This window comes from Phyllopteryx taeniolatus, chromosome 3 (genome assembly GCF_024500385.1).
Source record: "Phyllopteryx taeniolatus isolate TA_2022b chromosome 3, UOR_Ptae_1.2, whole genome shotgun sequence".
NCBI lineage: Eukaryota > Metazoa > Chordata > Actinopteri > Syngnathiformes > Syngnathidae > Phyllopteryx > Phyllopteryx taeniolatus.
In genome coordinates, this window is record NC_084504.1 from 7,840,540 (window position 1) to 8,411,810 (window position 571,271).

Consider the following 571,271-nt stretch of genomic DNA (forward strand, 5'->3'; position numbering starts at 1 on the left):
CATTTACATTCCATGAACCAAAAGTTATGCTTGACATATTATTGATAAGTGCACAATTGTTATATATGAATGTGGGACGATCTGTGTGAGTGTATTGTCTATACGTGTGTGGGAAAGATAGATAACTCTCAGAAATATTATCTTTTTATTATTATTTTTATTATCTAATTATCTAATTATTATTATCTAATTATTATTATTTTTATTATCTAATTGGAACTTTTGTTGATGGGAACAATTGTAGAATATGCTTATGTGGAAGTTAAGCAGTGGTTGCAATTTAAATATATATCTTTTGTTATTATTGGTTTTCTTGAAGTTATTTTACAGGATTTTCTAATAAAATATTTATTTATTTTATTCAATTGTAGTACATTCCTATGTTTAAAGTCACTTCATGTAACCCATTGGTTAATAATAAATAGGTCAGTTTTTCTCTTGTTTTTTTGTTTTTTTTTGTCCTGTTCGGCTGTTAGGTCAATCTGTATCCCTTTCATGCCGGAACAGTTTTACTGTGTCACAGAGGAGTATTTAAACTTCCGCTGTGGTACTATAATTGAGGTTAATGGAGAATCAGACTTGATCAGTCGACGAGAACAAAGTTTCTAGAAGGGAGAGAGAAACAAAGACAAAAGACAAAGCACTAATTGTAAAGAGAATGAGAGAAGTAAATCGTTACATTATCTACAACAATGAAACATTAAATATGAGTGTTGCATGGGGCTGTAGTGCTACACCCTGTGAGGGAGGGACAGGACAAGATAGAACACGACAAGGACAGGAGATGAAGCATGCAGGACAAGGGTCGTGAACTCAACTGTACAACTGAAGTGTGGTGGCATTAATTATGTGAATTATAAAAGTCTACAGGACGAGAGTATAAGTGAGAGGATACACACGCGATTTGCATATTCATGAGTTATTTGTCGCAGTAAGTGCGTGACCCCACACCCAGTTAAAGAGTCCTAGGGGTGTGTGTCTGCGGATACATGCAAGTGAATTGATAGCGTTTTACATACACAAAGACTGACAGAAGTGTCCTGTAATTGCTATGGCCGCACTGCGGCGGCTGAGGAGCCCACCCAATCAATCGAGGGGCGGGATCGGGCCCAGGGGTCCACCCTAGAGTAGCCCGGCGGACGGGACACGTCCCACACCGAGGGACCCAGGGCGGTCTGCCAGCCCCACCGAGGTGCCCCGACAACTGGCCACCCGGTGGGGGCCGCAGAGACCCAATACCGACCCCCCAGCCAACCCCCCCCCCCCCCCCTCTCAAATACAGGGACAAGAGGAGAAGATCCCCACAGCATGCATGTCTTTTCACCATGCAACCCGATCGAAAATGTGTGAAAATAAAAGAGAAAAATGAAAAAGAAATGAATAGAATAATAATAAAACAACAACAACCCCCTTGACAACAAAGAATATAGAATTCCATTGTTTACTTTCACACTTGTGAAAATAGTCTTCCATCCATCCATCCATTTTCTGAGCCGCTTCTCCTCACTAGGGTCGCGGGCGTGCTGGAGCCTATCCCAGCTGTCATCGGGCAGGAGGTGGGGTACACCCTGAGGCGGGGTACACCCTGAACTGGTTGCCAGCCAATCGCAGTGAAAATAGTCTTGGTATTGTCAAATGTCAGATGGCACCCTACTCAAGCAAAGGAATCAAGAGTCTAGATTTAGCATGTTGAGGAAAGGTGACCAGCTATCTACGTACATGTGTAATAGATTTTTTTCGTTCTACTGATATTTTTTCTAACGCTATATATTCTATGATGAGATTTAGCCACTGATTGATGTTAATAGCTTGTTTGTTTTTCCAGTTTAATAGAATTGCTTTCTTCGCGGTAGCTAACGCGACAAGTATTGATTGTGAATATTTATTAGGGAGGTCAATTATGCCTAAGTCGCCAAGTATACACAATCTTGGGGAAAGTGGAATCCTGCAGTTTAAAATAGTTTTTGGAGAGAAGCCCATTTTATGCATAGTGTACTGAGTGAAGTGTGTTCTATGGAGCACCTTATATTGTATAAGCTGTAGATTTGTGTTTTTTGTCATTCTAAACGTATTGTTACAAATCTGTATGCAGTAGCTGCGGTCAGCAGACATGGAAAGCTCTTCTTCCCATTTGGTGATTGGTAAGTGCATTGATTTAGTACATGAAATTAATGTATAAAGTTTTGAGAGATTTCTTTTACTTTGTGGGAGTAAAGTAGTTTTTCTCTTACCTACTGTTGCTGATTATTGTTCTCTGAGTAATATCACTTGATCAAGCTTTTTCCACTTCGACTGTTGCTGCTATTCTATTCTATTCTATCTATTCTACACACTGCCCTGTGTACAATTGAGCTACAACTGAGAATTCACTCTTTATTGAAACTTTGAAATTATTGAAAGTGTGCACAATTGCCATTTGCTTTGCTTTTTAAAACGATTTCTTTGGAGAGGAAAAATTACAATAGCAATGCATATTTTCTCTCCTTCATGTCCATCCATCCATGCATTTTCTACCGCTTATCCGGGTCGGGTCGCGGGGGCAGTAGTTTCAGCAGGGAGGCCCAGACTTCCCTCTCCCCAGCCACTTCATCCAGCTCTTCCGGGGGGATCCCGAGGCGTTCCGCGGCCAGCCGAAGGATGTAGTCTCTCCAGCGTGTCCTGGGTCGTCCCCGGGGTCTCCTCCCGGTGGGACATGCCCGGAACACCTCACCAGGGAGGCGTCCGGGAGGCATCCGAATCAGATGCCCCAGCCACCTCATCTGGCTCCTCTCAATGCGGAGGAGCAGCGGCTCTACTCTGAGATCCTCCCGGATGACCGAGCTTCTCACCCTATCTCTAAGGGAGAGCCCGGACACCCTGCGGAGGAAACTCATTTCGGCCGCTTGTATCCGGGATCTTGTTCTTTCGGTCACGACCCCCAGCTCATGACCATAGGTGAGGGTAGGAACGAAGATCGAACGGAGAGAGGAGAGCAATGCATATTTTCTCTCCTTCATGTCCTACCGTCAAACATTTTGGTGAAAGGGTCAATGCAGCGTCCAAATTCAATACAACAATGATAATTGCTGTGAAGCACACACAACACTAAAATCTGTGAAATTATGAAAGATTGATGTTTAACAAAAGCAATCTGTTGATGATGAGTGTTTCCAAATAAATTCCAAGCAATATGGTTTGGAACAGACTCCCATTGATTTAATGAAGGTACTGTAGTGTGCTGCTCCCTCGTTAAAATGCTGCTCGGTAGAGATGCATGCAATTACTAAGTATAAAACACCCAAGACTCCCCTTTATTATTACTACCCCTTGTGAATAATCACAGCCTACTGGAATTAATGGAGCAACGCTTCAGCAGAAACACTGAGAGAACTACAGTTTCCCCTGATAACTTCTTCTAATTTAGCAGGTTTCATTATCCCCATTTAGCCTGTTTAATTAGACTTATGAAATGTGGCTGACCTTCTGATGCCACAGAAGCAGACCATGATCGCCAGTCTTTGCTGGTTATATCTAGAGGAAAATGGAATCGACCTTTTCAACAAATTCTTCATAATTTCCCTCAAATCAGAATTTAAATCACATATGGAATGATCACATAGTTGTCTGATGGAGCGGCGTCCAATATATTTTCTATATACGGTGTGTGTGTGTATATATATATCCATCCATCCATCCATTTTCTGAGCCGCTTCTCCTCACTAGAGTCGCGGGCATGCTGGAGCCTATCCCAGCTATCATCAGGCAGGAGGCAGGGTACACCCTGAACTGGTTGCCAGCCAATCGCAGGGCACATACAAACAAACAACCATTCACACTCACATTCACACCTACGGGCAATTTATGTGTATATATATATATATATATATATATATATATATATATGGGATACAGAAGATGAGGACTTTGATGGATTTGTGGATGTGGATTGATGAAAAAAAAAAAATAACGTGAGTACATTGTTAAATACTTCAATAAAGTACAACCGAACTGCAAGCTCTGTCTACTTGCGGCTCGAATGCTGACTATCTTTGGTAGCACAATCTAGCTGGTAGCTGGACTGCCCAGCATGCCTAGGGGAAATTTATAAATAGCTGAGAATTACGTGTTTATCGTTAATGTTAGTTGTTTTTTTATTATTCCCTGTAGTAGTGGTCTTCGTTGTGTGTTTTAACTACCTGTTAGGTGTTGTGCTGTCATTTTGTTCCTACCATGACTTAGGTTCGTGTTCAAATGTACCTCAAGCTCTACATGAAATCCCTGTTGCAAAACTGTTTGCTCAATAACATATCCCCTACCTCAAATATGCTGAAGTGTCTCTAACCAATACCTATTATTGCATCATCATACCTCATTAATGGACATCTGTGGTCTATCGTGAAAACCACCACAACACAGAATCTTACCCGACATATAAATAAACATATTGCCAAGAAAAGATACCAAGTATCCAGTACTGACAGAAAGTAGAAGTGCCAAGTAGCATTTTGATTTGATTTCATTATTCTAACTTTTACTGCAAAGCACAATTTTTCTTAACATTTTCAGTTTATTTCCAGCATTTTACTATTTGGAATTTGTATAATTTTTGCAGATTTTTTTTTTTTTTTAAGATCACGTCTTGTTTTAGTCTGTTCAATAATGTTTACCCACTTTGGCCTTCGACCTAAAGTGTGCATTGAGATTTGGGCCCCTGTACAATTAATATGACACTCCAGGTTTAAGGGAATTGTGGATGTGTTGCGTACAACAAGTCATTTTATAACAATTTGGTGCAATTTAAAACTTTTAGGACACTTCATGAAGTAGGACTAACATAGACCATAGCCTCAAGTGGGATTCATCAATGAAAGCATCAATTTACTGCTTTCATATCTCATTACAGTTTCTCACACCAGAAGTGTCCTATCAATTTTTAAGGCTTGCCAAACTGCAATAAAAATGAAGAAAAAAAATGTGGTGATAGTATTGAATCAAAGTTGGAAGGGTGGAAGATAGAGGTTGCTGATATGGCACCCCTTAAGCTAAGACTGATTGACAAGCACTAGACTCCTGGCAGCACAATCCAAAATGTATTATTCTCTGCGCTTACCACATATTGGACCCTCAGTGTCCTGCAACTGCAGAAAGCCTTATTGCATTGTATAATTTAGACCCCGCAAGAACCGAAGGAATGGACATTGAAGAAATTAATCACATAACTAAAAACAACTGGGTAAACTCAAGTCAATAAAAAATTACTTAAGATTTTTTGTAGTATCACTTTCACTAAGAATCTAATTTTTTATCTTTATCTTACCTGATACTCAACTGTTGGTCTCAATCACTATCGTGCCTTCACACTCAAGATGGAATTGTGAAAAGAAAGGATAGAATGGAAGCGTTGATTGTGCATGATTAATTGAACTATACTGAACCCACAACTGGTTTTCTCCGGGTATTCCGGTTTCCTCCCACATCCCCAAAACATGCATGGTAGGTTGATTGAAGACACAAAATTTCCCTTAGGTGTGAATGTGTGCGTGAATGGTTGGTTGTTTTTTTTTATATGTGCCCTGCAATTGGCTGGTGACCAGTTCAGGGTGTACCCCGCCTCTTGCCCAAAGATTGCTGCGGTAGGCTCCAACACGCCCGCGACCCTAGTGAGGATAAGCGGAATGGAAGATGAATGAATGAATGAACCCACAACTGATAACAGCAAAATTGAAGGGTGGTAGGTGCAACAGGCTATATGCGAGACCGAGTGGCATTGCAAAAAAAAAATGTGGAACACCAACCACTTCGGCAGGTGTTAAGATTCCATTTCGCCTGATCCTCCACTGCAGAATTTGCTTCCCGACGAAAGATTTGAAAGAATAGCTTGGATGTCTGATGATTGGATGTTGCCGTGCGAATATGTTACATGAGCACAACAAAGTGTACCGGGAGATAATGTTTAACATAATCCACTCAACTCTCAAAGAGGAGGAAAGATCTGTCTGTCAAGCTATAGTTCTAAGCAGTGAGTTCATGAACACAAGCCATGTCTGTAAAATATCTGAATATGACCTCTTTGTATTTAAACGCCTCTAGGCAAGTGCTTCTCAAACGTTTTACCCAAATACCAAGTGAAAAAATACTTGGCCCTTTAAGTACCACCATAATGACCAGCATTAAAATACAGTAGCGTAAAATGAGGCAAAGGTTTTATCCCTATAAAGTATATTTAATGTTGTACATCACTGTAACATTATCCACAGTTGGAACATAAACACTCTGCTTAAATATAGAAGATAAAAAAACTGTACTTAGTAATTCAATTCATATGTATTTCACATAAAAATTAAATAAAAATTGTACCTAAATGTTTGAAAACATTTCTAAATGATTAAATGCAAATGTATTGGACTGAATTTAAAGGGCAGGGGGGGGGGGGGGGGGGGCGGGGCGGGGGTGAAGTCACTTTAACATCAAGAAGAGTTTGAACATTTAATTCAGTGTTTCTGTCAACAACCACTAGAACACAAGTGTGAAACTCAAGGCCCGCGGGAGAAATCCAGCCCGGCGCACCGTCAAACTCAAGGCCCGGGGGACATATCCGGCCCGCCGCCCAGTGTTTACATCTTTCTTACTAAATGGATTTGTTCTTTCATTGCATTTTTTTTTTCACTTTTAACATTGAATTTTTTTTTCCAACAAATCCCTTCTTAACAAAGTGAACAATTGTTGAATACTTAATATTTGTGTGCCGCACTTTTCCATGACTTCTGACTTCAAATTAATTTTGGTGTTAACGATATATGTAACAGTCAATTTCTGGAGCAACTGAGTATATGAAATAATATGTTGAAGTGACTTTACATTTATATGGTTTTCATAGTCATAAAGGCCTTCATCATTGTCCCTACATTCAAAGTCTCCACATTCAGTTCTAGGCTCTGTGCTTTCCTCTTTTCTTTCTGTCTAAGAACCCGCTTTTCACCTCACCTTCGTCTTCGACCCACAGTAGCTGAATTTTCACTGGTGCCCTCTAGGTTAACGGCGCCGGTGACGGACGTTATTAACCCGGGCCACGACTGATCCAGTATGGAATTCTTTGGATGATTTGGATAAGTTTTAAGCAGGATGCCCTTCCTGACGCAACTCTCTTTTTCTGGGCTTGGGACCGGTCTACAATTTGTACCGGCTTGTGCCCCCCGTAGGGTTGCATTATATGGCGTGTGATTTATGTTTATCTTCCTCACCGTTGATTTAAGTCACTACAGTTCCCGACAGAACAGCTCTGTTGACTTTCAGCTTTCATAATTTCTCTGATCTAACATTGTTCAAGTAAATTGATTGTTTAAACAAAGCAGATAATATTCATCTAGAGGGAGCAAGTTGATGGACAGCTTTGTTAGATGTTGAGGCAGGCAGGCAGGTGTTTTATCTCCTCACAACAGCAATAGTACAATGTACATACAGCATGGGGACTGCGGTCAGGGGAGGCAGAGCTTCACCTGCATCATGAAGAGTGAAAAATAAATTAATAATGATTAAATTATTATAGTTTTCTGGTGTTTGCTTTTTACACATTTTTGATTTATGTACACGAATGGTCATGATATTTTTTGTTCAAAAATACTTCTTTTACATATTCCTGAGACACAAAGTGCGGCAGCGGGCATTCGATCTAACCTCACCTGAAACTGCGGAATGCCTTACCAACTGGGTTAAGGAAGCATTCACTGTACTTGGCAAGCACGACTTTCTGTCTCTCTTTACATGTCCAGTATAATTTTTTCAGGCACTTTTAACATGCACTTTAATTTTCCATTTCAGGCTATCGTATTTAATGTTTGTGTCTAGTTTTGTTGACCCCATAAACAGAAGATGTAGACTTGATTCAGGAAGAGGATGCTTAAAATGTCAGGTCAGAAAATACCAGTTTACCAGTCTTTAATGTCAGGCTGCTAATTTTGTGGAAAATTCACCACTCTGCTTTGCTCATAAATATGTAAATATGGCTCTAATGTCAGTGCCTCACCAGCCATGAACCTCACTGCATGCCACTGATTTAGCACATGCTTTGTGTGTTCACTCAATATCCAAAATATTTTCAGACTGCTGATTTATTCCTCAGAGGGGAGTAAATATCCTAATTGTGTTTTTATTGGCTGCTTGCTCGTAGATGTCTGGTGCTCCAGGTGACACAGTAGTAAATATTGTTATCAGTCAAAAGTATTGTACAAACCCAATTCCAATGAAGTTGGGACATTGTGTTAAACAAATAAAAACAGAATACAATGATTTGCAAATCATGTTCAACCTATATTTAATTGAATACACTACAAAGACAAGATATTTAATGTTCAAACTGATAAACTTCATTGTTTTTAGCAAATAATAATTAACTTAGAATTATATGGCTGCTACACGTTCCAAAAAAGCTGGGACAGGTGGCAAAAAAGACTGAGAAAGTTGAGGAATGCTCATCAAACACCTGTTTGAAGCATCCCACAGGTGAACAGGCTGATTGGGAACAGGTGGGTGCCATGATTGGGTATAAAAGGAGCTTCCCTGAATTGATCAGACATTCACAAGCAAAGATGGGGCGAGGTTCACTAATTGTGAACAAGTGCATGAGAAAATAGTCGAACAGTTTAACGACAACGTTCCTCAACGTACAATTGCAAAGAATTTAGGGATTTAATCATCTACGGTCCATAATTTCATGAAAAGGTTCAGAGAATCTGGAGAAATCACTGCATCTAAGCGGCAAGGCCGCAAACAGACATTGAATGCATGTGACCTTCGATCCCTCAAGCGGCACTGCATCAACAACCGACATCAATGTGTAAAGGATATCACCACATGGGCTCAGGAACACTTCAGAAAACCAATGTGAGTAAATACAGTTCGGGGCTACCTCCATAAGTGCAACTTGAAACTCTATTTTGCAAAGCAAAAGCCATTTATCAACAACACCCAGAAACGCCGCCAGCTTCTCTGGGCCCGAGCTAATCTAAGATGGACTGATGCAAAGTGGAAAAGTGTTCTGTGGTCTGACGAGTCCACATTTCAAATTGTTTTTGGAAATTGTGTTCGTCATGTCCTCCGGGCCGAAGGGGAAAGGAACCATTAGGACTCTTATGGACGCAAAGTTCAAAAGCCAGCATCTGTGATGGTATGGGGCTGTGTTAGTGCCAATGGCATGGGCAACTTACACATCTGTGAAAGCACCATTAATGCTGAAAGGTACTTACAGGTTTTGAAGAAACATATGCTGCCATCCAAGCTATGTCTTTTTCACGGACACCCCTGCTTATTTCAGCAAGACAATGCCAAACCACATTCTGCACGTGTTACAACAGCGTGGCTTCATAGTAAAAGAGTCCAGGTACTAGACTGCCTGCAGGCCAGACCTGTTTCCCATTTAAAGTTTATCAGTTTGCACATTAAATATTAAATATATCTTTGTAGTGTATGAATTAAATATAGGTCAAATATGATTTGCAAATCATTGTATTCTGTGTTTATTTATGTTTAACACAACATCCCAACTTCATTGGAATTGGGGTTGTAATTAAACATACAAACATACCTTTATCTTTCTTTCGCTTGTCCTGTTTTCCACACCAGAGGGATAAGTCCTCTTTTGGGACATAGTCACTGCATTCTCGTCATACAAATGAACTTGATGTGATGTCTGTAGGCATGAGTTTATGAAAAGACAGTAAAACACAGCAGTCGTAGAGAGATTATTGTGTGGTCATAAAAATCTGATTTATCTTGACTTTTGTACATGTCATAATATTTTCATATTGATAAGCAGCTGGTTATTTCGTTTATGCCTTTGGCCTGACCCTGCTTGAAAGACCCGGTGACCCCAGGTACATCATTGAAGATGTGTCCCAGCACATCCGTAGCATGTATCTTGCAACTAGAATAGTGATTGTGATTACAATTGTAAAAAATGAATAAATAAACAATTCATTATGCTACTGATTCCTATTTACAATATATTCACTTGAAAATCAACCAAAATGAACCATTTTTTTGTCTGTGTACACCATACTGAATGCATGTCACAAAAATCACATTTTAGCTCTGCAGTGCTGTTGCAGTCCATGTTTCATTTGCATCATAATTATACATGATTGTCCACCAATAATATTTTTAAAAAGTCATATTGCAGATGGAGAAATGATCAGACAGTGCGACATAAGTTGTTCAAACCAAGGATCTAAACAATATGCTTGCCTTATAGGCAAACCATATTGTTTGCTTTTGTTACATTTCAATTTTAAAGCAGCATCGGGTGTCAGTGGGAGGTCAGGCATGCTTTTTGATGCTGCACAAAACAGCCACACAGAGATCAGTGGCCCTCCTGATGAGGTAGCAGCAACAAATAAGAAATGAGCCACCAGAGTTCTGATTAACTTTGCTTGGAACCTGTAGCGGTGCCATAAAACCACTTTGTATTATTTTTTTATTTGAACATTTTACCTTTCATGATACATTTGTTTAACTGCATCCACTCATGTAGTATCCCCAAACCATTTTAGGCAAGATAGAATTTTTTTAGGCGCGCTCAGTAATTGCCACATCATACCCGATTAAGCAAACCCCCTTTTGGAGGGTTCATTTTAACTGCCTGGGCATCACAATCTTTATGTTGTTTTAATTATGCTAACTGCATCTTCATTAAGCCTTGAATAAAGCTTTTATTGGTCTGTGCCTTCTCTGACTGATGCATTTCTGGCGGACAACAGATCAACAAATGTTTGTTTTGAAATTTAAATAGTGTAGAAACGTCTCATGGACAACAATGCATAGTCTCTGTGAAGTATCATGTATTTCCAGTGAGGTAAAGGGAGTTAACTTTATACTGGCTGACCAAATTGTTCAGATATTCTTCAAACCGGCGGCACGGTGGCCGACTGGTTAGAGCGTCAGCCTCACAGTTCTGAGGACCCGGGTTCAATCCCCGGCCCCTCCTGTGTGGAGTTTGCATGTTCTCCCCGTGCCTGCGTAGGTTTTCTCCGGGCACTCCGGTTTCCTCCCACATCCCAAAAACATGCACGGTAGGTTAATTGATGACTCTAAATTGCCCGTATGTGTGAACGTGAGTGCAAATGGTTGTTTGTTTGTGCCCTGCGATTGGCTGGCAACCAGTTCAGGGTGTACCCCGCCTCCTGCCCGATGATAGCTGGGATAGGCTCCAGCATACCATTGTGAGGAGAAGCGGCTCAGAAAATGGATGGATGGATGGATGGATGGATATTCTTCAAACCCATGATAGTCTTTATTTGATGTAAAACAAAACCTGCTAAAAGTTTGAAAGATGACCAACTGACATAATGAGAAGAAAGCTGCTCTAGGTAGACATCAGCACACATCTGGTCATGATGAACTCCATCATTCCTTATAGGATGCCAGCAGGAAGGCAGAATCAGTGGTTTCTTCAGTTCTTCTGTGCCCAAGTTCTACAAAAACAACTTCACAAGCATCTCCCCTGGTATCATATACTGTACATAATATACTATATATCATGAAGAGTACAACATTGAGGGACATGCAGATGCATGGATTATTTTTCTTTTTTGTTTTTTAGAGTGCTGTGGAAACTAGCAATAAATACAGTAAAATATGTATTCAAGCCATATTTTTTTAATAACTACAATTATAGAGGAATGGTTCTGTTGTGAAACTGAACAGTATGCGGAATTATTTTTATCCTACTACGTAACATAGAGCAATAACTGTTCCATGGTAATATTCTAATTTTAAAAAGGAAGTTCAGACAAATTGTTCTGGAAGGGAATTTCTATAGGTTGGCAGCTCTGCAGTCGTAGCCATAAATGCAATTTTACTAATTATTAGCATACTTTTATAATCAACAGTTGGCCGATTTATTTATTTATTGTATTTAATGGAAAGCACTTTGTGTTGCATTTTATTTTATTTTTTTCTATGAAAATCGCTTACAAATTCAGTTTGATTACTCGCCTTCGGTGTTTCGGTTCTAGGCCTTGGGCTCCCCAGTTTCAGATTTCGGTTTCGGTCAAGAATTTTCATTTCATTGTATCACTAGTGTACAGTAAGTAGCAATATAAGAGCTCTTAATTAGGAAGGCTGTTATTTGTCTTTATGTGTCCTATAAAAAAATTACATTTATTATAATGTTGTTAAAACCTTTCTTACAGACAACAATTTGACACATTGGGGGGAATGAGGCCATTGTATTTTTGCGAACTTATTTTTGATCTAAATCTCATCTTTTCAACACGCCTGCATTCAGGGCAACTTTGTGGCGTGAACTTCATTGTCATCGTGCAAATCATTGTTTACCACAAAAAGCATTTCCTATTTTGACTTGACCAGACCTGGGAGAAAACAAGCTGCACATAAACAGTATTAAATACATATGCATACTGTATATTAAACATGTATTGGATTTGTGTTGCGAGAAAAGCTGTTGGGCAAAGCAAAAACAAAATCTTTAATATATTTTTCCAAATGTATATAGGGGGATATTTTCAGGCCAGTAATGATAGAAATTCATAGGATATAATACAATATACTATATATTTATGCACAATATTCTCATCAAGTTTATAAGACACTTGTCTTCCTAGTCTCGTGCATCTTCTATGTGTGCTTCATTTTACATCCTCATAACTGCATTATTGCGTTTTGGCAAGCAGAACATTAATGGGCTAGGTTTTTTTAGCCATCATAGCTTAAGATAAAACCATTTTAATTAGGATGTTTGTGAAAAGATTTGATTAGCCAGACCTGGTTTATTAAAGTCCTGGTTATTTCAAGCAGCAAATTCAATTTAATTCAATGTCCTTCAATGAAAGGTGGCATATAGATGAAAACCAATAACAACTGGCTTTAATTATGAAGTTATTTCTTTACTTCATTCTAATTACATTTGACAATTTAAACACATACAATAACATTATTGAAATGTGGGCTGAAAAAATCGACTGCAGTTTATTTCTATTGGAACTGTAACTCTGACAACAATATAAGCCCCAGTAGAATGTCGTCTTATGTCGCTACCTAACCAAATACTACTACTGTGGGTTACACCAGAATACTCAATGACCAAAAAAAACTACCATTTTATTATTTGTATTACACCCATGGGCAATTTTGAGTCTTCAATTAACCTACCAGCCATGTTTTTGGAAAGCTGGGATGAAACCGGAGTACCTGGAGAAAACCCAAGCAGGCACAGGGAGAACATGCAGGCGAGGCCGGATTTGAACCCGGGTCCTCAGAACTGTGAAGTAGACGCGCTAATCAGTCAGCCAACGTGCTGCCCCTTTACTTTTGTTTGAGTCATATTATTCTGAAGTAACAGTGCTCTTACTACTAGAGTACAATATTTGGCAACTACCCACCTCTGGAAAACACTAATGCAGAGTTGCAACAAAAAGTGTTGCAAAAGCAGTACCAGAAAAACACAACTGTAGAAATGAATAATGAGAAAAGAATTGGCGCAAAGAACCCGAAATACTCTATAAGAAAACAAAGGCAAATAAAACAAACCAAGGGAGCAGTACCTGCACTACACAAGTCCAGAGAACTGAACACAACAAGATAACATAACAAAAGTCTAATCTACATAAGAAAAGTTCATACTAGGACTAAGGAAAATACACTATATTGCCAAAAGTATTCGCTCACCTACCTTGACTCATGTATGATCTGAAGTGACATCCCCTTCTTAATTAATAGGGTTTAATATGACATTGGTCCACGTTTTAACTGCTTTAACGCCTCGTAAAACTCTTTCCACAAGGTTCAGGAGTGTGTGTCGGGAATTTTTTATCATTCTTCCAGAAGCGCACACACAGTGATGTTGAATGAGCCCTGGCTCTTAGTCTGCATTCAAATTCATCCCAAAGGTGTTCTATCAGGTAGGGGTCAGCACTCTGTGCAGGCCAGTCAAGTTCATCGACACCAAACGCTCTCATCCGTGTCTTTATGGACCTTGCTTTTTGCATTGGTGCACAGTCATATTGGAACAGGATGGGGCCATACCCAAACTGTTCCCACAAAGTTGGGAGCAATAAATTGTCTAAAAGCTCTTGGCATGCTGAATCCTTCAGAGTTTATTTCATTGGAACTATCCAGCCATCCATTTTCCGAGCCGCTTATCCTCACCAGGGTCGCGGGCATGCTGTCATCGGGGAGGAGGCGGGGGTACACCCTGAACTGGTTGCCAGCCAATCGCAGGGCACATAGAAACAAACAACCATTCGCACTCACAGTCATGCCTACGGGCAATTTAGAGTCTCCAATTAATGCATGTTTTTGGGATGTGGGAGGAAACCGGAGTGCCCGGAGAAAACCCACAGAGGCACGGGGAGAACATGCAAACTCCACACAGGCGCGGCCGGGGATTGAACCCGGGTCCTCAGAACTGTGAGGCTGACGCTCTAACCAGTCGGCCACCGTGCCGCCTCATTGGAACTAAGGAGCCAATATTTTGGACAATTCCATGCTCCCAACTTTGTGAAAACAGTTCTTCCATTTCTAACATGGAGTTGCACCAGCGCACAAAGCAAGGTCCATAAAAGACAGATGAAAGAGTTTAGTGTGGATGAACTTAACTGGCCTGCACAGAGTCCTGCCCTCAACCAGATAGAACACCGTTGGGATGAATTTGAGCGGAGACTGAGAGCCAGGCCTTCTCGTCCAATATCAGTGTGTGACCTCACAAATGCGCTTCTGGAAGATTGGTCAATATTTCCCATAAGCACACTCCTAAACCTCGTAGACAGCCTTCCCAGAAGAGTTGAAGTTGTTATAGCTGTAAAGGGTGGACCAACGTCATATTGAACCCTATAGATTAGGAATGGGAATGGTCACTGTATACTGTTGGCAAAATATTGTACTTATGGGGCAAAACAAGAAGTGCGAAGCGAAACGTGGAAGCAAAACACACGATCGAACAGGCTAATGGCAATAGGCAACAATATTCCAGCAATTAGCTTCTATCTATCCGGCTAACAAATCAGGATGCCAAGCAGGTGTGTGGCGGAGGTTCCGCCCATCCACCATGGCCAGGGAATGGAAAAATACTGATTTTCAGGAAGCCCAGAGCCTGGAAAATACAGTATCAGCAACAGAACAAAGTATCATGACAAATGGTCCCTGTATTTTGATGTCTAGCTCACAATGAGGGGGACAGCTATAATAGAAATTTACAAGAACAGGCTATTGGTGACTACTGCCTCCCAAGGTTATGTTGCACACTGTGTTCCAAGTTAGTATTAACAATTGTATATTATGATATCTAGTCTGCAAAAATTGTCCCCACTGGTGTTTTGCTAATCAGAGGACCTAGTGTGCCAGGGACCCTGCAAGGTCCTGCACCATCGTCTTCCTCACGTATGGAATAAAACTACAAAAGACAACTCTATTTTCGGGACGAGTGGAAATCTAGCCCCCCCCCCTCATCTGTTTTGCCGCGGCATCCGCTCCCTCATTTACCTGTTCTACCAAGCCATCCCCCTTGCTATGTCCCTTGCATTTTATGATAACTACCTTGTGGGGCTTCATTAAACCCTCCCGAAGTCGAATTCCCTCGTCCTGATACTTTATCGGCGTTGCCGTGGCTGTCATGAAACCAAATTCGTTTTTTTTTTGTAATTTGTTCCCAACCCTGAGTCAAACCGAGTGGTGCCGCAGCCCCTGTCTCTGGAGTGATAGATTAGACTCAACGATGGCGGAGACTAGCCTCCACCCTACGGAATAACTCAACGTAGGAGACTCTGCTCAACCCGTCACGGAGATGTGCACCACCCCACCAAGGTACTTCTATTGGGTCCGGCTTTTTAGTGAAGGAAGCAGTTGGACACCCAACTGCATCCTTCTCTGAGGTTATTGTTGGCCTACAATAAAACCTCCATGTGTTCGCCGACACGTTTAAACACTTCTTCTTCTTTTCCTTTCGGCTTGTCCCGTTAGGGGTCGCCACAGCGCGTCATCCTTTTCCATGAGAGCCTATCTCCTGCATCCTCCTCTCGAACACCAACTGCCATCATGTCTTCCCTCACGACATCCATCAACCTTCTCTTTGGGCTTCCTCTAGCTCTCTTGCCTGGCAGCTCCATCCTCATCATCCTTCTACCAATATACTCACTCTCTCTCCTCTGGACGTGTCCAAACCATTGAAGTCTGCTCTCTCTAACTTTGTCTCCAAAACATCGAACCTTGGCTGTCCCTCTGATGAGCTCATTTCTAATTTTATCCAACCTGGTCACTCCGAGAGCGAACCTCAACATCTTCATTTCCGCCACCTCCAACTCTGCTTCCTGTTTTCTCTTCAGTGCCACTGTCTCTAATCCATACATCATGGCTGGCCTCACCACTGTTTTATAAACTTTGCCCTTCATCCTAGCAGAGACTCTTCTGTCACATAACACACCTGACACCTTCCTCCACCCGTTCCAACCTACTTGGACCCGTTTCTTCACTTCCTGACCACACTCACCATTGCTCTGGACGGTTGATCCCAAGTATTTAAAGTCCTCTACCCTTGCCATCTCTTCTCCCTGTAGCCTCATTCTTCCCCCACCACCCCTCTCATTCATGCACATGTATTCTGTTTTACTTCGGCTAATCTTCATTCCTCTTCTTTCCAGTGCATGCCTCCATCTTTCTAACTGTTCCTCCAGCTGCTCCCTGCTTTCACTGCAGATCACAATGTCATCTGCAAACATCATGGTCCACGGGGATTCCAGTCTAACCTCATCTGTCAGCCTATCCATCACCACTGCAAAAAGGAAGGGGCTCAGGGCTGATCCCTGATGCAGTCCCACGTCCACCTTAAATTCTTCTGTCACACCGACAGCACACCTCACCGCTGTTCTGCTGCCCTCGTACATGTCCTGTATTATTCTAACATACTTCTCTGCCACTCCAGACTTCCGCATGCAGTACCAGAGTTCCTCTCTGGGTACTCTGTCATAGGCTTTCTCTAGATCTACAAAGACACAATGTAGCTCCTTCTGACCTTCTCTGTACTTTTCCATCAACATCCTCAAGGCAAATAATGCATCTGTGGTACTCTTTCTAGGCATGAAACCATACTGTTGCTCGCAAATACTCACTTCTGTCCTGAGTCTAGCCTCCACTACTCTTTCCCATAACTTCATTGTGTGGCTCATCAACTTTATTCCTCTATAGTTGCCACAGCTCTGCACATCACCTTTGTTCTTAAAAATGGGCACCAGTACACTTTTCCTCCATTCCTCAGGCATCTTCTCACGCACTAGAATTCTATTGAACAAGCTGGTCAAAAACTCCACAGCCACCTCTCCTAGATGCTTCCATACCTCCACAGGAATGTCATCAGGACCAACTGCCTTTCCATTTTTCATTCTCTTTAATGCCTTTCTAACTTCCCCCTTACTAATCATTGCCACTTCCTGGTCCACCACACTTGCCTCTTCTACTCTCCCTTCTCTATCATTTTCCTCATTCATCAACTCCTCGAAGTATTCTTTCCATCTACCTAGCACACTGCTGGCACCAGTCAACATATTTCCATCTCTATCCTTAATCACCCTAACCTGCTGCACATCCTTCCCATCTCTATCCCTCTGTCTAGCCAGCCTGTATAGATCCTTTTCTCCTTCTTTAGTGTCCAACCTGCCATACATGTCATCATATGCCTCTTGTTTTGCCTTTGCCACCTCTACCTTTGCCCTGTGTCGCATCTCAATGTATTCCTTTCGCCTCTCCTCGGTCCTCTCAGTGTCCCACTTCTTCTTAGCTAACCGTTTTCCTTGTATGATTTCCTGTACTGTGAGGTTCCACCACCAAGTCTCCTTCTCTCCTTTCCTGCCAGAAGATACACCAAGTACTCTCCTGCCTGCTTCTCTGATCACCTTGGCTGCAGTGGTCCAGTCTTCTGGAAGCTCTTCCCGTCCACCGAGAGCCTGTATCACCTCTTCCCGAAAAGCTGCACAACACTCGTCCTGTCTCAGCTTCCACCACATGGTTCTCTTCTCTGCCTTTGTCTTCCTAATATTCCTCCCCACCACCAGAGTCATTTTACACACCACCATCCTATGCTGTCTAGCCACACTCTCCCCTACCACTACCTTACAGTTGGTAACCTCCTTCAGATTACATCGTCTGCACAAGATGTAATCCACCTGTGTGCTTCTACCTCCGCTCTTGTAGGTCACCCTATGTTCGTGCCTCTTCTGGAAAAAAGTGTTCACTACAGCCATTTGCATCCTTGTTGCAAAGTCTACCACCATCTGTCCCTCCAAGTTCCTTTCCTGGATACCGTACTTACCCATCACTTCTTCATCACCCTTATTACCTTCACCAACATGTCCATTACAATCTGCACCAATTACGACTCTCTCTCTGTCTGGGATGCTCAGAACTACATCATCTAGCTCCTTCCAGAATTTCTCTTTCACCTCTAGGTCACATCCTACCTGTGGGGCATAGCCACTAATCACATTACACATAACACCCTCAATTTCAAATTTCAGCCTCGATCTGATACTCTTTTCACCTCCAAGACATTCTTAGCCAACTCTTCTTTTAAAATAACCCCGACTCCATTTCTCTTCCCATCTACACCATGGTAAAATAATTTAAACCCTCCCCCTAAACTTCTAGCCTTACTGCCTTTCCACCTGGTCTCCTGGACACACAATATATCAACCTTTCTCCTAATCATCATGTCAACCAACTCCCGAGATTTTCCTGTCATAGTCCCAACATTCAAAGTCCCCACATTCAGTTCTAGGCTCTGTGTTTTCCTCTTCTCTTTCTGCCGAAGAACCCGCTTTCCACCTCTTCTTCTTCTTCTTCTTTGACTTCGACTTCGACCCACAGTAGCTGAATTTCCAACAGCGCCCTGCAGGTTGACGGCGCCGGTGGCGGACGTTGTTAACCCGGGCCACGACCGATCCGGTATGGAATTCTTTGGATGAACGCTCATATTTGTTTGGCAAGGTTTTAAGCCGGATGCCCTTCCTGACGCAACCCTCTGCATTTATCCGGGCTTGGGACCGGCCTACAGTTTGCACTGACTTGTGCCCCCCATAGGGCTGCATTCGACACGTTTAAACACTACGGATTCCAAAGCCGACGCGATCCAACACGCGCTTTTACCAATACTAAATACCAAATACATATTTGCTGAGCTCCTGATTGTTCTCAACAAAAATTCAGTCCACACCTCATTCCACAATTTAAATTAGCAGCAAATTAGGAGAATTTGAATAAACAGGTTTCTCCTTACCTTTTTTAGACGGCCGGCCTGGATATTTTAGAATGAAAGGTGTAGCCACGGAGGTCCCAAGAAACAACCTTTCCAAGATCACCATCTTTAATCCCTGTAGTGAATATTTCAATGGTATGTGGTTGTTGAGAACACTAATATTTGCAATGTGGCATTTATGTTGTGTGGGGTGAAACGTCTCATCCGGCTCAGTTGGCAAACAGATTTGACATCAGACTCTTCAAAGCCAGTGGTCCTTTGATTAATATTTACAGCTTTGTGCTGTTCATGGCTTTATTAGATTTTATGTTCCAGTGTTTCCTCACTCAAGGGGCCCATTGGCTAAAGGAGTTGTATGGGCTCTCCCTGTGGAGGGTATTTTCATGGACAAAGCACGGAATCTGGGGGCGGGAGGGTCTTGGCCTCAGTCTTTTGACTGTGGTCATTATTCCTCCGTCTGCCTGGATCAGGAAAGTCCTTGCCTGTCTCCGATAGGCTTGGGCATCGAGAATCGAGAACCGATTGGAACCGGGACGAAAGTTCCGGTTCTCCCGGAATTGTTCAAATTTTAAAATTTCGGTTCCCAATTTTGATCCCTACAGTCCACCGAACCCTAAGAAGAGAGTGGCAAAAACCAATGAAGAAGAACGCACACAGACGTGCTTGTGCCCAACGTCGGCGGCGAACAAGTGTGTTTTGACTTTGTTCAAATAAATAACCAGTCGCGTCAGTGCAAGACTTGGAATAAGATTCTATTATTCAAAGGAGGCTTTCATGATGTGTAGAAGTCTGACGTGCTCCCTCCCGCTCCGAGCCCCAGCCTACACCGTGCGGAACTTCATTGAAGTCAAATTGGGTGAGTGAAACAATACAATACGTCTATGCCAACATTTAGAATTAGAATTGAATTGAATTAGAATTAGAATCACCTTTTATTGTCATGAACATGCATGCATGTACACACTTAGGCAGCTAAGAAGTTAAACGGTGGGTTGCACTTTTGCGCTGATGGTTTTTAGCATTTACTTTAGTCTTCAAACCAATGTAAAAGCCAATGACAGGGGGGTAAAAAGCTTAATATTGAGCTAAAACTTCACCAAAGGTCCAACTATCAACTTTACATCACAATGAATGGGGACAAAATTCACATTAACATTGTCTCACAGTATCACAAAAACTCACTTTATGCCTCATCGGTGGGTAGTTAAAGGAATCAACGTTTTACAGCATTTGGTTCCATTCATTACTCTTTCTTGCCATCTAGGTTTAATTTCGTTTTCAAAATTCACCGGTGTCGTGTGAAGTTACTTTTTGTGCCAAAACGTTGAGTCCTGGTGCGTACCCTTCAAAATAAAAGGCTACAATCTTAAAACAGGACGTGAAGTTAAAACTTGCACTCCACCAAAGGTCAAACTAGCAACTTTACATCACAATGAATTGGGACAAAATTCACAAAAACGTCACAAATACTAAATCAGTGTTTCACAGAGCATTTGGTTCCATTCATTACTCATTTTCTTGCATCTCGTTTTATTTTCGTTTTTACCAGTTTCGTGTGAAGTTATTTTTTGTGCCAAAATCCTGCGTTCCGGAGTTTACCCTTCAAAATAAAAGGCTACATGCTTAAAACAGGAAGTCAAGTTAAAACTTGCACATATAAACCATTTGACGTGATGAAACAGTTCCAAACAACTATTTTAACAATGCTATATTTAACTTTTAGCGGAAGCATTAATTAATGAATGTAAAGTCAATTGGGTTAGTTCCACAGACATGGCCTTTTAGTTTATAGGTTTGATAGTGATACTGGTTGTAAAGAACTGCAAGTCAAATGTTCATTTTAGTCTATGCTGCAGGCTGCTAAAAAAATGTATGTTCATAATTTGGACACCCTTTATTTAAACTATGCAAACATTTCTTAACCCAGCCCCCTTAAAGAATCGGAATCGAGAATCATTTGGAACCGGAATCAAAATGAGGAACCGGAATCAGGACGGGAATCGCTCAAATTCAAATGATGCCCAAACCTAGTCTCCGAGGCTTTGAGCTGCTCGGGTCTCCTGTTGCTGATGACCCTCCAGGATGGCACTTCTTCACTCCACTCTGTGCTAAGCCACATCTCAGCAGCCCTGTTACGTATTTAATCTTTTTTTTTTTTTAACTATATGCAGTTCTATAATGTTCTACACCCATGTAGAGAAGTTGTCATAACAACTTCTGCACATGGGTGTTGGGTGTCCCAGAGGTTCAGCGACTGCGGGTGGGTGGCAAGTATGTGTGTGCGTCTTTTATCATTTGTTTTGTGAATCACTTTGTGTTGTTATTTAAGTATGAACAGTGCTATATAAATAAATGTTTGATTGATTGATTGACTGAATGACGTGTCTCATGTTCTCCAGGAAAAAAACGCAATAAATCCCCCAAAGGCATTGCTACCTGTGCTCTCAAAGAGCCCCTTGCAGAATGTCAATTGCAAAACTATTGTCTTCTTAGTGAATTCAGAAGTCTGTAGCATGGCCTTCACAAATTGGATCAGACTCTGTGAAGGTTTTATTTCTTCAGGCATTGCTGGGAGCTCAATGTTTGACTGCAGCAAATATCCGCCACAGTGGTGCACATTTGGATGGGTTGTTTGTCCCTGCTTTTAAAACAGCAGGTTTCTCATCCCAGTGCAAGCCAGCCAGCTTCATCAGTGAGTCTTCCTCCCAGTGTTCAGCAGAATGTCCACATTTCAAATGTCTGACACTACAATCTGGTGGTGTTGCCATTCAATCATTTTCTATGCCATTGTTCATTGTTGAGGGTGAAGACAAGGTCTATGCTGGCTGACTTGAGGTGAGAGAAAGAGGACACCCTGGACTGGTCGCCAGGTGGTTACAGGGTAATTGTAAATGGGCCATCGAATGAAAACGAGTATTACCTATTACTACTATTAATGTATGGTATGGTATTGTATAGCATAGTATAGTATACCAAAATAAAGTATAGTTTTACTTTTTTCAAATTATATTTTCATAGTTTAGTGAAAATGAGGTTCCAGTTGATTTATCATGCTTAAAGAACAAAAGATGAACTGTAGAGACAGCAGGAGAGCTGTAAGAAAAGTAATTAATAAACCTTTATTAAATTAACATTGCTAAATGCATGCAGCTAAGTGTTAGCTTTCATGTGAAGATGTAACTTATGTTGTCAATATGTAGATGTGCGCTAGGTTAATATTTGTTTGTAAAACCGGCCTGCCATGCTGAGCATGAGTCTTAAATGAAATGCATTTGATGTTCTGTTGCCCAGAGATTGTACATCAAGCACGTGGAGAAATATTTTCCTTTTATCAGGGAAGAGTTGTGTTGTTTTTCATTGCTTATGACATTTCGAACCTATCTCCCACAAAGTTCTCAGTCCACCCATCACATGGTGCCCTTACCCAGAGAGATTAGGTGACAATCTGTTTCAAATGTCAACCTCTTTCCTCGTAGTACTTGGACTCATGTGGGATTTCTAAAGTTTAAAGGTTTAGACTAGATTGAGTCAGACTGTGACATGAGAGGATCATACAAAGAAACAAATATGTTTTAAAAGTGTTTCTTGCGTCAGTAAAAAATAAATAAATAAATATAAATATATCCATCCATCCATTTTCAACACCGCTTATCCTGGTTAGGGTCGCGGGGCGCTGGAGCCTATCCCAGCTGACTTCGGGCGAAAGGCGGACTACACCCTGAACTGGTCGCAGGGCACATATAGACAACCATCCGCACTCACATTCACACGTATGTTAGAATGACGTACATTCCTACTATCTCTAGCAGTCACTCAATCAATCTTCAAACGTACCATCTCCATATTTTAATACTATACACAAACTCAGACACATTTACTCATAATATGCACTATATAGAAATATTAATAAATATATAGTAACAATTATACATTATCCATCCATCCATCCATTTTCTTTACCGCTTATCCTCACCAGGGTCGCGGGCTGCTGGAGCCTATCCTAACAAATCACAGATTAATATCTTTTGAATACAAATAAGTAGGATACTCATCCAAAACACACAAATAAAAATACCCACGCGGGGCTAAGAACTGAACTTGGACTGTTCTGGAGAGGCCTTCTATAAATCCTGTTCTACTTTGTTAATCTAATCTACATATTGATTCTCCTTGAAATCTGAGCCGGAGAAGTTTGCTCATGCCTAGATCAGACTAAAGGATTTTAGCCCCGATATTGGCCCGATTGCCTATTGCTGGCGATTTCCCAGATCGGGCCCGACATATTTTGTCAGGAACGACAACATTTTTTGTAGTCTGACATAATCCACGACCAACGATTTGGCCCTACCATAGCCCTTCGACGCCAAAATGAAAAGTAAAGCATGTTTGATTTTTTTTTATATCTTCTATAGTGTGACATATCAAAGACAAGTCTCCGACAGCGCACCTTGACGTCGACCGATAGGATGGCGTATTGTTACCAGTGCATCGCCTCTCTTGCTTGCTGTTGTCAACATACCAAATAAAGCAATGCTTACCGAAGCTTTAGAGCACGATACGACAGAACGCCGGCATGTTAATGTACAAATGTTAGTGCTAGCACTAGCTTGCTAGGCTACATATCGTTTTGTTGCCTGCTTGTGAGCAGTATCATATTAAAAGTACGTAAACATACCTAAAGCAATCCTTGAATGGACAGCCCAAAACGCCCTTTCCCAGACATAAAGTTGTATCCGGTTGCCTTGACTGGTGAAACATTTTCTGGTCATGCCTCCCCGACAGTGTTATATTTGACAAGATAAAGCCCAGTGATTGTAAAAGACGGGATACGGTGGTATCGGAATACATGTTGTGTAGTGTTGCCACAGTCTGACCGAGATATGGCAAGATTTTATGGCAGTAGTTTGACATAGTGTAATCGTGAAAGACCAAATATGTTTAGTACTTTGATCCACGCATCACAAGGAGAGGGCCAAATTATCTCTCGACAGTTGCAGAAACTTTGAAAGGATGTGGAACAATGAAAAGGCCAGGAACTTACAAAACATTTTTAAATTATGTATTTCTAGTGGACCACCGACAACAAAATATCCAGATATGCATTTTGTTGGGTTGTTAATAAATGTGATTTGATGCATTGTCAGTGTCAATAATGTTCATTTTGTTGCCAGCATTTCCAGTTTTGCATTGATTACTCTGACAGTGTCATTGTGAAAACTGTTGCCATGTTGAAAGCATCGCTACACCGTATCTTAAGTTTATCAAGCTCTGACAGATCAGATCAAAGTTTTACCATTGCCCTGTGGCCAGACTGATGAAAGTCTGTTTGAAAAAGGAAGTGATAGATAGATGTAGTTTGAAAGGTATTTTTTGATCTAAGGAAATATGTAAAAGATACATTACAAGATTTTTTTTAAAAAAAGGGCCTTGATCATACTGCAGTCAAAGATCTTGAGGCTCTTCTATTTGTCATTTGCAAGACAGATCAGATTTGTTGCAACCACAAGGGAATGCCCCCCCCCCCCTCTCTCTCTCTCTCTCTCTCTCTCTCTCTCTCTCTCTATCTATCTATCTCTCTCTCTCTGTCTCTCTCTGTTTCTCTCTCAAAAAAAAAAAGAATAATTTGTTTTGTGCCCAAACCCAGAGCTTATCTCATTCAATTGTTTATTTCAAACTCAATGTTCAGATATATGCACAGTTAAAATTAAGGAAAGACATCAAAACTGTATTTTATGGGAGTTAATGTGTTTCCACTGGTAACAGTTTACAGTTTCGCTTTAACCGACCATGTTTTTTAGAAACATTTTTGAAACTCTTCCACAGGTCCTGAAAAAGCTTTGCTGCCACATCAATAGGTACAAAAGTACCTTTTGTGGCATTATGACTGTTGTAAGCGTAGTTCCAGAGCATACTGCTCTTACTGGAATAAAAAAAAAATCAGGATACATTGTAGGTTGGCAAAGCACCTATAAACACCCACATGCCATTTGTGTCACTGTGGTACATCAAACAGGAGGGATGAGTACAAGATAAATATACTGTATCCCCCCCATCTAGCAGGGTGGGACTCTCACACTGTACCCGAGGCTGGTTTTTACCTCCCCTTGGCTGATGACTCAAAAGAGCATTGTGTCCATGTAGTTCATCACCATCACAAATGCCCACGCTGGGCAAAAAAATACATCACAGAGAGCTGCTGCTGATTCATCGAAGGACATGCACTGGGTGGGGGTATTGATCTATGAACCAGCCTTGTGCCCAAGAATATCATTTCCCCACCGGGCGACATTCAGACGACATGGTCTGTCTCAGCAGCACTGCAGAAAGAATGAGTGTGACGTTTGAAATGCTAAGGACAAGATGCATTTCATTGAATTTCACTCAGAAATTGATACAAAATGTCTTCTTTTGATCAATATATGATGGTTAAAATCAAAAATTTTTAGTACTCATTTTATTCAGTATTCATTTTCTACAGGTCTCCATCTGGAGGAAAGTAATGGATATTATTATTTTCAAGCAGCATCATTTGGCCCAGTCTTCAACTGCATATCTTCTTCATGTCCTACACGTCTCCTACATTCCCATCACAGACCTCCCCTGCAGATGGATGGCTACCTTCCTCTCTAGGCTTGGCGCCTTCAGACACAGAAGAGTCAACAAAGAATAACATCTAGTTCCACCAACCTACCCTTAATTTTCCCATTCAACAGTTTGTTTATTATAAGTAATGACCAGCAATTTTCCATGGATAAATCCTCGGAGCAACCTTCAATTACAGTACCGTGAAGTTCCATAAAATTAGGACTATAAGCAACTTTTTTCCTCCCCGATTTAACCCCTGCGGTTTAAACAAAGATGTGGCTTATTTGCAGACTTTCTTATCTTGTTTTATCTTGTCTTGTATTTTCTTATCTTATCTTCCCTTTAACTCACAAAATTGTATTTATCCATGAATTTTTCCATGCACTTCATGTTTAAGTGTTAATAGTTAACTTTTTCCAAACACACTGAACCATTCGGCTCTGTTTTGCTGAAGCACACACCCTCATTATGGCAAAAATGTAATGTTACATTTTTGTTCTGCACATTTTGTTGTGGCACTAGCAGTGTTTTCGTTTCTGTGTTACTTTGTGCTTTTTCCATTTGTTTATTTCTGACTGTAAGGTTGGCAGTTTTTGTTTTCTCTCATATTTGTATGTGTTCTCCCCTCCCTGAACTTGCAGTATTTAGTTCAGCAGATAGCTTGTAGTCCTCCAAATGAGAGGCAGTGATCTTCCTTCAAGCTGTTTATTTATCATGAATATTCATTCGAAGTACTTTCAACATGGGGGAGTGCCTGGAGAAAACCCACGCAGGCACGGGGAGAACACACAGGTGGGGTCGGGGATTGAACCCCGGACCTCAGAACTGTGAGGTAGACACTCTAACCAGTCGCCCACCGTGCCGCACTGTTACTATACAGCAACATTATTGTTTTGTAGGATGGGCGGCACGGTGGACCCGGGTTCAATCCCTGGCCCCGCCTGTGTGGAGTTTGCATGTTCTCCCCGTGCCTGCGTGGGTTTTCTCCGGGCACTCCGGTTTCCTCCCACATCCCAAAAACATGCATGAATTGGAGACTCTAAATTGCCCGTAGGCATGACTGTGAGTGCGAATGGTTGTTTGTTCCTATGTGCCCTGCGATTGGCTGGCAACCAGTTCAGGGTGTACCCCGCCTCCTGCCCGATGACAGCTGGGATAGGCTCCAGCACGCCCGCGACCCTAGTGAGGAGAAGCGGCTCAGAAAATGGATGGATGTTTTGTAGGATTTTAAAGATTAAAAATTTAAGTATTAAAGATTTTTAAAAAACTTGAGAATGTTTGAAAGTTTCACATTACTGTATATCCAAACTTACCATACCCATGTGCTTGGTCATGGTGACATTATTAATGTACAGTACTCGTCATAGGTGACTTTCATGAGCTGAGACGAATTAGTGCACTTCCTAGTTCCAAATCTGTTGCCAAAGGTGAACGGTTTGACCAAAAAAAACAAAAAAACTGTTACTATACCAAAAATAGCAGGTTCCAGACTCCAAAGACTTGTGTTTTGTATTCCTCACAGCCACGCTGCTCTCTTTTCGTCAATGCACAATAGACAATAGACAGAACCATGATCACATGGCCGCCACGTCAACGTTCCACCACCTCTTTTAGTGATACACTAATGTCCATCAGACTCTTGTCCATGCTGGTCATCCTACCTTCATCCATTTGGACCAGGCACCAGTATTCCACATTCGGGTCATCTTCATGTAGTCCACAAAGCTACCGAGCTCTTACTCGGTGGCTTTGTGGACTACATCCAGACTCCTCAGCAGATGGCGTCCCCTCCTTGTTTTATTTCTTTGTTTTTGTTTGTTTGTTTTTTTAATGGAGGCCCACAAGTCTCTCCATTTGTATTTTAACACAGTAGCGGCCTCCAAACAGCAGTGACATCCTGGGCAATTTCACCCAGATAACGGCCTTTTGGCGACAGTCAGCCTTCAGCGCTCCATCCCAAAACAAAACCGCACGGTGCAGCTTGACACGTTGCACTTTCACTTCTTTGTCCTTTTAACATCATTACTTGAATATTCCCTTGACAAATTTAAGTTAACTTTATTTCAGATGCAGTTGAAAAATAGTGCTCTTTAAATAAAATAGAGCTGAGTTGAGACTTCCAACTTGGTATAAAGTAAAGATTGTGTGACCTGAGAGGCATTCAACTGTGGGGTTGTTATAATTTGAGGACTTCCCCATCAAACTTTATCGTGCCTAAAGAGCTGGGGTGAAAAACAGCTAGTACAGATCTGATATACAAGACTTTATGCTTTTCCATTAAATAACAATGATCGGGACTAACTGGTTGCATTTGTTACCTCCTCCTCTTTCATTTTTTTTAAAAAACAGAACATAAGTACAATCATATACAACTCCAATTCCAATGAAGTTGGGACGTTGTGTTAAACACAAATAAAAACAAAATACAATGATTTGCAAGTCATGTTCAACCTATATTTAATTGAATACACTACAAAGACAAGATATTTAATGTTCATACTGATAAACTTTATTGTTTTTAGCAAATAATCATTAACTTCGAATTTTATGGCTGCAACACGTTCCAAAAATGCTGGGACAGGGTCATGTTTACCACTGTGTCCCAACTTCATTGGAATTGGGGTTGTCAAGAGCATATTGTATTGCCCTTCAGGATAAATAATTCAGGTGTTCATCAGCACGGTCAGGAGCTGAATGCTTTGAACGCTGACTTCAAAACAACACAACAACTGTGCATCAAGCAGAGTTTGCCTGTTTGATCAGAAAACGATGCTGTTGCACTCACACTGACAACACACAAAGTTGACACTCTTAAAGAATGCCAAATGCATCAGGGTGTCAGAAACACTCTGTCTGGGTACTCCACAAAAACTGTATGAAATTTGTCTAGTCTTGACAAGCCAGTTCATTCGCAAATGTGTATAGATGCTTCATATCATCAGGTCCTGTCCGAGTTGGTCGATGCAGAATCCTCCACAGCAACAGCGACAGCCTCACTTCGCTCATCAACACCTGGCACCCTCTCTGAGCAGGTAAGGGAGGAGAGAAGCAGCAGTTAGACAGGACAAAATCCAGAAGCAGGGCCAGAGAATAGTCGCAGACTAGGTGTGTTTTAGCCAAATGGTATAGTGTAGAAATGTCTTAACTCGAGATTTAAACATTTCTACAGATGTAGCTGCCCTAATTTCTGCAAGTAGGGTTGTCCACAAAAATATCATATCCTGACTGGTTTTATAATTCAAAATGTTCACTCCTTCACACTATTTTATGATATATATTATTCAGGATTACCTCTCACAAAAGCTGTCTTTCTCTCCCACACGCGCACGCGCGCACACACACGCAGACACACACAATACTGAAAGGCTCTCATAAACACTAGTCAAACTCGCTCACCCACGGAAGTCACTAAAGCTCACAAACTCATGTCAGTCACGCTCATGCGTGCATGTCACTGGTGTGCATATGTACCTATATTAAAAAAAAAAAAAAAAATCATGAAATATTTCACTCTTAAGTTTATGTAGTCTGCAGTGCATCTCTATTACACGAGTTTCACTTTTTGTATTGAATTACCTAACTCAATTAATATTTTGACACTAATCTAATTTACATGTATTTGCAGACAGGATGGCCAGATAGTCGCATACAGTATAAACTCCCCTGTGCTGGTGTACCTAATGAGGTGACCATTGAGATTATATTCAAGGGATTCAATGAATTTTATCATACCAGCACATAGTTACACATGGTATTGGCACGAAATTCGATACCCGAGGTCCCAGATTAGCGGAATAAGTGGATTTATGAAAATGTACTAGTATTGTCTTTTTATTGTATGTGTTTGACGATATCAACTTTAAGACAAAGGTTCAAATTTTGCCATTGTGTTAACTCTGGCATACTTACATTAATGCCTATTTGCTGATGTGTTGATTAATGTGGATTAGAGTAGTGTCAAAAGTAGGGCTGCACGATATTGGAAGAAAAAATGACTGATTTTTTTAAACCTGCGATATCGATTGTAATGTGGAAAAATATAGGCTAAACATATTCGTGACGTGAAAACCAGCACACATTTTTCTTTTTCCCTCTCTATGCTGTTTGGGCAGGTTATAGTTGTTGAAGTAGAAAACAAATTATGCAAAAAAGTCACTGAGTCATTTGTGTGAAGTCTACCAGTATTTAATTCCATTATAATAAATATTTTAACAATCCAGGTCCTTTACAATAATATTATTCAATAATTAGGTCATTAACAAACCACTAAAGGGTAGAGTAACACATAGCTTATCTAAACAAACATTAGATGCCATATGTATTATCATACATCTGTTGTTTCTTCAACAGCCTTTTGAAAAAGACAGTTATTATATTAGATAGTCTAGGTCAGTCAAGAATGTATCTGGGTTGATATATGGGGTTATATAGAGCACAGAAATTCCCATTAAAAGTGTTACTGAGTTGAGTGAATTTCCCAGTCAGGATTGCATGGTTTATTATCGTTGAAGGATTTCCTGAGTATTATTGAACACAAGTTGACAATAATACACATAAATGTGATTTAATCAATCATGAAATAACATGCAACATTTGTCCTTCAGAGAGATACACACTGGGTTGGATAAAAGTGCATTCATTAAACCACATTGTTATGCTCACAAAACCAAAACTCATATGCCGTTCAATTAATTCTTTCGAAGATTACAAGCCTTCAAATGTGTCACTTCTGTTTTTAATCTCTATATCCTCTGTTATCTTTTCACAGTCCACCCATGACTAGCCATTCCAAACATGTAACATATTGTGTTTGTTTAATGTCTGCATTGACTCTGAGCCTCTGCAATTGTTTTTGCACTTCATTTAAAACGTGTTTGTCTTAAACTTGTTTTTGTTGTTTCAGCTAAAGAAAGAAAACTGAATGAAGAAATTAAATAAGACACAAGAAGTACTCTATGAAGCACACTTTGACTTTGGCATTTTGGATTCTTTTATTAAATGACAAAAGTAAAGTGACTGTTCACCTAGCTCCATAAATATTTCACTAGCCAAATGTGACAATGGATTTCACATTCTGCCCTGGATTGTTGGCCCACTAATAGAGAACGTGAGCTGGCTGATTCTGGACGTGTGGGTGTCATAAGAGAGGGGGCTATTTTGAGCTTGTCATCTGCTTCCAATCATATGAATGGAAGTGACCGCGGCAACCATCGCTGGCGACAATGAATGCAAACTTCGCTATTTCATCCACCATAGTTACATTGAAAACAACCGCTTACGGCACACAAAGGCTGTTTCAGCTTGTGGCGCCCAAACAAAAGGCATCTTAATATATGTGAGCTTTGTCAGTGGTTCCACCTTATAATGTATCTGTATGTATACTGTATTGTAGATGAATCGCCTGTGGAAGTTGGCAAAATGCAGGAACCTCTACAAATGATTCCTTGTTATCCTATAAGAGTGGTTCAGTTAACACAGCCTGGATCTTGGCTGGATCGGCTCTAAGTTGGCGCTTCTCCACAATAAACCCCAGAAACCGAACTGAGGTTGAGTAGAATTCGCATTTCTCGGCTTTGACATCCAGCCACTTTGATAGAAGACTTACTCTTAAATCAGTTTAATTTGTATGTGTATGTGTGTGGGCAATTAGTGACAGCTGAAGCTAAGTGATCAGCTCTGTGGGCACACATTTTTCATTAATGGACCTCCAAACATGCATTTAGTCATAACAACAATATTCTGATTAAACTACTTTTATTGGATTTATTTCATACACAATAAAAAAACATGCTCTCTTTCAAAGTTTAGTGTGTTAGCCGGAGCGCGGTGCACATCAGCTGTGCACACGTCTCACTGGTGATGACATCCGCTACGTAAGGTATTTCATATTTAAATTGTGCTATATTTTACAAATGGATTTCAATGCCATTCACAAGTCTAAGGAAAACTCAATGGTTCATGATTTACAGCGAGCCTCAGACTTCATTTAGTCATGCCTCTTTGATGGCTACGTACACATTTCGAGGTTACACACCATGGTGTGTCAGAACTCTTGATGGGAGAGCGCGTACTTGGAAGATGCGCAAGACAAACTTTTCAAAATATAAGCTGTCATTCAGATTTTATTTTTATTTTTGCTTTGACTTGCGCCTTGTATGGTGCCAGTGATCTTAACTCTCTGTCATGAACGGAACAGAGGATAGGACCCAAAAATGCACGACTCCAAAACAAATTGACAGTTTCCAAAAAGAGAGGTTTAATAGACGGGCATAGGTCGGTACACAGGCAGGCAATCCAAGAGAGGCAACAGTATCCAAAAACATGAGGCAAAGAGACAAGGTCGATAATCGGAACAGGGTCAAGTCTTACTGTGAATCTATGACGTGGAAACAAGGAATGCTGGAACGCGACGACAAGGTACAACGAACTGGCAACGAGAGGAAATGAGACACGAGGTTATATACAAGGGGTAATTAGGGTGAACGAGGCACAGGTGATGAAGATGCTCACAGGAGCAGGTGTGTGTGAAACAGGGGGGAAGACAAAACCCGGAACACACACACATATGACAGTACCCCCCCCTTAACGGCCGGCCCCAGACGGCCCTGGGGCCCCTGGATGCGCAACGTGGAAGTCCCGAATGAGCGAATCATCCACGATAAACGCAGACGGTACCCAGGAACGCTCCTCAGGCCCATAGCCCTCCCAGTCCACCAGATATTGAAACCCCCTGCCCCTCCGACGAGATGACAACAGCCGCTTCACAGAGAAGACAGGGCCCCCATCCACAAACCGGGGGGGAGGAGGGGGCCTGGAAGGCGGGACCAGAGGGGACTCCCGGGCTGGCTTGAGTAGGCTGACGTGAAAAGTAGGGTGGACCCGCATAGACCTTGGGAGCCTCAGCTTCACGGTGACAGGGTTGATTATTTTTGTGATGGGGAAGGGCCCAACGAACCTGGGAGCGAGCTTCTTGGACTCCACCCGGAGTGGAATATGTTTGGTCGAAAGCCAAACTCGCTGACCCACTTTGTAGTTCGGGGCCGGTGTCCTCCGACGGTCAGCAGCGGCTTTGTAGGACCGTCCCTGGCGCAGCAGCATCTGGCGGGCTCGCTCCCAGGTCCTCCTGCAGCGTCTCACCAAGGTTAATGCCGCTGGAACTGTGGATTCTGGGGCTATGGCAGGAAACAGAGATGGTTGGTAACCATGCACAACATGAAAAGGCGATAGACCAGTGGATGCAGAGGGGAGGGAATTGTGGGAGAATTCGACCCAAACCAGTTTCTGAGACCAGGATCGCGGCTCCTGTGAAGCGAGACATCGGAGCCCCGTCTCCAGGTCCTGGTTCAGCCTCTCGGTTTGGCCGTTGGTTTCAGGATGAAACCCGGATGACAGACTGACGGTAGCACCTATTAGTTTACAAAACTCCTTCCAAAATTGCGAAATGAATTGGGGACCCCTATCAGACACCACATTCTTGGGGAAACCATGGAACTTAAAAACCTGATTAATCATTAGCTCGGCAGTGTCTTTAGCTGAGGGGAGTTTTGGAAGTGCAATGAAGTGCGCCATCTTAGAGAACCTGTCAACAACTGTAAGAATGGTGGTATTGCCTTTAGAGGCCGGTAATCCTGTAACAAAGTCTACGGAAATGTCTGACCAAGGACGTTGTGGTATTGGCAGGGGTCGCAACTCCCCAGAAGGACGTTGATGAGAGGCCTTGTTAGCAGCACATACCTGGCAAGCATTGACGTAATCGCTAACATCCCTCCTAACATTAGGCCACCAAAAGCGCTGTTCGACCACCGATAGCGTCTTGGCAATGCCTGGGTGACATACCGTTCGGTTCGTGTGAGCCCAGTGGATGACTTTTCCCCTTAAGGTCGGAACCACATAAAGCCTGTTCTCGGGGCAATCTTCAGGGCTAGGAGTGTCTTTCAGAGCCCCTTCAACCGCAGTCTCAATGTCCCAAACAAAAGCGGAAATGAAGCATGACTTAGGCAAAATAGTCTTAGGGTCTGACAAAGAACTCTCCTCGGAGAAAATGCGTGACAAAGCATCTGGCTTACCATTTTTAGAACCCGGTCGGTATGATAACGTAAAATTAAATCTAGAGAAGAAAAGAGCCCATCTAGCCTGCCTCGCATTTAATCTTTTGGCAGTTTTAATATATTCAAGGTTCTTGTGATCTGTCCATACTAAAAACGGAGTATGTGCCCCCTCTAGCCAGTGCCTCCACTCCATCAAAGCCACCTTGACTGCCAACAGTTCACGGTCGCCAATGTCATAATATTTTTCAGCTGGGGTCAATTTTTTGGAGAGAAACGCACAAGGATGTAACTTCTCATCCTTGAGACTTCTGGGAGAGCACTGCTCCTATTCCGGCATCAGACGCATCAACTTCTACCACAAACTGCTGTTTGAGATCTGGCAAAGTAAGGATGGGAGCGGAGGTAAAGCTCGACTTAAGTTTTTGAAAAGCTGCATGACAAAGCGGGTTCCATACAAAAGGTTTGTGTGGCGAGGTAAGATCATGCAAAGGAGAGGCTATAGAACTGAAATTCCTGATGAATTTCCTGTAGAAGTTTGCGAACCCTAAGAACCTTTGTACATCTTTGAGTGACGTGGGAGTAGGCCAATTAATAACGGCATTGACTTTGCAAGGGTCCATCTTGACTTCACCTTGAGCCAGGACGAAACCCAGAAAAGAAACGGACGCCTGGTGGTACTCACATTTCTCAGCCTTGACATAGAGTTGATTCTGCAGTAACTGCTGCAAAACAGAGTGGACATGAATAATGTGAGTCTCCTCATCCGGGGAGAATATCAGAATATCATCTAAATAAACAAAAACATAAACATTCAACATGTCGCGCAGGACATCGTTGACAAGGTTCTGGAAAACAGCTGGAGCGTTAGTAAGCCCAAAAGGCATTACCAAATATTCATAATGTCCCGTTGGTGTGTTGAATGCTGTTTTCCATTCATCCCCCTCCCTTATCCTGACTAGATGATATGCATTTCTTAAGTCCAGTTTTGTGAAAATCTTGGCTCCCTCCAGGAACTCAAAGGCGGTGGAGATGAGAGGAAGAGGGTACCTGTTTTTTACCGTGATCTCATTGAGACCCCGGTAATCGATACAGGGTCGCAGGGTCTTGTCTTTCTTGTCCACGAAGAAAAATCCTGCTCCCGCAGGGGATGAAGATGAGCGAATGATCCCGGCTGCCAGTGATTCTTCTACGTATTCCTTCATGGCCTTGTGTTCCGGCCCTGAAAGAGAGAACAACCTCCCTCGTGGGGGTGAGGTTCCAGGCAGCAAGTCAATAGCACAGTCATAAGGTCTGTGGGGTGGAAGGGATTTGGCCTTGGACTTGGAAAAAACATCTTTAATATCCTGATAACAGGTGGGCACTTGAGATAAATCAGGATCCGCAGATGGGGTCTGTGGAGTGTCCTTAGAAACATGACCCTGAACATCACGTGGCGGCTTGAAACAGTTCCGGGCGCAATTGCTGCTTCGCGAGGCGTTGACCCTGCGCTTGAAGGGCTTTGCGCACCGGGTCTGAGTCTGCTGGGTCCATGTTCTGGCCAGTTCGTTCTGTCATGAACGGAACAGAGGATAGGACCCAAAAATGCACGACTCCAAAACAAATTGACAGTTTCCAAAAAGAGAGGTTTAATAGACGGGTATAGGTCGGTACACAGGCAGGCAATCCAAGAGAGGCAACAGTATCCAAAAACATGAGGCAAAGAGACAAGGTCGATAATCGGAACAGGGTCAAGTCTTACTGTGAATCTATGACGTGGAAACAAGGAATGCTGGAACGCGACGACAAGGTACAACGAACTGGCAACGAGAGGAAATGAGACACGAGGTTATATACAAGGGGTAATTAGGGTGAACGAGGCACAGGTGATGAAGATGCTCACAGGAGCAGGTGTGTGTGAAACAGGGGGGAAGACAAAACCCGGAACACACACACATATGACACTCACTTCACAACAACAAGCAGTCTGGAGGGGAAAAAAAAGAAAAAAAAAATCATCTGATTACTTTTTTGTGTGACCTCATAGGCATTTAACTGGGGTTGATATCATTTGAGGACTTCCCCATCAAAATTGATCTTACCTAAAGAGCTGGGGGAAAAACAGCTAGTACAGATCTGATATACAACAACAAACTCAATGATAACAATGCAAAGCGTCATACTGTAGATGGGCTAACGAATATTTTCGGTGTTATAACCCTTGTTTGTTTTCTGAAATGTAAAAGTGTTTCACAATTTTTTATATTGTTTTGCACTTCCAGGCCACCGTAGTCCGCAGGGTGTGCATTGCACCATGTGACGTACTGTAAATAACATCATCCACCCCTGTGCGAAAGAGTCAGCGCTGACTGCTCTGCGGTTGACCGCATGCAACCCAATTTTTGTGACCGTGCAGACCGAATGCTTTTTGCGCCGACCACGCAAGCACCAGAGCAACAAACAACAACAGACACCTGCTTCGCCCAACAGAGGAGATGTGCCCACATCCCCATCTTTATACTTCGATTAAAATTTAAAGGGACACTGCGTAACATTTTCAGTTGTTTACTGGCCAAAATCGATATGAGTTTAAACACACAGTTGTTCCATAGATCTTGACCAATCACATGTGGATTTAACAGGGGGAAAAATGACGAGAAAACATAACAAATTGGCTCCCAACCAGGAGCTGCATCCCTTCATTCACTTCAAACAACAGGCTCTAAGAACTGGATCATTTGCGACCAACACATAACTACATGTGACTGATTATTACATAATCCGGCAGTATTACATCATGAGGTGAAAATGTGTGGTGTTACTGTGCCCATATAAGCAAACTCCACACAGAAAAGCCCAAAGCTAGATTCAAACCTGGTGGCAGTAGTCCTAATCAATGAGCATCTTTGCCGCCTAAACAGCTTTGGTGAATCTCTAGGAAGCAAATTTAAAAACAGCACATGCACATCTGAGAACTTAGACCCAGCAGTATGCTGTACGATATGTTTTGGTTTGAGAGGAATTTGTGATTCTCCTCGCCATCTCGCATTATTCAGCCTCATGAAAAGATTCATGAACAACAGCATTTCATTTCCATTTGAAATGTAAAAATGTCTGCTTGTGACCTCAACACCAAGTTCCTTAATCTGTTATTTAGGTCTCTGTTTGGGTTTTAGTGGTTGAGAGACCCATTTTGGAAGCAATACTATAATGAAGTCAAACTGTTTAAATCTGTATGCAGAACCACTCAATATAAATCCTCTACAAAATACGTAAGTAAAATAGAATAGATTTATATGCAAATTAGAAAGCAATGATACAATATAGCCACAGGTATTAGGAAAAAAGCACATCTTACTGAAAAACCTTCTGCTTGCTTGTCACAGTACATTGTGAAAAACTGTTCACAAGTCAGACGAGGAGGGTCAAATCACCTTTTAATGTTGATTGCTCAGTTGACAGACACATCCCTCTAGCAGGGAAAGCCTCTCAAGGAGCAGGGTGCATGTCTACAGGAGGTGCACGCATTTATCCGGTTGGAGCTGAAGCCACTGGGTCCATGCAGTGACAACACAATAAAGGAAGTGACATGATTTCACAGTTAACGGGTGGGGCAGAATGGCATATCATAGAGGGGTGGCTTAATGTGCAGTCTGGACACAGAGGGGTGAACATTAAGTTCTCTGCAGGGAGACACAGAGTCTCCAGAAGTCTCCAATAACACCATAAAAGTCACTAGATTTGTGATCATCGCTTTCTAAAATTTAAAATAGTCTTTTTAACTCCTAAATATTTGCTTGAGAGGGAGGAAAAATTGTTAAATATAACAACAATGTTGTGAGTAGCTGCTTACTTTGTTGCATGCCCGAGCTCAGCTCTGCCGTATTCTGCATTTGCATGAGGAACACAAGTGTCAAACTCAAGGCCAGATCCGACCCGCACATGATTTAATGTAGCCCGCGAAAGCAAATCATGTGCGTCAACTTCATGTTTCTTGCTACAACACTAGACTTCCAAATTGTCTTCACTTTTGATAGCGTTTAGACATTGCAAGCATTTAATGTTACGGAGCCCCCTTTTGCAATGAATGGAATAATAGTTGAACAAACAAATTTTGTTGTAGTCTGTAACAAAAAGGAGTTTGACACCCCTGAGATAAAGAAATTCAGTACAGTAAAGAAATTCTAATTGTTGCTCAACTTACTTTCACTGGATGTGACATCAACATGGATCGTGGATAGGGAAGAGAAACTGGATGAGCTAGATTTTCAACACAATATGATTAAGCTTCCTTTTTTCTTCCATTTCAATTCAACCATTCCGTTTGTATGTGTGTGTGTGTGTGTGTGTGTGTGTGTGAGTGTCCGTAAATTACAGTGTTGTTTTTTTCATCCATCCATCCATTTTCTGAGCCGCTTCTCCTCACTAGGGTCGCAGGCGTGCTGGCGCCTATCCCAGCTGTCATCGGGCAGGAGGCGGGGTACACCCTCAACTGGTTGCCAGCCAATCGCAGGGCACATACAAACAAACAACCATTCGCACTCACATTCACACCTACGGCCAATTTAGAGTCTTCAATTAACCTGCATGCATGTTTTTGGGATGTGGGAGGAAACCGGAGTGCCCGGAGAAAACCCACGCAGGCACGGGGAGAACATGCAAACTCCACACAGGCAGGGCCGGGGATTGAACCCGGGTCCTCAGAACTGTGAGGCTGACGCTCTAACCGTGCCGCCTTGTTTTTTTTCAATGAAATTGTATTTATATAGCGCCAAATCACAACAGAAGTTGTCTCAGGGCACTTTACACATAGAGCAGGTCAAAGACCACACTCCTCACACATTAAAAGACCAACTGAATCCCACATGAGCAAGCACTAGACAACGGAGGCAAGGAAAAACTCCCTCTTGGGAAGAAACCTCAAGCAGACCCAAGACTCAGTGTGGGGCGGGCATCTGCTTCAACCGGTTGGGTTAGAGAGTAGAAAACAAGAGAGGCAAAGACAGAAGAAAGCCATTTCCACAAAGCAGACTTGAACTTGTCAGGAGTTGACTTGATCCTCAAGGGTTGATTGAAAGGTGTCGCTTGAGAAGGGACTGCAGAGGGAGGAATCCCCTTTCAGGATGACCGGGCTGGCCTAGTCTTTCGGAGCAGAATCGCCCACAGCAACGCCTCTCCGTGGAAGTGGTCCACCTCAGATCTTGTCCAAGTTGGTCGGTGCAGAATCCAGACAACAAACAACCAAGCAAGGAAAGGAGCGAGGAGGAGAGACGAGAAGTGGAAGTAAAACAGGCCTGCGTGTATTTTAACTGAATGCCAAAGTGTAAAAATAAGTCTTAGGTTGTGATTTAAACATATCTACTGAGGTAGCAGCTCTAATATCTGCGGCTAGGGCATTCCACAGTACTGGAGCCCAGATAATGGGCTAGAGCAGGGGTGGGCAAACTACGGCCCGCGGGCCAGATCCGGCCCGTTGATCATTTCAATCCGGCCTGGCATAGATTGGTATAGAATCGCCCAAATCATATCAAAATCATGACTACATTCATTTGACCTTATCCTGTAATGCCCAGTGGTTCCACCAGGTACTGTAGTAGGTACAGTGATAAATTGACTTGACTTTGGCTGTTCTGTTTTTACTCTGCTACTGCTCTGAACCCTTCTTCAAACATGAGTGGGCCAAAGAAAATAAAAGGCCAAAGAAAAGAAAAGGCGACAGTGAGTGCTGAGTGTTTAATATAGAATTGACTACTAAACTACTAGAATTGACTACTTTTTCACTGAAGTCCGGTCAAAGGCTGTATGTCTAATTTGTTAAGAAACCATTGCAGTTCTAGAGGACTATCAGCCGTCACTTTTCTACCAAGCATGCTGATTATGCTAACAGTCAATCAACGGGGGAACTGATGGCTACGGCTCAGCGGTTAAAATCAACCTTGCAGGCTCAGCAAAACACCTTTATCTGACAAACTGCCATCCAAGATTCAGTGACACAAGACCCTGAAACAGCGCTACGGGAGCTGCAGATAGAACTGGTTGAGCTCCAATGTTATACTGTCTTCAAAGAGAAGTTCAACTCTCAAACTGGATGAGTTTTATGCTTCATCAAGCGCAGACAAATTTCCAAAAATCCAGAAGGACTGTTTGGCTCTACATATGTGTGAACAGACATTTAGTGTGATGAACACCAACAAAACATCCTACAGATTCCAGCTGTGTGATGAACACGTCAGATGTGTTCTGAGAATTGCCACAACAAAACTAACATGTTGATGCACTGGCCAAAAAAAAAAAAGGTGATCAACAAAACAACACTATTCCCATTAAAAGTAAATCTAAGTATTAACACTACAATGCCTTTTTATTTTTTTTATTTTTATTTTTTTTAATATGTAAGCACCTGGTCCTGGCTTGGCCCGCCTGTCAAATTTTAAAAGCCAATGTGGACCCTGAGCCAAAAGGTTTGCCCACCCCTGGTCTAGAGCCTGCAGACTTTCTGGTTCCCTTAAACTCATCATACAGTACTACTACATCAGTAGAAAGCATATCAATCTGCAAAGCATTAATGAGTTGTGAATCAGAATGTACAGTACGACACTCTGATCTACATAAAGAATTGTTGGAGTCCAGCATAGCACTTTTTAGTCTAAGCCTTATAGACTTTACACCCGTTCTGAGAGGATCGCTAATCACCTGTGTCCTGGCCTGCTCTAATGTGAGCTGTCATGGAAGGCTCAAAACTGTAATCTATGGCTATGTTCATACACCAGGTCAATTCCGATCTTTTTGTCCAGTGTGACATTTATCAGATTGTTTTCATGTCTGTGAACAGTACAATTAGGATATCTGACCCAGGCCTCTTTCATAGGTAGATATAAATCGGATATGTATCCGATACGAGTGCAATCTGGACGCTCACGTCGCGCTCATCCGACCGAAGTGTCATCAAAAGGTGACAAATACCACAAAAGCAACTGCGAACGAAGGAGCAGAAAACAGTCAGAGGCGAAAAAGAAGATGCTTTAGAAGAAATTGTTGGCTCCAGTTGTAATCCTTGAACTTGCCACAAATGCGTCATGACGAGACCTACACGAGGGGCCATATTACTTCCGTAAACACGGCGCCTCGTGTTTGCGCGCATGTACAATACGATGTCCTGTTTTGATTGAATGTGTGTAACGTCACGGACACATTCTGTACTCAGTAGAAGTTGCATTTGTTTTTGTAATGTCAATGACCACATAAAAAGATCGGATTTAACAAAAAATCTGAATTGGGCATCATTCCCTAGTGTGAACGTAGCCTATGTTTCTACAAAGAGTGACAGCGCCTACCCCGTTAGGGTAAAGGCCGTCCTTCTTCAGCAGGTCTGGTTTTCCCCAGAAAAAAAGCCCAGTTATCTACAGTCTTGCAAGATGGCGCCTACCAGTGTGGTCGCCTACCAGTGTGGTCGCCTCGGTTACGCGCTCTCTAGTATTGTCTTTGTTTTTGTGTTTTTCGTCCGTCTTTGGAGACCTTACACGACTCACTTACACAAGGGGAGACCTGCTAACCATCAAGGAGTCTACTCCAGACTTTCTGTCACCAACTTTCGAATATACGCTCAGTTTTTTCCCAGAGTTACTCACCGGAGCGGCGTCCGCGGTTTTCGGCGCATGGAGACGGAAGCGGCGCCACAGAGGGAAGCGAGCCGGCATTCAGGTGAAACTCCGCAAGAGAGGACACAGATTGGCGTTCCCGTCGATCCACCTCGCGAACGTACGCTCCCTACCCAACAAAATGGACGAGCTTCATCTTCTGTTAAAGACAAGTAAAGACTTCGGACGTTCCGCGGCCATGTGCTTCACGGAGACCTGGCTCTGCGACGCTGTACCTGATGCCGGCATTATGCTTCCCGGTTTCCACATTCATCGAGCGGACCGCGACATGGAATCATCGGGGAAAACAAAGGGCGGCGGGATATGCCTCTATATCAACGAAAAATGGTGTACGGACGTCACGGTGATCAGCACACACTGCAGCCCGCATTTGGAGTCGCTATTCTTAAATTGTAAACCATTCTACTCGCCACGTGAGTTCGCATCATTCATTCTCGCTGCCGTCTATATTCCGCCTCAAGCTAACACGAACGCCGCATTGCTAACGCTCGCCGATCAAGTCAACGAAATTGAAAAAAAACACCCCGACTCACCCCTCATTATTCTCGGGGACTTTAACAAAGCTAAACTCAACCACGAACTCCCTAAATACAAGCAGCACATCGACTGTCCTACCAGGGAAAATAATACTTTAGACCACTGCTACACCACGGTAAAAAACGCATACCGTGCTATACCTCGTGCAGCCTTGGGCTCGTCTGATCACTGCTTAATTCACTTAATACCGACGTACAGGCAAGAACTTAAATGTGCGAAGCCTACAGTGAAAACAGTCAAAAAGTGGACAAATGAAGCCAAGATGGAACTTCAAAGCTGCTTAGACTGCACAGACTGGAGTGTCTTTGAAAATTCAGCTGGCAGCCTGGATGAATATACGGACACTGTCACATCCTATATCAGTTTCTGTGAAGAGGTCTGTGTTCCAACAAAATCATTTCGCACATTCAACAACAATAAGCCGTGGTTCACTGCTAAACTTAAGCAGCTTCGCCAAGCTAAGGAGGACGCATATCAGAGCGGGGACAGGGCCCTGTATAATCGAGCTAGAAACCAGCTGACCAAAGAAATTAACATTGCAAAGAGGATCTATACAGCAAAGTTGGAAAAACAGTTTAGCGCAAACGACTCTAAATCAGTCTGGCATGCATTCCAGTCGCTGACTAATTACAAGCGACGATCCCCCCAAGCTGAGAACAATAGCACACTAGCCAACGACTTGAATACCTTCTACTGCAGATTTGAAAAGGACAGTTTCACACCACACACCAACCCGGCCCCACCCGCGACCACAATCACACCTCTGACTTCTGCGTTAACCATCCATGAACAGGATGTGAGACGCATCTTCAAACAACAAAAGATTAACAAAGCGGCAGGCCCGGACCACGTGTCTCCATCCTGCCTCAAAGTCTGCGCGGACCAGCTCGCGCCAGTCTTCACTCAGATCTTCAACAGATCACTGGAAATGTGCGAAGTTCCATCCTGCTTCAAACGCTCCACCATCATCCCAGTCCCCAAGAAACCTGCAATCTCGGGTCTGAATGACTACAGGCCTGTCGCTTTGACATCTGTGGTCATGAAGTCCTTTGAACGTCTTGTGCTGGACCACCTCAAGAGTGTCACAGGTCCCCTGCTGGACCCCCTGCAGTTTGCCTACCAAGCGAACAGATCTGCGGATGATGCAGTCAACATGGGACTGCACTTCATCCTAGAACACCTCGACAGTGCAGGGACCTACGCGAGGATCCTGTTCGTGGACTTCAGCTCAGCGTTCAACACCATCATCCCTGAACTCCTTTCATCCAAGCTTCTCCAGCTCAGCGTCTCACCTGCCATCTGCCAGTGGATCTACAGCTTTCTGACGGGCAGGACACAGCAGGTCAGGCTGGGGGAGGCCACCTCATCCACACGCAGCATCAGCACTGGGGCGCCCCAAGGTTGTGTCCTCTCTCCGCTGCTCTTCTCTCTCTACACGAACGACTGCACCTCAGCGAACCCGACTGTCAAACTCCTGAAGTTTGCAGATGACACCACTGTCATCGGCCTCATCAAGGACGGTGACGAGTCTGCATATCGACAGGAAGCGGAGCGGCTGGAGCTGTGGTGCGGCCGACACAACCTGGAGCTGAACACGCTCAAGACTGTAGAGATGATCGTGGACTTCAGGAGGCATCCTTCGCCACAGCTGCCCCTCACGCTGTCCAGCTGCCTTGTGTCAACCGTCGAGACCTTCAAGTTCCTGGGAATTACAATCTCCCAGGACCTGAAGTGGACGACCAACATCAACTCCGTCCTCAAAAAGGCCCAGCAGAGGATGTACTTCCTGCGGCTTCTGAGAAAGCATGGCCTGCCACCGGAGCTGCTGAGACAGTTCTACACAGCGGTCATCGAATCAGTCCTGTGTTCTTCCATCACAGTCTGGTTTGGTGCTGCTACAAAAAAGGACAAACTCCGACTGCAACGGACAATCAAAACTGCTGAAAGGATTGTCGGTACCCCCCTACCCACCCTTGAGGACTTGCACGCTGCCAGAACTAAGACAAGGGCGTGCAAAATCCTCTCGGACCCTCCCCACCCCGGTCACCAGCTCTTCCAGCTCCTTCCCTCAGGTAGGCGCTACCGATCAATGCAAACTAGAACTAGTAGACATTCCAACAGCTTCTTCCCTCTTGCAATCAACTTCTTGAACAGCTAACTTACAATTCCATTACAACAAGCTGGCAATTTTTTGACTTGAGTTCGTTGTCACATTTCTGTATTCTGTATTATGTATTACTCGTGCACTCACTGTAGTTGTCTCGCCGTGCTGCACTATTTGCATATAGTGGCCACTCATGCCAGAGTAGTATCTGCTTCATTTGCACACTGATTGAGGAGTATCTGTAACATTTGCACAACCATTGTCCCAGATTATCGCAGTACTCGTCACTTTAAACCGCATACACTCCTTGAAGTCTCAGTGCCCTTTGCACAATGGTCATTGCACCGGACTATTGCGTCATTAGCCATTCGAACTGAGGACTCTGCATCTTTTTGCACAATTGTTGTTTGTTGTTGTTTTTTGTCAATGTCTTTATGTCTCCAAAGTGTTCTGTAAATTGACTGTCTGTTGTACTAGAGCGGCTCCAACTACCGGAGACAAATTCCTTGTGTGTTTTGGACATACTTGGCAAATAAAGATGATTCTGATTCTGATTCTGATAACCTGCATGAAGCTATTCATCAAAAATTGCAGCTATGAAAAAAAATGTTGGTGGAACAAACTTCGTCTGCAAAGATATGCAGAGAAGAGTTCTTGCCCCAGATCTCTTCGACCAGTTGATAATTTTCCATCCATTATCCGAGCCGCTTATCCTCACAAGGGAGTGCTGGAGCCTATCCCGGCTATCTTCGGGCGAGAGGCGGGGTACACCCTGAACTGGTTGCCAACCAATCGCAGGGCACATATAAACAAACAACCATTCACACACACATTCACACCAACGAGCAATTTAGAGTCTTCAATCAACCTACCATGCAGGTTTTTGTGAAGTGGGAGGAAACTGGCATGCCCGGAGAAAACCCACGCAGGCACGGGGAGAACATGCAAACTCCACACCGGCAGGGCTGGGATTTGAACCCCAGTCCTCAGAACTGTGAGGCAGATGTGCTGACCAGTTGTCCACCGTGCCGCTCAGTTGAGTCCAATAACAAAAAAAATATATATATATATATATTTTTTTTTTTTTTTTTTTTTTTTTTTTTTTTGCAAATTAGTGAAAGAAATCAAAACAAAATAGACTTGAATTGAAGGACTGTGTCGCCCTTTTTTTTGTCATACAGGTTCACAGAGGTTCAGGTGTTTTTTGCAACAACAACAAAAAAGAAAATTCGATATTGATTAATTTACAGTTCTTGCATGAAGTTGATTTGTATGGTTCTAGGTCATATTGGGTTTTGTTTGTTTGTTTTGGGTTTTTTATGTAATCAGAACTATGGCAAAATTCATCTTTAGTAAGATGTAGTAAGGCCAAGTAGTAAGAAGTGAGTTGACAACACCTACTTACGTAGCTGTCTTCTTTAAGTACCTAAAAGGGAGATTTGTGATAACAAGCGAAAACCAAGGAGGTGCCAACCATTTGTAGGAAAGATGCCAAGTCTGACACATTTTCCTTTATCAGGCTAATTAACCTTTCTGAGTTCAATACCACATACCATCTGCTGTGACTGTCTCCTCCACCCACATCTCAGCAGACGTGGCACGCATCAATCACAAGCTGTTTCTTTGACTAGTGTGCTCCCGATGAAGGCCGTGCTCACCATCACAGTGAAATCATTCACAAGAGGGCCATACAAACAGATAAATATGTAAAGAATCAGAATCAGAATCAGAATCAGAATCATCTTTATTTGCCAAGTATGTCCAAAACACACAAGGAATGTGTCTCCGGTAGTTGGAGCCGCTCTAGTACAACAGACAGTCAATTTACAGAACACTTTGGAGACATAAAGACATTGACAAAAAACAATTGTGCAAAAAGATGCAGAGTCCTCTAGCACTTAGAGCAGTTCGAATGGCTAATATCGCAATAGTCCGGTGCAATGACCATTGTGAAAAGGGCACTGAGACTTCAAGGAGTGTATGCGGTTTAAAGTGACAAGTAGTGCGATAATCTGGGACAATGGTTGTGCAAATGTTACAGATACTCCTCAATCAGTGTGCAAATGGAGCAGATGCTACTCTGGCATGAGTGGCCAGTATATGCAAATAGTCCAGCACGGCGAGACAACTACAGTGAGTGCACGAGTAATACATAATTGGCCCCACAGAAATGTGACAACGAACTCAAGTCAAAAAATTGACAGCTTGTTGTAATGGAATTATAAGTTAGCTGTTTAAGAAGTTGATTGCAAGAGGGAAGAAGCTGTTGGAATGTCTACTAGTTCTAGTTTGCATTGATCGGTAGCGCCTACCTGAGGGAAGGAGCTGGAAGAGCTGGTGACCGGGGTGGGGAGGGTCAGAGAGGATTTTGCATGCCCTTGTCTTAGTTCTGGCAGCGTGCAAGTCCTCAAGGGTGGGTAGGGGGGTACTGACAATCCTTTCAGCAGTTTTGATTTTCCGTTGCAGTCGGAGTTTGTCCTTTTTTGTAGCAGCACCAAACCAGACTGTGATGGAAGAACACAGTACTGATTCAATGACTGCTGTGTAGAACTGCCTCAACAGCTCCGGTGGCAGGCCGTGCTTTCTCAGAAGCCGCAGGAAGTACATCCTCTGCTGGGCCTTTTTGAGGACGGAGTTGATGTTGGTCGCCCACTTCAGGTCCTGGGAGATTGTAATTCCCAGGAACTTGAAGGTCTCGACAGTTGACACAAGGCAGCTGGACAACGTGAGGGGCAGCTGTGGCGAAGGATGCCTCCTGAAGTCCACGATCATCTCTACAGTCTTGAGCGTGTTCAGCTCCAGGTTGTGTCGGCCGCACCACAGGTCCAGCCGCTCCGCTTCCTGTCGATATGCAGACTCGTCACCGTCCTTGATGAGGCCGATGACAGTGGTGTCATCTGCAAACTTCAGGAGTTTGACAGTCGGGTTCGCTGAGGTGCAGTCGTTCGTGTAGAGAGAGAAGAGCAGCGGAGAGAGGACACAACCTTGGGGCGCCCCAGTGCTGATGCTGCGTGTGGATGAGGTGGCCTCCCCCAGCCTGACCTGCTGTGTCCTGCCCGTCAGAAAGCTGTAAATCCACTGGCAGATGGCAGGTGAGACGCTGAGCTGGAGAAGCTTGGATGAAAGGAGTTCAGGGATGATGGTGTTGAACGCTGAGCTGAAGTCGACGAACAGGATCCTCGCGTAGGTCCCTGCACTGTCGAGGTGTTCTAGGATGAAGTGCAGTCCCATGTTGACTGCATCATCCGCAGATCTGTTCTGCAGGGGGTCCAGCAGGGGACCTGTGACACTCTTGAGGTGGTCCAGCACAAGACGTTCAAAGGACTTCATGACCACAGATGTCAAAGCGACAGGCCTGTAGTCATTCAGACCCGAGATTGCAGGTTTCTTGGGGACTGGGATGATGGTGGAGCGTTTGAAACAGGATGGAACTTCGCACAGTTCCAGAGATCTGTTGAAGATCTGAGTGAAGACTGGAGCGAGCTGGTCCGCGCAGACTTTGAGGCAGAATGGGGACACATGGTCTGGGCCTGCCGCTTTGTTAATCTTTTGTTGTTTGAAGATGCGTCTCACATCCTGTTCATGTATGGTTAACGCAGAAGTCAGAGTTGTGATTGTGGTCGGGGGTGTAGCCGGATGGGTTTGGGGTGAAACTGTCCTTTTCAAATCTGCAGTAGAAGGTATTCAAGTCGTTGGCTAGTGTGCTATTGTTCTCAGCTTGGGGGGATCGTCGCTTGTAATTAGTCAGCGATTGGAATGCATGCCAGACTGATTTAGAGTCGTTTGCGCTAAACTGTTTTTCCAACTTTGCTGTATAGATCCTCTTTGCAATGTTAATTTCTTTGGTCAGCTGGTTTCTAGCTCGATTATACAGGGCCCTGTCCCCGCTCCGATATGCATCCTCCTTAGCTTGGCGAAGCTGCTTAAGTTTAGCAGTGAACCACGGCTTATTGTTGTTGAATGTGCGAAAAGATTATGTTGGTACACAAACCTCTTCACAGAAACTGATATAGGATGTGACAGTGTCCGTATATTCATCCAGGCTGCCAGCTGAATTTTCAAAGACACTCCAGTCTGTGCAGTCTAAACAGCTTTGAAGTTCCATCTTGGCTTCATTTGTCCACTTTTTGACTGTTTTCACTGTAGGCTTCGCGCATTTAAGTTCTTGCCTGTACGTCGGTATTAAGTGAATTAAGCAGTGATCAGACGAGCCCAAGGTTGCACGAGGTATAGCACGGTATGCGTTTTTTACCGTAGTGTAGCAGTGGTCTAAAGTATTATTTTTCCTGGTAGGACAGTCGATGTGCTGCTTGTATTTAGGGAGTTCGTGGTTGAGTTTAGCTTTGTTAAAGTCCCCGAGAATAATGAGGGGTGAGTCGGGGTGTTTTTTTTCAATTTCGTTGACTTGATCGGCGAGCGTTAGCAGAAGAAGAGACAACATCTGTTCATCTGCTGTTTTGTGCCACATTTCGGAAAGAGGGAAATGTGAGTCTCGAGCTATAAACAATTTTATAATTTATTATAATCTGGTTAAGTGTGTAAACTATTAATGATAATTCTGACAACATTAGTCGTAATCGGTGAACCGACATAACGGTAAGCCCTCCTTTGACAGGGATAAATCTATTATTCTAAAAAACACTACAGTGAAATATAGACAAACATGATCACAATGGCATGACTCTAAAGATGCAAAACACATGTAAGAGATTCAGTAGCTGCTAAACAAAATAATTTGCGATATATGTATCTCATATCTAAACATCATCAAGTACAAACTGTATTATTCAACTAAAAACTCAGAAAGGCTGGTGTATGTGTTAAAATGCAATTTACATCTCAACTGCACTTATGAAATATGATATAATAAAGCATTGATAAATGTGTCAAAAGTCATTTGACTTTCTTGCCTAGAGAAACAATCTTTGATTTCTTCCAAACCATTTCATGAATCTCAAGGAGGATGATATGTAAATACTATATTGTTTGATCCTCATAAATCTGATCTGTGGTAATTATAGTGCTTGCAATGTGAAGGTGCAACATAGGATTTAGTGCCACAGCATCAGCTGAGGGTTCTTTTCTTGCCACAAATCTCAATTGATCTTTAAACTTGCAGGGATTATCGTCTTCTGTATCACTCTGTCCACACAAATCCGGATAAATCATTCTTTTGTCTACACGGACTCTGGTTTTGCTAACGGAAACCTTTATAATTATTTTACCCACATGACGAGAGGGAAACACATAACCACTTTTTACTACTGTTCTAATTGTATTTCCTTTTCCTACCTATATCAATTTAACCAACAAATATACTCTATTCCATTCCATGCACTTGACTGTTTCCTGCTCCACCTCTCTTATAGACAGTGTACTATATTAAGGTAGAGAGGTGGAAGAATCTACTACTGTCAATCAAAAATTATTGTTCTGCCTTGGTGGAGAGCTGAGTGGTTTGCTGAATCATCAGCGAGTTCAGACAAACTCGCAATGTGATATTCAAATACAGCTTTTGTTCAGTCCTATTTTTAGTTTTTTTTAGTTTAGTTTTTCTTTTACATTGCAATAAAACGTCACCCGTCAATCGAGTAGTAGAAATCCTTATAAATTAGAAATATATGCAGTACTTGCTAAGTTATAAGTTGTGCGGGGATGTGAATGCATGCTTGTGAGTACAGTATGTGTGAATGTGTCAGTTTGATTTAGAAGTAATCATTAGTAAGTTGGCTACATTTGACAAAAAAAGCTTTTTCCACTTAAAATTATGTGTGGTGTTTTTTTTCCTTCCTCTCCCACAGCTCATTTCTAACTTGGCAAGCTTTTAATGGGACTTTTGGGGGAGGAAACTTAGGCACGACAAGACAAAGCCAACAAAATTAAATCTGCAGACTTCATTCGAGACTCTGTGCCCAGTGGTAAAACGCACACAATTTTTATCGCAATAGGCTTGATGTCACGAGTGGAGTCGCCGAGTGGAGTCGCTAAATATTTAGCTATTTACTATCTTCTCTTGCAGTGTGGTTAGCACGTCTGCCTCAAAGTTCTGCCGATTGAATCTCGCCTCCGGCCTTCATGTCTAGATTTTGCAAATTCTTGTATTCGGGCTTTCTGCCGTTACTCGGGTTTCCGCCCCCATTCCAGATTATGCATGTTTTTATTTGATATGTGAATGTTAATATGTGAATGGCTGTTTGTCTACACAGTATGTGCCCTGTGATTGGCTGGTGACCGGTCCATGGTGTACCCAGCCTCTATAACATCACTTTGAGGAAACAGTCTCCCCTGTACACAGAGACAAAACAAAATAGGAGACAATGCTTGCTTCAAGCTTCGTCACTCCCAGTTGAAGTTTACAATAAACAGTAAGAGAAACCCCAAAATGTTCCACCGAACCATATACTGTAAGTTTGTCTGCCGAAAGTTCACAAGCTTAATGCTAACATTTTAAGCCAAACACCGTAGATGGGCTAATGGAAATTAGCATACTGTAATTATTAACCTTTAACCAACTGGTACTTTAAAACACACGGAGCAGCAACACATACAAACAGAGCATACGACAATACTCACATGCATATATTGTATTGTCTCTCCTCTGTGGGAACAAAAAATACTAAAACAGCAAAAGTTATAGTGACTGCAAAAGATTTAGCATTTAGTGGCTAAGTTCAACTTCTTGCTGTAACAGTGTGCACTTTTTATTCAGCGACAGACATGGCATCCCAGAATCAAACAATTAGATGTGTGAGAATTCAAAGTAGGGTGATAGCGTAGGCTTGAAGCACTTCGGAAAAAAGTCTTTGTTTCACAAATCGAACAATATCATGTTCTTCTTGCTTCTGTTAAGCACACGGAAAAAAAACATTAGCCAACTAATGTGGCCTCGTTTCTTCAGTCATATAGTTGGCCTGGCTGAAAAATTATATCACCTAGAGCAGGGATGGGCAACTTAAATGATGGCGTGGGCCACAATTTATTCTCAGCGCTACCACCTGGGTCCGTGATTTTTTTTTTGATCGTGTTTTCTCTTACCGCAGCATTTCACCATGTGTCGTTACTCTCTCTTCTTGTTGATTTTCATCAAGGAGTCACCACTCTTCTTCTCTGATGAAGAAGATCTGGCACTATAGTAAACGATTTCTGCAATCTCGTGGTGAATATTATTATTACAATTTAAAACTCCTCAGTTACAGTGAAGGAAACTTATGTATATATATTTTTTAATAAATCTAGGGGCCACATGTGGGATCTGGCCACGTTTCCTTTACCACATCTAAAAAAATAAAATAAAAATCAAAAAATGTCCTAAAATTAATTGAGGGGCTACTCCAAGTGTGCCGCGGGCTGCCAGTTGCCCATCCCTGACCTATTGGGTAGAAATTGAAAAGTGCCAATAAATCCCTTATTTTTTAAACACAGTATTTGTCTGTAATTAACAGATTAAAAAATGAATGCATTAAAATCATAGCCCAAATTTATGCAGTACATATTCACAAATTCAGTGTTGCATTTTTCCCCGTTGATGTCCTTTTATCTGGTTGGCAAAATAATTTGGCTTGAAAAAGCCCAGAATGCCCTTTTTCAAGCTATTGTAGTTGTATTGTCTTTTCTGCCTGGCATTTGAGATGGCCGGATTCATCATTGACATTTGATATAGATCTTAAATATTATATATTCTACATATAGATATATTGATTTATTTAATTTATACATTTATTAATTTATTATTATATATTATTTCTTTATTTATACATTTATATCGATATAAATAAGCCTTGCTTTGATTGGATCGCTATTATTCTTCATTTAAATACAGATAATAGCTTTGCTCTGATTGGTCCTTGGCCTTATCATGGAGTCTTGAGGCTTGGGGCGGCCAAGCGTTCATAGCAATGTTGTGTTTTGATCCTTCGATGTCTTACTATCATTGTGAAGCATAGTTTACCAAGCGTTTGATTGTTGGCCCTCTAACAGGGAACGTGAGCTGAAAGGGGATGTGGGTGAAAATTAAAAGAGGAATATTTTGAGGTTGTTCTCTACTCCTATTCACTTGAATATTCCGTTCATCGCTCATGAACATTTTGGCAACAATGACTGCAAGCTTCGCTATTTCATCCAGTTACATCAGTTTAAATTCTAGGTAGCATTTTAAAACACACTATATGTATACTTTATAGACTGTATTTGTATGGCTTGGAAGCGCCTGAGACCCACTCACTTAAAACCTGGAATTGCTGTGTTGCCATTCAGCTGAGCTGAGTGGGTGGGTACCAACCACGAAGTGGGCAGGTACTTGAATAATCAGTAACTAAGTACATCACAAACAGATGGAAATCTGATCCTGTTGTTTGCAAGCCTTGTGCTTATTTTGTTTATTGCCCTTTCCATTCAATCGATAAACCGTATAGATGTCAAACTTAAACCATGTCACAGACTCATTTTGATTTATGTGATGCACAAAACAATGGAAAAAAAATGGCTTTTGATGGAGGGGGACCTATAAGGGTCACGATGAGCTGGAGTCTCTCACAGCTAGACAAAGGCGTACTACACCCTGGACTGCTCGCCAGTCAATCACAGGACATATAAGAGACATATTGTATAACTTTTCAAACTCACATTCACACTGTCACTCAGTTCGATCTCAAACCACACTGTCTGCACCGAAGTCAGGCAAGTGTAACAATATAGATCAGTGACCCTTGTTTTATTTTGAAAAAAAAAAAAAAAGAGGAAATACCTCAGTTTAGGTCCACTTAGTAGGATTTTTTACCACTTTTTATGACGTCAGAAATGGCTGAAAAATCTGTGGCTTCAAATGAGTATTTTACAGGTTGAAATGACAATGCAGCACACAGCACTATAAGTGTGGCCTCCATTATACTGTATTTGCTGTGCAGTTTAGGGTGCATGACTGAGCAATTGTATTCAAAGCTAATGGCTATAGTTAAAGTTTTTACTATTCAAAGACCTTTACAATTCAACCTGTGATGAGTGTAAGTTTCATGTTAGATCTTACATGCATATCTTTTTTAAATTTATTTATTACTAATAGGTTTGTTTTGAAGGAGGCAAGCACCTTCCTTAGAAGTTCAGCTTGTACCCCCACTAAGTTCAGCGTGTAACATTTTTACCTTCCCACATATGTGCTGAGAAAGTGAGTGGGGTGAAGTCAGGAATAAATGAATGTTTTGTCTGTACAGCATCTGTTTGTGTTCTATGACTAGCTAGCTGGGAGCTTCATAGGTTCCTTTATATTGCTCATAAACAGCATGCCAACCAGCTGGAATAACTACCTCTGCACCATGCCACTACCCTGGTTTTCAAATATTACAGTCATGCTGGGGGCAAGCTGGATTGTCCTTATGATGTCCCTGTACAAACCAACTGTCAAAAACCTCCCTGTTGTGTATCTCCACTTTGCATTTGGCAAGGGGAATGTAACAGGCCGGTTCCACAGTAAAGATAGAAATATGAAATATTTATGAAAGTATATCCACAGCAAAGCTTTCAGCAGAGCCCCTCACAATGTGTTACACTCCTTGCGTAGAAGCCTTCTCAGGTCTGGTGATACACACTAGAGGATTCAGACAACCCTGTAAACCAATGTGTTCCTCTGATTTTAAATTCTCCTCTGTCCTGCTGATGACAGTAATCTACGCTCCTCAGCATCATGTGAAAAGAATCCCAAGTATAGTCATGTGATGTACTTTAGTGGAGCACCTCCTGTGAATTGTGAATTATTTGAGTGCCCAAATGCTCTTGACAACAGATTGTGATATCAATGCCCTCTCCATAAAGGTCAAGGTAAGTACAAATGGTACTCATCTGAAAAATGATGGCAACTCTTTGACAGTTGAAATATCACTATGTTCTTGGAAATGCACCACTGGGCTTCCATGGTTCACCATACAAATTGTTGAAGCCTCATAACTGCCGTTTTCATAGAGCTCATTCAAATCTCTGACCTTCATTACATTATTCAAGGAGAAGATAAATGCTAAATGTGGCATGCATCAGCATAGGAGCAGACAGTTTTGAAATAGCGAGACTCCTAGATAGATAGCTATGGTAAATTACACCAGGAGGTGTGAAAGTGAATTTGTGATTTGTTGTTTTGGCATTGTTAAAGGCCATTAACTGATTGTTAAATGATTCAATGAGTGTTATGTTGTTACAGTCCATCTTTATGCACTGAAGTTAAATGTCAGAGTAAATGCCCCATTCCCCGCATGTCATAATTAACGTGTATGTGTTATGTGCTCTGTGAAACGAAGCTTTGACTGCACACCTTCAACCAACATGTAACCTGTAGAAAATGCATGATTTTTTATGCTGAAAATATAAACTTAAAGGATTGACAAGTCCCTTGAGACTATGGAGAAGGTGCTCTTAGAGGAGCAATAATAATGAATTCAGCACTACTTGTGATAGAGGTCATCCATCATCCCTTCACATCAAACATCTTGTCTCGAACTTGGCTGCTGAAAATAAGTTCACATATCGATTACCTGGGAAGAAGCTCTTATTCTTGAGAATTTACAGTAATATAAAGGTGACTGGCAACACACAAGGACAGACGTTGCTGTAAAGCCCTGTCAAATGTCTGTCTGTTGTAGGGAATAAAGCAGTGTGAACTGCTTTCAGGCGCTCTGAAAACGAAAGCTGACATCTGGACACCTCAAAGCTGTTTTGGCACCAAGCACATTCATTTAATGACGCACTCTCAGTGGAAAACTGTTATTCTCTCGTATTGTAAAAGAAGTAGCACCTTAATTGTCTCCCTGAGGGCAAATTATAGATGTTACACAGATGAATTGACATCAACAGATGACAGTTACGCTAAAGTTATCACAGGTTTCGAGAAAACATATTCTTGTTCTTCTGATTATTTTGACCAGAAGTATTAACATCGCCTCGCCTAACATTTCCTCAAATGAATACAAATTAAATTAACGAACAATATTTGCAGCTTGTCTGAGATGGGGGAGCTATCACTTTCCCCATGAGAAAATATTGGACTTTTCTGCAAAGGTGTTCTCTCTGACAAAAAAGAAATAATGTCGCATTGTTGTTATGGTAACAGTCTATGATCATGGCACTTCCTAAGCATGCAATGAGGCAACACAATGTTTTAATGGTTTCACTATAACAGCCTATGCTAAACTTAGTGTTGCCGTTTCATATGGATAAAGACTCTGTTTTTGTTGGATCACTCATTGTCAGAATAAAATTCTATTAGCTATTTTATTGAGTGTCAAGAAGGAATACATTGTCTTGTAAAGATGAGGTGGCTGGAGCATCTGATTCGGATGCCTCCCGGACACCTCCCTGGTGAGGTGTTCCGGGCACGTCCCACCGGGACGAGACCCCGGGGACGACCCAGGACATGCTGGAGAGACTACGTCCTTCGGCTGGCGTGGGAACGCCTCAGGATCCCCCCGGAAGAGCTGGATGAAGTGGCTGGGGAGAGGGAAGTCTGGGCGTCCCTGCTAAAGCTACTGCCCCCGCGAGCCGACCTTGGATAAGCGGTAGAAAATGGATGGATGGATGGATGAAGTATTGTTTAAATCATTGTTGTGTGTTCTGTCATATACTGCCATGGAGTTCCATTATTGGAGCCGGGAGGGCGCTTTGCCTCCCGCACCTTCTTCCACACTTCCGTCACTCCCCGTAGCCACCAAAGAGCCCATGCAAATTTCAAAGACACGGTTAGATCCACAGTAGCGTCAGCGTCGTATCACCCAGCAGCTGTGTATCTACTGCGGTCAATCCGGTCACTTTATTTCCTCGTGTCCCCTCCGGCCAAAAGACCAGGCTCACCACGACCCAAGAGCGTCGTGGTGAGCCAAACCTCCATTACCTCAAGCTCAATCCCTCAATGATATACTCATTTTCTCCCGCTCCCCCGAAGACCACCGCATCCATGTACACCAAGTCATTCAGCGTCTCCTTGAAAACCGTCTGTATATTAAACCTGAAAAGTGCAAATTCCACCTCTCCTTCATACACTTCTTGGGCTACGTCATCTCCAGAGGACAACTACAAACCGACCCTGCCAAGATCCAAGCAGTCGTTAACTGGCCCACTCCCACCACCCGCAATGAACTACGTTTCCTTGGATTCGCCAATTTCTACCGTCGATTCATCCGTAATTACAGCAAGGTCGCTATTCCCCTCACTAGCCTCACATCCACAAGCTCCCCCTTTCAGTGGACCCCGGCAGCATCCCAAGCATTCAGTCAACTCAAGACCCTGTTCACCAGTGCGCCCATTCTTCGCCACCCCAGCCCCTCCCTCCAGTTCGTGGTCGAGGTTGATGCCTCGGACACGGCGGAAGGGGCTGTCCTCTCGCAGCAAGACCACACGACCCAGAAACTTCACACCTGTGCCTTTTTTTCCCGTCGTCTGTCCCCTGCCAAGAGGAACTACGATGTCGGCAACCGAGAGCTACTCGCCATTGCATGGGCCTTGGAAGAGTGGAGGCACTGGCTGGAGGGGATTGAACTACCATTCATCATTTGGACAGACAACAAGAATCTCTCTTACCTCCGTTCCGCCAAACGCCTTAAACCTCAACAAGCTCACTGGGCTCTCTTCTTGAGCAGGTTTAATTTCAATCTCTTCTTCCGTCCTGGCTCCAAAAACAGCAAACCAGATGCCCTGACTCGACTTTACTCACACCCCACCAGCCCTGACAAACCGGAACCCATTCTTCCTTCCTCGTGTTTCGTTGGAGCAGCCACTTGGCAGATCGAACAGGTGGTTAAGGAGGCACAAAAGACTCACCTGGATCCCAAGACTGGGTCTCCAAACCGCCTGTTCGTACCAGATTCTGCACGCTCTGACATTCTTCAGTGGGCTCACAACTCCAAACTCACCTGTCATCCTGGCAACACCCACACCATTCAGTTCATCCGGCAGCATTTCTGGTGGCCCAGCCTTGTTCAAGACACCCGGGAGTTCATCCAAGCCTGCTCCGTCTGTGCCCGAGGGAAGTCTTCACACCTGCCCCCAGCTGGGCTGCTGCGTCCATTGACTATCCCTAGCCACCCTTGCAAGGTCCCATATCGCTCTGGACTTCGTTACCGGTCTACCTCCTTCTGAAGGTAACTATCATTCTCACTATTGTCGATCGCTTTTCCAAATCTGTCCATTATGTACCCCTCCCCAAACTACCATCTGCTTCCGGAACTGCTAACCTCCTTGTCCAGCATGTCTTTAGACTCCACGGTATTCCCATCGGTATTGTCTCTGACACAGGTCCTCAGTTCTCATCCCTGGTATGGAAAGAATTCTGTAAAGCGGTGGGGGCAGCAGCCAGCTTGTCGTCAAGATATCGTCCGCAGACGGAGCGGGCAAACAAATCCCTAGAATCAGCCTTCCGCTGTGTTGCCGCACGCAACCCCTCCTCCTGGACCTCATTCCTCCCGTGGATTGAGTACGCCCACAACTCCCTCACCAGGTCCGCTACCAGTACCGCCATTATTCAAAGAACAGGAGCAGGCAGTGGCAGTCCCCGCAGTCAAAGATCATCTCCAGAGAATCCAGGCAGTGTGGAAAGACGTCCGTGCGGCGTTGACCCGGTCCACCGCACGCAATAAACAGCTCGCAGACCGTCATCGCTCCCTGACACCCGAATACAAGGTGGGTCAATCTGTCTGGCATTCTTCTCACGACCTCCCGCTTCAAACTGAATCCCGTAAGCTCACTCACCGTTTCATTGGTCCTTTCCCAGTTACCAAAATCATCAATCTCACTTCCGTCCAGTTGAAGCTTCCACAGTCCTTAAAGACTCACCCAACCTTCCACGTCTCGTTGCTCAAGCCTGTCTACACCCCCCACCACCCCCGGATTCTTGACGACCATCCACCCTTCGCGATGTTGCGCATCGTCAACGTGAGGCCAAGAGGAGGGGGTTCGAGTACCTGGACGACTGGAAAGGGTATGGAGCGGTCTTGGATTTCCCAGAAGCTTATACTCGATCATACCCTTTTGGACGACTTCTACGAGGCTCACCCGGGGAGGTCTGGCAGGACGCCAGGAGCCATCCGTTGAGAGGGGGGTACTGTCATATACTACCCTGCAGTTCCATTATTGGAGCCGGGAGGGCGCATTGCGTCCTCTCTCTCTCACCCCCCACCCCTCTCTGTTTTCAGCACCTGTCTCCAATCAGCCTCATCACTGGTATATAATCCTGCCTGTTTCAGGAAATCCTCGCCAAAGTATTGCAGTTACTTCCAGCGGTACCACGACCCATTTACCTCACGTAAGTCACTCTATTCATTGTTCCCTTTTTTGACACCTGTGTCTCCTTGTTCTCAGTGTTTTCCCCTGTGTTCCTGATCCACGTCATTCCTCCCGCCAAGCCAGCCGCCTGTCCTCACCACTGCCTGCCACCTGTCCACGCCACCGCCTGCCAACCCACCTAGGACCACTGCCATTACCTTTCCTCAATAAACTGTTCATCATTTTACATCTGCCTCCGCCTGCTCTTGGATCCAGCTGCTCCCCATACGTGACATGTTCTTTATCATTAGGCCAACAATTTACAGTCGAAGTTCAAAACTAACAAAGAGTCCGTGCTCGACCTTCTGTTTTTGTTTCAAATTAATTTCATTTTTAATCTGTTTCTGAGGTCAAAGCTTTGCCACCATAACATTTTCAAAACAACTCAGGTAATGTTTTAAGTGTCACACTGGCATAGTAAATTGCAAAAAAAGAAGCTAAAATTAAACTCAACAATAAAACGTAGTAAATGATACTTTTAATGAAGTTTGTTGCGTAGTGGAACCTCTAAGATACATTACAGTCCACTTTATAGATGTTGCTGTAACAGGGCTTTGTATATATGCGTTCTCATCCTGAAAATATTTCCACAGGATTATTAAAAAGGCTAATTATATTAATCCATAATAATGTGAGAAGAAATTTATATTTCAACATTGAAGATTTTATGAGGTGATATTGGATTTAGTTGAAAATGTAAAATTAAACTGAACAGCATTTAGGCTCTTACAGCCTCCATGGCCCACATTAGATCAGTCGGCTTATTGTCACAGATACCCATACACACAAAAATCCATAGAATATCACAAAGCACAAAATATAGACTTGAGCATGATAGCGAAGAAGGTGAACTAATCAAAAACTGTTTCAATTTGTCGTGCAAACCGTTCAAACTTGGAGGGTTAACTGTTATTGCAATTTAGCCAGTCAGAGAGATCAAGCTGAAAAGAATTGGAAAACCCTGCCTCCGAAAGGGTGTACCGTATGGGGTCTTCTATGATATGCTGCAATGCATTAACCCTCGTCTATTCCGGAGTACAGTACTGCATTGCACTCACAATTAAATGGGAATAACTGAAATTTAGCTTAAATTTAGAATACATGACATCTACAGAGCACATATGCCTCACAGTTCTGAGGATCCGGGTTCAAATCCGGCCCCGCATGTGTGGAGTGTGCATGTTCTCCCCGTGCCTGCATGGGTTTTCTCCGGGCACTCCGGTTTACACCCACATCCCCAAAACATGCATGGTAGGTTAATTGAAGACTCTAAATTGCCCGTAGGTGTGAATGTGAATGCGAATGGTTGTTTGTTTCTATGTGCCCTGCGATTGGCTGGCGACCAGTTCGGGGTGTACCCCGCCTCCTGCCCGGAGATAGCTGGGATAGGCTCCAGCACGCCTGCGACCCTAGTGAGGAGAAGCGGTACAGAAAATGAATAGATGGATGGACATCTACAGTAGGTGCCAGGTAATGAAGTGCATGCATGTGACAAAACACCACAGAATGAGCTTTAAGTTGTCTTTTAGGTCCACAAACTGAAAAAAAATTACCAGTGCATTTCAAGGTTTTTGTGCTATAAACGGAATCGGAGCTTTGTGAGTGATCATTACACCTAATGGAGCATGCAGAGGCAGGATAGGAAGGTCAGAAACATATGCACATTGCCACATCAAGTATAATAGTCTGCATTTACTGATAAAATGTGATACAATGTCATATTTAGTTTGTGTGTGTGTGTGTGCGTGTGTGTGTGTGTGTGTGTGTGTGTGCGTGTGTGTGTGTGCGTGCGTGTGTGTGTGTGCGTGTGCGTGTGCGTGTGCGTGTGCGTGTGCGTGTGTGTGTGTGTGTGTGTGTGTGTGTGTGATTTTCGCTTCCTGCTTTTTTCTGATCTGCAAACTGACAGCAATATAAAAGCAGACTTATTCTCAGCCCACCAGTGAAGATGTTCTCTCCTGCACTTGTTTTTAAGCATTTCCTGTAAAGTGTGATAGCTAATTCTCAAGACACATCTGACCTCAATTTCAAACAAGTCTAAATCCTCTTAATAGATTATGCACCATTACTGAGAACATGAAAAAGTTAGTGAGAATGTAAACCCACTATCAAAATGAAGCGTATTTTCCCTTGATGTAATGTGATGGCAATCAGCAAAGAGGGGGTTTTCATATGCTCTTTGCCACCACATTACATCTCATCTATTACAGCAGACAAGGCGAATGAAACCGGATAGGGAGAGTTCCCTTTAAACTGCGTCAGCCCTGACAGTTGCCATATGGGACTTTTAATAAGTGGAATCTCTTATGGTCCACAGGGACTGTCATTTTGCCCCACTTTCAATTGCAGCGTCACAGAGGCAACCTATAGCCAATTAGTCGAGCGGTCATCATTGAAAGAGGAGAGCGGCTGCGGTCAGAACTGGTCCTCAGATAGCTGACCTTGGGAGCAGCAGACCTTCCCTTTGTGCATCCGGGTCTACAAGGGAACATGTGGAAATAGTTTCTACCCTGCTACATCTCCTGCCCCAATTAAGATTGGTGGCACCCGATTACAAAGAGGACAAAACATAGATCACTTCTGCCCCCTGCTGGCAAAAGGTGAAACCCAACACCCTGGACTGAAGCTGAAAGCTCTTGGCGTGGAGACCGTGAAGCACTCTTGAGAAAGGAGGTCTGCACAATGGCCCGGCCCAGCAACAGAGTGACACATGATCGTGGCTAAGTGGAAACCATCGAAAACTCTGAGGACGACTTAAGCCCCCCCCCATGATGACATACAGAGTACTTTCAAAGTCACTGAGCGTATTCGTCAAAGTTGATAAAAAAAAATGCTTTTGAGACATTTCATGACTTTCAAAACTGGGACACAGCTGATCAGGAAATTGCGCAAGGGACACGGGCAGCCTCTTTAATTCACACCCACTCTAATTAGATTATGAATTAGGAGTTTTCCCAGGGAACTAATGGATTTGTATGCAGAAGGAGCACTCCAAATGACAGCCGCTAAAAAGTAATATTTCTTATGCCTTTTACATAAGCGTTCTTAACTACACTTTGGTGAGAGTAATCCATGATATGATCATTACTGTAATTACAGTATTAACAAAACTATTGGGAAATGGAATTCCATCCCAGTCTGCCATTATTGTGTTTCACATCACCCAGTCAGCTCGAGGGAAAACATTGCCTGGCCTGTGCAGTCCAGTTCAAATTGCAGTACTACAGTTCTTATCATTAAATCATGTGAAATAATTTCAGGAGCTGGGTGTAATATTGTGTATTAGAGATTTATATATTTCATAAACAGCAATGATTCCCTCAAACAATGAAGTGAACCATCGAAAACTCTACTACAAACATGTTCCACATTGTATGGTAAAGAATACAATGGAAAATAAAATACCAATGCTTTCATTCAACTTTTCTCTGTACAACATTAAACCCTAAAATGCGGTTAAGACACATAAAAACATTTAATTGAACCCTTAGTAGCCGTTTGTAATGCCATTATCATTACTTTAAAGCGCATTTTATCCTTATCATCAATACCTCATTAAATGCACAGTTCCTCCATATCTTTTAATCAGTACATCCAATTACTTCTATGAAGTTGCCCCCTTGAGGTGTATCTTAGATGTACGAAGAGACAAATATGAGAATTGAATTGGCAATAGCAAGCAACCAGATGCTTACATATAAAAAAATAAACCAAAAAAAATAAGGCATTGTTGTGTCAATACTTTTACTTTTAATGGGAACAGTGTTGTTTTGTTGATCACCTTTGTTTTGCCAGTGCATCAAAGTCTGGTGTTAATTTTGTTATGGCAATTCTCAGAACATATCTGAGGTGTTCATCACTCAGCTGGGATGTGGAGGATGTTTTGTTGTGCTTTATAACCCCGGTCCTCAGAACTGTGAGGCAGATGTGCTCACCAGTTGCCCACCGTTGCACCTCCCCAAAAAAATATTATATATATATCCCAGCCCCGCCTGTGTGGACTTTGCATGTTCTCCCCATGCCTCCTCCCACATCTCAAAAACATGCGTGGTAGGTTAATTGAAGCCATTAAATTGCCCATAGGGGTGAATGTGAGTGCGAATGGTTATTTGTTTCTATGTGCCCTGCGATTGGCTGGCGACTAGTTCAGGGTGTACCTCGCCTCTCGCCCGAAGATAGCTGGGATAGGCTCCAGCACGCCTGCGACCCTAGTGAGGAGAAGCGGTACAGAAAATTGATGGACGGATGTGTACGCATATGTATGTGTGTGTGTGTGTGTGTGTGTGTGTGTGTGTGTGTATTTATTTATTTATTAGTGGTCAGACTCGGGGTCTATATCCCCACTTGCTCGTGTATGTCCTCACAAATAGCGAATCAGATTTACTTTTTTTCTCCTTGGACTATTCCAAAAATAATAGTTCAACACATGAAAAGTCCAATTGGTTTATGCAAAAACTTTTGAACCAGTAAGAGAGTACACTGGCACGTTTTGACTTATGACTGACACCCTTTTAGCTCCGTCGCCGTACAGAAAAAAAAAACGTTTCTTTTTAGTTTAAAATGGCTTATTTCAACGAGTACGCCTGGCCATATGTAGAATCCCAAGTCTTTTTTTTTCGCTCGTGGATGCCATAAATCCTCACCGACCTGTGCAAACTGCTGCCCTCCTTGCTAGTCTGCTGGCTTAGTTCCGCGTGGGCTTCTGCATTATTTTGTGATACCCCCTGTTTCTTTGAGTATACTCAAAGAGTCCTACAGTTAAGTTCAATTGTGAATACCCTTAGATGTGAGTGTGATTGGTTGGGTCTTTACAACAAACTGGTCATACCTCTGCAGAGTCTACAAACATCAATTTAATTATGTACAATATAACTTTCAAAAGCAACCTGAATAGCCATAGTGTGTAGTAATCATTTCATCCACTCATTTTCTATGCATCTCAAGGTTGAATAATCACAGCTGATTATACCAACATCTTACATTGTATGGGCAATACAGTGTTTTGCTCAGTACTACTGACGCTACTGACGATGTTACTCTGACAGTTAACACACAATTGTATCACTAACTCATAATTAATGTAACTTTTAACAGCGGAATACATTGCCAAAATGTCTTTTGACCTTTAAAGGACACTCTTAATGTCCAACACTTAAAGTCCAACATTTAGTCACTTAAAACTCAAAAGGTTACAGGCTGCTCCCAAGGTAGCTTTCTTCGAATACGATATGCTTTGTCTAATTAAGACCAATTTTTTGCTGTTCCAGCCATGTGGTGTAATAATAAGCAAAAAAAAAAAAAAGCTGAGGATTCAGAGTTCTTTAAGGTGACTCGTTCCAGTATTTGATTTTGGTTTGATGTGAGAATAGAGACTGGTTGCTAGAGCAAAACTTGCCTCCTAAGCACAACAGTGGTACCCTTGTGCAAGAATGTCCTGAATCTCCAATTGTTTGGATATGAAACACCTTTTGGTGCAGCCCTGTCACACAGAGATGTGTCCTGCTATCTACATGTATAATGATGTTGGAACTTGCCCTTGTGGCACATTTAAATGTTCTTATTGCTTTTTAAAAAAAAAATTAAAAAAAAAGACAACTGAGCACACTGCCCTCTTTATTGAAGTGGCGGTAGAGACTAACCTGGTTGACTAACATCTCCCATCACATGATGAAAGCAAATCAAACACTGTACTTCCTCTGGTAACTACGCCAAGCCCTGCTCCCCCAACACCTACTGAGTAACTTTTAAAGATCCAGCATGAGTTGACCTACCGCTGCACAAGTTGGTTTAGTAGCTGTACTGCGCAGGAGGACAGGAAGGACTTGCAGCAGGCGGTGAAAGCAGCGGAGTGGGTGATTGGAGGTACACTACCCACCCTCATTGACGCCTACACTGGGAGATGAATGTGAAAAGCCAGTGAAATCCTAAAGGACCCCTCCCAGTCCGGACACTCACCCCCCCCCCCCCTTCCCTCTGGAAAACACCACAGAACAAAGTCTAGAACCATGGGGCTTAAAAACAGCTTCGACCACCAAGCTGCAAAATGCAGCTCCACTCCCACCCACCACAGTAACAACTAATAACTACAAAGTGTAAATTGAATAGAATGAAAGACTGTGCAATATTGTCTGATCATAATCTATGCATTACCGAACACCCGATCATAATATTGTCATTCTCCCAAATGTAAACAATTACATATTCTGTAAATAAGTGTCTTTGATGTGTGTTTGTATGTCTACTTTGTTTACCTCAATGCTGCAAATTATTAGATGCCTAACTGATTTTCATCGTTGAGAGTGACCCTAAATTGACTTGATTGCAAAAAATGAGCATAACATTTCACTTGTTGTAAAGGTCCGTAAAATAAAATGGTACAACATAATACAAGGAATTTGAATTGTGTTAGTGGTTTATTTCTGTGTTGTAGCGATGCTTCCCGTCATTACATTTCATACTGTTGGAAAGCTTATTTTCCATTCAGACCCCTAAACCAGGAAGATACATTTGTGGGATGTGCGTTGCACCCACGTCAAACAAAAATTAACTCACCAATCTGACCTGCTGTGAGGAAATGCTTCTACAGGGCTCACGGGAAGTATTCACACCACTTCAAAAATGGAAAAAAATAATCACACCGCTCTCAAAATCCTAGAACCAACACTGAAAACATAAAAGAGATTATCTGGGGGAAATTAAGTACTTTGTTTTCAGTAAAAAAAATTATCTCCAGGATGATCAGCAGAAACTGAATCAGCGCCTGAGCTCAATTTTTAGCTTCATGGTAAAGGTTAAGTATGAACACTTATGTACATGTGATTTGTTGTTGTTTTTTTTGGTTTGTTTTTCATAAATTTGGGGGGGGGGATTAATTTGGTTCACAGTCATTATTGGGTGTGTAGAAGCCCATATAATAACAGCCCAAAACGTAATAAATGTTCCCTTATTCAAATATAATAGGCCTATAACGTAATAACTGGCCAATAACATAATGAAAGTTGTGAACCTTTGACTTCCAAGACATTTGGAGAGATTTGAAAGGATCAACAGACAGAACTAGAGATCATGCTGACCGTCATGTGAAATACAGTGCTGTGAAAATGTATTGGCCCCCCCCTTCTCAAATTCTTATATTTTTGCATAGTTTCCCCACTTTAAGATCATCAAACAAATGTAAATATAAGACAAATATAACCCAAGTGAACTAAAAATGTTGTTTTTAAATAGTAATTTCATTTATTAAGGGAAAAAAAGCTATTCAAGTGTACCTGGTCCTGTGTGAAAAAGTAATGGCAACTGGCTGAGCCATCCTCACCAGCAACAACTGAAATCAAGCGTTTTCTCGAACCGGCAATGAGTCTTTCACATCTCTGTGGAGATATTTTGACCCACTCTTCCTTGCACAGTTGTTTGAATTCAGCAAAAATGATGGGTTTTCGATTATGTGCCCTTTGCACAATGGTCATTGCACCGGACTATTGCTATATTAGTCATTCGAACTGCTCTAAGTGCTAGAGGACTCTGCATCTTTTTGCACAATTGTCAAAAAGAAAAATAATAATAACAATTGTACCGGCATTACCAGATAACTAGCAACCCTTTATTGCTCAGTGACTGTTTTTCTCAATGTGTTTATGTCTCAAAAATGTTCTGTCAATTGACTGTCTGTTGTCCAACTAGAGCGGCTCCAATTACCGGAGACACATTTCTTTGTGTGTGTTTTTGGACATACGTGGCAAATAAAGATGATTCTGATTCTGATGAACAGCCTTTTAAGGTCATACCACTGCATTTCAACCGGATTCAAGTCCGTACTTTGACTAGGCCACTCCAAAAATGTCATTTTGTTTTTTTTAACCCATTCAGAAGTTGACTTGCTGGTGTGTTTTGGATAATTATCCTCCTGCAGAACCCAAGTGCGTTTCTGCTTGAGTTCACAAACTGATGGCTGAACATTCTCCTTCAGGATTTTCTGTTGAAGAGCAGAATTCATGGTTCCTTCAACGACAGCAAGTTGTCCAGGTCCTGAAGGAGCAAACCAGCCAGAGACCATCACATTACCACCACCATGTTTGACTGTTGGTGTGATGTTCTTTTTCTGAAATGCTGTGCTACATTTACGCCAGATGTAACAAAACGTACACCTTCCAAAAAGCTCAAACTTTAATCTCGTCAGTCCATATAATATTCTCACAAAAGTCTTAGGAATCATTCGGATGTTGTTGGTTTTATTTTTTTTGCTTAACTAAGACAAGCCTTTATGTTCTTTTTGGTCAGCAGTGGTTTTCGCCTTGGAACTCTGCCATGGATCCCATTTTTGCCCAGTGTCTTCCTCAGTGTTGTGTCATGAACACTGAACTTAACTGAGGCAAGTGAGGCCTGCAGTTGTTAAGAAGTTGTCCTGAGTTCCTTTGTGGCTTCCTGGATGAGTCATTGCTGTTCTCTTGGGGTAATCTTTGTAGGCCGGCCACTCCTGGGAAGGTTCACCAATGTTCCATAATTTATCCATGTGAGGATAATGGCTCTCCCTATGGTTCGCTGGAATCCTATAGCTTTAGAAATGGATTTTGTAACCCTTTCCAGACTTATAGATCTCAATTACTTTACTTCTTCACTGTTCTGGAATTTATTTGGAACGTTCTATTTTGTTGCTGCTTTTTTAGCTCTTTTGTCAGACTTGATTTTGTCAGGACACGTTCTGTTTAAGTAATTTAGTGATTGAACAGGTCTGGAGGTAATCAGGCTTGGGTGTGATCAGTGAAAATTAACCAAAAATTGAGATTAGCCACAATTCATTTATGATTTCACAAAGGGGTAATTACTTTTTCCACACAGGGCCACATAACTTTGAAAAGCTTTTTTCCTTAATAAACGAAATGACCATTTAAAACTGTAACGAGGGCTGCAGCTATCGAATATTTTTAGACTCACGTATTCTAACGACTATCCCATCAATTAATCAGATAAAAATTGATTTTGCATTACTAAACAAAATTACATGTACATGTGAGGTGCAGGTATTATTTGTCCTCCAGTTCTGCTTCAGTAACTGTGAGTTTGAGGCTGTATGGCTTTAAGAGGCCGGTCCGGGCATGGTGAGTGACGTGGGTGTCGACGAATGAGAGTGTAGAGTTGATTGGCTGTTAACCGGCTAACGACTGAGTTGTGTGAGCAGCTCGGCGCAAAAATTTTCCTTTGAGCTTTTTCTGCAATCCAATGATTCAAGTTTTTAAATTAATCACTGTCCTGTCACATAAGGTGAAAAAAAAGTCAAAGCCTAATTTTTTCTTATGTCACTATGAAGCCTTAATCCAAATCAGGATCCATTCAACCCCCCGCCAAAAATTATAAATAAAAATCAGCCAAAAAAAAAATACAAAAACTTTAGAATTTTCAGGGAAAATGCATGTAGCACTTTTAGAGTTTTGAATGGGGGTAAGGTGAAAAAATGTTTTGATGAAAAATGTGTTCAATGGTTAAATCATAATTTCCCACAGAAGTGTTTATTGTCCGTTGTGTGTCCGCAAGTGTACATTCAAATAATACTTGGAAGAAAAGCTTTGGTTACACAGTGCACAAATGAAAGGTTTTTCTCCCGTGTGTTTTGCTGTGTGTGTAATCAAAGTGACCTTGTGAGTAAATTTATCGCCACAAATCGAACACGCAAAAGGTTTTTCTCCCGTGTGCGTTCTCATGTGTGACGTCATCTGCGACTTTTGAGTACATTTTTTACCACAAACTGGGCAAGTGAAGCGTTTCTCGCCCGTGTGCGTCCTCATGTGTAATTCCATGTTGGACTTTTTGACAAACCTTTTAGCGCAAACAGAGCAGCTAAAGGGTTTCTCGTTAGTGTGTGCTCTCCTGTGGCTGCTCAAATGTTCTTTTCGAGAGAATCTTTGGTCGCACTCCGAGCAACTGTAAGGTTTCTCTCCCGTGTGCGTCCGCATGTGCTCCGTCAGCGTGAACTTGTACGAATACTTTTCGCCGCAAACGGAGCACGCAAAAGGTTTTTCCCCAGTGTGCGTTGCCGTATGCGCAATCAGAGAGACTCTGTGACGGAATTTCTCGCCGCACACCGAACAAGCGTAGGGTTTTTCTCCCGTGTGCGTTCTCATGTGTATGTTCAAATTGTGCTGACAAGTAAAACTTTTACCGCAAAGCGAGCAACTGCAACGTTTTTCTCCCGTGTGTGTCCACATGTGTGTGATCACATAATCCTTCCGAATAAATCTTTTAGCGCAAACCGGGCAGCTAAAAGGTTTGACACCCGTGTGACGTCTCCTGCCCGGCGTCTCCTTTTCCAAGCGTTCCGACCGGTTGTCGTCTCCTTGGCAGTCTGCGTAGCTCCTCAAAGATTCTTCCATGTCTTCGTTATGTGATAGTGTCGCCAAGAAGTTGTCCGGTGGCGGTCCTGCACAACTTGGACTGTAACAGTTATGCTGTGACGTCTCGGGTGGCTCGTCTTCGCTGTCTTCGCTCTTCCCGACAACAACAACGGTCAGTGGCAATTTGCTGACATCAGCCTCTTCCTCTTCCTCCTTGACAGGGACAATGGGGAGTGTATTGTCCTCTTTTTCTCTGACGTAGGTCGGCTGTGGGTGCTTCCGCTCAAAACTGGTGGTCCCCCCCTGCGGCTGAGGGCCAAGTTCTTGCGGACAACCGATCATCCGCTGGACGCCTGCAAGACACAAGCAGCACAAATGAATAGAGCAAGAGACAACTGCTTCCATGGAAGAGCGACTAAGAAAATAGTGTAAATGGCTTGAGTGATGAATTTAGCCTTCCTCTTTAGCACTATAGTTTGTACGAAGTGTCTGTTTAAAAGTTGTTGTTGTTACTTTTAAAAGTTGTTGTTACGTGAGCTAAATTGCTTGGTAGAGAAACACAACACCATCCGTAATTTCCATTTCAGCAAGTAAGTTGATTAAAAAATAGACGTGGTAGAAATTCAGCAAAGATGGGTACTTAGCAATTTGTTACTGTGCAAATGCACGCATAGACCCCAAGCACCTGCCCTTTTGCCGTAAACGAAAAAAGTGCCCTTTTTGCTGAAGCCCGTTTAATTTTCTTCATTCATTAATCTGAAAAAATACAAATAAAATGACCCTCTCTGACATCAATTCCACCAAGTGTTTTGAAATTTAAGGGGCATTTGTTTGAGTCTTTGGGAGAAATGTACATATGGTCCCACCTTCATGTATTTTGGGTTGGTCAGATTTCCATTTAATCCATTTAACGTGAGTTTAAATGTGATTGCTTAATTCTGAACACCACCATTTATAAGCAGGTGCGTGTAAGCCGTTTGAACAGGGGTGTGTGAAATTTTTACATCCACTACAGCTTCCCTTCACCTCCTTTGTTAGTAGTTAGTGACTGTGCTGATTGTGTTAACTGAAATAAATACAGGTACATGATAAATATATATACTACTGTTTTTTTCTTAATTGTATGAATAATTTTGGAGATAGGTGCCCTTTTTGGAGTTTGAGCACCTGCCCCAAAAATGTCTGTGCACATGCCTGTTTATTCAAGTAACTTTTTTGGTAAATCATGACATAATCGTACATCATATGATTTGATTTGCAAAAAATATATATATTGCACTGCAAAAACTCAAAATCTTACCAAGAATGTCTTATTTCTAGTCAATACGAATTAAAATAAGCCAAATAAAACATAATTTTTTTTAGACAATTTTCACTTGTTTCAAGGTATTTTTACTTGAAATCAGTAGAAAAAAATACAAGTTACAAACTTACTAGAGAAGAACTTTTTCCTACTGATTTCAAGTAAAAGTTTGCTTGAAACAAGTGAAAATTGTCTAAATATAATTTACTATTTTAGGTGAGGAGTCTTACTTTAAGTGTAATCAGATTAGTTCCGAGATTCAGGACTAGAAATAAAACATTCTTGGTAAGATTTAGAGTTTTTGCCGCATGTGTACATGTGGCAGAGACTCTCTTGTAACCCTTCTGCTCACAACCCAAAGGCACACGGAAGTCGATATGCAGCGGTAAGCGTCGGGTGGGGTGGGTTATGTTTGGTGATGCGTCTGCACACCCACCCACCCAAACATCCATCCATCCATCTTCTTCCACTTATCCGAGGTCAGGTCGCAGGGGAAGCAGCTGAAGCAGGGAAGCCCAGACTTCCCTCTTCCCAGCCACTTTTGGGGGGGGATCCCTAGAGGTTCCCAGACCAGCCCGAGGGACTAAGACTAAGTCCACGGTGCCTCCTCCCGGTTGTACGTGCTCAGAACACCTCACCAGGGAGGCGTCCGTGGGGCATCTTAACCTGATGCCCGAGCCACTTGTCTCCTCTCTATGCAGAGGAGCAGCGGCTGGCTCGAATCTGAGCCCCTCCCGGATGACCGAGCTTCTCACCCCATTTCTACGGGAGAGCCCGGACACCCAGTGGAGGAAACTAATTTCGGCTGCTTGTATCGCGATCTTGCTCTTTCCGTCACGACCCACAGCTCGTGACCATTGGTGGGGTAGGAACGTAGATCGACCGGTAAATTCTTTACCACGACAAACCGATACAGAGTCCGCATCACTGTAGACGCTGCACCGATCCGCCTGTCGATCTCCCGCTCCACTCAATGCCACAGCCATGTCATGACGACACCTGGGAACTGTTTGACCCAAGTGTCACAAAGTTTTAAGTATGGTGGATAGATTGCGACGCATGCAAGACCAACAATGCCCGTGACCATACAAGCACTCGGTTGCCTCATGAAATACGAATAAAAGAGCTGGAAGTCGAACACACCTGGCATGTGCCACACCATCGGGTTAGCCCGGGCAGCAGCTTCCAGTTGTCGTCGTTGTTTTTCGTTCTCTTCTCTCGCTCGACAAAGTTCCTCCTCGTATGACGCTATCGTTCTTTCAAACAGGCCGCAGATGTCGTCGGCGGCCTCATTTAGTCGCTCCCTGACCACATTTTTCAACATGTTTGCGGATTTGTCGTCGTCCTCTTCGAGCTTTTGTTCTTGTCGTCTTGGAGCCCACAGCTATGGGAAGGTAGATACGATACGCCCATTTGGAGCTCCATGCCGACGGCGAAGCTAAGCTAGGGAGGTCAAGGTCGTCAGCGCATTCTATGTGTGTACGGCAAGAAAACCCAAATACTAGAAGAATAGCACCACATTGTGCTGCATATGCGTGTAACGTCGTACAATTATAACAAGAGAACTATAAGTCCACTCCACGTGTATATAGCATACACAATAGCATACGCTTTGGCGTTGGCAAAACCCTTGTGAAAATCGGTTGGAAAATGAGCAAGTTACGACTAAATTTGTGTTCAGTGTTCATTGCATTGGCTTCTATGGGAACGTCGACCTCCCCAACATGGCCGCCACGAAGGCACGTCGGTTAGGGGGGCTGCTATGAGTGGATGGCGTATCTAGTGTACATGTCTGTGTTGGAGCCACGCTAACTTCCGCCTTTTTTCTTCTTCGATGGTGGTTGCTTTACCATAATAGAACATCGAAGAAAAAGGCGAAAGTTACCTTCGTTTTGATGCCGTCGCGTGGCCTGCAAGAAACTCAAAGAAAGGAAGAATTTGAAAGGACCGCGGTCATCAATCATTCCCTACTCACTAATGACTACAGGCACATCTTAATAAATTAGAATATGTTGTTAAAGTCATTTGATTTCAGTACTCATACGTTATAGGGATTAATGATTAAACACTTCGGGAAAATACTTTTCAGAGTGCAAATTCCGTCCTAATTTCTGCATTAAAAATAATTTTCATTGTTTCTGGATTGTTTGTTGAGTAATATTCTAGTATATATTGTGAATTCGGGTTTTCGTTCGCTATAAACTATAAAAATCAAAATTATACATATATATTAAAAAAAAAAAAAATCGAAGTCAAACTTGGTCCAGCAGAACACAAAATGTCCATATATTTTGACGATGTTTTGACTTACATGACTGACCTGGCCAATTCAGTCCTTCCATGATATTAACATTAGAGAGAGCGAGGCATCCACTGAAAATTTGTCCAAATGGGTTTAAATACTTGGGAATAAATCATATCATCATGGGGTCAAGGAGAGATGAACAGCTGCTTCCTTTCAGACATAGGAAAGAACAGGACTGTTTCAAATTAATTCCAATTCCACTTTTCCTTACTGATGTCATCACGCAATGGTGAGTGTTGATGATGTAGTCTCTGGCGTGAAACTACCGTTTCCAAATATGGACCAAAAAAAAAAAAAAAAAACATTTCCACCCATTCGTGTTTGTATTTATTTTAATCAGATTGTCACAGACAGTGAGAATCACTTAAGAGGGTAAACTTATGTTGATGTGGAAATTCACTGCACCCAGTAGTCTTTCTTAAATGTGAAGCTGGCATTGATTTATTTATTTTCATATGGTGTTAATTATTGGCTCCAAAAATAACTGATCTGATGCTGGTCTTTGATTATCTTTAGGATTTTAAGTTTTGTTGTATCATTTTCTAAAGCACATTGTTTGACTCCTATTTTGTAAGTTACAGCCTACAGTATCTACCAATAAACTGACATCACAGATTTGTTGTTAATCCATTGCCTACTTTCAACAGTGTAGTTTCATGTAATTTTATTTGCTAACAAGCAATCAATTATTTTGTTTCTATTCAGATATTTATGCAAATATTTAATATATACGTATATGTTTACAAATGTTTACTTTATACATGATTATTATACTGATGTAGTAATAGTTTATTCAAACTGGAGTTCATGCCATTCATAATTCTAAAGTATTCCCCCAAACTAATTATCTAGTTGGGTGGTAGGCCGGCACAAAATGAATCCCAACAATTCCGCAAGTATTGACACCTGACTTGGCATGCCGGCAGGGATCTTCTCCAAAGCCTCCGAGAAGAAGAGGCTCACAATGAAGCGGGCCACCAGCGCGACTTGCAAGGGACACGAAGAGGCAAAGGTAAGAACGAAGGTAAACAAGTAATGCTATTACAAAAAAAAACCTCAGTACAAATATGTCACCAAACAAGTACCGAAGTTTGAACAGGTCGCTAAACAGGTGCATAGACAGTAACTCGTGCAATGTTCGTATTGGATGGAGCGGTTCTGCTCTTTAGTTGACGTGAATGATGTTTCATTCACAAAGATGAATATTCCTTCATTCATTCATTCATCTTCCATTCCGCTTATCCTCACTAAGGTCGCGGACGTGCTGAAGCCTATCCCAGCCATCTCCGAACGAGAGGCGGGGCACATCCTGAACTGGTCGCCAGCCAATCGCAGGGTACATATAAACAAACAACCATTTGCACTCACATTCACACCTACGGGCAATTTAGATTCTTCAATCAACCTACCACGCATGTTTTTGGGATGTGGGAGGAAACTGGAGTGCCCGAAGAAAACCCACGCAGGCACGGGGAGAATATGCAAACTTCACACAGGTGAGGCCGGGATTTGAACCCTAGTCCTCAGAACTGTGTGGCTGATGTGCTAACTAGTCGTCCACCGTGCCTGCATTGTTTTTATGTTATGCAATACATGCATGTCACTTCCAACAAGTTGTCAACTATAGTTTAGCTAAAAATGAGGTTTTAATTATGAGTATTGAGCACTCCTCGAACATACCCTAAAATCGAGACGCCGGGGTGGAGTTACTCTACCGTTGCAATTGCCAAACACAGCGCGCTGCACTTTACGCAGTGGCGAGCAACGTGTTGGAATATGAGGAGGACGAGGATTTCGACGTACAGGAGCACCCAACTGAAATTGGGATCGTCAAACCCTACATGTTTGAGCCAATCAGGAGGTCTGAACCTGACAGTGACGACGACGAGCAGCCAAGTAGCAGCTGTACAACAGAAAAAGAGAGTGGCCACTGGGTCGATGTGATGGCACTGCCTGCAGAAGAGACGACACAATAGAGCGGATTGGAAATACAGACTGCTATGTTTGTGAATCTCATGAATGCATAATTTACTTGCTCCAGCATCCTCACTTGTCGATAGAAACATAGAGTCATGAACAGACGCAGTATGAGCAGTCGGCCGTTCGTGTGGGATTCATAATGCGTTGGTCCATCCAACCATCCAACCATCCATCTCTGTACCGCTTATATTTATTTGTTGTGGTATTTTATTGTACGTGCATTATGTACATTTGGTCAGTATTCTTCGTGTTTCTTGGCGAGAATACTCTTGAAAAAGAGACCGTGGTCTCAGTGGGTTTTAATTTTAATTTCTTCTTGACCATGGCGGCTGCAAGATTTAGTTCTCTTGCTGGCGGTTGAGGTCCCGATGGTCGTGGGAAAAATAGTTGGCACTGCAGCTGGTTTCAGCCTCTGGCTAACTACACCTGTGTATCCAATGCTTTCTGTCATTCTCAAAACACGCCGGTTCGAAGTGATCAGCATAGAGTTTGGAATGCTTGCTAGGCACCCCTAGCTGACAACATTTCTTCCCCTGTCGATTGACTTTCCCTGTCCACTTTTCACGTATACCTTTTTCACTTGGAAAGCCAAAGAAACCCTTGCCACTGCCTGAACCATTTGTACGAGCAAATGCCACACAATAAGCCATCGTGAAAATCGATAAATCATTCATTCACCTTCCGTTCCGCTTAGCCTCACACGACAACAAATATACAAGGACGGGAACAACAGCATGGAACAATAGCACACAATGCCAATGAACAGGCTGTTTGGCTCGTGTTATGTCACAGCGCCGGATCGAGCCGAAGACCGGAAGGCGCATTCTGAATCATATTTATCGATTTAACTCCTGTATATCTGCTTTTTAATCACTTCGAAATGGCAGATGTGGTTTGTAAAGGGGTTCTAGAGTTATCAAGAAACATTTTAACATCTTTGTCCTCTGACCTTTATAACTTTCCCAAACAAATACTGTATGAGCGTTCATCCAAAGAATTCCATACCGGATCGGCCGTGGCCCAGGTTAACAACGCCTGTCACAATCGCCGTTAACCTGCAGAGCGGCAGTGGAAATTCAGCTACTGTGGGTCAAGGACGAAGGAGAGGTGGAAAGCGGGTTCTTAGGCAGAAAGAGAAGAGCACAGAGCCTAGAATTGAATGTGGGGACTTTGAATGCTGGGACTATGACAGGAAAATTTCGGGAGTTGGTTGACATGATGATTAGGAGAAAGGTTGATATATTGTGTGTCCAGGAGTGCAGGTGGAAAGGCAGTAAGGCTAAAGGTTTAGGGGCAGGGTTCAAATTATTTTACCATGGTGAAGATTAAAAACAACTTGCGTAATTTGTCATCTGATGTTTAGGATGTGGCTAAGCACCAAAAAGCAACATATGTATTTTTCTAGCGATTTCATGAGCATTTACAGGTAAAAATGAGTAAAACTGTTACTGTGATGAAAATTATTAGAATATTCATTTGAAGTATTTAATCTGTTTCAATAATAACCTGATCCTAAAATGTAGCTGAGACATGTGAGTTTTCTGAATAACGATCACTAACGTTTATACTGAAGAGATTTTGATAGTTCGTGATTTATACCAATTCAGCTCCAGTACCAATAATGTCACTGAGTCCAGACAAACTATCAGGCAGTCTTCCGTCCAGACAGCTTTCAAAACGAAACACTTTTCAAAACAATATGCGGTCTGCTTCGGATGTCGGGCTGTTATGGGAGCTTACTTTCAAACATTTGTCACACTGTTGTGTGTCCGCATGTGTGCAGTTAAAGTAGACCTACAAGCATAGCTTCCACTACAAACTGAACAAATAAAAGGTCTTGCACCCGTGTGAGTTCTCATGTGTTTTACCATAGTTGCCTTCAGAGTGAATGTTCTGGCACAAAAAGAGCAAATAAAAGGTTTTTCTCCTGTGTGTGTTCTCATGTGCGATTCCACATTGTCTTTTCGAGAGAATGTTTTACTGCAAACTGAGCAACGAAAGGGTTTCTCTCCAGTGTGTGTTTTCATGTGTGATTCCAGATGTGCCCTTTGAGAGAATGTTTTAGCGCACAATGAGCAACCAAAAGGTTTTTCTCCTGTGTGTGTTCTCATGTGTGAAACCATACTCGACTTTAGAGGGAATCTTTTACCGCAAAATGAACAAGTAAATGGTTTTTCTCCTGTGTGTGTCCTCATGTGTGCCACAAAAGTTGCCCTTTGAGAGAATGTTTTGCCACACAATGAGCAACTGAAAGGTTTTTCTCCTGTGTGTGTTCTCATGTGTGTTTCCATACTTTCTTTTCTAGAGAATGCTGTGCTGCAAAATGAGCAGCTAAAGGGTTTTTCTCCAGTGTGTGTTCTCATGTGTATTACCAGGTTTGACTTTAGAGTGAAGCTTTTAACACAAACTGAGCAGCTGAAATGTTCTTGACGTCTCCCGAATGTTTGTGGCGTTTTCTTGTTCCCAAGAGTTGTATCCTTTTGGGAGGATTTTGACAATATGTCATCACCTACACAGTCTGTGTCGCTTCTCAAAGGTTCTTGTATGTCTTCCCTGTGTGGGGGTGGAACTAAGAGGTTGTCTGGTGGTGGTCCTTCGCGGTGGTCTTCACTGGGACTCTGGTTATGAAGCTGAGACCACTCGAGTGCTTCATCTTCACTCTTCACAACGATGACATTTAGTGACAACTTGCTGACTGGGTCCTCTTCCTCTTTAATGTGGGGGGACTGTGGATCCTCCTCCTCCTCTTTAATGTGATGGAGCTGTGGATCATCTTGCTCCACACTGGAGCCTCCACCCTGCAGCTGAAGGGGAAGTTCTCTTTGACGACCAATCAGCTGCTGGACGTCTGTAGGACGCAAATCAGTCAGTTTCGTTAATAGAATGTAACTACTGGCATACAATCAGAAATGCCTTTCTAATGGGGAGGCATAGCTCATTTGTAAGGACTTGGGCTTTGGAGCTTTGGGCTTTGGGCTTTAGACTGGTCTTAAGATCAGTGCTTTGGCTCCCCCTCTTTTTCAGGATTGATTTGAAGGTTATTTTACTAGTTTTGATTTGTCTCATCAATCTTTGGCCATATTATCTGATATGCTTTTATCATATTGTAGTGTATTACGGATAAACTATTTCTCCCCTAACTGCTATGTTTTGAAACGTCAGAGAACCCTCTTTGTTGTTCTGTACAGGTCACCCTTCTAGCGTAGGTCACCATCCTTCCACAAACTTTACGATAACCATACATACTGTAGCTAGGACAGGAGAGTTAGACAGAAAGATGCCAGCTTTAACTCTTATAAGATACGTTGATTGATGAGGAGGAGATTCTCTTTTGGGTAAGATTGCTCCCATATTTGGAAAACGGCAAACAGAAACACTCGGCTCCACCCATAATTTGCATAATGTACGCCCAAATATTTAGTGCCCTTATAAGATCATGTCGGGGGGAAGCGGGCGAGCCATCTTCAATTTGAGCCTTTGCAGCTGTTGACACAAGATTGCACAATACAATTTGGCTCCAAAAGCAGTCTTTCCCAAATGTCATTGCTCCTGTTCAAGGCTCGCTGGGAAGCCAGACCGGTCACTCCCTGGCGGCATCCTTCCGACCAAGAAAATCCACCACAATATCAACCCTAGTGGGTACTGAGGTCCTTTGGCGCTGGCCTTTTAATTGTTCCAAAGGCTAGACCAAAAACCTACGGATAGGGGGGAAAAAAACCCACAAAAAACAAACGGCGCGTCCACATTGAACCGTCGCCCAGCTTTCCTACTTTCTGCTATTCCTACCGGGGCATGCGGAAACCGCCCCAGCTACCTACAAGCTACAGATACCGCAGTTAAATATGATGCAGAGCCGCGGAGGCAAACATTCGCTTCGCATCCGGCAGGAAATGCAGTATATTGTAAGTCACTAATCATCGCCTCCATGGCAGTGAATAAGCTGCACTTCTGACAAGTATTGTTATCAGGAAGGGAGAAGAAACTTTCATGAACATCCAAGGCATCCATTAAAAGGACACCCAGCCAGGTACAGTATGTCCTGAAGCTAACACAAAGAATCTCCAGTTGAGCTAAGAGAGTCATCACAACTTAAAGTTAAAAAATCCCAGCTATCATCGAGCAGGAGGCGGGGTACACCCTGAACTGGTTGCCAGCCAATCGCAGGGCACATACAAACAAACAACCATTCGCACTCACAGTCACACCTACGGGCAATTTAGAGTTGTCAATTAACCATGCATGTTTTTGGGATGTGGGAGGAAACCGGAGTACCCGGAGAAAACCCACGCAGGCACGGGGAGAATATGCAAACTCGACACAGGCGGGGCCGGGGATTGAACGCCGGTCCTCAGAACTGTGCGGCAGACGCTCTAACCAGTCGTCCACCGTGCCGCCGCTTATTTTCTCCGCAAAATAAATTGTTGTGGTCTATTTAAATCATTAATTTCCATCCATCCATATTCTGAGCCGCTTCTCCTCACTAGTGTCGCGGGCGTGCGGGAGCCTATCCCGGCAGTCTTCGGGCGAGAGGCGGGGTACACCCTGAACTGGTTGCCAGCCAATCGCAGGGCACATACAAACAAACAACCATTCGCACTCACATTCACACCTACGGGCAATTTAGAGTCTCCAATTAATGCATGTTTTTGGGATGTGGGAGGAAACCGGAGTGCCCGGAGAAAACCCACGCAGGCACGGGGAGAACATGCAAACTCCACACAGGCAGGACCAGGGATTGAACCCGGGTCCTCAGAACTGTGAGGCTGACGCTCTAACCAGTCGGCCACCGTGCCGCTAAATCATTAATTTGATATTTGAAAATATAGAAGACATTTTGTTGTTTATTTTTTTACAGCGCCATAAAGCAACAATGTACCGGGATAAGTGGTCTTTTACGTTTGAAAATAGGTTTAGAAAGATGGCATTTTATTCAATTGGGTCAAGTCAATATTCTTCTTGAATAACGTCTACATCAAAAAATTTTAACTATCACATTGTTTCCGCATCAGATCGTTTCGCCTTTAATGATATCATTTTTAATCAAATCGCAACTTGTGTATCTAGATATGTATCGAATTGGCCTCATGCCAGAGATTCCCAACCCTACTAATCAGAGGTGTGGACTCAAGTCAGACTCGAGTCACGGCTTAGACTCGAGTCATGAATTTGATTACTTTAAACTTGACTTGACAAAATGTCACGAGACTTGCAACTCGACCTGGACTTGAACAGCGATGACTTCACTTGAAAAGTCTTTCCATTTTTACATTACAGCTTCACATTTTATGGATTGAGTTACGAACACCCTGCAGTTCTCTCTCAATAGCTCAACATGCCAAGGTGTAGTATATTATTGGAATTTCAGTAGGATGTAACCATAATGTTGATGTTCTCAACGGATATCACTAAGGTGGAAGTGCTCCACCATACTAGAGCCTTATTAAAGCATATTTCTTGTAAGTGTTAAAACAATTTTTATTTTATTTTTTAAACAGTGCAACATAAATCAACAATAAATGTGTCAGTTTTATCAGGTACACATTCCATGAAGTACTGGTAACAGACACAGAAACGACAATGACAAGTAATGTAACAATAAGGACATTAATTACAGCAAAAAAAAAAAAATCCATATTGCATTGTGGAAATCGTTTTTGTTAGCATTAGCTGCTAGCTTTGCGAGCGATCACACAAATAATTACACGGCAGACTGGCCGTGCGCTATCTGGGCTTCCTGTTTATGACTGTCTGGTTTAGTCAGTGTCGTGTTCTCTACAATCAATCTTGTATTTATTTTTTTGATTCACTTTATTTAGCGAATTTTTAATTCATTGTATTTAGCGATCCGCACACAACTAGCATCTATTCGACATGAAGCAATGTTCTTCGTGATGTCCTTTCCTTCTACGCCTGTTATTTATGTAATATTATCATATAGTGCCCCCTGGTGTTCCACCTGAGATACCACAGTTGGATAAAATTGTGGCTTTATTACAAGATGAATGCCTTGTTTTTGATACAAGAAATATCAAGTTTAAACTGAAATCTATTTATATTTGTGTTTTACTTATTTTTATTTGTTTGAAATTGCCTCACTAGAAATGTTTGTAGACAAGAAAATGCAGTTTCCTGCTAAATGCACAATGTGAATTTAAGAAAAATACTGTTGATTATCTAAAAGAGGAAGCAATCAGTCATTCATCATTAAGTGAAATGTCTCATTTTCTCTTGTGTATTCATAATTGTTCTTTAACCAAACAAAAATATATTTTAGCCGATTATTATTTGATAGAATTGTCAGTAGGACACTCAATTACTAACTGCAGCACTACTGGATGCAAATTCTCATTTGTGACAGGTCTGTTTAATGTCACTTCAGAAATAAAGGGAGAAAAAGTAAGTCATAGCATGTTATATAGTTTTTCATAGAATAACGTACTATCGATCGGTTTTGAAGGGGACTTGGGACTTGACTCGGGACTTGCGGGCAAAGACATGAGACTTGTGACTTGCAAAGCAATGATTTGGTTCCACCTCTGCTACTAATTGCTAAGCTATTGTGACATGAAGTTGCAAAACACTGAAATAAGTGTGTGATACGGTGTACTTGTCACATAGCTCTGGATGGAACTGTGTTTTATAGCAGACAGTAACCAACTTTAAAGGGCAAAATAGCCGGCAAATTAATGTTTCTAAAGAGAAAATACTGTAATAAACACAATAATGCTAGTCAGCCACAAAGGATGGGAACAAGGAAACCATAAATTAAGTACGATACCACACATCACTTGAGAAAAGGGGCTTTTAAGTTTAAAAGTACATTAATATAATAAATATTTATAAGATTACCTTTATTAGTCCCACAATGGAGAAACATTGCTGCATCTATTCACTTCTTTATTTGTCTATTTAATTCAATTTTAACCTATTTTATTGTATTTCCTGTTGTCTTTCAGTTTTGATCCTGTCCTACTGTCTTTTATTCTTTTGAAGTTTAACGCCCGTGTCTCCTCATGGGAGCCGCACACCACTGGGAGATGTGTTCAGTCTGCCCGCAGGATGTCATCCTGCAGTATCCCTGGACCCCGGGGACAGGGGAGCTCTGCACAATGTGGAGTGTCTCCCCGGTCTACCCGGGTCGTGTTGGTCTCCTCGTGGCGGCATCCTCTGTAGCTGCGGGCTGTGGCACCTCTCGGAGTGGGTCGCTCCCACAGGTCGTCTTTCCTCACCTGGCTCCTCAGTGCCTTGCCATGTCACTTAATAAGTGCTTTGTGCACATGCGTGTGCTCTCATGTGTATGTGTTTATATGTGGGGACGGAAGGAGTGGTTTTTTTTGTATATTTATTACTATTTTCATCATGTTTTTATCTCTGTAAAACACTTGGTTGTTCCATTTTTAAAAGTGTGAAACAAATCAAATTTGTTTTTCACCAAATCTACTGTAAGCGTTATCTTCATGCGTGCGACACACTGCCCCCTGGAGGCCAAGGTGTGCACAACAGAAGCAGCATAATGCCGACTGCAGTTCAGATCGAAAAGTGCGGTCAAGTGCTCACGGAAGGCATTGATTCATTTTTCAATTTTATTCATAGGCGCCTTTCACGGGACTCAAGGTCACCGTACAAGCACAGTTAACAGAAGCACTTGTACTAAGAATATTAATCAATTTACGGAGAGCCCCGTTAATTAAATTAAATAAAAATGTGTTCAAAACAGAAGACTAGCGGGTATGCGGACGTACAGACCTTGACTGTACACAATGCGATTGTTTCCGAGAGCTTGCAGTTGTTTTCGTTGTCGCTCGTTCTCCTCACTTGCTCGTCCCTCCTCGAACGACGCCATCGTTCTTCCAAACAGCCAAAATACGCAATTAGCTGCTCCCGTAGAAACCATTAAAAAAACATTTGGATGTTTTTATTCTCTCAATTTTAGCTCTTGCCCGTCTCTTACTTCCGCCTTTTCTTCCTCGATGGGACTTTTACGGCAACTGAGCGTCCGCAGCATCGCACGGCTGCCATCTGGCGGCGGTATTGGTGACGTTGTTTTTATTTTTTTCTTTCTTTGTTTTCTGTGGTTGTCCTGCCTGATGGGCCCGACCTGCAGGAGCTATCCCTCTTAATCACTCACCAAGTACACACTCACACCACTCACTGTAAATATTTTTTTCACTCGTCACACACACACTGGGCACACACAAATATTTTTCCTGGGGGGCTGGTGTGGGATCGGGCGAGGGCAGGTGCCGGACCACCACCATCCAGTGCGGCCGCCGCCCCCAGAGAGAATGGGGGCCCCAGCCACCAACAGAGCCCAACGCTGGAGCCAGCTGCCACCTGAAAAAGTTCACAGCCCACCTGTACCGTGATCGTGTGTGGTGGGGTGCCGTGGTTTAAAATTGGGGAGACTGGTCACGGGACAATAATGACCCGCAACTATCAAGCCCACCAAGGCTAACAAATCCCCCCAAAATGTGCAAATGTATGTGGTGCATTAAAAATCCACGGGGGAAAGGGATGGCGGGCCAGAGAGCAGGCCGGAGTGCCGGAACACCTGACCGAGTGTGCACCCCAGCCCGACACTTCCCCACGCCCACTGACGGGTGTATGATGCATTAAAAGTGGAGGACCGGGAGGGCAGAGAAGGGGGGCGACCAGATTGTGCCGCCTCATCAAGCCAAAATATGTACAGTGTGAGTAATAAAAAATGTGCACAGTGTGTGAAGTAAGAGGATAGACTCCTGCGGGCCCGGCAGCCCAAAACTGAGGAGAGTTTCTGTGTAACTGGTGACAAGAAGCGCTGTACAGGCGTACAATGCCAAAGAGCATGAAAATAAGTGTCTGGAGCGTTTCAGTACAATGAGTGCATATGTTTGATTTTGAACAGCCCATTTCATGCATACTATATTGCGTAATGATCTGATATTTTGAACTTGATTAGCTGTAAATTTATGTAAATTTAAATTTATTTAAATGTATTTCTGTAGATTTGTGTCAAGTAATCATTGCTCTTAGACACTGAGGGGTCTTTTTCCCATTTTGCGATTGGTAAGTATATTGAATTAGTACTGGAGATTAATTTGTATACTTTTGAAAGGAGTTTTTTGTTTTGTGGGAGTAGTTCCACTATTTTCTGAATAGAAACAGGTAGTTCTAAAGTAATCACGTGTGTTGACACGGTGGACGACTGATTAGCGCGTCAACCTCAAGGTTCTGAGGACCCGGGTTCAAATCCAGCCCCGCCTGTGTGGAGTTTGCATGTTCTCCCCGTGCCTGCGTGGGTTTTCTCTGGGCACTCCGGTTTCCTCCCACATCCCAAAAACATGCATGCTAGGTTGATTGAAGACTCTAAATTGCCCATAGGTGAGAATGCGTGTGCGAATGGTTGTTTGTTTGTATGTGCCCTGCGATTGGCTGGCGACCAGTTCAGGGTGTACCCCGCCTCTCGCCCGAAGACTGCCGGGATAGGCTCCAGCACGCCCGCGACACTAGTGAGGATAAGCGGAACGGAAGATGAATGAATGAATGACATGAATGCATTATTTTTGACTAAGTGATGTATGTTGTTTCCATGTGCTGCAGTAACGGGGTATTTTGTTCATCTCAAAATCGGGATTGCTCCAGATTGGGGAGGAATGTTATGGTGCTGACTGAGATTGCGTGGTTTCTAGACTTTTCCACCAAGCTGATAAAGTGGCAGCAATAATCGGATTCTTACAAACAATTGTGACGTTTGAGACTTGCACTTACAAATGGGAGGTCTGAAAGTTTGGTGCTATTGCAGTCTATCTGTTCTAGTTCCACCCAAGATTGTTGTTCAACTTTTGGATGTAACCATTCAATAAGATACTATATTTGGCTAGCTAAGTAATAGTGTTTGAGGTTGGGTGCGTCAAGTCCCCCTTCTGTTTTACCTTTCTGAAGGGTAGATAGGCTAATTCTATTTTTCTTATTTTTAGAGTAAAACTTTAAAATGGCAGAGTCCAGCATTTGGATCCATTTTAACATGGGTTTGAATGGGATGATTGAAAATAAAGGCTGTTCCAACATTTTAAATCATCGCAAATTTTTTCCAGTAGAGGCACGTGATTTAGATTATTTAACTCTATGTTTTGCTGAGATAATGTTTGGATAATATGCAATCAAAAGTTGTCGTTTAGCATTATAAAGTTGGTTCCTAAGTAGGTGCGTGGGATTTATTGCATATTCTTCTGTAAGTTGTTTGATTTACATCTCCAATTTTTGGTATTTTTTTAAATTGAGCGGTCTATGGCTGGATTAAGTGCTATTAAAGTCACCACCTATAATAATTGTTGAATTAGCTGACAAATTGGTCAGATGTGAAAAAAGTGTGTGAACAAAAGCTGGATCATCAATATTAGGCACATATACATTAACTAATGTGTATGATTTGTTAAATATAGTTCAATGAACAATTATGTATCGGCATTCTGGGTCAATTATTGTGCTATTTAGTGTAAAAAGTAGTCTATTATGAATTAGTATGGAGACTCCTCTGCTGTTAGAGCTAGGTGAAAAAGTCTGACTGAAATTTCAATCGGAAAGGTCATCTTCTTCTGAGTTAGAAAAATGGGTTTCTTGTATGAAAAAGGTATGTCACTGATGGTGTAGTGGTACACTCGCCTGACTTTGGTGCAGGCAGCGTGGGTTCAGTTCCCACTCAGTGACGGTGTGAATGTGAGTGCGAATGGTTGTCCGTGTCTATATGTGCCCTGTGACTGACTGGCGACCAGTTCAGGGTGTAGTCCGCCTTTCGCCCGAAGTCAGCTGGGATAGGATCCAGCGTCCCGTGACCCTAACCAGGATAAGCGGTGTTGAAAATGGATGGATGGATGTATGAAAAAGAGATCCGTTTCTAATTTTGTGATATCATCCATAATCTCAATTGCCTGTGAACGAATGCCATTTACATTCCATGAAACAAAAGTTTTGCTTCACATACTAATGATAAGTGGAGAATTGTTACAAGTGAATGTGGGCCAATCCGTGTGAGTGTATTGTCTGGACGTGTGTGGAAAAGATAGATAGCTCTCATAAATATTATATATCTAATGGGAACTTTCTTACTGTGCAGCTGGTAATATGAAGTTGTGTTTAGGGGTATTATGTATTGAGGTATTGAATATGAGTTAGCCAAACATGTAAACGGAAGAAAAGGGAATATATCACGTGAGTTATACAAACACAAGTAGCATGCAAATACATGTGTATGGAGGGGGGAGGGAGGGGTTGAGTGAGCATTTGGTAAGTGAGGGGCAGGGGGTGTGCCTTAAACAAGAGAAAAGGAAGTACCATAAAGAAAGATAAGTAAAAAGAAAACAAGGGCAATGACCCATGTCAGTGAGTGAAGGGTGCAATAGGACGAGCGTGATTCCCTTTTTGTTTTCCCTTAATAAATTATTACCTAGTTTTCTACACTATATACCAAATATTACTGCAAATTTAGATGGAATACTCATTTATTAGAAGAGCCAAGGCGTGACTTTGGAATCGCAAAATAGTTGATCGTATGCGTATAGTTTGTGCACAACCAGTGAGGCACGTTTTCCTTGTTGCCAGTAGTTCTTCATTAGAGGGTACAGGACTTTGTGTTGTTCGTTGATTTTGCGTGGAAACTGGTCATTCATCCCAAACTGTGGACCCTTCAGCTCCCGTCCTTTCGACTTTACGAAGACTTTCTGCTGGGAATGTTGTGTACTCGTTGGAAGGTAATGTTGGCGAGTGTCCCCTTTGGGATTATCAGCGCTGTTGACATGAATTTTTTTACTTGAGCCTCTGGATTATTAGGCGTACTTTCGGAAATGCCCGAATAGATGATAATCCCCTGGTGTAATACATTGAGAAGTGATATCTCCTTGTATGCCCTGCGATTGGCTGGCAACCAGTTCAGGGCGTACCCCGCCTCCTGCCGGATGACAGCTGGGATAGGCTCCAGCATGCCCGCGACCCTAGTGAGGAGAAGCGGCTCAGAAAATGGATGGATGGATGGATGGATATCTTCTTGTAATGGAGGAGAGGACTTGAATATGGACGTTGGGTAAACTGGGTAGTAGATCTTCAGTGCGAGTGGACGAGTTAGCCTTTTAGCTTGCATGACGAAGCGATCGAAGGTTCCGTCAATGAAATCTTCGAGTGGCTCCACGATGGTATCTTCGCAAAAAACTTGATCCCTTCTCAAGTTTTTTTTTCCCCCAAATGGGGTTTTGAGTTTTTCTTTGCCCGATTGGGAGGTTTAGATTAGGGGAGATCGTCAATCATTGCCAACTGTGGGCCTGTGAAGCCTTTTGACACTCTTTTGTGATTAAGGGCTATGCAAATAAACTTGACTTGACTCCTCCTTGTATGTGGTTTCCAACCACATTAGCCCCTGCACTTCGGACTCTAGGTTACCCCAAGTTGACCAGGAAGTGTAGTGACATAAATGAAATGGTTTTTTTTTTTAACCTTAATTTGTTGGTTTTTTTAATACCCCTTTAAGTGATCTGTACAAAATGTACAGATCACTTAAAGGGGTATTAATGTACAGTATTTACAGCTCTTTAGAAGAACAATAAAACAATGTGTGGTCTTTTTCAGACGATGCTGTATTGCAAGGGATTAGATTACTGTAAAACATTTATTCTCTTTTATCATGCATGTGCCCATCCGTATGTGTGAAGCCAAACATTTTGGATGAGCATACAGTAGCTTGCACCACAAACTGAGCAACTAAAGGGGATTTTCTCCTGTGTGTGTTCGCCGGTGTAACACCATGTTGTACTTTTGAGAGAAGGTTTTACCACAAGTGGAGCATCTAAAGGGTTTTTCTCCTGTGTGTGTTCTCATGTGTTTGGTCAGACTTGATTTATGAGTGCACCCTTTTCCACAAACTGAGCAATGAAAGGGTTTTTCTCCTGAGTGTGTTCTCATGTGTACAACCATATCTGACTTATTAGTAAACTCTTTACCACAAACTGAGCAACTAAAGGGCTTTTCTCCCGTGTGTATTCTCATGTGTCTAACCATATTTGTCCTTTGAATGAATGTTTTACCACAAGTAGAGCACCTAAAGGGTTTTTCTCCTGTATGCGTTCTCATGTGTTTAGTCATATCAGACTTATGACTGAACCCTTTCCCACAAACTGAGCAACTAAATAGTTTTTCTCCAGTGTGTGTTCTCATATGAAATGTCATTCTTTCTTTTAGATGGAATGTTTTACTGCAAACTGAGCAACTAAAGGGATGTTCTGTGTGTATTCTCATGTGTAACTCCACATGTTTCTTTCTGGAGAATGTTTTACCACAAGTTGAGCAAATAAAGGGTTTTTCTCCAGTGTGGGTTCTCCTGTGTGACACCATGCTTGACTTTTGAGAGAAGGTTTTACCACAAGTTGAGCAACTAAAGGGTTTTTCTCCTGTGTGTGTTCTCATGTGTCTAATCATATCTGACCTTTTTGTAAACTCTTTACCACAAGTTGAGCAGCTAAAGTGTTCTTTCTCTGTGTGTGTTCTTGTGTGTAATTCCAAACTTTCTTTTGGACAGAATGTTTTACCGCAAACTGAGCAACTAAAAGGTTTTTCTCCTGTATGTGTTCTCATGTGTTTAATCAAATGACTAGCAAAACTATCACCACAAACTGAGCAAGTACGTTTTGTACGCGTTTGTGAAGTTTCCTTGTTGCCGAGAATTGTCTCCATTTCAGAGCTTTTACACTGTTTGTCAACACTTTCACAGTCTGCGTCACTCCTCAAAGGTTCTTCCATGTCGTCACTGTCTGACAGTGGCGCTAAGCGGTTGTCTGGGGGTGGTTCTCCACCGTGGTCTCCACTTGGACTGTGATGATGACACTGTGACCACTTGGGTGCTTCGTCTTCACTCTTCACAGAGACGACAGTCAGTAGCAACTGGCTGACATCAAACGCCTCCTCTTCCTCCTTAACATGGGGGGACTGCGGATCCTTGTCTTTGTCTTTAACATGGGGGTTCTCTGGATCCCCCTCTTCTTCTTTCACATGTGGATCCTCCTGCTCCACACTGGAAGTAAGTTCTTCCTGCTGACCAATCAGTTGCTGGACGCCTGAAGGACACAAACAACACAATCAGTTTTGATCATGCGGGTCAAATGGTCAAATACTGTATTATATGGTATGATACGTGGAAGTCAAAGTGGTATTTTCCAAACTAAAAGAAAATTGTTGTGGCCAGCCTAAACACAGACATGTTTTTTGTTTTTTGGTTGTTTGATTGCTACTAGTCCCATTTTCGTTATGGACTGGAGCAAGTACGTGTTACAAATCTCAGACAACATTGCCCAAATTTATAGTTCACAAATGCCCCTCAAATACGTTAAAGGTGAATAAGATAAATTTTCAAATCCTTATAATAATCTGTATTAAATATTTTTCAGTGATTCTGCCAAATATCATGTATATTGATCGGTTCACTCACACATTTTTGGCCTCACTCAGACCTGCCGTGATGGCTCAAATTTTCTGTTACTTCCAACGTTATTCTTTATAATTTTTATCATTCACAAATGCCTCTTAATTTTGCTGTATTTATTCCTCACTATGTATTCTTGCGATTTATGGAGTGTTACTTCATTTTAACTCTTAATTTGTTTTGCTTTTCTATGCATTTCTGGAATGCCAAATTTTTTAATTTAATGTTGAATTAATAAAAAATAATTAACATGATTATAAGCCTATACGCTGTCTGTTTCTGTGTTTACTAAGCTTTCCAATGATACTAACCTTTTGAAAATAGGATAAAGAAATTTATGAAAGTTTTAAACTCGGATTCAACAAGAAGGTCACATCTAATAGTTTGAGTCCCACTGTCTTAGTATTAAAAAGTTGGCCAGAAATTGCTGCATTTTCACATGTTTTACAGATTCATAACTTTCCTAATATTTATCACAGGAAAATGAAACTTCTACAATTGGAGTCGTCTTTAAAGAGCAACCAAACTCATATCCTTTTGTTTTTAATTTTTAAAACATTAAATATGCCTGAAGATAAGTGCTGAAAACGTGCAAAGTTTGAGAACAATTTTATACTGAACTGTTGGGATATAGCTTAAGCATTTTTTCTCCTTCTCATTTGAACAGATTTTTTTCTTGGGGTGGGGGGGGGGGCTAAAAACCAGCCACGGGGCATATACTTTCTAGTATGTGCCTGTGAATATTCTCATTCATCCAGATCGATCGCAACTGAGCTGTTCTGTTTGTCAGAGAAGAAAACAGAATGGTCCAGTTGCGATCGATTCAATCTCCTGAGAATTTCTAGCATGAGGCCCACCCCCACTATATAAACACCAAGCGCCCTTATTCCATGCAGTGGCCATTTGTTGGAATTGCCACTTCCTCATTCATTTTGAGATTAACCCATTACTTCCAGTATAGCGTGCAAAATTGCCATCAAACTTGTGCCCACAACTTGAAAAACTACATCCTCTATGAAGTGTAATGTGTTATTTGGGCCTAAGTGTCTTGCTATCAGGCACCACGCGCATTGCGTTGCAAGGCGAACCGGACAGGATCCGCCACTCAAGCGGCCTCTTGAGAGCTTGCCAGTGGTTAGAGAAGCAGCCGTCACTACGGCGTTTGGGTTCGCCGCATGGGTCGCGGACGCACAGGGGGGGGAATCATCTGGGTGGGGTCGGCGGCCACTTCACTCCCCGCTTTGGAGGAAGCCATGAGATATGGTATGTCTTTGATTGACAGCTCTCAACGCTTGACCATTTTGAAGCCTGATTCATATACATTGCAATTTTTTTTATCCACTCATTCATTGTCTGTTTTGTTAACAAGACTCTTTTCTCTGATGTGTCAAATTTACAAGACATTTTTTGGGTATGTTTGTTTGCTCTTTAAAAAAAATCTGTCTCATAATGCTGGTCTCGTGAAGATCAATTAATCTTTGAAATTTTACAAACATACCTATATAAAAAGAAAAAAGACACGCGCAGAACTGGACCCCTGTCATGTGACGGCAAGGCACTGTTTTAATTGGCTGATTGGGAAAATCAAGATGGCTGCCATCTGTTTTGTTGTTTTTTTCACCTTTATTAATCAAATTCTGGCATTTACAATTCCAACTACATTCCAGTATCCAGATTCCAAAAAATGAGGACACAGAAAAACATTTAGCAAGAAAACTAAATCAAACAAAAAACAAATACAAGTCAGACGTCTAATCAGAAAACAAAATCCTAATATCTAAACAATCAAGGCTTTTAATGTTTTTTAAGGTATGTACTTAATTCAAATGAACTAAAAACAGTGACATTTTATAAAGCATCTATGGATAACTTGTTCGGCAATAATAATCAGTGTTACATATCATTTCACCATTGTTTATTTTTTATTTTATGATTCCATCCAAATTGAATGTCTTCTCATTCCAACTTGGGTGATTTGTTGTTTTTTTCAGATCAGCCTGTTTGCTTTGCTCGCTCATTACTCGAACTTGTAGCAAAAGTTATCCTAAAATAGTATTTACACAAACAGGCGTTCCAATGTACGTTCTTGGTATTGGTTGGCTAGCTCCTAACGTTATCTCTTCGTTTTGGTCCCACTGTTTTTGACAGTGAACTTGAAGTATGGCACGTCTCAATTAGAGAAATAAAATGTTGTCAATAGGCGAACAGACCTTGGTTGTGTCGCACCGTCGGAGCATCTTGCAGTTGTCGTCGCTGGCGACAAACGTGCTCCTTGCTCGACGCCATCGTTCTTTAAACCAGCAATTAGTTGCTTTCTTGGCCAACTCTTTTAGCTTAAAATAATAATAATAAAATTAAATAAAATTAAATTAAAACAAATTCCCACCCCCGTCCTCGCGCTTTGTCGCCACTTGCTAACGTCTGCCTTGCGGCTTCTTCTTTTTTTTACATCGGCGAGCGTCATCAATCCAGCGTCTAAGGTGCATTACCGCCACCTACTGTTGGAGTGTTGGTCACAGGCTGTAACACGCGGGCGTGCGGGAGCCTATTCCACTCTTTCATCCCAGCTGACTATGGGCGAGAGGTGGGGTACACCCTGATTCTTTCATTAAATCATTCTCGTATCTCTTAAAAACAGGGCTTTAAAAGCTTTTTCTTTTTCTAAAACTTAATACTGCACCCCTACATTTCCTGAATTCATCTGTTTTTCTGTTCTTATTTCTTCTTATTTGACCTCTGACAATGATAAATGAGTGTTATAGCAAAAACATTAAAATAAAAAATAAAAAAAACGTTGCTTGAAAGCAAAAAATAAATAAAAGTCAGAAAAAGCCTACTTAAACATCTGAACTTTGGGTTTAATCAGATGCACGTTAAATGGTGAAAGGTGTGTGCTCGCTCCCATTTAACATGAGTTTTAATGTGATTGGTTAATTCTGAACAGAGCCACATCTCCAGTTATATGGATGTGCACACTTGTGAAACCTCAATATCTTGCTTGTTTAAGTTTATGTTCCCTACCCAAAAGGGTTTTAAAAAAAAATATTTGTACAGATTATAGGTCAAATTTCTTCATTGATAATCACCTGTAGATGTTTCAAATTATTACTAGAACTAAGATTTGTAACATCAGCAAAAATAACCAGCTTCATCAGTCCAAATACTTGACAAATATCCATCCATCCATCCATTTTCTGAGCCGCTTCTCCTCACTAGGGTCGCGGGCGTGCTGGAGCCCATCCCAGCTGTCATCGGGCAGGAGGCGGGGTACACCCTGAACTGGTTGCCAGCCAATCGCAGGGCACATAGAAACAAACCACCATTCGCACTCACAGTCATGCCTACGGGCAATTTAGAGTCTCCAATTAATGCACGTTTTTGGGATGTTGGAGGAAACCGGAGTGCCCGGAGAAAACCCACACAGGCACGGGGAGAACATGCAAACTCCACACAGGCGGGGCCGGGGATTGAACCCAGGTCCTCAGAACTGTGAGGCTGACGCTCTAACCAGTCGTCCACCGTGCCGCCTTGACAAATATCGTTAATCGTTAATAGAGAGAATAAGCAGTTTGGGTCCCAATACTGACCCCTGTGGGACACCACAAGTAATGTCAAAGCAAGTTGAGCAATGATTACTATAGGAATTCAAGCGAGACCCGAGTGTTACTCAGCCGGCCTCGCAAGGAAAAAGTCTGATTGAATTCTATCTTCGCAGTTCTTTTAATGTTTAGTGGTGATCTTGTTTCCAAATAAAAATCCTGATACACTAAATTTAAGATTTGAGTATTTATTACAACGAAATCAAGTAGACAAATTTACAAGGTTATGGTTTACCATGCTATGGTCAGGTGGAAGCATACAGCGCACTGGACTCTCTTCCTTCTCTCGTGGGATCCGAGAGCTGAGTGGCACCCCTGTTCAGATAACAGTCAGCTCCCACAGCGGCTCCTTATAATACGGTTCTCGCCTGTGCTCAGTCTGAATGTTATCGGTAGGTCTGTGGTAAATGTGTGTGCGTGTGTAGTCATAACGCGTGGTCAGTTTTAACAAACGAAAGCTAGTGTGCGTGTCCTAGTGTCCTGTGAGCAGCTCCATAGAAATGTATCTAACATTACCCAGCTTCACAAACTGCTTCCTCCCATTCAAACAGTTTTTGATCCAATCAAGTACAATGCCTCTTATTCCACATTTTCCAGTTTAGTCAGTAATAGTGTATGGTTGATTGTATCCAAGTCTTTTTTTTTTTTTAGATCAATAAATACTCCAATAACCTATTTCTTTTTATGTATTGCATTGCATAATCACTAGTGATATTATGTTTATCCAAAAACACATCAAGTTTCTTGTTGAAAAGTTTCTCCAGTAACTTAGATAACTGACAGGGGCATGAGACTTGATGGTCCGTAGTTAGTGAAGCTGTGTTTGCTCCCAGATGTATACAATGGAATAATGACTTTAGCAATTTTCATTTGATCAGTAAGTGAACCAGCTAGAAAAGATGCATATGTACTGTATGTAAGTGGCTTTGAACAATTTGACTAATGACGTATCAATGTCATTGAAAGCGTTTTTTTACACATTCGTTCTTTATTTCAGCAATTTCAGCAATTTCAGCTTCCGTCACTGATGGTGTAGTGGTACACTCGCCTGACTTTGATGCAGGCAACGTGGGTTCAGTTCCCACTCAGTGACGGTACGAGTGCGAATGGTTGTCCGTGTCTATATGTGCCCTGCGACTGACTGGCAACCAGTTCAGGGTGTAGTCCGCCTTTCGCCTGAAGTCAGCTGGGATAGGCTCCAGCGTCCCGTGACCCTAACCAGGATAAGCGGTGTTGAAAATGGATGGATGGATTTGAGTTTCCTCCACATTTTTGAGGAACATTGAGCATGGGTTACTGTCCACGAGTTTACCCATATGCTCACCATCTTGGCCAGGATGAGGTATTTCTCCAGCGAGAGCAGGGCCTACGTTTACAAAGAAGTAATTCAAGCTTAGCTGTTTACCACTTTTTACATGGTGTAGTTCAATTTCATTTTCAAATGAAATATTAAGGCAAATTGATTTGTTTGGCCCCCTCTCTAATGATTTTGTTTATTCCAAATCTCTATAATAATGTTTTTATTTTTGTCAAAGTTACTCTTATATTCTTTTTTTTTTTACACATTCACATAATACCACTTAAGTTTGGAACGTGTTGCAGCCATAAAATTCTAAGTTAATGATTATTTGCTAAAAACAATGAAGTTTATCAGTTTGAACTTTAAATATATTGTCTTTGTAGTGTATTCAATTAAATATAGGTTGAACATGATTTGCAAATCGTATTCTGTTTTTATTTATGTGGAATACAACGTCCCAACGTCGTTAGAATTGAGGTTGTAAGAAAAAGCGTTGGCATTCATCATAGCAAACAAATTTACTGCTGAAGCACATGCTAAGCAAAGGTCAGTCAGTCATCACAATTACACACTAGATTGTATTTATGCCTATAAGAGTACAGGGGGCTGAATACAAATTCACACCACATTTTTCAGATTTATAGTCGCTTAATTTTTCTGTTTTTTCGACTTTGCATTTGTGCTACTTTTGACTGGTCGATCACATAAAATATCAATAAAAACAAGTTTGAGGTTGTCATGTGGCAAAATGTGAAAAGGTTCACCTTCACAGTCTTCGTCGCTCCTCAAAGGTTGTTCCATGTCGTCACTTTCTGACAGTGGTGCTAACAGGTTGTCTGGTGGCGGACGTCCATGATGGTCTCCACTTGGACTGGGGTGATGAAGCTGAGACCATTCGGTTGCTTCATCTTCATAGTCTTCACTCTTCACAGAAACGACACTCAGTGGCAACTTGTTGACATCAACCTCCTCCTCCTCTTCTTTAACGTAGGGGGGCTGTGGATCCTCTTGCTTCAAACTGGAACTTCCCCACCGCAGCTGAGGGGGAAGTTCTTGCTGACAACCAATAAGCTGCTGGATGTCTGCAGGACACAAGAAAAACAAACACAGTTTAGATCCAACCATTTATTTCCTTCTGCTTATCTGGGGTCGGGCTGCAGAAGCTCTGTCTAATAGATGATTCCGTGATCATTGGCCAGGAGAATTATAGCGTCCGCATATGCCAGATCAGTGATGTGAACCTCCGCGGTGTGCTTTTTTTTTCTTTGGTTCACTGGTGCGTGGCACCTAGCGTTTAAGGTGCATTACGCCACCTATTGGGCTGGAGTGTTGGCCATCATATGAAACCATAGCAGTATGTACGAGGACGCAAAACAGGAAACAGATTTTCTTTATCATTCAGGTACCTCTTAAAAACAAGGCTTTAAAATTGATTTCTACAGGCTTCAATACATTTCAAAACCAAATACTGCAACCCAGGAACGTTTTGTTGGCAGGTGCAGAATTTTTTCATACCATTAAGAAAAAAAGGGATGTATTTATTATAACGAAATCAAGTAGACAAATTTACAAGGTTATGGTTTACCATGCTATGGTCAGGTGGAAGCATACAGCGCACTGGACTCTCTTCCTTCTCTCGTGGGATCCGAGAGCTGAGTGGCACCCCTGTTCAGATAACAGTCAGCTCCCACAGCGGCTCCTTATAATACGGTTCTCGCCTGCGCTCAGTCTGAATGTTATTGGTAGGTCTGTGGTAAATGTGTGTGCGTGTGTAGTCATAACGTGTGGTCAGTTTTAACAAACGAAAGCTAGTGTGCGTGTCCTAGTGTCCTGTGAGCAGCTCCATAGAAATGTATCTAACATTACCCAGCTTCACAAACTGCTTCCTCCCATTCAAACAGTTTTTGATCCAATCAAGTACAATGCCTCTTATTCCACATTTTCCAGTTTAGTCAGTAATAGTGTATGGTTGATTGTATCCAAGTCTTTTTTTTTTTTAGATCAATAAATACTCCAATAACCTATTTCTTTTTATGTATTGCATTGCATAATCACTAGTGATATTATGTTTATCCAAAAACACATCAAGTTTCTTGTTGAAAAGTTTCTCCAGTAACTTAGATAACTGACAGGGGCATGAGACTTGATGGTCCGTAGTTAGTGAAGCTGTGTTTGCTCCCAGATGTATACAATGGAATAATGACTTTAGCAATTTTCATTTGATCAGTAAGTGAACCAGCTAGAAAAGATGCATATGTACTGTATGTAAGTGGCTTTGAACAATTTGACTAATGACGTATCAATGTCATTGAAAGCGTTTTTTTACACATTCGTTCTTTATTTCAGCAATTTCAGCAATGTATTTGAAAGGGATGACTAAAGTTGTTTAAAAATTATTTTCTTCTGACGATACACATTGGATTTGAAATAAAACAATTCAAGACACAACTTAAGTGTCAACCTTCAACTTTAATTTCAGATATTTAACCAAAATAAAGACGAGTGGGAAATAACCAAACAAGCTCATCAACAAATGCCACATTTTTCTATTATGCTTATTAATTCCATAACCCCTGAAAAGGCTACTCTTTAAATCGTTTTTTTTTTTGCAGTTATGGCAAGACGGGTGACACTTTACCAAAACTATGGAGCCCTAAGGGGAGGTACAGAAGTAAATAACATTTTGTAAGATCTCACAAAATGTTAATTCACGTTAATGCACGTACGTTCAGTTTCAGAGATTTGCTTTCACCTCTCTTTGTCCAATCGGGATGGGACGAAAGACGGATGGATATGGTTAGTGACCGTAGAAAACAGATTCTACACTTGTTTAACCAGAAGTTGAGCCGGCAGTACATTACCACAAATGAAAGATTTGCAACATCTTTCAAATTTTTATCTCATCTCGTTTTGGCAAGTTCTCTCAGTAATTTTTTTTCTACATTTGTTTATGTTCCTTTCGGTGACCCATACAAAACAGAATTTTTTTTCACATTTTTTTTTTAATTGAAAACAATAAGTGAGGTCCAGATGATGCAATATTGTTGTATGTATGTAATGTATTACTCAAGGCTCCAGACTGACTTTTTTGACAAGGAGCACAGTGGCCTCTTTCTTTAAAGTTTAGGGCTGGAAGCAGAAACTTTAGGGGCACACACTGTAAATAGACTTGAAAGGAATATTTTCAAGAAATTGACAAGAAATCAAGAAAGTACAATATTTTAAATTCATTTTAATTAGATAGTTTTGACACCACATAAACATAAGAATCAAGTCTACTAAAGTTAATGTTTACGCCAGCAGTGTCAGTAATATCATCACATGCCCCAAATTCAAGTTCCCCAAATGTTGCGCGTACAGACAGCAGAATTTGCACTTCATCGAATTTGTCTCCCTGAAATGGACTACGTGTGCCGTGCTTTCAGTCTCGCCAGTTATCAGAAAATGAGTTTCCGCTGAACTTCCTGTTCCATTCACCACAGCAGGTAAATAAACGGACAGAGGTACTCGAGTATTGTACCTGCCGGAAAAATAAGTAACTATAACGTGAGGGATGTTTTAAGTTCCATAAAACGATGGATGATTCAAATAAGCATTGCTGCACACCTTTTTGCACCAGATATACTTGCAATTTAAAGACCCCATCCTTCGAGAGCAGTGGATACACAGAATGAAAAGAAGGTGGTTTGCTGTTTTTCTCTGCACACAAAGGTATATAGCAAGCATTTTGGCAAGGATTAAATTGTTTACATTGCTAAGGGCAGATGCCTCTTCACACATTTGCCACACCGTTGTTATTATTCCCCCCTCACCCTCAAACACATTGGCCTGCCTTTTTCTTCTTTGGTATTCATTTGCTTTCTTCTTCTGGAGCCAATACTGGTTGGTAAACAAGCTCATGTGTATCATCGCCAACAACTGGGCCGAAACGGCAGAGCAGAAGTTCGTTAAAAAACAAAATTATTGTATTATTTTTTTTAATTCTGCAAATGTACTGGTCACTACAGTGGCCGAGACCTGTCACGACAATTACAAACGCCACAACACATTAACATAAAACAAATAAAAATACCAAAACAGTTTAGGTACTGGAGATGACCACAGGACTCCCACCGACTGTATAATTGATCCATCTTACTGGTGACTCATAATGCCAACGGACTAATGGGCTTCCCAATATCTTTAATAAGGAAAAATCTCAAAAGATTATCCTACTGAAATTAAAATTTGGGTGAGTAGGTCGGTCATCCGGGAGGAGTTCAGAGTAGAGCCGCTGCTCCTCCGCATTGAGAGGAGCCAGATGAAGTGGCTCAGGCATCTGATTAGGATGCTTGCTGGACGCCTCCCTGGCTAGGTGTTCCGGGCACATCCCACCAGGAGGAGACCCCAAAGACGACCCAGGACACACTGGAGAGACTATGTCTCCCGGCTGGCCTTGGAACCCCTCGGGATCCCCCCGGAAGAGCTGCATGAAGTGGCTGGGGAGAGGGAAGTCTGTGCGTCCCTGCTAAAGCTACTGCCCCCACGACCCGACCTCTGATAAGCGGAAGAAAATGGATGGATGGAAATTAAAATTGGGATGAGAACTAAATACATTCTTCACCCTACCCATATCACCAAACGCAAAACAAACAATATATATATATCCTTGTAATGACTGATTTGTTGAGGAATGTTGAAAGTTGAGGAAAAAAGTGACTAAAGTGGGAAGCTACACAAATTTTAATGAACGAAGTTGGAAAAGTACGTGCAAGTAAGCTATTTTGGAACGTAAGCAGTTTCCGATTTTTATAAATCATTTATAAAACATTTCAACTTTGTTCATTAAAACTTGTGCAACTTCCATATTTGGCCACTTGGTCCGTCGGCAAAAGTCCCCGGATAACACAGACGAATTGTACAGGAGGCAGGAGTCTCGCGGTCACTTCTGATGTACCAAAAGCGTTGTTTTGTGTTGTGGCATTAATGTGTTGTGCCGTTTGCTTTTCTGTTGTGTGCTGATGTCGCTGTGTTGTGTTGTTGCGTTTGCATTTGTTGTGACCTGTCTCGGTCACTGTAGGTCGCACATGCGCCAGTAGATATAAAACAAAAACCAAAAAAAACGAAAAAAAATTCACGGTCTCAAATTTAAGGGGAAAGTGTGACCATATCGGGGAAGTCAAGAGCCCTGTTACTGTGAAACATTTTTTCTCCTGTGCTTTGCCCGCATGTGTGCAGGCAAGCTTTTTGGATTTGAATAGCTTATACCACAAATTGAACAACTAAAGAGTTTTTCTCCTGTGTGTTTTCTCCTGTGTAAAACCATATTTGACTTATGAGTGAACTCTTGACCACAAACTGAGCAACTGTAGGGCTTTTCTCCTGTATGTACTCTCATGTGTAAGACCATGTTGTACTTTTGAGAGAAGGTTTTATCACAAATTGAGCAACTAAAGGGTTTTTCTCCTGTGTGAGTTCTTGTGTGTTTAACCAGATCGGACTCATGGCTGAACCCTTTATGACAACATGAGCAACCAAAGGTTTTTTCTTGTGTGTGTGTTCTCATGTGTAATATCAGTCTTTCTTTTAGAGGGAATGTTTTCCTGCAAACTGAACAAAAAAAGGGCTTTTCTGCATGTATTCTGACATGTGACACCAAGTATTTCTTTCTGGAGAATGTTTTACCACAAGTTGAGCAACTAAAGGGTTTTACTCCTGTGTGTGTTACCGTGTGTGACACCAAGGTTGACTTTTGAGAAAAGGTTTTACCACAAGTCGAGCAACTAAAGGGTTTTTCTCCTGTGTGTGTTCTCATGTGTCTAACTATATCAGAATTTTTGGAGAATGCTTTACCACAGACTGAGCACCTAAAGGCTTTTTCTCCTGGATGTATCCTCATATGTCTTAACAAAGTCTTTTTATGTAACTCTTTACCACAAACTAAGCAGGCAACACGTTTTTCCTGTGTTGCTGCCTCTTCGGAGCATTTTGACTGTTTGCCACCTTCACAGTCTTCGTCGCTCCTCAAAGGTTCTTCCATGTCGTCACTGTCTGACAGTGGAGCTAAGAGGTTGTCTGGTGGTGGACCTCCACCGTAGTCTCCACTTGGACTGTGATGAAAGAGCTGTGACCAGTCAGGTGCTTTGTCTTCATCGTCTTCACTCTTCACAGAGACAACAGTCAGCGGCAACTTGTTGACCTCAACCTCCTCCTCCTCTTCTTTAGCGAAGAGTGGCTGTGGAACCTCTTGCTTCAAACTGGAACTCCCGCACTGCAGCTGAGGGGGAAGTTCTTCCTGACGACCAATCAGCTGCTGGACGTCTGCAGGGTAAAAGCAACACAAGCACAGTTTAGATCCAACCATCTATCCATTTTCCGTACCGCGTATCCTCATTAGGGTCGCGGGCATGCTGGAGCATATCCCAGCTGACTCTGGGCAAGAGGCGGGGTAAACCCTGAAATGGGCTCCAGCCAATCGCAGGGCACATAGAAACAAACAACCATTCTCACTCACATTCACACCTAAGAGCAATTTAGACTTTTCAATTAACCTACTATGCATGTTTTTGGGATGTAGGAGGAAACCGGAGTACCGGGAGAAACCCACGCAGGCACGGGCAGAACATGCAAACTCCACAGAGGCAAGGCCGGATTTGAACCCAGGTCCTTAGAACAGTGAGGCAGATGTGCTAACCAGTAGTCATCAACTTTAGGTAACAAACCTAACCTTTCTTCATTTGTCCCCAAAGGGCAAATGACATTTGCTCTGCATATCATTATTTCCCCCGCTCAGCACATCACAGCAGCACACGGACAGATTTGTTCACCCAGCTCAGACAGGCACTGTTGAAGAAGCTGCCTTGCTAACAGAGGGCATTCTAAATATGCTGCTCACTGATATGCACCCGCTATCCATGGTGGGAGGACAAGGGATTTTGTGACATTTCACTTTTCAACCCAAAGTACAGTATATGCCCTCAAGAGGTTACTTCACAAGCATGATGGAGAAAGAAGCATCAACAAATCACCCAAAAAATAAGAAGTGTACTTCAGGATACCAAGACGCTTGCACTAACAGTAGATATCTGGACTAATGTGACCACAGAGGCGTCTTCAGGGAAGACTGGGAGATGAGGTCCTCTAGAACAGAGGCACACAGCTGCCTATATTGCAAACTGGCTGGAAGAGACAACTACCAAATTTAACATTTCATTTCCAAAGGTAAAGGCAGCTGTCCATGACAATGGGACCAATACATTGGCTGCAGCAATATTTTTGAAAGAGAAGCATGGCTGGGCAATGTTCAGGGCACACCCTGAAATTTAGTTGTACCGAACGCATTTCAAAACAACAACACCATTGCAAATTGTGTGGCTTCTGCAAGACACCTGGTCGAACACTTAAAAACAAAAGTGAGCTTGCCTGTACTGAACTCAAACAAAAGCAGAGACCAATGAGAATGCCTCCACTCAAGCTTATTCAGGATCAAAGTACTCGATGGAAGAGTACACATCAGATGCTATCCAGGCTCGTTGGACAAAGATGGCCTGTATCCGCTGCTCTTTCTGATCCTGCTGTAAATCCAAGAGCCAAACATCCCTACCTGGATTTAAAATCCAGAGCAGTGGAATCTCAGTGAGGAGTTGACTCAGGTTCTTGAGCCAAGCAGCAACAGAATTTTTGAGCGGGGAAAACTCTCTCTGCTCCTTCCCAGCTGGTGCAACACAAGAAATCAACATTGCGTTCAGTCTGAACCTGCATCTCTAAGACATTCCAGGCACAAGTGGCAGAACTGATCACAGACAGATGGCAAGAACTGTTTTCATTTCAATGTGAAGCTCCTAACAAAATCATCATGGCTGCTGCTTTATACCCATGGGTTAGAAAACTGAAGTTCTTGTCTGCTGAAGATGTGTTTATGGTCCAAGATACAATCCAATCCATGGCACTTGCTTTAAAAACAGAGGAAAGACAGTCAGATGAAAGTGAAAATGAAGCCACCAGTGACACCACATTAGAAGACAGTCAGATGAAAGTGAAAATGAAGCCACCAGTGACACCACATTAGAAGACAGTCTAGGGTGTATCGCCATGCCTCTCTCCACAAAAGATTGTTCATTCATGACCCGTTTTCTGGACTCATCAGGTGACTCCACCAGTGATGAGGAGGATGAGAATGAGCAGCTAAATATAGTGGTAAAGAGGGAGCACTTGCATTATTTTGGAGAACATCCTTGTTCCAAAAATTATTTTGAAATGCCACATCAGATTTGAATGACAGTGGAGTCCTGGGATGGCCAAGTGCCGCCCAGAACTGGACTGGTTTTGGGATAACTCAGGGTTGTTGCTGTTGTTCATTTTTTAAAATAATTTTATGAAATTAGGCATAACGGCAGTGGATGTTGCAGAATTCAGAGGACTTTTTTTTTTTTTTTTTTTTTAAATGCCACTTCAGATTTTTGTCAAAGTGCTTTACTTGGAGTCCTGGGATGGTCTAGTGTCCCCCTGGACCGGATTGGATTTATTTTATTTTTTTAATCAGGCATAATGGCAATGAATGTTGCAGATTTCAGAGGACTTATTTTGAAATGCAACATCAGATTGTTTTTGAAAGTGTTTTAGTTGGAGTCTTGGGATGGTGTAGTGTCCCCCGGAACGGGACTGGATCTAGGATGACTAAAGGATTCCCCCCCGTCCATATCGGGGATAACGGCAGAAAAATATGCAAGTTTAAAATTAAGTTTATTTTCAAATGCAACTTCAGAATATTCCTGAGGCAATCCTGTGATATTTTACTTTCTCCTAGGAGGTAGTGGACTGGTTGTGTGATAAGAGAAATTGTTTTATCTATTATTTTTTTTTAATTCAAACTATTGACGACCATGTATTATTTGTTTGACTTTTGTTTTGAAGATGGCGGCGTGTTACCGTAGTGCCTAGTATGAACAATCCCTGCGGCGGCTGGCTTGACTTCATCTTTCCGACTGGAGCCTGGCCTGGCCGGCAATGAAAGCAACTTGATGTCACGTGATGGTAAGCACGTAAAGCTTTCAATGAACTTCGGGTTTGTTTTGGGATGCCGTAAAAGATCTTCGAGATCGAATCATTCAAATTAAATCTGTCTGTACAGCCGCTAACGCAACACGAAACGGCCATGTATTAATCAACAAAAATAAGCGTTAATACTCGATGAGTCTCGATCGGGCGGAACGGTTGACGACTGGTTAGCACATCTGCCTGCGGATCGGGGTTCAAATCCCAGCCCCGCCTGTGTGGAGTTTGCATGTTCTCCCCGTGCCTGCGTGGGTTTCCTCCCACGTCCCAAAGACATGCAGGGTAGGTTAATTGAAAAGTCTAAAAAGCCCGTAAGTGTGAATGTGAGTGCGAATGGTTGTTTGTTTTTATGTTTATCTATCGGCCATAGTTGCCAACCCACACAGCACGTGATTACTTGGTAATATACCATACGTATGTGACCGAACAGACCTCGGAGGGGTATGAGAACTTGAGTCTTGCAAACAGCTTCGAGTTGTCGTCGGTGTGCCTCGGTCTCCTCTCTCGCTCGACAGAGTTGCTCCTCGTACGACATTATCGTTCTTTCAAACAGTCCGAAGATTTCGTCGGCGGCCGCAATGAGTCGCTCCCTTACGAGCTCTTTCAACATTTTGACGCTTCAGTACACTTGAACCTCAGGCTTTGGCCACTCTGAAGTCTGAAGCGATGGATGTATGCTATATGCTATTCTTCTTCTTCTAGTAGTTTTATAGCGGTTGAACGTGGCAAGAACCGTTTAGGTGCATTACCGCCACCTACTGGTGTGGAGTGTGGCTAGGAAATGCCGACCGATCCCCTCCCAATAGAACCTCCATCCATCCGTGCATTTTCCGTATCGGGTCTGCTGGAGCCTCTCCCAGCTGACTGGGCGAGAGGCGGGGTACACCCTGACCTATTTCCCCCAACGAATATCATAAAGTAAGACATTTTTATGATAATTTTTAATCATCATAAACTATCCATGCTGTACAGTGTACCTTTGCTCATAATGTACTTGCCAGACCTGCTGCCTTCTAAATTAACGATTTAATTTGTCAACGTTTACAATTTTTCAGTATTTCTCCAAATTCCATTTGTATCTTTTCTTTTTTCAAATGATTTCTCATCTGTCTTCTTTCCATAACCAATTTTTGACATTGTATTATTCCATGTTCTATTGTTTCTTCGTTTCCACAATGACATTTTCCTGATTCAGGTCGTCCAAATCTAATTCTCGATATTACTACATCTTGTTTTCTGTCACTTCCTGTCCATCTCTTCTCACCATTTTCCCTCTTAATTCTGTAATACCATCTTCCTTTCCTTTCATTGTCCCACTGCTTTTGCCACTTCACCGTCAATTTCTGTTTATTTATCCCTTTTATTTCTTTCTTACTAAAACTGACACTTAATTCTTTAGGTGGAAATTCTGTTGTCTTCTTTGCCATTCCATCTGCCCTCCCATTTCCCTTCATTCCAACATGCACTAGTACCCACAGCAACACAACTATCAAATCCATCATTCGGTTCTATATAAGCTCTCCCGAATTCCTAGTTTTATATGTGATCTGCTTTCTGCCCGACTGTATTGTATACAGTACTTTTTAATCCTGTACTGGAATCTGAACATATGTTTGCCATGGTTTGTCTATCCATTGGACTGCCAACAAAATTGCTTTCATCTCCCCTGTGAACATTGAAAGCATTGATCCATCTTCCTATTTCGATTTGGGTATGACTAATACTAATACTCCCACTCTCTTTTGTGTGTGTTTTTTTAATGCTGTACATTTTAATATCCATCCCCCTGATCCTCATTAGGGTTGTAGGCATGGGCAAGAGGCGAGGTACACCCTGAACAGATCGCAAGCCAATTACAGGGGACACAAAACAAACAACCATTTACACTCACACTCAAATTGACAAGAAGCAAAACCATTTTATTTACAGACTTATGCCATCCATTAGACAAGCATACAGCCTTGGAAGTATTTCCCCCTCCTTCCTGTCTGTGGTTAGTGACATAGAAAACAGATGCTATGTTGGTTTAACTGGAAATTGGGATGCAAAGACATTTTTTATTATATTACTGCTAAATATTTTGACAATAAATGCAGAAACTACATTTAAAATGTATTTTAATGAGCAAGGTTTGACACAAAAACATACTAAACAAGTGATGCAGGTTGAATATTAAAAATATAAAGTTAATGTTTAAACCAGCAGTGTCAGTAATATCAAATTCTGTGTTCCCCACGTGCGGATCAACAGCAGAATTTGCAGTTCCTCGAATTTGTCTCCCTGAAATGGACTACGTGCACCAGTTATCAGAAAATGAGTTTCCGTTGAACTTCCTGTTCCATTCACCACAGCAGGTAAATAAATGGACAGAAGGACTTGACAGCTTTAACTGCCAGAAAAATAAATATGAATGTGAGGCATCTATTAAGCTCCATGAAACAGTGGGTGGCTCAAATGAGCATTGCCGCAAACCTTTTTGCACCAGATCAACTTGCAATTTAAAGACACAGCCTTCGAGACCAGTGGATACACAGAATGCAAATAAGGTGGTTTGCTGTTTTTCTCAGCCCACAAAGGTATGTGGCAAGCATTCTGGCAAGGATGAAATTGTTTGTGTTGCTAACAGCAGACATCTCTTTTCACACATTTGCCACACCGTTGTCATTAACCCCCAACGCCCTCAAACACATTCGCCTGCCTCTTCTTCTTTGGAATTCGTCGTCTTTCTTCTTCTGGAGCTAATACTGGTTGGCAAACCAGTTCATATGTGCTTTATCACCAACAACTGGGCTGATGTGTGGAGCAGAAATTCATTAGAAACCAAAAACATTTAAGATATTTTTTTTTACATTTCAGCAAATTTACTGGTCACGCGTGCGAGTAGATTGAAAAATTTACTTGCATGTCTCAAATTTTAAGGGGAAAAAAATGCAAACATTTCAGGGGGGTCCAGAGCCCTGTGACTGTAAAACATTTATACTCCTGTGTTTTGCCCACATGTGTGCAGCCAAACTTCTCGTATTTGTATAGCTTATACCACAAACTGTACAACTACAGAATTTTTCTCCTGTGTGTTTTCTCCTGTGTAAAACCATATCTGACTTACGAGTGAACTGTTTACCACAAACTGAGCAACTGTAGGGCTTTTCTCCCGTGTGTACTCTCATGTGGCTTTTCATATGGTAGTTTTGACGGAATGCTTTACCACATATAGAGCAACTAAACGGTTTTTCTCCTGTGTGAGTTCTTGTGTGTTTAACCATATCTGACTTGTGAGCGAACTCTTTATCACAACCTGAGCAACTAAAGGGTTTTTCTTCTGCGTGTGCTTTCATGTGTAATATCAGTCTTTCTTTGAGAGGGAATGTTTTCCTGCAAACTGAGCAACAAAAGGGCTGTTCTGTGTGTACTCTCATGTGAAACTCAAAGTTGGTCTTTCTTGAGAATTTTTTACCACAAGTTGAGCAACTAAAGGGTTTTACGCCTGTGTGCGTTAGCTCGTGTGACACCATGGTTGACTTTTGGGAGAATGCTTTACCACAAGTCGAGCAACTGAAGGGTTTTTCTCCGGTGTGTGTTCTCATGTGTCTGACCATGTCTGACTTAAATGTGAATGCTTTACCACAAACTGAGCAAATAAAGTGTTTTTCTCTTGTGTGTATTTTCATGTGTCTGACCATATCTGTTTTATTTTTGAACACTTTGCCACAAACTGTGCAACAAAGTTTTCCTCCTGTGTGTGTTCTCATGTGTCTTCCTATGTCAGATTTTTTTGTGAACCCTTTACCACCAACTGAGCAACTAAATGGTTTTTCTCCAATATGCGTTCTCATATGTCTGAACAATTTGTTTTTAGCTAAATCTTTGCCACAAACTGAGCAAGCAACACGTTTTTTACGTCTTCGTGACGTTCCATGGTTGAGAGTTGTCGCCTCTTCAGAGCATTTTGACTGTTTGTCACCTTCACAGTCTTCGTCGCTCCTCAAAGGTTCTTCCATGTCGTCACTGTCCGACAGTGGAGCTAAGAGGTTGTCTGGTGGTGGACCTCCACCATGGTCTCCACTTGGACTGTGATGAAGAAGCCGAGGCCACTCGGGTACTTCATCTTCACTCTTCACAGAGACGACAGTCAGTGGCAATATGTTGACCTCAACCTCCTCTTCCTCTTCTTTAACAGAGGGGGGCTGTGGATCCTCTTGTTTCAAACTCGATTGCCCCCACCGCAGCTGAAGGGGAAGTTCTTCCTGACGACCAATCAGCTGCTGAACATCTGCAGGGCACAAGCAACACAAGCACAATTTAGATTCATACAATCATTTTCTTCCGCTTATTTGGGCTCAGGTCACGGGGGCAGCAGCCTGATCAGGTAAACCCACACTTAATCTCCTCAGCCACTTCATCCAGCTCATATATAATATTGCCCATGTATGTTTGGCCTCCAATAATGGCTAATGCTGCAGAATTTGTACAGATGTATAGGGTTGTCACAATAATTAACAAATCCACTTGTCGTTTGATAAGTAAAATGGACACGATAGTTTTTACGGACTTGAAAAATGCTCATTGTTAAGGTGAGCTGGCGTGCAGATCACACAGTAAGCCGACAAGAGTTAGAGGGCTGTGTCATTAGCCGCTCATAGAACGCCAGCTGACCGGTAACACGCTTGGCTTCATCCAAAACTCCACAGCCTTGCTCCTTTTGCAGCACATAGGTTCACACAACAGAGACACTTAAGGGAAAATTAACTGTTTACTCGCGAGCTAGCAAGCTAATGAGCGAGCGAGTTAGGGAGCTAAACGGCCCATTCCACCGCAGCAACGCCATTTAAAACATCAGCGATTTGCTCCAAATTGTTATGTGTGTTAATTGCCAATAAAAAAAATTTAAAAAACAGGAATGTTAACTGTTTTTTAAGCATAACCTCAGTGGCACACGTTATTCAGCCAGTGGCCAGTGGTTCAGGCAAGTTTGAAGAACAAAATAAGGCTAATACGCATCTGGCGATATAAATGTAAAATAATTCATGGCCTCTGAACTGGAAATGAATTAATACGTAATCTGAGAACGGGGGAAAATTCAAATTATATTAATAATACATGCATTCATCTTCCGTACCGCTTATCCTCACTAGGGTCGCGGGGACGCTGGAGCCTACCCCAGCTGACTCTGAGCGAGAGGTGGGGTAACCCCCTGAACTGTTCCCCAGCCAATCGCAGGGCACATACAGTGGATGAAATAAATATTTAACACGTCACCATTTTTCTCACTAAATATATTTCCAAAGCTGCTATTGACATGAATTTTTTACCAGATGTTGGGAACAACTCAAGTAACCCATACATACAAAAAAGTACAACAAATAAGATCAGAAATTAAGTTGTGTGTACTGTGAAATGACACAGGGAACAGGTATTGAACACGCTGACTGGTAATTTTTTAATACTTTGTACAAAAGCCTTTGTTTACAATGACAGCTTCAAGATGCCTCCTGTATGGAAAAACTAGTTCATGCATTGCTCTGATGTGATTTTGGACCATTCCTCCACACAAGCAGTCTTCAAATCTTGAAGGTTCCATGGGCTTCTTTTATGGACCTTGAGTTTCAATTATTTCCATAGATTTTCCAGGTGATTGGCTGGGACATTCTAGCAGCTTTATTGTTTTTCTTTGAAACCAATTGAGACTTTCCGTGGCAGTATGTTTTGGATCATTGTCCTGCTGAAATGTCTACCCTCGTTTCATTTTCATCATCCTCGTAGATGGTAGCAGATTTCTGTCAAGAATGTCTCTGTACATTTGCCCATTCATCCTTCCTTCAATAATGTGAAGTTTACCAGTACCATTTGCGGAAAATCAGCCTAACACCATCATGTTCCCACCTCGAACTTCAGTGTTGTTATGGTGTTTTTAGGGTGATGTGCAGTGCCATTTCCCCTCCAAACGTGATGTCCTTTATGGCATCCAAACAGTTACATTTTGCTCTCATCCGACCAGACTATATTCTCCCAGTATTTAACTGGCTTGTCCAAATGTTGTTCAGCAAACTTTAAACAAGTTTTGACATGCCTTTTTTGTTTTTCAGCAATGGGGTGTTGCGTGACAAGTGTGCATACAGGTAATTTCCTTGTGCCAACAGTACCTGCTAATTCCAGGTCTTTTTGAAGCTCTCCACAGGTGGTTCTTTGCTCTTGGACAACTCTTCTGATTATTCTTTGCACTCCTCTGTCAGAAATCTTGCAACAAGCACCTGGTGGAGGCAGATTTATGGTGGTATGATTGGCTTTCCACTTACGTATTATGGCCCCAATCGTGTTCACTGAAACATTCGGAAGCTTAGCTATGCGCCTGTAACCAATGCCATCGCTATGTTTTGGTACAATTAGTTTGCGATGGTCTTGAGACAGCTCTCTGGTCTTGCCCATCAGGAGATGTGTCTTGACCTTTTTGGAGGCCATCAATTAGGACTGAACCAACTGATATTCATTTGCACTGACAAGGGGCTGGATTGCTGTTTGATTATTAATAGATTGTAGATGGCTTTCCATGCCTTTTTGCACCTCCCTTTCTTCATGTGTTCGATACTTTTTCCCTGTGTCATTTCACATTATTACACACAACTTAATTTCTGATCTTATTTATTCTACTTTCTTTGTATGCATGTATTACTTGGGTTGTTCCCAACATCTGGTGAATTTTTTATGTCAATAGCACCTTTGAAAATATATTTAGTGAGAAAAATTATGACGTTAAATATTTCAGCTGCTGTATAAACAAACAACCATTCACACTCACATTCACACCTACGGGCTATTTTAGAGTCTTCAATTAACATTAATAAATATTTATAAGACAATGTTTATTAGTCCCACAAAGGGGAAAACTCCATCATTATTAATAATAAAGATTTATAATATACGATAACCTTTATTAGTCCGGGAAATTTCCATTATTTCAGTAACAGTAGTGGATATAGGAAGTATATAATATAAATAGCATGCAAGAGAATATGTCTGTACAAGTACATTCGCAATAGAATTCCAAACTATTGGCCATTTTTAAACTATCCAATTCAATTGATCAGCAATGTTGTTTGTTTGCGAAGTAGTGCACTGAGTTTTAATTATGACGTTTGAGATCTGATTAAGCTGCTTTAATAGACTAGTATTTTTTTGTTAGCAGGGCTGAAAAAAAGAATTGGCAAAGGTGAATTAATCCATCGACACTAATATCTTTGAGAATGGCACGTTGAAATCTCCTACTTTTATTCAGGCTGTAACTACGTTGATGCAATACAAACAAAATAGATATTGAAGCCATGAGTTAGTAACGATTACGATTTTAGATTAATGTTTATATTGTGCAACTGAACAGTATGCAGAGCTATTTCCATCCTTTTACAAAATATACTGTAATAACTGTATTGTGGTAATGTTCTTGACAAACTTTTGAGAATATGGAAATTGGCACAGATTTGGACAAATTGTCCTGGAAGTGAATTTCTATAGGTTGGCAGCTCTGTATTTAGAATGCCCTGTGTTTGCAGGGCAGCTTCTTCAACAGTGCATGTCTGAGGTGGGCGTACAAAGCTGTTTGTGAACCGCTGTGATGTGCTAAGTGTTGGGGGGGAAAGCATTTAATTAATAATATGCACAGCAAATGTTATTTGCCCTTTGCGGACAAATGAAAAAATCACTTCAAGCAAACCTTTTCAAATAAATGTATTTGTGCATCTGTAGGCTGTCACAACAGTTTTTTTTTAAAGATATAGTTTCCCAAAAACTAAATGATGTTTGTTTAGGCCTCTAAAATCATCAGGCCTGCCCTTATTTATTTATTTTGCTTTTAAATCAGTATTGTTATTATTATTAATAATCTTATCATAATTTCCTCTCGTTTCTCCATTAAATTGTTTTTCTTTCCTCTGTGATATGAATCCCTGTGGGTCTGAAATAATGACTACAGCTACAAGACTAGCCTGGTTTACATGAAGCCTTGTATTCCGATAATCAGTTCAGAAGCCCAAACTGAATGAAGATGGTTCATAGAAACGCCTCAATCGGAATAGACAGGCCGAATCTGAATGGAATTTCATTCGGTTTCACAGAGGTGGAATATTCCTTTTGCCAAACAGATCTGAAGTAAATTTTCACTATGTGAACCGTCGTTCGGAATGGAGCTGGTAAAAGGTCTGTCTACGCATGCTTCGGTTTGACGTAAATGCGCGGTGACATCGTTTACGCTCCGAAACTATTCAGCGGCTAGAAATCGATAAAGTAACCTTTTAGCCAAAAATTCACCAAATGTGACTGTGAAATAAATACCTGAACACTGGAAAGTGCAGGTGAACTTTCTTGGATGCTTGGTGGTTTCTTGTAAAGAAATCTGGTAAAATGTAATTATGGTCATTAAAGGTTTTCCTGATGTACGTTCCTTTTGTGTGTCTTACTGTGTACCATAATGTATGCGTTTTCTAATGGAATAGGAGTCTACTTAATAAAAGATGACAGAACGTATTGCTTTGCAATAAAACAATGGGGAAAACAGAAACTTAAATTATTTTCGCAATGATTTTACTTGTTGGGACAGCAATGCAACACGAAACTACCATTTATTAAATCAACGAAAATAAGCGTTAATAACTCGACGAGTCTCGATCGGCCATAGCTGCCATTAGCTTTTTGCCAACGTGAACATCTGTTGACGACACCACAAACGCTCCCATACGTATGGTCTCACTATTTTTTCGAAACCAAACACCATTCAAGTTTAAAGTCTTTTTTTTTAGATGAGTGAAGCGTTTAAAATATGAACTAACAGACCTTGGAGGGGTATGACAACTTGAGTCTTGCAAACGGCTTGGAGTTGTCGTCGGTGTCGCTCGGTCTCCTCTCTCGCTCGACAAAGTTGCTCCTCGTACGACAATATCGTTCTTTCAAACAGTCCGAAGATTTCGTCGGTGGCCGCAATTAGTCGCTCCCTTACCAATGTTTTCAACATTTTCACAGTTCAAAGAGCACAGAAGAACACTTGAACCTCAGGCTTTGTCCACTGAACCGACGGATGCTATGCTATGCTATAGGATCTTCTTCTTCTTCTTCTTCTTCTGGTTGTTGTTGTTCTTCTTCTTCTGGTTGTTCTCCTTCTGCTTCCAATGATTGGCGAATTGCAAACAACGTTTAGTTTGTGGGCAGGAATTTACCGGTTTTAGCGCAGCGGCTGCACACTTGTGTTCAGCATACTAGGTAGAGCAGGTAAAACCAAAAGGACCATGATAGGTTCAGATTCACTCTCAGTACTAAGCATCTTAAATAATGCTAAAAAAATGGATGATCCCTGCGCACTGAAGATATTAAATGTGGACTAAATTCAATTGTGTCCCTCCCATTTGGAACAAAGCGATTGTGGCAGGAGCCCATATCCCAGCTTTACACACGGACTACCACATAATATAAATATAACTGTATCTGATTTACCAGCCAGCAGGGAGAGTGTGGAAATAACCAGAGAAAAACTGATGACGGAAAAGTGGGGCTGCAGTATTTAACGTTAGAAATGGATTGAAGATTCAAGAAATAACTTTTAAAGCTTTGTTTTTGTTTTTAGAAGAGATGGGAACGACAAAAAAATAATCGTTTTTATTTTGCCGTTACACACTCCATCACAGTAGGTGGCGCATAATGCACCTCTAACGCTCGATGCCACCAATGAACAAAAAGAAGCAGAAAAAAGGCGCACGTTAACCCCGAGATGTAGCAGATAGGCGAGCCGACGTGCCTACGTGGCAGCCATGTTGGGGAGGTCGTCGTTCCCGTGTGCTGCGTTCCAGAAAAGTGGGAAGTCGGACTTTTTCGACCTCTGACCTCTGAGGAAAAGTGCACTGGAATCCCACTCAAAACTAGGAAAGTCGGGGAAAAAAATATCTACCCCGACCTCACTGAGTTGCTTCAATCTGACGTCACTCGACAATGGCCATCCTCATGGAGACAGATCGTGAATGGTAAAAAATTATTTACTAGATTATGAAAGTATATTTAGCCATCTTTATTTAGTTAGTCAACATAACTTCATATAACACAATGTAATTTGTTCTGATTGCGTGAGGATATGGCTCTCTGCCTGCATGAAATTTGATGTTATAAAATGATTATAAGATATTACTTCCATCCAAAAAAGAGCTTATAAACATTTAAAACATCCATCCATCCATTGTCTGAGCTGCTTCTCCTCACGAGGGTCGCGGGCGTGCTGGAGCCTATCCCAGCTATCATCGGGCAGGAGGCGGGGTACACCCTGAACTGGTTACCAGCCAATCGCAGGGCACATATAAACAAACAACCATTCGCACTCACATTCACACCTACGGGCAATTTAGAGTTGTCAATTAACCTACCATGCATGTTTTTGGGATGTGGGAGGAAACCGGAGTGCCCGGAGAAAACCCACGCAGGCACGGGGAGAACATGCAAACTCCACACAGGCGGGGCCGGGGATTGAACCCTGGTCCTCAGAACTGTGAGGCAGACGCTCTAACCAGTCTTCCACTGTGCCGCCAAGATATTACTTTATTTACATAAATAAAACAAATTCTGATTTTATATAGGCTTATATAGCTTCCAAATACAGAAAACAAACAACAATTTATCGCAATCAGCCATCTTTGTTGTTTACATTTGCCTTGAACACTTTGAGGTCACAGCTGATACAATCTGAGTGGGATAAATCCGATTTCCCACTTTTCTGGAATGCAGCAATAGAAGCCAATGAATGGATACTGAAATTAAGTCGTAACTGACTCATTTGTCAACCGATTTTCACGTCAACGCCAATGTGTATCGTATCAATACACATCTGGGGAAAAAAGCAAAAAAATATATATATTTACATGTGAAAGGGACTCCCAGTTTGTCGTTGCCTGGTCGCAACTGTACGGCATTTTAAGCAACTGTACGCAGCACAATGTACCAGCATCCTTGGTCTTTTGGTTTTCTTGCTGTCCACTTACATTAAATGGGCTGTCGACTTTGACCCTCCTAGCTTAGTGTCGCCTTGGGCACGTAGCTCAAAATGGGCGTGTCGTATGTACCTATCCATATCTGTGCACGTTAGCAAAGAGGAGAAAAGCAACGAGGACGTGGTGGGGGAAAATATTCTGAAAGCCAAAAGAGTTGGTAAGAAAGCAAATAATTGCGGCATCCGACGCATCTACGTGCTTGCTGAAGAACGATGGCGTCTACCGAGGAGCAAGTTTGTCGCGCAAGAGAGGAGCGCGAGCTGCGACGACGACAACAACTGCAAGCCGCTCACAAGGTGCTGCACAACCAAGGTCTGTTACCAGCCTTTGATTTTATTTAGCACATTAACTACCTATATTTAACACATTTAACTCTCATTTTAACTCCTCAGCTCCCGGGTCATTTTTTTTGTTTTCTTAATGTACCCTTGGAAAGGCATAATTATGACATTTCACAGTTTTCCATACTCATGCAAAATGTCCATACTGTACATACATTGCATTCCCCCTACCATTTCAGACAGTTTCCTAAAACATGCCCGTGTCGGATAAAAGTGCTGAGTAGCATTTCGCACTTAGCCTTACATCCTTCATACATTTAAGTGATGTGTACAAAGGAGTACTAGAACCCCAAAGTAAGAATATAAAATTGTCGGGTACCTTGTTTTTGAGAGGGGGGAGGGGATTAATATTACATAATAATTATCTTTAAAATGTAAACATAATTGTTTCCAGCAAAAAATAAACTTAGTATCAAGTCCCAATTTCCAATTTAGTTGTAATTCTGCAAGAAATAAGTTGTCTTTTTTTTGTAACGAGTTAATAAGTAAATGTCATCATATGAGAAAAAACAAATCTCTTTGTTCACAGTTTTTTCTGGGGGGTTGAGAAAAAAGTTGTAATCTATAAGACTAAAGTTGCAATGGAAACATTTCTTTTGGGGAGAGTAAAACAGTCATAGTCCTACTAGATAAAGTCTAAGTATTAATAGTTTTTTTTTTTCAAGATTAACATTTTGTTTAGGAGAAAACAGCAATGTGAATATATAAAAGCAGAGCAAATAAATGTATATAGCGAATTTCATGCACAAGGTTACTCAATGTGCTTTACATGATTAAAAGCATTTAAAAACAAAGAAAAAAAGAGCTTATAAACATTTAAAACATCCATCCATCCATTTTCTGTACCGCTTATCCTCACAAGGGTTGCAAGTGTGCTGGAGTCTATTCCAGCTGTCATCGGGCAGGAGGCGGGGCACATCCTGAACTGGTCGCCAGCCTATCACAGAGCACATAGAAACAAACAACCATTCGCACTCATATTCACACCTATGGGCAATTTAGAGTCTTCAATCAAGCTACCATGCATGTTTTTGGGATGTGGGAGGAAACCAGAGTACGCGGAGAAAACCCAAGAATGCACGGGGAGAACATGCAAAGTCCACACAGGCGGGGCCGGGATTTGAACCGCGGTCCTCAGAACTGTGAGGCTGATGCCCGAACAGTCGCCCACCGTGCCGCCCAACATTTAAAACAGAGGGGGAAAACATAAAAGTACAACTAAAACAGCATACAATGCAAGAAATATCATTTAAAAGGGGAAATGCTCTAAATAGTCTGAAAAAAAACCTGGACTTAAAAACATTCTCATTTGAGGCTGATGTCACTTCTGTTGGCAACTTATTCCATTTGTGTGCAGCATAATCGCTAAATGCTGCTTTGCCATGTTTGCTTTGGACTCTGTGCTCCACTATTTCACCTGAGTCTGTCGATCTCAGAGCCCTACTGGGTTTATATTCCATTCGCATTTCATTCATGTATTCAGGACCTAAACCATTTAGTGATTTACAGACCAGTAGCAGAACTTTAAAATCTATTCTAAAGCTGACTGGGAGCCAGTGTAAAGAATTGGAGTAATATGCTCTGACGTCTTTGTTCTGGTCAGAACCCGAGCTGCAGCATTCTGAATGAGCTGCAGCTGTTTAATGTTCTTTTTGGGCAGTCCAGTCAGAACAGCATTAGTGTGTTACCAATAGTCAAGTCTACTTGAGATAAAAGCATGGCTGAGCTTCTCCTGGTCTGCTTGTCACATGCAAGCCTTCACTCTGGATATGTTCTTCAGATGGTAGAAGGCAGTTTTAGTAATTAATTTTATATGACTGTTGAAAGTCAGGTCGGACTCTATCAGAACACAGAGGTTTCGGACTTGGTCTTAGGTTTATAAAGAGAGTGATTCCAGGTATTTACTAACAGCAATCCTCTTTGCTTTATTGCCAAAAAACATTATCTCAGTTTTGTTGTGGTTTAATTAAAGAACATTTTGGCTCATCCAGTTATTTATCTCTCTTATACAGTGACACAATACCTCAGTTGAACTGGCGACACTGCTAGATATAACTATGTGTCATCTGCATAGCTATGATAGTCAAAATTAAAGTTCTGAAGAATTTGACCCAAGGTTAGCATATACAGGCTGAACAGGAGGGGTCCAAGAATTGACTCATGAGGGACCCCATAGGTCATTGCCATTCGATGAGATTGAACACTTCCAATGGTTACAAAATAACTCCTTTCCTCCAGCTAGGAGCTGAACCATTTAAGGACTGTTCCATTTAGTCCCATTTAGTTTATTTAATTAGTTATATATATATATATATATATATACATACACACACACACTCACCCGGTGGCCCTGAAGTGCAAAACACAACAGCAAATGACTAAATACAACGGCAAGTGAAAAAACATGACAGCAAATAACTAATCGCCATGAAAAGTAACTAAACACAACAACACAGGATATACAAGTTTTCTTTAGCATAAAATAGCAATGTGAATATATACACACTGAAAATGACTTTAAACTTTGTATGTTTTTGAGAAATATAATGTAATCTTACAAGATAACATGTCAATTAGGTCATCGTTGTCTGATTTAAAACAAATTAATCTACAAAAATAATAGTCATAATCTTAGAAGAATATATATATATTTTAAGGAAGTAATCTTACAAGATAAAATGCATTTTTGTAGGGAGAAAAAAAGTTGTAATCTATTACGGAGTTGCAATCTTATAAGAATAAAGTTGTATATTTTTTAGGAAAAAAAGTCTTACTAGATATTAAGAAAAAAAAGTCCACTTTATATGAGTCAAGTCATGCAAACAAGGCGTGAAGACTGACTGCTTGGAGGTGGCAGCCAATTCCAGACGAGCACCAACACGCACTGATTTACATTCGAGCACAATAGCAATACAAAACAGGGAAAATAGCATGGCCGTAACAATCGATATGTTGTCTTTGGAGAGAAGCTGGAAGTCACAACAACTGCAGTGTTGTATGTGTGCCTTTAAGGGCTGTGGCCAAGTGAGTGACATCAGGAGCTGAAGTTGGGTTGGTCAACTTGGCCGGTTTGTCTGCATGTGAGCGTCTGGGCGCGAGTTGTGGCCTACAGCAGTTGCATGCAAGTGTGCTCATTTTGTATGTGTGTTTGAATGTTTGTCCCATTCAATAAACAGCTGAAAGCGCATCGGTGTTTGTAGCTGTCCGTTTTCTTTTTTTTGTTTAGTTTAGTTTTTTTCCCAGTTCACTCGAGCGGAGGCATACCGTATCCGATGCTCACTCGTAACTCAAATGTTGGCTATCTTAAAACCAAACCAAAAAAACAGAAACGTGCGTTGGGAGACTCTTAAGTCATGGTACCACTGTATAATTGACCTGTGTGATCTATATTGGTTGTGTTCCTCGTGTCGTCTAGACGTCCAGCAGCTGATTGGTCACCTGGAAGAACTTCCCCCTCAGCTGCATGTGGGAAGCTCCAGTTTGGAGCAAGATCATCTACAGCACCCCCGCGTTAAAGAGGAAGAAGAAGATACTGACGTCAGCAAGTTGCCACTGACTGTCATCTCCGTGAAGACCGACGACAGCAAAGACGAACCACCCGAGTCAGTACAGCTTCATCATCGCAGTCAAAGTGAAGACCCCTGGGGAAGACCACCACCTGACAAACTCTTAGCACCGCTGTCAGACACTGACGACGCAGACGATATGAACGACGCAGACTGTGAAGGTGACAACAAACCATTGAAATGCTCCAAAAAGAAGACAGGTGGCAGCTGCTCAATTTGTGGTAAAACATTTGCCCAAAACGGACCTATGATAAGACACATGAGAACACACACGGGAGAAAAACCCTTTACTTGCTCAGTTTGTGGGAAAGGATTTACTAACAAGTCCGATATGGTTCGACACATGAGAACACACACTGGAGAAAAACCTTTCAATTGCTCACTGTGTGAGAAAAGGTTCACTCACAAGGAAAGTTTAGTAGCACACATGAGAACACACACAGGAGAAAAACCCTTCATTTGCTCAGTGTGTGGTAAAACATTCACTCAAAATTCAAGCATGGTAGCACACATGAGAATACACACAGGAGAAAAACCCTATAGTTGTTCAGTGTGTGGTAAAAGATTCATTCTCAAGCCAAACATGGTTTCACACATGAGAACACACTCGGGAGAAAAACCTTACAGTTGCTCGGTGTGTGATAAAACATTCTCTTTTAAGTCATGCGTGGTAACGCACATGAGAACGCACACAGGGGAAAAACCTTTTCGTTGCTCCTTGTGTGGTGAAAGATATGCTCAGAGGGCCAATTTGACAGCACACAAGCGGATACACAACACAGAGTAAACACTTCAAACAGGGTTCCTATGCAAGTATGGAATTTGATTTCATAAACCTTTGGGTCCGGCACGGTGCATGGCTGTTTAGCACATCTGCCTCACAGTTCTGAGGACCAAGGTTCAAATCTGGGCTCCCCTGTGTGGCGTTTGAATGTTATCACCTTGCCCGCGTGGGTTTTCTCTGGGTACTCCTTCCTCCCACATTCCAAAAAAACATGCATGGTAGGTTAATTGAAGACTAAATTGCCCTTAGGTGTGAATGTGAGTGTGAATGGTTGTTTGTTCATATGTGCCCTGCGATTGGCTGGCGACCAGTTGAGTGAGGGTGTACCCTGCCTCTTGCCCAGAGTCAGCTGAGATTGGCGCCAGCACACCTGCAACCCTCATGAGGATAAGCGGTACGGAAAATGGGCGGATGGATAAAACTTTCAGGTCTGGAAAAGTATGCAAAATGGAAACTATTGTATGGAAAAAAATATTCACGTTTCCAAGACTGTTACAACAGCTCTATTTTCTTAAATGAAAAAAGGATATGACTATAACATAAATTGTACATCGATTTTTTATTTATTTATTTTTAAGATAACCTGGAAGCGCAGCTACAATCTTTGTGTGAGAGCGCACAGTATTATAACATGGTCTTGGGGAATAGTCGATTCTGATCGGCATTATCAGTTGATAATGTACACCCTTTGAACGTCTCAAGTAGTTCTTGTCAAAACATACAATGTTCCAAATTCATGCGAACCACCCTTAGCCATTTATACAAGCAAACATAGGAACCTGACACAGTCAGATTTTCTGATAAGTGAACGTGAAGTAGCCACTCTGGGGACAGAAATGAGCGAATTTAAAACAGTAATGAGTGATTTAATTATTTACTTTATTTGTTGATTACCAACCCCTTGATGGGTGTAATGCTGCTGAGGAACTGGGGGAAAATGAAGCGACAGAAGCGGCATAAATAGTTAACTCCGTAAGATTGAAATCAACTCTCAGACAAGAAGGATGAAATCAATGTGAAGAAAACAAGAAAATAGGCGATCAAAATACTGAGATTAAAATACAAGTATAACGAATATACAGTATGTGTAAAAATAAAACCTGATTTTGTGATCATTCCTGTGGTTGTCGTTTAACATTGTCAAACTAGAATATCTGGAGTACTGGATTGGGTTTACGTTCCCTTAGAAAGTTATGGGATTAGAATGACGTCATAGTCACCGTGTTGCCAGGGAAAATAACTTGTTTTAGTATTTTCTATTTTGACTACAAATGAATTGGTTGTTTCATCAATTATTTTCGTTGGCAAGTGGTATAAACGGGTTAATGCCCTTCGAGGTGTACAATTATCGGGGGTTAATGGAGTATTTGGCGACATAATGACATAAAAAGAATTAGAATGATACGCATCTATTTATTCAAATGTCACATTATTATTATTATTATTTTTTCTATACAGAGAAGTCTGAAAAAAGTATGGAATTTTGAAATCTCAAATGTGTAGGAACCCTGCTTAAAGTAATGCTCTCCTCCTAGATTACACCATGTCTTGGTTTTATTGAATTGTGGCCGAAGACGTGTAAATGTACTGTGCAGTACTCTACAATTAATTTTTGTCATCTTCATCTTACCGCAGAGCTTATTCGTCATTGTCATCTTCACTGGTCATGATTTACTTGTGTTTCTGTTGTGTTTAGGGCTTCACTTCGTAAGTGTTGAGCTGCTGTCTGTGTGTGTAAAACTGTCATTGTTCAAATACTTTCAGATCTTCATATTTGAATGGCAGTTGGCAACTAGCGTTCGCGTGTGGCTCACTATATGGCTAAAACTAAGCCCCAAGAAGTTTCTCAATATTAAAAGATGTACATTTTCTCTTCAAGGTCACATGCCATCAAATTTGTATTTTACATTTTTTATAACCTTTTTAATCAGATTAATCAGCAGGCCAATCTAATTGGTTGATATTATCCCTTTTTTCCGGCATTAAATTGGACGATTTTTATTTATTTGTTTGCTTTTTTTTGTTTTATTTTTACACATTAACACATTACAATATAAATAAAAATATCTGCATTTTTTTGGGTGGGGGGAATATCACTTATACGTCTTACGTTGTAATGTGTTAATGAGTGATTTTTCTCTCCGATGTAAAGTTAAATACTAAAGGAATTTTTTTCTAAAACCAAATGCCAAACATTCTGCCTGTAATCCATATCTGTGTTGTTTTAAGAATTAAGGGACACAAAAATAAGTTATTTTATCTTTATATTTTTTTTAAATCAATCAACCAATTAATAGGTTATTGGAATTTTATTCTGCAAAATATCAGAATCGCCATCGGCCTCAAAACAATCCATATTGGTCGGACCCTATTCCTGTTATAAGGTTTGAAAGATAAATTGGGTTTGAAATGGCCAGGATGATTGAGGCAACTGGTTAGCACATCCGCCTCATAATTCTGAGGACCTGGGTTCAAATTCAGCCATACCTGTGTGTAGTTTGGTACTCCGGTTTCCTCCCATATCCCCAAAACAGTAGGTAGGTTAATTGACGGCTCTAAATTGCCCGTAGGTGTCAATGGTTGTTTGTTTACATGTGCCCTGCGGTTAGCTGACGACCAGGTCAGGGTGTACCCCGCCTCTGAATGCCCAGGATGCCCTTTTTCAAACTATTCCAGTTGGTTAGAAACACCTGGCAGATGAGACAGCTGGATTTCTCATTAACAGTAAATCAGCTTTGCTCTGATTGGATTGCTGTTCGCCATTTGAATACAGTATGTGATAACAGCTTTTCTCTGATTGGTCGTTGGCGATATCACAGCGTCTTGTGGCGGCCAAACGTTCATAGCAAAGTCGAGTTGGGATCCTTCGATGTCACCTCTTACTCTCATTGTGAACCACAATTCACCAAGTCTTGGATTGTTGGCCCACTAATGGGGAATGTGAACTGAAATGACAGTTGGCCACTCACACCTGCACATTGAGCAATTACATCTTTGGAGCCTTGAACGGCGATCCTGTGTTTTGAGGCTGTATATACAGTATATTGTACTTTTATTAAACCATAAAAAGATGGAGTTACAGAGAGAGGACGTGGGTGAAATAAAAAAAAGAGCGTGGGGATATTTTAAAAGTCTCAGCTCGCCCCATTCACTTGAATGTACCCACGCTGTACTTATATGACTCGTGTACATTTTGGCGACAATGACTGGAAGCTTTGTTAGTGCATCCACACTTAAATATTGATTGCCGAGTGTACGTCACAACACCGCCAAATTCAGATCCAGTCGTTTTGCAAGCGGTTTTCCTTTCAAAGGCTATTGCATGCAATCAACAATCTGCGTAGATGTCACACATAAACCATACAGACTCATTATGACCTACTGTATGTTATGCACGAAACGGTAGGAAAAAATGTGATTTTGAGGGCATGGGTGTGTCTAGCCCATTTTTGTGCAGCACCCCTAAAGTGACTAAAAGCACAAAAAAAAAATTATAATTTGAGAGGGCTTTAGAATTTTTGTAACAAGCTAGAAAAGTCTAATAATTTTTTTTTAAATACAGTACTTGGGTATAACCTTATATTTTAACAAGAAAAGGACAGCACTGTACACCCCCCTTGCCTCAAAAATGATCCACCCCATCCCTCCACCTCTACTTGACTGTTCCGAGCGACGAACGCAAGCTGAGCATAGCAATACCCTTCAGTGAGTAGTCATGTTGGTATGTCTGCCTTTAAACCAGGCTATATGGCATATTTCTTAACTTCTACCACTCAATACCAACACATTATCATTACCATGCGTTCTTTTTGCCGCATTTAACCACAGGTCACTGTTTATATTGTTCGGTAGGAATTATCTGACGTTTATTGTTCTATCTAGGAAACGTTTCAGGCGGCCACACAGTACCACTGTCATTTTTGAATTGGAATGCGTGAGCGCATTAGGAAATGTGAGTCGCAAGTCCTGCACTTTGAGTTTTTGAATTTCATGTCAAATAGATGCTAGCAATGTGCTGATCGATTGATAAATAAAGTGAATAAACAAAAGAAAAACGTACAAGAATTATTCTTGAGAACACCACACTGACTAAACCAGACTGTAATGTACAGAAGCCCAGACAGCGCCATATAACTATTTGCGTGATGGCTCACAAAGCTAACTGCTAATGCTAATGAAACCAAGCATACGTGACGTCCAGCTGCGCGGTTCCCGCAATGCAATGTGGACTTTTTTTTTTTTTGTGTGCAATAAGTAACCTCCTTATTGTTACGTTCAATGTTGTTGTCGTTTCTGTGTATGTTAGCAGTGATTCTTGGAACGTATACCTTATTTTGCTGTCACATTTATTTTATTTCATTTGTTCATTTATGTTCTACTGTTGTTGTTTTTTTAAATTGCACATATAACTATAGAAAGAGAAAGCTACAAACAGGTGGTGCCTTGCTCAAAGTAGCAAGTCTTTTCAAATCAATGGGTTCAAGTCCAAGTGAAGTCACGAGCCATTGCTGTTCAAGTCCAAGTCGAGTCTGAAGACATAAAATTCATGACTCGACTCCAAGTGGTGACTCGAGTCCACACCTCTGGTGATGTATATATGAAATATGAATTTTCCAATTCGCAGTACCAGTACCGCTGCCCTTTTTTAGTGTATTTGTGTGTGTTCGCGCACGCACCCATCATGGCATACATGTTTCATAAGGCTTAATATTGTGTGTGCATGTGTGTGTTGTTGAAGCGGTAATATGTGTCTCCGCACCCCCACCTCCCTTGAGACATTTCTATCCCAATTTTGGGGGTACTGATTTTTAAGCACCCCTTAAGTGAATCCCATCGCCCTTAAATCTCTGAACCTTGAATCGCCCCTGGCATGGCACCTATAATACTGCTGACGATTTGTACAGATTTTAACCACTTATGATTCTTTTTTTCCCCCCACTCATTATCCAGACTATCCAATAGTGTACAAATGTAACTAGCCCACCACTATACTGATGTGCTACCATCCCATAACTGTGTTTGTGTGCCTAGTGTTCCACCTTTTAATACACCCACTGTACTTCTTTTCGTCCAGGACCCAGGGAAATCTTCTTCTGCTTTAAATATTATCCTTACTTTCTGTGTTTTCATCGCTGTGGTGAACAATTTATTACAGCCACCAAAAACAATTAAAAGCGCATTTGTACCCACAATCAGTGTCTGACTTTAATTTGTTGTCCCTCATGGCCCTGCCTTGTTGTATATTAGTTCTGTTATTTGTTCTGTTTGCCCATATACTCTCTCGATAGCTGCAGCGAATGTGATTCGACAATTTGAGCATTTTAGCTTAGCTGCATCTGGACATTTCCCATATTTATGTTCTCAAGCACTTCGTTGCTTGCCTCTGCCAACAGCCACTTCATGCTCATAACATTTATAGAACTTCAACGGCAGCTATCTGAAGGGAAGACAGACAATTTAGGAAGTTCAGTCCATTCACCGTGTTTCCTTTAAGGGCAGAATGGGGAAATGGAACTAATGCAACATGTAATATGAAGTACAGTATAAAACTGAGAGATGAGCAAGTAAAAGAGAACTATAATGAGGACATAAAAAACTATTACAAAATAAAATAAATAGTGATTGTGAACAAGGAAAACTTGTTAGAATGTATTGATAAAGTGATCTACTGTACCTGCCTAAGAAAACTAATGAAAGAAAGCTAATGTGTGTTGTTTTATTTGGTAGTAAATGATGAGACTCCGTCCACAGCTTCTGCATCTGTTGCATATCACTCCGCGATGGCACTCTCCCGAGAGCTTCGTGTCAAAAATCGTCACAGGCCACGCAAACGACAACGCTGGCATCAAGGACCAAAATGTCTGATCGGTGAGAAAGAAACAAAAAATAAGGAAATGTAAACAAAAGTGACACCAAAATTTTCATTGCAATTAAACCTAAAATTATTATTTTTTTCTTGAGTTAAATTATATCTCTCAAAGTCTCTTTTTTGTTGCTGTTGTTTGCAATGTAAGAGGTTTTAAGGGATTTTTTTTTGGTGGGGGGGGCACAAATCTCATGCCATAGAGTAGCGGGAGTATTGCATTTCAGTTTTGTTTCTACAATTTATTCAAATGCATCGCCGATGACGATTGTGACGTACATCTGCGGCTTTTCCTTTTATATATATATATATATATATTTTTTTTACTTTTATTTTTATTTATTTTTTTTGCGCTTAGCCGCCTTCAGTACCGCAACAAGGCAGCAGCAGTGCGACGATCCCTTGGACGCTCAGCTGCTCTAGAAACACCGTCGAAGAAGAAAAATGCGGAAGTAGCAACGCTTCGCGAACAACAAAAGAAAAAATAACCATACAAACTCCAAGGCGACAACGTGAAATCGAGTGAAAGGAAACCACATCCAAATGTTGAAAGAGTTGGTAAGGGAGCGACTCGTTGCGGCCGCCGACGAAATCTTCGGACTGTTCGAGAGAACGATAATGTCGTACGAGGAGCAACTCTGTCGAGCGAGAGCGGAGACCGAGCGACACCGACGACAACTCGAAGCTGTTTGCGAGACTCAAACAGTGCTGCACAACGAAGGTTTGCTCTCTCAACGTCTACTTCACGATTTAAAACAAATTCTTTGTACTTCGAGGCCTAACTGATGTTACGTACCAGTGCAATCATGACTTAATATAAATGGCAATCTTTTATATTTAATGAATTATCCTTTACAAAATATCAAGAACCACCATAGAGTTTTTACGCAAAAATGGCACTTTTTCTACAGTTCATCATCTGCATGTGTGTTTTATAACTGATCGCAGTGATTGTATTACAGTAATGGCCAAAAGATATTTGGAACAATCTATTGCGGTTCAATAGAAATCAATTTATGAAGATCCTGGGATTGTTTTCACTCTATTTTCTACCTGTACATAATAAGTCTCAAGCCAAGTTGAAATTTCGTTTTTGAAAAGTTGTCCCTGAACCTATATGCATTTGCGCTACGCTGTTTTTGTTGCTTGTGTCTTGCAGACGTTCGGCAGTTAATCGGTCATCGAGAAGAGTTTTCTCCTCATCCGCTGTGGGGGAGCTCCAGTTTGGAGCATCTACAGCCATTCCACAATAAAGAGGAAGAGAAGGATCCACAGCCCTGCCACATTAAAGAAGAAGAGGAGGAGGCTGTTGTCAGCAAGTTTCCACTGACTGTTGTTTCTGTGGAGAGCCAACATAGTGAAGACAAAGCACCAGAGTGGACACAGCTTCATCATCACAGTCCAAGTGGAGACCACCGTGGAGGACCACCAACTGCCCAACTCTTCGGTCCACTTTCACAGAATGACGACATGGAAGATACACATGATACAGACCGTGAGGGGGAACAATCGGGCTGTGAAAAGGAGACAACGCTTAACAAGAAAACTTCTGAAACGGGCAGAAGACTTCACGCTCATAAAGAACATTTGCACTGCTCGGTTTGTCATCAACGGTTTTCTTATGAAAGTACATTAAAACTACACATGCAGACACACACAGGAGACAAACGTTTTAATTGTTTAGTTTGTGGTGAAACGTTTGCTCGAAAAGGAAATATGAATGTACACATGAAAAAACACACGGGAGAAAAAGCTTTTTGTTGTGCAGTTTGTGGTAGATGTTTTACCCGAAAGGAAAATTGGACCATACACATGAGAACACACACTGGAGAAAAACCCTTTCGTTGCTCAGTTTGTGGTAAAACATTCCTTCATAAGTCCAACATGGTGACACACATGAGAACACACACGGGAGAAAAACCTTTCTCTTGCTCCACTTGTGATAAAAGCTTTTCTTATAAGTCTGATTTGAATAGACACATGAGGACACACACAGGAGAAAAACCCTTTAGTTGCTCAGTTTGTGGTAAAACATTCCTTCATAAGTCCAACATGGTGACACACATGAGAACACACACGGGAGAAAAACCTTTCTCTTGCTCCATTTGTGATAAAAGCTTTTCTTATAAGTCTGACTTGAATAGACACATGAGGACACACACGGGAGAAAAACCCTTTAGTTGCTCTGTTTGTCATAAAAGCTTTTCTTGTAAGTCTGATTTGAACAGACACGTCAGGACACACACAGGAAAAAATGCTTAATTGTCATAAGTAGTTTGGTTTTGGGCAGTTAGAGTATAACAATAATAATTTAAAAAAAACTATAACAACTCGGTTTTTAAAATATGAGCCTCTACCAAATGGTTACAATGTCACTTCATAGTTGAATAAAGCCATAATAATGGCAAAAACTGGATGGAAAATTGGCACTTATTGTATATAGTATTTTCAAAGAAATACAAAGCCTAAAGGACACTGGGTATTCAACACGGTGATTTGTATTTCAGTGCATGGAAGTATTGAAGAAAATCTGAAACATTACCAAAAGTGACAAGTTCTGTCTTCATCTTGATTGTGTAGACTGCAAAAGCACAAGTATTGGAATTGTACAATCATTTGATACAGAAATGAAATGTAAACATTTAAATTATGTTTATTTCTTTATTAAAACATGATCCATCTCGAACGGTTGGTCTGGCATCTGTGCAAAAGCTGGTGACATTAAGACATTGTCCTTATTTGCGTTCTTATTCATGATTGATTCATGTTAAACTGGATATCTTATCAGTACTGACTGAGCACAAATGCCTTTTTTAACGGCAACAACATTAATAATCCTACTTCTTTTACCAAAGACAGAGCCGTCAAAAGTCAAATGTGTTTTTTTCCTGCTCTCATGCGTTACAGTAAAGAGAAAGTCTTTGCGGCCCTCGATTTTCTGCTTGGGTCTTCCATACAGCCGCAAGATGGCAGCCGTGCAATGTCATGACTGCCATCTTGCGGCGGTATTGCCGAGCATGGATATGATTCGATAAATACGACACGCCCCTTTTAAACTGCGTGCCTACAGCAGCCCTAAACTAGGGAGGTCATAGTCCAGGGGAGTCAAACTCAAATTCACAGTGGGCCAAAATAAAACAATTGGGACAACGTCGCGGGCCAAACTCAATATTGAATGAAAAATCACTGCGATGTGCACGTTTCCCTTCTCTGCAGAAATGTAGCGTTAAAGTTTATCATATGACAACAAACTTAAATTTTGCTGAACACTGAATCTGGAATATACAAACTTTAATATTATAAACACGAGAAGTCAAATTTGCATCAGTGATATTTGTTTGTTGTTTTGTATTTAAATAACATGAATTCTTCTATCTCTCCATCTTCTATTTATCTATCTCCAACTACCTTTCTTTTTTATTTCAATATTTTTTCAATATAATATTCAATATATTTCATATTTTTCTCGGCAAGACCCGCCCCGCTTCAACATGATTGGCTCCTGGCTCGTGGGAAGGGTAGACTACACAAACTGGAACGTGATGTCCATCCCAAATAGCGATTGGATATATGGACGCCCTGAACAGCGAGACTATATAGGCGTTTGATGTTGTATATACAATATATTGTACTTGATCACATTTCTTAAACCATAAAAAGATAGATTAAGAGTTACGGAAGAAACGGGTTGCTAAAGAGAGAGGACGCTGGCGAGAATTAAAGGAAAAGTGTGGATATTAGCAAGGAAGCTGCCGGCTGCATTCATTTTTGAACGTACCGAGCGAGGGGTTTCCGCAATTGTAATTTGTTTTGTCTTTTTGTAAAAGTGTGTCGGCCTTTGTGTTTGTGTTTCCTGAAATGTTAAAGTGTTTCATGTTTTGTTTTTGTGTTTTATGAAATGTTAATGTGGTTTGTGTTTTGTTTTTGTCTTTTCTGAAATCTCAAAGGGTTTTATGTTTTGTTTTTGTGTTTTCTGAAATGTTAATGTGGTTTGTGTTTTGTTTTTGTGTTTTCTGAAATTTTAAAGTGTTTTGTTTTTGTGGTTGATGTAATGTTAGTGTTTCGTGTTTTGTTTTTGTGTTTTCTGAAATTTTAAAGTGTTTTGTTTTTGTGTTTTCTGAAATTTTAAAGTGTTTTGTTTTTGTGGTTGATGTAATGTTAGTGTTTCGTGGTTTGTTAATGTGTTTTCTGAAATGTTAAATTTTTCACAATTTGTTATATTGGTTTGCACTTCCAGGCCACCGTAGTCTTCCATACCGCCGCAAGATGGCAGCCAGGACGTCGCACAGTTGCTATCTTGCGGCGGTGCGGAGAGCTCGAGGTCCGAGCTGTGGAAGAAAGAAAAGCCACCAGGAAGAAGAAAAGGCGGAAGTTGCTCATGGAACGACGAGGAGAGACAAAATGCGATGTTGAAGATCTGTACTCTTAGTCATGAAAAAACAAAAAACACTAATTGTTGAGAGTTGACAAGGGAGCGACATATTCGGACTGTTTGACAGAACAATGGCGTCGTTCGAGGACCAAATTTGTCGCGCAAGGGAGGGGAACGAGCGACAGCAACAGGAATCTTTTACCAACACTCAAATTGTGTTGACCATCCAAGGTCTGTGTTTGCCACGCTTTTCCTGCTTCCAACACATTTGCCGTAACGGATAAAGTAAATAGACTCTCACAGGGTGATTGAAGATTCGAGTCCGAACACGATTAAAAGTTAAATCACTGCAATAAAATGAGAAATCACAGTCAACATTTAACCTACAAGTTTGCAGTCGATGTTTTCTGCTGTTCTTGTTCTATACGTGCCTGAGATGCAAACGGTAATTTCCCTTGTGGTTGACTCAATGTATTTTAAGTTATTTTTACCTTTTTTAGTATTACTTTAGTTAACACAACTGTGTGTTCGGAATTGTCAATTTGCATTGGAATCCCCCCACTCCCAATGACACTTGTTTTTGTTTTGTTTCCCTAAGCATAAGGATCCTTAAGGATCAGTACACTTGTATAATGCACAGAGATCCAACACAAGAGCTGTCTTGGAATATGCCCTAACAAAGATAAGAATACTCACGTGTTTTGGCCAGGGACGTATTAACTGAACAATAACAAAACAGAGGCAGAATATTAGAAACAGCTTTCACTATGATGTGGTGCAGTTATTGCAAACTTCCACTTATTCTTTTCATACCGCACCTGGGTGCACTCTTGAGACACTGTTTACAACCAGGATCATCTTTTGGTATTTAATGTGTGAGTTTTCATTATTGTGGGAAAAGACGAAAGCAAAAGAAGATACTTTTATACTTTTTTACGGCAACTAATGTGAATGCACATTCCATTTTGTTGTACCTATTACAATGACAACAAAAGCCTCTGAAAAATGTGCATATTTAAACTGACAGAGGACATACAGTAGGTATGGAAAGTATTCAGACCCCCTTTTTCACTCTTTATATTGCAGCCATTTGCTAAAATCATTTAAATTATTTTTTTCCTTATTAATGTACACACAGCCCCACATAGGCGTGGCTTCAGAACAACTCCATGACTGTTCTTGAAAACCCTGTTGTATCATTCCCCAAAAGACTCATGGCTGTATTAGCTCAAAAGGGCAAAGGGTCTGAATACTTATATATAATATACTATATATATATATATATATATATATATATATATATATATATATATATATATATATATATATATTTATTTATTTTTTTCTAATATATATATATATATTTAATAAATCTTAAAAAATGTAAACAATTGTTTTTTTTCTGTCAATATGGGGTGCTGTGTGTACATTAATGAGGGGGGAAACATTTACTTAAATGATTTTAGCAAATGGCTGCAATATAACAAAGAGTGAAAAATTTAAGGGGTTCTGAATACTTTCCGTATTCACTGTAAACGCCATAGGAGAACGAATGGATGGATGACATATTGTTTGACTCGTGTGAGCTAAATTGTTTGTGTCCTACAGATGTCCAGCTGCTGACTGGGGGGAGCTTGGTGATTCCACAGGCCCCCCATGTTAAAGAGGAGGAAGAGGAGGTTAACGTCAGCGAGTTGCCACTGACTGTTGTCGTCGAAAAGAGCGAAGACGAAAAAGATGAGCCACCTGAGTTGTCACAGCTTCATCACCACAGTCCAAGTGAAGACCACCGTGGAGGCCCACCAGCAGACATCTTAGCTCCACCGTCAGACAGCGACGACACAGAAGAGATGACTGATACAGACTGCGAAGGTGACGACAGTGGCTTGAAATTCTCTGAGCGGACTTTTAACAAGAAAACTTGTCAAATGCGCAGGAGACGTGACTCACGTAAAGGTTTGCGCTGCTCTTTTTGTGGTCAAAGATTTCCTTATGAGAGTACTTTGAAAATACACATGCAGAAACACACTGTAGAAAAACCATTGAGTTGTTCCCTTTGTGGCGAAAGCTACTCTTATAGGTACAATTTGAACGTACACATGAAAAAACACCCCGGAGAAAAACCCTTTAGTTGCCCAGTTTGTGGTGAATCATTCCTTCTCAAGTCGAATATGGTTGCACACATCAGAACACACACAACAGAAAAACGGTACACTTGCGCCGTTTGTGATAAAAGCTTTTCTTCCAAGTCTGATTTGAATAGACACATGAGGACACACGCTGGACAAAAAACCCTTCACTTGCGTCATTTGTAATAAAAGCTTTTCTTATCAGTCTGCTTTGAATAGACACATGAGGGCACACAAAGGAGAAAAACCCTATGGTTGCTCAGTTTGTGGTAAAAGTTTTACTACGAGGCAGAATTTGACCGTACACACATGGACACATAACGGACAAAATCCTTTTAGTTGTTCCATTTGTGGTGTTACATTTGCTCAGAAGGTCGCTTTGATTGCACACACAGCAACGCACACCGGAGAAAAACCTTTCACGTGCTCAGTTTGTGGTAAAAGCTTTTGTTATAAGTACAGTTTGACTTCACACATGCGGAAACATACTGGAGAAAAACCTTTTAGTTGTTCAGTGTGTTGCAAAAGCTTTTCTTATAAGCACATTTTGACTTCACACATGCGAAAACACACGGGAGAGAAACCTTTTAGTTGTTCAGTTTGTAGTAAAAGGTTTTCTTATAAACCGAGTTTGACTGCACACATGCTGACACACAATGGACAATAAATGTTTTCCTGTGCTAAAACTTTGCTTTTCCCCATCAGCTGCATTTTCAGTCATCTAAAGGCCTTTTAAAAATGAGAAAAATATGATCCAACCATTGAACAAATGTCAATTGTATATATTAACATTTGTAAGTTCAATGTTTTGGGCTTTTTAGTGGAGGATAAAATAAATTCTTAAAGATGAAGTAACAGGTTTGTGAGAAACACAGTTCTTGCTGGCTGGTAGGTGTCTAAATATTTATATTCTGCAGTAACATACAAATAAATTATATAAAAAATCCTACAATTTCAGTTCCTGGATTTTTTCCCCTTCACATTCTGTCTCCCAGTTGAAGTGTACCTATGATGAAAATTACAGACTTATTTCATCTTTTTAAGTGGGGCAACTGGCACAATCGGTGACTGTCCAAATACTTTTTTCCCCAATCTATGGACATCTTTCTAAATGTCAATAACTGTATGTATGTTATAATATACAATTGTGTATTAAAGTGTGATGCCTGACTTATTTTCATTGCTCCTTCGACAGTGACAATAAAGTTATATTCTATTATTCTGATTTGGGCTCTTGCATTTTATTGCATTGTTTAAGGGTTTTATTGTAGTAACCGTTAGTAGTCAAACTTTGTTTTTGCCGCTCTCATTCTTTGCAATAAAGACGATACATAATTGGACCTCTTTTCGGCTCTCGCAACTTCCGAGTCGTCTTCCATACCGCCGCAAGATGGAAGCCATGAAATCACACGGCTGCCATCTTGCGGCGACAGTCGAGTAGATCCACCACCGAAGAAGAAAAGGCGGAAGTTGGTAATTTAACGACGAAAGACAAAGCGCTAGGGTTAAAGATGCGTACTCGTAGCCACTAAAAAGGAAAATAAACTGTTGAAATAGTTGATTAAGGGAACGACTGAAAAAAAGTCTTCAGACTTTGAAACAACGATGGCGTCCTTCGAGGACCAACATTGTCGAGCAAGAGACGAGAACGAGCGACAAGAACTGGACAAGTCTGTTGCCAAAACTCCCATCGTGTTGAACATCCAAGGTCAGTGTTGAACAGACTTCTACTTTTAACACATTTGCAGTCATGCATAAAATCAATTACTGTAGTGATGGCGAGATGAAGCCTTCTTAAGACTTGAAGCATTCCATCCAATTAGTTGGCAAAAAAATATTCATTTCTCGGGGCTTCATGTGCAGGCCAAAATATTGATTGTCATTTTAAACTGTACGATGGCTTTTTTTGCAGTCTTGCAAAAGTGTAATTGTAACACCGTAATTAGATCTTGTGAGGTTCATTCACGTAATCTGTTTATGATTAATTAGTGGTTAATGCTATGGTGTGAAATAAATCCAATAGGACATGGTATTTCAAAACTGTTGCAGTAAAAGATGGGACATTTATTGTGTGCTTATGAATATATATATATATTGCTTTTTTAATTTAGAAAAAATAATTTCTCCCTGTATTGGCTTGGATATATGCACCTCTGTCTCTCCCAGTACCGAAAGGGATTATCGTTTTTTTATTTTTTATTTAATTTTTACTTGTTACACTCATGATAAATAATTTCGTCAATTTCGGATCTGTGCGATCTCGCTGCGCTTCTAAATCAAACCAGTTTGTTTCCTGAAAAGCAAAAAACTTACTTAAGAAATGAGGTCATAACTTTAAAACCGCATTGTAGAACAACAAAAACTTGAAATTGAAATAACAGAAGCTTCTGAATTATAATAGTAACATATTTTATACCATACAGGCATATGATGTGTGACACAGTATCTTATTTAGAGAGATCTACTGTGTTGTGTTGCCATACATGGGAAACACTCTTTACTTTCTATTTTCTATTTTAAGCATTCTCCATAAATAAACAATCATATTTGTCACGGGAAATTGGCCAAGCGCCAACACAACAACTAACATACAAAATGTCCGGGATCCATTCTGCTTTTTTTCTCGTCTATTTGTTAATCACACCTACACGTAAACCACTTCTCGAAACAGCAAGGCTTCATATGTTATCAGCGACATAATTTGCCTATAACGAATCACCCTTCATAAAATACTTCCTGAATTTCTCAACACACGCGTCAAAGCATGAGTTTGTTACGTGCTCCTAGATTCTGGATGCCCCTGAAGGCAACATACGTGGGGAGGGAGAAAGAGACAGACAGAGAGCGAGGCTGGTGATTGGCAGAGAACCAGGAAGTGAGCGGGAGACATCTAAATTCTTTATTTGTAACTTCCTCTCTCCTCTTTTAGCCCCTCAAGCCAGAGATCTCATCAGGGAGATCACCTGAGAAGTGACAAATGTTTGGAAAATTGAGATGATCTCACATACTATGATGGAGTCGTCAATTAAATATGACGCCCTTGTTACAAATGAATTGTCTCTGTGGCTATCCATCCATTTTCCGTACCCCTTCTCCTCACTAGGGTCGCGGGGGTGCTGAAGCCTATCCCAGCTATCTTCGGGCGAGAGGCGGGGTACAATTTCTTGTAATTACAACATACGTCTGCACATGTTTATATTTCAAGTGGCATTAAGGTCAATTTAAATATTACCAACACTGTTACTCCACAGTAAAGTGATACCCAAGCATTTTGTGTCGGGAAATTTTAAAATTTCACTTAATTAAAGGTCCCTTGGCAACAAATATTTTTTTTTCTTCTGTCATATGGATAAACAAAGGTCAAAAGGAGTCTGTGACTTGGTTTACATTTGACATCTATGCAGTTTATTGATTGAATGCAAAAGGCAATAAACAGCATAAGGCTTGCAAAACGGGTGGATTTGAATTCGCCGTCGTTGTGACGTAGTTTCGTCAATGAATATTCAAGTACCTGCCCACTTTGTGGATGGTACCCACCCACTCAACTCGATATCGCCAAGGACCAATCAGAGGAACGCTGTTTTCCATATTTAAGTTAAGAATAACAGTTATCCAATCAGAGCAAATCTTATTTACATATCGAATATTAATGACAAATCCGTCCGTCTCGACGGCCAGACCTACTAGAACGGCTTGAAAACGGGCATTCTGGGCATTTTCATCCCAAATTATCTTGCAGACCTGATAAAAGGACATTAAGGATTATGACATTTCTTTTTAAATGATAGCATGGGACCTTTAATTAGAAATGTGGATATTTAAACTAAAACGCCACAGGAGAACGACGAGATGGGCAGTCTATTGTTTGACTTGTGGGAGCTAAACTCTTGGTGTCCTGCAGACGTCCGGCTAGTGACTGGAGGGAGCTCACCGCATCCACAGCACCCCAACGTTAAAGAGGAAGAGGAGGAGCAACAACATCTCTACATTAAAGAAGAAGAGGACTTCTTTGACATCAGTAAGTTGCCACTGACTATTGTCTGTGTGAAGAGTGAAGACGGTGAAGAGGAAGCAACCGAGTCGTGCCAGCTTCATCATGACTGTCCAAGTGGGGACCACTGTGGAGGCTCACGACCAGACAAGCTCTTAGCTCCACTGTCAGACAGCGACGACCTGGTACAACCTTTGAGGAGCGACGAAGACTGCGAAGCTGACGACAAAAAGTTGAAAAGCTCTGAGATGACTCTTAACAAGAATACTTCTCAAACACACAGGACATGTCACACAAGGAAAGAACGTTTCAGCTGCTCAGTTTGTGGTCAAAGATTTCCTTATGAGAGTACTTTGAAAATACACATGCAGAAACACACGGGGGAAAAACCTTTCACATGCTCAGTTTGCAGTAAACGCTTTTCTTATAAGTATAGTTTGACTGCACACATGCAGAAACACCCGGGAGAAAAACCCCTTAGCTGCTCAGTTTGTGGTGAATCATTCCTTCATAAGTCCAATATGGTGGCACACATAAAAACACACACAGTAGAAAAGCCATTCACTTGCACTGTTTGTGATAAAATATTTTCTTCTAAGTCTGATTTGAATAGACATTTGAGGACACACTCGGGAGAAAAACCTTTTAGTTGTTCAGTTTGTAGTAGACGTTTTACTACAAGGCAAAATTTGAACATACACATGTGGACACACAACGGACAACATCCTTTTAATTGTTCATTTTGTGGCGATACATTTGCTCAGAAAGTCGCTTTGATTGCTCACACAGCAACACACACGGGAGAAAAACCTTTCACATGCTCCGTTTGCGCTAAAAGCTTTTCCTATAAGTACAGTTTGAAATCACACATGCAAACACACACGGGAGGAAAACCTTTCACATGCTCAGTGTGCGAAAAAACCTTTTCTTATGATAACCGTTTGAAGGCACACATGCGGAAACACACTGGAGAAAAACCTTTTGGTTGTTCAATGTGCTGCAAAAGCTTTTCTTATAAGCACATTCTGACTGCTCACATGTGCAAACACACCGGAGAAAAACCTTTTAGTTGTTCAGTTTGCGGTAAAAGCTTTTCTTATAAGCACACTTTGAAATCACACATGCTGACACATGCGGAAGAAAAACCTTTCACATGCTCAGTTTGTGGTGAAGGCTTTACTTATAAGAAAGGTTTGACTGCACACATACTGACACACAGTGGACAATAAATATTTTCCAGTGGTAACATGTCGTTGTTTTTTATTTTTTATTTTTAACCATCAGCGGCCATAACAATCTGAGTGTCTTATAACAGTGTGGAGAAAAAAAAACATGCAACCGTTGAACAAATGTATTGATCATTTGTAAGTTCAATATTTTGAACTTTTGTCAAAGGCGATCAAACCAAAAGAGAAACTTTATTTATTCATAAAATCTATTGACAAGAAGCAATTTTACAACACAAATAGAATTTACCAAACATAAATCCACTTCCAAACACTTTCTTGTTTATGTTCCCAATTTTAGGATGTTATTGCATTTAGTATATAATTATTACGATTTGTGCTCTTGTATTTTATTCTATAATGCAAATGTTTTATTTTAGAAACCGTCATAAAAAAAAATTTTTGGAGCTTCCATTCTTTGCAATAAAGACGAAAGAGTTTTTGACCTCTTTTCGGTTCTTTGTTACTTAAGAGTTGTGTAAGACAGCTCAAGATAAGAGTCTACTAGAAAGAGAGTAGATCCAGCTTTGAGGCAAAAGGTGGAAGGTGTTACTTGGAAGGCGATAATCCAAACGGGAGGTCCAAGTTGCGTTCCCTTGATCACTAAAAGAAAACATCAAACTGTTAAAATAGTTGAGAGAAGACACCGATAGATTCTGACCTTTGCGGTCTTTAATTCCGCCGCAAGAGGGCGTCATATTAATACCCCGGATGCTTTAGCTGCCGTAAATTACCATCGAAGAACAAAAGGCGGAAGTTGGTGGGGCACGACGAGCGACAAAGCGGCGAGCTAAAATTGTATACTTGTGGTTGCTAAAACAAAACGTCAAACTGGCCGAATAATTTCTTGGCATTCCGACTGTTTGAGAGAACGATGGCGTCGCGCAAGGAGCAACTTTGTCGAGCGAGAGAGAAGAACGGGCGACAATCAAAACAACAGGACGCCATTTTCTTCATCCAAGGTCTTCTTATTTTGACAGTTTATTAATGAACCCGCTCGTTCCTGCGGAAAGCCCAATACTCCAAACTCATGAAAAGGTCACATGCAATAATGTACACATCAAACAATTCCAGGTTTTATTGCAATGCTTCAGGATAAGACAGTATTTTTTGACATCTTATTCCCTGTCAGTATACACAGATCATTAGATCTGACAACACTTGAGCAAACCAACATAAAACTGACCGTGAGAAAAACATTGAAAACACAAATCGGGAACGTGCAGGAGCGTTTGGGGGCGTGCGGGGGGCGGTTCTTAGAAAACGGACACACAGACTTTGAGTTTTAAGTATATAGATTAATTCAATGGATTTACACGGGGCAATTCTGAACTAAGGCTGTGAGTCCATGCGCGTAAATGTGTGTACTGAAAGATCACAAAATGCAAAAGTCAAGCTTTTTTTACGTGTGTAAAATTTCAAACAAAAGACTTACATGGGATAGCCATTATGTAAGTACAGTATGTTACTAAAATGTTCAAAATACCTGCATATTAAAATATCAACGATATCACTGGCTAGAGTAGTGATACGTGAATAAAATGAGCCCTAGTTTGTAAAAATCGGAGAAGGACAAAGGATTTTATGCCACTTTTTATGTCGCTTTGGGGAGCGGGTGGGAGTGTCGATGTCAAGAAGGATTGCCACGTGGTCGGAGATGGGGAGATTGATGCTGGACAGTTGTTGAATGGTGAGACCAGTGGAGCAGACCCGATCCAGGATGTGACCCCGGTGATGGGTGGCAAAGTTAACATGTTGGATGACATTAAAGCAATGTAGTAGTGTCATGAATTCTGTGGCGAGTTTACAGTTTGTGTTGTTAATATGGAAGTTGAAATCACTGAGTAGAATGGAAGGAGAGGTGGCAGACAGGAGGGTCAGGAATTCAGAGAAATCTGAGAAAAAGGAGGGGTTTAACTTGGGAGAGTGGTCGATGATGGCAATGACCAGTGCAGTGGGGCCCTACAGTTTGAAAACCAGATGCTCGAATGAGTCAGCGGAGGGGATGGAAACTGTGGTTGTTTTTATGGCTTCTTTGAAAATGACGGCAACTCCACCTCCCTGCCCTCCACAGCGAGGCTTGTCAAAGTGAGTGAAACCGGTGGGTGCTGTTTGATTTAAAGAAAAATGGTCTAGAGGCTTTTGCACTCACGGCGCTGCAGCCGCCAGGCTGGAGGTTGCTCGGAATAGCTGCCACCACAGTGCAGAGTGGCGCTCCGCCTGGAGCACCCTTGGCCACAGCAGATGATCTGGTGTTCAACTTCAACAGACAGAAAATATGAGCCATCATGGCGGGTCAGATTAACCTCATAAGCAACCTGGCCAGTGGCCCGTCCAAAAAATTTGTGTGAATTGACCAGTTTACATCACATTTGCCAGAAGCAAAAAAAATATATACTCTAAAACGAATTATCATATGGATTTGAAATATGATCTTACTCATCCAGATGTTTTTGAGGGGTTTTGTCAACCATAAATTTGGGGAAATGTTCAAGTATTATAATGCGTGTACATGCTCGTTATATAAATTTCAAAGTCGTAAGTAAAACTAGGACACGTGTCCTCCGTCATCAGTAGCGGTGTAAAGCATACAGTAAGCGTAAGTATCACGACTCAAATTGCATGATCAAGAGTGTGACTCGTTGAGTGACCACTTCCAACAGCAAGTCAGCGGCGGATACACGCATACCGAGTTATTATGAGTTTTTTTCCCCACGAGTAGTTAATGACTTGTAAAACTTGAATGAAAAGGACACAGCAGGTTCGCAATAATGAAAAATTAAAAATAAATAAATAAATCAATGTTCACAAAACTGGTGTCTTATGCACAGTACAGTATACCACACATTTATATTCAGTAACGTTTGCTTGTACATCAACAAGTAAAGGGACCTGTGTTCAACTTGGATGAATACACCCGGACAGCTCTCGCTGGATGAGTATAACCCTGCTGTTACTGTATGTTGCTAGTCAAATTGACCCATTTCACAGTTTTAAAATATACTGAATATTATATTTTGAAAATTGATGTAGCTTCTTCTGTTGATCTTTTTTTTTGTCATTTTCTTGTTTTTTTTTTTATTACATCTTTTAAAAAAAATTTTTTTTCAAATGTTGAAACAGCCTAATGTTGAAACGGTGGCCGACTGGTTAGAGCGTCAGCCTCACAGTTCTGAGGACCCGGGTTCAATCCCTGGCCCCGCCTGTGTGGAGTTTGCATGTTCTCCCCGTGCCTGCGTGGGTTTTCTCCGGGCACTCCGGTTTCCTCCCACATCCCAAAAACATGCATTAATTGGAGGCTCTAAATTGCCCGTAGGCATGACTGTGAGTGCGAATGGTTGTTTGTTTCTATGTGCCCTGCGATTGGCTGGCAACCAGTTCAGGGTGTACCCCGCCTCCTGCCCGATGACAGCTGGGATAGGCTCCATCACGCCAGCGACCCTAGTAAGGAGAAGCGGCTCAGAAAATGGATGGATGGATGAAACAGCCTAACCCACCCATGTTCATGCTATGTGGTAAATGAATAAATAACAAATGTCTCATTTATACAATTTCTGTGCAAATATACAAAATAGAATTAAGAATGTGATTATGTTTCATGACTTCGCTTTCAGCAGGTCAAATTGACCTGTGAACATTTTTGCTGTCCCACAGAAACAAACCTTTTATAAGAGTCTTCACCCTGTTGTGAGTGAAATTATATACTTCTATACTTCTTTAAATAAACCATCAGATTTAATCCACTTCATCATGTCAGTCTTGACTTTTTATTAGCGTACAATAATTACCGATTGTAGTACAATGTGCAAAACGTTTGTGTGGAAGCATGCCATTTTTTCCCCCTTGGCCTTTGAGTGCCATCATAATCACAAGCGACATAGCAGATTTGTGCATGGAAATATGGAGAAAAAAAAGTACAGCCGTGGATAAGGTGAAGACAAGTCATTCCCCGGCACCCGGTGGTACAGTATGTGATTAGATACAGTATGTGCAGAAGGATCCCCGCCACACTTTGTGTCTGTCCACATTAACCTGTGTGAGCTTAACCGTGTTTGTGTTTTTTGTGTCCTGCAGATGTCAGGCAGCCGACCAGGGGGGGCTCCACTTTGGAGCATCCGCAGCCCCCCTATGTTAAAGATGAAGAGGAGCAGGCTGATTTCAGCGAGTTGCCACTGACCGTCATCGTTGTGAAGATCGAAGAAGATGAAGACGAACCACCTCAGTCGGCGCAGCTTCATCATCACAGTTCGAGTGGAGACCACTGTGAAGGAGCACCATCAGACAAGCTCTTACCTCCACTGTCAGATAGCCACAACACGGAAGATAGGAACGATGCAGACTGGGAAGGTGATGACAAATATTTGAAAAAGGAGACAACTCTTAACAACAAGAAAGGATCTCAAACACGTAGAAGACCTCACACACGTAAAGAAGGTTTGACCTGCTCAGTTTGTGGTAAAAGAATTCCTTATGAGAGTACTCTGACTGAACACATGCGGACACACACGGGAGAAAAACCCTTTAGCTGCTCAGTTTGTGGCGAAGGTTTTGCTCGAAAAGCAAATATGAATAGACACGTGCAGACACACACGGGAGAAAAAGCTTTCACTTGCTCAGTTTGTGATAAAAGCTTTTCTTATAAGCACAGTTTGAATGTACACATGACGGAACACACGGGGGAAAAACCTTGGCGCTGTTCAGTTTGTGCTCAATGTTTTGCTCGAAGGGAACATTTGCACGTACACGTGAGAGCGCACACGGGAGAAAAACCCTTCAGTTGCTCAGATTGTGGTAAAAGTTTTGCTTCCAAGCAAAATTTAAATGTACACACGAGGACACACACAGGAGAAAAACCCTTTAGTTGCACTCTGTGTGACAAAAAATTCACTCAGAAGTTTTATTTGAAAGCACACACGCGGAAGCACAACAGTAAATAATTCCTTCTTGTTTTGATAGTCACTAAAATACACTGTGACGTCACCATAGAGACCAATATCTCATTGTGACATTTCGTGACTCAAAAAATGGTCGTACAATATAAACAGTCACAAGTCACATGCTTTTGCTGCTCTTATTTGCAATAAAGACAATGCAGTAGACACTCTGACTTCTGCGTCTTATTTTCTTCCTCTGAGCAGTCTTCAATACCGCCGCCAGGGAGCAGCCGCGTAATGCCACGGATGCTGTAACTGCCGTAATACGACCGTCGAAGAGGAAAAAGGCGGAAGTTGGCGAGTTTTTTCGTTGCCGTACGTGAAGACAAGCAGCAGGTCGAATTCGTGCACTTGTCCTCGCTAAAAGAAAACATTAAGCAAAAAGTAGTTGCTTAATATTCGGACGTTCTTTCTGAAAGAACGATGGCGTCGCACGAGGAGCAGATTCGTCGAGGGAGAGATGAGAACGAAGGACAACCACGACAACTGGACGCCATTTTCTCGACCCCCGTTGTTCCACGCAGCCAAGGTTTGTTCACATTAACAGACGTCTTTTTTTAACGATTGATTTGCTTTATTTATTCTAAACACAAAAATGACGTTATATAACAATATATATGTTCAAACTGAGTTGGATAAAGTCTTCTCTTTACTACTCGTATTTATTCACCCAGTACAATCCACGCTTTATTCATTAATAGATGCGTCTGCTGTAACATTTATTCCTTACTATAAAAAAAATCTTTATTCCACTACTATTCCTATCACCAGTATTTAACCATTCGAGTTAATAAGGCCCATCCTCATTTTTGGGCTTCTTAAAAGAACATCTTTATATTTCTTTTTAAATTGTATTGTTTTTCCATAGTTCTAGCTCATCGCTCAACCTATTCTATAATTCACCTCATGAATTTACCCCATGAAAACTCCCGTGTTGTGCGTATACTTAATGATTTTAGATTCAATACACACATGTTTCCAGGTATTAAATTATCCCTTTATCTGTTCATTAGTTGTGCAGTTTTGCAGATCACGGATTTTTAGTCAAGACTTTAAAAAGAAATTGTTGGTGTGAATAGATAACCAACATTGTGGATTATTGACATGGCTCTTTTTTTAAGTATACATGATGGATAAAGTCAGTTAGTCAATTCTTTATCTTTTTTTGGGGGGGTCAGTCAACAGCTCCTCGAAAAGAGAGAGGTGTTTGTTTGCAGCAATCTAATTGTTTTTGTTATCATTGACAATAATTGTTTCTGACTATCTACCGAAATGCAAAATATAATATAAATGAAATATTTTAAATTAACTTTTTACAGCTACTCTCCATCCATTGGCCGGCAAAATACTAATTTCCGCGCCGTCATTTCCTGCTACGTCGTTTGCAGTGCGCGAACATCTGGGCCAACGTGGGAATGTATACGGTAGATACTAAAAATAAAAGATTAAATACTGAAAAATACAGCAAGAAGAGCTGACAGCCCTAATCAGCATTGTGTAATCTGCTCTTGGAGTGGCTTGGGTGAAAATATTTTTAACAAAAAATAGTTGCGGACTGTTGTTTTATTAAACAATAATAAAATAAAGGAGGTCACATGCGCCCTAATTGCACGGCTGCTCCCAAGCATTTGAGGCAAAAAAAAAACTTCTCAATGACTTTGAAAACAGACACATATTTAAAGTCAGAGGACAAAGATGTTATGGGGTCAATTAAAATTTATATTTGCATTGCTTGTATCTTATGTAATACATGCACGTCACTTCCAGCAAGTTGTCAACTATAGTTTAGCTAAAAATTAAGTTTTTATTACACATATTTAGCACACCCAAACATACCCGAAAATTGAGACGGCGGGGTGTAGTTACTCTATCCACCGCAAGGGCTACCGGAAGTGACATTGCAATTGCCAAATACAGCACGCTGGAATATGAGGAGGAGGATTTTGACCTAGATGAGCACCCAACTAAACTTGGCATCATCGAACCGTACATGTTTGAGCCGATCAGGTCGGAACCTGACAGTGACGACCACAAGCTGCCAGATTGACTCAACAAATTTTGCCAATCAGTATCTCCATAAATGCAACCTAAATCTTTCTCCCATTTATGTTTGGACAATATCACACCATAAATTGGCTGATTACCGTTCAATATGTTATATATGAAGGAAGTTAGTCCTTTGGTAGAGGTGACAAGCCTGTTAAACATCTGATCTTCCAAAGGTGATACATTCGGAATAGAGGGGTAATGTGTTAAAAACAAATTCAAATCCAATCCCTGATTTGAAAACATTTGATATATTTGTGATTTGGTAATTTATATCTAGCTGAGTTGTTGAAAATCTGACAAAGTATCACCGCAATATCAGTCTCCCACAGTCTTGATGTTATCAAACCCCCACCCCTTAAGTGCACCATCCGCAATGGGCCGAGGACTGTTATGGTTAAGTCACAAGGGTGTCTTTCTCATTGCCCAGGAGTTTATGAGCCTCATTGTCTCTAAGAGGGCACAGTGGATGACTGGTTAGAGCGTCTACCTCACAGTTCTGAGAGGACCGGGGTTCAAATCCCTGCCCCGCATGTGTGGAGTTTGCATGTTCTCCCCGTGCCTGCGTGGGTTTTCTCCGGGAGCTCCGGTTTCCTCCCGTATCCCAAAAACATGCATGCTAGGTTAATTGAAGACTCTTAAGTTGCCCGTAGCTGTGAATGTGAGAGTGAATGGTTGTTTGTTTAAATGTGCCCTGCGATTGGCTGGCAACCAGTTCATGGTGTGCCGAAGATAGCTGGGAAAGGCTCCAGCACTCCCGCGATCCTTGTGAGGATAAGCGGCTCGGAAGATGGATGGATGGATGCCTCTAAGAGTGAGGGCCATTGGCTCTATAGCAATTAAAAACAACATAGGTGAGCTGCAACAACCTTGTCACCCCCGGGGAAAAAAAGCAATAAAGTGTCTGATAGGAGACCGTTGGGCAAAATCTGAGCCTTTGAGCATTAAAAAGGGTTTTGATGTATTGTGTGAACTTATTCCCAAAAATCATTTTCTCAAGGGTCCAGAATGGGAAACTAGGTTCTACCCTATCAAACGCCTTTTTGGCATCCATTGATGTTATCAAAGTAGGGTCCATTGATCTTTGACTTGCCTCTATGATGTGAAATAGCCGACGAAAATTGTCAGAGCCTTGCCTTTTCTTCATAAACCCAGTTTGGTCTGGGTGAATTATTTTAGGCAAGACAAGTTCCATTCTAGTGTCGATCAATTTAGAAATAATTTTATAATCTACATTTAACAAACTTAGGTGGCGGTAAGAGCCGCATTTCCACCTATCTTTGTCAGGTTCAGGCAGTAACATAATAGTCGCTAATTCGAGAGTCGGTGATAGAGTTTGATGCTCCAGGGCTTCCTTTATCATATTTGTCAGTGGAAACAACAATTTATCTGAAGACATATTATAAAACTCAATTGGGAAGCCGTCCGGACCTAGAGCCTTTTTATTATGCAAGGCTTTCATGGAAAAGAGCACCTCCCCCCTAGTTACAGACGCGTCTTGCCCTTCTCAGTCCTCAATACTGATTTGAGGTAGAGGGACACCCGCCAAGAAACCGTTCTGCAGCAGTGTTGGTAGTGTTATGATCAAATTCATACAATATTTTGTAAAAGTGTTTTAATTCAACATTAATCTCTTTTGTACCAGTCTGTACTTTGCCCTCGTCTATAACAATAGAGGGGATAACCCTATCAGAATACTCCCTCTCTTTCTGCCAAGGCAAATGTTGGCCTTTCTTGTTTCATAATTAGTCCTAGCTAGAGCAGCCTCTGCCTTATTGGTACAAAAGTTGTTATACTGAAGCCGCTTTGAGGACATGGTATTAAAAATATCTACACTTCTGGTCTGTGAGTGCTGTCATTTCAGCAGTTTAATCTCTTCACGCAATTTTGATCAAATGTCCCGTTTTTCTCTTAATTTATGTGCACTATATGGCATAATATAACCCCTCATAAATGCCTTGAGAGCCTCCCAAACATTCTCATGAGAAGCCGAATTTAGATTAGTCTCAAGATATTGATCAATCTGGGGGTTCATAAAAGTTATGAACAGTGGTTCTTTCAACGTGAAAGTCTTAAATCTCCTTCTAAATAAAACAGGGAGGGCAACCTCCATTTTCCATGTCAATTTAATTGGATTATGATCAGAGAGCGCACCAGGTAGATAACCACAAAGTATGTAGAAGTAGAAGTATGTTCTGTGGAGTCATAAACGTATCTATCCGACTATACCTAGAATGGACATTGGAGTAGAAGGAAATATCTCTCCCGCTGGGGTTGAGAGCACACTGAGTGTCACAAAGCCCCAACTCATTTATATCATGGTTTAGTTGCAAGGCTGCCCTAGATGCTGTTAGTGTTTTTGGGTGCGATTGGTCCGCTTTTGGGGATAACGCCAGGTTAAAGTCGTCACCTACCAGACGGTGACCCTCTATTGCGGCAAGTTTCAAAAGATTATTGAAGAAAACGAGATTGTCGCCATTAGGACCATAAATATTTACCAGCGTCACTCTGTTAGTGTTTAAGAGACAATCAGTGCTATCAATGTAAGCAAAATATAACGTAACTGTGAGGAAAACCACATGCGCTCACAGTGACATGACTCTCCCCAGTGAAAGCCCGGAAGTGACTCCACGCTACTGGCTTTATAGCGAAGGAGATGCACCCGTTCAACATGTTGGGATTGTTCTCAGCCGCATGAACAGTCGGCTTTGTGTGGACGAAACGGTAAAAAAGCCTGGGAGGGTGTACTGAAATGCATTACCATGACAACGCATCCTCCAAATTTAATGGAGTCAGAGCTCCATGCAGTGGACAAACGGCGCAAGGACATCATTCTGCGCAACTCCGACACATGAGAAATTAAGACTTTATCATATTGGCATGTCATCGGCAAAACTCCGGCCGATTATGATTAGTTTGGAAAGGGGCCTAATTGAAACATGTCACGTAAATCACTGGCTCGTGTCTTGAGCTCCTCTTACTAGCACAATGAATACATGTTTAAGTCCGTCACAGCTTATAACATTTGATAGTTGTGCTAAACTGTTTTTTCTGCTTGTGTTTGTCCCTTAGACGTCCAGCAGCTGATTGGTCGTCGACAAGAGCATCCAAATTCCCCTCGTGTTAAAGAGGAAGAGGAGGATGCACAGCCCCCCCGTGTTAAAGAGGAAGAAGAAGAGGTTGATGTCAGCGAGTTGTCACTGAACGTCGTCGTCGTGAAGAGTGAAGACGATGCAGACGAACCATCCGAGTGGTCACAGCTTCATCATCCCAGTTCAAGTGGAGGACCACCACCAGACAAACTCTTACCTCCACTGCCACACGGTAACAACATAGAAGACCGCTTGAGGAGCAACACAGACTATCAAGCTGACAACAAATGCTTGGAAAGCTCTGAAAAAGAGACACGTAAAGAACATTTGACCTGCTCACTTTGTGGTAAAAGCTTTACTTGTAAGTATAGCGTGAAGGAACACATGAGAACGCACACGGGAGAAAAACCCTTTAGTTGTTTAGTTTGTAGTAAAACCTTTGCTTGCAAGTCAAATATGGTGAGACATATGAGAGCACACACGGGAGAAAAACCAACTTTTAATTGTTCAGTTTGCGGCGATACATTTTCTCAAAAGGGCTCTTTGATTGTACACATGGCAACGCACACAGAAGAAAAACGTTTCGCTTGCTCAGTTTGTGGGAAAAGATTTGCTAAAAGAAAAAATATGACTGTACACATGAGGACACACACGGGAGAAAAACCTTACAGTTGCTCAATTTGCAGTGAAACATTTGCCAAAAAGATCTCTTTGATTGCACACACAGCAACACACACGGGAGAAAAACCTTTCACATGCTCAATTTGCGGTGAAAGCTATTCGTACAAGCGCAGTTTGAATATACACGCGCGAACGCACACGGGAGAACGTCTCGTTAGTTGCTCAGTTTGTGGTGAAAGTTTTTCGTACAAAAAGAGTTTGAAAGCACATATGCGGAAACACACAGGAGAGAAACCTTTCACTTGCTCAGTTTGCAATGAAAGATTTACTTATAAACAGACTTTAAATGCACACATGAAAAGACACACAGGAGAAAAGCCTTTCATTTGCTCAGTTTGTGGGGAAAGTTTTACTTATAGGCCGACTTTTAATGCACACATGAGAACACACACGGGTGAAAAGCCTTTCACTTGCCCAGTTTGTGGCAAAAGCCTTTCTTACAAGCACAGTTTGAATGAACATATGCTAACCCACGCAGAAAAACGTTTTAGTTGCTCTGTTTGTGGTCAACAATTTGCTCATGAGGCCTCTTTGAGTTCACACACAGCAACACACACGGGAGAAAAACCTTTCACATGCTCGGTTTGTGGCGAAAGCTTTACTCAAAAACAATATTTACTCAAGCACATGAGAAGACACACAGGAGAAAAACGCTGTAGTTGCTCAGTTTGCCGTAAAAGTTTTGCCTCTAAGCAACATTTGAAAGTGCACATGTGGACACACACAGGAGAAAAGCCTTTTAGTTGCTCAGAATGCGGTGAAAGCTTTACACAAAAACAATATATGGTAAGACACATGAGGAAACACACTGGAGAAAAACCTTTCACTTGCTCAGTTTGTGGTAAAAGTGTCACTTCAAAGCACAGTTTGAATGCACACATGCGCGGACACACAGAAGAAAAACCCTTCAGTTGTTCCGTTTGTGGTAAACGATTCACAAGCAAGAGAAATTTGAACGTACATACGAGAACACACACAGGAGAAAAACCCTTCAGCTGCTCAGATTGTGGTAAAAAATTTTCTTTTAAGCAAAACTTGAACGCACACGCGCTGACACACAACAGGGAATAAACGTTTTCCATCTGATTTTTTGCGAAAACTTTGAAGGTCTTTTTTCCATTTCAGTTTTCTATCTTCCGTGTAACATTTGACATCGATGAGGTTTTCGTAACTAGCCAACATAATTATTTGTTATTTGAAATGCATGGCGAGCAGGTTCAAACGCTCATCTCTTGTTTCTTCCTTGCTACCATTGGTGGCAAGCAAAGTACAAATACTCTGTTATTGTACTAAATAGATTATTCAGGTATCAGTATTACTTTACTTGAGTATTTGTTGTTCTGACTAATTTTTACTTTGTACATTTTAAATCAGACATCTGTACTTTCTACGCCTTACTTTGTTAAAACAGGCTGTTGACTTTTTCAGTTTCCATCCACAGATGATGATGTCATGACATAAGAAAGCTATAAATACAGAGGTAAAGTCAACCGAGCGAATTGATGTTGTCTGCCAAGTGAATGATTTGTGGCGCGCGTATGGTCTTGCGCTAGCCCCAGCTTCTGGCCTTCAAAACTTCTCAGCCTAATCTAAAAAAAAAAAAAAACAGGATGTATTTTTTTTCAGTTGTTATCATTTTATAATTGAGTATTTTTTGTTAGTCAGTTCACATACATAGCAAATACATAGGAACACGTTGATTTGATGGCATTCATATTAAACCAGTGCTAGCAAGCCCTTGGCTGAAAAAACAAACACGTAAGGTGATTTTTTTTCCCACTCTGTTTGAGCACTACGTAAGTTGATAAAAGAGGGAAAATATATATATATATATATATATAAACATTGTGACACATTATCAAAATATTTATTGTATATAATTGTTGATGAAGTATTGTTTTTCTTTTGTACTTCTGTACATATCAGAGTATGTACATATTGATTTTTTACTTAAGTACAGGAGTTGAATCAGTACTTCTATACCAGAGTGGTTTCCTTGTTTGTTACTGGTAACACTTCAATCCAATCCACCCAAAAAATAAAATAAAACACAAAACAGCAACTGATGGTAATAATGTACCACAAGAACCAAAATTGTAAACCGCTCTTTTCATTACAATGTTTTTGCATTTAGTATTCAATTGTTTCGATGTACATTATTGTATGATTGCAATATGTTATACAATAAATGACCTAAGTCAAACGTTACGTTTGTGTCGCTCACATTCTTTGCAGTGAAGACAATTCTGGCCTTTGCTGCTAACACCGTCTTCAAGGGTGCCGCAAGATGGCAACTGGTGTGATTTCACAAATGCTTCAGCTGCCGTAAAAGTACCATTGAAGAAGAAAAAGGCGAAAGTCAGCAATGCTTTAAGACAAAGTGAAATCAAGTGGGGGTAAAACATCAAAATGTTGAATCAGTAGCAGCCTTACCAGCTCTGAACATTTACATGTTTTTGATTTAAGGACCCTCTACAACCCAAGCACACCGCACACACACACACACACATTTTACATAAATGTTAAAACAAAATGCATGGCATATATAGTTGGCCTGGGCAGACTCTTTCCCCCATTGATTAAAAGGGTACATATGGTAATGTACTTTTTAGTGTTTGTACACAAACAGTGTACAAACAACTATGCTGAACAGAACGAAAGAAACGCTGACACGGTGACCAAAACACTATCATGTCAAAGCCAAAAGGTAAGCAGAGCTGCAGTGTGCAGACAGACAGTTCTACCCTCCAATACCCATCCCTTCTAAACACTAAAACCTGGACAATGGATAAGAAAAGCAAAGCATATTTATTTATATCGTGCATTTCATACACAAGGTAACTCGACGGTGGTTTTGCGGCACCGAACGTAACCACGACGTCATTATACCGCCATCTTGCGGCGGTATTGAGAACGGTGAGAGAGAGCAACACAGGCAGCTCAGAAACGTCTTTATTCCAAAGAATGTGAGCAACACAAACATTACATTTGACTTTCATAAATCAGATAATTGCATACCAAATGTAAATGTTATACTAAAATAAATTCTAATGTAAGCAGCTAGATTAAGCTCACATAACTCCTTTCAAGGCATGCTTCACAATAACTCATATTGGTAATTCAAATGTTGAGTATAAGGATATTTAAGAGCAAAAATACAACATTTTAGCCCAACTGAGCAAAAAAAATAAAAAATATTCATTCTCCGCTGTGTGTCCTTACATGTGCCTTCAAACTGTGGTTATAAGAAAATCTTTTACCGCAAACGTTACAACGAAAGGGTTTTTCTCCCGTGTGTGTCCGCATGTGTGCATTCAAACCATTCTTATAAGAATAGCTTCTCTTGCAAACTGGGCATGTGTAAGGTTTTTCTCCCGTGTGTGTTGCTGTGTGTGCCACCAAAGAGACCTTCTGAGCAAATGTATCACCACAAACCGAACAACTAAAAGGTTTTTCACCTGTGTGTCTTCTCATGTGTCTCATCATGAGTACATTTTGAGAAAATCTTTTATCACAAACTGAGCAAGTGAACGGCTTTTCTCCTGTGTGTGTTCTCATGTGTCGGATCAAATTGGACTTATGAGAAGAGCTTTTATCACAAATGGAGCAACTAAAGGGTTTTTCTCCCGTGTGCGTTTGCATGTGTGATTTCAAAGTGTGCTTATAAGAAAAGCTTTTACCACAAATGGAGCAGGCAAAAGGTTTTTCTCCTGTGTGTGTTGCTGTATGAGCAATTAAAGAGACCTTTTGTGCAAACGTATCGCCACAAACTGAACAACTAAAAGGTTTTTCTCCTGTGTGTCTTCTCATGTGCCTACTAATAGTGGACCGCTGAGTAAATCTTTCACCGCAAATTGAGCAACTAAAAGGTTTTTCCCCTGTGTGTTGTGTCATATGTCGAATCATGTTTGACTTTTTGACAAAATCTTTACTACACACTGAGCAGGCAAAGTGTTCCTTGCGTGTGTGACTCCTTATGCCAGTTGTCTCCTTTTCAGAGCTTTTTGAGTGTTTGTTGTCACCTTCACAGTCTGTACCAGTCCTCAAATGTTCTTCTACATCTTCAATATGTGCCAGTGGAGCTAAGAGCTTGTCTGCTGGTTGTTCTTCACAGTGGTCTTCATTTGGACTCTCATGATGAAGCTGTGACGACTCGTATTCATCATCTTCACTCTTCACACAGACGACAGTCAGTGGCAATATGCTGACATTAACATCCTCCTCTTCCTCCTTAACGTCAGGGTGCGGTGGATGTTTTTTGCGACGACCGATCATCTGCTGGACGTCTGCAGGATACAAGCGACGCAAACACAGTTTAGCACACGCAACTCAAATGCAGTTGGATCCACCCAGTGTCAACCCAGATGAACTTCAATGATTGTTTGGAATCACATTCATCCCAATTGCACTCTCACATTGAAGTTTACTACTTTCACTATTTTCCATTTCCACTATTTTGGTCTTAACATAGACATAAATGTTTTGAACTAATGAGTTAATTCAAGGAGAGAAAGTATTTTGTTACAAGCAGGTGACCTCCAATATAATTGCAGTAAAAGATGGAAACGCTAAACATTATGGCAACAATAAGGCATTTACGTAAACATATTAAACTACCTAATACACTTACTAATGAACAGACGAACTAACAAACTTGCTAACCCACTACCTAACGAATAAATTAACGGACTTTCTATCTAATGAATGAACTATGGCAGGGGTGTCAAACTCAAATTCACGGTGGGCCAAAATAAAAAATTGGGACAACGTTGCGGGCCAAACTCAATATTTAATGAAAAATCACTGCGATGTGCACGTTTCCCTTTTCTGCAGAATTGTAGCGTTAAAGTTTATCTTTGACAAAAAACTTAAACTGTGCGTAAACACTGAATCTGGAATAAACAAACTTGAATATTATAAACACGAGAAATCAAATTTGCGATAAAAGACATCAGTGGTATTTGTTTGTTCTTTTGTATTTAAATAGATAACATGAATTCTTCTATCTTCTATTTATCTGTTTTCCATCTTTCGGGTGACCATTTTTGGGAAGGGGAAGTGTAAATTTGCTCAAGGAGACTGGTAGCATAGTCGCTAACGACTGCAACAGAAAGGGAAGGGGCGCTCGCCGGTCTAGGCTGATGGGCCAGCACGCTAGCAAAGCATTCTGGGATTTGTAATATTAGTGGCGCATGTGCTATATACTGCCAGGCCAGCTCTAATACACATTTAATATGGTCTTGCGGGCCAAATATAATCACATCGTGGGCCAAATTTAGCCCCCGGGCCCGAGTTTGGCATATATGAACTAAGGGCTCAAGAAACATATAAACTACCTACCTAATAACCTAAATAAACTTACTAACAAACAAACAAACAAAAAAGTTGCTAACTAACGACTGATGAAACTGAATACCAAACTAACAGACACACTCCCTATCTAACAAACTTACTTACAGACTTAACTTACCACCTACCAAACAGACCAACCAACAAACTCCATAGCATACGAGTTAGGCAATTTGTTTGTGCGCCAAGAACACACACGAGCTCAGAACAACTTGCATGTCTCTTTGTTTATTATGATTGTATGGTGTAATGGGTTTAATGAGTATCATTTATGGACTTGCATCCGCAGGGTACATGTAAATTGTGCAACTCCCAGTTCGTCTTAACTGTGATACATTTTTGTCTTTGCCATTATGCAAGAATTGTACTTCAGCGGGCCACCACCATTTGGCCTGTCAATGGTTTCCAGCAACAAAGCTGTGGCAGAATTGAAGTCATTATCGATGTTTATGATGGGTTCCGTACAAGTTGAAGATATCTTGTTGTGCAGATTACATTTGCATTGGACGGCCCTGAAATTAGTGTATTTGATTTAAGTCTTGATTGGCTTTACTATTCTGGCCTAGCATTTAAAATCATCAACAACTTTTTGTAAACACGACTTCCAGCATAGGAGACATTTACATATTAAACCAAGCTGTCATTTACAATAATCCTAAATTAGTTTTTTCTAACAATAATATAATGATCCATATTTGTACATATGTGTTGAGGGGTGCCGTAGATGTTATTCAAGGTTGGCTGATTTACTGTATGTACGCATGCGCAGTAGACCCCCCCCCCCCTTCACTTCCACCGATTTTCAGCCTTAGTTCTTCCCCTTTTCAGGAAATACTTGCAAAATGTAAAATGTTTAAAGTATTGACTTTAGCTCACATACCTCCGTTGACCGTTTGAGTGTTGCTAACATCTTCCAGTTGTCGTCGGTGTCGCTCGTTCTCCTCTCTCGCCCGACAAAGTTGCTCCTCGTACGACGCTATCGTTCTTTCAAACAAGCCGAAGATTTCGTCGGCGGCCGCAATGAGTCGCTCCCGGACCAACACTTTCAACATTTTGATGTTTTCCCCCCAACGTAGTCGTCTCCGTGCCTGTTTGTGTGCTCCGTGCCGTTTTGAGGCGACGCTCACTTCCGCCTTTTTCCTCTTCGATCGTGCTCTTACGGTTCTCCCTTGAACGGAAGAGGACAGCGAGCACACACGCGCCAAGGCAGCTGTTCGCAGGCTCTTGTGACTAATAGCATAGCTGCCTGTCTCACTTATCCCAAACGCGGGGGCCTTGTGACTCAAGTTAAAACTCTACCATGCAAAGCGAAAGCAATATATCAACATTGCCTAGAAATGCCGGTGGCTTCTTTTGGCCCGAGCTCATCTGAGATGGACTGACACAAAGTGGACAAGTGTGTCCACATTTCAAAATTTTCAGGGATATCATGGACGTAGTGTCCTTTGGGCCGAAAATGGAAAGGACCAGGATTATCAGCGCAAAGTTCAAAACCCAGCATCTGTGATGGAATGGGGGTTTGTTAGTGCCCATGGCATGGGTAACTTGCACACCTGCTAAGGCACCATTAATGCTGAAGGGTGCAGACAGGTTTTGGAGCAATATGTCCTGCCATCCAAGCAATGGCTTTTTCAGGGACATCCCTGCTTATTGCATGCAGCAAGGCGATGCCAGCCCACATTCAGCCTGTGTTACAACAGTGTGGCTTCATAGGAAAAGAGTGGCAGTCCTAGTCTCTCATTGAAAATGTGTGGCGCAAATACGACAACAGAGACACTGTTGAGCAGCTGAAGTTTTCAATCAGTCAAGCAAGAATGGGAAAGAATTCCACCTACAAAGATTCAACAATTTTCGTCCTCATTTCCCAAACACTTATTGAGTGCTGTTAAACGGAAAGGTGATTTAACAACGTCATAAACATGTCCCTGTCCCAGTTTTTTTTCCCTTTGTTTTTTTTGGGGGGGGGGGGGGGGGGGGGGGGGAACGTGTTGCAGGCATCAAGTTCAAAATGAGTGAACATTTGCACAGACAAAAAAAAAAAAAAAAAAGTTGATCAGTTTGAAGATGAAATATCTTGTCGTTGTACTAGTGTATTCAATTGAATAAAGGTTGAACAAGATTTGTAAATCATTGTATTCTGTTTTTATTCATGTTTTGCACAACATCTCAACTTCATTGGAATTGGGATTTGTACATAGTCTACTTTAGTTGATTTTTCAGGTATCTGTACTTCACTGATTGAATTATCCGACTACTTTTTACCTTTACTCCCTACATTTGAAAACGGGTATCTGTACTTTCGGTAAAGTCAACTGGATTTGTGATTCAAAAACAAACAGACAGGGAAAGTAATGACATTCAGGAACGTGCACAAGGGAAAATTAACAATGGTGGTGATAGCTCTGGAGAAGCAAGATATTCCCCATCCATGGCCTTATTTAGGAGAATTGTTTGATGATGAATACGTCTTGTGCCAGCCTATTACCACTTGCCTTTGGCATTCAAAAATTCTGAGTGTAATCTGAAAAAAAAACACAAGGTATATTTTTGAAGTTAATATCATTAGCTAATTTAGATTTCCTTAGTCAGTTTATGTAGTTAGCAAAGCTTGAACAACATGCAATTACATTTTTGTCTTTTCATTACAAGCGCTATGTAAGTCAATAAAAGAGGCTAACTATTTTGCGTGCATAAATCTTGTTTTACGTTGTGCCATGTTATCAAAAAGAGTACATTTGACAGTCAAAGTAGATTTTTACTTTTGTACTGACACACATTTTATAGTGTACTATTTTTTTTCCCTTTCACGTGAGCATTTAATCTTAATCTTTTTTACACATGAATCCTGTACTTCTTACTTTAGGTATAGTGGGTACTTCCCCCCCTCTGCTGTCTGATCACATGCCGACTCTGGTATATTTCCATTAGATGAGAACAGAGGAAGAAAATAGGAGCAAAAAAAAAACAACATTTGAATGCCATGGGGAGTGTGTTCAATTAGTAAATAACATGCATTTGTGCGATGAGCAGCTCATCTGCCGTTATTGTGTTTATCCTGCTTGTAGTGTGGATGGGCTGGTCTCCTTGGCAACAGCCTGACTTGCCTCTCTGACACCGACAGAGTGGCCAGAAGATTGTTCTGTTCTAACACAAAAGACCAAAGGAAAGGAGGAACAGGATGTAACCCCCTCACCCCGGAGGAGATGCATGAAGAACAGAACATTCCAACCCTGAAGAGAAAACTAATTAAAATTAGGTGGTGCGCCGAGGTAGATTTACACAAATATATTGTTCAAGATGAATATTTCTAATGAACACTAGACTTTTGGGTGTTAGATCAAAAGTAGAGTGCTGACATGCTGCTCTTAATCAATAAATCAAGTCACCTCACGTTACTGAATGGCTACATGCATTTGTTATTGCCTATATTCTTGAGTGGACCAAATGATTGAAGTCTGATCTGAAAACGAGGAAGAAACCAGACGTTAAGAATTTGATAATTTATTCTTTTCTTTTAACAAACGGACAGTAGCGTGTGTAAAGAACAATACAGAGCAACTCCTCCTCATACTGCTCCCGCAAGCTACGGGATGACCTTCCAGCCACTCCTCAACCAGCAGCTCATATATCATCATACACAATAAATTGCACATAATAATGAACATTTGTTCAAATGTTGAACCATATTTTTTCCCTACATTTCATGAAGCCCTTTGTAAGAACTGAAATGCCCCCTGAGAGGAAAACATTATTCCTGTAATATATATTATTATTCTTTGTCGTGGGTCCGCATGTGTGCTGTCAAAGTATTCTTGTGAGAAAAGCTTCTACGACAAATTGAGCATGTGAAAGGTTTTTCTCCTGTGTGTCTCCTCATGTGTATATTCAAACTGGGCTTGGAAGAAAAGCTGTCGCCACATACCGAGCAGCTGAGCCTTTTTTCTCCCGTGTGTGTTTGCATGTGTGATTTCAAACCATGTTTATAAGAAAGGCTTTTACCACAGACTGAGCAAGTGAAAGGTTTTTCTCCGGTGTGTGTCGCCATGTGTGCAACCAAAATGACCTTCTGAGCAAATTCATCACCGCAAATTGAGCAACTATAAGGTTTTTCTCCTGTGTGGGTTCTCATGTGTTGGGTCAAAGCAGACTTATAAGAAAAGCTTTTATCACAAACAGAGCATGTGAAAGGTTTTTCTCCCGTGTGTGTCCTCATGTGAATCTTCATATTTTGCTTACAAGTAAAACCTTTACCACAAACGGAACAACTGAATGCTTCTCCCGTGTGGGTTGCCATGTGTGCTGTCAAATTGTGCTTGTAAGTAAAACATTCGCCACAAACTGAGCAACTAAAGCGTTTCTCTCCTGTGTGTGTCCACATGTGCACTTTCAAGCTGCTCTTGTGAGAATACCATTCACCACAAACCGAGCAACTGAAGCGTTTCTCTCCGGTGTGCGTCCGCATGTGTATTTTCAAACTGCGCTTATGGGAATACCATTCACCGCAAAGTGAGCAAGCAAAAGGTTTTTGCGCCGCTGTGTGTGCAGTCAAGGAGACATTTTGTGTATCGCCACCAGCTGAATCAGGACAAGGTTTTGCACTTGCGTGTATTCGCATGTGTCTAACCATATTTCCTTTTCGTGGGAAACTTTTACCACAAACTGAACAACTAAAAGGTTTGTCACCAGTGTGCGTTCTCATGTGTGCATTCAAATTCCACTTATAAGAAAATACTTTATCACAATCGGAGCACTTGAAAGTTTTTTGACGTTCGTCATCAGTTGTCTTCTTTTCAGAGCTTTTCAACTGCTTGTCGTCACCTTCACACTCTACATCGCTTGTATCTTCCTCGTCGTCACTGCCTGACAGTGGAGCTAAGAGATCATCCGGTGTTGGGCCTCCACTTGAACTGTGAGGATGATGGCGAAGAAGATTTGACGACTCAGGTGGTCCGTCTTCGTCGTCTTCACTCTTCACAACAACCACAGTCAGTGGCAACTCGCTGACGTCAATCTCCTCCTCTTCCTCTTTAACATGTGGGGGCTGTGAATCCCCCTCTTCCTCCTCCTCTCCTTGCGAGGCTGGAAAAGCAGCATACATATATGATTCTTAAGTAGTTGTGTCAAGTTCCAAAGCAAAAGCAAAAAACACAAGCAACAAGCTGCAATCACATGAACAATTTAACATCGACAAATTAATTTAACGCGGCATGAGAAAAGAGTGGGTCACAGTTCAGGTGTCAGTTAGTGGTTTGTGCTCATAATTTCAGCATACTTAAAAAAAAATAGAACAAATTATGGACACTGGAGAGATTTTTTTTTTTTTTTGTTAATGTCAATTAAACAGCGATGTATGTTATTGTTATTAATGCAGCCCTATGGGGGGCACAAGTCAGTGCAAACTGTAGGCCGGTCCCAAGCCCGGATAAATGCAGAGGGTTGCGTCAGGAAGGGCATCCGGCTTAAAACCTTGCCAAACAAATATGAGCGTTCATCCAAAGAATTCCATACCGGATCGGTCGTGGCCCGGGTTAACAACGTCCGCCACCGGCGCCGTCAACCTGCAGGGCGCTGTTGGAAATTCAGCTACTGTGGGTCGAAGTCAAAGAAGAAGAAGAAGGGGTGGAAAGCGGGTTCTTCGGCAGAAAGAGAAGAGGAAAACACAGAGCCTAGAACTGAATGTGGGGACTTTGAATGTTGGGACTATGACAGGAAAATCTCAGGAGTTGGTTGACATGATGATTAGGAGAAAGGTTGATATATTGTGTGTCCAGGAGACCAGGTGGAAAGGCAGTAAGGCTAGAAGTTTAGGGGCAGGGTTTAAATTATTTTACCATGGTGTAGATGGGAAGAGAAATGGAGTCGGGGTTATTTTAAAAGAAGAGTTGGCTAAGAATGTCTTGGAGGTGAAAAGAGTATCAGATCGAGTGATGAGGCTGAAATTGGAAATTGAGGGTGTTATGTGTAATGTGATTAGTGGCTATGCCCCACAGGTAGGATGTGACCTAGAGGTGAAAGAGAAATTCTGGAAGGAGCTAGATGATGTAGTTCTGAGCATCCCAGACAGAGAGAGAGTCGTAATTGGTGCAGATTGTAATGGACATGTTGGTGAAGGTAATAAGGGTGATGAAGAAGTGATGGGTAAGTACGGTATCCAGGAAAGGAACTTGGAGGGACAGATGGTGGTAGACTTTGCAACAAGGATGCAAATGGCTGTAGTGAACACTTTTTTCCAGAAGAGGCACGAACATAGGGTGACCTACAAGAGCGGAGGTAGAAGCACACAGGTGGATTACATCTTGTGCAGACGATGTAATCTGAAGGAGGTTACCAACTGTAAGGTAGTGGTAGGGGAGAGTGTGGCTAGACAGCATAGGATGGTGGTGTGTAAGATGACTCTGGTGGTGGGGAGGAAAATTAGGAAGACAAAGGCAGAGAAGAGAACCATGTGGTGGAAGCTGAGACAGGACGAGTGTTGTGCAGCTTTTCGGGAAGAGGTGAGACAGGCTCTCGGTGGACGGGAAGAGCTTCCAGAAGACTGGACCACTGCAGCCAAGGTGATCAGAGAAGCAGGCAGGAGAGTACTTGGTGTATCTTCTGGCAGGAAAGGAGAGAAGGAGACTTGGTGGTGGAACCTCACAGTACAGGAAATCATACAAGGAAAACGGTTAGCTAAGAAGAAGCGGGACACTGAGAGGACCGAGGAGAGGCGAAAGGAATACATTGAGATGCGACACAGGGCAAAGGTAGAGGTGGCAAAGGCAAAACAAGAGGCATATGATGACATGTATGGCAGGTTGGACACTAAAGAAGGAGAAAAGGATCTATACAGGCTGGCCAGACAGCGGGATAGAGATGGGAAGGATGTGCAGCAGGTTAGGGTGATTAAGGATAGAGATGGAAATATGTTGACTGGTGCCAGCAGTGTGCTAGGTAGATGGAAAGAATACTTCGAGGAGTTGATGAATGAGGAAAATGATAGAGAAGGGAGAGTAGAAGAGGCAAGTGTGGTGGACCAGGAAGTGGCAATGATTAGTAAGGGGGAAGTTAGAAAGGCATTAAAGAGAATGAAAAATGGAAAGGCAGTTGGTCCTGATGACATTCCTGTGGAGGTATGGAAGCATCTAGGAGAGGTGGCTGTGGAGTTTTTGACCAGCTTGTTCAATAGAATTCTAGTGCGTGAGAAGATGCCTGAGGAATGGAGGAAAAGTGTACTGGTGCCCATTTTTAAGAACAAAGGTGATGTGCAGAGCTGTGGCAACTATAGAGGAATAAAGTTGATGAGCCACACAATGAAGTTATGGGAAAGAGTAGTGGAGGCTAGACTCAGGACAGAAGTGAGTATTTGCGAGCAACAGTATGGTTTCATGCCTAGAAAGAGTACCACAGATGCATTATTTGCCTTGAGGATGTTGATGGAAAAGTACAGAGAAGGTCAGAAGGAGCTACATTGTGTCTTTGTAGATCTAGAGAAAGCCTATGACAGAGTACCCAGAGAGGAACTGTGGTACTGCATGCGGAAGTCTGGAGTGGCAGAGAAGTATGTTAGAATAATACAGGACATGTACGAGGGCAGCAGAACAGCGGTGAGGTGTGCTGTCGGTGTGACAGAAAAAATTAAGGTGGACGTGGGACTGCATCAGGGATCAGCCCTGAGCCCCTTCCTTTTTGCAGTGGTGATGGATAGGCTGACAGATGAGGTTAGACTGGAATCCCCGTGGACCATGATGTTTGCAGATGACATTGTGATCTGCAGTGAAAGCAGGGAGCAGCTGGAGGAACAGTTAGAAAGATGGAGGCATGCACTGGAAAGAAGAGGAATGAAGATTAGCCGAAGTAAAACAGAATATATGTGCATGAATGAGAGGGGTGGTGGGGGAAGAATGAGGCTACAGGGAGAAGAGATGGCAAGGGTAGAGGACTTTAAATACTTGGGGTCAACCGTCCAGAGCAATGGTGAGTGTGGTCAGGAAGTGAAGAAACGGGTCCAAGCAGGTTGGAACGGGTGGAGGAAGGTGTCAGGTGTGCTATGTGACAGAAGAGTCTCTGCTAGGATGAAGGGCAAAGTTTATAAAACAGTGGTGAGGCCAGCCATGATGTACGGATTAGAGACAGTGGCACTGAAGAGACAACAGGAAGCAGAGCTGGAGGTGGCGGAAATGAAGATGTTGAGGTTCACTCTCGGAGTGACCAGGTTGGATAAAATTAGAAATGAGCTCATCAGAGGGACAGCCAAGGTTCGATGTTTTGGAGACAAAGTTAGAGAGAGCAGACTTCAATGGTTTGGACACGTCCAGAGGAGAGAGAGTGAGTATATTGGTAGAAGGATGATGAGGATGGAGCTGCCAGGCAAGAGAGCTAGAGGAAGACCAAAGAGAAGGTTGATGGATGTCGTGAGGGAAGACATGATGGCAGTTGGTGTTCGAGAGGAGGATGCAGGAGATAGGCTCTCATGGAAAAGGATGACGCGCTGTGGCGACCCCTAACGGGACAAGCCGAAAGGAAAAGAAGAAGAAGTATGTTATTGTTATTGATGTATGTTATAATGTGTAGATAACTCATTTTAGTGTGACTAATTAGATTTTTTTTAAACCATTTTTAATTTGTAACAACGTATGCCATGGCTACACAAAAAGAAGTTTGTTACAATATTATTGATTGCATTATAAATTCAGTGATTAATGTTGCCCTCTTGCCTTCCATTGAAGCCTGGTCATATGGGAATGCGGGATTATTCCATCTGTGAGCCCTTCTCAATAGTTCTTCCTTTTAGCTTTACTGGAGTCTTCTCCTTGACCAAGGGATGTGGACAGTATTTATGAACTTTGTAGTTTGTCTAAGCAGTATTGCCGTACAGCCACATCGTTCTTGTTCACTTCCTTTTTCTCCACCAATCGCCAGCCAAGCGTCCCTTCAGAGACCTCCGGAATTTAGTAGCACACAACAAATTAACTGAATAGTATTGTTAGTTTACCAAGAATTATGTCGATTATGTTCCTCCTGTCGCGAAATGCCCTTATAATTCCCCAACGAGACTCCATTTACCTTCTTCGTGAATGAAAATGTGTTTCAAGTCGAAGAGTGGTGAACATATCGACAGACCTTGGACGTACAACACGATCGGAGCCTTGAAAGCCGCGTCCAATTGTTGTCGCTCGTTCATTCGGCAAAGTTGCTCCTCGTACGACGCCATGTTTCCTTCTGGTATTTTACTAATGTTTACGTTGTCCCTGACTGACTCTTTCACAAGTTAGTTTTCTTTTAGCAGCTACAAGCACACGACGGCAGCTTCTCGCTTTGCCTGCCGTCGCCCCTTTGACCAGCTTCCGCCTTTTTCTTCTTCCACGGCGGCAGCTCGACAGCAAACATAAATAAGCACGCCTTGGTGCCGCCATATTGAATGTGTCAATTTGGAGCCATTGGTGAAGATACCTCATTCAATCAAGATCAAAGAATGTATAGATGTCTACCGTCATTTGACAACATCCGGGTACTGGTCACCATCGGCGCCAGACTGGATGACTGGAATCTTCACATTGCAACCACAAATACAGCTTTGGGAAGTTATTGGAGTGTACTCCATACTCCCAGAGCTCCCCCCCCCCCCTCAAAGGACCCCCCTCCCCCCACCCCGCCAACCCCCACAGGTCCCAGGGTCAAACGCCTTCTCCTCGTCCACAAAACACATAGACTGGTTGGGCGAACTCAAATGCACCCTCGAGGATCCTGCCGAGGGTGTAGAGCTGGTCCACTCTTCCACGGCCAGGACGAAAAGCACACTGCTCCTCCTGAATCTGAGATTCGACTTCCAGCACCCCTGAATAAACCTTACCAGGGAGGCTGAGGAGTGTATAGTTACAGTATAGTTGGAACACACCCTCTGGGTCCTCTTCTTAAAAATCTAGAGGCCAACCTAGAGGCACTGTCCCCGATGTCCACACAATGTTGCAGAGGCGTCTCAACCAGGACAGCCCTACAACATCCAGGGCCTTTAGGAAATCCGATCATTTTAATCACCTCGGTGACCTCAACGCCAGAGATGGGAAAAGCCCGCCTCAGAAACCCCCGACTCTGCTTCCTCATAGAACGGCGTGTCAGTGGAATTGAGGAGGTCTTCGAAGGATTCGGCCCAACAACTCACAAAATCCCAAGTTGAGGTCAGCAGTAACACCTTCCCACTATACACAGTGTTGAAAGTGCATTGCTTCCCCCCGCCTCGAGATGCCAGATGGTGGACCAGAATTTCCTCGAAGCAGTCCTGAAGTCATTCTCCATGGCGTCACCAAACCCCTCCCACGCTGGAGTTTTTGCCTCAGCGACCACCAAAGCTACGTTCCGCTTGACCAGCCAGTATCCATCAGCTACTTCAGGAGTCCCACAAGCCAAAAAGGCCCGATAGGACTCCTTCTTCAGCTTGACGGCATCCCTCGCCACTGGTGTCCACCAACGGGTTCGGGGGTTGCCGCCACGACATGCACTGAACACGTTACGGTCACCGCTTCGTTCGGCCACCTCAACACTGGAGGCGTGGAACACGGTCCACTCGGACTCAATATCCCCCTGCCCCCGAGGACGTGTTCAAAGCTCTGGAGTTGAAAGCTCCTTCTGACAGGGGACTCTGCCAGACATTCCCTATGGGGAGAGATATGTCTCAAAATTATTTACGTGTTTTTCAAATCCACAAATATATCCGCGATTCACACGTGTATTTTTTAAATCCACAAATTATTTCCATGTGTTTTTCAAATTCACAAATATATCTGTGATTTAAAGGTGTTTTTTAATGTTGTGTGTGCATTTGTAATGACTTCCATCCATCCATTTTCTGAGCCGCTTCTCCTCACTAGGGTCGCGGGCGTGCTGGAGCCTATCCCAGCTGTCATCGGGCAGGAGGCGGGGTACACCCTGAACTGGTTGCCAGCCAATCGCAGGGCACATAGGAACAAACAACCATTCACACTCACAGTCATGCCTACGGGCAATTTAGAGTCTCCAATTCATGCATGTTTTTGGGATGTGGGAGGAAACCGGAGTACCCGGAGAAAACCCACGCAGGCACGGGGAGAACATGCAAACTCCACACAGGCGGGGACGGGGATTGAACCCCGCACCTCAGAACTGTGAGGCTGACGCTCTAACCAGTCGGCCACCGTGCCGCCTTTGTAATGACTTATCATTTGTAAATATAAAATTTTTCTTGTGAATTGTTAAAAGTGCGTTAATGGATCAGCGGGCATGTGCATTTATTTTTGAGAGAAACAACGCAGATTAGAATCAAATTTGTAGGAAGGCCCTTCCTCCATCTGCTAGGCGGCAGTGTTGCCGTCTCCTTTGAGAGCATAGAATATATATATATATATATATATATATAGAGAGAGAGAGAGAGAGAGAGAGAGAGAGTGAGAGAGAGAGAGAGAGAGAGAGAGCGCCGGCACGGTGGACGACTGGTTAGCACATCTGCCTCACAGTTCTGGGGACTGGGGAGCAAATCCTGGCCCCACCTGTGTGGAGTTTGCATGTTCTCCCCGTGCCTGGGTGGGTTTTCTCCGGGCACTCTGGTTTTCCTCCCACATCCCATAAACATACGTAGTAGGTTGATTGGAGACTCTAAATTGGCTTGTTCCTGGCAGAGTGGCTTTTCAGCCTATTTCTGTACAGTACTTGTTTCACTTTCGATAATGACACAGTCTTACCAGCTTCAACCAGCATCTTCATAAAGGGCTTTTGCTTTTGTTCTTGGGTTGATATGCATTTCAGACCAGTCGCTGGAATCGCTGTTTTTGAACTGTAAGTCATTCTACTCGCCGGGCGACTTCGGTTCATTCCTACTCGCGGGTGTCTACATTCCTCCTCAAGTTAACACGAATGCCGCACTGCTATAGCTCACTGAACAGGTAAACGAACTTGAAAAAAAGCACCCAGATTCACCCCTCCTTATTCTTGGAGACTTTAACAAAGCTAAACACAACCACGAACTACTTAAATACAAGTAACACATTGACTGTCCTACCAGGGTGTTGGATTGATCTTACCCAACATTATAAAAAATAGACACAAAAGGAATGAAGACGCTGGTTTCTTTTTCTCATGAGGAGGGCGTATGGGAGATTGTTCAGATCACAGCCTCTCAACACGCTCTAAACAATCCCCCCCCTCGCTCCTGCATTTATTTGAAATAGGAGGGATTTACAAATCATAATGTTCTAAGCAATAAGACACAACACAAAATATTTGATAATAAGAGGGTTTTTCCCAGACATAGTATTCTAAACAATAAGACACGACACATAATATTTGATAATAAGAGGGTTTTTCCCAGACATAGTATTCTAAGCAATAAGACACAACACAAAATATTGGACCAACACTTGTCCCGACCCGACCACATCCGATCACGTCCTTGGTCCAGGCGCCCTTCCATCGGATGATGCTGAGTCATCTTTTCGAAGGCGAGACATCTAAAATCGTCCATAATACTAATGCAAGCTAAGCAAATAAATGATAACTTCTAGAATATATTTAACACAGGGAAAACAACATTCTAGACCACTGCTATACCACGCTAAATGACGCATACCGTCCTATCCCCCGCGCAGCTCTGGGCTCGTCTGATCACTGATTAATTCACTTAATACCAACATACAGGCAAAAACTTAAATGTGCGAAGACTATGGTGAAAACAGTGAAGAAGTGGACGTATGAAGCAAAGTTAAAACTTCAAGACTGTTTAGACTGCACAGATTGGAGTGTCTTTGAAATTTCAACTGGCAGCCTAGATGAATATACGGACTGTGTCACATCCTATATCACTTTCTGTGATAATGTGTGTGTACCAACAAAGACATTTTGGACGTTCAAAAACAACAAGCTGTGGTTCACTGCCAAACTTCAGCAACTTCGCCAGGCCAAAGAAGACGCATATCGAAGTGGGGTTAGGGCCCTCTATAATTGCGGTAAAAACCAGTTGACTAAAAAAATTAACATCGCTGGATAAAGAGTTTAACGCTAATGACCCTAAAGGCTTCTTTATACTCGCACGGGCGGTGACCGCGCTGACATCACTGCGGCTATCCCGCATGCAGTTTGTCTTTATACCCGAGTGCAACCCATGCCGCAGTTTTGAAAATGTACTGCAGTTCACCTGCAAGTCGGAGGTGTCACGACGGCTGGTATTGGCTTGGATGGAGTTTCCTCTGCATTTTTTGGCCATTTCCGGTAGCCGTTTTTACTTTCCTTTCTGTTACAAGGAACAAAGCAACAACAATAGTAAAAAAATTAATAAATTGTATCGGCGTTACCACATTACCGGTAAACTTTCATTGCTCAGTCACTGTCCGTAATGTTTTTATCTTTCCATGTCTCAAAAGTATTTTCTGTCAAATAGCTGTCTGTTGTCGTACTAGTGTGGCTCCAACTCCCAGAGACAAATTCCTTGTGTGTTTTTGACATACTTGCCAAATAAAGATGATTCTGATTCTTAAACACAGCACATTCCTCTCCTGGACACCGAAGCCATCTCCTTCGGAGCGGTATGACAGCTGGACATTCCCATTTGCTTGCGTATAATTGTTTGAACAGATGAACGTGGCAGCTTCAGGCATCTGGAAATTGCACCCTAGGATGAACCAGACTTGTGTGAATCCACAGTTGTCTTCCTGATATCTTGGCTGATTTAGTTTGACTTTCTCGTGAAGTTACAAAAAGAAGCAGTGTGTTTCAGGTGTCCCTATTTCAAATACATAAACAGGCATGTCTCTAATTAACTCAAATGTTGTCCAGAAAGAAGGAAGCTTCCAAAGAAAGGACATCATCATCTGGGTTTTCCCAAATTGTTTAAAGGCATATTAATCTTGCTCTCTGTAAACATATGACTTTGAAGAAAGTAATGAAAAATTGCGTATTGCATATTCTGGCATTTAGCTAATATAAATGATTCTGGTAATCCTAATTAACCTGAAACAGGAAGTCTGCTTTTATGTCAGTGAGGAAAAAAATACTTTATATTTTCCTTTATATAGTGTATGTAAACATCTGTTTTCAACTCTACGCCGGTGAGTATTGTCTGTCTACATGTGTTACTGCACTGTTTGTGTCCAAATAACAGCTCCTTAAGGCGATATAATAACACCACAGATGCTATTTGTTAGCCGATCCATTTCCCATTACTTGTAAGCAATAAACCAGTGGACTTAAAGTTATGCTTTTGTTTTTAATACAAAATGTGTAATTATTTGTTTTATGTTAATACAGCACCTTTATCCCACATTTTTGCCCGCAAGTCAAAGGAAAAGAAAAAAAAAAATCAGCCGAACAATGACTCTTATCTAAAAACAACTTGTAAACCAGGTCACCCATATCTCAAGGCACCACTGTATTTGTAGTCTACTTACTGTAAGAATAGAGTGCGAGTGTTTTTTCTACCTGTGTTGTCTGATCACATGTTGCTACATGCCACCTACTCAGGTATGTTTCCAATAGATAAAAGCAGAGGAAGGACGAAGAACAGCAGTGAAGTCCCAAAACATTTAATCCAATAGTACGCATAAGACATGATAGGAAAAAATGTTTTTGCATCACCAGGCAGGTGAATGTTTATTTTACATCGTGTGTCTGCTTGTGCGCATTCAAAGACACTTTGTGACCAAATTTACTGCCGCAAACCAAGCAACAAAAGGGTTTTTCTCCTGTGTGGGTCCTCCTATGTGTCGTCATATTTGACTTTTGACTGAATCTTTTTCCACAAAACAGACAACTAAAGGTTTTTTCTCCCGTGTGCGTCTGCATGTGTGATTTTAAATTGTGCTTATAGTTAAAGCTTTCGCTGCAAACCAAACAGGTAAAGGGTTTTTCTCCGGTGTGTGTTGCTATGTGTGCAATCAAAGTCACCTTTAGAGCAAATTTCTCACCACAAACTGAACAACTAAAGGGTTTTTCTCCTGTGTGTGTCCGCATGTGTACTTTCAAACTCTGCTTATAAGAAAGGCTTTCGCCACAAATGGAGCACGCAAAAGGTTTTTCTCCCGTGTGAGTCCTCATGTGCATGTTCATATTTTGCTTACAAGTAAAGCCTTTAGCACAAGTTGAACAACTAAAAGCTTCTTCTCCCGTGTGTGTTGCCATGTGTGCCATCAAATTGTGCTTATACGTAAAACATTCAGCACATACGGAGCAACTGAAGCGTTTTTCTCCTGTGTGCGTCCGCATGTGTACTTTAAGACTGCGCTTGTGAGAATACCACTCACCACAAACTGAGCAAGTGAAAGGTTTTTCTCCCTTGTGTGTCGCTGTGTGTGCAATCAATGAGACCTTTTGTGTAAATGTATCGCCACAAAGGGAGCAACGAAAAGGTTTTGCTCTTGCATGCGTTCTCATGTGTCTTACCATATTTCCTTTTCGAGGAAAACTTTTCCCACAAACTGAACAAGTAAATTTATTTTCTTCTGTATGCGTTTTCGTGTGTTTATTTAAACTACACACATGTGAAAAGCTTTCGCTACAAACTGAGCAGCTGAAAGGTGTTTCTTTCGAGTGTGTCTTGAAGTGTCTAATCATGTTTCCCTTTCGAAGAAAACATTCACCACAAACGGAGCAGCTAAAAGGTTTTTCCCCTGTGTGTGTTCTCATGTGCGCGTTCAAACTGCGCTTATAAGAAAGGACTTTACCACAAACTGAGCAGTTAAAGGGTTTTTGATCCAAGTCGGTTGTCTTCTTTCCAGAGGTTTTCAAGTGTTTGTCTGCGTCATTCCTAAAAGCTTCTTCTATGTCTTCACTCTGTGACAGTGGAGCTACGAGGTTGTCTGCTGGTAGTGCTCCACACTTCCCTCCACTTGCACTGGAATGATGAAGCTGTGACCACTCGGGTGCTTCGTCTTCATCATCTTTGCTCTTCACGACGACAACAGTTAACGGCAACTCGCTGACATCCAACACCTCCTCTTCCTCTTTAACGTGAGGGCACTCTGGGTCCTCCTCTTCCTCTTTAACACAAGGGGGGGGTGGAACCTCTTTTTCCTCCTCCTCTCCTCGGAAGGCTTGAAAAGCAACATACATGCAAGAAACTTCAGTAGTCATGTAAACTTCCAAAGCAAAACAAGCGAGTTACTAAGTTATATCGTTATATTATCTGTCAGTATGTGTTCTGAAAAGCGTTAGAGTGTGAAGATTTGCTATTTGAGAACATTTGCCATGATTTCTTTGCTAATTTTGTGTTAGCCTGTCAATGGCGGTTTACATTGTGTGTTAGCGTTAAGCTGGCGATTTTTCTAACGATGCGATTTGTTTGTTAAATGGAGTATGTGTTGTATTTAAATGTACAATGTGTGTAATTTTTTTCATTTTGTGTTTAGTTTTACAGTAACAGTTACAGTACAGTACAATACAGTTTTACAGTACATGCCCATCTGTTGTTTTTTGTTGGGCTTTAATTTGAAATGTTGCGATAATAAATATATTTGCAAAAGGTAAACTTATTTGTTGATAAGAGTATTATAAACTAGAAAAATATCCTTTAACTGTACATTTAGGCGACTGGTTAGCACATCTGCCTCACAGTTCTGAGGACTGGGGTTCAAATTCCGGCCCCGCCTGTGTGGAGTTCGCATGTTCTCCCCGTGCCTGCGTGGGTTTTCTCTGGGTACTCCGGTTTCCTCGCACGTCCCAAAAACATGCACGGTAGGTTGATTGAAGACTCTAAATTGTCCGTAGGTGCGAATGGTTGTTTGTTTATATGTGCCCTGCGATTGGCTGGCGACCAGTTCAGGGTGTACCCCGCCTCCTGCCCGATGATAGCTGGGATAGGCTCCAGCACGCCCGCGACCCTAGTGTGGAGAAGCAGTACAGAAAATAGATGTATGGATGTACATTTAGAACAGATACAAAATGTGCGATTAATTGGTGATTAATCATGCGATTTATTTTAAGCAATTGACAGCTCCACTAATAATAATATAAGCAACACGTACTTTTGTTTGTGCCTCATTGGAACTACAGTGAAGCAACTCCCATGTGTGCATGAGCTGTTTGATTTCTTCCAACTATGTTCACAGTGTTACATTGTCTTCACAATAAGCCAGACGAGAGTCCGTTTACTTTATTTAAGAATGAAAATGTGTTTAATCAATAAATAAATTCAAAAACAAAAACATAAATGCAAAAAAAAGCGTTGAACATGTGGACAGACCTTGGACGTAAAACAGCATTTTCGCGTCCAGTTGTTGTCGCTCGTCGCTCGTTGTCCTCGTACAAAGTTGTTCCTCATACGACGCCATGGTTCTTCATTAACTTGCCTAACACGCCGAGCAAGCCTTGCAACAGTTTGTTTTCTTTTCGCTGACGCAAACTTCATTTGCCTCCCGTCGCCCCATTTACAACTTCCGTCTTTTTCTTCTTCGGTGGTGCATGCTCAAGCTTTTGTGATTCCAGTCTGCCATCTTGCGACGGCGTTGAAGACTCCGTAGTAGAGGAAGAAATCATTTATTTCAAAGAATAAGAGAAGCAACTTTTGAATTACGACGCTATGTCATAAATGCTTATTGTCAATACATTTGACAAGCTTGTTAAATTAATCGGGAACCTGCATTTTGTACAATCAGCTGCTCAACTGAGTTTATTCTGATTTTGTTATTGGACTCTCTCCAGTGGATTGGATGACTGAAGTCTTATCAGCAACAAGGAAGAAAAAAAGATATGTTGACAATTGTTCAATTTCTTTTAACAAACAACTAGCAAGGCGATGTTCTTCTGTTGTTGTTTTTCTGATTGTGTTCACCACATTCCAAAATGTCTTATTTGACCGCCCGGCGAATGTCCCTATCTGTACTAGCTAAGGAAAAGTTATTTCGAATGACACATTGGGTGTGCAACATGAACGGAACCTGTAGCTAAAAAGTCTGTCGCCTTTTTCGCCTTTGATGGTGGTTTAACGGCATTCGCGACACACGGCCGTCATCTAGCGGCAGTATTGAAGATGGCGCCAGGAAAATGAAAGCAATAACTATCCATCCATCCATCCATCCATTTTCTGAGCCGCTTCTCCTCACTAGGGTCGCGGGCGTGCTGGAGCCTATCCCAGCTGTCATCGGGCAGGAGGTGGGGTACACCCTGAACTGGTTGCCAGCCGATTGCAGGGCACATAGAAACTAACAACCATTCGCACTCACAGTCATGCCTACGGGCAATTTAGAGTCTCCAATTAATGCATGTTTTTGGGATGTGGGAGGAAACCGGAGTGGCCGGAGAAAACCCACGCAGGCACGGGGAGAACATGCAAACTCCACACAGGCGGGGCCGGGGATTGAACCCCGCACCTCAGAACTGTGAGGCTGATGCTCTAACCAGTGCCACCGTGCCACTCAATAACTATCCATCCAATTTCTGTACCGCTCATCCTCACTCGGGTCGCAGGCGTGCTGGTGCCGATCCCAGCTGACTTCGGGCGGGAGGCGGGTCACACCCCGAACCGGTCGCCAGCCAATCGCAGGGCACATAGAAACAACCAACCATTCGCACTCACTTTCACACGTACGGGTAATTTAGAGTCTTCAATCAACATACCATGCATGTTTTGGGGATGTTCCCGAAAAAAACCCACGCGGGCACGGGGAGAATATGCAAACTCCAAACAGGCGGAGCCGGATTTGAACCCGGATCCTCAGAACTGTGAGGCAGAGGTGCCCTGAAAACAATACAAATATACAATTTGACTTGTTCGGACTTGTACGGTCCGCCATGAAATTCCCAAGACAAATTAAGCCAAACAGACCATGTTATAAAAAGCCCAAAACATTGAATCCACAAACTCTTATATAATACATTATAATTGTTCAATTTCCTTCATTTGACCTTCAGATGACTTACTTTTTATGAAATCAATCTGTTATGAAGGCACTGAAACAATCACTGATAGGGAAATAGGTTTCCCACCAAAGATTTACTGAAGTTTTTGTACCAAAATAAATAAATAATAATAAGCATTTGAAAATGGTTGCAAACACAAACATAATCTAACGGAAAAGTCTTGTATTTCATTTTGAGAATGCATGTAAACAACGTCATCTGACCTTTCTTGACTTTAAAAAATATATATTCAAAACCGTGTGTCGGAAACTGACCAAGCAGGGGTGTCATTGTTTTATGTAACCACTGTTTTTGCTGTGCATATGACAAAAAAGACTCTGGAATATCATGAAGTTCTGGGCAAGCATATTCTTCTCATAGAAAACTTCATTTATAAAATACTGGAACAGATCATAAGTCTTATTCTTAAAATAGTCAATTATGTTCATGTTTTCTTTGAAAAAGGGCTACATATGACAAACAACAACATCATGGGGTGTTTTGTAAATTCCTGTTTGTCCGTGCATGTGAAATGAGGAAATAAAGCATCTGATTTAAACATTCATTTTATCGATAGCGAGAGGGAACAAGAACAAACACAGAACTACTTGAAAGGGGGCCGCACCTCCGCCCCCGAAAAACCAGAAGAGCACAAAGCATGGATTCCGTATACTCCGAAACCTAACAAGTTGAAGTTTTGCAGAGTTTACGAGACAGTTTATTGTGGCTGTCACAGTGTCACCAAGCCTACGCACCCCGCCAAACATTTTGAAGGACAGATGTTTAGGTTTCCACCTCCAATTGTCGAGACAAAAACACCTCATTGAGCAACTATAAGGGTTTTCTGTTGTGTGTGTTCACATGTCTATTCAAATCAGACTTGCTCGAAAAGCTTTTATCACAAAGTGAGCAAGTAAAAGCTTTTTCTCCCGAGTGTCTTTTCGTGTGTCGAATCATGTTTTGCTTGACAGCGAATCTTTTACTACAAACCGAGCAACTAAAAGGTTTTTCTTCAGTGTGTGTTCTTGTGTGTAGATTCAAGTCATACTTATTATAAAAGCTTTTGCCACATACTGAGCAACTAAAAGGTTTTTCTCCTGTGTGCGTCCACATGTGTGCTGTCAAACCGTGCTTATGCGAAAAGCTTTTTTTACAGACTGAGCATGTGAAAGGTTTTTCTCCCGTGTGTCTTCTCATATGTATATTCAAACTGTGCTTATAAGAAAAACTGTCACCACAAACTGAGCAACTAAATGGTTTTTCTCCCGTGTGTGTCTGCATGTGTGATTTCAAACCGTGCTTATAAGAAAAGCTTTTACCACAAACTGAGCAAGTGAATGGTTTGTCTCCCGTGTGCGTTGCTGTGTGTGCAACTAAGGAGACCTTCTGAGCAAATTTATCACCGCAAATTGAGCAACTGAAAGGTTTTTCTCCAGTGTGTCTTCTCATATGTACATTCATATTTCCTTTTCGAGAAAAACTCTCACCACAAATGGAACAGACAAAGGCTTTTTCTCCTGTGTGTGTCTGCGTGTGTACTTTTAAACCGTGCTCATCATAAAAACATTTATCACAAACTGAGCAAGTGAAAGTGTTTTCTCCTGTGTGTCGTCTCATGTGTAAATTCAAACTCTGCTTGTAAGAAAAACTGTCACCACAAACTGAGCAACTAAAAGGTTTTTCTTCCATGTGCGTCAGCATGTGTGATTTCAAACCATGCTTATAAGAAAGGCTTTTCCCACAAACGGAGCAAGTGAAAGGTTTTTCTCCCGTGTGTGTCGCTGTGTGTGCCACCAAAGAGGCCTTCTGAGCAAACTCATCACCACAAATTGAGCAACTGAAAGGTTTTTCTCCAGTGTGACTTCTCATGTGTACGTTCATATTACCTTTTCGAGAAAAACTTTGACCACAAACTGAGCAGCGAAAGGGTTTTTCTCCTGTGTGAGTTTGCATGTGTTCAATCAAACTACTCTCATAAGGAAACATTTTACCACAAACTGAGCAGCTAAAATGTTCTTTCCGTGTGCGACGTCTCCTGCGTGTTTGAGAAATGTTCTCGTTGTTCAAACTTGTTTTCTTTTCAGAGCATTTCAAGTCACCTTCACAGTCTATATCGCTCATATCATCCGTGTCATTGCTCTGTGAGAGAAGAGCCGAGCGGTTGTGATGTCCTCTGCGGTGGTCTCCACTTGGACTGTGACGATGAAGCTGTGGCAACTCGGGTGCTTCGTCTTCGTCATTTTCACTCTTCACGACGACAACGACAGTCATTGGCAACTTGCTGACGTCAGCCTCCTCCTCTTCCTCTTTGATGTAGGGTTGCTGTGGACCCTCCTCTTCCTCTTTAACAAGAAGGTGCTGCTCCTTCTCAGAACTGGAACAACCTATAATTAGCTGCTGGACATCTGCAGGTCACAAGCAGCAAAAACACCACAAGCACAGCTTAGCTCAGACAGTATTATGACGAATGCACGAAAAATGTAATCTGACCATTCTTAAATGTTTTAAAGTATTCCGAGCTTTGTGTTGGGAACTTTCCAAGCAAAAGTGTAATTTCTTAGCGTAACCAATACCAATGTGTTTTTGCTGTGCATATGACAAAAAAGTATACTGAGTCTCTTGTTAAGCTCCAAACGATCTTAATTCAACAAACTTTATTCATAAAATACTGCAAGATTATACAAAATACAAATACAGTGGTACCTCCACTTAAGCATCCTCTGACTTAGAAGTTTCTAGAGAATTACACATTGTCCATTTAAAACAATTATAGCTCTGCCTTATTAATGTCCACTAGCTTAATGCTAACACACAATGCAACGGACTGAGGCGGCTGTGACATGCTGTGACAATGCGACCGGAAAAAAGCAGCTACTATACGACAAACTTTCCCTTTCAAAAGCCTTTTTCCTTGTTGCCTCGGTTTTTTTTTTGTCTGTCTTCACCAACTTCGCCAGCAGCGGCAACTAACAAGGAGCCATTTGAGAATTTCACCAGAGTTACATCAATGCTAAGCCATTTATCATGGAAAATCCCCGCTCCACTTTGACTGAAGATTTACTCGGTTCACCAGAGACACAGGCCAGTGTCCTCCACTCAATCGACAAAAAATTGTCAATTACACTCGACTTGCTGCGCCAAGAGATCACACAGTTTGAAAACAGCTTAGAGTTTACACAGCAACCGGTCAAGGAGCAAAGATTACAGTAGATAATGCGACACTTTGATCAAGCATGATGTCAACAACAGCGGGCTTGAAAAATCTCAGAATGGAATAGAAAACCATGAAAGACACCATGCTGGACATGAATCAAGAGGCAGGCGTGACAATCTCATTTTCTCGGGCATTCCTGAAATCGCACCGGAAAACTCAGATTAAAAAGTTCATGATGTCCGCGGTCAAGATACAAGACACAAATCGACAAGATTACCTTTCACCATGTTCATCGATTAGGAGGCCCCTGTCCAGGAAACAAACCACGTCCCATCATGGCTAAGTTTGAACACTTCCAACAAAAAATGTTTGGGAAAACAAAAGGACGTGAGCTCAAAGGGACATCTTTTGGAATGAACAATCAATTTGCCAAGGAAATCAACAGGAGGCGTGAACTCTTGTACCCGCTTATGAAGAACAACAGTGAGAAAGGCAAGCGAGCATGGCTGGTTGTCGACAAGGTGTATGCTGACGGTCAACTGTTTCGTGATGCCAACATCACCCCCTCCTTGGCTTTACGAGATAAGTACTTCTGATTTAGTCTCTTATTAAATGTCTAAAGCTTGTTGCATTTTGTTTCCTTATTTTCATTTTTCTTAGACAAAAAAAAAAAAGGTAACCATGCATGCCCACGAGCATATATCCTCACCCCTTAAGGTTTGTTTCACTGCGCTCACATACGCTAAATACTACAAACCACTACACACCATATTATTCCCTCAGCACTAATTTTTGTTTTTAATGTTTTGTCTGTTTGCCACCCTTTTATTGTACCTTGGCTTTGCTGTACTTAAATATATCTATCACTCCTATCACCCGCTTTAAGTAACATCTATCAACATCATACCATAAAATTATAACAACTATAACAAAGAATACATAGTACCCAATTTATTCAAAATTAATATACGCGCCCCCATTATATGTCACACTTCTGTATCGTGGCATTTGAGCACAGGCAAAAACAATTAAGATTATGGATCATATCACTAAATTTAAAACAGATCTCCTAATACAAGAAACGCATCTAACCGAATCAGAAGGAAAATACTTTCACTCGGGCTATCTCTGCTTTTTATAACGTCAGACAAAGGGGAATCTCAATACTCGTTCATAAAAGACTACTTTTGACAATAAATAGTACAGTAGGCCGATACATAATTATACAGGCAACGATGTGGAATAAAGGCTAGGAAAGTTGAGGATTGCTCATCCAACACCTGTTTGGAGCATCCCACAGGTGAACAGGCTAATTGGGAACAGGTGGGTGCCATGATTGGGTATAAAAGGAGCTTCCCTGAATTGCTCAGTCATTCACAAGCAAAGATGGGGTGGCACTGCATCAAAAAACGACATCAATGTGTAAAGGATATCACCACATGGGCTCAGGAACACTTCAGAAAACCAATGTCAGTAAATACAGTTCGGCGCTACATCCGTAAGTGCAACTTGAAACTCTACTATGCAAAGCAAAAGCCATTTATCAACAACACCCAGAAACGCCACCGGCTTCTCTGGGCCCGAGCTCATCTAAGATGGACTGATGCAAAGTGGAAAAGTGTTCTGTGGTCTGACAAGTCCACATTTCAAATTGTTTTGGGAAATTGTCCTCCGGGCCAAAGAGGAAAAGAACCATCCGGACCGTTATGGACGCAAAGTTCAAAAGCCAGCATCTGTGATTTTTCATGACTTTACAGGAGCGGGAGGAACTAACTGAATTGAGACAAAACCGCGGTTTAAAGCTAAGCTTTGTTGATCTGCCTTTGGACCGTTTTTGGTTGGCTAACTGCCAAGGAGTTCCCCATTCTGGCAACCAAAGCTATTTTGACATTGCTCCCATTTTCCACGACATATCTGTGTGAGGTGAGCTTTTCAAGCCTGACTGCTATAAAAACTAAAAACACAGAGAGACCGAGAGCTGTTGAGGAAGAGCTTCGTGTATTTCTGTCTTCGATTCCTCCCAGAATATCAGCTCTGTGTTCATCCAAAAAGGCCCAGGCTTCACACTGAGTGAGTAGAAATATTGTTTTATTATAAAATACTTTCTCTTTGTGTTTATTTGATGAAAACGACTTTATATTGTAAATATAGGCTACAAAGTTCAATTTTTTAACATTTCCTGCTGGTGGTGTGCCTCGTGATTTTTTTTTTCAATGAAAAAAAATGTGCCTTGGCTCAAAAAAGGTTGAAAAACACTGCTCTCATGATGACACTCTTTTTGGGAAATATTGCATCCCATACCTTGTTCTAACTCCACACCGTTGCTGCAAACCAGCACGACAAGAAGCCTTTATGACTACATCATCAACTTACATTAAATGATTAATAAGATGATTTCCCACCACACATTCAGTCTTAAACCCCTCTAATTCTTTAGGCAGACCATCTACATACAGGTTAAAAAGCATTGGTGACAATAATGCACCTTGTCTGAGCCCACTGGTAACAGGAACTGGTTCTGACATGGTTTTTTCCCCATCTAACCTTCATGGTGTTAGGACCATCCATCAATTGTCCGCTTATCGTCATGTCAAAATATTATTAAATATGGTGGCACTCTTTGCCAAAATGAATGCGGTAAGGGGCTTTGGAAGCATCTAAAAACAAATGTTGTATGGTGTCTTCTACAGGTAATGACAAGTTATCGTAATGGATAAATACACAGGTCAGTACAAAGCTTATTCTTTTAATCCAAATTGGTTGTCTATGAATACTTGGCGCGAGCAACCTTTATTTATTAATGCAAGAGTATTCAACGTGCAAGACCTGTGACGTGAACACACCTTGAATGTTGAATACCGTGGGAGACAAGAAAATGGCGTCCTGCTGTTGTCGTTCGTTCTCTTCTCTTCGCAAAAATTGCTCCTTGTATGACGCCATACTTCTTTAAACCCGCCACTAGTCACCCTTTTTTTTGCAATTTTGTCTTTTAGCGGATAAAAGTAAACGAACTAGCAGTTTTTTTTTCTGTCATCGTCGAGGCCTCGTCAACTTCCGCCTTTTTGTTCTTCGATGTTGTTTTACGGCATTCACGAAATACCTGCCACCATCTTGCGGCGGTATTGAAGACCACTCCAAAAGAGATTGGAAGAAGAGACGCATGAGGTCAGAATGTGTTTCGTGTTTACTGCAAAACAAAAAACAAAAAAACGAGAGCAGCGAAAACACAATATTTGACTGTTATGACCTTTATAAGAACCATAGTGCAACACGAAAAACAAATAAAAGAATTCTCATCCAAAGGTCAAAAGACTGAATCAAAAAAAATTTATATAATAATTTTTCAAGCATTATTATCATACCCCACCCCTATATTTGACTCTCAGGTAACTTCATAAAAATTCAAATGGCTACATATAGGAAAAAGGGGTTTCTCACAAATGTTTTAGTGCAATTGGGCAGGAAAACGTTTAGTCTCCAGGTTTGACACAGAGTGAGCAACTAAAACGTTTTGCTCTTGTGTGTGTTCTCATGTCTATTCATATCAGACTTACTAGAAAAACTTTTATCACAAAGTGAGCAAGCGAAAGGTTTTTCTCCCGAGTGTGTTCTCATGTGTCGAATCATGTTTTGCTTCACAGTGAATCTTTTACAACACATTAAGCAACTAAAAGGTTTTTCACCTGTGTGTGTTCGCATGTGTATGTTCAAATCATACTTATTAGAAAAGCTTTTACCACAAAGTGAGCAACTAAAGGGTTTTTCTCCCTGTGTGTGTCTGCATGTGTGACTTCAAACCATGCTTATAAGAAAAGCTTTCACCACAAACTGAGCAAGTGAAAGGTTTTTCTCCTGTGTGTGTTCTCATATGTTGGATCATATTTTGCTTGTGAGTGAATCTTTTACCACAAACCGAGCAACTAAAAAGTTTTTCTCCTGTGTGTGTTCTCATATGAACATTCAAACTGTGTTTATGAGAAAAACTTTCACCGCAAACTGAGCAACTATACGGTTTTTCTCCTGTGTGTGTTCTGATGTGTTTAACCATAACTGACTTTTTAAGGAACCTTTTACCACAAACTGAACAAATAAAAGGCTTTTCTCCTGTGTGTGTTTTCATGTGTGCATTCACATTGTACTCATAAGAAAACTTTTCACCACAAACTGAGCATGTGAAAGGTTTTTCTCCTGTGTGCGTTGCCGTGTGCGCGATCAGATTGACCTTGCGAGCGAACGTATTACCACACACTGTGCAACTAAAAGGGTTTTCGCCTGTGTGTTTTCTCATGTGTACATTCATATTTCCTTTTCGAGCAAAACTTTCACCACAAACCGAGCAGGTAAAGGGTTTTTCGCCTGTGTGTGTCTGCATGTGTTCATTCAAAGTGCTCTCATATGGAAATGTTTTACTACAAACGGAGCACCTAAAATGTTCTTTGCGTGTGAGACGTCTCCTGAATGTTTGAGCAGTTTTCTTGTCAAGAGTTGTTTGCGTTTCGGAATATTTCAAGCCTTTCTTGTCACCTTCATAGTCTACTTCGCTCCTCAAAGACACTTCGGTGTCTTCGTTATGTGACAGTGGAGCTAAGAGGTTGTCAGCTTGTAGTCCTCGGTAGTGGGGTTCACTTATACTGTGATGATAAAGCTGAGAACATTCGGATGCTTCGTCGTCATCATCTTCACTTTTCACAACGACGATAGTCAGTGGCAACTCGCTGATATCAACCTCCTCCTCTTCCTCTTTAACGTAGGGGGCCGGTGGCTCCTCCTCTTCCTCTTTACTGTGGGATGGCTGTGGACGCTTCCGCTCCAAACAGGACATCCTCCACTGCGGCTGAAGTGCAACTTCTTCTTGGCGAAAAGCTGGTTGCTGCACGTCTGTAGAACACGTGAAACACGCAGAAATCAAATATTATATAAAGATTTTTTTATATACTGGGTGTCCCAAAACAGACCGCGTCATGTGACGTCCAGTTCTTTTTCTTATTGGTTGCAAAATCAAGATGGTTGCAGTTCGGTTTGTTTTGCGATGTCGTCAAGCGATTGCTGTGGGGAATGTAATCTTATTATATCGTAAATACATTCTAAATATCGTAATATTTTACCAATTTTGTGCGTGTTGGATCTCGCGTCGACAGAGAGCACACCACCGATGTGTAGCTCTGTATGAGTGTTGCAAACAGCGTCCAGATGTCGTCGCTCGGTCTCCTCTCTCGCTCGACAAGGTTGCGCCAGGGCCGATGCCATCTCGCTTTTGTTGATGTTGATAATAATATTTAAATATTACAGTTAGTTACACTCCTTCCAAATCGCTCGACAGTGGGCTGTTTTCTCTTAGCGAGCAAAAGTACACAGCGTCAACGTCTCCCGTCGTCCAACGGACCAACTTCCGCCCTTTTCTTCTTCGATGGAGCTTTTACGTCAGCTGAACGTCTCGATTGGCCGTAAAATGTACGCATGCGCAGTATGGTTTGTTGACAGAATCCTTCCGTATACGTTTTGGCTAACCACCACTTGAGTGACGAGTGAAATCGAGTAGGGGGGAAAAGACATAAAAATGTTGAAAGAGTTGGTGAGGGAGCGACTAATTGTGGCCGCCGACGAAATCTTCGGACTGTTTGAAAGAACGATTTTATCGTACCAGGAGCAACTTTGTCGAGCGAGGGAGGAGACCGAGCGCCACCGATTGCAACTCGAAGCTGTTTGCAAGACTCAAGTTGTCATACACAAGGAAGGTCTGTTCACATGTTCACTCAACTTTATCACGTACCACTTTTTAGTTACAGATAGTGGTGAAATATTACGTCTAGAAGATAAGTGTTTCCCAACCTTTATTGAACCAAGGCAATGTTCCATTGAGACAAACCTCAAAGCAAACATCAAACAAAAATGTCACCCCAAAAAAAAGTACATACAGTACACTGAAATATTTATGATCTCGTCTTAACTTACTCACAAATGTACTGTACTGTAGTGTAAAACATGGGCCTTAGTTTAGCACTAAGCTATTACTCTTGTCTAGAGGACGAGCACTTGTTCGAGTTGTCAGTATACGTCAATGGCAGAGATAGCTGAACATAGATTATTTGTATCAAAGAAACCATACTTTTCGCACCATTAAAGTGAAATTGGATTATTCCCTCGACACACTAATATGGTGGAGAATCACTGATGAAAACAAACACCCCCAATGGTACCAAATTAATTGAATAACTATCAGCCTGGGCAATTTCTACAGAGAGAGTGAAATAGTTCATCCACCCATCCATCCATTTTCTGTACCGCTTTTCCTCACGAGGGTCGCTCAATATTATAATTTTATAATTTGGATGATAATAGGTTACAGCTAACAGGGCTTGAGACTGCGACAAAATGGTCGCACACGCGACCATTTTTTCCAGGTTGTGTGATTAAAAATTTCATCTTGTTGCATTAGTGCGAATGCATGTTTTAATGATTGAAAGTTGTCTTAATTCCACTGCAATCTCCTCCTCCTACAGGAGAGAGAGAGAGAGAGAGAGAGAGCAGTGATGCCGTGTCAGTCATTGTTATGAATTCCATTTGCGTTATAAGCAACCCACTGCAATATGATTGGCTGCTTCTTCCAGATAGGACACGCTATCAACAGGACCGTCGCGTCCATGGGCATCACATATGCACATCACAGACAGGCTAGTGCATCATTGTGTCTGGCCAGTGGCCACTAGGGATTGAGAAACCAATGCTTTTTGAAGCAATTCATCACTTTGAGACAATTGGCCGAAAATGATTCACTGTTTCAAAGCTTTTGACACACTTAAAAAGGTCTCCGTCTATTTGTTAACCTGCGTATTGGTCGTGCTGTATCTCTTCAAAAAAAAGAGTGCGACCAAATCATGTGCTTGTGCGACCAACTGAAAAAAATGGGTCACACCAGTGCTACTAGTGCAAAAGTTAGTGTTGATCCATGGGCTAATAAACCCCCAAACTCACCATCTCAAAAAAATTGAATATTACAAAAGATCCAATAAAATGTTTTTATAGTAATTAGGACTAAGCCTTCTGAAAAGTATTTTCATTTGTTTATGGACTGTATAATATGAGTTTCACTTTGTCAATTGAACTACTTAATTCAATGAACTATTCAAGGATAATCAAATGTACCGTATCAAGATGCATCCGCATGTTGAATTTTAAGTGTCTGACCTAAATTGTGTTTGTGTGCCAGAGCGCTCCCACGTTAAAGAGGAAGAGGAGGAGGTGGACGTCAGAGATTTGCCACTGAATGTCGTAGTGAAGAGTGAAGACGATGAAGATGAACCAACCAAGTCATCACAGCTTCATCATCACAGCCCAAGTGGAGACCACCATGAAGAACCACCAGTAAACAACCTCTTAGCGCCGCTGTCACATAGTAATGACACGGGAGAACTTTTGACGAGTGACGCAGATTGCGCAGGTGACTTGGAATGCTCTCAAAAACCGACCACTGCCATCGGTCAAAAACGGTTCAGCTGCTCATTTTGTGGTGAACGATTTGCACGAAAATCAAATATGATGACGCACATGAGAACACACACGGGGGAAAAACCCTTTTGTTGCTCAGTCTGTGGTGATGCGTTTGCACGAAAGGTCTCTTTGATTGCACACACAGCAATGCACACGGGAGAGAAACCTTTCAATTGCTTAACTTGTGGTGAAAGCTTTTCCTATAAGCAGACTTTGAATGCACACATGCAGAGGCACACAGGAGAAAAACCTTTTAGTTGCCCAGTTTGTGACGAGAGCTTCGCCCGAAAAGAAAATATGATTACACACATGAGAAGACACACGGGAGAAAAACCCTTTTGTTGTTCAATTTGCAATGAAAGATTCACTCAAAAAGCAACACTGGTAGCACACGTGAGAACACATACGGGAGAAAAACCCTTCACTTGCTCCGTGTGCGGCGAAAGATTCACTCAAAAGTCAACACTGTTGGCACACATGAGAAAACATACAGGAGAAAAACCTTTCACATGCTCAGTTTGTGGCAAAAGCTTTTCTCATAAGCACAATTTGACGGCACACATGAGGACCCACCAACATGGCGACCTAGTGGTTAGCACGTCTGTCTCCCGGTTCTCAGGTTCAGGGTTTGAATCCTGATTCCGGCCTGTCTAAGAGTATGCATCTTCTCCCTGTGATTGCCTTGGTTTTCTCCCGGTAATCCAGTTTCCTCGCACATTGAGAAAACATCTGGAAGCGCTATAAAAAACAACATGGAGATCCACGAGAGAATTTTCCTGTTAGGAAAAAAGTATATATATGATACAACAATTAAGAAAATACTTCTTTTTTTTTTTTTTTTGTTTTTTTTTTATATACAGTTCCTTCCTGTGAACTTGTTTTCTTTGGTTGACTTGCGACAACTGCTGGTTTAGGAGTGGAATTTCTTCGTATGGTTCTTCACGCTACTGACCATTGGTTATAGGAACAACTTGTACAATTGTCAACATGTCATATTTCTTCCTTGTCGCTGACATCAAAGGAGACATGCAGTGGTGCCTTGAGATTCAAGTTTAATTTGTTCCATGGTTGACTATGCTCGTAACTCAAAACACTTGTATCTCAAATGATGTTTCCCCATTTAAATAAATGCCTTTAATCTATTCCAGCTTCCCTAAAAAACAACAAAAATGTTGTAATATGTTTTTAAGAATAGAATATCACTCTGTAATATTGTGTACTTTAAAAAAAAAAAAAAAAACTTGCGGTAACGACAATTACATAGAATGTGAAGAAATTTAACAGTTTGCCACTTTTTTGTTTCAATTCAATGGACATTGTGCCATCCGGTGTGTGCGCCTTTGCCACCTGAGGACAGTATAATACAGCAATACATGGAGCCGGCCTCAGCTCCTCAGTAATAATATTAGTCCATCACAGAGGATAAGAATATATGCCTGTGAGTATTGTTTTATTAACTGTCTATTTGTGTTGCTCCACCGTTTGTGTTAAAATATCTATTGTTTATAGCACAAAGACACAATTATTACTATTCATTAGTCCTACTATGGTGTTTCCCGTAATGTGTGGTTAGCATTAAGCTAGTGGACTTTAATAAGGGAAAGTTGTTGTTTTAAAGACATATAAATCTCCTTGTTTTCTGTTTAGTTTTACAGTAAACTTCAACTGGGAGTGGCAATAAATAGCTTGAAGCCTCCTTTTTTTGAAGAACTGTTCACTATCTGCCAAACTGCTGCTTGTTGTGAACTGAGTTGAGTCTTGAGTACACTGCCAAGTACTCATATCTTACAATTTTGCTTGCCCCAACCCTGCAGTGTAGCCTTACCGTGCCGAACTTAATTTTGTTTAATTATGGGTAAATCTATTTCAGGTACTAATGTTAAGATGAATTTGAAATTGATTTTTATATTTATTATTATTTTAAGAAAAACGTTTCACATTTGCATATGGCCACCTCACGTGGCATTCTGCTAAAGTGCTCGACACAAATACGAGCTGGCCAACCATGCCAAATATGAAGTGAGCTGCTTGCTTACAAACTTGGACGATTTTTGTAACAAGCTTGTTCTCATTGCACAGTTCACACCTTCTCCAACTCGCCTTACATGTTGAGGAGGACCTGGAGTTTTCCTTTGTACGCTCTGATCAGGCTATTCTATTCTATTGAATATATGTTCCGCTGTTGTTGTTGGTATATGATGGAAAAGCTAATTCCGTAACTTTGCTAACTTCACCTAAACATGAAGCAAAAGCATCATGTATTTCTACCTCTTTGATTGTTGCTCCACCTATATTTGTTCTGGCTTTGAGTTGAGCCCCTGCTGTCCTTTTTTATCACCAAAGCACATCACAGCAAATGTAAGCGCACACAGAACCGCTTGCTTTCTAATTGCTGACAGTTCTGGGGATTTTTTTTTTTCCATTTCAAACCCTTTATCTAAATTTTGAAGGATAATTGCGATCACTTTCAATGCTGTTGAGAGGACATAGCACAGAACAAAGAATTGAGGGATGAATAACGTATATCTATCTACAGTGTATCTACAGAACAGCTACATTAAAGGAAAGTTTTGAAAGTGCATATAGTCCTTGCTTTGTTTGCTGCGTCCATTACTCACTGGGTTGATCATTAATTTCATGATGGTCTTATATAGAGCATCATCCATCACTCCATGACAGCATGTGACTCTTAACCTTTTCTGTCCTGTTGTGGAATAATCACCGTGCTCAAAATAATAAAAATCTTGTTTGTCAAGCAACTTCCTAGATTTTGTCAGCCAGTGACAGGAAAGCACAACTTTGAAGCCTGTCAGTCATGTATTTCAGCACAGGCGTGTGTGCGCGTTGCTGTCTGTTGTAGAGTTGTTTTTAAAGAAACATGCCACATCCAATATGGCGGCGACGTTAACGTATTGGCTGAAATCTGACGTTAAGGATACGTAGCTGTCGTAAAACCACCATCAAAGAAGAAACAGGCGGAAGTGGACGATGACAAACAAGTGCAGAATTGAAGTTGCAAATAGGAAACAAAACTACCTAACGACTTTAATAAGAAAGCGACAAAAACTATTTGGACCGGGGTAAAAAAAAGCAAACAAAAAAATGGCGATGGCGTCGTATGACGTGGAACTTAGTCGAGAACAGAGCGAGCCACAACAAGTGCACGCCGTTGTCAAGACTCCGATTGTGTTGTACATCCAAGGTATGTTCACTTGTTCACTTTTTAATTTCTAGATCTAAGGATTAGAAGATTTTTGTTGTCATAACCGTTGTTAAAACACTTAAGGGACCCCCACAAATGATACAGTGCTTGTAGTACTGCTTTTGTAGTAGATAGAAGTAGTAGCAGTAGTAGTGACATCAGTAGTATTTGTAGTCGTAATTATTGTAGTAGTTGTTGTGTTAGTAGTAGTTATTGTAGTAGTAGTTGATGTTTACTTAGTATGGCAGACATTATAGTATTTGTTGTTTTTTTGTATTAGAAGTGGAAGTAGTTCTATTTGTAGTCGTTTTAGTATCGTTATGGATGTATTGGTTCAGATTGTAATGGACATGTTGGTGAAGGAAACGGGTGATGAAGAAGTAATGGGTAAGTATGGCATCCAGGAAAGGAACTTGGAGGGACAGATGGTGGTAGACTTTGCAAAAAGGCTGGAAATGGATGTAGTGAACACTTAGGGTGACCTACAAGAGCGGCGGTAGAAGCACGCAGGTGGATTACATCTTGTGCAGACGATGTAATCTGAAGGAGTTTACCGACTGTAAGGTAGTGGTAGGGGAGAGTGTGGCTAGACAGCATAGGATGGTGGTGTGTAAAATGACTCTGGTGGTGGGGAGGAAGACTAGGAATACAAAGGCAAAGCAGAGAACCATGTGGTGGAAGCTGAGACAGTACGAGTGTTGTGCAGCTTTTCGGGAAGAGGTGAGACAGGCTAACGGTGGACAGGAGGAGCTTCCAGAAGACTGGACCACTACAGCCAAGGTGATCAGAGAGACAAACAGGAGAGTACTTGGTGTATCTTCTGGCAGGAAAGGAGAGAAGGAGACTTGGTGGTGGAACCTCACAGTAGAGGAAATCATACAAGTAAAAAGGTTAGCTAAGAAGAAGTGGGACACTGAGAGGACCGAAGAGAGGCGAAAGGAATACATTGAGATGCGACATAGGGCAAAGGTAGAGGTGGCAAAGGCCAAACAAGAGGCATATGATGACATGTATGCCAGCTTGGACACTAAAGACAGAAAAAGATCAATACAGGTTGGCCAGACAGAGGGATAGAGATGGGCAGATGTGCAGCAGGTTACGGTGATTAAGTATAGAGATGGAAATGTGTTGACTGGTGGCAGTAGTGTGCTAGATAGATGGAAAGAATACTTTGAGGAGTTGATGAATTAGGAAAATGAGAGCGAAGGAGGAGTAGAAGAGGCCAGTGTTGTGGACCAGGAAGTGGCAATGATTAGTAAGGGGGAAGTTAGAAAGGCATTAAAGAGGACGAAAAATGGAAAGGCAGTTGGTCCTGATGACATTCCTGTGGAGGTATGGAAGCATCTAGGAGAGGTGGCTGTGGAGTTTTTGACCAGCTTGTTCAATAGAATTCTAGTGCGTGAGAAGATGCCTGAGGAATGGAGGAAAAGTGTACTGGTGCCCATTTTTAAGAACAAAGGTGATGTGCAGAGCTGTGGCAACTATAGAGGAATAAAGTTGATGAGCCACACAATGAAGTTATGGGAAAGAGTAGTGGAGGCTAGACTCAGGACAGAAGTGAGTATTTGCGAGCAACAGTATGGTTTCATGCCTAGAAAGAGTACCACAGATGCATTATTTGCCTTGAGGATGTTGATGGAAAAGTACAGAGAAGGTCAGAAGGAGCTACATTGTGTCTTTGTAGATCTAGAGAAAGTCTATGACAGAGTACCCAGAGAGGAACCGTGGTACTGCATGTGGAAGTCTGGAGTGGCAGAGAAGTATGTTAGAATAATACAGGACATGTACGAGGGCAGCAGAACAGCGGTGAGGTGTGCTGTAGGTGTGACAGAGGAGTTTCAAGTGGAGGTGGAACTGCAGCAGGGATCAGCCCTGAGCTCCTTCCTGTTTGCGGTGGTGATGGATAGGCTGACAGATGAGGTTAGACTGGAAACCCCGTGATCCGTGATGTTTGCAGATGACATTGTGATCTGCAGCGAAAGCAGGAGCAGGTGGAGGAACAGTTAGAAAGATGGAGGCATGCACTGGAAAGCAGAGGAATGAAGATTAGCCGAAGTAAGACAGAATATATGTGCATGGATGAGAGGGGTGGTGGGGGAAGAGTGAGGCTACAGGGAGAAGAGATAGCAAGGGTGGAGGACTTTAAATACTTGGGGTCAACCGTCCAGAGCAATGGTGAGTGTGGTCAGGAAGTGAAGAAACGGGTCCAAGCAGGTTGGAACGGGTGGAGGAAGGTGTCAGGTGTGTTATGTGACAGAAGAGTCTCTGCTAGGATGAAGGGCAAAGTTTATAAAACAGTGGTGAGGCCAGCCATGATGTACGGATTAGAGACAGTGGCACTGAAGAGACAACAGGAAGCAGAGCTGGAGGTGGCGGAAATGAAGATGTTGAGGTTCGCTCTTGGAGTGACCAAGTTGGATAAAATTAGAAATGAGCTCATCAGAGGCACAGCCAAGGTTCGATGTTTTGGAGACAAAGTTAGAGAGAGCAGACTTCGATGGTTTGGACACGTCCAGAGGAGAAATAGTGAGTATATTGGTAGAAGGATGATGAGGATGGAGCTGCCTGGCAAGAGAGGTAGAGGAAGACCAAAGAGAAGGTTGATGGATGTTGTGAGGGAAGACATGATGGCAGTTGGTGTTCGAGAGGAGGATGCAGGAGATAGGCTTACATGGAAAAGGATGACACGCTGTGACAACCCCTAACGGGACAAGCCGAAAGGAAAAGAAGAAGCTAGTATAGTTATAGTTGTAATAGTAATAATTGTAGTTTAGTAATGTAGTAGTAGTTTTTTTCAACAAATTGCCACCGCAACACCATGTAAGGCTCTTTTTTGCCCCCACTCATACTTGTCAAAGTGCCAACTAAGAATAGTTTGTCCATCCCATAGCTCCAGACCCACTTTATTTTCCATCAACTGTGGCGCACTACCACCTGCAAAATATGCATACTTTGATGTAGTATAGTGTAAAGAATTGACTTGTGTGAGCGCAAGGTTTTTTGTGTTACTTGTTTCCTGCAGAAATCCAGTTGCTGATTGGGGGCAGCTCCAGTTTGGAGCATCCACAGCTCCCCCACTTTAAAGAGGAGGAGGAGGATCCACAGCACCTCTGTATTAATGAGGAGGATCCACAACCACCACGTTACATTAAAAAGGAAGAGGAGCATCCACAGCCCCTCCATGTCAAAGAGGAAGAGGAGGAGGAGGACTTCAGCACGTTTACACTGACTGGTGTATCTGCGAAGAGTGAAGAAGGAGAAGACCAAGACCCACCCGAGCAGTCACAACTTCATCATCACATTTCAAGTGGAGACCACTGTGGAGGGCCACCACCAGACAAGCTCATCGCTCCACTGTCACACAGTGACGACACAAATGCGAGCGATACAGACTGTGAAGGTGATGACAAACACTTGAAAAAAGAGACGATTAACAAGAAAACAACCCAAACACACAAGAGATGTCACGCACACGAAGAAGATCTGACCTGCTCAGTTTGCGGTAAAAGGTTTGTCAAAAACTCAGAGATGCTTAGACACATGACACACACGGGAGAGAAACCTTTTGGTGGCACAGTTTGCGCTAACAGATTTACTCAAAAGGAAGGTATGACCGCACACATGAGAATACACACAGGGGAAAAACCTTTCACTTGCTCAGTTTGCAATAAAAGCTTTTCTGGTAAGTCCGATATGAACAGACACATGAGAACACACACCGGAGAAAAGCCTTTTAGTTGCTCAGTTTACAGAGAAGGTTTCACTTATAGGCAGACTTTTAATGCACACTTGAGAACACACACGGGAGAAAACCCTTTCAAATGCTTAGTTTGTGGCGAAAGCTTTTCTTATGAGAACACTTTGAAAGTACACATGCAGAAACACACGGGAGAAAAACGCTATAGTTGCTCAGTGTGCATGCAAAGTTTTAGCTATGGGCATACTTTTAGTGCACACATGAGAACACATACAGGAGAGAAACCCTTCACATGCTCAGTCAGTTCTAAAAACCTTTCTTAAAAGAATTGTTTGAAGTCACACATGGAAAAAAAACACAGGAGAAAAACCCTTTAGTTGCTCAGTCTGTAGTAATATCTATGCTCAGAAGGCCTCTTTGCTTGCACACACAGCGACACACACGGGAGAAAAACCTTTGCTCCATTTGCGGCAAAAGATTCTCTTATAAGCACCGTTTCAATGTACACCTGCTGAAACATAATGGAGAATGTTTTCTTGTGCTGAAACATTTCAATCCTCAAAAAAGTCATTTCAAAGCTTGAATACAGGCGCCGAGCAATGCCGTTTTTCTTGGTACAGATCGTGTTGGACATGCAAGGTGTCTTCACGGGTTCAGGTTGGACTGTGGGGGAGATGCGGTATTGTTATTTCAAGACAAAAAAAGCTGAAGAACCTCTTTTACAAAGAGACATTTTGTAAAACGGAAATGGAAAAAAATACAGTGATTTGCGAATCCTTTTCAACCTACATTCACTTGAGTACACTACAAAGACAGTATATTTCATGTTCAAACAGATCTACATTTTTTGCAAATGTTCACTCATTTTGTATTGGATGCCTGCAACAGTTTCCAAAAACGCTGGGACAGGGGCATGTTTACCACTGTGTTACATCACCTTTTCTTTTAAAGGTCAGAGGACAAAGATGTTATGGGGTCAGTTAAAATTCATATTTGCATTGTTTATATGTTATGTAATACATGCACATCATTTCCAGAAAGTTGTCAACTATAGTTTAGCTAAAAATTAGGTTTTTATTTCGTGTATTGAGCACTCCCCAAACATACGCGAAGTTCGAGACGCCGGGGTGTGGTTACTCTATCCACCGCAAGGGCTACCGGAAGTGACGTTGCAATTGACAAACACAGCGCGCTACACTCTGTACGCAATGGCGAACAACGTGTTGAAATATGAGGAGGAGGAGGAGGATTATGACGTACAGTCGATAGAAACATCGAGTCGTGAATAAAATATAAAAAGCATTTCTCATGGGGTCAGACAGTTGAGGGGAAAAAAAGCACGTCTTTTTATACAGTCATGGCTAGAAATATTGGCACCCAAGAGTATGGCTGTACGTATTATATATTCATGTATGTTTCATTGACACGGCACAAGCTTTTACATAGTGTGCAGTATTCCAATATACTGCGTGCCCCTCGCTCGATTAGCTTTATAACACGCCGCACAGAAAGTCTTTTGTCGTGTCTGTCATATAGGCAAAAGTACAGACGACAGTACTAAAAAGTACTGCCCAGTGCATAATAACCATAATACAGTCGTAGGTATATAGGAGGAAATCCTCACCTCTTGTCTGCGCCGCTTCGCCACTGCACTGTGGCGGCTGCGAGATTTAGTTCTCTTGCTGGCGGTTGAGGTCCCGATGGCCATAGGAAAAATTGTTGGCACTGCAGCTGGTTTCAGCCTCTGCCAAACTACACTTGTGTATCCAATGCTTTCTACCTAGTCTTTCTCAAAACACGCCGGTGCAAAGTGATCAGCACAGAGTTTGGAAAGCTTGCTATGCACCCATAGCTGACCTACGTTTCTTCCCCTGTCGATTGACTTTCCCTGTCCACTGGTCACATATTCCTTTTTCACTTGGAAAGCCAAAGAAACTCTTGCCACTGCCTGAACCATTTATACAACCAAATGCCACCCAATAAACCATCGTGAAATCGCTAAGTCATACGACAACAAATATACAAGTACAAGAACAGGAACAACAACATAGAACAATAGCACACAACGCTGAATGAAGAGGCTGTTTGGCTCGTGTTACGTCACAGCGCCGGATAGAGCCGAAGACCGGAAGACGCATTCTGAATAATTTTTAACTGCTGTATATCTGCTACATAATCACTTCGAAATGGCAGATGTGGTTTGTAAAGGGGCTGAAGAGAATTTTTAACATCTTTGTCCTCTGACCCTTAATAACACTTAATAAGCATTTGGGAACTGAGGAGACGAATTGTTGAAGCCTTGTAGGTGGAATTCTTTCTCATACTGTGATGCTTCTGTTTTTTTTTGTTTTTTTTTTACATTTTACACAACATCCCAATGTCATTGTAATTGGGGTTTTTATATGTTTGGGTTAGACAACAAAGATATTCGTAATGATATCTGGAATACTGAACAGGTTAAACATTCACGATTGTTTTCCAAGCAGATCGGGTAGGGAAAATTACTTTTAACACCCCTCACAACACAGGATAATAGCTCAGGATAACCTTTCAGAGACTATCTGGCCTTCACAGACGTTTATTGGAGGTGTGGGGGGGGGGGGGGCATTATTATTATTGGTGCATGCATCCGTGCGTGTATGGGTGTGTGTGTGTGTCAGCCAGAAACCGACGACTGAGCAAATGAGCCCAACACTGAAGTTGTGTACAATTACTGACAATTGGGCTAAATTTGGGAAGATTCTCTCACATGTGATCAAAGTCAGCAAAGGTCCTACTGTCAGATGTCTCCAAAAGATTATCTTGTAGTTGGGGTGTAGTAAAGGTCCCATATTTTGGCTGTTTAGACCTTCATATAGACTGAGTTGGTATAAAACTGTCAAATTCATGTAAGAAAAACACCTTGGTTTTGTCATACGAGTGCCCCAAAAAAGGCCCCTCTGACAGCTACTTCTGTTTGACCCAGTTTTGTATCCATTTTGTCCATATTTGGCCAAAACCTCCCCCTTTCCTCTGATTGGCCTCCACGTAGAAGACCCACGTGAGAGCACATGTGTTTGTTATGTTGACAGAGCGGGAGTGGAAAGGGAAGGCAGAGATCTTCGCTAGTGACGTAAATAAGCTTGAGAAATTCGAATGACCTGATTTCAGGCCTCGCGGCAGAAAACCGTCTGAAACTCAGGAATGCGTGGAGGATTTTAATTCACGTTTACTAAGGCACCATAGATCCAGTATTGTAGGAATTGGCAAAACATTGCAATATAACATTACAAATATGAGAAAAAGTTGGTTTGGCAAAATATGGCCCCTTTAAGAGGGATTTTTCCACACCGATCTGCTCCAAAAACCATCATGACCAACAAAAATGAAAAACGTCTTCAGTATTTTTTTACGCTCACAAATTCTAATGTGTGTGGTCAACACAGATGCGATCAAGTCACACATGCAGATCTCAAGCAAGTCTCAATGCCTAGTCAAGTCCTAGGTCAGTCACCTTCAAGGACATTCGGAAATTCAGTCTGACGCTCTCACTGTGCCCTGAGATTGCGGTAGTCAGAGACAGAGCGTGCTCTATTTTCTATAAATTTACTAATGAACGTTTTGGCCATTGGCAGGGATACTTCAATGCGTCCACCACATTGAATGTGTCAGTTCTCATGTCTCATGTCTCAAGCCCCTACCTGCAGACCTCAACCTCCGCCCTCTGTCTGGAAATGTTGTGATTTATTGCGCACTTGGTCAGTAAAGCAAACAAACAAAAAACTGCAGGATGGGTTAAGGAAAACCCAGATTTGTTTATTGCTGAAGTTGAGTTGCCAGACATTGTGCAGATGGCAGAAGAGGTGCTCCAGGAGGCTGTGAAGCATACAGTATGTCAATCTTTTGTCTGAGGGAACGAGGATGACAAGAAAGAAGTCTTGGAGCCATTCAAGTTTGTCTTTCATGTTATGGAAGACGGGAGACTTTGGTGAAGAGATTGTCGACAAAAGAGGATCGTTGGCATACTGTAAATCCAGGATGAGTGGCCATTAGTCAGCCACTCATAAACTAAGTAATGCTTGTACAAATGTCTTTAAAATGCGCTTTTCTCACTTTTCAGATTGTGTTCTATTGCTTTTTAAAATAAAGCACATTTTTGCTACTTGGATCAGACAGTATTTAGGAAATTGAAAAATTTGCCTCCTCGTTTATAAATTTGGATTGCAAAGGGTAAAAAATACCAAGAAAAGCATTAAGAGACTCCGTACTGTTCTATGATGCACTTTTTTTTTTAAATTGCATCAAATTATGTTATTTTTAAGCTATTTTTATGTCTGATTTGGTTGCCGGGGGGGTATTAGAAATGCGTAGATGAGATAGATTGTGTGCTTATGAATGATTCTATGACCCATCTATGACATTTCAACAGTTTTAACATAGGCGTAGCATGTCCTACTGGATTTCATAGTCATACCATATCGTTCACCACAAATGAATCATAAACAGATTACATGAATTTACACCCGATAATTAATTAATTTCAGTGAATATTTCCACACGGACACTGCTGCAAGACTGCAAAAAGCCATCACACAAATGACAATCAAAATTTTGGTCAACAGAGGGAGTTGTGTGAAGAACCTTTTTTAAACACCTGGACTGGTTCTGTTTTGCCTGGTCAAAAAGAACATTTGAGATGTCAGTAACTACATTTGTCCTCGGCGAAATTGCATTGCAGATATCTGTAATTCTGAATATAAATTCTAACTATTCAAAACCTCATTACGAAATGAAAGACGTTGTTGATATCTACAATGTTGAATCCAGATGGTGAAACTTGTGTGAAATGTTAGGAAGGCGTGTCATCACATTTTGGTGGATCAATTGGATGGAAAAGGATTCATAAGGTTTAATTTGCTTTTTCTTGCATAGATATGACCATAGGTAGATGCGACACGCCCCTTTTGAACTGCATGCCTCGGCGACGCTATGCTAGTGGGGGGGGGGGGGGGGTAAGTGGTCGGCGCATTTCCTGTGTGGGGGCAGCAAGAAAACAGAAAGAAGAAGGATGCCAGCACATTGTGCTGCATACGCTTGCGCAAAATGCCGTACAAGTACGACACGGGATCATGGGATAGCATTTCACAAGTAAATATGTTGATAACACACGCTTTGGCGTTGACAAAGACGTAAACCTCATGAAAATAAGTTGAGAAATGGGCAAGTTACGACTTCATTTTATCAGTGTCCATGCATCGCCTTTAGCGGTAACGTCGACCTCCCCAACATGGCCGCTACGTAGGCACGTTGGTTCGTCGGGTCATGGTTTCATCGGCTCATCATACGTCACAGTACCACTGAAGAAGAAAAAGGCGGAAGTCAGTTAATGGGTCGACGTGAGACAAAGAGGGAGCTGGACTTTGTGTAAAAGCATCGACATTTGGATATTTTGACTGTTTGAAAGAATGATGGCGTCGTTCGAGGAACAACTTTGTCGAGCGAGAGAGGAGACCGAGCGACAACGCCGACAGCAGGACGACATTTTTTTGGCTCCGATCGTGTTGCACATGCAAGGTCTGTTCACGGATGCATATTATTCATTACCAGACAAGAAAATATATATTAGCGTTCGGGTTGGACACAATATGTGCATCGTAAATACTGAACAGGTCAAACATTCACAATTGTTTTCCAAGCAGATCTCCGAGTAAACATCACTCTAAACACACCCAGGATCCTCTCAGAAACAATCTGGCCTTAGCTGACAACTCGGGAAATGAAATCAACACCGTAAAGCACAGAAAGCAACAAGCAGGGGATGATTTGCGCTTCCGAAGCACCTCATTGCCCTCGAATGTACGTTTTTAAAGTCAGCTGTTTTTCTTCAAAACTGGACTATGTCCTCACCACATCATTGAACATGAGTGCTTGCCCTCAATGGTCCTTCAAGATTTCAATAACAGGCTTGAAATGGAAGGGGAAAAGTTCTCCATAACTGAACTCCAAAACAAACGGTTTTCAGGGCACGGTTGTTGTGTGTGATGTCTTGGTGATTTAAGTAAAATTTAAAAGGACAAAAAGGGCTCAGGTCAAAGCCAGGACAAATAGACTTGGCGCAACACTCAAAGAGGATAAAATACTTCATGAATATTTGAATAGGGTGATGCTTTTGCTTCAAGTGTTGTTGGAGTTAATGACGTTATGGCAGTTTTCCTACCATATACAAAAAGAAGATGGAAAGTTTACACAACAGCTCAGCAAATACAAAGGAAAAGCTGCAGGGCATCCTCTGTGTCCGGGTTGGAGAGGGTGTGCAGTGAGAAAAGCCTACAGACACAGCTCAGGAACTTTGAAGGTCAACACATGGTGTTGGAGGTGCTACGAGCCAGTAAAGAGACCTCAAGAGACCGCAAATCCTCAAGATGAAGCAGTTTGTGCAGAAGTCGATCCTGGCGCTGAGGCGGTGGGCCGTTGCCTCAAAGACACCAATGCACAGCAGGAGGACACGCTATATGCTGGAAAGATGGAGCTGCAATGGTTCCACAACACGATCCAGACGCTTAAGAAACCTTACAGAGACATTCCGCTTTTCAACCTTCCCTGCCACGGTGTCACCTGCTGGAGAGCTGCCAGGACGCTCAATGCAAGCGTAGCGGTGTACAAGAAAATAAAAGGCTAACTTAACAAGATACAAAGTAAAAGAAATACAGGAGAACTCACCAGCACAGATGATGGCACGGACAACATGACATGACAATAAAAAAAAAAAACAGCCAACTAAATATAAACAGACTGACGAAATCATGAGGCACGCCTGGATATGACAAGTGGCTGGAGGGAGCTGATTGGTTGACACAAGGAGCATGGCTAATGAGGTCAGACGGAGACCAAAACGTAACGACATGAACGAAGGACACAGGAAAACAAGACAGAACATGGAGCAAAACTAAGTCGAACAAGTTTAGGCACCTCACATTCGAGCAGAGTATAGCGTAGATAACTTGAGTAAGTAGTAGAAAGTGTGTGACATGATCGTGAGAAAAGATGATGCAGTTCATGGAGTGAAAGGGCGAACACCACGTAAAAAAGCCAGACGTTCAACTCGAGCCATGCGGTGAGTTACCATTGCTAACAAAGTGTTACACAGTTGTACATTTGTAAATAAATTATTCTTTTGCCATCAAAAGCAGTTTCTCAGTCTTGTTTTTGTTGTTTTATAGTTTGTGGTGTCACAAAATGTTAGCGTCAAAGTTACTGTTCTGCTTGGCATTAAAAAGTTGTGTTCCCCCCCCCCCCTTTTTGGTCAGGAACTGGTGTTTTGGGGTGTTGTTCTACTGCTGATTACTAAAGAATGAAAAAAGCTAGAAACAAACAATTTTTTCTGGTGACAGAAGAGTCTACTCTTACTATTGGTAGGTTCGGTGCTTATATTGTCACAGAACACAATATTCTGTGTCTTGAAAGAGGAGTCAAAATGCTTTAAAAGTGCTTTGAAAACGTCATGCAGTCATTGAACAAATTTTATATTTTATCTTTAATTCGAACATATACAGTAAAATCAACAACAAGTTGTTTTCAACTCCCAATGCTGGTCTCAAGTCTTTGGTTGTTGTCAAGTCAAGTCACAGGTGATCAAAACGGTGACACGAGTGGACTCAAGTCCAATTCACAATGACTCAAGTCCCAATCTTTGGTGGTATGACCGAGTTGGGGCAGGCCACGGGCTTCGTAATTGTAACTTTAAATTGACCGACAGCACATTAGGAAGTGACCTGAAGCTTGCGCTGTTACCGCATACACCGTGTAACGTTTTTAAAAGATTTGACTTGTGCTTTTTTTTGTCACTCATGTCCCGCAGACATCCATCAGCTAATTGGTCACCAAGAGGAACTTTCCCCTCAGCCACCGCAGGCAGGGAGCTCCGGTCTGGAGCAGAAGTGTCCGCAGCACTCCCACGTTAAAGAGGAAGAGGAGGAGGTGGATGTCAGCGAGTTGCCACTAAACATCGTGGTTGTGAAGAGTGAAGACGACGAAGACGAAGCACCTGTGTCGTCGCAGCTTTACAATCACAGTCCAAGTGGAAACCACAGTGGAGGACTACCAGCATACAATCGCTCAGCTCCACTGTCACACAGTAATGACACAGAAGAACCTTTGGGAAGCGGTGCAGACTGCGAAGGTGACGACAAACGCTTGAAATGCTCTGAAAAGGAGACGACCGACATGAGACGTCATACTCCTGAAGACCATTTTACCTGCTCCGTTTGTGGTAAAAGCTTTACTAAGGCTTATAGGAACAGACACATGAGAACACACACAAGAGAAAAAACGTTTCGTTGTTCAGTTTGCAGTGAAACATTTGCAGAAAAGGTCTCTTTGATTGTACACAAAGTAACACATACGGTAGAAAATCCTTTCACTTGCTCAATTTGCGGCAAAGTGTATTATATAAAAGACCATTTGAGTCGACACATGAGAACGCACACGGGTGAAAAACCTTTCACTTGCTCTATTTGCGGTGAAAAATTTGCTCACAAGATCTCTTTGGTTGCACACACAGCGACACACACGGGAGAAAAACCTTTCACATGCTCCGTTTGTGGCGAAAGCTTCTCCTATAAGCACTGTGTGACGAGACACATGAGAACACACACGGGGGAAAAGCCCTTCAGTTGCTCAGTTTGCGATGAAAGCTTTACCTACAAGGAGACTTTAAATTCACACATGCAGACGCACACGGGAGAAAAACTTTTCACATGCTCAGTTTGTGGTAAAAACTTTTGTTATAAGAATGGTTTGAAATCACACATGCTGACACATGCAGTAAAAAAACCTTTCACATGCTCACTTTGTGGTAAAAGCTTTGCTTATAAGAGTACGTTGAAATCACACGTAAGGAAACACAATGGAGAATAAATGTTTTCGGGGGCTAAAACATTGGTGGGGAGTATTTTTATGAACGAGTGGGTTGAGGAGGTGCCAGGCTGCTTTGACTGTATGGTTCTTCCACACGCCACTGACCGTTTGTTCAAAGAATAAATTGAAAAATTGTCAACATGACTTGTTTCTTTCATGTTGTTGACTTTAATTATCCAATCCACCTAAGAAGAGTGTCAAGAAGAAGAGTGTCTAAATTGTCCGTAGGTGTGAATGTGCGTGTGAGTGGTTGTTTGTTTGTATGTGCCCTGCGATTGGCTGGCAACCAGTTCAGGGTGTACCCCGCCTCCTGCCCGATGATAGCTGGGATAGGCTCCAGCACGCCCGCGACCCTAGTGAGGAGAAGCGGCTCAGAAAATGGATGGATGGATGGATTTTGTTTAGACCATAATTTGAAACACTGTCGCCGCCATTTTTAGCGTGCGCAAAGAATTCTGGGAATGATGACGTAAAATGGCTGTTGTAAAATTACGTTGCTGCTCTCTGGGGAGCTAAAGCTAGCCACTTGCGAAAAACTTATCGTCAGCGAGAATAGTTAAAAATGCCATACTGCGCCGCTTTAGGATGCCATTTCCAATCAGGACGGAATGCAAAAAAGGAGGTAAGCATTCGTAGCTTTCCCAAAAAGATCTAGTTGAGGAAACGGTGGGAGGATGTGGCCGGAAGAGCCGCCGAAAGATCCGCGTTTGATCGAAACCTTTGATCGCCTCCCCGTCTCACGGGAGAGCTCACCGGTGTGTCTGGGTGTAAACGACGGCTTAAATCCACTGCAGTGCCGACTATCTTTCCTCACAAGGAGCCTAAACGGCCGCGTGTGGCAAGCGGAAGACAGGGGGCGCTGACCGCGTTACCAGCAGCAACTGTTGTAAACAAACCATCGCCACCGGATACTGAGTTAGCAGTGAAAAATAGTAAAATATGGATGCGTATAACTTTACTCTCAGTTATTACTGAATACATTTATAACCTCGGGTAAAACGAACAAGTACCATGGGCAGAAATGAAATGGGAGCTCTTCACAACAGATACTCGCTTTCTAAGTCGGCATTGGCAAGCAGTAGCTACAAATACACCACTAAAAATGACCAACTCGAGTTTCTTCACACCTGTCATCTTCACCCCCATTTCCTGTTTCTCCTCATTTTCCTGATCACACTCTGGCTCGAACTGAAATGGCTGGACAGCGTTCATCGCTGCATCTGTGGCTACTGCTAAAAATATTCCGGGCGTCGGGCACATCCCCCATTTGACGTCACTACCCAGAATGCACTGGGACGAAAAAACGCTGGCGGCCTATGTTGAATTACGTTTTGTAATATATAAATCTGGAAGTGATTATCGAAAGTTGTATCTTATGGTTATGTTACGCAAGCTGAAAGAGATCATATATACCGAACGTAATTGAAAACGGAGTTCCCTTTAACAAAATCTAAGAAGAAGAAACATAGCAACAACCAGCAAACACACTAAAAGAGGGAATGATGGTGGTTTTGGGGCAAATTTTTATTTTATTATTCGATTTGGCGGCACGGTAGATGAATGGTTAGTACAGTTGCCTCACGGTTCTGAGCACCGGCGTTCAAATCCGGCCTCGCCTGCGTGGGTTTTCTCCGGGTACTCCGGTTTCCTCCCACATTCCAAAAACATGCAGGGTAGGTTGATTGAAGACTCTAAATTGTCCGTAGGTGTGAATGTGAGTGTGAATGGTTGTTTGTTTCTATGTGTCCTGCGATTTGCTGGCAACCAGTTTAGGGTGTTCCCCGCCTCTAGCCCAAAGATAGCTGGGATAGGCTCCAGCACGCCCGTGACCCTAGTGGGGATAAGCAGTACAGAAAATGGGTGGATGGATTATTCTATTATCCGAGTAACTTCGTGTTTTGGGTAGGACATATTTGTTTTTATTTACGCCGCTTCCTTGTTCCTTAGGTCGATTTTTGATTGGCTACATTCCGTTTCGCATCGCAATTCCCGGAGTCATGGCTTGGGAGTCGTCAGCTTTTCCCCTACACACATGAAGATTTTTGACCTTAAATATTGAAAACCTTTAATATTTAGGATTGTCACCCTGACCCACTTCAGATCCTGTCATCAGGACAAATTCACTCTTAAAACACCTCAAACCACTGGATAATCTTTTAAAATAATCTCGTAACACTGCAGATGATCTGGCGTTTGTTTTACTGGGTCGGGAAGTGGTAAAATTGGGACAAAAACATTCTGATTATCTTGGTGTGTATGGGTGTGAGTGTGTGTGTACTTAAGTCTTTGTAAGTGTGAAGACATTTTAAGCACATGAATGATAAGAATGAAAAATAGAATAGCAAAGTAAAAGTTTTCAGTGTAATAGTACAGGGGAATATACTTGTAAAGTCATGGTTGAATTTGCTTTTAGTGGATATTGTTTGATTAACAATAGAACTACTGTTAATTATACATGCGGTATGCTTATGACCTCATTGGTTGTAGCACATTGTGCCAACATTGTGTTCAAAGACTGTGAGGAGTCTGGCTTTTGAAAATTTTGTTTTGGTTGCACAAAAATGTCAGCTGTGCTTTGTTTCTATTAGGAAAACAGTTTTGCTTAAAGCTACCTAGCCTCATCAAGATGTGACTTTAACTTTTTGAATTTTTTTTCTAGAACACTACATCAGATATTTCAGCTTATGAGGAACTCATAGTACCCCACACTTCTACAGGTCAGACTGAAGAAGAACATATGGTATGTATAGTATATCGTTGAGAAATGCATCTGAAGCATTTATCAAAAATTTCATTCAATATCTGAGTGATATCGTGTTCGACTGGTTGTACTGTGTTTGGTTGTGCAATTTCATTATAAGGTAATGGGGAAATGTTTTTTTCACTTGTACAGCACTTTTTTATCTTCAACGTACTAAAACTGCTTTAACACTGTCTCCTCATTCACCTACTGATGACACAACATCAGAAGCAACTGGGGGTTCATTATCTTGGTCAAGAATACCTGGACATGCTCACAGGGACAGAGGATAAAACCCAAACCCTTTGGGTTAAGAGACGGCCACTCTACCACCTGAGCCATGCTGCCTACAGGTAGCATTCTGCTTCTACTGGACATTCTTTGGATTTTTCTCCCACGATGTTTCTGGCACCAGTTGCTAATTTGGATGCACACTCTTTTTTTCTTAATGCCTTGCCGAGGTATCGGATTGGGACTCTGGATCGGCAGATACTTAAAATCAAATACTCAGACTCGGGTGCAAAAAAAAAAAATGTGACCAGGACATTGGGGTCTTCTCAAATCCGCCATCCTTGACTCATGTAAAAAAAGGCCTAATTGGTGGAGTGCACTAGCAATGGTTGACCTTCTGGATGGTTCTGGATGGTTCGCCTATCTCCGCAAAGGAACACTGGAGCTCCGCCATAGTGACCATCGGGTTCTTGTTCACCTCTCTGACCAAGGCCCTTCTTCCCCGGTTACTCAACTTGGTCGGACGGCCAGCTCTAGGAAGGGTCCTGGTGGTTAAAAACTTCTTCCATTTCCGAATGATCGAGACCACCGTCCTTTTCGGGACCTTCAATGCTGCTGAAATTCTTTTCTATCCTTCCTCAGAGTTGTACCTTGACACAATCTGGTCTCGGAGGTCTGCAGCCAATTCCTTAGAATTCATTGCTTGGTTTCTGCTCTGATAGGCACTGCCAACTATGAAATATTATATAGACAGGTGTGTGCCATTCCAAATGAACTTCAATACACTGAATTTACCACAGGTGGACTCCGTTCAAGTTGTAGAAGCATCTCAAGGATGATCAGTGGAAATCAGATGCACCAGAGCTTCAGTTTGAGTGTCATAGCAAAGGGTGTGAATACTTATGTACCTATTGTGTTTGAATGTTTAAATTTTTTATAAATTTACAGAAATGTCTGAAAGTGTTTTTACTTTGTCAATATGGTATATTTTATGTAATTTTTTTCAAAGAAAACTATACTCAAATCACCTTTAGAATACAACGCAAGTCTGTAACATAGCAAAATGTAGAAAACGTGAAGGGGTGTGAATCCTTTCGGGTGGCACTGTATTCAGAGCGTTTCACTATTTCCACATTTTGTTATGTTTCAACCTCATCCCAAAATGGAATGAAGGCATTTTTTCCTCAGAATTCTACACATAACACCCCATAGTGCCAACTTGAAAAATGTTTGGGGAAATAGTTGCAAATTTATTCAAAATGTAAAAAACGTAAGAAATCACTCATACATAATTATTCACAGCCTTTGCTCAATATGTTGTTGGTGCACTTTTGGCAGTAATTACCGCCTCAGGTCTTTTTTAATATGACACCACAAGCTTGGCACACCTATCTTTGGGCAGTTTCGCCCATTCCTCTTTGCAGCACCTCCGTCAGGTTGGATGGGGAGTGTCGGTGCACTGGCCATTTTCAGATCACTCCAGAGATGTTCGATCAGATTAAAGTCTGGGCTCTGGCTGAGCCACTCAAGGACATTAACAGAGTTGTTCTGAAGTTAGTCCGTTGTCTTGGCTGTGTGCTTAGTTAGGGTCATTGTCCTGTTGGAAGGTAAAGCTTCGCCCCAGTCTGAGGTCCTGAGCACTCTGGAGCAGGTTTTTATCCAAGATGTCTCTATACATTGCATCTTTCCCTCAATCCTGAGTCGTCTACCAATTCCTATCGCTGAAAAACATCCCCACAAAAAAACAACAACAAAAAAAAACATCGCTACAGCATGATGCTGCCAACACCATGCTTCACTGTAGGGATGGTATTGGTCAGGTGATGAGCGGTGCCTGGTTTCCTCCAAACATGACGCCTGGCATTCACACCAAAAAGTTTGTTTGTCTCATCAGACCAGAGAATTTTCTTTCTCATGGCCTGAGAGTCCTTCAAGGTGCCTTTTGGAAAATTCCAGGTGGGCTGCCATTTTCCTTTTACTAAGGAGTAGCTTCTGTCTGGCCACTCTACCATACAGGCCTGATTGGTGGAGTGCTGCAGAGATGGTCGTCCTTCTGGAAGGTTGTCTTCTCTCCACAGCAGACCGCTGGGGCTCTGACAGAGTGACTGTCGGTTTCTTGGTCACGTCCCTAAGGCCCTTCTCCCCCCCCCCCCGATTATTCAGTTTAGTTGGGCGGCTAGCTCTAGTAACAGTCCTGGTGGTTGGGAACTTCTTCCATTTACGGATGATGGCGGCCACTGTTTTCATTGGAATCTTTGAAGCAGCAGAAAATGTTCTGTACCCTTCCCCAGATTTGTGCCTTGAGACAATCCTGTTTTGGAGGTCTACAGACAATTCCTTTGAATTGATGCTTGGTTTGTGCTCTGACATGCACTTTCACCTGTGGGACCTTATATAGACAGGTGTGTAATCCCCCGAACCCCCAACTGAATTTACCACAGGTGGACTCAAATTAAGCTGTAGGAAACTCTCAAGGATGATCAGTGGAAACATGATGCAACTGAGCTAAATTTTGAGCTTCGTGGCAAAGGCTGCGCATGTCGCGAAACCACCAATTTTTGTTGGGACTGCATGCATTAGTGTTTTTTGGCTTAAACAGCAAATTCTCAGGCATCATAAAGCTCTGAAACAGTTACCTGTTGTCTGTTTTGATACATTTTTATTCCTTTTACATTTTAGGAAACAGATAAACTTCTGGGACATGTGAAAAAAGAGGCCACCATTTTGTCAACCAATGTGCTGCTCAAGATAGAAAATACTCAGGTAAGACAAAATGTTAATGTAAACTAAAATTCATACTATTACACTGGGTAACAATGTCTGTTGAATTAGGTCTGACAGCTGTTGTTAACTAATTTTTGGGTGCGGAATCCAACACTGATCTCAGTTTTTCTCTATCACGTTAAGTTTTTTTAACAAAATGAGAACAAAGTGGAACAAAGGAAATATACAGTGGGTAGGGAAAGTATTCAGACCCCCTTAAATTTTCACTCTTTGTTATATTGCAGCCCTTTGCTAAATCATTTAAATAAATTTTGTCCTCATTAATGTACACACAGCACCCCATATTTACAGAAAAAAACAGAATTGTTGAAATTTGCGCAGATTTATTAAAAAGAAAACCTGAAATATCACACAGGCGTAAGTATTCAGACCCTTGTACAGTTAGGGTTTGTGTTGACTGGTACTATATTATGGCTCCTCTGTCCTCCACTCGTTACCTGTACTAATGGCACCTGTTTGAACTCATCAATATAAAAGACACCTGTCCCCAACCTCAAACAGTCACACTCCAAACTCCACTATGGCCAAGACCAACGAGCTGTGTGATGATCAACGAGCGGTGTGAAAAAATCAAGTGTGGGAGCAATTATGAGAAAATGGAAGACATACAGGACCACTGATAATCTCCCTCAATCGAGGTTCCGTGCAAAATCTCACCCCGTGAGGTCAAAATGACCACAAGAACGGTGAGCAAAAATCCCAGAACTACACGGGGGGACCTAGTGAATGACCTGCAGAGAGGTGGGACCAAGGTAACAAAGGCTACCATCAGTAACACACTTCACCGCCAGGAACTCAAATCCTGCAGTGCCAGACGTGTCCCCCTGCTTAAGCCAGTACATGTCCAGGCCCGTCTGAAGTTTGCTAGAGAGCATTTGGATGATCCAGAAGAGGATTGGGAGAATGTCATATGGTCAGATGAAACCAAAACAGAACTTTTTGGTAAAAACTCAACTTGTCGTGTTTGGAGGAGAAAGAATGCTGAGTTCCATCCAAAGAACACCATACCTACTGTGAAGCATGGGGGTGGAAACATCATGCTTTGGGTCTGTTTTTCTGCAAACGGACCAGGACGACTGAGCCGTGTAAAGGAAAGAATGAATGGGGCCATGTATCGTGAGATTTTGAGTGAAAACATCCTTCCATCAGCAAGGGCATTGAAGATGAAACGTGGCTGGGTCTTTCAGCATGACAGTGATCCCAAACACACCGCCCGGGCAACGAAGGAGTGGCTTCGAAAGAAGCATTTCAAGGTCCTGGAGTGGCCTAGCCAGTCTCCAGATCTCAACCCCTTAGAAAATATTTGGCGGGAATTGAAAGTGTTGCCCAACAACAGCCCCAAAATATCACTGCTCTCAAGCAGCAACAGTGTGTGAAAACCTTGTGAAGACTTACAGAAAACGTTTGACCTCTGTCATTGCCAACAAAGGGTATATAAACTATTGAGATGAACTTTTGTTATTGACCAAATACAGTACTTATTTTCCACCGCAATTTGTTAATAAATGCTTTAAAAATCAGACAATGTGATTTTCTGGATTATTTTTTTCTCATTTTGTCTCTCATAGGTGAGGTATACCTATGATGAAAATTATAGGCCTCTTTCATCTTTTTAAGCGGGAGAACTTCCACAATTGGTGGCTGACTAAATACTTTTTTGCCCCATTGTGTGTATGTATGTATGTGTGTGTTTTTTTGTTTTTTGTTTTTTACTACGTGTGTATCTTACAGCTGCCCTGGGGCAATCTGACAAAAACATTGGCCGCCATTCTGCACCTACAACTCCTCCAAACTTCACCACCAAACATCCAATCACACTCATTCATGTGGGTTACATGTCTTGCCCAAGGACACAACGACGACATGCACTGGGGCGGGGATCCCAACCGGTGACCCTCTGGTAGGGCGTGTTCTTATCCTCTGCGTCACGCTGCCTACAGCAGCTAGCCACTTACGAGATAATTGGTTGTAGGACATTGTGCCAAAATGACGTTCAAAGACTGAGGAGCCTGGCTTTCCAAAATTGACTTTTGGGAGAACAAAAATGTCAGATGTCCTTTGTTTCTTTCAGGAAATCAGTTTTCTGCAAAGCTACCTAGCTAGCCTGATCAAGAAATGACTTTGTTAACTCTCTATTTTTCTAGAACACACCCTCAGATATTTCAGCTAGTGAGGTACTTGTAGTACCAAACGCATCTACAGTGCAGACTGCAGGAAAACATATGGTATGTGTGGCTATCGTTGCAAAATACTTCCAAAGCAAATCTCTAATTTTGCATATGTCGGAATGATATAGTGTTTGACTGGTTGTATTGTGTTTTGTCGTGCACCATATTGCTGGTACCTGCCATATATTTATGAACATTTTATCCTGGCTGGCATTATTGTGGGAAGATGACCGGAACTGTCCCAAGTTTCCAGGAGAAACTTCCTTCTTAAAGCCAAAGTACGAATCCATACCTCATACAGTCTATAGATGAGAATTTGTTTTTTTATATATGGATATTACAAAAACATTGGCAAACCAGATTAATTGCTTTGTATTTTAGCACGATTGCTAGATATATAGTAAATAAATAGTCGCTCTCTGTTGCACACCTGAAATGAGATTTTTACTGCTTTAATCAGAGTCAGCAACTTAATTAGGCTATTAACGCAAAATAGGATGCAAAGAAGAGACAATTTTTTTTTCCATGCAAACATAGTTATTGTTACTGATAAGTTTACTGTCATGATGATGTATTTGTTCCGCAGGTTTACAAGATTGAACAAACGTAGAGCAAGTGTCAGAAAATATTTCTTGCCCTGATTGAATGTTCTCTTTTTATTATTTTCTTGCAGGTCTCAACATCAGCGCAAACAGACTCTCCACCGGACAAGCCAATATTTTGCCTTGATTGTCTCAAACCTGTTGTTGCCGTTAGAATGATTGAAAAATTGCACAATTATGCCAAGCCAGCTCCAGTAAGAGGCCGACGTCGCAAGCAACAACAAGTTGCTGACTCACAGATAATTTCTACTCCTGTGAAAGCAGGTACCCCTTCACTTAGTTTATATTCGGCATATGTGAAGATCACCTGTGACATGGAAGTGTCAGACTTTAAAACAATTCCGTCTAGGTGTTTGGATTGTTGGGAGAGCTAATTATGTCATGAAACTCCTGTCGCATGGCGTTAGCATTAGGCCCGGAGTGATGTCAGCAATAGGGGCTTTTCCACCAACCAGCCCAGGAACTTTGAGTTCCTGATAGCAAAAGATTCCTGTGGCCCATGTGGTTTGCATTTCCATCGCACTATTAGTTCAGGGTAGTTTAAGCAAATGAGGCTGATGTTGCTCATTACTGACACCAACTGAATCTAAAAAATAATTGCTGGTAAATCAAGCTTTCAAGTCAATGTATTATTTTATATCTTAATCTTAGTTTCAAATATGTTTGATCCGGCATGCCCACAACCCTAGTGAGGATAAGCGGTATGGAAATTTAATGGATGAATACCTTTAAAACCTAACCCTTTATTTATCCAGGTAAAGAAATTTAGAACTGATTTTCATTTGCAACACCAACCAGGCTGTTTTTAATATATATATATATATATATTATTATTTTCACCCCTCCCCTTATGTGTTTTGGCCCAACCGTGCTCACTGGAGCATTTAGAAGATTAGATATCTGCCTGTAACCAATGCCATTGTTGTGTTTTGCAATAATTAGTTTGCAATGGCCTTGAGACAGCTCTTTGCTTTTACCCATCATGAGATGTGTCTTTACTCATACCTTGGCAATGAGCCTTTTTTTGTAGGCCATCAATGAGGACTGAACCAGCAGATATTCATTTGCACTGACAAGGGGCTGGATTTGAATATTGAGAGATTTTAGGTGTTGTCTTGGCATTCTGGTGGCACGGTGGCCGACTGGTTAGAGCGTCAGCCTCACAGTTCTGAGGACCCGGGTTCAATCCCCGGCCCCGCCTGTATGGAGTTTGCATGTTCTCCCCGTGCCTGCATGGGTTTTCTCTGAGCACTCCGGTTTCCTCCCACATCCCAAAAACATGCATTAATTGGATACTCTAAATTGCCCGTAGATGTGGATGTGAGTGTGAATGGTTGTTTTTTGTATGTGCCCTGCGATTGGCTGGCAACCAGTTCAGGGTGTACCCCGCCTCCTGCCCGATGACAGCTGGGATAGGCTCCAGCACGCCCGCGACCCTAGTGAGGAGAAGCGGCTCAGAAAATGGATGGATGGATGTCTTGGCATTCCATGCCTTTTTGCACCTCCCTTCATGTGTTCAATACTTTTTCCCTGTGTCATTTCACATTTTTACACACAGCTTATTTTCTGATCTTATTTGTTCGACTTTCTTTATATGTATGGATTACTTGGGTTGTTCCCAACATCTGGTGACATTTTGAGGTCAATAGCACCTTTGGAAGTACAGTGGGTACAGAAAGAAAATGCTCAGATGGTGGGAACTTTGCCATCTTGCAGAACTTTGACACGGCGTAGTCCCTCCATCCATATTCTGTACCACTTATCCTCACTAGGGTCGCGGGCGTGCTGGAGCCTATCCCAGCTATCTTTGGGCAAGAGGCGAGGTACACCCTGAACTAGTCGCCAGCCAATCGCAGGGCACAAATAGACAAACAACCATTCCTACTAACATTCACACCTACGGGCAATTTAGGTCTTCAATTAACCTACCATCAGAGGTGGGTAGTAATGTGCTACATTTACTCCATTACATTTACTCAAGTAATATTTTTGATAAACTGTACTTGTCAGAGTACTTTAATTGCACTGTACTTTTTACTTTTACTCGGGATTTTTGTGAGGAAGGATTGATACTTTTACGCCGTTACAATGATCCACATGCCGTTCGTTACTTTTATGTATCCATTCATGCATGTGCGCATCTCCTTTTAGACTCCATCTTCGACTTGCGCATAGGGCGCCCGTTGCGCCAATCACTAATGTCATTTGACTCCAATTCACCAATCAGACGACACAAGGCAGTCACATGACCGCGCACGTAGCCTTCGCGAACCCATTAAAATAACTCATTTTTGGGGGGGAAACAGCCGCACTAGTGTGTTTACGGGCCAAAAAACAGCTTTGTCAAGCAGCTCTTAAATTGCGACTGCCCAAACTTGGATATTTCAGCCCACTTCTAACTTTAGAAAACACCTTGCAGTAAGTTGCAGGAGTTTTTGCTGTTGTTTTGGCAGCGGATGTGGCAAAATTAGCACACACACATACACACACACACAATCACTAAGTCTGTTCAGCAAACAAGCTTCTTCGTGAAGTCATTTAAGTGAATCAAGCAAATAATGTTTCTGTAGGGCCCACTGCCTGTGTTGTTGATTTTTAGGCAATTAAAAATTTTAATTTGTGGCAGGTGTGTGTCGACTCCCATATATTATTTTTTTAATTTTATTTTCATGCTCTGATTTAAAAAAGAAAAAGAAAAGATAAAACAGAAGTTACTCACAAATTACTCTTTACTTCAGTAGTTTTTTTCATTGAGTACTTTTTACTCTTACACAAGTAAATACTTGGATGACTACTTTTTACTTTTACTTGTGTCATGTTATTCTAAAGTAACAGTACTCTTACTTGAGTACAATATTTGGCTACTCTACCCACCTCTGCCTACCATGCATGTTTTTGGGGATGTGGGAGGAAACTGGAGGACCCGGTCGGATCCTCAGAACTGTGAGCAAGACGTGCTAACCATTCGGTCACCGCTCCGCAGTGCCGTTTGTATTTTCAGAAGAAAAAAAAACATTTTCAGGAGTTGAAATGCATTAATACCATTTCAATTGGGAAACTTAATGTCATATATGAGTAATTTCAGTTATTTGTTAATGGAGCAAGTTAAACTTTTTAGTCAAGGTACCACTGTAGAAACAACGATGCACAACATCAAAGTCATGGCTTGGGATTAGACTTTATCAAATGTGTTATTTATGTTTATCTTCTTGTGTCCTGCAGACGTCAGTGAAAAATATCTTCGTCCTTGGCAGCGGGAGACAGAGTCACCCCATGTTAAACCGGTGGAAGAAGAGCCCCCTCTCATTAAAGAGGAAGAGGAGGAGCCCTGTCAAATAAAAAAGGAGGTAGATCACCCTCACATTAAAGAGCAGAAATTAAAGAGGAAGGGGAGGATGATATCACCAGGTTAACATTAGTCTTTGTCCCCTTGAAGATTGAAGATGAAGACAAGGGTCAAAGTGAGGAAAACAGGGGAGCAGAGCCTCCGAGGAGCAGCTCAAGTCAACACATGACAACAGAAGGTGATGGAGACTACTGTGGAGGTTCACAGGCAGATAGTGACAACACGTCGTCATACTCACCGAACACTGATGATGAGGAGGAGGAGGATTATGATGATGATGATTATGATTATGAAGAAGATGATGATGATGATGATAATGATGATGGCGATGAGGATGATGAACACTCTGAAGATGATATGCCACGTGACAGCAAAGTATGGAAATGTTCTCGGTGTGGGAAAAAATTTCATTTAAAGCACAGTTTGAACAGTCACATGAGAAGACACACTGGAGAGAAACCTTTTGTCTGCTCCGTTTGTGGCAAAAGCTTCTTTGACAAGTCAAATTTAACAAGTCACACAAGAACACACACTGGAGAAAAACCTTTTGTCTGTTCATTGTGTGGCAAAAGCTTCTCTGCAAAGGCAAGTTTAACAAGTCACACAAGAACACACACTGGAGAGAAGCCTTTTGTCTGCTCAGTTTGTGGCGAACGCTTCTCTGAAAAGGAACGTTTAACAAAACACACAAGAACACACACCGGAGAGAAACCTTTTGCCTGCTCACTTTGTGGTCAAAGATTCTCTCGTAAGGCACATATACAAAGACACAAAAGAACACACAGTGGAGAAAAACCTTTTGCTTGTCATGTTTGTGGCAAAAGATTCAGTCAGAAGGGAAACTTAAAAATACACACAAGAACACACACTGGAGAGAAACCTTTTACCTGCCCAGTTTGTGGTGAAAGCTTCTCTGTAAAGTCAAGTTTAACATCTCACACAAGAACGCACACTAAAGAGAAACCTTTTGTCTGCTCCGTTTGTGGTCAAATATTCTCCCAAAAACGACAATTAGGAAAGCACAAAAACACACACATTGGGAAAACCATTCAGTCTCAGCGTGTGTGCTAAAAGTGTAATGGTTTTGTTCGGAGACACAAGTGTGGTGGTGAGAATAGCGATGGTTGCGGCTTTGAAAAAAAAAAAAAAAACTCAAGAAACTGACTCTGGGAATTTGCAAATGATTTTGGATAAAATATGACATTTACGACAATGATGTAAAAGAAGCTAACCCAATGATTTTATTGGTGACAGAAGAACCATTGTGTTGTGTACTTAACCTTTGTTATTTCAAACATGCAAATCAAATAAGATTCAAATTTTAATAGTAGTGAGAAGAAGCTGTGCTTATCAAATCCCACCCCGTTTTCCACAATTTTAAATAAAATCACTTGTTCCAATCCCTCAACTGACTTTCATTGCACTGTGAAAAATTGGAAAGAACAAAAATAATTTAATTATAACAAGAACAAAAAAAAAGCACGTACTCCCGGTATCTCTCAAGAGTCATGTTTTTATAGAGGGTTCCGGCGCAAGTATCAGGGTCCGAAATTAGCACATGCCAGTCGCCAAATGCGACTAAATTATCCGTTTGGCGAGTGAATCTTAGAGCGGTTTGTACCCACGTACACAAATATACACGAGCAATTCATACTGTGGCGGCGTGTGTCCTGCAGTCAGTAATATTGGAGCAGGGCGTGTCCTGCTAGGAAAGTGCGTGGGATTCCTATAACGCTGATCTCCGTTATCAGCTGTGTGCGTATTTCCTGGATCTGACATGACGTAGGGTGCGTGACAACAGCCAATCGGAGCCGTCCTATCGTGCTCCACTTCCGTTTGCAAGTAACGGGAGTAAACAAACCGCGCCTCCTCGGCGTGTTGCGAGATCGAGACGCCGACTTGACTGGAGGACCCGGAGAAAACCCACGCAGGCACGGGGAGAACACAGGTGGGGCCGGGATTTGAACCCCAGTCCTCAGAACTGTGAGGCAGATGTGATACCCAGTCGCTCCCCGTGCCGGCACATTTAGAACTACATTTGTCAATTCTATTGTTAAGTCCAAATATTAAATCATAATCATAAATTTTAATGTTAAATATAAATATTAAATCTAAATGTTAAATATATATCTAAATATTCAATCTAAATGATAAATATATATATTAAATATATATCTAAATGTTAAACGTTAAGTCTATATGTTAAATATATAAATGATAAATCTAAATGTGAAATATATATATACATAAATGTCAAATCTATATCCAAATGTGAAGTAGATTTCTTAAATAATACTGTTATAGCTAAATGTTTCGGGTGAAACTAAATATTTCGCTAAAATGCAAATCCAAACTGCCAACAGCTGGAAGTACCAAAATAAAAGGTCAAGGTCAGACTGTGTTTATAGTCCCCCGAAAAATAGCATATAAAAAGCATCTTATCTGGCGACATGGACTCTTGCACGCAGATTATAGTTGTGAAATCTACATGAAATGTCAAACACGTTTCGAGAAACCTTATTGGACTTGTACATTTAGTGTTTAGCCGTCACTTTTAAGAACAGCTGGAGGATTTAAGACCCGTAGGAGCCTTTGCCGTCCACTTCCACCAGGTGGCAGGTGCACACCACTCTTAGCCAATATCCATGCACAGGGGCGGAGCCAGGGGGGAGGCCGGGGTAGCGCTGGACCCTCCTGAAATCTGATTGGAACCCCCATGCCCCCCCCCCCCCCCCACCAAATGATTAACATATCACGGCACCGCACGTCTCGTCGAAAGAATCCGTTTGCATTTTGAAATTTGTGACGCCTATTGACCAAGACCCTCCTGTACAGTAGTTGGCGCTATGTATAACAAAGAGTTGTCATCCACATTTATTATGAAAAGAAGAAGAATCGCCACAGAAGAAGAGGATTTGCCCCACAGCCAGTCTACGTCACTACCTAATCTAAAGTAAGTTTTACGGTGGTGTCCTAATGAGTCACTGTTTAAAATCACTTTTGTGATCCGATAGGACATCGTTTTGCTAGGAGCCACGGGTATCAAGCTAAAGTTAGCATGAAGTGACATCTCACTGCGGTAAAAACGAAAACGTATCACCCAGCGCCTGAAGTGTTTCACTATGCAGCCAGTGCAGTGTGCGAGTCTCTCCTTCACGTTTTGCCCTTTGTTATGCCTCTAAACTGTTCGTATACTGATATGTTTGTTTAAAAGCTTTAAAACTGACACCGCTACAGTGTCAAAAGTGTTGCTGTTGCATTTCCCCCTCTTCTATGCAGCATCTTATTTCATGCATAATGTATTTCACAAAAGGCTAGCTAAAAACACTTTTAAGACAAACGAGTGGAGTGCTTTCAAAGAAAACGTCAGGAGTGTTTTCATGTTTTCAACAGTGCATAAAGGGTTTTCTATTACTGGGCTATGGGTTTTCTTTTGTGAAATAAATTTGAGTTGCTAAAGAATGTCAAAAAGTTGGGTTGCGACTTAATGACTAAGTTAAATTTTGGGTCCTGAGGCAAAACCAGTTGGGAAACCAATGAGTAGCTGAAAGTTTGAATATTAAACTTACATCTAGAGTGGTTTATTTCCCCTGACATTTTTTAGGGTTGAAGTGGGGATTTGATAACATTGTGCAATTGTAAGTGATGCTAAGAGTAACAAAACTGGCCTTTTTTTTCATAGGGTCCGTTGAGAAATGAAAAGACAGGGCGACAAGCTATATAACTTATTTTTAAAGAGAAGCAAGTCAGGCAACGGTAAGGTGGACAGAGAGAGTGTGAGTAAATAGATCGTGTGTGTGCGTGAGTAACTGTGAGTGGGTAATTGTGTGTGTGTGCGTGGATAACTGTGTGAGTGGGTCACTCTGTGATTATTGAAAAATTGTTGCAGTTGTGTTTCTGTGTACATTGTGCTGTAAACACACTTAATAAACTTTATTTGATGCGCACAAACCTCATCTTCTGTGTGCTTAGTATGTACTTTGCAACATTTAGAGACTCGGATTGCAATTAATTGGTTGAGAAACAAATTCATTGTCATAGTCTGTGGACTCCCTGAAATAGCCTTGGCCACCCCAAGGATAAAAGTCTTGCTCCCCCACTGGATATCGATACTGTGGCAAGTTTAAACCCTCAAACAACCGTTACTTTAATACAAACACAGCAGAAACGTTTACATATACTGTAGAACATACAAGAGTACTCACATGCTTATACTGTATTGTCTCTGCTCTTGTTGTTGATTTGTCACACTACACTACACTACACACTATCCAAAAAAATCACACATGCTAGACTTTTCATTTTGGCATCGTAGGGTTATTGTAGGGCCAAATCGTTGGTCGTGGATTATGTCAAACTACAAGACGTTTTATCGTTCCCGACAAAATATGTCGGGCCTGATCTGGGAAAATCGCCCACGATAGCTAATCGAGCCAATATCGGCGCTAAAATCCTTTAGTCTTTTCTAGGCATTAGCTCCATTGTCTTACAACGACGACACCGAAGATACGAGCGACAGACTGTGCTGTTGAGGACAAACACTAGAAAAGCTCTGAAAAGGAGACGAGAAAACTTCTCCAACACGCAAGAGATGTCACACTTGAAAAGATTTTACCTGCTCAGTTTATGGTAAGATATGTACTATTCAACACATGAAAGCAAACAACCCTTTAGTTGTTAAGTTTGTGGAGAAGGTTTAAGTTTTCATCCATCCAGCCATCCATTTTCTGTACCACTGATCCTTTACTATCATCAGACTTTAAATGCACACACAAGAGCACACATACATGTGAGAGAAACCTTCAGATGCTCATTTTCTTGTAAAAGATTTTGTCATGAACAATTTGAAGAAACATGAGGTGACACATGGGCGAAAAAGCCCCGTTTGAATGCAACGTTCGCCCAACCAGTCTACATGTGTTTTGGCGGCTTGGAGAAGGCGTTCGACCGTGTCCCTCGTGGAGTCCTGTGGGGGGTGCTTCGGGAGTATGAGGTACCGAACCCCCTGATACAGGCTGTTCGGTCCCTGTACGACCAGTGTCAAGAGTTTGGTACGCATTGCCGGCATTCCGTCGGACTTGTTTCCAGTGAGGGTTGGACTCCACCAAGGCTGCCCTTTGTCACCGATTCTGTTCATAACTTTTATGGACAGAATTTTCTAGGCGCAGCCAAGGCGTAGAGGCGGTCCGGTTTGGTGGCCTCAGTATTGCATCTCTTCTTTTTGCAGATGATGTGGTTGTGTTGGCTTCATCAGGTCGTGATGATGAAAAAAACGCTCCAACTCTCACTGGAGCGGTTTGCAGCCGAGTGTGAAGTGGCTGGGATGAGAATCAGCACCTCTAAATCTGAGACCATGGTCCTTAGTCGGAAAAGGGTGGAGTGCCCTCTCCAGGTCAGGGATGAGATCCTTCCCCAAGTGGAGGAGTTCAAATATCTTGGGGTCTTGTTCACGAGTGAGGAAAGACTGGAACTGGAGATGAACAGGCGGATCGGTGCAGCGTCTGCAGTGATGCAGACTTTGTTGTGGTGAAGAAGGAGCTATGCCGAAAGGCGAAGCTTTCAATTTACCGGTCGATCTACGTTCCTACCCTCACCTATGGTCACGAGCTGTGGGTCTTGACCAAAAGACCAAGATCCCGGATACAAGCGGCCGAAATGAGTTTCCTCTGCAGGGTGTCCGGGCTCTCCCTTAGAGATAAGATGAGAAGCTCGGTCATCCGGGAGGGGCTCAGAGTAGAGCCGCTGCTCCTCTGCACTTAGAGGAGCCAGATGGGGTGGCTCGGACATCTGTTTAGGATGCCTCCCGGACACCTCCCTGGGGAGGTGTTCTGGGCACGTCCCACCGGAAGGAGACCCCGGGGACGACCCAGGATACGCTGGAGAGACTACGGCTCTCGGCTTGCCTGGGAACGCCTCGGGATCCCCTCGGAAGAGCTAGAGGAAGTGGCTGGGGAGAGGGAAGTCTGGGCTTCCCTGCTGAGGCTGCTGCCCCCGTGACCCGACCTCGGATAAGCGGAAGACAATGGATGGATGGATGGACGTTTGTTATGGTTAGGTTTATGGCGAGGGTTGGGGTTTGAGACAGTTTAGGATGTGTTCAGGTTAGGATTAGGGTGGGTTAGGGTTAGTGGGAAACATGTTAACGCCGCCACACTTAAATCACATCTTTTCTCGTCGGGGAGCAGTAGTGCCTGTTCTGCCGGGATACAGCAGCCAATCGTCGTGCAGCGGCACGTGTCCTGGAGCCAGTAATATTTAAGCAGGACATGTTCCGCCCAGGCGGCACGGTGATCGACTGGTTAGAGCGTCAGCCTCACAGTTCTGAGGACCGGTTCAATCCCCGGCGCTGCCTGTGTGGAGTTTGCATGTTCTCCCCGTGCCTGCGTGGGTTTTCTCCGGGCACTCCGGTTTCCTCCCACATCCCAAAAACATGCATTAATTGGAGACTCTAAATTGCCCGTAGGTGTGAATGTGAGTGCGAATGGTTGTTTGTTTGTATGTGCCCTGCGATTGGCTGGCAACCAGTTCAGGGTGTACCCCGCCTCCTGCCCGATGATAGCTGGGATAGGCTGCAGACCCTAGTGAGGAGAAGCGGCTCAGAAAATGGATGGATGGATGGGTGTTCCGCCCAGAAACTACGTGGGAATTATAATAACGCGTCATTGATGATTGGCTGCCGTAAAACCTCCATCGACGTCGAAAAAGGCGGAAGTTGGGTTGCCACGAAAATTGACCGGACCACGACGACGAGAAAAAAAGCGCGAGTTTAACAGTTGTGTTTAATAAAACATCGAAACTGTTGAAGGAGTGAGTCAAAAATATTCGTGCAGTTTTAAATAACAATGGCGTCGTGTGAGGAGGGCCGAGTGAGAGGGGAGACCGAGCGACGACAACAACGACAACAACGACAACAGGACGCCATTTCCTTGGCTCCGATTGTGTTGGACATGCAAGGTGCGTTCAACGTGTAGTGTACTGTTCACACATTGCGGGGCAGATACAGGACTCTTTTGCTATTTTCGTATTAGGGTTGAAACAGTTCCTAGTGTTTATCCCAGGATAGTTTTTTCTGGTGTTGCTGTTGTTCCGGGGAAGGTTTTAAATGACGTACAGCTCTTACAAGTAGTCGTGAGGGATAAATAACCATATATCGAATATATATGGTCGCAACTTTTACTTTTGAAGGGTTAAGATGTGAGATGAGTTCACATTTTTTATTTGTATTTATTTAACCTATATTTATTCAGGTAAGGGAAGTGAGAACAGGTTTTACAATGCCAACCTGTCTGCAGACAGCAGAGTAAAACAAGGCAAAATAAAAATTATTACACAAATACATATTAAAATAAACTGATCAATTTGGTGTGCATAAAACAAAACAAAATAACAATTACAAATGAGCAGAGAGAATCTTCACATTGTCACATTGGCACTTCACATACAGGAGGAAATGACATTGAACTGTTTTGAGATCATTGTGGTATATTTACAGTTAAAACTATTAATACAATGGTACTTTGACGTACGGGTTTAATTCTTTCTATGGCCAAACTCGTAACTCATTTTACTCAATTATAGCATACTTTCCCCCGGTGAAGGAAATTGAAATGCTTCAATCCGTTCCAGCACCGGCTAAAAACACCACACTTTTTGGTTGCGTTTTAAAATAAATAAAAGAAAATAGCACTGTATTGGTAAATCTAAAAACATGCTTAAAGCACATTAATTACAAAATTTGTTCTGTGAAGTGGAATTTACCCGAAGGTCTCTCTCTCTCTCTCTCTCTCTCTCTGTCTCTGTCTGTCTCTCTCTCTCACACACACACACATATATACGCGCACACTGTAGAATGTGTGTGTTAACGTGTACCTTAAAAGCGCGTGTCCATGCTCCTTGTGAGTGTTTTTGTCTTTGACTGTTTGTCCCATTCAATAGATGGCTAAAAGTGCATCAGCGACTGTGGCTCTCCTTGTCCACATGCGAGGGCATTACAATACAGTGGAACCTCGATTAAATGGACCCTGATATTACAGATATCGGATAAAACAGACCGTCAGGACTGAACAATGTGTCCAAAAATAGTTTCCATTTGTCACTTTAACTGCCGTTGACAAAGTCTGTTAGTTCCAGAATTGGCCGCTGTTGTTTACTTTGCGCTGTAGCACAATGCAGGCAGTGAATGTGGCTGACGTATTTCCTGGTAACAGGTATACAATATGACTAGATCCAGTTCCAAAAGGCGTCCCTCCCGTGCCTAAATGTGGCCATATTGAATGTGGGGCATTGATATGGCAGCCATGTCATGATGGTTATATCTATTGTCTATTCTGCTGTAGAGTGCAGAGAGAGAGAGAGGGAGAGAGAGAGAGAGAGAGAGAGAGAGAGAGAGCAGCATGTCGGCAGTGGTAACTGTAAGGAATACAAACACAAGGAGAAAAACGGTTTACTTTTCTGGGTTTTCGGTTTCTGACGCTCACGTAATTCAAACTCAAAGCAAAAAATTGAAAAGTGACAGCCCGTAACTCAAGAACAGGGCTTGCTATTGGAGAGTGAAAGGATCACTGTCTAAGTACAGTTCAGTTGTATTAAACTTCATTTCAATACAAGTTCAATATATTTGCATTTGATCATCTGTTTATCATTTACAGGGGCTGAAATAAGTATTTAACACGTCACCATTTTTCTCACTACATATATTTCCAAAGGTGCTATTGACCTGAAAATTTCACCAGATGTTGGGAACAACCCAAGTAACCCGTACATACAAAGAAAGTTGTTTGTAATAATGTGAAATGACACAGGGTGATTATTGATAGATTTTAGGTGTTGTGTTGGGTTTCCTTGCCTTTTTGCACCTCCCTTTCTTCATGTGTTCAATACTTTTTGCCTGTGTCATTTCACATTTTTACAGACAACTTCATTTCTGATCTTATTTGTTCTACTATCTTTGTATGTATGGATTTCTTGGATTGTTCCCAAGATGTGGTGAAAATTTCATGTCAATCGCTCCTTTGGAAATATATTTAGTGAGAAAAATGGTGACGTATTAAATACTTATTTCAGCCGTTGTATCACTTATGTACAATTTTTAACTTTTATGTGCAATACATTATAATCAAATAATTCTAGTTTCTTTTCTTCATTTTCCTCTATTCAAGCGCAGTGTTAATGTGGCTTACAATAATATTAAATATGCTTTTTAAAAATAAAGCCACTGTTGGTCATGATGGTGATAAATGGAGACTTATTTGTTTAGATGATAAAAAGTTAAATAACATGTACCTAAGTAAATTTTTAAAACAAACAGTTTTGTACTGTACTGAACTTCAAAGTTAAATACAACTTAATTATTATTATTATTAAATATAATATACTTGAAATGTAAAATGTACTGTAAATGAAAAGTACTGTACTGGATTAAAAGTAAGTCTAAACAGGGTGTAATGGATGCATAGCTACAAGCTATATTCCACTTTGTTTGATAGTACTGCATGTTTTAACTGTTGTAAATTTGATTTGTACTCAATTAAATGATTATTTTGTGTCCGAATAGAGTGTGTCCATGTACCACTAGTGGTACTCATATCACACTTTGAGAATCACTGGCTTAAATAACCTCAAATATTCATACTAACATTAATACATCACCAAACGCATATTCTATTACTAACTGGGATTGTTTAATAGCATATTGGTAACCTACAAGATATCAACATAACCACAACATTAGGATTTATTTACTATTATTATCATTTATACCTTCATATCAGTTAGAGCTGCATGATATTGGACAAAAAAAATGACATTGCGATTTTGTTTAACCCTGTTAAAAAATACAGGATAACATACACATAACGTGAAAACCAGCACACATTTATTTTTCCCTCTCGAGTAAAACTATGCACAAAAGTATGCAGAGTAATTTGTTTGAAGTCTACCTGTATTTAGATGCACTCTAGTATTGAGCAATAGTCCAGCCTGACATGAAGTTAAAATAATTTATTTTCATGCTCAGTTATACTGTAGTCATTAGCACATTCCTAACCCTATTATTATTATGTAATTCCTAACGGATTATATTATATTATATTATATTATATTATATTATATTATATTATATTATATTATATCAACACGGGAGATTGTTATTCTGAGACACATTATTGGAACTAAGCAGCTCACAAATGATTTTCTTGGTTAAGTAATTTCACATTTGATGGGTGGGCCAGTCCAGAGTCCCCAACTATTTGTAAACAAGCAATGAAAAAGTCCCGTTTCCCTAACATATCCCCTACAACGCACCTCACGGCACAGGAGAATCTTTCAGGATAATGTAGGGCCTTTGCAGATTTTGGTCGGAAGGCAGGAATGGGGCTCAAAATCATCCAGATTATCTTTGTGTGTGTATACTCATCTTTAACTGCATTGCTTGTGTCCTACAGATGTCCAGCAGCTGATTTGTCGTCATGAAGAACGTCCTCCACAATTACAAAGGGAGGGTTCCAGTTTGGATCATCCACAGCCCCACCACGTTAAAGAGCTTGAGGAGGCTCCACAGCCCCCCCAGGTCAAAGAGGAAGATGAGGAGTTTGATGTGAGCGAGTTGCCACTGAACATTATCGTTGTAAAGATCGAGGACGACGAGCCACCTGAGTCGGCACAGCTTAAGCATCACAGTCCAAGTGGAGACCAGTGTGGAGGAGCAGCACCTGGCAACGTCTTAGCTCCAGCATCAGACAGCGACGGCATCGGAGAACATTTGAGTAGTGGCGCAGACTCTGTAGGCGACAACAAACACTCGAATAGTTCTGAAAAGGAGACAACTGCAAACAAGAAAAGTTGTCAAACACGCAGGAGACGTCACACACAAAAAGAAGATTTTACATGCTCAGTTTGTGGTAAAATGTTTTTATATGAGAGTATTTTGAATGTACACATGCAGAAGCACACTGGAGAAAAACATTTTTGTTGCTCAGTTTGTGGTCAAAGGTTCATTAAAAAGTCAGATATGAATCGACACATGCGGACGACACACAGAGGAGAAAAGCCCTTTAGTTGCACAGTTTGCGCTAAATCGTTCACACAACAGATAAACATGGTGGAGCACTTGAGAACACACACAGGAGAAAAACCTTTCACTTGTTCCGTTTGTGATAAAAGCTTTTCTATTAAGACTTATTTGAACAAACACATGAGAACCCACACAGGAGAAAAACCTTTTAGTTGCTCCGTTTGTCAAAAAAGCTTTACAAATAAATCCGATTTGAACAGACACAAGAGAGCACACGCGGGTGTGAAACCTTTTACTTGTTCAATTTGTGGCGACACATTTGCAGTAAGGGCCTCTTTGGTTGCGCACACATTAGCACACACTGGACAGAAACATTTCACTTGCTCCGTGTGTGATAAAAGCTTTTCTATTAAGACCTATTTGAAAAAGCACATGAGAACGCACACGGGAGGAAAACCCTTTAGTTGCTCTGATTGCGATAAAAGCTTTGCTAATAAGTCCGATTTGAACAGACACGTGAGAACGCACACAGGTGAGAAACCTTTTGCCTGCTCAGTTTGTGGTAAAAGCTTTTGTTATAAGTACAGTTTGACTGCACATATGCTGACACACAACAGACAATAACATGTTTTTCTGCCTAGTTGTGCTAGAGCAGTGGTGCAGAACCTTTTTATCATCAGCGGCCATTTCAGTCATCTGGGGGCTTTGATGTGATGCTGAACCCAATAAATTGGACAAAAGTCAAAAGGTGCTTTCTTCCTTGTTACTGATACTTCATTCATGACGGTGACTGCAATTATAAATACTATTGAGTAAATGGGTTACATAAAACACACGTGACACTCCTTAGACAAGCGTCGCATAGAAACTAGGCCTGATCAATTAATTAATTTCATCAATTAATTTGCCATGACAAATATAAAAAAAATGTGCGCAGCTTCTATAGTTCATATCGCATCCCCTTTGACGCACACTGCTAACACTACTGTATGACATTTCGTCCCAGTAGTAGAAAATAAACTACGTTACGAGTAAAGCAAAACTTACTAGTGAGCATTTGGGTGGTACTATTAGGCTCTGAGAGGCTACTACATGTGCATGACACCTGCCTTTTAACTAGGCCTAGTACTGTTACTAGTGCAGCACAGTAGGTTAACTTACATGCAAGTAGGCCACAAGTGGCATACGTAGTGGGAAAAAAAATCCTAGACACATATTAGAAAGAGTCCAAGCTCGATATCGAATTCATGCTCAAACAACTTTCCATATATTAGACACACGTCAAGACCCAACACAATCATGTTGAAATGCCAGGTTTTTCCGCTAGAAAAAAAATATTTATTTACCAAAAGGAATCAAAAGTGTTTCCACCATTAATGTGACCTATAAGCTGAATAACTCAATTGAGAAAACCTTTTCAAGAGGTGAAAATAAATAGAAGCAACAGATAATGTAGTTGCACAAGTGTGCACACCCTCCTATGACTGATGATGCGGCTGCATTCCGAATTAATCGCATTCAAAGTGCCTCTGATTACCCCAACTAACGTTTAACTATTCTAGGAGGCTTTTCCAGGCATTTTTGTTGTTACACCTTATAACACAAGTCATGGTCCACAAAGAGCTTCCACGACATCAGAAGGATCTCAATGTTCAAAGGTATCAGTCAGAAGAAGGGTACAAAAGAATTCCCATGGCATGACATACACCATGGAACACAATGAAGACAGTTATCATCAAGAAGAGAAAACATGTCACAGCAGTGACATTACCAAGAACTGGAGGTACCTCCAAAACTGATGAAAATGACGGGAAGAAAACTGGTCAGGAAGGCTGCCGAGACACCCACAGCAATGTTGGAAGAGCTGCAGGAATTTTTGACAACAATCTCCCCTCTTCTTCATACTGTACTACAGATTTATCTCACTTTGCCCCCTCACGTTTACTGATATCATGTTGAACTTTAAGATTTTAAATGATTGTTGTTTCTATTGTTTTCATTATTGTTTGTGTTAATAAAATCGCCACGAATGCCTTTGTGTATAATCAGATGACCATCTCAGTATTTCAGTGCTGGAAAGTAACTACGTACAAATGCTTTGCTACTGTACTGGAGTAGATTTTTCAGTTACAGTGTCTGCACTCCTTACTTGGTCAAAATAGGCCTGTCACTTTTTTTTTTACCTCCACAGATGAGGACACAATGTGAAATCTAGGTAAATAAAGATGGAAAATCAACTGTGGTGAAGATCCTGATTGATTGATTGAGATCTTTGGGTCATAAAAGGCATAAAAACACGGAGCGCGGCAAAATGGAGTTACATGAACCAGGGAGCATTAATGATGATGCAACAAATTCGGGAAAGCAAGATATTCTCAATCCTTGGCCTTATTTGGGAAAATTGTTTGACATTGTCAGCTGCAAGAAGGATTAGTGGCAGAAAGTTTGTTTCTTGTGCCATCCTAAAAAACACCAGTTTATGGAATTAAAACAATATTCTGTCTAATCTGAACCAAAAAAAAAAAAACGCAGTTGTACCTGGGTCACCGAAACATCATATTATGGTAGACATAATCAATTTTGGACCAAGAAAAAAAAAGTAGTTTCTCATATTCTTCCCACTTTATACTTTATTTCTATGTTTTTGTCATTAGACAAATATTGATTGTGATCTGCTTCAGATGATATATGTGGCACAAGTGTATTAATTCCCCATGAAGGTCAGGGTACCAAATGCATGGCCCACCACTGGTTCAATCTTTCATTTTGGATTGTACTGTATGATTGGACAAGTATAAGGTTGTATACTTCAAAGTTTTGGGCACGGTATTTACCATTGCATGATTGGTTCAAGACGTATCATCTCTCCTATCGCCAATGCTGAAAAGCACAATAAACAATGTACAGCAGTACGCAACACAAGAAAAAGCAATTATTTTTTTATTTAACATTTGAAGAGAATTTCGTAGAAATCTTTGTCCCAACATGTAAAAACAGAAACGACTATATAATAGAAATACGTGTAACCAAGTTGTGTAGTGTACACATTCTGGCCTTTTCTTTCCTGTCTCCAATACCGTCCCAAGATGGCGGCCGTGTGTCGTTATTGATGCCCAGCTGCCGTAAAACCGGTCTAAAAGACGGAAAAGATCAACGATAGCATCGTCACGAGCGGAGAGTCAACTGCAAGCATCAAAATGTTGAAAGAGTTAGTGAGGGAGCGACTAATTGCTGCCGCCGACGAAATCTTCAGCTTGTTTGAAAGAACGATAGCGTCGTACGAGGAGCAACTTTGTCGGGCGAGAGAGGAGAACGAGAAACAACGACGACAACTGGAAGATGTCAGCAACACTAAGATGTTGCTACACGTCCAAGGTCTGGTCACCAAACTCTTAACATTTAACATATTTACTTTCACTAATAACCTTTCGTATTTGAGTAATTGGTATAAAGAATATTTGTCAACATACACGCAGGTGTCCTGGCAAAACAAAGCAACGGGTGGCGCTATATCACTAACTGTAAGGTTAAACTAGTTTTTTGTTTGCGGCACGGTGGCCGACTGGTTAGAGCGTCGGCCTCACAGTTCTGAGGAACCGGGTTCAATCCCCGGCCCCGCCTGTGTGGAGTTTGCATGTTCTCCCCGTGCCTGCGTGGGTTTTCTCCGGGCACTCCGGTTTCCTCCCACATCCCAAAAACATGCATTAATTGAAGACTCTAAATTGCCCGTAGGTGTGACTGCGTACAAATGGTTGTTTGTTTGTTTGTATGTGCCCTGCGATTGGCTGGCAACCAGTTCAGGGTGTACCCCGCCTCCTGCCCGATGACAGCTGGGATAGGCTCCAGCACGCCCGCGACCCTACTGAGGAGAAGCGGCTCAGAAAATGGATGGATGGATGGATGGATAGTTTTTTGTTCGGGAACACTTTCACCCCAATTTGATCTCAAGTGGCCTCGTAAGCTATAAATAACGTCAATTCAAATTTAGGTGTGCAAAGAATTACAAGTACATCTGAAAAATGTTCACATTTATTGATTATTATCTTGTTTCAAATCTTATGAGCAATCTGTAACGTCACAATAAAAATGAGTGCAGTATTGTGCAATATTATCAATCAGTGTTTGCATTTACACGTGTGAAACTTACAGATCACAGTGGATCAATACACTGTATGTACGTACCTTTTATAAAACAACTTTTGAGCAAGAAATCATTTCGAATTTACATAGATTTCCACATCCATCTGAAATCTGGACAACCTCAACTGACTCATCACACAATCCAAATTAAAGTGGGTACTTTTCAGAAAGAGGGTGCAGTTGTCCCCCTTACTTTGTTGGAACCCTTTTGTGTTTTGTTAATGCACTTCCACAACTTGTATGTTGACATTTCCAAATGGATGTGGAAGTTTATGTACAATTAAAATGATTTCTAGAGCTTAAAAACAAGTTGTTTTATGAAAGGTCCACTGTGAGCTGTAAGTTGCACATGTGTAAATGAAAAACCGATTCATGATATTGTTGAAATTGCCCTTTTGTTAAGAAACTTCAGATTACTCGTATTTATTTTATTTCACCTTTATTTATCCAGGTAAGGCATTTGAGAACAGATTCTCATTTGCAATGCTGACCTGGCTGAAAACAGCCGAGTACAACAAAGCAAAATAAAAGCAAATACAAATCAATACAAATTATTTGCAACAAGGTAATTCATTCATCCGTCCATCCATTTTCCATACCACTTATACATACCAGTTCTGTCTCTACCCCACCTCTCGCCCAAACCTCACCCTCCATGGGCCTTGAGGACAAGAGCTAGAAAATGGATAGATGGAGTTAAACTGTTTTGTGTTTCTTCTGTCCTGCAGACGTCCAGCTGCTGATAGGGCATCAGGAAGAACTTCCGCCGTCAGCCGCCAGGTTGGAGCACGACGATCGAAAGCAACCGCATGTCAAAGAGGAAGAGGAGGGTCCACAGCTGCCCCACATTAAGGAAGAACAGGACATCAATTTGCCGCTGGCTGTTATCTCAGAGGGCGACCAAGAAGAAGCACCCGACTGGTCACAGCTTCAACATGACCACCATGGAAGACCACCACCAGACATCCACTTAGCTCCACATTTTGGCCACACAGAAGGATCTTTGAGGAACGATGCAGTCTCCGACAACAAACGGTTGATAAACGCTGAAAAGGAGACAACTCTTAACAACCAGAACACTTCTCAGACACGCAGGAAACGTCGCACAGCTATAAAACGTTTCAGCTGCTCAGTTTGTGGCAAAAACTTTTGTTATGGGTACAATTTGACTCTACACATTGCAACACACACGGGAGAACACCGCTTTAGATGCACAGTTTGTGGTGAAGGATTCATTAAAAAGGCAAATATGTTATCGCATATGAGAAAACACACGGAAGGAAAACCCTTTAGTTGTCCCATTTGTGCTAAAAAATTTCCTCAAAAGGTACATATGGACTCACACATGAGAATACACACGGGAGAAAAACCCTTTAGTTGCTCAATTTGCGCTAAAAGATTTACTCAAAAGGTACATATGGATTTACACATGAGAGTACACACGGGAGAAAAACCCTTTAGTTGCTCAGTTTGCGGTCAAACATTTGCTCAGAAACAAAATATGAACACACACATGAGAATACACACAGGGGAAAAGCCTTTTAGTTGTTCAGTTTGTGGCAATACATTTGCACAAAAGGTCTCTTTGACGGCACACAAAGCAACACACACGGGAGAGAAACCTTTCACTTGCTCAATTTGCAGCAAACCCTTTTCTTACAAGCACACTTTGAAAGCACACATGCAGACACACAAAGGAGGAAATCCTTTCACTTGCTCCGTTTGGGATCAGACCGTTTCTAAAAGCTTTGAAAGCAATGAAAAGATATAACAGCACAATGCTAACAGGAAGAAATGTGCCGCAAGCAGGCGACAGTAAACCAAATACAAAACACACAAACATGAACCAAGAAATAAAGCACGCAGGCAACCAAAATTATGTATTATTATGGCCATTTGTGTGGGTTACATTTTTTAACAGTTCCTGTGAGGTTTTACTCAGGGTTAGAATTGCAAGGGGGCAGTTCAAATGTTCTCTTAGTTCGTATCAATGTGATAACAAGTCAAAATATGTTTTCTGTTGCTTTCATTCTTTGCAGTAAAAACGATTTGGATTCTAACCTCCTTCCTGGCTCATTCTAACCTCCTTCCTGGCTCTTGTCTTGAGAAAGATGGCGGCCGTGTGACGTGTGGGATGCCATTTTAAGCCGTCTTCGACGCCGCCGCAAGATGGCGGCCGTGCGATGTCGCGGATGTGATTAGAAGCACCATCGAAGAAGAAAAAGCCAGAAGTTGGCACGGCTTCAATTGGATAGCGACAAAGCGACAGGTTGAAGTTGAAAAGACAACATCAATATGTTGAAAGAGTTGGTAAGGGAGCGACTCATTGCGGCCGCCGACGAAATCTTCGGACTGTTTGAGAAAACGATAGCGTCGTACGAGGAGCAACTTTGTCACGTGAGAGAGGAGAACGAGAAACAACGTCGACGACAACTGGAAGCTGTTTACAAGAGTCATATTTTGCTATGCGCACAAGGTCTTCTCACTAAATGTCTACTCGACCATTTAACACATGGTTGGCAAACTTGTTTTCATCGTGGGCCACGTAGCGTAGTTCTGGTTGCCGGTTAACGGTGAAACAACAAATGTTAAAGCTGCATGCGGCATCCCCTAAAAATTATATTTGACATGGCTTGCAACGTTATGGGGGGCACTTGGGGCAGGATCTCATCCAGGACCTGGAGAGGGCATGCCACCCTTTTCCGACTGAGGACCACGGTCTCAGCCGCTTCACACTCAGCTGCGAACTGCTCCAGTGAGAGTTGGAGGTCACGGCTTGATTAAGCCAACAGACCCACATCATCTGCAAAAAGCAGAGATGCAATACTGAGGCCACCAAACCGGACCCCTTCTGTCCATAAAAGTTATGAACAGAATCGGTGACAAAGGGCAGCCTTGGCGGAGTCCAACCCTCACCGGAAACGAGCCCGACTTACTGCCGGATATGCGGACCAAACACTCACCCTGGTCGTACAGGGACCAAACAGCCCGTATCAAGGGGTTCGGTGCCCCATACTCCCGAAGCACCCCCCACAGGACTCCCCAAGGGACATGGTCGAACGCCTTCTCCAAGTCCACAAAACACATGTAGACTGGTTGGGCGAACTCCCATGCACCCTCGAGGACCCTGCCGAGGGTGTAGAGCTGGTCCACTGTTCCACAGCCAGAACGAAAACCACACTGCTCCTCCTGAATCTGAGATTCAACTTCCCGACACCCCTGAATAGACCTTCCAGGGAGGCTGAGGTGTCCAGAAGTCTTTCTCCATGGCCTCACTGAACTCCTCCCATGCCCGGGTTTTTGCTTCAGCCACCAGCAAAGCTGCATTCTGCTTGGCCAGCCAGTACCCATCAGCTGCCTCAGGAGTCCCACAGGCCAAAAAGGCCCGATAGGCTTGACGGCATACCTCACCATTGGTGTCCACCAACGGGTTCGGGGATTGCCGCCTCGACAGGCACCCACCACCTTACGGCCACAGCTCCGGTCGGCCACCAGGCGCCACCAGGCGCTCGCCTTCGAGCCCCACCTCCAGGCCTGGCTCCAGAGGGGGCCCCGGTGAGCCGCGTACGGGCAAGGGAAACCTGAGTCCATTGTTTGTCGTCATCATAAGGGGTCTTTGAGCCGTGCTTTGTCTGGTCCCTCACCTAGGACCTGTTTCCCATGGACGACCCTGCCAGGGGCATAAAGCCCCAGACCACTTAGCTCCTAGGATCATTGGGACACACAAACCCCTCCACCACGATAAGGTAACAGCTCAAGGAGGGGCTTTTAGTTGCCCAGTTTGTGGTGAAAAGTTTTGCCCGTAAATAAACTATGCGTAGACACATGAGAATACACACGGGAGAAAAGCCTTTTAGTTGTTCCGTTTGCATTGACACATTTGCTCAGAAGGTCTCACTGACTGCACACAAAGCAACACACACAGGAGAAAAACCTTTCATCTGCTCAGTTTGTGGTAAAAGCTTTTCTTATAAGCACGGTTTGAAAGCACACATGCAGACACACATGGGACAAAAGCTTCGACAGTGAAAATGCGTAAGAACTACAATGCCAACAGACAACAACACCTGAATGGGTCCAAAACCAACTACAGTAATTTCCCGCTAGTCACAGTGAGTAGTTGACTCCTAAAAATGTTTATAATTGCTTTTATTCATGGTTTAAATTGTAAATCCCAAAACAGCCTAATATAATTACAAATAAATTTTACATTGCCCTTATTAATAAATTGGTTACAGATAATTTTATTCTTGTTTTTTTAATGCACTGTGCATGTACATACATGGACATGTGGCAAAGACTAATTTCGTTGCGCAAAAAACGCAAATAGGTGTGTGTGTGTGTGTGACAGAAAATAATGAATTTGTGAATAGTGAACCTTGGCGATGCAGGGATTACTGTGTGCAAAACGCAGGCAACCGGAATTGTTTATGTTTATTGTGAGCATTTGGGAGTTCATTATATGGAGTTTTTAATGCTCACTCGGGGTATAACAGTCATAAGGAGTTATTGTTCCATTTTTGTTGCTCTCATCTTTGTAATAAAAAACAACTGTATCCAGAAGGTGACCTCTTTGTGTATCTGTTTCGTCTTCTAACCGTTGCAAGATGGCTGCCGTGGGACTGCATGGTTAGCTGCCTAAAAAGCGGCAGCGAAGAAGAAAAGGGCGGAAGTTTGTAATAGAAGGAACGACGATAGGGAAAAGTGCTAGTTTGTGTGATCTTGGTCGCAAAAAGAGGACATTAAATCGTTGAAAGAGTTGATAAGGCTGTCGAAAAAAACCGATGGCGTCGTCCGAGGAGCAAGTGTGTCGAGCGTGGGAAGAGAACGAGCGGCAGCACGACGACAGTTTCTTGGCTCCGATCGTGTTGCACATTCAAGGTCTGTTCAACGTCTTTCACTTTGTATACATTTTCATTAGTGGATATAAAGTAAAGGGACTCACCTGGCAAATCAAATAAAATACCATTGTAAGAATTTACGAGAACTCTAAGTAACATTGGGCTGCGATTAAATTCAGATTAGTAAAATAAAAACGAATTAAAAATAACAGGCATATAGAATGTTTTATTTATTTAGTGTTTAATGGACCTAATATATTGCTTGACTTCACTTTCAAAAGTGCAAAACTGGTTTTTGATTAGTGTATCGACATTTGTGAATGTGCCATTCAACAATTAGTATAATTGATGAACAATATAAAATGTTTTTATTCACAGATGGATAGACAATGAAGCCAAACAATATATGTTCAAAGCAAAGGGAAGGATTTAGAAATCAATTTGCAGAATTTAGGTTAAAAAAAGAAAAAGAAAATAAATATAAGCACACAATTCTCAAAAGACACTTATTTACAGAACAAACAAACGTTGACATTTGGGGAGCTTGACCCTATGGTAGTTATCCTATCATTTACGTGCGCTATTGCACAGTTTTGTTTGTTATTGAACCGTTGTAGAAAAACTTTAAATGCATGGGTAAAATCTGTGCATTATTTTAAAATATAGTTATTGTATTTGATATTATTGTGCATCGAATATTTTGCAGGTAAATTACAAATATTCTTCCAGTCAAGATTATGAACAAGATTATTCCAATAAGAGACCACGTATGGAATAGATGCAACATCTTTTTGTACCGATGTGCGTAAATGATTATTGTTGCATCTTGAAAAGAAAGAAATATCGGCAATTTCAGGGAGTGGTGCGTTTGAGAGAACGAATCGAGGGCTAGCTTCTCCAGAGAGTGCTTGTTATTTCTGAAATACAACCAAAAACAACCACAATGTGCAACATATATAAGTTGAATTTGTAATAATAAAATACAGACATGCAAAATGTGCAAATACATTCATTTTATTATTATCCTCATTATAATCCCCCAAGGGGAATTCACCTCCCACTCGACTTAATAATTGTGTTGCATGCCACACAAACAACTATAGATCACACACACATGCAATAAGAGATGCCAGAGTGACAGTGACTTGCAAACAGTGCTGCGTCTTTTGAGCTGTGGGCGGTGCCTTGCTCAAAGACACCTCAGTAGTAGCCAGAAAGCCAGCATCTCACCAACAACTACGTAGTTACCATTTTACTTTCTTTTTTTTGTTTGGCGATGGAACTCAAAGTTTGACCCTCCAGGTCCGAAATTGAAGTCCTTACAGGTGAGCTGCTGCCGTCCCAATTAGAATCCAGAAGAACCTCGGTTTTTGTGATTAATCCATTCGGTTTAGTCTGACTCGAACCTAATTGTACAAAATCTAAAACTATATTTCCTGTAGGGAATAATGTAAATCCTGGGATTGGCTGGCAACCAGTTCAGGGTGTACCCCGCCTCCTGCCCGATGACAGCTGGGATAGGCTCCAGCACGCCCGCGACCCTAGTGAGGAGAAGCGGCTCAGAAAATGGATGGATGGATGGATGGAATAATGTAAATCAAAGGTCAAGGGGGCAAAAATATTGCTGCATACTGTTCAGTTTCACACCATAATCATTGCTCTATAATTGTAATAGTTAATAAATTATAGCCTCAATGTTTATTATTTTACTGTATTTAAAGCATCAATCTCATAATGGTGGATGCATTTGCAGCCAAATCTCTTGATATTATATGAATGTACTTTTAAATTTATAGGCCCATTTTCTCAAGTGACGCAGCAGCGGTTACGTGCTCATTCATTTACGGTTTCCAGTCCCTGTGTTTATGAAGTTGTCTAGCGTTATTGTATATTTCAGTATTTCCCTCTATAGACACGTACTAATTTGCCTGCTCTTTTGCTCCTCATAGTTAATGCGGCTGTTCTCCACGATAACACGGTTCCAGCCAGACCAAGTGTACTGTAGCAGCCAATCACTTATTTTGGTCTTTTGTGACTTTATGTTACAATAGCTTAGCAACTGGCTTCCCGGACATCTGTCTCCCGTCTTATACTCCCTCGGTCCTTCGTGATAACAATAATTGTCAAAATGTAGTTTATTCGCTGTCATGGAGGCGATGATTATTGACTTACGCTCTGTTGGCAACAGACGCGATCTTGCCATTGATTTATGGTGCACGACTATGTCATTAGCGGCATGGTGGTAGACTGGTTAGTGCGTCTGCCTCACAGTTGTGAGGACCTGGGTTCGATCCCCGGCCCCGCCTGTGTGGACTTTGCATGTTCTCCCCGTGCCTGGGTGGGTTTTCTCCGGGCACTCCGATTTCCTCCCATAACCCAAAAACATGCGTGGTAGGTTGATTGAAGACTCTAAATTGCCCCTAGGTGTGAAGGTGAGTGCAAATGGTTATTTGTTTCAATGTGCCCTTGGCTGGCGACCGGTTCAGGGTGTACCCCGCCTCCTGCTCGAAGATAGCTGGGATTGGCTCCAGCAGCCCGCGACCCTAGTGAGGATAAGCGGTAAAGAAAATGGAAGGATGGATAATAATGAAGAGCCCCCAAGTCAGATGATGAGGCCAGACGGCATCTTTGAAGGAAATCTCTGGGTGGAGTTTGTGTGAGCTAAACTGTGTTTGTTTTGCTTGTGTCCTGCAGACATCCATCAGCTGATTGGTCGCCAAGAGGAACTTCCCCCTCGTCCGCAGGCAAGGAGCTCCAGTGTGGACAATCCACAGCCCTGCCACATTAAAGAGGAAGAGGAGGAGGTGGACGTCAGCGAGTTACCACTGACTGTCGTCGTTGTGAAGAGCGAAGACGACCAAGATGAAGCACCCGAGTGGTCAGAGCTTCATCATCACAGTCCAAGCGGAGACCACCGTGGAGCACCACCACTACGCAAGCTCTTAGCTCCACTGTCACATAGTCACAGCACGGAAAAACCCTTGAAGAGCGATGCAGACTGTAAGGGTGATGAGAAACACTCCAAAAAGGAGACGACTCTTGACAAGAAAACATCTCACGCACACACGAGAGGTCACGGACCAAAAGAATCTTTAACCTGCTCAGTTTGTGGTCGAAGACTATTGAAAAAGTCAGACATGGAGGTACACATGAGAACGCACACAGGTGAAAAAACATTTAGTTGTTCAGTTTGTGGCGATAAATTCCGCCACAAGGTCTCTTTGGTTGCCCACACAGCAACACATACGGGAGAAAAACTTTTCACTTGCCCCTTTTGTAAAAAAAGCTTTTCTTATAAGCACCGTTGGAAAGCACACATACAGACGCACACGGGAGAAAAACCTTTCAGCTGCTCAGTTTGCAATGAAAGCTTTTCATATAAGTATGATTTGACAAGACACGTGAGAACACACACAAGAGAGAAACGCTTTAGTTGTTCAGTTTGTGGTGAAAGCTTCGCACAAAAGGCCAATTTGATTGCACACAGCATAACACACTTAGAAAATCCTTTTACCTGCTCAGTTTGTGGTAAAAGATTTGCGGTAAAAGACAACATGAGTCGACACATGAGAACGCACACTGGAGAAAAACCTTATTGTTGCTCAGTTTGTGGCGAAAAATTTGCTCACAAGGCCTCTTTGACTGCGCACACGGCAACACACACGGGAGAAAAACCATACACGTGCTCAGCTTGTGGTAAAAGCTTTTCCTATAAGCAGAATTTGAATGCACACATGCGGACACACAACGGAAAATAAACCTTTATCTGTGCTAAAACATGCACCCCCTCCCCTCCCTATTTCCCATTTGAGGCCATTTCACTTTTGCCAGAGATTTATGGAAATACAGTATATAGGTCATTCTCATACAATTTGATTAATAACTGAAGGCATACACCACTGATTTTCATTTGGAAAATCAATACATTTCACTGATATGAGTATTTGAATTATTGCCAGTCGTTATCAGTCACGGGGGGTGCTGGAGCCTAGCCTAGCTACTGTCTTCATGAAAACAAAGTTCTAAAGTAGTATTTTTCACTCTTTTAATGCCAAAAACGTCTCTATCGTTATGTGTCCCAAATGAAATTTCATGATTTGTAACATGTTGTCTGAAGATGCTAATTACATTTCGGGTTATATAGGATTTTTCCCCTATTGCTAAATATAGGTTTTCCAAGAAAACTTCCACAGATGCATCTTAGTGTCTTAATCTGAATCTTGTATTTTTGGGAAGTCAAGAATTCAAGTCCAATAAATAGCTTGAAATGGTACAAACTAAAATAAGTGGTGAACCACCAGAGGTTAAAAAAACTGGGCAAAGTTACCCAAAACTGAGAAATAATCTACATTTCAGATTTATTCAAAACTGGACAAAAGAGTGAAAGCAATACAAGCTACAAGTACCACACAATTATGGGAACGTCCGCAACAGAGTTGGGAGGAACTTTCTGAAGAATAGTTGATTTCCATTTTAGAGTTAATGCCACAAGTTTGTTCAGCTGTTATATCTGCCCAAGGTGGCTTCTTTAATGAGTCAAAGATTTAGAATACATTTTTGTTTGTAGATTGATTCCATGATTTCTTTTGTAACTTGAATCATTTTTTTTTGCTCTGCGCCTTCACTTGATTGTAAAAGAGGATTTGAACTGCATAAATTTCTTTTTTAAAAACTGGAAAATATGGGGTGTTTAAAAACATTTGACCGGTCGTGTATGTTATTGCAATTAGTATTTTTAATGCTTCATTTGAAAACATTGGCAAAATTCCTTAACCCATGCAATCCCATACAGTGCAGTGCAGTCAAGTGTTGCTTTTTCCCATATTTTTTTTAAGGATCATATTGATGACACCCACAATGAGCAGTACAGAGCTGATGACCTGAGGAAATTAAAACCGAATGCTGTGCCTACACTGTTCATGTTCACGCCACTTAGAAAGATTGCGCGGCCCTAGGAGATGTCTTGAGCGAAGCAGAGATCAGTTGTCGTCTTAACTGTCAAAGAGGATACGAATTGAACATTGATATTGTCTGTCATCTCTTCCACCTGACACCCGGGAGAAGCCAATTTGCCATAGTGAAGATGGTAATTATGTTGTAAAAAGAATTAACGCACAAACCTATCAATATCAGGTGTCTTTTATAGAACTCCAAAGTGATCTATGAATAAGAGGGTCTGTCAAATATTTACTAAAAAAATCCACGACTAGGTGACGATAATATAAAAGCAAAGTAGAATAGAAAAGTACATGTATCCCAAATTATTTTAATCTAAAGCATTGTACACATTGTTTACATTGACTACGGCTCTGGTCCCGGTAGCCGTGTTTCAATACCGTTGCAAGATGGCTGCCGCACAAGCATCATCGAAGAAGAAACAGGCGGAAGTTGACGAGACTTCCAATGGACTACGAGAGACAGAAGTGCGAGCTTGAAGTTGTGTTGTTATGGTCACTAAACTAAAATAGCAGTCTACTGAAACATTTTAATGGGCTCGTCTTATTGTAAGGAACCGTTGAAGAGTTTGAAAGAACTATGGCGTCGTACGAGGAGCAAGTTTGCCGAGCAAGCGATGAGAAGGAGCGACAACCACAACAACAGGACGCCATTTGCTTTACTCCGATTGTCTTGCACATAAAAGGTTTGCTCACATTTTCACAAGTCCTACACTTGAAATGCGTTTAATAAATATAATATGTGAACTAAATGGTTCTGCCGTGGAGTAGGTATGAAGACATTTTGAAATTCGGTGGACATGATCCGAAGAAATTAAACACAATACGTAGCTGTGGGCAACCAGTTCAGGGTGTACCCCGCCTCCTGCCCGATGACAGCTGGGATAGGCTCCAGCACGCCCGCGACCCTAGTGAGGAGAAGCGGCTCAGAAAATGGATGGATGGATGGACGTAGCTGTGGGGCTGTTCCACTAGTCCGGGCACGGGCCAAACAAGAGAACAAGGCATCGCTGACGGATGCAGACTTATTTTAACATTTAAATGACAACAACACTACAATTGCAGGTGGTATTTTTACGCACTGCGTGTACTTTTGCAGCAGTAGTTATGGGTTAGTGATTGTTCAATACGTTCACAAACGTTATTTTGTCTTCCTAAATTCTGGAGGTCCCTGAAGGCCCCGTACCCCGTTTTGGGCGAGAGTGGCTGCTGATTGGTGGAAAACCAGAACGTGAGAGTGCTGCGTTTAGAGGAACGTTATCGAGGAGATTTGTATAAATATAAAAACAATGAAATTCAAAATGTTAAAAAATAAATAATTTAAATGGCAGCATGAACAATACCTGAAGCCAGGCCCAAGCACTTGGAGACCCAGGCATCGCCACCCCCTACTTAACTACACAAGTGTATATGTACAGTTGTACAATCCAATTAGCTGTCTTCGACACTGTCTCCGTTAAATGCAATGTTCATTTGCGCTTTGATCGTGGCCCACAGTGCTATGTACCGTTGAGCAAGTCTGCCTCACAGTCAGAAGATCCGTGTTCAAATAGAACCGTGCTTGCGTGGCTTTTCTCCGTGTACTCCAGCTTCTCCCCCACATCCCGAAAACTGGCATGTTAGGTTCACTGAACACTTAATTGTCCATAGGTGTGAATGTGAGTTTGAATGGTTGTTTGTCTCTGTTAAAGGTGCAACAATTATTTGACAATGAACCGATTATCAAATTAATCAACAACTATTTTGACAATTAATAGTTTAGAGCCATTGTCGAATTTACAGCTGTCCAAATCCTCTGATTGCAGCCAGTAGTAATATTAAACATTCAGTACACATATAGTAAATATTCTCTGATTTCTGTAGTCCTCCATGAAAGCAGACAATTAAAAAAAACATTTCTGTTGAGTTAGATTTGTATGCTGATTAAAACTAAAATTGGTATGCTGATTCCAAAATTTCAGTCATTTTTTTTTCTAGCACGTCAAGTTTTTTTCTCCACAGTTTACGCTCCAAATGAGCAAAAGTCCACTGATTAGCTGTAGTAAGACTTGCCAGCTGATTATGATTGGACTCATCTACAGCTACGTAACAACTTATTTGTGCAGTCACAATTGAGACAGTGCGGTGAGAGGTGTGTGCAGCTTCCAATAGGTCAGTACTATCTATCTGCAAACAGAAAGCTCGCATAGTAGGAATTAAGAGGATTTGTTCCTTTGTAAAACAACAGTGTTAAATAAACATTGGAGTCATGCCTTTTTCTTTCATATTTCATTGCATGTCAATATTTGCAAAGTTTTATAAAACAAGACCATACCTGTAAAGAACAGTATTTTCCACATTTTTTTTAGAAAACGGGGCTCTGTAGTTCAAAAACTTGACGTGATGGAGAAAAACTGAGATCAGCTTTGGATTCCACACCCAAAAAATTGTTAAAAACAGCTGTCAGACCTAATTCAACAAAAAATTGTGTTCCCCAGTGTTGTCTTTGTGTTTAATCAAAATAAGACATTTGCGAACATCTGCTTTTACTTTGGGAAAAAATGATCAACATTTTTGCCTATTTTATGACATTTTATGGACCAAAACAGTAACTGAATTATCATCAGTTTATGGAAAAAATAATAATCATGTTAATATATATTATGAAGTAATATATATTAATTATATTATTATTATTATTACATATAGTGATAACCTACAATGTAGTTGTACCTGAAGCAGCCTCAGAAGTCTATATCAAACTAGTAGCTGTTTGTTTGCATTAATCAGTACTCGGGTGGGGCATCGTTTGAATTTGAGTGATTCCAATCCCGATTCCCTCATTTCGATTCCGGTTCCAAACGATTCCGATACTTTTAGGGGGCCAAGTCAAAAAAGTTTGCATGGTTTAAATAAAGGGTGTCCAAATAATGAACATCCATTTTCTTAGCAGCCTGCAGCATTAACTAAATTGAACATTTGACTCTGGGTTCTTTATAATCAGTATCAATATCAAACCTATGAAATAAAAGGCAATGTGTGTGGAAGTAACCCAATTGACTTAATATTCATTCATTATTGTTTCAGCTCAAAGTTTAATATAGCATTTTAAAAATAGTTATTTGCGACTGTTTTACCACGTCAAATGATTTATATGTGCAAGCTTTAACTTGACTTCCTGTTTTAAGCATGTAGCCTTTTATTTTGAAGGATTTGCACCGGAACTCAGCTTTTTGGCTCAATGTTAAGCTTGTAATGCCACTGTACGTTCTTTCCAGTATGGTAAAGTAATTTATATTTTATTTTTGTGTCTGCCATCAGCTCTTATGTTGGTTTGAAGACTAAAATAAATGCTAAAAACCATCAGTGCAAGAGTGAAACCCACCGTTTCACTTGTTAGCTGCCTCAATGTTGGCATCGACGTATTTTATTGTTTCACTCATGCAATTGACTGAAGTTCCGCACGGTGTAGGCTGAGGCTCGGCGCGGGAGGGAGCGTGTCAGACTTCTACAGATCGTGAAAACCTCCTTTGCACAATATAATCTTATTCCAAGTGTTGCACTGAGGCGACTGGTCATTAATTTTAACAAAGTTAAGACACACCTTTGTTCGCCGCAGCCATTGGGCACAAGCACGTCTTTGTGCGGATTCTTCTTGGTTTGTTTTCGGCCACTACTTCTTCGGGGTCGGGGGACTGTGGGCATCGAAACTGGGAACCGAAATATTTTAATTTGAACGATTGCGGGAGAGGCGGCACGGTGGCCGACTGGTTAGAGCGTCAGCCTCACAGTTCTGAGGACCCGGGTTCAATCCCCGGTCCCGCCTGTGTGGAGTTTGCATGTTCTCCCCGTGCCTGCGTGGGTTTCCTCCGGGCACTCCGGTTTCCTCCCACATCCCAAAAACATGCATGAATTGGAGATGCTAAATTGCCCGTAGGCATGACTGTGAGTGCGAATGGTTGTTTGTTCCTATGTGCCCTGCGATTGGCTGGCAACCAGTTCAGGGTGTACCCCGCCTCCTGCCCGATGACAGCTGGGATAGGCTCCAGCACGCCCGCGACCCTAGTGAGGAGAAGCGGCTCAGAAAATGGATGGATGGATGGATTGCGGGAGAACCGGGATGTTAGTCCCAGTTCCATTCGGTTCTCGATTCTCGATGCCCAACCCTAATCAATACCCAAGAAATAGTTCTGTTTCTAAAAGTTTGGTGAGTATCACATGACTCTGTCTCATGTGATACAGCTTTGTTGTTGTTTATTTGCTTTGTTTAATCATTAAACAAAACAAAATAAAGAATAATAATCAGTTGATAAACTAATCAATAATTGCAATGAACTGGAATGCAAAATACATTTTTATCCTATTATTGGATTATTTGATGGAATAATCGTAAATATTGGATAGCTGGAGCACTAATCTATATATGTGGGCTCTGATTTACTGGGAAACAGTCCAGGGTACACGCCACCTCCTGCTCACCTGCGACAACTAATGAAGACGAGCGTTACAGAAAATGGATGGATGGGCCTAAATGCGGATTGAGTTGCAAGGCAGTTGCGGTATTGTTATTGTCAAAGACGTTTGTGAGCTAAACTGTGTTTGTGTTGCTTGTGTCCCGCAGACGTCCAACAGCTGTTGGCTGGGAGCTTCAGTTCAGAGCGTCCACAGCCCCCCCATGTCAGAGAGGAAGAGGAGAAGCTAATAGCCCCCCGAATTAAAGAAAAAGAAGAGGATCCACAATCCCCCCACGTCAGAGAGGAAGAGGAGGAGCCACTATCCCCCAGTGTTAAAGAAGAAGAGGAGGATCCACAGCCCCCCCACGTTAAAGACGAAGAGGAGGAGATTGATGTCAGCCAGTTGCCACTGAACGTCGTCGTTGTAAAGAGTGAAGACAACAAAGACGAAGCACCCGAGTGGCCACAGCTTCACCATGACAGTCTAAGTGGAGGACCCCCACCAGCCAACCTCTTAGCTCCACTGTCACACAGCGACAACATGGAAGATACAAGCGATGCGGATTGTGAAGGTGACAACAAAGACTTTGAAAAGAAATCAAGTAATGAACGTTGTAGATGCTCACTTTGTGGCAAAGGTTTTTCTTACGAGTGCATTTTGATTCGACACATGCGGAAGCACACGGGAGAAAAACCCTTCAGTTGTGGAGTTTGTGCTAAAAGATTCACTCAAAAGGTACATTTGGAATCACACGCGAGGACACACACGGGAGAAAAACCCTTCAGTTGCTCAGTTTGCGGTAAAAGTTTTGCTCAAAAAGGAACAATGATTAGACACATGACGACACACACTGGACGACCTCCGGACGACGTTTTGGCTCCACTGTCACAGAGCGACTACATGGAAGAACCTTTGCAGAGCCACACAGACTGTGAAAATGCGCACCTGAGAACACACACAGGAGAAAAACCCTTTAGTTGTTCAGTTTGTGGCGATAGGTTCCATCACAATGTCGCTTTGATTGCGCACACGGCGGCACACATGGGAGAAAAACCTTACACATGCTCAGTTTGCGCTAAAAGCTTTTCTCGTCGGCACCATTTGAAAGAGCACGTGTGGACGCACCGCGAAGAAAAACGCTTCAGTTGCTCGGTTTGCGGCGAAGGCTTCAGGTACAAACACAATTTGACACCGCACATGAGAACGCACACGGGAGAAAAACCTTACACTTGCTCTGTGTGCGACGAGCGCTTTTCCCATAAGTACAACATGACGAGACACATGACGACGCACACAAAAGAAAAACCTTTCAGTTGTTCAGTTTGCGGTAGCAAGTTTGCTCACAAGATCACTTTGATTTTACACACAGCCACACACATGCAGAAACACAACGGAGAATAAATGCGGCGACCCTTTTTTCAGCATTTTCAGTTTTTCTCTGAGGACTTTATGAAACTGATTTAAAAAAAAAAGATGAACAAATGGTATTATTATGACCGTTTGTGGGTTACATTTTTGTTTTGGGCTTTTTATAGCACTTCCTGTGAGGCTTTAGTTGCTGTTTTAAAATTATTTATTGAACATATACAAACATTTCAACACAGGACAGGCCATACAACAATAGGAACATAAAATAATATAAATAATATGAATAAACAAACAAATAGAATGCAGCAGTAGATTTTGTCCTTTGATCCAAATGTACACGTTCAATAGGTGTAGGAAGAAGTAAAACACACTTTGTTTATTCTTCTCTTGGATTTTTTTTAAATACACCTGTTCCCCTGAGATTGTAACAACTCTCTCTAATTTCAAACAACTTCTCAGTACTGTGGCTAAGTCAATTGTTGTGTATTTTATACATTACCTGTGCTGTTTTGAATTCAACTAAGTCGTAAGAATTCATTTTAGAAATTCCGTTCGACTGTGTCCTCAGTCACAGATAACATGGGTGAGAGACACATTCCTAATATTTGTTGTCGTTTTCCAAGGGTAAATGTGTTTATTAAGTATGGTGTGATTGGTGTTTTATTTATTTTATCAGTTGTAACATCTGGTAAACATCTGTTCTTTAGTTTCAATAAAACACGTGTTAAGTGTGCATAATCACTTTTTGTCATGTTTATTTGCCTCCTGGGGCGTCGCTAGGTTTAGTCATTTGGGGTGGCTTAGCCTCCCCTCTAGAATGGTGGGGCGGGTGCTGATGCAAAATGTATTTTTCCCAAAACATAATTGTCCGGGTTTGTGGGGGGTCTTTTATTATTTAAATGTATTTGCCCCAAAATGTGATATATATATTTTTTTAAATTACCTGTCCTGTTCAGCTGCATGGCCATGCAGAATGGTGGATCTGTATGCCTTTTGTGCTGGAACAGTTCTGCTGTGCAACGGGAGTTTGAAATCCTCCCTCTGCTTATTTTTTTAAGGGGGGGGTAGTTGGGATTTTGTGGATACAAATACTTGTTTAGGAAGGCTGAAGATCGGTTTTAGGGTGGCGGGGGGGTAGGACAAACTTCGCCATAAACACACTAAATATTTATTTATTTATTTTTTGGGGGGGGTGCTTGAGAAGTTTTTAGGGGGGTGAAGGCCTAGAGATGCCAACTGCTTGCCTCTACAAAATGAAACCGAATGTGTATTAATCGAGATTTATCAACAGTCCACAGTGCCCCACATATGATCATTTTTTAAGTAGTTTTACCGCTAAGTTGCAATAAGTCTAGTCATGTGATCAGAACAAACCTAACATGTTTGTTCTGATCACATTCATTGCAGAAAAAAAGACGTTTTGCAGCTCTCTCTTCACCATTACAAGATGGTAGCCGAGTGACGTCATAGTGCCGTAAAACCTCTACCGTATAGGAAAAAGGCGCAGTTAACGTCGCAAAAAACAACGCGAGGCAGGAACAACGCGAGGCAGTCTAGTTAAATCCAGTCAGGGAAAAAACATCAATATGTTGAAAGAGTTGGTAAGGGAGCGACTCATTGGGGTCGCCGACGAAATCTTCGGACTGTTTGAGAGAACGATAGCGTCGTACGAGGAGCAACTTTGTCGAGCGAGAGAAGAGAACGAAGAACAACGACGACAACTGGAAGCTGTTAGCATGACTCAAATGGTGCTATACAACGATGGTCTGTTCAACAAACTTCTTCTTCATCATTTGACACTTTATTTTTGGCAGCAAAGGGACACGTGGCGCTAAATTACTGACCACCGAAGGTCATTTTAGCTCAACGACAAGTAGACACGCATACGCATCATTGAGTGTTAGGCCCGTTGCTGCAGTCAGTTTTTCCACCATATTGGATGTGGCATATCTGCCTGTAAACTGATGCAAGTCTATCGACTGAACTTCATAAAATGACCCCCCACACCAATATTTTTGGAAATAAGCATTAAAAAATATATACGTATACAGTGTTCCCTCGTTTTTCGCGGTTAATGGGGACCGGAACCCCCCACGAAAGGTGAAAAATCGCGAAGTAGAATTTGCCCCCCCCCCCCCCAGGAATTTTCGTGTATGTGGGTACCTGAATGTTTAAAATATGTAAACAGTATTTATACTTTACATATTTGAAACAAAGATTACAACAGTACACGTATTTACTTAAATCTTTAATTATAAAACCTTATACAGTAATTAACATTTACATTGTCCTGATAATATTAGTGTCCAAACTCACTGTCTTTTCCCTGCAATCAGCAGGGAAAAGACAATCTTGCGCACATCAACTTGAAACAACGTGTTTTTCCGCAATATGGCTGCCGATATGGCTGTATTTTGAAAAAAAAACAATTTAAATGAATATTTTGGAAAAACCCGCAAAGCACTGAAACCGCAAAACGTGAAGTGCGAAGTGGCGAGGGAACACTGTATGTAATAGAATAACAAGGCGGCACGGCACTATGTGGTGGGTGGAACAGTGGAAGACTGGTTAGCACATCTGCCTCACAGTTTTGAGGACCGGGGTTCAAATCCCGGCCTCGTCTGTGTGGAGTTTGCATGGTCTCCCCGTGCCTGGGTGGGTTTTCTCCAGGCACTCCGGTTTCCTCCCACATACCAAAAACATACGTGGTAGGTTGATTGGCGACTCTAAATTGCCCTTAGTTGTGAATGTGTGCGCGAATGGTTGTTTGCTTCTATGTTCCCTGCGATTGGCTGGTGACCAGTTCAGGGTGTACCCCGCCTCTCGCCCGAAGATTGCTGGGATAGGTTACAGCATGCCCGCGACCCTAGTGAGGAGAAGCAGAACGGGAGATGAATGAATAGAATAAGGGCCCAAGACATAGTTGAACATTTTCGGAAAACATAAAGTAATAGAAATTTTCGAAAAGACACTGGTATTTTTTTAAATGTATATTGTAACAGTAAGTTCAACCTGATATGTAACCAAGTTGTTTTTTTCTTTTTTTAAATGCCATTCATAGGACAACAGATAAAAATGACGTGGGCAGAACATGCCATGACTTAGGCATTTTTTTTCTCTTGCATATAAATACAAAGACAACCACTTTCCTAAACATAAGCAAGTTGTGTTGCTTGTCTAACCTTAAACAAGTTATTTGTTTTTAATGTCTAAAGTTAACCAGGCTGTTTTAATTGTCTAACCAAAATACCAAATACCAAAGTATGTAGTCTGCCAAGTACTGGAGAGTCCCAAAGTTATGGCCTGTGAGGTTGGCAACTTTTCTACCTGGTCAATAGTTGGTGACCTAGGTTCATGATAACTTCCTGAAGTCATTGTTGTATAGCTGGGTGACCTTGGATGTCGATGGATGCATATAATATAATATTCCCTTTTATTGACTGAAAGTACATTTACTGTCAAGAAAGTTGAAGTTGGCTTGTTAGCTGACCATGTAAATCAAATTGTAGAACTAATGTTTGTGGTCAGCAAAGACCGCTTTCTCGTGCCATATCTCTGTGTGTCACTCTCCGGCAGTGGCATGAGAGTGCGTACGCAGATAACACAATTTGACCAAAAAATGGCTGAGACAATTATGCTATTACAAGTTTTTAGGCTGGCGGCACAGTGAATGACTGGTTAGCACATCTGCCTCACAGTTCTGAGGACCGGGGTTCAAATCCCGGCCTCGGCTGTGTGGAGTTTGGATGTTCTCCCTGTGCCTGCGTGGGTTTTCTCCGGGCACTCCGGTTTCCTCCCACATCCCAAAAACATGCGTGGTAGGTTGATTGAAGACTCTAAATTGCCCGTAGGTGTGAAGGTGATTGCGAATGGTTGTTTGTTTCTATGTGCCCTGCGATTGGCTGGCGACCAGTTCAGGGTGTGCCCCGCCTCCTGCCCGCAGTTAGCTGGGATGGGCTTCAGCACTTCCGCGACCCTAGTGGGGATACGCGGTACAGAAAATGGATGGATGAATCTAAACGTGATTTATTGTGTCATTTTAAACTTATCTTCATCCTCACCCTAATACTGGTCTTCCGTATATTTGTTCATAAAAGAGAGAAGGAATGCCAGGGAACAAGTCACACAGCTTCAGAGACATCAGTAATAAAATAACATTTCATCATCTGCAATATAAGAAAAATATACCAAAACACGAGCTTAAGCTATGCATCAAGTTTGTCAAGATTTCCCCTCTTAGGGGTGCTGTTGCTTGACTGTTCAACAATACTTTGTCACCACAGGGGTCCTCTTGTTGTTAATAATGGCACCTTCAAAAGGGACAAATTCTCTTTGATTCACCAGATTGTGGCTTTGCAGAGCTGACTTATCAAGCTATTGCTAAATAAGGTAGTCCAGACCTTCTGTCTTTACCCAGTGGGGGTCTTCAGTTACCTCTCTGTATTTAGAAGGAAGTATGAGGCGTGACGGTATTACTAATGGCCGGTTTGGACGACAAGTTGTCCTTTGGTTTGGAGTTCTGTCGTTTTGAAGTCGGCGATATTCTTTACAGCAATATGGGCTAAATTGCAAGATATTGTAGTAAATCAATCAAAACCGAAATAAAAATAAGCTATCAATATTTTGTCACTCAAAACTATTTAAAGAAAGAAAATATAATGAAAATATAAAGAAAATGGTATTGTTCAGAGTCTTTCTGATGGCGTGTTTGTTTAGGGTGAGATGCAAATGTTCCTGACAAAATCAAAAATGTTCCTGAAAAAATATCCTGTATATTCCTGAGGTGATGATAGGGGTTGGCATCTCTGCATTCAAATCCCTTTTTGCTTGTGTGCTGCAGACTTCCAGCAGCTGATTGGTCGCGAAGAAGACTCGCCTGGCAGGAGCCCCAGTTTAGAGGATCCTCAGCTCCCCCACATTAAAGAGGAAGAGGAGGAAGCTGATGTCAGCCAGTTGCCACTGACGGAGACGCCTGTAGAGTGTGAAGATGACAAGGATGAAGCACCCGATTGGTCACATAATCATCATCACAGTGGAAACCACTATGGGGGACCATCAGCAGACAACCTTTTAGCTTCACTGTCACAGGGTGAAGACACAGAAGCTTTAAGTATCCATTCTCAAACACACGCATGTAAAGAATACTTTAAATTATCTCTTTGCGGTGAAGGATTTTCTCCAAAACATCTGATGAGAGATACGCAGCCAGGAGAAAAACCTTTTAGTTGCTCAGTTTGCGGTAAATCGTTTGGTCGAAAGCAGCACATGCTGAGACACACGAGAGCACACACGGGAGAGAAACCTTTCACCTGCTCAGTTTGCGGTAAAAAATTCACCCAAAAGCCAAACCTGATTCACCACATGAGGACACACACAGGAGAGAAACCATTTAGTTGCTCAGTTTGTGGTAAAACATTCCCCCAAAAGCCAAACCTGATTCAACACATGAGGACGCACACGGGAGAAAAACCTTTTAGTTGCTCAGTTTGTGGCGCTAGGTTTGCTCACAGGTTCTCTTTGAGCGTACACATGCGTAAACATACAGGAGAAAAACCTTTTAGTTGCACAGTGTGCGGTCAAATATTCTCGCAAAGGGCAAACATGCTCACACACATGAGAACACACGCAGGAAAACAGACACACTTGCACAATTTGTGATAAAATGTATCTTAAAAAGTCTAGTTTGACAGTGCATATGCAGAAACAAAACCGAGAGTAAACATTTTAGATTATGGTATTTTATTGTTATCTTTTGGAATGTCTTAACATGTCGAATGTTCTATCTTTGTCTTGCTGACATTTTTTGCAAAAAAGAAAATTTTTGCCACCAGTTACTGACTCTCGAGTCATCTTCAGCTTTTTTGCAGACCAGGCCAACTAAGCCAACAGTTCTTGTCTTTGTTACTTAATTGATTTGGAAATACATTGACTCACTGTAATCCACAAGGCAGCACGTCTGTCTCATAATTCTGACGTTCTGGGTTCAAATGTGGGCTCCGGCCTTTCTACAGCATGTGGAGTTTGCATATTCCAAGAACATGGTTCATTAAAGACTAAATTGTCCATAGGTGCGAATGGCTGTTTGTCTATATTTGCCATGCTGTTGGCTGGCGACCAGCTCAGGATGTACCCAGCTTCTCTCACCCAAAGTCAGATGGAATAGACTTTGCGCATGCGCCATTGATTTGCAGTCTGGATGCTGCCGCAAACATAATTTGTTTCCTCAACAGGGTACCTAAAATACACAAATACATTTTGATTAAAAATTGTGACAGCCACTATGTATATAGAATAAATCTGATGAACATACCTTATAAATTGCTTTTTGTAATACATTTATTTTCCCATCGCAACACCTTTTCAGCATTGACGTACACAGCATGAACTAGGGCAAGTTCCAGAAGTCTTATTGAGGGGTGATGTTCACATTTTAAACTCTTTTCTTCCTCAGTTTGATTTATTTTTGCTACTTTAGTCTACAAGACGGAAGTACTAGACTGGAAATGAACATTACTGTAGTATAAAGTCTGTTGGGTCTTTTACACAATAAAAATAGAAAGTTTTATCATACAAACGCTTAACACAAAAGACTACAGATGTTCCTCAAGTACAGAAATGAACTAACATCCATAGATAACCATTACACATAATAAAGCTGACTAAAAAGGTATACATTTTGTTTTTAAATGGCCTATTTAGCCTGAGCTTGATTGCCAATCAGTCAAAATTAGCAAATGCTAAGGGTGCAATTACTTCCGGGGGGCAACAAAATTGGTACAAAATCAAGTTAATTTTTTTCCCTCATTATGTACACGCAGCACCCCATATTGACAGAAAAAAAACATTTAATTGTTGAAATTTTGGCAATTTATTCAAAAAGAAAAACTTAAATATCACACAGCCATAAGTATTCAGTCCCTTTGCTGTGACACTCATATATTTAACTCGGGTGCTGTCCATTTTTTCTGATCATCCTTGAGATGGTTCTACACGTTCATTGGAGTCCAGCTCCGTTTGATTATTCTAATTGGACTTGATCAGGAAAGCCACACCCCTGTCGATATAAGACCTTACAGCTCACAGTGCATGTCAGAGCAAAGCCCGCGTGGAGTTAATTTTAAATTGCGCGACGTGTTAATTTAAGACAATTTTCAAATCTTAATTTCAGGTGCCACATTGAGTAGGGCCGACTCTGTCTGGAGTGGAGCGCAGACGCCCTCTGCTGGGAGAATGAAACACTAGCGGTAAACTGCGTTTAAACGCGAGTTAACTTATCCTGACATAACAAAACAGGCACGAATGAGAAAAGCCATCACAAAATGAACGTGTATAATACAGATGTTTTAAAAATATTGCCACGTATTTACTGACAGACACAGATCAACGGACCATGCTTCGTGACTGGTTCGTTTCTAAAAAGGGCCCGACCAGAAACAGTAACTGAGCACCACGGAAAACATTTTATAAATTGTAAAGAGACATTTTGGCGACCATGTATTGTTGAAAGGGTTTGTTTTGTGTCAAATGTTATGTTTTTTTGGTGCTTCTATTGTTTGGAATAAAGACGATTTGTATTCTGACCTCTTTGTAGCTCATTTTTCTACGCTTCCACATACCGCCACAAGATGGCTGCCGTGTGAGGTGATGGATTTTGTTCATGCCTTTAAAACACCGCCGGAGAAGAAAAAGGCGGAAGTCCATAAGCGAGTCGATGTGAGACAAAGAGCGAGGTTGATGTCGTGTAAGAGCATCGAACTTCTATTAGCCATCTGGACTGTTTGAAAGAACGATGACGTCTTACGAGGAGCAACCTTGTCGAGAGAACGAACGACAGCAGGACGACAAGACGACGCCTCCAGTCGTGTTCTACACTCAAGGTCAGTGTTTGTGTCGTGGTCGAGTTGTGGAGGGTTAGGTTAGATATTGTTATTGACAGGCAAAAATGCTCAACATCATGTATTAAGCGATCTCCACGCTGACAATCAATAGTGATACAAACTTGTAGTCTGGTGTAGTACTACTCAGCTCGACCATAATTCCAAAAAGTTAAAACTTTCATAGATTATAGATTCGGGACCCACAATTTAAACGATTTCAAGTATTTATTTGTTTATTTTTACATAATTTGGGCTTCCAGCTCGTAAAACCCACAAAATTAGAAATTCATAAAAATTGAATACTGTGAAGAAATCACCATTTACTTCTCAGTTTTTGTAGGAAAAAGAAAGAAATTAGGGTCACATTAATCAAATCAATCAAGATGTGGTACTTTCAAATTGATATGTTAATCTTCAATACTTGGTTGGGAATTCATTTGCTTTAATCACTGCCTCTACACCGTGGCAGTGAGACAATCAGCCTGCGGCATTGCCTGGGACTTATGGAAGCCCAGAGTTCCTTGATGCTTGCTGTCAGTTCTTCTTTGTTTTTGGGTCTGGTGCCCCTCATTTTCCTCTTGATAATACCCCCTAGATTCTCAATGGGGTTTCGATCCAGCGAGTTGGGTTCGGTTGGGTTGTTCCCAACAGCTGGTGAAATCTTCAGGTCAAAAGCACCTTTGGAAATATATTTAGTGAGAAAAATTGTGATCTGCTAAATACTTATTTCAGCCACTTTATCTGTACGTATGTATATATGTGTGCATCTGTGTGTGTGTGTGTGTGTGTGTGTGTGTGTGTATATATATATATATATATATCCATCCATCCATCCATTTTCTGAGCCGCTTCTCCTCACTAAGGTCTCGGGCGTGCTGGAGCTTATCCCAGCTGTCATCGGGCAGGAGGCGGGGTACACCCTGAACTGGTTGCCAGCCAATCGCAGGGCACATACAAACAAACAACCATTTGCACTCATATTCACACCTACGGGCAATTTAGAGTCTCCAATTTATGCATGTTTTTGGGATGTGGGAGGAAACCGGAGTGCCCGGAGAAAACCCACGCAGGCACGGGGAGAACATGCAAACTCCACACAGTCGGGGCCGGGGATTGAACACGGGTCCTCAGAACTGTGAGGTTGACGCTCTAACCAGTCGGGCACCGTGCCGCCATATATACATATATATATACAGCTATTGAGTATATGAACAATAATATAATCAGTATACAACTTACAAAAAAAATTAATCAGTCTGCTTTCATGAAGGACTGCAGAAATATGAGTATAATTACTGTTGAGAGGCCGCAATTTGAAAAATGTTTAAGTTCAAGATCTCTAAATGATCAAACGATTGTTAAAGTAGTTGTTGATTAATTATTGCACCTCGACTAAACTGTGTTTCTGTGGCTTGTGTCGCACAGATTGCAGAGAGGAACTACCCCCTCAGCTGCAGGCGGGGACCTCCAGTTTGCGTCCGCAGGCCCCTTACACCAAAGAGGAAGCGGAGGATCCGGAGCTTGTCCACGTTAAAGAGGAAGGGGAGGAGGTTGACGTCAGCACGTTGCCACTGAACGTCGTCGTCGTGAAGAGCGAATATGAAGAAGACGAAACACCCGAGTGGTCACAGGTTCACCATCACTGCCCAAGTGGAGGACCACCACCAGCAGTCAACCTGTCAGCTCCACTGTCACATAGCCAAGACATGAAAGAACTTTTGAGGAGCAGCACAGACTGCAAAGGTGACAAGAAACACTTGAAATGCTCTGAAAAAGACTCAACGTATGTGGGAGCACACACACATGAAGACAATTTTATTTGCTCCGTTTGTGGCGAAAGCTTTACCGAGGCAGATAGGATTACGCACATGAAAACACACAGCAGAGAGAAAGTTTTTGGCTGTTCTGTTTGCGGTGAAACATTTGCAGAAAAGGTCGCTTTGATCGTACACAAAGTAACGCACACGGCAGAAAATCCTTTCACTTGCTCAGTTTGCGGCAAGGTATATTTGATCAAAGACTATTTGAATAAACACATGAGAACGCATACAGGGGAAAAACCTCACAGTTGCTCAGTTTGTGGTGAAAGGTTTGCTCACAAGGCCACTTTGATAGCGCACACAGCGACACACACAGGAGAAAAACCTTTCACTTGCTCCGATTGTGATAAAAACTTTTCTTATAAGTCCGATTTGACTAAGCACATGAGAACACACACAGGAGAAAAACCCTTTAGTTGCTCGGTTTGTGGTGAAAAATTTGCTCGCAAGGTCTCTTTAATTGCACACACAGCCACGCACACGGGAGAAAAACCTTTCACTTGCTCAATTTGTGGCGAAACTCTCTCATATCGCCACAGTTTGAATGCACACATGCGGATGCACACGGGAGAAAAACCATTTACTTGCTCAGTTTGCAGTGAAAGTTTTGCTCGAAAAGAAAATATGATTGCACACATGAGAAGACACACAGGAGAAAAACCTTTTACTTGTTCGGTTTGTGGGAAAAACTTTTCTCACAAGTCCGCTATGAGTAGACACAGGAAGGCACATGCGGATGAAAAACCTTTCACTTGCTCATTTTGCGATGAGAGCTTTTTGAAGAGGTCCAGTTTGACGGCACACATGCGTAAACATAACGGAGAATAAATGCTTTCCTCCCATGTTTGTGCTCAAAGAGGTGGGTGGACATAACAGTCGATTGCAGCAGTTGTTAAGAATTGATCAGTTGTGTGATGATTGAAGTGAAAATGGAAAGCACCATTCAGGGCAACTTTAATCTGACCCGTATTTATAAATCCGTTTTAAAATAATAGTTAAAAATCATATTTTGGTTTGTATTGTTTTCTGTTAACTTTGCGACACATTACTATGTTATCGCATTGAGTATTTTGGAGTCTGATTTGGGTTCTTGATTTTAATTTGTTGTTGCTATATTTTGTTTTATTAATTGTCAGTCATATGTTTTGTTTGTGTTGGTCACAATCTTTGCAATAAAGAGGAGACTGCTCACATTCGGACATCTTTGCAACTCTTCTTCAGTCTTTCACAGACCTTTTCATTGTTTAAACTATGTGCTAAAAGTGACTGTGAGGTGGAAGTTGTAATAGTTGTATAGAGAAAGTCTATTCTTTAGCCAGTCCCTCAATTATGATTATCATGTTAACTACAGTATATTGCAGCCAATTCCTAAAATAATTTAATCTATTGTTTTTCCTCAATGTACACACAGCACCCCATATTGACAGAAAAAAACAGAATTGTTGAAATTTTTACAGATTTATAAAAAAAAAGAAAAACTGAAATATCACACGGCCATAAGTATTCAGACCCTTTGCTCAGTATTTAGTAGAAGCACCCTTTTGAGCTAATACAGCCATGAGTCTTTTGGGGAATGATGCAACAAGTTTTTGACACCTGGATTTGGGGATCCTCGCAGATCCTCTCCAGTTCTGTCAAGTTGGATGGTGAACGTTGGTGGGCAGCCATTTTCAGGTCTTTCCAGAGATGCTCAATTGGTTTTAAGTCAGGGCTCTGGCTGGGCCATTCAAAAACAGTCACGGAGTTGTTCTGAAGCCACTCCTTCGGTATTTTAGCTGTGTGCTTAGGGTCATTGTCTTGTTTGAAGGTGAACCTTCCACCCAGTCTGAGGTCCTGAGCACTTTGGAGAAGGTTTTCGTCCAGGATATCCCTGTACTTGGCCGCATTCATGCTTTCTTCGATTGCAACCAGTTGTCGTGTCCCTGCAGCTGAAAAACACCCCCACAGCATGATGCTGGCACCACCATGCTTCACTGTTGGGACTGTATTGGACAGGTGATGAGCAGTGCCTGGTTTTCGCCACACATGCCACTTAGAATTAAGGCCAAAAAGTTCTATCTTGATCTCATCAGACCAGAGAATCTTGTTTCTCACCATCTTGGAGTCCTTCAGGTGTTTTTTTTTCCGCAAACTCCATGCAGGCTTTCATGTGTCTTGCATTGAGGAGAGGCTTCCGTCGAGCTACTCTACCATAGAGCCCCGACTGGTGGAGGGCTGCAGTGATGGTTGACTTTCTAGAACTTTCTCCCATCTCCCGACTGCATCTCTGGAGCTCAGCCACAGGCCTCTTTGGGTTCTTCTTTACCTCTCTCACCAAGGCCCTTCTCTCCCGATTGCTCAGTTTAGCCAACTCTCGGTAGGGTTCTGTTCATCCCAAACGTCTTCCATTTAAGGATTATGGAGGCCACTGTGCTCTTAGGAACCTTAAGTGTCGCAGAATATATATTTTTTAAAACCTTGGCCAGATCTGTACCTTGCCACAATTCTGTCTCTGAGGTCTTCAGGCAGTTTCTTTGACCTCATGATTCTTATTTGCTCTGACATGCACTGTGAGCGGTAAGGTCTTTTATTGACAGGTGTGTGGCTTTCCTAATCAAGATCCATCAGTATAATCAAACACAGCTGGACTCCAATGAAAGTGTAGAACCATCTCAAGGATGATCAGAAAAAATGGACAGCACCCGAGTTAAATATAGGAGTGTCACAGCAAAGGGTCTGTATACTTACGGCTGTGTGATATTTCAGTTGTTCTTTTTTAATAAATCTGCAAAAATTTCCACAATTTCCCTTTTTTCAATTCCAATTTCGTCAATATGCGGTGCTGTGTGTGCATTAATGAGGGAAAAAATGAACGTAAATGATTTTAGCAAATGGCTACAATATAACAAAGAGTGAAAAAATTAAGGGGGTCTGAATACTTTCCGTACCCACTGTATGTCTGAATTTCAACCACACATACAATATTTTTGAATCAGTTTACTTGTTGAAATGTAATTGTTTTTGGCTAACACTTCACACATTCACACTAGGGCAGAAGAGAAGAAGTCTCAAGTCGTCATTCGAGCCATTTAGACCATTTTGACTTTGAAGGCATTGTTTCCTTTGGAGATTTGTGAGTACATGTGATGTCATCGCCTTGAGGTACTCCTGTATGATACAGCCTTAAAATAAAATCTCCCACTTTTTTTTTTTTAAATCACAAAACCCGATTTCTTATTCTAATCATATTTTTAAAATGTGACTGGCAACCAGTCCAGGGTGTACCCCGCTTCTCTAATTCAAAGTTAGCTGGGACAGACTTGCGCTTGCCCTATTCATTTACAATCTGGACGCGTAAGGGTGAAAATCTCCTGCTTGGGAGGAAGTTTCTAGAAGTCGCCAATAACTCCACAAAGAGACTAAACTTTAGTCTCTTTGCTCAAATTCCTAATTAATTTAACAAGCTTGTGTTCCACTCTGTAAAACGTGTTGAGAAGAGGCATTAAATTTTTCCATACAAAATGTTTTGACGTTAGCATTCATCCACTATTTTGATATTTATATATTTTTTTGCATTATTGAAACAAAATTGATCTCATATATTTTATGACCCTTTGTCGAGTTTGTTCGACCGTGCCGTACCGTTGCAAGATGGCCGCCTTGTGACGTTGCGGATGGTTTCCCTGCCGTAGAACAACATCGAAGAAGAAAAAGGCAGAGGTCGGGAAACTGATCGACGTGAGACCGAGAGCGAGGTGGTTTTTGTGTAAAACTATCGAACTTCGGAAGTTTTTTTTTTTTCAAGAACGATGTCGTCTTCCGACGAGCAACTTTGTGGAGCTCGACAACAGGACGACATTTTCTTGGCTCCGGCTGCGTTGTTGTACACGGAAGGTGTGTTCACGTGTTGTGGTAGGGTTGCGGGATAGCGATTATGCCGCAGAGGGAATCCAGACTGACAGAAAATACGAAGTAGTAGTACCAAGCGAGGTCGTATCTGTTTATTTCAACACTATCAGACGTGCTGACCGACCTACACTTACAACCTAAACTGCTTCCAGTATGTGCACGTTAGATTTTGCTGTCCAATCACATTTAATCATCTGCGTGTTGCCATGTCAGAATCAGAATCATCTTTATTTGCCAAATATGTCCAAAACACCCAAGGAATTTGTCTCCGGTAGTTGGAGCCGCTCTAGTACAACAGACAGTCAATTTACAGAACACTTTGGAGACATAAAGACATTGACAAAAAACAATTGTGCAAAAAGATGCAGAGTCCTCTAGCACTTAGAGCAGTTCGAATGACTAATATTGCAATAGACCGGTGCAATGACCATTGTGCAAGGGGCGCTGAGACTTCAAGGAGTGTATGCGGTTTAAAGTGACGAGTAGTGCGATAATCTGGGACAATGTTGGTTGTGCAAATGTTACAGATACTCCTCAAACAGTGTGCAATGGAGCAGATGCTACTCTGGCAAGAGTGGCCAGTATATGCAAATAGTGCAGCATGGCGAGACAATGACACTGAGTCCACGAGTAATACATAATTGGCCCCACAGAAATGTGACAACGAAGTCAAAAAATTGTAATGGAATTGTAGGTCAGGTGTTTAAGAAGTTGATCGCAAGAGGGAAGAAGCTGTTGGAATGTCTACTAGTTCTAGTTTGCATTGATCGGTAGCACCTACCTGAGGGAAGGAGCTGGAAGAGCTGGTGACCGGGGTGGGGAGGGTCCGAGAGGATTTTGCATGCCCTTGTCTTAGTTCTGGCAGCGTGCAAGTCCTCAAGGGTGGGTAGGGGGGTACCGACAATCCTTTCAGCAGTTTTGATTGTCCGTTGCAGTCGGAGTTTGTCCTTTTTTGTAGCAGCACCAAACCAGACTGTGATGGAAGAACACAGGACTGATTCGATGACCGCTGTGTAGAACTGTCTCAGCAGCTCCGGTGGCAGGCCGTGCTTTCTCAGAAGCCGCAGGAAGTACATCCTCTGCTGGGCCTTTTTGAGGACGGAGTTGATGTTAGTCGCCCACTTCAGGTCCTGGGAGATTGTAATTCCCAGGAACTTGAAGGTCTCGACGGTTGACACAAGGCGGCTGGACAACGTGAGGGGCAGCTGTGGCGAAGGATGCCTCCTGAAGTCCACGTTCATCTCTACAGTCTTGAGCGTGTTCAGCTCCAGGTTGTGTCGGCCGCACCACAGCTCCAGCCGCTCCGCTTCCTGTCGATATGCAGACTCGTCACCGTCCTTGATGAGGCCGATGACAGTGGTGTCATCTGCAAACTTCAGGAGTTTGACAGTCGGGTTCGCTGAGGTGCAGTCGTTCGTGTAGAGAGAGAAGAGCAGCAGAGAGAGGACACAACCTTGGGGTGCCCCAGTGCTGATGCTGCGTGTGGATGAGATGGTTTCCCCCAGCCTCACCTGCTGTGTCCTGCCCGTCAGAAAGCTGTAAATCCACTGGCAGATGGCAGGTGAGACGCTGAGCTGGAGAAGCTTGGATGAAAGGAGTTCAGGGATGATGGTGTTGAACGCTGAGCTGAAGTCCACGAACAGGATCCTCGCGTAGGTCCCTGCACTGTCGAGGTGTTCTAGGATGAAGTGCAGTCCCATGTTGACTGCATCATCCGCAGACCTGTTCGCTTGGTAGGCAAACTGCAGGGGGTCCAGCAGGGGACCTGTGACACTCTTGAGGTGGTCCAGCACGAGACGTTCAAAGGACTTCATGACCACAGATGTCAAAGCGACAGGCCTGTAGTCATTCAGACCCGAGATTGCAGGTTTCTTGGGGACTGGAATGATGGTGGAGCGTTTGAAACAGGATGGAACTTCGCACAGTTCCAGAGATCTGTTGAAGATCTGAGTGAAGATTGGAGCGAGCTGGTCCGCGCAGACTTTGAGGCAGAATGGGGACACATGGTCTGGGCCTGCCGCTTTGTTAATCTTTTGTTGGTTGAAGATGCGTCTCACATCCTGTTCATGAATGGTTAACGCAGAGGTCAGAGGTGTGATTGTGGTCGCGGGTGCGGCCGGGTGGGTGTGTGGTGTGAAACTGTCCTTTTCAAATCTGCAGAAGAAGGTATTCAAGTCGTTCACTAGTGTGCTATTGTTCTCAGCTTGGGGGGATCGTCGCTTGTAATTAGTCAGCGACTGGAATGCATGCCAGACTGATTTAGAGTCGTTTGCGCTAAACTGTTTTTCCAACTTTGCTGTATAGATCCTCTTTGCAATGTTAATTTCTTTGGTCAGCTGGTTTCTAGCTCGATTATACAGGGCCCTGTCCCCGCTCTGATATGCGTCCTCCTTAGCTTGGCGAAGCTGCTTAAGTTTAGCAGTGAACCACGGCTTGTTGTTGTTGAATGTGCGAAAAGATTATGTTGGTACACAAACCTCTTCACAGAAACTGATATAGGATGTGACAGTGTCCGTATATTCATCCAGGCTGCCAGCTGAATTTTCAAAGACACTCCAGTCTGTGCAGTCTAAACAGCTTTGAAGTTCCATCTTGGCTTCATTTGTCCACTTTTTCACTGTTTTCACTGTAGGCTTCGCGCATTTAAGTTCTTGCCTGTACGTCGGTATTAAGTGAATTAAGCAGTGATCAGACGAGCCCAGGGCTGCACGAGGAATAGCGCGGTATGTGTTTTTTACCGTAGTGTAGCAGTGGTCTAAAGTATTATTTTCCCTGGTAGGACAGTCGATGTGCTGCTTGTATTTAGGGAGTTCGTGGTCGAGTTTAGCTTTGTCAAACTAATATGCCTGCCGCCTTCATAATCGGTAGTGCTGGCGAAAAAAAATGCTTAATTTACAGCCATGGAGAAAAAAAAGATGTATATATTAGACCACCCTTGTTTCTTTAGTGTTCATTTTTAGTGCCTGGTACCGCTAAAGGTATATTTGTTTGGAAAATATAATGATGACAACAAAATTGTCATTGTATTCTTGAGGTAAGATACCTTTATTGGTACCAGGAATTAAAATGAACAAGAAATTGAAGAAACAAAGGGGACTCATATTTTTTATTTTGCCAATCAAATTTCAAATTCGAGTTGGCCCTCGGTGACGTCAGCATTTTTATGCCCTCTCATTGGCTGGTTAGAGCCAACCTTGTCACAGCCAACTTCGACTAAGTCTGCACATATTAATACATTTAATATTCAGCATTTCTGGTGAATACGATGTATTTCATTTATGTTTTAATGTTTTTGTCATGTTATTAGATAAATGCTCCAGGTGATGTATTTTGCACAGTTGCGTACTATTGTGCTCTGCGATGGACTGGTGAACAGTTCAGGGTGAATCGCTTCTTGTCAGCTGGAATAGACTCCAGCACGTTCTAAGAAAGACAAGCGCTATAGAAAATTGATGGCGGGCATTCCATGTCAAGTAGACGGGCCCTGCCAACCTGCAAAATATTTGGATGGACTATGTAACACCGGCGTGTGTGAGCTAAACTGTGTTTGTGTCGCTTGTGTCCCACAGACAACCAGAGGCTGACTGGTCGCCGAGAGGAACTTCCCCCCCAACTGGAAGCACGGAGCTCCAATTTGGAGCGGAAGCGTCCACAGCCACCCCGCGGTAAAGAGGAGGAGCCCCAGCACCAACACATCAAAGAGGAAGAGGAGGACTTTGACGTCAGCGAGTTGCCACTGAACGTCGTCGTTGTGAAGAGCGAAGATGAAGAAGACGAAACATCCGAGTGGTCACAGCCTCACCATCTCAGCCCAAGTGGAGGACCACCACCAGCAGACAACCTCTCAGCTCCACTGTCACATAGCCAAGAAACAGAAGAACTTTTGACGAGCGACGCACACTCCGGAGGTGACGACAAATGCTTAAAATGCTCTGAAAAGGAGACAACTCACGTGAGACCTCATCCACAGAAAGACGATTTTATTTGCTCAGTTTGTGGTGTGATTTGACACATGAGAACGCACACAGGAGAAAAACCTTTTAGTTGCTCAATTTGTGGCGATTAATTTGCTCGAAACTTCTCTTTGAGCGTACACATGCAAAAACACAGGAGAAAAACCCTTCAGTTGCTCAGTTTGCGGCAAAATATTCTCTCAAAGCATAAACATGGTACCACACGTGGACATCCAGGAGAAAACCCACTTGGTTGCACAGTGTGCAATAAAATGTTCTCTCAAAGGCCACACTTGGTCAGACAGATGAGAACACACACAGGAGAAAAACCTTTCACTTGCTTACTTTGTGATAAAAGCTGTGCACCTCCCGGCTCGTCATCAGAAAACGTAGCTTCGTGCACGTGAGCACTCGTATTTCAAACGCCGCCCATGCTAGAGATTCCCAACCCTATTGACTGTGAGGAGCGGGGACCCTCCGTCTGATTGGCCGTGTGCGTGTCTGTGTGCATGCGCGCACGCATGTGTGTAGATATCCGGTGAGCACATCTGCCTCACAGTTCTGAGGACCCGGGTTCAAATCTGGCCTCGCCTGTGTGGAGTTTGCATGTTCTCCCAGTGCCTGCGTGGGTTTTCTCCTGGTACTCCGGTTTCCTCCCACATCCCAAAAACATGCATGCTAGGTTAATTGAAGCCTGGAAATTCCTGCGATTGGCTGGCAACCAGTTCAGGGTGTACCTCACCTCTCGCCCAGAGTTTGCTGGGATAGGCTCCAGCACGCCAAACACTAATAGTCAATATTTAAAACAGTAACCCCAACATGATAGTAGCGTATAGGGATGTCTCGATCCAATTTTTTCACTTATTTATATATGTACAGTATATATATAGTTATTTAGTATCTAAACAATAATACAATCAGTATACAACATACAAAAAAAGATCATCAGTCCGCTTTCATGAAGGACTGCAGAAATACAAGAATATTTACTGTTGAGAGGCTGAAATTCCGAGGATTTGGACAATTTTAAGTTAAAGAAGATCTCTAAACGATTGTTAAAATAGTTGTTGATTAATTATTGCACCTCGACTAAACTGTGTTTCTGTGGCTTGTGTCGCAAAGATGGCCGAGAGGAACCTCCCCCTCAGCTGCAGGCGGGGAGCTCCAGTTTGCGTCCGCAGCCCCCTTACACCAAAGAGGAAGCGGAGGATCCGGAGCTTGTCTGCGTTAAAGAGGAAGGGGAGGAGGTTGACGTCAGCACGTTGCCACTGAACGTCGTCGTCGTGAAGAGCGAATATGAAGAAGACGAAACACCCGAGTGGTCACAGGTTCACCATCACTGCCCAAGTGGAGGACCACCACCAGCAGACAACCTGTCAGCGCCACTGTCACATAGCCAAGACATGAAAGAACTTTTGAGGAGCAGCACAGACTGCAAAGGTGACAAGAAACGCTTGAAATGCTCCATTGGTGGCAAAAGCTTTACCGAGGCAGGTAAGATTAGGCGCATAAAAACACACAGCAGAGAGAAAGTTTTTGGCTGTTCTGTTTGCGGTGAAACATTTGCAGAAAAGGTCGCTTTGATCGTACACAAAGTAACGCACACGGCAGAAAATCCTTTCACTTGCTCAGTTTGCGGCAAGGTATATTTGATCAAAGACTATTTGAATAAACACATGAGAACGCATACAGGGGAAAAACCTCACAGTTGCTCAGTTTGTGGTGAAAGGTTTGCTCACAAGGCCACTTTGATAGCGCACACAGCGACACACACAGGAGAAAAACCTTTGCATTGCTCTGTTTGTGATAAAAACTTTTCTTATAAGTCCGATCTGAATAAGCACATGAGAACACACACAGGAGAAAAACCTTTCACTTGCTCTGTTTGTGATAAAAGGTTTTCTCATAAGTCCGATTTGACTAAGCACATGAGGACACACACAGGAGAAAAACCCTTTAGTTGCTCGGTTTGTGGCGAAAAATTTGTTCGCAAGGTCTCTTTAATTGCACACACAGCCACGCACACGGGAGAAAAACCTTTCACTTGCTCAATTTGTGGCGAAACTCTCTCATATCGCCACAGTTTGAATGCACACATGCGGATGCACACGGGAGAAAAACCATTTACTTGCTCAGTTTGCAGTGAAAGTTTTGCTCGAAAAGAAAATATGATTGCACACATGAGAAGACACACGGGAGAAAAACCTTTTACTTGTTCGGTTTGTGGGAAAAACTTTTCTCACAAGTCCGCTATGAGTAGACACAGGAAGGCACATTCGGATGAAAAACCTTTCACTTGCTCATTTTGCGATGAGAGCTTTTTGAAGAGGTCCAGTTTGACGGCACACATGCGTAAACATAACGGAGAATAAATGCTTTCCTCCCATGTTTGTGCTCAAAGAGGTGGGTGGACATAACAGTCGATTGCAGCAGTTGTTAAGAATTGATCAGTTGTGTGATGATTGAAGTGAAAATGGAACGCACCATTCAGGACAACTTTAATCTGACCCGTATTTATAAATCCGTTTTAAAATAATAGTTAAAAATAATATTTTGGTTTGTATTGTTTTCCGTTAACTTTGCGACACATTACTATGTTATCGCATTGAGTATTTTGGAGTCTGATTTGGGTTCTTGTATTTTAATTTGTTGTTGCTATATTTTGTTTTATTAATTGTCAGTCAAATGTTTTGTTTGTGTTGGTCACAATCTTTGCAATAAAGAGGAGACTGCTCATATTCGGACATCTTTGCAACTCTTCTTTAGTCTTTCACAGACCTTTTCATTGCTTAAACTATGTGCTAAAAGTGACTGTGGAGTGGAAGTTTTAATAGTTGTATCAAGAAAGTCTATACGAGTCGTGCCTTTGGAATTTGGGAGTACATGTGATGTCATCGCCTTGAGGTACTCCTGTGTGATACGGTCTCAAAATAAAATCTCCCGGTTTTTTAAAATGATGAAACCCGATTTCTGATTCTAATCATATTTTTTTTTAAAGTAAAACAAATAAAATTTTCCCCCCCTTTTTGGATTCCTTTTTCTCATGATCCCAAACAAAATAATTAACTTGTATCAATTTACATTGAATTAATAGAAGTAAAAAAAAAATTCTTTACAGATTATGTGAAAATAAGCGTTTCCTCTTCTCCCTTTGGTCAAAACGTACGTAAACACAATACTTAATAACTTAACATTTGTAATGTTTAACAAATGACGGAACCTGGGAGAAAACGTGATATTTTGTTCGACCGTGCCGTACCGTTGCAAGATGGCCGCCGTGTCGCCCTGTGACGTTGCGGATGGTTTCCCTGCCGTAAAACATAATCGAAGAAGAAAACGGCATTAGTCGGGAAATTGGTCGACGTGAGACCGAGAGCGAGGTGGTTTTTGTGTAAAACTATCGAACTTCGGAAGTTTTTTTTTTTTTTTTTTAAAGAACGATGTCGTCTTCCGACGAGCAACTTTGTGGAGCTCGACAACAGGACGACATTTTCTTGGCTCCGGCTGCGTTGTTGTACACGGAAGGTGTGTTCACGTGTTGTGGTAGGGTTGCGGGATTGCTATTATGCCGCAGAGGGAATCCAGACTGACAGAAAATACGAAGTCGTAGTACCAAGCGAGGTCGTATCTGTTTATTTCAACACTATCAGACGTGCTGACCGACCTACACTTACAACCTAAACTGACCAGTATGTGCACTTTAGAGTTTGCTGTCCAATCAAATTTAATCATCTGCGTGTTGCCATGTCAATCTAATATGCCCGCCGCCTTCATAATCGGTAGTGCTGGCAAAAAAAAAAAAAAAAATGTAAACGACAGCCACGGGGAAAAAATAAAAATAAAACAAATTAGACCACCCTTGTTTCTTTTGTGTTCATTTTTAATTCCTGGTGCAGCTAAAGATACATTTGTTTGGAAAATGTAATGATGACAACAAAAATAGCTCATAATAGTTTAATTTCTTAGACGATATCCAGCTATTTCGATGGTTTTCTTGGAAGTAACCAAAATCACTGGGAATACAATTAAACGTAAGCATGTCAAATCGTACAGAAAGTATTACAGAATCAGCTGCATTTTTGTTGTGTTCATTGTATTCTTGAGGTAACATACCTTTATTGGTACCAGGCATTAAAATGAACAAGAAATTGAAGAAACAAAGTGGACAAAACATTTTTTGTTACTGGTTATTAGTGATGGGACTGTTTGTTTTACCAATCAGATTTCAAATTCGAGTTGACCCTCTGTGACGTCAGCATTTGTATGCTGTCTCATTGGCTGGTTAGCGCAACCCTTGTCACAGCCAACTTCGACTATCAAAACACGTCTGCAGATATTAATACATTTAATATTCAGCATCTCTGGTGAGTATGATGTATTTCATTTATGTTTTAATTTTTTTGTCATGTTATTAGATAAATGCTCCAGGTGATGTATTTTGCACAGTTGCGTACTATTGTGCTCTGCGATGGACTGGTGAACAGTTCAGGGTGAATCGCTTCTTGTCAGCTGGAATAGACTCCAGCTCGTTCTAAGAAAGACAAGCGCTATAGAAAATTGATGGCGAGCATTCCATGTCAAGTAGACGGGCCCTGCCAACCTGCAAAATATTTGGATGGACTATGTAACACCGGCGTGTGTGAGCTAAACTGTGTTTGTGTCGCTTGTGTCCCACAGAGAACCAGAGGCTGACTGGTCGCCGAGAGGAACTTCCCCCCCAGCTGGAAGCAGGGAGCTCCAATTTGGAGCGGAAGTGTCCACAGCCACCCCACGGTAAAGAGGAGGAGCCCCAGCACCAACACATCAAAGAGGAAGAGGAGGAGTTTGACGTCAGCGAGTTGCCACTGAACGTCGTCGTTGTGAAGAGCGAAGATGAAGAAGACGAAACATCCGAGTGGTCACAGCCTCACCATCTCAGCCCAAGTGGAGGACCACCACCAGCAGACAACCTCTCAGCTCCACTGTCACATAGCCAAGAGATAGAAGAACCTTTGACGAGCGACGCACACTCCGGAGGTGACGACAAACGCTTAAAATGCTCTGAAAAGGAGACAACTCACGTGAGACCTCACACACAGAAAGACGATTTTATTTGCTCAGTTTGTGGTAAAAGCTTTACCAAGGCGTACAGGATTCGACACATGAGGACCCACACGAGAGAAAAAACGTTTAGTTGTTCAGTTTGTGGCGAAACATTTGCAGAAAAGGTCTCTTTAATTGTACACAAAGTAACACACACGGTTGAAAATCCTTTCACTTGCTCAGTTTGTGGCAAAGTGTATTTGATAAAAGACCATTTGAACAAGCACATGAGAACGCACACGGGAGAAAAGCCTTTCACTTGCTCCATTTGTGGTAGACAATTTGCTCACAAGCCCACTTTGATTGCACACACAGCGACACATACGGGGGAAAAACCTTTCACATGCTCGGTTTGTGGCGAAAGCGTTTCTTATAAGCACAGTTTGAATGCGCACATGCGGACGCACACGGGAGAAAAACCCTTTAGCTGCTCAGTTTGCGGTAAAGCATTCCCTCAAAAGCAAAACATGATCAAACACATGAGAACGCACACGGGTGAAAAACCTTTTAGTTGCTCAATTTGTGGCGATGCATTTGCTCAAAGCTTCTCTTTGAGCGTACACATGCAAAAACACACAGGAGAAAAACCCTTCAGTTGCTCAGTTTGCGGTAAAATATTCTCTCAAAGCATAAACATGATAGCACACATGCGGACACATACGGGAGAAAAACCGTTTGGTTGCACAGTGTGCAATAAAATGTTCTCTCAAAGGGCACACTTGGTCGGACACATGAGAACACACACAGGAGAAAAACCTTTCACTTGCTCACTTTGTGATAAAAGCTATTTCAAGAAGTGCAGTTTAACCATACACATGCGGAAACACAACACAGAATAAATGTTTTTCTGCCTTATTTCTTTCTTAATCAATACTTCACAGTTGATCAGTTGTATGATGAATGAACTCGAAATGAAGTGTGTCAATCAGGGAAGCATAAGTCTGATCATCAATATTCATACAGTGGTGCCTTGAGATACAAGTGACCCAACATAAAAGTTTTTCGAGTCATCGTTCAGACGATTAATTTTTTTGCTTTGAGTTGCGAGTGCAAACTTGAGATACGAGGGCTGTATGGTGGCAGTGAACTCAATTCACTTCACAAAAAGAGCAATTTGGCATGTGGTAAACAATTCTCCCCAAAAAGAGGCTTCAAGCTGTTTATTGTCATTTCCAGTTAAAGTTGGCCATCAAACTAAACATTAAACAAAGATTTATGTTGGGTATTTAAAACAACTGCATAGCTTAAGTCTGCCTATGCTAACACATAACGGAAAACACCATTTTCCAATAAAAAATAACTGAATAAAATACATTTTCGGGGCGGCACGGTTCGACTGGTTCCGCCTCACAGTTCTGAGTTCCTTGGTTCAAATCCCGGCCCCGCTTGTGTGGAGTTTGCGTGTTCTCCCCCGTGCCTGCGTGGGTTTTCTCCGGGTACTCTGGTTTCCTCCCACATCCCAAAAACATGCATGGTAGGTTAATTAAGGACTCTAAATTGCCCGTAGGTGTGACTGTGAGTGCGAATGGTTGTTTGTTTCTATGTGCCCTGCGATTGGCTGGCAACCAGTTCAGGGTGTACCCTGCCTCCTGCCCGAAAATAGCTGGCATAGGCTCCAGCATGCCCGCGACCCTGGTGAGAAGAAGCGGTACGGAAAATGAATGAAGGAATAAATGTTCTTGTTTTTTTGTGGGGGAGGCTGAAACAGATGACTGGAATTTCCATTTGTTTCAATGGAAGAAGATGATTTGAAATATTAGTGTTTTGAGGTTCGACCATGGTCACGGAAGAAGTTAAACTCGTGTCTCATGGCACCACTGTACTTTTTATTTAAAATGAGTTAAAATGCATTTATGAATCGTCTTTTATGGTTTGTTACTCAGTTGTTATATTTACTGTTTTCTCCGTGGGACATGAACATGTTATTGCACTTAACATTGTATTTTCTTTGTCTTGTCTTAGATTCTTGTATTTTAATGTGTTGTTGTGTCGTAACAATTCAAAGGTGATCTTTGTGTTGGTCATAATCTTTGCAATAAAGACGATACTGTACAGATTCTAACTTTTTTGCGTCTCCTCTTTTGTCTTTAATACTGCCACGAGATAAGCATGGGCAACATTGCCTTAAAAAAATTATATATATTATTTTTTTATTTTATTTTTTTTAAAACTAAAATTAGGGCACATAAAAGCAAACAACCATTCGGACTCACATTCACACTTTCGTCCAATTTAGAGTTTTCAATCAACCAACCTACCATGCATGTTTTTGGGATGTGGGGGGAAACCGGAGAACCCCCCTCAGGCTGTATCACCATCGCGAGATTTGAACGTGTTTTGTCCCTCTCGCATTACCGTAGATAGACATTTTAGACGCACGCGCAACTTCACAGCGGTCGAAGAAGGGGGAAAATAGGCGTCAGCGAACGCGTCGCTTTAACCTGACACGTAAACAGGGCGGAAAAAAACAGCAAAATGTTGAAAGCGTTGGTAAGGAAGCGACTCATTGCGGCCGCCGACGAAATCTTCGGACTGTTTGAAAGAACGATCGCGTCGTACGAGGAGCAACTTTGTCGGGCGAGAGAGGAGAACGAAGGACAACGACGACAACTGCAAGAGGTTTGCTCGAAGACTCGAATCGAAGGTCGGTTTACGTCTGGTAAAGTTCTACCTAAAGTTTAAACATTTAACACAATCAGCAATTAATGAAATTAATTGAGTTCTCTGTTGTTCATATGTTCATCAATCCCATCAGTCACCTTTTTTTGTGTGTGTGTAACAAGACAGAAAACAAAGATTTAAGGGAAAAATATACATATATAAATTATTCAGAACGAAGAAAAAGAAAAATAATACAAAAGATTTATCCCACCAAAAAAAAAAAAAAAACACCCCCCATCCCTACCCCAGAACGGTATACCACACTGCCCCCAATGCATAATAGTTGTACCCCAAGGCCATTAGGCCTTGTTAACTAATGAGAGGCTACGTTCCCAGATTTTTTCAAAGTTTGCAGGTTTTCTCCTAATCCCACACAATATGTGTTCCAGCGTACAATAAGAAGAGAGTTCGTTCACCCAGTGACTCAGTGATGCAGACCTTTCAGATTTCCAATTGACAACTATTATCTTTTTTTCCCTGCAGTGCTGGCTAGCAGCAACAAATATATTTTTTTTTAATGAAAGTTCACATTAAGCAGCTCAACATCACCTAACAACCAAATCATAGGATCATAAATTACATCAAAATCAATGCGATATATATAACATTGTCAAGATTGTATAGCATGAAGCATTTCAGCGTTGGGTCACTTTCCTTTCCAGCCACCATTGTTGTCAAGCCTGAAGTGGTCTCGCCGTTACCTTTCGATGAATAATTCTTTTTCCCTCTGAGATTGTAGTGAGCCATACAAAACAACTCGATTTCCTTTACAACAGTTGAGGTTGATAGCCAATGTAAAATATAACGTAAATGTGAGGAAAAGCACAGTAGTTCACAGCGACATGACTTTCCCCGATGAAAGCCTGCAAGTCCGTTACAGACGCCTCTTTGAATGCTCTCATGTGGTCATGTTATTTTAGCCAATCATCACCAGAAAGATAATCTAACAACAAGGGATGTTCGATACCACTTTTTTTCAGACTTGATACCGGGACAAGGATTCACTCTTGAGTACTCGATAATACTGATTACGATACCACTATTACATTTGATACATATAATTTTATTTAACACATTAACAGATAATTGTAATGCAGCCCTATGGGGGGCACAAGCCACTGCAAACTGTAGGCCGGTCCCAAGCCCGGATAAATGCAGATGGTTGCGTCAGGAAGGGCATCTGGCTTAAAGCTTTGCGAAACAAATATGAGCGTTCATCCAAAGAATTCCATACCGGATCGGTTGTGGCCTGGGTTAACAACGTCAGCCACCGGCGCCGGTGGAAATTCAACTACCGTGGGTCGGAGTCGATGAAGAAGAAGAGGTGGAAAGCGGGTTCTTCGGCAGAAAGAGAAGAGGAAAGCACAGAGCCTAGAACTGAATGTGGGGACTTTGAATGTTGTGACTATGACAGAAAAATCTCGGGAGTTGGTTGACATGATGATTAGGAGAAAGGTTGATATATTGTATGTCCAGGAGACCAGGTGGAAAGGCAGTAAGGCTAGAAGTTTAAGGGCAGGGTTTAAATTATTTTACCATAGTGTAGATGGGAAGAGAAATGGAGTAGGGGTTATTTTAAAGGAAGAGTTAGGTAAGAATGTCTTGGAGGTGAAAAGAGTATCAGATCGAGTGATGAGGCTGAAACTTGAACTTGAGGGTGTTATGTATAATGTGATTAGCGGCTATGACCCACAGGTAGGATGTGACCTAGAGGTAAAAGAGAAATTCTGGTAGGAGCTAGACGAAGTAGTTCTGAGCATCCCAGACAGAGAGAGAGAGTCGTAATTGGTGTGGTCAGGAAGGGAAGAAACGGGTCCAAGCAGGTTGGAACGGGTGGAGGAAGGTGTCAGGTGTGTTATGTGACAGAAGAGTCTCTGCTAGGATGAAGGGAAAGTTTATAAAACAGTGGGGAGGTCAGCCATGATGTACGGATTGGAGACAGTGGCACTGAAGAGACAACAGGAAGCAGAGCTGGAGGTGGCGGAAATGAAGATGTTGAGGTTCGCTCTCGGAGTGACCAGGTTGGATAAAATTAGAAATGAGCTCATCAGAGGGACATCCAAGGTTCGATCTTTTGGAGACAAAGTTAGAGAGAGCAGACTTCGATGGTTTGGACACGTCCAGAGGAGAAATAGTGAGTATATTGGTAGAAGGATGATGAGGATGGAGCTGCAAGGCAAGAGAGCTAAAGGAAGGCCAAAGAGAAGGTTGATGGATGTCGTGAGGGAAGACATGAGGGCAGTTGGTGTGAGAGAGGAGGGTGCAGGAGATAGGCTTACATGGAAAAGGATGACGCGCTGTGGCGACCCCTAAAGGGACAAGCCCAAAGGAAAAGAAGATGATTGACAGATGATTGTGAACAAAGACCTTTCTTTCTTACTGACGCACATGATGATTTGATGATGTGTGATGTATTGGTGCCTGGTATCAATAGCCTTCACGAGTACCCGATAGCTTGAAATAAGGCCGGTGTGGGCCAGATACCTGCTCTCAATACTCGCTCATCCCTACTAACAACAGTGTGGATGAATGTGAATTGAGGAAAGGGAGAATGGATTTACTCCTGAACTTGAATGTGAAATTCCCCAAATGTTAAAACCGAATTAACTGCATTTGACATGTCTGAGCTAATTTCCATCCATTGTCTGTACCGCTTATCCTCACAAGGGTCGCAGGCGTGCTGGAGCCTATCCTAGTCATCTTCGGGCGAGAGGCGGAGTACACCCTGAACCGGTCGCCAGCCAATCGCACGGCACATATAAACAAACAGCCATTCGCGCTCACATTCACACCTGCGGGCAATTTAGAGTCTTCAATCAACCTACCACGCATGTTTTGGGGGATGTGGGAGGAAACCAGTGTGCCCGGAGAAAACCCACGCAGCTAATTTTATTTAATTAAATGTACTGTATTATACTCATTAGAGGTGTTTAAAAATGATCGAGTCGGCGATATAGCGCCATCTTACGTTGCACAATTCTTGGATCGATTCAAAATGCGTCCTAATCGACTTTTATACATTCATTTTTGGCCGAAATATTCAATGCAGCATCTTTCTTTTGTGGTGCACCTAAACTCCCGTCCACTAGATGGCACACACCACACCAGGGCCTTGCAGCCCGCCAGAGAAGCATTAGAGGTCTCGCGGGAGTTAGCCTGGCTCGCTTTTTTTTTTTTACACTGAAGTCAGCTGTCGTCTTGCAGAGTTTAGAACAAAAAGTAGAAGTTAACATCAACGACGACTGGAAGATGCTTTCTCATGTGTTGGAAACGCGACCAATGTCTGACAGCCACACGGGAGAGAACATTGCGTATCTATTGCTATTCTTAATGAATGGGGCCTAAGTGAAAAAAAATCCAGTGTTGGTCACTGATCATGCCCCCAACATGGTTCATCAGATGCAGTACTATAGCAAGTCACCAGCTTCAGCTCAAACAGGCCTAACTTCAGCTACCAAAATATAGACTGATCACAGACGTGGTCCCAAGATGGAACAGTTCCTATGACATGACTGAGATGTTTTTCGCATAGCAACCAGCTGTGTGTGCAGCACTGCTTGCACCCCAAGCTGGTCAAGGGAACAGAAGAAAACTCTTGAGGATTCAGATACAGTTAGGGACCTCAAGGCAGCACAAGATCTGTCGAAAATATATGCCAATGAAAAGGAGACCCTGTACATGGCATCTGCAGTGGACCTATGGTTCAAGTGTCTCCCCTTTCTGTCTGATGAAGAGGCTGCCCACTTCTACTCCAGACTGACTGATGCTGTGGTAGCAGAAATGCAAAAGCACAGTGTAAGTCAATTTCAATACTTGCAGATTTACAATTGTAACTCTTGGTGTAAGCGTTTATAATGTTCGACTTTACAATTTGTAAAATGTTATTTGGATTGTTTACTATAATGTTAATTTTAAAATCTTGTTTTTTGTTTTTCAGAATGTAGTATGTGCAGAGGATGATCCGCCTGTTCCCCCATCAGATCCCAACATTCAGCCATCCCTGATGAGACCCAGAGCATCATGTTCTTTGGCTGATCTTCTTGGTCCCACATTTTCCTCTCACAGGAGCGACGCTGAAACAATAACTGATCAAGAAGCTGCAGAAAAGGAGGTGACGATGTTTGTTATGGAGTGTCCCTTGACCCTGAATGATGATCCGCTCAATTGGTGGATGCAGCTTGAGGGAGCCTATCCTCACGTTTCCACTGTTGCCCGTCGATTCCTCTGCCTTCCTCTGATGTGTTTTTACACGGGATGTTTCTTTTTGTTATTAAAAAATTAATGCACGATACTGAATATGCATTTAAGCAAGTTTGAAAATGGATGGCACTTTGTCTTAAAACAAGAATGTTATATTAATAAATTACCCTTAATATTTGTTATATGCCGTTTAAGCATAAAATATAGACTGGAACTTGTTTTATTTTGTAATTTTTTATAATTACTTGAGTGCTCACTGTTCTGATGTTTCAGCCAAATAAAATGTATTTCATACAAATCTGCGTTGTACTACTTTTCTGAGTAGTTGTTTCTAAAGTCGTATATTTAAAAACAAAAGATTTAATATTAAAAAAAAAAGATTTCATATTTTTAACTCGTAGCACTTTTTAGTGATATGCAGTAAGGCAATGTGCAATATTCATTATCTGATACACAATGGCACTTCTCTTGCACACTTGCTCTGATGGTCGCCTACCACTGAATGAATGAATGATCTTGGTACTTGTATTGTTTATGTCTTGACTTTTCATGTCCTACTTTTACTGTGTTTATACTTAAAATGTTACATCAACCTGCCAAGGGACTACAGATGGAAACTAGCCTATGGCTATAATCTGGTATATTTACATGCAAATGTTCTTCTATGTCCCCTTTTAAAAAATCTTTTAAAAAACAGGGCTTTTCCTTTGGGCGCAATAGGACTCAATCTGCGACCCTATTAGTAGTCACTAAGTCACTACGTCCCTAAGTTGCGATTGTCTTGCTTGCAGACTCAGAACCACGGTCTCCCCGCATCAACGAGCAAGAAGTGGCTCCACGGTCCCCTCAGATTAAGGAAGAAGAGGATGAGACTGACATCAGCAGGTTGCCACTGAACGTCGTCGTCGTGAAGACCGAAGATGAAGATGACGAATTGCCTGAGTCATCACAGCATCATCTTCGCATTCCAAGTGGAGACCACCATGGAGGACCGCAACCAGACACGCGCTTAGCTCCACTGTCAGACAGTGACGACATAGAAGAATCTTTGAGGAGCAATGCAGACTGTGGAGGTGATGACAGACACTTTCAAATTTCTGAAAAGGGCACAACTGACATGAAATGTCGCACAGGCAAAAAAAGTTTTACTTGCTCAGTTTGCAGTAAAATATTTGCTCGAAAGGAACATTTGAAAAAACACATGAGAACACACACAGGAGAAAAACCCTACAGTTGCTCAGTTTGTGGTGATGAATTTACTCAGAAGGTCTCTTTGACCGCACACACAGCGACACACACGGGAGAAAAACCTTTCACGTGCTCTGTTTGCGGCGAAAGCTATTCTTATAAGCACAGTTTAAATGCACACATGCAGACGCACACGGGAGAAAAACCCTTTTGTTGCTCAGTGTGCGGCAAAAGATTCCCCCAGAAGCCAAACATGATTAAACACATGAGGACGCACACGGGGGAGAAACCGTTTTGTTGCTCAGTTTGTGGCGACGCCTTTGCTCACAAGTTCTCCTTGAGTGTACACATGCGGAAACACACGGGGGAAAAACCTTTCTGCTGCTCAATTTGCGGCGATGTGTTTGCTCACAGGTTCTCTTTAAATGTGCACATGCGGACCCACACGGGAGAGAAACCTTTCAATTGCACAGTTTGCGGTAAAATATTCTCTCAAAGGGCACATGTGGTTGCACACATGAGAACACACACGGGAGAAAAACCTTTCACTTGCTCACTTTGTGATAAAAGTTATTTCAAGAAGTGCAGTTTGACGACACACATGCGGAAACACAATGGTGAATGAATGCTTTCCTGCTACGTTTATATTAAAGGCCAGTAATTGATGCCCACCCAAAAATTTAGAATTGCTATATTAGCTCACTGGAGGGAATGGCGAATGCCATTTAAAAAAGCCACAGGCATGCCATGCAGTGAATCAGTGTTGTTCATGGTGCATGTCTTAGTTCGATATTTGTAAATAAATGATCTTGCCATCAAAAGCCTTTCTCGGTCTTCTCTTCAAGTATGAGGTGTCGGAAAAGCAAAAATATTAGCATCAAAGTCACTGTTCTGCTTGACATGTTTCTTTTCACAAAAAGCTTGTTTTTTTTTTTGGTCAGCAACCTATGTTCTACTGCTGATTACTAAAGAATAGAAAAAGCAAGAAAAAAAAATTCTGGTGAAAGAAGAGTCTTCTCTCTTTTAGCAGGCTCGGTGCTTATATTTGAAAACAAATATCCAAAACAGTTGTAATATCATTCAAACTCATGTTACAACCCTAACTCTTCAAAATGTCTTACAGATCATTGGATTGTAAGTACGCTTTTACATGCACATGCGGCAAAGACTCTCCGTCACTGACTCACAACCCAGGCGAAATTTTGCTCCTCCCTGACAAACAAAGAATGTCTCTCAGCTGAGATGTATCTCTTCAACATACTTTCTTGACGGCGTTCGTAGGGCATTTCACAAAAACATGAATACTTGCGTTATTAAGTGCAAACCTGGGGTTAAGTTGCACAGACAACACACAAATAGGTGAATTTGTGAATAACGAACTGCAAATAAATTGGGTTTACGGCATATGAAAATATTCCAACACAACCATAGTTGATAAATCCCATTTGATCAGTGTCTGTTTGTTTTGCAGTGTTGTCTTTACTACACATTACAATGTTATTGCATTTAAATTTGCATTAGAATATTGTATTTTGGTTATTGCTGTATTTTATTGTATGAGCTGTCATAACAAGTCAAATACTAACATTTTCGTTCCTGGCATTCTTTGCAAAAAGGACCATTCATTGTGTTCTCTTTGCTACATTCACTGTCTCTCGAGCAGTCTTTAAGACCGCCGCAAGATGGCGGCAGTGTGCTTCATGGAGGCTGGTCGTAATGAATTTCTAGTGTGTGTGTGTGTTTTAAGAAGACCTGATGATTAATAGCCCCTTATAAATATGGAACAAGTACGTTTTGTTTTTGTTTTACCTGAAAAGCCATCTGACAAGCGTTTTCCTACTTTGGTGTCTTCCAAGTTCCCCCTCGAGTTTGCTACTATTTTGTTTGTTGTTAATTCACTTTGGTCAATAAAGATGTTTTAGAAAAACGGTCAACATGGCGACTGATTTACGCATGCGCAGTACGGCTGGTCGTGGCCACTGGTTCCGCTTCATTTCACGATTAATAGCCACAAGTTCGCGCGAGTGAAATATTTGACAGTGGAAAAAAATTGTTGTGACAATGTTGAAGGAGTTGGTAAGGGAGCGACTAATTGCGGCCGCCGACGAAATTTTCGACTTGTTTGAAAGAACGATAGCGTCTTACGAGGAGCAACTTTGTCGAGCGACAGAGGAGAACGAGAGACAACGTCGACAACTGGAAGCTGTTTGCTCAAAGACTCACATCGAAGGTCCGTTTATGTTGAATTAACTTAAACGGAAGCATTTTGCACAGTAAGCAACAGGTGGCGCTATAGCACTAACCGTAAATGGTCCTTGCAGCCAACCTGAAGCTTTTCTCAAAAGACAAATGGTTTTGGTCTGTTTCTTTTTCTACATTCTAAAACTTGCATACTATGCTCATTTAAGACTAAATCGTCCATAGTTGTTAGCGTGTATGGTTGTTTTGTTGTTTGTGCCCTGAGAGCAGTTCTGGGTGGGTGAACCCCGCCTCTCGCCAAAAGTCAAATTCGGACAAGCTCCAGCTCACCTTGTCGTGAGGGGAAGCGCTGTTGACGAACAAATGGACGAATGGTAGTTGAGCAAAGTCTTCACTATGGTGGGGTATCTAACTCGGGTTGTAAAATCCCGAAAAATTTCCGTTGGAAGTTAGGCTGAGGAGTTTGGGAAATATTCCACATTGCAAATTTTCACATGAGAATTAACTGGGAATTTAGGGTCATTTAACGGAAGCTATTTTCAAAGCAGCGGTCCCCTTATTGTGAAGAGCATGTTGACTGATCTTTCAAAACCTGTGTTCTGTGGCAATAATAAGCATCAAATCTACAGAAAGAATACACGTTTATTTTGTTTCACCAAAACTATAAAAACAAAAACTAGACTGAGAAACTGAGAATTTACTGACAAACTGAAAGCTGCAACAGTTCGTTTTTAACTGATATTCAACAACGTTGACTCACCGCATGGCTGGAGTTGAACGTCGGTGGCTTTTTTTTTTTTTACATGGCGTTTGCCATTCATTGCATGATCTGTCACATCCTTTCTCACGGTCACGACACATACCCTCTTTAAAGCCTACACGTTTAAAAAAAAACGTACTTGACGAATATGTAGGTGGGTGACAGTAAACGTCCACGGCAGTGAATGAGCTACTGGAAAGTTATCATATTAAAATCTAAACATTTTATTTGGTCATTAGCAGACATCCATGCAAAATAGATAGCATGGCAGTATCTTAATTGTATGGTAATTGTGTGGCAGTGTATTCCAAATTTGTACGTACCTTTAATTTTGGATCGCAAGTCAATGAAAAAAAATCGATTCAGCGGCTGCTTGTAAAAGTTGGTAAGTTGGGGCTCTCTTATGTAAATCAAGTTACCACTGTAATTGCATGAAATACGGTTGTTTTAATTAAGATTATGCTCCAAAAATAATTCTGCAAAAATATAGAGTCATGGAAAATAATTATTAGACCACTTTGTTTCTTCAATTTCATGTTCATGTTAATGCCTGGTACCACTAAAGGTATATTGCCCCTTCAATAAAATGAACACGACAAAAATGCATCTTATTCCATAATACCTTATGTCCTATTGACATTCTTAAGCTTAATTTATTCCCAGTGATTTTGGGTGCTATCAAGAAAAGCAAGGAAAATGGCTCTTAAATTAAACTAGTATGAGCTCTTTTTCTTCTCATCTTTATATTTGTACAAAGAAATGTACATTTATTTGTACCAGGCATTAAAATTGAAAAAGAAACTGAACAAACAAGGTTGGTCTAATAATTTTTTTCATGACTGTATTTCAGGGCTAAATCATTTCTTTGTACTTCTTCCTCCTCTGTTTTGAACATCTAAACTGTCCTTAACGATGACTCAACTGATTTTCTTATTTTCTTTTTTTTCTTTTACTTTCTATTATAATATCTTCTGTTACATGTTTATATATTCAATAAAAAATTATCAATCAATCAAGTTCCCTATTAAGAGCCAACCTTCAATTTTGGAAATTCCTGTTTTTTTTTTTTTACCATAAATTAATTTCCATGGAAAGTGTCCAACTTTGAAAATTCCTAAAATTTTGCGACCCTTGTACCCACTTGCCTTTGACTTTTTTTGGGCTGAACTGTGATTGTGTTGCTTGTGTGCTGCAGACTCGGATCTGCAGCCCCCCTACGTTAAAGAGGAAGAGGAGGATGTTGATGTCAGCAAATTGCCACTGACTGTCATCTCAGTGAAAAGTGAAGATGACGAAGACGAAGCGCCCGAGTCATCACAAGTACCTCAACGGAGTCCAAGTGGAGACCACCATGGAGGACCGCCAGCAGGAGATAACCTCTTAGCTCCACTGTCACATAGTGACGACACGGAAGAATCGTCGAGGAGCGACACGGACTGCGAAGGTGACGACAAAAGCTCAAAATGCTCTAAAAAGGAGACACAAAAGCGTTTCACCTGCTCGGTTTGTGGCGAAAGGTTCGCTCGAAAGTCAAATATGGTGACGCACATGAGAACGCACACCGGAGAAAAACCTTTTTGTTGTTCAATTTGTGGCGAAACATTTGCTCGCAAGGTCTCCTTGGTTGGCCACACTGCCACGCACACGGGAGAAAAACCGTTCACCTGCTCCGTTTGCGGAGAAAGATTTGCATATAATTACAATTTGACCAGACACATGCACACGCACACGGGAGAGAAGCCATTTCGTTGCTCCGTTTGCAGTAAAATTTTCAACCAAAGGGCAAACATGGTCGCACACATGAGAACGCACACGGGAGAAAAACCTTTCCGTTGTTCAGTTTGTGGCGATCAGTTTGCTCACCGGGTGTCGTTGATCGCGCACACGTCGACTCATACGGGACAAAAACCCTTTCGATGCTCAATTTGTGGCGAAAGCTTTTCTTATAAGTACAGTTTGACCGCACATATGCGAAAACATGATGGAGAATAAATACAATCCTGCTCAGTTGAGCTGACTTTTTTTTTTTTTTTTATAATTACAGTGGTGTCTTGACTTACGAGTTTAGTTCTTTCCATGACCACGCTCGTAACTTAAAACACTCGTATCTCAAATCATCTTTCCTCACTGAAATGAATGAGCCCTTGTGCGCCCTCCGGTGTGCACCTTGGCCACCAGGGGCAGTATAATACAGACGGTGACATAAAGACAGTTAAAGAACAGTTTCACAACTGAGTCAGTAAGCTGCAGTAATACGATTTTCTTTTTGCAGGGGATAAAGAACATATGCCCGTGAGTATTGTAATATTGTCTGTCTACATCAGTGGTTCTCAACCTTCGATCGATTTCAAGGGGTTTGGTGAGTCAGTCTCAGGGGTTTGGCGGAGGACAAGTCACATGCAGTGTACAGTACGTCCGTGCTTCCGTGCATCCACCCGTAAAAGCCTTTTCACACCTGCATTCAGCAGGCTTGCGGCGCGACATTGACAAACCCATTAATTGTGTATGTGCTGCGGAGACGTGACGACGCAATCCTGTGTCATTCACGTAGTCGGGTTCAAGGTGGGTTAAATTGAGAGCGACGTCGCCGTGGTGTCAGATGGCGCATCCGAGACAAGAGGGGTTGGTGGAGACATTTCAGAGCTCAAACAGCACAACATAGAGATGAATAGAAAACTTACTAGATAGCCAGTGGACTATAGCAGCCAAGCTAACCAATGTGCCTACGTGGCGGCCATGTTGGGGAGGTCGACGTTCCCACTAAAGGCAATGCATGGACAATTGCAAATAAATGAGTTTGATCATGGAGCAAACAATTTTCATGAGGTTTACTTTTTGTCAATGTCATTAATAGCACAAAGTATGTGCTATTAATGCATGATAGTCTATTTCCAGTTCTCTTGTTTGGACTTTTTATGAGCAACGGTAGCAAAATGTGCAGGCATCCTTGTTATTTTGGTTTTCATCCCGGCCGCAAACTTTGAATACGCTGTCATTTTGCAAATCCTTCTGGGCCAAACTGAACGTTGTCAAACTGTAAGGTCCACTAAGTCAAAAAAATCAGTATAAATCATCCATGTACAGTCATAAATCAAATAATATGATTGTTTTGCTCACATTATTTGCAATAAAGATGATTTTGACCTCTGTATGTTTTTCTTGCTTGGTCAAGCTTTCTGAGAAATTATTAGGATTCCCCCACTTTCTAGCCAGGACACGCCCTTCTTAATTATTACTGGCTCCAGCACGCGCGCCACTGCACTGATTGGTTGCTGTATCCCTGAAGAACACGCCCTACGTTTTTCATGACGGGAAAAGATGTGATGTAGCTGTGGCAGCGTTAGTGATTCCCACTAACCCACCCTAATCCTAACCTTAACCCTTCCTAAACTGCCTTAAGACCCAAACCTAGCCCTAGACCTAACTATAACAAACGTCTTCGTTTTTATCTCATTCAAATGTGACACGTTTGCGATGGTCATCTCGTTAATTCTGCGGAGCCTGCCAATCATGTTGAAGCAGGGCGTGTCCTGCCTGGAAACTATGTGGGAATCCGAATAATGCCTTTTTCCTCGTTTTTTCCTGTCGCAAGATGGAGGCCGTGTGTTTACGCGGACGCCTCACTGCCGAAAAACGCCATCGAAGAAGAAAAGGCGGAAGTTAGCTTGGTTTCAAGGCGGAACGAAAATAGCGCGATTCTACGAAGTGAAATCGAGTAAAAACCATCCAAATATCAAAAGAGCTGGCGAATGAGTGACAAATTGGCGCTGCTGACGACATGTTTAGACTTTCTCAAGGAATAATGACGTCGTACGAGGAGCAACTTTGTCGAACGAGAGAGGAGACTGAGGGACATCTGGACGCGATTGTGCAGAACATCGAAGGTCTGTTAACATGTTTACACAACGTAATCATTCAACACATTTATGTCTGATAAGCTCCCTTCACTCCACGATGATAATATTCAACAGGACAAATGTTCATTTAAAAATAGGTCAAACGCGTGTCGACAGGTTATGCAAAGCAACAGGTGGCGCTACAACATTATTTTAGCTACAAGGCACTAATAACGATAGATGCGAAACGGCACGATTATTGCACAGGTGCGCTTGAGGCTGCACACAGTAAGTGGATGACTGAGCTAAAATGGACAACTGCTCTCTAACACAGATTTAAGCACAATATCTGAGAGAAGTATCCCTTTTGCGGACCTAGAAAAAGTCCTGAATCTTTGAGTTCAGCTCTTGAAAAATGATACCAAACACAAAAGTGTCACATATTTCTCCAGTGACGATATAACATCAACATTTGTGGCAACAGCAGAGGTGTTTTGTTGTTTGTGCCCTGAGAGCAGTTAAATCCTTGCTTTGGAAGTCACAAGTAAGTCTCAAGTCTTGGCCTGCATGTCTCGAGTCAAGTCCCAAGACATCAAGTCGGAAGTCCTACACTTTGAGTTTTGAGTCCTTTTGAGTCATTTTAACAACAATCTCTCTCTCTCTCTGTGTGTGTGTGTGTGTACAGTCCCCTCCAAAATTATTGGAATTGCAAGTTCAATTCCTTTGTTTTTGTTGTACACTGAAGACATTTGGGTTTCAGATCAAAAGATGAACATGAGACAAAAGCTCAGAATTCCAGCTTTTATTTCATGGTATTTACATCTAGATGTGTTAAACAACTCAGGACAGAGAACTTTTTGTTTGAAGCCACCCACTTTTCAAGTGAGCAAAAGTATTAGAACATGATTAAATGAACTTTAAGTGAGTAACAGTTAATATTTGGTGGCAAAACCCTTACTTGCAATAACTGCATCAAGCCTGCAACCTATTGACTTCACCAGACTGTTGCATTCTTCATTTGAAAAGCTTTTCCTGGCCTTTACTGCAGCCTCTTGCAGTTCTTGTTTCTAGGGTTTCACCCTTCAGTCTCCTCTTCATGGGGTAAAATGCGTGCTCTATCGGGTCAAGGTCCAGTGATTGACTTGGCCAGTCTAAGTAAGACCTTCCACTTTTCCGCCCTGATGAAGTCCTTTGTTGTGTTGGCAGTGTGTGGGTCATTGTCTTGTTGCACGATGAAGCTTCTCCCGATTAGTTTTGATTAGCCAGTCCTTTATTGTTCTCTTTTTGGGGGGATGGTCGCTTGTAGTTGGTTAGCGATTGTAATCCTTACCAAACTGAAGCAGAGTTGATAGCAGTAAACTGTTTGTTCAGCTTTTCTGCATAATTGAATATGTCTTTGCAATGTTGATTTCTTTTGTCAGCTGGTTTCTGGCCTGATTGTACAGGGCTCTGTTCCCACTCCGAAAAGTTGGCGAAGTTTGGCAGGGAGCCACGGCTTGTTGCTATTGAACGTGCGAAATGGCTTTGTTGGTACACACGTCTTCAAAGAAGCTAATGTAGGATGTAACAGTGTCGGTATATTCATCCAAGCTGCCAGTTGAAGTTTCTAAAACTCTCTAATCTGTGCATTCTAAATAGTCTTGAAGTTCCATCTTAGCTTCATTGGTCCACTTCACTGTTTTCACCACAAGCTTTCCACATTTAACTTTGTGCCTGTATGTTGGTATTAAGTGAAATATACAACGATCAGACGAGCCCAAAGCTGCACGGGGAACAGCACGATACGAGTCCTTCAGCGTTGTATAGCGGTGCTCCAAAATGTTGTTTTCCCTGATGAGACATTCAATGTGCTGCTTGTATTTAGGGAGTTTGTGGTTGAGTTTTGCTTTGTTAAAGTCCATCCATCATTCTGAACCCCTTATCCTCACGAGGGTCACGGGTGTGCTGTCGCTTATCTTCGGGCAGAAGGCGGGGTACACTCTGAACTGGTCATAAACCAATCGCAGGGCACACATAAACAAACAACCATTCTCACTCACAGTCACACCTACAGGCAATTTAGAGTCTTCAATCAACCTACCATGCATGTTTTTGGGATTTTGGAGGAAACCGGAGCTTTGTTAAAGTCCCCAAGAATAGTGAGGGGTGAATCTGGGTGCTTCTTTTCAAGTTCGTTTACGTGGTCAGCTAGCGTTTGCAGTGTGGCGTTCCTGTTAGCCTGGGGGGATGTAAACACAGGGAAATAGGAATGAAGCAAACTAGCGCGGCGAGTAGAATGATTTACAGTTAGAAAACACCAACTCCAAGTCCGGGATGAAGTGTGTGATGAGCGCTGTGAGATCAGTACACCATTTTTTGTTGATGTAGAAGCATATCCTGGCATCTTTTGTTTTCCCCGATAGCTCCGTGTCACGGTTCACTCGGTGTTGTTGGAAGTCAGGCAGCAGTACGGCGTTGTCGGGGATTCGTTTAGAAAGCTAAGTCAAGGCAGAATGTGCGAAGTCTTTGTGAGTAGATGAAACTCTTCCATTTTGTTGGGTAGAGAGAAGGGTTGGGCATCGAGAACCGATTGGAACCGCGACTAACATTCCGGTTCTCCCGGAATCGAGAAGAATTTTACAATGAAAAAAATAAAATTTCGGTTCCCAGTTTCGATTGCTACATTCTTTAAACCCTGAAGAAAAAAGTGTCGAAAACCAATGAAGAACACACACGAAGACGTGCTTGTGCCCAATGGCAGCGACGAACAAAAGTGTGTCTTAACTTGGGTAAAATAAATGACCAGTCGCCTCACTGCAACACTTGGAATAAGATTATATTATGCAAAGGAGGCTTTCACGATGTGTAGAAGTCTAAGTGTGACAAAACAGTTGCAAATAACTATTTTAACAGTGCTATATTTGAGCTTTTGCTGAAACATTAATGTATATTAAGTCAATTGGGTTAGTTGCACACACATTGCCTTTATGATCATAGGTTTGATATTGATACTGGTTATAAAGAACTCCGGGTCAAGTGTTCCTTTTTTTCGTCTATGATGCGGGCTGCTAAGAAAATGGATGTTCATAATTTGGACCCCCTTTATTTAAACCATGCAAACTTCTTTTGACCCAGCCCCCTAAAATAATTGGAATCGGGAATTGTGTGGAACCACAATCAAAATGAGGAATTGGAACAGGAATCGCTCAAATTCAAACAATGACCAGCCCTCGTAGAGAGCTCTAGATTTGCAAGGTGAATCGACGGAAGTGGCATTGGAAATCCTCGCTGTCTCGCTTCCCTCTGTGGCGCCGTCTTCGCCTTCTCTATGCCCCATAGAGTATATTCACTCCGCTGGTGAGTAACGCGAAGAAAAAACTTTGTTGATTTGTGAAAGTTGGCAGAAAAAGGTCCGGCTTGTACTCCCCAGTGCTGAACAAGTCTTCCCTCGTGTAAGTAAGTCGCGTAATGTCTCCAAAGACAAATGAAAAAGAAAAACAAGGACAATACTAGAGAGCACATTACGGAGGCGTCCACCCGTGTAGACGCTATCTTGGATAAGATGCTCCTATATAATTGCAGTCCATTTACCATGAATCAATAGAGCACATAATTCCAGTGTGGTCTGAAAGTCCGACAGTAACCTGTCACAGAAGCTGCTTCTCTGCCTGAAAATGGTGCTGTGCAGAGGTCTTCACACTGGGTGGACCTAAGTTCATTTGTCTTGTTTGAGCTGAACTGTGTCTCTGTTGCTTGTGTCTCGCAGCCCCGGATGCGGAGGACGAGGAGGATGCACAGATTCCCACCTTGAAAGAGGAAGAGGAGGAGATCGACGTTAGCAAGTTGCCACTGACTGTCGTCGTTGTGAAGGGTGAAGATGATGAAGAAGATGAAGCATCTGAGTGGTCACAGCTTCATCATCACAGTCCAAGTGGAGACCATTGTGGAGGACCACCAGCAGACAAGCTATTTGCTCCTTTGTCACATAGTCATAACGTGGAAGAACCCTTGAGAGGTGACGACAAACACTTGAAAAGCTCTGAAAAGGAGACATCTGTTGTGAGATGTCACACAGATAAAAAACGTTTTATCTGCTCGGTTTGCGGTGAAAATTTTGCTCGAAAAGAAAATATGAATGTACATATGAGAACGCACACGGGAGAGAAACCTTTTAGTTGCTCAGTTTGTGGTGAGAAATTTGCTCGCAAGGGCTCTTTGATTGGACACACGGCAACACACACGGGGGAAAAACCTTTCAAGTGCTCACAGTGCGGCGAAAGCTTTACTTATAATTACAATTTGACTCGACACATGCAGACACACACGGGTGAAAAACTCTTTATTTGCTCAGTTTGTGGCGTGAGCTATCCTTATAAGCACAGTTTGAGTGTGCACATGAGAACGCACACAGGAGAAAAACCCTTTAGTTGCTCAGATTGTGGTGAAAGATTTACAAATAAGAGAAATTTGAACGTACACATGCGGACGCACACCGGAGAAAAACCCTTTGGTTGTTCAGTTTGTGGTAAAAGATTTACTCAAGGCTCACATGTGATTACCCACATGAGAACACACACGGGAGAAAAGCCTTTTAGATGCTCAGTTTGTCATTCTACATTTGCAAAAAAAGCAGCTTTAATTGCACACACAGCGACACACACTGGAGAAAAACCTTACACATGTACAGTTTGTGGCGAAAGCCTTTCTTATAAGCACAGTTTGAATGCACATATGAGAACACACACAGGAGAAAAACCCTTCAGGTGCTCAGTTTGTGGTAAAACATTCCCCCAAAAGCAAAACATGATCAAACACATGAGAACGCACACGGGAGAAAAACCTTTTAGTTGCTCAGTTTGCGGTGACACATTTGCTCACAGCTTCTCTTTGAGCATACACATGCACAAACACACAGGAGAAAAACCCTTCAGTTGCTCAGTTTGCGGTAAAATATTCTCTCAGAGCGCAAACATGGTAGCACACATGCGGACGCACACAGGCGAAAAACCTTTCGGTTGCACAGTTTGTGACAAAATGTTCTCTCAAAGGGCACACTTGGTCGCACACGTGAGAACGCACACGGGAGAAAAACCTTTTACTTGCTCAGTTTGTGATAAAAGATATTTTAAGAAGTCCAGTTTGACGGCACACATGCGGAAACACAATGGTGATTAAACGTTTTCCTGCATTGTTTGTGCTAAAACATCAATAAGTAACTGCACTATACAATGAATTAGGCAGGGCATAGTAATGATGAACATTTAATCAAAAAAGAGAGGTTTCAAGCTGTTTAATGCCACTCCCAGTTGAGGTTTATGGTCAAACTAAGCAATAAAGAGAATTACAAGTAGTATATGTAAAACAGCTACAGCTTTGTCGTAGGAAAGTCCGCTAGCTTGATGCTAACAAACGACGAAATTATTGTAAAACGCCATTGACATGCTAACTGTTAGCATCGACATTCGCAGTTTTAGAACCCTTTGGGAAACGGCTATTTGAATGCATATGGTGAACAACAGATATTGACAGGTAATATAACATTACTCACAGGCATATATTCTTCATCCTTGACAAAAAAAATGACTCATATTACAGTAACTGACTGAGTAGTAGAAAAGCAGAAGTGCATTCTTCTTCGTTTGTCTGCATGACTGTCCTGTAGAATAGTGCCTCCCGGTGGCCGGGTCACGGGCGTGCTGGAGCCTATCACAGCAATCTTCGGGCGAGAAAAGGGTATACCCTGAACTGGTCGCCAGCCAATCGCAGGGCACAAACAAACAACCATTCGCGCACACATTCAAACCTAAGGGCAATTTGGAGTCATTAATCAACCTACCATGCATGGGATGTGGGAGGAAACCGGAGTGCCCGGAGAAAACCCACCCAGGCACGGGGAGAACATGCAAACTCCACACAGGCGGGGCCGGGATTTGAACCCCGGTCCTCAGAACTGTGAGGCAGATGTGCTAATATATATATATATATATATATATATATATATATATATATATCCCGAAGAGCTGACAAGAGGTGGACCACAGAAACTATCAATTGGATACCACAAAGCGGCCACGGCGAAGACCGAAAAGTAGATGGACAGATAAAATCATTAAAACACACCGGAATACAAAACATGAAGAAGAGGCCTACATCCTGCAGTGGATAGATAACGGCTGATGATGATGATGATCATATATATACTTTATATATATGTTTATTTAAAATAATGCATGTACTTTAAAATAACATTTACAGTAATTGCTCAATCTTATTTATTGTTTGTTACACATGGTGGTATTGTTACTTGTTCTTTGCTGCACTTTTCAATGTTATTGCATTTATTATTCTCTGATTAATCTGATTTTGAGCACTGTATATATATCTCAATAAATTTGAATGTCTATTTTAGTAGAATGAATTTCTTTTATTATGCAGATTCATTGAACATACTTTTCAGAGAGCCAAGTCCTGCCTAATTTCTGTTAAAATAATTGTGTTTCTCTGTTCATATTCTTATTTCTTGACATGGAGAATTTGTGGTTATCATTTTGAAAAATTGAATACAGTGGTCTGTGATTGGCTGGCGACCAGTTCAGGGTGTACCCCGCCTCTCGCCCGAAGATAGCTTGGATCGGCTGCGGCACGCCCGCGACCCTCGTGAGGATAAGCGGTACAGAAAATGGATGGGTGGAATACAGTAGTGCCTTTAGATGCTAATCACCCAAGATACCACTGTTTCAGCAGTAGTTCATGCGATTGTTTGGTTTGGCTTGTGAAGAGAAACTTGAGATACGAGCGCTGTATGGTGGCAGGGACCTCAACTCACTGGACAATAAGCAGCAGTTTGGAGGATAGTGAACAATTCTTTAAAAAAAAACAAAAAAAAACTTTACAGCTGTTTAATGCCACTCACTGGTGAAGTATACTGTCAAACATAAAGCAAAGAGAGTTACAGGTACATCTCGTGTTGTTAAAACAACCACATCACTTTTCCTTAAAGTTGTAAGCTTAATCCTAACATAGTGGGAAATGCCATAGACGGGCTAACGAATAGCATTAGCATCATGGTGTTCTAACCCATTAAGCAACAGATATTTGAACACATGAACACAACGGTGGTGCAACACGTAAAAAAACAATACTCACATATAGTCTTTATTCTGTACAAAGAATGGATAATATTACTTCCTCTGACTGAGGAGCTGAGACTCCATGTACAGTATAGCCATATGTCTATATTGTACCGCTCCCAGGTGGCCAAGGCACGCACACCAGAAGGAGCAGCACAATGATCATTGAATTGAAGCAAAAATTGCAGCAAAAACAATTTCTTCACATTCTATTTAATTGTCATTAGTTTTTGTTTTTTTTCACAAAGTGCAATATTATAGAGCATTACTTTTCTCATAAAAAAAAAATTGGGGGGGGAGGCTGGAATGGATTTATGTAGGTAAAAACGGCTGCCATTTTCTTTCCATTTTTTTCTGCCGAATTTTGAGCACATGAATTCAGCGGATCCGCTAAAGTAATCAAGGTCCACCAAGATCGTGTTTTCTCCTTGTTTCGTGCAAGGTAGTACTTGTTCTTTTCAGATTATGTTTTTTAATTTTTCAGTATGGATGAGATTTTATGAGGGTCTGACAAAGATGAAAATGTTAATTGATTTCTGTGTCAAAAATCACACATTCATAGGATTCGCCCAAGATAGAAAACTATATGTCCATGATTCACTAGTATTATTGTTGCTTTCTGTGAAGTTTGAAGAAATTCTGGTGATGCAATTACTCGCAGTTTGCCCCTAAAAATTAAATGGTTTGAGTGGACGCCACAATTGAAAACTGTTTAAACATTACATTTTCATCGCAACTAATAAGAAACAGTCGGGCATTTTTCTATCAAAGAGTCAAGGTTCCAGTCACAATTTTCCTGTTTACGTTCATTTCTGGGCAAGAAAATGTTGGCATATTTTCGACATAAAAAGTGGCATAAAATCCTTAATCCTTATCCAATTCTTACAAAGTAGGGCTATTTTTATTCTCTCTATCCGATGATATTTTGATATAAAGGTATTTTGTAAATTTTAGCAACATACCTAAGAAATGGCTTTTCCTTTCATTTCAGTGGGGAAAGATATTTTCACATACGAACGTGGTCACAGAACAAAATAATTCGTATCTCAAGACACCACCGATTTTCACTCTGTGACTTGTGAAACTATATAGTATTTGAATGTAACTTTTTTTTCCCCCCTAGTGGAACTACTGAAATAATTACGTGTTCCACAATGTTCTTATTTATTCAGATGCAAGAAGTAATGTCCACTACATTATTAGCTCAACATGAACACTCAAAAAAAGAGAGAAAGAGAAAAGTCTAAATCGTAATCATAACAAGGGCAATGAAAATTATAATAAGTGTCTTGAGATCGATGACTAGTTTCATCTAATATCAATCAGTTCGCCAGACTGGATGAATGGATGCCAAATTATTTTTCACGCTTTATTAAAGGAGGAAATTGTTTTGTCCCCACGGCTTACCGTGGAAGATACCTTTCAAAGATGGCGGCCGGCGTACGCATGCACAGTACGGGTTTGTTACCTTCGCCTCACAGCAGTCGAAGAAGGGAAAAACGGGAAGCTAACGTCAATTTAATGCGAGACGGAGTGGAAAAACATAACAATGTTGAAAGAGTTGGTGAGGGAGCGACTCATTGCGGACTGTTTGAAAGAACGATAGCGTCGTACGAGGAGCAACTTTGTCGAGCGAGAGAGGAGACCGAGCGACATCGACGACAACTGGAAGATGTTTACAAGAGTCACATGGTGCTACACCGCGAAGGTTTGTTTCCTACGCTGAACCGTTGAGCACATCGTCGCTTTCGAGCACAAATCCTCGCAACGACAAAATTACTACTTTTCAGGATATTAAAAATAAAACCTAAACAAACGCCATCTTGCTTGAGTTACTAGACACCGCATCGTTCTTTAGTTGGTGTCGTACTTTTTATTGCTATCGTACACCATTTTGCATTACACACCGCCCCCAAATCATGTTCAATAGCTAATTCATTACACTGTCATTGGTAAGACACTTCGCCAGACGTGCACAAAAAAAAAGTCTGCTACCGCTGACCAAAAAGTCTCAAGTACTTCAAAAAGGCATCATCTTCCCAAACTCTAGTCCAAAATGGTCTGAAAGCTATGAGTTACAAAATAAGTAGAAAAAATGCCAGTGGACATGTATGTTTTTTTTTTCTTATTACAATGGCAAATTTCTCTGCTTATTTCAAGTGAAATTTAGCTTGAAACAAGTGACAATTGTCTAAAAACAAGCTACTTTTTGGCTGATGAGTGTTATTTTAAGTGTAATCAGATTAGTTTTGACAAGAAATAAGAAAAATATTATTGGTAAGATTTTGAGTTCTTGCAGGGTGTAAACATAATTTTTAGAACATCTTCAGTGAACCTAGAGTAGATGTGCTAAACTGTGTTTGCGCTTCTGTTGTCCTGCAGAATTCTTGTCCGGAAGTACTTCCCCCTCGCCCCCAGGGGGCGAGTTCCAATTTGGAGCATTCTCATCTGCCCCATATAAAAAAAGAAGAGGAGGAGGCAGATGTCAGCAAGTTGCCACTGATTAGTGTCTTTGTAAAGAGCGATAAGGATGAAGACAAACCACCTGAGTGCTCACAGCTTCAGCATCTCATTCCAGGTGGAGACCACTGCGGAGGACCACCACCTCCCCACCTCTTATCTCCACTCTCCTACAGCGACAACACCGAAGGTATGACCAATGTAGACTTCGAAGGTGACGACAAACACTCGAAATGCTCTACAAAAAAAAAACCCACAACTGACGTGATGCAGTGTCGTGAAAAAGAATTGCCCCCCTTCTCAAATTCTTAAATTTTTGCATAATTTCCCCACTTTAATGTTTAAGATCATCAAACAAATTCAGAACAGTGACTTTGATGCTAAATGTGATTTGCTTTTGTTACAACTCAAACTATAAAACAATAAAAACAAGACTGACAATGCGCTTCTGATAGCAAAATAATTAATTACTAGATTACTAGATATACAACTAAGAAATGCTGACTCACTGCATGGCTCTAGTCGAACGTCAGTGGATTTTTTTACATGCCGTTTGCCCTTGACTCCATGAAGTAGGGTTAATCGATTATGGAAAAAAATAATAATCACAATTATTTTCATTGATATTGAAATCATGGGCGGCATAGTGGACGACTGGTTAGCACATCTGCCTCACGGTTTTGCGTGGGCTTTCTCCGGGTACTCCGGTTTCCTCCCACATCCCAAAAACATGCAGGGTAGGTTAATTGAAGGCTCGGAATTGCCCGTAGGTGGGAATGTGAGTGGTTGTTTGTTTCTATGTGCCCTGCGATTGGCTGGCGACCAGTTGAGGGTGTACCCCGCCTCTCGCCCGAAGATAGCTGTGATAGGCTCCAGCACACCCACGACCCTAGTGAGGAGAAGCGGAAAGGAAAATGGATGGATGGACATAAATCACAATTAATAAACACAATTATTCATTGATTTCAAAACTTTGTATTTATTCAAGTACCAAAGCTAAACTTTAAATATAACTTAAAAGAACAACTATAAAATAAATTAGTGAGAAATAAAAAAATATATATATCAAAATAATATACATTTAAATAACAAATAAAAACAAATACAGTCATGGTTAAAATTGTGCCAATTATTTTAGACATGACTATTGTTTATCGGCATGATCGGTATCGCCCGATAATTGGCATTTTACACTGTTCTGCTTTCATATCATAATTCGCCGTGCCGATCAATGACGTCATCGATCGGCTCCGCAAAAGACATTTACTCCGCGTCGCCGTCACGTATTAATCCAAAAGCTAGTTTATTGTTAACCTTGTCACGTGTCTGACGTATTACTGTAACTATCTGACAGCCAATAAAGTTTTTTTCAAATTGTCGGTGAAAAAAAAAACACGTTGTCGGTGTGGGACTATTTTGCACTGTCTCAGAAAAACAACATGTAAATTATTTGCAGTCTGTGCACAACTGAAGTACGTAGTGGTAGTATAAATTTTGCATTATAGATGACAAATTTTGGTACTTATAAATACGTCAGTGGCAGAAAACCGTCAGTGGCAGAAAACACTTGGATTCCAGTTTAAGAATAGAAACTTCCATGGCAGAGAATGACTTAAAAGAACTATTCACACTAATTGTACCATGTGTTTGAATAGATTTCTCTGTTGGTCTGGAGCCAGAGGAGGCTTCGCTGCTGGCTCCAGAGCAAGTGTAGTTTGACACGGGTAGGTGAAATGCTTTTCCTCAATATCTCATTAAATTGGATAAGCTCCGTCAACCTTCACCCTCACTGTTGACAGTTCATAAAGATGCACAGCAAATATACGAGTGTTAAAAGTCGGGGAACGGTGTTAAATGCAGAGTGATGGTGTTGTATTAACAACACTCTGTAATAAAATAACATGGGATGTTCAATGCCACTTTTTTTTTTTCCAGACAGATACCAGTACGAGTATTCACTCCAGATACCGAGTACCAATACCACTGGTCCTTCTGATATATACAATTTCATCCATCCATCCATTTTCTGAGCCGCTTCTCCTCACTAGGGTCGCGGGCGTGCTGGAGCCTATCCCAGCTGTCATCGAGCAGGAGGCGGGGTACACCCGTAACTGGTTGCCAGCCAATCGCAGGGCACATACAAACAAACAACCATTCGCACTCACATTCATTTAGAGTCTCCAATTCATGCATGTTTTTGGGATGTGGGAGGAAACCGGAGTGCCCGGAGAAAACCCACGCAGGCACGGGGAGAACATGCAAACTCCACACAGGCGGGACCGGGGATTGAACCCGGGTCCTCAGAACTGTGAGGCTGACTCTCTAACCAGTTGTCCACCGTGCCGCCCATACAATTTCAATTAACAAAATTAATTTCTGACTGTTTTGCTGGTCTCCCCAGCGGTGAAGTTACTCAGTTAGTTAAAGGGAGTTCGATAAATCCAGTTGAAGCCGGACCTTGTTTTTGGACGTTACTGAACCAGTGTGAAACTGTAACACAAACTATTACAAAATATTGGTAAATAAATACAAAAAAGTACTATATAATACACGCAGGTAAGTAAACAAGCTATTTTGCGTGTACTGCATTCAACAGGAAAAATATGCACTGAATAACCTTATTCTCACTTGATGAAAGCAGGTAAAGGTGTAAAGTAAATACGTGCATGAAATACTGTAATGTAGAAAGTCGTCATACCACCCAAATTGAGTTGGCAAATAAACATATACATTTCTGTAGCAACACGCTAATAATGTTAATATAAACCTTATAGACATATACTGTATATATTAACGGAAATGTTGTCTTAATGGGAATATGAGAGGATGGCGAAGGATGCAATTCACACAGAAAAACGTTCTGTCAGCCATGCATGTCAGTATTGGTGGCTGGTATCGGCAGTCTTCGCGACTACCCGATACATTGAAATAAGGCCGGTGTCGGGCAGATACCAATACCTGTTGTCAGTACTCGGCCATCTTTAATATCTAGTGTAGATATCACAGTGTTATGTCTTGAAATAATGGTGTTTCCTGAATTCAACTCTGATTGGTGTCAATTTCAAGTTGAAGCCACGCCCTTAAGCCCTTAAGCGTTGACATTCTCCGGTTATCGTCGAGACGGTTTTCTCCAGCGCCATTTTTCTTCTCGCTTGCAAGGTGGAATCCAACTTCTCTAAGGTAGGCAAAATTCTCACATGATGGTATTTGATGCAAAAATATTTGTGCCTCATAACATTTGTTTTCTGTTTCATATTTTTAGAAACAGAAATTAACTCGGCAATGGTTCCGATTCCCTCTCCTGTTCACATATAGCTAGTGTCTAGCCTAAGTAAATGTATCCTCCCAAAATATTTGTGACAGCTGGCGATCATGGCATAACTATTATCTGGCTTTGAAGCGAGCAGTTACTTGGCTATGTTGTTTGGAATTTGAAGATTGTTACTGTTTTTCAGTGCTCAGCTAGCGATAGCTAAAGCTAAGCTGTCTGTCATGTTACATTGTGGTTGTGGTTAAAGTAAATAGTGCAGTACTTGACGGTACTTTAGAATATAGAAATAAGTAAAAAAAAAAAAAAAAAAAAAACCTTATTATGAAGTAATAACGGTGTGATTTCCAGCAAAACGCTATGCAACATCCACGCTTAGGCGTTTAGCATGCGATGGCTTCTTAATTGTTTTTTTTTTCGTAATTTGCTTCCTAATATCACCCGCTAGCCGTTTCCCTCTTAAGTGCCATTAAAGCTACAGTTCTGCAATTGCAATGCGCGACGCCCAGGACTAATGGATGTTTACACAGTGTGAGGAAAAAAAGCAAGACAGCAAATCGAAAATAGTTAGCTTCCTTCTCCATTCACAGTAGTGGGAGAATGCACGAACACAAAAACACAAGCGCTTTCACTGCTGGAAAACAAAGCCAATATCATGTAATAGATACTTTTAAGTTACACTAAGCTGTGGGAGGCTCAAATGAGTATTTCTGTGTGCCACTTTGCGCCACACTGGTTCAAAACGGCAAACAGCAATTCTCATTTAAGTCTCCCACCGTTTTGTGCAACTAAAAGAATCTGTCACATTATGTTGACTATTTTTTTTTCTGGCAGTTGAAGCGCTTGTGTTTTCGTGCTCATCCATTCTTCCACGGTCGTGACAGCTGCGCCAGACACTCATTTGCCCACAGCCGCAGAGTTCGGAAGTGCTGCACGAAGCCGGTGCATGTACTGTATGTAGTTCATTGGGTTGTTTACAACTTGAGGTTCCGCTGTATTTTCATGTGGTGCTACATTATTTACACTTTGTAGTCAAAAGCTGACTTTTTTTGTTATTTCAAAGAAATTCTGATTCAAGTGGAGCGCAGGGGAGTCCAGAAATGGGTTTGTGTGCCAAGGAATGAGGACTGCTATGATTACTCCAGATTCATTCAAGAAGGTAAGCGTTGTAAAGTAGATCATTAGTAGCTAGTGCTCAATCATGGTTCTGCACGTCGACGTACAATGGAAACAATTTGGGAACTTTGAGAGAATTCCCCACAGCTATCCTCTACTTTAGTGCTGTTAGTTTCTGTCTTTTTCACATTTGCATTGACATTTCCCCCAGTACAGTTAATGTATTTAGTATTTTATATATAAAACATGTTGCTTTGCAGTCCAGGTTTTACCCCGCCACTCACCCAAAGTCAACTTGTGAGGATAAGCGGTATAGAAAATGGATGGATTCTGCAAAAGGCTATACAGTGTTCCCTTGCCTCTTCGACCTTCACGTTTTGCAGCTTCAGTGCTTCGCAGGTTTTCCCAAAATATTCATCAAAAAAAAAAAAAAATTCATCCAAAAATAAAAATGAAAAAATATAGCCATATCAGCAGCCATATTGCGGAAAGACGCGTTGTTTAGTGTTGATGCGCGCGAGAGAAGGTTTCCCTGCATGCCAAACAAAGAGATGAGTTGACTCAGAAGCTTTGTACATGCCTCTACTGTAATGTACATGTCATGGGCACTCATACAAGGCACGTGATTGGTTCCCGGTGCGACATCGATCAATGAGAGCACGAGTGTGTGTGTGGGGGGGGGGGGGTTCTGGTCCCCATTAACCGTGAAAAATGAGGGATCACTGTAGTTTGATTTTTGTGTGATGCTTAGTCCTCACTGTAGCATACAGAACATTATTTTCCTGTGTTTTGGTTTTTCATGTGTTTTGGTGCTTGGCATTTATTTCGAGCCAACAGTAAATGGCTTTATTCTATATTTAATTTTAAAATTGACGTTGTGTCAAGTCATATTTTGTCTTTAGTTTGAGCTAAGTTTAATTTTCCCAATGGAGTTGATGTAGACCTGAAGGATTCTTTAGGAGTTATCGTGGATGATGACATATTTGACCAACTACTGAGATCTGCTCCAGTATCGTTCAAGGTGTCCACTGAGCACTCTGGTAAGAAATTGTAATGTGTACATGAACCAATGATTTACATTTGCGTTGCATCTTGTAAAGTATTGAGTAGATGCTTTTATCCAACCGGTGCATTTGTCAGTGAGTGAAAACCAGCAATACGTATATGAATTGTATTTGGTAACTGTGGACGTTGTTGCACGTCAATCTATAGACTTGTATCACCACAGCGAGCCTTGCGTAATGTGCTATTTTATTGAGGTGAAATGTGACCGCAATGAATTTCTGCTGCTGTCCCCTTAGCTGAGAACAAGTTGTTGGAGGCCTCCATCCGCTCATTCTCACGTGTTAAGTCTGAGAGGTCATCTTCATCACTTGAGTCTGCGAGCGCAACACAAACTTCTGCTTCAACCATCATTATAAGCACCAAAAGACGTAAAAGGCACCTACCTACCTGAGGGACCACCAGAAAGTAACACGGCAAGAGATGTGAGTTGGTCTTAGGTTACCTGTCGAATGTTAATCTATTTTTATAATTAGTTGGCTGACATGGAACTTGTGTTGCAGGTTGTTTACCATGCTCTGTGTCAGAAACCAGGCGGTAACGATATATGCAGAGTATGACAAAACCAAGGGCCTGTCTGATCGTACAAGAAAGAAACTTGTTAACATCTTGGTGCCAGATATGATTGAAAGTCATGGGCAAGTAAACGGTTCAGCGCAACAGTCCAAGCAAATCCAAGTTGAGTGCCAGGCCTATCTTTGAACGTGGCCCAAAGACCCTGTGAGACCTCTCGACATCTGAACAGCTCTCAGATGATGAATGCACGGAGGCGATTCGGTGGACCAGCCAGTTGTCAGAGAGAAAATGAAGGCAACATTCGAGCACAGAAGATGCTACACAATCCAGACCAGTCCACACTTGTCATGGATCACGTTCCACGATACACCAGGCCTTGTAAGAAGTAGATTTGAGTTGAAATACTGTAGCAATTGATAGAAAGTTTTTTTTGGATCGACTTTTCTTTGTTAGGTTGACCAATACTTCATTCACCATGCTGTTTGGAGAAGACATCTCAGGCAAATTCATGGCAAAATGGCCAACTTTCTACCAGCGTTGGGTCATCACTGTCTTCAAAGGTCTTTGTCCTGATACTCAACTGGATGACCTTCTGTCTGCTCAGGAAGAATCACATGTGTGTGTGTGTCCATTCACTAGGATGTGACAGTATCTTTGCAGCTATCCTGGTTGTTCATCTCTTACCTCCAACAGCAAACGGAAAAAGACATGGAAATATCAGTGCCTACCATGTTCTTAAGTTCATGAAGGTATGTTCTTGACAGAAATGTTTTGCTTCTTGCAACATTTGGTACATTTATAGGTTGTGCTTCACTATTTTTCAGCTGTTTCATCTCACTCACAGAACTAATAAAAGGAAACACTTTAAGAAATTGGGCACATATGTCTTTAACAACTTACAGCTTTCAATGTACTGTTTTTTTTTTTTTTTTTTAAATGCTTTTGCATTGAAATCGTGTGCCCAAACGGTTCAACTATAAAAGAACTGTTAAAAAAAATTTATGAGAACAAACTGAACTCACTGTTAATATCCCATCCTTCAATCTTAGTTTGGGAGAAGCATGACGACGTTCCTTAACAGTGTTGGATCAGCACAACCTTTCCTCCTTTGCGTGTATCTGTGTTTTACACAAACTGTGGATTTCAGAAACATTGAATTCAAAGCCATTTCAGAGGCTTCACATTCTGTTAATTATTTGGACAATGCTGACATGGACAATGTTTGTGCTCCTGATCCGTTGCCAAAGGCTGCTTCCTCCGTCCCCTCCTCACCATCTCTGAAAAAGAGGCAGCTGGTAGATATTTGTACGTCTCCATTATTGCTCAACTGCAAGCATGTGGAGTCGCTGAAATTGCTGTGCAGTTTTTGGTTTGTTCCGTGGAGGAAATTGTGAATGACCTCCATGTCCAAGCACAGGACACTCTTCATAAGTGTCTTACAACAGAGGTTTCTGAGCACGCATAAATTGTTTTGAGAACCTTTAAAGCCGCAAATGTTTTTACTGCGAGTTTTGATCATCGCCTGAATGCATTTAGAATTGAGGAGGATTTGTTCAATGTCATTGGTGTCTGACTATGAGTGACTGATTGTCGAAGTCATGAGAGGCAGTTTTCAGCTGAAAATGATGAGAGAACATACGTTGTGCCGTACTGGTGTGTAATGATTGAAGTCTGAACTACTGACTGAAATGGATTGAATAAAAAATTGATATTATTGTGTAATGTCTTATATTTCAAGTAGGGTAGCATATTTTTCTTTTTTTCCGGGTCATTAATACACTTTCGAGACCACATTTTGTTGCTCTTAACACTACTCTGGTGTTAGTTTAAAAAAGTGCCCCCCAACATTTGAACACCATCACCAGTGTATTGTTAATACAACCCCTAAGCTTCGCACAGTTAAATGTTAACAAGAAATAGTGTCAATTTACCTACAATTTTGTGTTATTGTTAAACACTTAAACGTTACTTGAACACCAAGTAGTGTGAATACATATAGACGCTACCCATGTTGCAAATAACAACACAGGTGTTAAGTTAACAGTATTATTCTTTTTTTTTTTTTTGCTTTGATGCAACTCATTCCTGCACGTTTGTCTTGTGTATTTTCAAGTTTCCAGTGGTGGAAGCAAAGAGGGCTCGGCTACTGAGAGTTGGTGGTCAAATGTTGAGGAAGACGCACCTGCAAGGAAAAGACAGAGGGCTGAAAACAACTGGAACAAAGTCATCAACAAGACAAGAAGAATGGTTGGGAAGCCATATGTTGGAAAACAGAAGCAAAAGGAAGTCATGCGGCAGCCACGTGTTATGGGGCCGAGATGTTCATCAGCAGCATGTGCCAAGTCGGCCAAACATCACTGCAGCGCAATCAGCGAGCCCGAGAGGAATTCCATTTTCAACGGCTTTTGGCGACGGAAGAGGGCGTATGTGCGTGGTCTGATTGACGTGGTCCCCGTGCAGAGGAGAAGAGGGGCTGACAGTTCCCGTAGATCAAATTCTAAGTTGTTTTTTTTTACTGGTCAGTGGGCAGAGAAGACGCGTCTGCAAAGGTATGTTTTTGTCTACCCTGGGAATAGGCGAGTGGTCTGCCATTAACTGGGTCAAGGAGGGAAACGCGCAAGCAGACACAGCGGGACAAATGCACAGCAATGCACGTCGTTCTTTGGCAGGCCATAATTTCATTCGCAGCTTTTTGCAAGACCTCCCGAAGTTGCCCTCCAACTATGGCACATGCAAACAGTATCTGGAACCTGCCTTTCAGTCAATGGCCGCTCTGTATTCAGTGTATTGTCGCGTCGCAGCAGAGAAGACTGTAACACCCATGTCAAGGCAAGTGTTCGCAGACGACTTCAAGCGTCTCAACCTCGGCTTCTACCGCCTGGACCAGGACCAGACTGGGGAGCGGGCTGTGACATCACGAGAGACGACGACAACACGTGGCGCTGCCCCTCTGCGGCTGCTGGAGGAGAACTAACTAAGATATAAGAGAGCGAGGCGTGTTTTTTTTTGTGTGTTTTTTCCCCCCCCCCAGGGCCAATGCCAATTGATAGTAGTCAATGAGGCCGATAACCGATATTTGGAGCAGATACCAAGAAAATATTAGCGTCAAAATTCGGAATGATTGCCATACATTATGTGAGGAGTGAGTGATGTTTGTTTTTAATATAGTTCATGTAGCACATAGCATTAACTCTTCAGTTTTCTCCAGAAAGCTTTCTTTTCTTGGATGTATCCATGGTTTGCTGGCTGGGTTCGAATAGTTGAATAAATGTTGGCGCCAGGTGTCACACATCAGCACGTGAATTTTGAGTGACAAAAAAATATTGTAAAAACGTTTACTGTTTTTGCTTTGTTACAAGAGCATCAAAATCTTCAAATTTAGAATTACATTTGAAAAAAACAAACTCATTTCAATGAAATACTGTTGTAATGATTTTCAGAATTCGCAGTAATCCACAGCAGAAGGGCGAAAGAGCCACATAACTCGATAACAGATGCTACAATTAACACATACTGTACAGCCACCTCTTGCCATTCATACAACCAAATCAAAGCTTTGTGTTCAATTAAACAGGCCCCGATGTCACGCTGAGTGAATCCATTTGTGAATACATTGAAACAGCCGCGTTATTTCATGATTCATACTTTTTGTGACATTCGTGTAATGTAACATACGTGCCTTTTCTCAATAAAAGTTGAAGTCAGGATTTTTCTTGTCTGGTCCTGTCTCATGCATGTGACTGTATAGACATGCAATCCATGTCTCTGTACAGTTTATCCTCACTAGGGGTCGTGGGCAGGGGCGATTCTACCCGGCAATGGTAAGATAAAGTTCACTGTTTTGTACATTTGAAGGCAATTTCATTTCTGAAAGAAAGGCATAAAAAAAAAAATTGGGGGGGGGGGGCAAAATCTGCAACTCAAGTTTTTTTTTTTTAAATGTTGTGCAAAAAGAAGACTGGTTTGGAATCACAAAGCAAACATATTGTCCCTAATTTCTGATACAGCAGCTCCCCTACATATGCATTGGAAGAATGCATATTTTTTTCCCCCGTTTCACCTCAAAGCCATGATGCTCACCGAAGGCAAGACGATCAACTGCAGCGATCAATTAGTCACGTCTGATCGATCGCGTTCCCAACCCCGCCCCCGACGGCGAGTCGGAAACAACAAGGAAAACTAAAGATTAACCAACGCCGAAAACCAGACGTCGGTCGGGGAGTCGTCGTCGGCATCATCATGGCGACCGCCGGCTCGGTTCGGTCCGGAGGACACGTGTTGTTGTACAGGTACTCAACAGGCCAGGCGAGCGCCTGCTACGTTTACTCATTCGAAATTAATCTACGGAGAGCAACGACGACACTTCATTTATTTGTTATTTTTTTAGACTATACGATTGTGATCGTTCGGAAATTGTTTGGTCGGTTCTCATCGAGTTAGCTAAATTCACGGAAAGTAAACCAGGTTTATTTTTTTCCAAATAAATTTTAAGCGCCTATCACAAACGTGATGTAATCATTTGCTGGACTTGTGACCTTCGTCCTGCAGCAGCCGGCACTTATCTCTTCCTTCACAATCATGCTCTAGTTTTTGTTTTTGTATTTTTGACTTCAAGTTGTTTTTTTTCCCCTTGATATTTCTTGATTTGTCTTGAACTTTCCATACGAAAAGAAACATACACAAATGCCAGCCTACTGTATTATATATAAAACAAAAATAAAATAAAATACAGCTCAGATCAACAGAAAATCCCAGGGAACAGTCAGAGACATCCTGTAATATACTAAAAGAATATTCAGGGCCAAGATAGTCCAGATCTTGAGAAATTGCTCTGTTGTTGTCATTTCTATGTTAATATTGGTACCTGGAATGTATCCCTTATTTAGCTGTAAAATTTATTGTTAATTTATGTTATACTTTTTTTTAATGAAACCATTACTTTAGGTAGTGTAATCTCTCAACCTCGAACACCAGCTCAGGCTCTTTCCCTGGCAGAGAGGTGACGTTCCACGTCCCTCGAGCGAGTTATTGTAGCCAAGGATTGGACCGCCAAGGTCCCAACCTTCCGCCGCCGCCCAGCTCACATTGCACCAGACCCCTTCGGCCCCTCCCACTGGTGGTGAGCCTAAGGGAAAGGGGACCCACGTTGTGTTTTCGGGCTGTGCCCGACCAGGCCCCCTGGGTGCAGGCCCAGGCGCTCGCCATCGAGCCCCACCTCCACGCCTGACTTCAGAGGGGGCCTTACGTCCAGGTTAGGGAAAACGAGGTCAAAATATTGTTCTCATCATCAGTGGTTTTTTGAGCAATGCTTTGTCTGGTCCCTCACCTAGGACCCGTTTGTCACAGGTGACCCTACCAGGGGCATAAAGCACCAGACAACTTGGCTCCTAGGATCATTGGGATACACAAATGACCGTTCCAGGAGGGGTGTCTTGTACTTTTTTAAATTTTATTTATTTATTTTTGTTTTAGTATGACTGATGTCCCAACAAATGTTATTACCAAACCACACAACAGATGTGGCATCTGTAATGGTGTGCTGGAAGAGCCAGGGGACAAAACAATCACCAGAAGTTACAAAGTTTGGGCTTGATGTTTTTTTCGGGGTGTATCTATTCCAAAAAGTCGTGACCATAAAAAGAGTAACTCTTCTCACCTTTTATTTATGATAATCGCTACCATCCATCCATCCATCCATTTTCTGAGCCGCTTCTCCTCACTCGGGTCGCGGGCGTGCTGGAGCCTATGCCAGCTATCTTCGGGCAGAAGGCGGGGTACACCCTGAACTGGTTGCCAGCCAATCACAGGGCACACATAAACAAACAACCATTCGCACTCAAATTCACACCAACGGGCAATTTAAATTTGTCAATTAACCTACCATGCATGTTTTTGGGATGTGGGAGGAAACTGGCATGCCCGGAGAAAACCCACGCAGGCACAGGGAGAACATGCAAACGCCACACAGGCGGGGCCGGGGATTGAATCCCGGTCCTCAGAACTGTGAGGCAGACGCCACCGTGCCGTATGTTAATCGCTGCTTTGCACAAAATAAAAAAAAATTCTTTCTTCCATGTTGTTCTCACGAGTCGGAGGTTTTCCGAGAACGGTGTTCGAGGCTGGTTCCGTTCTGCACGCTCTTCGGTGCAAAACGTGGGCGCCAGGAAAGATGCCCACTCCAACCTGCTGTCCAAGCAGGAGACCAGTAACCTGTACAAAATCCAATGTAGGTTGGCACATACCAAACACTTAACGGCAAAATTAGATGTATGAGAAACCTTCAGGCACACCGCTGCTCGAGTGAAGTGAAAAAAATAAATTGCGCAATTAAGGTACTGTGATGCCCTCGCATGTGGACAAGAGAGCCACAGTCACTGTTTATTGAATGGGACAAATATCAAATGAGAACACTTGAAAGCAGTTGCTGTAGGCCACAACTCACTCTTGGACACTCACGCAGACTAACTGGTCATGTTCTTGACGTCACTTACTAGGCCACGCGCCTTAAAGGCACACATACAATACTATGTTGGGAGTTTTGGCTTGTCCATCCATCCATCCATTTTCTGAGCCACTTATCCTCACAAGGGTCACTAGGGTCACGGGCGTACTGGAGCCTATCCCAGCTATCATCGGGCAGGAGGCGGGGTACACCCTGAACTGGTTGCCAGCCAATCGCAGGGCACATACAAACAAACAACCATTCGCACTCACATTCACACCTACGGGCAATTTAGAGTCTTCAATGAACCTACCATGCATGTTTTTGGGATGTGGGAGGAAACTGGAGTGCCCGGAGAAAACCCACGCAATAAATCCATTCCTTTATTCCAGCGGTGTCAAACTCATTTTTGTCACAGGCCACATTGTAGTTACGGTTAACCTCAGAGGGCCGTTATTACTGTGAAACCATAACAAATTTTCATCGCCTCATCATATTATTACATTTAAACAACAAACTGATGGATAACTACTTCTGAAATCAGAAGTCAATACTGTAATAATAATGTTCAATACTGTAAAAAAGTGGCTTGGTAGAAAAAATGACATTATTTATTCCATACGACAATTTGAAATTTTGGTCCATATTTAAGCAAGAATCATGGAATCTGACGCAGATGATTTGCTTTTGTGGCCAAATAAAATGATGTGGCGGGCCAGATCTGGCTCCCGGGCCTTGTGGTTGACACCTGTGCTTTATTCAAAAATAGGAAATTTTTTCAAATTGACAGTGCAAAAAAAATTAACAAACATGAATTGATTATGATGCAGTTACTGCTTTGGTCCGTAACATGCCATAAAATGGGCACAAATGTTGATCATTGTTCTCTGAAGTAAAAACAGATGTTGGCAAATGATTTATTTTGTTTAAACACAAAGATAATCAGTCTGACTTCATGGAGGATTACAGAGAGAGAATATTTGCTCGTGAGAGGCTGAAATTCCAAGGATTTGGACAATCTTAAATTAAACAATCAATTATGGAAATAGTTGTCGTTTAATTTGATAATCAATTAATTGTTGCACCTCTACTGTCTTATTTCTGTACTTAGTTCTTAAATGCTTTTACCTTTACTCATGTAAAGTACATTACATTACCTTGTGTATGAAATGTGCAAAAAACTAAAGACGCCTTACCCAAAAAACAACAAAAAATTTAACGTTTAATCAGGGAGAAACACATGATTACATTACATTATTGTACTTTATAAAAACATACACTAATAACATAATTAAATTTAGCGTAAAGAATTAAACAGTTTTCATAAATTCATACTTGAATTGAATGGGCCTCCTTCTGGTCTGTGCCTTGGCCACCAGGGGGCAGTATATTACAACCATAGCTAGAATACACGTAGATTTGGTGATGTAACACGAAGCAGACCGTTGCAACTCACCTGCAGTAGTATTAGCTGTTTGTTTTGTTTTTTTGCAGAAGATAAAGAATATATGCCTATGAGTGGTTATATTGCCTGTCTACATATGTTGCTGCACTCAAGACAAAAAAAAAATCATTGGCTTGTATCTCGAAAAGTTTGCAAGTCAGGTCACTCGTAAGTCGAGGTAGCACAGTATTAGCAAACTGAGTTATGAGCATGTTCACGCAATTAATTAATCTGGTGAGTAGAGGTATAACTGTATTCCCAAATATACACAAATAATGTATTAAATCTCTGTTGGTTCTTTTTTCAGTTCACAATGTGAAACCAGAGTGCCTGGAAGCTTATAACAATCTGGAGTGAGTCTTTTCTTGTTTATTTTAATAGTTTCAGTCTGAAGGTGTTCCAAAGGTTGTAATTGGTATTTTGATTTGTTTTTTAGGGCGGAGGTGCAAAAAAGGCTCCATCAGGATGAGGATTATCCGTGTGAGGTCGTAGGAAGCTGGAACACCTGGTATGGAGAGCAGGACCAAGCAGGTTAAAGCACAACACCACATTTACATGAACATATATTTACAAAATATAGACTGTGTGCTTGTTATGCATTTAGGATTGAAGTTAAACTTTTGCGTTTCATTCGTTTTTCTGGGTAGTTTTTGCATATTGCCGTTGTTGGGCGGAAATGCACGTCCAAATATGGTTAATTTAGTGTTTTTCGCAAATCGATACTGTCTGTCTGTCCCCACATCATCTGTTATTTTTACGCATTATTAATTCACTGGCATTGCCGGCTGTTGAATCCAAATATCCATGTTAACGTGGAGGACTGGCAGCGAATGAGTTAACAAATTTAAGCTGCTGAAAATAGTTTTAGATTAACCAACTATCTTGAACCTCTCTTGTCTGATAAGTGTTGTATTATTCCGCCGACGATATCCTCAATCTGCGGGAGCCGTGCAGAATTATGTTGCCTCAAGATTAAAAGTTTGGATGTTTTTGAGACATAAGTGAAAATAGTTAGGTTAGGTACATTTGAGTAAGACTGTTTTGTTAAAAATAGACAGCTGCAATGCTTTTCTTTTCCTTTCCCCAAAGTGATGTTATATGATAGTCCCCCATTTCATGACAGCAAAACTGAGAACAGGTGCTAAGGAAAACCTTTTTTTAAAGGGTTTAAGTGTGTTTTAATAAGTGTTAATGTGTTTGAATCGTGTAGAAGGGATAAAACTATTTAAAAAAATAAATAAATTATAGGTTCTCTCTATATCGCAGATTCTCTCCTATTGTGGGTAGGTCCAGAATGTATCCCCTGTGATAAATCCGAGATCACTGTATGCCCCAAAACAGCAACTCTGGGAGGCAACTGAAATGAGATCCGGGCACAAATATGCTCTGTCTTAAGATATGAGTTTCTTTTGGATGGTTAAAATCCTCACATGGCTTCTCTGCAGTGCACCTGTGGCGCTACAGTGGGGGCTACCCCGCCCTGACCGAATGCCTCAACAAGCTCAACGTGAACAAGGTAACACGACAACACCGCCTCAAACATGCTTAGCATGACACTGTGGCGTGTATGCTGTTGCTATGTCAACGAACGTGCCCGTTTGCCCACAGGAATATTTGGAATTCCGCAGAGAGAGAGCAAAAATGCTGATTTCCAGGCGGAATCAGCTCCTGTTGGAGTTCAGTTTCTGGAATGAACCTCTTCCCCGACAAGGACCAAACATCTATGAAATGAGGAGCTACTCCCTCAAGGTAGCTACAACTCTCATGTTTGTATGCTGCCTCCCTTGTACTCCCATTCATTCCTATAGAAAAATGTGTACTATTCACTTGCACACCCAGTGGTCACATTTTGCGACTGGGGAGGTCTTAAATTGCATTGAAATCGCTTTAAAAACATCTTAAGGCTTAAGGTTGGCTCTCTTAAACTTGCAGATAATTTGTAAAGAGCCATGTATTACCATTCATTTCAGTAAAAAAGCCATGAATTCCATCATTCTTGTAAAAAGCCTCGTATTCCCATCAAGTCATGTAAAAAAAGAAGTCACGTACTCCCATCCATTCCTGTAAAAAGCCTTGTATTCCCGTGAATTCATGTAAAAGTCCATGCAAAAGTCCAATTTGACATATTTTCATGAGTATGAAACACTTATCGCACCACTGACACTTGTTTTGCTTCAAGCCGGGGACCATGATCGAATGGGGCAACCACTGGTAAGCTCCAACTCGCTAATGCCTTCCAGGTGAGCACAATCCTCATGATCTATGACCACCATGTCATATTCATGTCTGTCTTGACCAGGGCAAGGGCCATCAAATACCGTCAGGAGAACAACGAGGCTGTGGGTGGCTTCTTCTCGCAGATCGGCGACTTGTACGTCGTCCATCACTTATGGGGTGAGTGCAAAACTACTATAAAGTAAAGCAACTCACCAGAGATGTGAACTCGAGACACATGACTTGGATTCGAGTCATGAATTTGATAACTTTAGACTTGACAAAATGTCACAAGATTTGAATCGCGGACTTGAACAGCAATGACTCGTGACTTCACTCGGACTCGAGCCCATTGACTTGAAAAGATTTGGCACTTTTACCAAAGTATTGCGAAATGAACGCTCTGCAGGCTCTCTCTCATTCACGCAACCTTCATCCATTCATTTTTCGTACAGATTATCCTCACTAGGGTCGTGGGCGTGCTGGAGCCTATCCCAGCTGACTCTGACCCTGACCCTGTACTGGTTGCCAGCCAATCGCAGGGCACATTTAAACAAACAATCACTTGCACTCACATGCACTTGCCAGTGTTTATTTTATTACAGGAATTTCAGAATGATGTGATCATAAAGTTGATGTTCTCAATGGTTTTATCACTTAGGAGCAAGAGTCTCACCATATTAAAGCTTAATTAGAGCTTATTCCTTTTAACACCCTGTTGGGCATGATCAAGTAGAGGAATTCACTCTTTCACTAAATATCACCTTTTGCCGTTGTTCCGCGGTCCAGTTTTTATATTTCCGCGGCAGGCACAAGCCAGCACTACGTGTAGGCCGGTCCCAAGCCCAGATAAATGCAGAGGGTTGTGTCAGGAAGGGCAGCCGTCTTAAAACTTTGCCAAACAAAGCTGAGCGTTCTTCCAAAGAATTCCGGATTGGTCGTGGTCGTTAACATCATCCACCGGCGCCGTTAAGAGGTGGAAAGCGGGTTCTTAGGCAGAAAGAGAAGAGGAAAGCACAGAACCTAGAATTGAATTGAATTGAATTAACCAGTTGGTCCCAGGCTGGTCAGAATGCAAAAAAACCATTGGAAGTTTTGTACAAACAAGTAATTAAAGTGATGGATAAAAAACCAAGGCACTATCATCACTGTGCAATTTTTAAAAAATACAGTCTTTTAAACTGGGACCGTCTTCACATATTTGCAGATTTAAATTTGATTTATAAAGTACTGCATGATTTGGCCCCAGCTCCTCTGGCTGAGTTCATCAGCCAAAGAAACAGCTCTGAGCGTGTCACTCGAGGCTCTGTCAGAGGTGACTGTCTCATTCCTCTGCGCAGGAGCACTTTCAGTAAGTCAGCCTGGTCAGTGAGGAGCGCTGGTGAGTGGAACTCAGTACCTAAGGAGGTTAAACTGCTTACAACATACAAGGCCTTCACAAAAAAACTGAAAATGTGGCTAGTTAACACCTATAGCTGCCAACACTAAAAGACAAGTATGTTATGTTGTCTTTTTGTTACGATCAAAAAAATTATGGTTTTATTCTCTCTTAATAGTATAGTTTGATTATGTATCCTGTATTATATTGTCTTGTAGATGTATTTTACTGCTTTTTTACATCATGGCCAGGGGACTACAGATGAAAACTAGCCTTCTGGCTAATTCTGGCTTTTTTAACCATGTGTGCTTCATGTGTTTTATGAAATTGCATTGTCCCCTTTCAAAAATAAACTGAACTGAACTGAATGCGGGGACTTTGAATGTTGGGATTATGACAGTAAAAGCTCGGGAGTTGGTTGACATGATGATTAGGGGTTGATATATTGTGTCCAGGAGACCAGGTGGAAAGGCAGTAAGGCTAGAAGTTTATGGACAGGGTTCAAATGATTTTATCACGGTGTAAATGGGAAGAGAAATTGAGTAGGGGTTATTTTGAGATTGTCCAAATCCTTGGAATTTTAAAGGAAGAGTTCACAAAGAATGTCTTGGAGCTGAAAAGCATATATACATTGAGTTGCCGTGTGTATGAAATGTGCTATATAAATAAATTTGCTTTGCTTTACCATTTTTTTATTTTTGGTTGGGGGGGATAATGCTTCCATTGTTACGTAAAAAAAAAAGAAAAAGGAAAAAAAAAATCATAGAACATGAAGTTTGTTTGTCCTGTATATTAGTTAGCAGGCTACTTCCCTGTTCCCTGTCAATGATGGGACTACCATTTTTAATTCTTGGTGTGTGCTTTTTTTCACAGCCTATGAAAGTCTTCAGTCTCGAGATGAAACCAGGAAGTCTGCGTGGCGCAAGGAGGGATGGGATGCCAACGTGTACTACACGGGTAAGACGGCACCCTTGCAATCCACCTGGACAGCTCAAAATGCTAACATTATGCGACGAGCTCAAGGCCTCGTTCCAGTCTGTAGCGTGAGAAAGCTTAGCTAGCCCGGTTGACCAGGCGAACTACGTGCCCATGTTCAAATGTTTGAATTATTCCAGACTCACTTTCAATGTCCCTTTGCGTTGAAAGTGATTGTTGCCTCGCATCTATCCAAATGCGCCAAGCTACAATTTTGTCACAATTTCCCAATGGGCCCAACGCAGTGAGCGGCTTTCATTACCATGACAACCGCCGGCACGGCAAGCGGCAACTTATTCTCAAACTGTCCAGAGTCGAAAGAGAATCAAATGATGGTGTGTATGTTCCCTCGAATTACAGCTACACTTGTGGATTAGACAAAACACAAATGTCCCCCTATCCCCCCACGTCGACAACTTCGTGGAAAAGAAGCTAAGGCTAATCTGTGCTAACGCTGCAGCTCTGCTTACTTTTTGGCTTTTGTGGTTACTGCAGTGCCTCTCATCAGGAGCATGGAGTCCAGGATAATGATTCCCACCTCCAGTTCTCCGTTACAGTGAGGACACCAAAAGGCAGAGCACCCGAAAACAAAACCAGCAGCAAACAACAACACTGTTTCCACACTGTTGGGCCACAGCATTAGGTACACTTCTGCCATCTGACATCCAATACCAGACTTACAGATACAGTCTCAGTTTTATATGTGATATATTTGTTTCAAACCATGCTTTTATGTAGCGATAAAGTAGTGTTCCCCCCGCTATACCAAAAATCCTCGAGTAATTGATGCCCACCCACAAGATGGTGACAAAGCACTACTTTTATGGTAGCCAACGCTATGGGATGTCGAAATGAAGCGAGAGAGGAGAGGATCTCTTCAGTGTAACATAGGTCTGTTGCACCAAGATGCCACAATATGGCGCCAAAGCGATACTTTTATATTAGATAGGGCTTTGGTCTAAGCAGAAAAACGAGCAAATTAAAAATGTGCAAAATCGCAATTAACAAATTGCGAATATGCAGGGCGACACTGTCACCAAAATATTAGAAACCACTCCATGCAGTTTTACATGCTACAATCACAACAACAACCCCCCCAAAAAACGTGGTTAAACATAGACCGCTCAGTCTTTTTTGGGCTATAATTAGTTTTTGTATTGGACCTCATTGCATTATGCAGGTGTACCTAATGAAGTGACCAACAAGTGTATCGGCACAGAAGTCAGGCACGCTCCTGTTTTAAGTGCCTTTCAGGGAACATGTGCATATTATTATTGTGATTGAGTCAACCTAATGTAGAATCTGATGTGATCCTTTGTGATTTTGTTTGTTTTAAATCATGAATTATGGTCTGTCAGTTTGTTTTTCATAATAAATTTCACTCCCGAGTTTAACGACTGAACCACGTGTGAGAGTGTCCGCCGGACTAAAAGCTAGGAAACAGGCCATGGTGCCAACTTGTCTTTAACTAGTTCCTTCAGCAGTGCAGCCAAAAGAAATGAGCAGACTCTTGTTAATAGAATTAATTGTAAATGTAGGTCGGTGCTTCTGATTTTGTTTAGGCCACCAGAGAAGGCCTTGGTGGGCTGTCAGGACTGAAAGAATGTCTAGAAAATGTAGTCCAATTTTGCAGTGGTGGGAAGTAACAAAGTACGAATACTTTGTTACTGTAATTTAGTCGATTTTTCTCTACTTGAGTATTTTTCTGACGACTTGTTACTTTTACTACCTACATTTGAAAACAGATTTGTACCTTCAACGCTGTACTTGGTCAAAATAGACTTGTTAGGGTTTTCAACCTCCACAGATAATGACATGGTGTAAAAAAGATGTAAACAGAGAGAGGGAAAGTTAGGCATAAAAGTTACACAGGTTTCAACAGAATGAGAGGCGCCGTAACAGAGCAAGAAAACAAGGCACCACTGAACATTTCACCTGCTACCCCTCACTCATCCACACAAACACAATTTGACAGCCATTAAAAGACTTAAGATCCTTTTTACCATGCCATGACACCTATTTCCGAGGAACGCGTGAATGCACCATATGCCATCGCTTACGCGAACAATGATACCGATCAACTATTGGATACAAAAAAAAAAGCCATGTAGGTGTAGTAAGTCTTTTACATGTTATTGTAGACAATGTATGACAAATTTATAGGTCATGTTAACGTTAGGAGGGATCATGTGGAGTGAGTCGGTGACAGCGAAAAGTCGACCGGCAACGGGATGTCTGTGTGACTCGGTGGTCCACTCCACTCTAGTCCAGACCTTCCAAATCAAAAGTTAGCATTTTGATACACTATGTGTCATAAAGTCAAATCGAAGCCCTGATGAAAAACTGATTTTGTTACCAACAATATATTAGCTTGCTTGCTAGCTATTTGAATGTAATAAAGCCACTCACTGCTTTGCACATATTTATGGAACATTCTTTGGAAAATGATTGATCCTAGCCTGATATGTTGATCATGGTTTTGATTTAAGGTTTTGGTGGGCCTTAGGATTTCAAATTGGGCAGACTTAACCTCATTGAATTTTAGCGCAATGAAAGTTGTGCAATTTTCATGAATGCATTTTCCTTTTATGACAATGGGTTGGTAAATCCAGTCGAGATCAGGAGTGTTATGAATGTATTGTTGCGATATTTTATTTGCTGTCCTCCAGAAGGCGCTTAATGAATGTTGTGACATGCACGCAAAATGCTAATACATGACCAAACAAAATGTGTAGTTTGCCCACAAAATACTAACTGGTGGGTTTGTTATCTTCCGGATTAACAACTAAGCAAATGGCGCGCACGTTTGCTAGAAAGTGCAATTCCTGGTGTCCTTAAGGCAATTGTCTTTTCTTATTCTATTTTTATGAATAGCCTGCAATGCAATGCTATGCTCAGGTGTTTCAAACTCTTGTTCCATGTGCCCCCCTTTTAACTTTGAGCACCTGCCCCTCCAGACGTGTCTGCACGCCCCTGGGTCTGAGGTGTGTTCCGAGTGTATTTGACCCGAAAATAGGGTCCGAAACGAGTCGGGGCCGACAATCATTTTGAGTACTTTTTTTCGATAGTAAGCAACACTGTAACTTTAAATGAATTAAAAAGAGGGCGTGTCCTCTGCGTTGATGATTTGAATATTCAGTAGTTGCGCGGGGCAGGACTTGTCGGATGTTTTTTCGTTCTGTGAAGACTAGAGCGAGTGTGAGTGAGTGAGAGAGTGAGCGTGTACGCGGTTACTGGTTGTGGTTCGCGTCAAGCTCCAACTATCATTTGGACATGGAGCTGCACATTCTGGACCACCGGCTGCGGGTCACCAGCATCACCAAGAGCGGCCTGGCGCACTTCACACACCCGCTCATCAAGTTGATATTCCTCCGCCGCCGGACCCGGTAAGCGGGGGCAATTGATTACCTCGACTTGCAACCCTCTCCCGCTGCTTCATTTAGGATAAATCACGTCAATTAGTATATTTATTGACGCTTTCAGCGCGTCGTGTTGACCAAAGGACCAGTTTCGCTTGAACACGGATAAACTATTGGAATGTAAATGTGTATTGCATGTGCTAAAATATCATGTTTTGATGAGGCAACAATTGCCTTTGTCGCCTGGGAAATTTGTGATTTTTAAACCGCTCTCGTCTTTCACAGATCGCCTGTAGTCATGTTCCCCACAAAATGAAAGTTTGGAGGGTCCCCTTACATTCTGACCGCGGTTATCAGCCTTGTGTGTCGTCCCCGCCTCGGTGTGTGTGAGGAAATTTCCTCCTCCCGAGTGGTCACGAATGCAGCATTTTTAGCACGCCGCACACCAGCTCATCGTTGAAGCCACGCCCGCCGACCCCCATTGGCTGGCCAGTGTTCAGTAGAAAAGTGATCCAATCAGACACGCTGAGTCATGATGACGAAACTCCCTCAGTGAACGCGCCTTCATTTGTTCATTAGGGCTTCGATGCCGTCTCAATCACCGTTTTGACGACTTTCAGTAGTCAAAAAAAAAACAAAAAAAACCAACTTTGCAGATGTGTTTATCCTGGTGAAAATTTGCGTTTAATTTCAATCTCGGGCGTGACTTTCAAAAATTGGCCCAGTGGTTCATCCCAAAATTAAAAATAAATTCAGCCCAGGAAGCCCGTTGCAATGTGAAGTTTGGTAGGGATGGCCATCATGAGTAGACCCACAAAAAAAGTCTGAAGAAGCCATGCCGGAAAAGAGAGGATGTCAGCCATTTTGGTTTGAAGTTGTCATTTTAGGCTCATTTTGGCCATTTCCATTGGTCCTTCAAACTCTTCGAAAAGGTTTTGAATGTTGAGACCCTGAAGCCCGTTTCACTAAACGACATGAACTTTTGTAGACATACCTATCAAGAGCAGACACACAAAAAGTCTGAAGAAGCCATGCCCAAAAAGTCAAAGGAAGTCTGCCATTTTGGTTTGAATCAGCCGTTTTAGGCATTTTGGCCTTTTATAGAGGTCCTTCCGTCACAAACTCCTAGATTTAGTCTGATTGCTACCAAGTTTGAATCACATATACTAAACAGATGTATAATGCTAAATTATGACCATGCAGGCAAACTTTTACAAACAAACAAACAAACCGTGTTCAATACCTTAAATAGTAATGTCCTTTTAAAGTCCACGTAGGAATTAAAATTAAACAAAAACATATGCAGTACGTGTTATTTTCCAGACGATCCTAAAGTTGACCCAGTGAGGAAAAGCTGGTTTTCCTTGACTTAAGTTTTTTTGTTCATCTTCCCCCTATCAGGGCCCCTCTGCCATTCATTAGCGAGGAGCTCCCAGACAACTCCTGCCAAATTACTGGAAAGCAGAGTACATACACAGTGTAATGGCATTCTGGGCTGAATGGCCTCCCTGTGTCCTTAGTGCTCATTGCTAGTTTGTGGACAAAAGAGTCTGGGTGCCTACGGGAAGTGAACAGAAATGTGTATGCATAGGTTATGTATAGGCTGCTACAGCAAAGCAAAACAAGGCCAAAAAATGCGCAAAAGCAGAATTTAGGAAGAACTCAAGGAACTGCTGATGTCAAAAGTAGACTTTACACCCATCTGATTGTCCTGATCGGTATTGGCCGATAATTAGCATTTAATGGTGATCGGCTGATCGGCTTTAATGTCATAATTCGCCGATCATTGATCGGCTCCGCAAAAGACATTTACTCCGCGTCGCCGTCCTGTACAGTATATTTGAATTCAAAAGCTAGTTTATGTTTAGCCTTGTCACGTGTCTTTTGACGTAGTACTGTAACTATCTGACAACCAATAAAGTTATTTAAAAAAAAAAAAAAAAAACATGTCTGCGACAGACAACGTAATGCGTGGATCCGACTACAAGACAAAAAAGTTTAAGCCACTGCAGCCACTTTAAACATTTAATGTAGTGATTCTTTCCTGTACCAATAGAGGGAGCCCGCATACCACACTTTCAGAATCATTAGTACAGTATAGTATAGTATGGCTATGTAGTTTGAGGGAGGATTTATTGATGATAGCCCAAGTGAACGATGTTCCAAGATACTGGGTGACATTGAACATATTGAAACACACTTTTTAAAGTATTCCTTAGCACCTCCTCTCGCTGCCAAGAAATGGGAAACAATCATATAAGATCACTTTGATGAAACGAAAAGAAGCATTGCTCGTTCACACAGTTTCTTCAAATAGGAGGCGAAGCGTGCTTGCATCAAGCTGTTTATTTGTCACTCCCAGTTGAAACTTACTGTAAAATTGACACAAAAGAGAATTAACATTGTATATTTAAATACCAAAATGTTCAACCAAACCACATTATTTAATCTAACAGTCCGCTATCTTAAGGCCAACATAAAATGTGAATTGCCATAGATTGGCTAATGGAAATTAGCATCGATGTTACGGTAATGCTAAACCATCCAGCAACTGTCCTTGGAGGAATAGATGTCTATTATTGATATTTAAATGAACTACTGTATACTGCTCATATTATACATGAGCAGTCGGTTTCATTTCCTGCTCTCTGGTTATCATCGTCCTTGGACCAAGAGGAAGGTGAAAAAAGTTCTACAGGAAGTAACACAATGCAGCGTCCTAGCTAGTGCTGCCGCTTAGTCTTGTGTTGTCGAGACACACACAAACACAGGGCGACGAGGATTACTTGGATTTGTCGAGTCAGCGGTTGGTCGGGCTGCGGTGTGTGGACGAACAGGAGGGTGGAGCATCCTTTAATCTCATGGAGACAAAAAAAAAAAAAAAGTCCACAACAAATGTTTTCTTTTGGGCGTTTCCAGCCTTAAACCCCGCAACAATTCGTGGATATCCCTTCTCCTTTGCTGCTTAGCCCAGATACAAGCCATTGTTGTTTTAGCAGTCACTATAAACGATATTGCGGATTATCATTTGCGCTATATCACGGATTTGTAAGAAGTCATTTTTTTCAATTGTTTTTTACAATATACAAGAAAATCCAAATGTAGAATTCCACATGTTCAGTGTAAAAGGAATCTTTGTTGTAGTGGCTGTAGATGGCTGACATAGAACAGGAAGTTATGGAAATGACTTCAAAAAGACAACACCATAAAAATAATGATTGTATTCACTATGAAACAACTACAGTCAGGTAAGTAATTCAAAAACAGTGATGTGGAGTTGCCACTGAGGAAATGATACAGAGATGTGTGTGTCTGTATGTATTTTTGATTGTAACATTTTGAATATGACAGCAAGCAATGAATGGTGCTTTCAGATGCAAGTTCTTCAGTATGACCGAGAGCCCTGAGAACTACACTCTCGTGTTGGATGAGGAGGGCTTCAAAGGTACAACAACAACAAAATATGCACTTCAGTTTTATACTATGTATTCTACCAAACGTGGACAGTATTTTTTTGTAGCAATTAAATGGATTAATTATTTGATATATAAATAATGATTCAATTACTATGTATTTAAGTTAAAGAAAATTTGTACCCCCCAATTGAAATTTGAAAAGAAACTATTCTAAAATGTTAAATGCAAATCTATTGTACTTAAGTACAACTGAACTGTATGTAATAATGTGTACTTTTGTGATTAAAATAAATTTAAGCCACTGTCACATCATGCAGTTTGAACATTTAATTCCCCTCCCTGAGCCGTCACCTTATTGTGATGAAGGGGTTTGTGTGTTCTAATGATCCTAGGAGCTGAGTTGTCTGGGGCTTTACGTCCCTGGTAGTGTCACCCATGGAAAACAGGTCCTAGGTGAGGGACCAGACAAAGTACGGCTCATAGACCTCTTCTAATGATGAATATAAATGGACCTAGCTTTCCCTTGCCCGGATGTAGGTCACTGGGGCCCCCTTTTGGAGCCAGGCCTGGAGGTGGGGCTTGAAGGCAAGCGCCTGGTGGCGGGGTCTGCACCCATAGGGCCTGGCCGGTCACAGCCCGAAAGGGTAACGTGGGTCCCCCTTCCCATGGGCTCACCACCTGTGGGAGGTGCCAAAGAGGCAGGGTGCGTAGTGAGCTGGGTAGCGGCTGAAGGTGGGGATCTTTGCGGTCAGATCCCCGGCTACAGAAGCTGGCTCTAGGGACGTGGAATGTCACCTCTCTGGTAGGGAAGAAGCCCAAGTTTGTGTGCGAGGTCGAGAAGTTCCGACAAGATATAGTCGAGCTCACATCCACGCGCAGCTTGGACTCTGGTACCAGTCCTTTTCCTTTCTGCATTTGCCCATGGTGAGAGGCACTGAGCAGGTTGCTGAGGCAAAAACTCGGGCATGGGAGGAGTTTGGTGAGGCCATGGAGATAGACTTCCGGGCGGCTTCGAGGAAATTCTGGTCCGCCATCTGGTGTCTCGGGGGTCTCACCAAGGTGGTTAGAAAGCTCCACGGTGGCAGGGCCCCGGGGGTGGATGATATCCGCCCGGAGTTCCTGAATGCTCTGGATGTGTTGGGGCTGTCCTGGTTGACATGCCTCTGCAACATCACATGGACATCGGGGACAGTCCCTCTGGATTAGCAGACAGGGGTGGTGGTACCCTTTTTAGGAGGGAGAGTGTGTTCCAACTATAGAGGGATCTCACTCCCTAGCCTCCTTGGTAAGGTCTATTCAGGGGTTCTGGAGAAGAGGGTCCGTCAGAAAGTCAAATCTCAGATTCAGGAGGAGCAGTGTGGTTTTTGTCCTGGGAGTGGAACAGTGGACCAACTCTACACCTTCAGCAGGATCTTTGATTGTGCATGGGAGTTCCCCCACAACCACTCTACATGTGTTTTATGGACTTGGAGAAGGCGTTCCATTGTGCCCTTTGGGGGGTGCTGCGGGAGTATTGGGTGCGTGACCCCTGATACGGGCTGTTTGGTCCCTGTACTACCGGTATCAGAGTTGGGTCCGCATTGTCGGCAATAAGACTGCGCAATCACCGATTCTGTTCATTACATTTATGAACAGAATTTCTTGGCGCAGCCAAGGTGTTGAGGGAGTCCGGTTTGGTGACGAGAGTATTACGTCCCTGCTTTTTGCAGATGATGTGGTTCGGATGGCTTGATCAAACCGTGATCTTCAACTCTCGCTGGACTGGTTTGCAGCCGAGTATGAAGTGGCTGGGTTGAAAATCAGCACCTCCAAATCTGAGACCATGGTCCTCAGTCGGAAAAGGGTATTGTGCCCCGTCCGCGTCGAGGAATAGATCCTTGATCTTGGGGTTTTGTTCATGAGTGAGGGAAGAATGGAGTGGGAGATCGACAGATGGATCGGTGCAGCGTCTGCAGTAATACGGACTCTGTATCGGGCTGCCGTGTTGAAAAAGGAGCTGAGCCGAAAAGCGAAGCTCTCAATTTACCGATCGATCAACGCTCCTTCCCTCACCTATGGTTACAAGCTGTGGGTTGTGAACAAGGTGTCAGACAGTGTCTGGGCTCTCTCCCTTACAGATAGGGTGAGAAGCTCGATCATCCGGGAGGGGCTCAAAGGCGAGCCGCTGCTCCTCCGCATCGAGAGGAGACAGATGAGGTGCCTCAGGCATCTGGTTAGGATGCCCACTGGACACCTCCCTGGTGAGGTGTTCTAGGCTCGTCCCACCGGGAGGAGGCCCCGGAGACGACCCAGGACACGCTGGAGAAACTCCGTCTCCCAGCTGGCCTGGGAATGCCTCGGGATCCCACCGGAAGAACTGGACAAAGTGGCTGGGGAAAGGGAAGTCTGGGTCTTCCTACTCATGCTGCTGCCCCCATGACTTGACCTCAGATGAGCAGAAGAAAATGGATGGATGAACATTAGTTTTTTTTTTTTCACATGCCCACGTACCACTATAAAACTCAAGTCAAGGCACCACTGTATTTTAAATATCCATCCATCCATTTTCTGAGCCGCTTATCCTCACAAGGGTCGCGGGAGTGCTGCAGCCTATCCCAGCTATCTTCGGGCAGCAGCACCCTGAACTGGTCGCCAGCCAATCGCAGGGCACATACAAACAAACAACCATTCGCATGTATGCAAATCTTCCAATCGTGTACATTCACATATCAGTCATTAAAATCTGTGCAGCTATGTTGTGGTGTTATGATAAGTGTGTTGACTTTGCACGCACGCAGAGCTGGAGTCCTCGGAGCAGCTCCAGACGGAGAGCTCGGTGTGGCTGCCGCTCAACGTGCTCAACAACGCCAACGACTCGGTCAGCTCGCAGGCTCTGGGCGTCACCAAGATCGCCAAGTCAGTCATCGCGCCGCTCGCCCGCCAGCACGTCTCCGTCTTCATGCTGTCCACCTATCAGACCGACTTCATCCTGGTCAGCCCACACTTTCACCCAGCTGGGACCCTTCAGTTGGCTTTATGCTCATCCATCCATCCATATTCCGTACCTCACTGGGGTCGCGGGCGTGTTGGAGCCTATCCCAGCTATCTTCGGGCGAGAGTCGGAGTACACCCTGAACTGGTCGCCAGCCAATCGGAGGGCACATATAAACGAACAACCATTTGCACTCACATTCACACCTTCAATTAACCTACCATGCATGTTTTGGGGATGTGGGAGGAAACCTGAGTACCCGGAGAAAACTCACGCAGGCATGAGGAGAACATGCAAACTCCACACAGGCGAGGCCGGCTTTGAACTCGGGTCCTCAGAACTGATGTGCTAACCAGTCGCCTACTGTGCCGGGCTTTATGCTCAACCCCTACCATTCATAATCCTTTTGTTGTGTGAAATCACGGTTGCTTTTAGAAAAAAATGCTAAGCAAAGTTTTTTTTCCAAATATGCATTTATTTATTTATTTATTTATTTATTTTTAAGTAATCTTTTTTGATGAGGAGAGTTGATATTTTAGATAAAAAAAAATTTATTTTTTTTTTAAAAGGAAAAACATGAGTCAATTATTTCAAACAGTTTTTTGGTAGAATTTGTTTCATTTTTGCAAAAAGTAATCTTTGTTTTTGTAAAGTCAGATATTTTTCATGTGTTTTGGGGGGTGGGGGTAGTTGATATTTTACCAATAAAAAAAGCACTAAAACATAATTTATACTAATAAATATAATTTCTTCGTTGGGAAAACAATTCTGCTTTTTAAATATATATATTTTTTAAAAGTCCTTTTTGGTGGGAGGCAAGTTGATATTTTCCTGATTTATCCAAGAAAAAATGTTGTTTAAAAAAAATACAAAACAAAAAGTCAAAAGGTATTGGGTATTGTTCCCTCTGTATGGTCAGTGGTGTGAAAAAGTGTTTACCCCCTTCCTGATTTCTTATTTTTTTGCATGTTTGTCACACTTAAATGTTTCCCATCATCAAACAAATAATAGTCAAAGACAACACAAGTAAACACAAAATGCAATTTAAAAATGTTTTTTTATTATTAAGGGAGATAAAAAAAATCCAAACCTACATGGCCCTGTGTGAATAAAATGATCTCCCTGTCAAAACATAATTCCAGTTTGTCATACCTGAGTTAATTTTTTCTAACCACACCCAGTTCTGATACTGCCACACTTGTTCTCAATCAAGAAATCACTTAAATAGGACTTGCTCGTCAAAGTCAAATAGACCAAAAGATCTCAAAGGCTAGACATCATGCTGAGATCTGAAGAAATTTAGGGACAAATGAGAAGGAAAGTAATTGAGATCTATTAGTGTGGAAAAGGTTATAAAGCCATTTCTAAAGGTTTGGGACTCCAGCGAACCACAGTGAGAGCCATTATCCACAAATGGCAAAAACACAGAACACTAGTGAACCTTCCCAGGAGTGCCCGGCTGACAACCCAAGAGCGCAGCGACGACTCATCCAAGAGGTCACAAAAGACCCCACAACAACATCCAAAGAACAGCAGGTCTCACTTTGCATAAGAAAGAGTGGCAAAAATGGCCTGCATGGCAGAGTTCCAAGATGAAAACCACTGCTGAACAATAAGAACATTAAGGCTTGTCTCAATTTTGCCACAAGATATCTTGATGATCCCCAAGACTTTTGGCAAAATACTCTGTGGTCTGATAAGACAAAAGTAAAAAAAAAATTTGGGAAGGTGTGTCTTCCATTACATCTGGCGTAAAAGTACCACCGCATTTCAGAAAAAAACATCATACCAATGGTAAGATATTTTGGTGGTAGTGTGATGATCTGGGGCTGTTTTGCTACTTCAGAACCTGCAAGACTTGCTGTTATAAATGGAACCTTTAATTCTGCTGTCTACCAAAAAATGCTGAAGGAGAATGTCTGGCCACCTATTCATGACCTAAAGCTGAAACGGACTTGGGTTCTACAGCAGGACAATGATCCAAAACACACCAGCAAGTCCACTTCTGAATGGCTGAAGAAAAACAAAAAGAGACTTTGGAGTGGCCTCGTCAAAGTCCTGACCTGAACCCTATTGAGATGCTGTGGCAGGACCTTGAAAAGGTGGTTAATGCTCTAAAACCCTCCAATGTGGCTGAATTACAACAACTCTGCAAAGATGAGCGGGCCAAAATTCCTCCAAAGCGCTGTAAGAGACTCATCGCAAACGCTTGATTGCAGTTGTTGCTACTAAGAGTGGCCCAACCAGTTATTAGGTTTAGGGGCCAAACACTTTTTCACACAGGGGGGTGTAGGTTTGGATGCCCCCCCCCACCCACCTTAATAATAAAAACTTTACTTGTGTCATCTTTGACTAATATTTAAATTAGTTTGATGATGGGAAACATTTAAGAGTGACAAACATGCAAAAAAAAAAGAAATCAGGAAGGGGCAAACACTTTTTCACACCACTGTTAGTGGGCAGTTGCCATGTTGCAAGAAAATAAGAAGAGAATAAACTCATCTTTTTTTGGTACTGACCCATTGACTTTCTAGCAATTCAAAAGGTGACAATTGGCCAAATTAAGTTCATCCTACATTTTAGGTTTACCCTAAAATTTCACTACAAGACCCAATATGCTAAACTTTTTGTTCGGGTCATTTCCCAATGGGGAGAAGCCGTTTTAGTAGTTGGCAGTGAGGTCAAGCAGCGTGTGGTGTTTTTGTGCAGGTGAGAGAGAAGGACCTGTCTGTGGTGGTCAGCACTCTGGACGAGGAGTTCAACATCTACCGCGAGGTCGGAGGAGAGTCGCTCCTTGTCCGCGGCTGCGACGTCGCCAACGGCCTCCACGAGAACGGCAAAGAGGGTGAGCCCTTGACTCGTTACGGTCATAACACTGATTGTTCCGGATCTTGGGGGGGGGGAAATAAAAAAATCCAGCGTCTGACATTACCGTCGCATCCATTGAACAGCTGCTTGGTGCACCCTATTTTATTACACCCGCCAGCTGCCAAGTCGCGGAGGCGAATTTTCTCTTTGCGTCCGGTGTCAACGCATTGTAAGTCACCATCGCTTCCATGGTTGCAAATAAGCTACACTTCTTACAGAAGTGTCACATAGGGAGGATGAGGAGTGGATAGGTGAAGATGATATCAAAGCAATGCTAATTCTAAGCTAAAAAAATTGAATTCATAAAATTTGCAAATTCAATACAAATTAATTCATCGACAGATATTTATGATGATCGAGTCAAATCTCATATACTGGTACTTTGATTCAGGCTGCGACTGCGTCCGCCATTACAAGGTTGATGTAATAAAAACAATAGAATGACAATTCTTGAAGCCATATTTGATTAACAATTATGATTATGACTGTCACAAGGTAATGTTCTTGACAAAGTTTTGAAAATATGGAAAGTCAATGAAATTTGGACAAATTGTTCTGGAAGTGAATTTTTATAGCTCTGAGTAATTGTTTTGCTTTGCGTGTTTTTTTTTCGATCGTCAATTGGAAATAGAACATTGAGTGCCATACGGATTGTCAACAATGCACATGAAGTTATACTTCAAATTAAAGGTCTTGATGACAGTTATTTAATTATTTTGGCAAATATGATGTCATAATGACCAAAAAAGAAAAACAAAAAGGATCATGTCACCAACCGCCCCCCTCTTCTTTTGTTGCCAGCCGTGCAGCCCACACTTCACCCAGTGCTCATCCCCCAGAACCGGTTCTGCGTCATGTCCTTGGACCCGGACACGCTGCCCTCCATTGCCACCACGCTCATCGACGTGCTGTTTTACTCCGGCAGGTGAGGCAGACAGACAGACACACAGGTAGACTGCAGTGCTGCTCTTAGAACACAAGATGGCAGCATAGCTCAAGATTTAGCAACAGAGGAAGTGCATCTGTACCTAATATTGCGGCCAGTATCTGTATAATCCAGGATGTATATATAACTGAAATGAGCCAATTACTTTTTTTTATGGGTTTACACATGATAGACATGTTTTGCGGCTGAGTTATTGGATTTGTTGTTTTATGGTGACTCATCCAATTTCGTCGCCATGTCCCAACCACACGGAATTACCAAAACTCAAATTTTGGGCAGTTTTGCGCTGTCCGCCTGTCTAGTACAGGTATATGTAGTTCAAATTTGGGAGGAGTTGGACAAAATTTCTAAATTCTAAAGCAGTGATTCTCAACTGGTGGGTTGGGACCCAAAGAAGGGTCGTGGACCCGTTTTAGGTGGGTCGCAGACAGCTCGTAAAAAAATCAAGAAAAAAATTGACATGTATTCCTATCCTGATATTTCCGGTACAGTACAGAAGTCTACTAAGTTCCCACAAGGAATATAGTGACAAGAACTGTTACAGCCTTGTTCTTTAGCCACAAGTTTACTGTAAACAAATACAGTGCAGCTCAGGTTTCGGCTGGTGGACATCATGCCAAGCAATATGCCTTTGGGGGTACAGCAAACTCATTTGAAACGGCAAAATATTATACTGTACATGTTTTCAGAGCCTATTTTAAAACGAAAAAAAAAACCATTGTTCTTAACTTGTATGAAAGTGTGTCACGACTTTGTAACAATAGGAAAATGCGGGTGATAACAGTTGTGGGAACCACTGCTATAAAGGACCCCTCAAATGACTAAAGTGAAAGCTTCAAAACCAAAATGGCCGGCGGCTTCTCTCTTTTCCAGCATGGGTCTCCTCGTGATAGACACGTCTACCAAATGTCATGTTACTGAGTCAAGTTTGTCTTTCAAGTACTGTTCCCATTAAATTGTAAAGATATTCTGTCTTTTCTAGGGCTTTTTGAGTTTTTTTTTTTTTTTTTTTTTTTGGTCTACTCATGATAGATATACCGACCAAATTTCAAGTGGCCATGTGATATTGGCTTTGGGGGCTTCATTTGTCAAACCATTTTTGTGGTTTGACGGCTCATCAAATTTCGCCGCCATGCTCCAATCACACCCAATTACAAAAACAAAAATGTTTTGTGTTTGTCTAGTCCCAAAGAAGATGAGGCGTCAGGTCCCAGGCCAGACTTGGACCGGATCAAATTCTTCTCCTTCTCCCTCATTGACGGTTACGTCTCCCTTGTCATGGACACAGACGCTCAAAGACAGTAAGTAACTAATCGCTGTCATGCTAACACCCATTAGATTTATTGATGACTCGAAAGGGTCTTTGATGTTGGCGAAAGCAAGTGCCTTTGGTTTTTGTCAAGGTCTAAATTAGATTCAATGCAAACAGCACAATTTACAATCTAGGTTCATAGAAGGCTAAATTGTCATCGATGTTCATGTAAATTTGTTATCTTTACTGAAGACTAAAGTGTCTTTGATGTTTACAAAAACATGTCGGTTCATTGAAGACTAAATTGTCTTTTTTAACAAAACTAAGCACCTTAGGTTCATTGACGAGTAAATGAACTTTGAATGAACCCCCCACCACATATATTGGGTTCATTTAAAGCTGGAAATTGTCTTCGATGTTTAAAAATGGTCTTTGATGATGAAATAAATATGTCCATTAGGTTAATCGAAGACTAAATAGTCTTGGGTTAGTTTCACTGTCCAGACTCCAGAGCATTTTTGATGCTTCCAATAACACAAGTTAAGACTAGATTCAATTCAAACTTGTCTTTGATGGGGAAAAAAATTAGGTACATTTAACAGTCTAAATTGTCTTAAATGTTTACAAATTGTCTTTGTGAACACATGCTGTTAGATTCAGTGAGTATGGAATTGTCTTTGACAGTTGCAAAAGCATTTTAAGGTTCTTTGCTGCTTACAAAGCAAGTATGTCAGGTTCACTGAGGACTCAAAATTGTCTTAATATTAAAATAACACGTATATTCGGTGCACTTAATGATCCAAATGGTCTAAAACAGTCATTCTCAAGCGATGGGTCAGGACCCAAAAGTGGGTCGCCGACCCATTTGGGTGGGTCAAGGACTCTCACGGACAGCTATTAAAAATGTACATACATTCACCGTGTTTAGATTTTTTCGATACGGTACAGTGGGGTACCGACTTCCCATGCGGAACTTATTAGCTTTTTCTGTAGTCTCTAATTTTCTCCATAAACAAACAATGTAGCGTCATGGCTACCAATAGGCTATTGGCGGTACTTTATAATAATTTGAAATGGTGTTTAAAAAAAAAAAAAAAAAAAAACATTGTACATATGTTTTCAGGGACTATTTAAAAAAATAAATAAAAATAAAAATAAATAAATAATAATAATCTTTGTTGTTCTTAACATCTACAAAAGTGGGTTGCGGCTTCGCAACAATAGGAAAATGCCGATCCCAGGGGGACAACAGTTGAGAACCATTGGTCTAAAATGTTAAAACAAATTGTCTTTGATGTTTATGTAATCACGTCCTTTAGGTTAATTGATGACTAACTTGTAAGTGTGTTTGCTTCACTGATGACTCTTAAACTCTTTGATGCTGTCAAAACATGTATGTTAAGTGCATTGAAGAATCAAATATGTCTTTTAAGTTTAATGTAGAAATGTTGAAGTTCATTTAATTTGCAAAAATGTGTGTTAGCTTCACTGAAAACTGAATTGTCTTTGATGCTTACAAAAGCACGTATGTTAGGTTCATTTAGGACTCAAAATGGTCTTTGATGTTCAAATAATATGTACGACTGGTGCATTAAATGGTCTTAGATGTTTACAAATTGTCCTACTGATGTAGACTCGTCCATTCGTTTGATTGAAGACCGTAAATAGTTTTTGATGCGTCCAGGTTCCCTGCCGACCTCCTCTTCACCAGCTCCTCCGGGGAACTGTGGAGGATGGTGCGCATCGGCGGACAACCGCTCGGCTTCGGTGAGCAAGTGCTCTCTTGTCTCGTCAGTCATTTAAAGAGGGACTCCCAATGTTGCTGTTTGTTTCAGACGAATGCGGCATCGTGGCTCAGATCTCCCGGCCGTTGGCCGATTGCGACATCCCCGCCTATTACATCAGCACCTTCAGCTTCGACCACGCTCTGGTGAGTGGATGCCGTGATTCCACCACGAATCTAACTGGTGACCAATCGTGAGTTCGCATTTGTGACTCGAAAACCAAACTCACTCCTTTGTTGAAGGCTTCTGTTTTGTCATCCGGGAGTAGACCAGTCGTGTTACACAGATTTGACTCACAAGTGAGGTGACGAGCACATTGGAAAACAAAAATACAGCTTTCTTTGATGTTGACAAAACGGAAATTGATGAAGTTAAATTGTCATTGATTCTTTTTAATTTTTTTTTTTTTTAAATAAAATCCGAGTATGTCTGGTTCTTTGAAGGCCAGTCTTTGATAAATAAATTAAATAAAATCTATGTCAGGTCACACTAGTTTGTCTTTGATGTTTATAAACACATAGTGTATGTTTATTCATTACGAATAACTTTGGCTTTGATGTTTGCAACATGTCTATGTTACATTTGTTGCAAACTAAATTGTCTTTTTTTTAATGGCCCAAAAATTTCTTTTAAGTCTCATTTACTTTAAATTGTCATTGATTTTTATTTTAAAAAACGACGACAACAACAAAACAGTAGGTCTGGAAGATTGAAGACTAAATTGTCCTTGATATTTACAAAACATGCACGTTAGGTGGATTGAAGACTGAATTGTCTTTGTTTAAACATCGATGCTTCAGTAACTTTTTACAAAAACACTTAAGTACACCTGCTTCATGGAAAAGTAACTTGTCTTTAATGTTTACAAAACTTGTACCCCAGGTTCATACTTCCATTTTCTGTACCACTTTTCCTCATTGAAGACTACATTTTCTGATGCAAAAATGTGTACGTTAATTATCTTTGATTTTTATAAAACTGGTACGTTTGGTTTTGATTATTAAAAAAACCAAAACAAAAAAAACACATTAGGCTCAGTAAAGACTACATTGTCTTTGTTCACCATGACAAGCCCTACATTCGGTTAATTGCATGAGCAATTTTAGCAGTTTTTTTTTTCTGCGTATTATGGTAATGCAAGATCATGGTTAGTCGACTATTGCAAGATGTGAGTGGTGTCACGGAAAGCCGTGATTAACAGGAAGCGGGGTGTGTATGTATTTTTAGCGCGGAGTAGGCTAACCTTAGTGCTTTTAGCGGCCCGTGATAAACTCAAGTAGTGACACCCCACTCCCAGCCGCGGAACTCTATGCGGTTGTCGGTCTGACGCAACAGCCAAGGTTGAAGAAAGTTGAGGTTTTCCCTCATCGAGCACTCGCACATAATTTAAAAAAGTAGGAAAGGGGAAGAAATAGAACAGTCTGCATGAGTCATGATTGATATCCACGATTAGTATTCGAATGCAGCTGGGAGGTGACTATTAAATGGATTAGTCAAGAGTATTTTTTAAATTCCGCTGAAATTAAGAGTGAATTTATGTGTAAGTCTTGACCCTTGTGTACGTTTGTGTGGGCTTTTCTGATAAACGCGCAGTTTCCATTGTCTCCGTCAGAGATTTGAACAGAAAATTATGCATATTCGAAAAGGAGTAGGAAGAAGTAAAACCTTTATTTCTACCCATACTTCTACTTCTTTATAATCCTATAGAACATCAATATAGTACTATAATATGATAATATAATAACAATAATAAGTCGGAAATATTTATATCTACACATCTTTATTCCTATATACACTAATGATGTGTGGTTCAGTGAAAACTCTTAAAATGTCCTGATGGGTAAGGGTTTCAAATTAGGAGGTCAAGCATGGGGTAGGGTTTCAAATCCTGGTGTACAGACATGGTTAAGGCTTCAAGTTAAAGTTTGAAGCCAACGACTAACTTGAACTTAAAACAAGGGTATTTCAAATCAGGGTTTCAAAACAGGGTTAGGGTTTCAAATTAGGATATCAAGTGTTGGGTTGGCCTTCAAACAAGGATGTGGAGACAGGGTTAGGGTTTCAAGTTAAGGTTTAGAATGAGGGCTATGAACAAGGTTTTAAGGTTTCAAGCCGGGTTTGGCCTTTTAAATTAGCGTGTCAAGCAAGGGAACGGGTTTCAAACCAAGCTGCGAAGACAGAGTTAGGATTTCAAATTACGCCCTGAAGACAGGGTTATGGTTTTAAACGAGGGTTAAGGTTTTAAATTAGGATGTGAAGTGTGGGATAGGGTTTCAAACTCAGATTTCCAAAGTAGGATTTGAAGCCAGAGTTAACATTTCAAACAAGGGTTAGGGTTTTTAAAGGGGGTTGTTTCATATTAGGGTTTTAAATTAGGATATCAAGTTTTGGCTAGGGTTTGAAGGCATCATAGAAAACTGAATTCTTTGTTTTTGGGAGGTCCCCGAGGAGGACATCGCCAGCGTGAGCGACATGCTCCACAAGCAGAGGATGGACCCGACCACCGGCTGAGCCCTGACAGCCCTCGCCCTTGCAGGAGCGCAAGAGCGCGGGAAATGCGTACTGACACGGTCAGGTTTTTTTTTTTTTTTTTTTTAGATGCAGTTCTCTCAAAAATGTAGCCAACGTACTAAAAGCATGGGGTTAAGCGTCTTTTTTTAATAGGTCAGCATTTTGTAAGTTGGTAAAAAAAAAAAAAAAAAAAATAAGACAAATCACCATTAGCAGGTCAATAAGTCTTGTTTTATTTGCACAAAATTGATTTTGGTGAATATCATGTCGGATACTTTTTGGGTACATTTTGTATGAGCTGGAGTGTTGTGCAAAACGTAACTGTAATAAAAGACAAATTTATCAAAACTTGAAAGATGGGTGTCTTTTTTTTAATTTTTTATAACAGTCATCCGTAAAATAAAATCGAAATAATAATAAATACTGCCCCCGCGACCCGACCTCGGATAAGCGGTAGAAAATGGATGGATGGATGTAACCGATGTATGAACTTTTTTGCTGTCACAGTGCAGCACGCCTCTCCCCCTCTCACACTCGCTCGGCTTGAAGACGAGAGAAAATGCCTTGTTTTTACATAATTAGATGTGAAACGTTAACACTACACAACAATAATATCCTTGTGAAAACACTGTCGGGGCACATCAAGGAGAACATTTTTAGCAGCACATTTTAGAGAACATACATTATTAACAGCGTTTTAACATTGCGTAAATTGTATCTATGAAATTATAAGACTATTATACAACATTTTAAAGTTGTGTAAATGATCTTTGTGCAATACACATTTATGCAACTGTTAATTTACCATTTTCTAATAAAGGACTTTTTACTGTATTGTTGACAGCTTCTTCTTCTTCTTTTCCTTTCGGCTTGTCCCGTTAGGGGTCGCCACAGCGCGTCATCCTTTTCCATGAGAGCCTATCTCCTGCATCCTCCTCTTGAACACCAACTGCCATCATGTCTTCCCTCACGACATCCATCAACCTTCTCTTTGGTCTTCCTCTAGCTCTCTTGCCTGGCAGCTCCATCCTCATCATCCTTCTACCAATATACTCACTCTCTCTCCTCTGGACGTGTCCAAACCATTGAAGTCTGCTCTCTCTAACTTTGTCTCCAAAACATCGAACCTTGGCTGTCCCTCTGATGAGCTCATTTCTAATTTTATCCAACCTGGTCACTCCGAGAGTGAACCTCAACATCTTCATTTCCGCCACCTCCAGCTCTGCTTCCTGTTGTCTCTTCAGTGCCACTGTCTCTAATCCGTACATCATGGCTGGCCTCACCACTGTTTTATAAACTTTGCCCTTCATCCTAGCAGAGACTCTTCTGTCACATAACACACCTGACACCTTCCTCCACCCGTTCCAACCTGCTTGGACCCGTTTCTTCACTTCCTGACCACACTCACCATTGCTCTGGACGGTTGACCCCAAGTATTTAAAGTCCTCTACCCTTGCCATCTCTTCTCCCTGTAGCCTCATTTTTCCCCCACCACCCCTCTCATTCATGCACATATATTCTGTTTTACTTCGGCTAATCTTCATTCCTCTTCTTTCCAGTGCATGCCTCCATCTTTCTAACTGTTCCTCCAGCTGCTCCCTGCTTTCACTGCAGATCACAATGTCATCTGCAAACATCATGGTCCACGGGGATTCCAGTCTAACCTCATCTGTCAGCCTATCCATCACCACTGCAAAAAGGAAGGGGCTCAGGGCTGATCCCTGATGCAGTCCCACGTCCACCTTAAATTCTTCTGTCACACCGACAGCACACCTCACCGCTGTTCTGCTGCCCTCGTACATGTCCTGTATTATTCTAACATATTTCTCTGCCACTCCAGACTTCCGCATGCAGTACCACAGTTCCTCTCTGGGTACTCTGTCATAGGCTTTCTCTAGATCTACAAAGACACAATGTAGCTCCTTCTGACCTTCTCTGTACTTTTCCATCAACATCCTCAAGGCAAATAATGCATCTGTGGTACTCTTTCTAGGCATGAAACCATACTGTTGCTCGCAAATACTCACTTCTGTCCTGAGTCTAGCCTCCACTACTCTTTCCCATAACTTCATTGTGTGGCTCATCAACTTTATTCCTCTATAGTTGCCACAGCTCTGCACATCACCTTTGTTCTTAAAAATGGGCACCAGTACACTTTTCCTCCATTCCTCAGGCATCTTCTCACGCACTAGAATTCTATTGAACAAGCTGGTCAAAAACTCCACAGCCACCTCTCCTAGATGCTTCCATACCTCCACAGGAATGTCATCAGGACCAACTGCCTTTCCATTTTTCATTCTCTTTAATGCCTTTCTAACTTCCCCTTTACTAATCATTGCCACTTCCTGGTCCACCACACTTGCCTCTTCTACTCTCCCTTCTCTCTCATTTTCCTCATTCATCAACTCCTCGAAGTATTCTTTTCATCTAGCTAGCACACTGCTGGCACCAGTCAACATATTTCCATCTCTATCCTTAATCACCCTAACCTGCTGCACATCCTTCCCATCTCTATCCCTCTGTCTGGCCAGCCTGTATAGATCCTTTTCTCCTTCTTTAGTGTCCAACCTGCCATACATGTCATCATATGCCTCTTGTTTTGCCTTTGCCACCTCTACCTTTGCCCTGTGTCGCATCTCAATGTATTCCTTTCGCCTCTCCTCGGTCCTCTCAGTGTCCCACTTCTTCTTAGCTAACCGTTTTCCTTGTATGATTTCCTGTACTGTGAGGTTCCACCACCAAGTCTCCTTCTCTCCTTTCCTGCCAGAAGATACACCAAGTACTCTCCTGCCTGCTTCTCTGATCACCTTGGCTGCAGTGGTCCAGTCTTCTGGAAGCTCTTCCCGTCCACCGAGAGCCTGTCTCACCTCTTCCCGAAAAGCTGCACAACACTCGTCCTGTCTCAGCTTCCACCACATGGTTCTCTTCTCTGCCTTTGTCTTCCTAATTTTCCTCCCCACCACCAGAGTCATCTTACACACCACCATCCTATGCTGTCTAGCCACACTCTCCCCTACCACTACCTTACAGTTGGTAACCTCCTTCAGATTACATCGTCTGCACAAGATGTAATCCACCTGTGTGCTTCTACCTCCGCTCTTGTAGGTCACCCTATGTTCGTGCCTCTTCTGGAAAAAAGTGTTCACTACAGCCATTTGCATCCTTGTTGCAAAGTCTACCACCATCTGTCCCTCCAAGTTCCTTTCCTGGATACCGTACTTACCCATCACTTCTTCATCACCCTTATTACCTTCACCAACATGTCCATTACAATCTGCACCAATTACGACTCTCTCTCTGTCTGGGATGCTCAGAACTACATCATCTAGCTCCTTCCAGAATTTCTCTTTCACCTCTAGGTCACATCCTACCTGTGGGGCATAGCCACTAATCACATTACACATAACACCCTCAATTTCAAATTTCAGCCTCATCACTCGATCTGATACTCTTTTCACCTCCAAGACATTCTTAGCCAACTCTTCTTTTAAAATAACCCCGACTCCATTTCTCTTCCCATCTACACCATGGTAAAATAATTTAAACCCTGCCCCTAAACTTCTAGCCTTACTGCCTTTCCACCTGGTCTCCTGGACACACAATATATCAACCTTTCTCCTAATCATCATGTCAACCAACTCCCGAGATTTTCCTGTCATAGTCCCAACATTCAAAGTCCCCACATTCAGTTCTAGGCTCTGTGTTTTCCTCTTCTCTTTCTGCCGAAGAACCCGCTTTCCACCTCTTCTTCTTCTTCTTCTTTGACTTTGACTTCGACCCACAGTAGCTGGATTTCCAACAGCGCCCTGCAGGTTGACGGCGCCGGTGGCGGACGTTGTTAACCCGGGCCACGACCGATCCGGTATGGACTTCTTTGGATGAACGCTCATATTTGTTTGGCAAGGTTTTAAGCCGGATGCCCTTCCTGACGCAACCCTCTGCATTTATCCGGGCTTGGGACCGGCCTACAGTTTGCACTGACTTGTGCCCCCCATAGGGCTGCATTCTGTATTGTTGACAGCGTTATCAATAAAAATTTTTTAAAGGAATTTGCGTTCATGTATGTATTCTGTGAACAGTGGGCCTTCGCATATTTGCAGTTTGCTCTTTGCTAATTCACCATTTCTCAGATTTTTGAAGGGAACCTATTGCCCGTATTTGCAGAAAATAATTTAACCTGATCCCCCGCTTCTTTTAAAAAAAAATTTTTTTTTTTTTTACCCAATCCCCTCTTTATTCACTTGGAAGTGAAACAAATTAAGCATAGATCCATATTTTTAGATTAGAAAGTGAATTTTGGGCGATTCTGTGTGTAGGCGGACGCTGATGTATCAGTGAAACATTGATAATCATCAACGATGCTTGACACATATAAGAGGTCACGTGTTGGAATTTTGGTGTGTCAGTGGGAGTGTTCAGTCCAATATGAATATGATGATGATTATATACGTATAAGTTGGCTTCCTTAAAAGCAGGTCGGGTCATAAAAAGACGCGACAAGTGACGTGAGGAATACAGTAGGACAGAAGCTATGGCTTTCACGCTCAAGACACTGCACTTTGGTAAGAACTAAATATTCATTTCGAAAAAATTTATTGTATACCCTTTACATTTTCAGCATTTAACTTTTGTACTTAAAAAAACAACACAATTTAACTCATTCCAACTCTGGTCACTTGTTGGATTCCTTCAAATTTCCACTTTTTCAAAATTGACAATTTTCTTTTTCCAAATGATTTTTTTTTTTTTTAAATAAATAAATTTATTTATTTATCCTGAACAGATTTTGCACATGAAAAATGCCAACCCTTCTGGCAACTCACTTGATGACTTTAAAAAAATTCAACCCTGCAAAACTGCAGTGATACATTTGCCTGACATTGGTTCATGCAGCTTGGGTTCAGTTCCCCCTCAGTGACGTGAATGTGAGCGTAAATGGTTGTCTGTGTCTGTGGCTGCCTGGTGACTAGTTCAGGGTGTAGTCCACCTTTTCTTCGAAGTCAGCTGGGATAGGCTGCAGCACCTCGCAACCCTGAACAGGGTAAGCGGTGTTGAGAATGGAAAGATGAATAATTGGAACTGTGAATATTATTTAGTTTTTTTGTAGTTTGTTTTATTTTGTATTTTATTTACAGCACTTTTATACTGCAAATTAACTAATTACTGTCCAATCATTGAATTACATGATCACCAATGTACTTCAAAACTCTTAAAATTTACCCCCTGAGAAAAAAAATTACTTTAATTACTTTAAGTCACTTTTTTTCTGACAAATGGTTTTGATTCCTTGTTTTTTATTTTTAAAAAAATACACATTTTGCAATTTGTATTTTTTTCAGCGTGTTTTAAATTGTGCACAAACATTTTACTCACTGCATTACTTTGTGTTTCAACCCCAGAACATACCTAATTAAATAAAAAAAATTTGTACCACATTTTGCACGTGAAAACACATTAACCCTTAAATCTTCTTTTTTATCTAAAAAAAAAAAAAAGAAATTCTTATTGTTTTACTATCTGTATTGAATCGCCTAATGCTTAATATTTAAGTAACGTGTGTCTGAATTTGCCCTTTTGCTCAGCGCTGCTCGTGACGCTCGTGGCACTTCAATGTCGCCCGGCACTCCTCGGGGCCATCCGTTGCGAGCACTCCTTCTCCATCCTCAAGTCACTCACGAGAATGCTTAGCCTGGAAACGGCCCACCTGCTCAAGGAATATGTAAGTGTGCCTGGTTGATAGATACCCTCACCCATGAGTGTGAACCACAATAATATCTCAATAAACAGTTCAGGGGCGTTTTGAGACAAACTTTTCCAAATTCTGAGCTTATCAAAATGCATCACGACAAATCACGTGACTTCGCTCGCTTTCTGTTATTGGCCATGCAAATGAATGTAAACAGAAATATTTGCTTTACGCTATGAGCAATATCTTTATTCATTCATTCATTTTTCGTACCGCATACCCTCACTCGGGTGGCAGTGATAATCTGCTGAGTCACGATTTTAAAGCGCATGACCAAAGAGAATTTGACATAATTTACAGTATTTTTAGCACTCTGTGGCATCATTTACAGTAAGGGGCATTGTCGTTTACGTTGATGATTGCTCCACCATCTTTGCACAGCTGCTGTGGATGTCTCACACTGCCGGGGTAGCTGGAGTTTATTAATCACGTTTACTAATGTGATTTCACAACCGTTGTCCCTGTACTTATCTCAAAAGATTGAGCTTCCTGTTTTTCATTTCTTGCCTGAAACTCTTTTGGAATCCAAGTGAATTGATACAGCTTTCAAATGCAATTAGAAAATTAGGCTATAATAAACGATGAATCATCAAACAATATAAACGCTATGTTCCCCAACTTGGAAAAGTCAAACATCAAGGGTACGAAAACAAAAGATTTTTAGGGTTCCAGACCATTTTTGGACATTTTTGAACACATGCTCCAGGAACCGCATACAGTTCATGGTCCTTATTTTAATGACTATGTCCTCATTAATTCTACCCTGCCTCCCCCCAGATGGCCTTCCACGGCCTAAAAGGCTCACCTTCCGACATCCCAGACTACTCCGTGATGGGCTCCAACTTTTCCGAGCAGCTTCAGGACATGTACTCCCGGAACGTGGTGTTTAACCAGCAAATTATGAAGGTGGAAGAGTATCAGATGGGAGACTGGGGCAACCCAAAGAACGTTGCCGAGCCTCTAAACCAACTCAAGGGGACTCTTTTCAGGTATAGCAACATTTTGATGCAATTGGCCCAGCAAATCTACCCAGAGGTGGTCCTGACAACGGTGGAGCCTCTGCACCAGATCCACAATCACAGTTGGGCCAAGAAGATGTACGGCTGGAAGGTCATCATAGGCCTGAAAGACTGGATCACCGAGGTCCACAACGTCCTGGAGGTGACTCAGGGGCCCTGTGACAACCATACCGCTGGGGCTGAGCAGGCCTGATGGTGGTTGAAGAACTGTCGGAGGATGTTAGCTGGACCCCAAAATCCAGCTCAAGGAGGTAGCTGGATCTGAACTGTGTTTCACTGCTGATTACTGTGCTATGCTTTTCTGAGGACTTCCCAAGAGAAGTGTTGTGGGGGAAAAAACTCTGACCCCAGAAACTGTTCACAGGGTGTAGACCTTTGACCAGAATCCAGTTCCCGAAGGTAGCTAGATATTTGCCACTGCTGATTCCTTCTAACTGAGAGTGCAGACCTCCAAGCAGAATCAAAATCCAGAATGTTGCCAGTTCGTAACTGGTACTTTCAATTACTTTATTAGGTACCAGTGTTACACAGAAAGTGTTTTCTCCGGGTACTCCGGTTTCCTCCCACATCCCAAAAACATGCATGGTAGGTTAATTGACAACTCTAAATTGCCCGTAGGTGTGAATTTGAGTGCGAATGGTTGTTTGTTTCTATGTGCCCTGCGATTGGCTGGCAACCAGTTCAGGGTGTACCCCACCTCCTGCCCGATGATAGCTGGGATAGGCTCCAGCATGCCCGCGACCCTAGTGAGGAGAAGCGCCTCAGAAAATGGATGGATGGATGGATGGACGGACGTCTATGCCCACTCCTGGGGCAGTAAGTGAAGAGGTCCGGTGAAGTTGTGGAAAAATTCAAATCCAGATCCAGAAGCTAGTCGCATATGAAGAGTTCTGCTGAGGTTGTGAAAAAAAACGACCAGACATGGAACTCAGAGGGTGCGGATTCAGAAGGTAGCCTGATACTTTCCACTGTGGATTCCTGCGTTGTTCTTCTATGATAACTCATTTTCCCCACAATAAATTCTTCCTTGGTCCGCAGGCCAACCCTCTAAAGAGTTGGAACAAGGAATCAGAGGGTGCAGATCTCTGCCAAGGCCCCAGAATCCAGAGCCAAAAGCTTTGTCAGGTCCAAACCAATCTGTGTCACCTTTTTGCACTTTCCTTTGATGTCACTGTTGTTCTTTTGTCACCGTACAATATTATGATCATTTAATTTAATGTTACTACTTATGTTATAGTTGTATTTATTGTTATAAATTAAAGTGCCAAGTTTATGTATAGTTTTTTGTTCCTTTTAATGATTTTGTTGTTGCTTGTGTAAATATTGTCAGCCACACATATGAACAACAAAATTGCACTTGGACATAAGACACGTTTATATGGATATTTGCCTCTGTAATAATAGACTATCCTAACGAAAATCATCAGCGATACGCAGCCATCCTTTAAATGTGTAAGGTATACAATATTACACCTCCTTATTAGACAATTATTCTTACAAAAACAGTACGTCACAAAGTGTTTGGCAAAACACAAGCAACTGTAATTAGACTTCCCGGTAGTATCAAGAATGGACTTATTTGCATTGGTTTTTGTTGTCATCTTACGCAAAAATGCAACTGTTGTCATTTTTGTGAGTAGAAACTGAGATTGAATACATGAAAAACACCAAAATCGCACTTAGACATCAAACAGCCATAAATAATGATATTGTCTTGTGTATCGATTCAGAAGCTTAACAAAAATCGTAAGCGATACTTAGTATTGAGTAATACCAGGGCCAGCTCACCCATAGGGCAAGAATAGCAAATGCTAAGGGGCTAAACATCCGGTAATAATTCACAAATAATATAGAGTACATTAAAACAAATTATGAATATTAACTCTTAATTTCAAGTCACAATGTTTCAACATTAAGGAGAGGAAAATGGGTATGTGAAATAGTTTGAAATCTGTCACGAATGGATTGAGACTGGACCCAAGAGCAGGCAGAGGCTGAGAAGTTGCGATGAACAGTTTGTTGAAAAGGGAAATGGAGATGGTCCTTGAGATGCGCTGGCGGGTTGTTGAGGCAGAGAACGCGTGGCAGGTATTGACGAGGACAGGCGGCGTGGTGACAGAAATCCACTTGACGGGGCACGAGGAGGAAACACTGAGGACAAGGAAAAACACAAAGGTCAGAACGATGACTAGGAATTGCGTAGCTTACTTGGAGACTGGGCAGCTGTTGTAATGCTGGAGAAGCTGCAATACTCTGGCGAGAATTTCCAGGATCAGGCAGGCTTAAATGCAGGTGGTAACGAGGGCTGATTGGTGACAGGTGCGCGGCCGAGGAAGTGCTGGAAAGAGAGCGGGGAGGGGGGAGAGAGAGAGGGCACAAAGCGCTACCCAGGCTCCAACAATAGTACTACAGGGCAGCTCATGACAAAATCAGCCTATACACACACACACAAACATATATGTCTGTGTGTGTGTACTGTATATATACAAGATATGCCTTAATAATTTAATGTTAAAACAACAGGGACGGCTTTATTATTCATTGTGGAGAAATGTGGGGAAAAAAAACTCGAAGGCTGATGCTTGATGTTTCCGTTACTACCTACAGTTATTTACAATAGCACATCATGTTACCAAAAGTTTAAATAAATCTAATTTAAATGCAAATGCACTTGAACTTCGACCAGTTATGAACTGATGAAGGAATGCAACTCTTTGATGAACTGTCAAACGAAACTACTGATTGCAAAAATTAATTGGAAATTACGTTTGACCCAACAGTATGTTAGCTTTTCCATTGTTGTTGTTATTGTAAACATGCAGCTTCTTCACTTGAAAAAGAGGGATTCATCCACCAAAGATTTCACTCAATAACAAAGAAACTTGTATCTCTTTTTCAACTTTAACCTAATATCACTACAAATCAAATGACCAAACAAGTCCTGTCTCTTCCTCCGGCTGATCGTGATTGGTACCTTCTCGCTCTCTGTGAGGGGATTTGTGATTATATTGATGTGAACCCAGAGAACCTTGGAAACATGTCAAAACGAGGGAAAGAGCGATAGTTTCCTTTCCTGAAAAACGGTATTGTGGCCGAGCAAAGGGGCACATCACACACATAGGGGCACTTAGAATAAAAGGGAGGAGGTTCCTCTGCGCCGAAGTAACAAAAGATTTATTGTTTCCTAACCCTTATTGTCACAGTTAAATGTTAGATTACAAACGGCACAAATTAAAGCTGCACATGCTGATGAATGGGACCTCGGACCTCCAGTTTTCATGTCGAATACTTGAAATAACCATCAAATTTGGACAGCATGCCCCACCTACATTATAGGGCATCGGTGAAAAAAAAAGTATTTTCACACTTTCCAGGGGGCGCTACTGAGTACGTTTTGGGGAAATACAATATCATGGTTCCCTCGTGCGCGCAACGATGACCGACTTGTTAGCAAATCTGTCTCACGGTTCTGAGGACTTGGGTTGAAATCTACGCTGGTTTTCTCCGGGTACTCCGCTTTCCTCCCACATTCCACAAACATGCATGGTAGCTTAATTGAAGACTAAATTGCCCGTAGGTGTGAATGTAAGTGCAAATGGTTGTTTGTCTATATGTGCGCTGCGATCAGATGGCGACCAATTCAGGGTGTAGCCCACCTCTCACCCAAATAGAGCTGGGATAGACTCCAGCACGCCCGCGACCCTAGTGAAGATAAGCGGTATGGAAAATGGATGGATGGATTCCCTCGTGATGGTCATTAATCAAGCTGGCAAAGAGGCTGACAAGCTCAGATATGTTTCCCTAATTATGTCATTTTGGTTTGTTCCGCCTGCAGGATGATTAATAGTTCCACGCTGATAGAACTGTCCCTTGACAACACCACATGGATGGGTCACCACTTGACTCCAATCATGCTTGAATGTGTGGACAGATGGAAGGAGGCGAAGACCTTCCAAAGCCCAACAACATTAACAGTTTGGGCCTTCTCCAATTATTTTGAGGGCCCTTTGAAATTGCTTTGCTTCCTTCTCATTATAAATCCCGATTTCCCATATGCAAAAATTTAGAAACATGTAATTTGGTAGGTATGTCTATCATGCGTAGACATGCCTTTAAACATGACAAATGTTTCAGGATCATTTCCAGTGCTGTAACTAGACAATTTCCTACAAGAGCGAGTGTTTTTGGAACATTCAGCTCCCAAAGTCAATTTCACTTAGCAAAATAAAATTTGGCAGCCATCTCTATTATGACTAGACCAGGGGTGGGCCAACTTTTTAGCTCAGGGGCCACATTGACATTTAAAATTTGACAGGCGGGTCAAGCCAGGACCAGATGCTTACATATCAAATAATAATTTTAATGGGAACATTGTTGTTTTGTTGATCACCTTTTTGTGCCAGTGCATCAAAGTCTGGTGTTAGTTTTGTTGTGGCAATTCTCAGAACACATCTGAGGTGTTCATCACTCAGCTGGGATGTGTAGGATGTTTTGTTGGTGTTCTTCTTCTTCTTCTTCTTTTCCTTTCGGCTTGTCCCGTTAGGGGTCGCCACAGCGTGTCATCCTTTTCCATGAGAGCCTATCTCCTGCATCCTCCTCTCGAACACCAACTGCCATCATGTCTTCCCTCACGACATCCATCAACCTTCTCTTTGGTCTTCCTCTAGCTCTCTTGCCTGGCAGCTCCATCCTCATCATCCTTCTACCAATATACTCACTCTCTCTCCTCTGGACGTGTCCAAACCATTGAAGTCTGCTCTCTCTAACTTTGTCTCCAAAACATCGAACCTTGGCTGTCCCTCTGATGAGCTCATTTCTAATTTTATCCAACCTGGTCACTCCGAGAGCGAACCTCAACATCTTCATTTCCGCCACCTCCAGCTCTGCTTCCTGTTTTCTCTTCAGTGCCACTGTCTCTAATCCGTACATCATGGCTGGCCTCACCACTGTTTTATAAACTTTGCCCTTCATCCTAGCAGAGACTCTTCTGTCACATAACACACCTGACACCTTCCTCCACCCGTTCCAACCTGCTTGGACCCGTTTCTTCACTTCCTGACCACACTCACCATTGCTCTGGACGATTGACCCCAAGTATTTAAAGTCCTCTACCCTTGCCATCTCTTCTCCCTGTAGCCTCATTCTTCCCCCACCACCCCTCTCATTCATGCACATATATTCTGTTTTACTTCGTGTTCATCACACTAAAAGTCTGTTCACACACACATGTAGAGCCAAACACCACCAGCATCTTCTGTCCCATCTTCCGGATTTTTGGAAATTTGTCTGCGCTTAATGAAGCATAAAACTCATCCAGTTTGAGAGTTGAACTTCTCTTTTAAGATCAATCAGTTCCATCTGCAGCTCGCGTGGCGCTCTTTCAGGGTCTTGTGTGACTGAATTTTGGATGGCAGTTTGTCAGATGAAGGTGTTTTGCTGAGCCTGCAAACTTGATTTTAACCGCTAAGCCGTAGCCATCAGTTCCTGCGTTGATTGGCTCTTAGCATAATCAGCATGATTGGTAGAAAAGTGATGGCTGATGTTATATTCCTCTCAAACCGCAATGGTTTCTTAACAAATTAGACATACAGCCTTTGACCGGACTTCAGTGAAAAAGTATTTAGTCGTCCATTCTATATTAAACACTTGGCACTCACTCTCGACTTTTCTTTTCTTTGGCCCACTCATGTTTGAAGAAGGATTCAGAGCAGTAGCAGAGTAAAAACAGAATAGCCAAAGTCAAATCAATGTATCACTGTACCTACTACAGTACCTGGTGATACCACTGGGCCTTACAGTACAACCTGGTGGAACCACTGGGCATTACAGGACAAGGTCAAATGAATGTAGTCATGATTGTGATATGATTTGGGCAAATCTGTACCAATCTTTGGCGGTCCGGATTGAAATGATCAACGGCCTAGCAGTGGACAGGACCCATAAAAATGTCTCAATAAGCCATGCTGAAAAAGACACAGGAAGTCTGCCATTTTGGTTTGAAGGGGCCATCTGTTTCATTTTTGACAATTTCCAGGGGTCCTTCGAATTGTTTGAAAATTCAGCCCTTGAAGCCGATTTAACTTGACAGCATAGAATTTGGTAGACATGTCTGTCAAGAGTCTTCTTCTTTTCCTTTCGGCTTGTCCCTTTAGGGGACGCCACAGCGCGTCATCCTTTTCCATGTAAGCCTATCTCCTGCATCCTCCTCTCGAACACCAACTGCCGTCATGTCTTCCCTCACGACATCCAGCAACCTTCTCTTTGGCCTTCCTTTAGCTCTCTTGCCTGGCAGCTCCATCTTCATCATCCTTCTACCAATATACTCACTCTCTCTCCTCTGGACGTGTCCAAACCATCGAAGTCTGCTCTCTCTAACTTTGTCTCCAAAACATCTAACCTGGGCTGTGCCTCTGATGAGCTCATTTCTAATTTTATCCAACCTGGTCACTCCGAGAGTGAACCTCAACATCTTCATTTCCGCCACCTCCAGCTCTGCTTCCTGTTGTCTCTTCAGTGCCACTGTCTTTAATCCATACATCATGGCTGGCCTCACCACTGTTTTATAAACTTTGCCCTTCATCCTAGCAGAGACTCTTCTGTCACATAACACACCTGACACCTTCCTCCACCCGTTCCAACCTGCTTGTACCTGTTTCTTCACTTCCTGACCATACTCACCATTGCTCTGGACGGTTGACCCCAAGTATTTAAAGTCATCCACCCTTGCTATCTCTTCTCCCTGTAGCCTCACTCTTCCCCCACCACCCCTCTCATTCATGCACATATATTCTGTCTTACTTCGGCTAATCTTCATTCCTCTGCTTTCCAGTGCATGATCACAATGTCATCTGCAAACATCATGGTCTACGGGGATTCCAGTCTAACCTCATCTGTCAGCTAATCCATCACCACTGCAAACAGGAAGGGGCTCAGGGTTGATCCCTGATGCAGTCCCACCTCCACCTTAAATGCGTCTGTCACACCTACAGCACACCTCACTGCTGTTCTACTGCCCTCGTACACTGTATTATTCTAACACGATTCTCTGCCACTCCAGACTTCCGCATGCAGTACCAGAGTTGCTCTCTGGGTACTCTGTCATAGGCTTTCTCTAGATCTACAAATGTAGCTCCTTCTGACCTTCTCTGTACTTTTCCATCAACATCCTCAAGGCAAATAATGCATCTGTGGTACTCTTTTCTAGGCATGAAACCATACTGTTGCTTGCAAATACTCACTTCTGTCCTGAGTCTAGCCTCCACTACGCTTTCCCATAACTTCATTGTGTGGCTCATCAACTTTATTCCTCTAGAGTTCCCACAGCTCTGCACATCACCCTTGTTCTTAAAAATGGGGACCAACACACTTTTACTCCAGTCCTCAGGCATCTACTCACACGGTACAATTCTATTGAACAAGCTGGTCAAAAACTCCACAGCCACCTCTCCTAGATGCTTCCATACCTCCACAGGAATGTCATCAGGACCAACTGCCTTTCCATTTTTCATACTCTTTAATGCCTTTCTAACTTCCCCTTTACTAATCATTGCCACTTCCTGGTCTACCACACTCTTCTACTCTCCCTTCGGTCTCATTTTCCTCATTCATCAACTCCCCAAAGTATTTTTTCCATCTATCTAGCACACTACTGGCACCAATCAACATATTTCCATCTCTATCCTTAATCACCCTATCCTGCTGCACATCCTTCCCATCTTTATCCCTCTGTCTGGCCAACCTGTATAGATCCTTTTCTCCTTCTTTAGTGTCCAACCTGGCATACATGTCATCATATGCCTCGTTTGGCCTTTGCCACCTCGACCTTTGCCCCATGTCACATCTCAATGTATTCCTTTCGCCTCTCCTCGGTCCTCTCAGTTTCCCACTTCTTAACTAACCTTTTTCCTTGTATGATTTCCTGTACTGTGAGGTTCCAACACCAAGTCTCCTTCTCTCCTTTCCTGCCAGAAGATACACCAAGTACTCTCCTGCCTGCCTCTCTGATCACCTTGGCTGCAGTGGTCCAGTCTTCTGGAAGCTACTCCTGTCCACAGAGAGCCTGTCTCACCTCTTCAGGAAAAGCTGCACAATACTCGTCCTGTCTCAGCTTCCACCACATGGTTCTCTGCTCTGCCTTTTCTTCCTAATCTTCCTCCCCACCACCAGAGTCATTTTACACACCACCATCCTATGCTGTCTAGCCACACTCTCCCCTACCACTACCTTACAGTTGGTAACCTCCTTCAGATTACATTGTCTGCACAAGATGTAATCCACCTGTGTGCTTCTACCTCCGCTCTTGTAGGTCACCCTATGTTTATGCTTCTTCTGGAAAAAAGTGTTCACTACAGCCATTTGCATCCTTGTTGCAAAGTCTACCCCCATCTGTCCCTCCAAGTTCCTTTCCTGGATGCCGTACTTACCCATCACTTCTTCATCACCCCTATTAGCTTCACCAACATGTCCATTACAATCTGCACCAATTACGACTCTCTCTCTCTGTCTGGGATGCTTAGAACTACTTCATCTAGCTCCTTCCAGAATTTCTATTTCACCTCTAGGTCACATCCTACCCGTGGGTCATAGCCACTAATCACATTATACATAACACCCTCAATTTCAAGTTTCAGCCTCATCACTCGATCTGATACTCTTTTCACCTCCAAGACATTCTTAGCCAACTCTTCTTTTTAAATAACCCCGACTCCATTTCTCTTCCATCGACACCATGGTAAAATAATTTAAACCCTGCCCCTAAACTTCTAGCCTTACTGCCTTTCCACCTGGTCTCCTGGAGACACAATATATCAACCTTTCTCCTAATCATCATGTCAACCAACTCCCGAGATTTTCCTGTCATAGTCCCAACATTCAAAGTCACCACATTCAGTTCTAGGCTCTGTGCTTTCCTCTTCTCTTTCTGCCGAAGATCCCGCTTTCCACCTCTTCTTCTTCTTTGACTTCGACCCACAGTAGCTGAATTTCCACCGGCGCCCTGCAGGTTGACTGCGCCGGTGGCGGACGTTGTTAACCCGGGCCACGATCGATCCGGTATGGAATTCTTTGGATGAACGCTCATATTTGTTTGGCAAAGTTTTAAGCCGGATGCCTTTCCTGACGCAACCCTCTGCATTTAACCGGGCTTGGGACCGGCCTACAGTTTGTACTGGCTTGTGCCCCCCATAGGGCTGCATTACATATCTGTCGAGAGTAGGCCCACAAAAAAAAAAAAAGTCTAATGAAGGCATGCCCAAAAAGTTTGCCATTTTAGTTTGAAGCGGGCAATTTAGAGACATTTCCAAGGGTCCTTCAAAGTTGAACCCCTCAAGATTTTGTCTAATTGCTTCCAAATTTTAACAACATTTCATAGACAGATGGACATTTGAGCCAATTTGTTTTGATAAATGGAGATGTAAACTCGCAACATTTGCTTCTTGTGCTCGTTAACTGACAGAACAATTGTTTGCATTAAATGGGAACTTGACGCTTTGAAAGTCTTTCATGGTTTCACAGTCCCTTTTATTAAAACAGTCGATTAATTTCCATGCATTGATACACTTGACATCGTGACACAACTAGTAGGATGGCACTCAGGGGAGTGCAGACCTCCGCTAGGGCTGGACTGATAACAAAAGTGGAAGAAGAATATAATAATAATGCAGCACCGTCTTAATGTAGGATGTTCTTAGGATGTCATGGACTTAAGGCATTTTGACTGTGGGTTAGCGTAAAAGTGACATAGAACGAATTGTTCCCAGCATGTGTTTGGATGAGTATTACATGACAATAATTATAGTAGTAGTACGTTTTTTTTTTTTTTAAGAAAAAAAAATATGCCTTTAGATAAAGTCGAAATTTAACAATGAAAAATGTCAGTTTCACAATTGTTCTAAGATTAAAACTCTTGAAAATATACATCGTTATTCTCGAGATTATGACCTTAATTTTTAATTAATTTTTTTAAAATTCTGATAAGATTACGATTTTAAAGCCAAAAACATTTTCTCAAAAATATGCAACAACACAACTTTAATAGACTAAAATAAAAGATGTTTTTTGCACAAAGAAAATACCGCTTAAGGAAAATCCCAACTTCGTTCTTCTCCTCGAACAAATTAAACTTTATTCTCGTCAGAATACAAATAAACAAAAAGCTTTATTCATGTAATATTATGACTCTGTCCCAAAATAAACAAGATTTCAACTTTAAAAACATGTAAAAAAATAAAATAAAATACACCTACGAAATCCAACTTTGTTTCCACAAGTGTACACCTTTTTCACTAAAAAGTTCATTTTTCTAAAAAAAAAGCCTATTGTCAAACCCACCCTACTTTCCCTCCCACCAACACCTGTGACTATTTGTCAAAAAATGTATTTCTAATAAAACATTTTTTCCCTTAAAAAAAAAAAAAAGCCCAAACTTGATCTCTTAATCTTACGACCTTTCCCTAAACTGTGTTTGTGTTTCACAGAAAAAAACACTACTATCCCCATAGTGTAATTATTGTCCTTCCTTTATTGTGGCCCTTCATACACATTAGTACCAGTCCACAACAACAAACAAACATTGATCAAAACATAACCTGCCTGCCACGTGCTTGGCGGAGGTAACTTTATCAGTCTCGTCCTGATCATACGGGAGCTGCCGATCATCATGGATGACTGGAAGGAAATCGTGTGGATGCACTTATGAAGTGTAACTCAGGGATTTGTTGCCTATGTCCTTTGAGGGTAAAAAAAAAAAAAGGCAGCAAAAGTCTTTCTTGTGATTCCAGGGGGGTCGTAACACAGTTTAGATGGGAAGGAGCTCCGGAGGACTCTCCCCGTAGCAGTACTTGGCTTGTGGGTTCCGGTACGTGTTCTCGTGTTGAACGCTCTGCATGAGCCACAAACAACACATTTTTGTTGGTTAAGCTTCAGGCTTGTTCCCTTAACCCTTGTTCATAGTTTCACAGTTACAAAGTCTGTAATTTTTCAAACTTTCCTTGTTTTGTGCTATTTTTATTGCATCAAGTTTTGATCAGTTCTTGTCATTGGTGTAACATATCCATTCAGTTTTATTTTTTAACACTTCAAATTCCAGTTTGTTTGCACAAGGCTCAGGTTGAAAACAACTTTAAAAAAATGAAATGTTTATCTGCGGTAGTGCTTGCAAATACGAGTGACTGCACTTACGAGTTTTTCGAGATGAAAGCAGTCGTTTGGCCAACTTTTTGCTTTGACTTGCAAGCAAAAATCTGATACACGAGTCCAGCATGGTGGCAGTGAATTCCACTCATTTCACAACAAGCAGCAGTTTAGCAGATCGTGAACTACTGAATGCTACTCCCAGCTGAAGTTTACTGACAAATTAAACAAAGCAAAGAATTGTATATTGTTTAAAAAAAAAAATCTGTTTTAAGTCCGCTTACTTAACACTAATGCTAATAAATAATGGAAAATGCTGTAGCGGGCATCGGTGTAGCTGTGTTATAACCTTTTAAGTAACGGATATTTGAACACAAATAATGGTGCAACACATGTAGACTGATAATACAACAATAGCCACAGGTATATATTCTTTATCCTCTGTGAAGAAGAATATTACTGCTGAGGATTCGTGACGTGCCCTCTGTCTTCATGTACAGTGTTCCCTCGTTTTTTGCGGTTAATGGGGACCAAAACCCCCCACGAAAGGTGAAAAACCGTGAAGTAGGATTGGCCACCCCCAGGAATTTTCATGGATGTGTATGTGGGTACCAGAATGTTTAAAATATGTAAACAGTATTTATACTTTATATATTTGAGACAAAGATTACAACAGTACATTTACTTAAATCTTTAATTATAAAACCTTATACAGTAATTAACATTCATCAACATTGCCTTCTGAGAGAGGCGAAGAGGCTTGTGTTAGTGGCGGAGGTTTGGCCTTTATTCTTATCATATCAGCGGTTCAGAAAATGGATGGATATTGAGGGAAGGCTGGAATGGATTATTGACATTTCCATTTATTTCAATGGGGAAAGATGATTTGAGATACAAATGTTTTGAGTTATGAGCGTTGTCACATAACAAATTAAACTTGTATCTCAATTCACTGTATTCTCACTAACACCAGTTTTTGTCTTTTTCAGAGGTACCTTGACTTACGAGTTGAATTCGTTCTGTGACCAAACTCTGAATTAATTTACTCGTGTAGCAAATTTCGCCCATTAAAATGAGTTGAAATGCCATTAAACTGTTGCAGTCCGCCCAAACACCAACATTCTCTTGGTTACGTGTTTCTTATGAAGAAAATCTCGATCTATTTTAAATTAGAAGTGGAAAAGGTTAATATACAGTGCTGTGAAAAAGTATTGGCCCCCTTCTCAAATTCTTATATTTTTGCATAGTTTCCCCACTTTAATGTTCAAGATCATCAAATAAATAGACAAATACAGTATAACCCAAGTGAACTTAAAATGCTGTTTGTTGTGGAAAACGTAATGGGCCCCCTAAACCTAAGAACTGGTTGGGCCATCCTCAGCAGCAACAACTGAAATCAAATGTTTTCGAGTGGCTCATAACTCGAAAAATGTAAGTTGGGCCACTCATAAGTCAAAGTACCACAGCATTACAAAGAGCACAGTCTGTGTCATTAATTTTCTTAATTGGAGTGTAGTGTGCCATTAAATGCCTCTTACAGAAACTACAGAATATTATATGAAATTGCTCCCTTGTCCAAAACTTTGTCATCTGGTAGGAAACATAAAAAAAAAACTAAAATTTTCAAGTTGAATCTAGAATGAAACCAATCAATTTAAACCCAATTTTGGTCTTCATTAGCAAGTAACAGTATATTATTGATACATTTAAAGAGCTAAAGTTAGAAATAATAAACTCGGACAAAAATTCACACCTTTCAAGTTTCATCACATTTGCACAGCTAAAAATTATTATATTTAAAATAAAAAAAAAAAAAAGAAAAAGAAGCAAGGTGGACATAAATTAAGCAACGCCAATGTAACAAGACAAAGAGATTTTTGGACAGACGTACTTGTGAGGAGGTGCGACACTTGGCCAGGCACAGCTCGAAGAGGTCCTCCACGGCGGTGAACAGATTCTGGAAGCCTCCCGCGGCGCGGTTCAGGAAGCGCTCCAGGAGAGCTCGCTAAAATAATATACATAATAAAAATATAACTTTATTCTCCTATGATTGAGATTTTTTCCACAATTTTGTTTTCAAGGAGTCTATAGTATTTTCTTCAAGAGTTAAAACATTTTGATCCACCCTCCCCCGAAAATTTTTTACCCCCAGGATAATTAAAAAAAAAAAAAAAAAGGGCAACTTTTAATACTCTGAAATATGACATTATTAGGTTATATATAAGGTTATGACTTTTTTTCTTGAAAAAAACATGAGTTGATTCATGTAAAATTGCGGGCTTCTCGAAAAGATACCTCTAAAAGATTGGACTTTTTCTCCCACCCCATAAGAGTCCAAGATTAAGACTTCATTATGACTTTTCTTCTTCCAAAAAGCATGACTTTATTGTCCCAAACATTGACTTTATTCTTCTAAAATGACTTTTTTTTCTCGAAAAACATGACATTGTCATAAGATTCATACATTTTCTTTTCGATTACAACTTTTTTCTCCACAAAAAAAAAATACAACTTTATTCTTATATGACCATTTTAGGTGGAAAAACAGTATTTTATTCTTTTTGATAAAATTCCAACTTTTTAAAAATTATTGTAAGATTAGTTTCTGAAAATATACAACTTCCTTTTCGAAAAATATTACCTACTTTCTTTCAGCAACAAACATGAAATTATTCTCATAAGATTCTGACTTTAATTCTTGAAATATGTATTCTTGCAAAATTTGACCTTTTTTTCTCTCCAAAAAACAGACATGCAACCACCAAAGGCATGTAAAAGGTGACCAAAAAAAAAAACCGAAACCATTTTAGAGGGGTCTGGGGGGAGCCCCCGCAGAGATTTTTTTTTTAATTTTAATATAAGTTAAGCAATCTGGAAGACTCTAAAGAGTACAATAAGGCAAAAAAAAAAATCTTCGTGCGAAAAAACTTATTTACACCGCTCAAATACAAATTTAAGATTAAAATTTGCCTCATTTATTTGCTCTTTTGTTCTGGGCTCCAACTTGAGCCAGGCCCATCTCCACCTGCACCTGATGCGTGCTTCTAAATGTGCCACATGAATAGCATCCTCCTCTTTAAGCACTCTCATTCTGGAAAAGAATTGACTAAAATTATTGTCTGTTTCACTTCATTTTGCACTATTACCAACTTCAAAGGCTAATCCCAAATGCATCCTCCAGGAAAATATTAAGTCCAATATTTTTCTGTTTTTATTGGCCATTTCTGAATTTGAAGTTAGTTCATTCTGTGTTGTGACATACTCATTAACAGCGCTCCGTTGCTTAATACATTTAACATTAACATCAGTAAACTAATTAGATAATTGTAGCCGCGTTTCTAATTAATACAAGATGTACTAGCGGATCAACTCTTGTCCCCGATGTTTTGTGTGCTTCGCGGTTCAACGCGAAAATACAAAAGACCAGCGCAACAAATACGACACTGGCTGATCTGATGAACAAAAAAATTGCTTAAACATAAGAGTAGCAATAGAGGATGTCCGCTCCAGAGGTGGGTAGAGTAACCAAACATTGTCCTCAAGTAAGTGTACTGTTACTTGACAATAATGTTACTCAAATAAAAGTAAATAGTAGTCCTCCAAAGAATTACTTGAGTCAGAGTAAAAAGTACACAGTGAAATTGTTACTCAAGTACTGAGTAAATAAGAGTTAACTTTCGATTTTTATTTTTTTTTACCACAGCATTAACATCAATAATAAAAAATAAATAAATTACAAAATAAAATGTGAATGTACAAATTCTGATGTTGCTGTGTGTGTGCATGCACAGCCAAAACTACAAAAAAACCCACCTGCAATTTCCTACACGGTGTTTTCTCAAGTTATAAGTTAGCTAAAAAAATCCACATTTGGGCAGACAGTGCCAGACAAATACTACAATGCATGAAAGCTGTTGTTTTTGTTCATCTAAATGTAAACAAGAGTAGCGCGCCGTTGCCTTCATGGTGACGACGACCTACCCAACATGGCCGCCACGTACGCGCGACGATCAGCGGGGTAGGCTTACCTAGTGTGAAAACCTATGTCCGGGAAGCCCAATGGAAGACGACGTGTGAGGTCATGTGACTTTCTTGTGTCGTTTGATTGGTGAACTAGACTTAAACCTCACTAACGCTTAAATTGGATGACTCAAACAGCGCCCGATCCGGAAGTCTAAGTCGTAGTTTCGCGCAGATGTAGACTGTCTTACTGCACTGTGAAGAGGTTACCTTATCTGGCCGCAGGCAACAGGACACGCAGTATTCGTAAACACTGCAGCAGCCATTGGCCAGGCAGCTTTTGCAGACGTGCCGCCTCGTGCGGGGAGCGTTGACGTTGCAGCAGCCGTTCACCAGCAAGTCTTTGCGCTCGCACACGTATCCTTCACAAGGAGAGACACATTTTGTCCTTTTTACACTAATTTAAACTCAACTTTATTTGAAAAGCACCTCTACTAGAGGGTGTGATTTGCATTGCCATGACAACGACTAAGTGTGACTCCATCACCCAGCTTGTCGGTTAGCAACATTTTTTCTTGAAAAAAATAAAAATAAACTATATTCTCCTAAAATCAAAATTTTTCTTCCATGAAAAAATGACTTAAAACATTTCTAACTTTCTTTCATAAAAAAACAGATAAATTCACAAGGTTAAAAAAAAAACAAAAAAATCGCCAATATTTTGTAACTTTAAAAATAATAAATAAAAATCAACAATTCTCATAAAATTCGACTTTTGTTGAAAAAATATGACTATTTTCCCAGATTATTTTTTAAATAAAAAACATGACATTTTCTCAAAAAAATTGTCATCTTTCCAGTAAGATATTAAATTTTTCTTGAAAAAAAACATTACATTATTCATGCAAGATGACAACTTTTTATGCCTATCTGGTATTTAAATAACTTTATTCTCATAAGATTCCAAGTCTTTTCTAAAACAATATCCGACTTTATTCTTGAACGATTTCCATTTTGTAAAAAAAGACAACTTTTTCCCGGAAATACACAACTTTATTCTCTTTAAATTGCAACTTCAGTAAAATAAAGACTATTGAAAGGCAACAACGTTTTTTAAACGTTTGTCAAAAACAACTTTATTCTTGTAAGATTACGACTTGTTTTTGAAAGTATGTGACTTTTTTCTCAGAAAATTCCAACTTCATTCTTGTGACATTTGACTTTTTGTAATTATGATTTATGACTTCATTTCAGAAAAAAAAGGAATTTATTCTCGTAAGATTATTAGTTTTTCTAAAAAACAAACAACTTTATTTTAAGAACTAAAATGAAAACTTTAAGAAAATATTTAATCCTTATAAGATTATAATTTTCAATCAAAAAATATGACTATTCTAATGAGTGATTTTTCTGGATAAAAATGACTATCCTAGCAAGTTTCTACCTTTTTTTCGGGAAATAAGCTATAGTCTAAGACATTTTTACTTGTATCGAAAAATGAGAAATCTATTTATTATTTATTATTTTCTTCATGAATGTTCCGAACTCCTGTTTACGTGCTGTCGTGTGGAGGGAGCTTGACTATGTACATCTGACATGGACATGATCCATGGGAACTCCCCTGCTCTCAGAGCACTAGGCTTTACACAAACAGGATTTTTGGGACCGATCAGCGAGTTTAAAAAAAACGATAACCGATCTGACCACAAGATGTAGCAATGTGTCTATTTAAATGACTTGTTCATTTACTGTGTGTACTGTATACAGAGTATCTTCAAAAGTATTCTCTATTCAGGTCATGTATTCTAATCAGTCAGTTCAAACCAACATTAAAACATGACAGAAATAATGGGTGCTAACTTACTGTAATTAAATTGCTTCACACACACCGAATTTTAGAGCATGATTCAACAGAACGCCGGTATGTTTAGCTTGCTAGGCTACATAATGTTTTGTTGCCTGCTTGCGAGCCATACCGTATTAAAAGTACGTGAGCAAACCCCTATCCCAAGCACCGGTTACCACCACCACGTTTTCCCGCATTTTGTTCTTATAATACACAGGGTGCAGTCCATTGTAGTTGCCGTCGCCATAGTAACGCTTGTATCCGCGTTTGAGTTGGCAAGATAAAGCCCAGTGATCGTAAAAGACGGGATGCGGTGGTATCGTAATACAATATTTGATTTCAGTAGTCTGACATCATAGTGCAATCGTGAAAGACCAAATTTGTCTTTTAGTCTGATCCACGCATTATGTGTTGTTTGTCCCACACTGCAGACATGTTTTTTTAAAATAACTTTATTGGCATTCAGATATTTACAGTACTACGTCAAAAGACAGGTCACACGGCTAAAACTAAACTAGGTTTTGGATTTAAATATACTGTACACGATGGTGTCGCAGAGTCTTTTGCGGAGCCGATCAATCGGCGAATTATGACATGAGAGTCGATCAGCATAAAATGCTAATTATCGGCCAATACCGATCAGATCGGTGTAAAGTCCACAGAGCACAATGACGAGAACTAACGGCCACTCGCTCACCCAGCTCGTCGGTGAGCAGCATCTTGCCCTGGATGGAGTTCCGGCAGTGGCCCATCTGCCGGCTGCTGTTGCCCAGGTTGAAGCGCACCTTCCACGGGATGCGCCGCTCCAAGTCCCTCACCTCCAGGAGGGTGCGGTCCCGTATGGTCCGTTCCTCCTGAACACATACACAGGGCTTATTTTTACACTTGCATGGCAGTTAAAAAAGCTAAAAAGTCCAATCTTCATCAGAAATTTTCCTTCGACGCAGTGCCACCTTCACATGTCAACAAAAGGGCAACCGGTTGTCTTGTATAGACAGTGAAGCCCCGCTGATTCACGAACTCCCAAGGTTATCTTATTTTAACGCTTGCATGACAGCTTGAGTGTCGACGCTGCACCTGTTTCAGCGTGCTGGTGAGGAAGTAGATGAGCGACAGCCCGAAGACGACTCCCAGCACCCAGCGCTTCCTCAGGAGCCGCCGGAGCACCATCATGACACGAGTCGGTTAACAAACATCCAACCTCCTATCGTTCAATTGTGCACGCTTGGATGTGGACGGGTGTGTGGAAAAGCTAGCTAGCTTCAACGGTGATAGGTTTACAAAGACAGAACGATCTGCCTTATCTACAATTAACCCATTTTGCATTATAAAGTAACATAATCTGTGACAAAAGCAAGCAACAGCATTGGGTCGGTGGCCTGCTTTGCTAGCTTGATAGCTTGCCGTAAGAAGCATTCGCAACTGGCTCGGTCACAAGGACACCAGGACTCATATCTAGACAAATATAACAAGTTGTTAAAAAAATCTAACGCAGCACACAGCAAGAGCGTAGTTATATTTAACGAAATGCGTAGCGGTCGTGTTTATCCACCGGCGTTAGCAAAACAACTTGGCCACACAATGCGGAAGCGGCGTAAACGTCAAATGCGATTGGTCGATAAGCAGCTAGGCGATTACGTATACCCGGAAGCTATTGGCTAAAAATAATTGGAGTGGCAAACGGAGCATCTTTGACAGCAACATAATCAAGCTAGTTCGCCTTAAATTAACAATGAAACTCCGAGGAGGAGGACTCGTTGATCGTATTAAGGTAAAATTATATAGCAAATACAACATTTATTTGTCAAATGTATTGTTGCTGAAGTTTTAAATAGAGCTGAAAATGTACAAATGTGCGAATGTGTGTTGGTCTCCTTAGGGCAGCTTCATGTGATGAGGAGCGCTGTGCCATGCAGAGGAGACACAGTAGCAACACGGATGGCATGCCCGCAGAAAGGTGAGCAAAGGAACCAGGAGCGACGGTGTTTTACCCTCTTACTGAACTATACGAGCCTCCATTTTGGACACCAAACAAAAACGCAGAGCTCAGACTTTTGCCAATGTTTTAAAGGAAACATACAGTGCCGTGAAAATGTATTGGCCCCCTTCTCAAATTCTTATTTCTGCATAGTTTCCCCACTTTAATATTTAAGAGCGTCAAACAGATGTAAATATCCGACAAATATAACCCTGTTTTTAAATGGTGATTTTATTTATTAAGGAAAAACTAAATATTCAAAGATACCTGGCCCTGTGTGAAAAAATAATGGCCCACTAAAACTAATAACTGGTTGGGCCATTCTCAGCAGCAACAACTGAAATCAAGTGTTTTTGTTGTTGTTGTTTATTATTTTTTTTAATAACTGGCAATGAGTCTTTCACATCTCTGTGGAGATATTTCCTTGCAGAATTATTTGAATTCAGCAAAATGGAGGGTTTTCGAGCATGAACGTACTTTTTAAGGTCATCCCGCTGCAATTCTATTAGATTTTAGTCTGGAATTTGACTAAGCCACTCCAAGACCTTCATTGTTTTTAAGCCATTCAGAAGTTGACTTGCTGATGTGCCTGCTGCAGCACCCAGGGCAGGGTTTCAAGCAAATGTTAGGGTTTTAAGATAGGGTTAGGGTTTCAAATTAGGGTTTTAAGCGAAGGTTTAAAAATAGGGTTTCAAGCAAAGGTAAGGGTTTCAAGACTGTGTCAGGGTTCTAAGTTAGGAATCAACAAATTGTTCAACCAAAACATATACTGTAATTTTGTCTTAAGTCCACTAGCTTAAATGCTAACATATAATGGAAAATGCCATAGATGGACTAACAGAAATGAGCATGGATGTTACAGTAATTATAAACCTTCAAACAACTGTAGTTTCAGTTTATTTATTTATTTATTTATTTATTATCACGGACCATTAAACTCAATAATAGAATTCTTGCTGTTAGATGAACCGCCATATAGTGGGGGAACACTGTTCCTGAATGTGATGATAGATGTTTCTGTTTAGGAGCCGTAGCCAAACTCTGGGATCAGAGAGCAGTCTGGACGATGGCGGCGTGTTCGACTGCTTGAAGCCCGATTCGCCCGCATTGCCCCAGCAGATCTTTTCGGGTCTGGTGGGCGTCCCGTCTGGCGCTGTTTCCTCCGCCCAGTTCCAGGCGGCCAGCTTAGTGCTGGGCTCGCCCCCAGACGTCTTCATCCATATGACGCCGTCGTCCCGAGAAGAAGGCGGCCCCCGTCGCCCCGAAGGTGGACCCTTCCTGGCTCGCCAGCCCCACCACAATCACCACCCTCACCACCACAATTTCCACCACCCGCCCCTGCAGCACAGGACCTCCTCTCTCCTGCAGCAGGCCACTGCAGCGGCGGTCGGCTCAGACAGGCACCACCATGGCCCCCGGGAGGAGATGGGCCTGGAGGACCCGTCCACGCCAGCTCCAGCCCTCTCTGAGCTGAAGGCAGTGGTCACGTGGCTGCAGAGGGGCTTCCCGTTTATCCTCATCCTGCTGGCCAAAGTCTGCTTCCAGCATAAGCTCGGTAACTACGCTAATACTGTTTAACGCATGCTTTCAAATTAGATTTTTTCTTTGTCTGAAATTGTTTATTTTATTTTGAATTTCATTTTGAACACAGCCTCTACCCCTCATGCGATGAGTCACCACTGCTCCCAGCTAGCATTGGTTAGCATGTGTTGGATTTATCTCACCCAACACCAATAAAAATGCACAAAAGGAATGAAGACGCTGGTTTCTCTTTCTCATGGGGGCCTCATGGGAGATTGTTCAGCCTCTCAACACGCTCTAAACAATCTCTCCCGTCGCTCCTGCATTTATTTGAAAATAGGAGGGTTTTACAAGACATAATGTTGTAAGCAACAAGACACAACACAAAACATTTGAAAATAGGAGGGTTTTACAAGACATAATGTTCTAAGCAACAAGACACAACACAAAACATTGGACCAACACCTGTCACGTCCCCGACCACATCCGATCACGTCCTTGGTCAAGGCGCCCTTCCATCGGATGATGCTGAGCCATCTTCTTGAAGGCGAGACATCTTCCTTTCTAAAAATCGTCCATAATACTAATGCAAGCTAAGCAAATAAATGATAACTTCTAAAATATATTTAACAGCATGTTAGCACACTAGCATCCGTCAGCATTAGAAGTCCAACAATTCATTGGTTAATCGATAACTAATTTATTATCGAATTATTGGACAACTATAATGATACACGAATTGTTTTCAGGCTTTGTTTAACTTAAAAATATCCAAATCCTCTGATTTCAGCCTTTCAACAGTACATTTTCTCAGATCGTAGTCCTCAATAAAAGCAGACTGATGATTTTTTGTTTAATCAATATAAGACGTGCAAACATCTGCTTTTACTTAGGAATACAATGATATTAGCAAAGCTGATTTAGCAACATTGTTAGCCGCACTTCAGACTGCCCTGCTGGTGGAGTTTAAAAAAAACTATTTTGATGAAGTGAATGGGAAATTGGATGGACTTCAGAAGATGGTCAATAGTCATGATGAGTGCCTGGATTCCCTGGAAGACAACGCCGAATCGCTAGACCAATGCTTTGCAAAAGTGGAAGATTGCTGTGAAACGCTACTGGCTGATAACACCAAGTTAACAACAAAGCTAACTGACTGATTTGGAGGGGAGAAACAGGAGAAACAACATCTGTCTTATTGGTTCATGAGAGGGAATTGAGGGTTCACAACCCAGCAAGTTCTTCTCACAACAATTTCAGGATGTTTTTGGACGGGACACCTTCCCATCACCTAAAGAATCGGACCGCGCGCACCACTGCCTCGGTCCGAAGCCTGTTACCATTGTTGGTAAAGTTCATTTTCTACGCGAACGAGTTCAAAGTTCAGTTCACCGTTCCAAGAATGAACTAGTTCAGTTCAGAGTTCATAATTCAAAATTTTGATCTAAGTTCACCATTCCAAAAATGACCTTGTTCAAAGTTTTTTTCCCCTCAATATGTTACTGGGGGGCTATTCCCCTTAAAATACTGGCATTTCCATTTCCCATTGTTCCCACCTATTCAGTCCACACTAGTAGCCAGCTGGGGTTTCCACCCTACAATCTCAAAAACATGAAGAAAAACGTGTTGCTTGAATGGTCTTGTTTAAAATATAGAATTAAACCAAAAACAGGACTTTTATACTTAATGTGCGACAAAAACATGCAGCATAGTATGACAGGACCGATGGTGAAAAGACATTGATAACTTTGCATTCCTCGCAGCTCTGGCTGACTATATTAACAAAATATATATTCTTATGTTACAAAACAAAATAAATTCCATATCATGACAGTTTGATGGTACAGTTTTAACAAAAGTATACCGATACAAATAATAATTTTCTTCGCAATACATTTTTACAATTATGTACTGTATTACAAAAGGACCACCGAATAACATTACGTAGTGTCCCTGGACGCACCTCACCTTCTCACGCAGCTGCGACGTGCCTGCCTTGAATAGCAGCTGTGGCCGCACTGAATCGGTTGGCAAATGTAGTGTTTATCAGCCGACATACTCGATATGATTTGTTCAGACGGGTTTGTTCTGGAAGTCACGATCAAAACGTGGCACTCTTGAATGAAAATGAACTTTCGTTCGAAAACCAATCTTTGACGCGAGAATGAGCACGTTCGCAATTACATTCATCAGTTCACGTTCGCACAAAATATGAAGTAGTTCATTGAACACGTTCAGGTACAACACTGCCTGGTGCGGCTGACAAACCTCGCCCTGTTATCATCTGCTTCCACCGGTACCAAAACAAAGAACTGGTGATTCGGGAAGCTTGGAAAAAGCGTGACTTGATCTACCAAAACAACGCATTCAAGATTTAGGAGGACTACAGTCCTGACGTGGTGAGGCAAAAGAGTAAATACTTGGTAGTGATGTAAGCCTTGTACAAGATGAGACTTAAACCTCTGCTGTTATTCCCTGCGTGGCTGCGTATTGTCAACACGGACGGCACGTACTAGGCGTTCACCTCTGTGGGTGAGAAGTTTATTGATTACTCAAAGGACACTTGAGCGGTGAGTGTAGACACTCGGAAGATATTTATTGTGTAGCTACTTTAGTTTGAAGAAATGATTACTGTTTTCATATTGTGGTATAAAAGAGTCTTCTTGTTTATCTCTGTAATGTTTATCTTTTACAGTAATAATAATAGCATAACTTTCCAATATGCACTTTTGATGCAAGTAGACTTTTTCTCTCTCTCTTTCTACCTAGAATAATATTATTTGGTGGGTTTCCGCTTGCATTTCATTAAGTGGGATGGAGGGATTCTTTTAGAAAGGATTAGGTATGGAAGTCTTAGAATTAGGTGTGGTTGGTGTGCTGCTTGTTCTAGCAGTTAAGTCACCTGGGGCTTCTAGGATGGGATATTTGTTTCTCACTGTCATTATTAATAGAACAAAGTGTTTTATTTAATTGTTTTGCTCTCATTGAGCTCTTGATTTTCAGTCAGAGTATTTGGGCCTTCAATAATATACCAAATCTAAGTTATGAATAGACCTTTGAGCTTATGCTTACTCTTCATGGCTAGAATGTTGAAGGCTTGAACCATTCTGTTAAGAGAAAAAAGGCCCTTACACATCTGAAAAATCTAGATGCTGGAATAGCGTTTATTCAAGAAATCCATCTAAAGCATTCAGATGTGTGGATGGGTAGGACAACTTTTTCATTCATCTTTTCTGGGTAAGGCTCGAGGCGTTGCGATACTAATAAACAAATACAGACCCTGTCCAAAAAAATTTGACTAACATGGAAAAGTTTATTTATTTCCATAATTCCATTCAAAAAGTTAAACATTTCATAGATTATAGATTCAGGGCCCAGAATTATTATTAGTATTTATTTGTTTATTTTTACATAATTTGGGCTTCCAGCTCATAAAACCTATGAAATCAGGAATTCAAAAAATTTGAATACTGTGAAGAAATTACCATTTACTTCTCAGTTTTTGTAGAAGAAAAGAGAGAAATTAGGGTCACATTAAATCAATCAAAATATGGTACTTTCAAATTGATATGTTAATCTTCAATACTTGGTTGGGAACCCCTTTCCTTTAATCACTGCCTCGAGGCGCCGTGGTAGTGAGACAATCAGCCTGTGGCATTGCCTGGGAGTTATGGAAGCCCAGATTTCCATGATGCTTGCTGTCAGTTCTTCTTTGTTTTTGGGTCTGGTGCCCCTCATTTTCCTCTTGATAATACCACATAGATTCTCAATGGGGTTTAGATCCGGCGAGTTGACTGGCCAGTCAAGCACTGTGATGGCATGGGCATCAAAACAGGTTTTGGAGTTTCTGGCGGTATGGGCAGGGACCAGGTCCTGCTGGAAGATGAAATCTGCATCTCCATACAGATCCTCAGCAGAAAGAATCATGAAGTCCTCTAAAAAATTCTGATAGACTGTTGCGGTGACCTTGGATTTAAGAAAGCAGAGTTTACCAACACCTGCACCGGACATTGCACCCCAAATCATGACTGACTGTGGATATTTCACACTGGACCTCAAGCAGCTTGGCTTCTGTTCTTCACCCGTCTTCCTCCAAACCCTTGGACCTCGATTCCCGAATGAAAGGCACATTTTACTTTCATCGGAAAAGAGGACCTTGGACCACTAGCCAGTCCTTCTTCTCCTTGGCCCAGTTGAGACGCTTCCTACTTTGGCTCAGGCTCAGAAGTGGCTTGACCCGAGGAACCCGACAGTTGTAGCCCATCTCCCGGATGCGTCTGAATGTGGTGGTTTTTGAAGTTGTGACTCCCGCCTCATTCCACTCTTTCTGGATCTCTTCTAGATTCTTGAATCTTCACTGCTTGATAATCCGCTGAAGCCCACGGTCATCTCTTTTGCTGGTGCATCTTCTCCTGACACATTTAGTCCTTCCACTAGACTTTCCATTTGATATGCTTGGACACAGCAAATCATTGCCTTCTCGACTTTGCTAGCATGCTGCCTGATTCTCTTGAAACGGAAGGCTGCGTTGGATTAAAGATGTGCTTTTTCATCTTGAACTTGAGAAAATTAGATGTGTGATGAGGGGCTTCGAACAGAAGTTCCATCAGGTGTGGGGGGCTTTTTTTGACATTTTTTAACCAACCATTGACAAAGGTACACCAATGAATATTTGCATTGTATTCTGGCAGATCTACACTCTAAAAGTCTGTGTTCATATTTGTGTCTTACGTACTATATTTTTTGTGGCAGTGGGAAAAGGGAAGTTGAATTTTGTGTCCAGTGGGTTTTTCTTTTCTGTTCGTTTGTCATCCTCTGTTATTGTACATCTGTGTATTGTGAACACTTCAAAAAATATATTAAACAAAAATATTAGTCAGTTCAATCTATTATGAAAATAATTATTTTGCAGCCGTAGTATGACTAACCTGCAATTGACATTTAGTTGAACCTGAAGCAGCCTCAGAAGTGTATATCAAACTAGTAGATCTTCGCATGAATCAGTACCCAAGTCGTCACTCAACATCCCTTTCATGTGAGATTGCTTCTTATTTATTTGGTTTTGTTTAATCATTAAACAAATATAAAAAAAAAAAAAACAATTGGTTGATGAACAGTAATCAGGAAAAGGAATGTGTAGTAAAGTTTAATACGGTTTTCATCAGATTATTCGATTATGCAATGGAATAATAAATAAAACAATCGATTAAAAAAATAATCGATAGTGTCAGTCCTTATTAGCATGCTTGCTAGAACACTTCCCTCTAAAAAGAATAACTTGCAACATAAATCGCGAATCCTGTTAAAGGCGTGTTTTGTCAATTGGAAATAAAGATGATGATGACGATGTCGTTTGTGCGGCAGGTATCGCAGTTTGCGTGGGGATGGCCAGCACCTTTGCCTATGCCAACGCCACCTTCAAACACCAGGTTTCGCTGCGGGTAAGTCACAATGTTTCCTGACCACGCAGTACATTCCCCCTGTGTCAGAATGTGTAGTAATAAGTAAATAAAAACTAAAGTAAAACTACTTAGCTACATGCTATTTATTGTAGCAGTAATGCGCTTATGTAAATAAAATTTCAGTAACTGTACTGTTAAGATTGCACTGAGCTGCCCGACGCTTTACAGTGTCGCAATAATTTGCATTTACTCTTTGGTTCCTTTCTACAGTGGCAACTGTTGGAGAGTTTGCACCAATTGCCTGTTACCCAGGGCCCGAGGCCCGAATTAATAAACCTTTGCCAAACTCACCATTGCGTGTTTGTTTTTCTCTGAAAGGGTCACTAAGAAACTCACACAAGATTTCAATTTGTTCCGTGTATTTAGTTCAGTAAATGTACAGAGTTACAGAATTCTGGGCTTTTTTTCTCTCTCTCTCCCTGAAGCTGACTTCTCACCTGCGCCACAGGGAGATGAAAAAGAGCGCTTTTCTCCTCTTAGCCCTTGCAATTTGTAGCTAACAATGCAAGTGCAGGAGGGGCGAGTCATCCTCACGTGGTTCCATCTTATCCTTCTGCGTCCTTTGCCCTTATCTGGGTGTCCTGAAGGCGCCATCCTGTGACAAACAAACCACACAAGCGCAGAGCTTCCCGTCGCCAAGGTTACTTTCAGGCCACATCTACTTTTAAGCAAGCAGTACTAAATAAAAAAAATATATGGATAATGTAAGACAACAGAATCATACAGTACATGTAAACCTATTGAAACCCACTTTGACTTCTTAAAACACACTTTTTGAAACATTCCTCAGTAGTATTAGTAATAATACAGTATGAGTAGTACTTTTTAAAATATTCCTAAAGTTCTCATGCTCTTGTTGCACAGTTCGCCAAATAAGACTCAAAAGTCTGCTTGCTTCAAGCTTTTTGTGCCTCCCAGTTGAAGTTCAACTTAAAACTGTCACATAAAACAAAATAAATTTGGTTTGTTTATATGTGCCCTGCCATTGGCTGGCGACCAGTTCAGGGTGTACCCCGCCTCTCGCCCAGAGATAGCTGGGATAGGCTCCAGCACGCTCGCAACCCTAGTCAGGATAGGTGGTATGGAAAATGTATGGATGGATAGTAAAACACCCAAAATGTCTGCTAGCCTAATGCTAATATATAATGCAAAATGCCATAGGCGGGCTGACAGAAATTAGTATAAATGTTACGTAAAACAACTGCTTCTTTAACACACACAGAGCAGTAACGCATAAAACAAAAGAGAAACGTTTTATACTGTACTTCAACCATAAAATTTTCAACCAAATGATATAATTGTGTAAACTTAATCCTGCCATTGAATGCAAAATGTCATATACAGACTAACAGAAATTAGTTATTATAAAACAACTGCTACTTTAACAAAGATGGAGCAGCAACACATAAAACATGAGAATTAAATATTGTATATTTAAACACCATGCCCTGCGATTGGTTGGCAACCAGTTCAGGGTGTACCCCGCCTCCTGCCCAATGACAGCTGGGATAGGCTCCAGCGTGGATTACGCTCGAGTATAAAGGCAAACTGTGTGCTGGATAGCCGCAGTGACGCCAGCCTGGTCACCGTCCGCGCGAGTATAAAGAAGCCTTAACAGGGTGAATGCTAACTTAGCGTGCTTGCGTGTGTTTCAGGAGGGGCGATCAGTGCTGGTGGCCCTGTGGATCGCGCTCTTTCTTTCAGGGAATGTGGCATATATTTACTATGCCTTCAGCCAGGAGGAGCTCTACAACAGGTAGTGAATGTCAGCTAGCATCTCCTTTAGCCGCCATTTCAATTAGGTTCATTTTTTGTTTGTTTTTTTAGTATGTCAGCCATTTTGTGACATTTCTTTTGGCAGAGCTTCCGTGTGGTTTTTGTCCTGTGAGTATTTTATGTTTTGCTCACATTCTTATTATTTGTCACACCTTGAGTTGTTGCATGTGTCAACCATGCACATGCAATCATGGCGTAAAAATTTCCTCTTCTTTTCTTCCAGCCTCATGTTTTCCAAGCCCAACCTAGACGGGTTTGACTTCTTTGACCTCATGTGGGCGGTGGGCATCACCGACTTTGTCCTCAAGTTTGTCACCATTGGGCTGAAATGCTTTGTTCTCTTTTTACCTGGCATCCTCTTGGCCTTTAAGTCCAGGGTGAGATTTCACGCTCAAGTTTTTAATCTTGTCAAAATATGGAAAGTGTAAAGAATTGCAGCACACTTTAGGTCCTAAAATATTATTACAAATGTTTGGGATGAAACTGGCGGCACGGTGTACGACTGGTTAGAGCGTCTGCCTCACAGTTTTGAGGACCTGGGTTCAATCCCCGGCCCCGCCTGTGTGGAGTTTGCATGTTCTCCCTGTGCCTGCGTGCGTTTTCTGCGGGCACTCCGGTTTCCTCCCACATCCCAAAAACATGCATGGTAGGTTAATTGACGACTCTAAGTTGCCCGTAGGTGTGCATGTGAGTGCGAATGGTTGTTTGCTTCTATGTGCCCTGCGATTGGCTGGCGACCAGTTCAGGGTGTACCCCGCCTCCTGCCCGAAGATAGCTGGGATAGGCTCCAGCACGCCCGCGACCCTAGTGATGAGAAGCGGCTCAATAAATGGATGGATGGATGGATGGGATGAAACTGTTCTGCTGGTGTAATTTTTCTTGCTTCCTATTTTACATTATTTTTTCATGTGCAAACAACCCTTAAATCAGGGATGTCTATTGTTTATTGTAGTTATAGTGAGAAGCTGCAATATCACAGCTTTCTGTTTAAGGTGATAAGGTAAATAGTTTGGGATTTTGCCCGATTTTGGGGTTGCCCACATCCCTGTGTCCCACCGGAATAGATACAATCCTGCCCTGAGCAGATTTTCATATTCAGGACCAAAACAAGAGCAATCTGTAATAAGATGACACTATTTACATCAATGTTTACTTGATGCTTTTAATTAATTACTAATAAATACTCAAAATATATAAATAATAAATTATTCTTTTAAAAGAAAAAACTACAAATGTTTTGGGGGGTTGGGCACATGGGACAGATAAATGGTAATTTTATTCATTTCACAGGGGAAAGATGATTTGAGATACAAGTGTTTTGAGTTACAAGTGTGGTCACGGAACAAATTAAGCTTCTATCTCAAAGCATCACTGAACTATACATCAACTCAGCCGTGACAGAAGGGGTTTGAATGGGATTTTCCAATATCCTAATCATATTTGCACACGCAAAAAAAGTCGCTCTAAATATTGACTGAATAGGAATAGAAATGGGAGTAATGTTCCTGGGTCAGTTTGACCAGGGGCCTGTTTAATAATTCCAAAGAGTCATAAACTAAAAAATCTCAATTAACATTGTTTATTTCTCATTATTAACTTCATAATGGAATTCTTTAGATGAACGCTCAGATTTGTTTGGCAAAGTTTTAAGCCGGATGACCTTCCTGAGGCAACCCTCTGCATTTATCCGGGCTTGGGACCGACCTACAGTTTGCGCTGGCTTGTGCCCCCCATAGGGCTGCATTGAATGAAATTATGAAGGAGGTATTAAGCTTCTACGAGAGGTGGCTGTGGAGTTTTTGACCAGCTTGTTCAAAAGAATTCTAGTGGGTGAGAAGATGCCTGAGGAATGGAGGAAAAATGTGCTGGTGCCTATTTTTAAGAACAAGGGTGATGTGCAGACCTGTGGGCACTATACAGGAATAAAGTTGATGAGCCACACAATGAAGTTATGGGAAAGAGTGGTGTAGGCTAGACTCAGGACAGAAGTGAGTATTTGCGAGCAACGGTATGGTTTTATGCCTAGAAAAAGGACCACAGATGCATTGTTTGCCCTGAGGAGTTTGATGGAAAAGTACAGAGAAGGTCAGAAGGAGCTACATTGTGGATCTAGAGAAAGCCTATGACAGAGTACCCAGAGAGGAACTGTGGCACTGCATGTGGAAGTCGGGAGTTGCAGAGAAGTATGTTAGAATAATACAGGACATGTGCAAGGGGACCAGAACAATGGTGAGGAATTTAAGGTGGAGGTGGGACTGCATCAGGTATCAGCCCTGAGCCCCTTCCTGTTTGCAGTGGTGATGGATAGGCTGACCGATTAGGTTAGACTAGAATCCCCGTGGACTGTGATGTTTGCTGATGACATTGTGATCTGCAGTGAAAGTAGGGAGCAGGTGGAGAAACAGTAAGAAAGATGAAGGCATGCACTGGAAAGGAGAGGAAAGAAGATTAGCCGAAGTAAGACAAAATATATGTGCATGAATGAGAGGGGTGGTGGGGGACGAGTGAGGCTACAGGGAGAAGAGAGAGCAAGGGTGAAGGACTTTAAATACTTGGGGTCAACCGTCCAGAGCAATGGTGAGTGTGGTCAGGAAGTGAAGAAATGCATCCAAGCAGGTTGGAATGGGTGAAGGAAGGTGTCAAGTGCGTTATGTGACAGAAGAGTCTCTGCTAGGATGAAGGGCAAAATTTATCAGACAGTGGTGAGGCCAGCCATGATGTATGGATTGGAGACAGTGGCACTGAAGAGGGAACAGGGAGAAGAGCTGGAGGTGGCGGAAAAGAAGATGTTGAGGTTTGCTCTAGGAGTGACAAGGTTGGATACAATTAGAAATTAGCTCATCAGAGGGACAGCCAAGGTTAGACGTTTTGGAGACAAAGTTAGATAGAGCAGACTTCAATGGTTTGGACACGTCCAGAGGAGAGAGTGCGTATATTGGTAGAAGGATGATGAGGATGGAGCTGCCAGGCAAGAGAGCTAGAGGAAGACCAAAGAGAAAGTTGATGGATGTCGTGAGGGAAGACATGAGGGCAGTTGGTGTTTGAGAGGAGGATACAGGAGATAGGCTTACATGGAAAAGGATGACGCGTTGTGGCGACCCCTAACGGGACAAGCCGAAAGGAAAAGAAGACTAATAATTTCATTCAGTAGCTTTGTGCATTACCTCTCACCTCTCACAGATCATGGGTCAATGAGTATAATTCACTCGTTTTTCATTTGAAAAAATATGCACGTTTAAACTTTAGCACAAGTATGTGAAATAAACCATTTCAATTGGATATGTTGATTACCCTTATTAAACCAAACCGAGAAGTCATGCTAGTCAAGCTAATTTGAAACTGTGAAAAAGTTTTTGGGGTCTATGTGACCCGCAACATAACAGGAGGGTATTGCATGGAACGGGTCACATTGGCTTGTGAACATTTCTGGTGTTCCAAAGAAACAAACAACAGGAGGCTTTAATGAACATCTATTCCACCACTGTACTACAAATTCAACTTGGATCCTGAAGCTGAGAGGCACTTAACACAAACTCGTTCCCCTAAATAACGAAGGAACGTAGGAAAAATAGGAAAAAAAGAGGAACTGGTGCTGTTTCTGCTTTGCTAAACAATGATTATAGACGGTGACAGTAGGTGACGCCATGTGTGATTCGTGTTAAAAAGTACTACGTGGCTTGCATGACACCCCCTCCATACAACTTCCTTTGTTGTGATTTGTGAGTCAAAAACAGGTGGGAGTACATTTTGTTGAGCTCATCAGTAAAAAAAAAAAATACATTCATTATTATTATTTTTTTCAAAACCGCCCAATAGTTAACAGCAGCACGTGAAATAAGTCAATTTTATTTCTTGAGCAACCCTGGGCAGAAAAACTGGGAACCTTGTTCCCAGTCTTGAGGCCCACAGTCCGCCGACCCCAAGAAGTAGTGAAAACCAACGAAGAAGAACGCGCACGAAGACGTGTTTGTGGCCAACGGCGGCGGCAAACAAACGTGTGGCTTAACTTTGTTAAAATAAATGACCAGTCGCCTCAGTGCAACACTTGGAATAAGATTATATTGTGCAAAGGAGGCTTTCACCATGTGTAGAAGTCTGGCATGCTCCCACCCGCTCAGAGCCTCAGCCTACACCACGCGGAACTTCAGTGAAGTCAAATTGGGTGAGTGAAACAATAAAATACATCTATGCCAACATTGAGGCAGCTAACAAGTTAAACACTGGGTTGCACTTTTGCACTGATGGTTTTTAACATTTATTTTAGTCTTCAAACCAGTGTAAGAGCCGATAACAGGAAAAAAAAGCTTAACGTTGAGCTAAAACTTCAAGGGTCAAACTAGCAACTTTACATCACAATGAATTGGGACAAAATTCACACAAATGTCTCACAGTATCACAAACTCTAACTTTGTGCCTCATCGGTGGGTAGGTAAAGGAGTCAACGTTTTGTAGCATTTGGTTCCATTTATTACTTTTACTTGCCGTCCAGGTTTGATTTTGTTTTCAAAATTCACCGGTGTTGTGTGAAGTTATTTTTAACTTGTTTAAAACATGCTATATTTAACTTTTAGCTTAAACATGAATAAATATTAAGTCAATTGGGTTAGTTCGACACACACTGCCTTTTAGTTCATAGGTTTGATATTGACACTGGTTAGAAAGAACCCCCGAGTCAAATGATGGTAGACCGTATGAGGCAGGATGCGACTTCACACAGTTCCAAAGAGCTATTGAAAACTGGAGCAAACTGCTCTGCGCAGACGCTGTCAGTGCCTGCGGCTTTGTTGATCTTTTGTTGTTTATAGGCTTGTCTCACACTGTCGGGGCCTGCCACCTTGTTGATCTTTTGCTGTTTAAAGACATGTTTCATGTCCTGTTCATGAATGGTCAATGCAGAAAGAGGGCTCAGAGGAGTGATGGTGGTCGTCGGTGGTGCTGCTTGGTGGGTGTGTGGTGTGGAAGTGTCCTTTTCAAATCTGCAGTAAAAGGTATTCATGTCGTCAGTCAATCCTTTATTGTTTTACGCTTGGTGGGATGATTGCTTGTCGTTGATTAGCGATTGTAATCCTCGCCAAACTGACCCAGAGTCGTGAGCAATAAACATAATTTGTGTTTGTGATGTTGGTTTTCTTTTGTCAAATGGTTTCTGGCCTAATTGTACATGGCAGGGCACTGCCACGCAGACTTCCAAGCAGGAGGGTCACACACTGACCAGGCCTAATGCTTTGTTGATCTTATGTTGTTTCAAGACGCGTTTCACGTCCTTTTCGTAAAAGGTCAGTGCAGAAGGGGGGGTAAGAGGAGTTGTGGTGGTGCGGAAGTGTCCTTTTCAAATCTGCAGTAGAAGGTATTCAAGTCCTCAGCCAGTCCTTTGTTGTTCTCTGCTAGGGAGTGATCGCTTGTAGCTGGTTAGCGATTGTAATCCTTGCCAGACTGACTCATAGTCATTAGCACCCAAATGGTTTCTCAGCTTTTCTGCATAATTTCTCTTTGCAATTTTGATTTCTTTTGTCAGCTGGTTTCTGGCCTGATTGTGCAGCGCTCTGTCCCCATTCCGACAAGGGTCCTCTTTAGCTTGGCGGACTTAGCGAAGTTTAGCAGTGAACCACAGCTTATTGTTATTGAACATGCGAAATGTCTTAGTTGGTACACACACGTTTTCATATAAGCTGATGCAGGATGTAACAGTGTCCACATATTCATCCAGGCTGCCAGTTGAAGTTTTAATGACACTTCAATCATTGCTTCCTTACTTATTCTGTCAGAAAAAGAGGGGGGGAGGGTGCAAACACAGAGCGGCGAGTCAAATAACTTATTGTTCAAAAACAGCGACTCCAAGTCCAGGCTGCAGTGTGTGCTGTGACATCTGTGACATCCGTACACCATTTCCCGTTGATGTACAAGCATATTCCGCCACCTTTTGTTTTCCCTGATAGCTTTGTGTCGCGGTCTGCTTGGTTTTGTTGGAAGCCGGGCAGCAGTACACCTCCGTTGGGGATGCGTTCACAAAGCCAAGTCTCTGTGAAGCAGAGTGCCGCAGAGCGTGCAAAGTCTTTACTGGTCTTTGTAAGGAGCTGAAGCTCATCCATTTTATTGTGTAGAAATCTGACCCTGTGGAGATGAGTTATTAAAGTTTAGTTTTTTATGGCATTAGATATCAAACTTTGCCACCATTTCCTGCCCACACCAAATGGTGGAAACTCAAAATTTTCTCAATTACTCCACTAACTTTTGCACTTGTAGCACTGGTGCGACCAACCATCTTTTCAGTGTCTACATTTTTTCCAAATACCATGTAGCTCAGTGAAACTGGTGGCACAACAATATGTAAGGGCCTAAAAAGGAAGTTTTTCGTCCCAGTGGACTCGTAGTAATGAAAGCTAACAAAAGCAGAAGCACATTAAGTTTCTCTCTTGGCTGGAGTCCAAAGTGTCCATTTGACAATTTTGGTGTGGGCGTCATGGCCGCAGGGGGACCCAAGGCTGCGGGGACAATAAGGAAGATGAATTAGCCTCTAGCGGAGGTCTTCCTTGCTGACCTACCTGGCTGCCAGCGCCTCTTTACCCACAGCCATCCGTCTTTGTCAGAAAGTCATTCAGTGCTTCTCTGCGGTCTGTGCGTGAGCCATAGCTCAGGGTCTGCAAAATAATTTGGAATAAATGATTGTGTCAGCATCTGAAAAAGTGCATACCTATGTATGAGGACTGGTGCACAATAGAACCAGCAGAATAAACCATTTACAGTGGGTACGAAAGGTTTTCAGACCCCCTAAAATGTTTCACTCTTTGTTATATTGCAGCCATTTGTTAATTTTTCCATCATTAATGTACACACAGCACCCCGTATTGACAGAAAAAAAATGTAATTGTTGAAATTTTTGCTGATTTATTAAAAAAGAAAAACTGAGTATTCAGACCCTTTGCTGTGACACTCACATATTTAACCCGGGTCCTGTCCATTTCATCTGATCATCCTTAAAATGGTTCTAGACCTTCATTGGAGTCCAGCTGTGTTGGATTATACTGATTGGACTTGATTTGGAAAGCCACACCCCTGTCTATATAAGACCTTACAGCTCACAGTGCATGTCGGAGCAAATGAGAATCATGAGGTCAAAGGAACTGCCTGAAGAGCAATTCAACTTTTTGTCTACAACTAATATGAATTTGTTAAATCATTTTTGTTTTTCCTTTAAAGAAAAAAGAAAAAAAGGCAGCTTTTTAATTCCTATGGCATTTTCGGGTACACTGGATAATTATGTTTAATTGCCGTTAGGATTATGAGGGGGTCCTTGGAAAATAATTCTCCCCTGCAGCCAAAAGGTTTGAGAAGCCCTGCATTAAACAATGCGCCATGGGGGTGGTTTGTACTCTGAATCCTTTGGGGGGTGTTAGCAGGTGGACAGAGCCACTGGCAGCATCTCTTGCAGTGTCGGCAAAGCAGATTGTGTGGCTGGACGGTGGCCACGTTTGTGCCGCAGGCCCACCAATTTAAGCTTTTAATGCACCGCTGTTCTGCACCAGATAGAAGAGCGCCTCCAGCTGTTTGAGTTTGTGTTAAGCACAGTTAGCGAGTGTTGCTTGGCTGCTTTGTGTACTTGTGGCTCCCTTCTTCAAAGTGGAGCCCCTATCCTTAAGCTACCTTGTTTTGAGTTCCGTGACCACACCCGTAACTCAAATTATACAATTATATTTCCTTCTTGAAATGAATTGAAATGACATCAGTTTGTTCCAGCTCCACATTGCGCTCCTTCTGGTGTGTACACCTTGGTCACCAGGGTAATATACACAGACATTCACAAAGAGTTTCACAACTGATTCAGTTAGCTGCAGTAATACTAGTCGTCTGTTGCTTAGAATAAAGAAAATCTGCCTGTAAATACTGCTTTGTTGTCTGACCGCATCTTGTTTTGGCAAATCTTTTTCTGACAGAATAAGTAAGGAAGCAATCTTGTCTTTGAGGATTTTTATTACAAGAAAAAAGTCGTCACGAGTTGTTACCCCTTACTGAAACGCAAGCAAAGAAACACCTTCATTATACAGAAGTGAGAGAGATAGAAAAGAAATGCACCCCTCTCATTCCCACAGCATTCTCTCAAAATTAGCTTCGTCCAGCTGCACTCAGTTATCTTTATGGGAATGGTTGCATGCAGAGGATGAGAACGGAAGAGAAGAACAGCGAGTAGTCAAAACAATCCAGGCCACACATGAGTACTGTGCTGACGAGGCGCTATGGAACAATAAAACATGTAACGTTTATATAAAATTAATATTTGGTATATCTATCCATCCATCCATTTTCTACCGCTTATCCGAGGTCGGGACTCGCGGGGGCCGTAGCTTTAGCAGGGACACCCAGACCTCCCTCTCCCCAGCCACTTCATCCAGCTCGTCCGGGGTGGATCCTGAGGTGTTCCCAGGCCAGCCGGGAGACATAGTCTTTCCAGTGTGTCCTGGGTCGTCCCCAGGGTCTCCTCTGAGTGGGACATCTCACCGGGGAGGCGTCCAGGAGGCATCCTAATCAGATGCCCGAGCCACCTCATTTGACTCTCTCAATGCGGAGGAGCAGCGGCTCGACTCTGAGCCCCTCATGGGTGACCGAGCTTCTCATCCTATCTCTAAGGGAGAGCCCGGACACCCTGCGGAGGAAACTCATTTCTGTCGCTTGTATCCGGGATCTTGTTCTTTCAGTCACAACCCACAGCTTGTGACCATAGGTGAGGGTGGGAACACAGATCCATCCATCCATCTTCTACCGCTTATCCGTGGTCGGGTCACTGGGGCAGTAGCTTTAGCAGGGATGCCCAGACTTCCCTTTCCCCGGCCACTTCATCCATCTCTTCCGGGGAGATCCCGAGGCGTTCCCAGGCCAGCCGAAGGATGTAGTCTCTCCAGCGTGTCCTGGGTTGTCCCCGGGGTCTCCTCCCGGTGGGACGTTCCCGGAACACCTCACCAGGGAGGCGTCCGGGAGGCATCCGAATCAGATGCCCCAGCCACCTCATCTGGCTCCTCTCGATGTGAAGGAGCAACGGAACACAGATCGACCGGTAAATTGAGAGCTTTGCCTTTGGGCTTAGCTCGTTCTTCACCACAACGGCCCGATACAAAGTCCGCATCACTGCAGACGCTGTACAGATCCGCCTGTCTGTCTCCCGTTCCATACTTCCCTCACTGGTGAACAAAACCCCAAGATATTTGAAGTCCTCTATTTGGGGCAGGATGTCATCCCCGATCTGGAGAGGGCACACCACCCTTTTCCGACTGAGAACCATGGTCTCAGATTTGGAGGTGCTGATTTTTATCGCAGCCGGTTAACACTCAGCTGCGAACCGTTCTAGTGAGAGTTGAATATCACGGCTTGATGAAGCCAACAGAACCACATCATCTGCAAAAAGCAGAGATGCAATACTGAAGCCACCAAACCGGACCCCCTCTTCACCTCGGCTGCGCCTAGAAATTCTGTCCATAAAAGTAATGAACAGAATCGGTGACAAAGGGCGGCCTTGGCGGAGTCCAACATCACCAGAAACGAGTCCGACTTACTGCCAGCAATGCGGAGCAAACTCAAACATCGGTCGTACAGGGACCGAACAGCCCGTATCAGGGGGTTCGGTACCCCATACTCCCGAAGCACCTCCGACAGAACTCCCCGAGGCACATGGTCGAACGCCTTCTCCAAGTCCACAAAACACGTCTAGACTCCTATGCACCCTCGAGGATCCTGCCGAGGATGTCGAGCTGGTCCACTGTTCCACGGCCAGGACGAAAACCACACTGCTCCTCCTGAATCTGAGATTCGACTTCCCGACTGACACTCCTCTCTAGCACCTCTTACCGGGGAGGCTGATCCCCCTGTAGTTGGAACACACCCGCCGGTCCCCCTTCTTAAAAAGGCCAATCCAGAGGCACTGTCCCCGATGTCCATGCGATGTTGGAAAGGCGTGTCAACCAGCACGGCCCTACAACATCCAGAGCCTTTAGGAACTCCGGGCGAATCTCTAGAGGGGGGCCCCGGTGACCCGCGTTCGGGCAAGGGAAACCTACATCCATTTGTTTTGTTCATCAATTGGGTCTTTTAGCCGTGCTTTGTTTGATCCCTCACCTAGGACCTATTTGCCATGGGTGATCCTACCAGGGGCGTAAAGCCCCAGACAACTTAGCTCCTAGGATCATTGGGAGACACAAACCCCTCCACCACGATAAGGTGATGGCTCCAGGAGGGGTATTTGGTATATATGAAACATAAAATTTCCAACTCAATCTTTTTCTGCATCATTTGTGTTCAAATATCCATTACTGAAAAGGCTTATAACTACTACAACATCGATGCAAGTATTGTAAGACTTTCTATGTATTGTGTGCATTAAACTAGCAGACTTTCCTCAGGCAAATTATGTGGTTGTTTTAAAAAAACAAAAAACATTTAATTCTCTCTCTCTCTCTCTCTCTCTCTCTCTCTCTCTGTCTCTCTTGCTCTCTCTCTCTCCCCCCCCCCTCCCCCCCCTCTCCCTCCCCCTCACAGTCACTCTCACGGGTTTTTCAGAAAAAATTGTTTTAAACCAGGCATATTCGGCTTCTAGGTCAAGCAGAACCACATACCCACATGTAATTCTTATTGTTTCATGTGTAGGTTTCCAGTAACCTTCAACTGGTAATGGTAATAAACACCAAGAAGCCTCTTTTAGAGGGTCCAACAGTTAATCAAGAAATCGACAAATAATCGATTATGCAATTATCCATCCATCCATCCATTTTCTGAGCCGCTTCGCCTCACTAGGGTCGCGGGCGTGCTGGAGCCTATTCCAGCTATCATCGGGCAGGAGGCGGGGTACACCCTGAACTGTTTGCCAGCCAATCGCAGGGCACATACAAACAAACAACCATTCGCACTCACATTCACACCTATGGGCAGTTTAGAGTTGTTAATTAACCTCCCTTAACACGGGGAGAACATGCAAACTCCACACAGGCGGGGCCGGGGATTGAACCCCGGTCCTCAGAACTGTGAGGCAGACGCTCTAACCAGTCGACCACCATGCCGCCTAGAGACATTGTTTAACTTGAAATTGTCAGTCGTCGGAATTGCAGCCTCTCAACAGTACATTTTCTCGCATTTCTGTAGTCCTCTACGAAACCAGACTGATTATCTTTGTGTTAAATCAAAATAAGACATTCGCAAATATCTGCTTTTACTTTGGAAAACGAGCCACTGTTTTTTTATTACTACTGGCCACTTACCTGCTTGAGACCTCTTTGCAGCTTTTGCACAATTGTTACTGTCCCAAATTATTGCACTATTCGTCATATTACATTTCTTGATGACTCTGCATCATTTGCACAATTGTCGTTGTATCAACATTATCACATTACTAGTACCCTTCCTTTCATTGCTCAATGAGTCTCCGTACTTCTTTATGGCCTCAATTTATATTTTCTCATATATGGCTGTTTGTTGTTGTACTAGAGTGACTCCAACGACCAGAGTCAAATTCCTTGTGTAGTTTAACATAATGCTGTTTATGATATAATTCTGATTGGAACAATCTAAATGACATGAATTTATTCCTCATATCTTTTTTAACACATTGAAAAAACAAACAAAAAACACTTAATGCACGCATTTAAATTATTTACATTTATTTTTTCTCCCATGGTTATAAGGTCCTGAATAGTAAATATTGAGTCAATTTTGTGTATTATCCTTTTTGTTTCCAGAGCAAGTTTTACCTGCTGATCGAGGAGCTGAGTCAGCTGTTTCGCGCACTGGTTCCCATCCAGTTGTGGTACAAGTACATTATGCCAGAAGAGCCCTCGGCCAGCTACTTTCTGGGAGCCACGCTCATTATCATCTATAGCCTCTGCAAGGTGCTTTGTTTTGGGTTGGATTTGATCCATTGAAAAAATGAGATTATTATTATTATGATCAATATTATTATCTTTACTAGGCTAAATTTCAACCCTTTGACTTCTAAATTGGGAAGAGGCTGTTCACACGAACACCTTTGCGTCATAATTCTCTCGCAGTACCTGCAGGAAGGAATTCCCCAGAAAGGAGAAGTTTCCATTAGACCAAGCAAAAAAAAAAAAAAAGAGAGAAAAAAGTCCTGACATTAGATGTACATTGGATGTGCATTCATTAAATATCTCAACTTGTGGCAGCTGGTCAATAGAGGGTGCGAGCCCCACCGCTGCTGAGTCACATTGAAAAGGACAAAAGTGATTGAAAGAAAGAATGAAAATAATATCATAAAAATTTTACACATATGTATACCTATTTTTTAGATGAGTAGTATAAATAGTATACAGTTAATGATGACTAAAATATATTCATGTATCCCCTTTGTCTCGTTTAATGACGTCACTTCCGGTTTGGGCGCGCGGCCGTTTACTGTTAACTTCTCGTTAAATTTCCACACGCGGGGTGTGGTCATAGATAATAAGAAAGATATTGCCGAGTTAGAGCGGGATTCAAAGAGTGGAATAACTACAAATTGATTTTAAATGCAAAGTTCAAGGTAAACGTGAGTACGAATTGTTGCCCGTTTTGTTTTTTTTAAAAAGCCTTTCATAATTTAAATGTAATTTAATAATTTAGTAACACTCAACTTTATTTGTATAGCGCTTTAACAAAGTCCTGCACTGAACATAAAAAAAACGCAAAATAATTTAATTGAAATAAAATGATCAAAAATAAGTGCATAAAATGTTATTTTCTAATTAAACTATAAGAGCTCCCTTGTTATTGCATTTTTTTTTATAGCACCTCCACTGGCAAAAACTCCACCAGTCGCCACTGATGTCAAAACATAAACTGCATAAATGTTGTTAATAAAGTGTGTTAGTAAAAGTATCAACCATTAAATATAACTCTGGTATATTAGATATGCATTCCTTAAACATGATGTACATATGTTACATAAGACCAATGACTAAAATGGAATGTGGTACATAGACTGAACTTAATATAACCGTTTGACTTCTCTTCTTCTGTCTGAGCTGAGTGACAGTGAACGTGTGGTCACATTATGGCCAATGAATAACGCACATTTGTTGATATAGCGTCAGCTCCCTTTTCCACCGTTTCTTTTAGTAGACCGTGAGTTGCTCATTCGCCGGAATGGGGGGGAGGACGCTGGTCATTCCCCGAAATGGGGAGAGGACGCTGGTCCGAGCTAACCTGACAGTGGTGTGCTGTTGCGGCGGCCAATGGTGGCCCAGTGTGGCTTTTTCCATCGATCCATCCATCCATATTCTACCGCTTATCCGAGGTCGGGTCGCGGGGGCAGTAGCTTTAACAGGGACGCCCAGACTTCCCTCTCCCCAGCTACTTCATCCAGCTTTTCTGGAGGGATCCCGAGGCGTTCCCAGGCCAGCCGAAAGACGTAGTCTCTCCAGCGTGTCCTGGGTCGTCCCCGGGGTCTCCACCCGGTGGGTCGTGCCCGGAACACCTCACCGGGGAGGTGTCCGGGAGGCATCCGAATCAGATGCCCCAGCCACCTCATCTGGTTCCTCTCGATGTGAAGGAGCAGCGCCCGGACACCCTGCGGAGGAAACTCATTTCGGCCGCTTGTAAAAAAATCTCTTGCACGGGCATGTGTAATTATTACACCAGATCGCATAACGTGTAATTACAACGCGCATTCCCTTTCAGTTTCAGTTTCTTTTGTCTGATGGAATTGTAAGGGCTACAAAAAAATTACATGTAATTATTGTACCAGGACAGCACTGCATTTTAATCTTGTGCACCAACTTTTCAGTTAAAATACATTTCATATATAAGTGGTCCTATTTTATTTGATGTTGTGAAAAGGAAATTACCATGCTTGAAATGAGTCATCTGAACTTTGTGCTGTCATGTTCTTTTGTCATTTGTGCGTCCACTGCAGTCGTTTGACATCTGCGGCCGTGCGTCGACCTTACGCAAGGCGCTGGTCCTGCTTTGTCATTCTCAGGTGAGCCTCTGCTTCCTTTTACCTGCCTTTCCACTACTTTCTAATCTCATGTGCACCCCTATTTGTCTTAAAGATGACATTTTACGGAGGAAATGCTCGTAGTTGACCTTTAAGGAAGATTTTGACAGGTTATTTGTTATTGTATTATTTTATGGTTCATTTTATGTTTTGTGTGTAGGTTGTGTACATCACATACTACGGTTTGAATGTATTTGTACTTTTCTGTACTTGCTTTTATTTTGCCTTTTTTTGCCATGCTTTCTACAGTCGGGGGCGGGGGGGACGTCAATCTGTAATATTTCTACCATGCAACCATCACACGTTTTTATGGTTAATTTTTATACCAAATAGCATTACGCATTTAATCTTGCTCACAGCCCCTTTTGAGTTGAAAATGACATTTTATGAAGAGGTTGTTCCTATTTAAATATTTCCAGAGTTACGGCGTGCGGGCCGGCAGCCAGCAATGCAGCGAGGCCGGTGACGTCTGCGCCATTTGCCAGGCGGATTTCCGTGAGCCCGTTGCCCTCTTGTGTCAGGTAAGACAAGAAGGGATTTTTTTGTTTGTTTGTTTTTTCTTCGCCAAATCGTGATGGGCCAATTGTGTTCCTCGCTAGCATGTTTTCTGCGAGGAGTGCCTGAATTCCTGGTTGGACCGGGAGAGAGCGTGCCCGCTGTGTCGTGCCACCGTTGTGGAGACCGTCCGATGCTGGAAGGACGGCACTACCTCTGCTCACTTCCAAATCTACTAAACCTGCAGTGATTAAACACGTTAGAAAAAAGTCAAAATAGTATCCGAAAAAAGTTGTAATACAAATCACAATGTGACAAGAAGTCATAACAGTACGGAAAAAGTCAACAACACAATAGTCGTCGTAATGTTATAAGAATGAAGTCAGAATTTTCAAAAAGTAAAAAAGTTGTCACGTTAAAAGAATACAATTGTAATGTTACAAGCACAAAGTCGTAAAACATTGCTAGACATTGTAATGTTATGGGACTAAAGTTGAAACAATGCATGAAAAACAGTTATGAAGTTTTGAGAATACAGTTGTAATATTAGGCAAAAAAAAAAAGGCGCAATATTACAAGGTTAAAGTCATAATGTTGTGAGACTAAAGTCCTAACGTTATAAGAATAAAGTCAATTTATTAGGGGAAAAAAATGTACAGTGTTACGAGGATAAAGTCGTAACATTACGTAAAAAAAGCCACGTTACGAGGATGAAGTTGTAGCATTGCAGGAAAGAAGTTGTAATTTTACGAGACCTAAGTCTGCATAATGCGGAAGTGGTAATGTTCTGAGAATAAAGTGGGAATATTATATTAAAAGTCAGAAAAAAGTTGTACTATAACGAGGATGAAGTCGTAATATTACGCTTTAAAGTCTTAACGTTGTGAGAAAGAAGTTGTCATTTTATGAGACTTAAAGTTGCCATATTTTATCAAACCAACTTTTTCTAGTATTTGGGATGTAATATTTTGTCTTTGGTGCCTCAGTAAACGTGATGTGGCTGCCTTTTATGGACTTTCGTATGACAAAACCAAGGTGTTTTTTTTAAATGAAATTGACACTTTTAGACTAAGTCCATGTTAGAGAGTCACTCTGTGGCGGTCTAAATAGCCAAAATATGGGACCTTTAAGTTGGAATAATGTGTGAGGGAAAAAAAGTAAACTTATGAGACTAAAATTGTAATGTTAGGCGAAAAGGTGCAATGTTATGAGGATAAAGTTGTAATGTTATGAAATATAAAGTTGGAATATTTTGCAGAAAAAGCGCAAAGAGAGTAGTTGGAATAATGCGAAAAGAAAAAAGAGGGAAAGTTGTAATTTTGGGTGAAAAATGTAATGAGGAAAGTTGTGATGTTATGAGAATAAAGTACTAATGTTAAAAGAATAAAGTTGTAATATTGGGCAAAAAAGGCGTAATGTTACAAATTAAAGTTGTAATGTTATGAGGATGAAGTCGTAATATACAAAAAAAGCTACAACGTTACGAGGATGAAGGCGTAATATTGCGCTAAAGAATTTCAATGTTCTGAGAATCAAGTTGTAATATTATATGAAAAGTCATAACTTTGCACACAAAAAAATTGGCATGAGGGTAAAGTCATAATTCATTCATTTCCTGAGCCGCTTATCCTCACTAGGGTCGCGGGCGTGCTGGAGCCTATCCCAACTGTCATCGGGCAGGAGGCGGGGTACACCCTGAACTGGTTGCCAGCCAATCGCAGGGCACATAGAAACAAAACAACCATTCGCACCTACGGGCAATTTAGAGTTGTCAATTAACCCATGTTTTGGGATATGGGAGGAAAACCCACGCAGCCACGGGGAGAACATGCAAACTCCACACAGTCGGGGCCGGGGATTGAACCCGGGTCCTCAGAAATGTGAGGCTGACGCTCTAACCAGTCGTTCACCGTGTCGCGGTAAAGTCATAATGTTTAAAACAAATGAGTATAAAGGTAAAATATTCGGCTGAAAAAAGCACAAATATTAAAAGAGTTAAGTTGTTGTGTAACAAGTTGTAATATTAGGTGAGAAAAACCCCACTGTTGCGAGAATAACGCTGCAATGTTAGGGAGCCGTTATTTGACAAATGAAACATTCATATGGCTGCACGAGTAGATTTAGCAATGTGCGCTTTTCAAGTATGCAGTCACACTTTGATAAAGACACCAGTGGAAATCACTCCCCCACTACACTGTCTATAAATAATAATAACATTATTATTATTATTATAGACCTCTGACTAATCAATGTGCAATGTGATTCCTTGTCATTTGCTCTTTATTGTCACGCGTAAAAATGAAAGCTCGTGAGCTCACCTTCCAAAGTGTCTTTGCTTTATTCATATTCATATATACAAAGTATAAATAGTAATACATTAGAAAAGACGGTAGGACGTACACATACACATCATGCATGGAAACACTTAAATGTTACTTTAAGATAACAGCAGTATTATTTACATGTCGTGTAGCTTCATAGGTGAAAAGAGCACCCAGAGACCTCCGCCAAGGTTTTGTCAACCTGGGGAATTTGGTGACTTTTTAGAAGGTCCTCCAAGGGTCATGCGAAATGTGTTCTCGTATGCGAATCAGAACTTTATTCTGGTAAAATCATCAGAATATTCTTTGTTTTTTTTCTCATAACCTTGTGACTTTATGCTGGTAAAATAAAAATGTTTTCTCTTAATATTATGACTACCTTTTTTTTTTGTATTAGCTGAACAATTTTTTTTACAATTTTGAGAACATGTAATATTACGCAGGGGAAAAGCTGCTATTTTACAAAGGAAATCGTAATATTACGAGGATGAAATTGTAATACTACAATTTAAGTGTAATATTACATCTTCATTTTGGTAAAATGACTTTTCTCTTGAATATTAAGATTTTTTTCCATTTTTTCCCCTCTGAATATTATGGCGTTATTCTGATAGAATTACACATATTTTCTTAATTTTTTTTTGAATCTTAATATTATCACTTTATTCTGTTAAAATTATTTTATTTTTGTAATGTTAATAGAATAAATATGTAATATGTGAAAAACACTGCCATGTTGCGAGAAAGTCTTAGTATTACGAGGATAAATTTGTAATATTATGTAAATAAATATTACTAAATATTATTAAATATTTTAGTAAAAGAGTAATTCTACCAGAATAGAGTATTCATACTACAACTTAAGCATAACAGTCAGTCACACTTTATTCTGGTAAAACGATTTTTTTTTCCCCCTGTGAATGTTCAAAAATGTTTTCTCCCCTGATTAATTTTTTCCCCCCTTCTGACTATTATGACTATATTATGGTCAAATTATTTTGGTCTAAACATTATGCACACATTTTTTTATAATGTGAAGTTAAAATATGATGCAAATAATTACACAGTAAGAAAAGAGTAACTAGACCAGAATTAAGACTTAATACTATAAACTAACTGTAATATTACAACTTTAATCAGGTAAAATGTGTTTTTTGGTTTTTTTCCCTGTGTGAAAATCCAGATTTTTTACAATAAAATTGTTTCCTTTTGTCTTGATATTTATTATGCTTTTATTCTGGTAAAATGTATTTGTTTACTCTTAATATAACTTTAAAATAAACTTTAAAATTACTACTTTATCTTTGTCGAAATATTACGTAAAAATGTTTTCTTACGAGACTAAAGATGTAATATTATGGTGGAAGAAAGCCTCCATTTTTGTACAATTACAAGGATGAAGTAGAAATATTATGTAAATAATTATATAATAGGAAAAGAGTAAATCTACCAGAATAAATTTGTAATACTACAAAGAAAATCAGAATTTTACAATAGTCTTTACAAAAAATTATATAATAATAATAATAATAATAATTTAAAAAATAATAGTTTAAAGAATAAGTCATTTTACAACAAAATATATTTTTATAAAGACAAAGAGGAAATATATTTTATAAAGGTTTTAGTTTTACATCCACGAGAATAAAGTAGTAATACTACAAAAAAAAAAGGTCGTCATTTTACCAAAGTAAAGTACAAATATCATGGGCATGAAAAGAAATCTACATTTTATTCTAAATTCTATCACTTGATTCTGGTAAGATTATGATTTTTGTTTTCATATTTCCACTTAATTTTCATTCATCTTCCAGTCGTAATTGTTAAATATTCACATGGCCGTGTAGCTTCTGTGAAACTTTCCAGTGCGTGGATGTGAGCCCTTAAAGACCTCCGCCAAGGCATAATTGTTTACAGTACAGTGTACAGTGGACTCCCACATACTCGCGGTTCGGCACCCAAGGATTCACCTATTCGCGGAATTTATTATTATTTTTCTTTCTTGGGGATAGGCAACCCCAAAAATGCCTATTGACGGTTTATGCCCGCTTATTCCAGAATTTTTTTAGTTTAAAAAAAGTTCTGCAATTATATAGGGCATCAATTATCCACGCATTTATGCTATTCGTGGTCCGGCCCGGTCCCTATCACCTGCGAATAGCGGGGGTCCACTGTACTTGTAACTGATTTTACATGCTTGTCATTTACATGACTGCCAAATGTGCAATCGAGATCAGATCTGGATTAAACTTGATGCCACAGCTTCCCTCCGGCCGTACACACAATTTGACAGTGGTTTTGTTTTCTTCTGATTGTCATTAACCTAATTAGTCAGCGTTCCCCTCCAGGCTACCAGGGGAGGATGACATCACCGCATATGGAGGGGAGGAGGTGGATGAGGAGGGCGTGTTGAATCTTCATCACGGAGCCTCCCTTCAGGTGCCTCCAAAACGTCGAGTTACATGCTCAGCATCCTCGTCTTTTGTCTGCAGACGTGCTCGCAAGGCGTCTGTACAAAAGAGACATTCAAATGCAATTCAGTGACGTATGAAAAGTAACATTTAAATTAATGGGGGAAGAGTAGTAGGTATCCATCCATCCATTTTCTGTACCGCTTATCCTCACGAGGGTCGCGGGCGTGCTGGAGCCTATCCCAGCTACCTTGGCGCAGGAGGCGGGGTACACCCTGAACTGGTTTGCCAGCCAAAAGCAGGGCACAAACAACCATACACATGCACGGGCAATTTAGAGTCTTCAATTAACCTACCATGAATGTTTTTGTGGACGTGAGAGGAAACCGGAGTCCCCGGAGAAAACCCACGCAGGCTCGGGGATAACATACAAACTCCACACAGACGGAACCGGGATTTGAACCCCAGTCCTCAAAACTGTGAGGCAGATGTGCTAACCAGTCGACCACCGTGCCGCCAGAGTAGTAGGTGTTATGGGGGGAAATAAATAAAAATAATATGCGGCGTTACGAAAACAAAGTCACAATGTTTCCAGCAAAAAGGATCAATAACTTTGTGAGAAACAAGTCCTAGTGTTACGAGTATAAAGACTGAATATAATGCAAACAAAGAGTTGCAATGTTACAAGGATAAATTTAGAACAGTACAACCATAGTCGGAATACTATGCGATAAAGTGTAATGTTGTGAGAGTACACTTGAAAAATGCGCAAAAGGCTGAAAATTACGAATGAGTAACATTGCGAGAAGCTTGAAACTTTAGAATAAAGGCTGAATACAAGCCGAAATGCAATACCTGAGTAATGTCACGTGTGGGAAAAAAATGCAATGTTCCGAGAATACAGTCACAATATGTGAAAAAAGTCAGTTACTTCACAATAAAGTTGAAATGTTATGAGAAACAAACTTGATCTTACAAAAATAAAGTTGGAGGATATAGAATAATTCTTCAAAAAAGCAGTTTTGAGAAAAAAATTACGCACAAAACCAATGCTAAATATAATGCAAAAATGGGCGACAGGTGCTGTAGCCAACAAAAGGGCACCGTTCGCCAAAATTAGTCATACAATTCAGAAAAAAACATTTAACTTATGTAGTTATTTCTGTTAACGCTGTCAATCATACAACTAAAGGAGGTGAAAGGAGACTACTGTGGATATAAAAAGTCAACACACCCCTGTTCAAATGACTTGTGTTTTTGGAAGGAGAAGGACAGAGGCCAGTTTTACGATTGGCTTCAGCAGACACAGCAACTCTTGAACATTAGATCGATTTTATTCACAAACCAGGGAGCACGCAAGCGTGAAACACAAAACAACTGAATGCCAAAAAAACAACGAGGGCAAAATGTTGTTGCGACAAAAAAAAAAACCACACACAATACACTAAAATGAACTAAAGGGAGGAAGAACAAACAGAGGGAGGAAGGTGCCTCTTCAAACGAACCGGCACTAATGACCTATGGGAGTGTTCGCGAAACATCATCGTTACAATTCTGGCGCATGCGCATTAACGTTGGTTGGTGGTGGTCCCATTCACCCCCATATCATTTTGGCTAAGAAAACCTGTCTTCATGGCTTTTTATCGCAGTATGCAAGTTTGGGCCAGCTGATGCCAAGCAAAGCTATGCAGCAAAGCTTCTGTACAACACCGGCAACCACAATTTGCCTTAAATACGAAATTACGCACAAATGTGTCCCAAATCCATCCACCTGGCCTGACTGAGGGCATATATTGGATTGACAACTTTTAATTTCGGCCTACACAAAAGATGTAATTCAATTCTACAAGTCTCTTGACACATCGAAGTAAGTTTCAATCATTCAATTGTTGATTGGAAAATGTTCAGACGGTGAAACATCTCCATACGTGACGTGAATTTGCATATTGTAAAGCTCATATTTAGTTGTAATTTGTATACGATTGTAGGCCTACTTAAGAGGTAAAATATTACCAAAAGTAATGGAGGCATCAAGTATTTAAGAGTGAGACTCAAGTTATTACCTAATGTGAGATGTATCTTTTGTCTGTGCCAAATATCCTTAAATATGAACAATATATCTATCCATCCATCCATCCATTTTCTGAGCCGCTTATCCTCACAAGGGTCGCGAGAGTGCTGGAGCCTATCCCAGCTATCTTCGGGCAGGAGGCGGGGTACACCCTGAACTGGTTGCCAGCCAATCGCAGGGCACACATATACAAACAACCATTCTCACACACATTCACACCTACGGGCAATTTAGAGTCTTCAATTAACCCCCCAATGCTTATTTTTGGGATGTGGGAGGAAACCGGAGTGCCTGGAGAAAACCCACGCCGACAATATATCTAATATCATAAAATTACAATGCAAAACAAGTTATTACAAAGTCAAGTGTCTTATCGTTACTATATAACATATATGTCAAACTCAGGCGGGGGCCAAATTTGGCCCACGATGTCAAATGTGTATTAGAGCTGGCCCGCTAGTATATAGCACCACGAATGTGCCACTGATATTACAAATCCCAGAATGCTTTGCTAGTGTGTTGGCGCCCCTTCCCTTTCTGTTGCAGTCGTTAGCAACTATGCTACCAGTATAAAGTAAACATGAAAGCAAACATGGTCGGTCAGTATGCTTCCAGTTGAGTCACGTAATGTGGCTCCATGTAAGCTTTCAATGAGCTTCATGTGTCTCTGGGATGACGTAAACTGTAAGAATCCTTCGTTGACAATCTGTATGTACAACCCATAACACAACACAACACTACCATTTATTAATTAACGGAATTAAGCGTGAATAACCCGATAACTCGTGGTCGGCTATCGACTTCCATAGGCTTTCTGCCAACCGAGACACCATGTCACCATTTGGTGACGATACGGCGAACGCTCCCAAACTAGGAAGAAAAAAAAATTAATTATTCTACTCAACCTACACAAAGGAGGGACAAAAAACACTGAACGCACACTTAACTACATAAGGAATAGAAAAACAATGTCAGACAAACTCAGCAGTATTTACGGAAAGGTGTGGTGGGAAAGCAGGCACGCTGGCACGAAAGGGACGGATTAAATAACTTGTGGATATTGTTTTGACAAGCAATCAGGAGAATTAATCCAGCACATTCTTTGCACTGGGGCCGAGTTTAAATAACCCATGGCAATAATTGCCAACAAGTGCAAAAGGGATGCACGGCGCACCAACAATCCCAAAGGTGACTATAAAGCCAAAAAAAAAGTGAACACGAGCCAGAAAAACAGGGACATAACAGCTGGGGACTAGGCAGGAGCATATGTACATTTCTCCCAAGTACACAAATAAATGGTCGTCATATTTCAAAACACTTTGGGAAAATTGATGACAGAGAGGGTATGTATTTATTTATTTATAATATTGATAATGACAAGAAAAATGGGTTCAGGACAAAAGGGCAGGTGCTTGAGCACCACCTAGTAGTTGTGTGTGTGTGTGTGTGTGTGTGCGTGTGTTTGTTCACGTGCCTGACACTCGTAATGTTAAGAGAGTAAAGTCATAACATTACGAGAAATAAATTTGAATGTTTTGAGTAAAAAATGAAATATATTACAAGCATAAACACCTAACATTACATGTAAAATTTTTTTTAAAAAAAGCCAAAATGTTAAGGGAATAAAATCGTAATGTTAGGAGAACCCACTTGTAATGTTACAAGAATAATTAATCGTATATTACAATTGGATATTACAACCTTATTGTGGTCAAAATTTTCAAAGTAATGTTACAACGTTATTCTCGTAACATTGCTCATTTATTTTGATAATATTTCAACTTTAAAATGTTGACTTTTATTACAACTTTATTCTCATAGTCTTCATTTTTGTTTTTAAAGCTTTTTTTTTTTTTTTTTTTTTACAAAAAACATGCATTTATTTATTTATTCATTAATTTATTTACGTCCAGCACTTTGTTTCAGCTACAGTTTTTTTTTTTTTTTTTTTAAGTTTTATAAATAAAGTGGAGTAACATTACTAATTTATTTTCATATTTCATCTTATACATGTAATGATGTGTTTTGGTTATAATTAGGCAAATGTCAATTTAAAATTATGGTGTGGAAATTGAACGTGTCTATGAAACAGTTCTTGGGGATGACGATAGACAGTGAGCTTTGTTGGAAGCCACATATAGACAACAAGGAAAAAAAGTGTCAAAAACTATAGGCATACTGTACAGAGTTAAAAGATTATTAAATAGAAACTGCTTTCAACTTTAGTACTACCATATTTGACCTATTGCTCTGAAATTTGGGGAAATGCATGTAAAACGTTTATAGAAATATTTTTAAGTTGCAAAAGAGGGCAATAAGAATAATGAATAACGTGGGATTTTTAGAACCTACAAACCAACTACTGTATTTAAAAAATCCCAAATCTTAAAAATATTGGACCTAATAAAAAAAAGAAAAAAAAAAATTTAAGTTTTATTTAAGGCAAAAAACAAGAACTTTCCTTTGGGCATATGTTTATATATGTATCTTACATGTAATTTAAAGTATTAAGGGATATAATATTTACTTATTTATTATATATATGTTTTGGGAACGTGTTTAACTGAATGCAACTGAGGTTTTCGTGTTGTTTTCCTGATGTATGATGCATGATGTCTGGGATGGGCCAAAACAAGCAGCTTTGCTTCTGCCCATACCCTTTTGGTTGTAGAAATTAAGGGACCCTCGTACTGCATTGTGTTGCTAATACTGTGAAACAACCAAATACAATTATCAATCAGTCAATAAAATATTACTTTTTTTCGGGGCACTATCAAAACTTTATTTTCATAACATTGCTTTTTTCAGATGCATTTCAACTTCAAAATTATGATTTTTTTTGGGGGGTAATATACCAACTTTATTCTCAACTTTATTTTTGTAATAATTCAACTACAAAATATGAACTCTTTGTAATAGCCCCCCCATAAAATTCCGACTTAATTGTTTTAACATTTTTTGTTATTTTCTCATATTTTCTATGAGCGTTGAAGACAATAAATACATGATTGTACCACATGGAGAAGTCTGTTTTGTGGTAAAAACAAACAAACAAAAACGTGACTACCCACCTTTGTACTATTGTCGTCTGGTGACCATCAGCAGCAGCGCGCACACGCTGACGTGCACGGTGGTGCGCGCGTACCCCCCGCTGACCGGCCTCCGCGCGTCCTCGCCGGCCACCGTCGTCAGACTTTTGTCCAGCTGGTCCCCGATCAGCCGCAGGCGCGTTGCGAGCGTCTGAGCCGCGCAGCCAGGCGGCTCACGCAGCGGCGTGCGTACGCGCGCGGCCTCGATGGGCAGCGGCGGCGTGCGCGACGGCGTGGGCGGCCAACGGCACATGCTTCTTCCTCTGACGCTCCTGATGGATGAGTGTGGGACCCTGTTTATGCAAAGCCTTTTGTGTTTACCGCAGACGCTAATTATTCATGAGGGACGGCTCACGTGACGTTGGACTGACGTCATGTCTTGCACACTCAAGAGACATAATGGGCGCCTGTGGAATTGATCCAAAAGTGAAGAAAATGCTTATTTACTTGACGCTTCTTTCTTGAATCTTTCTTTATTATCTTCACATAGTTTCTTGCTAGATTTTATATTTATGAGTGTAAATGTATAACTAAATAAAATTAGTATGTATCAATTTAAGTGGTGTATGTAAGTAAATCAGTGAACCGAACCAGTACATGTTAATATCAACATTTTCTTTTCAGTTTTTGAATGATTGTACATGTTTTAAAAAAAATGCATTTAAAACCAACTTGTCCTGTTTTCATGAAGAAATTTAAAACAAATGTCCCTGTTTCATAGATTTAATGGTTCTTAATTTTTGAATAAATTTAAAAATACATATATTGTATATTTTTCAAGTACAGTACTGTATATATTTTTTATTAAGCATAATCGTGTTCAAGAAAAGCACTCCCATGTTATTATTTTCAGCTTTTTATTATTGTTTTTTACTTCGTTTTTACGTTTCGCTCGCGACCCTAGTGACGATAAGCGGTATGGAAAATGGATGGCTGGAAGTAAACTACGGTGGCCGAGTAATCCTGAGGTTTCAACAAATTGCTTCTTGACAAGCTTTACAAACAAAATGTACACACGGTAACAGTTTTCAAATTATTAAATATTTTTCTTACATAGTCACATTCACAGCAGTTCAGAATTTTACTCATACAAACATAGAATCTTCTTCTTATTCTTATTATTAGTATTTAAATGATTATTACGTGTGACGTGATGTAATGAAAGTTACATCGGAATATTATTTTTCAGAGCCGTGTCCCTCGTCGGTGTTTTTACAGTGAAGGACTCGTCTTTTGTTTTGGCTCCACTACTTCCGCACTCGAGACTTTCCTGTCTTGTTTCGACCTTTTCACACAAAATGTTGCCTTTTTATTCCTGACATTTCGTACGCTATGGCCGAGGACGAGCTCGCTGTGTTCAGAGACCGTTGGAAACGTGAGCTGTGGAGTCAAAAAGAGGAGCGGCGGCTCGTTCCCGCTGCGCCCTCCACTACCAGGAGTCATGCCGGGGACGAAAATGATGACGCGAGTCGAGGTAAAAGCGAGTTAAAATCCGAGTGTAGTGTTGGCGTGCAGGAGGCCGGTTACATTTCCATCGCCAAGGGCTTGCTGGGCGGCAGGACGAGCCCACTTTTGGACAGACTCGAGGAGGAGAGGAGCAAAAGGAAGAGGAACTACCAGGATGAGCGCGCCGTCTGCAGGGGGTCCCTAAAGAATCCTCAGAGAAAAGTCAAGAAAGAAGAGCAGCTGGTGGATCAACTCATTCTGGATCTGGTACTTTGCGACATTCAGTCACCATCTCAACAATATATACACTAACTACCTATTCTGTGTGTTCTTGTTTTAATGCAGAATGAGGCAAGCGACATCCCTTTCTTTGACATGGAGTTGCCGTATGAGTTAGCGCTGAAGATATTCCAATATCTCAACCGAACTGAGCTCGGCCGATGTGCACAGGTGAGTATATTTAAACATCTATCTGTCTGCCCGTCCATCCATCGGGTAGGAGTTGGTAAAAAGATTGATTCATGGGTGCGTATTCCTCTCCCCAATTCAATATCCATTCAGCAAATCCTCTAAATCGATTTACCTCCTGGCCAGTTGGGGGCGCTGAGGGTGTGATTCGTAAGAAATTGTATTTCTGTTTACATAAACTTTACTTTTTCATTGTTAAGCAACAGTTATTTTTAACAATTTGCATTCCATATGAACAGATACTGCAATCTCTCATGTATAATGCACTCTCAAAACACTTCCCCATAAAGTGGGAAAACCCTTCTACCTATGTATAATGCGCATCTTCAATTTGCTGCTATCCATACGCTCAAAACAAAGTATTTTCTGTATTTTATTAGATTTTTAAAACAAATATTCTGCTCGGCCGATGTGCACAGGTGAGTATATTTAAGACATCTATCTGTCTGCCCGTCCATCCATCGGGTAGGAGTTGGTAAAAAGATTGATTCATGGGTGCGTATTCCTCTCCCCAATTCAATATCCATTCAGCAAATCCTCTAAATCGATTTACCTCCTGGCCAGTTGGGGGCGCTGAGGGTGTGATTCGTAAGAAATTGTATTTCTGTTTACATAAACTTTACTTTTTCATTGTTAAGCAACAGTTATTTTTAACAATTTGCATTCCATATGAACAGATACTGCAATCTCTCATGTATAATGCACTCTCAAAACACTTCCCCATAAAGTGGGAAAACCCTTCTACCTATGTATAATGCGCATCTTCAATTTGCTGCTATCCATACGCTCAAAACAAAGTATTTTCTGTATTTTATTAGATTTTTAAAACAAATATTCTGCTCTTTGTGCGTGCGCCAATGTCATTCAGATTTTTTTGTAAATATTATTTTAGAGTCGGCACATTGGATGACTGGTGAGAGCGTCTGCCTCATAGTTCTGGGGTTGAATCCCTGCCTGTGTGGAGTTTGCATGTTCTCCCCGTGCCTGCCGTCCAGTCTTTTTTGCCACCTATCCCAGCTTTTTGGGAACATGTTGCAGCCATAAAATTCTAAGTTAATGATTATTTGCAAAAAAACAATAAGGTTTATCAGGTTGAACATTAAATATCTTGTCTTTGTAGTGTATTCAATTATATATAGGTTGAACATGGTTTGCAAACCGTTGTATTCTGTTTTTAATTTATGTTTAACACGATGTCCCAACTTCATTGGAATTGGGGTTGTAGTTTTTCTTCAGTACTCATAGAATGATTAAACACTGAAGTACTTTTCAGAGGGCAAATTCCAGCCTAATTTCTACGTTAAAAATCACTTTATTTGTTGAATTAATTCACTATTTTGTTTGACGTTATATTTTAGTTTCTCAATATGGGGAATTTTTTTTATTTGCTATGTGCTACAATCATCAAAATAATACATATTTTAAATATGAAATACTTCACTCTGAGTGTGTGCAGTTCATCTCTATAATTTCACTTTTTGAATTGAACTACCTAATAAAAGATTTACACTATTCATGTGTGAGCATGATTGACATGAACTCGTGAATGCCAGTGATATGTGCGAGAATGTGATTGATGTGCTCGCGTCAACGCATTTGAGTAGTGTTGATGAGAGCAAGACGTGTGTGTATGAGAGCATTTGAGTAGTGTTAATGAGAGCAAGACTCGTGTGTATAAGAGCATTTGAGTAGTCAATGAGAGCATTTGTGTAGTGTCAATGAGAGCATTTGAGTAGTGTAAATAAGAGCATTTGACTAGTGCAAATGAGAGCATTTGAGTAGTGTAAATGAGAGCATTTGACTAGTGTAAATGAGAGCATTTGAGTAGGCAATGAGAGCATTTGAGAAGTGTTAATGAGGGCAAGACTCGTGCGTATGAGAGTGTTTGAGTAGTCCTTATGAGAGCCTTTCAGTAGTTTCTGTGTGTGTGAAAGCATTTGAATAGTAATTGTGAGAGCTAATCCTGAATAATGTCCCTAACGGTGCCTTATACGTGCCTGTTCCTTTACCACTTGTCCTCACTGGGGTACCGGGCCGCTGGAGCCTATCCCAGCTATCTTCGGGCGACATTTAAGTCTTGAATGACGAAAGCAACATCGCGGGTGCAGCTCACGCATCTCGCTTTTTAACATTTTTAATTGTCACACTAGTGTAAAATGTTTTGTAAAAAGCTGAAGAAAAAGCCAACTCTGTACAAATTGATGGTTTTGCTGCTGGCAGGTGAGCAAGGCGTGGCGAGCTCTGGCTGAGGACGGTGTACTGTGGTTCAAGCTGTGTGCGCGTGAGGGCCACCGGCGCGGCGCTGCCGTGTCCGATTCACCCTGCTGGAAGGCCACACTGCGAGACTGCCGCAACGCAGCCGCCAACGTGCGTGCCAACTGGAAGGTGAGCCGCTAGACACACACACGCACACACACACACACACACACACACACACACACTTGTACAACGTTTCACCATGTACCGTAATTTCTCGTGTATAATGCGCATTTCCCCCTCCCAAAAAATTGCCAAAAGTCAATGGTGCACATTATACATGGCTGCGCATTATACACGAGAAATTACGGTATATGCATGCAAATAATGATTATTTTAGTAATCGATTAAGCTATCGATTACTTTTTCAATTATTCAATAAATCAGATAAAACACACCACACCACACTTCAGTTGTACAGCCAGATCCACTACCTCTGTCATGAATGCTTCCCCTTGTCCCTGTTCTGTCCAGTCTGTCCTTCCCTCACAGTGTTGCACTACTGCTCCACACAGTACTTGTAATGTAATGCTCCATACAGAATGTAATGTGTCCTTGTACTATGCATATAATGATTTATTTTGCTTATCTTTCTTACAGCTAGCGTATTCATGAAAAAAATGTTTAATAAAAAATTCTTATTAAATGCAACTGTATTGTACTTAAACGTTAAATACAGTTGAACTGTACATAACAAACGTACTGCACTGTATTAAAAAAAAGTTTAACTGACTGTTACATTATGCACAGCTTGAGCATTTCCTTTATTCTCGTAACTTTGACTTTTTTCCTAATAATTTCTAACTTTATTCCTGACTATTCTGACTACCCCAAAATAAAAAATTTTAAAACTTTTTCTTATAACATTAAAATAATCTAATTTGCATAATTTAGCACTTTATTCTCATTAAATGACTGCTTTTTCTTATGACAGATTTTTTTTCTTGAAAAAACAATTTATTTTCTTCAATCTTATTACTTGTTTGTCATAGTTTACTTAATTTATTCAATAATTGCTGTGTGTGCAGAATCGTGTTGGCTCTATCAGTCAGCTGCAGTTCGAGCTGGGAAAGGTGCTGTGCGATGTCAGCTCCTGTGACAACTATGTCCTGGCAGGGTGAGGATGAAAAACTTATTTTTTCATGAATAATATGACTTTATAATTAAAAAGAATTTTTTTATATTTGTATTGATAAGAAACCCATCCTTTTTCTCAAAATAATTGTTTTAATTGAAAATCATTTTCCTCAAGATATATAATTTTTTATTGAAAAAAACAACAACAAAAATAAAAACAGCCCTTTTTTTCCCCCAAAGAAAAATAATTTTTTGCTTGTGAAATAGGAAAATAATGTCTTTTCTCAAATAGGTTACACTTTTCCTCGGGGTGCAACGATTTCATTCACTACATCGATGTATCGATTTATACTGCTATGATCCAACTACTTCGATCTGTGTTCAGCAAGTTGGCCTTGCAAATAAAATATATTGATTTAAAATCAGGCGGCACGGTGGACGACTGGTTAGAGCGTCCCGCCTGTGTGGAGTTTGCATGGTCTCCCCGTGCCTGCGTGGGTTTTCTCCGGGCACTCCGGTTTTCCTCCCATATCCCAAAACATGGGTTAATTGACAACTCTAAATTGCCCGTAGGTGTGAATGTGAGTGCGAATGGTTGTTTTGTTTCTATGTGCCCTGCGATTGGCTGGCAACCAGTTCAGGGTGTACCCCACCTCCTGCCCGATGATAGCTGGCATAGACTCCAGCACGCCCGCAATCCTAGTGAGGAGAAGCGGCTCAGAAAATGGATGGATGGATTTAAAATCATTTAAAAAGTTAATCAATCGATTGATTGGAAATTTACGCACAGTGGACTTTAAATGGATGCGTGTGTGTGTGTGAATCACCACAATGCGCACTGAAGCCTTTCAAGCTATCTTAGCTTAGCTCGCTAGTCGCTAACATAGGTTGCGTTCAGAAATTCAATGTGACGCCCTAACTCTAGTCCAAGAGAGTGAGTGTTCGGCACATTCCGACAACGGTCCGGAATGTAGCAGTATGCGCGCTGAGTATATTTTTTAACACACCCAACTCGTTTGGGATCACTAAGCAGAGAGCAACTGTGAGTGTAAGGTGTTGTGATTATCACGTGAAAATGTGTGCAGTAGAAATGCTGAGAGTGATCCTGAATGCGTGACCTTCAAAAAAATATTTGTAGCTTTTGAAAGAATGATAGCAGTGTACGAGGAGGAACTTTGTCGGACAAAAGAAGAGAATGAGCGACTATCATTTACTGAACAATCTTTTTAAGTGTCACATGGTGTTACAAAACGTAGGTTTGGTTACTTGTTTAGTTCTCTGTGTATTATTAACGCTATTCCGAAAAGCTTTTCCTCATGAAAACCTCATAGTGCTTAGTTTCTAGCCATTAGTATTTGACTGTTTAGCTCTGGGATTCTCAAACTTTTTGGGTCCAGCCAGGAACCCCTTACAGTGAGTGGAGACATTTTTCCAGAGTACATTTTTCCAAAGTACCGCTGAGTTTCACAGTCACACTTGTTGAATTTTTGGCTAAATAGTTACTGAATCAATTTCAAGCCACTGAATCATTTCGGATCGTATTGTTCTAAATGAACCAATATCGTCTTTGAATTGAATCGGCAACCACGAATCGTGATACATATCGAATTGTTGTTAAGATGAATTGTTACACCCCTACTTTACTCCCCTCCCACCCCCACACACAAATATGACCGTTTCCTTGAGAAAAATTACATTCTTTCTTGGAACTTTTTTTCCCCTCCCAAAATATTAGCATTTCTGAAATCTTCTATTCCTCTAAAAAAATAACTTTCCAGAAAAAAATATGGCAATTTTATGTACCTCTACAAATAAGAATTGTTTTTTTTACCCCTGCAATATAAGTGTTTTTCTTTGACAAAAATACACACTCCCACCGGCAGCACGGTGACCGGTTAGAGCGTGAGCCTCACAGTTCTGAGGACCGGGGTTCAATCCCCGGCCCCGCCTGTGTGGAGTTTGCATGTTCGCCCCGTGCCTGCGTGGGTTTTCACCGGGCACTCCGGTTTCCTCCCACATCCCAAAAACATGCATTAATTGACAACTCTAAATTGCCCGTAGGTGTGAATTTGAGTGCGAATGGTTGTTTGTTTATATGTGCCATGCGATTGGCTGGCAACCAGTTCAGGGTGTACACCGCCTCCTGTCCGATGATAGCTGGGATAGGCTCCAGCACGCCCGCGACCCTAGTGAGGAGAAGCGGCTCAGAAAATGGATGGATGGACACATTCCCACCCCCCTACACAAAAAAATTATGTATAGTTTCTAGAAAAAAAAGTTTCTAAAAAAGTATGTTTGTAATTCATTCAAGAACTTAATGTTTTCCATCTAAAAATATAACATTTTCTTGAAAAAAAAGCAATTTCCTTTTTGTGATGTTCAGATTTTCTTTTATTTTGTAATAATTCAATTCACTAAACGTTACTTGTTTCCTGTGTGGAATTTCCTCTCAAAATATGACTATTTTTTCCCGAAAATGTTTATTTATTGAAAAAAATAATACTGTCCAGATAAAAAATTGATGTTTTTCCCCCCATAATATACGAATTTTTCTTGGAAAAAGAATTCTTATTTTATGGGGAATAAAAGTCACCATATTTTTTTTCTGGACAGTATTATTTTATTCAGGAAATTCCTGGAAAAGAAATTATTATCCCCAAAATCCACATTTCTTTTTCCTAAAAAAAATATGGCCCCATGAATTCATTTTTTACTTGAAATAACTTTTTTGAAAAAAAAAAATTCTGTTTCTAATATATTAATTAAATATTTAAAAAATGTCTTTAAAAAAGAAATTTTCTCAATTTTTTTAGAAAATAATTTTATGATTTTTGTTTTTGTTTCAATAATTCAATTGATGTAACGTTATTTGTCTCCAGTGGGCAATTGAAGAATTCAATTGAACCATGGAGTGAACTGTGAGCCAGTTCCATGCCAAGAGGAGCCCTGTGATGGCGTAACGCAGTCATGTCTGGTACTCGTCAGGTACTCCTCGGGTGACGTGAGGCTGTGGGACAAGTTGCACTGGGACCTGCCGTCGTCCTACCTCAAGTCCAACTGGCTGTCCGCTCTCGCTGAGCCCCGACCACATGTCGCTCACGTGCAGGTTGCTGGTAACATTGCAGCAGCCGCCTACCACGATGGTATGCTAACTAGCCGCAACTTTATCTTCTATAAATAGTGATATTGTTTTATTTACTTTAAAATAAAAAATTCTTACAACTTTTCTCATAAGCAGAACAGGGTTAATAAAAAATGTTTTTTACAATTTAAAAAAGGTATTTATTTTTGGATGGTTAAACTTTAAAACAGTCACTTTGACCCGTACATAAAATTTATACATTTACATCCATCCATCCATTTTCTGAGTCGCTTCTCCTCACTAGTGTCGCGGGCGTGCGGGAGCCTATTCCAGCTATCATCGGGCAGGAGGCGGGGTACACCCTGAACAGGTTTCCATCCAATCGCAGGGCACATACAAACAAACAACCGTTCACACTCACATCCACACCTACGGGCAATTTAGAGTCGTCAATTAACCTACCATGCATGTTTTTGGGATGTGGGAGGAAACCAGAGTGCCCGGAGAAAACTCACGCAGGCACGGGGAGAACATGCAAACTCCACTCAGGCGGGCCGGGGATTGAACCCCGGCCCTCAGAACTGTGAGGCTGACGCTCTAACCAGTCGGTCACCGTTCCACCTATACATTTACAATGAGTCATTATAACCTTTAAAGCAAATTTAAATGAAAAGAATGATTATATAATGAGAATTTAAGAATATATTATACTTATGTTTTTTTCTTATAGTATAGCTTACCAAATAATTTCAAAATAAAGTTAAATACTAAATATTATTACAATTTTAAAAATATTAAAAATAATATTTTCTAGAAGTTCTAAATTTGAAAATGGTCAACCTGACCCAGAGAAAAAAATTACAATAATAAATGATAATTTTTAAATATAAATAAATATATTTGTAAATGAAAACAATGATGAAAGACTTGCTTAACAAGCATGAGTTTTTTAATTATTTACAAATATTTAAAAAATAAAGATTATTAATACAAATTGTTAATACCATTGAAAAATATATTATCATTAATAATAATAATAATAATATAAAGAAGGATTTTTTTCAACTTGACACACCAAAAAATGTATTTAACAATTAAATACATTATAATTCTAAAAATAAATAAAACATAACAAAATAGATCATTTAAGTATTCATGTCATTCTTTTCTCTTCTTCAAAAGCGATAGGTTTTTAAACTTTTCAATTACTGGGGCATGGCTTGTGTCACAGGTTGTGTGGACGTCTGGAGCACGCAGTCAGGTGGCGAGCCCATTTACCACCACCAGATGGCGGGGAGCCAACGGGCCTTGGCCCTCAGCCTGGAGGGTTCCGTCCTGGCTTCCGCAGCCGACTCCGACGTCCGACTAGATGGTGCCAACGAGTGCGGCGCATGGAGGATGCTCGCGCTGACCCGCCTCCCTAAGCCTGTATGTTTTTTTTCTCGTTTTTTTTTTTTTTTTTTTTTTAAATCACCATTCTATTACACACGAGTGAGAATTTATTTCTGCATGTTCTGTCTGTCAGGTCCACAGTTTGGTGTTGGTGCCCGGCAGCAGAGTGCGGCGGCGTGCGCTTACCGCAGCGGTGGCCGGGGAGTCTGTGTATCTGCTGGATGAAGAGGAAGAGGAAGACCTAAGGACCCTCCACTCGGTGTATGGACACCCTGTCACCTGCTTGGATGCCTCTGAGTATCATGTAGCACTCGGGGTGAAGAACAGCAGCTGGGCTATGCATGACGGAGGCAACAAGGTGAGCAAAATGTTGGGACAGTCACCCCCCAGGGTTTGTAATATAGATGCCACAAGATGTCAACAAAGGGCGTAAAACAGAAAGCATCATTGATCATCGACACCACGCTTCTAGCATGTACACATCATAACCCATGTCACACAAACAACTGTATTCAAATTTCAATTATTCAGCACAAACAAACAACCTTCACGAGGGTTATGATATTAACTAGCATATTAACCGAAATAAAATGCTCGTACCAACTGATGTGACATCCCACGTATGCAAACAAATATGTGTGCAAATAATTTAATGGATTAGATGTCTTTTCAGTGAAACAGAAGATGCATTTTCATTATTGTGGGACCTTCTCTGATGTTTTGTAAGACGTCATTTTGCAATTTCAGTGTGAAAGAGACTACTGGCATTTTTCATATCTGCGGCAACCCGTTAAGGCACGTGACCAGAATCCCAGTGGATAAAATACTTATACTAGTTTTGTGTACTTCACATTCTATATCTGTGTGAACCTGTTAAGGCAGCTGACCAGTTGGGATCTACATTCTCTACTGTCAGTGCTGGACCTTCTGATGCAGCCATTTCTCGAGATCGCTGTGCCAAAAAGGATACTGTTGGGCTAGTTTTGTGTACTTTCCATATCTGTGGCAACCGGATAAGGCCTCTTAACTCGTCAGGCCTAAACAAGCAGCTTATACCGGTTCCTTCTCCTATGGGTCTGATGCGGTCATTTTGCAGAATCCCAGTGGAAAAATTACAATTGACACGCTAGTTTTGTGTACTTTCCATTCTATAATTTAGGCAACCCATTAACAGGGTTCCTACGCAAGTATGGAAAAGTATGGAATTTGATTTAATACATTTCCATCCATTCATCCATTTTCTTCTGCTTATCTGAGGTCGGGTCGCGGGGGCAGTAGCTTTCCCAGGGAGGCCCAGACTTCCCTTTCCCCAGCCACTTTATCCAGCTCTTCCGAGGGGATCCCGAGGCACCCCCAAGCCAGCTGAGAGTGTCCTCCCGGTGGGACGTGGCCGGAACACCTCACCAGGGAGGCGTCCAGGAGGCATCCTAATCAGATGCCCAAGCCATCTCATCTGGCTGTGGAGGAGCAGCGGCTCTACTCTGAGCCCCTCTCAGATGACTGAGCTTCTCACCCTATCTCTAAGGGAGAGCCCAGACACCCTGCGGACAAAACTCATTTTGGCCGCATGTATCCGGGATCTTGTTCTTTCGGTCACGACCCACAGCTCGTGACCATAGGTGAGGGTGGGAACGTAGATCGACCAGTAAATTGAGAGCTTCGCCTTTCGGCTTAGCTCCTTCACCACAACGGACTGATACAAAGTCCGCATCACTGCAGACGCTGCACCGCTCCGCCTGTCGATCTCCCGTTCCATTCTTCCCTCACTCGTGAACAAGACCCCGAGATACTTGAACTCCTCCACTTGGGGCAGGATCCCATTCTCGACCTGGAGAGAGCACTTCACCGTTTTCCGACTGATGACCATGGTCTCAGATTTGGAGGTGCTGATTTTCATCCCAACTGCTTCACACTCGGCTGCCAGTGAGAGTTGAAGCCAACAGAACCACATCGTCTGCAAAAAGCAGAGATGCAGTACTGCGGCCACCAAACCGGACCTCCCCTACGCCTCGGCTGTGCCTAGAAATTCTGTCCATAAAAGTTATGAACAGAATCGGTGAAAAAGGGCAGCCTTGGCGGAGTCCAACCCTCACCAGAGTGCGGGCCCGGTGGTACATTTCCTGGTCTGGAAAAGTATGGAAAAATAGTCATTTTTCCAAGACTGTTAAGCAGCTCTATTTTCTAAAACAAAAAAATATGAAGATCTGAAAAAAAAATTTAATACATATTTTTTTAGGCGTTTCGAAGCGCATCTACAATGTTTGTCTGAGAGCACATAGTATTATACCATGGTGTTGGTGAATACCCTTACAACTTCTCAAGTAGTTCCTATCGAAACATCATTACATTGTTCCAAATTAATGCACAGCACCCTTAGCTGATAGATACAGCAGCAAACATAGCAACCTGACACAGAGTTTCCGAAGAGTAAATGTGAAGTACTCCAAGGACAGAAATTAGCAACTTAAAAACAGTAATTAGTGTTTTAATCATTTACATTATTTGGTGATTACAACACCTTTGATGACTGAGATGCTGTTGAGGAATTGAGGGAAATATTAAGAGACAGAAGTAGCACAAAATGTTAACTCCGTATGATTTAAATCAACTTGCAGATGAGGAGGATAAAATAAGGGCAAAGAAAACAACAAAATAGGCTATTAAAAGACACTGAGCTGAGACACTTCCTGGCACAAAATTTGACAAATCCGAACTGAACACATCACTGTTGATGTTATGAATGATACCCTATGCCAATTTTATGCCACCGTCCAGTCAACGAAGACTGACAGAGAGAACAGTTGTGAGCCTGAGCTCACAACTGTAAATAAATGGCTGTAAATATACAGAATTTGTGTAATAATTGATTTTATCATCATACCTGTGGTTGTTACTGTATTTATTATTGTCAAACTAGAAAATCTATTTGCTAGAATACGGAATAGTACGGAGCCCCAGACACAAACTACGCACAAACTACTAATTTGTATGCACACACAAAATAGTTACAGCGTGCGCACAAAGAAGCCGTGGCTCCGTACTGGACTGGAGGGTAACCAAATCGAGCGCACTTTTACGGACTTGTTACAAACGACGCAGCCGAAACTGCAAGACTCATGGGATGGGTTCAGTGTAAGTTTATTTTCTTATCATGTTCTAGTCAATATCTTATTATTCTACATTCAGGCAGTTATTTGATTGGGTCTATTTTTGCTACTTTGTTACAAAATTAATTCATGATTTAACAAGGGGGGTAATTAGTTTTTCACACAGGGCCAGGTAACATTGAATAGTTTTTATTTTCCTTAATAAATGAAATCACCATTTAAAAATAGCATTTTAATTTCGCTTGGGTTATATTCGTCTGGTATTTACATTTATTTGATGATCTTAAACATTAAAGTGGGGAAACTATGCAAAAATATAAGAATTTGAGAAGGGGGCATTTTGAAGGAACTCTGTACGAAAGAGGATACTGACGCGCTAACTTTGTGTACTTTCCATATCTGCGTTAAGGCGACAGACTAATCGGGCCTACGTAAAGTAATTTGCTCACAAAGTGTCTCATCAGCGTTTGACTTCATTAGTACTAGACGTCTTCTATACATAAAGCGTCTCTGCGGGTTGGTGGCTCGTTATTACTCTCCCCACACCCTGGGGCCTCTTAGAAGTTAATGCTAAGCACCTTCGGGGGGGAGATGCCAAGACGCAAAATGAGCGCACCTAAATAGCGCCGAGCCCTTGGAGAGGTCCTGTCAGCCCTCAGTGTAGTTGTTCTGTGCTCCCCAAGTGGCTCCCCCAGGTGGCATGTTTGCACCTTTATATGAGGTACGTCTAGGGAGCATGCCTTACTTTATTTAGGGGCCAGCGTGTAGCCACGAGCGGGTGCGTTTCCCTCAGGAACCAGGAGTCATGCAAGACAATTGCGGTCACCTGATTTGTTCATGTTGTGCAGACATGAGTTTACTCCAGAGAGACAGAAAGAGAGAGCGAGAGAAAGAGAGAGAGAGAGAGAGACTAAAAGGAGAAGAGAGCAAAAGTTAACCACAGGGGGAAACATGAGAAAGATAAAGAAAAAGAAGAAAAATGAGGGAAAAGAAAGGCAAAGACATTAACCCTAGAGAGAAAACTGAGTAAAATATAGAAATAGATAAAAATGGTGAAAAAAGAGAGGAAAAATGTAAAAGGGGAAAAAAGAATAACTCAGAAAAAAAATGGTGAAAAACAAAAAATAACTTTCCCCTCAGAGAAAAAAAGGAGAACAAAGAAATTAAGATGTAGAGAAACAACAGGAAAAGGAAAAAAATGGAAAAAGAAAGACGAAGTTAAGCCGAGAGACAAAAATGATAAAAAAAATATCGAAAAAGGAAGACAACAGAAGAAAAAAAGGCTGTTAAGAAAGAAAAATGTAAAAGGGGAAAAAAGAAACTAACTCAGAGGGAAAATGTGAAAAAGAAAAAAAACAAGTTAACCTCAGAGAGAATTGACCGAGAGAGAGAGAAAAAGTGGAAAAGGAAAAAATGGGAAAAAGAAATACTTAAAATAAAACAAAGGAAAAAGAAAGAGAAAAGAAAAAAGAGAAAAAATGGGAAAAGGAGGGTTAACCCCATACAAAGAAAAGAAAAATATAGCAGAAAAAAGTGGAAAATGAAAAAAGAGGAAAAAAAAGGAAAATCAAACAGTACCGTGGAAACGAAAAATTATTTTTCTGTATGCTGTAATGCATCATGGTTGATGTATTTAATTTTCAAGTGATCAAGATGCATTGTGTGATGCATTGAGGGCAGTATATAGGCTGGGGAGAACCGATACTCACTACACATTTGAACAGCACTTCAAAATGGTCGACGCACGTACTATATAGTGCGCTAAATAGGGGATACTAGCAAGTACTTTTGAACACAGCCATTGTCTTCCAAATGGACAAGATGGCCAATATTCAACAATGAAAGCTTCTAGAAAGGACAATGATTAATCAACAACAGCAAGCTGAGTGTAATTTGACTTTTTTTTTTTTTTTTCATCAAGCTGCCATTCTTTGCCCACAGGTGCTGTGTGTGTGTAATTAAAGCTCTGTTGGCCCAAATAAGCGACACGTACGCATGCACGCACACACAAACACACACAGGAACATACACACACACTCTGCTGGCTCCCTCTTGAGGCTTACATCATTCTCTTTTGTTCCCTCCTGTGGAACGTCTTTATCTCTGCCCGAAGTCCGTCCGTCCATCTGTCGTCTTTTTCGCGTTTACTGATTTCATTAGAAACGTCAGTTTGGCTTGCCTTTTCTCATTTGCGTAAAAATGTGGGCCTGCTAATTGCCCAATTAGTTGGGCTCCCAATGACATCATTTTATGCAGGCAATGTTTTAAGTCACATTTGAGTGTTCTAAACACGACATTCCAGTGTAAACAAAGCAAGTTAGCCATAACATAACAAAAATTAGCTTGTGAAAGAGGGAATAAAATGCAATCAATAAAACATGTACAGTCTGTTAGTGCTCGCTGTTTTGAGGCACAAAATAAGATTAGGACAGGCCAGCTGCCACAATTGTTCATACTATGTGTTACAGTAACAGGCCGACAATGCGCTGTGAGGGGCAACTCTAACCAGTCATATATGGACATCAATGCTTTGTTAAGCTTTTATTTTGAAGTTGCCCGCTGTGAGGGGCAACTCTAACCAGTCATATATGGACATCAATGCTTTGTTAAGCTTTTATTTTGAAGTTGCCCGTCGCAGCGCATTGACGGCATGTTACCGTAATGCATTGTATGAACAATTGTTGAGCCAGTTGGCTGAATTTGTCTTTGTGACTGAATTTGTTAACTTAAATACATATATACATACACACATACATACATACATACATACATAGGGTCTGTGCAGTGTTATTGTGAATGTGGCCTTCGCAGGCCTACCTTCATCTGCATTTTGGTCTCTCTTCATATGGATCTTGCATTCACAATTGTCAACACTCGCCAGGAATAGTTTGCTCCTTGTGTAACAGGACTACGCATACTTTGTTTTTTTGCTCCTTTTTGTTGTTCAAATGAGCATTGTCAGTGAGCAAACTGGCAAGTTGATACACTCATGACGTTACCCACGTGATTACCGGGTAATATGGACGTGCCCATTTGATGGAAGGTTTTGCTGTCAAAGTGCAATAAATCAATATAGAGGTGTATTTTCAGCTCTTAAGCGCTGTTCCCAGCTAAACTAATTAATTACCAGCAATAAAACCATACGTTAATTTGGCCACTGTCTCTCTTTCTCATTCACTGCTATTAACGGATTTAAAAGTCATATATCCATGTTAACTGGGAAGGCTAGTAGTGAATGACTCAAATTAAAAAAACAGTCAAAGTCCCTTGTTTACAAAAAGTTGAAGTCCCTAAAGCATCAAAATGGTTTATCCTGAGTCCAAGCTAACAGTCACAGGAGTAAAACAGGCATGTGGTAGATAGCATGATATCCTCATGTAGCAGTCTACAATTTTACACAAGCAGAAAATCCGAGCTTTGTTCATAAAAAGTTAAGCCTCTAAAACATCACAAAGGTTTGTCCTGTGTCCTGTTAAGCCAACAGACACAGGAGCAAAACAGGCATGGGGCAGTTAGCATGAGAAACTAACATAGTCAGCTAACGGTAATGAGAGCAAAATGGGGAAAGCACAAAAGGCTAACGTAGCCCTCTACATCTTTACTCAAATGTGCCACACCAGCGGCACAAGATTTCAATCAAAGTTCTTAGTATACAAGCGTTCCGAATGCTAAATGTGCATCTCCCATTGCAGATCCACGTGTACAGCTTGGCGACGGGCAAGGCGGTGGCATGTGTTGGGGACTCTCCAGGAGACTTCACCTGTATTCATCTCCACGACGGCAACGCGCCGCACATGATGGTGTGCGGGAACAATGACAGGCGGTGGGTACAGCACATACACAGATGCACAAAAAGCACCCACACGAACACAAAAGCATGCCCACACACAAACAAAACTAAAAAAAAATTGGATAAAGAAACAAAAACCCACACAAAAAACCCACGCAAACATAAAAAACACAAACGAATTCACACAAACTAACACAAATGAAAACACAAGTGTGCACACACAAAACAAAGAATACAGAAAAGACAAACCCACACCTAAACCACACAAATACACACTCACACACACAACATGAGCGCTCACACACAAAAACACATTTAACCCAAAAGCACACAGAAACCACATACGCACAAAAACAAACGCACACAAACTTAACCACTCGACCTGCTGGAAGACGAGCTGTTCCAGCAGTTATACACCACTCTAGGACTACACAATTAATCGAAGCACACTTTCATGATCACGACTTTGGCTCCGCGATTAAATGAGCCTGATCGTTGCTGATTTTTTTACATTAAAAATGCGGGCACTGCTGCATATGAAAAGTGCTTCATTTATAGCACTGCCTGCAACCCAGCCAGCCAAGCCACCAGGCGGCAAACGTATGGTTAAGGCTTTATTAAGGGATGGCACCGCGCTCCGTGGCCAACTTCAAAATAAAAGCTTAAAATGGCTTTGATGTCCAATGTAATAATATATTAAGCTTTTATTTTGAAGTTGGCCCGCTCAGCAAATTGGCAGAGAGGTGGCGTGTCACGGTAAGGCACTATTAACAGTCGTTGTAGTGGGTGCCTTGACTTTAACTTTTCGGCTGTGTGACGAGCGTCTTTGTTGCTGCAGATGTGGACTCAAAAGCGAACAGGAGACGTATGGTTAGAGTGGTTGTTTTATTTAATATTTCAGGTGAGATTACTTGTACAGAGTTCAGTAAAGCTGATCACGAGTGCGGAGGGGGTTCTTGCGTCGGTTGAGGAGAAGAAAGACTTCAGGAGACAATGCGTAGCCAGGCTGGGCTAAGGACACTGCGATGAGATGTTTGAGAGGCACACTCATGGAAGTGGGAATCATCTGGCGCCTGCTTGTCAAGCCGGCAGGATCTTTAAACCCAGTTGATTGCGGATTGGTTGCAGGTGCACAAGAATGAGTGTCCCTCCAGAAGCTGCCCAGCCCAGCCTGAAACAATAAAGCAAACTACAAGTAGTGTGGTGCAGGAAATGAAACCACCAAAATAAGATGAGCCTGTGCCAAACCATCACAGTAACCCCTCCTCAACGGACGCCTCCTATGATTCGCCCAGACCTAACAAAACGTTCTTCAGGGCCATAACCCACCCAATCCACCAGATATTGGAAACTCCGCCCCTGGAGACGGACGTCCAGTATCTTGGAAACCGTGAACGCAGGATGGTTGTCCATGAGCCGAGTGGGAGATGGGGGGTCGACCGGAGGGCCGTAGACACTGGAAGAAACCTGCTTGAGCAGGGAAACATGGAAGGTGGGGTGGACGTTCATGGAAGCCGGTAGGTTCAGACGACAGACACACAATCTGTCCGACCCGATACTCTGGGGCGGAGGACCGGTGACGGTCACCCAGCCGCTTATTCCTTTCCGCCGAGCGGTTGAGGGCTCCTGTAACGGTTTCCCATGCTCCCTTTACTCTGCGGACATGATCCTTAACCGCAGGGTCAGCCACTTCCACCTCCTGGTAAGGGAACAAGAGAGGTTGGAAACCATAACATGCCATGAAGGGCGACAAACCTGTTGCAGAGTGGGTGACGGAGTTATGGGCATATTCTACCCAGGGAAGGAAAGTGCTCCAAGAAACCGGATGGCGTGCGGCGACACAGCGTAAAGTGGCTTCCAAATCCTGGTTAGCACGTTCCGTTTGGCCGTTGGTCTGGGGATGGTAAACCGAGCAGAGGCTGGCTGCTGCGCCCACAGCCTTACAAAACTCTCTCCAGACTTGGGAGGAGAATTGCGGCCCACGATCTGAAACAGTATCTTGAGGGATTCCGTGAAGCTTGAATACATGGTTAACGAGAAGGTTGGGGGTTTCAATGGCTGAAGGTAACTTGGAAAGGGCCACATAATGGACAGACTTTGAGAAGCGATAAATGATAGTGAGAATAAAAGTATTACCTTCGGATGGCGCCCGGAGACAAAATCCACAGTGATATGAAACCAAGGACGGCTAGTAATGGGAAGGGGACGCAGCAGACCACCAGGGGGTTGGTGGGAGGCTTTTCCTTGGGCACAGATGGAGCAAGGCGCCACAAATGCTCTGGTATCCTGGGCTATGCCGGGCCACCAGAAATGCCTGCGAAGGAAATCTAGGGTTCCATGAACTCCGGGATGACAAGTTAATCTGGAGGAATTCCCCCATTAGAGGACTTCAGAACGAGCTACAAACAATCGGTTTGGGGGGCAAGGGGAATAGTGTAACGAGTCGCTTGAAAGATCGTGCTCCTATCTACAGCCTATACGACTTTCAGCGCAGTTAGCAGCTCGAGGGGAATTTTTGATTGTACAACAAAGTCTTGGTCTATGAAGTTATCCTCGGCTCTTGAATCCAAAAGAATCTAAAGAGACATAACATTTGAATTGTAATTTAGACTAGCCGAGAGCGAGGGGACGAAGAAGTTTGGCTCAACAGAGTGCTCTCCACCCCTGATGAGCTAGGCCTTTTGGCCACACTGGACAAGTGACCCCCAGGTGTCCAGCGTTTCCGCAGTAAAAGCACAACTTGCACCACTGCTGTTCTGTGAGGGTCAGACGAGTGGCGCCGAGCTGCATGAGTTCCTCCAGGGGTTGAGGGGGCACAGGAGCTTGGACAGAACAAGCGCTCTGCCCAACGGGGCTATCGAGAGGATTGTTTTTATATGTTTATTTTAAAAAACGCTTGATGAAAACAACAAATAGTTCAAAACAAGAGCTCCGTCGCATACGAGCTCCGTCAGGAGCCACCATATTTACGCCATGTGTAAAAGATGATGTCACCGCGCATTTATGTCGAGACAAAGCATGCTCTTCCTGGCTTTATACGGAATGGCAAAATTTACTTCTGAACACTTTGGCAAAAGGAGTATTCCACGCCTGTGAAAACGAAAGAAATACCATTCGGATTCGGCCCCTTTATTCCGATTGAGGTTTTTATATAGAGCATTATATATATTGCTCCATCTGTGCCCAAGGAAAAGCCTCCCACCAACCCCCTGGTGGTCTGCTGCGTCCCCTTCCCATTACTAGCCGTCCTTGGTTTCATATATATTTAATTATATAGAGCACCTCAAGAGTGTCACAGGTCCCCTGCTGGACCCCCTGCAGTTTGCCTACCAAGCGAACAGATCTGCGGATGATGCAGTCAACATGGGACTGCACTTCATCCTAGAACACCTCGACAGTGCAGGGACCTACGCAAGGATCCTGTTCGTGGACTTCAGCTCAGCGTTCAACACCATCATCCCTGAACTCCTTTCATCCAAGCTTCTCCAGCTCAGCGTCTCACCTGCCATCTGCCAGTGGATTTACAGCTTTCTGACGGGCAGGACACAGCAGGTCAGGCTGGGGGAGGCCACCTCATCCACACGCAGCATCAGCACTGGGGCGCCCCAAGGTTGTGTCCTCTCTCCGCTGCTCTTCTCTCTCTACACGAACGACTGCACCTCAGCGAACCCGACTGTCAAACTCCTGAAGTTTGCAGATGACACCACTGTCATCGGCCTCATCAAGGACGGTGACGAGTCTGCATATCGACAGGAAGCGGAGCGGCTGGAGCTGTGGTGCGGCCGACACAACCTGGAGCTGAACACGCTCAAGACTGTAGAGATGATCGTGGACTTCAGGAGGCATCCTTCGCCACAGCTGCCCCTCACGCTGTCCAGCTGCCTTGTGTCAACCGTCGAGACCTTCAAGTTCCTGGGAATTACAATCTCCCAGGACCTGAAGTGGGCGACCAACATCAACTCCGTCCTCAAAAAGGCCCAGCAGAGGATGTACTTCCTGCGGCTTCTGAGAAAGCATGGCCTGCCACCGGAGCTGCTGAGACAGTTCTACACAGCGGTCATCGAATCTGTCCTGTGTTCTTCCATCACAGTCTGGTTTGGTGCTGCTACAAAAAAGGACAAACTCCGACTGCAACGGACAATCAAAACTGCTGAAAGGATTGTCGGTACCCCCCTACCCACCCTTGAGGACTTGCACGCTGCCAGAACTAAGACAAGGGCGTGCAAAATCCTCTCGGACCCTCCCCACCCTGGTCACCAGCTCTTCCAGCTCCTTCCTTCAGGTAGGCGCTACCGATCAATGCAAACTAGAACTAGTAGACATTCCAACAGCTTCTTCCCTCTTGCAATCAACTTCTTGAACAGCTAACTTACAATTCCATTACAACAAGCTGGCAATTTTTTGACTTGAGTTCGTTGTCACATTTCTGTATTATGTATTACTCGTGCACTCACTGTAGTTGTCTCGCCGTGCTGCACTATTTGCATATAGTGGCCACTCATGCCAGAGTAGCATCTGCTCCATTTGCACACTGATTGAGGAGTATCTGTAACATTTGCACAACCATTGTCCCAGATTATCGCAGTACTCGTCACTTTAAACCGCATACACTCCTTGAAGTCTCAGTGCCCTTTGCACAATGGTCATTGCACCGGACTATTGCGATATTAGCCATTCGAACTGAGGAACATCTTTTTGCACAATTGTTGTTTGTTGTTGTTTTTTGTCAATGTCTTTATGTCTCCAAAGTGTTCTGTAAATTGACTGTCTGTTGTACTAGAGCGGCTCCAACTACCGGAGACAAATTCCTTGTGTGTTTTGGACATACTTGGCAAATAAAGATGATTCTGATTCTGATTCTGATTCTGATTTTCATTCGGTTTGGGCTTCTAAACCGATTGTAATCGAAATAGAAGGCTCCATGTAAACCAGGCTAATCTTTATTCCAGACCTAGGGGGATCCATGTCACAGAGTAAAGAAAAATAATTGAATAAACTAGAAAGTAAATCGTAATAATAATAATAACAATATTAATAACAACAACACTGATTTAAAAGCAATAAATAATAATGAGGGCGAGTCTTATTTTTCATGATTTCAGAGGCTTTTACATATCATTTATCATGATATTTTTGAGGAAAATATATCGTCTTAAAAATCTTTTTATAGTGACGGGCCTATCGTACAGCCTAATGTTATTGCGTTTTATGCATTAACTGTATTTGCTTTCATTAAGTTTCAATTTGTGATTGCACTTTGTAAAAGCATATTTATTCAATTAGCCCTTGGTAAAGTAAAATTTTTGGGGTACATTTATTTTTTGTTATCTAACATTTATTCTTACTTAAAGATTCATTTTACACTGAAAACTGTTACATATTGTTTGTTGAAAAGTAGTGCAATAGAAATAAAGATTTTTCCCTAACATGAGGAATAATTATGATTAATAACCGTGATTACAATATTGATTAAAAAACATGACTATTATTTTAGCCATAATCGTGCAGCCCTAAACCACTGTTTTCTATTGCACTAAATAATTGTTTATATCATGTTTAACATGTATAATAGTGATTTGTTCAAAACATTTCTTTTTCTGTAAATCATTCATTCATTTATTCTACATTGTTTTTGCAAGACAAGCTAATTTATTAAAAAAATTACAATAAAGCAGTGTTAATTCTGATATTTGTTTTAGTGTTTTAAAAAAAGTACAGATAATAATACCATTAAAGTACCGGCCCAATAAGCAGTATCGTTAAGAGTAGCAGTATCATTAAAATCTTAACGATACCCATCCCTTGTACTTCGTGAAACTTTTTTTCAAATTATATACTATACAAAAAATATAGTATTTAATAAAGTATAAATAAAGTATTTCCGACACTGAATGTAGATGGCACCCACAAACACACGCGCGCGCACACACACACACACACACGCACGCGCACATGCGTGTACATGCCAGATGAGGAGGAAAAGCACGAGAGTCTTTGTTGTTTTTGTTGTGGTTGTGTGTTTGGAACATATGAGCTGCCAGGCAAAGATCAGGCACTTTTCTAGCATGGTTTTTTGAGACTCCTTTGTGTGTCCACTCATCATTGACACACCTACCAAAATTCTTGTTGCCAAGTAATATAATTTCGGGGCTGAATTTTCAAACTTGTACTCCGTGACGCTAAGTACGCTAGTAACAAAGAGTGATTAGCGTTTTAGTCATCTTTGTGATTAAAATTAATTTGGCTTTGCTTTGCGTCGAGCTTTTTGCGTGATTGGTCTTCTCTCAGCCAATCAGAGGTCAGCGAGCAAGAGTGCAACGCCCCCCCGCCCGCCCCCACCCCCTGGGGACCTTCGGTTCCATCTGTTGACGCTGTGCCTTCATTACAGTCCATGGGCACTCATTAGCATATTAGCATAATCACATTGGGTTTTTGCAATTACAAAATGTCCAACACAATCGCAGTTTAATGTCCACTCTTGTCTTCTAATTTCATTCCCCCCCATAGGAAATAACAAAGGTAAATTCATCTGTTCTGGGGTCAAACTGTTGCCATCGTAAAACATTTCCTTACCAAACTCCAAGTAACATTCCCAACTTTGACACAAGTATAATATTAACCACTGTGTAGTTACACTAAAATACAGGTAAAATAAAGTAAAACTACTCCTTGCATTATTGGAGAAGGAACAGTGGCGTTTTAGAAGTATTGCTGGAATTCACAATGTCTGTTTATAAAAGTGGCAGCACGGTGAACGACTGGTTAGAGCGTCTGCCTCACAGTTCTGAGGACCGGGGTTCAATCCCCGGCCTCCCCTGTGTGGAGTTTGCATGTTCTCCCCGTGCCTGCGTGGGTTTTCTCCGGGCACTCCGGTTTCCTCCCACATCCCCAAAACATGCGTGGTAGGTTAAATGACGACTCTAAATTGCCCGTAGGTGTGAATGTGAGTGCGAATGGTTGTTTGTTTGTATGTGCCCTGCGATTGGCAGGCAACCAGTTAGGGGTGTACCACGCCTCCTGCCCGATGATAGCTGGGATAGGCTCCAGCACGCCCGCGACCCGAGTGAGGAGAAGCGACTCAGAAAATGGATGGATGGATGTTTATAAAAGTACCGTATTTTCACGACCATAAGGCGCACCGTATTAAAAGGCGCAGTCTCAGTTATGGGGTCTATTTCTGTATTTAACACATACATAAGGCGCACCGTATTATTGGGCACAGGCATGGTAAAACATACGCTAGCTTAAAACATATGGTAGCATGCATGCATGCTAAAGAAGAAGATGAGGACTTTGATGGATTTGTGGATGAGGATTGTTAAAAAAATAACGTGAGTACATTGTTAAATACTTCAATAAAGTATAACCGAACCCAGTTTTGCTCCCGCTGCCTTTTTAAAAACATTGTTTTAGCGTGCATGCATGCTACCGTACGTTTTAAGCGAGTGTATGTTTTAGCATGCCTGTACCCAATAATACGGTGCGCCTTATGTATCTGTTAAATACAGAAATAGACCTCGTAACTGAGACTGCATGTTTTAACACGGTGCTCCCTATGGTCGTTAAAATACGGTAATATTTTCCTATAGAATAACAAATATTGAAGCCAGCTAATAAAGCCAGTGAAGCAGAAAATCGGTGCTTCGTGCCTTTATTGTTGCCGCCACCCAGCTCAGCTGTGCAACGAGAGAAGGGAGTTAACCCCTGCGTCTCCCGACCACGGTCGGGTGACTGTAGCAAGAAAGGTTAACACTTCGTATAAAGAAACTAAAATACATTAAAATACAAAAATAAGATGCTGTACTTACCATTATTGCTGACAGTGTGAAAAAAGGAGGCCGAAAAAGGCAAAGATACTCCCGGCGCACAAACACAGACAAGCACTATGCACTAGCTAAGCAGAAACACTACGGTGCTGGGACAAAATGGCGGACGAGGCAGGAGCGTCGTAAAGTCAAAACGTCGTAGGTCGAGTACGTCCTAACTCGAGGACTTCCTGTATTTGGAAGTGGTGACGCAACAGCCTGGAAGAAACTTGGCAAGGTTTCCCTGCTGAGTGGACCGCAACTCGGCGATATGTATTTGTCATTGTTGAAAAGAAAGCCCTTTCTTTATTTTAAGGAGGAGGAGGTAATGTTGCAGCAAAAAAAAAAAAAAAAAAAAAAAAAAACAAGGAATGGGAATATCTCATACTAATTTCCCGGCAGCATTTCGGAGCTTAAATTAGTTTGTGAGTTTTCTACTGTTTGACAACATGCTAATTGCAAACGTGGCATTGTTCCCAGTGTTCGCACTGTCCACTCCCCACCTCGCCAGTGGCGAATTGAAATACGGTGTGGCGATGAGAACATTTCTGATGTTAGCCATGCTGGCTAAGGACCAATTTGGCTGATCAAAATCGCTCGCACCAAAAGCCCTGCTTGTGCGTGCTCATTCTGGCGTGTGAGAACTACATTTCTCTCACGGTTCATTTTCGTTCATAGTCTGGTAACTGCTACAGAGGGGTTTCCCCTCTGTTTCATAAACTGTTTAAATTTGGCACGGAGCGGAGAATCAGGAGAAGCCGCTGCTGTCTGAGCAGACAGGCTCACAGACTTTCAGCCCCAATAGGTCCCTCACAACCAATCGGGAAGAAGGCCCCGATGCTGGGTGAGCCCGTCTCTGTGCATCGGCCGGGCCCCCGCTCAGTGCCAATTTAAGCATATTACTGCGATGTATGTATGAAGTGTAGATGGTCAATGTATCTTGCAATTCACATTAGTTCTTACAGCTTCATCAATGCACAAGCCGCTAATCCCACTTTGGTTTTCATGCCGGCCGGTGAGGTCGCTGGCTCGGCCCAGGGCCGTAGCCAGGCATTTGGGGGCTCAGGGCAAACACAGTCACGCGCTCCCCCCTGGACTTTAGTTCAAATTTGACAAAAGGTGAGTTCTGTAATTTAGGCCACTTTGTCCTGCTTTTGAAATCTTTTGCAATTATCTGACATCTTAAACTAGCCTATTAATATTTACCACCAAACATTTTAAATAATGTTTATCATCAACTAAGAAGTGTGAATTAGAGGAAATATTAATATAATAAATCTAATATATTGAGCTAGATAAATCCCTTGAAATAATAATCCCTTGGATTATTATCTAAAAAGTGAATAATCTCAACATTTGCACTATAATTGATAAGAACATTAATCAACATTTAATGTAGTTTACAATTACAACAGCTTTTATACTCACATCTTGGTGATGAAAAGCAACACTCAAGTCAATCTCCACTTTATTATGTGTTTTAATCTACAGAATAACAAATATTGAAGCCATAATTTTTTAATGATGATGATGATGATTATTATTTTTGTAGCATAATGATTATGTGAGTGCGAATGGTTGGTTGTTTGTATGTGCCCTGCGATTGGCTGGCAACCAGTTCAGGGTGTACCGCGCCTCCTGCCCGATGATAGCTGGGATAGGCTCCAGCATGCCCGCGACCCTAATGAGGAGAAGCGGCTCAGAATTATTTTTGTTCTATTAAATAATATACAGCAATAGTTGTCCTGCGGTAATGTTCTTAACATAATTTTAAAAAGATGGAAATTCAGACAAATTGTTCTGAAAATGAATTTCTAATAACAATAGCTCTCAACGTAACCTGCAAACACAGAAAATGCAAGCACAAAACATGATTGTACCAAATGTATTGCCCTTCCTTTTCTTCTTCTGTGGGGTGTATAGGCAGTTAGCAAGCCAGCTTAATGGTGCACAAGCACCACCAACTGGTATTGTCCCACCACTACAAGGAAACCAATGTGGTGATGGTGGATGGATGTTGTAAAGATTGCTGACGCCATCTAGCGGTAGGGGGGCTGAAGCAAATTTGTATCTCAAATTTGTGTTCGTATCTCAAGACAAAAAAAAATCAGCCAAGTGATGGCTGGTGTCTCGAAAAACCTGCAAGTCAAGGCACTCGTATCTTGAGGCACCACTTCATTAACACTGCTAAAATGGAAACTAATAACAATAATACTAATACTACTAATAATAGCGGTACGGTGGACCACTGGTTAGCATATCTGCCTCACAGTTCTGAGGAGCGGGGTTCAAATCTGGCCTCGCCTGTGTGGAGTTTGCATGTTCTCCCTGTGCCTGTGTGGGTTTTCTCCGGGCACTCTGGTTTCCTCCCACATCCCCAAAACATGCATGGTATGTTAATTGAAGACTCTAAATTGCCCGTAAGTCTGAATGTGAGTGTGAATGGTTGTTTGTTTATATGTGTCCTGCGATTAGCTGGCGACCAGTTCAGGGTGTAACCCGCCAGTTCAGGGTGTACCCCGCCTCTCGCCCGAAGTCAGAAAATGGATGGATAATAATAATAATAATAAAACTAGTTCTTTTTCCACTTGAGGGACAATGAAAAGTGTTACGATTCATGTTTATTATTCTCTTTTCTTGTCTGAAAAGCTTTTTATTTGGCAATTAATATCGTGCAACATCTGCTTTGTTATTTTGTGGTGCTTCCCTTGTGTGTGTGTGTTTTTCTGTATTTGTGTGTAAATGAATGAGTTCTTTGACAACGTGTGAAGCGTATCTGTTCCAAAGATTTCACTCAGCCACAGATGAACGGCGCTCATTGTTGCGCCGATAGAAATTTACGCACATTCAAGCGTGAAACCTACGGAGGCCACAGTAGCATTCCGTTAGTTCACATTCCTAACTTGAATGTCAACCTCTGCCAAGCCTGAGCAATCATAAAAAAATGTCAGCCTAGCTCTTTGGATGGAGGAATAAAGATGTTTGGCCGAACTGTTCGACCCTTTCTAATGTGTTAATATTTTTTCTAATATAAATATATTTTCCCTAATAATTTGTCCAGCGGCGACACGGTGGACGACTGGTTAGAGCGTTAGCCTCACAGTTCTGAGGGCCGGGGTTCAATCCCCGTTCCCACCTGTGTGGAGTTTGCATGTTCTCCCCGTGCCTGCGTGGGTTTTCTCCGGGTACTCCGGTTTCCTCGCACATCCCAAAAACATGCATTAATTGGAGATTCTAAATTGCCAGTAGGTGTGACTGTGAGTGCGAATGTTTGTTTGTTTGTTTGTATGTGCCATGCGATTGGCTGGCAACCAGTTAGGGTTGCTGCCCGATGATAGCTGGGATAGGCTCCAGCACGCCCGCGACCCTAGTGAGGAGAAGCAGTTCAGAATATGGATGGATGAATTTGTCCAGCGGTGGCACGTTGGGCGTCTGGTTAGAGCATCAGCCACACAGCTCTGAGGAGCCGTGGTTCAAATCCCACCCCCGCCTGTGTGGAGTTTGTCTGTTCTCCCCGTGCCTGCGTAGGTTTTCTCCGGGCACTCCGGTTTCCTGTCACATCCCAAAAACATGCATGGTAGGTTAATTGAAGACTCTAAATTGCCCTTTGGTGTGAATGTGTGCGTGAATGGTTGTTGTTTATATGTGCCCTGCGGTTGGTTGGCAGACTCAAAGCTAGTGTGCTAGGAGTGTCTGGCATAGTCCCCTGTCAGAAGGAGTTTCAACTCCTGCCTCTGACAGAACTTGGCCCATGTGCCATGGGTGGCGGGGGACATAGAGACCGAGTGGATTATGTTCTGCGCCTCTATCGTTGAGGCGGCCGACCAGAGTTATGACCGTAAGATGGTCTGTGCCTGTCGTGGCAGCAATCCCCCAAACCCGTTGCTGGACACCAGCGGTGAGGGATGCTGTCAAGCTGAAGAAGGAGTCCTATCGGGCCTTTTTGGCTCGGGACGTTGTGATTCGGTGGGGAGAACAATATGTCAATTCCACAGATACGCCTTCTCATGAGGAAGGAGAGTCTGAGGACTCTGAGGCAGGCTCTCTCCTCTGGGGTTGAGGTCACTGATGTGCTAAAACAGCTCATTGGAAGGTGTGTTCTAACTACAGGGGGCTCACACTCCTCAGCCTCCCTGGTAAGGTCTATTCAAGGGTTCTGGAGAGGATGGTCCGTCAGGAAGTTTAATCTCAGATTCAGGAAGAGCAGTGTGGTTTTCATCCTGGCTGTAGAACAGTGGACCAGCTCTACACCATCAGGTGGGTCCTCGAGCGTGCATTGGAGTTTGCCCAACCACTCTACATGTGCTTTGTGGACTTGGAAAAGGCCTTTGTCTGTGTCCCTCGGGGGTGCTGTGCGGGGTGCTCTGAGAGCCCCTGATACGGGCTGTTGGGTCCCTGTACAACCAGTGCTGCCCTCGTGACCCACGGATACCCATGGATAAACGGAAGAAGATGTTTATTTGTCTAACACTGTATGTGTGTAATAGTTTGCCTCTCTGCTTGTTTGTTTTCAGGGTGCGTGTGTTAGACCTGCGCACGGGCTCGTGCGTGTCTTCGCTGTACGCGCACCATCTGGGCGTGACGTCGGTGCGTATGGACGACTGGAAGGTGGTGAGCGGCGGCGGCGAGGGCCTGGTGTGCGTGTGGGAGATGCGGATGGGAACCAAGCTGTGGGAGATGCACAACAGGTGGGACTCTGACCTCCGCCCTCGTCCACAATTCCCATTGAGAAACATCTTTTGTCTCGTCTTGTGTTATGTATGCGTGCAGACATCCTGTGAGGCACGTGCATTTCGACAGCCGCACGCTGCTGACAGCCAACATCCCCGACGACAAGACGCCACGGGGGGCGTGCATCACTGATGACGACCTCACGGCTCACCGCAGGTAGGACATGCCCACGTGTACGCAAGTCGCAGGTTCACAATTGTTATCTCTGTTCTTTAAATGTTCCTTTAACTGAACCTAAAATGGCTAAAAAAAGCTAAACTAATTTGTAATATTTGTTTCAAATATTTGTGTATTTTTGTCTCAAGGTTTTGTCTACTTTTTTCATTAATGTATTTTCAGGAGTTGTGTTTACTTTTAACATTCCTGAATATTCTGGTCTAATATTTTTTCCCATTTTGTCTCATATTTTTTTTTCTGTATTTTTAAACATATTTTATTTTTCTAAATACTTAGTAACTTTTGGGTCAAACATTTTTCCTGTTTTGTGTAATATTTATTTTTTGGCTAATTAAAAGAAAAAAAAATCTACTACTTTTGGTTTAATGTGTTTCTTTATATGTATAAAATTATTTTTTTCTTAATTTATCTTATATTGAGTTGTTGTCTCCTATTTGTTTACATTTTCAGGTAATATTTTGGTATTTTGTCAGAAAGCATCATGTTCCTTCCTAGTGACCCAAAAAATTTGACATAAATAAAAATTGAAAGCGCCTTTTTTCTTGCCGAATTTATCTTATCATAGAATCAGAATCAGAATCATCTTTATTTGCCAAGTATGTCCAAAAAACACACAAGGAATTTGTCTCCGGTAGTTGGAGCCGCTCTAGTACGACAACAGACAGTCAATTGACAGAGAACACTTTTGAGACATAAAGAAATTGACACAGCTAAAACCAACATAGAACATAGACCGTCAAGCTATTAAAAACAATACAACAATAACAAAGTTAAAGACAATAAAAACAAAGTAGATGCTAAAACAAGGGTACAGTCTCATGCTGTGTGTTGTCAAAGATTGGCTCATGAGGTCATTTTATCCAGTCAGAAGCCCAGAGAAAGTATCTTTTTGTTAATGGCGAGTTACTGATTCTGAATGTGCATCGTTCCCGTCCAGGCACCGAGGAATCATCTGCCACTACGACTTCTCGGAGGAAGCCGGCGCCCCCGACGGGGTCCTCCCCATCTGCCGCTCCGACTACGACCAATCTCACGGCTACAACTACAACATCGCGCTCGCCATGCCCTATGACCGCCTCAGGTGACCACCCGCGCGTGAAACCCAAACTTTTATGATTCCCCTTGGACAAGTTGTCATCGAGTGTATGTGCCCTCAGCTGCCACAATATTAGGGACACCCGCATCCCCATTTACGCAACGGCACATTGGTACTCTCTGGTGTTCATTAGAGGTCAGGTGTTCATTAGAGAGGCCTTAGTAATGTAATTGAACGTTTTAAACACATAATTAAAATAATGTGTTGATATCCAACAAAACCATATTTCTCCACAAATGGTTATTTTTATTCAAAACGCAAATTTTTGTTGTTGTTTATTAAATAATTATTTTTGTTTGTTGTCTTTATTTGTATCAAAAAAAGAAAAAAAATCTGTTGATAAATTCACACAATTATGGAAAGAAAGTTCAAATGTATTTTTGCAAATTACATTTGTTTGGATCTTGAAATTATTTATATCCAATATATATTTTTGTTCAATTTGTTTTAATGCAAATAAAGTGGATGATAACTCCTCAAATTATTCGTGAAAATAAGATGTCATCCAGTCAATCTAGTAATCAATTTTTACAATTATGTACTGTCTTACAAAAGTACCAAAGAAGATATTCTATTCCATTGATGCAGTGTCCCTGAACCCACCCCGTGCACAGAGGCTGCTGCGATGTGCCTGCTGTATGTAAACCTGAATGGTGGCCGCACTGAATCGGTTTCCAAATATGCTGTTGATCCCCCGACATATGAAATCTCGAATATAGTGTTCAGGTGGGTTTTGTACTCGAAGTCCCTAACAAAACCTGGCACTCTCGAATGAAAATGAACTTTTGTTCAAAAGTTGCTCACAGACGCCAGAATGAGCTCGTTCTCAGCAACATTCATCAGGCAGAAATGAACCAAGTTCAATTCAAGTTCGGCCAAATTATGAATTACTTCATGAACTTTCTTTCAGTGAACTCGTTCAGGTACAACATTGCGATCTGGTGTGATTTAAAAGTTTAAATAAGAGAATTGCCTCCTTAAAAATGAATGGATAAATTTAAATTAAATTTAGATATTTCAAAGGGTGTGGGGGGGGGGGGGAGGGGGTAATGACCTACACATTATGATGTTCTTTCCCACAAAATATGAAGATGAAATATGAGTAAAATATAAATGATTAAATATGTTAATTTTCACAATAAAATGTAATTAACTTAAAACTTAATAAATAATTGTGAGCTTATAATGTACTATTATTTATTGTTATGTATTTTAGAGTATGAGGTGATCAAGCGGTGGCTTTCCCGCAGCGCATGGTGGTGGTGTCCACGTCCAAAAAGCGGATGTGCATCCGCGACTCCATCTCCAGACCTTTTAGAATCTGCACGCCAACAATAAATGAGTAAATACATTTAAAAGATAGCATTAATCAGTAGTCGTAATCCAAACCTGTTCAAAATGCTCAAAGGTAATCCCCTCGTAGAATTCGTCCGGTGCCTGAGAGGTGAAAAAATATTGCTATTTGAGTTGTGCATGTCACGCCGTTGTCATTAGCGTGTTGGGGAGTAACTAATTACATGTAACAAGATTATGTAATTGTACTCCATTGCATTACTGGGATACATTTTAAATAAATTATGTATTTACATTTATCATGTTTTGTTATCACTTACTTAGTTGTGTAAAGAAGAAATATGTGGTTAATTCCAAAATAATGATCTATGGTTTTAATCCACTTTTCTTTTCAAAGAAAATTCCATTGATGCATTCATTCAAAATTAAGAAAAGTAATCAAAATGGAATCAAATGCTATTAGTGATATTACTTTGAGAAAGTAATGGAAATAGTTACACTAGCTATTACATTTTCAACAGGGTAATTTGTAATCCTAAGTAACTACATTTCCAAAGTAATCTTCCCAACACTTGTCATTAGCGTGTGTGTCACGTGTTGTGAGAATGTGCACTGACAGGCGTGTGGTTACCATGTGCGGCACGTTGATGCTGGCCACTTCCAACATGGCCGCGTCGGCGATGGCCTTGGCCGCCTCGTGCCCGATGGCACCGCTTTTGGACAGCAGCTCCTCCACCACCTCAACGCCGGAAGAAAAAAATAAAATAAAATATATATATAGTTTTGTTGTGGCCTGATGGTAACCCCTTTGATTGATTAGATTTATAATCAAGTTAAATATGTATGATAGAATTTGAACACTGCGATTGGCTGGCGACCAGTTCAGGGTGTACCCCGCCTCTCGCCCGAATATAGCTGGGATAGGCTCCAGCACGCCCGCGACCCGCGTGAGGGGAAGCGGTACGGAAAATGGATGGATGGATAGAATTTTAACATAATTATGGAAAATTCTGTTCAATTTTGATTGCATGTTGTCATTAGGTGAAAGTCTATGTGCTCATGTCAGTTTTCAAATGTGTCAATAAGTGAAATTTATTTTATTCAAATGACTAAATCAATATGTAAATTATTTGCATCTTTATTTATTCCCCAGTGATTTTTTTAAGATTTAATTTTGTAAATGTACTTCATTTGTTAATGTGATTATTTTGCTCAATTGATTAAATATGATAAAAAAATAAACAATTTATATTTTTTTATTCAAATGTAATTACTTTAAACCCATAAATGTTTCTTATTTTTGTTTCACAATTTAGCTTTGTTTTACATCATTTGAATAATTTATACTGTTGTTATTTAAAGTATTAATTATATACTGATCATAACATTAAAAACAAAAATAAATGAAAATAATTTTTTTACTTTGTAATTCCCATAGATTTCTTTCAATTTTATAAATTACCTTTATTTCAGTTCATAATCAATGGTTTATATTTGATCGCATTAAAATGTTTTTGTGATTTTATTTATTTATTTATATGCCATTCAATTATTTTTCCATTTCTTTTATTTTGTTAATAATTTAACGAGTTTACATTACTTGATTGATTTGATTCCACGTTTTCTTTGTAATTTTAATGTAATAATTTCACTTCATTTGACACGATTTGATATCACTCGAGCTATTCCATTATTGCAGCGATGGACAAAGCTATTAGGACGGCTACAGCAACTGAAAGCAACGCAATCCAACATGAACCCACGCAAAATCCCGTTACCTTCTTGTACTCAGCCAGCGTGATGGTGCCGTCACTGTCCGTGTCGTGCATGTTGAACAAAACTGCAAATGGAAAGTTTTCATCATCATCACTCATCAACCTCACTAAACAAAACAAATCTCAAGAGCCATAATAAGATTTAGCAGAGAACAACTACTAAGTAAAGATTTACTATTATTATTTATACATTATATGCGTGTGTGTGTAATAAATAATATAGAATTGAGGTAAAATATTTCATAAAGTAAATGAATGGCGTTTAAAAAATGTTTTTTTTTTTAGTACGACTAAATGGGGTTCAAATAATGGAGTTGAAATACATATAATTAAAGAATTATGACTTAATGTTTTAGCATAGTTATTATAGTTAACGAAAATTAACAAAATAAAATTAAAATTGAAAAACATTTGTCAAAATAAAAATTAACGATAATGAAAAATCCCAAACTTATAAACCTGGTTTACAATATTAGCATTTTTCTTTAAACAATAGTAAACATCCATCCATCCATCCATCCATTTTCAACACCGCTTATCCTTGTTAGGGTTGCGGGACGCTGGAGCCTATCCCAGCTGACTTCGGGCGAAAGGCGGACTACACCCTGAACTGGTCGCCAGTCAGTCGCAGGGTTACATATAGACACGGACAACCATTCACACTCACATTCACACTGAGTGAGTGGGAACTGAACCCACGCTGCATGCACCAAAGTCAGGCGAGTGTACCACTACACCATCAGTGACATCAATAGTAAACAAATGGATCTTAAATAATTATATAAAGTCCAAGTACTGGATGGCGCATGCGATACTTTGTGTTTGTTGTAACTTTGCACTCATGTCCTGCAGTTAATTTAGTCATGCGGCGGCGTTAAAGCGGAATCGGCACCGGAATTTGGGTCAAATGTCTTGCCGGCCCGCGTCTATTCTTGAGATCAGGCACGCGGCAAGCCGCAGCAAAGGCTCACAGCGCAGCTTTCGCTTCCTGATGGCCTGGCGCTCCTCCTCGCTGCTCTTGTGCTCGGGCGGCCGGAAGTGACTCATGACCATCAGGAACTGCTCCAAGCTGATCTCCTCCACGGAGCCGACCGCCGCATCCTCCTGCTGCTGGTTTCTGCGAGTGTGGAGGCACACCGTGGGCAATAAGAAATCAACAAATCCAAAGATTCCCTGCAGAAAACGCAGAAATCTACAATTTAACTTTTTTGGGGGGTGGGAGGGAGTGCGCTAACCTTGTCCGGATTTTTTACACGCTATAATAAGGTTAAAAAGAAGCAGTTCCTCTACAAAAAATTAATCTAACTCAAAATTATACAATTTCACTATTTTTGTAGGTAAGAGTGGGAGCGCCTGTGTTAAATATGAATATTTCCTCTATCATAACCTTTGCACCGGAATTGTGCAATTTAACTTTTTTTTTTTAAGGGGGTGGGGGGTGTTGGAGGGCGTGCGCCAAATGTGTCTGGATTTTTTTGCATCGAAATATTATTATCCCAGCTATCTTTGGGCGAGAGGCAGGGTACACCCTGAACTGGTCGCCAGCCAATCGCACAGCACATATAAACAAACAACCATTTGCACTCACATTCACACCTACGGGCAAGTTAGAGTCTTCAATCAACCTACTCTGCATGCTTTTGGGATGTGGGAGGAAACCGGAGTACCCGGAGAAAACCCGCACAGGGAGAACATGCAAACTCCACACAGGCGGGGCAGGGATTTGTACCCCTGTCCTCAGAACTGTGAGGCGGATGTGCTAACCAGTCGACCACCGTGCTGCTATTATTAGTAGTATTAGTATTATTATTATTAGTTTCCATTTTAGCAGTGTTAATGCAGTGGTGCCTCAAGATACGAGTGCCTTGACTTGCGAGTTTTTCGAGACACCAGCCTTCACTTGGCTGATTTTTTTTGTTTTGAGATACGAGCACAAATTTGAGATACAAACTAAATATATTGAATATGAACATAACCTCTTAAGAAATGAACTTTTTATTCAAAATTGTACAATTTTACAATTTTTGTAGGTGAGAGGTGGTGTACCAATTGTGTGCGGATTTTTTTATTCCCCACAAGATATAAAGATTAGATGTGAACATTCCCTCTACAAAAATGAAATATTAACTCAAAAGTCTTTTTTTTTAAGGTGAGAGGGGTGCCCCAACTGTGTCATGATTTTTTTCCATCTAAAAATGATTTGTTTCATAAATAAAAAAGTGAAATTCATACATTCCCTTTATAAAATTTTACTTTTAACAAAATAACAAACAATATGACTTCTTTTTTGGGTGGGGGGGGGTGTGCCAACCGTGCCCGCATTTTTTTTAGGATGATCTCCCCCACCCCCAAGCATCTGTGTAAACATTACCTATTTTTTGATTATTTGGAATGGCAGTAGGGCGCTAACAATGTCAGGATTCCCCCCCACAAAAAAAGAGGGTTAAAAAAATTACTTTTGATTTAAAATTGTACAATTGTACATTTTTTAAGGAAGTGAGAGGGGTGAAGCAACTTTGCAGGACTTTCACCGCCCCTCCCAACACACACACAAAAGAAGCTTACATATGAACATTCCCTCAACGAAAATGAACTTTCAACTCTAAATTGTACAATTTTCCTTTTTTTTTTTAAGTCAGAGGTGGTGTGCCAACTCTGATATTTTCCCCCACAAATGTGATTATTTTTCACAAAATATAAAGGTTGTATATTACCATTCCAAAACATTTGGACTCTTTTCAAGGTAAGAGCGTGTGCACTAACTGGATGAACAAAATAAAAAAGCTCCACTATGAGTATTCCCTATGTAAACATGTAACTTTTAATATGAAAATGTATACTTTCCCTTTTTTTAGGGTGAGAGGAGGTGCACCAACTCTGTTTGGATTAGTTCTACCCAAAGTGATATTTCCCCCCCCTCACAAAAGACGGTTACATGTGAGCATTCATTTTATAAAAATGTTCCTTTTAATTTGAAAGTGTACAATTTGACCTTTTTTTGCAGGTGTAATGGGGTGCACAAACTTTGTCTGTATTTTTTTCTCCCTAAATTACTTTCTGTTCCCCACAAATAAATATCAGCAAATATAAAATAAATATGAACATTACACAATGTATATGTAAATATTTTCTTCGTACCATTTTGATTTGTACTCAAAAGCAAACAATTTGACTTTTTATTAGGGTGCGCGCCAACTTAGTCGGGATTTCCCCCCAACAAAGTCAAGTTAAATATAAATAATTTTGAAAAAAAAAAAAGATTTACTATACCAGACAGCACCTACACTTTCACTCTGGCGCGCCCGTTGGTGTGCACCACAGTTTGGACTGGCCAGAAAGTCGCAGGGAAGATGTTTGTGGCAATAAATTCTCCACAGGCGTCTTGTGAACGTCCTTTGATCCCGGCCGAACAATTTTTATGACCTTTTATTGCTGAGCTTTTAAAGGATGTTTGTGCTGAATGTGTATAAAAGTCCAACCCGTCTTGTGCTTCGCTGCTTGACTTCACCATGCTGAACTAAGCTCAGCCAAATAATAGAAAAGTTTTTGAAATAAGTTCTTGTTACTGGGAAGGAGCTCACGCTTGTCAAATAGTGATAGCGTGTTTAGCTTTCCGCCTCTGTCACGTGGGAATGTTGGTTGCGTAATTGCGATAATAAATATTAGTGACACGTGGTACACTTCGTGTTTTTCGAAATGCTAGCAGGTCAGAGTGACCGCGCGACTAACGACAGCGTGATTGACATTGCGTGACAACAGCTTCAGCTTTCCAAATAGTGAGCCCAGCTACCATCATGACTCATTTTTAGTCGTCATGTTTATTTCGTTTATTCTCTATTAAATAGTTTTTTAAAATTTATTTGAACTAATCAGTAAATGAAAAACATGAAAAGTTAAATATATAATAAATATCTAAAGTCAAACGAAATGACAATAGAATAAATATTTTATACTGTCATGTTTTTGTATTTATAAAAATGCATTAAAAACTTTGAATTCATTGTATGTATTATGATATTGTTGAATATAAATTAAAATAATGCAAAGCGTGAAATATGTTATTCTTATTATTATACCAACTTCATTATTTTATTACCATTATTTGTAAAAATATTAATCAATGTAATGGGTATAACAAAATAAAAATAGAAGAGCTAAAAATATGTTTTTAACACTCTATTATACAGTTGTTATTCTGTTTTTTAAAACATTAAGAATATCAAAATTATCATTAAATTATATTTATAACATTATTTTAAAGACATTATACAGAATAATTTAAAACATTGAATATATAATTATTACTACTGTACCAAATATGGTCATAATGAATTAAATAAATACAATATATCACTGTAGTCAATAAAATAAAATATTAAAATAACAGTTATACATCTATTATACAGTTATATTTTTATTTTATTTAAAAATCTCTAATAATTATGAATTGTTTATTTTATCCATTATTCTCTTATTTGTTCGTTGCACCAAATATGATCATTATTTTAAAAAGTAGGAATATGATTTTATGTGTTTACTTAATAAACAGTACATAATAAATGATAAAAATAATTATGACGATAATTAAAAATAATTTTAGAGATAATTGATAAAAATTGATAACATTGATAAAAATAATAACATAAAATATACAATAAGGAAAAACGAAAAAAATCTATTTACTTTTAACATTTCATCGACTAAACAACATCAATAATAATAGTAATAATAAGAATGATTTTCATAATGGACATTATTTGCTAACCTTTTGTCAAAGAAGGCATCGATGATTTGCTTCTTAATGGGATTGTTGGCAAGTGCTGGAATGCTGTCCAAATTTGCTCTGCTGCAGTGCGACACGCACACACACACACACACACACACACACACAGGTCATTGTTGGTTTTGATTTGACAATTTCCACCATTTGTCATTGAATCACACACAAAAGGGACAAAATTTAAGAAACCTTGGCAGAGGTCCGGATTGAGTGAGATACAAGTCTTTGGAATTGATTGATTATTTTTTCTTTTTTTCTTTTGCGCTGGGGTGTGTATTGATTGCAAAGAGCAGGAGGAAAGGTTTTGCGTGACATTCACCAAGTTTCTTCAGTGTTTGCAAACTGGTGATAGGGAGAATTTAGTAGGATTTTGTACCCCCCAAAAATTTGTTATTATTATTTTTTTAATAGGGCGTAAATGTAAGAGAAATTATCTATTCCTGGGTCCACTCGCTCTTTTTTAAATGCGTTTCCTAAAAAGCCAAAGAAAAAGGCCCCCAAAACACTGATACGATCCTTGAGGCGGTTCGAACTCAGAGGATTTGTGCAAATTTAGGCCGTAATTTTACTTGGGGGGGATGGTGAGTGAAACATTCATCTTTTTAATGCTCGCTGAACTGAGTTTTTGATGTTTGAACACAGAGGTTTTGTACAACCTTTGTACATGAAAAAAATTGTGGTTGAGTTCTGACTTCTACAACATAAAAAACACAAAAAGACAAAGAAAAAGCAAAAAATGTGCGTTAAGTAGTTAACCCAGTATTGCGAGCTGAACTATGCTTTTTATCGTGAAAAAAGCCAATTTATTTCCCAATTGTACAACATAAAAGACAAAAAAAAGACAAAGAAAAATAAAAACATTTGCCTAATCTTAATCCTTTAATAGTTGCTGAATTGAGCTCTCAACATTTGAACTTGAAAGTTTTTTACAACTTTATTGTACATGAAAAAAGATTTATTTGAGTTCTGACCTGTAGACCATAGAAGACACAAAAACTATGCTTTTCCACCAAAGAGAAATGTGAATGATTTCCAAATTTTACAATGTAACATTTTCTTCATGTTAATCCTTTGATCCTCGCTGAACTGACGAGTCACGTGACATCACACAGGATGTTTGAACTTGGATGTTTTACATGGCTTTAGAAGTGTTATTTTACTATCATTGAGCTAGCTCTACTGGGCTATCTTTTCAATGTAAAACTCCTTTTCAAAATAAGAGCCTGCTTGACGTTTTACCTCATCGTCTCCTCGTTTCCGCTCAGTTGTCGGAACCTTTTGTGGAGATTTTTTATCTGCTCCGTGGAAACTGCGACACATGCACACACAAACACAAAAGTGGGTCACAAAGTGAGACGTTAGTTGCATAAATGTCCATTTAAAAAAAGAAATAAAAAAGACGATAAGGCACGAGCAATAAGGAAGTGACCCACTAAAAAGTTCAGTCTCTTGAAGCACACAAACACTCACCACACACAATATTAGGTAAAGCTGACAATCTAATACCAATTTTATACACTTTTTCATGTTTTCCTTAATCAAATGAATGCAATAAAAATATTTTTTTAAATACTGTACAATACATTTGATCTCAAAGTAAAAAAAAAACTTTTAAAAATAAAAGGATAGTCACAAAAATACCATATATGGTTGTTTTCTTGTTTATTGCCTTAAAATTCATTTAAAAATACTTTTTAAAATCTGCAATTTAATATTTTTTTACAAGATAGCTAACGCGATGTTTAACTATTTCATTGTAAACAAATAATATGCTTATTTTTAACTTTTATTGAAATCTGCACATTAACTTAATCAATAAATCAATGATTCAAATGACAATTTAATTTAACTTAAAAAACACAAAAGACTTTGAAGAACATGCATTATAAAATATTTGAGTGTAAAAATATTTAGAATAAAAAATTGTAGTTACAAAAGATCCATCCCTCCATTTTCTGAGCCACTTCTCCTTACTAGGGTCGCGGGAGTGCTGGAGCCTATCCCAGCTATCATCGGGCAGGAGGCGGGGTACACCCTGAACTGGTTGCCAGCCAATCGCAGGCCACATATAAACAAACAAACATTCGCACTCACATGCACACCTACGGGCAATTTAGAGTTGTCAGTTAATGCATGTTTTTGGGATGTGGGAGGAAACCGGAGTGTCCGGTGAAAACCCACGCAGGCACGGGGAGAACATGCACACCTACGGGGAATTTAGAGTCTTCAATTAACCTACCGTGCATGTTTTTGGGACGTGGGAGTAAAATAAATCTAATTAAAAAGTGTCTTTAATAAGATAATAATTTGAATTGACACTATCATACAATTCATAATTGAATGTTTATTTTTGTTGTTGTGTTTTTAAAATGGAATAGACCTTTTTAATAAAACACAGATGTTTTAATTTAAAAAAGTTTAAAAAATTAATTTTGAGTTTTAAAAATCTGCCTTGACACATATTCATGTAACAAAAATGGGTGAAAATATACGAGAAAGAGTCATGCAACCTACAATTAATCAATTTGAATTAAAGTACTGAAAAATACTCCACAAAGTTAATAAAATTTAAAATGAAAATAGAAAATAAATCACTTAAAATTCATAGAATTGTTAAATTGATCAGACAGATCATGAAAAAAAAATACAAATTAATAAATCCAAAAAGTATGTGCCACTTCACACCTCAATTTCCTTGAATAAATCATTCATTATTGCTGTAAAAGCATATTTTGGAAAAATAAATCTGTACTGGAACACATCACCCAATGAAGTGAGTGAACTCAATTGGATAGCTTTCGTTTCACTTGACTGTCGAAAGAGAAAACAATTCTGCTTCTTCAGCAAGAAAATCTGCACACTAGTGAGACTATAATAAAAGTGTCAATTCAAAATCAAAGCACTCCTAACTGAAGTCTCGCCTTACATCCGGTCTTGTGTGCGAGCTCCTCATAGCGCTGCTGGCGCTCGGGACGCGCCTGCCAGGATCCCATGGCCGCTCCTGCACAATCTTGACTTTGTGTGGCCAAATCAAGTCAGCTCGCCCGCAAAGTGTGACCACGACTGGCTGGGATGCTTGGAGGAACCTCGCTCGCTCTCCTCCCTCTCTTGCCAGGTCCCTCCCCTGAGTCTCCTCCCTCCTTCAGGGTCCTAAATCCATTTTGCTAATCTTGCTATGACAAGTTTATGGACAAGTTGACTCTTTGTCTTCCTGACTCGTAGTGCGCCTGCACAAAGAAAATACGTACACTGCCTTACAGGCGATATACAGAGTCAGCCCTAAAAAAACTTAGACATACACATTAGGAAAAGGAAAACTTGCATAAATATTTTAATACTGAATTTATCCAACCGTCATGAGAACAATACAAGTTACCTTTGGTCTCTATAATTACAAGAGGTGCTCAAAGTGGTGGCCATAAGCTTCCAGACATTTACTGTGTATGTATGGCGGAACTTCTCCTTGGGTAACGTTCGCCAGAGTGCTCAATGGGATTGTTGCACATGCATTTTCTATTTCTCGTCTAAGGGTCACCAATGTTGTCAGTTCCTTGCAATACACAACATCCTTTAGGGTCCCCCATAGGTAAAGTCTGCAGGCGTTAAATCAGGAGAACGTGCAGGGAACTCCTTGCAAATTCTCCTCCACCCTCTCGGTGGTAATGTGACGGTGCACCATCTTGTTGAAAGAAAAAAAAAATCATCATTTCGATAGTTTATTTATGGCAGGTAAGATAGATGTGCGTAGCATGTCTAGGTACACTTGACCAGTAATAGTAATGTTGAAAAAAATAGACTTACAGTACATGTCTGAAAGCTCATGGCCGCCACTGAGCACCTCTTGTAATTGTAGAGGCCAAAGGTAAACTTGTATTCATCTCCTGATGTCTGAATACATTTGGTATTAGAATATTTATATTGATAAGTTTTCCTGATGTGTGTTTACATTTTTTGGCTGACTCAAGTACACAGCTTGAACCAGGGCTAAGTGCCCAATTCTGATTTTTGTTTTTGTTAAATCTGATCTATCGTATCATCATAACTAAAGGAGGAACTTTTCCGTCTTATCAGTTATATGTCTGTCTTGTAAATGTACACATGAATACATCATACAAGTTGTGGCAGTGCATAAAAAAGAAAAAACAAGTGTTCCACCAAGCCAAACTTTTTTGAACTGAAGCTGTTGACTGACATTTTGCAATATTCAGACTCTTAAAATATTTCTACAGAAGGTATTCATGTTCACAGAACTGTATTCTCGCTAGTTCAAATATGCTACAGAATTTTATATGAAGTAGGCGTCCTTTGCTCCTGACACTCGGCCAGGTGTTCCGGCATTCCAGCCTGCTCTCTGGCCCGCCATACATTTCCCACGTGGATTTTAATGCACCACATAGTGTATGTACATTCACACATCCTTTGTGGAGCTGGTTGGCCTGGGTGGGGGTGACGGTTGCGGGTCATCATTGAACTGTGACCGTCTCGCCTCACCCCCACCAGTCTCCCCAATTTCAATGTACGACACCCCACCACACATGATCTTGGTAAAGATGGTCTCCTGATGCCCTCAGTCGACATTGCTCCTGGATGGCGCTTGACATGGACTCGCTTTTGGCGGGCTCTGTAATTGCACATTGTTTCTCTACAATGCAAGAGATCCGCAAAATTTGACCTGCACTAAGTAGTGAACTCCCATTGCCAATTACTACTGCAATGAGAACAAGTATTTTTATTGATTTATGGTGAATATTTTGGATAATTAATTGCACACAGTTTATATACACACACACACACACACACACACACACACAAATGTTGGTACCCCTCTGTTAATGAAAAAAAAATCCACAGTGGTCACAGAAATAACTTGAATCTGACAAAAGTAATAATAAAGAAAAGATTTATGGAAATTGACCAATGTAAATCAGACATTGCCTTTGAATTGTGGCTCAACAGAATTCTAAATAATAAGAATAAAAAAAACTCATGAAACTGGCCTCAACAAAAATGATGGTACCCCTTGAAAATAATTTGACCATCGGGACATGTTCAAACAAGGTCTGTCCCCTAATTAGCATCACAGATGTTTTCAAACGTGTAGTCAGTCAGTCGGCCTGTTTAAAGGGTGACAAGTAATCACTGTGGTGCTTGGTGACATGGTGTGTACCACACTAAATATGCACCAGAGGATGCGAAGGAGAGAGTTGTCTCAAGAGATTCGCAAGAAAACTATAGACAAGCACTTTAAAGGTCAAGGCTATCAGACCATCTCCAAGCAGCTTGACGTTCCTGCGACTACAGTTGCACATACAGTATTATTCAGAAATGTAAGTTCCACGAGATTGTAGCCAACCTCCCTGGATGTGGCCCCAGGAAGAAAACTCATGATAAATTGAAGAGACGGACAATATGAATGGTAACAAAAGAGCCCAGATCAAACTCTAAAGAAATTAAAGGTGAACTCCAAGGTACATCAGTGTCAGATCGCACCATCCGTCGTCGTTTGAGCCAAAGTGGACTTCATGGGAGATGAGCGAGAAGGACACCACTGATAGAGGGGGGGAAACAAAAAAAAACAAGACTGGAATGTACCAAACTGCATGTTGACAAGCCTCAAAGCTTCTGGGAGAATGTCCTGTGGACAGACTAGACAAAACTGGAAGTTTTTGGCAAGGCACATCAGCTCCATCTTCACAGATGCAAAAATGAAGCATACCAAGAAAAGAACACTGTTCCTACTGTGAAACATGGAGGAGGCTCTGATATGTTCTGGGGCTGCGTTGTTACATCTGTCACAGGGTGTCTTGAATCTGTGCAGGGTACAATGAAATATCGAGACTATCAAAGTATATTCAGTGGCAGGTCATGGATCTTGCAACAGAATAATGATCCAAAACACACTGCTAAAAACACCCAAGAATGGCTAAGAGCAAAAGATCTCGGGAATCTCTAAGCCCTGATCCAAATCCGATTGAACATGTTATGACGTTTTCAAGTACTAACTCGGTGATTCTCAAAGTGTGGTACTCTTTCTAGTGATAGGCGGAAAGAAATGGACTGAATGAAATGTTCCAAACTCCTATAGTGGCTTAAACTTTTGTTCAATCCAGTGTAGCACATTCCCTTAAATACGGTTCCGTTTTCTTTGTTTTAAGTACAAGGAACCCATTCAAACCTTTTTGTTTTCAAACATTTTTTAAGTCCAATATTTCTTGATCTTATTTGCACTAATTTGTTCAATGGACTCATTATTGAAGTCGTTTTTTCGTGTGCAGTTGGTAAAGCTTTTTCGATGGGGATGATGAACTATGTCCACAAGAGCGAGCCATGTATGATTGAACCCAATTGGAAGGGCAGTCGGAGAGCAGCCTGTTGTTGTCGTCGTCGTTGTTGTTGTTGTCAACAACAGCCAAACAAGCAAGAGGAGATGATGGAGTAGAGATATGTCAAAAGAGCTTCACTTATCCGTAATTCACATAGCAGATGTCTGCAATTGATCTCTGTAATGACGAATCTCATACACATAAATGTCAAAAGTGACGTCACTTGTCCGAGACGAAACGGCGTTATGTGAAATGTCGATTGTGGTTTGGAAGAATGTATTTACGGATATGTTTGAAATGTTCTTTTTGACTCTGCAAAAGAAAATTGGGGATATGTGCGTCACTTCTACCCAGTCTGATTGTTTAACGTTAAGAAGGCTCAGCTGCCGTAAAAGCACCATCGAAGAAGAAAAAGACGGAAGTTGGCGAGGCTTCAAGCGACGGTGAGCAGCTAAACTTGAAAGAACGTAAATATCCAAATGTTTGAATAGTGTTTACGGGGAAACGAAAAGCATATTTAGACTGTTTCAAAGAACGATGGCGTCGTTCGAGGAAGAAGGAGCAAGAGAGGAGAACGAGCGACAACGAAAACAGCTGCAAGCCCCCGGCAACAATCGCGCTGTGTCCATCCAAGGTCTGTATGTCCGCTCGTCATCGCCTTTGAACAGTTCGTTCGTCAAGAAAGTAACGGGGATCTCGGCGGTTTTGCAACGTTACAGCAGTTAACGGCAACAGATCATAATGTTTTCCTTTCACCCAGTTTGCCTTAAAAATCAGTTCGTTCAGCTTCATTAGCTGATGGTCTGGTCCATCTCCAAGCAAAATGACTTATTTTTTTTCCCCACACAGGATCCCTTTAGACAGAGCGAAAATTCATCTGATTGGCTTGTATCTCATCATGAAAGCAAATTTATACACGTAAATACTCGAGATGAATATGGACGACCCTCAAACAAAAAATTCACAAAAAGTATGAATACTTAAATAATTATATCGTCTCAATTTACTCACAAATGTACTTAATGTGAAATGTGGGCATGTCAAATTGAAGACAAAGCTGATAGACTGAGAGAAAACTACGACTTATTGTGTTGTATGAATGGCAACAGGTTTATTGTACCCTGTAATTGGAAGCGCAAGACCTGCTATGGCAGTATAACTGTGCCATCAGGTTTTGAATTTGTATTGCTAACACTGCATTTTATTACCATCAAAATAGTCAATGTACACTTTTCAGCTCAAACAATTCAACATATTTTCAGCTGCAAATGTAACATTCAGTGTCAGAAATTGAATGTATTCAACCTCAAAACATCACTTACGGGTCACCAGGAGAAGCCAGGCCAAAGCAGTCGAAGCAGCAGTTGTCCAACATCAGCCGACCATGTTACGCTCCTTTGGTCACATGCACTGACAAGGAGGGACATGCTACTCATGTTAATACAATTTCTCTTACCTGGTGAAGAACTGGACGTCTTAAAGATGCTCAAATGAATGCTAAACATTTGCTTCAACGTCAGGGTTTCCACCTGCTGTCTCAGCTGGTGAATTTCCTGTCGGAAAGTTGCATTTACGTTGCCAGGTGGATAGCAGTTGGATCAGGATCCACTCTTCAGTCGTTGAAAATGTAAAAATCACAAGAAAGCTGTTGCACTTACTAGCAGCCTAACACAAAGGCACACGGAAATGTTCGGTAGTAGTCACTCTTGTTCGCTGAAACGTGAACTTGTTTTTTATTTGTTGTGAGCGTGCCGTAGTGTTGACTAACAGCTAGGATTTACAAAAACAACAACAAACAAACTAACAGAACGCTGTGGAGAAGAAAACAACTGGAAATGGTAGACAATGGATGACATTCTCCCAGTGGTCTGCCAACTTCTCTTTCCGCGCTTCTCTTTGTTGACCAGAAACACCCATTAGAAAGACATTTCTGACTGTATGGCAGTAGTTGGACTGTCGTGACATTATTGACTAGCTTGTGTCCTGCAGACGGCCAGCAGCTGAATGGTCGTCCCCCTCAGCTGCAGGGTGAAGGCTCCAGTGTGGAGGAAGAGGATCCACAGGCACCCCACATTAAAGAGGAAGAGGATCCACAGGCCCCCAGCATTAAAAAGGAAGAAGAGGATCCACAGGCCCCCCATGTTAAGGAAGAAGAGGAGGAGTTTGATGTCAGCCAGTTGCTACTGACTGTTGTCTCTGTGAAGAGTGAAGACGATGAAGACGAAGCACCCGAGTGGTCACACCTTAATCGTCAGAGTCCGAGTGGAGACCACCGCAGAGGAACCCCACCAGACAACTTCTTAGCTCCGCTATCAGACAGCGACGACATGAACGACACAGACTGTGAGGGTGACGACAAACAGTTGAAAAGTTCTGAAAAGGAAACGACTCTCGGCAACAAGACGACGTCTCAAATATGCGCGAGACGTCGCACACGTCAAGAACTTTTCACCTGCTCAGTTTGTGGTAAAACGGCGACTCAAAAGTCCAACCTGGTAAAACACATGCGAATACACACAGGAGAAAAGCCATTCAGTTGCTCGGTTTGCAGTAAAACATTCAGTGAAAAAGCAAAGGTGATAAAACACATGAGAAGTCACACGGGAGAAAAACCCTTCAGTTGCTCAGTTTGTGGTAAAACATTCACTGATAAACAAAATATGGAGTCACACGTGAGAACACACACAGGAGAAAAACCCTTTAGTTGCTCATTGTGTGGTAAAAGATTCAATAAAAAGTCATACGTGGTCATACACATGAGAACACACACAGGAGAAAAACCCTTTCGTTGTTCAGTTTGTGGACAAAAGTTCACTCAAAAGTCAGATATGGTTAGACACATGACAAAACACACAGGAGAAAAACCCTTTAGTTGCTCCGTTTGCGGTCGAACATTATCTCGAAAGGCCAACGTGGAGTCCCACATGAGAACGCACACAGGAGAAAAACCCTTCAGTTGCTCATTGTGTGGCAGAAGCTATACTAATCGCAACAGTTTTGCGACACACATGCGGACACACAACAAAGGAGAATAAATGTTTTACAGGAGCCCCCTGCAATGGCTTTAAAGCCGTTGGGGGATTTATTTGTTATCCTTGATTTCCAGCTTAATCTCCACATACGGTTTTGCTCTTTTTCCTGACAATTAAGCCCCTGGTAGAACAACTGTTTCTTACTGCTTCCCGGAGACATTTTTCCCACCTCTAGTACCCCTTTTGGCCAACTAATATGTAATTAAACCTAACTAGTAAATTAAGGTGCTGCACTAGTAACACGTCTAAACCCAACTAGTAGGTATGTGTCATGCACTAGTAGAGTCCTTATCAAGGATATTGAATAAATGCTCAAAGGGTAGCTTTTGTGTTTTTACCCAGTACTAGTGCCACTTTGGCCTACTAGTACAGTACATAAGTAAACTTTACCAGTAAACTACTGTGCTGCATTAGTAACACTACTAGGTCCAACTACTACTATGTACTAGTACGCTCTTTGTCCAGACCTGTCAGCCCTTAGTAGAACGACTGTCTTACTGGTGATGTTTTTTTTATTTCCCACTACTTAGTACCTCTTTCAACCCACTAGTATGCAATTAAACCTTACCAGTAAACTACTATGCTGCACTAGTAACACGTCTAGGTCTAACCAGTAGGTATCTTTTACGCACTCGTAGCTTCGTTATCAAGGATATCAAATGAATGATCACAGGGCAGTGTTTATTTGATGTCCAGCTTAAGTTCCATGTACTAGTATGCTCTTTGTCCTCACTATGAAAACAATTCAGTGCAGTAGTGGAACGACTGTCTTACTAATTAACTTGTTTTCAGTAGTACAGGGACATTATTTAATCTGAATATCAAGCGTATCGAACAAATGCTATTTGATATTCAGCTTAAAGTACATGTACTAGTACATGCTTTGTCCTCACTGATAACACAATTCAGCGCACTAGTAGAATAACTATGGCACATGACTTGAATGACTATCGTAGTATTTTTTTTTTTACCACTATTAGTGTCACCTTTGACCGACTAGTACACCATTAAACCTTACTAGCAAACTACTGTGCTGTACTAATAACATTACTAGTCCCAACTAGTAAGTATGTTTCACACACTAGTAGCCTCCTGGACCCTATTAGTACCACTAAAAGGTCCACTACCTCACGAGTAACGTAGTTGTCCTACTAGTGAGCAGAAATGTCATACCGTAGTTGAAATAAGGTTACTAGTATGACAGTCTTTCTACTGGTATGCTGATTTTTCTTCCTGGTGAGAACAAAGAGTGTACTAGTACGTTGACCTTGGGCTGGAAATCAAGGGGATGGAATAAATGCTGAAAGGGTTTTCCCAACCAGGTATCAAATTGTCTTTTCATGTTTTTACTGTTAATTCCTGCTGGGCTGATAATGTCACAGATAAAAAAAATGTGCATGAAAGTCATTTGGCAAACATTTTTTAGGCTTTCCTACAAGCATTCGTTTGTTTTGTTTGTTAAAGATGATTGACAGCACCTGGGGTTTACTGTCCTTTTTCCATTTTGTTTGTAACACTATTTAGTCTTTTTGCATTCAACACAACACAACACAACACACCGGGACACATTATTAGGTATACCTGCATATCCTCAGTGGGCTCAATGGTGTCATTGTAAATGTATGATTACAGTATAATTATTGTTATTAATGCTGTGTGATCATGTTTATTTTGGGCCAAAGAAGCATATTTGGTAAACCAGCACGCCTGACTATAAACCTGCAGAACCAGATCAAAAGGAAAAAAAATTTTAATAGCTAAAAACAATAAGCATAATGTAGACCCCCCCCCCCCAAAAAAAAATTCACATTTGACCTATAAAATAGGTAAATAAAAGGCTGCAGACATAAATTGTGGAATGTATTGTAAGTATAATTCTAATTAATATAATGGTATATCTGCAGTCGACTGGTTAGCACATCTGCTTCACCGTTCTGAGGACCGGGGTTCAAATCCCGGCGCCGCCTGTGTGGAGTTTGCATGTTCTCCCCGTGCCTGCTTGGCTTTTCTCCGGGCACTCCGGTTTCCTCCCACATCTCAAAAACATGCAGTGTAGGACGACTCTAAATTGCCCTTAGGTGTGAATGTGAGTGCAATTGTCTGGCAACCAGTTCAGGGTGTACACCGCCTCTTGCCCGAAGATAGCTGGGATAGACTCCAGCACTCCCGCAACCCTTGTGAGGATAAGCGGAATGGAATATGAATGAATGAATAATAGTATATCCATCCATTTTCTTCACCGCTTATCCTCACTAGGGTCACGGGCGTGCTGGAGTCTATCCCAGCTATCTTTGGGCAAGAGACGGTGTACACCCTGAAGTGCTCGACAGCCAATCGCAGGCCACATACAAACAAACAACCATTCGCACTCACATTCACACCTACGGGGAATTTAGAGTCTTCTATTAACCTACCACGCATGTTTTTGGGATGTGGGAAGAAACCGGAGTGTCCGCGACTCTTGAGAAAACCCACCCAAGCACGGGGAGAACAAGTAAACTCCACACAGGCAGGGCCGGGATTTGAATACTTGTGAGGCAGATGTGCTAACCAGACGGTCACCGTGCTGGCAATATAATAGTATAGTCCAGTATAATTATAATTTCCATTTCTTAATTATATTTTTGAAATTCATTACTTAGAATTTCCCTTCAGAAATCACAATTACAGTAATTAAATTTTTTTTTTTACTGTTTACAATTTATAAAATTAAATATGATCCTTGTATTTCCTTAAGGACCACAAAAAAAAAAAAAAAAAGTCTTTTTTTATAAAATTTATAATATTTTTATATTATAGTATTTATGATGGTAGAATTTCTGTTCAGGATCAGAATGAAAATAATGAACACTATTTTTGTACTTATATTTATACTTTTTAAAATATATATAGTAATTATAATTTAATTTCACTTCAGGATAAGATTGCAAATGATATTTTTGTCCTTTTTAATTTTTTACATTAATCATAATTATGACCTTTGAATTTGATAATACATATAAACAAACACAAAGTTGACATAGGCATACACGACATTTATCTTTAATATTAACAATTACGGTGGTTGTTGGTTGCTGTTCCTAATATTCTGGTGGCCTTATTTAGCACAAATGACTTTTTGCATGGGACTTGATGTAATTAGTCTGTGCAGGTGTACCTAATGAAGTGGCCAATCAATGTTTATCTCCATGTGTTTTCTTTTTCATGTTAGATGTGACTTGATGGGAAATGTGGCTACATGGGCGTGGGCGGGCGCACGTGTGGGTAGAGGTCGCGTGCCTCCTCCTCCGTGTGGTCCGAGTCATCGGGGTAGAGCGTCCTCAGCTCGTCGTTGGCCACGTAGTGCGTGCGGGCAAACTCGCAGAAGTAGCGGCCCACCTCGGGGTGCCCGATCTCCAGAGGGTCCGAGTGGGGCTCCAGGTTCTCTGGAAAAAGGAGCCGGGATGAACAATGAAAATTGAAAATAGAAATTAATAATTGATCATACTTTTCTTTGTTATTAATCTAATAGAATTTTAAAAAAGTATTTTCAATAAAAAAAATTCACAACGACAGATTATTCTATTTTCCGTACCGCTTATGCTAACGCAGATCGCGGGCGTGCTGAAGCCTATCTCAGTTTACTCTGGGCGAGAGGCGGGGGGTCGCAAGCCAATCGCGTGGCACATAGAAACAAACAACCACTCGCACTCACATTCACACCTACGGGCAATTTAAAGTCTTCAATTAACCTACTATGCATGTTTTTGGGATGTTGGAGGAAACCGGAGTACCCGAAGAAAACCCATGCAGGTACAGGGAGAACATGCAAACTCAGACACAGGCGAGGCCGGATTTGAACCCGGGTCCTCAGAACTGTGATGAAGTGTGATGAATCTAAAAGTCCTTTGAAATAAAAAATAACCTCATTATGTTTTGGAATTATTTTACTTGATTTGTCCTAATTCACATATAACCTCATCTTTTTCATTTCTGCCATTACTTACATTAACAATGAAAGACTACTGTATTTTCACGACCATAAGGCGCACTTAAGTCTTAAATTTTCTCCAAAATGGACGGCGTGCCTTATGTGTGCACCGAGTTCCAACATCTATAAATGTTGTTGTGTGATGAGCGCTCCGCTTGACTTATTTTTTTTTTGTGTGACTTTTTTTTGACCGCTTGACTGACTGGGAGCATTTCCTGCCGACACGGTACTTATACAGAGGAAAAGCGGACGTGGCTGAGGACAGCATGCTGACGTAAAGGGGGAAGGGTGCGTGAAGGAGGACGCTAAAGCCGCGCCCCCAGTAGGTATATAGCGCCGGGGTGTGCATTGTGCAAAACAACATCGGTTTGGCTAAGGCCCCCCGAAAATGGCGCTTACGAAGCACAGTTTAAACTGTAAGCTATCAGTTACGCGGAGGAACATGGGAATCGAGCAGCCGTGAGAGAATTCAAGATCAACGAATCCATGGTTCGCAAGTGGAGGAAGCAGGAAAACGAGCTTCGCCAAGTCAAGAAAACGAAGCTGAGTTTCCGCGGAAACAAGGCGAGGTGGCCTGAGTTGGAAGACCAACCAGCAATGAATTAATGAGCAAAGAACAGCCGGGAGAAACGTCTCTACAGTCACCATTCGACTAAGGGAAATAATGCTTGCAGAAGAAATCAAAATCGAACATTTTCAAGGAGGTCCGTCTTGGTGCTTTCGTTTTATGAAACGGCGCCATCTATCCATCCGGGCAAGGACTACCGTGGCACAGCAACTTCTGGCGGATTACGTGGAAAAGTTGCCGTGGGAGCGATGGATGACAGATGGCGAACACAGCTTTACTAAGACGAGGAGGCAATGCCGGGCGAGTTACGCTACAATTTGTGAATGGATTGTGGATGCTTGAGCTACCTTGTCAGCTTGCACTGTTCGAGCTTTCGTAAAAGCCGGCATCATTTCTGAGGAGCCGCACGGCAACGAGACTGACTCCGACAAGTACGAGGCGGCACCTAGCGTGTTTGATGGAGAACTTGCCCAGCTGTTCATTTCGGATACAGAAGATGAGGACTTTGATGGATTTGTGGATGAGGATTGATAACGCGAGTACATTGTTAAATACTTCAATAAAGTACAACCGAACTGAGTTTTGCTCCCGCTGCCTTTTTAAAAACATTGTTTTAGCGTGCATGCATGCTACCATATGTTTTAAGCTAGCGCATGTTTTACCAGGCCTGCGCCCATTTAACACATGCCCTTATGCATGTGTTAAATACAGAAATAGACCCCGTAACTGAGACTGCGCATTTTAATACGGTGGGCGCTATGGTCGCGAAAATACTGTAACTAATTTCTGTATTATAACAAAACCAACATCCATCCATCCATTTTCCGTACCGCTTATCCTCACTAGTGTCACAAGCGTTCTGGCGCCTATCTCATTATTTATTAAAATAAGGATCTCAAAATAACATTATTGGAAGGTCCTTAAAATGCTAATATACTCAAATTAAAGCCAGGACGTCATCCCTATGATGCCAACATTAAATATGATTTATACTTGAATAGTTATGCTTTCCCTTGGTCGGTACCGTTCACCTTGCGCGGCATATCGGCAGGTGCCGTCCTGCACCAGGACATTGTAGAAGGGCTGCTCGGCGCCATCTGGGAGCTGGTGGACCCTCATGGTGGTGATCCACTCCTGGCTCATGGTGCACTTGGGGTCCCAGCCATAGATGACGCAGTTGTAACCCGACCTGTGACGCAGCAGAGCCGGAAAGTGGAAAACAGCGGCGGGGCAAAGGCCAGAACGTCTGCGCCGTTCCTGAACGCACCTCTTGTGTTTCATGACGAGGCCCACGGAGTAGCGGACGTCCCCGTGGTCGGCCGTCGCGCGCCGCTTCACCTCGGGTGCGGTGGGGTGCTTCTTGTGCTGGATGTGCTCCAGCGTGTGTTGCACCAGGTAGCCCACCGCGCCGTGCTGGGACGGGTCCAACGCCTGGATGTGCTGCAGGATGTCCAGAACCTGCCCGGGACCGACCGACGAAGGCACCATGTCACCAAGGTGCGTGTGAGAGCGAGACAGTGAGAGAGTGCATGAGAGCGAGTGTGTAAGTGTGAGAGGTAGTTTGGGGGGCAGTCTAAGTGACTGTGTATGAATATGAGTATGTCAGTGAGAGAAGGTGTGTGTGTGCCTGTGAGAGATTGTGTGCGAGCGAGCGAATGACAGCGAGAGAGTGACAGTCAGTGAGTGAGTGTGTGTGTGATTGAGTGAGTGTCAGAGTTTGTCCGATAGAGAGAGGGAGTGTGAGAGAGTGCCCGCGCACACGTGTACCTTCTCGGGCCAGATGCCGAGGTGGAAGTAGAGTCTGGCCTGCAGCAGAAGATATGGGACGTTGTCTGGGTTGATGGTGAGGAAAAGGTCCAGCGTGTCCCTCAGGAGCTGGTAAGACTTCTCGTTGCCTTCCCTCAAAAACAAAACAAACAAACAAAAAAGACTTCTTCTTTCCTTCTCATTACAGGTTCAACTTTATGTTTTACCTTTTACAGAGATCCCCAAGACTAGCTAGCTGCGATTAATAATCAATTTTACGTTGCTTATCAATGTTAGGGTATTTCTTAAAAGCAATTTTATATTATTTAAAAAATATTTGCAGAAATAATTCTCATTTAATACAATAATATGCCATTTTTAAAAAACATTTTAATTGTAAAGCCTCATTTCTGAAATGCTCATTCATTTTTTTATTTTAGTCTCATCTGACCACAATTGCAGACCCTCATTACTTAAAATGATAATAATTTAATACAAAGAATAAAAATAATAACTCCATTTTAAAATGCTGTTTGGATATTTTTATTGTGATATTTCGTAGATATATTTTCACAATTGGCTACACATTTAAATAAAAATATTATTTTGTCTTGTATTGTTTTCACAACAGGCCCTGCACTTTTTTTTTTTTTAATATAAAAATATTTTATTTTTATTTGAAGTAACCACAATAAATACAAATCTAAAATTGATACTGTATATTAAAATATTCATTCTTTTTGTTTTGAATTGTTTTTATAAGCAGTAATTGGATATACATATATTTTTTAAACAAATAATTATTCCCACGTTTTCCACTGTCCTTGAAGAACTTTTCCACTGTTGACTTTCTTGTGTAGCACGGTGGACGACTGATTAGGCAGATCCTCACAGTTCTGAGGAACGGGGTTCAAATCCCGGCCCCGCCTGTGTGGAGATTGCATGTTCACCCCGTGCCTGAGTGGGTTTCATCCCAAAAACATGCATGGTAGGTTGCTTGAAGACTCTAAATTGGCCGTAGGTGTGAATGTGAGTGCGAATGTTGTTTGTTTGTATGTGCCCTGCGATTGGCTGGCAACCAGTTCAGGGTGTACACCGCCTCCTGCCCGATGATAGCTGGGATAGGCTCCAGCACGCCCGCGACCCGAGTGAGGAGAAGCAGTACAGAAAATGGATGGATAGGATGGACTTTCTTGTGTCTTCCCTTTGACCGAAATGTCCTTAGTTACTGGCTATAGCGCCCCCTGCTGCTTTGGAATGGATACTTAAAATTTAGGAGCTAAAGTGAACGGTTACCCTCGTTTCCCGATGTTGAGCAGGTTTCCCACCATCCTGAGCAGCACCTCAGTGGTGGCGATGCCGCCGTAGTAGTCGGCGCTGGCCTGGTGCCCGATGAGGTACTCGCACTCTTTGGCTGTCATCTGCTTGCCTTTGCCGAAAGCGTCGATGTACACGTAGTCATAGATGTCGTCGCTCCTTTGGGTTGGGGGGGCTGGCATTAACCAAATATAATATACAAAATGCTATGGCAGAGTGTTGCTTTCAAGTACCCTTGTGCTTTTTGGCACCAACGCAGCAGGAAGTGGCTGGGGAAGTTGACCGGCTCTAGCTTGACGCCCAACCTCTGGGCCAGTGTCATGTAGAGCACCGAGAGGCTTATGGGGATGCCCTTGCGGCGGAGCAGCACCTGCGAGATGGAATTCGGGTCAAATGATACTAAATCAAAGATTTTTAGCGTTAACAATAATTTATGTGGCGGCACGGTGGACGACTGGTTAGAGCGTCAGCCTCACAGTTCTGAGGACCCGGGTTCAATCCCCGTCCCCGCCTGTGTGGAGTTTGCATGTTCTCCCCGTGCCTGCGTGGGTTTTCTCCGGGCACTCCGGTTTCCTCCCACAAGCCAAAAACATGCATTAATTGGAGACTCTAAATTGCCCATTGGCATGACTGTGAGTGCGAATGGTTGTTTGTTTCTATGTGCCCTGCGATTGGCTCGCAACCAGTTCAGGGTGTACCCCGCCTCCTGCCCGATGACAGCTGGGATAGGCTCCAGCACGCCCGCGACCCTAGTGAGGAGAAGCGGCTCAGAAAATGGATGGATGGAATAATTTATGTGATAAAACGAGTCATTTTGATCATGTAGTATACAGTTCTGCCTTTACATATAGTATGTTTAGTTTTTTTCTCTGACCACCCTCGTAACTCAGATAATCTTTCCCCATTGAAATGAATGGAAATGCCATGAATTAATTCCAGCCTCCCCAGTACAAAAAACAAAAACAAAAATGTTTGTGGTGTTTTTTTAAATCATGAAAATAGCACTCTATAATATTTACTTCATAACATATGGTAATAACATAGTCAAATAGAACGTAAAGAATTAAACAGGTTGTGCTCATGATTAATTTATTGCGACTACTTCTGGTGTCTGCAACCTGGCCAGCTGGGGCAGTACAATACAATCATTAAGATACAAACAAAGAAGACTTTTAACAACGACCAATAGTGCCTCAGTAATCTGCTGTAATATTTTTCGCAAAAGCATAAAGAATATACGCCTCTGAGTATGGTTATTAGTAGTGTAATGATTCGTTCATTATATCAATGTAGAGATTTATGTTCCTGCGATCCAACTGGATCAATCTGTGCCTGGCAAGTTAGCCTTCCGGACGAAAATATATCGATTTAAAAGGTAATCAATTGATTGTATCGATACTGGATTTACTTTACATGAAGGTGTGTATGGGTTGTATTTCCAAGAAACACGTTTGTAATTCCTTTTACTACGCTTTATTTTTTAGTTAGCCCACAGTAGTTACCACAACACTACCTTCTTCGTCTTCTTTTTTTCTCTTAATCATCATCACCATCAACTCTTTTCTTCCTCGTATCCTACTCGACGCCACACATCTAGTCACTCCTTGGCGTAGTGTCCCTAGTGGTTTTACGAGACACCACACTATGTGTGTGTGTTGTTTTTGGAGCACGTTTACTGACCAGATGAGAAGGCGGCGAGCGAGAAATTATCAACAAGCTTGCATGTGTGTGTAGGCTTGAGCATCGTTTGAATTTGAGCGATCCCGGTTCAGGGGGCTGGGTCAAAAATGTTTGCATGGTTTAAATAGAGGCCGTCCAAATTATGAACATCCCTTTTCTTGGCATCTCGCAGCATAGACTAAAATGAACATTTGACTCCAGGTTCTTTATAACCAGTATCAATATCAAAGCTATGAACTAAAAGGCAATGTGTGTAGAACTAACCCAATTGACTGAATAGTCATTAATTAATGCCTTTCAAGTTCGCTAGTTTAGCTTAGCTCGCTAGCCGCTTACATAGAGAAGAGACATGTTAGTGATCAACACATTGCTCGGCAGATACCAAGAGTGAGCGTAAAGTGTTGTGAATGTGATTATTGTGTAAAGATGTATATTGTAGCAATGCTGAATGCGAATGACCAAGGGCGGCCATCGAAGAAATATTTGTAGCGTTTGAAAGAACGACAGCAGAGTACGAGGAGGGAGAACTTTGTCGGACATATTTTGTTGTTTGCGTTGACATTGTCTGCTTGCAGTTCATTTCAATAGAAAATCTACACTTTTTGGGTGAAATGGGACAGTCGCAAACACACCTTATGGCGAAATTGACTCCCCAAACTAAATTCCAACCTCTGAAGATCTACCTGGTGGATGTAGGAGTTGAGGGGGTTGTAGTAGTCTAACTGGTCACCCTTGTACTGCAGTTGGTCGTACAAGACGGCGTTCAGGGCACAGAACACCTGCCGCTGGAGCTCAAAGTCCTCCAGCAGGAGACGCTCCCCGCCTGCAAGATGGCAAAGTGCAAAGTGGGCATCAGCACAGAGGGACAGACGCTTTGACGGATTTTTGCCATGTCACCTGGAGCCACGCGAAGGCTGGGGTGGGACGGATTCTTCGCCCGCAGCGTCTTCTTGACCATCCCCGCAACGTCGTCTAGCTGCGCCGATATTCCGTCCAGCGTGACTTCGGTCAGCGGGTTGCAGTACTGGTCCACCAGGATGGCACCTGGAAACACATACAGTACATAGCAGAAGCCGTTCTGAGAGAATTATTACTCATGATTTAGAAGTAAGTAGATAAACTCTCAAGGAGGAGTTCCCCTCTGAAGGACCCCTTTGGAAAATGGCCGTAAAATTGCAAAAACTAAATGGCAGACTTCCTGTGTCTTTTCAAGCATGCCTTGGTGAGACTTTTGTGTGCGTCTACCCATGATAGACATACCTAGCAAATCTAATGTTGCTGAGTGAAATGGGCTTCAGGGGCTACATTTTCAAAAACTGTTTGGGGGAGTTTGTCTTGATAGGTGCCGCAGGATGCTTCAAGCAAAAGTGTCCGACTTCCTGTGCGTTTATAGCCATGGCTTCTTGAGAATTTTGTGAGAGAGTATTCATGTTCGACGTTTACCAAATTTCCTGTGCGTGATACTAGCAACAGTGGCAGAATTGATTTTATTTAAAAAAAATATTTATTTATTTATTTATTTTTGTCCTGTTCAGCTGGTAGGTCAAGCAAAATGGAGGATTTGTATCCATTTTATGCCGGAACAGTTTTACTGTGTCAAAGTGGAGTTTTTAAGCTGCCGCTGTATTATAACTGAAACATTAGATTTGAGTGTTGTATGGGGCAGTAGTGGTACACCCTCTGAGGGAAGGACAGGACAAGCTAGGACAGGACTAGGACAGCAGAAGAAGCATGCAGGACAAGGGTCGTGAACCCCGCTGAACAACTGGTGTGGTGGGAGTGACTATGTAAATTATAAAAGTCTTTTACTTACTTTTATGGATTACTCATGATAGTCCGCAAATTACCCTGAGGTTGCCCGATCTCTGAAGCTAAGCAGGGTCGGTCCTGGTTAGTACTTGGATGACAGACATGTCAACCAAATTTCATGTTTCTAAGCGAAAGTGGCTTTTCGGGGGCTGAATTTTCAAAAACTCTTACTTACTTTACAGTATCTTGGACCCCTGGAAAATGGCTGCTTAAAAGCAAAATTTCTGAGTTCCTGTGTATTTTCATGCATGGCTGCTGAGACCTTTTTGTGGGCCTCCTCACGATGGACATCCCTACCAAATTTCATCTTGCTAAATTAAACTGATTTCAGGGGGTGGATTTTATAAAAAAAATAAATAAATAAAAAAAAATAAAAAAAAAAACACCTGCGAGTGCCGACTGCTGCTCGGGCGGCTGCTCCAGGAAGCTTTTGAGACTGCGCAGGATGTTCTGCTGTCTCAGGAAGTAAAGGATCTTCTTTGCATAATACTTCAATGTCAGGCTTTTCCTATATGGACAACCACAGAGAGGGGTTAGCGGCTGAGGAGAGTACAGATACTTATGTAAACAAATACTCTTGTAAAAGTAGAAGTACGAATCCAACTCTTTTTTTTGTCCTGTTCAATAAATGTCTCAAAGTGCATCGGCAACTGGCTCTCCTCGCCCACATGCAAGGGCATCACCGTATTTTAATTGCTCCATTTTGTCTTTCACAATTCTGGCTCGCAACACAAATTAAAAAATAAATAAAATAAATAAAGGACCAAGCGATGATTCATAACTGGAAAAACTTGTAAATTGGGGCACTTGTAAGTCAAGGCACGAGTGTACTTGTACTTCATTACTTCCCACCACCAGTTAGAGACACAAAGAGAGGCCTCACCTCCTATCGGTGTGAAGAATGAAGAGCAGCTCATCCTCGCAGAAATGCTCAGGCATCCCTAGCGACTCGATCTCAGCGAAGCTGTCGCCCAGCACCTGGCCGATGCATGGCTGGAACAAAAATCGGTTACAAGATACTCAGTTTTCCCCACGTTCAGTTCAGTGTTCCACTGCTTACTATATATATATATATATATATATATATATATATATATATATTTTATATAGTATATTTTTAAGCCATCGTTTTCCAGTTGTTGTTTTTTTACATTATACTATGAAGGGAAGTGCCAATTTAGAGTTGTGTGCCTGCAGTGTAGTACCACGTCGTGCCACAACTTGCCAGGCAGCACTGAGCTCTACTGGAAGAGATGCAGGGTAATCAGCCGCAGAAGAGGCAAAGAAGGTCCCGAAGTAAGCTTCAGTAATAGTTCCCACAGAACAGAGAGAATATCCATCCATTTTCTGAGCTGCTTCTCCTCACTAGGGTCACGGGCGTGCTGGAGCCTATCCCAGCTATCATCGGGCAGGAGGCGGGGTTCACCCTGAACTGGTCGCCAGCCAATCGCAGGGCACATACAAACAAACAACCATTCGCACGCGCATTCACACCTACGGGCAATTTCGAGTCTTCAATTAACATACCACGCATGTTTTTGGGATGTGGGAGGAAACTGGAGTGCCGGGAGAAAACCCACGCAGGCACGGGAAGAACATGCAAACTCCACACAGGCAGGGCCGGGATTTGAACCCCGGTCCTCAGAACTGTGAGGCAGATGTGGTAACCCGTCACTCACCGTGCCGTACTGTAACATTGATACTAAATTCCGTTAACCAGTCTAAAGTGCTTCGCTTTGGATGTTAAGCATTAAGCTACTAGACGTTCAAGAAAACAAAATGATATGGTTTGGTTGAACCTTTTGGTGTTTAAACATGCAATGTTTAATTGTCTTCACTGTCTACTCACCACTTCCATGAAGAAGCGTTTGGAGATGGACTCCACCGTCCTCCGGATTTGGACGCCCACCCGGTGGCGCGTTTTGTACTCGCGCAGCCAGTCGCAGCTCTCATTCTGCGGGTAAAACCTCTGCAGCCGCGGCCATCTAAAAAGTGTCGTTGTCAGGTTGCAACGTTCAAATAGCGTTACAGCTTTGTTGTCAAAAGCTTTACTGGCAAAACAGCACACGTTTCGGAACACAGATTATTTGAAATGCAAAATTTGTCTGCTATTACAAAGGAAATCAGAACGTATTCACATTAGAGTGGCTGAAATAAGAGGATTTTGGCCTTTAAAATAATATTACAAGTATTTTTCAAACCCTTTTCATTTTGTGTGGAATAAGCTTGCTGTCAAGAATGGTATTTTGTGTTTTACCTCATCCAAAGTTTAACCCCTTTGTTTTTTTTTAGTTCTTTGTCCACTGTTGAGAGGAGCAGTCGAATGCAAGATAATGATCATTTGCTCGTAAAAGTTGGCTGACTCTTGAATAATATGTCCCCATCACTTCTGAAACGATGGCTTCACCCCTGTTGTATTATTAGTAGGGTGACGCACAAGCTCATGCATTTACATTTGCATTAAATTTGGCTGTGATAAGACTTACTTTAAACTAAAAAAAAAAAAAATCATTAAGGTTCATCAGTCTATGTTGAAAATGTGATGCATCATCAGAACGTCAAGCAATGACAGTTGACGGGGTGCGGAACCAGGAAGAAGACACGCAACGAGGTTAATCTCAGAACATGACTAATAATAACAATCCTACTCATGTATAACAATCATCTAAAAATAATAATAATGACCTGAGTTTGTACTGGTGCCCCCACACCTTCCCTGGGCCGTGGCAAAGGTCGCGCAGGCGCAGGCAGCAGCAGGACACATTACAAATGTCGACGTGCTCGAGCACCGGCAAGCACAAGATGTGTTCCAACAATTCGGTGGGCAAATCCGTCAACTTCTCGCCGCGGCGGTCGCGATTTGCGCCACCAGCCCCGGTCGGGCTCGACAACCTCTCTCCGGCGACACACGCCGCCATCTTTTCTGTTTACCCGATTACCTCACCGCCCCAGTCCCGCCCCCTTATGGCGCAGGGGGCTGGACGAGGAGGCGGGGCAGAAGGTAAACGCTGTTCCATGATTGGTTGGTTTCGGAAAAGAAGCGAGACAAAATGCACTGAGCGTGGTCAAGACATGTTCCGACGGTTCCCAAATGCAGCACGCGACTATTAGCTAGTCCGGTTGAAGAGGGCGGGATTAGGTGTGATCCCTTTTTCCTAGGAATTAACACTACTTAACCCTCAATTCAACTTCATAAACCCCAAAAGACAAAACAACGACATGAAAATGACAAAACACACATTACTGTGTTGTTATGACATAAAATACACAAATTCATGAATACACACCCGTTTACCATCATCAGTGTGGCGCTTGTCAGCATGGTTCCCACATTATCATACGGTACCTGAACGTGGCATCGTTCAACAGTGTGGACATGAAGCAAAAGTGCTAGCTAGCTTCGCGTCTCGGAACAAAATGAAAATGTAACACTTCTGTGGAGAAGACGTGTTCTATTAACAAATTGTAAAACCCCTCAAAATTGGCTAATATGTATGATTACTAATCCGGGAGCATGTTTGTGTCGGCCCCACCGCAACTATGCTCCAACTTTTGGCTTGTCAGTTTGAAATTAGTTTAGAAACTGGATTGTCCCAGGCTAAAGACGCCGGAATGTGAGTTAAAGTGGTTTGACGGTGCGTTCATGGACACCTTGGGCTTGTTGAGGACTGTTTAGTGATAGTTTTTAGTTGATATTTTTTGTGGCCATGGCGAGCTACTTGGCGGGCAAAATGGGATTTAACTCTCTGATGAGGAAACAAAACCGGAACTTCAACGTGAGGATCTGCACCATGGAGTCGGACATGGAATTCAGCTGCGAGGTTAGTCGACAAACAACGAAAGAAAAAGGAACAAAAAACAGAAACCACAAGTGGCATTCGCCATAGTGGTGAAGGTATCCTATAGTGACGCTAGATGGGAGCAGAGATCTATGGACGCAAGAGTACTACTACTACTACTACTACTACTACTACATAATAATAATAATAATAATAATAATGAAATGGGTATGGCGATTTTCTAAGCACTATTTTCCATGGTAAAATATTTTTGTACATTTCTGAAATATGTAGTTATTTAATACATCAAAATAAACGCAATTTGTTTAATAAAAATAGTAAGTAAGAGAATGTTAATAAAATACATTTGGGAATAAAACAATACAAATGTAAGTGACAAATATAGATAAATAATGCAGCTAACTACATAGAAGTATACAACAAATACATTAAAAACATTCTTATTAACATATATGTAAAATTTTTATTACATTTAGTGCATTATATAAAGATATGTTCAATTTCTATTACATTAAGTGCATACGTCCATCCATCCATTTTCTGAGCTGCTTCTCCTCACTAGGGTTGCGTGCGTGCTGGACCCTATCCCAGCTTCATCGGGCAGGAGGCGGGGTACACCCTGAACTGGTTGCCCACGCAGGCACGGAGAGAACATGCAAACTCCACACAGGCGGGGCCGGGAATTGAACCCCGGTCCTCAGAACTGTGAGGCAGACGCTCTAACTAGTCGTCCACTGTGCCGCTAGTGCATACGTGTATTATATAAATATAATAAAATACACAAAGTACCTCAAAAAGGATGAAAAAAAAATGATTCATGATTTAATTTTTAAAATAAAGTGAATAAGTTACAAATTTAAATATATGTAATTTTAATACATCTTCTTTTCCTTTCGGCTTGTCCCGTTAGGGGTCGCCACAGCGCGTCATCCTTTTCCATGAGAGCCTATCTCCTGCATCCTCCTCTCGAACACCAACTGCCATCATGTCTTCCCTCACGACATCCATCAACCTTCTCTTTGGTCTTCCTCTAGCGCTCTTGCCTGGCAGCTCCATCTTCATCATCATCCTACCAATATACTCACTATACTCTTCTTTCCAGTGCATGCCTCCATCTTTCTAACTATTCCTCCACCTGCTCCCTGCTTTCGCTGCAGATCACAATGTCATCTGCAAACATCATGGTCTACGGGGATTCCAGTCTAACCTCATCTGTCAGCCTATCCACCACCACTGCAAAGAGGAAGGGGCTCAGGGTTGATCCCTGATGCAGTCCCGTCTCCACCTTAAATTCGTTTGTCACACCTACAGCACACCTCACCGCTGTTCTGCTGCCCTCGTACACTGTATTATTCTAACACGATTCTCTGCCACTCCAGACTTCCACATGCAGTACCACGGTTCCTCTCTGGGTACTCTGTCATAGGCTTTCTCTAGATCTACAAAGACACAATGTAGCTCCTTCTGACCTTCTCTGTACTTTTCCATCAACATCCTCAAGGCAAATAATGCATCTGTGGTACTCTTTCTAGGCATGAAACCATACTGTTGCTCGCAAATACTCACTTCTGTCCTGAGTCTAGCCTCCACTACTCTTTCCCATAACTTCATTGTGTGGCTCATCAACTTTATTCCTCTATAGTTCCCACAGCTCTGCACATCACCCTTGTTCTTAAAAATGGGGACCAGCGCACCTTTCCTCCATTCCTCAGGCATCTTTTCACATGCTAAAATTGTATTGAACATGCTAGTCAAAAACTCCACAGCCACCTCTCCTAGATGCTTCCATACCTCCACAGGAATGTCATCAGGACCAACTGCCTTTCCATTTTTCATACTCTGTAATGCCTTTCTAACTTCCCCCTTACTAATCATTGCCACTTCCTGGTCCACCACACTTGCCTCTTCTACTCTCCCTTCTCTCTCATTTTCCTCATTCATCAACTCCTCGAAGTATTCTTTTCATCTAGCTAGCACACTGCTGGCACCAGTCAACATATTTCCATCTCTATCCTTAATCACCCTAACCTGCTGCACATCCTTCCCATCTCTATCCCTCTGTCTGGCCAACCTGTATAGATCATTTTCTCCTTCTTTAGTGTCCATCCTGGCATACATGTCAACATATGCCTCTTGTTTGGTCTTTGCCACCTCTACCTTTGCCCTATGTCGCATGTCAATGTATTCCTTTCGCCTCTCCTCCGTCCTCTCGGTGTCCCACTCCTTCTTAGCTAACTCCTCTACTGTGATGTTCCAAGTCTCCTTCTCTCCTTTCCTGCCAGAAGATACACCAAGTACTCTCCTGCATGCCTCTCTGATCACCTTGGCTGAAGTGGTCCAGTCTTCTGGAAGCTTCTCCCGTCCACCGAGAGCCTGTCTCACCTCTTCCCGAAAAGTTGCACAACACTCGTCCTGTCTCAGCTTCCACCACATGGTTCTCTTCTCTGCCTGTCTTCCTAATTTTCCTCCCCACTACCAGAGTCATCTTACACACCACCATCCTACGCTGTCTAGCCACACTCTCCCCTACCACTACCTTACAGTCAGTAACCTCCTTCAGATTACATCGTCTGCACAAGATGTAATCCACCTGCGTGCTTCTACCTCCGCTCTTGTAGGTCACCCTATGTTCCTGCCTCTTCTTGAAAAACGTGTTCACTCCAGCCTTTTCCATCCTTTCTGCAAAGTCTACCACCATCTGTCCCTCCAAGTTCCTTTCCTGGATGCCATACTTACCCATCACTTCTTCATCACCCCTATTTCCTTCACCAACATTTCCATTACAATCTGCACCAATCACGACTCTCTCTCTCTTTCTGGGATGCTCAGAACTACTTCGTCTAGCTCCTTCCAGAATTTCTCTTTCACTTCTAGGTCACATCCTACCTGTTTGTCATAGCCACTAATCACATTATACATAACACCCTCAAGTTCAAGTTTCAGCCTCATCACTCGATCTGATACTCTTTTCACCTCCAAGACATTCTTAGCCAACTCTTCTTTTAAAATAACCCAGACTCCATTTCTCTTCCCATCTACACCATGGTAAAATAATTTAAACCCTGCCCCTAAACTTCTAGCCTTACTGCCTTTCCGCCTGGTCTCCTGGAGACACAATATATCAACCTTTCTCCTAATCATCATGTCAACCAACTCCCGAGATTTTTCTGTCATAGTCTCAACATTCAAAGTCCCCGCATTCAGTTCTAGGATCTGTGCTTTCCTCTTCTCTTTCTGCCAAAGAACCCGCTTTCCACCTCATCTTCTTCTTCGACTTTGACCCACAGTAGCTGAATTTCCACCGGTGCCCTGCAGGTTGACGGCGCCGGTGGCGGACGTTGTTAACTCGGGCCACGACCGATCCCGTATGGAATTCTTTGGATGAACGCTCATATTTTTTTGGCAAAGTTTTAAGCCGGATGCCCTTCCTGACGCAACCCTCTGCATTTATCCGGGCTTGGGACCGGCCGACAGTTTGCACTGGCTTCTGCCCCCCATAGGGCTGCATTTATCTTTAATACACACTAAATAAAATACAGTAAATGCTATTAAAAAGATGTCTGTCAGATAAACTAATTTGACGTGTTAATGTTTATTTCCATAATATAATTTTTTTTACATGCAATAAATATGATACGTAAATATTTATATAATATGCAATATAATATAATAAAAGAAAATAAAAAAAAATAATTTGACATTTTCACACATTTATTTTTGATCGAATTAATCTAATAATATAATTAAATACAATAATGGATTAGGGTGAGAAGCTCGGTCATCTGGGAGGGGCTCAGAGTAGAGCCACTACTCCTCCACATTGAGAGGAGCCAGATGAGGTGGCTTGGGCATCTATTTAGTATGCCTCTTAGACAGCTCCCTGGTGAAGTGTTCCGGGCACGTCCCACTGGGAGGAGACCCCGGGGACGACCCAGGACACGCTGGAGAGACAATGTCTCTCGGCTGGGCTCGGGATCCCCCCGGAAGACCTGGAGGAAGTGGCTGGGGAGAGGGAAGTCTGGGCCTCCCTGCTAAAGCTACTATCCCTGTGACCCAACCTCGGATAAGCGGAAGAAAATTGATGGATGGATGACAAAAATTTATAAAATAGTCTTAATTGGTTTTGTTGTACTTAGGCATACATTTTACATACATCACCAAACTGGAAATATGGAATGGAAAATGTCACTTAGGTCAGCTCAATTGTACCTCTGCCCACTATTGGAAGAGCATGAAATTGTTCTGCCTGCGATGCTAACGAGCATAACTGGGTTGATGGCATGATTGTTTGGAGCCAAACTTGCTAAAAAAAAATTCTCTATGGCTGGTGTCTTCAGACAAAAGTTACACGTATGTACCCACTGTGTATCATTTATTTATACAAATATGATATGATATATGTAAAAACGAATGAAGCATAACATGGGATATTGTCATCTTTGGTTGCTCTTGAAGACATTTATGTAATAACAAAAGACATTGTGGATGTTTAAAGTTCCTACAGGTGCTTTGTCCCTGACTCCTTCCATAGGGCAGAGTCATTTACCCGTGCCGGAAGGAAGTGCTTTCACTTGTTTTGCCGATTGCGGAAGTTGGTTGCGCATATATACTATTATTATGAGTTGATGAGCTGTCACGTCAAAGTGGTTGAAAGCTGCTCGACTAAATCCGCCTTTACAAAAGTATTAATGCTAAATCCTGAGTGACACTCGGAGCGATTTGGTACTGTTTATTGCGTGTGATTCAGATGAAGTGGAAGGGGAAGGATCTGTTCGAGCTGGTGTGCAGAACTCTGGGCCTGAGGGAGACCTGGTTCTTCGGCCTCAGGTACCACGTCAAGGACACGGTCGCCTGGCTCAAGATGGACAAGAAGGTGAGATGCTCGGCTGGCCGGTACCGGCGTGCTGAGCAAAACACAATCAAAACAAATCCCATCAAAACACGCAAAAGGATTTTCAAGCTAAGCACTCTGGTTGGAAAGGGCTGCAACATTTCTAGTACATTTGTGATGTACTTAGTAAGTGAATTCTATCTGTCTGTCTGCTCGTAACTAGAAAAAAATGGCAAATTCCCATTTTATCACATTTATTCCATGAATATTTAAATTAGGCTTTATGCGATCAGGATTTTTGGGGCCGATCACCAATCAGCAAGTTTAAAATAAAACGAGAACCGATCACCAATCCGATCAAAAGATGGAGCAATGTGTCTATTTACATGACTTGTTCATTTATTGTATATACTTGTGTACTGTATACTGGGTATCTTAAAGTATTCTCTAGCATTTTAGACAAAAGTTAAAACATCAATGACCTCTGGGGGGCATTCAAGGATTGGCCACTGACATAAGTTTAGATCAAATCAACATTACAACATCAACATAACAGAAATAATGGGTGCTAACTTACTGTAATTAAATTAGTTAGCCATTAAATTACTTTAACAAATACTGTTTATGTCATGCTTAGTCTAACTTTTTCACTGTCCCAGCTATATGGACGGGTGTTGTCCGGAGTATGCGTCCGTTTGGCTTTTCCTTCACCCCACCCCCCCACGCTGCGTTGCTTGAACGCGGCCTCCTTGTGTACATTCTTCAGGTGCCCGATCAAATTTGTTGTGTTGAAGCATTAGGTGACGTTCCCCACGACGTACTACAGTTGTGCACAGACTGCAAATAACTTACGTGTTGTTTGTCTGAGACGCCGCAAAATAGTCCCACACCGACGACGTGTTTTTTTGTCGACTAGATTGAAATTTTTTTAATTGGCCGTCAGATTGTTACAGTACTACGACACAAGACACTGAACAAGGCTAAAAATACACTAGCTTTTGAATTAATACGCGACGGCGACTCGGAGTAAATGTCTTTTAGGGAGCCGATCGATGACGTCATTGATCGGATCTGCGAATTATGACATGAAAGCCGATCAGCATAAAATGCTAATTATCGGCCGATACCGACCAAACCGGTCAGATCGGTGTAAAATCTAATTTAAATGTAATATATGTTTGTTTATATAATACACAATAATAATACACATTTATAATAATAAAAAAATAATTATGTTATTATTTATTTTTACTGCTGCTCTAACAACTGTATTTCCCCTCTGTGGATCAATAAAGGATATCTTAATTCCCATAAATTTTTCCCAACTTTGAAAATTTTGTGACACCTCATTTTCGCTGCGATGCTGACAGCCATCTTGTGTGTGTCAGGTGCTGGATCAGGAGGTCCCCAAGGAGGAGCCCATCACCCTCCACTTCCTGGCCAAGTTCTACCCGGAGAACGTTGAAGAGGAGCTGGTGCAGGACATCACGCAGCATCTCTTTTTTCTGCAGGTCTGGTTCATATTCACATACACTGGTTTGCTGAGAGTTGTTTTTTTTTTTTTTTATTGTTAAGATACGAGCAGAAGAACAAAAATATTCACAACAGAATTTGGCACTCAACCAGCAACAGGTAACATGGCATCCGTCTTCTTGTATATCCACAAGACTCTGTTGTTCTTCATTTATTATCCACTGTTTTCTCCTTTTACATAGTGCCCACCGAGTGTTCAGACTGAGACACCACATTACTGAAATGCCTTGTGTTACAGGCTACATTTAAGTGAAAAACAGTTGGATGTTAAATGTCAGTCATGACAAGTTGTTACTCTAAATTGTGTTCTACTGAATGAACCTCTCTCACACATGCTTTCAGACACGCACATACTCGCTCCTGCGCACTCTCTCCCTCGCTCTCCTTCCCTGTCTTCCTCTCACACACACAAACACACACACATGCATGCAAATAACCTCAGTGAACACAAACAGTCAAATAACACAAAACTACACGCACACACAAATAGGATGAAAAACACATGCTAACAGGATCATAAACACGCACACACACAAAAACGCAAATGCAAACCTTATGCCATGTGTGAAAAAAGTAGGTAGATATGTGTTTTTGTTTTTGAATAATATTTGATTAAAATAAAGAAGACATATTGAAGACATAATTGACCGAGCTTCTCACCGTATCTCTAAGGGAGAGCCAGGACAACGAGCAGGGGAAACTCATTTCGGCCGCTTGAATCCATGATCTTGTTCTTTTTAAGTGAGAGTAGGAACATAGATCGACCGGTAAATTGCGAGGTTCGCCTTTCGGCTCAGCTCTTTCTTCACCACGACTGACTGATATACAGAGTCTGCATTACTGCAGACGCTGCACCGATCTGCCTGTTGCTTTCCTGCTCCATTCTTCCCTCACTCGTGAACAAAGACCCCAAAATACACTTCTTTTTATAATGGTAAAGACAAAAGTGCATAACGGCAAAGACATAAACAGCTTGATAAAAATCATGTGAGTTGCACAATTTTACGTGTTTCCCTTTAAACTCTGCAGATACAAGTGCATAAATTATACTCACTACTCACTGAACCTCCTGTCTTTATACAGTCGTAAGAACGGTAAAGAGATGGAATAGTTCCAACACGTTCGCAAATTCATATATATTCATATCTCAGAAAGAACCCCATTTATTTTGCTGTCTGGTATTGGGTGAATGCAAAATGGCTGCCTCATCCTCACAGATCCCTCTGGCGTATTGCAACAACATAATGAGGATCTCTGCAGTGGCATTAACAGCAAAGACAGTTTGAGTGAAAGAGAAGGACCGTTCCACAAAAAGGGAACTCTGAAGACACGAAGGCTTCTTTCACACTGCAGGGCATGAGGCACAACTGCGTGGCGGCGTTTTTACGGAAGTACAGTAAATGCGGCTCCTCGCGGAGGTCTTGTCATTTGTGGCAATTTCAAGGATTGAAATATATTTTCTTATATTTAGCAGTTGTAAAGCATTTTCTTTTCACCATTGACTGTTTTCTGCTCCTTCGTCCGCCGTTGCCGTTTTGTGGTGTGTCTGTTTTGTCGAACCATTGTGACGTTTGTCTCCACGTGATGACGTATGGGTCCGGATGCTTGCCCCGTGAGCGTCCATACTGCACTGACGTCAGATACTTATCCGATTTATATCCAGAAGTGGGCCTGGGTCGGATATGAAAAAAATCTGAATTGTACTGTTCACACTGACATAAAAAAATTCTGATACTTGTGACATTGGGAAAAGAACATCTGAATTGACCTGTAGTGTGAACATAGCCTATGATGAATTTGAAAAAGGAAAGGAAAAGAAAAATCCATTATATCTAAATATTTAATTTGCATCTTCAGAAAATATGTTGCAAGTCATGAAACTTTATTTTGGACACATAACAGTAAAGCCTTTTTGGCATTAAGAGTAAAAAAAAAAAATTACTCTAGAAAACTTTTTTTCTCCCTTAGAAACAATAAGGCGACACTTATTAGCACATCTGCCTCACAGTTCTGAGCTCCTGGGTTCAAATCCGGCCTCCACTGTGTGGAGTTTGCATATTCTCTCCGTGCCTGCGTGGGTTTTCTCCGGGTACTCCGGTTTCCTCCTATATCCCAAAAACGTGTATGGTAGGTTAATTGAAGACTAAATTGTCTGGAGGTGTGAATGTGAGTGCGAATGGTTGTTTGACCATTTCAGTCAGCTGGGATAGGCTCCACCACACCCGCGACCCTAGTGAGGATAAGCGATACGGAAATTGGATGGATAGATAGACACAATGACCATTTGATGGATTAACAACTGCCAATAATTTTAACACTCATATCAGTGAAATTAATGGATTTTCAAAAGGAAATTTAGTGGGCCATGTCTTTACCGTAATTGATCAAATGGTCTGGAAATGACTCATTTATTTTTATTATCGCTAACAATTGCTTCTTTGGCCCGCAGGGGGGCAAGCTTCAGTCTGACTTCCCCCCCCCCCCCCCCCCGCCCGCCGTACTTTTCAACATGTTTCCCGCCTCGTCGTGCGTGTCCAAGTGCGAGTCAACGTATGAAGTGGATCACCAGAAGCTGCAGCAGCCTCTCTGGTGTAATGTCACCGTTTGCCCTCCCTGTGTGCCCCTTTATTTCATCACTGACCAATTAGGCTTTACGGGCTGTGTTATTGGTTCCGTTAATAACATATTCTCCATGGGAGTCCCACGCCCCGTCCTGCCCACTGAGCCTGATTAGTTCGAGTAGAGAGGGACACCTGTATAGCTTTTCAGCCGCCCGTCGGCAACACTTCATTTATTTATTCAGGACGGAAGAAAAGAAAAGAGGATGAGCGAGGGCTCCGTGTTACGCCGTTAATTCCTGCCACACCAACATCAGGCGTGACAGCAGGATTAGCTTTTAGCCACAAGCGTCATACGTCAACCGGAACGAATCACAAAACGCACGCACGCGGGTGCGCTCACGCGCTCGCTCACTCCATCCATTACTTTCTCTCTCTCTCTCTCTCTCTCTCGCTCTCTCTCTCTCTTTCTCTCTCTTCTTCTGGTTAGCACATCTACCTTAAAGTTCTGAGGGCTCGTGTTCAAATCGGGCCTCGCCTGTGTGGAGTTTGAATGTTCTCCCCGTGCCTGCGTGGGTTTTCTACGGGTCCTCCGGTTTCCTCCCACATCCCAAAAACACGCATGGTGGGTTAATTGCAGACTCTAAATTGCCCATAGGTGCGAATGTGAGTGCAAATGGTTGTTTGTTTATATGTGCCCTGCGATTGGCTGACGACCACTTCAGGGTGTACCCTGCCTCTCGACCATAGTCAGCTGGGATAGGCTCCAGCACACCCGCGACCCGTGTGAGTATAAGCGGTAGGGAAAATGGATGGATGTATTCATATGAAGGAGATGTCATCATTCCCTGTATGTATTTCTCTGATTTCCATCTTTAATAAAACATTCACGCCATTAATATTTATGTGGATAGTTCCTCAGGCTCACCACCACTAATTGGGAAATTACAGAACGTATCACAATTTTTGGAATTGTTCTGTTCGAATATTATTATTCCAGGTTGTGTGGGGAAAGGAAGGTGGCATCATGCATACCAAATAGTGCACCGGTGCCCAAAGTCCAATCTGGGACTATTTGTGGCCCACTGCAAATTTTTATTATTGGCCCACAATGTATTCTAATAATGAAATTAAACTGGGCCCACATCAGAAAGTCAGCCAACTCTTTTTTTATTCGCTGACACCCACGTCACTCACCAGGGCAGGCCCTACTTTTTAAAGCTATACACACTCAAAAGTCAGGGATCATACAGTGTACAGTGGGGCAAAAAAGTATTTAGTCAGCCACCATTTGTGCAAGTTCTCCCACTTAAAAAGATGAGAGAAGCTTGTAATTTTCATCAGAGGCTGAAATTCCGAGGATTTGGACAATTTTAAGTTAAACAAAATCTCTAAACGATTAAGCGATTTTCAAAATAGTTGTTGTTAATTTGATGCTCGATTAGTTGTCGATTAATTGTTGCACCTCTACAGAAGAGACAAATCCTGATAATGAGTGTGACTAGTTTTGTGACGAAACGTTTGTGATGAAAAAAGGCAGGAAATTCAGTTTTTGGGATGAGTTGGCTGCGTATTATCAGTAATACTGTCAAAATGAGAGGAATATTTGCTTTGCAAGTCAATTTAGTGTGCGCCCCTAAATTTTCTGCTTGGGCCCCTGAAATGGTAAGTTAGGGGCCCTGAATACTAATACCTTTCTTGCTTTGTCATCGATAAAACCAAGCTGATTTTAACTGTTCTTTTAATATTTTAACTGCTTGGCATATGTTAACTTACAACATATTGAATTGGTTTTAACACGTTTCCTAAACACAAGGTGAAGTTGCCCCTCTCTTTCTACCAGTTTTCTCTATGTGGCCCTCAGTGGAAACATTTTTGGACACCCCTGCAATGGGTTGTCAGTGCTGATTTATTTTTAAATCACTCCACAGGTGAAGAAGAAGATCCTGGAGGAGGAGATCCACTGTCCTCCAGAAGCTTCTGTGCTGTTGGCCTCCTACGCCGTACATGCTAAGGTCAGGATCGCTTTGGACCTTTACTCTCTGATGGCCTGATTTAATAAGATCGTGTTGACTAACAGATTACAGTGCAGTTGGCAACTGGTGTAAAAGTGGTAGGGACCGTAGTATTTAAAAAAGGGTTTTGTACTTTAGGTAGCTCTAATGGTTTTCATCATGGGAAAATTGGGAGAGCACCGTAAGTGCAAAATGAAGCTTGAAGTGATAGAATTTGAAGTGTCAGTGGAAGAGGCAAACTAACCCTGGATAGTTGGCATTTAGAGAACGTGAGTGCTTACGATTGAGTTATTTAAACTCCCCGTGTGATGGGAAACAAGTTGCATATGCGCAGTCTATCTATCGCGCCAATAATTTTGGGGATGCCAGCAAGTGCATAAAAGCTATGTTTTTTTTTATTTACCTAAAACCAAGTGCTTGTGAATTGGATGTATGTACAGGGGGTACGGAAAGTATTCCGACCCCCTTAAATTTTTCACTCTTTTTATATTGCAGCCATTTGCTAAAATCATGCAGTTCATTTTTCCCCTCATTAATGTGCACATAGCACCCCGTATTGACAGAAAAAAAACGGAATTGTTGAAAAAGATTTTTAAAAAAAGAAAAACTGAAATATCACACAGCCATAAGTATTCAGACCCTTTGCTCAGTATTTAGTAGAAGCACCCTTTTGAGCTAATACAGTCATGAGTCTTTTTGGGAATGATGCAACAACCTGGATTTGGAGATCATCTGCCATTCCTCCTTGCAGATCCTCTCCAGTTCTGTCAGGTTGGATGGTGAACGTTGGTGGGCAGCCATTTTCAGGTCTTTCCATCCATCCATCCATTTTCTGAGCCGCTTCTCCTCACTAGGGTCGCGGGCGTGCTGGAGCCTATTCCAGCTAACATCGGGCAGGAGGCAGGGTACACCCTGAACCGGTTCCCAGCCAATCGCAGGGCACATACAAACAAACAACCATTCGCACTCACATTCACACCTACGGGCAATTTAGAGTCGTCAATTAACCGAGCATGCATGTTTTTGGGATGTGGGAGAAAACCCATGCAGGCACGGGGAGAACATGCAAACTCCACACACTTTGCCTTTACTAGCTTAGCTACGCCATTAGCATGCAGCTCAAAGGGCCGTGTTGAATCTATCTATTGTATATATCCATGAAAACAATACACTGACACGTGGGAAAAACATCCATGCTACTTCAACCACCTCCAACCAACCTTGCACCGGATGTATCTTAGCGAAAAATAATTTTCGAAAATTGTAGACATAAAACCAAAAAGGAACTGGCTTTGTTGTGAAAATGGTATGAGTGGCCAAGGTTAAAAGCAACAGCAAAATTCACATGCATTTACAGTAAATTTTTATTAAATTGAATTACGTTTTAGTTTTTTGTTTGAAATTCATGTTTGGCTGTTTTTTTTTTCTTTCAAGTTATTTTGTGTACAACGGATGGGTGGTTAATTTTGTACACAAATAAAATATAGCGCGGCACGGTGGACGACTGGTTAGCACATCCGCCTCACAGTTCTGAGGACCTGGGTTCCAATCCGGCCCTGCTTGTGTGGAGTTTGCATGTTCTCCCTGTACCTGCATGGGTTTTCTCCAGGTACTCCGGTTTCCTCCCACATCCCAAAAACATGCAGGATAGGTTAATTGAAGACTCTAAATTGCCCGTAGGTGTGAATGTGAGTGTGAATGGTTGTTTGTTTCTATGTGCCCTGCGATTGGCTGGCGACCAGTGCAGGGTGTACCCCGCCTCTCGCCCCAAGATAGCTGGGATGGGCTCTAGCACGCCCGCGACCCTAGTGAGGATGAGCAGAACGGAAGATGAATGAATAAAATATCGTGTACCTGTTTTGAATTGGGAAAAAAATTTAAAACTTTCCCCCAATTACGAAGGGTTCCGTGAATGCGCTTATAAAACTTGCGGGGTTCAAATTGCCTACAAGTTTAAGAACCACTGCCTTATATCCTACAGACGCACCAAAAATGCATTGCCGAATAGAGGATACAGTAGGTGGGGATCATTTTTGTTCCTGGCATTTTAAAAATGTTTACACTAATGGAAAATATTCATCATCCATCCATCCTTAACCCTAGCCCGAACTGCCGTCATCATCGACTTTCATACGTGCTATTTATAAACGCAGTTGAAAAGACACAGGAAGTCTCCTCTTTTGTGATTAAGGGCTTTACAAATTAACTTGACTTTCATTTTGTAGAGGTCCTTTCAAAAAAAAAAAAAAAAAAACTACAGTTAAGAGATTTTGTCCAATTGCGACCATATTTGAAGCACAGTGAAAAAACACAAACTAAGCCCTTTGGCTTATCAGATTCTGATGGTATGATAACTGTGAGCAAAAATATCTTGGTTGCATGGTATTACGGTGTTGCAATTACAGGTCTAAATGTATTATTTGAAAATGTTTGGGTACATAACCTTTTCTCATTAAACATGAAACATTCTCCAGAGGTACAATAGTAAATGTGAAAAGAAAATGAGCAAGTAAATTCGTCTAAATAAAATCCAAATCTATTACCACAGTAAAATGATTAGCTACTTTACTGCCACTCTCCACTTTGTGAAGTAACGTCAGAGCGTAAATGAACAGATGTTAGCCATGCTAGTTCTCTAGTTATCTGCCTCAGTAGCGAGCCTTTAGTATTTATTTCACCAATAGTAGACATGCTAACAACTTCATTTCAAGATAGTTGTATTAATATAGCAATGTTTCCTTGAATTTGTCAAAGTGTGACAGATGGTGCTGTCATAAATGTGATATTTTATTGGAAGTATTGCCTCGTTTAGTAGCCACTTTTCATAAGCATGTTTCACATATCCTTTCTCTACCAAGCCGTGTTACCAAAAATTTACCAAAAGAGCCAACATTTTTGACAAGGGCAAAAGTCATAGGACGGACTGACTGTTCGCACCAACAATGAAAGGGTTTAAGAGGGGAGGGGTTGAATCACTTTGCCTGGACTGACGACTTATGAAAAAAAAAAAAAAAAAAAGCGTCTCGTACCACTGATGGAAATTTTTAGCCATTTTGAAACCATGATTTTTTTTTTTTTAAATTGCGGTATACTACCCACGCTCAATAAATGATTAAAAGACTCCTGTTAACTAAACTTTACATCGTCACCTCTTGACAATCTTCACATCGTCTCACCTTCGTCTCATTGTTTCAGTCACACCCCGCCAACTTTGGCAAGCTCTGGTATGGTAATCGATTGATCTTCAAATCCCGAAAATTGCCAATGTACAAGAACAGCTTGCAGAAATCCCTCCACAAGAGAGCCTTCAGGCGATCAGAATCAGAGACGTTGGGCTTGAGTGAGCCTGTCTCGCTTAAGTTGACAGAAAGAGAGCCTTTTTGACAGTTGGACATGGTCCGGAGAGGAGTGCTACCTTCCGGGTTGGTAAGGACCCCCAAGAGGCTTTCCCCTCGCTAGCCCCCCTAACCCCTCCACCTCCTTGCCAATCTAATAGCCCGAGAGAAGCTGCAGTGCGGATCAGGAAAAAAGCCACATAAGCTGTGTGCTGCCCACAGTCAGCATTCAGCAAAACGTGTGGGCTCTACACTCTGTTTTGTTTTAAGAAGCAATCGGCTTTGATTAGAGTCGTTTAATAAGTTTTCTATAGACAGATTCTTGTTTGGGCATGTGCTAGAATGAACCTCATTTGATTTGCTAGCCTTGGCTGGCGCTCGCTCATCATTATGCAAGCCCGGAGACGTTGTCAAGTGTGTTCCGAGACTCTTTGAAGGAGTTTTATCTTCGTGGCACGACAGGCCCTTAAATCGGGTTCCTGTCGGAGCACAAAATGGCGCATAACTCACAGAAGGTTGTAAAAAGCCACGCCGAGCAAAATGCACACGCTGTCGCACCAGCAGATAGGTTTGTTAAGCATTTTCTTTGGCTTTTTTGTATGATGCCGCAACAGAAGGGTGAACCAAAAATTGATGGTAGTTGGAAAGGTTCTGGCTTTGTCAACTCATTGACTGGCAGCTGTTTTCAAAGCACAGCTTCCAATCTTGCTGTCCATTTTAGAGCATTTTGACTGATATTTCAAGAGCCACAGAATATTGTGGTCTGACAATATAAACACTGAACCTACCAAAACAAAGAGTAAACGCTCTTCTTTCACCAGAATTGTTGTTGTTGTTTGAGGTTTTTCCGTTCTTACGTAATCAGCAGTATAAATGTATTGGTTTCCACTTTCCGCTTTCTGACCAACAAGTGGAGAAAACAAGCTTCTTGTGAAAAGATAAGTGAAGCTGAACAGTGACTTTGACACAGATATTTTGTGGATTTTTTGACACCTCAAACTATAAGGCAACAAAAATAAGACTGAGAAAGGGCTTTTGATGGCAAAATAAGAAACACGCAGGCTCATTGCAGGGCTCAAGTTGAATGTCAGTGGGGTTTTTTTTTTACATGGCGTTCGTCATTCATCCATGAACTGCATCATATTTTCGGATCCCTTTCACATTTGACCCGGTACTGTACCAATTCCTGGTACCTAGGAATCGATACTGGTACTCAACGGTACCAATTTTCAGTACTTTTGTGTGAGTTTATGTGGTGATAAATAATTTGTCCGATAATAAAATCTCCAAATTTTTCGGTTTAACATTTACTTTTCAATATATAAATTTTGACAAAAATAACAAAACAACACCTCAAGTGTAAAACAAATGAGCAAAAGAGGATGGAGTGAAAATAAAGGTATATATCGTGAGTGACAAACAAGGTTTATTCCTCTATTTTCCAAATAATAAAGTATAAGACAAATAATACATAAAGTACTATAAAATACAAAATCCAAAGCAAATTTCTTTGCAATGAACCGCACAAGGAAGAAAGATAAACAGTAATAGTATTACAACATATGTATGGCCTCCTCAGCTGTTTTCGCTATTTTGTACCGAGTTTTATCGATTCACTAAAGATTGTCTCATATGAATGCCGGACTTTAAACTAATTCGTTAGACTCTGCTTGCTCGATGTCACACTTTGCAACCCCGAAACTGTGGTTAAACAGCTATCAGCGGTCCGCTGCTACTATTTCGTCAGTCATTAGCCAAAAGCTAGCATCGTGGGTGCCGGTGCCAATCACCGTTGTGGGACTTGTGTGGCTCTCCTCTGGGCTGTGTGGCTGCATCGGCCAGCCTTCTGGTGTGCCCCACGAAGCACTGCCGCTTGGACCAGTCTGCTGCTCTCCTGGCTGCGTACCTGTGCTGGCCACATTCCTCTCCTCTGCTTCTGCTGTGGTTTAACTTCAATCTCCCATCATGTGGAATATTAATCTGCTCTATATGGATTGTGATGTCTGTTTCCGTTACTTTTCCACCATATGTCCGATGCACGCTGGTTTGTTGTGAACGTGAGTGAAGTCAGGCATGAGTGACGTCATTACACTCTTGCGCAGAACTGATGTGTTCAAGTGAGCCATGGAAATCAGCCAACTCGTCCACTATGGCTGTCCGCACAGTCACATTGGGCGCGCTTAGGTCCCAAAATATGGTACAGATGAATTTGACCAGATTTGGTACTTAGTTGTACTGACAGAATTCGATCTACTAGTCATTACAGTGCTTTATAAATCAAAATTTCACAGACAAGCCGGGCAAGACCCTTTTCCCTGCCTACTCGTTGTAATATGTACTTGCCGAATATATAGTTGGTGCCAAAAAAAGTTGCGTTCGAGTTGACGAATGTAGACCTCAATGGCAGTCGATAAGTTGAGGGGGCGTGGCCTAGTGAGTGACATGAAAAACATGGCCGATGAGTCTTTGTGTGAACTTCCGGACGTGACTTTTGGCATACTATAGCTGTTTGCTAGTGTTTTCATTTTGTATTTGTGTGTTTGGTTGCTTGTCAGGTTCCCTAAATGGCTGAAAATGCATCGGCGACAATGACTCTCCTTGCCTACATGCGAGGGCATTACAGTATCTTAATTGCTCAATTTTTTTTCCCACTTCACTCAACAGCAGCGTATTTGAAGCTCACTTGTAATTAAAAAAATTTCCCCCACTCACAAAAAAGTTGGTTGTAAGTCGTAGGCAATTCTAAACAATTTTGGTTGGTTTGTCAATTGCTCGCATTGTTTCGCTGTTTACAGCATGGCTCAGTCCCTTTCCCCCATCAGTAGCTGGCATTTACTATATACAGGGTGAGGTATCAGTTAGTCGCATGACACATTGGGCGGCCACTAAAAACAGGCTAATTTCAACAAGAAAAACAATAGGTTTGTTTTTAAAACACCTGGGAACTGATTTAAATTGTGGGGGAAAAAATGCATAATTATGTTGTCAACGTTTAAGACAAACATGAAATTTAAGGTGGTAGTTAGGGTGTGTTATTGGCTGAATTAAGTTTTGCTTTAGCCCTACATAGTATTTTGCAGATTTGGTCAAAGAATCTCATCTAAGTAACATAAGATGGTAGATTTTTGAGCTCATCCTGGCTCAATGGATCTGCAGTGGCTTCTCCCTGCTGTTTTGTATTCTGAGAGCGAGCTGCGCCACAAGTGGATTTTGACAGGGCACTTTGGAGATAAAGCCGCTCCAGGAGGAAAATACAGAGGGAATCGTCTCTCTGACGCAGAGGGCCGGTCGAGCGTGAGCTGAACGAGTCTGACCGAGTGGGAAGCGAGACGACGGGTTCTGAAGTGAGACGCCGAGCTCAGACGTCGCCGCCTCCAGTCACAAGTCCAATATTCAGTTTTATTTTTAGCTTGGGCAAACTCCACATTACAGCCTGGAAAATGGTCAACCCGTGACATGCTTCGGTCCTCCCTGGCTCAATTACCGCCCTTAACGTTGTCTGCAGTAATTGGAAGTAAGGGGAAGGTGTGGAATCACAATGTGGCTCGGGTCATGGCGCATTAGCGCTTTTGGCAACAGGTGACGAGCTGAGGAGAGGATGTGAAGAAAATGGAGGGGAAAAACATGCAATCAATGACTCCTGTGTCATCTTACACTTTATTGGCAATTACAAGTACACCAGCATTCCACTTCTTCTAGAATTTGCCCATGGAGGGACTCTTTGGGGAGGGGCTACCTTCAAAACAAAGCTGTTTGGTCATGTTTTATGGCGAAACCTTAAACTTTGCTATCATACTCCTCCTCTCAATTTAGGGTTGTCCATCTGTCTAGTATACATGATTTAAATTTGTTTGTAGGAGATTTTGTCTTTGTAGGACCCCAGTGAATGTCCCTAAAATGACCACTTGAGCCTTTTTTTGTGAGTCTACTCATGATAGACATGTCTACTAAATTTCATGTTGCTAAGTTGGGGACTGAGTTTTCAGTCTTTTGGGGTTCGTCTCTGCAGGACCCCTGAAAATGGCCTTAAAATGGCTGTTTCAAACCAAAATAGCTGTTTCAAACCTCCCTGTCTTTTTTGACATGGCTTCTTGAGACCTTTTTGTGGGTCTACTCACATGCCTGCCAAATTACATGCTGGTAAGTGACATTGGCTTCGGGGGCTGACTTTTCACAAACTCTCTAATAGTTCATCTTTGTAGAATCCCTGAAAATGAGCCTAAAATGGCCGCTTCAAACAAAAATAGCCGAGTTCCTATGTCTTTTCAAGCATAGCTTCTTGAGACAGCTTGTCTGTCCGTTCATAATGGACATTTCTCCTAAATTTCATGTTGCTCAGTGAAACGGTTTTCGCGGACTGAATTTCCAAACACTCTTCGAGTGGTGTTTGTGGAAGTGTTTGTAGACTACATCATCTTGTTGTTGAAATCCATATAATGCTTCATTTCTTTGCAGTAAACGATTATTGATAACTGTGGTCAGCAGCAACCTTCTCCCTAATGAAAATTAAAAACCTGCTCCCGCTGTGCATACTGCAGAAAATAGTAATTGGACTAGTCAACCGTTCAAGGTACAATGATCATACTAATCCACTGTTTTCCAACGCATATGCCCCGCAAAAACTAGGTTTGAAAAATACGTGGAAAAGTAAGGAAATTAGGACTCTGTTACTTAAGCAAAATTATCTTCCTGTAGAAAAGGTAAATTTTACTCTGAAGATTTCTTGAAACAAGTAAACATAGCTCCCCCCCCCTCCCCCCATATAAAAGTGTATTGATACTACCCATACAGTAGAATTACGCTAAGAGGAGGTTTGAGATATGACTGATCCGACTTATGAGTTTTTCAGGATACATTCCTTTTGACTTGCGAGCAAAAATTTTAGATATGAGCGCTGGATGGTGGCGGTAAACTCAACTCACTTCACAAGAAGCAGCAGTTTGGTGGATAGTGATCACTTCTTCAAAAAAAGAAGTTCAAGCTGTTTATTCCCACTCCCAGTTGAAGTTCACTGTCAAACTAAGAGAATTACACGTTGTGTATTTAAAAAAAACAAAAACACAACTTTTAGTCCGCCTGCTTAAAGCTAACACATAATGAGAAACGCCATAGACGGCGCAGTGTTGTCCCCTTTAAGCAACAGATATTTTAACTCAAGCCAGGAGCAACACATGTAGACAGATAATATAACAATACTCACTGGCCTATATTCTTTATCCTCTGCAAAGAACCGCTAATATTATTGCCGCTTACTGAGGAGCTGATACTGTCTCTATATATATTCAGAGTTGGCCCTGGGTCATGAAACCTCTTAGCCAATGTGGCTAAACAGTATAAAACCTCCTAGCCACACTTGTGTGTAGTTAGCCACAACATCACGTGTTTATGTGGCTAAACCTTTAGCCAAATTTAGGCAGTCCTCGTCACTGGGCACTAAGCCGATAAGGTTTAACGATCAGAAGGAGATTTGTTATCTTCAGCATTATTCACTAAACATACAAAAATATTATTCTAGAGCATGACCAACACAACATTGCATATAGCCAACAAATAAGCAACTTTCCTGTAGGCCAGGCCTAAATGTTATGATGAATGATATGAAGAAGAAATCTTTATTTTACTTATCACACTAGAATATTGACTTATTGAATTAACTTCATCCCTTGTAAAAATGTAATACTGTATCATGATGCTGTTGTCAGTAGCAGTTGCATCGCTGTCAGTGTCAGTATATAGAGATAAAGTGGAGTGATACGAGTGATGCTTTTCATCACCAAGATGTGCGTATAAAAGCGGTTCAAATGGTAAACTATGTTAAATGTTAATTAATGTTCTTATCAATGAAAGTCAAACTGTTGAGATGATTTAGTTGTTATTATTGGATAATCATCAAGAAGGATATTAAGGACTTTATATAGAATTTTCTCAAATCCAAACTTTTTAGTTGAAGATAAACATTAATATTCAGATTTTTGGTGGTAAATATTAGTCGGCTTTAGCTGTCGGATAATTGCAACAGATTTCAAAAGCAGGACAAATTACATAATGGGTTGGAGGGGCCGTGACTATGTTTTCCTTGGGCCCCAAATGACTAACTAGTTACGCCCTGGTTCTAGCCAGTGCCGCAGCCGCTCAGCGTGACAATCAAAGTGGATTAGCGGCTCGTGACTTGATGAAGAAGGCAGCTGGCCAGCTGCGAGAGCTAATGTGAATTGCAGGACACATTGACACTTCAAACGTGCGTCGCAATAATAAATATGCATGCTTCAATTTGGTGCCAAGCGGCATCGGATCCTGTCTTATCCCATGCACTGCTCCCCGAAGCTGGGAAAGCCCGTGAGCCTGACTGCTTAGCCAACAGCGGTTGCACAGCGGATTGAAGCATTTTACGAAGCGGATGGGAAAACTAAACCGCTAACACCGTTCACACCGTTCACACATGGCAGAATGAGCTTGCTCACTTTAACTTTTATCAGGAAGGACTTTTGAGTTTTAACACAGGTAATTTTGATTTGCCAGTATGGCGAAAATGGCCAGTATTCGGGCAGCGTGAACCCTACATTCATATTTCTGTATTATAACTGCCCCCAGGTGGCCAAGGTGCACATACCAGATACAAAATGTCCATTGAATTGAAGCAAAAAATTGTGTCAAATTTAAATTATTTGCATTCTGTTTAATTATGTCATTGTGTTGTATTTATAACGTAAAATAACATAGAATGCTTTTGTTGTTATTTAAAAAAAAAATGTTACAAAAAATTTGGGGTGATGTTGGAACTGATTATTGGCATTTCCATTCATTTCAATGAGGAAGGATTACTTGATGGACAAGTTCTTTGAGTTACGAGGACATTCACAAAATGAATTAAACTCAAGGCACCACTGTAATGTCAGACATTACATGTGATTTTTTTTGCTTGGGAGGGTTGTTAAAAAATATATAATGTAAGACATATTCTTAATCTGCAATAAAACAGTCACTTTCAAGTGATGATTTTTTTTTCCTTTTTGAGGGCGATAAGTGCAGGTTTGTTTTTGTTTTTTATTTGGGATAAAAGGATTGCTAAGATAAGCTCTGCTTTCTCTATCTCCATTTTATCTATTTCCATTTCAAACAGGTTGTTTTTTGTTTTGTTTGTTTCTGTGATATTTTATTACGTTGTTGGTTGCTACTAGTCTTGTTGGACCTCAGTGCGGCTTTTTATACGGTAGATCATAATATACAGCTGAACAGGTTAGAAACGTGGGTAGGAACACGTCCTAAATGGAACAGTCCTTAAATGGACTCCTTTCCTCCAGGTCCTACCTGGAGGAAAGGAGTTATTTTGTAACCATTGGAAGTGTTCAATCTCATCGAATGGCAATGACCTATGGGGTCCCTCAAGGGTCAGTTCTTGGACCCCTCCGGTTCAGCCTGTATATGCTACCCTCGGGTCAAATTCTTCAGAACTTTAATTTTGACTATCATAGCTATACAAATGACACACAGTTATATCTAGCAGTGTCGCCAGATGACTACAGTTCAATCGAAGTGTTGTGTCACTGTCTAAAACAGATAAATATCTGATGAGCCAACATTTTCTTCAATTAAACCACAACAAAATTGAGATAATTGTTTTTGGCAATAAAGAAAAGAGGATTGCTGTGAGTAAATACCTGGAGTCACTCTCTTTAAAAACCAAAGACAAAGTCCGAAACCTTGGTGTTCTGATAGATTCCGACCTGACTTTCAACAGTCATATCAAATCATTGACTAAAACTGCCTTCTACCATCTGAAGAACCTATCCAGAGTGAAGGCTTGCATGTGTCAAGCAGACCAGGAGAAGCACATCCATGTTTTTATCTTAAGTAGACTTGACTATTGTAATGGTCTTCTGACTGGACTCCCCAAAAACAGGGTTAAACAGCTGCAGCTCATTTAGAATGCTGCAGCTTGGGTTCTGACCAGAACAAAGAGGTCAGAGCATATTACTCCAATTCTAAAGTCTTTACACTGGCTTCCAGTCAGCTTTAGAATAGATTTTAAAGTTCTGCTCGTGGTCTATAAATCACTAAACGGTTTAGGTCCTGAATACATGAATGAAATGCTAATGGTATATATACCCAGTAGGGCTCTGAGATCGACAGACTCAAGTCAAATATTGGAGCACAGAGTCCAAAGCAAACACGGTGAAGCAGCATTTAGCTATTACACTGCACACAAATGGAATAAATTGCCAACAGAAGTGACGTCAGCCCCAACTGTGCATGTTTTTAAGTCCATGTTAAAAACTCTTCTTTTTCCCCCCATGCTTTTTAGAGCATTTCTCCTTTTAAATGATATTTCTTGCACTGTACGTTGTTTTAATTGTATTTTTTCTCCTTGTTTTAAATGTTTATAAGCTTTTTTTGTTTGGTTTTTTTTGGGTTTTTTTTTTTCTTTGTTTTTAAATGCTTTTAATCATGTAAAGCACATTGAGTTACCTTGTGTCTGAAATGCGCTATATAAATAAATATGCTTTGCTTTGCTTTGCTTACGATGATAATTGGTGAGGGCAATGGCTGCAGTTTATCTGTCAATGTGAAATAATCTTTAAAAAAGGACCACATTACTGCTAATTGTCATCCCTTTGCCTCTTTGACCCTTGGGCGTTAAACCGCCTGGGAACCGCCGACTATGTAAATCTCATCCATTAGCTTTAAAGAGCTTGAATATGATGATAAAGGACAGATATGATGATCTTTTCACAGCCACATGACACTTAAAACGTTACACATTTTAGTACGCAGGAGGGAGGGTGATAATTTGAAAGGCATAACTAATGTGTGTGGCTACCTAAAGGGGCTGTGATAGAAATCTTAAAATTAAGTAAGAGGAAGAGAGTTTGATTTAGCTCTGAACCATCTTGTCGATTCGACAGCAAAATAATCTGAATGGCATAACTCCCTTACTGACTACTTCTCTGAACTCAAACACTGGATCTCATCCAACTTTGTGAACAGTGAAAAAACTGAAATCTTACTCATAGGTACCAAGTCCACGCTAGGCAAAATTGACAGTTTTTCCATTATACTTGATAATTCCCCTGTTTACCCCTCCCTTCCAAGCACACATAATCACACATTATCACCTGGTCTACGTACTTTCACTTTAAGAAACATCAATCGCCTGTGTCCATCCCTCGACCCCCACACTGCTGCTGTCCTTGTTCATAGTCTTGTCACTTCCCTCCTGGATTATTGCAATGCTCCTGTTTGGTCTCCCCCACAAGTCACTGCAAAAACTACAGCTTCTCCAGAACTCTGCCGCCCATATTATCACAAGGACACCCTCCACTTACCACATCACTCCCGCTCTGCAACATCTCAACTGACTCCCTGTCATCCAATATAAAACACCGAGCTGCATCTTCAAGGCCATCAATAACCTCGCCCTGCCATATCTTGCCGACCCCCTTCACCTTGCCATACCCTCCCGCTCTCTCAGTTCTTTGTCCTCCATCCACTTCACCGTCCCTTCTGCCCGTCTGTCCACCGTGGGGGACAGAGGCTTCAGCCACTCTGCCCCCCATCTTTGGAACTCACTAACACCGGACCTTCGAAACACATCCTACTCATTAACCCTCTTCAAATCGAAACTCAAGACAAATCTATTCTGGACTGCCGATTCACATTAACATTTTCCATATCATTTGCCATTTTTTATTTTAATGTTGAATGTTTTGTTATTTTTATTGTATTGCTTGATTTTTTTCAACTATGTTTGTACGGTGACCTTGATTGGCATGAAAGGCACCTTTAAATAAAATGAAATATTATAATTATTATTATTATTATTATTATCACCGGTATTATTGTAACTCAGGTGATAGAGTTTCCTTCAAGCAACAGGCAAAATTGCTGTTTCGACTCGCCTATACAACGTCTAAGTAGCCCTCTGAAAAATCCCTTTATTCCAAACTTGACCACTCCTTTTCATTCTGTTTATGAATTTGCCACTCACATGGTCTAAATTCACAATTTTACATGGACAAAAAACAATTTTATGTTTGGCTGCCTAAATAGGCTATGGTAGGAATCTTAAAAGGAAGTAACAGGAAGAGAGTTTGGTGCAAAGGTGATCATTATTACACACTGGCAGCAATAATCTGATTGGCAGGGGGTAAAGATGCCTTCAAGCAAGAGGTAAATGACTGGTTTCACAGTCCGTCTACTCCCCCGTCTCAGTAGTCTTCCACGAAATCAATTTATTCCAAACTTGGGCCACTCATATTTTCATTCTCCGGATGCATTTTCCACCCACATGATTTGAATTCACAATGTATTCCAGACTGGGGCCACACATTTTCATTTCCTGCCTGCATTTGCCAAACGTGGTTAAAATTCACAGTTTTACTTAGGGAAAATACATATTTGTTGTGAGCAACTGCCTAAATGGTCTTTGGCAGGAATTTTGAAGAGAGTTTGTTCTAGCTTTGAACCAGATTGCACACTGGACAATGATAATCCGAAAGTCATAACTCAGATGGTTGACAGCAAGAGGAAAGTTACTGGTTTGACTTCAATCCAGACTAGGGCCACTCATTTCTGTTCTGTGGCTTTTTTGCCATCCATATGGTTTAAGTCCATCATTGAATCTGGAGTACAACATTGTGAAATGCTCCTGTTCAACCGTAGCCCACAATTCAATTTTAACCACATTATTTTACAGTATGGCGACTACAACCCCAACGTTCACAAGCCTGGCTTTTTGGCTCAGGAGGAGCTGCTGCCTAAAAGGGTGAGTGGTTGGCTACTGTCTGCATCACTTGTGACTGACACAACATTAGCTCTGATAGCTGCAGTATTTTCACCCATGCATTGCAGGTGATCAACTTGTACCAGATGACGGCAGAAATGTGGGAGGAGAGGATCGCAGTGTGTTATGCTGAACACAGGGGTCGGACGAGGTAGGGGTGCTCACATGCTTCTTCTTCTTTTCCTTTTGGTTTGTCCTGTTAGGGATCGCCACAGCGTGTCATCCTTTTCCATGTAAGCCTATCTCCTGCATTCTCCTCTCGAATACCAACTGCCCTCATGTCTTCCCTCACGACATCCATCAACCTTCTCTTTGGTCTTCCTCTAGCTCTCTTGCCTGGCAGCTCCATCCTCATCGTCCTTCTATCAATATAGTTACTCTCTGTCCTCTGGACGTGTCCAAACCATTGAAGTCTGCTCTCTCTAACTTTGTCTCCAAAACATCGAACATTGGCTGTCCCTCTGATAAGCTCTTTTCTAACCTGGTCACTCCCAGAAAGAACCTCAACATCTTCATTTCCGCCACATCCAGCTCTGTTTCCTGTTGTCTCTCCAGTGCCACTGTCTCTAAACCGTACATCATGGCTGGCCTCACCACTGTTGTATAAACTTTGCCCTTCATCCTAGCAGAGACTCTTCTGTCACATAACACACCTGACACCTTCCTCCACCCGTTCCAACCTGTGTGGACCTGTTTCTTCACTTCTTTACCACACTCACCATTGCTCTGGACGGTTGACCCTACAGCCTAACTCTTCCCCCTCCACCTCTCTCATTCATGCACATATATTCTGTTTTACTTCGGCTAATCTTCATTCCTCTCCTTTCAGAATTTCTCTTTCACCTCTAAGTCACATCCTACCTGTGGGGCATAGCTACGAATCACATTATACTGTACTTAACACCCTCAATTTCAAGTTTCAGCCTCATCACGCAGTCTGATACTATTTTCACCTCCAAGACATTCATAGCTAACTCTTCCTTTAAAATAACCCCAACTCCATTTCTCTTCCCATCTACACCATTGTAAAATAATTTAAACCCTGCCCCTAAACTTCTAGCCTTACTGCCTTTCCACCTGCTCTCCTGGACATACAATATATCAACCTTTGTCCTAATCATCATGTCAACCAACTCCCAAGCTTTTCTTGTCATAGTCCCAACATTCAAAGTTCCCACATTCAGTTCTAGGCTCTGTGCTTTCCCCTTCTCTTGCTGCCTACTCACATGCATGACAGTGAAATCATCAGCATGCTTAAAATTAAGGATGGGTATGAAAAATAAATTTTATAACTTGCCTAAATAGGTTGAGTTAGAAATCTTTGTCATTACTGTTTTGGTCACATTTGGCAGTAAACCAGGTATTGGAGATTTAAAATGAAAAATCTCATTTAACATATGGCTGTCTAAACAGGCTGTGGTTAAAAGTCCATTTAAACATGTTTTGATGCCTAAAAAGGATGCAAATGCGATACAGATGTACAAAGAAAGTAACACGGAAGCGAGTTAAGGCAGAATAATACAAAAGTAACACGAAGGGAGACATTTTGTGCAGATCTCAGTCAGGTTGCACATTTTACAGCAATTCAAATTCAACACACAACATCCAATTTAACGTGTGGCCGCCTAAACAGTTCTGGCGTTTAGACAAAATCAGGTCCACATTGCGCCCTCAATTGGGTGTCGTAGAAATTGAAGAATACAGTAATGGGTAGAGAGTTATTGCACGTGATTCAGATTGTACTGTATATTTGACAGAAATCCGAATTGAACATCCAGAGTCCAATTTAAAATCTGTGCTTGCCTAAATGGACTGTGGGTAGTGTTCTACAAATAAAGTAACAAGAAGACGGTTGGTGTAGAATCGAAAACGAAAATAACAAGAACAGAGTTGGTGCAACAGTAGAAATCTAAAATCCCAATAAGAGGAAGAGAGTTTGTGGGGTGGCACGGTGGCCGACTGGTTAGCACATCTTCCTCACAGTTCTGAGGACCGGGGTTTAAATCCCAGCCTCGCCTGTGTGGCGTTTGCATGTTCTCCCCGTGCCTGTGTGGGTTTTCTCCGGGTACTCTGGTTTCTTCCCACATCCCAAAAACATGTGGCAGGTTGATTGAAGAGTCTAAATTGCCCATAGGTGTGACTGTGAGTGCAAATGGTTGATTGTTTATCTGTGCCCTGTGATTGGCTGGCAACCAGTTCAGGGTGTACCTCCCCTCTCGCCCGAAGTTTGCTGGGATACTATAGGCTCCAGCACACCCGCGAACCATGTGAGGATAAGTGGTACAGAAAATGGATGGATGGATGGAGTTTGTGGTCGGATGTGATGTAGATTGCCTAGTTGGAAACAATTCAGATCAAACATGCAAAATTAAATTTAATTTGTGTGGCTACCTAAACCGGCTGTGGTAGAATCTAAAAACAAAGTAACAGGAAGAGAGTTGTTGCACATGTGATCCAGATTGTATAATTGACAGCGATTCACATTGAACATGCATATTCCAATTTAACAGCTCTGTCTGCCTAAATGGGCTGCAGTAAAAGTCTAAAAACGAAATAACAGAAAGAGAGTTTGATGTTGATGTGATCCAGAATGCACTTTTAGCAGCAATTTACATTCAACAAACAAATTGAATGTGTTTGGCCGCCTTACTGGGCTGTGGAAGAAAGCCAAAAATAAAGTATCAGCCAGAAAGTTGTTCCACATCTGATCCAGATTGCACATTTGGATGCAATTCAGCTCCAACATTCATTGATTCATTCATCTTCCGTTCTACTTATCCTCACTAGGGTCACGGGCGTGCTTGAGCCTATCCTACCTATCTTCGGGCGAGAGGTGGGGTACACCCTGTACTGGTCGTCAGCCAATCGCAGGGCACATATAAACAAACAACCATTTGCACTCACATTCACACCTACAGGCAATTTAGACTCTTCAATTAACCTACCCTGCATGTTTTTGGGATGTGGGAGGAAACCGGAGTACCCGCAGAAAACCCACGCAGGCACGGGGAGAACATGCAACCTCCACGTAGGCGGGGCCGGGATTTGAACTCCGGTCCTCAGAACTGTGAGGCAGATGTGCTAACCAGTCGTTCACCGTGCCGCCCAGCTCCAACATGCAAAATCCAATTTAATTTGTGTACCTGCCTCAGTAGGGCAACGGTAGAAATCTTAAAACCAAGTAACAGGAAGAGAGTGTGGTGTAGGGTCCTCCAGAATGAATCAATTTGAATTGAACTTTAAAAAAACAACTTATCGTGCTTAACGGGCTGCGGACGAAAAGCCAAAAACGAAGTAACAGAAAGAGCGTTGTGGTAAATGTGATCTAGATTGCACATTGCACAAATCAAATTTAACGTGCGACTGCCTAAACGGACTCCAGTAGAAATCTATAATATAAAATCTAAGTAACAGAAAGAGAGGTTACCCTCAGATGTGGTCCAGATGCTTTGTTTTGTTTATTTTTTTTCTTGCGGCCAGTGTTGTCTTTTCTTGTTTATTTTTCTCTGTCCTCTCCTTTTTCTTTTCTGTCAGTCGCCTATCAAACCTTGTTCTGTCCAACTAAAATTTTAAATATCCACCAAAATACAAAGAACTACAGCGATAGTTAAAAAACAAACAAACAAAAAACAGCAACTCTACTGTTGCCCAGTAAAACTGTTCCAGCATAAAAGTGGGACATATACTCTATTCTGCTTGACCTAGCAGCTAATAAAAGAAATAAAAATAAAAATTAACTTGAAAAATAAATTTTAACGCACAGGGCCTTTTTCTAGACCGGCCTGCGGCGAAACCTTCCAGCTAAAGCAACAATGATGTAGATTGTGGTTATAATAGAAAAACGGTTGGATAGCTTCCACCAAAGTCAGGCGACAGAATGAATGAAAGCGTTGTTGAAATAAGCAGTGTATAAAGGGTAGCGGGAGGAGGAGGAAGAGGCGGAGGTGCGGACGAGTGGTTTTGCGTTCGGATGGCCAGGCGAGTCCATTCTGGCCAGAGTCATAAATGAATCACTTGCACTGATCGATCAGCTTTTCAAAGGCGGTGGAGGGAAGAGACTCTCCATTCTCGACTTCAGTATACTATTGAATTGCTTGCAAAGACATTCACAAAAGGGAGATGATTGCCCACAAGTCGAAAGCAACCCCCACTGGAACGAGTGTGTTTGTGTGTGTATGTGTGCGTGTGTGTTTGTGTGTGTGCGTGCGTGCATGCGTGGGTGTGTGCGCGCAGGCTTGTGTGTGCGTGTTTGTGTGTGTGTGTGCACGGGACCGCGCATTTTGAGAGTCGAGTTAGGGTGTCAGTGTGATTTCTGAACGGCCCCTTCCTTGGTCGGAATGAATGCGAGAGGAGCGGCATAGTGGATCTGTGCTCAACAATAAGGCGTAACGCGGAGTAGTTTGGCACAGCTCCTCATTGTCGGAGGTTGAAATAAAAAAGAAATATGTATTGTCATTTAGTACATACGAACTGTGACCACTGTATCGAACAATTCAATATAGATACAGTACATGTATTGTTGCACCACTATTTATTTTATTTTTTCAGAGCTCTCGGTGCTATGAGGCACATTAGGCCGCAATTGCGGTTTCAGTAATCAGTAGTTTTTACAGGAGCAGGTGATTGGCCTACTGCCCAACCCCAGCACCTGGTATTCCTTGACGGTCTCCCATCCAAGTCGTAGCCAGGACTGACCCTGCTTCGCTTCCGAGATCGGGCATTCTCAGTGCAGTTCCCAGGGCACCGGACAGCTCAACCGGCCCGCGGTGTCGCCTCCGACGTGGTCGAAGTCGGGGCGCACGCCTGTGTTGCTTTCATGAACTGCGAGGATAGCGCGCTTCCTTTTCTCACCTCCGATATGATAGGATGCCATAGTAAAGGGCTTGACAAAAAAAAAAAAAATTATACTGTTGTTAAAGATTCCTGCTGCGGTCACCTGTTTGTGGTCGGGGGACCCACGGGAGACGTTCTCTCGAGGGTTGACGTGTCCGCTTCGGGGTTAACTCCCTTCACTGGTTTCCGTCGCAGAGTGAGAGGCAGGCGGCAAGAAGCACAGAGGCAGAATGGATTCACTGCGGAATTGGGGCTTTATTGGCTGCTTTACACATTATATTCAGTGACTATTCTATAGCTCGCTGGCTAAACTGTCCCCGGTCGCCATCTATATCGCAGCTGAAAACATACATGCACCTCACATGTTCTCACTCTGAGCAGCGCACCTTAGCATTATGCGTGTACACTCACTCACATTCAGATACACGCACACACACATACACACAGACACACACTGAGCTCCCTTTCAAATACACGTCCAGCAATATCCGCAACACTGTACCAGAATCAGTATAGCATGTTCGAGAGATGCGTACACTACGGGCGGCCAAGTAAACAACAGCAGCTATTCCTGGAAGTACGAGTATCAGTCTGTTTCTGTTGATTGCGCCAGTAAATAACAGTGGCCAATTGTGGAATTAACTGACTTTGTCCGTTGCAAGGGGGCATTTTGAGTTCCAACCGGACGCTACGATTCTGTCCATTGAATTCAGAGTTTGTTGTTTTTTCCCCATCCAAATTTACTTATTAAAAATACTTTTTCCTCAACAAAAACAACTTTCATTCAAGAATAAATACGACTTTATTATTGCCAGATTATTACTTTTTCATGCAAAAAATGCCTTTTTTTTCCCTCTCTAAGTTAATTATTTTTCTCTTTAAATAAAATGTTTCTGAAAGAAAAATTCAACATTTTTCTGCAAAAATATATTTTTTTTCTCAAACAAATGCCACTATTGTTGTACAATTTATGATTTTAGTCTAATGGTACAATTTTGTGTGTGTATCTCGGGAAAGGAACCCGGACTGATCTCCTTTTTCCTTCTCCTCTCAGGGAGGAAGCCGAGATGGAATATCTGAAGATTGCTCAGGACCTGGACATGTACGGCGTCAATTACTTCTTAATCCGGGTGAGCGTCTCTCTCGTGCTTCGTGTCTCGCTGCTTTCAATTCATTTTTCCCACCTGGTGCTAAATGATGCAGTAAATTTGTCGCCTCCTTGGAGTCGAAAACAAGCCGACGACGCCACCCCCTCGGCCTTGATCGATGTGTTCTCTAAAAGGTCGGGGCATTTTCAAATGCCATCGAGGAGTTGTGTAATCCGCCGTAGCGTTTAATCCGGCATAAAGCTGCTCCTCGTCAAACTGGCGAAGGAGGATGGATGGCTGCCGCTTCATTCTCATAATTTTGAGGGAAATAAATATGATTAACATTTCTTGTAAGGTTGCTAACAATTTTGTCAGATAAAATAAAGCTTTATTGTAAAAAGTGTAGTTTAGAAAAAAAGTTCCACTTTATTTTCCTTAGATAACTTTTATTATAAAATATTTTCTTTTTTCTCATGAGGTTACTGCTTTTTAGACCGACAAAATGACGTCACAATTGTTTTCTCGAAAAAAAACATTTGATTTTTTTTTCGTAAGTTTACTTTTCTCATTAAAGTCAGACATTTTTTGTAAGAAAGAATGAGGCTAATTTTAAAGATGTAGTTTTCTGGAGAAAAAAAACACAACAGCAACATGATTTCCATAAGATAAATTTTTATTGATAAAATAAGACTTTTTTTCTTGAATTTTACTGCATTTCCTCCCCAGGAAAATATATGCCTTCATTAAAAAATAGACTAGTATTTGGAAAAGAAAAAACATTGTATATTTTCACTATTTTAAAAATGCAGCATTTTTTAAAGGGCAATTTGTGGTGAAAAAGTAGCAATCCATTTCGAGCTAGAATGTATGTTTGCAAGAAAAATAGTTCCATTCCTCCACAATTTTTTGGCCTTATTCTGCTAAGCAGCCAGGACAGAAACACATGTAGTGCCCCTTTCATGTTAAATGCTTAGTCTAAAAATTAAGATTTTTGTCTTTTAGAATAAAAAGGGAACAGATCTGCTTCTGGGCGTGGACGCTCTGGGCCTGCACATCTACGAGCCGGACAACAGGCTGACGCCCAAGTGCTCCTTTCCCTGGAACGAGATCCGCAACATCTCGTACAGTGACAAAGAGGTGCCCACGTCACTTCCTCTGTTTCCAAATACAGATATGAGTTGAATTTGTTCCGTGATCACACTTGTAACTCAAAACACGCCTTTTTCGATGAATCCTTCCCCAAGGTTCATAAATACTGAAATATCACTGCTAGTTTCGTTACCACGTCATGCAGATTTTCTTAAGGCAAAGTTATATGGTTTGGTTTACGGATTTTCTTCCAAAGATAAGACTTTTTTCTTGTAAGATGGTTGAATTAATTTTTACAAAATATATATTTTCATATTATTACAACTATTTGATTCTCATAAAGTATGATTATTCTCACAAAGTATCTACTTTGAAGAAAAAATGTTTTCCTTCAAAATAAACTTCTAAAAAATTGTATCCTCCCGAAAAAGATTTCTTGAAAAAAAAAATACTTGTTTCTAGCCATTAAATTGTTCAGAATCTGCTAAACTGCTGCTTGTAGTGAAGTTCACAGCCACCATCGATCACTCATAACTCAAATTTTTGCATTTAGCATTCAGTAGGCAAATAAAAATAGCAGGCTCCGCTTTTATGGCGTGAATGGTTCCAAACCGGTGGTCTTTTAATCGGGGGTTTGTGCCTGACTCCATTTCCAGCAAATTTCATTTCAAGTATGAAATGACTTTTTAGCAAAAGCTCAAAAGCAATAATCCCCACGAACAATATTTTTTCTCCCTGTGCGCTTTATTATAGAGTCAATTATGCAAGTGTGTACATGTGCTTTTACCGGCCAGACGCACCGTCCAATTTGACTCCATACGGAATGGTATATTTTCACATTTACATTTTTTTTCCCAAGCCTGATTTATTATAGTCCATCCATTTTCTGTACCGCTTATCCTCACTAGGCGTGCTGCAGCCTAGCCCAGCTATCTTTGGACAAGAGGCGAGGTATACCCTGAACTGGTCGCCAGCCAATCGCAGGGCACGTACAAACAAACAACCATTCACACTCACATTCACACCTACGGGCAATTTAGAGTCTTCAATCAACCTACCACGCATGTTTTTGGGATGTGGGAGGAAACCGGATTTCCCGGAGAAAACCCAGGCAGGCACGGGGAGAACATGCAAACTCCACACAGGCGGGGCGAGGATTTGAACCCCGGTCCTCAGAACTGTGAGGTCCTGGGTTCAAATCCTCAGAGCTGTGAGACAGATGTGCTAACCGGTTAACCACTGTGGCACCATTATTTATTTTATCATAGAATGATGTGTATTTTTAGGCAAAAATAAAGCAATTTTACGAGAGTAAAGCATCTTTTTGGAGTCACTGATGGTGTAGTGTTACATTCGCCTGACTTTGGCATGGGCGGCGTGGGTTCAGTTCCCACTCAGTGACAGTGTGAATGTAAGTGCAAATGGTTGTCCATGTCTATACGTGCCCTGCGACTGACTGGCGACCAGTCAAACAAGCAATGACTTTATTATTATCTTTCTAAAAATTTGCACTTCAGTCTCATAAGATTCATACTTTTTTAATTATGACTTTTTTGGGAAACAAATGTGACTTTATTCTTAAAAAAAACATGACTAATGGCTAAGATAACAACTTTGTTTTAGACTTTGACTTTTTTTCTGAATGCTTAAGATTCTAATTTTGTTTCTCAATTTTTTATTATTGTTGTTCTTGTAAGATTACGCCTTTTTCATGATTTTCTTTTCTCTATGAAACAAGTACTTATTACATTGAAAACAAATCTTTTTTTCAGAAAAAACTTTACTCTTTTCACTCTTTTAAACTTTACTCCTTAAAAAAGCAACTTTGAAAACACGCTTTTTCGACTGTTTTTCCTCCCAAAAAATATTATGTTGCTAAAAATGTTTTTTTTCCTTGAAAAAAATAAGTCATTAATGTCTTAAAATGTGTAGTTTTTCCCTGTAAAAATGCAACTATTTATCGATATAAATAGACCTTTTTTCTTAAACAAATTTGACTACACAATAATCTCTCGCTTTATCACGGCTCACGCTTCGCAGTCCTGCTATATCGCAGCTTTTTTTGTAATTGTTATTACAGTTGTTTCTTAATTTTTCATACTGTTTGTGCAGTGTTTTTGTGTTATCCGTTGCTCTTGTTCTCATCAATATGTGTAACATATGTGTTTGTATTGTTATAAAAGTGTGTTCAAGACTACATAAATTTTAAGTGCTATAAATGCAATAAAAACATGCCTCGGGTGTATTTCTAAGTATTTCAGTATTTCGCGGATTTCAGTAATTGCAGGATGGTCTGGAACATAACCAGAGCAATGAAGGAGGGATTACTGTACTCTCGAAACATTACATTACATTTTAAAACAACTTTGAAAAAGATTACATTTCCAGTACTTTGAAAAAGATTACATTTCCAGTAACATTCCACTGTCTTTACCCAAATTTTTCCGGACGAATAGGACTTTTTTTTTCTTGGAAAAAAAAAAAAAAGATTTTTCTCTTTCATTTTTTTGTTTTCCTGTAAAACTGCAACTTTTTCATAAAATAAAATATGACTATTGTAAAAAAAAAAAAAAGAAGAAGACTTTTTTGATGTTATATTCTCTTCTTGTAAAACTAATGTTTTATTTTGCTTTTAGTTCACCATCAAACCTTTGGACAAGAAAGCCAACGTCTTCAAGTTCAACTCTTCACAGCTGAGAGTCAACAAATTGGTGAGTTGTGATGGCCAGTGCTTGGAAGTAACCAAGTATAAATACTTAGTTACTGTACTTATTGTAAATACATTTTCCAGGCATTCCTACTTTACTTGAGTATTCGTTTTTCTGGCCACTTTTTACTTTTACTCCCTACATTTTCAAACAGATATCTGTGTCGTACTTTCTACTCCTTAGTTTGTCAAAATGGGCTTGTGCCTTTTTTTTTTCTTTTTTTCATCGTACTTAAGTAGAGTGTTCATTGAATTTAAACATATTGATTGGGACTTTGCCCTGCAGATCCTCCAGCTGTGCATCGGCAGCCACGACTTGTTCATGCGCAGACGGCGCGTTGACTCCCTGGAGGTGCAGCAGATGAAGGCCCAGGCCAGAGAGGAGAGGGCCAGGAAGCAGGTGCTCACATTCACTTTCTCATATATCTAAGTTAATCGAATACAGTGAACCACCGTCTTTTTTTTAATGTGATTATTTTTAAAGGGTTTTTACAGTAGGTGTGTCCGAAAGTGGAGTTGCGCTTTCAGTGTAGTACCGCGTTGTGCTTCAGCATAATTTCCATTAGCTTGTTCATGGCATTTCGCATTGTATGTTAGCATTAATCTAGTGGACTATGTCGTTTGGTTGAACATTTAAATATACAATGTTTTATTCTCTTTTGTGTACGCTTCGTTTGTATGTGTTGCTGCTTCACGTGTGTTTAAGTAGTAGTTGTTTGAAGGTTTAGAATGACCAAAACATTTATGCTAATTTTCACGAGCCATCTATGACTTTTGGCATTATTTGTTAGCATTTGGACTTTCCATCCATCCATCCATTTTCTGAGCCGCTTCTCCTCACTAGGGTCGCGGGGGTGCTGGAGCCTATCCCAGCTGTCATCGGGCAGGAGGCGGGGTAGACCCTGAACTGGTTGCCAGCCAATCGCAGGGCACACAGAAACAAACAACCATTCGCGCTCACAGTCATGCCTACGGGCAATTTAGAGTCTCCAATTAATGCATGTTTTTGGGATGTGGGAGGAAACCGGAGTGCCCGGAGAAAACCCACGCAGGCACGGGGAGAACATGCAAACTCCACACAGGCGGGGCCGGGGATTGAACCCGGGTCCTCAGAACTGTGAGGCTGACGCTCTAACCAGTCGGCCACCGTGCCGCCCATTTGGACTTTCGTTCGACGAAATATGGTTTGGTTGAACGTTTTGTTTTTGAAAATCACATTGTTAGCCCAACTATGGCGTTTTACATTTTGTATTAGCATTAAGCTGGTAAACTTTTGTTTCATTGTGGCTTTGACTGCGCACACCCGGGCTGTCCAGGTGGAGAGGCAGCGTTTGCGCCAGGAGAAGCAGCGCCGGGAAGAAGCGGAACGCGTCCGGGACGAGCTGGAGAGGCGACTCATTCAGCTTCAAGACGAAGCGCACATGGCCAACGAGGCCTTGGTGGGTTCCAAACGGCTCGCTGTCCGTTCACGTACATGTAAAGATGTCTGTCTGTTTGCATGTAAACGAGAAAAAAGGTCTATCTATTCACATAAACACATATTTAAAGATCTGTCTGTTCATTCAGGACAGGATGAAATTTATTGTCCCAGAGGGAAATTTGTTTTGAATGCTACAACACTGGTGCATATGTATACAATCGTTCATTAGTTCACATACTCACATGATTTAAACTTCCGTCTTTTCATTCACATAGACAAACTTTCTGTTTGTTCACACATTGTCAACATCTGCCTGTTCATTCGCATTCACATAATTAAAACTAGGGCCCAACCGATTAATCGGCTGGCCAATTTTATTGGCCGATATAAGCCTTTTTCTAGTTGACAATTTTTTATTATTATAATTTGTTTTTTCCTGATGTTTCTCTCTGTTGTAAAGTTAAGCAAACACTAAAAATCCATATTGGTCAGGCCCTAATCATAACATCAGTTTTCACAGTCACATACAGTACATGATGTAAACACCTGTCCATCCAGTCACATACACACATATTTGAATAAAGATCAGTCGATCCATTCACATGTACGCATAGTGTCCATTCCGATACGTAATGCAAACGTCAGTCACGTCTTGTCTGTCCTTTCACAAACACGCCTAACGTCTGTCACATCCACACATTAAAAAAAAACTGTCCATCCGTTGACATAAAGGCAGGCAATATTACTCTCCGCAGTCTCCACTTTGCTGAACACTCTGTTTTCTCGGTGCCCGTAGTCCCCTCTCAGATAAAATGTGTCTCTGGGGCATTGTGTCTCATTCAAAACGGCATGTTTTTCACAGTTTTGCTTACTTAATGCCCTTAGTATCTTCTTGGATAAATTTTGTTCTGGGCCAACGTGTCTCCTTCCTGCTGTTGCGTTCATTGCAGCATGTTTTTCACAGGTTTGCTCACACCCCTGTGCCCTTAATCTCCATTCAGATAATATTTGTCTCTGGGCCCACGTGCCTCATTCAATGCAGTGTGTTTTACCTCTTTGTGCCCATAGTCTCCTCTCAGATCAAATGTGTTTCTTAGAAAACATGCCACATTCCGAGTGGTGTGTTTTACACAGTTTTGCTGGCTTTCCGTGCTCTTGGTCTCCTTTCAGTAAAAATTGGGCCAACATGCCTCATTCAACACAATGTTTTTTCAAAGTTTTTGCTACTCTGTGTGCTGTTAGTCACCTCTCGGACAACATTGTCTGTGGGCCAACCTCTCTGTTTCCTGCTGGTGCATTCAACGTGACATGTTTTTCATAGTTTTGATCAATCTTTGTGTCCTTAGTCTCCTCTCAAATAAAAAATGTCTTCTCGGCAAACATGCCTCATTCAACATGGTGTGTTTTTCAGTTTTCCTCATTCACAGTGCCCTTAGTCTCCTCTTGAATAACATTTGCCTCTGGGCTAACTGGCCTCATTTAGTGTTCTGTGTTTTTCACAGTTTTGCTCACTCACAGTGCCCTTAGTCTCCACTCTGATAGAAATATTTTTTTGGGCCAGCGTGCCTGTTTCCTACCGGTGCGTTCAAAACAGTGTGTTTTAGTCTTAGTCTCCTCTTGGATGAATTTTGTCTTTGCCCAAGGTGCCTCCTTCAAGGTGCAGTGTTTTTTACAATTTTGCTCACACTCTGTGATCTTATTCTCCTCTTGGATAAAATTTGTTTCAGGGTGAACGTGCCTTGTTCAATGTGCCTTTTTTCATCGTTTTGGTCACTCTTTGTGCTCTTAGTCTCCTCTCTGATAGAGTTTGTCTCTGGGGCAATGTGCCTGGTTCCTGTTAGTGCCTTCAACAAGGCGTGTTTTTCACAGTTTTGTTCACTCTCCGTGCCCCGAGTCTACTCTCTGATAAAATTTGCCTCAATACCACTGGTGCGTTCAACGTGGCATTTGTCACAGTTTTTCTCCTGCTCTGTCTCCTTAGTCTCCTTTTGGATTAAATCTGTTTCTGCGTGAACGTGCCTCGTTCAACGCAGCGTTTGTCAGTGTTTTGGTTACTCTTTGTGTCCTTAGTCTCCTCTCAGATAACATTAGTCCCTTAGCAAACTTGCCTCGTTCCCGCTGGTGCGTTCAATGCTGTGTCTTTTTCACCATTTTCTGCACTGTCTGTGCCCTTTGTGATGAAATATTGCTCTGGGCCAACGTGCCTGGTTCCTGCTGGTGCGTTCAATGTGAGATGATTTTCATAGTTTTGGTCACTCTGTGTGCCCTTAGTCTCCTCTCAGATAAAATTGGTCCCTTTCATGACGTACCCTGATTTCGCTGGTGCATTCAACCCTATGTGTTTTTCCACAGTTTTGCTAACTCTGTGCCCTTAGTCTCCTCTCAGATAAAAATGTGTCTCTGGGCCAATGTGCCTTGTTCAACGCTCCATGTTTTTCAGTTTTTCTCACTTTCTGTCCTTAGTCTCCTCCCTGATGTTTTTTTTCTCTGGTCCACTGTGCCTGGTTCCTGCTGGTGCGTTTGACGTGGTGTGTTTGTCATAGTTGTGGTAACTCCGTGCATCCTCTCCAGTTGCGCTCGGAGCAGACGGCGGATCTTCTGGCAGAGAAGGCCCAGCTCGCGGAGGAGGAGGCCAAGCTGCTAGCCCAGAAGGCGGCTGAGGCGGAGACGGAGATGAAGCGCATCAAGGTGACGGCCATGCGGGGCCACGAGGAAAGGCGGCTCATGGAGCACAAGATGGTGGAGGCCGAGAGAATAGCCCTTAAGATGGCGAACGAGTCGGAACACAGGTGACCGCTACGTGCTTCTTGGAGTGTCTGCCCTTTCACGTTTACGCATAATGCAATAACCACTGTGTCCATTCACGTGCAGCACCTACAACGGGGCTGTCAAACTCATTTTTGTAGCCGGCCACATTCTTGATACAGATTCATCAAAACTAGTATAATAGGGAATCACATCCATATAGTTTTGTAATGTGTCCGAATGCTATAAACGTGTGACGTTAGCCAATATCATGCTAACTTCAAATTGATTCCACGGCCGGATGAAATTGCTGAGCTAGACATGTCTGCCGTACAGGATGCATTATGTAGTTTTCATCCATCCATCCATCCATTTTCCGCACCGCTTATCCTCACTAGGGTCACGGCCGTGCTGGAGCCTATTCCAGCTAACTCCGGGCGAGAGGCAGGGTACACCCTGAACTGGTCGACAGCCAGTTGCAGGGCATATGCAGTTTTCAGTCTATCCATTTACAAACGCATGCACACACACTGACACACACGCACAATATGTAATTTTCAGTCTGTCCATTCACATATGCTCATGCACCCACGCACACAAAGAAAACAATATATCCAGTCACATATACAATATATGCAATTATCAGTCGGTCCATTCATGTACATACATCGTTTAAACCTCTGTTGAAAAGAAGGACAAAAAAACAAATTTTTATTTTATCGTGCGGCGGTGCGGCCGAGGTAATCCTCTGCAACCAATTATTTTTCGGTTTTTTTTGTTCTGCCGCTCGCTGCTACAGGTCAGAGTGGCGACCTTTAATTTACGCTGCTTAATTGTATGAATTTACTACGTGACTCCCCCTCCTTGAGCTGTCACCTTATCGTGGTGGGTTTTTTTTGTGTCCCAATGATCCTAGGAGCTAAGTTGTCTGGGGCTTTATGCCCCTGGCAGGGTCACCCATGGCAAAAAAGTCCTAGGTGAGGGACCAGACAAAGCACGGCTCAAAGACCCCTTATGATGACGACAAACAATGGCCTCAGGTTTCCCTTGCCCGGACGCGGGTCATCGGGGCCCCCCTCTGGAGCCAGGCCTGGAGGTGGGGCTCAAAGGCGAGCGCCTGGTGGCCGAGCCTGCACCCATGGGGCCCGGCAGGGCACAGCCCGAAAGGGTAAAGTGGGTCCCCTTTCCCATGGGCTCACCACCTGTGGGAGGGGCCATAGGAGTCGGGTGCAGTGTGAGCTGGGCGGTGGTGTCAACTGATCACCACCTGGTGGTGAGTTGGCTCCGATGGTGGGGGAAGATGCCGGTCCGACGTGGCAGGCCCAAACGTATTGTGAGGGTCTGCTGGGGACGTCTGGCAGAATCCCCTGTCAGAAGGAATTTCAACTCCCACCTCCGACAGAACTTTGCTCATGTTCCGGGGGAGGCGGGGGACATTGAGTCCGAGTGGACCATGTTCCGCGCCTCCATTGCTGAGGCGGCCGACCGGAGCTGTGGCCGTAAGGTGGTAGGTGCCTTTCGTGGCGGCAATCCCTTAACCTGTTGGTGGACACCAACGGTGAGGGATGCCGTCAAGCTGAAGAAGGAGTCCTATCGGGCCTTTTTGGCCTGTGGAACTCCTGAGGCAGTTGAGATGGGTACCGGCTGGCCAAGCGGAATGCAGCTTTGGTGGTCGCTGAAGCAAAAACTCGGGCATGGGAGGAGTTCGGTGAGGCCATGGAGAAAGACTTCCGGACGGCTTCGAGGAAATTCTGGTCCACCATCCGACGTCCCAGGAGGGGGAAGCAGTGCACCACCAACACTGTGTATAGTGGGGATGGGGCGTTGCTGACCTCGTGTGAGGCGGTGGGGAGAATGCTTTGAAGACCTCCTCAATTCCACCGACACGCCTTCCCATGAGGGAGCAGAGTCTTGGTTCTCTGAGCCGGGCTCGCCTATCTCTGTGGTTGAGGTCACCGAGGTGGTTAAAAAGCTCCACGGTGGCAAGGCCCCGGGGGTGGATGAGATTCGCCCGGAGTTCCTCAAGGCTCTGGATGTTGTGGGGCTGTCCTGGTTGACACGCCTCTGCAACATCGCGTGGACATCGGGGACAGTGCCTCTGGATTGGCAGACTGGGGTGGTGGTCCCCCTTTTTAAGAAGGGGGACCGGAGGGTGTGTTCCAACTACAGGGGGATCACACTCCTCAGCCTCCCTGGTAAGGTCTATTCAGGGGTGCTGGAGAGGAGGATCCTTCGGGAAGTTGAATCTCAGATTCAGGAGGAGCAGTGTGGTTTTTGTCCTGGCCGTGGAACAGTGGACCAGGGTCCTCGAGGGTGCATGGGAGTTCGCCCAATCAGTCTATATGTGTTTTGTGGACTTGGAGAAGGTGTTCAACCGTGTCCCTTCGGGAGTATGGGGTACCGAACCCCCTGATACGGGCTGTTCGGTCCCTGCACGACCGGAGTCAGAGTTTGGTCCGCATATCCGGCAGTAAGTCGGACTCGTTTCCCGTGAGGGTTGGACTCCGCCAAGGCTTCCCTTTGTCACCGACTCTGTTCTGGACAGAATTTTAAGACGCAGCCGAGGCGTAGAGGGAGTCCGATTTGGTGGCCTCAGTGTTGCATCTCTGCTTTTTGCAGATGATGTGGTTCTGTTGGCTTCATCAGGCCGTGATCTCCAACTCTCACTTGAGCAGTTCGCAGCTGAGTGTGAAGCGGCTGGGATGAGAATCAGCACCTCCAAATTTGAGACCAGGGTCCTCAGTCGGAAAAGGGTGGTGTGCCCTCTCCAGGTCGGGGATGAGATCCTGCCCCAAGTGGAGGAGTTCAAGTATCTTGGGGTCTTGTTCACGAGTGAGGGAAGAATGGAACGGGAGCTCGACAGGCGGATCGGTGCAGCGTTTGCAGTGATGCGGACTTTGTATCGATCCGTTGTGGTAAAGAAGGAGCTAAGCCGATTTACCGGTCGATGGCCTATGGTCACGAGCTGTGGGTCGAACAAGATCCCGGCTCCAAGCAGCCGAAATGAGCTTCCTCCGCAGGGCGTTTGGGCTCTCCCTTAGAGATAGGGTGAGAAGCTCGGTCATCCGGGAGGATCTCAGAGTAGAGCTGCTGCTCCTCCATATCGAGAGGAGCCAGATGAGGTGGCTGGGGCATCTGATTCGGATGACTCCCGGACGCTTCCCTGGTGAGGTGTTCCGGGCATGTCCCACTGGGACGAGACCCCGGGGACGACCCAGGACACGCTGGAGAAACCACGTCCTTCGGCTGGCCTGGGAACGCCTCGGGATCCCCCGGAAGATCTGGATGAAGTGGCTGGGGAGAGGGAAGTTTGGGCGTCCCTGCTAAAGCTACTGCCCCCACGACCCGACCTCGGATAAGCGGTAGAAAATGAATGGATGGATTGATGGACTACATGACTCGCTATCATCACATCATCTCTGTTACCTCATCGTGCTCCGCCAGGCTTGAAATGATTTTTCATCTTCGGCTTTAGACACACGCACACGCACGGTTTTCTTGCCATTCCATTCCCACTCTGCGGTATATCTTCTTTCAAGTGTTGATGACGGTACTGTGACCATATCACTCCTCTTCACACTGTATCTGGCAATCATCTTTAATCGGCCGCCATTAGCCACTGCCGGTTAATGCAATTTTTTGGGGAGGGCGACTACTCCACATGCAAGTGCCCACTCGAGGGGCCCACACATGGATGGATGGTAATTACTGTACGTTGGGACCAGAGGTGGGTAGTAACGCACTACATTTACTCTGTTACATTTACTCAAGTAACATTTTCGATAGTTTTAATGCACCGTACTTTTTACTTTTACTTAAGTATTTACTGTATGTGAAGAAGGATCGATACTTACAATGATTGACATGCCATTCGCTACTTTTATTTATCCATTCTTCCGTGTGTGCGTCTATTTTTAGACTCCATCTTCGACTTCCCCATAGGGCGCCCGTCGCCCCAATCTAACATGATCACTAATGTCATTTGACTCCAATTCACCCATCAGACGACACAAGGCAGTCATATGACCGTGCCTTCACGAACCAATCAAAATGGCTAATTTTGTGGGAAAAAAACAGCCGCGTGAGTGTGTTTACTTTACAGATTCCAAAAAACAACACCTTTGCCAAGCAGCTCTTAAATTGTGACTGCCAAAACTTGGATATTTCAGCCCACTTCTAACTTGAGAAAGCACCTTGCGGTAAGTTGCAGATGTTTCTATTGTTGTTTTGGCAGTGGATATGGTAACATTAGCCCTATCCTATGGTGTCACATACGCACACGCACACACAATCACTAAGTCTGTTTAGCAAACAGGTTCTTCATTAAGTCATTTAAGTGAATAAAGCAAATGAAGTTTCTGTAGAGCCCAATGGATGTGTTGTTAGTTTTTGGGCAGTTAAAAATTTAAATGGTGGCAGGTGTGTGTCAACTCCAATGTATCATTCTTTTTTTATTTTATTTGATGTTCATGCTTAGATTTAAAAAAATTAATTAATTTAAAAAAAATCAGAAGTTACTCACAAATTACTCTTTAGTTGAGTAGTTTTTTCATTGAGTACTTTCTTACTCTTACTCAAGTAAATATTTGGATGACTACTTTTTACTTTTACTTTGAGTCATATTATTCTAAAGTAACAGTACTACAGTATATTTACTATACAATATTTGGCTACTCTACCCACCTCTGGTTGAAACAAGCTGAAAGGTCATAAAGAGAACAACTTTAGTGTTTTATGTGTGCCTTTAAGGGGCGTGGCCTTGTGAGTGACATCACAACTTGACTGGTGACTGTGTGTGGGCATATGGGTGTGAGTTGTGGTCTACAGCAGCTTCTTGTGAATGTTTCCATTTGGTATTTGCGAGTTTTTCCTGTTCAATAAACGGCTGAAAGTGCATTGGCCACTGTGGCTCTCCTTGCCTACCTGCGAAGGCATTAGAGTACTTTTTTTTCTACATCACTTGTGGGGCAGTGTATTTGAATCCATCTTGTGACTCGTTTTTTTTGGGCAGGGCCAAGGAGGCGGAGCAGTTGAAGCAGGATCTGCTGGAAGCCAGGCAGTCTGAGCACAGGGCCAAGCACAAGCTCCTGGAAATTACAAGCAGAGTGTACACGGTAATGCGCTTATCTACAATGCTAAGATGCTAACGTTGCACTAGCGGTCTACGCCATCACTTAGTAAAATTAAAGTCCTTTGTTTACAAACAGTTGGTCAATACTGGATAATAAATATTAAACTTTGTCACTCAGTGAAATCAACCACTAATGTAATGTCAACACTAGGGTCCGATTTAATCGCCCGATATTAGCACTTTTCAAATCGTCAAAAATTGACAGATTTTTTTGCGGATTTTCTTTCTTTTTTTTCCTCTCTCACACATTACAACATAAGACAGATATAATGACATTCAAACAAGCATTCCCCCCAAAAAATGCAAAAAGATGCCCAATTTTTCTCTCTTTTGTAATGTTAAACAATTACTAGAGGACAAAGTATTTTAAAACAGCCAAATGTTCTGCCTGTAAATGATATCTTTATTGTTGTAAGCCTTAAGGGACCAAAACACAACGGTTATCGGAATTTTACTCTGCCAAATATTGGCCTCATAAAATCCATATCGGTAGTGTTTTACACACATACTGTAACAGAAAACACATACTGTAAGGCACTCGACTTTTTTGTTCACAAGTGACCTAGCCAGTCGACAGCTAGATATAGAAGCTAATGTAGCAGTCTACCGAATAGTAATCAAAGTCCTTTGTTTACAAACAGTTGGTGGGTGAGTGAATGTGAGTGAACATTGAGTCGCTAATTACCATTGTTACACAATGAAATCTACCTACTCTACCTTTTGTACACAAGTGACCTAGCCAGTCAACTGTTTACAAACAATTGGTCAATACCAGTAGGTAAACATTCCATCACTAATTAACATGGTAACACAATGAAATCTCCCGCTAATGTAAGGTAAACACAGACATGAAACACTCTACTCTTTTTGTTCACAAGTGACCTAGCCAGTCGACGGCTATCTGTAGAAGCTAACTTAGCAGTCTACGTTATAGTAATTATAATCGTTTGTTTGTATACAGTTGGTCAATAACAAGGAGTAAACAATGAATCAGTAATTGACATCGTCACCTAACAAACTCAGCCTCTAATGTAGTTTAAATTCAGACATACAGTATAAACCTTTTGTTACCAAGTGACCTAGCCAGTCGGTGGCTAACTATGGAAGCTAACGTAGAAGTGTACCTAATAAAAAGATGGACTCAAATGCACTAAACCCGTCACAGAAGATGAATAAAACTCCTTTATGCCCTCTTGACTCACACACACTCACAAGCACTCCGTATGCAGTCAAATGCGTGGGACAGAACCTGAACATACGCACTATTGGCCGTCAAATTGCCCCCTCATGCTCTGCCAGGATGCGTTCACGTCACCTGCCTGCCCAACTGTAAGATTTCCATTTGAATTGTCTATTAGGAGTCAACATGGCATGACTGTGTGTGTGTGTGCATGTGTGTGAGTTCCTGTGTTCCTCCAGTGTGCTTTCAGTATGTTTGCTATTTGCGTTCATATCCTGTTTTTGTTGTGTTTTTTTATTTGTCTGCCAGTGCCCTGCGCTGCCGGTCGACTGCATGCCTCCTGACCTGAGCTTCAGCAGGGAGAACCTGAGCTTTGACTTTAAAGACACCGACATGAAACGACTCTCCATGGAGATCGAGAAGGAGAAGTGAGTCGGCGGCGACATTTTCAGGACGACTACCTGCTGTTTTCAGTCACAGTATTCACTACTCCTCCTTTCACTTTTCCACACTTTTCCTCCAAAATGGATTGGCTCTTTTGATTTTTCTTAAAATCCTACACATAATTTCTAATAATGACAATGCGTAATAACGTTTAAAGTCCCTGTAAAGTGAAAATTATTCTTGTTCATATGATACACCACACAGAAGATTGTTTTTGTTGTTGTTGACAACCCTGACAAATTTAAATTTATTTTTAAAAAAAGCATCAAGTCTAAAAAATAGGGCTTCAAAATGGTGAAAAATCAAGGCATTCTCTTTGCTCTTGAATGCTGTGGATATGTTAAGTGTCATTAAAATAGCACTTGTACTAGCTGGAAAAATGGATGCCACTTCGTCTTTCTTATGCCTACACATAACTACATTTTAAACACGAAAATATATCGGCTTAATGATTCAGGTGGCTGGAATATATCCCACAGTCATTGGAGGGCTTTTCCCCATCATGACAACGAGGCCAGCGGACCGTCCAAAGGGAAGATGTGGTTTTGGGGTGTAGGCATAGGTAACGAGCCAACCGCACGTCTCAATTGCGCTGGGTCACTGCAGATGTGAACGAAGGTGCTGAAGTTCTTTAATAGTGTGGGAGGGGTGACTCTTCAGCAATTATCTACAAATGTACAGTGTATTTAGAAACAAATCTCTGTTTTCACTTTACAGGGTATTTACATTTTTGGGGACATTTATTAAAAATAAAAAAGTCAAATATTACATGTGCATATCATACACTGTACCGTATAAAGTGCTACACACAATTACAGTGGACCCTCGCTGTTCGCGGGGATAAGGACCAGGGCCCGACAACGAATAGTGAATAACTGATGCTCATTATAATCGCCATGAATTTTATTTAATTTTGCTATAAATAATTGGCGATTGTGTAAAAAGAACAAAACAAAAACGCAAATAAGCGTGGAATCGGGTAGGGAAAAAAATGCTACGGGCCCCATTTAGCGTATAGCTTTAATGATTTTGTTGTAGAACACCCTTTGCCAAACGTTTTAAGCAGTGCACCCCCTTAAACAGCCAGAGTCAGAGTTTGTGCATCCCCTATCAATACCTCCCATTTTTTTGAAAAGGCATCTCCCCTTTGATAGGGTGGAGTACATGGAGAAGAGCAAGCACCTCCAGGAACAGCTGAACGAGCTGAAGACAGAGATCGAGAGCCTGAAGCTAAAGGAGCGCCAGACCCCGCTGGATGTGATCCACGACCACAACGCTGAGCAGGGAGCCAGCAAGCATAGCAATTTTAAGAAGGTATCCTCACGCTACTACTTGAGTGCCTTTTAACTGCGTGTGTGTTTACCGCTACTAATCTGATTACCTGCAGATTGATCCGATTATGCGGCCACCGCTGTGTTTTTAGCTATTTATAATGGCACTAAGCAGGCCCAAAAAATGGAATGTAAATTCGACACAGCACAGAGAAGAGTAATGTTAATAAGCCTGGCAAATTTGAATGATTGATGAAGCCATTGGAATTTGAAAAAATTGCTAATTATATAAAATCAGGTTTCAAAACTTTAATAATAAGGGCCACCTCTCAGCTCAGACACTGTGCGCGCGTCGACTGGATGTGCCAAAAGGAATCAAACATACTGAGGGGGTGAAAGCTTATACGATGTAAAATCATGTGAGGAGGCTCAACATCAAAACTTCAACTAACCCTCGTTGTTGGTGACATAATGTCACTGCCGAACACGGCACCTGACGACAGCGGGACAATAGGAGTTAAGCCCAGGTATTTAGACAGTCAGCACTGCCCCATTCACTGGTATTAAGTTACCCACGAAGCCATGTTGTGTCTGGTGAATGCTTACAAAACTATCTGTCGTAAAATGTGCACTGCAGAATCGGCTGGTGGTAGTGTTGATGTTCAGTTTGGCATCCCCGTGTGTCTTTAAGAAGTCAATCCATGGCTTTTTAATTTCCTCATTTTTAGGTAGCTTGAAAAAAACGCCACCGAGCTGTTCTGTAAATTGAGGCAACCATCGAAGACGCATTTTCAAGGTGTAGCCATCGTTAGCTTGCTGACTGCACGCTGGAGTGGTAAATGGGGCTTGTTATGAAAGCTAAACACAGCAAACACTCACTTGAGCAGCCAATCGAAATGATGTCAATATGTCCTTATACAGTGTGGGTGGGAACTCGCGCTAAAAAGTATTCACGCCAGCCCTGTGATGTCACAGGGTTGTGTTTTAGCCCCACCCACAAAATTACAAACTTTCAAACAGTGAAAAAGATGCTTAAGCTCTGTCTCAACGATTCAGCACTATATTGTGATGTCTTTGCAAATGTTTTCAGTACTTCAAACATATTTAATATACTTAGAAACAAATAGAGCCCCTTTAAAAACTAGGCACAGACATAGCGGTGTGAAGTGCAGTGTTAGATTATTTCAAGAAACTAATTGTTTTGCCAGCCTCAAAAGAACCTTCTTAGCGTAGCATGTCCTGAGCGATTGTCGACTCTATGATTACATCTTTGCAGTGGTAACTGGAAGTAATGTCATGTAAGGCTTTTCAAACATGATGATGAACCAGTTGGCAGCTAGCTAATTATCAGCTAGTGGGAGATGGTAACGTACCGGTCTACGTTGTCACTCAGTGCTCCTTCTTGTCAAACAAGATGACTCAAATCATACACCTTACATAGTCTATATTTTGTTTACAAGTGACCTACCCAGTCAGTAGCTGGATGCTAGTTAGCAACTAGCACAAGATACTAACATAACTACGTCATGACTCAGTGATCATTCAAACACCACAAAACAGATGAAGTAAATGCACATTACATTTTGTTCACAAGTGGCCTAGCCAGTCAGCAGCTTGATAACTAAGAGCTAGATAGCTTGTGGTTAGCGTAGGTTGCTAACGTAGTGGTCTATGGACTCAAATGCGCATTTAAAACTCTAACTTTTGTTCTCAAGTGACCTAGTCCTAGACAATCGACAGCTAGCCAGTTGGCAGCTACCTAGCTAGTAGCTGGCACAATATTCTAACATAGCCTTCTGTGTCGTCACTCGTCGCTCCTTTTTGTCAAACTGATGAACTAAAATGCATATGAAACACTCCACCTTTTGTATGTCAACTTATGACCACAACTGTACATACAGGATATGCAGTCATACCACTGTCATATTGGAATGAAAGTGTAGGCTACACCTTTTAAATAACCTCTAGGTGGCGGTGACATTGGAATGAAAGTGTACAACTTTTTCATAACCTCTAGATGGCGGCATACATTTGTAAAATGTGAAAGCTTTTTCATTTTCCACTATACCTATGTATAATGCGCACTATTGACTTTAGACAATTTTTTGGGGGAAAGAAATGCGCATTATACGCGAGAAATTACAGTAGTTTACATCATCACGACTTGTCAAACAGCACAAACACATGGACTCAAATGTACATCAATATGTTACCCTTTCCTTAAAACTGGCTTGTTAGCAAAATGATAACATAGTAGTCTATTTCGTAGTTAAAAGTAAAGACTAAAACAATGTGACAAAGTCCCCTAGAGTGATTCATCAAGTACAAAAAGTCAATTCTGTTTCCAACTTGTGACAAACTTGCAAGCTCGGCTTTTTTTCTTTTATCTTGCCGCTCTGATTATCCATTTTCCTCAATTATCTAATAAAGAAAAAAAGAAAAGAAAAAGCAACTCTGCATCCACGCTTATTAGCGTGAACGCTAGTTGAATTTTTTAGCGCAGACAAGCGGCAAACATTCATCATGCTCTCTAGGAAAATGGGCAACGTTTTAACACGATGTTAACGTTCTGAAGCGCAAGGTGAAGACGAGGAAAAGAAGGGTAAATGTGGAACAGAGAACAGAGCCGGAGGGAGACGCTCCAGATGATTAATGAGCACCACTTCCAATGCGGAACATCGCACTCAGGACACTCGGAAGGAGCTGTTGTCCAGATTTAAGTCAAATTAAATATAAAGAAAATCACACAAAGTAAATAAAAAGAATTATATATATTTTAAAACATAAATAATGATAAAACATCAAAATAACATTTTTATTTCTGTTTTTACAAAATAAATAATACTAAAAACTCAGTCATATTGAATGTAAAAATGTACAAAAGAAATGAAAACAATTACAAATTGCTCAAAAATAATTATTTACAGTAAAATAAATATTTTTAAACGTAAATAAATAAAATAAACAAATGAAATATCATAATTGCACAAAATAAATGAAAATGTTATATACCGTATTTTAACGACCATAAGGCGCACTTAAAAGTCCTAAATTTTCTCCAAAATGGACGGGGCGCCTTATAATGCGGCACGCCTTGTGTGTGCACCGAGTTCCAAAATCTATAAATGTTGTTGTGTGATGAGCGCTCCGCTTGACTGACTGGGAGCATTTCCTGCTGACACGCTGCTTATATAGAGGAAAAGCGGACGTGACTGAGGACAGCATGCGGGCGTTAAAGGGGGAAGGGTGCGCGTGAAAGAGGACGCTAAAGGCACGCCTCCAGTAGGTATATAACGCCGGTATGTGCATTGTGCAAAACAACATCGGTTTGGCTAAGGACCCCCGAAAATGTCACCTACGAGGAGACACGCTTATGAATCACAGTTTAAACTGCAAGCTGTCATTTATGCGGAGGAACGTGGGAATCGAGCAGCCGCGAGAGAATTCAAGATCAACAAATCCATGGTTCGCAAGTGGAGGAAGCAGGAAAACAAGCTTCGCCAAGTCAAGAAGACGAAGCTGACGCAAGGCGAGGTGGCCCGAGTTGGAAGCCCAACTCGAGCAATGGATTAATGAGCAAAGAACAGCCGGGAGAAGCGTCTCTGCAGCCACCATTCGACTGAGTGCAATAACTCGGAGCTTGCCATCATTCCGGGAGGCTTGACGAAGGAACTCCAACCGCTGGACATCGGTGTAAACAGGGCGTTCAAAGTGAAGTTGCGAGCGGCGTGGGCGCGATGGATGTCACATGGCATACACAGCTTTACTAAGACTAGGAGGCAGCGCCGGGCGAGTTACGCCACAATTTGTGAATGGATTGTGGATGTTTGGGCTAACGTGTCTGCTTGCACTGTTGTTCGAGCTTTCATAAAAGCCGGCATCATTTCTGAGGAGCCGCACGGCAACGAGACTGACTCCGACAGTGACGAGAGGGAACCTGGCGTGTTTGATCGAGAACTTGCCCAGCTGTTCATTTCGGATACAGAAGATGAGGACTTTGATGGATTTGTGGATGAGGATTGATAAAAAAAAAAAAAATTGCATAAATACATTGTTAAATACTTTAATAAAGTACAACCGAACTCAGTTTTGCTCTCGCTGCCTTTTTAAAAACATTGTTTTAGCGTGCATGCATGCTACCGTATGTTTTAAGCTAGCGTATGTTTTACCATGCCTGCGCCCAATAATACGGTGCACCTTATGTATGTGTTAAATACAGAAATAGACCCCATAACTGAGACGGCGCCTTTTAATACGGTGAGCCTTATGGGCGTGAAAATACGGTATATATTTATTTATTTACATATCAATGATAAAATGATTGAGGCCTCATAATTGAAAAGTAATATGATCTATTCAAGTCAATACAAACATTTCCATATGTTGCAGATTATTTATTGTCTCATATTTTATTTTTGTATTTCAAATTTCACAAAATAAACAATTAAAAATATATACATTTTTATTTCTAAAAGCACAACACTAATTATAATAAAAAACGAAACCAGAAAAAGCATTTAAAATGAAGAATGCGACAGTCTGGTGAAGTCAATAGGTTGCAGGCTTGATGCAGTTATTGCAAGTAAGGGTTATCCCACCAAATATTAAATGTTATTCACTTTAAGTTAATTTAATAATGTATGTTGTAATACTTTTGCTCACTTGAAAAGTGGGTGGCTTCAAACAAAAGGTGCTCTTTCTTGAGTTGCTTAACACATTTAGATGTAAATACCATGAAATAAAAGCTGGAATTCTGAACTTCAGAATCATCTTTATTTGCCAAGTATGTCCAAAAAACACACAAGGAATTTGTCTCCGGTAGTTGGAGCCGCTCCAGTACGACAACAGACAGTCAATTGACAGAGAACACTTTGGAGACATAAAGACATTGACAAAAAAAAAAACAGTCACTGAGCAGTAAAGGGTTGCTAGTTATCTGGTAATGCCGGTACATTTATTTATTTGATTTTTTTTTGACAATAGTGCAAAAAGATGCAGAGTCCTCTAGCACTTAGAGCAGTTCGAATGACTAATATTGCAATAGTCCGGTGCAATGACCATTGTCCATTTTGTCTCATATTTATCTTTGGATCTGAAACCCAAATGTCTTCAGTGTACAACCAAAACAAAGGAATTGACCTTGCTGTTCCAATACTTTTGGAGGGAACTGTATATTGCCAAAACTATTTGCTTACCTGACTTGATTCACGTAAGATTATAAGTGATATCTCATTCTAAAGCCATATGGTTTAATATGATGTTGCCAAACCTTTGCAGCTATAAGAGCTTCAACTCTTGTGGGAAGGCTTTCGACAAGGTTTAGGAGTAAGTTTATGGTAGTTTTTGCCCATTCTTCCAGGAGCATATTTATGAGGTCACGCACTGATGTAGGACGAGAAGGCCTGGCTCACTGTCCACTCGAAATAAACCCAAAGGTCTTCTCTCTGGTTGAGGGCAGGACTAATAGCCAGTCAAATTCATCCATACCAAATTCTCTCATCAGTGTCTATGAACTTTGTTTTGGGCAGTGATGCACAGACATGTTGGAACTGGTGCACCGACATGTTGGAACAGAAACTCAAACCTATCATGCCCTTGCAGAGCGGGACGATGCCCTCATAAAGCTACAGCAGCACCAGGTATGAGCCACACTGCGCTGTGTCAACGTAAGGAAAACAACGGGTCCAGACAGGGTGACAGGACAAGTTCTTAAGGCAGGCGCAGACCAGCTAGCAGAGGCTTTCACTACCAACTTTAACCTCTCGCTACTGCAGTCTGTAATCCCAACCTGCCTTAAATCAACTACCATTGTCACAGTACAGTACCCAAGAAGAACACAGTGAGCTGCCTGAACGACTTTCGCCCAGTTGCTCCAACACCCATAATCACCAACTATCTGGAGAGACTCATCCTGTCTCACATCAAGGACACTCCTCGATCTGAACCAGTTTGCATACAGGGTAAACAGGTCAACAGAAGACCCAACCAACACAGCACTCCACTCAGCTCTCACGCACTTGGATAAGGTGAACACCTAAGTGAGGATGCTGTTTGTGGTTTTCAGCTCTGCATTTAATACAGTACCTCACAAACTGTTCACAATACTGAGCAACCTGGGCATCGGTAGCTCACTGTGTACCTGGATACTAGACTTCCTGAGCAACAGACCCAGAATGTCAGGATGGGAAACAACGCCTCCCGCACTCTCATCCTGAACACGGGTACACCACAGGGGTGTGTCCTCAGCCCCCTCCTCTACTCCCTACTTACATATGACTGCGCTCCCATTCACCCCAACAACAACACCATCAAATCTGCTGACAACACCACCCTTGTAGGACTGATCACGGACAACAACGAGTCAGACTACTACAGTCAGAAGAGGAGCGCCATCTCAGGCAATGGTATGAAATCAAGAACAAGGACCTGAATATGACCAAGATAATGGAGATGATCATGGACTTCAGGAAATCCAAAAGAACTGAGCTCACCACCCTCTTTTTTGATGGAGAGGAGGGAGAGAGTGTGGAAAGATGCAATTTCCTTGGAGTCCACATCTCGGCAGACCACACCTGGTCTACCAGCATCTCACATCAGGTGAGGAAAGCACGTCAAAGACTTCCTCAGGAAATGGCACCAAGCCCTGCTCCCCCAAGACCTGCTGATAAACTTTTAAAGCTCCAGTATGCAGTGCCTCCTGACCTACTGCTGGACAAGTTGGTTCAGCAGCTGACGGTTAGCATTCCCAATTAGCATTGAAGCGCTTCTGCTTCACAACCATTCACACTCACATTCACACCTACGGGCAAGTTAGAGTCTTCAATTAACTTACCATGCATGTTTATGGAATGTGGGAGGAAACCTGGAGAAAATCCACGCAGGCATGGGGAGAACATACAAACTCCACACAGGCGAGGCCGGATTTGAACCCGGATCCTCAGAACTGTGAGCCAGATGTGCTAACCAGTCGTTCACCATGCCATCCACTCCTTAAATTATGCATCAATCCATCCATCCATCCATCCAGTTTCTTTCACCGCTTATCCTCACTAGGGTCGCGGGTTGCCGCAGCCTAAATCTAAATATTACGTTCATTATCCAAGGTTGTCAACCCTTGGTTTATTAAAACAAAGTAAGAGTAATCGGTACAGTTTGGCTGCGTTGAGTATTGATAGTTCTTCATGGATAGTTCTGAAGTAATTGCATCAAAATATTCATTCGCCAACGTCGTCAATACTCGGTTTATTAAAACAGTCAACTCGTCTTTACTTTCTTGAGGTTTCACACTTCATAGTTACTCCTTAAATAATTGTTTCAAAATATTTTATTCATCATCCAAGGTTGTCAACACTTGGTATATTAATACGAAGTAAGGGTGATTGGGTCCTCTTGATTGCCCTTGCTCATCTTCACACATCTTGGAAGACACTTGTTAAATAATGAATTAAAAATATGTTCACTATCCAAGGTTGTCAACACTTACAAAAGTAAGGATGATCAGTTCTTGTGGGCCACCTTGAGTCTTTGTACTTTTTCAAGATACTCCTTAAATAATTGTATCAAAATATTATGTTCATTATCTAAGATTGTCCACATTTGGTTTACTAAAACAAAGTACGGGTAATCAGTTCCTCTTCGCTGTCTGGAGTCGTTATACTTCTTCAAAGATATTCCTTAAATAATAGAATATAAATTTTACAATCATTATCCAAAGTTGTCAACGTTTGGGTTGTTAAAACAAAATAATGGCATTGGGCTTTTGTCCTTACCGTCTTTGTTTTTCTTCAAAACAAAAACGAAGTTTGTGTTTTGGACAGCTTGCACAGCCAATGGAAATAAATATTCCTGAAATCTAATGCTCAAAATGTAGTTATTGACGTTTTTCATTATATGTTTTCTTTAAAACATTCTGTTCAATTATCCAAGGTTGTCTACATTTGGCTTATTAAAACAAAACAATGGTAATTGCTCTTGATTGAACCTCGATGCTTGTCTTCAAAACAAAAAGTAAGTTTTGAATAACTCTGGTGCCCATTACAAATACTCGTGGAATTATCTGCTCAAAATACAGTTAGTCGAGATTGTGGAGACTTGGTTCATGTAAACAAAGTTAAGGTGATCTCACACCAAGATTTGGACCATTTTTATCCTATTTCTGGTCAACTTTGCACACATGATAACAGCATGAGAAACCCATCTGGCCAGTTACTGACTGCGACGTCCTCCTGTCGCCGCACTTTGTATTATATCCTCCACAGTTGACGCTACAGAGCACCAAGTCCAGAGTGGCCTTCTTTGAGGATCTCTAAGGAACTCTCAACCTTTCTCCATTCCTTCTATACCTCCTGGGGGTAAAAAACCAAAAACAAATAAAGACCACTACTACAGCATCTTCAGGGGCCTAACAGACGCACAAACATGGATGCTCGTTTTCCTGCATGACGTTGGGGAGTCGTAGATCATATTTTTAATATTTAACAATGATGCAAATACATATCTGTAGATAAATGCTGGAGAATTTTCATGTTTTCTAAATGAAAATTTACTAATGCTCACCAAAGTGAACAAAGAAATCACGCATTTAAAACTGCTGGTGGTTGTTTTTGCGTAATGTGGAAGAAAACAAACACAAGCATTATACAATACAAATCATCTTCAGAAAAGAAATCGGGAAAAAAAAAATCAGTCATTCAGTCAGTCAAACTCCGTCATTACCTGTGTCTGGATTAGTGAATAATTTTTACATTAACAGTGAGAAAAACAAAAATGTCACTGCTTTAAAAACGTACGATAAAAATAATCTTCATGATTTCCATGATCCCAAGGAAGTCACTGGTAAGTACCTAAACATCACTGCTGTAAAACCAGATTTTTCCCGAAAGTCTTGACGTATATTTGTTATCTAACCACTAAGGGCCAACAAAGACTAAGATCTGGCTTCAGGGCATGCCTTAATGTGGCATCCAAAAAAAGCATTTTCTTAAATAAAATTGTCCTTTTTTTGGCTGATTGTTTCCACTATTTTTTTTTTCACTTGTTTTATGTCCAAATTTTTTTAACATTATTTAAACTACGGCCACTCGTAAATCTTATGTGACGTTTTCTTTTCTTAATAAAGCAAAAACTAGTTCACCTTTTATAATAAGCATACCCTTGTACACTGTAAATACTGTATCCTAATGTGTGTGTGTGTGCGTGTGCGTGCGCGCGCACGTATATAAAAATTCCCTGACATACTGTATGCAGTACATTGTATAAATAAAATAAGATGCCTCTACCATGTCTGACTGATGTGTTTATTTTGGTGTGATTGGGCTGCCTGAGGCCAACCCCCCAATCCCTTAGGAGGCAAGGGTGTTGTGGTGGTCTGTAGGGAGGCGCACCAGGAAAAGGGACAAAATGCTCGGAGAGAAGAGGGTTGGTCGTCTCGGGGATCGTGATTGACGTCACAGAGTCTCACAGACATTGTTAAAGGTTAGAATGATGCATTCTTAACTGTCATACATAATGTATGAGTAAAAACAATACAGTATGCTACTATAAAACAGGAAACACCAAGGCACACTGTACTGTCATCGTATCTGATCTTTACGGTTTTTTAGTTTGTTTATTGGTTAGTTAGTTATTTTGCTTTTCATCTAGTTGGCTTTTCAGTTGGTTGGTTCTTTGATTTTATTGGTTGCTTAGTTGGTTGGTGGGTTATTTAATTGGTTGGGATTTTTGTTAGTTTTCCAGTTAGTCCGTTAGTTATTTAGTCAATTTATTCGCTGGTTATTTAGTTGTTAATTAGCTAGTTGGTGGCTTAAGGCTTCTTTATATTCCCGTTGGTTGGTGAGTTTGGTATTCACTTGGTTGTTTGATTTGTTATTTCACTCTTTGGTTGGTTAGTTAGTTTTTAAGTAGATGTCTGCTTGGTTGGTTAGTTCGTTGGTCAGACATTAGAATAGTTCGCTGCTTGGTTGGTCAGTTTGGCAGTTTGTGTTTTGATACGTTTGGTCATTTATTGAGGGTTATTCTGTTAGTTTTATGTACTTAGGTGGTTTGTTAGTTGTTTATCAATCAAACAACTGCGCGCGTACACACAGTTAGTTTGCCAGGTAGTCAATTGGTTGGTTGGTTAGTTGGGTGGTTAATTAGTTGGTTGTTAGTTTGCGAGTTAGTCTGTTAGTTAGTTGATTGATTGGGAGTTAGTGGGTCCGCTCACTAGTGAGTTAGTTAATTGTTTGGGGGTTGGTTGTTTGGCGGGGTTGTTTGTTGGTCAGTCAGTCAGTTAGTGAGTTGGGTGGTTAGTTTGTTAATTAGTTGGCTGATTGGTTTGTTTTACAGTTAGTTGGCTCGCTAGTTAGCCAGTTGCATAGTTTCCCAGTTAGCCTGACCATTAGTAAATTAATTAATTTGGTGTTGTTTGGGCAGTTAGGTAGGTAGGTAGGAGGGTAGGTAGGGTTTGCTATTTAAATGTTTAGTTAGTTTGTTGTTTTATGAGTGGGCTGCTTGGTTGGTTAGTTTTACAGTTGGTTGGTTAGTTAGTTCATTAGATAGCTAGTTACTTAATCAGTTTGTTGGTTAGTTTGCCAGTTAGACCATTAGTCATTTACTTAACTGGTTGGTAGTCAGTCAGTTGCTTGCTTGATAAGTTGGTTTTTCAGTTAGTTAATTGCTTGATTGTTTAGTTTACAAGTTATTTTTTGGGGTAGTTCGTCAAGTTGTTTGGTCAGTTAGTTAGTCAGTCATTAGTTGGTTGTTTAGTTTGTTAATTAGTCGGATGGTTAGTCACTCCATCATTTAGTTTTCCTTAAAGTTGCTGAAAAATGACAAAAAGCATAATGACGAAGGTGATTGGCGGCGCAGATGTTCTCATTGTTATCATTCATTTCAAGTCAAGTTTATTTGTACAGCCCTAAATCACAAGAGTCTCAAATGGCTTCACAAGCCCACAGTTGGCAATGATTGACGACATCCCCTAATCTAAACCCCCCAATAGGGCAAGGAAAAAAATGCATTTTGGGAAAAAATAAATCTTGAGAAGGGACCGCAGATGGTGAGGAATCCCCCTTCCTGGATGACCGGGCTGCAATGGATGTCGAGTGGGCAACATTTACAGTATCACATAGTCTGGTGCTGTACAATGTTCATTACAATGGTGAGATGCTGTATAATGTTCAGTGAGATGGCATGAGTCCATTTAAAGAGAAAAGGCGCCGCAGGGAAGACGCCTTCGGGGGTTCTGCCTCAGGACCTGGCCCGGTTGGTCAGAGCAGAATCCTTCATGGCAACTACTCTGGGGGAACTGGTCCACCTCAAATCTTGTCCCAACTGGTCAGTGCAAAACCCAAACAGCAACAGCCTCAGAGTCGGTCAATGTCACCTAGCTCTCTGAGCAGGAGATGAGGAGGGAGGAGATTGGACAGTAACATAGGCGTACGTTAACTTTAAATAAATGCCAAAGAGCATAAATAAGTCTTAAGTCAGGATTTAAACATTTCTACTGAGGTAGCAGCTCTAATATCCTCGGGTAGGACATTCCAGAGAACTGGAACTGGAACCAAATAGAAACTGCTCGAGAGCCTACTGACTTCTTTCTGGCTCTCAAATTCACCAAAAGCGAGCGTAGGTTTCAGGACGGAACATACGGTACAACTAAGCGAGTGAGAGGGTGCTAAACCGTGTAATATTTTAGGTAGGTGACAGAACCTTAAACTCGCATCACAAGTAGACCGGGAGACAGTGCAAGTTGGCCAGAATGGTATTAATACGATCAAACTTTCTCGTCTTCGTCAAAAGTCTTGTTTTGTACTAACTGCAGGCTTTTTATAGTTGACATGGGAAGACCAGAAAGCAGCACGTTACTATAGTCGAGGTAAGACGGAACAAATGCGAGGACTATGATCTCTGCATCACTAGCGGATAGGATGGGCCATATCGTGGTGCTATTGCGAAAATGAAAAAAAAAACGCAGTTTTGGTAATATTCTTAATGTGCTTTTGAAAGGAGAGAGTTGAGTGAAATATAACGCTGAGATTTTTCGCTGACTCACTTTGGGTAATGGTACTTTTGTCAAAACTCAGAGTGGTGTCCTTAAACAAGTGGCTATATTTAGCAGGGCCACTAATCAACAGCTCGGTTTTCTCAGGGTTAAGGAGCAAAAGGACATACACTGTTTAATCTCAATGAGACATGACTCCAGATTATAGCAATCACGTGGGCTAGTTAGTTTTAATGGCATGTATAGCTGAGTATCGTCGGCATAACAGTGAAAGCTAATCTTATATTTGCATATGATATCGCCAAGCGGCAACATATAAGTACTGAACAAAAGAGTGCCGAGTACCGATCCTTGCAGGATTCCACAAGTGACATTATAATATTCAGAGGTCACATTACCATGAATTACATGGTGCATCCTACCCGAGAGATAACATCTAAACCAAGAACGTGTTGGGCCTGTAATACCGATACGCGTTTCGAGGCCATCTAGTAGTATATTGTGATCAACGGTATCAAAGGCAGCGCTGAGGTTAAGTAACAATAGAATTGATGATTGATTACTAGCAATCCATAGCTAGTAAAATATCATTCGCCACTTTTGCAAAGGCCATTTCAGTAGAGTGGTCTGCCCTGAATCTCGATTGTCGGCGATATTTTACATTTAAAATGCGCGTGCTGTTGCATATGAGTACTTCATGAGTACTGCATATGAGTACTTCATATGCAGCAGTGCTTGCAACCTAGTCAGCCAACCAACAGAGGGCGAACACATGGTTAAGCCTTCAAAATAAAACCCTAAAAGGGCATTGCTGTCCAATGTAGTAATATAGGAAGCTTTTATTTTGACGTTGGCCCTTGCAGCACGTTGGCGGAGAGGCGGTGTGTAACGGTCAGAGATATACTGTAGTATTACCAATCATTAATCGGAGCTGCCTTGACTTCAACTTTTCAACTTGCCTGACGACAGTAAAAAATGACCTGAAGTAAATAGAGAAGGAAATCACAACTGTCGAGTTCGTTGCACTTTGTGACCGTGCACGACTGAACAATGGTCAAGCAGAACAACGGACACGTACTCGTCCTTGACAATTCACTATATTGGAAGTTATTAAATGAAAAGTCGGTGCTTGCAGACTAACCTTATTGCCTTCCATGCTTCTATTTGCTTCTATTAAGTTGCAATTCGTGATTCGCACTTTGTAATAACATATTTATTCAGCTAGCACTTGGTAAAGTAACATTTATTGTGGATAAATAATTTTTTTATTGTTATCTATAATGTATTGTTATTTCAAGATTTCAAAAATATGGTGAAAATTGTAGAATAATTGTAATAATCTTGATTACAATCTTGATCAAAATAATCGCGCAGCCCTAGGGACACACCACTGACCTGCACAGTTGCAGTTTCAAGTCACTAATTTTTTTAGGCATTTAACTTAAGAGTTTCCAACGTATTTCACATTTTCAGGAGATCAGTAGTGATCAACACAACAAAGAGTCGAATCACAGCATTGGCTGGTTTACTCGAAAGACGTTTAAAGGCGCATCCAAATGGCACCATTACAATCCTTCCTTCCTTCCTTCCTTCCTTCCTTCCTTCCTTCCTTCCTTCCTTCCTTCCTTCCTTCCTTCCTTCCTCCCTCCCTCCCTCCCTCCCTCCCTCCCTCCCTCCCTCCCCACATGCATCTCCATCTGTGTGAGGACCACCTCATCCCTCCAGTGGGAATCATTGCTGCACTTGCTAGGCTGCCATATTACTATTAGGAATCCCACTTCCCTTGTGGACTGAAGCATCACTTACACACACACATACAGAGTAGTATCATAAGCGTCTTCTGGCTAAATTGTCTTTTCTTTCCTTATCTTTTCCGGCGCAGAGTGTTGATGATTTCTCCCAGTCAATTGTCAAATGCGGGTGATTGTGTGGCAATTGTTGCCTGCAGTTAGCCAGCATGCAAATGAGTTTATTTTCAGATGCACTGACTGGCCCTCACACAATAACATTTCCTGATGAACACCACACAGCTCCTCAATAGGTTTACGGCCGTCACCTTTCTAGACATACAGTATACTCGTACAGTAGGTTATTGGTACTCTTAGTGGTATTAGTTTTCAAATTTAACCTTCGCAACATTGAGTCATTTGGGATAGTTACTTACTTAGCTGGTTGGTTGGTCAACTAGTTAATGCCTCAATGAGTTATGCCTGGATCAGACTACAAGACAAATTTGGTCTTTCCTGATTGCACTGTCAGACTACTGGCACAACATCTTGCCATATATCGGGCAGACAGTGGCAACACTGCACGATGTATTCCGATACCACCGTATCCCGTCTTTTACGATCACTGGGCTTTATCTTGTCACATCAAACACTGTGGGAGAAGTGGAACCAGAAAACGTGTCACTGGTCAACGCGACAGGATACAGTCATTACCATGGTGACGACAACAATGCCCTGCACCAATGTATTATTGAATGGCTGGGAAAAAAAGAGGAAAATGAGGAAAAACGTGTGGTGCGCGTCACCGGTGCTCGGGAGAGGACCTTAATTCAAGGATTGCTTGAGGTATGTTCACATATTTTTAATACGATATGGCTCACAAGCAGGCAACAAAACGTTAGTAGCCTAGAAAGCTAGTGCTAGCACTTACGGTTGTACGTAAATATGCCAGCGTTCTGTCAAATCGTGCCCTAAAGCTTCGGTAAACATTTGTTTGTGCTCGTGAATAAATGTTGACAATGGTGTGCAAGTATGTTGACAACGGCAAGCATGGGAGGCGATGCACCGGTCACAATACGCAATCCTATTGGTGTATGTCAAGGTGCGTTGTCGTTGATATGTCACACTACATGGATGGATGGATTGGCCCGATTAGCTATCGCAGCCGATTTCTCAGATCGAGCCTGACATATTTTGTCAGGAACGGCAAAACGTCTTGTACTGTTACATAATCCATGACCAATGATTTGGCCCTATGCCGCCAAAATGAAAAGTCTAGCATGTTTGATTTTTGGGGGGAAATCTTCCGTGTAGTGTGACATGTGCCAGTGTTTTGAGTCCTGGTCCTGGTAATGTACACTTCTATTTTTAAAAAGCATGTGTCTCTGAAATGTTTTTTTTCTCTGAATCACATTTGAAGTCTGTTATGTGCATGACAAAGCAACAGGTGGCGCTATAACCTGTTACAGTACAGATGTTTTCAGAAACTGGAAGAAAGTAATTTCTCACAACAGGTTTACTCAACCTTTGAGCTTTTGTCAGTAACCTCACTTGAGATTTCATGTTTTTAATGGCAAGTCATCAATTTTCGCCGCCATGCTCTGCTCACACGCAATAACAAAAACTAAAATTATTCACAATTCATGCTCATCCAGCTGTCTAGGATACGTGACGCTCCAATTGCCGTTTCAAACCAAAATGTCTGGCAGATTTCCTATCTTTTCAGACATGGCTTCTTGAAACTTTTTTTGTTGGTGTTCTCATGATAGACATCCCAACCAAATGTCATGTTGCTCAGTGAAACTGGCTTCGGGGGCTGAATTTTCCAAAACTCGAGCAAGTGTTCTTCTTTGAAGGACCCCTGGAAATAGCCAAATAAAAGGTGCGCCTCAAACCAAAATGGGAGACTTTCTTTGTCTTTTCAGGCATGGTTTCTTGAGACTTTTTTTTGTTTGTATACTCATGATAGATATGCCTACCAAATTTCATGTTGCTAAAACTAAAACTCTTTGGAAGGGTTTGTCTTTGAAGGACCCCCATAAATGACCTACTAAAACGGTTCCTTCAAACCAAAATGTCAGACTGCTAGTGTCTTTTCAGACATGGCTTCTTCTTTTTTGTGGGACTACTCAGGTTTAACATATCTACCAAATTTTATGTTGCTAAATTAAACAGGTTTCAGAGGCTGAAGTTTGGAAAGCCTTAGCTTTTAAAGGACCCCTGGAATTGCCCTAAAAGAGACGCTACAAACCAAAATGTCAGACTTCCTGTGCCGATATAGCAGCAGCTGTTCCTTTTTGACGTAATTGTCTCTCTGAGTGTCGGGAATATCGCACAACTCCCAAGTAGGCCAACGGGATTGACTTTGATGTCATCTGACGTTATGTAAGTGGCACTGCGCTGCGAGACGCTAGCCCCGCTAACATCAAGATACCACACTCATGCACACACACACAAATATATACAAAAACACACGTACACGCACACGTTGCATTTGCAAAAAGAAGCTCAAACCGCTGTGAGGTCTGGAAGTTCTCCCGCTTGTAATCTCTATTTTTAGCCTAGCGAGGTGCCGTTACGCCGTGTTATTTTTTTTCTGTGAAAATATTCTTCCTCCACGCCGCATCCGTTCTGGCTTCCTCGCCGCCTCTCATCAAATATAACAAAGACTAAACACCATAATGTGACTTCTTTTGCTCCTGGAAAACGTACCTTGAGTGTCCATGATGCGGGAGAGGGGTGCAATTAGGATATTATCCTTGTAAGATTACGACTTTTATCTCGAAAAAATACGACTATAGCCACTCCCTTCCACACTGTTAGAAATTCACGACTATAAGGTCTAATTAAATTTAGGCCTCGTTAGCCTTGGGCCTAGTAGATACTGTAGCTACAGGCCCTGTTCATTTCAGGCTTAGTTAGGTTTAAGCCAAGCTAGTTAGCGTCATGTCAAGTTAGTTAGATGCAGGCCTAGTTAACATCATCGTATTTAGTTTTGGATGTAAGTGAGCATCAGGCCTTGTTATCTTCAGTCCTAGCTAGTTAGCTTCAGGCCTAGCCAAGTTCAGGCCTAGTTAGCTTTAGGCCAAGTTAGTTGACTTCAGACATACAGTAGTTAATGTCAGGCCTAGTTAGTTTGCTTCAGGACTGACTAGTTACCTTCACGCCTTAATAGTTAACTTCAGGCCTAGATATAGTAGTTAAATTCAGACCTAGTTAACTTTAGGCCTTGTTAACTTCATCTTAATCAGTTTCAGGCCTAGTGAGTGTCAGGCCTAGTTAGCTTCAGGCCTAGTTAACTTCAGACGTAGTTAACTTCAGACGTAGTTGACTTGACCTAGTTAGCGTCAGGCATAATTAGCTTGAGGCCTCAATAGTTAGCCTAGTTAGTTAACGTCTGGCCTAGTTAGCTAGCTTCAGAACTGGCTAGTTAACTTCAGGTCTATTTAGGTAACAGCCCTAGTTTATTCAGGCCTAGTGAGCGTCAGGTCTAGTTAGCTTGAGGCCTAGCTAGTTAGCTTCAGGCCTAGACAACTTCAGGCCAGTCAACTTCCGGTCTAGTCGACATCAGACCTGTTTAACGTTAGGTCTAATTAGTTACCTTCAGGCCATGATAGTTAACTTCAGGCCTAGTTAGCTTCAGGACTAGCTAGTTAGCTTTTAGCCTAGTTAGCTTCAGGCCTAGTTAACTTCTAGAACCCTCTCACTATCATTCTGTTTATTCCACATTTTTCCACAGAAGACTGAAGACAGAAGAAGTGCTGCACATGGTTAAAATACACCATCAGAAACATCCATCCATCCATTTTCTGAGCCGCTTCTCCTCACTAGGGTCGCGGGCCCATCAGAAACATTGTAATTAATTAAAAAATAAGAATATTGTGATTGTGTTGAAATGGCACAACAATGAAAAAGTGAAACTGTGATGTTTCAGGTAGGTGTCTCTCATTTTCTTTCCCTCTCCATAGCACATGAGCACTTTTAATTTGGTAGCTGCAGCATTGGTAAAGGGGGGCGGTGGGTTGGGCTTTCCACCCACCCCCCCACAGACATAATTTCATTGGGATCATCTGCACTTGGCTCTCCGTCTGTTTCAATTAGCCTACAAGCGGGTGGAAAGAAAGCCAGCTGATCAATGTCAACGAGCACGAGAAAGAAAATAAGTGTGACGAGGTCAAATGGCACCCGTTTGGGTTTTCCTCCTCAGGATTTCATTTTGGGGTCAAGGGCAACATTTATTGTTAAATGGACAAGCAAGCCAGGTTTAAAAAAAGAAAAGCAGTAATCCCTCCCTCCATCACTGGGGTTTGGTTACAGACCCCCCCCCCATGACTGAAAATCCGTGATATAGAAATACCCTGTTTAAATACACCCTAGGCATGTTTTTATAGCATTTATCTCACTTCAAACTTGTTTGAAGGTCTGTAATACACGTTGAAAACAATACAAACTTATTCAAACATAATATATTGAGAGAGAGCAAGAGCAATTGATGGCAAAAATACTATCCATCCATCCATTTTTTTTACCGCTTCTCCTCACTAGGGTCGCGGGCGTGCTGGAGCCTATCCCAGCTATCATCGGGCAGGAGGCTGGGTACACTCTGAACTGGTTGCCAGCCAATCGCAGGGCACATAGAAACAAACAACCATTCACACTCACATTCACATTCACACGTACGGGCAATTTAGAGTCTTCAATTAACATACCATGCATGTTTTTGGGATGTGGGAGGAAACCAGAGTACCTGGAGAAAACCTACGCAGGCACGGGGAGAACATGCAAACGCCACACAGGCGGGGCTGGGGATTGAACCCCGGTCCTCAGAACTGTGAGGCAGACGCTCTAACTTGTCGTCCACCGTGTCGCCTTACTGTATATGTAATATTGTTTATTTTAATAATACAATCAATTCATGCTCTTAACATTGTATTATATCAATCAGTGTATTTTTATTTTAAAAATATGTAATTATTTCATTAAATAAATCAAAACATTTAAATGCATATTTCAAATTGTTTATTCAGCCAATTTATAGTGAACTACAGCTAACTTTTTGTTTTTCACAATAAATGGAAGAAAATTACCAGTGACCCTACGTCTTAAACCTCTACTTTGAAACAAACACCAACCATCTTGAAACCCTACTTTGAAACCCTAACCTTTAATCAAAACTTTAACCCTGATGTGGAACCTGGCATTGGAACACTAAAATTGGCTTAAAACCTTTCTTTGAAACCTTATCATTTCCTTGAAACCCTAACATTGTTTTACAATCCTAATTTGAAACCCTAATCTGGTCTTGAAACCATAATTTAAAGCATGTCTTGAAATCCCAATTTGAAACCCAAAGCTTGTCTTTTTTTATTATTATAATTTTTTTCCCTGTCCTGTTCAGCTGCATGATCAAGCAGAATGGTCATGCAGCTGTATGCTTTTTGTGCTGGAACAGTTTTGCTGTGCAACAGGGGACTTAATACTCCCTCTGTTTAATTTATTTATTATTTTTGTTAATTATTCTGATGTTTATTGAAAATGCAGCTGGACAGAAAAGCGTTTTAGGGGAAAAACAGAGGGACAGAACGGACAAAACTCTGACCCTTAATTTGAAACTCAACTCTCTTTAAACCCTAACCTTTGTTTGCAACCATCATTTGAAACCTTACTTTGAAGCCATAATAAGCCTGACATGGAACCCTAATGTGAAACCCTATCCCTGGGTTTTAAAAAAAGCAAATTGTCTTGAAACTCTACTTTGAAAACCTAAATCAGATTTTAAACTGTCACTTGAAACTTCAACTGAAACCCTAACCCTATATTGAAACCTTAATATGAATGTCTAACCCTGGCTTGAAACCCCAATTGGAAACCCTAACCTTGATCTGAATAGCACAAGGTAGAAACAATAATTAAACATAACTCATTCAATTGTTATCTCTGAATTTTGACAAGAAAATGACATCACCACTTCCATCATAACAACATTAGTGAGTCTTTTTTTCCCTCACATCGGCAGTGACAAAAGGAATTTTTATTTTGTGCACATCTTCCGCCTTTTCACAGCCAAACTAGCAGCAAATGTTGCACATACCGAGAAAAGGCGATATGATGAAATCAAATGGGAAGCAGCAATCAATGAGTGTGTGCGTGCGCGTGTGTCTTTCACACACCAGCTGTTGGAGGCAATGTGCAACGGTAATGACATTATTTTTGCCGCACAAAAAAGAAAACACACAAAAAAGGTCCTATCGTGGGTGTTTGCTCCTGTTTCCGAATGTTCCAATATGTTCTATTTTATGTTTGACTCATCACCTTCTATTGTCCTTTGATGCAGAGGGACCATTACAAATTCATATTACAGTCACATGTGAAATGTAAAACAATCATTTTGAAACAAAAAGTATACTAATTTTGCAAGTCATTTTTGCAAGAAATTTTTTTTTCAAAAAAAAAAGTCATAGCCTAATCTTCTGAAAATAAAATTGGATATTTTCAAGAAAGACATTTTAATCTTACTAAAAAAAGTACTACTGATATCGAAAATACATTTTTAACCTAACCAGAAACGTGTCATTTAAAAAAAAAAAATCTAAAAGGTCTGTTTTTTGCTGTTGTTGTTGTTATAGAAAAAAAAGAAACTATGTTTTTGTATATTTTTTGATGAATAAAGTCAGAATCGTCTCAGAATAGTCTGTTTTTTTTTATAAACCCATACTTTTTCATGCATCATCCATCGAAGAAAAAAAATCGTCCTGGTGAACGGTGAAAAAAAGCAATAAACTAAAAACAATGAAGTTGTATTTTTTCAAGAGCTTCTAAAATATTTTTTTAATCGAAAAAAACAAAACCTTCTGGGAATCGTCATATTTTTGTCAGAATGAAGTTGTATGTTTTGAGAAAAAAAAGGTTATAGTCTTCAGAAAATAAAGCAGGGAAAAAAAGTCCAAATCTTTTAAGAATAGCATCAGACTTTTTGAAGGACTTTATTCCCCCGAATTAAATTGTAATTTTAGAATGACATTGTAATCTTTCATCAAAAAGTAAAAATAAATTCTGAAAATTTTTCATAAGATTTCGAGAATACTGTAGTCAGATTTAAAAAAATAAAAATAAAAAAGAAAACAGTCATAATCTATTGAGAATAGAAACGTTTTTGTTTTGTTTTTTCAGGAATAAAACTGTAATCGGCAGCACGGTGAATGACTGGTTAGAGCACATCTGCCTCACAGTTCTGAGGACCTGGGTTCAAATCCATCTGTGTGGATTTTGCATGTTCTCCCTGTGCCTGCATGGGTTTTCTCCGGGCACTCCGGTTTCCTCCCACATCCCAAAAACATGCATGGTAGGTTGATTGAAGACTCTAAATTGGCCGTAGGTGTGAATGTGAGTGCGAATGGTTGTTTGTTTCTATGTGCCCTGTGATTGGCTGGGGCCCAGTTCAGGGTGTACCCCGCCTCTGGCCCAAAAGATAGCTGGGATAGGCTCCAGCACACCCGCGACCCTAGTGAGGATAATAGGTATGGAAAATGAATGAATGAATAAAACTGTAATCTTTCCAGAATAAAGTTTTATTTTTTTTATCCAGAAAGAGGGTTTTAATCTTTCAAGAATAGTGTCAGATTTTCTAAAATTTCTATCTTCTCCCATTAAAGTCAGATTTTTTTTTAAGAAAAAAATTCTTAATCTTTAGAAAATGAAGTTTGATTTTCTCAAGAAAAAAAATGTCACATTCTGATGATAAAATAAGATTTGTTTTGCCAGGAAAATATTCTGAAAACAACATGAGATTTTTCCGTAATAAAAATTATAACACTCAGAGGATGAAGTCGGGAAAAAAAATCCCGAAAAAAAGATATTCCAAGAATTAAATCAGATTTTTTTTTAGAATAAAATTGTAGTCTTCTGGCAATACAGTGTCACTTTTTTCAGGAAAAAAATGTATCTTCCGAAAATATTTTATTTAAAGAAAAGTCCCAATCTTTAGAAAATAACATCAACATTTTTTGAGGATTAAATTGTAATTTTCTGAGAATAAAGTCAGATTTTTCTAAGAAAAAGGTCTTAATCTTCCAAGAATAAAGATGGAGTTTCTTAAAAACAAAAATAATCTTTTTGGGGTTTTTTTCAAGAATAAGTAAAAGGCTTTGTAAAACAAAGTCCGATTTGTAGTCCTAAAGTCTGACTTTATTATTAAGTAATTTAAATTTTATACTTAGTAATAAGTATAAAATTTTAATCTAAAAAAATTTTTAGAAAGTCTTCCAAGTATAATCTTCTGACAATAAAGTCTGATTTTTTCAGGAAATAAAGTCATAATCTTCAGAGGAAAACAGTCAGATTGTTTGAGAATAAAGTTGTATTTCTCCAAGGTAAAAGACGTAAACCTCTGAAAATACAGCCATTTTTTTAAGAGTAGAAAAGATCTTTCAAGAATCAAGTAAGGTTTTTTTTAAAAATAAAGTTGTAATCACATAATAAATAAAGTGTAAAGTTTTTTTAAATTATTATTAGGAAAAACTATTTTTCTGGGAGAAAAGAAAGTCTCAATCTTCCTGTAATAAATTTTCTTTTTTGCGGTGCAGTTGTCGTCCAAAGCAGGCGACATGTTGAACAAAAGCGGCAGCGTTGTCATCCACCCTATGCTGCTCATCAACGCGGCGCACAACGACGAGAGAATTCCCCTTCGGCGCCGAACCTAAGCGGGAGCATCGTGCAGAATCTTAATGAAGTCGCCCAACAGACGGCGGGGTTTTCCAGCCCGCTTTGCTCATGTGAAGGACAAATGCACACGCAACCGATCGATACCTCATCATCCTCCAAATCGAGCCACAATGTCTGAAATCTACTGTGCTTATGTCATATTTCCTGTCGACAAGGAGCGCATAAACCTTTACCTTTGTCAGTATGAGATGATTACATTATTTTGATATTTTTCTACAGTCGTCAGAAGAAAAATGTAATCTGATTATTTAGAGGCTTTGCGTTTTTAATTGAAGTGAACTATCAAACTGATGGTGACTGTCAAAACAAGCCAAAAAGGCATTTTTAAAAATTATTATTTGCATAATATTGCAAGAATAAAGCTGTTCAACAATAACATATTTTTTTGTTGAATAAAGTCGCACACTTATGAGAATAAAGTCAGATTTTGCTTCAGGGGAAAAGGGCTGAGCGCTGTAATCATATGACAATTTTAGGCGGGCTCTCCTATCTCTGGGGTTGAGGTCACCGAGGTGGTTAAAAAGCTCCTCGGCGTGGATGAGATTCGCCCGGAGTTCCGAAAGGCTCTGGATGTTGTCGGGCTGTCCTATTGACACACCTCTGTAGCATCGCGTGGACATCGGGGACAGTGTCTCTGGATTGACAGACTGGGGTGGTGGTCACCCTTTTTAAGAAGGGGGACCGGAGGGTGTGTTCCAACTACAGGGGCATCACACTATTATTATTACAGTTCAGGGGTGCTGGAAAGTAGGGTCTGTCAGGAAGTCGAATCTCAGATTCAGGAGGAGCGGTGTGGTTTTCGTCCTGGCCGTGGAACAGTGGAGCAGCGCTACACCCTCGGCAGGGTCCTCGAGGGTGCATGGGAGTTCGCTCAACTAGTCTAACGTGTTTTGTTGACTTGGAGAAGGCGTTTGACGTGTCCCTTGGGTAGTCCTGTAGGGGGTGCTCCATGAGTATGGGGTACCGGTCCCCCTACCAAGGGCTGTTCGGTCCCTGTACGACTATTGTGAGAGTTTGGTCCGCATTGCCGGCAGTAATTCGAATATGTTTCCAGTGACGGTTGGACTCCGCCAAGGCTGACCCTTGTGAGGATAAGCGGCTCAGAAAATGGATGGATGGATGAATTGAATGGATTTTTTTTCAAGAAAAAATTGTAATTTCTTTAAGATAAAAAGTCAAAACATTTTTTCAAACTCATACTAAAGTCGTATTTTTTGAGAATACAAGAATATTTTTCAATAAAAAACTCAACATTTTCCAATGAATGGACCAGCTCTACACCCTCGGCAGGGTCCTCGACGGTGCATGGGAGTTCGCCCAACCAGTCTACATGTGTTTTGTGGACTTGGAGAAGGCGTTCGACCGTGTCCCTCGGGGAGTCCTGTGGAGAGTGCTTCGGGAGTATGGGGTACCGAACCCCCTGATACGGGCTGTTCGATCCCTGTACGACCAGAGTCAGAGTTTGGTCCGCATATCCGGCAGTAAGTCGGACTCGTTCCCGGTGAGGGTTGGACTCCGCCAAGGCTGCCCTTTGTCGCCGATTCTGTTCATAACTTTTATGGACAGAATTTCTAGGCGCAGCCGAGGCGTAGAAGGGGTCCGGTTTGGTGGCCTCAGTATTACATCTCTGCTTTTTGCTAATGATGTGGTTCTGTTGGCTTCATCAAGCCGTGACCTCCAACTCTCACTAGAGCAGTTCGCAGCCATAGTGTGAAGCGGCTGGGATGAGAATCAGCACCTCCAAATCTGAGACCATGGTCCTCAGTCGGAAAAGGGTGGCATGCCCTCTCCAGGTCGGGGATGAGATCCTGCCCCAAGTGGAGGAGTTCAAGTATCTTGGGGTCTTGTTCACGAGTGAGGGAAGAATGGAACGGGAGATCGACAGGCGGATCGGTGCAGCGTCTGCAGTGATGCGGACTTTGTATCGGTCCGTTGTGGTAAAGAAAGAGCTAACCCGAAAGGCGAAGCTCTCAATTTACCGGTCGATCTTCGTTCCTACCCTCACCTATGGTCATGAGCTGTGGGTCGTGACTGAAAGAACAAGATCCCGGATACAAGCGGCCGAAATGAGTTTCCTCCGCAGGGTGTCCGGGCTCTCCCTTAGAGATAGGGTGAGAAGCTCGGTCATCCGCGAGGATCTCAGAGTAGAGCCGCTGCTCCTCCGCATTGAGAGGAGCCAGATGAGGTGGCTGGGGCATCTGATTCGGATGCCTCCCGGACGCCTCCCTGGTGAGGTGTTCCGGGCATGTCCCACCGGGAGGGGACCCCGGTGACGACCCAGGACACGCTGGAGAGACTACATCCTTCGGCTGGCCTGGGAACGCCTCGGGATCCCCCCGGAAGAGCTGGATGAAGTAGCTGGGGAGAGGGAAGTCTGGGCGTCCCTGCTGAAGCTACTGCCCCCGCGACCCGACCCGGATAAGCGGTAGAGAATGGATGGATGGATGGACAAAATCTTTATTTTAATGAATATTTTTTCAATAATAAAAAGTAATCACGTGTGTAAGGTATCATTTTTCAAGAAAGAAAAGTCATAATATTATTAAAATAGACATATATTGTCAAAGAATGTTGCAATCTTACTAAAATAAAGTCCTTTCGGTTTCAAGAAAAGCTATAATTAAAAAGAAATTGCATCTTATATGTATAAAAAAATTGTGAAGAAAGGCAAAAAAAATTTGATTATTTTCAAGAAAAGATTTTAATCTTATTAGCATAAAGTCATACTTTTTCAAGAATAAAGTCATATTTTTTACGAGTCATATTTGTTAATTGAGATAATTTTTTATTTTTTAAAAATAAATTATTTTGTTGTTCAATTCAGTCCTTTTAGAAAATAAAATCCCATTTTGCGATCATAAAATATTTCTTTAAAGAAAAAAAAGGATCATTTGTAATTTTAAAAAAGTCATACTTTTTTGAGAAAAAAAGTTTTAATTTAATAAGGATAAAGTCATAACATCAGAAAAGTTGTAATTTCACAAGGACTATCGATACAATTAGGATTTGAGACATTAAATATCAATTGAATGTAAACATTTTTTTATTTTTTTTTTAAATTATGTAACAAAATGTTTCCTAGCAACACCTGGTTGACGATCATGAACCTGCATGCTGCGCTGTGATTGGCCACTACGCATTTCAGGGGGCGTGGCATGTCAAAAAAGCCACAGACGCACCTTGATGTCTGCGTTACCGTGACAACCATCTGGGGGTCAGTACGTGTCATCCCCCGCCAAGCATTTCCCGTAATGGACGTTAGCGGTCCAGCACAGGAAGTGGAAGCACAGAATAAACATGAGGCTCGAGCCCGGCACAGGTGGTCCGCTGAGTGATCCAAGCTCATTAGCTCCAATTTCTCTGTGACATCTTCTTTCCTTTTGACGGTTTCAGACAAATGCCAAAGTGGATTGTGAGGACCCCCAGGGAACAGCTGTCCAATTATCACCGTTTTTTGCCAACTTTTTCTTTTGCCTGATTGGAAAGAAACTTGCACGACTGGCAAATCAACCCAAAATTTGCTGCTGATTGTTTTGTCAATGTTCCGTCTTTGGAGGTAGTCGATGGCATACTGTATATCTCAGAAGGAATGTTGGTCACTCCCCAGTTGTGTTGAAAGTAACTGGCACTTCAGCCTTTAGAGGTACCATCAGTCTGGTAGGCGTTTATGTAAAAATGGTGTATTTTGGATTTAATGAACTTTTATGTACTTAAAAAATTCGAGTAATTTTTTCGGTGGCGGAATAGTTTGTGTTTTATAATAGTTAATATTTTTATAATATATATATTATATATATTTATAATAGTTAATATTTTTTCAAAAAAAGGCAAAATGTTTATTTTTGTAAAAAAAAAAAAGGACATTTTTCTCTAGATTTTTTAAAAATTTATTTGAGAAAAATGTCTTGTTTGAGACATATTTGAGGAAAAAAGCTTGTACTTTTTAGTTTAAAGTGAATTCTTTTCTAGAAAATAGACAGGTTTTGGTCAAAAGAAAAACTTTCTTTTTTTTTTTTTTTTTTTTTTTACAATGTTTATTTTTTTCTAGAAAAAAACTTGTGTTTTGTAGGAAATTGTCTAAATTTTAATCGACCCGGCAAGTGATTTGTGACAAGTTGGACAGAACAGTGGCTGCAATCAAATTGTTTGGGTTTTAATGTACTGTACAGTATTTGTAATACCTGTTTACAGGCTGCGTAATAAATAACAGCAGCAATACACATACTTAACACACACGCACGCACAGACAGCAATATTGCGCGTGTATGTAGTCGTGCATAGCAACACGTCGACGGTGTGCAAAACACAAAGCAGGCTATAAATAAAACAAATAAAAAGATCAAATCAAATATCTTGCCATTTGGTGCGCTATTAGCCATCGCTGACTATACTGAACGGGTATCATTTTGACATTAGCCACATTAGCACGCAGATCAGTTTCGCACAAAGTCAATAGCACGCTAAAGCAATACGGTTCTGGTTTGATGATTACTGCCAGTTGGAAAGAGCTACTGCAGCATTTCAAAATTCAAATTCAATTCCATCAAATTGAAACAGATTTTTTTTCGTTAGTTGCATGAGAATTAAGTGATTATTTTACCAGGAAAAAAAGTGTAAAAATGTATAATTTCTCCTAATGTATTTATGAATTAATTATGTACATTTTACAAGAGTAGTTTTATTTGCAATGGGCAAAAACATTTAATTGGTATTAAAAAAAAGTGTCTAATTTATATTGTAAAATATAAAATATTATTTAGAAACAGTTTTAAATAATAAAGTATACATTTTTATTAATGTTTAAAATATATTTAACAAAATTAAAGTGTTATTTGCAGTGGGGGAAACATTTATTACTTTTGAAAATAATGTTATCATTTTAATTTAGAGTATAGAAAATATTATTACATTATATTGTGTTGTGTTGTAAAAATTACTTAAAATAAAATAAAGTCGTATTTTTATTAGGAAAAAGTATTCATGTTTTTATTAAATAATTGAGTGAAAATTAAGTCATAATTTCAGCAGAATAAAACGTAAAAATTATTTATTTCAAAACGTCATAGTAAAGTTGTATTTTTATGAGAAAAAGTTCCTATTTTGATGAAATAATAAAATGAATTTTACAAGACTAAAGTTTTATTTGGATTGAGAGAAAACATTTATTAGTTATGAAAATGTTGACAATTGAATTTTGAAATGATAAAAATTATTAAATGATATAATATTGTATTACAAACGACCAGTTCAGGGTGTACCCCGCCTCTCGCCCCAAGATAGCTGAGATAGGCTCCAGCACGCCCGTGACCCTTTTGACGCTAAAGCGGTACGGAAAATGGATGGATGGATGTATTACAAACGTACTTTTATGAGGAAACTATTCCTAATATTTAAATCAATTAATTGAATAATAATGAACTCATAATTCTACCAAGATATTTTTTGAAAAAATCTTATCATTTATTTAAAAATATAGTAATAAAACTAATTTCACAAGTCTAAACTTTTATTTTTGGGGGGAAAAAGAATGCAATTACATAGTTATGAAAATAATATAATTTAATTGAACCAGAATTAAGCCCCAATTTTACCAGGAAAAAAAATCTAAATCTTATAATTAATTTTCAAAAATATTGTCATGAAATTAATTTTGCATGACTATTTTCATGGGGAAAATGTAATTAATTAAGAAAATAATGTTGTAATTTTCATTTTTATTGATGTTGGAACGGCCGTGTTTAAGTCACTTTAACGTAGCTTTGGCGATTTTGAATGAAAGCCGTGTTCAAATATGCATCAAAGTCAATCAAGAGCGTGAAAATCCAGGCGTCGGACGACGCGCCCACCCGGTGACAAACGGTGGGTGACCGGTCTCGCCTATGTGATCCTGATTGATCTGAATGGCAGGCGGCCCCGTCAATAATAATCCCGCCTCGGCGCTGTCTGAATGTGGCGGAAGCTGTCAGTCGACGGGCAGCAGAGACGAGAATCGATCGGAAACGCCCGGTTGATGGACCCTCGCCATGATCTCGTCTGTCAGGAGCTGACACCGCTGATGGACAACTCCAACCAAGAGCTCGCCTTTGATAGTCTAGCAATATAACCCCAATATTAGGTCAACAATTTGCATTCTGGCTAAGAAAAGTAACAGCTCAGTTTATTGGAACAAGCTACACATTTTTTTTCCATTGAGTACATGTAAAATCATCCAGAGGTGACGCTGCTATTAACTGCAATGCATAGGGTAAAATATGCATTAATAAAATATAGGAAAGAAAAACTCTTACCTTTTGTAAGCAATTCAAAACAAAATTTTGTAAACAATTTGTGTTTCGGCTAATAAAAGTAATAGCACGGCGCATCTGTGCAACATACACATTTTCTTCATTGAGTGTGCGTGAATTCGTCAAGAAACATTCACATTCATTGACGAATCCTCAGCCTAGTGAGGATAAGCGGGACAGAAAATGGATGGATGAAAGATGCATTAACACAATTTCGAAAAGAAAAAGTTGGATATTTTTTGTTTCGGCTAATTGCAGTTATTGCACAGCTTGTCTGAAAAAGCTTCACATTTTGTCCTTCAAGTGCATGTGACTTCCTCAAAAGGTGGCGCTGCAATCAACTGCGATACACAAAAGAGGCTTTCGCGCAATTTGGAAAAGAAAAAGTCGGAAATTTGGTGAAATTCGGCTTGCAAAAGTAATGGCTAAACTTGTCTGAACAAGTTACACATTTTGTCCATAAGTTTTTCATGAAATGACGTTGCTATTAACTGCAATACATGAAAGGTGCATTAACACAATTTCAAAAAGTTCAAGTCTGATATTTCCTCAACAATTCACATAGCAGCAAATAGCAAGAAAAGTTGTCGCCAAACCTGTTTGAACAAGGTACACATTTTTCCTTTTGTGTGTGTGTGAATCTGTCGATACGACATTGTGTACTGCGATACATAAAAAAAACACGAAAGAAAGGGAGAAAAGAAAATGTGGGAAATTTTGTGAACAATTCACATTTTGGCTAAAAAAAATTGATAGTGCAGCTTGCGAGGACATTGAGAGATAACATTGCTATTAACCGCACTGTAAACAAAAGAAAAAAATCTCTCCACTGTTAGTAATTATTGTGGGTTAAAAAGCAATTAGTCACCACCAGGTCGGACAATGTTGTCGGCGTTGTACAACAACAACATTAAAAAAGTACCAGTGACAGCAAAGCAGGAAAAGGAACCGCAACTTGACGTTTTGTGTATTGTTACTTTAACTGCATTTTTTTTAGCTGTATTATTCGCTTCCCTACTCCGAACACCACCTGTACAGATAATAAGGCTTTTATGATTCAGACAGTGTAGTAAAATGGAGGCCTCTGTCATTACGCTCAAGCTCCCAGGCAGAACATTTCGGCTGGCACTGTGCATCAACTCGGGGAAAGGCAGCAGGCGGCGCACATTTCCGCGAGAGAACCGTGAATAATGGATTTTCTTTGCCAGTGCCAAAGAGGTGATTCAATAGCCGCAATGATCCTCGCAACTTTGGGGAAAGTTAAGGAAGGATATGGCGTGTGAAGTGGGGCTCCACTGGTGAGAAAAAGTGCCTCTTTTCCGCTCAGAGACTTTTCGTTTTTCAAAACGCTACAAATCGCCCCTCCGTGGTTCCTCACCATTTCTGGGTCACGAGGCATTTTTGATGTGCCGCGACATTTTCCCACGTCAAGTAAAGAAATAAGTTGCGTCAACACCGTTAGCCAGCCTGCTGCTCAGGCCCGGAACATTCTGTTCATCTGATATGCCTCCAAGCAAGACACAATGGTCTCCCAGGGGCGTTGGGTCCTCCAGGTGATGCGCCAGATTAAAAATGTAATAGTGCTTTGATATCATAATTACTTGTGTCTCCAGAGCAGCCTTTCCCAAACCCTTTTATTCGATGTGCAGCCCCTTCAACATATCGAAAGAGTTGATGCCCCCCCGGGGGTGCACAAGATTTAAACTGTAATAGCAATCTCATGTAATAATTGCTTCTCGAGAAAACTTTTTCCCAAAGTTTTAAGGACAGTTCAACATCCCGACAAGCTTGGTGCACCTCCACTAACCCGTACACACCTGAAAATAAGAAACAAAGACAAGAAGTCATGGCAAACATGATTACAAATATATTTTTGTCATACCAGGGATTCCCAAAACTGCGGCGTATGCACCACTGGGTGGGCAAGATTTAGAAATGCAATGTACTGAAACGTGGATGTGTTGTTTCAGCTTAATTTGCATGACAACATCATGACTTTAATGGTGAGCAACAAGTTTGTTTTTGCATTTTTACGAGGGGGTGTGCCAACTCAGTCTACATGTCGAAAGGGGTGCTTGGCCTAAAATGTTGGTGGGAAGGTGTTATCAAAGACATATTCATGCTTAATGTTTATATTTAGTGAAAAAAAAACACACACAACCCTGGTGGGAGTGATTTAAAAAAAACGCACCCCCTAGAGGTGCACCACAAATTTCGGAATCCCAGCCCTGGGAAGTGTCTCCTCTTTGAGCACTAATGAACATCCATATCGTGTACCATCCGAGTGATGCACGCCTAATGCAACATTAAGTCTCATCAAAGGGTTGGGGGGGGCTTTAATGAACTACACTGCTGCTTTTAATGACCTGCATGATGCATTGCACACACACACACACACAATGTGTTACCTTTACGGCAAAGCGCACACCCAGCAATGTTGCTCCTTATCAGCCCTAAAAAAAAATGAATGCATCTGTTCAGCAAAAGCAGATAAGCTAAAGCTGGCTAACGCTCGGGATTCCCCGAGTGTACCTTCTCAGAGGGTTTGCTTCCGAGAGACAGACACAAATACACACAAAATTCACAGTGGTTTCTGGTACTACCAGGTTGACTTTGTATCCACGTTCCGAGTCGGTGCTATTTATATAGAACAGAGACACTTGGGGGGGGGGGGGACGTTCTGCTTTTACCGGCTGTGTAAAAGGGGTTTGTGAAACTACCTCTGAAGGCGGAACATTTCGAGGTTGACTGGACCCCCATTCCGTGTCAGTGCCGTTTATACAGTTACCATGAAAAAGTTTTTAAACAGTCAGCTCTTACACACAGTATGAAAGAGATTTCTGATACTACCTCTAAAGATGGAACATTTCTAGCTTGACTTTGTCCCCCTGTTCCATGTCGGTACTATTTATACAGAACGGCAACACTGGGGGGGAAAAAAATAAAATGATGTCTTTTACAAGCAGTGTAAAAAGGGTTGTCTGATACTCCCTTAGAAAACAGAAAATGTACAGGTTTACATTGTAACCCTCTTCCATGTTGATGTCTTTTTTTTTTTTTTTTTTTTTACAGAACAGTGGCAGAGGAAAATGCTGGGAAAATACCAAGTTTTACAAGCACTATAGAGTAAAAGGAGTTTCTGATATTACCTTCCAAGGCGGAAAATTGCTGGGTTGACTTTGGTACTGCCATTCTGTGTCGGTACTGTTTATACAGAACAGCAACAATGGGGGAAAATATGAAAAGTCTAGCTTTTACAGGCAATGTAAAAGGGGTCTCTGATACTACCTCCGAAGTAGGTACATTTCCAGGTCAACTTCCTCTTCCCATTCCATGTCAACTTTGTCCCCCATTCCGAGTCGGTGGCGTTTGTACAGTACAGCAACATAGGACAAAAGGCTTAAAAAAATAAGACATCTTTAGCAGGTAGTGTAATTTGACTTTGTCCTCCCAATCTATGTTTGTGCCAATTATACAGAACAGCAACATGTAAAGAAGCTGGAAACTTAAGAGTTTTTAGAGTCAATGTGAAAGGGGTTTTTGATATTACCTCAGAAGACGGAAAAATTCCAGGTTGATTTCGAACCCCCGTTATGTGATTACTTCACACCATCCAATGCTTATATCACCAAAAATGCTGGCTGTTAGAAGCAGTGTAAATGGATTTTTATTATTTATTCTTTTTATTTTATTTGACACTACCTCTGAAGGTGGAAAATCAACCTCTCAACTCTGTCCCTCCATTACGCGCTGTCTTCATTCCCAACTCTGTGCGGGTGCCGTTTATACAGAACAGCAACCCAGAAAAAGACTTACAGACAATATTATCTCATTCTACCTCCATCCCACCGTTTCGTTTTAGTGCCATTTATCCGGAACGGCAACAAAAAAAAACTTGGCAAATACTTCCTTTCATGCGCTCCATTTAATGTACCCCTAAAGCCGCTAATCACATTTTCCTTCCTTTTTAGAAACTACCCAAACAGTCATCCGTCAGCAGCATCCTGGGAAAACTATTGACGGGGTCCAAGCTCCAAGGGGGTACACGGGTAGTAAGGAGGCGGAGATAAACACAATCCAGAGAAGCGAGGGAATACAAAGCAGCACAGCTTATGTTGAGCTTTCATTGAGAGGCACAACCGAGCGTGCCAATGGAAAAAGCTTGCACACTCCGGATCGCAAAGTTGCTTTTTTTTTTGGGGTGGCGAGCATGTCGCATTCGGCATGGTGGGATCTTTGCAGTGTCACTTAGCAACATAACATTTGGTAGGCATATGCAGTATATCATGAGTAGACTCACAAAAGGTCTCAAGGAACCATGCCTAAAAACAAACAGGACGTCAGATTCTAGATTCACTCTCGAGAATTTTTGAAAATTCAGCCCTTCAAACCCATTTGAAATCTTCTCTTTCTCTTCTGAATGACTATGAACAGCAAAACAATGTTTGACCAAGTAATTTCTTGACATAAAGTGTACTATAAATTATTTTTGAACGTACTCTGGCTGCGGAAAATGTTCATCATCACTAGTATGGCAGGTTCTATAATGTTTTTCCCTCACTTTCGGAAATTGGGCATGGGGTTAAGCGGGCAGAGGACTTTGACAGTGCTTATTCAGAAACAACGGTTTATCAACCCCTTTTTTTAAGTGATTCATTAAAAAAAATTCATTTATATCAATTGGGAGTACAGTATTTTTTTCCTGTCCCAGTGAGGGTTTATTGTACCCTACTGTCTTGGAACACAATAAACACCTCACCTTTGAATAATATAAAAATGGTGGAAAATACAGTTCTTGATAAACAAACAATTAATAAGCCTCAACTAATGATAGTTATTTATCCAACACATTCCTGCCTGAGGTTTGACCATACCCCATTTTTGTATTTATCTTTGTTCATCTTGTTCGGGCACCCTTGGTTGAATAGAGAATTACTGTATTTGGTCTTAATATTTTGTTGGCTCTACTTTGGGGTTATAAATTCTGTACACGTGATCATAATAACAATAATAATAATGATAATGCATTATACTTACTGTATACAGTACAGCGCTTTTCTAGGCACTCAAAGACGCTTTACAATTACAAGCATAATTCATTCACTCCTCAGTCACACCTGGTGGTAGTAAACTGGAGTACCTGTGTAGCCACAACTCCCCTGGGAACTGAAGCGTGGCTGTCATTCGGCGCCGACCACCAGCAAACTTCCAACTACGTTTATTGGTAGGTAATGTGGGTGAACTGTCTTGCCCAGGCAGGCAACAACAGGCACTCAGGACGAGATACAAACCAACTACCCTCCGGTTCCTGGGTGCACTCTTACCCTCTGCGTCACGCCGCCCACCATCATGTGAAAATATTCCGGCCATAAGCATGGACCCTGCACAAGAGCAACTGCATGGGTTTATCCAATCAAGACAGGTTGGTAGGAGAGCATGAGCAAACTATAAAGGAAATGTTGGTGGCATTACATTTCATTGCTGCCTCCTTTTGGATACTTCGGATTACAATTCGGGCAGACTTGTGCTCAATTGTTTACGAATATGGTTATTTCCAATGCATCTACGTCGCCATCCTCCGCCACACCAAAAGTCAGCGCGTGTAGCACTCGGTAGCCCAATATCCCGCATTCGAATCGCTACTGCACAGAGCCTGGTGGTTGCAGACAGTTCCTTTACCAGTGTTCCTTAGTGTTTGACCAGCAGCCTTGTACTTACACTACCAATAAAGATAAAGCGGCATATATTATGACCCATAAAGCTGTTGACTGGGCCATGGCTACCAGTAACATTAATAATTACATTCCTCTTTTTTGTCCTTCCTCGCTGAGATGAGGAGTTTTTGAGTCTAAGTCTAAGTCTAAAGAGGCAGGAAGTCGACTTTTGGACTGTACACAAGGGGCTCAAACTGTTGCCGATTTTTCTATATCGTTCCACATTTTGGCCACGGAAAGCGGCTTTGATGAAAGAGCTCTCTGCTGCATTTTCCGACAGGGTCTCAGCCCCTGAGTAAAGGAGGAGTTGGCGGTGGGACATGACAAGACCTCTGGGTTGGAGGAACTCATTAGCCTCGTCATTCGGCTGGACAACCGGCTACGAGAATGAGAAAGGGAGTGTGTGGAGGAGCAACGTGGCCAACCTGTCAGCACTATCGGCCGTTAGGTCCCGGGTTCGTCGACTGCTAGGGTGACCGCATCTGCTGTAGAGGTACCGATGCAGCTGGGAGGGGTCATTTTTCGGCCACAGAATGCCCCCCAACAGATACAGCTTTACATGTGTCCCAACCGTGGTCTCCCTTGACTTCAGGTTGCTGACTGTCCAATGACGTCCGAACTCCAGTAGTTCCACAGATCATCTGGCTAACTCCCAACCTGACGGTACGCTGACTCATCAGCCCTCCGAACACTCCCATCCTGCTGGATCCCGTGTGTATACCCTGGAGGATGACACATCTAAGAGAAATCTCGTTTTCACACGTAAGACGAGACTAGAACTCAATGGGGTTGTTTCCTTGGGCGGGTTTAGTGTCAAAGCCAGCGCTTCAGTTGATTCGGGAGCTGATGATAATTTTGTGGACATTTTGGTTGTACAGTTTCTTAATTGTTGTTACCAAAGTTGATGTTTCTAAGACTGTAAAAGGGCTTGATGGGCATCTCCTGGAGGTTGTAACTCATAAGACCGAGACTCCTTCACTACAAATATTCAGTAACCATCATGAGGCTATTCGTTTTTTCATTATGTCATCTCAGTCCGTGCCAGTCGTTTTAGGCATGCCCTGTCATGATAAACTGGAATATACCGCAGATCGAAATTGTAGTCCATTTTGTCATTCACATAACCTTTTGTCAGCTAATTCTTCCACTCCGTCATCAGTCGAGTAGGTGGAAGAAATCAAATTCACCAGTGTTCTACCCAAGTAGCATGACCTACGTGTGTTTTTTTTAGTCAAGCTAAAGCCCAATCTCTTCCTCCACACCGCCCGTATGACTGCATCGACTTCCCATCCCTTCCTGCCCGTGGTCCCACATTGCCTTGGATTTCATCACCAGTCTTTCCCCGTCATGTGGCAACTCTGTCGTCCTCCACATTGTGGACCGATTTTCCAAAATGGTCCACTTCGCAGCACCCTGGTGCACACATAAAGACAATCAGCCTTTTTTTGTGGCTGGAAACATATCCAGATATTTAGAGCGTCAGCCTCACAGTTCTGAGGACCGGGGTTCAATCCCCGGCCCCGCCTGTGTGGAGTTTGCATGTTCTCCCCGTGCCTGCGTGGGTTTTCTCCGGGCACTCCGGTTTCCTCCCACATCCCAAAAACATGCATGAATTGGAGACTCTAAATTGCCTGTAGGTGTGAATGTGAGTGCGAATGGTTGTTTGTTTGTATGTGCCCTGCGATTGGCTGGCAACCGGTTCAGGGTGTACCCCGCCTCCTGCCCGATGATAGCTGGGATACGCTCCAGCACGCCCGCGACCCTAGTGAGGAGAAGCGGCTCAGAAAAAGGATGGATGGATGGGTAGCCAGCTATCCAGAAGTGTTTCTTTTGTGAAGTTTTATGAGATTTTGTAATCGGCGGTGGAACAGAATCTTTATGTGTGTGGTGTTCTGTGTTGATCTTATTGGAGCACATCACACACATTACGACGAAAACTGTTAAATGCCTGATTGTTTTTTTTTTTTAATCTTCATCTGTGAGCTCCGTCATAGATAAATAATCTAATAATAATCTATTTTGGGTGGGCTTGAGCCCACCCAAAATAGGGCTGTCCTCGCCACTGGCTTGGGCCCAGAGAAACCGGTTGCCTTTCTGGGTGATGTATGGATTTCGTTTTTAGTTTTAACTTGCATTCGTAGCCAGGGGCGGTGCTGACCGAACATTTCCCAGAAAACACCAGTCCCAAAACAACGTTTGTCCATTCGAAATATCCAAATGCATTCTTCAACGGGGTTGAGGTGGTGCTGATTGAACAACTGGGTGGCATATTTTTAATTTTTGGGGCTGCCTTGAACCACAATTTTTGGCTCGAACTCGATGTGAATCAGTGATCGATTCAAAATGACAATTGACTCCTTTTTCATTGTTTCTCCCCAAAATGAGCATGATGTTTTATTTCACAGCCTAAATCTTTGCATCGGCTCTAATTGGATGTTGTAGGTGTACCTAATCGAGTGTCCCAGTGAGTGTACAAGTGACACGCTGCGTGACGTGATAGTGGAAAGACGCAACAACAACAAAATGCGTAAAAAGAGGTGGAGAGAGGGTGGGTGAACGCGCGAGATGAGTTGCTTCACACACGCGCATGCACACGCTTGATTGCGCGTCGCGTACGTGGGTGCTGCATCGCCCCCGGGGGCGGTGGGAGTAGGAAGGAAGGAAGTGAGAGTGCGCGCCCGTGCAACAAGTGGCTCTCCCGCCACGCACGAGCACTCTGCCGCAGCGTGTGCACGCACCCGCACGCGCCTTGGACTTTTTTTGGTTTGTTTTTTTTCTCAATTATTTTCAATGAATGCTAGTGAGCGAGGCGAGGTTTTGCCTCCGTCCTCCTCCATGGACTCGTTGCCGATGCCGCTGCTGCTGCCCTCCCCCGGTGGCCGTCGAGGCAAGTCGGGATCCCGTCGCTAGATTTCCACCCCTCTTGCCCCCGTGGGCTCGCCGGGAAGAGGGTCGCAGCCATGCCGATGCACCCGATCACCTCCACGCTTATGTACCGGGGGGTGTGCACCATCCCGGACATCCTCTCCTACAGCGCCCCAGTCAACCTGCCAGAGGACGAGGTGGAAGGTGAGACATGAGACCCCCCAAACAACCGGCGTCGGTGTATGGCCATAACTTTAGGTACACCTAAAGAGCTGTGTTTATGTACAGTATGCTTTTTCCCCCTAGTGCTGTTCCTAATATTCTGAGCCTTCAGTTCATACATTTGGTACATTGTTAAATAAAGCAACTTCGAGCTACAATTTGTGTTGTATATAGGATTTTTTTTAACAATTATGTTTTTTTTATGGGTTTAAAACTTTTTACAGTACACGGGCCAAGTCTGAATTTAGAGTTGCTTGACTTCGGTGTAGTACCATGTTGTGCCACAAAATGCCGGGCAGCACTGAGCTCTACTGAAAGAGATTCAGCATAATTAAAAGAGGAATAAGTCACTCCCCCCTCCCCCCCCCCCCCCCCCCCCCCCCCCCACAGATTGTATGTGTTGCTACTTCGTGTGTGTTAAAGTAGCAGTTGTTTGAAGGTTTAGAATTTCTTTCACATCTATGCTCATTTCCGTTAGCCCATCTATGGCATTTTGCATTATATGTTAGTATTAAGCTTAGTGAACTTTTGTTAATAGATGTTTGGTTGAACATTTTGGTGTGTGTATGTGTTGCTGCTCCGTGAATGTTAAAGTAGCAGTTATTTGAAGGTTCATAATTACCGTTGCATTGATGCTAATTTACGTTTGCGTGTCAATGGTGTTTCGCATTGTATGTTAGCATTAGGTTTGCAGTTTTACTGTAAACTTCAACTGGGACTTTTAAATGAACAGCTTGACGCACACGCAGAGTGCACTATTCAGAGAACTGTGCGAGCCAGAGTGAGAACTAAGGAATAGTTTAAAAAGGGGGCTTCAATAAGTTTAAATGTGTTTAAAGTGTGTGGGAGGGAGGGATAAAACTCTGAAAAATATTTTTAATATGGTCTGTCTATATCGTGTCTTTTCAGCTATCGTGGTTGGGTCTGGAACGTATCCTCTTGTGACAAACAGGGGTTCACTGTCGAGCGCTCTGCAGTTGTACCTAATTTTATGGCCATGTGAGTGTCAAGGCGTTTTTGATTCTGAAGCTGGTTTCTCTGTTTTAGCATGTGGTTCTGATGCGGTCCAAACAATGCTGCCATCAAGGAGTGTTTCCCGACCTTTCTCTAATGGCACGCACCCCCCACCCCCCAAAAAAAAAATATCACAAAAAGTGTTTACACAGGTTAATTATGTACCTTCTAGTAGAAGAGCATTTATTATTCTGACTGTCATTATACATCACTGGCATACTGTAGATAGTTGAACAAAGATATGTTATTTGTAGTAAATAAACGTTTTAAGTAGCACAAGAGGATCAATTAAGTGAAATTAGAAAATTTCACACGGCACACTAATGTGGTTGGGAATCACTGAGAACTAATAATAATTAAAATATGTTTTATTTATAGGCGTCTTTTGGGGCACTCAAGCATCCCATACAAAGTATAAAAGAACCAACAGGCATGTCCTATTATAGAAACTCCTCCAGGAGAGTTTTTGACCATTTTGAAAATGTAGCCTCCCGAACCAGTTTGAAATTTGGTAGACAGGACTATCATGAGTAGACCCACAAAAAAAGTATCAAGAAGCCATGCCCGAAAAAACACAGGAGGCCAAGCCTTTTTGGTTTGAAGTAGCCCTTATTATAAGGTATTTCTTGTGGTCCTACAAAGACAAACTCCTCTAAGAGTTTTTGAAAATTCGGACACCGAAGCCAGTTTCACTTAGCAACGGGAAACTTGGTAGACATTTTCATCAAGAGTGGACCCACAAAAGTCTCAGATAGCCATGCCTGGAAAGAAACAGGAAGTCTAACATTATGATTTGAACCCTTAGAACAACAATGCCTCAAAAGTGTGGGTTTTCAGTTTTGATTGACAGCCTAACTAACTAACTAACTAACTAACTAACTAACTAACTAACTAACTAACATCGTCATGATCTGCACGTCATGTACGACAGGCTGTAATGTAAGGTATTAATCAGTATTATCGTCCTCATATTGTGCGCTTTATATCAGATTAGGCTTAGTTTAACATCACGGGGCAACAACACAAGGCTATTGCTATTATTGTACTTCTCTATACTGACACTGGGTGGTGTATTTGCACCTGTGTCTTGCTCCAATATGCTGTGATGTATCTATCAGTATTATCGACCTCATACTAGGTACTAGGTACCCCATACTAGGTATTATAGTAGCATTAGCATAGCATGGCTAATTATCACAGTTACAGAACACAACACACATGCTCTGAGCTGTGCTATTGTACTGCTTCTATTTCAATTTATCAATTAGCATTAGTTTAGGATCATTAAATAATCATTTGTGGTTGTTTTGTGTGTGTACCTATGGAAACTATGTTTGCTATGTTGATCATTTCTGTGGTCCAGAGTTCAGGTACAGAAAACAGTTAGTATTACGTTGCATTTGTGGTCTGTTCCTAAAAGCCAGACTCTATTTGGGCCTTTTGTGGCGATCATTACGGTGTTACTTATTGCAGCATTGGGATGTGTGGCACAAAAGCACATTTAACAGCAGAAACATTAGTTCTCCCCTGCGAGGCATCTCTGAACACTGCACGGGCTTCTTTTGTCAGCTGGTTAGCACAAGTGATGGCATAACAACCTCATTGACTTTTAAAGGGCAGACCTCCGCCAATGCCCAATTTCTGGGACGCAATCATTAGTCATATTAAACTTCACGTGACTTTATGCTGCCAGGCACAATCCGTCCGGCACAATTGTTGGCCACGATACACATTTTCCGACCACTTGCTATTAGGTCAAATTTATGGGGCACAATCATGGCTCATCTCATTTTTGCGCATCTGCTTGGTTGCTATGCAGAATTGGTCGGGAATATTTAGTTGTAAAATTCCACATTCCAATCCACCTGTTGCTCGGCAGATCTTTTGTGGCACAATTGGAGGCTACATGACACATTTCCACAGCCACTTGTTGCTGGGCAGAATTCGTGGGACACAATTGATCATTTTGGTATTTGTGTGGGCACTTTGTACCAGGCAGAATTCATGGTGTAATAATTCACATTTTAGTGACGAATTCTCAGGCAGATGTAGTTGGACACGATCCTTTATCCTTATTGTATTTTTTTTCTTTTTTGAGCACTTGTTGCTAGGAAGAGTTTGTGTGCCACAATAGTTGGTTGCGTTGCATTCTAGAGATCACTTGTTGCTTGACACAATTTTGGGGGCCACAATAATTAGCATTTTAGTGACCAGTTGTTACGAGGCCGATGTCATTGGGCACAATCTTTTGTCATGTTATGTATTTTTGTTAGCACTTGTTGCTAGGCAGAATTTATAGGGGACAGTCTTTGGTCATTTTGTGCTTTTTTTTAAAAAAAATTTATGGGGCACAATCATCAGTCACATTTGTTAAGTCACCTGTTGCCAGGCAGAACATGTGTGGCACAGTCATTAGTCATGTATACATTTGTGTGCCCACTTGCTGCGTGGCAGAATTCCCTTACCACAGTCTTTGGTCATTTTGTGCTTTTTTTCCCAGCCACCTGTTGTAAGGCAGAATTTGTGCCTTATTTTTGTTGCTCAGCTACAAATTTGTGCGGCCACTTGTTGCTAAGCAGAATTAATGGGGCATGATCGTCACTCATGTTAAACATTTGTGGAACAACTTTTTGTGTGGCACGATATTTAGTCACACTGCGGATTTTTCAACTACTTGTTGCTAAGCAGAATTTGTGTGGCATTATTCTTGGACATCTACAAATTTGTGTGATCACTTGTAGCGAGGCAGATTTAATCTGGCACAACCATTGGCCTTGTTGCCCATTTGCGAAGTTACATGTTGCTAGGCAGACTTCGCGTGGTACTATATTCAGTCACATTGTGTATTTTCGGGATCACTTGCCGGTAGGTAGATTTTGTGGGACACTATTGTTTGTAAGGCTACGCAGTTGTGTGACCTCTTGTTGTCAGGCAGAGTTTGTAGAGCACAAACATTGGTCATGTTAACATTTGTGTAATCACCTGTTGCTGGGCAGAATTTGTGGGGCACAATGATCTGCATTTTTTCCACCACTTTCTGCTATGGAGAATTTATGGGGTACATTGGTCTCGTTTTACATCCTAGTGACCACTTGTTACTAGCCAGAATTTGTGTGGCACAATAGTTGCTTACATTTATCATTTTCAGAGTCACTTGTTGCTAGGTAGAATTTGTTAACACAATTGTTGGCAACCTTACACATTTGTGCACTCACTTGCTTCTAGGCAGGATTCGTGTGGCACAATCGTTCACGAAAGGACAGGGCGGGCGAGCGGCAAAGTCAGACATTAAGGAAATTTTCACCTGGCGGGGCATTTTCCCATCTGCCCCTAATGCAAAATCGAATAAGCAAGTCACCTGTTTTGGAAAGTGCAAAACCAAACTGCAACAAATTCATATGTGCTCAGACACAAGAATCACAAATGAGCATTGAAATAGCTTTAGGCTTGTAAGGCGACAGTCAGATAAAAACAAAAGTCAGACGAACACTTCCTCCTTTGTGGACAATCGTACGCAGCTGTCAGTCAACATCGTGACGGCCTGAGTGACATGCGGCTGGCCGTCCGCTGTCCCGCCATCGCCGCTCTCCTCCCTGCGGGGAGCACGTCAAGAAATAAAATTGTACATTTGTGAGCGTGTGTGTGTGTGTGTGTGTGTGTGTGTGTGTCTGCGTGTGTCCATGCCGGTCAATTGGAAAACGGAGTAGATTTTCAATTACCAGTTTGTAAGCCCCCAGAGGCCGGCGACATGGCTGCCCGAGCTTGAATTGGAACAACATTTTTCTGATGCTCAATATGTGTGTGTGAGTGCTCAGTTGGTACATGGAATCAAAAGGGGCGTATTTTCAATTAGCAGTGCCGCCATTCTGTCGGGCCAATTATACATTACCCGTGCACTCACTGTAGTAGTCTCGCCACGCTGCACTATTTGCATATCTGACCAATACTGGCCACTCATGCCAGAGTAGCATCTGCCCCATTTGCACAGTGACTGAGGAATATCTGCAACATTTGCACAACCAACATTGTCCCAGATTATCGCACTACTCGTCACTTTAAACCGCATGCACTCCTTGAAGTCTCGGCGCCCTTTGCACAATGGTCATTGCACCGGGCTATTGCAATATTAGTCATTCGAACTGCTCTAAGTGCTAGAGGAATCTGCAACTTTTTGCACAATTGTCAAAAAAATAAATAAATAAATAACAAAAAATTGTACCAGCATTACCAGATAACTAGCAACTCTTTATTGCTCAGTGACTGTTTTTGTCAATGTCTTTATGTCTCAAAAGTATTCTCTGTCTATTGACTGACTGTTGTCGTACGAGAGCGGCTCCAACTACCGGAGACAAATAAATTCCTTATGTGTTTTTTGGACATACTTGGCAAATAAAGATGATTCTGATTCTGACATGTCAGAGCTAGAATTGGTACACTATTTTTCTAAAGCTCAAAACGTGTGCGTGTGTGTGCACGTGGAGGGGGTGGTAGTGCGCTCCATAATGTATCTTGATGACAGTGATACAAAAAATGAAAAAATGGATGCGGACTCCATATTCTCCATTTCACCTCCCACACTTGAGGGATGAAAGAACATAGATGGTCAAATTACTGGAGCCGGATATAGACAGAAACACGTGCACACACACGCACGCATGCACACGCACGCACGCACGCACGCACGCACAGACGCACACGCGCGCGCACACACACACACACACACAGCAGGTGGAATAAGGTGGGTAGTGCATTTCCATGCTGCCTAACAGCAGCACTGGGATGTCAATAAGAGTCCCTGTGCTCAGCTGAAGGTCTTTGTGGGTGTGTGTGTGTATACATGTAATTTTATGTCAGTAACGTACTGTACACACAGACACACACACAAAGGTGGGAACATTCAACACGTGCTGTATCAAAATCGTACTGTACATTAGGTTCATTGTTCATTGCCAAAACTTGCCTATTTGATTTGTTGAATACGGTAAAATACACACACACACACACATGCACACAGTAGTTTTGTTGAATGCTAAAATATCTTTGATGTTAAAAAAAACAAGTTCCTTGAAGACTAAATTGTGTTTGATGTTGACAAAACGACGTTAGGTTAATCGAAAACTGATGCGTCTCTAATGTTTACAAAATAAGATGGGTTAATTGAAAACACAACATTGTCTTTGATATTTACAAAAAAATTGTAAGTTAGCTTCGCTGAAGACTATATTGTCTTTGATGTTTACGAAAAGATGTACTTCGTTGAAGACACGAAGTTGTCTTTGGATAGGAATATTGACAATTCTAAATTATCTTTGATGTTTAGAAAACCTTGGATGTTGGGTTCATTGAAGACTAAATCGTCTTTGATATTGTTAAAACCTTCAATTTGTTGAAGACTCTAGCTGGTTTGCTGAAGACTAAAGTGTCTTTGATTTTTATAAAAGATGTAAGTTTGGTTTGTCTGGTTGATCTTTACCAAAGTTTGGTAAAGACTCTAAGTTGTAGGTTTAGTGGAGACTAAAATGATGTTTACAAAAAGATGTAAATTAGGTTTATTGGAAACTCAAAATTGTCTCTGATGTTTACTGGTTTACTAGTTTCATGAAAGACAGGCTACGTTCACACTGCAGGGAAAAATTCCGATTTTTTTTTGTTCAATCCGATGTTTTTATGTATTACAAAAACAAATGCGACTTGTACTGTGGACGGAACACATCCGTGAGGTCCCACGCGTGCGTGCAATCGCGAGGTAACTGCGGCTCCTTGTGGAGTTGTCGTCATGACGCATTTTTTGCAATTTCAAGGATTTTGAGCAACAGAAGCCAACATTTTCTTATATTTATCAGTTAGTTGTAAAGCGTATTCTTTTCACCACCGACAGTTTTTCCTTTTGTCGGGTGTCTGTTTTGTCAAACAATTGTGACGTTTGTCATCTTTTGATGACATACGGGTCGGATGAGCGCCCCGCGAGTGTCCCTATTGCACTTGCATCGGATACATTTCCGATTTATAGCCACATATGAAAGAGGCCTGGGTCGGATATGAAAAAAAAAAATCTGAATTGTACTGTTTACAAAAATCAGATGCATGTCACATTGGGCAAAAAAAAAAAAAAAAAAAAAAAAGGGAATTAACCTGCAGTGTGAATATAGCCTAAAAGGTCTATAATGTTTACAGAACACGTACGTTAGGTTCACTCAAAATTGTCTGATGTTTATCCAAACACATTTTATCTTCATCTTCTTCACCGTGCGAAAGGACACCAGAGACACTGCACCAGTCATCTTTTCACCCAAAATAGACACAACACGTTCTAATGTTTTTCAATATTTCGGAGACGTTTACCCTCGGGAGATTTTGGGATGCGGTCAGGTCTCTGACTGACAGCTGTGTGCCACGTCTGTCGCCACCTTCCAGCGGGCTGGCTCGGCCGTCTTTGATGTTTCTGCTCCACTCCTACTGCAGCGAAAACATTGACTCATCACCGTGGAGGGAAAACGGCAGTATGAATGCAAATGAAGGCTATTTCAAGGCGCACCGTATGTAAACTGGAAACGGCGGTGTAAAGCAGGGCTCACCATTACGGTGCCCGCGGGCACCAGGTAGACCCCAAGGACGACTTGAGCAGCCCACGAGCCTGTTGGAAAAATAGCACACCAGTGTTGGGATAACGCGATTTCCTAGGAATGTTGTAGGAGTGATTATTTTAAAATCTAAATACTTGCAGAGATTAAGAGAAGCAAATTGTTGCATTATTAATATCTATCTGAGTTCTTCCTTGTTAAACCATTGTTGAAATATTGAGTGAAACGCTTCACATGATCAGTGTCTTCTAAACATCATTTATTGTTAATAACGACGTATAATTGAAGGTCATTTGAGTACATTTGTTATTTCAGGAGTTCTGGTAGCCCTTCACATTGATTAGCACCGAAGATGTAGCTCTCAGTTTCAAAAAGGTTGGCGAAAGGTCCGGCTTTAAGGATGTGTGAAGGATGATGCAGTCTAAAGGGTGGTTAAAAGATCGTCTAAAGTGTAAATGATGGTGTAAAGGATGTGTAAAGTATAAAAGGTAATGGGAAGGATGGTGTTAAGTGTCAAGGAATGTGGAAAGGATGGTGTAAAATGTGTAAATGATGGTGTTTCCTGTAAAGGGTGGTGTGAAGAAGGCTGCCAAGTGTAAAGGACTGTGTAAATATGGTGTAAAGTGTAAAAAAGGGTGGTGTAAAGCATTGGTTCTCAACTGTTGTCACACCAGGACGTGCATTTTCCTATCGTCACTACGTCGCGACGCAGATTATATAAACACCAGTGGCTATAAAAACTATAGCATGCGGTTCTGATGCGGTCCAAACAACCAGTGGCGTCGATCGAGTGATGAAGTAATCACGTTTCAGATGCATGCCTGTCAAAATCATGTTATTTTCCAGATAAAAGGCAACTCTGACATGGGGTGCATGTTCAATCTTTGACATAATCCATCAAAGGTCGAAGTCGAAAGGCACTATGGCAGGGGTATCAGACTCATTTTCACATCGTAGTTATGGTTTCCCTCAGAGGGACATTATGATTGTGAATCCATATTCATGTATAATATCCATCCATCCATCCATTTTCTGTACCGCTTATCCTCAGTAGGGTCGCAGGCGTGCTAGAGCCCATCACATCTTCGGGCGAGAGGCGGGGTACACCCTGAACTGGTCGCCAGCCAATCACAGGGCTAATGTATAATAATTGCCTCATGTGTGTGTATAGGATTGTAAGCTTGTTGGGCTGTGCGCTTAAATGACAAATGAGTCATTACCTGCTATCAGTGGCGATGTGGACTTAAAAGCGCCCTGTGCAAAGCACCAAGGTGGCGCCCCAAAGCCCCTATATGACCTCCCATGATGATGCAATGACCACAAAACCGTTTTTTGTTTTTGTTGCTTTGAAATGTCAAAACTGATCAATTTAGAAGTAATCAAAAACCTACAGACCAAAACCACCGGGATACCTTCGTATTGTTGTGTTAGGCGGCTTGGAAAAGTTCAACTTGACATGCGGAAGAGGAGCAAGATCATGGACGTGAGAGGGCGATGATGAGACCCTCGGCAGGGGTCAAGTGACCCAGCACATAATGGCTACATTATGACGGATAGAAAGCGCATTTGTCTTTTATGTTTAAAAAAAACTAAAACATGCATGTTAATTTAATACTTCAAATTGTCTTTGATCTTCGCAAAAACATTCGTTTTATTGAGTTGATTTTGAGGTTTATGCAACACTTTTGTTAGGTTTGTAGGTGGTTTTCAAAACAAGTAGCTTCTGGCATTAGCGTCGATTATGATAAAGTACCTGTCAGGTAGCTAAACATCAAGTCATGACTTTCTGCCGAGATAGATTGAATTAGAAATTAGCTTATTTGAAGGCGCCAAATTGTCTTGGATATTTACAAAAGTGTGTAGCTTTTCGTTGGTGACAGTTTGTCTTTGATGTTACAAAAACACATGCGTTAGTTTAGTTGAAGACTAAATTGTCTTCGATGTTTTAGAAAATACGTACGTTCAGTTCTCTCCAGACTCAGAAGTGACTTTGATATTTAGATAAACATGTCAGGTTAGTTGAGATTACATTTGTCTTTGATGTTTAAGAAAAACATAACGTCCTGAAATGACAAACGGGATGAGGTTGAAGGGGAGGTTGTCAGACAGGTGCTAACGATCGGCGGCTTTTTTGTCTGAGGTGTCGTCTCATGATGAAATCTGACAGTTGCGTGGAGAGAAAAAAAAAATCAATGAGAGAGAGACAGAAACTGAGAAATGAGCTGAGAAATCCACAAGCTTTTTGCCGACTTCAATCATTGGAGGTGAAGGAAGACTTAAGAGGGGGAAGTTGGCAGCAGAATAGATTTTCTTGCGCAACCTTTTCCTGCTTTTCCTTACTCTGTTAGCTTTGTTGAAGACTAAAAGGCCTAGCTCACTGGCCTGGAGACTAGTTGGCAACTCGAGACTCCGCTGGTTTCGGAGACGTCTCCGCGATGTCTCCTGGAGAATAGCTGGCTCACCAGGGACTTGCAGTGAAATCGGTTCGATTTCATCTGAGACTTTTGGAGAATTCTCCATCTACTAACTATAGCGAAAAAAACTTAAATCTCACAAAACCGTGATCAATCATCACCAAAATGTGTGTGCACATCTATACTATCTATACAGTACACCTGCACGAGTCACGTTCATCCAAACCAAACTCTCTCATCCATGTCTTTATGGACCTTGCTTTGTGCATTGATGCACAGTCAAGTGGGAACAGGAAGGGGCCATCCTCAAACTGTTCCTACAAAGTTGGGAGCAAAAGCTCTTGGAATGCTGAATCCTTCAGAGTTCCTTTCAGTGGACCTAAGGAGCCAATATTTTGGACAATTCCATGCTCCCAACTTTGTGGGAACCGTTCTTCAATTTCTAACATGCCTATGCACCAGTGCACAAAGCGATGTACATAAAGATATGGATGAGAGAGTGGATCGACGTCATATTGAACCCCATGGATTAGGAATGGGATGTCACTTAAATTCATATGTGATTTTGAATTTAAACCTTTCCTTATGCACAAAGGGAAAAATAGCATGCATCCATTTTCTGCACCACTTCTCCTCACGCGGGTCGCGGGTATGCTGGAGCCTATCTCAGCTATCTTCGGGCGAGAGCCGGGGTACACCCTGAACTGGTCGCCAGCCAACTGCAGGGCAAATATAAACAAACAACCATTCGCACTCACATTCACACCTACGGACAATTTAGAGTCTTCAATCAACCTACCATGCGTGTTTTTGGGATGTGGGAGGAAACCGCAGTACCCGGAGAAAATCCACTTGGGCACGGGGAGAACATGCAAACTCCACACAGGCGGGGCCGGGATTTGAACCCATGTCCCCAGAACTGTGAGGCAGATGTGCTCAACAGTCGTCCACCGTGCCACTGGAAAAATACCAACTTATTGTTATTTATATTATTGGATGAGTTTACAGTTTAATTGGTGTTAGAATTATTATTATATTATAGGGTCCTAGGAAAAATGTCTCCACTGTAAGGAGACCCTTGCTGGACCCAAAGTTTGAGAATCCCTCTTCCAACCGTCAACGTCAGTCAGCGTACGTTTAGACTGACTTTCACTCACCAAATCGTCACTGCGCCAGGCGGACAGCCTCGCACCCTCCTTGCGCCGGTGTTGCCAAATTGCCAATCACACCCAGCGAGCCTTCCGCTTGCACAGAAATCAAGATACGCCAGTTTCTGCACGCTGACACAGAAATAGAAATAGAGCCCTATTAACATATTGAATGTATTCAGTAACAAAACACGGAAATCACTTAACAAGGTCTTTAAATGTTTTTGTAAACAAAATATTTTTTGTCTTTACTGAAGTTCACACTGAATTTTCTTAAGATCTTATCTTTAATCAAAGCCAATTTTAGTTTTGAATAAAGTTAACCTCCAGTATGTTTTTGTAAACATCAAAGACACAGCATCTTCAACAACCCTGACGTACGTTTTTGTACATAGAGGCGCATTCCTCCCCAGTCTCATCTGAAAAACCCAACGGCTGTATGTATTTTTTTAAACATCAAAGACACGTTAATGTTTCAAACACACTTTGTATCCAGCACAAGGTATGTGTTAACCTACACAAGCTCTGGGAAAACAAACACGGGAACAAAAAAAGAGCTTTTCCTGCTAAAATGAGTGTCTAGCCTGATGCATGGCCTGTTTGGCTTCAATCTGGCTCGTTTGTGTCCGCTAATTGCCAGGCGGCCGCTCTTTATGTAACACCTTATCAGCGCGAGCGATACGACATGACTATTTTGACAAAACAGCAAGCGTAATCCATCTTTAGCTGGCTGCGGGCCCAACCGTTTGAATATTACCATAACACAGTGCTAACAAACCTCTAGAGTATTTCCTTATAGTGGCAACAAAAAAAAAACGCAGCCAGCGAGGCTTGCGGGACCGCAGGGGCGAAGGAAAAGCGGGGGAAAAGTCAAGGAAGAAAATCCCGCCTTCTGCCAAGTCTTCCTCCATCTCCAGTGATTGAAGTTGGACAAAAGGTGGGCGATTTCTCAGATGGATTCGCAAGTATCTCCCCCACTGATTTGTCCAACCTAACATACAGGTTTACAGAGGTGGGACCAAGTCATTGCTTTGCAAGTCTCATGTATTTGCCCTCAAGTCCCAAGTCGAGTCATGCAAGTCCGGAGTCAAGTCGCAAGTCCTACAATTTCAGTTTCGAGTCCTTTTACCATCATAATATAAATATATGTTAATATATAATATTTATATTTAATTTATTTGGATATATTTTCTGCGATTGGCTGGCGACCAGTTCAGGGTGTACCCCGCCTCCCGCCCGATGACAGCTGGGATAGGCTCCAGCACGCCCGCGACCCGCGTGAGGAGAAGCGGCTCAGAAAATGGATGGATGGATGGATGGATATATTGTATACTGCATTTACATATTTATTTTCAATTATGTATTTTAAAGTCCATATTTATTTCATTCATTCATCCATTTGTCCTCACTAGGGTCACAGGCGTGCTGGAGCCTATCCCAGCTATCTTCGGGCAGGAGGCGGGGTGCACCCTGAACTGGTGGCCAGCCAATCGCAGGGCACATAGAAACAAACAACCATTCGCACTCCCATTCACACCTACGGGCAATTTTGAGTCTTCAATTAACCTACCACGCATGTTTTTGGGATGTGGGAAGGAAACCGGAGTACGCGGAGAAAACCCAAGAATGCACGGGGAGAACATGCAAAGTCCACACAGGCGGGGCCGGGATTTGAACCCCGGTCCTCAGAACTGTGAAGCGGATGTGCTAACCAGTCTTGTTTTTGTAAATATCAAAGGCAAGTTAGAGTCTTCAAAAGAACCAAACTTGTGTTTTTGTAAACAATTTAGACAATTTTAAGTCTTCAACAAACTTATCATACATGTTTTTTTGTAAATAGCAAAGACAATTCTTCAGCTAAGCTAACATAGCTAACTTCTTAACATCAAAGACAAAAAGTCCTGTAAATTATCGCTGTAAAAGAGAATTTACTTATTTCTAAATTGTGATGTTTACAAAACATTTACGTTTACTTTGTTGACGACTAAATTTTTGTTAGAGACAACATTTTCTTTCATGTTTGTAAAACATTAGTTTTGTCAAAGACTAAATTGTTTTATGTTTACAAAAACACAGGTTAGCTTCACTTCAAAAACAACTAACTTTTTAGAAGACTAAATTGTCTTCGATATTGACTAAAACACGTACGTTGCTAAATTGTTTGATGTTTACAAAACTCATATGTAGACTTTGTCGAAGACTAAACTGTCTTATGATTACAAAAACATGTACATTAACTTCACTGAAGACAAATGTTTAGTTTTCAAAAACTAATGTTAACTTTTTCAAGACTAAATTGTCATCCATGTGCATGAAACGTGTACGTTAGCGTCACTGAAGACTCCTAAGTTGTTCCTTTCTTCTGGACTCGCTCGCATCCCGTGTGATTTTCTCGTGTCCGTCCTCCATCACGGCCACCGTGTCCGTCTGTCCGTCTTTGCGGCATCAAGCACACTCGGCGCACATCTTTGATAACGTCAACGGAGAGCGACGCGCAGGGGCCGGCTTCCTTGAGTCTGCCTTTTCGTCCTCGGCGGTCCGATCGCGTTTGTCGTCGGGGGACTTGGAAGGGCGGCGAGTGCTTTCTGTACATCAAAGCAGACGCGCTAAATATTGCCACGTCCCTCGTGAGGCAGCAAACGCCTCATGAAAATAAAAGACATGCAAATTTAATTGGAATTAAAGCTGAAAGAGAGGTTTGATTACTCCTTCTGGATCAGTATTCTGATGCTCGTTGAACTCAGGTCTTGTGAGGTTTGCCATGACGGGAACCGTTGCAGCAGGGGTAGGGTTTCAAACAATGGTTATGGTTTCAAATTAGGGTTCAACCCTGGGTTAGGATATCAAAGTAGTGTTTAAAGGCATCCATCCATTCTCAAGACCACTTATTCTGTTCAGGGTCAGGGGGCACTGGAGCATATCCCAGCCACTACAACATGAGTGACTTGGGTTTCAAGCCAGGGTCAGGATTTTAAACTAGGTTTAGGGTTTCAAATTTGGGTTTGGTTTCAAAGTGGGGTTTCCAGTCAGACTTGGAATATCAAATTAAGGTTTCAAGCAAGGTTAGGGTGTCAAATTTAAAGGTTCAAGTTCGGGTTAGCTAGTTTCAAACAAGAGTCCGGGTTCTAAATTAGGGTTTCAAGGGATAGAGTTTAAAAATTGGGTTTTAAATCAGGGTTAGGATTTGAGAGTAGGGTTGGGTTTTCCAAAATAGTTTCACATCAAAGTTGGGTTTTAAAGTATGGTTTCAAGTTTGCTTTAGGCTTTGAGGTTAGGGTTCAAACCTGGCAAATGATATTTTAAATAATCATCCTTTCTCATCTTTTGTGTACGCTTGGGCATAGAGATCCGCGAGGCGTTCAAAGTGTTCGACCGTGACGGGAACGGCTTCATCTCCAAACAGGAGCTGGGCATGGCCATGCGATCCCTGGGGTACATGCCCAACGAGGTCGAGCTCGAGGTCATCATACAGAGGCTCGACATGGACGGTGATGCACACACACACACTCTCTTGTTTTGTAAAAAAAAAAAAAGGGTTTTATCACAAGTAGTAATGTCACTGCAATACAGTCCGAATTTTCTGTACAAATGAAACAGTTTTCTTTCCTGTGGGAAACAGTTAATCCTTTTTTCACACGTTGTATTTTTTTTCTTGGAGAAAGTTTTCATTTTTCATGAAAAAAAAAATCTCCTTTTAAAAATCCGAAAATGAATCTGAAAAAAATAACTTTTCTTTAAAAATGATTTGGGAGAAACATTTACTTTTCCTGTATAAATGCTTTATTTTGCATTTTCTTAAAGTTCCTGTGAAAAAAAAGTTTTTTTTGTCACCACAGTACAGTCAGCATTTTCTCCGAAAATTATTTGTTTTATTTTTTGGGTGGAAAAGTTGTATACTTTTCTTCAATAAAGTTGACTTTTTTCATAGCAAAAATCTTTAAGGATATCTTAAAAATAGATTTTGTAAAACAATTTGAGAAGAAAGATTATTTAAAAAATCATACACTCACTTTACTTTTCATGTAAATGTTTTTTGTATTTTCAGAGGTTTCTGGGAATTTTTTTTCATCAAAATCCGTAATGTTGCTGCAGTACAGTCAGTATTTTCTGTAAAAAATGAAAACTGCTTTCATTTTTCGTGGAAAAGGTTCATGTTGTTTTCATTAAAAAGGTTAGTTTTTATTAAATACTTTTTCTCATTCAAATCATTCCTTACAAACATAAAAAAATTATCTTGGGGAAAAAAATATATATATATTTTTTCATGATTTCAAAACTGAAAAAGTGTTAGTTTTCATGTAAAAAAAAATGCAGTTACAAAAAAATCTGTTAATTTATTTTAACAAAAAATAATATTTTTTTTAAAGCCTAATATTCCTGAACAGTCTCAATAAATAAAAATGTTTTTTGAGAGGGATAAGCCTTAAAGGTCCCATATTTTGGCTATTTAGACTTCCTTGGAGTGATTCTCTAACATGGACTTAGTATCAAAGTGTCAGTTTCATTTTAAAAAATACCTTGTTTTTGTCATACAAGGCCCTAACGACAGCTACTTCTGTTTGACCCAGTTTTGTATCCGCCTTGTCCATATTTGGCTAAGACTGCCCCCTTTCCTCTGATTGGTAGTCTCCGTGAAGCAGACCCACTTGTGAGAGCACACGTTTGTTACGTTGACAGCCTTGGCTCGGGAGCGGAGATCTTCCCTAGTGACGTCGATAAGTTCGAGAAATTTGAATGATTTCTGGCCTCTCGGCAGAAAACCGCCTGGAACTCAGAAATGCATGGACGACTTGAATTCATATTTTACATTTTTACTGAGGCACCATAGAGACAATATTACGTTCCAAATACTAGAAAGAGTTGGTTTGGAAAAATTTCCACTTTAATATTTCCACAAAGCAGCTCATTTTTGCACAAATATTCTCTATTTTTGTTTTTAAAAAAAGCCTTTTTTAAAATAATTTGTGTTGTTGTTTTTCTGTTTCAAAGTTGTCTTTTTGATAAGAAATTGTCGTATTTTTTCGGAAATAAAATATTAAATTTTTTTTACCAGTATATTTTTTTTCATTAGTTTTTTTGGTTGTTGTTGTAATTTTGTTGGTGTTTTTTGGTCAGGCGACGGGCAGGTGGACTTCGAGGAGTTCGTCACTCTGCTCGGTCCAAAGCTGACAGCGGCCGCCATGCCGGACAAATTCAACGGAACCGACTTTGACTCGGTTTTCTGGAAGGTTAACGAATGCACTTCACTGACACTTGGAAACCACTGCATACACTGCACTTGTGTCAGGACTTTTGTTTGCAAAGAAAATCTACATTTTTTTCATGAAAAATTTACTTTACCACTTTTTAGGTGGAATTTAAGTATTTTTTTCATGAAATAATAAGATCGGTGTCACTGTATTCTAATATAAGATTGAGTTTTTGCATTTTTTTAAAAAGAAAATAACTTAAAATGTTTTTCATAAAACAATACAACTGAATATTTCGTTTTTTTAACAAAAAAAATCTGACTTATTCTAATTTAATTATGACTTTTTTTCACAAAGAAGTGTGACTTTATTCCCTAAAGATTGTAAAAAAAAAAGTTTACAAAAATACATTTTTGGGAAGATTTTACATGAAAAAAATGTAATTACTTATTATATATAAATAACAATAAATAATATTAATAAATATAAAATGACAATAAAAATGACCTTTTTAAAATGAAAAAATACAACTTTATTTTTTACTTTCAAATGAAAAAAAATATGCCTTTATTATCCATCCATCCATTTTCTGAGCCGCTTCTCCTCACTAGGGTCGCGGGCGTGCTGGAGCCTATCCCAGCTGTCATCGGGCAGGAGGCGGGGTACACCCTGAACTGGTTGCCAGCCAATCGCAGGGCACATAGAAACTAACAACCATTCGCACTCACAGTCATGCCTACGGGCAATTTAGAGTCTCCAATTAATGCATGTTTTTGGGATGTGGGAGGAAACCGGAGTGCCCGGAGAAAACCCACGCAGGCACGGGGAGAACATGCAAACTCCACACAGGCAGGGACGGGGATTGAACCCCGCACCTCAGAACTGTGAGGCTGACGCTCTAACCAGTCGGCCACCGTGCCGCTGCCTTTATTATGTTAAGCTTATAAATTCTTTCATGCAAAAAATGTGAGTTTATTCTGCTATTGTGACTTAACTTTTTTCATGAAAAATAATACTTTATTTCACAAAATAATACTTTCTTTGGGCAAGACACCCCTCACACACACACACAAAAGTTATTTATTCTGGTTAAATGAGCATTTTTTTTCATTCAAATAGGTATATATGCTGGTGTGCTGGATTATGACTATATTTTTTGCCAGTGTGACATGCAGAAGCTGACGGTGGAGGAGCTGAAACGTCTGCTGTACGACACTTTCTGCGACCACCTCTCCATGAAGGACATCGAGAACATCATCATGACCGAGGAAAACCACATCGAGAACCCCGACGACTGCCAGGTGGATATCGACAGTAAGAAACGCCTCGCCCTGCGCGCTCGGGACCCGTCGCTTTGCAAAAAAAACACAACTCAGAACTGAAGATTTCTTTCACACGAAAATGGAATTCATTTGTGCGAAGATCTCCACAATGTTTTCACAAAAAGTACACCTTTCCATTTCACTGAAAAAAGAGATACTCTCATGAAAACATACGACTTTTTTCGAGAAAAATTAAGACTTTTATGAATTGTTTCACAAGCGAACTTTTTTTCTCCCAAAAAATGTGACTGTACTACAAGATTAACCTTTTTTCCCCCAAAATAAATAAAATATTCACATATTTTTTTAGTCACATTTTTCTTTACAAAATAATAAAACAAAGGAAAAAGAAATCATGATATAAGACAGCATATTATGCGAAAGGAATCTTTTTACGAAAAAAGAACTTTCATGAAAAAGATTACTTTTTATGAAAGAAGACAACTTTTTACGAATACTTTTTAAATAAACTTAAAAAAACTTTTTTAATGGAAACAAATATTTATTTTTTAATGAAAAAAACCCAAGAAAAATGAGTTTTAATACAATACCACATTTTCACCAAAAATAACTTTTAACAGAATAAAAATGTATGAAAGACAAATTAGATGAGAAAATACAACCTTTTCACCAAAAATAAAATTATAGAGAAAATGTTTAGTGTGGTAAGAAAAAACTTTTGTGATGAATAAAATAACTTTTTTCTCCAAAAAGTATACTTTCTTCTTAAAAAGTGCATATTTTTTGATGACATTTTTTTTTGGAAAAGATCAATGCTGAAAAAAACTTTTTAAACAAAAATATGCATCTAATGAAGAAGTAAGATTGTTTTCAGGAAAGAATAGATTGAACAAAAATAAAACTTTTTAATGAAAGATTTATACTTTCTCATAAAAAAACAAATCTCTTCAAGACAAAAGAATACAGCTTTTTAAATGAAAAAGAATTCACCGAATTTCACAAAAAATATATACATTTTTATTATGAAGAAATACTTTGAAATTAAAAATGGTGAAAAAACTGTTTTAATATTTTTCATTTTCTTCTAATGAACAAGTTAAAAATATTCAGGAAGGAATTCATTAATTTCACACACACGTGCACACAAAGATTGAACTTGTTTTTCACCCAAAAAATACATTGTTTTTAAGATGAAAGAATACAACTTTAAACAGTAAAATAAAACATTTTCCACATAAAAAGCATCTTCTTCTTTCTTCTTTTCCTTTCGGCTTGTCCCGTTAGGGGTCGCCACAGCGCGTCATCCTTTTCCATGAGAGCCTATCTCCTGCATCCTCCTCTCGAACACCAACTGCCATCATGTCTTCCCTCACGACATCCATCAACTTTCTCTTTGGTCTTCCTCTAGCTCTCTTGCCTGGCAGCTCCATCCTCATCATCCTTCTACCAATATACGCACTCTCTCTCCTCTGGACGTGTCCAAACCATTGAAGTCTGCTCTATCTAACTTTGTCTCCAAAACATAGAACCTTGGCTGTCCCTCTGATGAGCTCATTTCTAATTTTATCCAACCTGGTAACTCCGAGAGCGAACCTCAACATCTTCATTTCCGCCACCTCCAGCTCTGCTTCCTGTTGTCCCTTCAGTGCCACTGTCTCTAATCCGTACATCATGGCTGACCTCACCACTGTCTTATAAACTTTCCCTTCATCCTAGCAGAGACTCTTCTGTCACATAACACACCTGACACCTTCCTCCACCCGTTCCAACCTGCTTGGACCCGTTTCTTCACTTCCTGACCACACTCACCATTGCTCTGGACGGTTGACCCCAAGTATTTAAAGTCCTCTACCCTTGCCATCTCTTCTCCCTGTAGCCTCATTCTTCCCCCACCACCCCTCTCATTCATGCACATATATTCTGTTTTACTTCGGCTAATCTTCATTCCTCTTCTTTCCAGTGCATGCCTCCATCTTTCTAACTGTTCCTCCAGCTGCTCCCTGCTTTCACTGCAGATCACAATGTCATCTGCAAACATCATGGTCCACGGGGATTCCAGTCTAACCTCATCTGTCAGCCTATCCATCACCACTGCAAAAAGGAAGGGGCTCAGGGCTGATCCCTGATGCAGTCCCACGTCCACCTTAAATTCTTCTGTCACACCGACAGCACACCTCACCGCTGTTCTGCTGCCCTCGTACATGTCCTGTATTATTCTAACATACTTCTCTGCCACTCCAGACTTCCGCATGCAGTACCACAGTTCCTCTCTGGGTATTCTGTCATAGGCTTTCTCTAGATCTACAAAGACACAATGTAGCTCCTTCTGACCTTCTCTGTACTTTTCCATCAACATCCTCAAGGCAAATAATGCATCTGTGGTACTCTTTCTAGGGATGAAACCATACTGTTGCTCGCAAATACTCACTTCTGTCCTGAGTCTAGCCTCCACTACTCTTTCCCATAACTTCATTGTGTGGCTCATCAACTTTATTCCTCTATAGTTCCCACAGCTCTGCACATCACCCTTGTTCTTAAAAATGGGGACCAGCACACCTTTCCTCCATTCCTCAGGCATCTTTTCACATGCTAAAATTGTATTGAACAAGCTAGTCAAAAACTCCACAGCCACCTCTCCACAGCCACCTCTTCCATACCTCCACAGGAATGTCATCAGGACCAACTGCCTTTCCATTTTTCATTCTCTTTAATGCCTTTCTAACTTCCCCCTTACTAATCATTGCCACTTCCTGGTCCACCACACTTGCGTCTTCTACTCTCCCTTCTCTATCATTTTCCTCATTCATCAACTCCTCGAAGTATTCTTTCCATCTAGCTAGCACACTGCTGGCACCAGTCAACATATTTCCATCTCTATCCTTAATCACCCTAACCTGCTGCACATCCTTCCCATCTCTATCCCTCTGTCTGGCCAGCCTGTATAGATCCTTTTCTCCTTCTTTAGTGTCCAACCTGCCATACATGTCATCATATGCCTCGTTTGGCCTTTGCCACCTCTACCTTTGCCCTGTGTCGAATTCCACATAAAAAGCATATTTTACAAAAAAAATATAATGTATAAAATAAAGACATAATAATAACAACAACAATAATAATAATAATAATAATTGACAAATAAAAAACTATTTTAAAAAACATCTTAAATTGTACGTTTTCTTTTTTCCTTTCTTTCTTTTATTTATTTTCCAGGGAAAAATACATTTATTTCACAAAAAAATAAACGTTCTTGAAAAAATATAGTATTTTCCCACACAAGATACAAATGTATATGATGAAAAAAATACTAAAATAATAATAAAAAAACAATTATAATAAAAATTTAAAAACTTAAAAATGATGTTAAAAACATAAATCTTTTACTTTTACTCTTACTTTTTCCATTAGAAAAGTAATATTTCTTCAGTACGAAATTCATTTATTTCACAAAATAAAACTTTTTAACCCCCCAGAAAACAGCTTTTTCTACACTCAAAAAATATGTTGAAATTAAAAATGAAGAATTTTTCAACTTTGAAAAAACTTTTTTCTAGTGAAAAAGTAAGATTTTATTTTCATTGAAAAATACATTTATTTAGCAAAAACACAACTTTCACAAAATAAATCATCTTTTTTTCCACAAGAAAATACACATTTTTACGATGAAAAAATACATTGAAATTAAACGATGAAAAATCTTTTGGATATGTTTTTATAAAAGAAATTATGCTTGCCCTGCGATTGGCTGGCGCCTCTCAACCGAAGATAGCTGGGATAGGCTCCAGCACGCCTGCGACCCTAGTGAGGATAAGCGGAACGGAAGATGAATGAAGACAAAAGAATAAAAGGTTGTAAACAAACAAAACACTATTTTTTCACAAAAAAATAAAATCTTTTACAATGAAAATAATACTTTTTAACAACTTTTAAAGACGAGGGGATGAAAACATTTAAACAAAAACAATTTATGATGAAAAAATACTTTTAATTTTTGTAGTGAAAAATATTTTTGGGGAAACAAATTTATTTCTAGAAAAAAAAACATTTCACAAAAAAAAAAAAAAAACATGATTTTTCATGAATGTTGGTAATAAGACTTTTTTTCCACCCAAAACACAATTTGCCCTTTTAAAGATGAACTTTATTGGCTTGCTCATCCAAACGGTTTAATTCTTCCACTTTATGGTGTTTGCGGTGTTCAGGTTCCAGCCCGACGCAGCAGGTCAAGCAGACGTGCGTTCGCAAGAGCCTGATCTGCGCCTTCGCCATCGCCTTCATCATCAGTGTCATGTTGATCGCCGCCAATCAGGTGCTGCGTAGTGGCATGAAGTAACGGACAACAAAAGTAACAAAAGCACAGACATTTTTCCAAGGAGCTTGTGTACAAAGACCCATGAACCACATATCACTCCAACTCGTTGTCGTCGTGCGAGTCGTGACTTGTGTGTGTGTGTGAGTGTGTGTGAGTGTGAGTGTGTGTGTGTGTGTGTGTGTGTGTGTGCACGCACGTGTGTGTTTGTGCAGAATACAGTGAACTCCCGTTTATCGTGGGGATACATTCCGTACACACCCGTGATAGATGAAAACCCGCGGTAGAGAAACCACGTAAAACCTTAGTTTAATGCTAACGTATAATGCTAAGTGCCATAGACGGACTGACAGAATTAGTATCGATGTCATGTAATTAAAAACCTTCGAATAACTGCTATTTTCCCCAAACGGAGCAGCAATACATACTCTTCTCTGTGGGAGCAACCAATATTAATATTATCCACTTCTTCTCGCTGTTAATTACGCTGCGTCTCTTCTCAGTGGCATGTGTGTGGCACAACGTGGTACTACACTCAAGGTGCGCAACTCTAAATTTGGACTTGCCTGTACACGGTCAAACCGCATAAAAAATATGAAAAATCCGCAATGTAGTTGGGGTTCACTGTACTGCGGAGCCCACGAGGATGCAGGGGACGCTTTTGGTGGACAAACAAGAGCAACAAACTAGGACAACCTCATCTATGCATGACATGCATGGACTTCAGCGAGCGTCTTTTTGTATATCCGCGTTTCCATCATGATCACACCGACTGTGTATTAATACTAAACTGTGAGCCAGTGTGTGCGTGTGTTTGTGTGTGTGTGTGTTTGAAGAGGAATGGCTCCTTTATTTTGGGCTAGTCACAAATTGGAGAAGGTCACCAAAATGTCCGAAGCGTGTGTGTGGTGTGTGTGTGTGTGTGCGTGTGTGTGTGCATACGTGCATGCGTGTGTGCGTCTGCGTGTGACAGAATGCGTTGTCATGAAGCAATAAACAAAGATGGCGTCCACTCATCTCAAAAAGGACTTATTTTTCAATAAAAATAATCAAAATTAACATTTTGGCAATACAATAGGGTTGAGAAGCCCCAAAATGTGGCAATAAATCACAAACATAGTCTTTGAATTGGACGTGATTCAAATTGGCTAACACGAGCTAACATCCGCTAACATGGGCTAACACGCGAACACGCGCTAATTTATGCTAACACATGCTAACATGTACTATCGTGCACTAACATATGCTTCCGAGATGACATGCTAATACCAGAGGTGGGGGACTCCAGTCATGTGACTTGGACTTGAGTCACTGATTTTATGACGTGCGACTTGCTTGGCTACAACGTATTAAAGACTTGACTTAGACTTGGCTTTTCTGAGACTCCACTTGGCTTGGACTTGAACTACATGACTTGACAAGTCATACTGTCAATATAGTGTGGCCTTTGTTTTTGAACGAAAAGTTTTTTTTTGTATTATTTGTGTCGTGCGTGCCACTAATCTGGCAACCTGGCTGGTAGGTACAGGCTATGCCCCCCCATTGGCCCGGCCACAAACAAGGGCTGAGGCTGCCTCATTGAGCAAGGAGCACAGAGGAAACTCCACGATTACGTTTGGATTCACGGATTATCTTTTGGATGGAAACGGAGAAAAAACAAGAGCAACATGCAAGGTTTGCAGCTCAAGGATAAATGACACAACTTGGACAAGGTCTACCTTCATCTGCCTGACGCAGGTAAGCTAGCTAGGTTAGCTTCACAGTACCTCTCTCATAGCCAGGGGCATCACTAGGTTTTATGGCTAGGGGGGGCTTAGCCACCAGGAGATGCACAGGTTGTGAGTGTGGCGCGCTAGCACAAAATTTCATTAACAGCTAACGAAGACTGAGAAATTGCTTTTTAATGTTTTTGGACAGATTATAAAACAATACAACACTGGTTGTTTCTAAGTGACCTGCGATTGGCTGGCGACCAGTTCAGGGTGTACCCCGCCTCTGGGATAGCTGGGATAGGCTCCAGCATGCCCGCGACCCTAGAGAGGATAAGCGGTATAGAAAATGGATGGATGAATTTCCATTTGGGGGACGTAATGTAATGAAAATCAAATTAAAAGCTGCAATCACTAGCTACTTGGTGAGTGGAAGTGTCAACGAATGCTGTTTGTTTATAAGGGTGGCAAATTGTTCTATCACTCTATCGTGACTCAGATGCTCAAGTGTGTCGTTTTCAATTGACATTAAACCAAGGCTGTGAATCTTCAAGATACATTGAAAATCATTTAATGAATAACTGATCAACATAGAGGCTAATGACGTGACTTAGGCTCACAACACAATAACTGCTTGCTCCAAAATACTTGTGAAGTCGCGGAGATTACAGTATGCATATGTGACTAAAATGGTTGGAGAAAAATATAGCAACAGGCAGTTACATGTGCAAGCAAGGTCGCATGTAAGACATGGAGCCGAATTTCAGTAATAAGGACATTATATGATAAAGTGGAACGGATTCGATAACAACAAGGTCTCGCTACCATACTATGAATTTAAGAGTAACCATTGTGCGTAGTTTGGTGACTGTTTTTATGAGCGGCCGTTCAGTCTGCCAGTGGTTTTGGCGCGATTCAAAATTGTAATCTCTGTCTTAACGTCACAGCTTAGAGCCAATCAAAAACGCTTTCCCTCACAGGGAAAACAACGAGCCGCGCCGCTTAAAGCAATATAAATAGTATATAACGCATCAAATATTGTGTTTTACATGTTGTTAATTAAATTGTAAGAGGTATAAATGCATTTTTTTGTGTGCTCATTAAAATTTTTTTTGTGTAAATGTACTTTTTTGTCATGATCAGTGAAAAACATTTTATTTTGACTCCAATATATGTTGTGACTGAGCAAGATTGTATGACTCGAATCATTACTTTCGACTTGCTTGAAACAACTAACGACTTGACTCGACTTGCTTAAAATTTAGTGGCGACTCGACTTGCTTGATTTTTTTCCGCAGTAACTTGGAACTGGCTTGAGACTTGAAGGTTACGACTTGAGGCTTGCTTGTGACTTGCACATGTGTGACTTATCCCATCTCTGGCTAATACAGTGCTAACACAAGCTAACACCATTAACATGCGCGAGTAGTCACATGCACAACACACGCAACCAAGCTAACATATGCTAACATCCTCTAACATACTAAAATGGGTTACCACGGCCTAACAAGTGCTAAAATGGGCTACCGTGCCGCCATGTGTTAAAATATGCTTACATTTTCCAAATATGTTAATATTGCATGAAGTTGTGCTAACACATGATAACATGTATGAACACGAAATAACGCGTGCTAACATTGACATCAATAAACTAACGATCTAAAATTTGCTTCGATGGCAATACATTTTTACATGCATTATTACATGCTAATGCGCTAATAACGAATGTTAACATATGCTAACATATGTTAATACATACTAAAACACTAACATGTACCAATGCGCTAACATGCGAAGGAATGTGGATAGCATTCACATACACGCGAGCAGTAACATACTCACATACTGTAAGCAAATATGCTAACATGGTAGGACCGTGTGAATATTTGCTCACATGGTAATATCTTTAAAAATGCTAACATGTGGCAACGTGCTAAATTGTGATTGCATAAGCTAACAACGTAACAAATGCTAACATGCGCTAATGTGAGCTAACACATGCTAACCTGCTGCATGCCAAAAGGTTTTGTGCAAGTTGTAAATGTAGTAAACAATCTCCTTGGCAGAGAGAGGTAATAGTCATGAGCTAGAACACATTACAAAGAAACTTCCATTTTTCCATTTTGCACTTTACAATTCGCTCCAATGCACAACAACAACAACAAAAACAATATGACTGTCCCTCACTTACTATGTGATAAATTACTAATAAACAGTTCATTTATTGCCTTATTATTTTCTTGATACATGTTGAGATAACAAAAAAAATAAATTCTGGTGACAGTGTGAAAGTTTTCAAAGTGTTTTCATGTTTCAAAGTGGACGTGACTTTTGCTGTCTTACTGGCCGTCAGTTAGCGTTTGACTCTGTGTACGTGGAATGTGGTGGTTTTTTGCCCTGAAAAGAAAACTAAGTAAAACATTTAACACATCTTACGCTGCTCTCAAATCTTTTTTTTATTGGTGCCTATAGATGCTAACATGCTCGAGCATGAAATTACATTCACTCACCAACATTTGCTAACATATGTTTACATGCACAAACATTAAATGACATGCTTACATTCACTGCATGATACTAACATATGCTAATGTGCTAACATTCATGAACATGCACCACATGTGTTAGCGTATGCTAATATGATAACATGTTAAATAGCACAAAGACAAATTAACATGGGACATGTCCATATGCTAACACATGTCCAACATTAACTAATACAGTAACTTACGCTAACATCCACTAACATGAAATGACATGCTAACTACCATACACATTACATTTTGCATGTCCTGACATAGGCTAACATGTACTAACATGAAATGACACATGCTAACATTCGCACATATTCACCAATGTGCTAACATATGCTAACATTCTCAAGCTACCAAAAGATCTTACAGTAACATGTACTAACATGAAATGACATGCTAACATCCAAACACATTTAATTTAGCATGTTCTGACATATGCTAACATGTACCAACATGAAATGACACATTCACCACAAAATATGCTAACATATGCTAATGTAGTAACATATGCTAACATTCACTTATCTCGGTCCCATAAGATAGTACAGTAACATTCGATTAACACGAAGTGACATGTGCTAACATTCACATACATTCAGTTTAGTATGTGCTAATATGCTAACATATGCTTACATTAACTAAAACAAAATGCATAGTAACATATGCTAGCATTTACTAATCTAGTCGGCATAAGATAATACAGTAGCATGCACGTACATGGACTAACATGGAATGGCACGTGGTAATAGTCACATACATTCATCAACATATGCTAACATTTGCCAACATTCACTTACACTACCATACGGTAAATATGCGCTAACATATGCTTACATTTTTGAATGCATTTAAGCATTGAAACATTTAAGCATCTGAGAGAAAATCGCTATATAAATTTTATGGTGATTTGAACATTCACAAAACTGCACGAAATGACGCGCTAGCGTGCATGCATACATTTGCTAATTCATTTTCATATAATTAATAACGGTAAAGAAATTTGTTTAAAAAAAAAAATAACACCAATCGCAGGGCACATATACTATACATAAACAACCACTGACACTGACATTCATAACTACGGAAAATTTAAGAGTCTTCAATTAACCTGCCATGCATGTTTTTGGCACGTGGTACCCGTAGAAAACCCACACAGGCACTGGGAGAACATGCAAACTCCACACAGGAAGGCTGGAGCCGGGATTTGAACCCACGATCTTAGAACTGTGAGGCGCCCCCATTTTAGTCAGTGACACCCTACTAGATTAGAGATTCTTCATCATATTAAATTAGCGATTGAACATAATTTTGGGGTGCTTGCTGTTGTTCATGTGAGAGTGCAACAGTATGACAGCAATTAAAACAATAATACCAACTTGAACAAATCGGTGTTAGAAACTCAAACAAGCTGTCATTTTGTTTTATTTCTTGAAAAGTTGTCATTTTGGAGGTGAGGGGATTCTGCCCAATAGTTACGATCTATAAAATTTATTAAGTTTATAAAGTTATTACTGCCCCTTTATCGTATAGAATATTACTTTTTCACCCAGCTATGCAGTGAATTTGGTGTCCACTTCTGCCACTGACATCCCACCAAGACATGGGGGGCGTTTTGACTTTGGTAACTAGTTATTTAACTACTGCTCCAAAATGGATTGATATTTTTGAAAATGATTACAAGTTTAATTTTCTTGAGCAAAAAATACATAAAATCAACTGAAATATGGACCACTAAGACCCCATACATCATCCTAGTTTGGAGATTTTGGCGTTTTGTGCTTTGAAAGAGTTTTTATGGTCTCGGTCTTGTCTTGATCTCGGTGAGTTCTGGTCTCGGGTAAATCTTGAGCACAACAGTAGCCATCCATTCAACCAACTAAACTACCCAACCTCTATCTATCTCACCAGCTAGTGAGCTGCTTTGCTACCCAGCTGTGCAAAAACTAAAATGTCGCCGTTTGGCATCGCCAACTTTGTTACAGTGAATTAAGGATGCTTTTTTTCTCTCTCTGAAATTTCACCTCCACTTAGACGCCCCTGTCAGATTCCCCGTAGCAGCCGATGAAATATTCATTGGTCAAATTGAAAACGCGCCTTTGCCAATGTGAGACAGCGGTTGGCGAGATTGGCACAAAATGGGCCATGCCGTAATTGGCCATACGTCTTCTTTAAGGGCAAATTGATTATGTCACATTGCAGCACCTATCAGCAGGAAGTATTACTGCAAGTCTTTTTTTCCCCTACTCTGTTGCTAATGGAAACAGGACGGATGGAGTGTGTGTGTGTGTGTGTGTGTGTGGGAGGGGGGGGGGGGGGGGTCTGCAGAGGTGTGGATCTTCTCCTGCCAAATAGGGGAGCACATTTCCTGCTTGGAGTGCATCAATCCCGTCTAAAAGGAGATGCCGGTGTGCGTCAGCACGTCACACACAAAAATGCATAAATACAAAAAAAAACAATTTAAAAAAAAATAGGTCAACATCGCCGTGATGACAACCGGCAGCTTCAGCTGTTTTTGGGGGGGGGGGGGGGGGGGTGATGTTCGTGCGCTTCGGGCGTCAAGGTGACGACCAAGAGTGGATCGGGAAAAATTGACAAAGGCAAATATACAACATAGGCAGAATTTTTACCCCAAAAACACAACTTTACTGTTGTAATATTCGTTTTTATTCAAGAAAAATACAGTTTTATTTTTGTAATCTCACAATTTACGACTTCTATCTTGGAAAAATGTGACACTATTCCGGTAATATTATTCTTTCTATCACAACATTACATTTAAAATAACCTCAAAATTATATTCTCAAAACACAAAATAATTCTAAAGATGTATGGATATTTCTTTTCTAAAAAAATGCAAATTTATTTTCTTAATAATGTAAGGTTTTTCTTTTCAAAATGCATTTATTCTCTTACCTGTATGACTTGACATTTTAAGTTCTGAACAATGCGGTTTTATTCCTGTAATATTAGCATTTTTCTAATTAAAAAATGTAAAAAAAAAATTATATTTCAACTCTTTAAATGATCTGTTAATAAAATAAAGCCACATTATTATTTAAATAGGTTATTCTGTAAAAACTACATGTTATTTTTAATCTTGAAAAAAGTCAGATTTTTTTTACTCCACAATATTTCACTTAAAAAATATATAAACTCGAAGTATTATTTTTAACCATTGAAACAAAAGAGAAAAAGTTGTTTGTTTTTGCGAGGAAATGCTTTTTGGGGGAAAAAGTTTTGTATTTCAGAGAAAAAAATTGTACATTTTGGGAAAACTATTTTTGAGAAAATAGAAAAAAACATTTTTTTGGGGGGTGGGTGTTGTATTATTATTATCACTTTCAACTCCTTCCAAAAATGTTCTATGGGGTTGAGATCTGGAGACTGGCTAGGCCACTCCAGGACCTTGAAATGCTCCTTTCGAAGCCACTCCTTCGTTGTGTTTGGGATCATTGTCATGCTGAAAGACCCAGCCACGTTTCATCTTCAATGCCCTTGCTGATGGAAGGATGTTTTCACTCAAAATCTCACGATACATGGCCCCATTCATTCTTTCCTTTACACAGATCAGTCGTCCTGGTCCCTTTGCAGGAAAAACAGCCCGAAAGCATTATGTTTCCACCCCCATGCTTCACAGTAGGTTCTTTGGTGTTCTTTGGATGCAACTAAGCATTCTTTCTCCTCCAAACACAACAAGTTGAGTTTTTGCCAAAAAGTTCTGTTTTGGTTTCATCTGACCATGTGACATTCTCCCAATCCTCTTCTGGATCATCCAAATGCGCTCTAGCAAACTTCAGACGGGCCTGGACATGTACTGGCTTAAGCAGGGGGACACGTCTGGCACTGCAGGATTTGAGTCCCTGGCGGCGAAGTGTGTTACTGATGGTAGCCTTTGTTACTTTGCTCCCAGATCTCTGCAGGTCATTCACTAGGTCCCCCCGTGTCGTTCTGGGATTTTTGCTCATCGTTCTTGTGATCATTTTGACCCCACGGGGTGAGATCTTGCGTGGAGCCCCAGATCGAGGGAGATTATCAGTGGTCTTGTATTTCTTCCATTTTCTAATAATTGCTCCCACAGTTGATTTCGTCACACCCAGCTACTTACCTATTGCAGATTCAGTCTTCCCAGCCTGGTGCAGGTCTACAATTTTGTTTCTGGTGTCCTTTGACAGCTCTTTGGTCTTGGCCATAGTGGAGTTTGGAGTGTGACTGTTTGAGGATGTGGACAGGGGTCTTTTATACTGATAATGAGTTCAAACAGATGCCATTAATACAGGTAATGAGTGGAGGAAAGAGCAACCTCTTAAAGAAGAAGTTTCAGGTCTGTGAGAGCCAGACATCTTGCTTGTTTGTCGGTGACCAAATACTTATTTTCCACCATAAATTTGCTAATAAATTCTTCAAAAATCAGACGATGTGATTTTCAGGAATCTTTTTCCCCTCATTTTGCCTCTCATAGGTGAGGGATACCTATGATGAAAATTACAGGCCTCTCTCATCTTTTTAAGTGGGAGAATTTGCACAATTGGTGGCTGATTTAATACTTTTTTGCCCCACTGTATATCTTGAAAATACAACTTGATTCTTGCAATATTCTGACTTCAAAAAGTGTGTGTGTGTGCGTTTTATTCTTTCAAAAAAGGACTACATCTGAACAATCATAAAACCATCATAAAATCCTGCATTGACTTTGCAGGCCATGAGTTGAGCGACATTTGAACATTCCTAAACGTAGATCAAGTGGAAAAATAAGAGCGTTCATGCCCATGTAGCTCATGACGTGCCTGTCAGGGATTATTGCCAGTCTCTGACTGCCCTCTAGTGGTCACAAATGCTCAGCACATATGTGCTCTGGCACAAAATTCATGTTGACCGGCAAATAAGAAAATGAGTATAATTGTGCCCAAAAAAGTAAACTTTTTTTAACTTAAAGTTTTTCGCTTGAAAAAATACAACTTTATCCTTGAAATATTGCAATACTTTCGAACATCTCGAAGAGGTTTATTTTATTCTCTTTAAATGACATTTTCTTAAAAAGCTATGACTTTCTAAAAGAAATATTGTGACTTTAAAAGTTTGATCAAATACAATTAAACATATTTAATTCCATTAAATTATTAATATAACTAACTATCCAACCAACCATATAAAATGTAATAAAATAAAGTTAAATCAAATGAATTAACTGAATAACTAACTAAGAAACAACCAAAATAATAAAATAAAGCAAAATGTAAGAAAATAATCAAATGTAATGAAATTAAACATAAAATAAAATAATACAAATAGTAAATCTAGATAAAATATAATAAAATGCTAATCAACCAATAAAAATACAAATCAAATAACAGGATAAAATTATTAAGTTACAAAGTAATAAAATAATAAACAAATCTAATCTAAAAAATACAACGAATTATTTAATAAAATATGAGTACAAATAAAAACTTAATAAAATAACTGAATCAAAATAATTAAATCATCATTGAAGATCATTAAATAAAATAAAACGACTAAACTACAAGAAAATTAAAAACTAAGCAACCAATAAAGACTAAACTAAAAATACAATAAATAACTTCATTAAAAAAATATAAAAGAAAAAACAAAATGAGATTTTAAAAAAAGATGAAATAAATATTTTTTTTTATAAAGGTCAAATAACGTACTAATCAACCCCCCAAAAAGTACAATAAATAACTTAATAACTAATAGAAATGAGAAGATAAAAAAAAAATCAAATGAAATGGCATGAAATCAAGTAACTAACGTAATCAAAGTACGACCCCAATTCCAATGAAGTTGGGACGTTGTGTTAAACATAAATCAAAACAGAATACAATGATTTGCAAATCATGTTCAACCTATATTTAATTGAATAGACTACAAAGACAAGTGTACTCATTCAGCCCTAAAATTCAAAATGAATGACTATTTGCTAAAAACCATCAAGTTGATCAGTTTGAACGTTAAATAGCTAGTTTTTGTCGTGTATTCAATTCAATATAGATTTGGCAACTCATTGTATTCTGTTTGGATTTCTGTTGATAACACAACGCCCCGACTTCATTGGAATCGGGGTTGTAAAGTGAAGCAAATACTCGTAACCTCGTCAGTCAAATGAAATGAAGTCCACGTCAGCGACAGGTGGCGCGCGCGCGCGCGGGCGCGACGGCGCGGCGGTAGGCCGCCAGGCCGGCGTGTCCGAACCTGGGCCTCACCTTGGCCAGCTGGCCCAGGTGGAAGAGCAGCGTCAGCTTCCGGCTCATCCTGCGCACGGCCAGCCCGGCGGCCAGGCTCTGGGCCAGCAGCGTGCCCACGAACAGCAAGTGGACGGCGCGCTCCAGGGGGAGCACGACCGCGTCCTCGTCCGTCAACAGGAACAGCAACACGGGCAGCTGGAACAGGAACGTCAGCACGCAGAAGGAAGACAGCGCCGGCACCTGGAAACCGCCACCGTGTACTTCAAGTACATCAAGTATTTCAAGTTCATCAATTACTAATAAATATACTGTAGAACATCAAATACATGAAGTCGATGAAGTGCTGTATATACACTATATGAAGCACATACATTCTATAACGTACTTCTAGTATACACGGTAAAGTACAGCATAGGAAGTACACAAAGTATGTGAAGTAAAGTGATTACGTTCTCCTCGAGGTTTCCGAAGTATCCGAGGTAGAGTCGGAGAAGTTCGCCGAGGGTGATGAGTACGATTCCGGCGATCAGTAGCCCTTGGTAGTATCCCGGGAGGTACGCAAACTGAAAAGGAAACGTGCGTGCTTTTTGCATGCTTTCCGCCCTGACACCCTTCACAACTGGGCCACGGTGGGCCAACTCCATTTTGCGCATTCTGTGCAGAAAAGAGGAGCGATAGGGCGACACGGTTCAGATGAATACTGGTGTAAATGAAATCGGGGGGGGGGGGGGGCGTCCGTTCTTGCACTCAGCACTGTGCAACACCGGGCCGACATCCCAAAATGTCAGCCTCAGACATTGACAGAATGTCATGAACATGGTTAGGGCGACGGCGAGGAACGCAAGGCAAGAACATGGTGGACCCAATTGCAGGGAAGCAGGGAGGCAAGGCAGGAGTGCGGGAATCTCAAAATAATAATATTTAATCACAATGATAAAACAACAGGCGTCTATGACAAAAACAACTGGCGACTATGACATGGCAGGCTGAGGACGGTGGGAGGCAGTTTGGTGGCGTCCAGGGCGACGCCATGTTCTTCCCGCTGGGTCCTGTTCTGGTCGGTTCATTGTCGTTGTCACATGTCTTGCCAGGTCATAGTCGCCAGTTGTTTTTGTCATAGTCGCCTGTTGTTTTATCATTGTGATTAAATATTATTATTTTGAGATTCCCGCACTCCTGCCTTGCCTCCCTGCTTCCCTGCAATTGGGTCCACCATGTTCTTGCCTTGCGTTCCTCGCCGTCGCCCTAACCATGTTCATGACACAGAAGACTGAACAGATTGGAGAGATTTTGGACTTCGACCATAACTACTGCACTAAACCTGTTTTTTTTTTTTTTTCTCAAATACCAGTTGGTTTCTTTTCGTGTTTCGGGCAACCTACGGTTGCTGATACTGAGCGGGATCCAAACTTTGAAACTGAAGATGATGACAGCAATGGAGTTGGCCCACTATATTCTACTCTAGTTCTTAGTGACCCGAATTTACATCGTTTTTATTCAAATACTGCAACACAGTGTCCTCATTTGTTACGTTTCTCATCTATACTTCCATCCATCCATTTTCTGAGCAGCTTCTCCTCACCAGGGTCGCGGGCGTGCTGGAGCCCATCCCAGCTGTCATCGGGCAGGAGTCGGGGTACACCCTGAACTGGTTGCCAGCCAATCGCAGGGCACATAGGAACAAACAACCATTCGCACTCACAGTCATGCCTACGGGCAATTTAGAGTCTCCAATTCATGCATGTTTTTGGGAGGAAACCGGAGTACCCGGAGAAAACCCACATGCAAACTCCACACAGGCGGGGCCGGGGATTGAACCCCGGTCCTCAGAACTGTGAGGCTGACACTCTAACCAGTCGTGCCGCTCATCTATACTTGAGAAGAGTTAATAGTGACAGGCTTCTAGTGACCTTGACTTCCAACATGCAGACAGAGGAAAGCCACCAGCAGGGGAAATAAAATACGTTGAAGTAGATTAACATCTGCAGAGGAACGTCGCACGCCACCTCGTTGGCCACTGACAACAACAACAACAACAACAACAACAACATTGTCAGATGTATTCTTTTATTTGGAAATTCACATGGTAAAAAAGTATTTCTTCTCTGTATCATATTCAAAATCATTTTCCCTGAAAAGAATGTAAATTTATTCTCATAATTTCTTACTTTTGTTTCTAAAAAAAATATTTGTTTTATCGTCAAAAATCCCCTTACTGTTCTAGTATTATGACTTTTCTAAAGAAATCGTGATTTTTAAAAATATGACTTTTTAATTTTGAAAAAATAGAGACTATTTTAAAAGTTCTGATTTTATTTTTGCAATATGTTTTTCTCAGAAGAATGTCTCTATTCTCGTAATATTACTGTAATATTACTCTAAAATACATTTAAAAACACAACATAATTTTGGAATATTAAACAAATCTCATAATACGTATTCAAATTTATAATTAATTAAATCTCCAAAACTTTATGTATTTATATATTCTCATAATTCATTAAATTCTATCGAAAATGGTTGTTATTTTTATATTGAAAAAGCACTTTATTCTTGCAGTATTACTTTTAAAAAAAATGTCATCCTTAAAAATATGACTCATCTAAAAAAAACTGTTTTTTTTCTCATACAGTTAAAAAACATGCAAGAAAAATGTGTAAATTTTTTTGCAATGCAAATCTTCTGGAACTGTTATTTCTTTTAACATCACTTTTTTCCTCCAAAACAATCTTGAAAGATTATGACTTAAATCTCTCAATAATATGACGAATAAAATAGATTTACTATCTCCAAAAATATATTATTAATCTAAAAATTCTTTCCTTGCAATAATGGGTTGTTGTGTTATGAATTTAATTTCCTAATAATTCAGTTTAAAAAAAATACTTGACTTTTAACTTCACTTTTTTTTAAAGAATGACAACTTTAAAGATTGTGACTATTAAAAATAGATGTATTCATCTCGAGAAATTAAAAAATTATTATTCTCATAACAATTAGGCTTTTTAAAAGTTATTTTAAAATGTATTCATAAAAAATTTAATCTTTCAAATTTTTATTTTTGTTTCTCTTATTTTGAAAAATTCCATCTCTATTATCATAACATTACTATACTTTAAAAATAATACTTTATTCTTGTAATAATTTGACTTTTACTTTTTTTAAAAAGAACTTTTTGTCTCCGAAAATCTGACTATTACTTAAAAATTACTTTAAAAAAAACCAAATATGAAGTTAGTTCATCTCTTAGAGGACAACTTTTTCTTGTAGTATGTTTTTGCGTTCTTTTTTTCCCCTCTTCAGTGTGTCGCTAATCACGCTTTTACAGTATGTACAGTAGTGGTGAAGGTAGTCAAGTAGTAGGTAGGGATTGAGCACCAACCTGAATGTGAAGGTGAAAGGTCACGGCGCTCTCTGTGCACGTGCTCGCTCAACACCGAAGTTCCCACGTAGGCCAGGCCGGCACCGACGTTATCGCCAACGGGCGAGTAGAAGACGGGCATCGTGAGCGGGAGTAGACGCTAGCACAAATGGAGGCCACACACACGCAGAATGCTAATCAGATTACCAAACAGGAGGCGGGCGGTTTGCGGATTAGTCCAAATGGTCTCACGAGTCGTAACAAAGAAACAATAACAATGTGCTCACAAATCAACGCCGTTGTCCAATTCAAAGAAACAATGTGGACAAGGTAAAAGACAAAATGCAACACAACGAAACAATGGAGATGATGCGTTTCTTTCCAAATCAATAGGGGTCAACTCATGAAACAATATGGCATATAATTTAAATGTCAAACATAAAAATAACTCAAATACAAGGGAGCATTGAGTCCAGAGTAAAAAAAAAAAAAAAAAAATCAAGATTTCATGACAAGATTATAGATGCACATTAAAAAAAATATCTAAATATGAGAATTATTATTGTTTTATAAGTCATATATATATATCCAAGAACAAACTTTTAAGATTTTATTTAAAATTAAAAAATGTCCAATACAAATGTTTTTTATTTTTTGAGAATTTTTTTTATAAACTTTTAAAATGCACCCTATTCTCATAATGTAATTTTCTTCTTTAAAAAAAAACATATTTTTTTCGCAATAAAAAATAATTCTTCTTGTGATGCGACTTTTATCATACAAATACAACTGGCAAGAAAGAATACTATATTTATGTTTTAGTATTTAGCAATTTTCAATGAAAAAATATATTCATTTAAGATGAAGTCTCTTTTCCTTTGAAAAATAAGACTTTGTTCCGATCATATTCTTTTTTTCCCCAAAATATGCAACTTCTGTGATCTCTTACTTTTTAAAAAGAAAATAGATTTAAAAATATATTATTTTTAGATAAGAAAAATACAGACTATTCTATTCATTTAAAAAAAGATGTTTTCACCCAAAATATTTTTGCTGAAAAAACTAGATTTTTTTTCAAATAAAATTGTTTTAAAAAAATAAAATTTATGAATCTATGTCTTTAAAAACTAAGACGGATATATTTTTTTTAAATATGTGACTTTATCAACTATCAAGTTGTGTTTATGCTTCTTTTTTTGCTCAAGAAAATGAAACTGGTAGTCATTTAATATCAATCCATTTTGGAGCAATTGGTAAATAACTAATTGCCTTTGGAACGCCCCTTTTCATCTTCAAATGTTATCGCCTTCTGCAGTTGGCATTTTTTTTTTTACTCAAAATGATGACATCTTTTACCCGAAAATACTTTGATTTATGTCACCATAATACATACATCGGTCTTCATTCAAATTAAATGAATTATATGCAATTCCATTAAATGTCTTGTGTGTTCATGTATCGATAAAAAAAACTTTTGGGCTTCCTCTTGGCTCCTGGATTGATGTGTGATTAAAAATCAGGAGTGTTCTTGCTTTTATGTATTTTATTGAGGCAGACACGTTTTGAATGAATGTACGACTGCCACACACTGCGTCCGGCCCAGCGGGCCGTCAGAATGGAGCCGGGATTTTGTTTTTCTGGAACACCTTGAGGCTCCGTTCGTCATCAATGGCGTGCGCGGGATGCAGTGGCGGCGTTGGGCCGTCGGGGGGCGTCACAGCTCATCCCTGAGGCTTCGCAGGGGTAAGTTCCGGAACTCCTCAGGCACCTCTTCGCCCTTCTGGGAACGCTTGTAGAACCCCAGGGAGTCCAACAGGGCGCCCATCTCCGCCGCCTTCATGTCCTTCACCCTAACCGTCTGCCACACAAACACCAATAACGTGAATGTTTACATGCAAATGAAAACAGCAAACAGGAGATTTTGTTGGGATTTTCCGTTAAAAATTTTCAAAAGCAAAAGAGAAAAAGTTTTTTGGGGAAAAAAGTTGGATATTTTCAAGAATTTATTTTATATTTTTGAGAGAAAAAAATAGTACATTTTGTAAAAATAGAAAAAAAAAGGTTGTTGTTTTTTTTGGGGGGGGGGGTTGTATTATTATCAAGAATTTTCTGGTTCAAGATGTGCAGACACATTTATTTTCTAAAAAAGTTTTTTTTTTCATTCTGCTTCAATAATTTTTTAAATATATTTTTTGGGGAAAGAAATGGGCTCACATTTTCTAAACATTTTGGGTTTTTTTAGACAAAAGTTGTGTATTGGGCGGCACGGTGGGCGGCAGGTTTAATCCCTGGCCCCGCCTGTGTGGAGTTTGCATGTTCTGCCCATGCCTGTGTGGGTTTTCTCCGGGTACTCCGGTTTCCTCCCACATCCCAAAAACATGCAGGGTAGGTTAATTGAAGACTCTAAAATTGCTCGTAGGTGTGAATGTGAGTGCGAATGGTTGTTTGATTGTATGTGCCCTGCGATTGGCTGGCGAGCAGTTCAGGGTGTACTCTCGCCCGAAGATAGCTGGGATAGGCTCCAGCACGCCCGCGACCCGTGTGAGGATAAGCGGTCTGGAAAATGAATGAATGAATGAGTTTTATAGTTAATTTTATTTTCAAAATGTTTATATTTTGGAGGGGAAAAAAGTCCTTTTTAAGGAAAAATATTCTTGATTTTCCAAAACATGACTTTCTTTACCAAAGATGACTTTTTATTCTTTAAATTACAACTTCTTTCTAGAATAATTATTTTTGGGAGGAAAAAAGATCTATATTCACGTCAAAGTCAAATATTTCTTAAAAATGTAGAAACCACATATATTGTGGTAAATAAATTATACATTCTCAAGAAAAAAGGTAGTGTATATTTCAGGAAAAAAATGTCCCACAAAAATACAACTTTATTTTAAAAAATGCAACTTTTTGTCATACCATTATTATGTCTTTTTTAAAATTTTAGATTTTTTTTATAATATTGAAATTACAACTTTTTTTCGGGTAATATCTTGACTAGAAAACATACAACATTTATTATATGTTAGCTACACATACCCAGTATATATTAGATTTAGTTGTTTCCCCAAAAGATTTAAAAGGTGGAAAGAGTGGCTGCTTTTATGAAAAAGAGTCACTTTTTGGAGAAAAACAGTTCTATATTTAAAAAAAAAAAAGTGTATTAATGTGAAAAATAGCCAGTTTTTGTAAAACATTTGTAAATTTTCAAGATCTTTCTCTCACAATATTATGATTCTTTTTTAAATGACTTTTCATCTCCAGATTTTTTTTTTTAAAGATTTAAAGCCAGCAAATATACAAAACTTTATTCTCTGAAGATTAATTTTTTTTAAAAAAAAGATACTTTTCAAACATTTTCAATCTCGGAAAATGAAATATTTTCTCTCACAATATTCTGAAATTTTTTTTCTCAAAGAGTTTTATTTTCTATCTCCAAAAAGACAACTTTCTTTGTGGGATATTACCATATGTTTTAAAAGATTTTTTTCTAAAGAAGAAAGGAACTTTTTTGTCAAAAAAATGCATCTTATTTTGGGAATTATTCCCAATATTATTTATTCCCAGTTTTCTGAAAAAAACATTAATGCTGTTATAATCTCTTAAATTATTCTATGTTATTGTAAAATATTTCATATTTGTTATATTATAAAATTCAGACTTTATCTAAAAAAAAAATAATAATCCATTTTGTCATAGTATTAGGATTTCTTGAACAGCAACCAGTGGCTGCTAACAACACGCGTGCTTGTGGCAAATCTTAAATTCCCAAAAGGTGTCAAAGGTCACCTTTACGACCTCATCCTTGTCGTTATAAAAAACGAGTCGGGGATCCTCCTCCTCCGAGGAATCGTACTCCAGGTTATGACTGTGCGAGGAAACCATGGGTCAAGGATGTCAAACACCAAAAGTATGTAAACATTCATAAACAGCGAAAAACATTTCGTTTTGGACACAAAATGTTTTTGGAAACAGATTTGTCGCCAACGAAGCTAACTTGCGTGTTTTTGTTAACACTGAACAAAATTCAATTACCCACCAAGGTAGCATAGATTATTTTGAAAATATAAAAGATTTTGTTGTCTACAAAGCTAACGTAATGTGTTTTGTGAACATCTTTGATAACAACATGTTTTCGTAGACGCTGAAGACAATGTAGCCCTCAACAAAGCTAACCTGCATGTTTTGTATTTATCAAAGACAATTTGGAGAATTTGTAAACATCTGGGTGGGAAAAATTGTCCTTGAATAAGTTAACTTGCCTGTTTTTGTAAACATCAAACAATTTGACGTAGTAGTATGTATTTTTTTTTTTTGGTAAACATTGAAGATTTAGTGGTCAATGAAGATAATATACTGTACAAAGCTAACATAGGTGTTTTCGTAAAAATCAAAGACAATTTGATCTCTTTCGCCAAACAAGCTAAATAAACATTTTTGAAAACAATGATGCTAGAGATAACATACCGTATTGTAACGACCATAAGGCGCACTTAAAAGTATTCAATTTTCTCCAAAATGGACGGCGCGCCTTAAAATGTGGCACGCCTTATGTGTGCACCGAGTTCCAAAATCTATAAATGTTGCTGTGTGATGAGCGCTCCGCTTGACTGACTGGGAGCATTTCCTGCCGACACGCTGCTTATATAGAGGAAAGGCACACGTGGCTGAGGACAGCATGCGGAGGTTAAAGGGGGAAGGGTGCGCGTGAAAGAGGACGCTAAAGGCACGGTATATAGCGCCGGTATGTGCAATGTGCAAAACAACATCGGTTTGGCTAAGGACCCCCGAAAATGGCACCTACGAAGAGACACGCTTATGAAGCACAGTTTAAACTGCAAGCTATCAGTTACGTGGAGGAACATGGGAATCGAGCAGCCGCGAGAGAATTCGAGATCAACGAATCCATGGTTCGCAAGTGGAGGAAACAGGAAAACGCCGGCATCATTGCTGAACAGCCCCCCGGCAACGAGACTGACTCCGACAATGACGAGAGGGAACCCGGCGTGTTTGATGGAGAACTTGCCCAGCTGTTCATTGAGGATGCAGAAGATGAGGACTTTGATGGATTTGTGGATGAGGATTGATCAAAAAAAAATAACGTGAGTACATTGTTAAATACTTCAATAAAGTACAACCGAACTCAGTTTTGCTCCCGCTGCCTTTTTCAAAACATACACTAGCATGCATGCTAGCGTATA

The 571,271-nt window shown here is 41.4% G+C and overlaps 40 protein-coding genes across 97 annotated transcripts in view; 25 read left to right on the forward strand and 15 right to left on the reverse strand.

Annotated features, from left to right (window-relative positions):
* Positions 1-64,012: 64,012 nt before the first annotated feature.
* Positions 64,013-71,667, reverse strand: LOC133474771 (zinc finger protein OZF-like). Its single transcript, XM_061766763.1, has 2 exons — positions 71,200-71,667; positions 64,013-69,106 (listed from the first exon to the last, which is right to left on the reverse strand). Exons 1-2 carry the CDS (start codon positions 71,378-71,380, stop codon positions 67,932-67,934), a joined length of 1,356 nt encoding a protein of 451 aa, XP_061622747.1. The 5' UTR covers positions 71,381-71,667; the 3' UTR covers positions 64,013-67,931.
* A 1,008-nt stretch (positions 71,668-72,675) lies between these two features.
* LOC133474773 (zinc finger protein OZF-like) lies at positions 72,676-82,535 on the reverse strand. Its single transcript, XM_061766765.1, has 2 exons — positions 82,088-82,535; positions 72,676-77,189 (listed from the first exon to the last, which is right to left on the reverse strand). Exons 1-2 carry the CDS (start codon positions 82,233-82,235, stop codon positions 76,084-76,086), a joined length of 1,254 nt encoding a protein of 417 aa, XP_061622749.1. The 5' UTR covers positions 82,236-82,535; the 3' UTR covers positions 72,676-76,083.
* A 2,660-nt stretch (positions 82,536-85,195) lies between these two features.
* LOC133474770 (zinc finger protein OZF-like) lies at positions 85,196-95,101 on the reverse strand. 3 transcript variants are annotated; one of them, XM_061766762.1, is made up of 3 exons: positions 94,445-95,101; positions 93,705-93,746; positions 92,832-93,594 (listed from the first exon to the last, which is right to left on the reverse strand). In XM_061766762.1, the coding sequence occupies exons 1-3, from the start codon at positions 94,803-94,805 to the stop codon at positions 93,563-93,565; spliced, it is 435 nt and encodes a 144-aa protein (XP_061622746.1). In that variant the 5' UTR covers positions 94,806-95,101; the 3' UTR covers positions 92,832-93,562. The 3 variants fall into 3 exon arrangements, with proteins under 3 accessions (XP_061622743.1, XP_061622745.1, XP_061622746.1); XM_061766759.1 differs by lacking the exons at positions 92,832-93,594; positions 93,705-93,746 and adding an exon at positions 85,196-88,416 and having other exon boundaries at positions 94,445-94,932; XM_061766761.1 differs by lacking the exons at positions 92,832-93,594; positions 93,705-93,746; positions 94,445-95,101 and adding exons at positions 85,200-88,416; positions 90,992-91,464.
* A 1,120-nt stretch (positions 95,102-96,221) lies between these two features.
* Positions 96,222-103,438, reverse strand: LOC133474772 (oocyte zinc finger protein XlCOF6.1-like). Its single transcript, XM_061766764.1, has 2 exons — positions 103,146-103,438; positions 96,222-99,980 (listed from the first exon to the last, which is right to left on the reverse strand). Exons 1-2 carry the CDS (start codon positions 103,321-103,323, stop codon positions 98,851-98,853), a joined length of 1,308 nt encoding a protein of 435 aa, XP_061622748.1. The 5' UTR covers positions 103,324-103,438; the 3' UTR covers positions 96,222-98,850.
* A 1,173-nt stretch (positions 103,439-104,611) lies between these two features.
* LOC133474777 (zinc finger protein OZF-like) lies at positions 104,612-112,148 on the reverse strand. 2 transcript variants are annotated; one of them, XM_061766775.1, is made up of 3 exons: positions 111,534-112,148; positions 108,854-108,961; positions 104,612-106,983 (listed from the first exon to the last, which is right to left on the reverse strand). In XM_061766775.1, the coding sequence occupies exons 1-3, from the start codon at positions 111,709-111,711 to the stop codon at positions 105,653-105,655; spliced, it is 1,617 nt and encodes a 538-aa protein (XP_061622759.1). In that variant the 5' UTR covers positions 111,712-112,148; the 3' UTR covers positions 104,612-105,652. The 2 variants fall into 2 exon arrangements, with proteins under 2 accessions (XP_061622759.1, XP_061622760.1); XM_061766776.1 differs by lacking the exon at positions 108,854-108,961.
* A 1,672-nt stretch (positions 112,149-113,820) lies between these two features.
* Positions 113,821-123,608, forward strand: LOC133474788 (gastrula zinc finger protein XlCGF8.2DB-like). The gene is made up of 2 exons (XM_061766803.1): positions 113,821-114,037; positions 117,482-123,608. The coding sequence occupies exons 1-2, from the start codon at positions 113,938-113,940 to the stop codon at positions 118,417-118,419; spliced, it is 1,038 nt and encodes a 345-aa protein (XP_061622787.1). The 5' UTR covers positions 113,821-113,937; the 3' UTR covers positions 118,420-123,608.
* Positions 123,609-124,690: 1,082 nt separating this feature from the next.
* LOC133474783 (oocyte zinc finger protein XlCOF6.1-like) lies at positions 124,691-126,965 on the forward strand. The gene is made up of 2 exons (XM_061766794.1): positions 124,691-125,000; positions 125,439-126,965. The coding sequence occupies exons 1-2, from the start codon at positions 124,823-124,825 to the stop codon at positions 126,539-126,541; spliced, it is 1,281 nt and encodes a 426-aa protein (XP_061622778.1). The 5' UTR covers positions 124,691-124,822; the 3' UTR covers positions 126,542-126,965.
* A 5,241-nt stretch (positions 126,966-132,206) lies between these two features.
* Positions 132,207-136,442, forward strand: LOC133474781 (gastrula zinc finger protein XlCGF57.1-like). Its single transcript, XM_061766791.1, has 2 exons — positions 132,207-132,488; positions 134,682-136,442. The coding sequence occupies exons 1-2, from the start codon at positions 132,386-132,388 to the stop codon at positions 135,998-136,000; spliced, it is 1,422 nt and encodes a 473-aa protein (XP_061622775.1). The 5' UTR covers positions 132,207-132,385; the 3' UTR covers positions 136,001-136,442.
* Positions 136,443-136,740: 298 nt separating this feature from the next.
* LOC133474789 (oocyte zinc finger protein XlCOF19-like) lies at positions 136,741-141,096 on the forward strand. 2 transcript variants are annotated; one of them, XM_061766805.1, is made up of 2 exons: positions 136,741-139,512; positions 140,072-141,096. In XM_061766805.1, the coding sequence occupies exons 1-2, from the start codon at positions 139,464-139,466 to the stop codon at positions 140,932-140,934; spliced, it is 912 nt and encodes a 303-aa protein (XP_061622789.1). In that variant the 5' UTR covers positions 136,741-139,463; the 3' UTR covers positions 140,935-141,096. The 2 variants fall into 2 exon arrangements, with proteins under 2 accessions (XP_061622789.1, XP_061622788.1); XM_061766804.1 differs by having other exon boundaries at positions 136,741-136,959.
* Positions 141,097-141,190: 94 nt separating this feature from the next.
* LOC133474774 (gastrula zinc finger protein XlCGF57.1-like) lies at positions 141,191-148,958 on the forward strand. Its single transcript, XM_061766766.1, has 2 exons — positions 141,191-141,460; positions 146,050-148,958. The coding sequence occupies exons 1-2, from the start codon at positions 141,355-141,357 to the stop codon at positions 147,819-147,821; spliced, it is 1,878 nt and encodes a 625-aa protein (XP_061622750.1). The 5' UTR covers positions 141,191-141,354; the 3' UTR covers positions 147,822-148,958.
* Positions 148,959-149,685: 727 nt separating this feature from the next.
* On the reverse strand, positions 149,686-153,374 carry LOC133474785 (oocyte zinc finger protein XlCOF6.1-like). The gene is made up of 2 exons (XM_061766796.1): positions 152,980-153,374; positions 149,686-151,036 (listed from the first exon to the last, which is right to left on the reverse strand). Exons 1-2 carry the CDS (start codon positions 153,149-153,151, stop codon positions 149,949-149,951), a joined length of 1,260 nt encoding a protein of 419 aa, XP_061622780.1. The 5' UTR covers positions 153,152-153,374; the 3' UTR covers positions 149,686-149,948.
* A 2,210-nt stretch (positions 153,375-155,584) lies between these two features.
* LOC133474779 (gastrula zinc finger protein XlCGF57.1-like) lies at positions 155,585-161,437 on the reverse strand. Of its 5 annotated transcripts, none has more exons than XM_061766786.1 (3): positions 161,199-161,437; positions 157,608-157,685; positions 155,585-157,178 (listed from the first exon to the last, which is right to left on the reverse strand). In XM_061766786.1, the coding sequence occupies exons 1-3, from the start codon at positions 161,287-161,289 to the stop codon at positions 155,869-155,871; spliced, it is 1,479 nt and encodes a 492-aa protein (XP_061622770.1). In that variant the 5' UTR covers positions 161,290-161,437; the 3' UTR covers positions 155,585-155,868. The 5 variants fall into 5 exon arrangements, with proteins under 5 accessions (XP_061622770.1, XP_061622773.1, XP_061622774.1 ...); XM_061766789.1 differs by lacking the exon at positions 157,608-157,685 and adding an exon at positions 160,793-161,017 and having other exon boundaries at positions 161,199-161,349; XM_061766790.1 differs by lacking the exon at positions 157,608-157,685 and adding an exon at positions 160,793-161,017 and having other exon boundaries at positions 161,142-161,280.
* A 2,763-nt stretch (positions 161,438-164,200) lies between these two features.
* On the reverse strand, positions 164,201-169,511 carry LOC133474775 (gastrula zinc finger protein XlCGF57.1-like). Of its 6 annotated transcripts, XM_061766773.1 has the most exons (5): positions 169,276-169,387; positions 168,646-168,913; positions 167,759-168,127; positions 165,548-165,711; positions 164,201-165,333 (listed from the first exon to the last, which is right to left on the reverse strand). In XM_061766773.1, exons 1-5 carry the CDS (start codon positions 169,351-169,353, stop codon positions 165,322-165,324), a joined length of 891 nt encoding a protein of 296 aa, XP_061622757.1. In that variant the 5' UTR covers positions 169,354-169,387; the 3' UTR covers positions 164,201-165,321. The 6 variants fall into 6 exon arrangements, 5 of the variants coding, with proteins under 5 accessions (XP_061622757.1, XP_061622756.1, XP_061622751.1 ...); XM_061766772.1 differs by having other exon boundaries at positions 164,201-165,711; XM_061766767.1 differs by lacking the exons at positions 164,201-165,333; positions 165,548-165,711 and having other exon boundaries at positions 166,606-168,127.
* Positions 169,512-171,098: 1,587 nt separating this feature from the next.
* LOC133474776 (gastrula zinc finger protein XlCGF57.1-like) lies at positions 171,099-177,579 on the reverse strand. The gene is made up of 2 exons (XM_061766774.1): positions 176,928-177,579; positions 171,099-173,335 (listed from the first exon to the last, which is right to left on the reverse strand). Exons 1-2 carry the CDS (start codon positions 177,022-177,024, stop codon positions 171,762-171,764), a joined length of 1,671 nt encoding a protein of 556 aa, XP_061622758.1. The 5' UTR covers positions 177,025-177,579; the 3' UTR covers positions 171,099-171,761.
* A 110-nt stretch (positions 177,580-177,689) lies between these two features.
* Positions 177,690-179,483, reverse strand: LOC133474784 (gastrula zinc finger protein XlCGF52.1-like). The gene is made up of 2 exons (XM_061766795.1): positions 179,190-179,483; positions 177,690-178,962 (listed from the first exon to the last, which is right to left on the reverse strand). Exons 1-2 carry the CDS (start codon positions 179,329-179,331, stop codon positions 177,836-177,838), a joined length of 1,269 nt encoding a protein of 422 aa, XP_061622779.1. The 5' UTR covers positions 179,332-179,483; the 3' UTR covers positions 177,690-177,835.
* Positions 179,484-179,501: 18 nt separating this feature from the next.
* On the forward strand, positions 179,502-183,733 carry LOC133474787 (gastrula zinc finger protein XlCGF8.2DB-like). The gene is made up of 2 exons (XM_061766802.1): positions 179,502-179,819; positions 181,292-183,733. The coding sequence occupies exons 1-2, from the start codon at positions 179,642-179,644 to the stop codon at positions 182,209-182,211; spliced, it is 1,098 nt and encodes a 365-aa protein (XP_061622786.1). The 5' UTR covers positions 179,502-179,641; the 3' UTR covers positions 182,212-183,733.
* An 817-nt stretch (positions 183,734-184,550) lies between these two features.
* Positions 184,551-197,505, forward strand: LOC133474786 (gastrula zinc finger protein XlCGF8.2DB-like). Of its 5 annotated transcripts, XM_061766798.1 has the most exons (4): positions 193,908-194,024; positions 194,150-195,564; positions 195,758-195,862; positions 196,309-197,505. In XM_061766798.1, exons 3-4 carry the CDS (start codon positions 195,802-195,804, stop codon positions 197,364-197,366), a joined length of 1,119 nt encoding a protein of 372 aa, XP_061622782.1. In that variant the 5' UTR covers positions 193,908-194,024; positions 194,150-195,564; positions 195,758-195,801; the 3' UTR covers positions 197,367-197,505. The 5 variants fall into 5 exon arrangements, 4 of the variants coding, with proteins under 4 accessions (XP_061622783.1, XP_061622784.1, XP_061622781.1 ...); XM_061766799.1 differs by lacking the exons at positions 193,908-194,024; positions 194,150-195,564; positions 195,758-195,862 and adding exons at positions 184,551-184,774; positions 187,797-188,283 and having other exon boundaries at positions 196,309-196,559; XM_061766800.1 differs by lacking the exons at positions 193,908-194,024; positions 194,150-195,564; positions 195,758-195,862; positions 196,309-197,505 and adding exons at positions 184,551-184,774; positions 187,797-188,283; positions 192,086-193,304.
* Positions 197,506-197,563: 58 nt separating this feature from the next.
* LOC133474778 (zinc finger protein 501-like) lies at positions 197,564-210,990 on the forward strand. Of its 8 annotated transcripts, XM_061766782.1 has the most exons (8): positions 200,034-200,106; positions 200,335-200,459; positions 203,017-203,100; positions 204,853-205,021; positions 205,266-205,346; positions 205,963-206,155; positions 209,114-209,238; positions 209,328-210,987. In XM_061766782.1, exons 5-8 carry the CDS (start codon positions 205,344-205,346, stop codon positions 210,306-210,308), a joined length of 1,302 nt encoding a protein of 433 aa, XP_061622766.1. In that variant the 5' UTR covers positions 200,034-200,106; positions 200,335-200,459; positions 203,017-203,100; positions 204,853-205,021; positions 205,266-205,343; the 3' UTR covers positions 210,309-210,987. The 8 variants fall into 8 exon arrangements, with proteins under 8 accessions (XP_061622761.1, XP_061622764.1, XP_061622769.1 ...); XM_061766777.1 differs by lacking the exons at positions 200,335-200,459; positions 204,853-205,021 and adding an exon at positions 197,564-197,988 and having other exon boundaries at positions 200,026-200,106; positions 209,328-210,989; XM_061766778.1 differs by lacking the exons at positions 200,335-200,459; positions 204,853-205,021 and adding an exon at positions 198,794-198,929 and having other exon boundaries at positions 200,026-200,106; positions 209,328-210,990.
* A 4,819-nt stretch (positions 210,991-215,809) lies between these two features.
* LOC133474782 (gastrula zinc finger protein XlCGF52.1-like) lies at positions 215,810-222,458 on the forward strand. The gene is made up of 2 exons (XM_061766792.1): positions 215,810-216,191; positions 219,680-222,458. Exons 1-2 carry the CDS (start codon positions 216,080-216,082, stop codon positions 220,870-220,872), a joined length of 1,305 nt encoding a protein of 434 aa, XP_061622776.1. The 5' UTR covers positions 215,810-216,079; the 3' UTR covers positions 220,873-222,458.
* Positions 222,459-223,397: 939 nt separating this feature from the next.
* LOC133474791 (gastrula zinc finger protein XlCGF57.1-like) lies at positions 223,398-228,888 on the forward strand. The gene is made up of 2 exons (XM_061766807.1): positions 223,398-223,623; positions 225,117-228,888. The coding sequence occupies exons 1-2, from the start codon at positions 223,446-223,448 to the stop codon at positions 226,157-226,159; spliced, it is 1,221 nt and encodes a 406-aa protein (XP_061622791.1). The 5' UTR covers positions 223,398-223,445; the 3' UTR covers positions 226,160-228,888.
* Positions 228,889-228,992: 104 nt separating this feature from the next.
* Positions 228,993-240,727, forward strand: LOC133474790 (zinc finger protein OZF-like). 2 transcript variants are annotated; one of them, XR_009787622.1, is made up of 3 exons: positions 228,993-229,269; positions 231,924-234,870; positions 238,785-240,727. XR_009787622.1 is itself a non-coding variant. In XM_061766806.1 (2 exons), exons 1-2 carry the CDS (start codon positions 234,765-234,767, stop codon positions 240,017-240,019), a joined length of 1,341 nt encoding a protein of 446 aa, XP_061622790.1. In that variant the 5' UTR covers positions 234,558-234,764; the 3' UTR covers positions 240,020-240,727. The 2 variants fall into 2 exon arrangements, 1 of the variants encoding a protein (XP_061622790.1); XM_061766806.1 differs by lacking the exon at positions 228,993-229,269 and having other exon boundaries at positions 234,558-234,870.
* A 746-nt stretch (positions 240,728-241,473) lies between these two features.
* LOC133474793 (gastrula zinc finger protein XlCGF8.2DB-like) lies at positions 241,474-245,788 on the forward strand. The gene is made up of 2 exons (XM_061766810.1): positions 241,474-241,750; positions 244,827-245,788. The coding sequence occupies exons 1-2, from the start codon at positions 241,573-241,575 to the stop codon at positions 245,642-245,644; spliced, it is 996 nt and encodes a 331-aa protein (XP_061622794.1). The 5' UTR covers positions 241,474-241,572; the 3' UTR covers positions 245,645-245,788.
* A 1,848-nt stretch (positions 245,789-247,636) lies between these two features.
* On the forward strand, positions 247,637-250,882 carry LOC133474792 (gastrula zinc finger protein XlCGF52.1-like). Its single transcript, XM_061766808.1, has 2 exons — positions 247,637-247,863; positions 249,289-250,882. The coding sequence occupies exons 1-2, from the start codon at positions 247,776-247,778 to the stop codon at positions 250,509-250,511; spliced, it is 1,311 nt and encodes a 436-aa protein (XP_061622792.1). The 5' UTR covers positions 247,637-247,775; the 3' UTR covers positions 250,512-250,882.
* A 1,407-nt stretch (positions 250,883-252,289) lies between these two features.
* On the forward strand, positions 252,290-260,318 carry LOC133474798 (zinc finger protein OZF-like). Of its 2 annotated transcripts, none has more exons than XM_061766822.1 (3): positions 252,290-252,396; positions 257,141-257,479; positions 258,647-260,318. In XM_061766822.1, the coding sequence occupies exons 1-3, from the start codon at positions 252,354-252,356 to the stop codon at positions 259,894-259,896; spliced, it is 1,632 nt and encodes a 543-aa protein (XP_061622806.1). In that variant the 5' UTR covers positions 252,290-252,353; the 3' UTR covers positions 259,897-260,318. The 2 variants fall into 2 exon arrangements, with proteins under 2 accessions (XP_061622806.1, XP_061622805.1); XM_061766821.1 differs by lacking the exon at positions 252,290-252,396 and adding an exon at positions 253,312-253,556 and having other exon boundaries at positions 258,647-260,314.
* A 517-nt stretch (positions 260,319-260,835) lies between these two features.
* LOC133474801 (oocyte zinc finger protein XlCOF6.1-like) lies at positions 260,836-264,672 on the forward strand. The gene is made up of 2 exons (XM_061766827.1): positions 260,836-261,049; positions 262,202-264,672. Exons 1-2 carry the CDS (start codon positions 260,965-260,967, stop codon positions 263,443-263,445), a joined length of 1,329 nt encoding a protein of 442 aa, XP_061622811.1. The 5' UTR covers positions 260,836-260,964; the 3' UTR covers positions 263,446-264,672.
* Positions 264,673-264,975: 303 nt separating this feature from the next.
* Positions 264,976-276,763, forward strand: LOC133474802 (gastrula zinc finger protein XlCGF8.2DB-like). Of its 4 annotated transcripts, XM_061766830.1 has the most exons (4): positions 264,976-265,250; positions 270,259-270,540; positions 274,810-275,058; positions 275,887-276,763. In XM_061766830.1, the coding sequence occupies exons 1-4, from the start codon at positions 265,082-265,084 to the stop codon at positions 276,099-276,101; spliced, it is 915 nt and encodes a 304-aa protein (XP_061622814.1). In that variant the 5' UTR covers positions 264,976-265,081; the 3' UTR covers positions 276,102-276,763. The 4 variants fall into 4 exon arrangements, with proteins under 4 accessions (XP_061622814.1, XP_061622812.1, XP_061622815.1 ...); XM_061766828.1 differs by having other exon boundaries at positions 274,810-276,027; XM_061766831.1 differs by lacking the exons at positions 270,259-270,540; positions 274,810-275,058; positions 275,887-276,763 and adding exons at positions 268,800-269,062; positions 269,205-269,765.
* A 449-nt stretch (positions 276,764-277,212) lies between these two features.
* Positions 277,213-283,843, forward strand: LOC133474799 (gastrula zinc finger protein XlCGF57.1-like). The gene is made up of 2 exons (XM_061766823.1): positions 277,213-277,498; positions 281,196-283,843. The coding sequence occupies exons 1-2, from the start codon at positions 277,393-277,395 to the stop codon at positions 282,602-282,604; spliced, it is 1,515 nt and encodes a 504-aa protein (XP_061622807.1). The 5' UTR covers positions 277,213-277,392; the 3' UTR covers positions 282,605-283,843.
* Positions 283,844-285,969: 2,126 nt separating this feature from the next.
* LOC133474805 (uncharacterized) lies at positions 285,970-296,688 on the forward strand. 7 transcript variants are annotated; one of them, XR_009787632.1, is made up of 10 exons: positions 285,971-286,267; positions 286,942-287,043; positions 287,138-287,209; positions 291,351-291,446; positions 292,336-292,443; positions 292,705-292,890; positions 292,969-293,359; positions 293,435-293,541; positions 293,621-293,730; positions 295,095-296,688. XR_009787632.1 is itself a non-coding variant. In XM_061766840.1 (7 exons), exons 1-6 carry the CDS (start codon positions 285,988-285,990, stop codon positions 292,857-292,859), a joined length of 786 nt encoding a protein of 261 aa, XP_061622824.1. In that variant the 5' UTR covers positions 285,970-285,987; the 3' UTR covers positions 292,860-292,890; positions 292,969-294,695. The 7 variants fall into 7 exon arrangements, 3 of the variants coding, with proteins under 3 accessions (XP_061622824.1, XP_061622823.1, XP_061622825.1); XR_009787631.1 differs by having other exon boundaries at positions 292,969-293,541; XR_009787629.1 differs by having other exon boundaries at positions 292,969-293,730.
* A 424-nt stretch (positions 296,689-297,112) lies between these two features.
* nipsnap1 (nipsnap homolog 1 (C. elegans)) lies at positions 297,113-306,828 on the forward strand. 2 transcript variants are annotated; one of them, XM_061766844.1, is made up of 10 exons: positions 297,113-297,270; positions 299,071-299,207; positions 301,175-301,220; positions 301,304-301,398; positions 302,313-302,383; positions 302,476-302,616; positions 303,047-303,078; positions 303,167-303,261; positions 305,333-305,416; positions 305,930-306,828. In XM_061766844.1, the coding sequence occupies exons 1-10, from the start codon at positions 297,221-297,223 to the stop codon at positions 305,992-305,994; spliced, it is 816 nt and encodes a 271-aa protein (XP_061622828.1). In that variant the 5' UTR covers positions 297,113-297,220; the 3' UTR covers positions 305,995-306,828. The 2 variants fall into 2 exon arrangements, with proteins under 2 accessions (XP_061622828.1, XP_061622827.1); XM_061766843.1 differs by lacking the exon at positions 297,113-297,270 and having other exon boundaries at positions 297,277-299,207.
* A 1,739-nt stretch (positions 306,829-308,567) lies between these two features.
* Positions 308,568-332,585, forward strand: castor1 (cytosolic arginine sensor for mTORC1 subunit 1). Of its 10 annotated transcripts, none has more exons than XR_009787628.1 (11): positions 308,569-308,820; positions 312,168-312,238; positions 314,987-315,180; positions 317,890-318,025; positions 318,850-318,973; positions 320,179-320,295; positions 322,082-322,176; positions 324,470-324,600; positions 330,124-330,260; positions 331,065-332,256; positions 332,345-332,585. XR_009787628.1 is itself a non-coding variant. In XM_061766835.1 (9 exons), exons 1-9 carry the CDS (start codon positions 308,708-308,710, stop codon positions 324,495-324,497), a joined length of 1,008 nt encoding a protein of 335 aa, XP_061622819.1. In that variant the 5' UTR covers positions 308,569-308,707; the 3' UTR covers positions 324,498-324,634. The 10 variants fall into 10 exon arrangements, 5 of the variants coding, with proteins under 5 accessions (XP_061622822.1, XP_061622819.1, XP_061622817.1 ...); XR_009787627.1 differs by having other exon boundaries at positions 331,065-331,193; positions 331,277-332,585; XR_009787626.1 differs by having other exon boundaries at positions 331,065-332,585.
* Positions 332,586-341,805: 9,220 nt separating this feature from the next.
* On the reverse strand, positions 341,806-349,828 carry spring1 (SREBF pathway regulator in golgi 1). The gene is made up of 5 exons (XM_061766849.1): positions 349,320-349,828; positions 348,940-349,096; positions 346,667-346,818; positions 344,328-344,441; positions 341,806-342,185 (listed from the first exon to the last, which is right to left on the reverse strand). Exons 1-5 carry the CDS (start codon positions 349,413-349,415, stop codon positions 342,102-342,104), a joined length of 603 nt encoding a protein of 200 aa, XP_061622833.1. The 5' UTR covers positions 349,416-349,828; the 3' UTR covers positions 341,806-342,101.
* A 40-nt stretch (positions 349,829-349,868) lies between these two features.
* rnft2 (ring finger protein, transmembrane 2) lies at positions 349,869-376,131 on the forward strand. Of its 2 annotated transcripts, XM_061766824.1 has the most exons (10): positions 349,869-350,013; positions 350,122-350,199; positions 351,246-351,775; positions 357,106-357,182; positions 358,859-358,959; positions 359,203-359,356; positions 370,694-370,843; positions 372,865-372,930; positions 373,368-373,469; positions 373,548-376,131. In XM_061766824.1, the coding sequence occupies exons 2-10, from the start codon at positions 350,153-350,155 to the stop codon at positions 373,680-373,682; spliced, it is 1,362 nt and encodes a 453-aa protein (XP_061622808.1). In that variant the 5' UTR covers positions 349,869-350,013; positions 350,122-350,152; the 3' UTR covers positions 373,683-376,131. The 2 variants fall into 2 exon arrangements, with proteins under 2 accessions (XP_061622808.1, XP_061622809.1); XM_061766825.1 differs by lacking the exons at positions 358,859-358,959; positions 359,203-359,356 and having other exon boundaries at positions 349,870-350,013.
* Positions 376,132-384,535: 8,404 nt separating this feature from the next.
* fbxw8 (F-box and WD repeat domain containing 8) lies at positions 384,536-414,246 on the forward strand. Its single transcript, XM_061766812.1, has 11 exons — positions 384,536-385,048; positions 385,127-385,231; positions 387,470-387,634; positions 388,534-388,622; positions 391,568-391,725; positions 392,896-393,092; positions 393,190-393,414; positions 399,856-399,986; positions 412,273-412,446; positions 412,529-412,645; positions 413,604-414,246. Exons 1-11 carry the CDS (start codon positions 384,668-384,670, stop codon positions 413,749-413,751), a joined length of 1,890 nt encoding a protein of 629 aa, XP_061622796.1. The 5' UTR covers positions 384,536-384,667; the 3' UTR covers positions 413,752-414,246.
* A 538-nt stretch (positions 414,247-414,784) lies between these two features.
* On the reverse strand, positions 414,785-424,696 carry tesca (tescalcin a). Of its 4 annotated transcripts, none has more exons than XM_061766845.1 (8): positions 424,537-424,696; positions 422,850-422,919; positions 421,596-421,676; positions 417,802-417,947; positions 416,834-416,895; positions 415,687-415,794; positions 415,152-415,199; positions 414,785-415,083 (listed from the first exon to the last, which is right to left on the reverse strand). In XM_061766845.1, exons 1-8 carry the CDS (start codon positions 424,601-424,603, stop codon positions 414,991-414,993), a joined length of 675 nt encoding a protein of 224 aa, XP_061622829.1. In that variant the 5' UTR covers positions 424,604-424,696; the 3' UTR covers positions 414,785-414,990. The 4 variants fall into 4 exon arrangements, with proteins under 4 accessions (XP_061622829.1, XP_061622832.1, XP_061622830.1 ...); XM_061766848.1 differs by having other exon boundaries at positions 415,673-415,794; XM_061766846.1 differs by lacking the exon at positions 424,537-424,696 and adding an exon at positions 423,544-423,615.
* Positions 424,697-428,316: 3,620 nt separating this feature from the next.
* On the forward strand, positions 428,317-432,442 carry LOC133474803 (gastrula zinc finger protein XlCGF8.2DB-like). The gene is made up of 2 exons (XM_061766832.1): positions 428,317-428,567; positions 429,923-432,442. The coding sequence occupies exons 1-2, from the start codon at positions 428,471-428,473 to the stop codon at positions 430,966-430,968; spliced, it is 1,143 nt and encodes a 380-aa protein (XP_061622816.1). The 5' UTR covers positions 428,317-428,470; the 3' UTR covers positions 430,969-432,442.
* A 1,549-nt stretch (positions 432,443-433,991) lies between these two features.
* On the reverse strand, positions 433,992-445,003 carry fbxo21 (F-box protein 21). 2 transcript variants are annotated; one of them, XM_061766813.1, is made up of 12 exons: positions 444,741-445,003; positions 443,905-444,040; positions 442,939-443,048; positions 442,442-442,563; positions 441,144-441,290; positions 440,930-441,069; positions 438,800-438,936; positions 438,546-438,725; positions 437,271-437,403; positions 436,771-436,961; positions 436,535-436,692; positions 433,992-434,390 (listed from the first exon to the last, which is right to left on the reverse strand). In XM_061766813.1, the coding sequence occupies exons 1-12, from the start codon at positions 444,971-444,973 to the stop codon at positions 434,200-434,202; spliced, it is 1,878 nt and encodes a 625-aa protein (XP_061622797.1). In that variant the 5' UTR covers positions 444,974-445,003; the 3' UTR covers positions 433,992-434,199. The 2 variants fall into 2 exon arrangements, with proteins under 2 accessions (XP_061622797.1, XP_061622798.1); XM_061766814.1 differs by having other exon boundaries at positions 436,528-436,692.
* A 231-nt stretch (positions 445,004-445,234) lies between these two features.
* nf2a (NF2, moesin-ezrin-radixin like (MERLIN) tumor suppressor a) lies at positions 445,235-515,604 on the forward strand. Of its 6 annotated transcripts, XR_009787623.1 has the most exons (18): positions 445,239-445,876; positions 450,603-450,728; positions 452,075-452,161; positions 452,262-452,318; positions 456,709-456,792; positions 470,821-470,889; positions 470,976-471,058; positions 476,795-476,870; positions 477,831-477,965; positions 480,554-480,628; positions 480,911-481,024; positions 481,941-482,063; positions 484,616-484,833; positions 489,801-489,903; positions 491,410-491,528; positions 492,699-492,858; positions 498,417-499,550; positions 501,074-502,095. XR_009787623.1 is itself a non-coding variant. In XM_061766815.1 (17 exons), exons 1-17 carry the CDS (start codon positions 445,763-445,765, stop codon positions 515,222-515,224), a joined length of 1,860 nt encoding a protein of 619 aa, XP_061622799.1. In that variant the 5' UTR covers positions 445,235-445,762; the 3' UTR covers positions 515,225-515,604. The 6 variants fall into 6 exon arrangements, 5 of the variants coding, with proteins under 5 accessions (XP_061622799.1, XP_061622803.1, XP_061622800.1 ...); XM_061766815.1 differs by lacking the exons at positions 498,417-499,550; positions 501,074-502,095 and adding an exon at positions 515,108-515,604 and having other exon boundaries at positions 445,235-445,876; XM_061766819.1 differs by lacking the exons at positions 498,417-499,550; positions 501,074-502,095 and adding an exon at positions 510,265-513,899 and having other exon boundaries at positions 445,238-445,876.
* A 13,912-nt stretch (positions 515,605-529,516) lies between these two features.
* Positions 529,517-556,410, forward strand: LOC133474809 (calcium-binding protein 7). 2 transcript variants are annotated; one of them, XM_061766852.1, is made up of 5 exons: positions 529,517-530,313; positions 544,833-544,976; positions 546,604-546,716; positions 547,841-547,978; positions 552,160-556,410. In XM_061766852.1, exons 1-5 carry the CDS (start codon positions 530,205-530,207, stop codon positions 552,208-552,210), a joined length of 555 nt encoding a protein of 184 aa, XP_061622836.1. In that variant the 5' UTR covers positions 529,517-530,204; the 3' UTR covers positions 552,211-556,410. The 2 variants fall into 2 exon arrangements, with proteins under 2 accessions (XP_061622836.1, XP_061622834.1); XM_061766850.1 differs by having other exon boundaries at positions 529,563-530,313; positions 547,841-547,991.
* A 5,068-nt stretch (positions 556,411-561,478) lies between these two features.
* On the reverse strand, positions 561,479-566,304 carry zgc:112294 (transmembrane protein 17A). Of its 2 annotated transcripts, none has more exons than XM_061766853.1 (4): positions 566,095-566,304; positions 564,623-564,729; positions 563,162-563,275; positions 561,479-562,952 (listed from the first exon to the last, which is right to left on the reverse strand). In XM_061766853.1, the coding sequence occupies exons 1-4, from the start codon at positions 566,213-566,215 to the stop codon at positions 562,647-562,649; spliced, it is 648 nt and encodes a 215-aa protein (XP_061622837.1). In that variant the 5' UTR covers positions 566,216-566,304; the 3' UTR covers positions 561,479-562,646. The 2 variants fall into 2 exon arrangements, with proteins under 2 accessions (XP_061622837.1, XP_061622838.1); XM_061766854.1 differs by having other exon boundaries at positions 564,295-564,729; positions 566,095-566,113.
* A 1,277-nt stretch (positions 566,305-567,581) lies between these two features.
* Positions 567,582-571,271, reverse strand: part of selenoe (selenoprotein e) — a 6,809-nt gene continuing 3,119 nt past the window's right edge. The window contains exons 3-4 of the mRNA XM_061766857.1: positions 569,860-569,938; positions 567,582-567,931 (exon numbers count right to left, since the gene is read on the reverse strand). Coding sequence (XP_061622841.1) covers positions 567,788-567,931; positions 569,860-569,938 — 223 coding nt within the window. The 3' untranslated portion in view covers positions 567,582-567,787. The remainder of the gene's footprint in view (positions 567,932-569,859; positions 569,939-571,271) is intronic.

Bases quoted from the DNA above. Each gene is read 5' to 3' on its own strand.
- LOC133474799 (XM_061766823.1), top strand. From the start codon at position 277,393: ATGTTTAGACTTTCTCAAGGAATAATGACGTCGTACGAGGAGCAACTT. The intron at 277,499-281,195 runs GTCTGTTAACAT...TGTGTCTCGCAG, and splicing joins GATTGTGCAGAACATCGAAG to CCCCGGATGCGGAGGACGAG.
- LOC133474789 (XM_061766804.1), top strand. From the start codon at position 136,872: ATGGCGTCGCGCAAGGAGCAACTTTGTCGAGCGAGAGAGAAGAACGGG. The intron at 136,960-140,071 runs GTCTTCTTATTT...TGTGTCCTGCAG, and splicing joins CGCCATTTTCTTCATCCAAG to ATGTCAGGCAGCCGACCAGG.
- LOC133474785 (XM_061766796.1), bottom strand. From the start codon at position 153,151: ATGTTGAAAGTGTTGGTCCGGGAGCGACTCATTGCGGCCGCCGACGAA. The intron at 151,037-152,979 runs GTATGTGAGCTA...TGTATCCTGCAG, and splicing joins CACTCAAACGGTCAACGGAG to ACGTCCAGCAGATGATCGGT.
- nipsnap1 (XM_061766843.1), top strand. From the start codon at position 299,009: ATGTTAATCGCTGCTTTGCACAAAATAAAAAAAAATTCTTTCTTCCAT. The intron at 303,079-303,166 runs GTAAGCTCCAAC...TGTCTTGACCAG, and splicing joins ATCGAATGGGGCAACCACTG to GGCAAGGGCCATCAAATACC. The intron at 305,417-305,929 runs GTAAGACGGCAC...TGGTTACTGCAG, and splicing joins TGCCAACGTGTACTACACGG to TGCCTCTCATCAGGAGCATG.
- LOC133474778 (XM_061766777.1), top strand. From the start codon at position 197,929: ATGCCATACTGCGCCGCTTTAGGATGCCATTTCCAATCAGGACGGAAT. The intron at 200,107-203,016 runs GTATGTATAGTA...TTTACATTTTAG, and splicing joins AGACTGAAGAAGAACATATG to GAAACAGATAAACTTCTGGG. The intron at 209,239-209,327 runs GTAGATCACCCT...GTCCCCTTGAAG, and splicing joins CCTGTCAAATAAAAAAGGAG to ATTGAAGATGAAGACAAGGG.
- LOC133474774 (XM_061766766.1), top strand. From the start codon at position 141,355: ATGGCGTCGCACGAGGAGCAGATTCGTCGAGGGAGAGATGAGAACGAA. The intron at 141,461-146,049 runs GTTTGTTCACAT...TTTGTCCCTTAG, and splicing joins CGTTGTTCCACGCAGCCAAG to ACGTCCAGCAGCTGATTGGT.
- LOC133474773 (XM_061766765.1), bottom strand. From the start codon at position 82,235: ATGGTTTCTACGGGAGCAGCTAATTGCGTATTTTGGCTGTTTGGAAGA. The intron at 77,190-82,087 runs GTCTGTACGTCC...TGCGTCCTACAG, and splicing joins TCGCATTGTGTACAGTCAAG to ACGTCCAGCAGCTGATTGGT.
- fbxo21 (XM_061766813.1), bottom strand. From the start codon at position 444,973: ATGGCGGCGTGTGTCGCCGGAGAGAGGTTGTCGAGCCCGACCGGGGCT. The intron at 444,041-444,740 runs GTCATTATTATT...GACACTTTTTAG, and splicing joins GGGCACCAGTACAAACTCAG to ATGGCCGCGGCTGCAGAGGT. The intron at 436,693-436,770 runs GTGCGTTCAGGA...GCTGCGTCACAG, and splicing joins CTCGTCATGAAACACAAGAG to GTCGGGTTACAACTGCGTCA.
- LOC133474793 (XM_061766810.1), top strand. From the start codon at position 241,573: ATGTTGAAAGAGTTGGTAAGGGAGCGACTCATTGGGGTCGCCGACGAA. The intron at 241,751-244,826 runs GTCTGTTCAACA...TGTGTGCTGCAG, and splicing joins AATGGTGCTATACAACGATG to ACTTCCAGCAGCTGATTGGT.
- fbxw8 (XM_061766812.1), top strand. From the start codon at position 384,668: ATGGCCGAGGACGAGCTCGCTGTGTTCAGAGACCGTTGGAAACGTGAG. The intron at 391,726-392,895 runs GTATGCTAACTA...CTTGTGTCACAG, and splicing joins AGCAGCCGCCTACCACGATG to GTTGTGTGGACGTCTGGAGC. The intron at 399,987-412,272 runs GTGGGTACAGCA...GTTTGTTTTCAG, and splicing joins TGCGGGAACAATGACAGGCG to GGTGCGTGTGTTAGACCTGC.
- LOC133474777 (XM_061766775.1), bottom strand. From the start codon at position 111,711: ATGTTGAAAACATTGGTAAGGGAGCGACTAATTGCGGCCACCGACGAA. The intron at 108,962-111,533 runs GTCTGTTAGTTC...TGCCTCCACCAG, and splicing joins AGTTGTCATACCCCTCCAAG to GTGCTTGTTGCAAGATTTCT. The intron at 106,984-108,853 runs GTACTGTTGGCA...TGTGCCCTGCAG, and splicing joins AAAAGACCTGGAATTAGCAG to ATGTTCAGCAGCTGATTGGT.
- nf2a (XM_061766815.1), top strand. From the start codon at position 445,763: ATGGCGAGCTACTTGGCGGGCAAAATGGGATTTAACTCTCTGATGAGG. The intron at 470,890-470,975 runs GTGAGTGGTTGG...CATGCATTGCAG, and splicing joins AGGAGCTGCTGCCTAAAAGG to GTGATCAACTTGTACCAGAT. The intron at 482,064-484,615 runs GTGGGTTCCAAA...CATCCTCTCCAG, and splicing joins ACATGGCCAACGAGGCCTTG to TTGCGCTCGGAGCAGACGGC.
- rnft2 (XM_061766824.1), top strand. From the start codon at position 350,153: ATGCAGAGGAGACACAGTAGCAACACGGATGGCATGCCCGCAGAAAG. The intron at 358,960-359,202 runs GTAGTGAATGTC...CTTTTCTTCCAG, and splicing joins CAGGAGGAGCTCTACAACAG to CCTCATGTTTTCCAAGCCCA. The intron at 373,470-373,547 runs GTAAGACAAGAA...GTTCCTCGCTAG, and splicing joins CCGTTGCCCTCTTGTGTCAG to CATGTTTTCTGCGAGGAGTG.
- spring1 (XM_061766849.1), bottom strand. From the start codon at position 349,415: ATGATGGTGCTCCGGCGGCTCCTGAGGAAGCGCTGGGTGCTGGGAGTC. The intron at 349,097-349,319 runs GTGCAGCGTCGA...GTATGTGTTCAG, and splicing joins TCACCAGCACGCTGAAACAG to GAGGAACGGACCATACGGGA. The intron at 346,819-348,939 runs GTGAGCGAGTGG...CTCCTTGTGAAG, and splicing joins GCTGCTCACCGACGAGCTGG to GATACGTGTGCGAGCGCAAA.
- LOC133474784 (XM_061766795.1), bottom strand. From the start codon at position 179,331: ATGGCATCGGCCCTGGCGCAACCTTGTCGAGCGAGAGAGGAGACCGAG. The intron at 178,963-179,189 runs GTAAAATATTAC...CGTGTTCTACAG, and splicing joins ATCCAACACGCACAAAATTG to ACGTGCAGCAACCAGCTTTT.
- LOC133474805 (XM_061766839.1), top strand. From the start codon at position 285,988: ATGGCGGCCGGCGTACGCATGCACAGTACGGGTTTGTTACCTTCGCCT. The intron at 287,044-287,137 runs GTCAGCAAGTTG...ATCTCATTCCAG, and splicing joins AAGAAGAGGAGGAGGCAGAT to GTGGAGACCACTGCGGAGGA. The intron at 287,210-291,350 runs GTATGACCAATG...GTTATTTCAAAG, and splicing joins CTACAGCGACAACACCGAAG to AAATTCTGATTCAAGTGGAG.
- LOC133474803 (XM_061766832.1), top strand. From the start codon at position 428,471: ATGGCGTCGTTCGAGGAAGAAGGAGCAAGAGAGGAGAACGAGCGACAA. The intron at 428,568-429,922 runs GTCTGTATGTCC...TGTGTCCTGCAG, and splicing joins TCGCGCTGTGTCCATCCAAG to ACGGCCAGCAGCTGAATGGT.
- LOC133474788 (XM_061766803.1), top strand. From the start codon at position 113,938: ATGGCGTCTACCGAGGAGCAAGTTTGTCGCGCAAGAGAGGAGCGCGAG. The intron at 114,038-117,481 runs GTCTGTTACCAG...CGTGTCGTCTAG, and splicing joins CAAGGTGCTGCACAACCAAG to ACGTCCAGCAGCTGATTGGT.
- LOC133474783 (XM_061766794.1), top strand. From the start codon at position 124,823: ATGTTGAAAGAGTTGGTAAGGGAGCGACTCGTTGCGGCCGCCGACGAA. The intron at 125,001-125,438 runs GTTTGCTCTCTC...TGTGTCTTGCAG, and splicing joins AACAGTGCTGCACAACGAAG to ACGTTCGGCAGTTAATCGGT.
- LOC133474772 (XM_061766764.1), bottom strand. From the start codon at position 103,323: ATGTTGAAAGAGCTCGTAAGGGAGCGACTCATTGCGGCCGCCGACGAA. The intron at 99,981-103,145 runs GTCTGTTCGGTC...TTTACCCTGCAG, and splicing joins AGTTCTCATACCCCTCCGAG to ACGTCCAGCAGCTGATTGGT.
- LOC133474801 (XM_061766827.1), top strand. From the start codon at position 260,965: ATGTCGTCTTCCGACGAGCAACTTTGTGGAGCTCGACAACAGGACGAC. The intron at 261,050-262,201 runs GTGTGTTCACGT...TGTGTCCCACAG, and splicing joins TGCGTTGTTGTACACGGAAG to AGAACCAGAGGCTGACTGGT.
- LOC133474791 (XM_061766807.1), top strand. From the start codon at position 223,446: ATGTTGAAAGAGTTAGTGAGGGAGCGACTAATTGCTGCCGCCGACGAA. The intron at 223,624-225,116 runs GTCTGGTCACCA...TCTGTCCTGCAG, and splicing joins GATGTTGCTACACGTCCAAG to ACGTCCAGCTGCTGATAGGG.
- LOC133474787 (XM_061766802.1), top strand. From the start codon at position 179,642: ATGTTGAAAGAGTTGGTGAGGGAGCGACTAATTGTGGCCGCCGACGAA. The intron at 179,820-181,291 runs GTCTGTTCACAT...TTTGTGTGCCAG, and splicing joins AGTTGTCATACACAAGGAAG to AGCGCTCCCACGTTAAAGAG.
- tesca (XM_061766845.1), bottom strand. From the start codon at position 424,603: ATGGGATCCTGGCAGGCGCGTCCCGAGCGCCAGCAGCGCTATGAGGAG. The intron at 421,677-422,849 runs GTAAAACGTCAA...GTCGCACTGCAG, and splicing joins GGAAACGAGGAGACGATGAG to CAGAGCAAATTTGGACAGCA. The intron at 417,948-421,595 runs GTTAGCAAATAA...CCACACTCGCAG, and splicing joins GATGCCTTCTTTGACAAAAG to AAACCAGCAGCAGGAGGATG.
- zgc:112294 (XM_061766853.1), bottom strand. From the start codon at position 566,215: ATGCCCGTCTTCTACTCGCCCGTTGGCGATAACGTCGGTGCCGGCCTG. The intron at 564,730-566,094 runs GTTGGTGCTCAA...TGTTGTTGTCAG, and splicing joins CCTTTCACCTTCACATTCAG to TGGCCAACGAGGTGGCGTGC. The intron at 563,276-564,622 runs GTCACTAGAAGC...TTTCCTTTTCAG, and splicing joins TCTGCATGTTGGAAGTCAAG to TTTGCGTACCTCCCGGGATA.
- LOC133474779 (XM_061766786.1), bottom strand. From the start codon at position 161,289: ATGGCGTCGTACGAGGAGCAACTTTGCCGAATGAACGAGCGACAACAA. The intron at 157,686-161,198 runs GTCTGTCGATAT...TTCGACCCACAG, and splicing joins GATCGTGTTGTACGTCCAAG to TAGCTGAATTTCCAACAGCG. The intron at 157,179-157,607 runs GTATGGAATTCT...CTGCTTTTCCAG, and splicing joins CCCGGGCCACGACCGATCCG to CCTCGCAAGGAGAGGAGGAG.
- LOC133474782 (XM_061766792.1), top strand. From the start codon at position 216,080: ATGGCGTCGTGTGAGGAGGGCCGAGTGAGAGGGGAGACCGAGCGACGA. The intron at 216,192-219,679 runs GTGCGTTCAACG...TGTGTCCTACAG, and splicing joins GATTGTGTTGGACATGCAAG to ATGTCCAGCAGCTGATTTGT.
- castor1 (XM_061766833.1), top strand. From the start codon at position 308,708: ATGGAGCTGCACATTCTGGACCACCGGCTGCGGGTCACCAGCATCACC. The intron at 308,821-312,167 runs GTAAGCGGGGGC...TGGTGCTTTCAG, and splicing joins TTCCTCCGCCGCCGGACCCG to ATGCAAGTTCTTCAGTATGA. The intron at 322,177-324,469 runs GTGAGTGGATGC...TGTTTTTGGGAG, and splicing joins TCAGCTTCGACCACGCTCTG to GTCCCCGAGGAGGACATCGC.
- LOC133474775 (XM_061766767.1), bottom strand. From the start codon at position 169,353: ATGAGGAACAACTTTGTACGAGGACAACGAGCGACGAGCGACAACAAC. The intron at 168,914-169,275 runs GTCTGTCCACAT...TCTCCACACTAG, and splicing joins AATGCTGTTTTACGTCCAAG to GGTCGCGGGCGTGCTGGAGC. The intron at 168,128-168,645 runs GTGAGGCAGATG...TTGCTTTTCAAG, and splicing joins GAACCCCAGTCCTCAGAACT to CCTTCCGAGGAGAGGAGGAG.
- LOC133474781 (XM_061766791.1), top strand. From the start codon at position 132,386: ATGGCGTCCTTCGAGGACCAACATTGTCGAGCAAGAGACGAGAACGAG. The intron at 132,489-134,681 runs GTCAGTGTTGAA...GGTGTCCTGCAG, and splicing joins CATCGTGTTGAACATCCAAG to ACGTCCGGCTAGTGACTGGA.
- LOC133474771 (XM_061766763.1), bottom strand. From the start codon at position 71,380: ATGTTGAAAAATGTGGTCAGGGAGCGACTAAATGAGGCCGCCGACGAC. The intron at 69,107-71,199 runs GTGTGTTCGACT...TGTGTCTTGCAG, and splicing joins GATGGTGTGGCACATGCCAG to GCGTCCAGCGGATGATCGGT.
- LOC133474809 (XM_061766850.1), top strand. From the start codon at position 530,205: ATGCCGATGCACCCGATCACCTCCACGCTTATGTACCGGGGGGTGTGC. The intron at 530,314-544,832 runs GTGAGACATGAG...GCTTGGGCATAG, and splicing joins GCCAGAGGACGAGGTGGAAG to AGATCCGCGAGGCGTTCAAA. The intron at 546,717-547,840 runs GTTAACGAATGC...ATTTTTTGCCAG, and splicing joins TTGACTCGGTTTTCTGGAAG to TGTGACATGCAGAAGCTGAC.
- LOC133474786 (XM_061766797.1), top strand. From the start codon at position 193,916: ATGATGGCGTCGTTCGAGGAACAACTTTGTCGAGCGAGAGAGGAGACC. The intron at 194,025-196,308 runs GTCTGTTCACGG...CATGTCCCGCAG, and splicing joins GATCGTGTTGCACATGCAAG to ACATCCATCAGCTAATTGGT.
- LOC133474790 (XM_061766806.1), top strand. From the start codon at position 234,765: ATGGCGTCGTACGAGGAGCAAGTTTGCCGAGCAAGCGATGAGAAGGAG. The intron at 234,871-238,784 runs GTTTGCTCACAT...TGTGTCCCGCAG, and splicing joins GATTGTCTTGCACATAAAAG to ACGTCCAACAGCTGTTGGCT.
- LOC133474770 (XM_061766759.1), bottom strand. From the start codon at position 94,805: ATGGTTGGATCTAAACTGTGTTTGTTTTTCTTGTGTCCTGCAGACATC. The intron at 88,417-94,444 runs GTGAACCTTTTC...TGTGTCCTTCAG, and splicing joins GAGCGACGAAGACTGTGAAG to GCGTCCAGCAACTGATTGGT.
- LOC133474776 (XM_061766774.1), bottom strand. From the start codon at position 177,024: ATGGCGTCATACAAGGAGCAATTTTTGCGAAGAGAAGAGAACGAACGA. The intron at 173,336-176,927 runs GTGTGTTCACGT...TGTGACCTGCAG, and splicing joins CACGGTATTCAACATTCAAG to ATGTCCAGCAGCTAATTATA.
- LOC133474802 (XM_061766828.1), top strand. From the start codon at position 265,082: ATGTTGAAAGCGTTGGTAAGGAAGCGACTCATTGCGGCCGCCGACGAA. The intron at 265,251-270,258 runs GTCGGTTTACGT...TCTTGCTTGCAG, and splicing joins CTCGAAGACTCGAATCGAAG to ACTCAGAACCACGGTCTCCC. The intron at 270,541-274,809 runs GTGATGACAGAC...TGTGTGCTGCAG, and splicing joins GAGCAATGCAGACTGTGGAG to ACTCGGATCTGCAGCCCCCC.
- LOC133474792 (XM_061766808.1), top strand. From the start codon at position 247,776: ATGACGTCTTACGAGGAGCAACCTTGTCGAGAGAACGAACGACAGCAG. The intron at 247,864-249,288 runs GTCAGTGTTTGT...TGTGTCGCACAG, and splicing joins AGTCGTGTTCTACACTCAAG to ATTGCAGAGAGGAACTACCC.
- LOC133474798 (XM_061766821.1), top strand. From the start codon at position 253,472: ATGTCGTCTTCCGACGAGCAACTTTGTGGAGCTCGACAACAGGACGAC. The intron at 253,557-257,140 runs GTGTGTTCACGT...TGTGTCCCACAG, and splicing joins TGCGTTGTTGTACACGGAAG to ACAACCAGAGGCTGACTGGT. The intron at 257,480-258,646 runs GTGACGACAAAT...TGTGTCGCAAAG, and splicing joins GAGCGACGCACACTCCGGAG to ATGGCCGAGAGGAACCTCCC.